The sequence below is a fragment of the Calonectris borealis genome, chromosome W (assembly GCF_964195595.1).
Source record: "Calonectris borealis chromosome W, bCalBor7.hap1.2, whole genome shotgun sequence".
NCBI classification, from domain to species: domain Eukaryota; kingdom Metazoa; phylum Chordata; class Aves; order Procellariiformes; family Procellariidae; genus Calonectris; species Calonectris borealis.
In genome coordinates this window covers 27,871,334-28,448,049 of record NC_134351.1, presented here as the reverse complement: position 1 = coordinate 28,448,049, position 576,716 = coordinate 27,871,334, and the positions used below count along the sequence as shown (strand labels likewise).

The 576,716-nt window shown below is 44.4% G+C and overlaps 1 protein-coding gene, 1 long non-coding RNA gene and 1 pseudogene across 2 annotated transcripts; 2 read left to right on the top strand and 1 right to left on the bottom strand.

The window, feature by feature from the left end:
• Window positions 1-108,701: 108,701 nt before the first annotated feature.
• Window positions 108,702-110,301, bottom strand: LOC142074747 (uncharacterized). Its single transcript, XR_012670693.1, has 2 exons — window positions 110,184-110,301; window positions 108,702-108,764 (listed from the first exon to the last, which is right to left on the bottom strand). It is a non-coding gene; the product is annotated as an uncharacterized LOC142074747 (long non-coding RNA).
• A 29,234-nt stretch (window positions 110,302-139,535) lies between these two features.
• Window positions 139,536-489,325, top strand: LOC142075028 (nuclear factor 1 B-type-like). Its single transcript, XM_075136017.1, has 12 exons — window positions 139,536-139,565; window positions 145,617-146,148; window positions 364,008-364,061; window positions 382,689-382,757; window positions 385,405-385,525; window positions 391,228-391,346; window positions 429,914-430,045; window positions 443,639-443,823; window positions 452,266-452,404; window positions 455,877-455,959; window positions 456,594-456,628; window positions 489,196-489,325. The coding sequence occupies exons 1-12, from the start codon at window positions 139,536-139,538 to the stop codon at window positions 489,323-489,325; spliced, it is 1,629 nt and encodes a 542-aa protein (XP_074992118.1).
• Window positions 489,326-545,284: 55,959 nt separating this feature from the next.
• Window positions 545,285-547,869, top strand: LOC142075027 (protein pelota homolog; annotated as a pseudogene).
• Window positions 547,870-576,716: the final 28,847 nt, after the last annotated feature.

Sequence of the window (576,716 nt, the reverse complement as noted above, 5' to 3'; positions counted from 1 at the left end):
TGATTCATTCTAAGGCTCATCAAAAAAGGGACTCAAAAGTAATACAAGGAAATTGGAAAGCAGATGAGGCTGCTAAACGTGTAACATTAAATACTATGATTTATGTTTTAATTCCATCAAAAGAAATTCAGGTGAAATCCCCAAATTATAATGAGAAAGAAAATAAATTAGCTATGCTATTACATTGTAAGAAGAATGATCAAGGATGGTGGATAACTTCACATAGACAATGTATAGTAACCCCTGAAATTATGAAGAAATTAATGGTCAAAACCCATGCTGAAACACATATAGGAGCAGATGCAATAGTGAAATCTTAGGAACAATACAAATCCGACCCCCTCCTGGAGAGGTAAAGAAAAGCATAACTTCCGGTGAATATTAGCAAATAAATTTTTCAGAGTTACCGCGATGTAACCAATACCAATATGTCGGAGTGACCAGGGGTCGGAGTGGGAGGCGATCCCGGAGTAATGATGAGTCCCAATATGGGTATGGTCATTCTCTTTTATTTCAAAATACTGCGCTACTTTTATAAGCCAGCCACACTAACACGCGCACCTACGAATCCTCTATTGGTTTACAGTCAGCAAGCACACGAATCTTAATATATACAGATTGGTCGAAAGCAGGTGTCCACGCGAACGCTTTCCCCGCCTGCATTACGTTACCTAATCTACTGATAGTTACATTCCTCAGCCTGCTTCCCTATTCTGCTATCGCTTCAGAGACTCTAAAACTACAATTGCTCTTTAGCAACCCTTTGCCTTATACTGTTGTTAACAAATCCTCAGTGCTTGGAATGTTCATAGGATGTCCGTTATTTAATAAAAATCCTTCCACAAATCCCCCTTTTAGTTTTTGAACAATCCAAGCCTGATTTATTACTTTCGATACAGCCTTTTTTATACAACTAAAAGCAATACAAAAGCATACACACAATATTAAGATGATAATCAATATACGCAAGCCTTCTTTTATCAAAGCTATCAGCCATTGCGGCAACCGTCTAAAAATATTCATGAGCCATTCATCTAAAATGCCATGATTTTGTTGTATCATGCTTGCATGGTTTTTTAACCATTGTAATTGTTTATGTATAGACTCACCATGATCGGATAGGTTCATGCAACACATAAACTTTTCTACCCGGAAACCAGGCACGCCCACCAAACAGGTTCTGAAAGGCTCTGTTGCCGAAGCAAGAGACAAACAAAACGCAGATTGACCTGTTTTGTTTGCCCAGGTAACCCACATATTTTCCCTAGGCTCTATGTGATGTATGGACATGGTCACGGGGACTACCATCACTATTACTAATGTTCCAATCACCAGGTTTCGTAGTTGTTTTGCTTTACTTTCCATGCGAACCGCTTTTGACATTTTTCTTTTGTTGCAACCCATTGGTTAAAGGGTACTTTCCAGATCTCTGGCACCAGGTTATGTCGTTTACACTCAACACCTAAAATAATAGGCAAGCAAGCTTTTTCAGCAGTTAATCTAGTCCACTGGTTACAGCTGATCTGATATGAAAGTGTGTTAGTTATCTCATGCCCAGTAATCAACAATATTTTAGTCAAATCAATTTCTTTTGATAACAGTGATCACACCATCGATTAGCGTGATTAAGCCGAACCCACCATTTTTTTTCCCACATTGATAACATTCACATAACACCCAGGGTTTACATCGGTGACAGTCTTCGCATCTGATTTTGCTTTTTTCTATTTCATAAGGAGAGTTCATAACAACGTACAGTCTCGGTCGTTACAATTCCTTTGATACGTCTTCCTCTTCTTGTGAGAGCGCAGGCTTCACTGCTCGGCTAGGCACCCATATTGGTCCCTTATCTGTGGAAACACACATGTATCCCCTCCCATTAAATATTACCGAAACTGGGCCCAGCCACATGCCAGTGATTGGGTCTCGATACATTACTTTTAGTTTTGGAAGAGTTGTATGAGAGTTAAACTTAAGGTTTTGGTGATGTATTATAATCGATGGCTCTTCTCTGTCTCCCATCAGACACAAATAATTTAGAGTAAATAGGACTTTATGCAGTCTCATTTGCGGGTCCTTTTCTTCCTCCTTTTGCTTTGTTAGATAGTCCTTCAATACCTGATGCGTGCGTTCTACAAGGCTCTGCCCCGTCGGTGAGTTTGGGATGCCAGTAATATGCTTGACCCCCCATCTCATCAAAAAGGTTCTCAACTTCTGACTGGTGTAAGCAGGGCCATTATCTGTTTTCAGTTGTTCTGGCACACCCAACACCGCAAAGCAAGCAAGGAGGTGCTTACACACATGATGAGCCTTCTCACCCGATAAAGCCATGGCCCATATTACTTTAGAGAAGGTATCTATGGTGACATGTACATATTTGAGCTGCCCAAATTCAGCGATATGAGTTACATCAGTCTGCCAGAGCTCTAAAGCCTTGAGACCTTTTGGATTAACACCCAGCCCTATTCCAGGTCCATGATTTCCACACTTGGGACAGGCCTGTATGATAGAGCGAGCTTCGTTTTCTGATAACCCATATTGTATTCTTAAACCCTTTGAGTTTTGATGAAATATTTCATGACCCTGCCTAGCTTGTAAAAATTTGTCTACAGGTGGTACATGACACGCTGGACTGACAAGATTGTCCGCTATCTGATTGCCTTGTCCTAAACCCAACTCCCATTGATGGCTACGGATATGAATGACACAACACGGAGCTGCTCGCTGGGAGATGGTCGATCTTAATTGAATAAACAGTTTCCCTAGCTGAGGATTATTTGTTTCCCTAATCAGTGCGTCTTGAATTCTTGGTATAAGCCCAGCTACATATAGAGAATCAGTCACCACATTCAAAGGATGATCATGCCAACTCCCTAACGCCCATACCACCGCCATTAATTCTAAAGTCTGTAAGGTATCTCTAGCTTGCCCTTGCAAAATCTTTTTGCACCATTGATCTGTTTCCAACCATACGCATGCAGCTTGTCTAAAGCGTTTTCCCGCATCTGTGTATACCGTCAACCCCTCGAGTATCGGGCTATCAACCACTTTAGGTTTTTCTAGCCACTGATTTCGTTTTAGAATCTGCCACAATTTCCCTTGAGGTTGCTGAGAGTGCACCTTTCTGCTAAATCCCAACAGAGATTCTTGAATGGCCAGCACGTGGCGTATCCACCATTCTAAATCTACAGCGTTAACAGGAATACTGATGTCTGCTGGTTCCTGTCCTGTCAGCTCTATAATTCACGTTCTCCCTTTTCGGATTAATTCCCCTACGGCTTCAGGACGAGTTTGTATACGGAAACGTGGTTGTACCCGTAAAAAAACCCATTCCAAAATTTGAAAAAAGGAGGAATTTGGCAAGTTATCATTATTCTTGTTGTCAATGGCAGTCACGGAGTTCATTCCCTGTTGTCCTTTCGTCTCCCCCTTCTTGTTTTGCCATTGACATATAATGGCAAAAGGTGATTCTTCGGTGTTACAGATAAGCAAAGAAAGTGGCAGTTCAAGGATTCTTCTTGTGGTCCAGGCTATAGTAAGTTTGTTTATAATGTGCTGTAAGGCTACATGATGTTTGTCCGTCATATGAATTTCAGGTGCAGGCTGAGTGCCTCGCAGTAATTCAGTTAGTGGTTTAATGTCTGCATTGGTAATGCCAGCGCAATTGCGAACCCATTGGATGTCGCCTAAGACCGTTTGCACATCAGCCAATGTTTTGAGTGGAGTTTTTAATACCATTTTTTGAGGACGAATTTTTGCCTGTTCAATAATCCACCCTAGGTATTTCCAAGGTGGAGACCTTTGGATCTTTTCTGGTGCAATTACAAGTCCCTTGTCTGCTAGCATGGTTGTTAATTGTTGTATACGATGCACTTCAAAAGGAACTTGTGGACAACACAAAATATCATCCATATAATGATAGATGATAGTTTCAGGCCATTTTTGTCTTATCGGTTGCAGTGCCCAGGCGACATATAATTGACACAATGTAGGAGAGTTTTTCATCCCTTGTGGAAGTACCACCCATTCATATCGTTCGGCTGGCGCTGCTTTATTCGTCGAGGGTATGGAGAAGGCAAATCTCTGAGTGTCCTGAGGGTGCAGTGGAATTGTGAAAAAAACAGTCCTTTAAGTCAACTATAAGTATGTGCCAATTTTCGGGTAGCATATTAGGTGATGGCATTCCAGGTTGCAAGGCTCCCATAGGCAACATTTGGTCATTTATTTTCCTCAAATCATGTAGTAAACGCCACTTCCCACTTTTCTTAGGGATGACAAAAATAGGAGTATTCCATGGACTGACAGACGGTTTGATATGTCCTGCTATAAGTTGTTCAGATACCAGTTGTTTAGTTATGTGCAATCGCTCTTCAGTCATGGGCCACTGGTCAACCCAAACAGGGTCATTGGAGATCCATGTTAACGGTGGGTTGGGCGATTGCTCCCCAGTGCCCATGACTAAAAATGCTTTGTAGTCAGCATTGCCCCGATCTGACTGAGAACATCACGTCCGATTAATGCCTCCAAATTTCCAGGGAGTGACAAAACATGGACCTTCAGTGTTGCTCTCTGGCCTTCTGGGAAACTCACTTGAACCGGTTTACTACTTATATATGGGGCCGAGTTCCCTCCCACTCCTGCAATTAATGCCTTTGGGGTTTCTATTTCCCACTGCAACGGCCAATTTGCTCGATTTATAATAGTTATGTCGGCCCCAGTGTCCAACATTGCATTGATTCTTATTGAAAGGTTCTCCTGACTCAAAGTCACAGTTTCGAGTGGGCGATGGTCTAATTTTGTAGTGAAACATACAGCAGGTCCAGTAGAACCAAATCCTTTACACTCACATTCTTCCCAATCTTGGTTTGATCGATTTAAAGGATTTTTAAAAGCTAATATCTGGGCTATCCGACTGCCTTTTGGGATGAAGAGAGGAGGACTTATTGTATAGGCCATAATATGAATTTGACCGGTATAGTCTGCATCATTGACTCCAGGAATTACAATCAATCCTTTTATTCCTGCAGAAGACCGACCTAAAAGGATTCCACCTATCCTACTACTATCAGCTACTAAAGGCCCTACCGCATTGCTAGGGATTCTGCACACTTCTGTATTGGTTAAAGTGAAATCCATTGTTGTTTCCAGGTCGACCCCCAAACTGCCTTTGGTGGCAGCTGAGTGTTTTTGTAAAAACCCTGATTGCTGCTGTCGTTTTGAGGGGGCATTTGTGTCTGCACGCGGCCTCTCCCCGCGCTCGATTTGAAGTTTCCCGAACAGGCCTTAGAAGCATGAGTACTTTTTTGACACTTATCACACCATACAGTAGCACGACAATTTCGCTTGTTATGCCCCTGTTCCCCACAACGAAAGCAGATGCCTTTAAAGGGCTGGACTATTCCTGGAGAGTGTTTTTGCCTAACAACAGCTACCAATGGTTGCACTACTTCTTTGACAGCACTTTGCACCACTGCTGCCATCGACTCATTTTGTTTTTGAACCCCTGCTCTTTCCACCCGAGAAAGCATTTCTTCCACTCCTGCCCCTTTGGGCAGACTGGCTAGAATGGCCTTGGTAGTTTTATTGGCGTTATCAAAGGCCAAAATTCTAAACATTTGTTGTTTATTATCCTCTCCCAAATCCGGGTGGTTCATTACTGCGTCCCAAAGCCTATCAATAAAGTTGCTATACTTCTCAGTTGCACCTTGCGTCACCGAGCTGAAAGAAGGGGCTGCCGATCCCGGTAAGCAAAGAAACGCATCTAAAGCAAGCTTAGAAGATAGCTGTAACATATTGACAGGAAAAGTCAGTTGGACATTTATATCCGCATAACGTCCCCCGCCAATGAGCATTTCAGCTGTGACTCCATATAATGGATCTCCTTGCTGTTGATGTTGGGCAGCAGCATTCACTGCCCTCTGAGACCATGACAATCCCCATAACAAAAACTGTGTAGGTGTCAACAGAAGCCTCATTAGACTTTGGCAATCATGGGGACACATCAAATCAGCAGAAAAAATCCAAATAACGATCTGTCGTGAGGCTTCCGATTTAACACCATACTGCGATATAGTATTTTTGGCTTGTTGTAGAATCTTCCAATCATATGGTTTCCATTTTCCTTGACCGTTTTCCTGTACCACCGGAAAAGCCATGGGGCCAATGTTGGATGCAACCCCCCACTGTCCGTCCAAAATAGCATCCCGAACAACTCCACTCCATCAGCCGGGACGGGTAGCTGCGGTAGGTCCGGAGAAACAGGGTGGCAAGTTGTCTCTCGAACCTGCGTTTGACCAAGGTTCTCCTTTTTGCTGAGTCTGTGTAGTTAATTCCTTTAGTTGTTGCACAACCTCTTTTAACAGCTGATTAATACTTTCTGTTGAATTTTTCTCTTTTCCGCTAGATGGCGGTGTGGCTGCGCCGGAGGAATCACTGTAGAGAGGAGGGGCAGTGGGAGGAGGGCGGCACCTTTCCCCGCCTTGAATTGGGGGGGTGGGTGGAGCTGGCCACTCCTCCCCCTTCATGCTCGGCGGTTGAACTTCCGCTTTTGTCCCACACTGCTGCTTTGCTTTAGCCCCAGCAACTTCCGGCTTTTCTAGCAAAGACGACATTACGACATTGGGCGTTTTAACCTCAGAGTCCTGCTCAACTTTATCACGCAATTCGGCAACAGTCTTACAGGTGGACCCCGTCATACCCTTCACAGCAGGCAGCCCAAAAAATCGCGCAAAAGGTCCCGCCTTAAGTTCCGTGCTCTTAGTCTTTTCTGATATGGGGTCCGGAGTAAGCATCTGAGCAGCCGCACACGCCACCTCCCATTCAGCCTTCATAGCTTTTAAAGTTTCTAGTACGTCTCTCCACAATTCTCTCACAGACTTAATCTCCTTCTCCAATTTTTCATCACCTTCAATAGTCTTCTGCCACATTAGTTCCCCCAGCTCCCGCCATTCAAGCACCGAAAACAATGAGTGAGTGTCTTTAAAATGTTCCAAACGTTGTCCTAACTTAATTAGCTTGATAAGCTGTTTCACCGTTGTCTCGATCCCTCTCTTAGAGAGTAAACCTGCGAGCAACGTAGCAGCTGCCTCACCCTCCATGATAGCAGCTCACCCTCTGGGAGGCAGTTGGCCACTCTGCACTGTTATCTATTCTATTTGTTTGAGCAATCGAATAGTACTTCTCCCAGTCGCTTGTTTCCCACTCCCCTTCTCTTGCTGCTCTTACCGCAGTCTCGAAGAATTGTAGCTTGTAACCATCGACCTCTGAGTTACAAGCCCAGCATGTTTCCGCATCCTCTGCTACCAGATGTCGGAGTGACCAGGGGTCGGAGTGGGAGGCGTTCCCGGAGTAATGATGAGTCCCAATATGGGTATGGTCATTCTCCTTTATTTCAAAATACTGTGCTACTTTTATAAGCCAGCCACACTAACACGCGCACCTACGAATCCTCTATTGGTTTACAGTCAGGAAGCACACGAATCTTAATATACACAGATTGGTCGAAAGCAGGTGTCCATGCGAACGCTTTCCCCGCCTGCATTCCGTTACCTAATCTACTGATAGTTACATTCCTCAGCCTGCTTCCCTATTCTGCTATCGCTTCAGAGACTCTAAAACTACAATTGCTCTTTAGCAACCCTTTGCCTTATACTGTTGTTAACAAATCCTCAGTGCTTGGAATGTTCATAGGATGTCCGTTATTTAGTAAAAATCCTTCCACACCGATATCTATTGGTATTGGTAGATACCTTCTCTGGATGGCCGAAAGCTTTCCCGTGTCGAACCAACAAGGCAAAAGAGATTGTGAAACATTTGTTGAAAGAAATAATTTCAAGGTTTGGAGTCCCTTTAGGAATGTCCTCTGATAAAGGCCCACATTTTGTAGCGGAAGTTATTAAAAATGTAAAGAACCAAATATTAAAGAAACAAATACCTAAAATATATCCAGAAGCTCAGTGGAAATAGATTGAAGCTTTACCATTTGCCTTGTTAAGAATTAGGATAACCCCGAGAGCTAAAGAAGAAGTAAGTCCATTTGAAATTTTGTATGGTAAACCTTATGATGTTAATCTAACAAGAAGATCTAAACAAATGCATGTAATAGGAGAAAAATGTTACACCAGAATAAAAAAAAATATATCCTAAACCGTGGACATCTATACCTAAGGGACCATTGAAATTAACTTTAAGGCGTACTTGATGAGTTATCAGAGATGTTGTTAAATTATTTGTGATATTTAAAATATTTATTGTTAGAAAAAAAAAACAAATTAATTAAAAAATTGTAAATTTAGGAGTAGAAAATATAAAGCCTGTTGTTATTAATTATGACGATCAGTAAAGCTGAATCCCAATTTCTATTGCCAAAAGAAGATAAAAATTTGCAATACTGATCATCATCTTAGTTATAATAATTTGATGTATGATTTAATGTGTGTCTTTTTGTAGACCAAATGCTTATAAGTAAATGATGTGAGACTCATGATGCTCAACATCATAAGTCTCAAAGGGGGGAATTGATGTAGTAGGTACAGTATCTACATTTCATACTGCTTGCTTCTGTAATTTTACTGTTCGCTTCTGTAATTCTAAACAATGAAGACTTGTTGCTTACAAGTTAGGTAACTAGCAGGTGTTGTGTTTGCAGGTGTGTAGAATTGTAACTAGTCTAAATCATGTATCCTGGAAGCATTGTTAGGCTCTGGTGAAGAATAACCTTGGAAACTATAAACAAACGTGGTCCAAGCATGGCTCAGGGACAAATTGCGACCCTATAAGGTAAAGAGGAAATAAGTTCATGAAGAGTTCACTACCCTGCCGACCACCAGAGACCACCCGAGACCCTCAAGGAGACCCTAAAGGCTTTAGTGCGCATGTGTTTAAGATGATGTAATATTATAATTAGTTCTCGGAAATGTAATGAATATGTAAAAGAGAAATTTAAAATATGTATGAGAAGCATGGATATAAACAGAAAGGTGACTAGACCAGGTGTGCTTGATTTGTGGCAAGTCCACCGAGCACCCAGGCCTGAATAAAACAATATCTCTCCTGAGCGTGTGGAATTGGTTACTTGCACGCCGGGCACGAATCCGCTTTTCGGACAACACAGGTACTCCTCACCTCCTTCACAGCAATCAAAATCAAGGAGCAGAGCGCCTGGATCCATCACACCAGGGTGAAAAAGGCACATAAATCTCCATGGAAGGTCACGCAAGCCCAACTAGGAAAATTATTTTTCTCACAGTCATAATTATAATTCGGGGATGGGAGAGCACTTCTAGCCAGAATGATATTGGGCAGCCTTGGTCTCAAGCTTATATCGGATATACTGGATCCATGGGGAACTATTCTGCTCGAAAGGATTTAAATCTATCCACTGTGGTTATGCACGGAAATCAAGTATACTTAAAAGAAGAATGGAGTAAGGGTATAAAGGGAATCCATCAACTTCAAGGAACTGTAGGAGAAGAAATCAAAGTAGGATGCCGAATGGTTAATGGGACCACCCATAAAAAGGCATCCCAAATTACTATCTCAGTTACTCCTACAAATAAGAGCACAAAGGTCTGTACTTCCAGGGAATTAGATTGTTGGCATAACTTTACATTAGTACGGACCATTGAGGTGGTTTGTCTCTGGGCCTATGATACTATCAAAAACAACGGACAGGAAACTTTGATAACGGTTACGTAGATAAAATAAAAGAAGTTCTAAAAAGAGTAGAAAAGGATGGAGAACATAAATGGTGGGATACACTTTTCGGATGGTCACCCACTGCTACAGGTATCCTTAATAACTTGTGTCACCCTATTATTGTTCTCCTAATTTTGTCCTTGATTAGTATTGTTTTATCTATAGTGCTATATGTTTTAAATTGACGAATGATAAAACAAATGAGGCATTTGATATATGCTCATCAGCTTCGACAACAAATTGAAGCAGGCAAAAATCTTATAAAGAACCTGGAGAGGAATGGAATAATATAAAAGGCATTAATATAAAGTAAATGAATTTACTAACTTTTTAGAAAAGGGGGGATTGATAGAGGGAACTAACACTTAAGGGTTAATAGCAGAGCCATTGTCTAGCCTAAGATCCTTGAATTACTAAACTAACAATTCCTGACTGAGACTTTACTGTGGCTCATCCTCCCACTTGATAAGAGAGGATGGACCTTGAGCTGGCTCGTTAGGCCTCCTATGTAACAGCTGTGATAAGTGTCCTATGTAAATCACTAACAATGAACAACTCTGAAGGGATAAGCGTTAAAGGACAAGATAACCCGATGTCCCGTTACATTCCAAGAGTCGAGGAACTGATGAGTTAATTAAGTGACCATATAAAGACAAAGGAAGCCCAGAGTTCAACTAACGGACACAGTGAAGAAGACTATGGACGATCACCGGAGAAGGAAAAGACCCTAACCCTAATTTTACTGCCTATGCTTGGACTATGTAAATGACTTCCAGGAACTCATTACCATAAGACCACCTTTTCTAAGGAATGTAATGAATATGTATATATTGATTGCATATAACCCCTGTAAGTTAAGTACCCTGGCGTGCACGATTGTGGTGGGGCGACCCCCCGTGCTGCCCAGCGCTGAATAAACATACCTACTTTATAACCTTCTAGGTTGTGGAGTCTGTTTTCCGCACGTCACTGTTGTGTGACTGAGTGTCTGCATTGTATGTGTGAGACGCAGCGCAGCTGCGAAGTGAGTGCGGAGTTCTGATCTGTGGTTCCGTGTTCTCTGCGAGGATGTCACCGAAATCGGGAAGGAACCTCGTAACACCAATGTAGTGTTAAAAGGCAGGCATTCTTTATTAGCAGCGCTGGGGACACGGGGGATCGCTCCACCACAGCGTGTCCAATTTGTTGCACCTTTTACCATAAATTTATACAACAAAATCATAAATATACATAGCATTACATCATTTACTAGTACATATGCATGACTAGTCTTCGCTTCGTATTAAAATGAGCTCTCCTCCCATTTGCGCCTGCGCACTGTTGCTTGGTGGTGGTCGTCAGGGGTCTTGGAGATGAAGGCCAGTGACTCCTCTTCGTCACCGTTGGCTGACCCTTTTACTTTGCGCAGACGCAGTGGCCTTTTGGCTTCTATCCGACCTAGGTGATTTGCTTCAACTGGTTTCTTCTAAGCATCAGTTGCTTCTTACAATAGTACATCAAACCACCTCTTAATTTTAACGATGATTTAGTATACTATTGTAGAAAGCAACCGGCAATTTCTTTGTGTCCTTAAGTTTATCTGTACATCAAGATCTGTACTATTACCATATCAGGACACTCTGAATCTATGATAATCATCTTTTCAACACCTACTCCTAACAACTAGTGATTTCTTTTGATCAGTAGTTTGATTGGATTTTAACCCAATCATGGTCTAGGGCTATACAGAGGATTTCATAGCATAACGGCACTGCTTGGCAACTGTGTGGTAACATTTCCCCCCTTTGGAAGTCTTGAAATTTTATTTAATTTCAATACTTCCACAATATTAACTATTTACAAAGGCAGGATTCGTGTTTGCTAGATTGTAATTGTCACCACTATTTCCTACTAGTGCGAGAGTGATTTTTCGATCAACGGCAGCCTTCCTTGTGAACTCTCTTTTCAAGCAATAATAGATAAGCAATATTACTAGGGAAATAATTAACAAACACAATACAGTACTAATTAAAGATTTTACCCAGGATTCAAATTTGTCGTTAAAATTCCCCATGGAATCGACTCACCTACTGCTCTCGGAATTGGGAGGCATGCCGTTATTTGGGTGACATTTTGCAATTTAGCAAACTCCTTTATCAATCCTATCATTAGATTTTCTTCCGGAGTCCTTTTGGGAATGTGTATCAATTGCTCTGATGAATCTTCAATTTCTGTTTTGTTCATTTGATTTCCTTCTTCTCCAAATAAAGTTCCCACCAATATTAATTGCCAGATTAACATACATTTTCTTACAATCAAACACATTTTAGAGTCAATTTTGCAGTTTCTGGATCCCTATTAATAATTTTCCACGACGGGGCCTTCTTTACTCGAGTGTAATGTATCCACGGCTCCACTCCTTCTACTTTGATTGCAGTGTAAGTTGTTAACAGTACCTGGAAGGGTCCCTTCCACTTCTCCTGCAGTGGTTCAGAGTTCCAGGTTCTTACATATACAAGATCACCTGGCTGATACTGATGTACAGGCGTATCCAAGGCAAGTGATCTAGTCAATACCACATATCTTCGGAGTGCTCCAAGGACTTTCCCTAAAGAAATCAAATATCTTTTCAAATCAGTTTCCCCAGTTACCTTCATATCCCCTGGGATTAAAGGAATTTGGTATGCTTTACCATACAAAATTTCATATGGACTTACACCGTTTTTTGATCTTGGTTGAATTCTAATTCTTAAAAGAGCCAACGGTAAAGCCTGTGGCCACCTCAAAGATGTTTCCTGGCAAATTTTACTTATCTGTCTTTTCAATGTTTGATTCATTCTCTCTATTTTTCCACTTGACTGTGGTCTCCAGGGGGTATGTAGGTCCCACTTGATGCCTAAAATTTTGCTAATTTGCTGGACTATTTCTGCCACGAAATGCGGTCCCCTATCAGAAGACATTCCTATCGGTACTCCAAATCTAGGTATTATTTCTCTCAATAATATTTTGACTACCTCTTTGGCTTTGTTGGTGCGGCAAGGAAAGGCCTCCGGCCATCCAGAAAATGTGTCAATCAACACTAACAAATATCTACACCCATTTTGCCTGGGTAACTCAGAAAAGTCAATTTGCCAATAATCTCCAGGAGAATTTCCTTGCTTTATTACTCCTAACGGTGGCTTCTTTTGGTTCAAAGGATTATTCTTATGACAAATTAGACACTTAGCTACTATTGATTTAACTATTCCTGTCATTCCCACGCAAACTGCAAATGTTTTCAAATTAGATATCATTGCATCTATTCCCCAATGTGTCTGCTCATGCTTTTCTCTTGCAAGTTCTATCATAACCTGCGGGGTTACTATTACTTGTTTTTCCGGTGTTACCCACCATCCTTCGGCATTTTGGGATGCCTTTAATTGCTCTGCCAATTGGTTATCCAATTTACTATATTTTGGTTTTGAATCAGGGAGTTTTATGTGTTTTACTGGTACTAGTGCAAGGATGCCTTGTTTTGCTGCCTCTTTCGCAGCTTTATCTGCCAATCGATTACCTATGTTTACTACTGTTTGACCAAATTGGTGGGCTTTGCAATGCATTACTGCTACTTCTTTCGGTTTCTGTACGTCTTCTAGAAGTTGGAGAATTTCTTCCTTGTATTTTATAGATGTTCCTTGAGCTGATAACAATCCTCTCTCTTTCCAAATAGCTCCATGAGCATGGATCACACCAAACGCATATTTAGAATCAGTCCAAATGTTTACCCTTTTTCCCTCGGCAATTTGCAGAGCTCGCCTTAATGCAACCAGTTCTGCTTTCTGTGCTGAGGTATTTGTAGGCAGCATCCTTGATTCCAGTACCTCGGTGGTGGTGACAACAGCATACCCGGCCATTCGCTTTCCTTCCTGGACAAAGCTGCTTCCATCAGTAAACAGTTCCAAGTCAGGATGTTCCAGAGGTTCATCTCTCAAATCCAATCTACTGGAATAGACTTGTTCAATGGTTAGCAAACAATCATGTTCTAAACTTCCTGCTGGATTCTCTGTTGTTAGAAATATTGCTGGATTGACAATTGGTGTGGTTTTCAATTCCACATCATCTTGTTCCAATAGGACAACCTGGTATTTTAGCATTCTGCTAGGGGACAACCAATGACCCCCCTTTTGCTCTAGAACAGTTATCACCATGTGTGGGGCATATACCACCATCTTCTGTCCCATAGTCAACTTTCGAGCCTCTTGGATCAACAACACTGTTGCTGCTACAGCGCGCAAACATCCCGGCCATCCTTTACTCACATTATCAAGTTGTTTGGAGAAATACCCAACCGGTCTTTTCCAGGATCCCAGTCTTTGTGTCAGCACTCCCAGAGCCAGATGTTGTCTCTCGTGCACAAACAGCTCGAACGGCTTAGTCACATCAGGTAGTCCTAAAGCAGGAGCCATCATCAATGCTTTCTTTAGTTCTTTAAATGACTTTCGGCATTCAGGTGTCCAGGTCAAATACCGATCTTTGGATTCTTTCAAAGCCTCGTATAGTGGCTTTACATATAGTCCATAGTCCACAATCCAAAGTCGGCACCATCCAACCATTCCCAAAAAGGCTCTCAATTCCTTTGAGCTATTGGGTTCAGGAAATGTTACCACACAGTTGCCAAGCAGTGCCGTTATGCTATGAAATCCTCTGTATAGCCCTAGACCATGATTGGGTTAAAATCCAATCAAACTACTGATCAAAAGAAATCACTAGTTGTTAGGAGTAGGTGTTGAAAAGATGATTATCATAGATTCAGAGTGTCCTGATATGGTAATAGTACAGATCTTGATGTACAGATAAACTTAAGGACACAAAGAAATTGCCGGTTGCTTTCTACAATAGTATACTAAATCATCGTTAAAATTAAGAGGTGGTTTGATGTACTATTGTAAGAAGCAACTGATGCTTAGAAGAAACCAGTTGAAGCAAATCACCTAGGTCGGATAGAAGCCAAAAGGCCACTGCGTCTGCGCAAAGTAAAAGGGTCAGCCAACGGTGACGAAGAGGAGTCACTGGCCTTCATCTCCAAGACCCCTGACGACCACCACCAAGCAACAGTGCGCAGGCGCAAATGGGAGGAGAGCTCATTTTAATACGAAGCGAAGACTAGTCATGCATATGTACTAGTAAATGATGTAATGCTATGTATATTTATGATTTTGTTGTATAAATTTATGGTAAAAGGTGCAACAAATTGGACACGCTGTGGTGGAGCGATCCCCCGTGTCCCCAGCGCTGCTAATAAAGAATGCCTGCCTTTTAACACTACATTGGTGTTACGAGGTTCCTTCCCGATTTCGGTGACAAGGAGAGCGGCCGGAGATGAACGAAGTGAATGAAGTAGCATATGTACGAGTTTTGGTTATGAGAAAGATATCTTCGACATACTGACATATTGAAAATAGTTGTACCTTTAAAATTTATATTGAAGTATATTTGTTGTAATCAGACAAGCAGGATGGGGGGGTCAACAGAGTGGAGGTATTGTGAAAAAGAACCCCTTAGGCTGTATTTTAGCACATTGGAAGGATATAGGGGGACCCACAGGTGGGAGTATGAGTAGGAAAACTTTGATAAAATATTGCAATCAGTGGTGGCCTTTATACAAATTGGAGGATGAAGAAAAATGGCCTTTTAATGGAACTCTGAATTATAATACCTTGTTGCAACTAATGTTATTTCTGAGAAGGGAAGGAAAATGGGATGGGGTGATGTACGCTGACATGTTTTTCACTTTAAGAAACCACCCAGAGTGGCAAAAAGTGTGTGGTATAAACTTGGCCCCGCAAGATCCTTTAGTAATGGCGTTAGAGAAGGAGAATAAGAGAGAAGGAAAAGGAAAGTTGAAGAGGTGTTGCTCAGCGTGCAGCATAGGGCAGAGGTGTGTGAAGTTAGGAAAAATAAAAGATCCTGGAGTGGGAGACCTACCGGAACATTATAAGCCGCCTGCAGGGATACAACAAAAGGAAAATGAGGACTCTGACTCAGAAACCCCTCCAGATAGCCCAGTATCCTCTCACACTTGAAATAAAGAGCAAGCAGTGATACAGGCACCACTAAGGGAAGCAGTGGGACCAGAAGGAGAGCCTGTTTTAATAAAGGTTCCCTTTTCCTCATTTGATCATGAAACATGGAAAAACGTAGCAAAGAACTACTGAAGTGATTCAGTGGGGGTGACCAAACATTTCCAGTTTATAATAAAACAGCACAACCCTGATTGGGGTGATATCCAATTATTATTGGACCAGATGACAGAAACTGAGAAACAGTTAATTTTAAAAACCGCCCAAGATTTGGCTAGTGATCAGCTTAAAAGTACTGGGGAAGATATAAAAGAGCACTTTCCCTTACAAGATCCGCATTGGAATCCGAATAAAGGGGCCCACTTTCAGTTGTTGAATTCTTACCGGGACTGGATTGTAAGGGGAATGGAGCGGGCCATTCCAAAAACAATCAATTGGTTGGCCTTATATGCTATCCGACAAGGTCCCAAAGAGACCCCTTCAGAATTTTTGGATAAATTACGAGATACTATGAAGCGTCATACTCCTCTAGATCCAGGATCAGAGATAGGAATCCAGCAGTTAGTATCTTTATTCATTGGGCAATCAGCAAGTGATATCCAGAGGAAATTGCAGAAATTAAGACTGGCTGAAAGTAGAAATTTGGAGACTTTATTAGATTAAGCATGGAGAGTGTTTAGTAATAGGGAAGAGGAGGACCAAAAGAAGGACAAGCAGGCGCTGGTAGCAGCACTACAAGAGGGTAAAGGATTTACAAGTATGGGGCCGAAGACACCCTTGGGAAGAGATCAATGTGCATGGTGCAAAAAGAGGGGACATTGGAAAAATGAATGTCCGGAGAGACAGAGGGGAAGAGGGAGAATTCAGGCACACGTCAAGGAGAACTGACGGAGACCTGGGGAATCTACCCTAGCGGATCCACTGGTTATATTAGAGCTAGGGAAACAGCAGCAGAGCATGGAATTTTTGGTTGATACCGGGGCTACGTTCTCGGTTTTAAATCAAGCCTTGACACCCATAGACGATGATTTTGTAACGGTAAGGGGAGCCACTGGCCAGAGTGAGAAGGCGTATTTTCTAAAACCCCTTAAGTTTAAGTTAGGGAAACAACTGGGAATGCATAAATTTTTGTATATGCCCAATTCACCAAGACCCCTATTAGGGCGAGACCTATTAGAACAATTAGAGGCAGAAATAAGATTTGAGAAAGGAAAAATAGAGTTCTGAGTAGGAAATGATCGGCTTGTTGAAATTTTGAGTCTAGCCCTCATAAGTACCCCTGTTGGTTCAGGAATACCTGAGGAAATCCAGAACCAAGTATATTCAGGAGTATGGGCTTCAGAAATACCAGGAAGGGCGAAAAATACCTCTCCAATATTAATCAAACTCAAGCAAGGGACACGGCCTGTAAGAATTAAACAATACCCCCTTAGAACAGAAGATAAGGAAGGGATTCGACCTATAATTGACCGATTTATAAAGAATGGACTATTAATAGAGTGTGAATCAGAATATAACACTCCTATCTTGCCGGTTAAGAAACCAGATGGTAGTTATAGAATAGTACAGGATCTCAGAGCTATTAATAAAATTATCGAAGATCTGCACCCTGTTGTGGCAAATCCATATACATTGTTAACCAAATTAGCACTTGAATTAGCTTGGTTTACCATATTGGACCTGAAAGACACCTTCTTTTGTTTACCCTTGAGCCCAGAAAGCCAGCTGCTGTTTGCATTTGAATGGGAGAATCCAGACTCTGGAAGAAAGGCACAGTTAACATGGACTGTGCTACCACAGGGGTTTAAAAATAGCCCCACACTTTTCGACAATAAGTTAGCCAAAGATCTAGAGCAATGGGAGCGACCGCATGGAGTTGGAACAATATTACAATATGTAGATGATCTATTGATAGCCACTCATCCTGGTTTAGGCTGGGATGGAGTTGATTTTCTTCCTATTAACTGGTATAGTGCTGTGTTTTGGATGTAGTGTGAGAATAATGTTGATGACACGCTGATGTTTTGGTTGTTGCTAGGTAATGTTTACGCTAGTCAAGGACTTTTCATCTTCCCATGCCCTGCCAGAAGTGCAGGGGGCTGGGAGGGAGCGTGGCCAGGACGGCTGGCCCAGCTGGCCAATGGGCTATTCCATACCATATGACGTCATGCTCAGCATATAAGGCTGGGCGAAGAAGAAGGAGGGGGGGCGTTCGGAGTGATGGCGTTTGTCTTCCCAAGTAACCGTTACGCGTGATGGAGCCCTGCTTTCCTGGCGATGGCTGAACACCTGCCTGCGACGGGAAGTAGTGAATGAATTCCTTGCTTTCCTTTGCTTGCGTGCGCGGCTTTTGCTTTCCCTATTAAACTGTCTTTATCTCAACCCACGAGTTTTCTCACTTTTACCCTTCTGATTCTCTCCCCCATCCCACCCGGCGGGGGGGGTGAGCGAGCGGCTGTGTGGTGCTCAGTGGCCAGCTGGGGTTAAACCACGACAGTCCTTTTTGGCACCCAACGTGGGGCTCAAAGGGTTTGAGATAACGACAGGTTTGATTGGAATGTGCTAGATCAAATTTATAGCTGTTATTGCTGTTTAGCTATTAATTGGCAGGCTCCTCTGCTTGCCATGGGGCTTGCTTGCCTTACTGTATATTAGAGTCTAGTGCTCGTTAGTGGCTGCTTTTTGCTTTCGCTGCTTGCTGTGCTGCTGTACCGCTGATTATCTTACTGTGCTGTGCCTGGGAACATTTTGATAACAGCAATGGGGATGCGCATGGGCTGGCAGATGGCCAGGGCATCGCTGCTGTTTCTGTGCTGCTGTACTGGACAGGCTGGAACTCCAGTGTGAACTCGAGTCGAAGGGACTGTGACCTGTGGATGAGTCCACGCGGGAGCAGGACACCCTGAAGTGTCTGTGGCCGTGGATAAGCCCATGCCCAAGCAGGTACATCTCGAAGCGTCTGTGGCCATCATTATGTCCATGCCGCAGCAGGTACACCTCTGAAGGGATTGTGGCCTAAGGATAAGTCCACGCTAGAGAAGGTACACCTCGAAGCATCTGTGGCTGTGGATAAGTCCATGCTGCAGCAGGTACACCTTGAAGCATCAGTGGCTGTGCATGAGGCCATGCTGGAGCACCTCAAAGTGTGTGGCCGTGGATAAGCCCATAACAGGGGATGTGGTGTATGATTGCACGGACTCTCACATAAGCATGCACAGAATCCTTTATTGTTACAATACAGGAGAATATATCCTTTACCATAACGGGGAGGTCCCACTGTCTCCCCCAATCATCACCTGATTCGTATCCCTTATTAACTAAGAAAAACAGTCTCTCTTCCTTTTGGCAATGATCCACACGACTGCTCTCAGATCTGCTTATTCTCACGGTTAACCAGTTACATAATTCTCTTGATGTTTTCAGTTTCCTTACAGAGGAGACAACTAAGCCAGGTGTTCACGTCTTATTTCAGGCGTATGTGCGCGTCTGCTAGTTCTCAGTGCACAGGCCGAATTCCTGTCTTATCTTGGCCGAAACTCCCAACTCCACAATTCTTCTCCACATCTCCCCCTTTTTTGTTTATCACCACCCCATTGGTAAGTAGCGTCACCATGACGCGAGCTTCTATTTTGCGCACGTTGCGGATCGCAGACTGAAGGACCTGCAGGAACACTAGGAACAAAATAAACATTCCTGCCCCTATACTAATAAACACCCACACGCGTAGATTGAGGCCATTAAACCAATTTTTTGGATTTATCCAAGACAAGTCTTGCTGTAACCTGTCAAACACACTTTGGCTAGTCAATTCCTGTAATCTGTGAATCTGATCCTGCAGCTGATCGTGTAAGGATTGAATATTTCGCTGCAATGACAAATCGAATGCTCCCATCAAATGTCGCTTAATAAAAGTCCAATCATGTTGTGATGAATTCCATGGTAAGGGGGTTACACATAAAGATTTGTGTACATGTTCCCAATCACACGGCAGACGAATTCTCGTTTTCAACGCTTCCTGCCGATCCCCCAACCACATCACAGTAGCCTCTAGGGCTTGTAGCCGAGAGAATACCTCCTCATCAACTTTCTCTTGAATTTGGAATTCTTTAGTAACATTGGTTAATGCCTCACTTACCTCATGTGCAGTTTTTACAGATTGTGTCAAGGAAGCGATAGCTGCAGTGGCACTTGCTAAAATAATAACAGCAGAAATAATTGCAAAAATTAACCAACCTAAGAATCGTTTTGCTCTTTTCTTAGACTTATCTATATCTTCTACTAGAATTCTAACAAATCTACCCAAACCATCCTCCCCTTCCCACTGTCTGGTTAAATTAACTGGTATCCATAGTTCTGCCCGACGTCGAAGGGGAAAAATATAAGCAGTTTCATATACAACTTCTAAAAGAAGGAGAATAAAGCTGAATACAAAAGGAGTGATTACATCGAGTAATGTTTACACGCGAAGTCATAGCAAAAAGATAAGGATGAGTAGTACATACCGTCACATTAATTTCATGTATTATACTCAGATTAGCTTGTGTTTTGTTGACAATCCATACTTGAGATAGTTGCCTCGTAAAAAAGGGCAAAGCTAAACGCCACACATTCGGTCGTGGAGGAGAAAATGAACCATTATACTCCATCTGCAGGATGGGTCCTGCGGACCCACCATTGTGCCAGACTATTGAATGATTGGCTTTCTGAAAAGGCAAAACAGATTGATTCAAAGATGGATCCCAAAATGACCCATAAGGGCCCCAATCTGTAATACGACCAACGGTTAAATTCTGTTCTCGAGGCCGTTCTCCCAAGCATGGCTTCCAGCCAAATTGTGTGATCGATGGGAGTTTGTGCAGAATGCATTGCGGAAAATCAGGAACAAAGTCACCAATTAACATATCATTATCAATAGTATTTTTCGATGCCAACCCAGGAATGGTGACCATAGTAAGGTTCGCCCGTTTTCCATGTGACACTGCTACTAAGTGTTGCTGTGTTTCAACGATCACACAATACTCTGACTTATTATCTATGGTAAGACATAATGGAGGAAAATCAGAAACAAACATTGTGTCATTAGCATAATGTGTATCATTTTTCCCATCTAGAGATGGGGGAACCCAAATGCCACCTGACCATAAAGTATCACTATTGCTAATCGGTAACGACGCGTCCCACCATGTCAAAGGTCGGAAAAAAGGAGGGTCCACCACATGTGCCCAATAAACGTGAGCTTCCGCAGGTTGAAACATCATGGTAGTGCCAATTCCCCATAGCATTATCGTGGGACAAGATTGAACAGAAAACAGCACTGTAGACCATATTACTGATGTTGACCTGATTGCATTACCGATCCGTCGTAGGAGCAGCATCCTCTCATTGTTTTTCCTTGGGTCCTTTTTCTGGGCCATCTGCCAACACTTGCGCTGGCTTGACATTCTTCGCAGGGACCCAATATGGGCCTGTAGGAAGAGAAACACAAGCGTATCCCCATCCCCAGGTAAGCAAGGGAACCGGACCTTTCCGTAGACCAGATTCTAAGTGTTTATAAAATACCTTCGGATACGCTTCAGTAACCTCTCCTGTTCGAAAATGCCGGTCAGCAGCCGAATGATATTGCTGCTTTGACCCTGACAAATTTAAAAAATTTAATACATAAGTGGCTTTATCTAACATCTCCTGAGGCGTAGTTCCCAGCGGATTCCCCCTTTTTTGTTTTTCAAGAATCAGCTTTAAGGAAGAGTGAGCACGTTCCACAATTGCTTGACCTGTGGGGGAATGCGGAATACCTGTAACATGATACACGCCCCATGCCTGTAGGAATAATAACAACCATTTAGAGACATAGGCAGGTCCATTATCTGTTTTGAGTTTACGGGGGACCCCCAATACCGCAAAGCATCGAAGAAGATGTTTGATAACATCACGAGCACGTTCACCCATATGAGCCGTTGCGACCAAAAACCCAGAAAAGGTATCAACAGACACATGAACAAAGCGCAAACGACCAAAGGAGGAAACATGAGTAACATCCATCTGCCATAGTTCACTGGAAGTCAGTCCCCTGGGATTCACAGCAGCTACTACTGTCATTGGCGTGAGCCGCTGACAATCCGGGCAAGCACGAACGATGTCCTGGGCCTGTTCAGCTGTAAGAGAAAACTGCTTCCGTAAGGAGCGAGCATTCTGATGAAAAAATTCATGGGATAATTTTGCTTGTTCCAAACGGCGAGGTAGGACTGCCATCAGAGTGAGTGCATCTGCAGCAGCATTACCGGAAACGAGCGGTCCTGGTAAATTAGTATGAGATCGGATATGCATAATAAAATATGGAAATCATCTAACACGCAGCAGCTGTGCTAACTGTATTAGTAAAGAAAATAGTTGCTTATTATCTACTTCTCGAATAAATGCAGTCTCTATGCGCTGTACTATGCCTGTGACATAAGCTGAGTCTGCCACTATATTAAGTGGTATTTGAGAGAACAATTCAAAAGCGTGAACAGCAGCTGCTAATTCAACTACCTGCATAGATCCAGGTAGAGAAGTAACATCCGAAGACCAGGAGGCCTGATCTGCTTCCTCCACTTGGTTTTCAGACGTTTTCCGTCCTCCCGGCGTCTTCCACACCACTACAGCTTTACCTGTTTTTCCAGATCCATCAATGAAAACAGTTTGCGCCTGTGGAATAGGCACAGAACTTAATAGTATGCGTGGCTGTAGTGGTAGAGACTGTAAGGAATTCAAAAGTCGATGGCGTGGTAAGTTGTGTTCTATGGAATTAACGTAATCCGCCATTGCAATCTGAAAACTCAGGCTGTTTTGTAATAATGTCCAAAATTCATCTCCTGTGAAAGGCAAATGCATAACATCTGGATCTCGACCTGTCAATTGCTGACATCGTAGTCGACCTTGTGATATCAAACGAGAGATCATTTCAATTGCAGTGGTCCATGTCTTACTAAAGGAGTGAGGTAAAAACAGCCATTCCAGAATGTGCAAGGCATCTTTTTCAGTTTGTACCCTAGCTTCCCATTGTCCCAGTAAGGCAAACGGTTGAAAAGAGTGGTAAATAAGGAACAATCGAACTGGCAACGATAGCCGGATTCGATGTGCGAAGGTATCATTAATTTTATCCATTACCTGTTGCAATGCTTCTTGGGCTGGTTCCGAAAGAGATCTGGGGGATGCCAAATCAGGATCCCCTTTCAGCAACGAGAACAGAGGTGACAGTTCATGGGTGGTAATTCCCAATAGAGGTCGCACCCAATTGATTGTGCCCAACAACTTCTGTAGATCGTTCAGAGTACTTACAGCAGTAGCAAGCCGCAAGGCTTGTGGACACACATGCGACTCGAAGAGTTTCCAGCCTAGGTATTTCCAAGGAGAAACCGACTGTACCTTCTCTGCTGCTATCTGAAATCCATATCGATGTAATTCTGTGGACAAACACTCAAAAATTTGAGAGAGATATGATTCTGTCTCAGCCGCCAACAAGATATCATCCATATAATGATACAATACAATATTTTTATACCGTTGACGAATTGACAAAAGTGCCTCTCCCACCACTATTTGACAAATGGTAGGACTATTCTTCATGCCTTGAGGTAAAACAACCCAATGGAACCGTTGCATAGGTCGATCATTGCTAACTGTAGGAACAGAAAAAGCAAACCGAATACAATCCTCTGGGTGTAAATAAATTGTAAAAAAGCAGTCTTTGAGATCAGTAACTTTTAAATGCCAATCATCAGGGATCATGGTAGGATTTGGGGTCCCGGGCTGCAAGGCCCCCATGGATACCATAACGGCATTAATAGCCCGCAAATCCTGTAACAATCTCCATTTCCCTGATTTTTTAGGTATGACAAAAATAGGCGTGTTCCAAGGACTGGTGGATGGCACTATGTGTCCTAATTGTAATTGCTCCTGTACTAATTCCCAAGCTTTTTCTAGCCGCTCACCTTTCAAAGGCCACTGATCAACCCACACTGGCTTGTCTGTAAGCCAAGTCAGCTTCAGGCGCGGCTGTACTTCAGTGGCCTTCATTAAAAATGTGTCGTAAGTGCTACATTCCATTGTTGCAACAGATCACGTCCCCATAGGGTACATGGGACATTTAAAACATAGGGTTTCAGCATGGCATGTTTATTTTCCGGACCTTCCACCAGTAAAGAATGCAAGCTCTGCCGTGGTATTTGGGTACCACCAACTCCGGTAACGGCAGCAAAAACTTGTACTAATGGCCAATCAGAGGGCCATTCAGATCTCTGAATTATCGAGACATCCGCCCCTGTATCCACCAGTCCAGTAAAAGCACGGCCATTTACTTTACACATCAACATAGGCTGACCCGTAGTTATCTTTTGAGTCCAGAATATTTGAGGCAAACCTGTGCTTCCAAATCCTGCTGACGCCCTCTGCTGGCCTAATACAGGATCTCCCTTCTCCCTTTGAACATTAGGTAACAAAATTAGCTGAGCAATGCGCTCCCCCGCGGGAACAGTACACGGAGGAGTAGGAGTCCAAGCCATAATTTTAATTTCCCCAGTATAATCAGTATCAATCACCCCAGGAAGAACAAAAAGTCCTGCCTTGGAGGTTGAGGAACGTCCTATCAATAAGGCACAAAACCCTGCTGGTAAAGGACCATACACTCCGGTGGGGAGTATGTTAACAGATTGATCTCGTATTACTGTTGATTGGCTGGTGGCCAGATCCAACCTGGCGCTTCCGAACGTAGCTGGCTTAAGGGCATGGACGGTTGGCAATTGTTCACATTTACTTCGTGCGAATTCACCGCCCAGGTTGAGGCTTGAGCCACCGGCCCTGAAATCGGGGTCCTGTTGAAGGTTCTCGGGGCGCCGGACCTCGCGCCCCTCCTCCCGTTTCCCTGCATCAGTCCCGGGAGCAGGTTACCATCCTTATCAAATTTGGATCGACATTGGTTACCCCAGTGATATCCCTTCTGACAATGAGGACACAGCTGAGCGGGACCTTTAATTTGGCCCTTTGTTCCTCGTCTTGCTCTGGGGCAATCTTTTTTAATATGACCTTCCTGGCCACATACAAAACACTTAGTCGCCGCTCGAGCCACCGTTAGTTGTTGAGCCAACGCCGCTGCTAATATCTCCGCTTTAAACTGTTCTGACCCCACATTTTGACAAGCTCTGATCAAATCAGTTAAAGTCTTTGCCCGATTCCGAACGGGGTCTATGGCTTTTCTACAATCAGAATTAGCATTCTCAATTGCAAGCTGAAAAAGCAACAACTCGGCAGCTTCAGGAGACTCTATTTGACGTTGTATAGCAGTTTGTAATCAATCTAAAGATTGCACATAGGGTTCTTGCGCCCCTTGCCAGATCGTAGCAAATGATGATTCCGGCTTGCCAGAATCCGGCACTCGCCTTAATGCTTTCATAGCCAAATCAGCCGCCTGTGTAAGCAGTTCACGGGGCAAGGCGGCTTGTGCAGCAGGTGACGCCCAATTCCCTTCACCTAACATTTCATCTCGCCCATAGGGTAGTTGCAAATTGTCCAAGTTGTCCATTACCTTTGCAATAACAAGTTCACGATACTCAAAAAACCACACAGAATACTGTACCGCTGACAAAACAAGGCGTAATATAGACTTCCAATCTAAAGGAGTCATTGTATACAATTCCCCTATTGCTTGCAATAAGTTTATAGTAAATGAAGCCTGTAACCCATACTCCTTTATCGATTTGCACACCTCCTTAATCACCTCATATGGTAAATGAGCATACTCTGGCGCTCTGCCAGGTCGATAAATTACAGGCATTGCCTGGAGAAGCGTTACATCCCCCTTTTTTAATGCCTCCGTACGACACTCATCAAAGGACAGCCTTGGCGCTACCGTACCTAAAGGCTGATATGTGGGGGGGGTGCGCGGATGCTCACAGCGGATCTCCTCGGGGCGGGGGGAAGGCGCAAATGGTGGTGGTTTCATGACGGACAACCGAGAAAGTGTCTTTTGTCTCTGTCGATGTAAAATTTCATCCGCCGTTGGCGCAGATGCAGCCATTGCTTTAACTGGCGAGAGTGGAGGGTATAAATCAGGCTCTCGGGTCTATCGAGCCCGTGTCAAAGGGATCGCCTGGCTCCGAATCATCCTTCAGAGGCGGGGGCTCCGCGTGAGGCATTACAGTTTCATCAGGAGCCAACAGTTCAAGCGAATCTTCCCCATCTTTTGATTCTCCCACCGGTATTGCTGGATCAGTCACATTTTGCAACACCTGCTCGGCAAGGTGTAATTTTTGCAGAGCCGTATACACAACTCGCCAGGTAATCAATATTCCCTTTGGAACTTCTAGTTGCAAAATCTGTTTAGTCTGTAATTCCTCACCCACTTTTTGCCATTGCTTTAAATCATAACACCCGGCCGTTCCTACAGAAGGGAACCAAGGGCAGTGATCCCGGACCCACGCAAGGAGTCTCACCAATTGTATTGGAGCGACCTTAAAACCTTGTTCCTTTAAAATACGTTGAAATATTTCAAGTTGAAGCTTCTGTGACTGAGATGTCGACTGCCCCATGACTAATGTATAAAGTTCGTATAACTTCCCCGCGGCTGCTCACCTGAATCGTCCTGCGACCAGTGATGAATCGAGCTCGATATGTTGATCCTCCGTTTATCCTCCGTCCAGCTCAACAGGGGTACACCACCGGATATTTCTATTTCCTTTCTTCAAGACCTTCTTTCTTTAGGTCGTCATCTTTTTTTTTTTTTTCAATCGTGCCCCACATTGGGCGCCATTTGTGGTGTATGATTGCACGGACTCTCACATAAGCATGCACAGAATCCTTTATTGTTACAATACAGGAGAATATATCCTTTACCATAACGGGGAGGTCCCACTGTCTCCCCCAATCATCACCCGATTCGTATCCCTTATTAACTAAGAAAAACAGTCTCTCTTCCTTTTGGCAAAGATCCACACGACTGCTCTCAGATCTGCTTATTCTCACGGTTAACCAGTTACATAATTCTCTTGATGTTTTCAATTTCCTTACAGAGGAGACAACTAAGCCAGGTGTTCACGTCTTATCTCAGGCGTATGTGCGCGTCTGCTAGTTCTCAGCGCACAGGCCGAATTCCTGTCTTATCTTGGCCGAAACTCCCAACTCCACAATTCTTCTCCACAAAGACATAGCTAGGTACTGCTGTGTCATATTCCACGGCTCCATTTCCCAATTCACTCGAGGTTCCCCTATGGTGTTGTCGTAGAGCAAAGCACAAATCCAACAATTTGTATGATTGGTTAAGGAAATTAAGGTTTGCAATGATTTGTGTCCTGGTTTCGGCTGAGATAGAGTTAAATTTCTTCCTAGTGCTGTGTTTTGGATTTAGTATGAGAAGAATGTTGATAACACACTGATGTTTTCAGTTGTTGCTAAGTACCCTGTCCTGTCAAGGACAGCTTCCATGCTACCAAGCAGAGGCTGGGAGGGAACATAGCCAGGGCAGCCAGCCCAGCTGGCCAACGGGGTATTCCATACCATGTGACGTCATGCTCAGTATATGAATGGGAGGCGTGGTCCAGGAAGTAGCGATCGCTACTTGGTTATCGGTCAGCGCGGGTGGTGAGCAATTGCATTGTGCATCACTCATTTTGTATATTCTATCATTATCATCATCATCAGCATTATTATTATTATTATCATTATTATTTTCCCTTTTCTGTTCTATTAAACTGTCTTTATCTCAAGCCATGAGTTTTTCTCACTCTTACCCTTCCTATTCTTTCCCCGTCCCACCGGGGGGGCGGGGAGTGAGCGAGCGGCTGCATGGTATTTGGCTGCCTGCCAGGTTAAACCACGACATTTGGTAAGGGGATGGGGCATTCCAGTGCCATAGCACCTCCCTCCACCAAGGAGCGTCAGCCATGTCTGCTTGGCCATGCGTCTGGAGACTCTCGAGTCCAGGTAGCTCTAGAAAGGAAACAAGAGGAACATGAATTCGGAATTCCTTTGTACTCTGGGAATTTAAATGGTTTCAGTCTCCAGAGTAGTGGTCGTGGTTGAGTTCCTCGTTGCCCGTTGTTCATCTACTGGATAGTTCTTGGGTAGCCACTTAGCATGAGAATGGTGAACCCAAGTTTCTTTCCCTGCAACTTTCACAGCAAAGAAAGAACTTATTAAGACAGTATATGGCCCCTCCCACCTGGGTTCCAGTTTAGACTTACAGGAGAAAAGCTTTATTAAGACTTTATCTCCTGGCTGTAAATTATGTACCTGTATCTCTGGAGGGCTAGGTTGACACCACTGAGCGAGATCCCTTTTAACTTTGAAATTTTCTTGTAATTTTAAAACGTACTATGTTAAGCGCTCATCTCCATTCAAGAGGCTGGTCTTGGTTGGGATATAAGTCCCCGGTATAGTTAAGTGCCTTCCGAAAAGGACCTCAGCAGGTGATAGCCCTATGGGTTGCCTTAGGGCATTCCGGATGTCCCACAAGGCTATATTTAATGCTTCTGGCCATTTTAATCCTCTGTGTGCAGATTTTAACTATTTTTCTGTGGAGAAGAATTAAGAGGTGGCCTAATGAGTACCAGCTGATTCAAGAGCAGAAACAGGTGAAGAGAATTGTGAGCAGACATGTGATCGTTGCTGGAAGGAAGATATAAGAGAGGCAATGAAGAGAGACAAGGAAGAGAGGTGCAATGGAGAGAGATACTAGTGAGGGTGAGGGTGAGGGTGAGGGTGAGGGTGAGGGTGAGGGTGAGGGTGAGGGTGAGGGTGAGGGTGAGGGTGAGGGTGAGGGTGAGGGTGAGGGTGAGGGTGAGGGTGAGGGTAGGGCAGGGCTGCCCTGTTATGATAAAGGCTGTGTATGTATGCCATAAATGGCACTCAAACAGGGACTGAAAGAAGAAAACCTGAAGAAAGAAGGTCTTGGAGAAAGGAAATAGAAATATCCGGTGGTGAGCCCCACTGAACTGCAAAAGCTGTTGAAAAGAAACAGGAAAAAAGCCGTTGAAAGGAAATGGGATAGAAGCTGTTGAAAGGAAACAGAAAAAAAGCCGTTGAAAGGAAATGGGATAAAAGAAGAAAGCCATTGAAAGGAAACGGGATAAAAGAAAAAAAGCCATTGAAAGGAAACGGGATAAAAGAAAAAAAGCCATTGAGAGGAAATGGGATAAAAGAAAAAAAGCTGTTGAAAGGAAACGGGTACAGAGGTGAGCAGCCGCGGGGAAGTTATATGAACTTTATACATTAGTCATGGGGCAGTCAGCATCTCAGTAGAAGAACTGCAGATGAGGAAAACTTTGCAATTAGAAGTTCTAGAAGGAATATTGTGTGTACGCAGCTCTGCAGAAGTTGCGTCCTGCAGAGCAAGTGTTGCAAAACGTGACTGATTCAGCAATTCTGGAGGAAAAATCAAAAGATAAGAAAGGTTCATTTGAACTTGTGCCAACGGTGGATGAAGTTTTGCAGCGATAGAGGCTAAAGCACTGTTTGTTCCTGCCCCCCCCCCCCCCCCCCCCAAGATCTGCTGCAGGGATTCGTACCCACACACACATATCAGTGATGTTCTAGAGGAAAGTGAACTGTGTGATGGAGAATAGGAAAAAGAACTAGATATGTTAAGTTTGTCTACCATATGAGGTGATTAAGGAGGTATGCAAATTAATAAAAGAATATGGGTCACAGGTTTCATTTGAATATGAACTTGTTCTAGTGAATGTAATGGACAATTTGGCAATTGAGAACAAGAAAGGGGGTGATGTGGAGAAGAACTCTGGAACTGGGAGTTTCGGCTAGGACTTTGGCAATGCTACAAAATCATAAACAAAAAAGGGGGAGATGTGGAGAAGAATTAAGAGGTGGCCTAATGAGTACCAGCTGATTCAAGAGCAGAAACAGGTGAAGGGAATTGTGAGCAGATGTGATTGTTGCTGGAAGGAAGATATAAGAGAGGCGCAATGGAGAGAGAGATGGTAGGGCTGCCCTGATATGATAAAGGCTGTGCATGTATGCCACATTTTTCCTTTAGTAGTTTGGTTCATCCTCTCTACCTGTCCAGATGCTTGAGAGTGGTAAGGGATGTGTAATCGTCCTTCTATTCCCAAGCTCCTGTAAATTTGATTGATTATGTCTGCTGTAAAATGTGATCCTCTGTCTGACTCAATAGATTAGGGTACTCCATACCTAGGGATAATTTCTTTAAGGAGAGCCATTATTACTTCTCCAGTGTCTGTCTGTCTTGTTGGGAAAGCTTCTACCAACCCTGATAACTGATCTACTATTACTAACAAGTGCTTGTATCCATTTACCGCAGGCACGTTGGCGTAGTCTATCTGTAGCCTCTGGAATAGGAAAAAGACCCATGGTCAACTTCCTAGTTCTCGTGATGGCTTTGTGTCTGAGAATTTTTTGGCATGTGGGACAGGTACTGATAATTCTTTTGGCGGCCACATAGACACCTGGTGCAGCCTATACTTGCTGTACTTGATTAACCACTGCTTCTATTCTTCCATGAGCTTTATCATGGAACCATCTAGTTATAGTCATCAGGTATCTTTTTGGTAGAATAGGTTTTTCCCCTATTGTCCATATCCCATCTTCATTTTCTACTGCTTCCCACTTTTTCCACTGTTCCTTTTCTTCACTTGTCACCTCATATCGGTATAATTTTTCAGGATGATTGACATCCGGCCATGAGCTCCTATCCATATCAACCACCATAATTTTCATCGCAGGTTGGTGGGCTGTGGCTTTTGCAGCTGCATCAGCTAAGGCATTCCCTCGGCTGATTATGGTAGTGTCACTTGTATGGACTGGACAGTGAACTACAGCGACCTCCTTGGGAAGCTGGATTGCATGTAATAGGTCCTGAATTTCTGTTCCGTTGGCCAGAGCTTTTCCTGAAGAGGTGAGAAACCCCCATTCCTTCCACAGTATGCCTATTGCATGACATATGCCAAAGGCATACCTTGAATCTGTATAGATGGTTATTCGCTTTCTACTCCCCAGGTGAGCCGCTCAGACCATTGCAATCAAATCTGCCCTTTGAGCGCTTATTGTTGCTGGAAGGGGTCTAGCGTCTATAACCTCCCATTGTTCCGTAATTGCATAACCAGTCTTTCATTGTCCTTGTAAATAGTAGGACGATCTGTCTGTAAACAAAATAAGATCTGGGGTTTGTAAGGGGAGGTCTGTAAGATCTGCTCACGGTTTACTGACAGTTTGGAGTACCACATCATGCTGATGATGCTCTTCCCCTTCTCCAGGTACTGGCAATAGTGTTGCAGGATTCAACATATTACACCTCTTTAGAATAGAATCATAGAATCATTTAGGTTGGAAAAGACCTCTAAGATCGAGTCCAACCGTTAACCTAACACTGCCAAGTCCACCACTAAACCATGTCCCTAAGCGCCTCATCTACATGTCTTTTAAATACTTCCAGGGATGGTGACTCAGCCACTTCCCTGGGCAGCCTGTTCCAAGGCTTGACCACTCTTTCAGTAAAGAAATTTCTCCTAATATCCAATCCAGACCTCCTTTGGTGCAACTTGAGGCCATTTCCTCTCGTCCTATCGCTAGTTACTTGGGAGAAGAGACCAACACCCACCTCGCTACAACCTCCTTTCAGGTAGTTGTAGAGCGTGATGAGGTCTCCCCTCAGCCTCCTCTTCTTCAGGCTAAACAGTCCCAGTTCCCTCAGCCACTCCTCATAAGACTTGTTCTCCAGGCCCTTCACCAGCTTCATTGCTCTTCTTTGGACACGTGCCAACACCTCAATGTCTTCCTTGTAGTGAGGGGCCCAAAACTGAACACAGTATTCGAGCTGTGGTCTCACCAGTGCCAAGTACAAAGGGACGATCGCTTCCCTACTCCTGCTGGCCACACTATTTCTGATACAAGCCAGGATGCCGTTGGCCTTCTTGGCCACCTGGACACATTGCTGGCTCATATTCAGCCAGCTGTTGACCAACATCCCCATGTCCTTTTCCGCTGGGCAGCTTTCCAGCCACTCTTCCCCAAGCCTGTAGCGTTGCATGGAGTTATTATGACCCAAGTCATTGGGTCTCATACAGTTGGCCTCGGCCCATCGATCCAGCCTGTCCAGGTCCCTCTGCAGAGCCTTCCTACCCTCGAGCAGATCAACACTCCTGCCCAACTTGGTGTCATCTGCAAACTTATTGAGGATGCACTCGATCCCCTCGTCCAGATCATTGATAAAGATATTAAACAGAACTGGCCCCCAATACTGAACCCTGGGGAATACCACTTGTGACCAGCCTTTCATAAACTCATGCTGGCTGGGCCTGATCACCTGGTTGTCCTGTACATGCCGTGTGATGGCACTCAAGATGATCTGCTCCATAACCTTCTCTGGCACCAGGGTCAGCCAGACCGACCTGTAGTTCCCCAGATCCTCCTTCCAGCCCTTCTTGTAGATGGGCGTCACATTTGCTAACCTCCAGCCAACTGGGACCTCCCCAGTTAGCCAGGACTGCAGAGTCACGTTATCTGCATTCGAGAGAGTTAGTTCACATTTATGCCCGTGTTGGGGAGACAAGGCTTGCGTCGCGTGTTGTTTAAGAAGCTGACCCAAACTGACCAAAGGGATATTCCATACCATATGACATCTGCTCAACAATAAAAGCTAAGAGAAAGGAGGAGGTGGGGGGGCATTCGTTATTACGATGTTTGTCTTCCGGAGCAACCGCTATGTGTACTGAAGCCCTCCTTCCCAGGAAGTGGCTGGACATTGCCTGCTGATGGGAAGCAGAGAATAAATCTTTTGTTTTCCTTTGCTTCCGCGTGCGGCCTTTGCTTTTGCTTTATTAAACTGCCTTTATCTTGACCCATGGGGTTTTTTTCCATCTTATTTTCTCCCCCCCTGTCCTGCTGAGGAAGGGAGTGATAGAGCAGCTTGGTGGGCACCTGGCATCCAGCCAAGGTCAACCCACCACAGTGATGCCCCTTGGTTGCTAACGCAGTACATAGATATGTAGTGTCTTTCAAATAGTCATCATAATTTTTACTAGCTATTAGTAAATCATCTACATATTGCACTAAAACTGATCCACCAGGTAACTCAATATCCTTTAAATCTTCTTTCAGTATCTGGGAAAATATAGCGGGAGACCCAGTAAACCCCTATGGAAGGCAAGTCCATGTTAACTGCTGTCCTTTCCAAGTGAAAGCGAATAAAGGTTGACTTGCTTCATCTATAAGAATGCTAAAGAACGCTGCGGTCAAATCAATCACAGTAAAGCACTTAGCCCAATGTGGTATTTGCAAGAGTATAATAGAGGGATCTGGCACTACTGGGTGTGGGATGATAACATACTGATTAATTGTCCTCAGATCTTGGACAAATCAAAACTTGGGGTCCCCATCCTTGTCCAATCTATTCTTTCTTACTGGTAAAATTGGGGTATTATATGGGGATTCACACACTTTCAAGATTCCCTGGACAAAGTACTGATCTGTTTCTGAATGCTTTTCTCTGCTTCCCGAGGGATAGGATACTGTTTTACAGCTGGGGGCGCTCTTCCCTTTGTTTTTTATGCTTATCGGCCGATTTTAACAACCCCATATCAGTTCTGGATTTACTCCACAATTCCCTGGGCACAGCTTCTAGGGCTTTTGGTATATCTAGATTGGTATCCTGGACTTCAGATAATATGCATACCCCCGCAATTATCAAATCAGTACCCCTTGGTGATAAATGTAATTGTACATCCAGGGTTTGGAGGAGATCTCTCCCTAACAGGCAAGCTGGGGAATCTTTTGCTATCACAAATCTTCACCATACTCATTTACCGCCCTCCAATCTCGGTCCTAAGAATTCTGAATTCAATCCCCTTTGGGGTCCTCTGGGTCGGAGAGGGCATTCTCTCTTCCAACGACCACTTTCCCCACAATAATTACATCTGTTTACCCAGTCATCTCCGAATTTACCTGCTCCTCCATATCCTTGTCCTATTCCACCTCTTTCTCTACCCCTTCCTCGGGAAGGGGAAAATCCTCTTCCCTTCCCTCTCAACTGCAAGCCTTGTGTTAACACTGCTGCCAAGAGACTTGCTTCACGTTCCTTTTCCTTTCTCCTTTCCTTTGCCAATTCCATTCTGTTTTTCTTCTCGACTGTTGTATACAAACACAGCCACACTTAAGATTGTCAACCAGGCGTATGTTCTTTGAAATACTTCTTTATATCTGGCGCAGCTTGATCCACAAACACACTTGCTTCCAATTCATTATTAAAATTCTGGAGAGTCATTCCCCCATACATCAACAAAGCCTGTCTCAATCTTCCCCAGTAGTCGCTGGGATGTTCCCCTGGCCTCTGTCTACATTCCTGTACTTCAGTTCAATTTACTCTCATCTCCCCGCAAGCTCTAATCGCATCTATCAGATTTCCAACCATTCGGCAATTATCTATTTGATTATTATAATCCCAATTATGGTCAACCTGAGGCCAGGCAGTCTGATTTCCCCCTGCCTGTAGGTTTAATTCCGCATCCTTTTCAATTATCTTCTCTCTCCCGTCTGGACAGAATAACTCTCTCAATAACAGGTTAATATCGGCCCAGGATGGATTATATCCCGAACAAATATTGGAAAATAATGATGCACATCGACCTGCATTTTCCCTTAACCTGGGCATTTGATTTCCCCACATAACCAAATCCCCGGGGTTCCAGGGGCGATGGGTGTATACATGTAACACTGGAGGTGGGGAGGAACATTTTCCCCCCTGCCACTGGCTGCATTGCAAGAGGATTAGGGATAACATTAGAAACCATAGGGTAAAGCCCAGCAGAAGCAGTGGGGACAGCAGGGGCAATTGGGGGGGGAATCAGCAAGCAATACAGAGGGAGGAATATAGGGTGGTGCAGAGACTGGCTCTGCAGGCACCTTGGTTAAATTACTCACAACTGCTGCAGCTAAAGTTCCTCCTCGAGGTTTTTATACTCCTTTTTGACCATCCTCTTTATGGCAGTCATATGCCCAATTATCCCATACATACCAATAATCCATTTGCCGAGGTTTTTTATCCTCCAAAATTTTCCAGAGCATAGCCAATTTCTTTAATTCGAAGGATCCTTTGCCAGGGCTATCCCCCCGCTCCTGTAAGTGCTGGCCAGTCTTCCTGACACAAAACGACTGCTTGTTTTTTCGATAAACCTGCAACTCCATCTATCTTTCTCCAATTCTCTAGTACTTTGGCCAAGGGTGTCCCCTTCTCTATGCTGGGTATATTCCCCATTCTAGTGCGCTTATACCTTTACCAAAATTTAGTTGCGGAATTTTAAGACTCACCAGTCAGGGCCTCCCGTTCCACAAATTTTCCAGGTGAACTCACCTAATGCCGTCAATTGGAAGTTTGGAGACGAGAGGATCCAGTGGCAGTCGCCTAGGGTCCCATCTGGGGTGCCAAAACTGTTGTAGGAATTATGCAGCCGCCACCTAGACCGTGATAGGAATTATGCAGCCGCCACCTCAACTATCAGATCAACTGATAGTATATATTTATTCATAATGCATGCGATCTACGGCTCGAGCTGGGTGCCTCTCAAGAGGGACCTCGCCTGTCAATTGTTACAGGATTTTATAGTCCCTATAGGTCACCTGATTTCCTGATGGTGCTTCTGATCATCCAATCCTGTTAGCGGAGTCTGGGATTTTCTCTTCTTCTGATTCGCTCTCGCAGCCTCCAGGCACTCTTTTTGTCTGTGTCTTGAGACATTTCCTTACCTTTTGTTACAGAACATCCTGTAGTTAAAGTTTTACTTATACTTCCTTAGCTACTGGTTACAGTTCTATAGTTACAAAAAAAAGGTTCAAGTACAATTCATGCGGCCTAAGGCTTCATTTACTTTAGTCACTAGTGCTAAGCTCTGGCACAAATTAGTCCCTCACTACAGGAATCCACAACTTCTCTGGGCAACCTGTTCCAGCATCTCACCACCCTCATCGTAAAAAATGTCTTCTTTATGTCCAATCTAAATCTGCCCTCTTTCAGTTTAAAACTGTTGCCCCATTGTCCTGTCACTACAGGCCCTGCTAAAAAATCTCACCATCTTTCTTATAAGCCTCCTTGAAGTATTGAAAGGCTGCAATAAGGTCTCCCCGAAGCCTTCTCTTCTCCAGGCTGAACAACCCCAACTCTCTCAGCCTTTCTTCATAGGAGAGGTGTTCCAGCCCTCTGATCATTTTTGTGGCACCTCCTCTGGACCTGCTCTAACAGGTCTGTATCTTTCTTGTACTGGGGACCTCAGAGCTGGATGCAGTACTCCAGGTGGGGTCTCACGAGAGCAGAGTAGTAGGGGAGAATCACCTCCCTTGACCTGCTGGCCACACTTCTTTTGATGCAGCCCAGGATACAGTTGGCCTTCTGGGCTGCGAGCGCACATTGCCGGCTCATATTGTTTTTCATCTACCAATACCCCCAAGTCCTTCTCGGCAGGGCTTCTCTCAATCCCTTCATCCCCCAGCCTGTATTGATACCAGGGGTTGCCCCGACCCAGGTGCAGGACCTTGCATTTGGCCTTGTTGAACTTCATGAGGTTTGCACAGGCCCACTTCTTGAGCTTGTCCAGGTCCCTCTGGATGGCATCCCTTCCCTCAAGCGAATCAACTGCACCACTCAGCTTGGTGTCATCTGCAAACTTGCTGATGGTGAACTCAATCCCACTGTCTATGTCATTAATAAAGATATTGAACAGTATCGGTCCCAATACGGACCCCTGAGGGACACCACTCATTACTGATCTCTGTTTGGGCACTGAGCTGTTGACTGTAACTCTTTGGATGCAGCCATCAAGCCAATTCCTTATCCATCTAACAGTCCATCCATCAAATCCATCTGTCTCCATTTTAGTGGCAAGAATGTTGTGGGGGACCATATCAAAGTCCTTACAGAAGTCCAGGTAGATGACATCTGTAGCTCTTCCCTTGTCCACCAACGCAGTCACTCCGTTGTAGAAGGCCACTAGAATCATAGAATCATAGAATCATTAAGGTTGGAAAAGACCTCTAAGATCATCGAGTACAGCTGTCAGCCCAATACCACCATGCCCACTACACCATGTCCCTAAGCGCCTCATCTACATGTCTTTTAAATACTTCCAGGGATGGTGACTCAACCACATCCCTAGGCAGCTTGTTCCAATGCTTGACCACTCTTTCAGTAAAGAAATTTTTCCTAATGTCCAATCTAAACCTCCCTTGGCACAACTTGAGGCCATTTCCTCTTGTCATTTTCCTCACTAGATAATTCAGACAAGAATTTGGTGAAGCCATGTTGTCTGTCTCTAATCACCTCCCTGTCTTCCATATGTTTCAGCATGTCTTCCAGGAGGATCTGTTCCATGATCTTACCAGGCATGGAGGTGAGGCTGACTGGTCAGTAGTTCACAGGGTCTTCCTTTTTACCCTTTTTAAAAATGGGCATGATGTTTCTCTTTTTCCAGTCCCTGGGGACTTTGCCTGACTGCCATGACTTTTCAAATATGATGGAGAGTGGCTTAGCAACTACATCTGCCAGATCCCTCAGGACCCTGGTATGCATCTCGTTGGGTCCCATGGACTTGTGTATGTTCAGGTTCCTCAGATGGTCTCGAACCTTATCTTCTCCTACAATGGGTGGGACTTCGTTCCCCCATTCCCCTTGAGATTCAAGGACTTGAGCGATGTGGGAAGAGCAATTGTCAGTGAAAACTGGCAAAAAGTTGTTGGTTCAATGCTTTGTCTCCTTAATGCTTATTTGGTCCTTCCAGAAAGCACTCAGTGTAAGTGCAATCTGATCAAATGTCTATGTAATTAATTAATGTATTGCTGAAAACTGCTGTCAAAGCATGCCTAGTCCAACAGTAGTTAAAATGTTAAATAGTTATTGGACTCAAGTTTTATTAGTTCAGTTGTCTTGCTTAGTACTATCTCCATGTAACTGGTTCCAATTATTCTTTGATGTTTACATTTCAGAGAGGTGTTTCGCACCAAGCGGGTGCTAGTTCTTTTGGGATCTCAGTAAGAAAGGCATTGACACTCAAAGCTGGTTAGCTGATTTATTGAGTAAAGGATAAAAATTATAGAAAAGGTGATAGAAATCTTACGCTCCTTCTAATGCTGGGAGCTCCAGCATCACGGCATGCTGCACAGATCCTGTCCGTGATGAGGTTTGCCAGCTCTAAGTTCTCTGGTACTCTTATAGGATCTTGCTCACAATACAGATTCATCAGTCACTGATAGCAATCAAGTCTGGAATGTGGAATTAGCTTTGAAGAGTCACTTGGACAATATGCTCCAATACCTTTATCTCAATCATTACCATTCCTGAACAGATGCATATAATATTTCAAGTGGACAAGACAATGCACTATACATATACTTATGATTCAATACACATTGAACACATGCATATTGATTAAATATGCATTGATGTCGTGGTTTAACCTGGCAGGCAGCCAAATACCACGCAGCCGCTCACTCACTCCCCCCGCCCCCCCAGTGGGACGGGGAGAGAATCGGAAGGGTAAGAGTGAGAAAAACTCGTGGGTTGAGATAAAGACAGTTTAATAGAACAGAAAAGGGAAAATAATGATAATAAATAATGATAGAATATACAAAATGAGTGATGCACAATGCAATTGCTCACCACCCGCGCTGACCGATAACCAAGTAGCGATCGGTACTTCCTGGATCACGCCTACCGTTCATATACTGAGCATGACGTCACATGGTATGGAATACCCCATTGGCCAGCTGGGCTGGCTGTCCTGATTATGTTCCCTCCCATCTTGTGTACCTAGCTCAGTCAGTAGGCATGGGAGCTGTCCTTGGACTAGGAGGGCACTTAGCAACAACTGAAAACATCAGTGTGTTATCAACATTCTCCTCATACTAAATCCAAAACACAGCACTAGGAAGAAATTTAACCCTATCCCAGCCGAAACCAGGACAGTATCCACCCCTTATTCCATACCATTTACGTTATGCTTAGGTCTCATATTTTTCGATACCTTTCAATTAATCACCACTATCTTTTTTATATATATACATATATAATACATATACATACATATATACATATAATACATATACATACATATATATACATAAATATATATAAATGTCCATTGAGTTCCTTTAGTCCACAACTTTGGGCTCCATCTGTCATAACAGTCTTTCAGGGCCAGAGAGATGGTCTGTGGTGTTGGGCTGTTGCATCCTGAAGCCAGTTCTCATTTCGGTACTGCTGCGCTCGTCCAGTTCTATCATCATTGCACTTTTCTCGGTTTCATCGGAGTTAGTTCATTCTTCATTAATCTGGGTGATTTTCACTGCTATGCCATTGATAGCAACCATAGAAATAATGATATACAATATCATATAACAATTGACATCATAAAATTCAGTTCATTGGCTATTTTCACCCAAAATCAAATCCCCTTGAGGTACACACTGGACTTGCCCATCCTTTCGCATCACCCACCAAGTGCACCCAGGTCCTTGAGCAAAAGCAATCCCACGGATGGGTTTTCCCTTGCCAGAGGCAGGAGTAACCCAGACTGTCTTCCCCAGCATATTTCTCATATGCACGACAGGGACTTTATCCCCCTCTACAGTACGTAAAAGTCTTGATTGGGCAGGGCCAGCTCGATTAACAGACCCCCTAGTGTTGACTAACCAGGTGGCTTTTGCTAAATGTGTGTCCCAATGCTTGAATGTCCCACCACCCATTGCTCTCAGTGTTGTCTTTAGCAGCCCGTTGTATCGTTCGATTTTCCCGGAGGCTGGTGCGTGGTAGGGGATGTGATAGACCCACTCAATGCCGTGCTCTTTGGCCCAGGTGTCTATGAGGGTGTTTCGGAAATGAGTCCCGTTGTCTGACTCAATTCTTTCTGGGGTGCCATGTCGCCACAGGACTTGCTTTTCAAGGCCCAGGATGGTGTTCCGGGCAGTGGCATGAGGCACAGGGTATGTTTCTAGCCAGCCGGTGGTTGCTTCCACCATGGTGAGCACATAGCGCTTGCCGTGGCGGGTTTGTGGGAGTGTGACATAATCAATCTGCCAGGCCTCCCCATATTTGTATTTCAACCATCGTCCCCCATACCAAAGAGGCTTTACTCGCTTGGCTTGCTTGGTTGCAGCGCACGTTTCACATTCATGGATAACCTGTGCAATAGCGTCCATGGTTAAGTCCACCCCTCGATCACGAGCCCATCTATATGTTGCATCTCTTCCTTGATGGCCTGAGGCATCATGGGCCCACCGAGCTATAAATAATTCACCCTTATGTTGCCAGTCCAGATCCACCTGGGCCACTTCAATCTTAGCAGCCTGGTCCACCTGCTGGTTGTTTTGGTGTTCTTCAGTGGCCCGACTCTTGGGTACGTGAGCATCTACGTGACGTACTTTTACAACCAGGTTCTCTACCTGGGCAGCAATATCTTGCCACAATGCGGCAGCCCAGATGGGTTTACCTCTGCGCTGCCAGTTGTTCTGCTTCCACTGCTGCAACCACCCCCACAGGGCATTTGCCACCATCCATGAGGCAGTATAGAGATAAAGTACTGGCCATTTTTCTCATTCAGCAATGTCCAAGGCCAGCTGGATGGCTTTCACCTCTGCAAACTGACTCGATTCACCTTCTCCTTCAGCAGTTTCTGCAACTTGGCGTATAGGACTCCATACAGCAGCTTTCCACCTCCGATGCTTTCCCACAAGGCGACAGGACCCATCAGTGAACAGGGCATATTGCTTCTCGTTTTCTGGTAGTTTATTATACAGTGGGGCTTCTTCAGCATGTGTCACCTCCTCCTCTGGGGATATGCCAAAATCTTTGCCTTCTGCCCAGTTTGTGATCACCTCCAAGATTCCTGGGCGACTGGGGTTTCCTATTTGGGCCCCTTGTGTGATCAGTGCGACCCACTTACTCCACGTAGCATCGGTTGCATGATGTGTAGAGGGGACCCTCCCTTTGAACATCCAGCCCAGCACCGGCAGTCGGGGTGCCAGGAGGAGCTGTGCTTCAGTACCAACCACTTCCGAAGAAGCTTGCACCCCTTCATATGCTGCCAATATCTCCTTCTCAGTTGGAGTGTAGCGGGCCTCAGATCCTCTGTATCCCCAACTCCAGAACCCTAAGGGTCGACCTCGAGTCTCCCCTGGTGCTTTCTGCCAGAGGCTCCAGGTAGGGCCATTCTCCCCGGCTGCGGTGTAGAGCACATTCTTCACATCTTGTCCTGCCCGGACTGGCCCAAGGGCTACTGCATGAACTATCTCCCTGATACTGCATGAACTATCTCCCCTCCCAAGGGCTACTGCATGAACTATTTAACCCTATCCCTGCCGAAACTAGGACAATTGATTATGTATACACTGATTAATTAAACTATCATATAAAGCAGTCGCACGGTATCCATGGTACAGAGGTATATACATGAGTAATCATGGATACTCTGCCATAGCTGGTTGGCAAGCAGTCACAGGCTATTCAGAGTGCACCTGTACATATGAGAAGGCAGCAAGTATGCAGATCACTAATTCCTTGCACAATAGTCTTCTGGCTGCACCACTACATGAAGTAACACAGGTGAACTGGGTATGGCTGGGATGGAGTTAATTGTTCCTTACAGGGAACAAGTGGCAGAAGCCTCCTATTGTGACCCCATGTATCCTTGGCATTAACTATCACAAAAGAGGATACTTCAAGGACCCAAAAGGGTATCGGTGGAACTTTGGTGTAGCAACCATGGATACAGAGAAGATTAAACAGCTGTCTAACTTACCCAGCCTCTCGAAGGATCCTTCCGTTGTGGGGTTGCTGTGTGTTGAAGAACAGCAAGTGCTGATTGCTACCATGATGGCGCACTGGTGGCAATGTTGCACCAACAGAGACTCCCTGGTTCCCATCCAGGAGCTGATTTGTCAACTCAAGATCCAAGGAGTGATCAGCAAGGCTCATTCACCCTGTCTTCCACGGCATTCTCCTAGAGAAGCTGGTGGCTCACGGCTTAGACAGGTACACTCTTCGCTGGGTAAAAAACTGGCTGGACGGTCGAGCCCAGAGAGTTGTGGTCAACGGAGTTAAATCCAGTTGGCAGCCGGTCACGAGCGGTGTTCCCCGAGGCTCAGTATTGGGGCCAGTCCTGTTCAATATCTTTATCAATGATCTGGACGAGGGGATTGAGTGCTCCCTCAGTAAGTTTGCAGACGACACCAAGTTGGGCGGGAGTGTTGATCTGCTGGAGGGTAGGAAGGCTCTGCAGAGGGACCTGGACAGGCTGGATCGATGGGCCGAGGCCAACTGTATGAGGTTCAACAAGGCCAAGTGCCGGGTCCTGCACTTGGGTCACAACAACCCCATGCAATGCTACAGGCTTGGGGAAGAGTGGCTGGAAAGCTGCCAGGAGGAAAAGGACCTGGGGGTGCTGGTTGACAGACGGCTGAACATGAGCCGGCAGTGTGCCCAGGTGGCCAAGAAGGCCAACAGCATCCTGGCCTGTATCAGAAATAGTGTGGCCAGCAGGAGTAGGGAGGTGATTGTGCCCCTGTACTCGGCCCTGGTGAGGCCGCACCTCGAATACTGTGTTCCGTTTTGGGCCCCTCACTACAAGAAGGACATGGAGGTGCTGGAGCGTGTCCAGAGAAGGGCAACGAAGCTGGTGAAGGGTCTGGAGCACAAGTCTTATGAGGAGCGGCTGAGGGAACTGGGGTTGTTTAGCCTGGAGAAGAGGAGGCTGAGGGGGGACCTCATCGCGCTCTACAACTACCTGAAAGGAGGTTGTAGCGAGGTGGGTGTTGGTCTCTTCTCCCAAGTAACTAGCAATAGGACGAGAGGAAATGGCCTCAAGTTGCGCCAAGGGAGGTTTAGATTGGACATTAGGAGAAATTTCTTTACTGAAAGAGTGGTCAGACCTTGGAACAGGCTGCCCAGGGAAGTGGTTGAGTCACCATCCCTGGAGGTATTTAAAAGACATGTAGATGAGGCGCTTAGGGACATGGTTTAGTGGGCATGGTGGTGTTGGGTTGATGGTTGGACTCGATGATCTTAGAGGTCTTTTCCAACCTTAATGATTCTATGATTCTATGATTCTAATAGTCCCATATGGCCAGTGTGAAAGCCTGATGGAGGGTGGAGGCTAACAGTGCACTACCGTCACCTGAGTACTTCCGTACCAGACATGCTAGAACTCCAATATGAACTAGAGTAAAAGGCAGCCAGGTGGTATGCCACAACTGATATTGCCAATGCATTTTTCTCAGTCCTTTTGGCAGCAGAGTTGGCAGCAGAGTACAGACCGCAGTTTGCTTTCATATGAGGGCGTCTCCAATAGACCTGGAATCAACTGCCATGGGGTGGAACCACAGCCCTACCATTTGCCATGGACTTATACAGACTGCACTGGAACAGGACGAAGCCCCTGAATACCTGCAATACATTGATGACATCATCGCATGGGGCAACACAGAAGGGGAAGTGTTTGAGAAAGGGAAAAGAATAATCCAGATTCTTCTGAAAGCTGGTTTTGCCATAAAACAGAGCAAGGTCAAAGGACCTTGCAAGAGATCCCGTTTTTGGGAATAAAATGGCAAGATGGATGTCATCACATCCCAACAGATGTGATCAATAAGATAACAGCTATGTCCCCACCAGCTAACAAAAAAGAAACACAAGCTTTCCTAGTTGTTTTGGGTTTCTGGAGAATGTTTATTCCATGTTACAGCAAGCTTGCGAGTTGTCCCTATTGAGGGATCTGAAGGAAGAACTAATTTGAGTGGGTCCCTGAGCAGCAGCAAGCCTTTGAAAAAATTAAACAGGAGATGGTTCATGCAGTAGCCCTTGGGCCAGTCCGGACAGGACCAGATGTGAGAAATATGCTCTACACCACAGCTGGGGAGCATGGACTCAACTAGAGCCTCTGTCAGAAAGCACCCAGAGAGACTCAAGGTCGACCTCTAGGGTTTTGGAGCCGGGGGTATAGAGGATCCAAGGCCCACTACATCCCCGACTGAAAAGGAGATACTAGCAACATATGAAGGGGTTCGAGCTGCTTCAGAAGTTGTTGGTACAGAAGCACAGCTCCTCTTGGCATCGCGATTGCCTGTGCTGTACTGGTTGTTCAAAGGAAGGATCCCCTATACACATCAAGAGACTGACACTACATAGAGTAAGTGGGTAGTGTTGATAATGCAACGGGCTTGAATAGGAACCCCAACCACCCTGGAATCCTGGAAGAGATCATTTTATGGACATTTATGGGGGTGACCCGTAGACTAAGGGAATGATACCTGTGTATATATCAAAGGATGGGAAAGAGGGTGGTACTTAATGAGGATGTACTGGATAGTGTGGGACCTGAGATTGATGCAAATGGTATGGAATAAGGGGTGAAGATTGTACTGGGTCTGGCTGGGATAGTTAATTTTCTTCATAGCAGTCCCTATGGTGCTAAGTTTTGGATTTGTGACCAAAACAGCGTTGATAACATGCCAATGTTTTAGCTATTGCTGAACAGTGTTTGCACAGCATCAAGGCCTTCTGTTTCTCACTCTGCCCTGCCAGCGAGTAGGCTTGGAGTGCACAAGAAGTTGGGAAGGGACACAGCCAGGACAACTGACCTGAAATGACCAAAGAGATATTCCAGACCATAGAACATCATCCTCAGCAATAAAAGCTCAAGGAGAGTGGGGTTTTGTGTAGATAGCCATTGCTTGGGGACTGGCTAGGTATTAGGTTACCTGTGGGAGGTGGTGAGTGATTGCCTTGGCATCACTTGTTTAGGGTTTTTTTCTTTCTTCCTCTTTCCTTTGCTTATTAAACGATCTTTATCTCGACCCATGAGTTTTCTCCCTTTAGCTCTTCCTATTGTCTCCCCCTCTCCGCTGGGGGGGGAGGGAGTGAGTTACTGTGTGGGGCTTGGTTGCTGAATGAACTAGAAAGCTGCCTGAAGCCCATCCTCCCAATCATGTGATTTTCAATAGTTTGGGTACACGAAGTAGTTTCCTAGCTTTAAATGCAATAGTACAGTTGTATTAGAGGATATTAATATCCTCTAATAATAAATATTATGAGGAATTATATATATAAATCCATCCTTCAGATATGCTTTAACTTTCAAAAATTACTAAGACCAGAATGTAAAACATGGAGTCATGACTGCATGCTCTTTGTGGTTAAGAATATGTGTTTGACTGCTACAGAATGTCCTTAGAATTTTCCAAACTATTTTTGGAGGCATAGGTAACATTAGCCTACCCCCAGGAATTGAGTCCTGCACCCTTGAGGGGGAGCTTACAGATTCAGGGATTACCTTCGGGAGGGATCAGTATTAGTTCACAGAATCACAAAATCATTGAGGTTGGAAGGGACCTCTTGAGATCATCTAGTCCAACGCCCCTGTTCGAGCAGGGCCACCTAGAGCCAGTTGTCCTGGACCACGTCCAGTCATTTTGAATATATCCACAGGTAGAGACACCACAACCTCTCTTGGCAACCTCTTCCAGTGTCCGATCACCCTCACAGTAAAATAGTTTTTACCTAGGTTTAAAAAGAATTTCCTCTATTTCAATTTTTGCCTTTGCCTCTTGTCCTTTCACTGGGCACCACTGAAAAGAGCCTGGCCCTGTCCTCTTTGCACCCTCCCTTCAGTTATTTATATACATTGATGAGATCCCCCCTGAGCCTTCTCTTCTCCAGGCTGAAGAGTCCCAGCTCTCTCAGCCTCTCCTCATATGAAACATACTCCAGTCCCTTAATCATCTTAGTGGCCCTTTGCTTGCGCTCCAGTAACTCAATATCTTTCTTGCACTGGGGAGCCCAGAACTGGACACAGTAGTCCAGATGTCATCTCATCAGTGCTGATTAGAGGGAATGATCACCCCTCCCTTGACCTGCTGACAAATTCTTTTACTAATGTAGCCAAGATACCTTTAGCCTTCTTTGCCACAAGGGCGTATTGATGGCTCATGGTCCAGCTTGTTGCCCACTAGGAGCCCCAGGTCCTCTACAGAGCTACCTTGCAGCCAGTTAGCACCCAGCATTGCAATGGTGCCATGGGGTTATTCCTTCGCAGGTACAGGACTTGGCATTTCCCTTTGTTGAACTTCATGAGGGTCCTCTCTGCCCATTTCTCCAGCCTGTCAAGGTCCCCTTCAATACCCAACTGGTGTATCAGCCACTTGTCTCCATTTCTCCTGTTGGGGAACAGGAGGAATGCTATTACAATTTTTCTGAGGCTGCTTTTTTTGTAGTCATGACAAGCACAGGTTATCAAGTTGGCAAAAATAGACAGGATTAAGTCCGGAAGCAATTTTGCAGAGATGGTGTATTGGGTTTACGTGGCAAGGTTTTGGTAGCAGAGGGGCTACAGGAGTGGCCTCTGTGAGAAGATGCCAGAAGCTTCCCCCATGTCAGACAGAGACAGTTCCAGCCGGCTCCAAGACAGACTCGCCACTGGCCAAATCTGAGCCAATCAGCGACGGTGGTAGTGCCTCTGTGATAACATATTTAAGAAAGGGTAAAAAATGCTGCGCAGCAGCTGTGAGAGAGAGGAGTGAGAAAAATGTGAGAGAAACAACCCTGCAGACACCAAGGTCACTGAAGAAGGATGCGGAGGACGTGCTCCAGGTGCCAGAGCAGAGATTCCCCTGCAGCCCATGGAGGTCCACAGTGGAACAGATATCCACCCTGCAGGAGGACTCCATGCTGGAGCAGGTGGATATGCCCTGAAGGAAGCTGCAGCCAGTGGAGAGCCTGCACTGGAGCAGGCTCCTGGCAGGAACTATGGCCTATGGGGGACCCATGCTGGAGCAGTCCATTCCTGAAGGACTGCACCCCATGGAAAGGACCCATTGTGGTGGGTTGACCTTGGCTGGATGCCAGGTGCCCACCAAGCCGCTATATCACTCCCTTCCTCAGCAGGACGGTGAGGGGGGAGAAAATAAGATGGAAAAAAAACTCGTGGGTCAAGATAAAGGCAGTTTAATAAAGCAAAAGCAAAAGGCCGCGCACGGAAGCAAAGGAAAATAAAAGATTTATTCTCTGCTTCCCATCAGCAGGCGATGTCCAGCCACTTCCTGGGAAGGAGGGCTTCAGTATACATAGCGGTTGCTCCAGAAGACAAACGTAATAACTCATGCCCCCCCTCCTCCTCCTCCTTTCTCTTAGCTTTTATTGTTGAGCAGATGTCATATGGTATGGAATATCCCTTTGGTCAGTTTGGGTCAGCTGTCCTGGCTATGTCCCCTCCCAAGATCTTGCCCACCCCCAGCCTACTGGGTGAGGCGGGGGGAATGTTGGAGAGACAGCCTTGATGCTGTGTGAGCACTGCTCAGCAGTAGCCAAAACACTGGTGTGTTATCAACACCTTTCAAGCTACCAATACAAAGCACAGCACTATGAGGGCTGCTATGGGGAAAATTAACGCCATCTCAGCCAGACCCAATACACCCATGATGGAGCAGTTCTTGAAGAAATGCAGCCTGTGGGAAGGACCCACGTTGGAGAAGTTCGTGAAGGATTCTATGCTATGGGAGGGACCCCACGCTGGAGCAGGGGAACAGCGTGAGGAGGAAGGAGCAGCAGAGACAACGTGTGATGAACTGACCGCAACCCCCATTCCCTGTCCCCCTGCACCGCTCATGGGTGAAGGAGGTAGAAGAGTTAGGAGTGAAGTTGAACCTGGGAAGAAGGGAGGAGTGGGGGGAAGGTGTTTTTAGCTTTGTTTTTGTTTCTCACTATCCTACTCTCTTATTAATTGGCAATGAATTAAATTAATTTCCCCAAGTTGAGTCTGTTTTGTCTGTGATGGTAATTGCTGAGCGCTCTCCCTGTCCTTATCTCAACCCACGAGCTTTTCATCTTATTTTCTCCCCCTGTCCTGTTGAAGAGGGGGAGTGGCTTGCAGCCAGCCAAGGTCAACCCACCACACCAGATTTACTGCAATGGAACATGGTTCAACAAAGGGCTTGTTTCAAAATACAGCTCAGGAAAGATCATTTCATTTTTCATAAGACTGCACTGGGTTAGTGGCAGAATTAAAAAGTTTATCATCCTGGGGCCTTTTCCCTAGGCATTATGTCATTGTGCAAGGGAGGAATAACCCATCACGTGGATCCGTTGATTCTTTTGTGTTGATATAATTTTGCAGGAAAAAAAAGTTCAGGCTATTGCAAATAAAAGTAGTGATACACAGGGAAAGAAAGAGGAAGTAACTTAAGGGAAAGACACACAACAAGACAATGAGATGTTAATGGAGGTACGGGCATAGTCCAAGGCACAATGCTGCTGAATCAAAGCACTGATATCTTCCACAATGCTAAAAAATTATATTGCAAACAGTCTCTTTCATGCCTTGGGGCATGGTCTGTTCTGTCACTGTGAAGGTAAGCCTGAGATGACTTGGGATGCCCAAATATCCCATGCCTTGAACAGAAAAAAGATGAACTACTATGTTTTTGGTTCATGTTTTTGTCCTGAAAGAAGAAATATTTGTCTCTGCTTTTTACATTATTCTGGCAACCCCCTCTTGACTTTGCAGTAGCCTTTCTAATGCAAGGCAACCTTGCCTCCTGTGGGCAGCTGAGCCATCTATCTCTTGTGTTTTGGACGTCCTATCCAAAGGTCGCAAGAGGGCAGCCCTGCCCTTCCATTCCCCTTTAATTCTGTAAACTGATCCATCTTTAAACCAGACATTAGACCAAGCCTCGGTATCCTTTTGTAAATCAGATAGATAGGGGTGGTGCATCTTGAACGGGTGAGGGCAGCATATCAAACGATGGTTCAGCACCCCTTTGCCATTAGGTATTATACTCTGTCAATTTTCCTGCAAGACCGGGTTTCCCCTCAATCCAATCGCGATGTGCAATGTACATTACCATCTTCTGAATTGTACTAGAGCATGCAATTCCCTGTGGAACAGGAGTAGACTCTCTGATTCTTTTAAGAATAGTGAACAGGTTTTGTATTTCTAAGGGTGCATCTAATGTGATGTGTTCTGTATCTAATACCATGATTGGGAACCTTGCCACCCCTTTAATCCAAATCGTATGGGAGTTAATTGAGCTTTATTGGGAACTCGTTGCCAAAATCCCCATTGATATCCTCTTTCTGTGAGTCCTATGTGTGCTAAAGGGGGCTCCTGGTATTATTGGGCCCATAGCCTGATATTCTAAAACATTGTGTATTAATAAACGAAATGCTTCTTCATTAATAACTGTCCATTCCTAGGCAGCACACTTCTTTAACAGATTGTATAAGGGTGGAGCAATTATACTAAACCCTGGAATATGGGCTCGCCAGAATACTAGAGTTCCCCAGGGCTTGTTGGAGCTCCTTCTTATTATCCTTCCTATTAGAGGATGAATCTAACTTGGATATTTACTGCAAGGTATCAGAGTAATCCCCTTATTTTCCAGATGCAATCACGTATTATTTGGACCTTGTCAGGTGAATTCCCTCCAATTAAAATGTCATCTATATATTGATATACTATCACCCCTGGTTCCTGTGGGACTTGTTCTAATTCTTTAGCTGAAGTCTGATGTGACAATGTAGGGCTATGTTTGAATCCTTGGGGTAATTGGGCAAAAGTGTACTGTATTCTGCCCTAGGTAAAAGCGAATGTCTCTTAATCCTCATGTTGCAATGGGACCATGAAAAACATATCTTTTATATCTGAGGCAGCCATCCAAGGATGGGCTGCTTGTTCAATAGCAAAAATAAGATTTGTAATAGAGGGGACAGCAGCATGTAAGGGTCCAGTATTTTCATTCAATTTATGATAATCTACCGTCAAATGCCAGGTGTACTGTAAATCCCCAGTGGAGAAACATGGGTTGTCATTGACAGCTATTAGAGTTGTTCTATTTATGGTCATTTCACTATATAAGGCTCTGCCTCTGAATACTCCAAAGTGAAAAAATGAAATTATCAGACCTGGAGCTCTTGCTTTTCTGTAACTGTCACTCTGACCAATATGAAAAGACCCCAAGTCAGCCAATGAACTTCTACAGCAAAGCAACACTGGGAATATTAATCTCATACAAAAATGAACTCTTGTGACACAACATGTCACGGTAGGCAACTTTTGTAAAGTAACATAAAATGATTTGCCCGGTAAGATTTTAAAATTTACAACTGTGCTCAGTAGCTGAAGCTATATATAAATGAACAGTAACTCCCTGCCACAAGGTGTGGATTCAAGCATCAGCTCTCAGCACCAAGGAGTTGCCCACTGACCAGTGCTAGTATATGATGCTCTCGTGTTTGCTGGGGTATCTGATTTGCTATAAGTTTCTTACCATTCCTCCCTTCCCCACAAAGTCAGACAACTAAATAGTTACAGTACCAGAAATGCTGAATGAGAAACACCACCTGAGGGAAAAGTAAGTGCTTGCATACCCGATTTGAATGGGTATGGAGGAAAGGTAAAATTATCTGAAAGATTCTCTCCTTAGCAGATCAAATCTCAAAAGAACTGTAGAGAGACTGTAAAAAACCAAACCAACCTTTCTCTACTGAACGCCATGGCCATGATATTGCCAACACTAATGATTTTATTTCACTCCAAGAAGCTGTATATACACTGGTCAGATCAAGGTACAGTGGTCACTTTACACTGCCTGTTGTGATCATGGCCAGATTTATGCCTTTTTGTCTGCAAAGAGGAAAAGGGGGGCAGGCAGCATGTCCATTTAATCAAACAGAATTTTTTACTCTGGGTTAATGCAGATATGGTCTTTCTTGTTAAGTGCAGAGTAAAGAGTATTTGCTAGAAACCAGTGCGAGCTAGGCTTCTGAGAAATTACATGAGTCATTTTGTTACAAACATTAACAGATGTAACTCATTACACCTTTAGAAAGCAAGAACAGGGTTATAAACATGAAGGGAAAATAAGATTACTACTATAAAAATGTGTCACTGCAAACTCTGAACACTCTTCAAAACCATGCCTAAAAGGATTGTTTGAATTTATCTTCTTTTGCTGCAGTTGAATGTCCATGCAAAACAATTTTGAGAAGAGCGGTGTTCCACTTTGGCTTGTTTTAACTAGACCCAAACCACTTCATCCCCATGCAGCTCAGTTAAGTACTTTCTCATGCATCCTTTGAGGAAAAAGGTTGTCATTTAAAATTTGGGAAGCAGGGGTTGTTAGCTGGAGAAGGCATAGTCTCAATCAGTCCATTCTGAGGTCAGAGATGGAGGAAAGAAAGTTAAGAGTACTCTACCTTTCACAAGTGACAGACAATGGGCTGCAAGAGAGGAGCAGACAAGAGAAGCAGAGATAGAATTGTTGGATAAAATCCTGCCACCAGGAAGTGTAGGAGTTTTTCAAAACAGACTTTAGCAGAGGCAGCATTTCATTCCTTGCAGATAACAAATACTAGTTCTCCTATAGAGACCCAAAGAATCACTGTTTAGACAGCAAGTATTAGATCTCCACACAGAAGATATAGTGACATGAAAATATGCATTTCACTTTCCAGTGCTGGTGATTTTTCAACAATTCCTTTGAGGGACAAAGGGGATCTGGAGAAAATTAAGTAACATTATTTTGCCTATTAAAAGAAAGAAAAATTAAACAAATCTTGCCTTCAATACTTTTTTTCTGTTGCGCACTTATAAGCCTTCTAGAGCAGATCATTAGAGGTATTTACAGCATAAAAGACTAAGGAATAGAATAAGGAACAGAATTTAAGGCTTTTTTTATTTCATCCAAAGAATGGTGCATGCTACAGACTAATCTTCATTTTTCTCACTTAGCTTTCACATCACTGCACTTTTTTTGGTTTGGTTTACATAGCAATTTGTAGCTTGTGATTTACAACGTAGTCAAGATTTTCAAGTGTTTTCTTCAATGAAGATGCCTTCTCTCGTAACTCAGGTCTGCTATCTGATGTCATCATAGTTAATGAACCAATGAGGAGCTCTCTGCTTTCCACTGTAAGGCGTTCCCATTGTTTAGTTTCTATGTAGACAGACACTGGACTGCTGTTTTCACTCAAATACTAGAATGCTATAAAAACAAAGTGAAATAAAAATCCCTACAAAGCTATCCCCATCCCTGGTTGAGCTGAAAGAGACTGCTTCACATTTCACTCTGAATCCATACTGCTCCTTGAGGAGAAAGCTACTGAAGTGGCTAATTCAGACAGACACATCAGTACATGATTCCACTGGCTGCACTGGGAGTTATCTCCAGTGAGACCAGGTTTAACTTCATTCTCCAGGCTCAGAACATGTGAAAACAAGGGACTGAAGGGACTTAAGTTTCTCACTTCACAGTTGCTCCACGTGATGTAAGAGATGCAAGGAAGAGGAATGCAAACCCCTTTGCTCAAATATAGGAAAGATACAAGGCAGTAGTAGAAATACAGGAGACATTCACTAAAGGACAGTTGCAGACATATAGGACATTAAGACCTAAAGTGATTTATTCTTTCAATTAATTTCTGCAAAGGCTGAAACCCTAAATCAACCGTGAGGAGCTCAATTTGGCACAGGAAGGGTAGAAAACATCTCTTCTGTGCAAAGGCTCTCCCTTCTATGGAGCCAGCACATAATGTGAAATCTGACCCCAGGAGTGTGAAAGTGAAAGGATTAAAACCCTGACAATCCCTGACTAAGACCTTACTGTGATACATAAAAGCTTTCTTGCCTGATAAGATTGAACAGACCTTGAGCTAACTGGTCAGGCTTCCTGTGTAAATTAGAAAAGACACCTGCAGACGGGAAAAGAATGCCTTGGGAGTAGATGGGCCAGACTTTCAGTAGATTCAAAGGCCTTGAAACTTTGTATCTTGAGTAGAATAGATAAGGAAACTAGCTTTGTATCTTATGCCAGATTAAGCTAGTTTGTACAAATGAGAATTGTGCTAATCAAGCCAAGGGTTAAACGGAGCATGCGTAAAGACTGAGTTCAACTAAAGGACACTGTGAGGAAGACTATGGACGACCACCGGAGGGTGAGAAGACCCTAACCCTAATTTTACTGCGCATGCTTGGACTATGTAAATGAATTCCGGGAACTCATTACCTTAAGACTGCCTTTTCTAAGGAATCTGATGAATATGTATAATCTTTCTGTATATGAACGAAGGTATACTGCTGACCTGACGGAGCACTTGTGGCGGAGCGATCCCCAGTGCTGCCCTACGTTGCAATAAAGGATGCCTGCTTTCTAAACTCCAAATCGAGTCTTAGAGAGTTTTACTTCAGAAATTTTTGTTTCAAAAGGGTAGAAAAAACCTGTCTGATTTAGTCCTGTGAGCTCTCCCTGAAACCCTCCTCGATGAAGGTTTCTTTCACACAGTGGGCTACTACGATTCTATGATTCTATGATTCTACGATTCTACGATTCTATGATTCTACTAGTACTTTATACCTCCATAGTTTTTCCAAGCCCTCTTCAGGTTTCCCATTCCCCTTTCCCTGTCCCCAACTGCAAAGCTCCATGTCCCAACCACCCTTCCAGAGCTACATGCACACCCCTAAACCACCCAGTGCTGCAAACAAAAGGTAACGCTGCCTCTCCATGTTTCCAGGCCATGCAGCCATGTACAGACTTTACCAAACACTAACTTCCTCTGTGAAAAGTAGACAAAAGAACCTCATCTTTCAGTTTGGTGAGCAGTAGGTCTATCAAAGAAAAAACTTCTGTTCTTATCATAGAATCATAGAAGCATTAAGGTTGGAAAAGACCTCTAAGATCATCGAGTCCAACCATCAACTCAACACCACCATGTCCCTAAGCGCCTCATCTACACATCTTTTAAATACTCCCAGGGATGGTGACTCAACCACTTCCCTGGGCAGCCTGTTCCAAGGCCTGACCACTCTTTCAGTAAAGAAATTTTTCCTAATGTCCAATCTAAACCTCCCTTGGCGCAACTTGAGGCCATTTCCTCTCATCCTATCGCTAGTTACTTGGGAGAAGAGACCAACACCCACCTCGCTACAACCTCCTTTCAGGTAGTTCTAGAGCGCGATGAGGTCTCCCCTCAGCCTCCTCTTCCCCAGGCTAAACAGTCCCAGTTCCCTCAGCTGCTCCTCATAAGACTTGTGCTCCAGACCCTTCACCAGCTTCGTTGCCCTCCTCTGGACACACTCCAGCACCTCCATGTCCTTCTTGTAGTGAGGGGCCCAAAACGGAACACAGTATTCATGGTGCGGCCTCACCAGTGCCGAGTACAGGGGCACGATCACCTCCCTACTCCTGCTGGCCACACTATTTCTGATACAGGCCAGGATGCTGTTGGCCTTCTTGGCCACCTGGGCACACTGCTGGCTCATGTTCAGCCGGCTGTCAACCAGCACCACCAGGTCCTTTTCCTCTGGGCAGCTTTCCAGCCACTCTTCCCCAAGCCTGTAGCATTGCATGGGGTTGTTGTGACCCAAGTGCAGGACCCGGCACTTGGCCTTGTTGAACCTCATACAGTTGGCCTCGGCCCATCGATCCAGCCTGTCCAGGTCCCTCTGCAGAGCCTTCCTACCCTCGAGCAGATCAACACTCCCGCCCAACTTGATGTCGTCTGCAAACTTACTGAGGGAGCACTCAATCCCCTCATCCAGATCATTGATAAAGATATTGAACAAGACCCCCCCAGTACTGTGCCCTGGGGAGCACCGCTCGTGACCGGCTGCCAACTGGATTTAACTCCATTCACCACAACTCTCTGGGCTCGGCCGTCCAGCTGGTTTTTTACCCAGCAAAGAGTGTACCTGTCTAAGCCATGAGCCACCAGCTTCTCTAGGAGAATGCTGTGGGAGACAGTGTCAAAGGCCTTACTGAAGTCCAGGTAGACCACATCCACAGCCTTTCCCTCATCCACTAGGCGGGTCACCTGGTCATAGAAGGAGATCGGGTTGGTCAAGCAGGACCTGCCTTCCATGAACCCGTGCTGGCTGGGCCTGATCCCCTGATTGTCCCAGACATGGCTTGTGAGTGCCCTCAAAACGAACCGCTCCATAATCTTCCCTGGCACCGAGGTCATGCTGACCGGCCTGTAGTTCCCCGGATCCTCCTTCCGGCCCTTCTTGTAGATGGGCGTCACATTGGCAAGCCTCCAGTCGTCCGGGACCTCCCCTGTTAACCAGGACTGCTGGTAAATGATGGAGAGTGGCTTGGCAAGCTCCTCCGCCAGCTCCCTCAGTACCCTCGGGTGGATCCCATCCAGCCCCATAGACTTGTGAGCATCCAGGTGGCCTAGCAGGTCGTTAACTGCTTCCTCTTGGATTATGGGGGGTTTATCCTGCTCGCCGTCCCTGTCTTCCAGCTCAGGGGGCTGAGTACCCTGAGGATTACTGGACTGACTATTAAAGACTGAGGCAAAGAAGGCATTAAGTACCTCAGCTTTATCCTTGTCCTCAGTGGTAATGTTCCCCCCCGCATCCAATAAAGGATGGAGATTCTCCTTGGCTCTCTTTTTGTCATTAATATACTTGTAAAAACATTTTTTGTTGTCTCTGTCGTGGTTTAACCTGGCAGGCAGCCAAATACCACGCAGCCGCTCGCACATTCCCCCCGCCCCCAGCAGGAGGGGAGAGAATCGGAAGGGTAAGAGTGAGAAAAACTCGTGGGTTGAGATAAAGACAGTTTAATAGAACAGGGAAAAAAAGGGAAAATAATAATGATAATGATAAAATATACAAAATGAGTGATGCACAATGCAATTGCTCACCACCCGCGCTGACCGATAACCAAGTAGCGATCGGTACTTCCTGGATCACGCCTACCGTTCATATACTGAGCATGACGTCACATGGTATGGAATACCCCATTGGCCAGCTGGGCTGGCTGTCCTGATTATGTTCCCTCCCATCTTGTGTACCTAGCTCAGTCAGTAGGCACGGGAGCTGTCCTTGGACTAGGAGGGCACTTAGCAACAACTGAAAACATCAGTGTGTTATCAACATTCTCCTCATACTAAATCCAAAACACAGCACTAGGAAGAAATTTAACCCTATCCCAGCCGAAACCAGGACAGTATCCACCCCTTATTCCATACCATTTACGTCGTGCTTAGGTCTCACATCTTTTTTTTTTAATACATTTCAATTAACCACCACTATCTTTCTTTATATATACACACATATATATATATGCACGCACAGATATCATTCCCTCGGTCTATGGACTATCCCTCTAAAATGTCCACTGAGTTCATTTAGTCCATGACTTTCGGCTCCATCGGTTATAACAGTCTTTCAGGGCCAAAGAGATGGTGTGCGGTGTTGGGCCGTTGCATCCTGAAGCCAGTTCTCATTTCGGTACTGCTGCGCTCGTCCAGTTCTATCATCGTTGCACTTCGCTCGGTTTCATCGAAGTTAGTTCATTCTTCAGTAATCTGGGTGATTTTCACTGCTATACCACTGCTATATCATAGAAATAATGATATACAATATCATGTAACAGTTGACATCAAAATTCAGTTCATTGGCTATTTTCACCCAAAATCAAATTCCCTTGAGGTACACACCGGACCTCCCCATCCTTTCGCATCACCCACCAAGTGTACCCAGGTCCTTGAGCAAAAGCAATCCCACGGATGGGTTTTCCCTTGCCAGAGGCAGGAGTAACCCAGACTGTCTTCCCCAGCATATTTCTTATGTGCACAACAGGGACTTTATCCCCATCTACAGTACGTAAGGGTTTTGATTGGGCAGGGCCAGCTCGATTGGCAGATCCCCTGGTATTGACTAACCAGGTGGCCTTTGCTAAATGTGTGTCCCAATGCTTGAATGTCCCACCACCCATTGCTCTCAGCGTAGTCTTTAGCAGTCCATTGTATCGTTCGATTTTCCCGGAGGCTGGTGCATGGTAGGGGATGTGATAGACCCACTCAATGCCATGCTCTTTGGCCCAGGTGTCTATGAGGGCGTTTCGGAAGTGAGTCCCGTTGTCTGACTCAATTCTTTCTGGGGTGCCATGTCGCCACAGGACTTGCTTTTCAAGGCTCAAGATGGTGTTCCGGGCAGTGGCATGGGGCACAGGGTATGTTTCCAGCCATCCGGTGGTTGCTTCCACCATGGTGAGCACATAGTGCTTGCCGTGGCGGGTTTGTGGGAGTGTGACATAATCAATCTGCCAGGCCTCCCCATATTTATATTTCAACCATCGTTCTCCATACCAAAGAGGCTTTACTCGCTTGGCTTGTTTGATTGCAGCGCACGTTTCACATTCGTGGATAACCTGTGCAATAGCGTCCATGGTTAAGTCCACCCCTCGATCACGAGCCCATCTATATGTTGCATCTCTCCCTTGATGGCCTGACGCGTCATGGGCCCACTGAGCTATAAATAATTCACCCTTATGTTGCCAGTCCAAATCCACCTGGGCCACTTCAATCTTAGCAGCCTGGTCCACCTGCTGGTTGTTTTGGTGTTCTTCAGTGGCCCGACTCTTGGGCACGTGAGCATCTACGTGACGTACTTTTACAACCAGGTTCTCTACCCGGGCAGCAAGATCTTGCCACAATGCGGCAGCCCAGATGGGTTTACCTCTGCGCTGCCAGTTCTTCTGCTTCCACTGCTGCAGCCACCCCCACAGGGCATTTGCCACCATCCATGAGTCAGTATAGAGATAAAGTACTGGCCATTTTTCTCGTTCAGCAATATCCAAGGCCAGCTGGAGGGCTTTCACCTCTGCAAACTGACTCGATTCACCTTCTCCTTCAGCAGTTTCTGCAACTTGGCGTATAGGACTCCATACAGCAGCTTTCCACCTCCGATGTTTTCCCACAAGGCGACAGGACCCATCAGTGAACAGGGCATATTGCTTCTCGTTTTCTGGTAGTTTATTATACAGTGGGGCCTCTTCAGCACGCGTCACCTCCTCCTCTGGGGATATGCCAAAATCTTTGCCTTCTGCCCAGTTTGTGATCACCTCCAAGATTCCTGGGCGACTGGGGTTTCCTATTCGGGCCCGTTGTGTGATCAGTGCGACCCACTTACTCCACGTAGCATCGGTTGCATGATGTGTAGAGGGGACCCTCCCCTTGAACATCCAGCCCAGCACCGGCAGTCGGGGTGCCAGGAGGAGCTGTGCTTCAGTACCAACCACTTCTGAAGCAGCTCGAATCCCTTCATATGCTGCCAATATCTCCTTCTCAGTTGGAGTGTAGCGGGCCTCGGATCCTCTGTATCCCCGACTCCAGAACCCTAAGGGTCGACTTCGAGTCTCCCCTGGTGCTTTCTGCCAGAGGCTCCAGGTAGGACCATTCTCCCCGGCTGCGGTGTAGAGCACATTCTTTACATCTTGTCCTGCCCGGACTGGCCCAAGGGCTACTGCATGAACTATCTCCTGTTTAATTTGTTCAAAGGCTTGTCGTTGCTCAGGGCCCCATCTGAAGTCGTTCTTCTTCCTGGTCACTTGATAGAGAGGGCTTACGATCTGACTGTAATTTGGAATATGCATTCTCCAAAAACCCACAACGCCTAAGAAAGCTTGTGTTTCCTTTTTGCTAGTTGGTGGGAACATGGCTGTTATTTTGTTGATCACATCCATTGGGATCTGACGACGTCCATCTTGCCATTTTATTCCTAAAAACTGGATCTCCTGTGCAGGTCCCTTGACCTTACTTTGTTTTATGGCAAAACCGGCCTTCAGAAGGATTTGAATTATTCTCTCCCCTTTCTCAAAAACTTCTTCTGCTGTGTTGCCCCATACGATGATGTCATCAATGTACTGCAGGTGTTCTGGAGCCTCACCCTGTTCCAGTGCGGTGTGGATCAGTCCATGGCAAATGGTAGGGCTGTGTTTCCACCCCTGGGGCAGTCGGTTCCAGGTGTACTGGACGCCCCTCCAAGTGAAAGCAAACTGTGGCCTGCACTCTGCCGCCAAAGGGATGGAGAAGAATGCATTAGCGATATCAATGGTGGCGTACCACTTGGCTGCCTTTGACTCCAGTTCGTATTGAAGTTCTAGCATGTCCGGCACGGCAGCACTCAGTGGCGGCGTGACTTCGTTCAGGCCACGGTAGTCTACTCTTAGTCTCCACTCTCCATTAGACTTTCGCACTGGCCATATGGGACTGTTGAAGGGTGAGCGAGTCTTGCTGATCACTCCTTGGCTCTCCAGTCGACGAATCAGCTCATGGATGGGGATCAGGGATTCTCGGTTGGTGCGATACTGCCGCCGGTGCACTGTTGTGGTAGCGATTGGTACCTGCTGTTCTTCAACCCTCAGCAACCCCACAACAGAAGGGTCCTCTGAGAGACCAGGCAAGGTGGACAGCTGTTTAATTTCCTCTGTCTCCAGGGCAGCTATACCAAAAGCCCACCGGTACCCTTTTGGGTCCTTGAAATACCCTCTCCTGAGGTAGTCTATGCCAAGGATGCACGGAGCCTCTGGGCCAGTCACAATGTTGTGCTTCTGCCACTCATTCCCGGTCAGGCTCACTTCGGCCTCCAATACAGTTAACTCTTGGGATCCCCCTGTCACTCCAGAAATACAAATGGGTTCTGCCCCTTTATAGCCTGATGGCATCAGGGTACACTGTGCACCGGTGTCTACGAGTCCCTTATACTCCTGTGGGTCTGATGTGCCAGGCCATCGAATCCACACAGTCCAGTAAACCCGGTTGTCCCTTTCCTCCACCTGGCTGGAGGCAGGGCCCCTCTAGTTCTGGTCATAGTATCCATCTCTCACTTCTGCAAACATGAGTCAAGAATTTCTTCATTGCAATTACAATCCAAAGTAAGATCAACCCTTCTACTCTGTCTGGGGAACTGTTCACTGGAAACTGGACCGTCGTGAGACAGGTTTTTCCTGAAAACTGGAGCAGCATTTTTCCTGGGAGAACCCCCATGTGTGATTGTTTTTCCTTGCAACTCACGTACATGTGCCTCTAGGATGAAGGTAGGTTTTCCATCCCACTGCCTCATGTCCTCTCCGTGGCCAGGTTGAGTTCTAGCTGGGCTTTTGCCTTTCTAATTTCCTCTCTGCACGACCTAACGAGATCCCTGTACTCTTCTTGAGTTGCCTGCCCCTTCTTCCACAAGTGGTAAACTCTCCTTTTTTTCCTGAGTCCCAGCCAGAGCTCCCCGTTCAGCCAGGCCAGTCGTCTTCCCCGCCCGTTCTTCTTACGACACATGGGGACAGCCTGCTCCTGCGCCTTTAAGACTTCCTTCTTGAAGAATGTCCAGCCTTCCTGGACCCCTTTGCCCTTCAGGACTGTCTCCCATGGGACCCTCTCAACCAGTGTCCTGAGCAGGCCAAAGTCTGCCCCTCTGGAAGTCCATGGTAGCGGTTTTGCTGGCCCCCCTCCTTACTTCACCGAGAATCGAGAATTCTATCATTTCATGGTCGCTAAGCCCAAGAGGGCCTCCAACCACCACATCTCCCACCAGTCCTTCTCTGTTTGTAAACAGCAGGTCAAGCGAGGCACCTCCCCTGGTAGGCTCACTTACCAGCTGTGCCAGGAAGTTATCTTCCACACACTCCAGGAACCTCCTCGACTGTTTCCTCTCTGCCGTGTGGTATTTCCAGCAGACGTCCGGGAAGTTGAAGTCCCCCACGAGAACAAGGGCTAGCGACTGTGAGACTTCTGCCAGCTGCTTGTAGAATGCTTCATCTGCCTCCTCATCCTGGTTAGGTGGTCTATAACAGACTCCCAGCAGGATATCTGCCTTGTTGGCCTTCCCCCTCATCCTTACCCACAAGCACTCGACCTCATCATCACTATCATTGAGCTCTAGACAGTCGAAGCACTCCCTAACATACAGAGCCACCCCACCGCCTCTCCTTCCTCGCCTGTCCCTTCTGAAGAGCTTATAGCCATCCATTGCAGCACTCCAATCGTGAGAGTCATCCCACCATGTTTCTGTGATGGCGACTAAGTCATAGCTATCCCTCTGCACAATGGCTTCCAGCTGCTCCTGTTTGCTGCCCATGCTGCGTGCATTGGTGTAGATGCACTTGAGCTGGGCTACCGATTTCTCCCCCAACATTGGTGTGCTGCCCCTAGGCTCATCTCTACAGAGCCTGGTTTTATCCCCTTCCCCCTTCGAACCTAGTTTAAAGCCCTCTTGATGAGCCCCGCCAACTCATACGCGAGAATCCTTTTCCCCCTATGAGACAGCTGAACTCCATCTGTCGCCAGCAGGCCCGGTGCCGTGTAAACCTCCCCATGGGAGGACATATGGACATATAACTTTTATTTTCTAAGGAGAAAAAACACATTCAGAATCAGTTGTGCACTAGCTGCACAAAGAACAGTCACCACTGTGGTTTCAAGAGTGCTTTACTTTCTGTAGCCCACAGAGCTACTTTGTGTTGCCAGTCTGGAGTGCCTCCAGTTAGCGATGTTTACAAATAGCACAAAGTAATCAAATAGAGGTTAACAGGTCCATAAAGCCTGGTGCATGGTCTTTGTTATGAAGCCCACTACCATTCCACATGTTAAAGGGGAACAAAGCTGGCACAACTGCAACAATCACAAACAGCTTCCGCACATCAAGGGCTCTTCTTTTGCTAAGTCTGGATCCAGATTTTTTAATAATCAGGATTAAGCGGTTATTAAAAACCCTTTGCTGTCAAGCACCAGCCTAAAGTCACTGAAAGTCTCTTTGTTCTGAGCCCAAATCTTGTACAAGCCCCACTTCACTTAAGTCTCAGTAGTTAAAAGGTATTCAGTCTCCTTAATCTTCCCAAGAGAAGCTTATGATGGTACCGGGAGATGTAGATAGCTATAAAGCAGGTGCACTTTAGGCATGTTAGAGACAAGAGCTGCATGCAGGTGTGTGCAGACCTTGGGCAATGCTGCAGTCATAGCATAACTGTCTTAGCGTAAAAAGTAGCCCCAAGGACTGTCAACATTACATATGGAGCCTTCCCATCCCAAAAGCACTCTCCTGGGGGAGAGCACACATGGGCTTAAAACCTTGGGAATTCTGTGCTTCAGCTGCCTAACTGAGTTTTGGGTATCTGCACTGCACATGTAATGTACCCAACAAGACTGAATTGGGAGAGTGGAAAAACTTGTGTTTCATTAAATCACTAATAGATGGGATTCATCTTCTGCAAGGAGGAAAATTACTAAGTTATAGATTTGCAGTACTGACAGGTGCCTGCACAAGAGTCTGTTCTCCCTCCCATCCTCTTTGAAGCTCTCTTGCTCTAAAGGTATTCAACATCCCTGGGAGTACTGGTTTTGGCTGGGATAGAGTTAATTTTCTTCATAGTAGCTAGTATGGGGCTATGTTTTGGATTTGTGATGAAAACAGTGGTGATAATACAGGGATGTTTTAGTTATTGCTGAACAGTGCTTACACCGTGTCAAGGCCTTTTCTGCTCCTCACGCTGCCCTGACAGTGAGTAGGCTGGGGGTGCACAATAAGTTGGGAGGGAACACAACTGACCCCAACTGACCAAAGGGATATTCCATACCATATGGCATTGTGGTCAGCAATAAAAACCTGGGGGCAGGGGGAGTTTTCCAGGCCTGCCGTTGCTCCAGGACTGGCTGGGCATCGGTAGGTTGGTGATGAGCAATTGGGGGTTTTTTAGCATCACTTATTTTTCTTGGTTTTGTTTTTCTTTGTTGTTTTTTTTCTTTTCTTCCCCCCCTACTTTTTTTTTCTTATTAAACTGTCTTTATCTCAACCCATGAGTTTTCACACTTTTATCCTTTTGATTGTCTCCCCCATCCCACTGTGGGAGGGAGGGAGGGAGGGAGCAGCTGTGTGGTGCTTAGTTGCCTACTGGGGTGTATTTGGTTTGCGTGGCAAGGTTTTGGTAGCAGGGGGGGCTACAGGGGTGGCTTCTGTGAGAAGCTGCTAGAAGTTTCCCCCATGTCCAATAGAGCCAATGCCAGCCAGCTCCAAGACGGACCCGCCGCTGGGCAAAGCTGAGTCAATCAGCGACGGTGGTAGCGCCTCTGTGATAACATATTTAAGAAGGGGGGGGGGGGAAAATGCGCAACAGCAACTGCAGCCGAAGAGAGGAGTGAGAATATGTGAGAGAAACAACCCTACAGACACCAAGGTCAGTGAAGAAGGAGGGGGAGGAGGTGCTCCATGCGCCGGAGCAGAGATTCCCCTGCAGCCCGTGGTGAAGACCATGGTGAGGCAGGCTGTCCCCCTGCAGCCCATGGAGTTCCATGGTGGAGCAGATATGCACCTGCAGCCCATGGAGGACCCCAAGCCAGAGCAGGTGGATGCGTCCGAAGGAGGCTGTGACCCCATGGGAAGCCCACACTGGAGCAGGCTCCTGGCAGGACCTGTGGACCCGTGGGGGACCAACGCTAGAGCAGTCTGTTCCTGAAGGACTGCACCCCATGGAAAGGACCCATGCTGGAGCAGTTCTTGAAGAACTGCCGCCCGTGGGAAGGACCCACGTTGGAGAAGTTTGAGAAGGACTGTCTCCCATGGGAGGGACCCCACACTGGAGCAGGGGAAGAGTGTGAGGAGTCCTCCCCCTGAGGAGGAAGGAGCGGCAGAGACAACGTGTGATGAACTGACCACAACCCCCGTTCCCCATCCCCCTGCGCTGCTCAGGGGGAGGAGGTAAAGAAATAGGGAGTAAAGTTAAGCCCGGGAAGAAGGGAGGGGTGGGGGGAAGGTGTTTTAAGATTTAGTTTTTATTTCTCATTGCCCTACTCTAATTTGATTGACAGTAAATTAAATTAATTATCCCCAAGTTGAGTCTGTTTTGCCCTTGACGGTAATTGGTGAGTAATCTCTCCCTGTCCTTATCTCGACCCATGAGCCTTTTGTTAAAAATCCATTCACCTAAAGAATGGTTGATAGATTAACAGATTTCCAACCGTATTTCTGTCAAAGCCGCAGTACCCCAAAGGACTTTCCCTTCCCTAAGGTTTGCTTGTTGTTGACTTTTGATGAGATAATCCCTCATATCATTACAAAATCCACAAGTGGTCACTAGTTGAACTGCTTGTTGTTTAGGAATTGGCCAACCTCTTCTTGCTCCATGCTGATATAGGTCATATGCACCAGTGTGTCCCAACCATTCATGCAGCCATTTGCCTAACCATTCAACACTCAAGGTGGAGGAAAATCCTGCCACATTTATACTGGCTAGGTGTTGGCCATGTTGTTCCATTTGGCCACCTGAGTAGTATTTTTCTGCTCTGCAGCTACATGCCCTATAGCAATAGCATGGGAGTTGGTGATCTGGTATATATGTTCCAAATATTTTCTTCCCCATACATATCTGTCCTGGTTTTGGCTGGAATAGAGTTAATTTTCTTCCTAGTAGCTGGTATAGTGCTATGTTTTGGATTTAGTATGAGAATAATGGTGATAACACATTGATGTTTGAGTTGTTGCTAAGTGGTGCTTACTAGTCAAGGACTTTTCAGCTTCCCACGCTCTGCCAGGTGCACAAGAAGCTGGGAGGGAGCATAGTCAGGACAGCTAACCCAACTGGCCGACAGGGTATTCCATACCATAGGACATCATGCTCAGCATATAAAGCTGGGGGAAGAAGAAGGAGGGGGATGTTCAGAGTGATGGCGTTTGTCTTCCCAAGTAACCGTTACGCGTGATGGAGCCCTGCTTTCCTGGAGGTGGCTAAACACCTGCCTGCCGATGGGAAGTAGTGAATGAATTCCTTGTTTTGCTTTGCTTGCGTGCACGGCCTTTGCTTTACCTATTAAACTGTCTTTATCTCAACCCATGAGTTTGTTTCTCACTTTTACCCTTCCGATTCTCTCCCCCATCCCACTGGGGGGGAGTGAGCGAGCAGCTGTGTGGTGCTTAGTTGGTGGCTGGGATTAAACCACGACAGTCCTTTTTGGCACCCAATGTGGGGCTCGAAGGGTTCCAGATAATGACAGGTTTGATTGGAATGTGCTAGATAGATAGATAGAATTTATAGCTGTTATTGCTGTTTAGCTATTAATCGGCAGGCTCCTGTGCTTGCCATGGGGCTTGCTTGCCTTACTGTATATTAGAGTCTAGTGCTCGTTAGTGGCTGCTTTTTGCTTTCGCTGCTTGCTGGACTGCTGGACTGCTGATCACCTTACTCTGCTGTGCCTGGGAATATTTTGATAACAGCAATGGGGATGCGCCTGGGCTGGTAGATGGCCAGGGCATCGCTGCTGTTTCTGTGCTGCTGTACTGGACAGGCTGGAACTCCAGCGTGAACTCGAGTCGAAGGGACTGTGACCTGTGGATGAGTCCACGTGGGAGCAGGACACCCTGAAGTGTCTGTGGCCGTGGATAAGCCCATGCCCAAGCAGGTACATCTCGAAGCGTCTGTGGCCGTGATTATGTCTGTGCCGCAGCAGGGATACCTCTGAAGGGATTGTGGCCCAAGGATAAGTCCACGCTAGAGAAGGTACACCTCGAAGCATCTGTGGCTGTGGATAAGTCCATGCTGCAGCAGGTACACCTTGAAGCATCAGTGGCTGTGCATGAGGCCATGCTGGAGCACCACAAAGCGTGTGGCCATGGACAAGCCCATGACAGAGCAGGTACACCCCTGGAGGGATTGCAGCCATGGGTAAGGCCATGTTGGAGCAGGTTCACTCCTGAAGGGACTGTGGCTGTGGGTAAGGCCACGCTGGAGCCGGTGCACCTCAAAGCGACTGTGGCTGTGGATAAGTCTATGCCGCAGCAGGTATACCCCTGGAGAGACCGTGGCTCATAGATAAGGCTCCACTTGGAGCAGGTACACCCCTAAGGGGCTGCAGTCTGTGGATAAGTCCAAGCCAGAGCAGGGGCAAGGGGAGGAGTTCATTGCAATGTTAAACCCTATGCTCTGGCCCAAAGGGACCAGGGGTGGAGATTGTAATGGAAAGAACTTTAAATTGTTGTAACCCGGGACTTGAGTTGCCTGTTATAGGAATTACTATAGCAGGAACCACCTGAACCAATGGAGGACAAGCCTTACAAGAAGCAGTGCAAGTGCAGCAGTGACCCGACCTGAGCTGGCTTTGGTGCCCAATAACTCCACACAACACACCACCTCTCCTGTCCCGAGTGACCACCATAACAGATGGAACCCGAAGTCATGGACTAAATGAATAATGCAGTGGACATTTTTTGGACATTTATGGACATTTTACAGACGTTTTACAGGGGTGGTCCATAGACTAAGGGAATGATATCTGTATATTATATCAAAGGATGGGAAGGGGGGTGGTGGTTAATGAGAATGTATTGGATAGTGTGAGACCTGAGCATGATGTAAATGGTATGAAATAAGGGCTGGGTACTATCCTGGTTTCGGCTGGGATAGAGTTAATTTTCTTCCTAGTCATTGGTATAGTGCTATGTTTTGGATGTAGTATGAGAAGAATGTTGATAATGCACTGATGTTTGAGTTGACATCATGCTCAGTATATACAGCTGAGGGAAGAAGAAGGCAGGGGGGACGTTCGAAGTGATGGTGTTTGTCTTCCCAAGTAACCGCTACGTGTGATGGAGCCCTGCTTTCCTGGAGGTGGCTGAACACCTGCCGGCTGATGGGAAGTAGTGAATGAATTCCTTGTTTTGCTTTGCTTGCGTGCGCGGCTTTTGCTTTACCTATTAAACTGTCTTTATCTCAACCCATGAGTTTTCTCACTTTTACCCTTCTGATTCTCTCCCCCATCCCATTGTGGGGGCAGTGAGCGAGCGGCTGTGTGGGGCTTAGTTGCTGGCTGGGGTTAAACCACAACAATATCGATTCCCTATCTTCCAGTTTTGTTTTGCCCAGTTTCCTAGCCATTGTGTAGCACTAGCCCATACAGCATAGGAATCAGTGTATATGGTTCATGCACCATTTCTAAGAGCTAGTACTATGGCAAAGATCTCTGCTAATTGAGCAGAACCTTCTACTCTTTCAGTTACTGCAAGTTCATCAGCTACAGATACAGCAGCAGCAGTTCCTTGTCATTTACCCTGTATTTTACGAGTATTCCTGTCAGTAAACGAGACACCATCTGGTGGATGGGGATTGAATTCAGGAGCATCCTGGATAGGAGAGCATGGAGGCTCCGTGTATTCAGTAGGCATTCCTATACGTTCCACTACTTCAGTAACTTTATTCTCCTTAGGCCATCTGTGGTTACACAATGGTGGATATACAGTGCCCACCTTTGTACAGTGATCTTATGTGCTACACCTAAAGCGGTATGCAGTTTACCACCAAGGTTAGGTTTAAGAATAGGTATTGGCACATGTAATTTTACGCTTCTTCCCCAAGTCAAAGGTTCAGTTGCTACTAGCCCTTCATAAGCTGCTAATAGCACCTTCTCAAAAGTCGAGTAATTGTGCTGAGCATTCTGCCATGATTTGGAGCCAAAAGTAATAGGGAGTTCCTTGGAACTGGTAGGCCCTTGTTGCCATAGTCCCCACCAATATCCCTTCTCTCCAACCTGGATATGTAGTGAGAGGGGCCACATAGGGTAGATGGGTCCCAATGATTGATACACATTTGCATTTTCCTTTAGAAGCTCCAGGGCCTCTTCATGTTGTGGAATCCATTCCCAGGCTGCATTTTTCTTTAGTAAGTTATAGAGTGGTAATGCTATTATACTAAATCCTGGAATATGTGCCCTCCAAAATCCTAAAGACCCTAGCATAGCACACATCTTTTTATTCTCAGGGATGGGTAACTGTTGGATTTCTTGTAGGACCTCAGCAGGAACTGTTTTCCTCCCACCTATCCATCTGACTCCCAAAAAGGTTACTTCCTGGCTGGGTCCTTGTTTCTTTTCTGCCAGTACCTCTACCCCAATTGACTCTAAGTGTGTTATAATAATGTCCATAGCCTGTTTCACAGGTTCTGCTGAGTGTCCACCTATTAAGACATCATCTATATACTGCACCACAGTAACCTCTTGTGGTAATTTTAATGTTTCTAGCTCTTTAGCCAGCATAGCATGAGCAATGGTAGGGCTATGTTTAAAACCCTGTGGTAAGCGAGTAAACATATATTGGAGTCTCTGCCAGGTAAAAGCAAATCTCTCCCTATTTGTCTCTGATATCGGGATCATGAAAAACATATCCTTCACATCCACTGTTGCCATCCATGGAAAGGCTTGTTTGTTAAGAAAATTGACTATATCACTTATACTGGGAACAGCTGCAGTGAGCGGTTCAGTGGCAGCGTTCAAGGCTCGGTAATCTACTGTTAGTTGCCGCTTGCCATTAGATTTCTTTACTGGCCATACAGGAGAATTCTAGGAGGAATGAGACTTGACAATGATTCCCCGCTCTTCCAGCTCCTTTATCAATTCAGTAACAGGACTAATAGCATCAGAAGGCAATTTGTATTGTGGAATATTAACTAGCTTGCTATGGGGTAAAGAAGCAGCTGTTTGCAACAGATTAACAGTCAGCGATGCATTTGTAGGAGGTAAACTGTGGGGCAAAGAGGGTGGTGTCCCTATTTCCCATTTTCCCCACAAGTCCACCCATGACTGACCCTTCAATACATCCATACCTAGGTTTAGTGCTGATAGATTTGGGTATATCCCTGAGCTCACTTCCCTTGCTTCCTCCATCTCCTGAATCAGGTCCCAGAGGGCTATCATGAGAAGTTAATGAGGGAAACCTGGCCAGTTGCCATAGAAGGGGAGTTGGCAGCCCATTTAACTGACTCGGAGAGAGCCCCTTATCTAAACACATTTTTCCATAATCTCTTATGATCAGTAGTAACTGAGGGCGTTACCCAATTTCCTCTTTTTGCATGGAGACAGACTGTATCTTTTCTATTATATTTACTTTAGCTGAGGTTCTCCCATGGTTTTTATCCTGTGGGGTGTATAGTGGTAAATCTGCTAGCATACGCTGAAGGACCTCTTGGAAAGTAATGCCGTTTAAGCCTGTCTTAATGGCCAAAGCTAAAGATTTCAACACTCCCTCAGCTCCCTTTATTATAGGTCGGAAGTGTACAGGCTCACAAATCACCTCCCAGGGATTCGGTTCTGTGGGAGGGGGTTGTCCGGCACCCAGGGCAATGGGTGCTGGTCCTTCCAATTCAGCTAAAATAGCAGTTTTCAGCAGGGCGGTTTGCAGGCTGGCTGCCGAGTTCCAGGGCCACACACTTTTCCCCCCACGGTCAGTGGGATGCATAGTACGTCCCCAGCGCAAAGCACAAGTCCATAAGGGACTGGTAGTATTTGGCCCCCCAGCTATCTAACGAAGCCACCGAGGTGAAGGGCTCCAGAGCGGAGTATCACGCCGGGGGACCCTTCCTAAAGTGGCAAAACCGCGAAGGCAAAAGCGCAGGGAGAGAGAGGGTGCCCCAGCCCCACCCCCAGAGCCGTAAGAGTGAGCTCCTGACGAGTGGCAGCTCTGACTCAGCATGGGCGGGGACAAGAGTGACGGCGGCAAAACCCCCTCACATACAAGAGCAGCCCCCAGGGAGCGCGAGCGACCAGGGCGGGCAAACAGGACGTGGCGCGGCAGAAGGGCGCGGCAGTTCGTGCGGGCAGGGCGCAGTCCCCCTCCTGGCTCTAGAGGCTAACTCAACTAGTGATCATCGCCCTCCCAGAAGAGGACCTAGCTATGGTTTCCACTTGGCCGAAAGCCATCGCCAGAAGGAATGTGGCGACCCAGACGGAGACCCCACAGAAACATACAGCTGTCCAGGTCTCTGGCTGCAGGGAGTGCCTGAGCCTGTCACTTCCACCGGAGGGCAGCAGGGACAATGCCTGTGTGCGGTGTGACCAGGTGAATGATCTGCTCAGCCTGGTGGCAGAGCTGAAAGAGGAAGTGGAGAGGTTAAGGAGTATCAGGGAGTGTGAGAGGGAGATAGATTGGTGGAGCCGCACCCTACCATCCCTGAGGCAAAGGCAGCAGATGGAGGCTCCACAAGAAGCAGAGGATCCCCTGCCCTCTTGCCACCAGGCAGAAGGAGGGGACCTAAGAGACGGGGGGGAATGGAAACAGGTCCCTGCTCAGGGCTCCAGGCGAATCCCCTCCCGGCCTCCCTCACCTTCCCAGTTGCCCTTACACAACAGATACGGGGCCCTGGAACTTGAGGGCCAGGCAAATGAGGATGTAGATGAAGGTCCATCCAGGGGGTTGCCCAGGGCGAGGCAGTCAGCCCCACGCATTACGACTGCCTCTGCTAAGAAAAAAAGGAGGGTAATTGTCATAGGCGATTCCCTTCTAAGGGGGACGGAGGGCCCAATATGCTGACCAGACCCATCCCACAGGGAAGTCTGCTGCCTCCCTGGGGCCCGGGTTAAGGACATTACTAGGAAACTCCCTGGTCTGGTGCGGCCTTCTGATTATTACCTGCTATTGTTGTCCGAAAAGCGGATTCGTGCCCGGCGTGCAAGTAACCAATTCCACACGCTCAGGAGAGATATTGTTTTATTCAGGCCTGGGTGCTCGGTGGACTTGCCACAAATCAAGCACACCTGGTCTAGTCACCTTTCTGTTTATATCCATGCTTCTCATACATATTTTAAATTTCCTTGTTACATATTCATTACATTTCCGAGAACTAATTATAATATTACATCATCTTAAACACATGCGCACTAAAGCCTTTAGGGTCTTCTTGGGGGTCTCGGGTGGTCTCTGGTGGTCGGCAGGGTAGTGAACTCTTCATGAACTTATTTCCTCTTTACCTTATAGGGTCACAATTTGTCCCTGAGCCATGCTTGGACCACGTTTGTTTATAGTTTCCATAGCTAAAATTAATTATCACTACCTCTAAAACACACAGCTTATAATTAATTACTACTCCACACAATTACAAACACACACCTGTTAGTTACCTAATTTCTAAGCAACAAATCTTCATTGTTTAAAATTACAGAAGCGAGCAATATAGAATCCACAACAAACTAAACTATCTATCACCATAGTGTTCTTAAATTAAAACATATACATCTTGATCTCCTCCAATCAAACACCCACTCACTAGCTTCATCATTCTGGTTTCTTATTAACTGGTCTTTTAACCCAGTTCTGGGTGAGGGCTATACACAGGATGATAACACTTTGAAAATTAATGTTGATTAAGATTAACATTAACAATTCCCCCCTTTGAGACTTATGATGTTAAGCATCATGAGTCTCATAATACTTATTTTCTACAAAAAGATACAAATTGAATCATACAACATGTAATCATAATTAAAATAACGATCAGTACCACAAACAAAAATAATTGTCTAAGCCAATTTAAATTTGGAAGCCACGAGAACAACCAAGAAAAATCTAATCCTTCCCGTTCTTTAAACCCATATGCCAAATCTTTTAATTGTTGGATTTTCTTCTCTACTAACTGTGAATTATCACTCAAATTAAAACAACACATTCCTTTAAATTCTTCACAACCATGATTGTGTCTTAAAAGTAAATAGTCAATTGCAGCCCTGTTTTCAAGGGTAGCTTCTCTTATTTGTGTCATTTCTGTACCAATAGCCGAAAGTGCTTGGAAGGTATAATTTATATCTTTTACTAAAGCACAAGTAATCCATTTTATGGTGTGATAATTCATAGCTACTCCAACTCCGGGTGCTAGGATAGCTGCAGCTGACATCTCACTTGAACTGTATAAAGTGACTTGCGAGTCACAATCCTCTGATATCTGATGTACACTCCTTTTAGTTCGTGCACCATGTTCTAAGTCCTTTTTGTCTATCAGCAGCGGAGCTATCCTCCCTATTGAACACGGACCTCCGGTCACATTCGCTGGAATATAGGAATATGCTATTCGTCCACACAACAAAAACCATCCAAGGGGTAATTTAGTATGAGCCCATGCATAACTCTGAAGTTGAGTGGAGTTACATCTCAAAGGAGGTTGTAAACGCGTTAAATTTTCACATTTAGAAGTGCAATTTATGAATTTAAGACAATGCCCAGCTGGAAGCATTCCTCGCACCTTGACTCTTAACATCCCTCTCTCCTTAAATCTAGTTGTTTTTCCTAAACTATAAATGCTACGATAAGTTAATTTAATGTCAAAACTTTGAAACATCATTGTATAATTCTTCATCAATTCCAATGGGGTTGGTACTCCTACCAAACAAGAACTATACATCCCTCCCACAGAATTCTCGGCTGAAATACAAAAGGAAGACATGTTGGTTACTTCTCGGGCTAAAAGTTCCCAGATATTTCGATTTCTATCCCATTTTGGTAACAAAAATTGAGAATCAATCTGACTGATCGTTATTATTAACAACAACACATTCCACATCTTCCCTCTCTCTCTAATTTAATTCTGTTCAATAATCAAATTGTTACACTAATTTAGCAGCATCTCCAGTATCTCATTGAACACGCCGCAAAGTTAACTTCAATGGTTCCTTAAATACAGATGTCCACAGTCCAGGTGGAATTTTCTTAATCCTCGTATAATGAATCCAAGAATCTATTCCTTCCAGTTTCACAGCAGTGTTTGTTGTTAACAGCACCTGGAAAGGTCCTTTCCACTTTTCTCCAAGAGGGTCGTCCTTCCACGTTCACAAATAAACTTGATCCCCTGGATTAAATGAGTGTACTGGAAATTCAAGAGGTAAAGGTGTCTTCAAAAGGACATACTTATGCAAAGAATTCAACACCTTACTCAAAGATAAAAGATATTCAGTTAATACTTTTTCTCCTATTACATGCATTTGTTCTGATCCTCCTGTCAAATTATCACTATAAGGTTTTCCATATAAAATTTCAAATGGACTCACTTTTTCTTTAGCTCTAGGGGTCACCCTAATTCTCAACAAGGCAAGTGGTAAGGCTTCGATCCACTTCAATTGAGCTTCCTGACATATTTTAGAAATTTGTCTTTTCAATGTTTGATTCATCCTTTCCACCTGCCCACTAGATTGAGGTCTCCAAGGGGTATGGAGATCCCACTTAATCCCTAATGTCTTACTCATGTTTTTAACAACCTCTGCTACAAAATGTGGACCTCTGTCTAAGGATATTCCTAAAGGGACTCCAAACCTTGGAATTATTTCTTTCAACAAATGTTTTACAACCTCTTTTGCCTTGTTGGTTCGACACGGGAAAGCTTCCGGCCATCCAGAGAAGGTATCTACCAATATCAATAGATATCGGTATTGGTTACATCGCGGTAACTCTGAAAAATCTATTTGCCAATACTCACCGGAAGTTATGCCTCTTTTTACCTCTCCAGGAGGGGGTCGGATTTGTATTTTCGGATTGTTCCTAAGACAAATCTCACATTTATTACTCACACTTTTAGCAATCAATAACATTTTGGTTCCTGTCGCATATCGTCTTACTGATTCCACCATTGCCTCTGCTCCCATATGTGTTTCAGCATGGGTTTTGACCATTAATTTCTTCATAATTTCAGGGGTTACTATACATTGTCCATGTGAAGTTATCCACCATCCTTGATCATTCTTCTTACAATGTAATAACATAGCTAATTTATTTTCTTTCTCATTATAATTTGGGGATTCCACCTGAATTTCTTTTGATGGAATTAAAACATAAATCATAGTATTTAATGTTACACGTTTAGCAGCCTCATCTGCTTTTCGATTTCCTTGTATTACTTTTGAGTCCCCTTTTTGATGAGCTTTACAATGAATCACCGCAACTTCTTTAGGTTTCTGTACTGCTTCCAACAAATTCAAAATCTCGGTTCCATATTTTATAGGGGTACCGCTAGCAGATAAAAGTCCTCGCTCCTTCCATATTGCTCCATGAGCATGCACAACTCCAAAAGCATATTTAGAATCTGTATAGATGTTAACTCTTTTACCTTTAGCCAAATTTAAGGCTTTTGTGAGGGCTATAATTTCTGCTTTCTGGGCGGATGTATTTGGAGGTAATGCTTTTACTTCTCGATCTTCAGTTAAAGTTACCACGGCATAACCAGCCCTCCTTTCTCCTTTTACAACAAAGCTGCTTCCATCAGTAAATAATTCTTCATCCGGAGTTTGGAGAGGGACATCTTTCAGATCTGGCCTGCTGGCATACACCTGTTCGATAACTTGTAAACAGTCATGGTTAAGATCACTCTCTTTTTCACTTGGCATTAAAGAGGCAGGATTTAAAATTGTACTCACTTTCAAAATGATGTTGTCTTGTTCCACTAACAAAGCCTGATATTGTAACAAACGACTAGGGGTTAGCCAATGATGTCCTTTTTGTTCCAGTACTGCAAGTACCGCATGCGGGACGTGAACCGTTATTTTCTGTCCCAATGTCAATTTTCTAGCTTCTTGAATGATGAGAACTGTTGCCGCAACTGCCCGCAAGCAGCTAGGCCATCCTGAGCTTACTTTATCTAATTGTTTGGAAAAGTAAGCCACTGGTCTTTTCCAGTCTCCCAAAAGTTGAGTTAAAACCCCCATAGCTACATGTCTCTTCTCATGAACAAATAGCTCAAAGGGTTTGGTCAGATTTGGAAGTCCTAAAGCTGGAGCTTTCATTAAAGTCTGTTTAATGTCATCAAAACTTTTTCGGCACTCTGGAGTCCATTCTAACAATTCTTCAGGGCCTTTGGTTGCCTCATACAGTGGTTTTGCCATCAAACCATAATTTGGAATCCAAAGGCGACACCATCCAGCCATTCCTAGAAATCCTCTCAACTCTCTTTTAGATTGAGGGGGTGCCATCCTGCAAATGGCTTCTTTTCTACCATTTCCCAATCTTCGCTGTCCTTGGGAAATCTCAAACCCCAAATAAATTACAGTTTGTTTTGCAATTTGTGCTTTCTTCTCTGACACCCTATACCCGGCCATTCCCAAAAAGTTTAGGAGGCTAACAGTCTTTTCTTTGCAGATTTCAATAGTATCTGCTCCCAATAGGATGTCATCAACATATTGAAGGAGGGTGATTTGATCTTCCTTACCGGACCACTGTTCCAGTTCCTTATTCAGAGCTGCTCCAAAGATGGTTGGGCTATTTTTAAACCCTTGCGGCAGCACGGTCCAGCAGAGCTGAGTCCTCCTCCCGGTCGACGGATCTTCCCATTCAAAGGCAAAAATCTTTTGGCTGTTTTCTTCCAGAGGTATACAAAAGAAAGCGTCTTTCAAATCTATAACAGAGAAATATGCATTTGATTCATTGATAGTTGTTAACAGCGCATATGGATTAGGGACTATTGGATGAATGTCCACCACTAACTGGTTTATCGCTCTTAAATCTTGAACCAGCCTATATCCTTGGTTATGTGGCTTTTTCACTGGAAGGACAGGAGTATTATAATCAGATTGACATTCTCTTAAAAGTCCATATTTAAGAAAATTATTTATTATTGGTTCCAAACCTTTTCTGGCTTCTATACTAATAGGATACTGTTTCTTTCTTACCGGTCGAGCTCCTGTTTTCAATTCAACTTTTACCGGTTCCACATTTTTCGCTCTTCCTGGTTTCTCTGTTGCCCAAACAAAAGGGTAAACTGCATCTTTAATCTCTTCTGGAATTTCTTCAGATTCATCTGTGTTTGTCTGTAATAAATAAACTTGGGCTTGCCAGGCATTAGCTTCAGGAAAATGAACTTGGATTCTTCCTTTTTTAAAGTTGATTTGTGCTCCCAATTTATTCAATAAATCTCATCCTAAGAGAGGCATGGTGCATTCCGGTATATATAAAAATTCATGCATCAGTGTTTTTCCTCCAATTTTACATTTTAAAGGTTTCAAAAAAGGCCTTATCTCCTTCTTTCCCGTGACCCCAACAATAGATACATTAAATTTACTCATTGGTCCTTTACATGTATTTATAACAGAATATTTTGCTCCAGTATCTACTAAAAAATCGACTACTTCATCTCCCAGCTTTACTGGAACCAGGGGCTCAGCTGGGAAAATATCATTTTCTACCCCCGGTCCCCATCATTCAGAATCTCCTCCCATCATAAGTAAATCAGCTTCAGGTGGTATCTGCTGTGACTGAGTCATGACTGCTCCTTTGTTCTCTGGACACTCACTCTTCCAGTGTCCCTGTTTCTTGCATACAGCACATTGATTAAATCCTAATGGGGTATATTGTTTAAACATATCTCTACCTCCTCTGCCTTTTCCTCTCAAATACCCTCTACCTCTACCTCTACCTCTCAAATATCTTCTGCCTCTTCCTCCAGCTGATCCTTGGGCATTTACAAAAGCAGCTGCTAAAATAGCAGCTTTTTGTTTCCTGTCTTTTATTTTTTCTTTTTCCTGATTTTTCTTTTCCTCCTCTTCCCTATTGTTATACACCTTATAAGCAATTTCAATTAACTGTGATATAGTCATTCCTGTAATCCCATCCACTTTCTGCAATTTCTTTCGAATATCTGGAGCAGCTTGCCCTACAAACAAAGTAGTAAATATTGCTCTATTCTCATCACTCTCAGGATCTAAGTCTGTCCATTTCCTAGCTGCCTCACATAATCGTTCATAAAAGGTGGATGGGTCCTCTGTTTTTCCCTGAATTATTTGAGTCAATTTCGCCAAATTCTTTGGGCGGGATATTCCATTCTTTACTCCATACAAAATTAATTGTTGATACTGTTTAATCATCAATTTCCCATCATTACTATTAGGATTACAATTTGGGTCTTGAGTTGGCATAAAATGAGCAGGACCTTCTCTTGCATTTATTCTTTCATTTTCCATATTTGCTTTTCTAATACTACCCTCTTTTCTTCAGGAGTAAACAAATTATTCAAAAGAATTTGAATATCTTTCCAATCTGGATTATGATTTTCAATAATTGTTCGAAAGGATCTATACACCTTTTCAGGATTCTCTCTGTATGATCCTGCTAACTCCTTCCAATTCATTAAATCAGAAGTTGTAAATGGTACTTTCACAAATACTGGCTCCCCCCTTGGGCCCACTGCCTGGCGAAGGGGTGCTAACAATACAGACCCTTGCTGGGTTCTAGTCCTGCCAGCTATCGGACTAAAACTATTGCTTCCTCTTGCTTCGGTTTCAGAAGTTTCATTTTTACTTGGTGGTACTAACATTTGTGTATCCTCCTCTTCTCCTAGTTTTAAACACCGTTTTCCTATGCTACATGCAGAACAACAATGCACTTTTGGTTCCTTATTTTCCATCATCATCATCATCACATTAGAATCTGAATCTAAAAGCTTACATTTTTTCCAAATTTCATGATCATTTCTCAAAAAAAAAACCAAATCTACATAAGGTACCTCATCCTATTTTCCTTGTCTTCTACAAAATAACATTAACTGTAAAATAGTATTATATTGCAAGGTTCCCAATTCTGGCCATTTTTCCTCATCTTCCAATTTGTACATTGGCCACCATCTAGTACAATATTCAATTAATTTATCCTTTCTCAAAGGATCACCCCCAAATTTTCCCCAATGTTTAATGATGCATCCTAAGGGGGAACAAGGTGTTACTTTTGATGGTTGAGCTCCCATATCTTTACCAAAAAAGAACGTTCTTTACCACAACTTCATATACTCCAGTCGTCACTGTCAAACGCATATGAATATACCTCTTTACCTGTGGCCACAATTCCTTACCAAATGCATGCACAGTTTTATACTCCAGAACAATATCTCATTTACCTTAGCGTTGCACCGTTGAGTCGCTCACCTGCTCTGGTTGGGGAGAATACTCACGGAGTCCCCGATCAAAAGGTCGGTGCGCGCTGGAGTCCGGAGAGCAGGGTCTCCCCACTGAGAGCCGGCAAGTCGATCCGGGCAAGGCTTCACAGCAGTCCCATCTGGGGTGCCAAAAACTGTTGTCCGAAAAGCGGATTCGTGCCCGGCGTGCAAGTAACCAATTCCACACGCTCAGGAGAGATATTGTTTTATTCAGGCCTGGGTGCTCGGTGGACTTGCCACAAATCAAGCACACCTGGTCTAGTCACCTTTCTGTTTATATCCATGCTTCTCATACATATTTTAAATTTCCTTGTTACATATTCATTACATTTCCGAGAACTAATTATAATATTACATCATCTTAAACACATGCGCACTAAAGCCTTTAGGGTCTTCTTGGGGGTCTCGGGTGGTCTCTGGTGGTCGGCAGGGTAGTGAACTCTTCATGAACTTATTTCCTCTTTACCTTATAGGGTCACAATTTGTCCCTGAGCCATGCTTGGACCACGTTTGTTTATAGTTTCCATAGCTAAAATTAATTATCACTACCTCTAAAACACACAGCTTATAATTAATTACTACTCCACACAATTACAAACACACACCTGTTAGTTACCTAATTTCTAAGCAACAAATCTTCATTGTTTAAAATTACAGAAGCGAGCAATATAGAATCCACAACAAACTAAACTATCTATCACCATAGTGTTCTTAAATTAAAACATATACATCTTGATCTCCTCCAATCAAACACCCACTCACTAGCTTCATCATTCTGGTTTCTTATTAACTGGTCTTTTAACCCAGTTCTGGGTGAGGGCTATACACAGGATGATAACACTTTGAAAATTAATGTTGATTAACATTAACACTATTGGTTATGTAGGTTGGCAGTGAGGAGGTTGCAGAGAGAAGTCCAAAAGCAATCAAAAGGGACTTCAGGGCACTGGGGCGATTGGTTAAAGGATCAGGAGCACAGGTAGTGATTTCCTCAATCCCTTCGGTGGCAGGGAAGAATACTGAAAGGAACAGGAAAACACACCTGATCAACACATGGCTCAGGGGCTGGTGCCATCGGCGGAATTTTGGCTTCTTTGATCATGGGGAGGTTTACACAGCACCGGGCCTGCTGGCGACAGATGGAGTTCAGCTGTCTCATAGGGGGAAAAGGATTCTCGCGTATGAGTTGGCGGGGCTCATCGAGAGGGCTTTAAACTAGGTTTGAAGGGGGAAGGGGATAAAACCAGGCTCACTAGAGAAGAGCCTAGGGGCGGCACACCAATGTTGGGGGAGAAATCGGTAGCCCAGCTCAAGTGCATCTACACCAATGCACGCAGCATGGGCAGCAAACAGGAGCAGCTGGAAGCCATTGTGCAGAGGGATAGCTATGACTTAGTCGCCATCACAGAAACACGGTGGGAAGACTCTCACAATTGGAGTGCTGCAATGGATGGCTATAAGCTCTTCAGAAGGGACAGGCGAGGAAGGAGAGGCGGTGGGGTAGCCCTGTATGTTAGGGAGTGCTTCGATTATCTAGAGCTCAATGATAGTGATGATGACGTTGAGTGCTTGTGGGTAAGGATGAGGGGGAAAGCCAACAAGGCAGATATCCTGCTGGGAGTCTGTTATAGACCACCTAACCAGGATGAGGAGGCAGATGAAGCATTCTACAAGCAGCTGGCAGAAGTCTCACAGTCGCTAGCCCTTGTTCTCGTGGGGGACTTCAACTTTCCGGACGTCTGCTGGAAATACCACACGGCAGAGAGGAAACAGTCGAGGAGGTTCCTGGAGTGTGTGGAAGATAACTTCCTGGCACAGCTGGTAAGTGAGCCTACCAGGGGAGGTGCCTCACTTGACCTGCTGTTCACAAACAGAGAAGGACTGGTGGGAGATGTGGTGGTCGGAGGCCCTCTTGGGCTTAGCGACCATGAAATGATAGAATTCTCGATTCTTGGTGAAGTAAGGAGGGGGGCCAGCAAAACCGCTACCATGGACTTCCAGAGGGGCAGACTTTGGCCTGCTCAGGACACTGGTTGAGAGAGTCCCTTGGGAGACAGTCCTGAAGGGCAAAGGGGTCCAGGAAGGCTGGACGTTCTTCAAGAAGGAAGTCTTAAAGGCGCAGGAGCAGGCTGTCCCCATGTGCTGTAAGAAGAACGGGAGGGGAAGACGACCTGGCTGAACGGGGAGCTCTGGCTGGGACTCAGGAAAAAAAGGAGAGTTTACCACTTGTGGAAGAAGGGGCAGGCAACTCAAGAAGAGTACAGGGATCTCGATAGGTCGTGCAGAGAGGAAATTAGAAAGGCAAAAGCCCCGCTAGAACTCAACCTGGCCACTGTCATGAGAGACAACAAAAAATGTTTTTATAAGTATATTAATGACAAAAAGAGAGCCAAGGAGAATATCCATCCTTTATTGGATGCGGGGGGGAACATTGCCACGGAGGATGAGGAAAAGGTTAAGGTACTTAATGCCTTCTTTGCCTCAGTCTTTAATAGTCAGTCCAGTAATCCTCAGGGTACTCAGCCCCCTGAGCTGGAAGACAGGGACGGCGAGCAGGATAAACCCCCCATAATCCAAGAGGAAGCAGTTAACGACCTGCTAGGCCACCTGGATGCTCACAAGTCTATGGGGCTGGATGGGATCCACCCGAGGGTACTGAGGGAGCTGGCGGAGGAGCTTGCCAAGCCACTCTCCATCATTTACCAGCAGTCCTGGTTAACAGGGGAGGTCCCGGATGACTGGAGGCTTGCCAATGTGACGCCCATCTACAAGAAGGGCCGGAAGGAGGATCCGGGGAACTACAGGCCAGTCAGCTTGACCTCGGTGACGGGGAAGATTATGGAGCAGTTCGTCTTGAGGGCGCTCACAAGCCATGTCCGGGTCAACCAGGGGATCAGGCCCAGCCAGCACGGGTTCATGGAAGGCAGGTCCTGCTTGACCAACCTGATCTCTTTCTATGACCAGGTGACCCGCCTAGTGGATGAGGGAAAGGCTGTGGATGTGGTCTATCTGGACTTCAGTAAAGCCTTTGACACTGTCTCCCACAGCATTCTCCCAGAAAAGCTGGTGGCTCACGGCTTAGACAGGTGTACTCTTCGCTGAGCCCAGAGAGTTGTGGTGAACGGAGTTAAATCCAGTTGGCGGCCGGTCACGAGCAGTGTTCCCCAGGGCTCAGTTTTGGGGCCAGTCCTGTTCAATAGCTTTATCAACGATCTGGACGAGGGGATTGAGTGCTCCCTCAGTAAGTTTGCAGATGACACCAAGTTGGGCGGGAGTGTTGATCTGCTCGAGGGTAGGAAGGCTCTGCAGAGGGACCTGGACAGGCTGGATCGATGGGCCGAGGCCAACTGTATGAGGTTCAACAAGGCCAAGCGCTGGGTCCTACACTTCGGCCACAACAACCCCAGGCAACGCTACAGGCTTGGGGAAGAGTGGCTGGAAAGCTGCCCAGAGGAAAAGGACCTGGGGGTGCTGGTTGACAGCCGGCTGAACATGAGCCAGCAGTGTGCCCAGGTGGCCAAGAAGGCCAATGGCATCCTGGCCTGTATCAGAAATAGTGCGGCCAGCAGGAGTAGGGAGGTGATCGTGCCCCTGTACTCGGCACTGGTGAGGCCGCACCTCAAATACTGTGTTCAGTTTTGGGCCCCTCACTATAAGAAGGACATGGAGGTGCTGGAGTGTGTCCAGAGAAGGGCAACGAAGCTGGTGAAGGGTCTGGAGCACAAGTCTTATGAGGAGCAGCTGAGGGAACTGGGACTGTTTAGCCTGGGGAAGAGGAGGCTGAGGGGCGACCTCATCGCGCTCTACAACTACCTGAAAGGAGGTTGTAGTGAGGTGGAGGTTGGTCTCTTCTCCCCGGTAACTAGCAATAGGATGAGAAGAAATGGCCTCAAGTTGCGCCAAGGGAGGTTTGGATTGGACATTAGGAGAAATTTCTTTACTGAAAGAGTGGTCAGGCCTTGGAACAGGCTGCCCAGGGAAGTGGTTGAGTCACCATCCCTGGAAGTATTTAAAGGACGTGTAGATGCGGCGCTTAGGGACATGGTGTGGTGGGCATGGTGGTGTTGGGTTCACGGTTGGACTCGATGATCTTAGAGGTCTTTTCCAACCTTAATGATTCTATGATTCTATAAAATTCCCGGACCTAATGCCAACGATCGACCTTCAGCTGGGGTAAGGTGGAGCTGGTTGGCTCCGGCTGTCCAGATCCATGCTAGCCAGTCCACCGACATTTTCCTTGCATTAGCTTGGTATCTCTCCTCCCGATCTGTAAACTCTGGGGCCGTAAACTCTGGGGCCATTGTTGTGGAGAGAGGCGGGTTTTGTGCCCTCAGGGGTGTGCTCTGTTGTTCAGTCTTGTTTACTGGTGCCAAGAGAGCAGGCGGCAGGGAATCATCGTCATTATCACCTGGCCCTGAGGGCAGTGGATGCAGGTCTGCTTGTTTCCAGATATCCCTGAGGGGAGGGTATGCAGGCACAACAGACTTTAACCAGGTCTACCGTAGTAGCTTCCAACAACCTCCTCCTGCGCTCTTCAGCTTCTGCAGTTATCTGAGGCTGAAGTTTTGACTCAAGCAGTCTATTTTGCATTTCTAATTGCTTACACTTTACTTCTCAAGTATTCTTTCCATTTTCCTTTTCCTCAATTTCCTTTTTCAACTGTACATTTTCCCTTTTCAACTCATCAGTCATATCCATTGCTGCTCCAAGACAACTGCCTAGTAGCCAGCACATAGCATCTTTCCCTCTTCCCTTCTTTAACTTACAAGAAGCCTGCCATCTAGCAAATTCCTGCCAAACATTATCAGCATTCATGCAGTGGCTCTCGACCCAGGACAAATCCCACTTGGGATTTTGCGATCCCTCTTTCTCAAATTTTTCTCCCCATTGTTGCCACTCAGTGTCTAGTTTTTCATTCTTTGCCATGGCACAAACACAGACAATGTCTTTATACTCACACCAAACAGATTGCCTCAACATGTTACATCTGACAGATACATGCACAGCCTTTATCATAACAGGGCAGCCCTCCCATCCCTCTCTCCATTGCACCTCATATCTTCCTTCTGGCAACGATCACATCTGCTCACAATTCCCTTCACCTGTTTCTGCTCTTGAATCAGCTGGTACTCATTAGGCCACCTCTTATTTCTTCTCCACATCAACAGGCACGGCAAAGCAGCTTGTGCTTGCCAACAGAATGTGTCCAAGAGAGATCCCACTGCTGCCACTAATAAAACATCAAGGTCCATTTGGATCTCTGAAATTTACAGGACAACATACTCTGTGATTTAAACTTTATTTCATGAGCTCATTAAGAAATATAATAAACAAACATGACAAACAGGGGGCTCAATCCCCTTTTGCCCAGACTAGTCTATCACGTGACTTTACTTATTCACCAGTCAAGTCATAAAGTTTCATAACTTATAACCCATAACTCTTAATATCGTGCACCTATGAGCAAAAGAAAAGAATTAGTTACGTAGCTGACGGTGAGAGTGCTCATCCTTCCTCCTCCGTCACGGTGCGGGCATCTGCCTGTATCACACTGAGAAGCAGGAAAGCCTCAGCAGTCCAGCTGCTGTTGGATCCGCTTCAAAAGCTTTTTGGGCAAGCTGATGTTTTATACCCTCCAGCTTGGAGGTTTGGTCTATACCATTTCCACAAGTTAGTGGATTCTGAGGAAACTGCCAGATAAAAGATAATGGCTGCAGGAGACAGCAATTTGCAGGTGATCATGGCTGCATAATGGCCTTTCCTGGCCGCCTGTCCTGCCTACCTGGTGCTCTCGCTTTGACCTAATGGCACTGCTCCCAGAATACATCAGGCCTTAGCATGAACTGGGTTAGCCAAAATCTGAGCAGGAGTTGAGTGAACAGTCACAGTGGGTCATGTAGGAAGAGAGGCTTCTTGTCTAGGTAAGGATCCTGCCTTATATAATTACCTTACTATTATATAAGCAGTATCAATGCTGCTTATATCACTATATGAATAGAAGTTAATTACCTTCCTGTGGACGAAGGTCTAGATGCTTCTCAGCAGTGCCTGATAGCCCTGAAAGCTACAAAGTAAGACCAAAAAAAAAAAAAAAATCGAGTTCCTATGAACCTTCCAGAATGCAGCTTTGCCTTTATATAAATAATTAGTGAAACATTCTTTCTGTTTATATCCAGCCTAGCTAGATAGAGCTGTTTGTGTGGGGAAGAAACTGCTATGCTTGATGCAAACCAAGCATATCCTATAAATTCTTGAGTCCAAGAAAAATTTATCTTGGCAACAGGACTGCTCAAGAAATCAGCATGTGGGACATGCAATGCCATGGTCCATGTAAAAACGTCTGGTTAGCAAGTTTTTTCTCTTCAAGCATCTATCCTTCTTACTATTCTTTCTTCTTCTCCCTCACCTCCATAGCATTTACTGTATGTAGTCACATTTTCCTAGCCATGAATGCTGTGAAAGCTATACATCCTCTTAATACATACATTATGGAATGTGTTTGTTTTCACTGTAAGAACAGATAAACCTATTATCAACGTGTAATTGTTCATGAGCTGAAAAACAAAGTCACATGGGGTGTTTTTAAGATCTTGTTGGCTTTGCTATTAAGAACATTTGGCTCCAGGCATCCTTCATTTACATACAATGCCCCACATCCTTTCTATTATTGTTAATTGAATATTCACATTTCAGTTCTCCTGATCCTGACCTCCGTTTGTTTTACACATTCAGTTGTACTCAGTGGCATTATTTTTTCTGGCATCATTATTAATATTATTGTGCAAATATTTTTTTCATTCAGGTCATACCCTTCATTGCCAGGCAAAGAGACTTAAAATGGCTTAAAATATTTTTGGACTGATAATGTGTCTGTCTCCCTCTATTCCCTACAGATAGGTAGATTAGTACAGAAAATAAACATGACCAAGGAGGTATTTTAACCTCCTACATTTAAGTATTCAAACTTTTCTGACCTTTACATTCGAACCTTTACATTTAGAGCTATGCTTTGTGGTCTTTGTCTTTGCCCCAAGATGTCTTTCTGAAGTTAAGCAAGTTTAACTATAAAGACGTACTTTTTTTAACCATAACAGTTTAATCCAAAACAACTAGCTTTAGATAGTTGAAGTATGACATGAAGTAACCTTCCAAGAAGCATTCTTTCTACTACGATAGTGAAATCTGATTCAGATTCTGCCTTAATTGAGATTTTGATGGCTGTGTTCTGAGCATTTCAAGTGCACAGCCAAGGAAGACTATGCCAGATGTGCACAGGTGACTCAGTTGCTGAATGGAAAATGTACAGAAGTGGTAAACAGGTAAGGAATCTAGTACCTGTCCTAATTACCCTCTGCAGACTTTTTATTGTTTGAAGGATCAGGAGAACTCTTTGTAAATTCAGCAAGGAGAAATCCTGCTGGGATGCCCTTCAAAATGTTCTGCAGCTACTGGTAGGTATCAAAATTACCATCCAAAGTGGGGTATTGGATATTCTCATAGTACCTGAAATAGTGTATGATTCAACTTCTGCACCTCTGTAGACAGCAATGTCACTTTTCGTGAGCAATAGAGATGCAGAAAGCATTAAATTCTGAATGAATTCATTTCGAGAACTTCCAGTCCTGCTCTAACCTGGACAACCAGTTCTAGATATGTAGCACATCAACATTCCTTTATGATCCAAGAGAGCTTTGAAGCCCCAAAGCAAAGTTCTAGGTGCTCCAGCATTTTTGCTTACACTCTGGGAAAATCTATTTAAAAACTGAAACTGTAGCTAAATGTGGATGTCATGATGATGTGCTTAAAAGTCAGTAAGCAACAAATATTACACTAGTGTTGATGCTTTAGAAAACAATCTGCAGTTACATCACTAAAGATGATCTCATATACAATATGACAGGATACTTTTATTCATGTCAAGCCCCAGTATTTCCATTTGTAACACCACGGCTGACTGCCATACCAATGTGGGAGTCCTACTGAAGGAACAGGGTTCATGCGGGTGCATTGATCTATCTGTATACCATATACTAAGAGTGAGATCTTTGAAATATTGTATCAGGTTTATGTGGCAAGGATTTAGTGAGCGGGGAGTGAGGGAGCTGCAGGGGTGGCTTCTGTGAGAAGATGCCAGAAGCTGCACCCATGTTGGACAGAGCCAGTTTCAGCTGGCTCCAAGACGGACCCACTGCTGGCCAAAGCTGAGCCAATCAGCAATGTTGGTAGTGCCTCTGTGATAACATATTTAAGAAAGAGTAAAACCCTCTGTGCAACAGCAGCTGGGAGAGAGGAGTGAGAATATGTGAGAGAAACAACCCTGCAGACACCAAGGTCAGTGAAGAAGGAGGGGGAGGAGGTGCTCCAGGTTCTGGAACAGAGATTCCCCTGCAGCATATGGAGAAGACCATGGTGAAGCATGTTATCCCCCTGCAGCCCATGGAGGACCACAGTGGAGCAGATATCCACCCTACAGCCTGTGGAGGACCCCATGCCAGAGCAGGTGGATGTGCCCTGAAAGAAGCTGCAGCCCGTGGAGAGCCCACGCTGAAGCAGGCTCCTGGCAGGAACTGCGGCTCCGTGGAGAGGAGCCCACGCTGGAGCAGGTTTGCTGGCAGGACTTGTGACCCCGTGGGGGACCCATGTTGGAGCAGTCTGTTCCTGAAGGACTGCACCCCATGGAAAGGACTCATGCTGGAGCAGTTCTTGAAGAACTGCAGCCCGTGGGAAGGACCCACATTGGAGATGTTCATGCATCCCATGGGAGGGACCCCACGCTGGAGCAGGGGAACACAGTGAGGAGGAAGGAGGGGCAGAGACGAAGCGTTATGAACTGACTGCAACCCCCATTCCCCCTGCACCGCTGGGGGGGAGGAGGTAGAGAAGTCAAGAAGAATTGGGAGTGAAGTTGAGCCTGGGAAGAAAGGAGGGGTGGGGGGAAAGCGGTTTTAGATTTGTTCTTATTTCTCATTATCCTACTCTCTTATTAATTGGCAATAAATTAAATTAATTTCCCCAAGTCAAGTCTGTTTTGCCCATGACAATAATTGGTAAGCGATCTCCCTGTCCTTATCTCGACACACAAGCTTTTTGTCATATTTTCTCCCCTTGCCCTATTGATGGAGGGGGAGTGAGAGAGCGGCTTGGTGGGCACCTGGTGACCAGCCAAGGTCAACCCACCACATATATTTTTAAAAAGAAAACATGATGAAGAGCTGCACAGAAATCAGCAAATGTGCCAGACAGAGTCCAGTAAATGTATATGGAAGTACACTATAAAGAGTACTTGTACTTCTAATCACAGGTAATATTAAAATGGACAGTAGTGAAAAGACTGGCACTTCAAAGCTCTGTAAAATTGTAGGGACCTTTGTTTCACTGTTACAGAAATTGCACTCCTGTGTAAGGATCTGTTAATCTTTTTGGGCAGCTAATATACCTGACGTACCCAAGATACCCACAAGGGAGACTGTGCCGGTGGCTGAGAAGAAAAAGCTGTAGATTTCAGGCACAACTCGGTCTGTTTTGGAAGTCAGTGGGAGACTTTCCAGTGACTTCAAATGTGTTGGCTAAGCACCTATTTTATTGTGAGAGCAGATCCCTGTGTGATACAAGAACAATCAGATCCAGCCTCTAAATACCAATATTTCCAAATCCTGATGTCTAAAGCTAGAAATCTCAGCTCCAGCACCAAAATGTGGCAGGTTTTTTGAGGTCACATCCGTCTTCATGTGAACTGAAAAGCATTCATAGATACTCATTTTTTCTGAAAAGTCACTGTCAGTTGGGTGCCTAAATCAGAATTTGGTTGATAAAACATACACAAGCATGTTTGAAAACTTCAGTGTAAGTCAACAATGACAAAGAAAACAGGCGTACAAGAATTCAAAGGAAGATTCCGATAGGGAATGGGTGTTCTAAAAGGGTCAATTTTTTTTCTGTAGATATTACCATTCTGTTGGTATTGTCCACCTCAAATATACTAAATACTGCTACTTCTTAATAGCTCTAACCTTTGCGTAAAGTTTCTCTTCTTAAGCTGTGGGAAAGCTTCAAGAATATTATACTTTATTTGTGGAGAAACACCACATATCCATGAATCCAAGAACTAATATAATCTCAGAGATGTCAGATTAAATATTGCAATGGAGCTTTGTCATGTTCTTGTTTTGGTATTTGACTTAACCATTCTGGTGGGTTGACCCGAGCCAGCAGCCAAACACCCACCCTGCCTTTTGCTCACTCCCCTCTCCCAGGGGATAGGGAGAAAAATAGAAGGAAGGTGAAAAGACTTGTGGACTGAGATAATGACAGTTTAATAAGAAAAGCAAAAGCTGCGCACACAAGCAAAGCAAAAAGAGGAAGTCATTCACTACATCCCATCGGCAGACAGATGTTTAGCCATTTCCAGGAAAGCAGGGCTTCATCACATGTAGCGGTTACTTGGGAAGACAAATGCCATAACTTCGAACATCCTCCCTTCATCCTCCTTTCCCTGAGCTTTTATTACTGAGCACGATGTCATATGGCATGGAATATCCCTTTGGTCAGTTTGGGTCAGCTGTCTTGGCTATGTCCCCTCCCAACCTCTTGCCCACCCCCACCCTACTGACTTTTGACAGGGGGGAAGAGAGAGAGAAAGCCTTGATGCTGTGCAAGCACTTTTCAGCAATAGCCAAAACATTTGAATGTTATCAACGCTGTTTTAGCCACAAATGCAAAGCACAGCACCACGCGGGCTGCTATGAAGAAAGTTAACTTCATAACTTCATCCTAGCCAGACCCAGTACAACCATTATGGCCTTGATCCATGAAATGCATTCTAGTGTCAAAAAAGAACCCCACTAACATTAGTTAAGTACGTGTCCATCTGTGCACAGATCAGATTGCAAAACTGGAGCCTTGAAGTGCTCTTAAAGTAAGGCCAGACTATGGTCTTGCATAAGACCTCTTATTCAGCCCAGTTGAAATCAATGGGGCTATTGGATAAAAATATATTTGCAAATAAGAATGAGGAATTTCCATTCGGACCTTTCATGTTCCACATGGTTTGTGTATATGCATACTGAAAATGCAATGTAATTTTATATTTATATTTTGAATCATATAGAATCAGCATAATTTATGCAGGATCCCACATGCCTGTTAAGTTGTCAAAATGCTTTTCATGAGGAGAAAGTGAATATAAAGACAGATCTCAGATGTCTATATGTGTACGCATGCAACAGACCCAGTTTACTGAGAATAACTAACTGGAAAGAAACTCTCTAGCTGCAACATTTTACACCAGTCTTCAAAATTAAGAAGCCAATTTTGATATGTATCAATAATTAAGAGGATTTTTAAAATTCATTTCATACCTTTTCCTTTTTTTTTTTTTTTTTTTTTTGCAAATATAAAATCATACAGTTTCCTAGGATGATGCCTTCATGATTAGGGGAAGCATTATTCTACAGTCCTAAAGAGCTGAGTTCAGTCATGTGAAATGACACAAGAGCATGTAGACTAGTTTTGTTTTAAAGACACATTCCTGTGTGTCAGTGTTCTGGTTTTGGCTGGGATAGAGTTAATTTTCTTCCTAGTGCTGTGTTTTGGATTTAGTATGAGAAGAATGTTGATAACACACTGATGTTTTCAGTTGTTGCTAAGTACCCTGCTAGTCAAGGACTTTTCAGCTGCTCTGCCAAGTGCACAAGAGGCTGGGAGGGACCATAGCCGGGACAGCTGGCCCAGCTTGCCAACGGGGTATTCCATACCATGTGACGTCATGCTCAGTATATGAATGGGAGGCGGGTTCCAGGAAGTAGTGATTGCTGTTTGTTTTTTTTTTTTAGTTTTTTTTTTGGGGCATTGTTCAGCAGGTGGTGAGCAATTGCATTATGCATCACTCATTTTGTATATTCTATCATCATTATTATTATTATTATTATTATTATTATTATTATTATCCTTCCTTTTCTGTTCTATTAAACTGTCTTTATCTCAACCCACGAGTTTTCTCTCTCTTACCTTTCCGATTCCCTCCCCGTCCCACTGTGTGGGGTGGGGGGGGGGAGTGAGCGAGCAGCTGTGTGGTGTTTGGCTGCCAGCCGGGTTAAACCACAACAGTCCTTTTTGGCGCCCAGTGTGGGGCTCGAAAGGTTGAGATAACGACACATCTGAACTGAGTGGATTAAAACAAAATGTTATAAGCATTTGTTATATCAGTTTAGTAGTCGCTGGTCACAATGTTGGTTTATTTGCTCTCAGAGTTGTTGGATCTGTTCTTGAAGTTTTGCTATGTAGCACCTTACTGGCTGTATATACTGCTGTTTGTCGGTATTTATGTGGGGCTTGTCATCTCTGGGAGATGGATTAAGGTTATCGTCTTGCTACACTGTGTAACACTGGCTTATGGTATGATAAAAGTCTTGGTCATGAGATTGTACTCAGCACTGCCGTCATCCCTGTGTTTCAGAAGCTATTTCTCAGAAACTATTAGTAATTACACTTTTTACCTCTTCTCTTTGGAGAGCCAATTTACAGGGGAGACAGCTTCCTTCACCTTCCCCTTCTCCTCCAGGCTGATTACAATAGCTCTTGAGGATTTTGAATATCCTTGGGATGTTCAAACCAGTGTCGGAGTGGGAGGCGATTCCGGAGTAACGATGGTTCCCAATATGGGTATGATCATTCTCCTTTATTTCAAGGTACAGCGATACTTTTATAAGCCAGCCACACTAACATGCGCGCCTACAACTTCTCTATTGGTTACAAGTAATTGTCCACGCGCACCTAAGCTAAACCTCATTGGAATACAAAGCTGTTCACGCGCCGTTCTTACACGCCTACTTCCGGATCTTGCGATGCTCACTCCTCTTCTTTGTTCTGCATTAACTGTTTACTTCACTGCTAGGCGAGACAGGAACAAAGCTCGGATTGCTCATAGGGATAAGGCCATGTCCTCGTTCCGTCAGCCATGCCTCCACAACTCCCCCTTCTTGTTTTTGAGCAATCCAAGCCTAATTTATTACTTTCAACACAGCTTTCTTTATACAACTAAAAGCAATACAAAAGCATACACACAATATTAAAATGATCATCAATATACGCAAGCTTTCTTTTATCAAAGCTGTCAGCCATTGTGGCAACCCTCCAAAAATATTCATGAGCCAGTCATCCAAAATGCCATGACTTTGCTGTATCATGCTTGCATGGTTTTTTAACCATTGTAATTGTTTATGTATAGACTCACCGTGATCGGATAGGTTCATGCAACACATTCCTTCAACGTCTTCACATCCATGGCCTTGTGCTAGCAACAAAAAATCAATAGCTGCTCTGTTCTGCAATATAGCGTGACGCAAACTATCTTGATCTTCAAGTAAGGCTTCTATAATTTCTGTTGTAACGTTGGCCTGTTTTTCGGCCCAACAAGCTAATTTCCCTAGCTCATTTAAAGCCCTCGCTGCTGCTGCCCCAGGAACAAATAGTGACAAGAACACTCGTTCTGTAGCACTAAGCAGTGTCACTTTATCGTTGCAGTCAGGAGGGAGGCCTGTGGTACTCCTCTTTTTTCGACTGTTTGTGTTAGTTGTTAAATTCTTCCACCAATTCTCGCCTGGTGCTAATAATGTCAACTTCCCTAAATAGCATGGGCCTCCAAAAATATTCGCTGGAATGCCTTGCCAGGCTCTATCACTGCATATTAAAAAGACTTCAGGAGGCAGAGCTTTTGGTGTACCGTTATTCCATATATGTAAACCCCCACGCGTTTCAGCTCCAGCGGCTCCCAAACCCTGGTCACTGGACGTGTTTGTTCCGCAGAAATCACCTTTACTTTTATAATCATAATAAGCGGCATGTGGTGTAACATTGGTCCATCCAGTCCAATTGCGTGCTTTAAAATAATTAATGCCAGTAAAGCTAGGACCTCCAAATACAACACAAGTTTGAGTCCAATTACCTGATGTATTACCAATACGCATTGAACCTAGTAAATTCAATTCTTGGGGGTCCCATGGCAGTGTATGATTTAATCCATTTATCAGTGAGGCAGTGCATTTACTCACTTCGTTAATGTTAGAACAATTATTTTTGCTGAAATTGGCAAATTTTCCTACCCGGAAACCAGGCACACCCACCAAACAGGTTCTGAAAGGCTCTGTTGCCGAAGCAAGAGACAAACAAAACGCAGATTGACCTGTTTTGTTTGCCCAGGTAACCCACATATTTTCCCTAGGCTCTATGTGATGTATGGACATGGTCACGGGGACTACCATCACTATTACTAATGTTTCAATCACCAGTTTTTGTAGTTGTTTTGCTTCACTTTCCATGCAAACCACCTTTGACATTTTTCTTTTGTTGTAACCCATTCAACAACCAATCTAATCCACTGATTACAGCTAATCTGGTATGAAAGTGTATTAATTATCTCATGCCCAGTAATCAACAATATTTTAGTCAAATCAATTTCTTTTTGATAACAGTGATCACACCATCGATTAGCGTGATTAAGCCGAACCCACCATTTTTTCCCACATTGACAACATTCGCATAACACCCAGGGTTTACATCGGTGACAGTCTCCGCATCTGATTTTGCTTTTTTCTATTTCATAAGGAGAGTTCATAACAACGTACAGTCTCGGTTGTTACAATTCCTTTGATACGTCTTCCTCTTCTTGTGAGAGCGCAGGCTTCACCGCTCGGCTAGGCACCCATATTGGTCCCTTATCAATGAGCATTTCCGCTGTGACTCCATATAATGGATCTCCTTGTTGTTGATGTTGGGCAGCAGCATTCACTGCCCTCTGAGACCATGACGATCCCCATAACAAAAACTGTGTAGGTGTCAACAGAAGCCTCATTAGACTTTGGCAATCATGGGGACACATCAAATCAGCAGAAAAAATCCAAATAACGATCTGTCGTGAAGCTTCCGATTTTATGCCATACTGCGATATAGTATTTTTGGCTTGTTGTAGAATCTTCCAATCATGTGGTTCCCATTTTCCTTGACCGTTTTCCTGTACCACCGGAAAGGCCATGGGGCCAATGTTGGAGGCAACCCCCCAGTGTCCTTCCAAAATAGCATCCCGAACAACTCCACTCCATCGGCCGGGACGGGTAGCTGCGGTAGGTCCGGAGAAACAGGGTGGCAAGTTGTCTCTCGAACCTGCGTTTGACCAAGGTTCTCCTTTTTTCTGAGTCTATATAGTTAATTCTTTTAGTTGTTGCACAACCTCTTTTAACAGCTTATTAATACTTTCTGTTGAATTTTCCTCTTTTTCTCTAGATGGCAGTGTGGCAGCACCGGAGAAAGCATTGGAGAGTAGCAAGGGCGGGTGGAGAGGAGGGGCAGTGGGAGGAGGGCGGCACCCTTCCCCGCATTGAATTGAGGGGGTGGGTGGAGCTGGCCGCTCCTCCCCCTTCATGCTCGGCAGTTGCTCTTCCGCTTTCGACCCACACTGCTGCTTTGCCTCAGCCCCGGCAACTTCCGTCTTCTTTGGCAGAGACGATATTGTCGGGGAAGATGGAGAACATAGACTATCGGGCGTTTTAACCTCAGAGTCCTGCTCAACTCTACCGCGCAATTCAGCAACAGTCTTACAGGTAGACCCCGTCATACCCTTCACAGCAGACAGCCCAAAAAATCGCGCGATAGGTCCCGCCTTAGGTTCCATGCTTTTAGACTTTTCCGGTATGGGGTCCAGAGTCAGCATCTGAGCAGCCGCACACGCCACCTCCCATTCAGCTTTCATAGCTTTTAAAGTTTCTAGTACGTCTCTCCACAATTCTCTCACAGACTTAATCTCCTTCTCCAATTTTTCATCACCTTCAATAGTCTTCTGCCACATTAGTTCCCCCAGCTCCCGCCATTCAAGCACAGAAAACAACGTGTGAGTGTCCTTAAAATGTCCCAAACATTGTCCTAACTTAATTAGCTTGATAAGCTGTTTCACTGTTGTCTCTATCCCTCTCTTAGAGAGTATACCTGCGAGCAACGTAGCAGCTGCCTCACTCTCCATGATGGCAGCTCACCCTCTGGGAGGCAGTTGGCCACTCTGCACCGTTATCTATTCTACTTAAGCAATAGAATAGTACTTCTCCCAGTCGCTTGTTTCCCACTCCCCTTCTCTTGCTGCTCTTACCGCAGTCTCGAAGAATTGTAGCTTGTAACCATCGACCTCTGGGTTATCCTCTGCTACCAGATGTCGGAGTGGGAGGCGATTCCGGAGTAACGATGGTTCCCAATATGGGTATGATCATTCTCCTTTATTTCAAGGTACAGCGATACTTTTATAAGCCAGCCACACTAACACGCGCGCCTACAACTTCTCTATTGGTTACAAGTAATTGTCCACGCGCACCTAAGCTAAACCTCATTGGAATACAAAGCTGTTCACGCGCCGTTCTTACACGCCTACTTCCGGATCTTGCGATGCTCACTCCTCTTCTTTGTTCTGCATTAACTGTTTACTTCACTGCTAGGCGAGACAGGAACAAAGCTCGGATTGCTCATAGGGATAAGGCCATGTCCTCGTTCCGTCAGCCATGCCTCCACAAACCAGAATGTTCCTATTGCTATGTCTCCTGAATGTGTTTCAGGCCTTGTTTAAGGTTAAACAACTATTTAAGAATACCACCCAGAGATCTGCCCCAAGGCTGGATAGTTATGAGTGGCAGGGTGTGTGGGATAGTATGGGCAAGTGCCTAGGACAGTGGGCACGTCCACTGTTTTGGAGCTTCACCCCTGAACAAGTGCAGAATCCTGAAAAACTAGTAGAATATTTGGAAAATGTATGCTGTCACCCTGGCAATTCCAGAGAGACCCAGATCACTGCAACGTGCTGGCGCCTGGCCCATGCCTACCGAGCCCTGTTCAACACTATTCAGAAACCTCAAGGGAAAGAGGAGGTCTCTGGGTCTGATGACAAAATGACAGGCACTGCAGCCACTCCAATTCCCGGGACAGTCACTGCAGCTACTCCAACCCCCACGACAGGTACTACAGCTGAACCAGAGGACCAACCCTTGCTGGTATCAGTCGCCCCTATACGTAAAAGGAAATATTGGAAGCGAAAGTCAGATCATTTAGAAAGGGATGATGGAAAAGCAGGGCCATCACGAGGAAGAACTCATAAACGAGACGGAAACCACCCGATCCCTATCCCTGAGTGAGTTGCGAGATACGCGAAAAGACTTCAGTCTTCATCCAGGCGAGCATATTGTTACCTGGCTGATCCGATGCTGGGATAATGGGGCCAGTAGCCTGGAATTAGAGGGGAAAAAAGCCAAACAGCTGGGATCCCTTTCTAGGGAAGGGGGTATTGACAAAGTGATTGGAAGAGGGACACAGGTCCTCAGCCTCTGGAGGCGACTCCTGTCAGGCGAGAAGGAAAGGTATCCCTTCAAGGAAGATGATATATATCGCCTAGGCAAATGGACCACTATGGAGAGAGGTATCCAGTACCTGAGAGAACTAGGCGTGCTGGAGGTATTTTATAGTGACCTGGACGATGACCAAACGCCCAAAGATCCAGATGAAGTCCAGTGCACGCGACCCATGTGGCGGAAGTTTGTACGGAGCGCACCAGCGTCGTATGCGAGTTCGTTGGCAGTACTGTGCTGGAAAGAGGAAGAAGCACCAAGGGTAGATGACGCGGTTGGCAGACTCCAGGAATACGAAGAAACTGTCTCCTCCTCCCTTGTCTCGGCTGTGGAGAAACTGTCCCGGGAGGTCCAGCAACTCAAAGAGGATAGGTCCTATTCTCCACCGGTATGGAGCAGTATCTCAGCCATTAGGAGTCAGCATTTTTCTGCTCAAGAGAGAGGATATCGAAAGTACACACCACGGGGCACCCTGTGGTTTTAGCTGCATGACCACGGAGAGGACATGAGGCAGTGGGATGGAAAACGTACCTTGACCCTAGAGGCACGTGTACGTGAGTTGCAAGGAAAAACAATCACACAAGGGGGTTCTCCCAGGAAAATTGCTGCTCCAGTTTTCAGAAAAAACCTGTCTCACGACGGTCCAATTTCCAGTGAACAGTTCCCCAGACAGAGTAGAAGGGCTGATCTTACTTTGGATTGTATTGAAGAAATTCTTGACTCGCGTTTGCAAGAAGTGAGAAACAGATATTATGACCAGGACTAGAGGGGCCCTGCCTCCGGCCAGGTGGAGGAAAGGGACAACCGGGTTTACTGGACTGTGTGGATTCGATGGCCTGGCACATCAGAGCCACAGGAGTATAAGGCTCTAGTGGACACCGGTGCACAGTGTACCCTGATGCCATCAAGCTATGAAGGGGCAGAACCCATTTGTATTTCTGGAGTGACAGGGGGATCCCAAGAGTTAACTGTATTGGAGGCCGAAGTGAGCCTAACCGGGAAGGAGTGGCAGAAGCACCCCATTGTCACTGGCCCAGAGTCTCCGTGCATCCTTGGCATAGACTACCTCAGGAGAGGGTATTTCAAGGACCCAAAAGAGTATCAGTGGGCTTTTGGTATAGCTGCCCTGGAGACGGAGGAAACTAAACAGCTGTCTACCTTGCCTGGTCTCTCAAAGGACCCTTCTGTTGTGGGGTTGCTGTGGGTTGAAGAACAGCAGGTACCAATCGCTACCACAACAGTGCACCGGCGGCAATATCGCACCAACCGAGAATCCCTGCTTCCCATCCATGAGCTGATTCATCGACTGGAGAGCCAAGGAGTGATCAGCAAGACTCGCTCACCCTTTAACAGTCCCATATGGCCAGTGCGAAAGTCTAATGGAGAGTGGAGACTAACAGTAGACTACCGTTGCCTGAACGAAGTCATGCCGCCACTGAGTGCTGCCGTGCCGGACATGCTAGAACTCCAATACGAACTGGAGTCAAAGGCAGCCAAGTGGTACGCCACCATTGATATCGCTAATGCCTTCTTCTCAATCCCTTTGGCGGCAGAGTGCAGGCCACAGGTTGCTTTCACTTGGAGGGGCATCCAGTACACCTGGAACCGACTGTCCCAGGGATGGAAACACAGCCCTACCGTTTGCCATGGACTGATCCACACTGCACTGGAACAGGGTGAGGCTCTGGAACACCTGCAATACATTGATGACATCATCATATGGGGCAGCACAGGAGAAGAAGTTTTTGAGAAAGGGAAGAGAATAGTCCAAATCCTTCTGAAGGCCGGTTTTGCAATAAAACAAAGTAAGGTCAAGGGACCCGCACAGGAGATCCAGTTTTTAGGAATAAAATGGCAAGATGGACGTCGTCAGATCCCAATGGATGTGATCAACAAAATAACAGCCATGTCCCCACCAACTAGCAAGAAGGAAACACAGGCTTTCTTAGGCGTTGTGGGTTTTTAGAGAATGCATATTCCAAATTACAGCCTGATTGTAAGCCCCCTCTATCAAGTGACCAGGAAGAAGAATGATTTCAAATGGGGCCCTGAGCAACAAGAGCCCTTTGAACAAATTAAACAGGAGATAGTTCAGGCAGTAGCCCTTGGGCCAGTCCGGGCAGGACAAGATGTAAAGAATGTGCTCTACACCGCAGCCGGGGAGAATGGTCCTACCTGGAGCCTCTGGCAGAAAGCACCATGGGAGACTCGAGGTCGACCCTTAGGGTTCTGGAGTCGGGGATACAGAGGATCCGAGGCCCGCTACACTCCAACTGAGAAGGAGATATTGGCAGCATATGAAGGGGTTCGAGCTGCTTCAGAAGTGGTTGGTACTGAAGCACAGCTCCTCCTGGCACCCCGACTGCCGGTGCTGGGCTGGATGTTCAAAGGGAGGGTCCCCTCTACACATCATGCAACCGATGCTACGTGGAGTAAGTGGGTCGCACTGATCACACAACGGGCCCGAATAGGAAATCCCAGTCACCCAGGAATCTTGGAAGTGATCACGAACTGGCGAGAAGGCAAACATTTTGGAATATCCCCAGAGGAGGAGGTGATGCGTGCTGAAGAGGCCCCACTGTATAATAAACTACCGGAAAATGAGAAGCAATATGCCCTGTTCACTGATGGGTCCTGTCGCCTTGTGGGAAAGCATCGGAGGTGGAAGGCTGCTGTATGGAGTCCTATATGCCAAGTTGCAGAAACTGCTGAAGGAGAAGGTGAATCGAGCCAGTTTGCAGAGGTGAAAGCCATCCAGCTGGCCTTGGACATTGCCGAACGAGAAAAATGGCCAGTACTTTATCTCTATACTGACTCATGGATGGTGGCAAATGCCCTGTGGGGGTGGTTGCAGCAATGGAAGCAGAAGAACTGGCAGCGCAGAGGTAAACCCATCTGGGCTGCCGCATTGTGGCACAATATTGCTGCCCGGGTAGAGAACCTGACTGTAAAAGTACGTCACGTAGATGCTCACGTACCCAAGAGTCGGGGCACTGAAGAACACCAAAACAACCAGCAGGTGGACCAGGCTGCTAAGATTGAAGTGGCTCAGGTGGATCTGGACTGGCAACATAAGGGTGAATTATTTATAGCTCAGTGGGCCCATGACACTTCAGGCCATCAAGGAAGAGATGCAACATATAGATGGGCTCGTGATCGAGGGGTGGACTTGACCATGGATGCTATTGCACAGGTTATCCATGAATGTGAAACATGCGCTGCAATCAAGCAAGCCAAGCGAATAAAGCCTCTCTGGTATGGGGGACGATGGTTGAAATATAAATATGGGGAGGCCTGGCAGATGGATTATATCACACTCCCACAAACCCGACAAGGCAAGCGCTATGTGCTCACCATGGTGGAAGCAACCACCGGGTGGCTGGAAACATATCCTGTGCCCCATGCCACCACCCAGAACACTATCCTGGGCCTTGAAAAGCAAGTCCTATGGCAACATGGCACCCCAGAAAGAATTGAGTCAGACAATGGGACTAATTTCCGAAACACCCTCATAGACACCTGGGCCAAAGAGCATGGCATTGAGTGGGTCTATCACATCCCCTATCATGCACCAGCCTCCAGGAAAATCGAACGATACAATGGGCTGCGAAAGACTACGCTGAGGGCAATGGGTGGTGGGACATTCAAGCACTGGGATACACATTTAGCAAAAGCCACCTGGTTAGTCAACACCAGGGGATCTGTCACTTGAGCTGGCCCTGCCCAATCAAAACCCTTACGTACTGTAGAGGGGGATAAAGTCCCTGTTGTGCACATAAGAAATATGCTGGGGAAGACAGTCTGGGTTACTCCTGCCTCTGGCAAGGGAAAACCCATTCGTGGGATTGCTTTTGCTCAAGGACCTGGGTGCACTTGGTGGGTAATGCGGAAGGATGGGGAAGTCCAGTGTGTACCTCAAGGGGATTTGATTTTGGGTGAAAATAGCCAATGAACTGAATTGTATGATGTTAATTGTTATATGCTATTGTATATCATTATTTCTATGGTTGCTATCAATGTTATAGCAGTAAAAATCACCCAGATTAATGAAGAATGAACTAACTCCGATGAAACCGAGCAAAGTGCAACGATGATAGAACCGGACGAGCGCAGTAATACTGAAATGAGAACTGGCTTCAGGATGCAACAGTCCAACACCATACACCATCTTTCTGGCCCTGAAAGACTGTTATGACAGATGGAGCCCAAAGTCGTGGACTAAACGAACTCAATGGACATTTTAGAGGGATGACCCATAGACTTATGGAATGATATCTCTGTGTATATATATATCAAAAGACAAGAAAAGTCGTGGTGATTAATTGGAATGTATTGGAAAATGTGAGACCTCGGCATGACGTAGATGGTATTGAATAAGGGGTGGATCTTGTCCTGGTTTCGGCTGGGATAGAGTTAAGTTTCTTCCTAGCGCTGTGTTTTGGATTTAGTATGTGAAGAATGTTGATAACGCAATGATGTTTTTTGTTATTGCTAAGTGCCCTTTCTAGTCAAGGACTTTTCAGCTTCCCATGCTCTGCCAAGTGCACAAGAGGCTGGGAGGGACCATAGCCGGGACAGCTGGCCCAGGTGGCCAACGGGGTATTCCATACAATGTGACGTCATGCTCAGTATATAAATGGGAGGCGGGTTCCAGGAAGTAGCGATCGCTGTTTTGTTTTCTTTGGGTTTTTTTTTTTGGGCATTGGTCGGCGGGTGGTGAGCAATTGCATTATGCATCACTCATTTTGTATATTCTATCATCATCATAGAATAATAGAATCATTAAGGTTGGAAAAGACCTCTAAGATCATCGTGTCCAACGTCAACCCAACACACCATGTCCACTACACCATGTCCCTAAGCGCCTCATCTACACGTCTTTTAAATACTTCCAGGGATGGTGACTCCACCATTTCCCTGGGAGCCTGTTCCAAGGCCTGACCACTCTTTCAGTAAAGAAATTTCTCCTAATGTCCAATCTAAACCTCCCTTGGCGCAACTTGAGGCCATTTCCTCTCGTCCTATCGCTAGTTACTTGGCAGAAGAGACCAACACCCACCTCGCTACAACCTCCTTTCAGGTAGTTGTAGAGCGCGATGAGGTCGCCCCTCAGCCTCCTCTTCTCCAGGCTAAACAACCCCAGTTCCCTCAGCCGCTCCTCATAAGACTTGTGCTCCAGGCCCTTCACCAGCTTCGTTGCCCTTCTCTGGACACGCTCCAGCACCTCCATGTCCTTCTTGTAGTGAGGGGCCCAAAACGGAACACAGTATTCATGGTGCGGCCTCACCAGTGCCGAGTACAGGGGCACGATCACCTCCCTACTCCTGCTGGCCACACTATTTCTGATACAGGCCAGGATGCCGTTGGCCTTCTTGGCCACCTGGGCACACTGCTGGCTCATGTTCAGCCGGCTGTCAACCAGCACCCCCAGGTCCTTTTCCTCTGGGCAGCTTTCCAGCCACTCTTCCCCAAGCCTGTAGCGTTGCCTGTGGTTGTTGTCGCCGAAGTGCAGGACCCGGCACTTGGCCTTGTTGAACCTCATACAGTTGGCCTCGGCCCATCGATCCAGCCTGTCCAGGTCCCTCTGCAGAGCCTTCCTACCCTCCAGCAGATCAACACTCCCGCCCAACTTGGTGTCGTCTGCAAACTTACTGAGGGAGCACTCGATCCCCTCATCCAGATCATTGATAAAGATATTGAACAGGACCGGCCCCAGTACTGAGCCCTGGGGAACACCACTCGTGACCGGCCGCCAACTGGATTTAACTCCATTCACCACAACTCTCTGGGCTCGGCCGTCCAGCCAGTTTTTTACCCAGCGAAGGGTACACCTGTCTAAGCCGTGAGCCACCAGCTTCTCTAGGAGAATGCTGTGGGAGACAGTGTCAAAGGCTTTACTGAAGTCCAGGTAGACCACATCCACAGCCTTTCCCTCATCCACGAGGCGGGTCACCTGGTCATAGAAGGAGATCAGGTTGGTCAAGCAGGACCTGCCTTCCATGAACCCGTGCTGGCTGGGCCTGATCCCCTGGTTGTCCCGCACATGGCTTGTGAGTGCCCTCAAAACGAACCTCTCCATGATCTTCCCCGGCACCGAGGTCAGGCTGACCGGCCTGTAGTTTCCCGGATCCTCCTTCCGGCCCTTCTTATAGATGGGCGTCACATTGGCGAGCCTCCAGTCGTCCGGGACCTCACCTGTTAACCAGGACTGCTGGTAAATGATGGAGAGTGGCTCGGCAAGCTCCTCTGCTAGCTCCCTCAGTACCCTCGGGTGGATCCCATCCGGCCCCATAGACTTGTGAATGTCCAGGGGGCGTAGCAGGTCATTAACTTCTTCCTCTTGAATTATGGGGGGTTTATCCTGCTCGTCGTCCTTGTCTTCCAGATCATCATCATCATCATCATCATTATTATTTTTTTCCCTTCCTTTTCTGTTCTGTTGGTCTGTCTTTATCTCAACCCACGAGTTTTCTCTCTCTTATCCTTCCGATTCTCTCCCCGTCCCACTGTATGGGGTGTGGGGGGAGTGAGCGAGTGGCTGTGTGGTGTTTGGCTGCCTGCCAGGTTAAACCACAACAGTGAGGAATGCTGAAACAGGAAATTACTTGGATTGCAGCTGGTATATTATGTTGTGTTTAAGTTGGTGTGTGAAAGGTGAGCCCTTACAGCCCTTTCATCACTGTGGCTGTGATTAAAACATTGCCTGCCTTGCTACACAAGTGTAAGGTGTGTGTCAGAAGCTGTCAATCTTTCAGGTACCTGATTTGCAGGTTGTGAGAGAAGACATGTTCCTGTTTTCAGCATGCAGGCAAAGATCATTCTATGGCAAATTAAATTGGAATGCAGCTGCATCTTTGCTCTGTGTTTATATTATAGCTTCCTTCTTATCTCTGCATATACTGCACAAGTGACAGCTACAAGATCTGGGATAGCCCTTGTGTTGAAATCTTCTTTCTCATTGCCACACATGCTTATATGTTTGTTTGTTTTGTTCCTGTTTCTTGGGAAAGGATCTATATATTACCTGTATATTTGAAGTGTGCATGCAAATATTCAAGATATAACAAGAGCCAATGTACATTCTTTGATGGAATATAAATACCATTTTACACAGTCTGTTGAAAGCATCTGCAGACTTCAATTAAACTCATGCATTGCAAGCAGGGCTAGAGCAAACATATTTTAAAGAGCAGTAAAAAAGAAGCAGACAGAGGTGTACAGCAGAGTTATAGTCTAAAAAATGAAAATGTCCTAAGAACCTATATACCAAGTATATGCATGAGCGATTGCATTAATACAATCCAAACTATACATGAAGAAAATGCGCAGGGTTTTTTAAGAATAGCATTTTAAATTCTTTGCCAATAGAATTATCTATATTTATTTATTTTATGTATCTGCTATTTTGCATGCGTTGACCTATACAAATTATCTTAGCAAAGAAAGATACTAAAAAGATAAAGTAAACAAGCTCAAGAAATATAGTTGATCTCCAATTAAGTTTTAAGATTTACACCAAATAAAATGGCAAAGTAAGGAAGCAGACCACTGTATTTTAGCTTCAGTGCTAGAATATAGCCACATGTTAAGTGTACATTGTTATTATAGAGATTCTTCTGATCCTTCTCTGTGTTTCTCTTTGCAACCATAACATGAAAGGTCGATCACCAGTGGGAAATAAACAGTCACTGCAGTATCAGATTGGGCTGGAATCTGTCATACTTGGAAACCAGTGTGAATAGTGTGGTCTTACGCTCAGGATAAGAAAGTTCTCATTGAGCAAAATGATCCCCAGATAAGAATAAAGCAAGATCATTTAGTGCTTGGCATATATTTAGATCCATTTTGACATTTCCCATAGCTTAAGGTTTTGCATCTTTTTAGAATTTTGCTGTTGTCTTTTCTGTTTGTTTTTTTTAAAGCTAAATTTAAAAAATAGCTAAATGTTTGTGAATTTCTCAGGACTTTTCCTAAATATTCAGTGATATGTTAGAGGTAGTTTACAGTAAACCCAATCTTACTAAGTGTGTTAGGAGCCTTGCTGAAGACATTGTGCTGCACAAATTTCTTGGCCGCAGGATTAACATAGCCAGCTCGTTGTAACAGAGGAGCCTGCAGGCAGCTCCCACTTGGTTCCAATGATTATGCCACCTGCGTGGCCTTGCCTTTATCTAAAAGTGTAGCAAGAAGTTCTCATGAGAACATCGTTTCTGTTTGACAGTAGAGAAGATGAACAGAGTTGTTTTCTTGTAAGAAAATTATACAATAGCTCAAATGACCTTGTTGTGCTTGGATAAATTGGAAGCCCAGGCACAGGGGGAGACCCTAGAAAACAAGCAAAAGAAAACAAGGGAATTGCAAGCACTACTGGAAAATTTGGAGACCCGGTTGCACTTGTATAAACTGGAAGCCCAGGTACAGGGGGATATACCAGAAACCCAAGTACGTGCAATTAGGAAGGGACAGAGTGCCCACACTGAGCAATGGGGGCATAGGGGTTGAGTAGTTAGTTACCCCAGTGATTATTAAGATGGCAACAGCTGGGATTCCTCTGCTGAGGAATGGACTGAGGACAAAAAAAGGTAGAGTAATCTCTGTGTGCCCTTTAGTTATTAACAAAGCAAAAGAACCCCCTGGGGTGCCACAGCATATGATATTAGTGCAAGATTGCACTCAGACTGAGCTGCAGAACGTGGCAGACTCGTATCAGCAGAAGTCTGGGGAGAATTTAGGACAGTAGTTACTGTGAGTGCGGGACCAAGGAAGGGAGAGTGTACAACTGAGCCCCCAAGAAGTGGCGTGTCTGGGATCAATTTCCCAAAATCCAGTGGTGATGCAATGATTAAAAGGAGCTCAGGCAAATGGAGATGAGAGTTATTCTCTTTGGGAATGGTTGCGGACGGCAGTGAAACCACAGCACCCCTCCCTATTTGGTTGGAATGACAGAACAGTGACATGGAGGTATATAGATGAGGAGGGCCAGCATTTGAGAGAATTCAATATTCAACAAGGTGTTTACAACTGTTGTGGTTTAACCCCAGCCAGCAACTAAGCACCACACAGCCGCTCACAGCCCCAGTGGGATGGGGGAGAGAATCAGAAGAGTAAAAGTGAGAAAAAAACTTGTGGGTTGAGATAAAGACAGTTTAATAGGTAAAGTAAAAGCCGCGCACGCAAGCAAAGCAAAACAAGGAATTCATTCACTACTTCCCATCGGCCGGCAGGTGTTCAGCCTCCTCCAGGAAAGCAGGGCTCCATCACACGTAGCGGTTACTTGGGAAGACAAACGCCATCACTCCGAACGCCCCCCCCTTCCTTCTTCTTCCCCCAGCTTTATATTGCTGAGCATGACATCATATGGTATGGAATCACAGGTCAGCAGGAGAGCGCCTGAAGAGCAGCACAAAGGAACTCCAGTCAGTAAGACAGCTTCATCAGGGGCCCAACTTAAATGCCTCTATGCAAACACACGTAGCATGGGGAATAAACAAGAGGAGTTAGAGACATGTGCACGCCTGCAGGGCTACGATATTACTGGCATCACGGAGACGTGGTGGGATGGCTCCTATGATTGGAGTGTTGGGATGGAGGGATACAGGCTCTTTAGGAAGGACAGGCAGGGGAGACGAGGAGGGGGTGTCGCCCTCTATGTCAATGACCATCTGGAATGCATGGAGCTCCGCCTGGGGATGGATGAGGAGACGACCCAGAGCTTATGGGTCAGGATTAAAGGGAGGGCAGGGACAGGTGACATTACGGTGGGGGTCTGCTACAGGCCACCTGACCAGGAGGACCGAGCGGATGAGGCCCTCTATAGACAGATAGGAGCAGCCTCACGTTCACAAGCCCTGGTCCTCATGGGGGACTTCAACCACCCCGATATCTGTTGGAGGGACAACACGGCAGGGCATAAGCAATCCGGGAGGTTCCTGGAATGCATCGATGATAACTTCCTTCTCCAAGTGGTAGAGGAGCCAACGAGGAGAGGTGCTATGCTGGACCTTGTTCTCACCAACAAGGAGGGGCTGGTGGGGAATGTCAAGCTCAAGGACAGCCTTGGCTGCAGTGACCATGAAATGGTGGAGTTCAAGGTCCTTAGGGCACTGAGGAGGGCCCACAGCAAGCTCACTACCCTGGACTTCAGGAGAGCAGACTTTGGCCTCTTCAGGGATCTGCTTGGTAGAGTACCATGGGATAAAGCCCTGGAGGGAAGAGGGGCCCAAGAAAGCTGGCTAATATTCAAGGATCACCTCCTCCAAGCTCAGGAGCGATGCATCCCAACAAAGAGGAAGTCAGGCAAAAATGCCAGGAGGCCTGCACGGATGAACAAGGAGCTCCTGGACACACTCAAACACAAAAAGGAAGCCTACAGAGAGTGGAAGCAAGGACAGGTAGCCTGGGAGGAATACAGAGAAATTGTCCGAGCAGCCAGGGATCAGGTTAGGAAAGCTAAAGCCCTGATAGAATTAAATCTGGCCAGGGACGTCAAGGGCAACAAGAAAAACTTCTATAGGTATGTTGGGGATAAAAGGAAGACTAGGGAAAATGTGGGCCCTCTCCGGAACAAAATGGGAGACCTGGTTACTCGGGATATGGAGAAGGCTGAGGTACTCAATGACTTTTTTGCCTCGGCCTTCACTGGCAAGTGCTCGAGCCTCACCGCCCAAGCCACAGAAGGCAAAGGCAGGGACTGGGAGAATGAAGAACCGCCCACTGTAGGAGAACACCAGGTTCGAGACCATCTAAGGAACCTGAAGGTGCACAAGTCCATGGGACCCAATGAGTTCCATCCGTGGGTCCTGCGGGAACTGGCGGATGAAGTTGCTAAGCCACTATCCATCGTATTTGAGAAGTCGTGGAAGTCCGGTGAAGTTCCCGCTGACTGGAAAAGGGGAAACATAACCCCCATTTTTAAAAAGGGAAAAAAGGAAGACCCAGGGAACTACAGGCCAGTCGGTCTCACCTCTGTGCCTGGGAAGATCATGGAACAGATCCTCCTGGAAGCTATGCTAAGGCACATGGAGGACAGGGAGGTGATTCGAGACAGCCAGCATGGCTTCACCAAGGGCAAGTCCTGCCTGACCAACCTAGTGGCCTTCTATGATGGAGTGACTACATCAGTGGACATGGGAAAAGCTATAGATGTCGTCTATCTGGACCTCTGTAAGGCCTATGACATGGTCCCCCACAACATCCTTCCCTCTAAACTGGAGAGGTATGGATTTGATGGGTGGAGTGTCCGGTGGGTGAGGAATTGGTTGGATGGTTGCATCCAGAGGGTAGTGGTCAATGGCTCAATGTCCAGATGGAGACTGGTGACGAGTGGTGTCCCGCAGGGGTCCGTATTGGGACCGGTACTGTTTAATATCTTCATCAATGACATAGACAGTGGGATCGAGTGCATCCTCAGCAAGTTTGCAGATGACACCAAGCTGAGTGGTGCAGTTGATTCGCTTGAGGGAAGGGATGCCATCCAGAGGGACCTGGACAAGCTCGAGAAGTGGGCCCATGGGAACCTCATGAGGTTCAACAAGGCCAAATGCAAGGTCCTGCACCTGGGTCGGGGCAACCCCTGGTATCAATACAGGCTGGGGGATGAAGGGATTGAGAGCAGCCCTGCTGAGAAGGACTTGGGGATACTGGTGGATGAAAAGCTGGACATGAGCCAGCAATGTGCGCTCGCAGCCCAGAAGGCCAACCGTATCCTGGGCTGCATCAAAAGAAGCGTGGCCAGCAGGTCGAGGGAGGTGATTCTGCCCCTCTGTTCTGCTCTGGTGAGACCCCACCTGGAGTACTGTGTCCAGCTCTGGAGCCCTCAGCACAAGACAGACACGGACCTGTTGGAGCAGGTCCAGAGGAGGGCCACAAAAATGATCATGGGGATGGAACGCCTCTCCTATGAGGAAAGGCTGAGAGAGTTGGGGTTATTCAGCCTGGAGAAGAGAAGACTCCGGGGAGACCTTATAGCGGCCTTTCAGTCCTTAAAGGGGGCTTCTAAGAAAGATGGCGGCAAACTTTTTAGCAGGGCTTGTTGCGACAGGACAAGGGGGAATGGTTTTAAACTAAAAGAAGGTAGATTTAGTCTAGATATAAGGAAGAAAATTTTTACGATGAGGGTGGTGGAACACTGGAACAGGTTGCCCAGAGAAGTGGTAGATGCCCCATCCCTGGAAACATTCAAGGTCAGGTTGGACGGGGCTCTGAGCAACCTGATCTAGTGTGAAACGAAGAAGTTCCTGACAAACTCTTTAAGACTCAATTTGGAGTTTTAGAAAGCAGGTATTCTTTATTGCAGCGCTGGATGCACAGGGGATCGCTCCACCTAGTGTGCGTGCCAAATCACTTAACCATAGAAGTTATATACAGTTAGAGTATACATATTCATTACATTTTCCAGAATTCATTAACATATGCAAAAGTCTCAGTCTTCACGCATGCTTAGTTTTAGCTCCTGGCTTTATTAGCTCAATTCTCACTAGTACCACCCTCTTATCTATTCTACTCAAGATACAAGGTTGGCCTCCTTATCTAGGATACTAAGTTTCAAGGCCTTTTTATCTACTATGTGTCAGGTCGGCCTATTCACAAGGTGTTCCTAACCATCTGCATCATTTCAACCAAAGAACTGTAAATCTCTTCATTGTTCCTTCGTATTTGACGTTAATCCCTATCAATCCCTCCTTTTCTTTTGAGGGTATATAGTTAAAGCTATATCCCTCAATAAATTAAGCTCCTTTGAGGCTATAGAAGGAGAACTTCACTGTAGTTCCTCTTATATTAGTCTCACCTTCTCAGAACTTTGGTTTCCAATTATAGAACAACATTTCCAAAAACACTGTATTATTACATATATGCAAACAAAGCCCAATATAGCAATCAAAATAATACCTAATAACTTTCTCACCCATTGACTAAGGTCGGGAATCCAGGAGGTTAACCTTTTGAATGTTTCCCCAAGTCCATATGAAGTGTCATCTTTCTGTATTTCATGGAGCAATTTTGTCTGTTTCCGAATTTCTTCTAAATCAGTAGAAATTCTACCACTTTGATCTACGTATACACAACAGCTTGTGTTTAGCATTGTGCATACTCCTCCTTGAGAGGTTAACATCATGTCCAAAGCCATTCTATTCTGAAGGGTTATTTCTGCCAATTCAGACACTTCTTCCTGCAAGGCCTTTATAGCATCATAGGTTTCGTTCCCAATTTTCTCAACCATAGCAGATATATTTACTATAGCTTTCTCTAATTCACCAACTCCTAACCATGGGATAAACCATCGTGGAAAAGAATGAAACCCAGTGGGTCTATCTACTAATGGGTTATTTCCAGCTCTCTTACTTCTTCGAAGATAAGTTCTTAGCCACTTTTTAGACTCTAATTTCTCAACCACAGTAATGTGTGGTACTACTGCTCCCGAAGCACATATCCCTAACCAATTTGGTGGCAAGACCTTACGGGCCTTGTTTCCACAAATCCAATACCAACCTCTTCCTTCAGGTACTGGCCATTCAAAAGATTCAAAAGGTCTTAAACCTCCAATATTTATGGTCTTATTACAATCAGAATAATTTCCAACAAAGTCAGCCTTTGTTAGGCACCTGATTTTGTCCATTCCTTTTGGGGGGTTAGACCGTTGTACACAGGTACAATATTTTTGTTCTGGAGTTGGGGTCTCAATTATCCATTCCTGTTCTTTCATTTCCCTACTTATGTTAAAAGAGGTGTTTATCCATAAAGTGTTCCAAGAGTATGCTAGCTGGTATAGGGATTCCACTTAAGGGAACTGCCTTCTTTGAATGCTCCGGAAAATGAGTACAGGCCCAACAGTCTGACTTATTAGCGATCTGGACTGTTCTTTGTAACAAGTCTATATGTAGGTTTCCTTTCCATGGATTCCCTGACCCCTCATGGAGTAATTCTATCCAAAAGCAACAAAGGAATAGCAAGTCTCTTAGTGTTTTCATTCCTTACTCAAAAGCTAATATCAGTGTATAATATGTCAAAGTCCCAAGTGCAATTTACTGCATTCGAGAGAGTTTCAACTTTAATTGTCCTGTCCTCTCAGAAGTCCATTCTCCTGGTGGAGTTTTCTTCACACGAGTATAGTGTATCCAGGGTGTCTGCTCCTTGATCTTGATTGCAGTAAAGGTCGTCAGCAACACTTGGAACGGTCCCTTCCACTTTTCTTCCAACGGTTGACCTGCAAAAACTTTGACATAAACCCAATCCCCTGGCTTAAAAGGGTGAACCGGTTGGTCTAGGCCCCTAGCTCTGGTTCCTAAGACAACCTTTTCTATTTGGCCCAATTGTTTTCCTAGAGCAATCATATACTGTTGCAAATATCCTTCTCCTAACTGATTCAAATCTTCTCCCCTATATTGCAATCGGTATGGCCTTCCAAACAGGATTTCAAAAGGACTTATGCTTTTCTTAGTTCTCGGTTTTGCTCTGATCCTAAGCAACGCAAGTGGAAGCGCTTGATACAAATATAGATTAGTTTCTTGACAAATTTTAGCTAGTTGTTGTTTTATCAAATGATTCATCTTCTCAACCTGCCCACTTGCTTGGAGTTGATGCGGCGTATGTAACTGCCACTCAATCCCTAGCATTTTTCTAAGTTGTTGAACTATTTGTGCGCAAAAGCGAGTACCTCTATCTGATGATATTACTGCTGGTATTCCAAATCGAGGTATAATTTCATTCAGCAATACTCGGATGACTTCTTGAGCTTTGTTTGTTCTGCAAGGGAAGGCTTCTGGCCAACCTGAGAATGTGTCTGTTAACACTAGCAAGTACAGCCACCCTCCTTTTCTTGGGAGTTGGGAAAAGTCTATTTGCCATTGTTGTCCTGGGATGTTACCCTTTCCAATTGTCCCTACCTGTACCCTATTGGTTGTATTAGGATTGTTTTTCAAACAAATTTCACACTGCTGCGTCACTTGTTTCACCACAGTATACAAATTGCGACCTACTATTCTTTTGTTTAGATCTTTGTACAAAGCATCTGCTCCCCAATGAGTTTTGCTGTGCTCATCTGAAATTAGTTTCCACAATATTCTGGAGGGTATTATAATACGTCCATCTGGTGTATATACCCATCCATCATCTTTTTCTTTCCCTCCTAAATCGTCAATAAAATTCTTATCTTCCTTTAAATATCTTTCAGAGCCTAAATTTAATTTTAATACTTGAAATTTACCGTCTGGAATCAAAGCCAATGCCTCAACTTCCGTCTTTTCTGTGGCTTGTCTGGCCTCATAGTCTGCCAATTTATTTCCAATTTCCTGTTCAGTGTTACCTTTTTGGTGTCCTCTGCAATGCATAATAGCCACTTTCTCTGGCAATTTTACAGCTTCTAAGAGTTGTAAAATTTCTTTTGCATGTTTTATCTGTTTTCCTTGGGCTGTGAGTAATCCTCGTTCTTTCCAAATGGCCCCGTGGGCATGCACCACACCAAAAGCATATTTAGAATCAGTCCATATATTAATTTTCTTCCCTTTTGATAATTCTAGGGCCCGAGTCAAAGCAATTATTTCGGCCTTCTGTGCAGATGTCCCAACAGGTAAAGATTTAGCTTCTATTACCTTATGGGTGGTAGTCACAGCATACCCAGCCTTACGTCCTCCTTGCTTCACAAAGCTGCTCCCGTCTGTGAACCATGAGTCCTCAGCGTCCTCCAGTGGTTCTTCTTTCAGGTCCGGTCGACTAGAATAGACAGCTTCCATTGTCTCCAAACAGTCATGCACCACAGGTTCTGAAGTATCTCCACTGAGGAAAGATGCTGGGTTTACAATATTAGTAGTCTGTATATTAACATCATCCTGTTCTGTAGTATATTAACATCATCCAAAATAGCTTGGTACTTCAAAAATCTGGAAGGAGAAAGCCAGTGACTCCCCTTTTGTTCTAACACTGCTGAAACTGTATGAGAGACCAATACCGTTATTTTCTGACCCATAGTAAACTTGCAGGCTTCCTGAATGTTGAGGACGACCACTGCCACTGCTCGCAGGCATCCAAGCCATCCTTTACTCACTTCATCTAGTTGTTTGGAGAAGTATGCAACTGCTCTCTTGTAGGGTCCTAATCGTTGAGCAAGCACTCCCAGTGCCATGCCCTGTCTCTCATGAGAAAATAACCAAAAGGGTTTTGAAATGTCCGGGAGGCCTAAAGCTGGGGCTCTCATAAGTTCCATTTTTAACTGTTGAAATGCTCTCCTTGCTTCCCCTGTCCAAACTAGTTTTAACGGATTTTCTTTCAGTAGTTCATACAGTGGTTTCACTACAAGTCCATAATTATATATCCATAATCTACACCAACCTGTCATTCCAAGAAAGGTTCTGAGTTCTTTTACCGTCCTGGGTTCTGTTGACGCGCGGAAACAAACTCTATAACTCGCAAAGAGTTATAAAGCAGGTATGTTTATTACGGTGCCGGGTGCAAGGGGGATCGCTCCTCCTAACTTGCACACCGGATCATGAAACAAGCATCCATTTATTACACAAAACATGCATATTCATTACGGTAGGTTGGGTTATTACAATTAATAGGCGTAACTATGATGTCATCCTCAGGTACTCAGTATCATAAATCTCCTCCTTCTGGCGTTTGCGCACTGCCATGGGGTGGTCGTCTGTTGGGGTCTTTTGGATGAAGGCTCACAGTCGTCTTCACCATGTATTTTCACCTTTGGCCCAGAATGCTGAGTTGGCTGAGTTCCAAATCACAAAACCCAGTCTCAGCCAGATGACTGCTTCTTGTAGACAATGAAGTTCCTGTTATCTATGCAATTCTTGCTTGCACCCAGGTTGCAGCGTCTTGCCTTACTCTTCAGTGTGTTCACAACAGCATCTATCTTATCTAAGTTGCTAAGCTACAAATAGGTCGCATTAACTTTTATCATCCTATTCTTCAATTCAAGTCCCCCCTTTTCTTTTTCCTTTTGCAAATTCTTTTGCAATATTACCTTAGTTACCTCTTTAGCTTTATTGGTTCAGCAGGGGAATGCTTCTGGCCATCCTGAAAAGGTGTCTGTCAAGACCAACAGATATCGAAACCCCCCTTTTCTTGGGAGTTCCAAGAAATCAATTTGCCACTGCTGTCCTGGATAATTTCCTCTCCCTATTTGTCCGAATTGGGCTTTAGATCTTGTTTTAGGATTATTTTGTAGACAAATCTCACATTGTAATGTTACCTGTTTAACAGCAGTGTATAGATTTCGAGCGACTATGAGTCGGCTCAAGTATTTGTGTAGGGCCTCTATTCCCTAGTGGGATTTCCTATGTTCTGCCATAACTATAGCTCATAACAAGGCCAATGGTATTATTAATTTCCCTTGTGGAGTTTTTGCCCACCCATCTTTTTCTATCTTTCCCTCTAAATCTTCAATTAGTTTTTGATCTTCTTTAGAATATTTAGGTTGGCACTCAATTTGTATTTTACCGTCTGGGACCAGAGACTGCACCTCTAAATCATCTTTCTCTGCCACCCTTTTGGCCTCACGATCTGCCATAGCATTACCTAATTCTTGAGCGGTGTTTCCTCTCTGATGAGCTTTACAATGCATAATAGCCACCTTTTTGGGCAACAATACTGCTTTCAAGAGCCTAAGAATTTCTTCAGCATGTTTTATGTTTTCCTTGAGTAGACAGGAGTCCTCTCTCTTTCCATATAGCTCCATGAGCATGGACTACTCCAAAAGCATATTTGGAGTCTGTCCAGATGTTAATTCTCTTGCCTTTGGCTAGTTCCAGTGCTCGAGTTAGAGCTATGATTTCTGCTTTTTGTGCCGAGGTGTTTGGGGCAAGAGCTTTGGACTCTATTACCTGATCCGCAGTGGTTACCGCGTATCCAGCTTTGCGGACGTCTTGTCAAACAAAGCTGCTTCCTTCGGTGTACCAGGAATCTTCAGCATCTTCCAGCGGCTCCTCTTTTAGGTCAGGTCGGCTGGAATAGACTGCTTCAATTGTTTCCAAGCAGTCATGTGATACTGGTTCCCCTGTGGTCCCTCTAAGGAAAGATGCTGGATTGACAATGTTAGAGACCACTATTTCCACATCATCCTGCTCCACCAGGATAGCTTGGTACTTGAGGAACCTCTGAGGTGAGAGCCAATGCCCTCCCTTTACCTCCAGTACCGCCAACACGGTGTGAGATACCAGTACTGTAATCTTTTGGCCCAATGTGAACTTACGTGCCTCCTGAATGTTTAACGCTACTGCAGCTACTGCCCTCAGGCAGCTGGGCCAGCCCCTACTTACTTCATCAAGCTGTTTGGAAAAGTATGCCACTGCCCTCCCATATGGTCCTATATTCTGGGCCAAAATTCCCAAGGCTATTCCCTGTTTCTCATGCAAGAATAACAAAAAAGGTTTGATGGTATTCGGTAGTCCCAAAGCTGGTGCCTTCATTAGTTCTTGTTTTAATCGATGGAATGCCTTGTCTGCTTCCCTGTTCCAACTAAGGTCTCTCGAGCTTGATTTTAAAAGCTCATAAAGCGGTTTCACCAAAAGTCCATAATTGTAAATCCATAGACGGCACCACCCTGTCATGCCTAAGAAGGTTCGGAGCTCTTTAACTGTTTGGGGCTTAGGAGTCTGACAGATGGTCTCTTTTCTTGCAGTCCCGAGTGTCCGCTGTCCGGCTGTGATTTCATACCCAAGATAGGTTACCAGCTTTTGGGCTATCTGAGCTTTCTGTGGAGAGACTCGATAACCACTTAGTCCGAGAAAGTTTAAAAAACTCACATTCCATGCTATACACAGTTCTCTTGTTTCAGTGGTGTCGTGGTTTAACCCCAGCTGGCCACTGAGTACCACACAGCCGCTCGCTCACCCCCCCCGCCGGGTGGGATGGGGGAGAGAATCAGAAGGGTAAAAGTGAGAAAACTCGTGGCTTGAGATAAAGACAGTTTAATAGGTAAAGCAAAAGCTGTGCACGCAAGCAAAGCAAAACAAGGAATTCATTCACTACTTCCCATCGGCAGGCAGGTGTTCAGCCATCGCCAGGAAAGCAGGGCTCCATCATGCGTAACGGTTACTTGGGAAGACAAACGCCATCACTCCAAACGCCCCCCCTCCTTCTTCTTCGCCCAGCCTTATATGCTGAGCATGACGTCATATGATAGGGAATAGCCCATTGGCCAGCTGGGCCAGCCGTCCTGGCCACTCTCCCTCCCAGCCCCCTGCACATCTGGCAGGGCATGGGAAGATGAAAAGTCCTTGACTAGCGTAAACAATACCTAGCAACAACCAAAACATCAGTGTGTCATCAACATTATTCTCACACTACATCCAAAACACAGCACTATACCAGTTAATAGGAAGAAAATTAACTCTATCCCAGCCGAAACGAGGACAGTATCCACCCCTTATTCCATACCATTTACATCATGCTCAGGTCCCACACTATCCAATACATTCTCATTACTCACCACCCCCCTTCCCATCCTTTGATATAATACACAGATATCATTCCCTTAGTCTATGGACCACCCCTGTAAAATGTCTGTAAAATATCCACAAATGTCCACAAAATGTCCACTGCGTTCATTTAGTCCATGACTTTGGGCTCCATCTGTTATGGTGGTCACTCAGGTCAGCAGAGGTGGTGTGTTGCGTGGAGTTACTGGGCACCAAAGCTGGCTCAGGTTGGGTCACTGCTGCACTTGCACTGCTTCTTGTAAAGCTTGTCCTCCATTGGTTCAGGTGGTTCCTGCTATAGTAATTCCTATAACAGGCAACTCAAATCATGGGTTACAACAATTTAAAGGTATATCCATTACAATCTCCACCCCTTGTCCCTTTGGGCCAGAGCATAGGGTTTAACATTGCAATGAACTCCTCCCCTTGCCCCTGCTCCAGCTTGGGCAGTCCCTTAGGGGTGTACCTGCTCCAAGTGGAGCCTTACCTATGAGCCACAGTCTCTCCAGGGGTATACCTGCTGCGGCATAGACTTATCCACAGCCACAGTTGCTTTGAGGTGCACCAGTTCCAGCGTGGCCTTACCCACAACCCACAGCCACAGTCCCTTCAGAAGTAAACCTGCTCCAACATGGCCTTACCCATGGCTGCAATCTCTCCAGGGGTGTACCTCCCCTTGTGGAGAAGAATTGTGGAGTTGGGAGTTTCGGCCAAGATAAGACAGGAATTCGGCCTGTGCGCTGAGAACTAGCAGACGCGCACATACGCCTGAGATAAGACGTGAACACCTGGCTTAGTTGTCTCCTCTGTAAGGAAATTGAAAACATCAAGAGAATTATGTAACTGGTTAACCGTGAGAATAAGCAGATCTGAGAGCAGTCATGTGGATCTTTGCCAAAAGGAAGAGAGACTGTTTTTCTTAGTTAATAAGGGATACGAATCGGGTCATGATTGGGGGAGACAGTGGGACCTCCCCGTTATGGTAAAGGATATATTCTCCTGTATTGTAACAATAAAGGATTCTGTGCATGCTTATGTGAGAGTCCGTGCAATCATACACCACAAATGGCGCCCAATGTGGGGCACGATTGAAAAAAAAAAGACGACGACCTGAAGAAAGAAGGTCTTGAAGAAAGGAAATAGAAATATCCGGTGGTGTACCCCTGTTGAGCTGGACGGAGGATAAACGGAGGATCAACATATCGAGCTCGATTCATCACTGGTCGCAGGACGATTCAGGTGAGCAGCCGCGGGGAAGTTATACGAACTTTATACATTAGTCATGGGGCAGTCGACATCTCAGTCACAGAAGCTTCAACTTGAAATATTTCAACGTATTTTAAAGGAACAAGGTTTTAAGGTCGCTCCAATACAATTGGTGAGACTCCTTGCGTGGGTCCGGGATCACTGCCCTTGGTTCCCTTCTGTAGGAACGGCCGGGTGTTATGATTTAAAGCAATGGCAAAAAGTGGGTGAGGAATTACAGACTAAACAGATTTTGCAACTAGAAGTTCCAAAGGGAATATTGATTACCTGGCGAGTTGTGTATACGGCTCTGCAAAAATTACACCTTGCCGAGCAGGTGTTGCAAAATGTGACTGATCCAGCAATACCGGTGGGAGAATCAAAAGATGGGGAAGATTCGCTTGAACTGTTGGCTCCTGATGAAACTGTAATGCCTCACGCGGAGCCCCCGCCTCTGAAGGATGATTCGGAGCCAGGCGATCCCTTTGACACGGGCTCGATAGACCCGAGAGCCTGATTTATACCCTCCACTCTCGCCAGTTAAAGCAATGGCTGCATCTGCGCCAACGGCGGATGAAATTTTACATCAACAGAGACAAAAGACACTTTCTCGGTTGTCCGTCATGAAACCACCACCATTTGCGCCTTCCCCCCGCCCCGAGGAGATCCGCTGTGAGCATCCGCGCACCCCCCCCACATATCAGCCTTTAGGTACGGTAGCGCCAAGGCTGTCCTTTGATGAGTGTCGTACGGAGGCATTAAAAAAGGGGGATGTAACGCTTCTCCAGGCAATGCCTGTAATTTATCGACCTGGCAGAGCGCCAGAGTATGCTCATTTACCATATGAGGTGATTAAGGAGGTGTGCAAATCGATAAAGGAGTATGGGTTACAGGCTTCATTTACTATAAACTTATTGCAAGCAATAGGGGAATTGTATACAATGACTCCTTTAGATTGGAAGTCTATATTACGCCTTGTTTTGTCAGCGGTACAGTATTCTGTGTGGTTTTTTGAGTATCGTGAACTTGTTATTGCAAAGGTAATGGACAACTTGGACAATTTGCAACTACCCTATGGGCGAGATGAAATGTTAGGTGAAGGGAATTGGGCGTCACCTGCTGCACAAGCCGCCTTGCCCCGTGAACTGCTTACACAGGCGGCTGATTTGGCTATGAAAGCATTAAGGCGAGTGCCGGATTCTGGCAAGCCGGAATCATCATTTGCTACGATCTGGCAAGGGGCGCAAGAACCCTATGTGCAATCTTTAGATTGATTACAAACTGCTATACAACGTCAAATAGAGTCTCCTGAAGCTGCCGAGTTGTTGCTTTTTCAGCTTGCAATTGAGAATGCTAATTCTGATTGTAGAAAAGCCATAGACCCCGTTCGGAATCGGGCAAAGACTTTAACTGATTTGATCAGAGCTTGTCAAAATGTGGGGTCAGAACAGTTTAAAGCGGAGATATTAGCAGCGGCGTTGGCTCAACAACTAACGGTGGCTCGAGCGGCGACTAAGTGTTTTGTATGTGGCCAGGAAGGTCATATTAAAAAAGATTGCCCCAGAGCAAGACGAGGAACAAAGGGCCAAATTAAAGGTCCCGCTCAGCTGTGTCCTCATTGTCAGAAGGGATATCACTGGGGTAACCAATGTCGATCCAAATTTGATAAGGATGGTAACCTGCTCCCGGGACTGATGCAGGGAAACGGGAGGAGGGGCGCGAGGTCCGGCGCCCCGAGAACCTTCAACAGGACCCCGATTTCAGGGCCGGTGGCTCAAGCCTCAACCTGGGCGGTGAATTCGCACGAAGTAAATGTGAACAATTGCCAACCGTCCATGCCCTTAAGCCAGCTACGTTCGGAAGCGCCAGGTTGGATCTGGCCACCAGCCAATCAACAGTAATACGAGATCAATCTGTTAACATACTCCCCACCGGAGTGTATGGTCCTTTACCAGCAGGGTTTTGTGCCTTATTGATAGGACGTTCCTCAACCTCCAAGGCAGGACTTTTTGTTCTTCCTGGGGTGATTGATACTGATTATACTGGGGAAATTAAAATTATGGCTTGGACTCCTACTCCTCCGTGTACTGTTCCCGCGGGGGAGCGCATTGCTCAGCTAATTTTGTTACCTAATGTTCAAAGGGAGAAGGGAGATCCTGTATTAGGCCAGCAGAGGGCGTCAGCAGGATTTGGAAGCACAGGTTTGCCTCAAATATTCTGGACTCAAAAGATAACTACGGGTCAGCCTATGTTGATGTGTAAAGTAAATGGCCGTGCTTTTACTGGACTGGTGGATACAGGGGCGGATGTCTCGATAATTCAGAGATCTGAATGGCCCTCTGATTGGCCATTAGTACAAGTTTTTGCTGCCGTTACCGGAGTTGGTGGTACCCAAATACCACGGCAGAGCTTGCATTCTTTACTGGTGGAAGGTCCGGAAAATAAACATGCCATGCTGAAACCCTATGTTTTAAATGTCCCATGTACCCTATGGGGACGTGATCTGTTGCAACAATGGAATGTAGCACTTACGACACATTTTTAATGAAGGCCACTGAAGTACAGCCGCGCCTGAAGCTGACTTGGCTTACAGACAAGCCAGTGTGGGTTGATCAGTGGCCTTTGAAAGGTGAGCGGCTAGAAAAAGCTTGGGAATTAGTACAGGAGCAATTACAATTAGGACACATAGTGCCATCCACCAGTCCTTGGAACACGCCTATTTTTGTCATACCTAAAAAATCAGGGAAATGGAGATTGTTACAGGATTTGCGGGCTATTAATGCCGTTATGGTATCCATGGGGGCCTTGCAGCCCGGGACCCCAAATCCTACCATGATCCCTGATGATTGGCATTTAAAAGTTACTGATCTCAAAGACTGCTTTTTTACAATTTATTTACACCCAGAGGATTGTATTTGGTTTGCTTTTTCTGTTCCTACAGTTAGCAATGATCGACCTATGCAACGGTTCCATTGAGTTGTTTTACCTCAAGGCATGAAGAATAGTCCTACCATTTGTCAAATAGTGGTGGGAGAGGCACTTTTGTCAATTCGTCAACGGTATAAAAATATTGTATTGTATCATTATATGGATGATATCTTGTTGGCGGCTGAGACAGAATCATATCTCTCTCAAATTTTTGAGTGTTTGTCCACAGAATTACATCGATATGGATTTCAGATAGCAGCAGAGAAGGTACAGTCGGTTTCTCCTTGGAAATACCTAGGCTGGAAACTCTTCGAGTCGCATGTGTGTCCACAAGCCTTGCGGCTTGCTACTGCTGTAAGTACTCTGAACGATCTACAGAAGTTGTTGGGCACAATCAATTGGGTGCGACCTCTATTGGGAATTACCACCCATGAACTGTCACCTCTGTTCTCGTTGCTGAAAGGGGATCCTGATTTGGCATCCCCCAGATCTCTTTCGGAACCAGCCCAAGAAGCATTGCAACAGGTAATGGATAAAATTAATGATACCTTCGCACATCGAATCCGGCTATCGTTGCCAGTTCGATTGTTCCTTATTTACCACTCTTTTCAACCGTTTGCCTTACTGGGACAATGGGATGCTAGGGTACAAACTGAAAAGGATGCCTTATGCATTCTGGAATGGCTGTTTTTACCTCACTCCTTTAGTAAGACATGGACCACTGCAATTGAAATGATCTCTCGTTTGATATCACAAGGTCGACTACGATGTCAGCAATTGACAGGTCGAGATCCAGATGTTATGCATTTGCCTTTCACAGGAGATGAATTTTGGACATTATTACAAAACAGCCTGAGTTTTCAGATTGCAATGGCGGATTACGTTAATTCCATAGAACACAACTTACCACGCCATCGACTTTTGAATTCCTTACAGTCTCTACCACTACAGCCACGCATACTATTAAGTTCTGTGCCTATTCCACAGGCGCAAACTGTTTTCATTGATGGATCTGGAAAAACAGGTAAAGCTGTAGTGGTGTGGAAGACGCCGGGAGGACGGAAAACGTCTGAAAACCAAGTGGAGGAAGCAGATCAGGCCTCCTGGTCTTCGGATGTTACTTCTCTACCTGGATCTACGCAGGTAGTTGAATTAGCAGCTGCTGTTTATGCTTTTGAATTGTTCTCTCAAATACCACTTAATATAGTGGCAGACTCAGCTTATGTCACAGGCATAGTACAGCGCATAGAGACTGCATTTATTCGAGAAGTAGATAATAAGCAACTATTTTCTTTACTAATACAGTTAGCACAGCTGCTGCGTGTTAGATGATTTCCGTATTTTATTATGCATATCCGATCTCATACTAATTTACCAGGACCGCTCATTTCCGGTAATGCTGCTGCAGATGCACTCACTCTGATGGCAGTCCTACCTCGCCGTTTGGAACAAGCAAAATTATCCCATGAATTTTTTCATCAGAATGCTCGCTCCTTACGGAAGCAGTTTTCTCTTACAGCTGAACAGGCCCAGGACATCGTTCGTGCTTGCCCGGATTGTCAGCGGCTCACGCCAATGACAGTAGTAGCTGCTGTGAATCCCAGGGGACTGACTTCCAGTGAACTATGGCAGATGGATGTTACTCATGTTTCCTCCTTTGGTCGTTTGCGCTTTGTTCATGTGTCTGTTGATACCTTTTCTGGGTTTTTGGTCGCAACGGCTCATATGGGTGAACGTGCTCGTGATGTTATCAAACATCTTCTTCGATGCTTTGCGGTATTGGGGGTCCCCCGTAAACTCAAAACAGATAATGGACCTGCCTATGTCTGTAAATGGTTGTTATTATTCCTACAGGCATGGGGCGTGTACCATGTTACAGGTATTCCGCATTCCCCCACAGGTCAAGCAATTGTGGAACGTGCTCACTCTTCCTTAAAGCCGATTCTTGAAAAACAAAAAAGGGGGAATCCGCTGGGAACTACGCCTCAGGAGATGTTAGATAAAGCCACTTATGTATTAAATTTTTTAAATTTGTCAGGGACAAAGCAGCAATATCATTCAGCTGCTGACCAGCATTTTCGAACAGGAGAGGTTACTGAAGCGTATCTGAAGGTATTTTATAAACACTTAGAATCTGGTCTACGGAAAGGTCCGGTTCCCTTGCTTACCTGGGGATGGGGATACGCTTGTGTTTCTCTTCCTACAGGCCCATATTGGGTCCCTGCGAAGAATGTCAAGCCAGCGCAAGTGTTGGCAGATGGCCCAGAAAAAGGACCCAAGGAAAAACAATGAGAGGATGCTGCTCCTACGACGGATCGGTAATGCAATCAGGTCAACATCAGTAATATGGTCTACAGTGCTGTTTTCTGTTCAATCTTGTCCCACGATAATGCTATGGGGAATTGGCACTACCATGATGTTTCAACCTGCGGAAGCTCACGTTTATTGGGCACATGTGGTGGACCCTCCTTTTTTCCGACCTTTGACATGGTGGGACGCGTCGTTACCGATTAGCAATAGTGATACTTTATGGTCAGGTGGCATTTGGGTTCCCCCATCTCTAGATGGGAAAAATGATACACATTATGCTAATGACACAATGTTTGTTTCTGATTTTCCTCCATTATGTCTTACCATAGATAATAAGTCAGAGTATTGTGTGATCGTTGAAACACAGCAACACTTAGTAGCAGTGTCACATGGAAAACGGGCGAACCTTACTATGGTCACCATTCCTGGGTTGGCATCAAAAAATACTATTGATAATGATATGTTAATTGGTGACTTTGTTCCTGATTTTCCGCAATGCATTCTGCACAAACTCCCATCGATCACACAATTTGGCTGGAAGCCATGCTTGGGAGAACGGCCTCGAGAACAGAATTTAACCGTTGGTCGTATTACAGATTGGGGCCCTTATGGGTCATTTTGGGATCCATCTTTGAATCAATCTGTTTTGCCTTTTCAGAAAGCCAATCATTCAATAGTCTGGCACAATGGTGGGTCCGCAGGACCCATCCTGCAGATGGAGTATAATGGTTCATTTTCTCCTCCACGACCGAATGTGTGGCGTTTAGCTTTGCCCTTTTTTACGAGGCAACTATCTCAAGTATGGATTGTCAACAAAACACAAGCTAATCTGAGTATAATACATGAAATTAATGTGACGGTATGTACTACTCATCCTTATCTTTTTGCTATGACTTCGCGTGTAAACATTACTCGATGTAATCACTCCTTTTGTATTCAGCTTTATTCTCCTTCTTTTAGAAGTTGTATATGAAACTGCTTATATTTTTCCCCTTCGACGTCGGGCAGAACTATGGATACCAGTTAATTTAACCAGACAGTGGGAAGGGGAGGATGGTTTGGGTAGATTTGTTAGAATTCTAGTAGAAGATATAGATAAGTCTAAGAAAAGAGCAAAACGATTCTTAGGTTGGTTAATTTTTGCAATTATTTCTGCTGTTATTATTTTAGCAAGTGCCACTGCAGCTATCGCTTCCTTGACACAATCTGTAAAAACTGCACATGAGGTAAGTGAGGCATTAACCAATGTTACTAAAGAATTCCAAATTCAAGAGAAAGTTGATGAGGAGGTATTCTCTCGGCTACAAGCCCTAGAGGCTACTGTGATGTGGTTGGGGGATCGGCAGGAAGCGTTGAAAACGAGAATTCGTCTGCCGTGTGATTGGGAACATGTACACAAATCTTGATGTGTAACCCCCTTACCATGGAATTCATCACAACATGATTGGACTTTTATTAAGCGACATTTGATGGGAGCATTCGATTTGTCATTGCAGCGAAATATTCAATCCTTACACGATCAGCTGCAGGATCAGATTCACAGATTACAGGAATTGACTAGCCAAAGTGTGTTTGACAGGTTACAGCAAGACTTGTCTTGGATAAATCCAAAAAATTGGTTTAATGGCCTCAATCTACGCGTGTGGGTGTTTATTAGTATAGGGGCAGGAATGTTTATTTTGTTCCTAGTGTTCCTGCAGGTCCTTCAGTCTGCGATCCGCAACGTGCGCAAAATAGAAGCTCGCGTCATGGTGACGCTACTTACCAATGGGGTGGTGATAAACAAAAAAGGGGGAGATGTGGAGAAGAATTGTGGAGTTGGGAGTTTCGGCCAAGATAAGACAGGAATTCGGCCTGTGCGCTGAGAACTAGCAGACGCGCACATACGCCTGAAATAAGACGTGAACACCTGGCTTAGTTGTCTCCTCTGTAAGGAAACTGAAAACATCAAGAGAATTATGTAACTGGTTAACCGTGAGAATAAGCAGATCTGAGAGCAGTCGTGTGGATCTTTGCCAAAAGGAAGAGAGACTGTTTTTCTTAGTTAATAAGGGATACGAATCGGGTGATGATTGGGGGAGACAGCGGGACCTCCCCGTTATGGTAAAGGATATATTCTCCTGTATTGTAACAATAAAGGATTCTGTGCATGCTTATGTGAGAGTCCGTGCAATCATACACCACGTGTCTTGCCATAATTGTAGTAAGTTATGGTATGGTGAGAACAATACCTATATCAAGGCGTCCCAGGGCAAATATTGGAAGCCCACCCTTTGGGCACATGCTGCTCCTTTGGGATATGGTACCCCAGCTAACAGTTACCCATTATGTATTCAGAGCAACACTGGCGAGGGAGAGATTTTGGGATGGACGGAGGGATGTAATTGCACTATATCAATACAAAATGCAACCAGTAGGTGGGAAATAGTCAATAATGCCACTTCTGCGTGTTTGCAATGTTGTAGCATGTGTTGTACTCAAATATGTATACAGATTAGAGGCTATCGATATTCGGCACCTATATAATATAAATAATGCAGGTATGCTAATAAAAACAAAGGGAGGACACTGTGGTTGAGAGACTAGGTGGCAGCTGCATAATTCCTACAACAATTCCCCATCATTGGAAGTGTTCAAGGTCAGGTTGGACAGGGCTTTGAGCAACCTGATCTAGTGAAAGATGTCCCTGCCCATGGCAGGGGGGTTGGAACTCTATGATCTTTAAAGGTCCCTTCCAACCCAAACCATTCTATGATTCTATGATTCTATGATTTTATGACTTCATTTACACTTGTTAAAGTAGAACTGAAACAGTTTGTACCCTTATGTCAGTCTGGGAGGTAATGCCATCAGGTCTTAAAATCCTGGATCTCACCCAGAAATGGCCTGAGCAGCCCATTCATCTCCATCTCTTGCTGCTCTTGACTGGACCCCCTGGATGAATCCTGGACCTGATTGATTACTTTGACTTGTCTGGCACTGTAAAAATACCCTGTTACTGGAACCCTGTTCTGCCTGCCCTGTTCATATGCTGTGGAACTGCACAAGGCCAATGAGGGCATTGTCTGTGCTTGTTTCCCAGCTGTTTTCTGAAAGGATAAGATATCCCTGAGGTAATTAATGAAATTCTGTTCTTCTGCAGTGACCATTATCTTGAATGATTTTTGCTGATGTATCATAAAACTTTTCTTCCTGTATTTCACAGTTCACTTCTAAACAGTGTCCTCAGCTTGCAGTGGATTCATTGCTGTGATATTTGTGAGTAGAGCAAAGCACTAAGAGTCCAGAATTCTGACTTCTTTTTCCATTTCCCCTGATCCTTGGCAAGATATTTGACTCTAATTCCTTATTTTCCATGTCTGTAAAATTCAGACAGCGAAGTAGAATTATGAAACTTAATTGAAAAATGCTTTGTATCTCATCAGTGAAATGCATGAGAACTACAAAAGATGAGTGAGCAATTATAACTCCAGTGAGTGTAATGGTGTCCTGAATGTGATTCCAACTAAAGTTTCTAACAGGAATCGTTAAGCATTTTATACATTTATTGTTTCTAACAACGATAATAGGTTATAATTGTTTAAAGCCTTTAGAACTGTTTTATCTTCCACTTTAGCTAAAAGTGCAATATACACAAAGCAGCATATTAACACCTCTTATCTTTCTACTGTTAACAATAGTAATATAGGTTGTTTTTATATTATTAGATGACAAATGTTTAAATTTTTACATGAAAATAATTCAAAATTATTTATCCGTTAAAAATAAATAATTTATTTCATGTAGTTTTGACTTCCTACATGCAGTTAAGCATTGCTTTTCTCCATGAATCTCAAATAATTTAACATTCAACTAAATATTTTTGCTGATTAAGATGAGCTCTTTTTGCTGGATCTACAACAGAAGAGCATGAATTAGCATAGATCCTATGTGCAAATAGTAGGTGTTAGGTTTTTGTTATTCATGATGAGTATATTTCCTATTTTGATTGTTTGTGAAAAGCAACACTTAAAGGAGAAAAAGTTTTATCTACAAGGAACACTAAAATAGTGGTGGAGATTACCGGATACTGGAAAAAGAGACTTTTTCTGAGACTAGTACTTTTAACTAGTCACTTAAAGATCTTTTTATGTGATAAGAAATTAAGATCTTGTATAGTATAGTATGCATCTGTGGTGAGTTGACCCCAGCTGGCAGCTAAATACCACACAGCCACTCACTCTCCCCCACAGCAGGGAGGGGGGCAGGGAGGGGGGTCGGGGTCGGGGAGAGAATAGGAAAAGCAAAACCGAGAAAACTCATAGGTCGAGATAAGATCATTCCTTGGTCAGGAATTGCCATTGCTGAGCAGTTACAATTTGAATTTCCCCTCCATTCCCCCCTTTTGTGAGTAGTTATCACTCACACATATTCATCATTGCAAGTCTTTCAAATTCGTCCTTATGCTTCTTATCTATTTCCATTTCCAAAAACATTTGTTTCATCTCACCTCGGATTATTTCCTTTGCTCCCTTTGATGCAGTAGGTACAGTCTGTTACAGTACCTCTTATTCCATACTGCTCGCTGCTTTAATTCTAAACAATCAAGACTTGTTGCTTAGGAGTTAGGTAACTAGCAGGTATTGTGTTTGCAGGTGTGTAACATTGTTAGACCCTAGTAATGATTAACCTTGAAATTAAGAACCATAAATGAACGTGGTCCAGACATGGCTCGGAGACAAACCTCGACCTTATAAGGGAAGAAAAGAACAGGTTCACAAAGAGTTCACTACCCTGCCGACCACCAGAGAACACTCGAGACCCTCAAGAAGACCCCAAAGACTTTAGTGCACATGTGTCTAGGATGATGTAATATTATAATTAGTTCTTGGAAATGTAATGAATATGTAAAAGAGAATCTTAAAATATGTATGAAAAGCATGGATATAAACAGAAAGGTGATTAGACCAGGTGTGCTTGATTTGTGGCAAGTCCACCGAGCACCCAGGCCTGAATAAAACAATATCTCTCCTGAGCGTGTGGAATTGGTTACTTGCACGCCGGGCACGAATCCGCTTTTCGGACAACAGTATTTGGCGACCCAGATGGGACTGCTGTGAAGCCTTGCCCGGATCGACTTGCCGGCTCTCGGTGGGGAGACCCTGCTCTCTGGACTCCAGCGCGCACCGACCTTTTGATCAGGGAATCCGTGAGTATTCTCCCCAACCAGAGCAGGTGAGCGACTCAACGGTGCAACGCTAAGGTAAATGAGATATTGTTCTGGAGTATAAAACTGTGCATGCATTTGGTAAGGAATTGTGGCCACAGGTAAAGAGGTATATTCATATGCGTTTGACAGTGACGACTGGAGTATATGAAGTTGTAGGCGCCAGGGGTAAACCGGTATATTCATATGCGTTTGACAGTGACGACTGGAGTATATGAAGTCGTGGTTAAGAACGTTCTTTTGGGGTAAAAATATGGGAACTCAACAGTCTAAAGTAACACCTTGCTCTCCCCTTGGATGCATCATAAAACATTGGGGAAAATTTGGGGGAGATCCTTTGAGAAAGGAGAAATTAATTGAGTATTGTACTAGATGGTGGCCAATGTATAAATTAGAAGATGAGGTAAAATGGCCAGAATTGGGAACTTTGCAATATAATACTATCTTGCAACTTATGTTATTTTGTTGACAACCAGGGTAAATGGGATGAGGTCCCTTATGTGGACTTGTTCTTTACCTTGAGAAATGATCATGAAATTCGGAAGAAATGTAAACTTTTAGACTCAGATTCTAATGTGATGATGATGATGATGGAGGACAAGGAACCAAAAACGCATTGTTGTTCTGCTTGTAGTATAGGAAAACAGTGTTTAAAACCAGAAGAGGAAGAAGATATACAGATGTTGGTGGCACTGAGTAGAAATGAAAGTTTTGAAACTGAAGCAAGGGGAAGTAATACATTTAGTCCAATAGCTGGCAGAACTAGGACCCAACAGGGGTCTGTCTTATTAGCACCCCTTCATCAGGCTGTGGACCTAAGGGGGGAACCAGTGTTTGTGAAAATACCTTTTACTACTTCTGATTTGATGAATTGGAAAGAATTGGCAGGATCATATAGGGAAAATCCTGCAAAGGTGTATAGATCTTTTAAGACAATTATTAAAAATCATAATCCAGATTGGCAAGATATTCTCCCAGCTGAGCCCCTGGATCCAGTAAAGCTGGGAAATAAAATAGTTGATTTTTTAGTGGACACTGGAGCAAAATATTCTGTTATAAATACATGTAAAGGACCAATGAGTAAATTTAATGTATCTATTGTTGTGGTCACAGGAAAGAAAGAGGTAAGGCCTTTTTTGAAACCTTTAAAATGTAAAATTGGAGTAAAAACATTGATGCATGAATTTTTATATATACCGGAATGCACCATGCCTCTCTTAGGATGAGATTTATTGAATAAATTGGGAGCACAAATTAACTTTAAAAAAAAAAAGGAAAAATCCAAGTTCATTTTCCTGAAGCTAATGCCTGGCAAGCCCAAGTTTATTTATTACAGACAAACACAGATGAATCCGAAGAAATACCAGAATAAATTAAAGATGCAGTTTACCCTTTTGTTTGGGTGACAGAGAAAACAGGAAGAGCAAAAAATGTGGAACTGGTAAAAGTTGAATTGAAAACAGGAGTTCGACCGGTAAGAAAGAAAAAATATCCTATTAGTATAGAAGCCAGAAAAGGTTTGGAACAATAATAAATAATTTTCTCAAATATGGACTTTTAAGAGAATGTACTCTATCCTTCCAGTAAAAAAGCCAGATAACCAAGGATATAGGTTGGTTCAAGATTTAAGAACAATAAGTCAATTAGTGGTGGACATTCATCCAGTCCATATATGCTGCTAACAACTATATCAGTGAATCAAATGCACATTTCTCAGTTTTAGATTTGAAAGATGCTTTCTTTTGTATACCTCTGGAAGAAAACAGTCAAAAGATTTTTGCCTTTGAAGGGGAAGATAGAATCATAGAATCATAGAATCATTAAGGTTGGAAAAGACCTCTAAGATCATCGAGTCCAACCATCAACCCAACACCACCATGCCCACTAAACCATGTCCCTAAGCGCCTCATCTACACATGTTTTAAATATTTCCAGGGATGGTGACTCAACCACTTCCCTGGGCAGCCTGTTCCAAGGCCTGACCACTCTTTCAGTAAAGAAATTTCTCCTAATGTCCAATCTAAACCTCCCTTGGCGCAACTTGAGGCCATTTCCTCTCGTCCTATCGCTAGTTACTTGGAAGAAGAGACCAACACCCACCTCGCTACAACCTCCTTTCAGGTAGTTGTAGAGCGTGATGAGGTCTCCCCTCAGCCTCCTCTTCTCCAGGCTAAACAGTCCCAGTTCCCTCAGCTGCTCCTCATAAGACACATTCTCGAGACCCTTCACCAGCTTCTCTGGACACACTCCAGCACCTCCATGTCTTTCTTGTAGTGAGGGGCCCAAAACGGAACACAGTATTCGAGGTGCGGCCTCACCAGTGCCGAGTACAGGGGCACGATCACCTCCCTAGTCCTGCTGGCCACACTATTTCTGATACAGGCCAGGATGCCGTTGGCCTTCTTGGCCACCTGGGCACACTGCTGGCTCATGTTCAGCCGGCTGTCAATCAGCACCCCCAGGTCCTTTTCCTCTGGGCAGCTTTCCAGCCACTCTTCCCCAAGCCTGTAGCGTTGCATGGGGTTGTTGTGACCCAAGTGCAGGACCCGGCGCTTGGCCTTGTTGAATCTCATACAGTTGGCCTCGGCCCATCGATCCAGCCTGTCCAGGTCCCTCTGCAGAGCCTTCCTACCCTCGAGCAGATCAACACTCCCGCCCAACTTGGTGTCGTCTGCAAACTTACTGAGGGAGCACTCGATCCCCTCATCCAGATCATTGATAAAGATATTGAACAGGACCGGCCCCAGTACTGAGCCCTGGGGAACACGGCTCGTGACTGGCCACCAACTGGATTTAACTCCGTTGACCACAACTCTCTGGGCTCGGCCGTCCAGCCAGTTTTTTACCCAGCGAAGGGTATACCTGTCTAAGCCGTGAGCCACCAGCTTCTCTGGGAGAATGCTGTGGGAGACAGTGTGAAAGGCTTTACTGAAGTCCAGGTAGACCACATCCACAGCCTTTCCCTCATCCACGAGGCGGGTCACCTGGTCATAGAAGGAGATCAGGTTGGTCAAGCAGGACCTGCCTTCCATGAACCCGTGCTGGCTGGGCCTGATCCCCTGGTTGTCCCGGACATGGCTTGTGAGCACCCTCAAGACGAACCGCTCCATAATCTTCCCCGGCACCGAGGTCAGGCTGACTGGCCTGTAGTTCCCCGGATACTCCTTCCGGCCCTTCTTGTAGATGGGCGTCACATTGGCGAGCCTCCAGTCGTCCGGGACCTCACCTGTTAACCAGGACTGCTGGTAAATGATGGAGAGTGGCTTGGCAAGCTCCTCCGCCAGCTCCCTCAGTACCCTCGGGTGGATCCCATCCAGCCCCATAGACTTGTGAACATCCAGGTGGCCTAGCAGGTCGTTAACTGCTTCCTCTTGGATTATGGGGGGTTTATCCTGCTCGCCGTCCCTGTCTTCCAGCTCAGGGGGCTGAGTACCCTGAGGATAACTGTAATGACTATTAAAGACTGAGGAAAAGAAGTCATTAAGTATCTCAGCCTTCTCCTCGCCCTCGGTGGCAACGTTCCCCCCCGCATCCAATAAAGGATGGAGATTCTCCTTGGCTCTCTTTTTGTCATTAATATACTTGTAAAAGCATTTTTTGTTGTCTCTCACGACAGTGGCCAGGTTGAGTTCTAGCTGGGCTTTTGCCTTTCTAATTTCTACTCTGCACGACCTAACGAGATCCCTGTACTCTTCTTGAGTTGCCTGCCCCTTCTTCCACAAGTGGTAAACTCTCCTTTTTTTCCTGAGTCCCAGCCAGAGCTCCCCGTTCAGCCAGGCCAGTCGTCTTCCCCGCCCGTTCTTCTTACGACACATGGGGACAGCCTGCTCCTGCGCCTTTAAGACTTCCTTCTTGAAGAATGTCCAGCCTTCCTGGACCCCTTTGCCCTTCAGGACTGTCTCCCAAGGGACTCTCTCAACCAGTGTCCTGAGCAGGCCAAAGTCTGCCCCTCTGGAAGTCCATGGTAGCGGTTTTGCTGGCCCCCCTCCTTACTTCACCAAGTATGGAGAATTCTATCATTTCATGGTCGCTAAGCCCAAGAGGGCCTCCGACCACCACATCTCCCACCAGTCCTTCTCTGTTTGTGAACAGCAGGTCAAGCGAGGCACCTCCCCTGGTAGCCTCGCTTACCAGCTGTGCCAGGAAGTTATCTTCCACACACTCCAGGAACCTCCTCGACTGTTTCCTCTCTGCCGTGTGGTATTTCCAGCAGACGTCCGGAAAGTTGAAGTCCCCCATGAGAACAAGGGCTAGCGACTGTGAGACTTCTGCCAGCTGCTTGTAGAATGCTTCATCTGCCTCCTCATCCTGGTTAGGTGGTCTATAACAGACTCCCAGCAGGATATCTGCCTTGTTGGCCTTCCCCCTCATCCTTACCCACAAGCACTCGACCTCATCATCACTATCATTGAGCTCTAGACAGTCGAAGCACTCCCTAACATACAGGGCTACCCCATGCCTCTCCTTCCTCGCCTGTCCCTTCTGAAGAGCTTATAGCCATCCATTGCAGCACTCCAATCGTGAGAGTTTTCCCACCATGTTTCTGTGATGGCGACTAAGTCATAGCTATCCTGCTGCACAATGGCTTCCAGCTCCTCCTGTTTGCTGCCCATGCTGCGTGCATTGGTGTAGATGCACTTGAGCTGGGCTACCGATTTCTCCCCCAACATTGGTGTGCCACCCCTAGGCTCTTCTCTAGTGAGCCTGGTTTTATCCCCTTCCCCCTTCGAACCTAGTTTAAAGCCCTCTTGATGAGCCCCGCCAACTCATACGCGAGAATCCTTTTCCCCCTATGAGACAGCTGAACTCCATCTGTCGCCAGCAGGCCCAGTGCCGTGTAAACCTCCCCATGATCAAAGAAGCCAAAATTCCGCCGATGGCACCAGCCCCTGAGCCATGTGTTGATCAGGTGTGTTTTCCCGTTCCTTTCAGTATTCTTCCCTGCCACCGAAGGGACTGAGGAAATCACTACCTGTGCTCCTGATCCTTTAACCAATCGCCCCAGTGCCCTGAAGTCCCTTTTGATCGCTTCGGGACTTCTCTCTGCAACCTCCTCACTGCCAGCCTGTATAACCAATAGCGGGTAGTAATCGGAGGGCCGTACCAGACCAGAGAGTTTCCTAGTTATGTCTCTAATCCGGGCCCCAGGGAGGCAGCAGACTTCCCTGTGGGATGGGTCTGGTCAGCATATTGGGCCCTCTGTCCCCCTTAGAAGGGAATCACCTATGACAATTACCCTCCTTTTTTTCTTAGCAGAGGCAGTCGTAATGCGTGGGGCTGACTGCCTCGCCCTGGGCAACCCCCTGGATGGACCTTCATCTACATCCTCATTTGCCTGGCCCTCAAGTTCCAGGGCCCCATATCTGTTCTGTAAGGGCAACTGGGAAGGTTGAGGTGAGGGAGGCCGGGCAGGGATTCGCCTGGCGCCCTGAGCAGGGACCTGTTTCCATTCCCCCCCATCTCTTAGGTCCCCTCCTTCTGCCTGGTGGCAAGAGGGCAGGGGATCCTCTGCTTCTTGTGGAGCCTCCATCTGCTGCCTTTGCCTCAGTCATCTCCAGAGGCTGTGGATTGTCACCCCTCTTCCAATCCCTTTGTCCATTCCCCGGTCCCTAGTTAGGGATCCCGATTGCTGGGCTTCCTTACCCTCTAATTCCTGACTGTTGGTCCCAGTATCCCAGCATTGGAGCAATCAGGTGATAGTTTGCTCACCTGGACGATGGCTGTAATCTTTCTGCATATCTTGCAGCTCACTCAGGGATAGAGACTGGGTGGTTTCTGACTCATTCATGATTTCTGTCTCTTCCCTTTCCTGTTCTTGTGGCTGCTCTGCTGCAGAACAGGCTGCCTCTTCTGATTCTTCCTCCTGCTCTCTCTTAGGAGGAGCTTCTTCCTCCCTGACTAACCGAGTTGACTTCTGCTTCCATCGTTTCTTCTTGACTATAGGAGCAACTGTTATAGTCGAGGGTTGGGTCTCTGGCTTAGCCACAGTGCCCGTTTATATGTCCTCAGATCCAGAGACCCTCTTGCCCCCTTGAGGGTGCTGAACAGAGGCTCGGTAGGTGTAGGCCAGGCCCCAGCACAATGCAAGACATTGTGTCTCTTTGGCATAGGCAAAGCATCCTTTCTTCAAGTGGTCTGCCACTTCAACGGGATTCCACGTCTGTTCGTGCGTGAAGTCCCAGACCATTGGAGGTGAAAACCACTCTAGGTACCTGCCCAAAATCTCCCACGCACCTTGCCACCCATGACTCAACTGCCACAGGGCACATCCTTGTGTGGCATTCCCAACCAGTTGGTTAACCTTAGGAAAAGCCAGAATCAGATTCGTGGCACACACCAATACGAGCATTCTGGTTGCCCAAGGATGTTTAAGAAACTGAACAGCCATTGTAACAAGGCAGAAAACATCTACCCCGCAGGAGAATGGTGAGGTGCCATTCTTTGTTTCCCCCACAAAGTGGCTCCCAGAGGAGGAGAAAGGTGTAATTGTTAATTGTCTCCATGAGATGGTTCCCAGAGTACTGAGATGGAAGCAATGCAGGACCCAAATACCAGATTAGGCTCGAGGCCAGTGCTTTTATCATAGCTCTCCCAGGCAAAGCAAAACAAAGTGACAAGCAGCACAACAAACTGCAAATGCCAAAAGCAGCCATTAAAAAGCCATGAAATTCGATGTATAGCAAGAGAGGGAGCATGCCACGGAGCAGGTAAGGAAACATAAACCAGTGTTGAGAACAAATAAATCAACATCATGACCAGCAACAGCAAGTAACAACTTGCCAAGCAACAGCTAAACAGGTATCACAACTATAAATTCCATCTAGCACACCTCGATCAAATCTGTCATTATCTTGAACCCTCCCCGGCCACGTTGAAGAAAGAAGTTATGCAAAAGCAATTATTCACCCCCAGCAGACTGATACCCAGCCAGTCTCCGAGCAATGGCTACTTTGGAAAAAATCCCCCCCAGTTTTATTGCTGAGCATGACGTTATATGGTATGGCTGTCCCAGATGTGTCCCCTCCCAACTTCTTGTGCACCCCCAGCCTACTCACTGAGGGGGCAGAGTGAGAAACAGAGAAGGCCTTGATGCTGTGTAAGCACTGTTCAGCAATAGCTAAAATATTGATGTGTTATCAACACTGCTTTGGTCACCAATCTAAAACATAGCACCATAGGGGCTGCTATGAAGAAAATTAACTCCGTCCCAGCCAAGCCCAGTACATCGGAATCTCTTCTTTTGCTGGGTGTCCCCCAGATTTGCTACCATGTACCCAGTGTAGGAGGGTTTTCCTGAGAACCTGTGCTATATAGGGCCTAAATTCTCCTGTTTTTTGGCTAAAATTCTCCAAATCCCTTTCCTACAAATCTTCTTGTGGTGGGGTAACCTTTCCTTTTCATCCCAATCTATCTGTCCTCCTGGGACTATGGACACTTATATTTGGGTTTGTTCTGAGTGACTATGACTACTTTGGGGGATCCGGGGATGGGTGTTTCCCAGAGAGTTTTTACCTTCCTTGCCGATAAATCTTCCTACTGGTTTCTGGGCAACCCAAAACAATCCCTACAATGTCATTTCACTTTCAGTAAGTACACTTTACCTGTTGATTTCACTATTTGGCTGATGCTTTCCCAAAGTGGCTTATTTTTTATAATACCCCCATTAGAATCCTGGAATTCATGTGCTTCCTATCTATCTACCTAAGAGTTTAGTGGCCCCTTTAAAAATGTAATCAGTATCTGTGGCAATCATGATTGGATTTTCTTCTGTCCCTGTCTGGTGTACATAGTGAAGCACTGCCCATAACGCTGTGAGTTCTGCTGTTTGAGCTGTGCTGGTAGGAATCATCCACCCCTTCTGAATTCCCAGTCCAACAATTCCAATTGATGCTTTATAATCTCCTTGACACTTGGAATGTGCCCCGTCTATATACCAAACCACCTGTTTTGAAGGGAGTTTTTCCAGATTGGTCGCCATAATCGGAGATCTTCATGCCCATTTTCCTGGCTGACAGTCATGCAGGGGAGGGCTTCGTGGGGCTATATACTGAATGTGAGGTTGGTCTAGGGCAGCAGTCCATTGACCAACCTGGGAGGGGATAACCCCACTTAGCAATAATTCCCCTGTCCTAAGTAATTTCTGTGGTTTGTGTTTTGTGAGTATTTGAACTGTACCACCACAAATAAGATAATGGAATTGGCATACCGCCCAATAACAGGTTAAAAGGACTTCACATTCCACATGTTTTTGCTTTACAGTAGAAAGGCAGTGACTACCATATCCCAAGGCTATTTCTTTCCCATGTTGCATTTGTGAGGCTGTAGCTGAAGTGTTCTTTAGAGGTGTCCTGGTTTCAGCTGGGACAGAGTTAACTTTCTTCCCAGTAGCTTGGGGGGAGGGGTGTGCTGTGTTTTGGGTTTGGTATGAGAGAAGCATTGATGGCCCATTGATGCTGTGGTTGTTGCTGGGTGGTGCTTGCACCAGGGACTTTTTGGCCTCCCATGCTCTGCCAAGTGCAGGGGAAGCTGGGGGGGTGGATCATAGCCGGGGGGGGTGGATCCAGCTGGCCAATGGGGTATTCTATACCATGTGACGTCATGCTCAGTATAAAAACCGGGTGTGTGGGGGGGGCTCGCCCCCCCATTCGTGACACGTGGTCAGCAGGTCAGTGAGCAGTTGCATTGTGCATCGCCTGCTTTGTATATTCTGTTATTGTTGTTGTTATCATTGTTATTATTACTGTTCTACTTTGTTTTATTTCCATTATGAAACTGTTTTTAATCTCAACTCACGAGTTTTCCTACTTGTGCCCTCCCGATTCTCTCCCCCATCCTACCGGAGGTGGGGGGTGAGCGAGCGGCTGCGTGGCGTTTAGTTGCTGGCTGGGGTTAAACCACGACAAGAGGGTTTGGGAATTATGATGGGGACTATTAATGATGGGAAATCGTGTCCAAAAATGCTGTTTTCCTTCCCAAGTGAACACAGTTTTCCTTTGTGTGTCCCCCTCCCTGAATGGGCTAGACAAGAATACATCATAAATGTCGAGTACAGAAAATCACTTATACCTGTGTTGCACCTTTGCATTAATTTCAGGGAGGCAGGCTACCAGAGGGGCTAAGGTGAGCATTGTAAGGGTATGTGGAAGGAGAGTGTCTGCTCCTTTAAGGGTATCTGGTCAAAAGAGCCATAGACAAGAACATAGAGAAACAAACCTGATGGACACATGATAAGGGAGGTCTTGATGAGAACAAACCTGGTCAGTGGCACTAATTGGTAAGGATAAGTGGAGTGTGAGAATGTTTATTTTTTCAGTTGGGATGATAAGGAAAGGGAGGGGGACAAACACACAGAGACATAAAACCTGAACAATTAGTGTTAACAAAGACAATAACCAGAAACAAACCTGGTCAGTCACACTAATTGATGGGCTCTCTGCAGGCAAACTTTGTGACTGATAGGGATGCAAACCTGAGGGTCCAGGATGTTGGAGGAGGGGTCGGTGGAACTATGCCATCTGATGAGGCAATGTGCAGGGGAAGGGGGAGCAAGGAGGAACAAAGAGGGGGTTAAACAGAACAGGGTATAAAATGGGCCAGTCCCGGGTAAAACAGGGTCAGTCAGTGCACTTGTCTGGCTGAGCCCTGTGCCTGATCACTGCAGTCTGTCCTGTCTTATTAGATCTTTTCTTAACTATCTCTTTGTGTAATCTCACTCTCTATCCCGTGTGTATGCGTGCCACAAGGACTAAGTGCCAGCTACTGGTGAGACCTGTGTAAGTGAATTTGGTGCTGGCTACAGGAATTGGACCTGAGGTGTAGGCACCACTGTCCTGTGGTGTCAGCTACTGCAGCAGGTGGGGGTCTTGGCCACCAGCCACTGGGGTGGGAAGGGTATGTGTCCCAAAAACCAGCTACTGAGGAGAACTGGAGTGAATGAGGCCAGTGAGGGGTTCAGCGTGGGTGGCTGGAGCAGGACCACAGGTCACAGCCCGTGTACCTGGTGCCAGCTGCTGGGGGGGCCCAAGTGTCTCTATCTTCCCCAAACTGGGTGTACGTGGGGGTGCGTGTGTGTCATTCACTAGCAAACTGTAAGCAGGACCAGCTGGCAAGTAGGAAGCCCTGGGTCTGGGCATGGGGATCAGGTGGGCAGAGGATCCTTGCTGGTATCTGAAGGGACTTGTGAGTGTGGAGTGCCTGTGGGACAAGTGTGTGTGTGCATGCACGTTTGCTAGCGAGCATCAAGCTGGACCAGCTGGTGAGCAGAGGACCCATGAAGCAGGTAAGAGGTCCTGGGATCCAGGCAGCGGTACCAGATGGACAGAGGGGGTTGTGCCAGTACAAATGTAATGTGCGTGTGCTTGTGAATCTAGTGTCATGTGTGTGCCTTCACTAGTGAACTTCTATCTCTACTAGCTGAAGAGGAGAAAGGGGACTTGGCTGTCTATTTTTATGTTTTATGCATGTCCTATACATTGGGGCTGTTGAAGGCAGCACCCTGTCTATGGCAGTCTGTGTAGCCAGCCATGTCAGTGTCCTGTGTGTGTCTGGGATAGGTGCTTAGCTTTGCTACTGGTTGAACCTGCAAATGGGAAAGTGGCAGCTGCATCAATCAGCCTGGGCAGAGACCTCGGGTGAAAAGGACTGGGTTCCTGCAGCTGGGCATGAAGAAGTCCAGAGCTGGAGCTGCTGGAGGCTAGCAGGTGCTCTTAACATCCCTTAACAGGCATGACCCAATTCAACAAATGATAATCAACAATAAGGCTCCAAGTCCTGTTAGGTTTTCTAAATGGCCAAACTAGTGCATTAATGCATGAAGCACCCTTTTGTATATAGCCTCAAGCATGTAATATCTAGATGACAGTTTGTATGTCTTCCTTTGCTTCCCTTGGGATTGGGTATTGCTTTTGGAGAAGGGGCCATGTGTTCTATACTGGGGAAGGAGGGTGGTGGTGGTGAGGTGAGAGAAAGAGCCAGTGCAGGGTTCTTTCTGGATCTTGATAAGAAAGGTCTGACAACAAACGGCTTAATAAGCTGTTTTAATAAGACAGAATAAGAAGAGGAATATAGATAGCAAGTAAATCTTACGTCCCTTCAGATATGGGGCACCTTGTGTTCTTGCAGCATTGGACAGAGCACAGATAGATTTTCCCACAACGTGCTGCACAAAGCAGAACCTGTCCGTGGAGAAAAGCTCTCCCTTTTGGTCATTCAAGCCAATATATAATTTCATTACACGGAAAAAAAAATATTCCTAAAGGATGTTCTCATGAGAACTTCTTGCTGCACTGTTAGATAAAGGCAAGGCCGTGCAGGTGGTGTAATCGACGCTACCAAGTGGGAGCTGCCTGCGGGCTCCTCTGTTACAATGAGCTGGCTGAGTTTATCCTGCGGCCAAGGAATTTGTGCGGCACAACACAGGCCTGCTCTACTGGCTACCTCCCTCCGTTGACTGAGTGCATCCATCAATTCCTGCCTCCCTCCATTCTCGATTCCCTCCACTGACTGACTCTCTCAATTCCTGCCTCCCTCGGTTGATCGACTGCCTCCCTCCATTCCTTCCTTCCTGGGATGACTGACTGCCTCCCTCCATTCCTGCCTGCCTTCACTGAATGACTGTCTTCCTCCATTGACTAACTCCCTGCCCTCTCACCCACTCCCTCCCTCCATTGACTTACTCCTCCATTTCATTCCTTCCCTCCATTGACTCCCCATTTGCCTCACCACCTTCCCTCCATCTATGCCTCCCTCCCACACTCTGCTGACTCCTGTCCATTCCTACCTCAGTCAGTTGACTGAGTGCCTCCCAACATTCCTGCCTCCCTCGGTTGAGTGCCTCCCTCCACTGACTGACTACCACCCTTCATTTAAGCCTATGTTAGTTGACTGCCTCAGGTTAACTGTTATGTGGATCATTACCTCCTTGATGTACAATGGTCTCCCAGTTCAGATCACCACACTCTATTGAGGGTCCGCCTCCCTCCATTGACTGACTCTCCACTCTCTCCCCCACTCCCTCCCTCCTTTTACTCCCTTCCTCCCCTCTTGCCTCAACTCCTTTCCTCCCTCCATTCCTCCTTCCAGTTTCCTCCTCCCCTCCTCCACACTCTCTCCATTGATTCCCTCCATTGACTGACTCCCTCCCTCCCCCCTCTCTTCCTCCTTTCATTCCCTCCCTCCACTCCTCCTTCCAGTTTCCTCCTCCCCTCCTCCACACTCTCTCCATTGATTCCCTCCATTGACTGACTCCCTCCCTCCCCCCTCTCTTCCTCCTTTCATTCCCTCCCTCCACTTCATTTACTGACACCCTCCCCCCTCGACTCACTACACTCACTCCCGCCCCACCTTTCCTTTTTCTCCTTTCCCCGTAACAAGACTCCTTGGGCTTCGGCTTCAGCTTCTCTAATAAAAAGCTACTCTAGGAGATTGAAACAAAATTCTTGTTCCCGCCAGTTCCCTTTCTCCAGATTTTTTGCTGCATGAAGTTCTATCGTGTTGCTGCTGCTACCTCCTCATCGGGAGGACAAAGCTGATACCTCCTCTTCTTTTCCCTCCCCCACCTCGCATTGCCGTCGCCCCCGGGACAGAGCTTGCCTCACAGGCTATCCGGGTACTTCGCGCGTGTGGTCAGGCTATAACAGGCGGGTGGAGGTAGGGATGGAGGAGGACTACCTATTAGAGGGGGTGCCCGGGGAGGGCGGCAAAAAGTATTAACTTCTTGTCCTCTTCCCTACGCCTTCCGCGCAGCTGTAGATCGGGACTGTCGCGAAGTGGAGATAGGAGCGAAAAAGACAAACTCCCCCGATAGGTCATAACTGCATAATACAAACGATGCAAAACTATTTCTCTCGCACGCAGGCAAGGAGAGAATTACAGCATTTGCTGACTAGGAAGGCAAAGAAACGACTCCTTCCTCATTGCCCCTTCGCCCCTCCTTAATCTCCGTTAATTAGTGGTGATTTGGCTAAGTTTCCTACTTTTAGCTCTTCCCCAGACAGCATACAGCGGTTCCCAGGCTGGCAAAGGCCAGAGTGGCGACACATTTATAGCAGTTGTTTCAAGGCGCCAGCTACGGCTCCCTTATAGCGCTGTAAGGGACTCTTCTACCAGGCGCTTCCCAGGAGGAGCGAGGGGAAGTAGCTTTAGGCGTGTTGCTGTTGTGTCACGTATGCGCCGCTGCCAAAATGATACCCCCAAAACATCCCAAAAGAAGAAAAAAAAAAAAAATCGTTCAGACTGCAGGACCACCTCTTCCCCCACCCCTAGCTTTCTACCTCCAGGAGAGGGGAAAGTGAAGCTTGTTTGTAAAATGTGCTAGTGCCTTCTACCGTATTAGTGATGACCAATAAAAAGAGGGAGGGCAGAGGAGGTAGATCTTGTGGAAAAGGAATGTGGTTGCAGGAGGAGGGGATCCCCGCTCCGGGATTTTCCTGCTCTGCTCCGTGCTGTAACCTTGAACTGTTTTTAGAGTGTGGTGACAGTACTATAATAACCCACTACTAACTTTTTTTTTTTTAAAAAGCAGCCAAACAAAAAAATCTCCCGCCCTCTGCCGAGCCTCCCCCCTCCTCATCTGCAGAACAACCGCCAGCAGCAGCAAAAGCAAGACTCCTGCGCCGCCGACTACAAGAAGGTTAAAAGTGTATATTGGATTTCACCCCGGGAAAACTAGTACACGGAGTGAACTTGAATTTTTGGCTATTTAAGGAGGACTGGAGTTTGTTGTGAAGTTGCGGTGATTCAGGGCAGAGCCTCGTCTTGATTGATTTAATCTTCATCGAGATGACTGTAAAATTAATAGATGAAATTATTACTTTTTGAGTCTTTTCTTAGGGTCTCCGGGCAGTGTTATCAAAGCGAAGTCATGATGTATTCTCCAATCTGTCTCACTCAGGTATAGATGCGTTTTGTTCTTATTTATTTATTTTTTTATATGAGTTGTTAATGAGTTATTGCTAGTAGTTGTAATGGGTTAAAGCACACTTCTAACTGCTTGTCAGGTCCAAACTCCTGTCGCACAAGAGAATGCGCTGTACCAGACCTTTGTTTTGGGGAGACTCATTCAAAGTGTCACACGTAGACAAATACTGTTTATTGTTAGTGCATAAAAAGTCAAAGGTTAACAACATGGAAATGAGAAAATTACGATAAAAAGCAGGTTTGATTTGATTGGAAAACACCGATCTGCTGTCTTTTCATCCTGTCGGTTTATTCACCCCAATAAAAGGGTGTTAAAGGAAAGTGTTATTTTTGGAAAAAATCAAAACAAAAATTACCCAACATTGTCTGGTGCAACATAATACTTTGTTTAATTAATAAAATATAGTCTGCCAACAGCATGAAGAGGGTTTGAGTGAGGATGACCAAGCTATAGGATATTTTCTTACTTGGTTATGTAGGGATATGGTATTTTTCTTGTCTAATTTTGGTGTTTATAAATGAGCATGTACATGGCTATTTATTAAAATTGTTTATTAAAACAATGGGGAATGTTTGAACAAACCGAGGAATACTGCTTTGAATGTGGAGAGTAGTTTAGTAACGTGTATGGGTTTCTGAAGTTCTTCAGAACCTTCTTCTGTGAGGGGGGTCGAGTGGGGATATTGTTCTTTTAAAACTATCATTTTGAGACATTAGTGGTATAGGAAGTAATCCTTCAGAAATTAAGCATAAGTGTCCGCAGAGCATGTTTGTCGTTATCGCTTTAATAAGAAATAAGCATCTTGATACTGGAGCATATTCAGAATAGTAAATTATATCTGTAAAGCTATGGGCTAGTTCTCAGAAGTTTTTGTGCTAGTCAGTCTTAGGAGGATGTGATGCAAACTGATTAAGCGATAACTGCTTGCTTCCACATTGGTGCAGCAAATAGCTTAAGAAAAAGAAAATGCGTGAAACTAAGTCTTATTGTTACATTAGTATTAAACATCTAATAATGCACTTATTTGCATAGTGAACAGATAATTGTGTTTTCAGTTATTTGATGATTAAAAAGCATTGTGATTTAAAAGGACTAAAGCATTCGTAAAATATGCATGAAGATGAAAACAATGATAAGGCTTATTTAGTGATTGGTTAGAGTCCTGTAGCTTTTTGGCTGATGCATTTTTTTATTGTTTATATTTTGTTTGGTATCTAAGTGTGATTGACTTAAATACGGGTATTTTCAGCAAGTAAATGTGAACTTGAGTGGAGCAAAACTGGAAATTGAAATAGTACTATAAAAGAAAAATAATATACTATGTATAGATTGCACTTTGTGTAACAGATATACACATGTTTACAGTTACACACTTAAGAATTACTTCTGGTGGAGTCCACGATTAGTTAAAAAAAAAATCTCCAAATGCTGTCCTTTCTATGAAATTATTGACAGCTACTGAGACCTCTACACATGAATATATATATATGAGTAATACAAAGGAAACAAAGCGGTGGTGGTTTTTTTTTTTTTTTTTTTTTACATTGAAAATAGCAAACTTTAACTTCTACCTGTAATAAAGCACATAGGACTTTTGTTATTTTCTGCTTTAATTACTTTTTTCCCCCCATATATTTGCTTTTTGGACTTTTTCTGTCAAAGATGTAATAAAGTCCGTTGTTTCTACCAAATCTATATTAAAATGCCACTACTTAAGTTTATATTAAAAATATAACTCATTGGATTTTTGCACGCATAAATGAAGCACTGTTTGTCTTCATGTGTTTAAAAACTTCTATATATTGTTTTCCAATCATGCTGTATCATTTGCCATGTGGAAGCGGCTTGTATTTAGTAATGAATATATGGAATACAATTGCAGCAATTTTGATTTCCTTTAATTTGTTAACTTTTTTTTTTTCTGCTTGGAATGATTAAAAGGTCTCTGTAGTCATCTTTTCTTTGCCTAATTTTAAAGATTAAGTTTACAGGGTAAATGAGAATTTATTTGTTTGTTTAAAGTAAAAGATTGATTACTCTTCAGTTGTAGTTGAGTTAAAACTATCAGAGTTGTATCTGTTGTATTGTCTGTAAGATGCCTCAGATACAATTCGACTGTAATAATATGTGCTCAAAAATGTTTGCTATAAATTCTTAACACAGATGAAAATAGAATACTTGATTGGACAAAGGTTCTTGCAGAAGCAGTAGTTCAGTTTGCATGGAGACAGCATTGTAGCACCTTTTAAAACCAGATCTGAAATCTAAAAGTGTGGTTTTAAGTCAGTCCTTCGCAGTATTACCCATTATCATTACAGTAATATGAATATGAGAAAACTGCAAGGAAGAATGAAGACTTACCAAATACAACTTAATGTTTTTTTTTGTGTTTTTTTTTTTTTTTTTTTCTTTTTCTTTTCTCATCCCCCATGTACCCCCTTACCCTTATTTTGGAATGAATATAAACTTCATTTACTTCTTTTGCTGAAGCATGATAGGATGCAGTTACTGCATGCCTTTAAGCGGTCAGTCTCTTGTCATATTTTTGCCATAGTTCATTTTTATTTTGCAGTTGTCCAGGAATCTTAAAATATGTTTTAATTTTCTTCCCTCCCTAGAATATGTTGTTTGTTTATTGGCAGAGAAAATCCATGCAGTGAAATTGAGAACGCAAGGTTTCCTATGTATAATTGCTAGATATCTACCTTATTTATTGTATGGTCCTTTATTCAAGCTTGGATTAATTGATACAAAGTTTGGAAAGGTAGAAGGAAGAGGAAAGTATTTCTGTTTCCCTTTTAGCTATTAGAAAAAGAAAACCTGACCTATCGTTATTATACCACAATTAGAGTATAGATAATTTTCAGTTATTTGCAAACTATGAAAATATTTCAAAATAACTTCCATTTTAATCTAAATTGTCAGTGCATGTTGATTCACCAGCATAATTTCTTAAGACATTTGAAAATTTTACCTGCATAAATCACTTCGTTGAAAGAGCAGTTATGGCACATGGGTAAGTGCCACATAAAAAACATTGTTTCAACATTAACTCTAGAAATAGTACAGGGAAAAATGAAATTTAGTAGATAGGAGATTTACTGGAGAATATGTATGATTAATAGCAAATCTCCATTTAGGATCATTTTTATGGGGCACTTCTTGTCAAATAATGCTTCATTTGAAAGGAATCCAGATGCACAATGAATCTCAAAGTTATTTAATAATATTGCTTTAGAAGAGGACATTATTTGCTGTGTTTCTTTTGTCACATTTTAACATACATCTTATAGTTTTAGGACTTTATGATATTATGAAGCAAAAGCATGACCATAGTTAAAAAAATAAAATGTTTTCACTTTTTAAAACAAAATTATTCAGTCATTATAGACTGGAATTTAAAATTTGAAATTTGACTATATAAAATTATTTATGGATTTACAATACTATCAGTTATTATTGTTAATACTATATGCAGTATCTACAGATGAAGCCAATCCAATGTTCATGATGTTCTTACTAGAAAGAAAAACTAGTTCTCTGGTATTCTAATATTGTAGAATATTTCTGCAGCAATTTTATCACCATTTTTAAAACTAGAAATGCTGCAATCTGTTTTAGACATAAGGGAAATTATTGTACCTGGGACAAAATAATCTTTTCTCCCCAAGCCCTTCAGCTCCCCTGCTTTAGCCTCCAGCTGTTAAGAGTTTTCAAAACCTGTAGTAAATCTGTTTTATTCAGTATAAAATGAACTGGAATGATTTACCGACACAGTCTTGCTGTTTCTGTTAAATTCAAAATTTATTAACATTTTATTAAAATGCTTTTATTAAGATGACTTCTGGAGAACTACTACTTTCTGTATTAGTTATAATTGAAGGAGGAAAAAGCATGGCATCAGAAAGTGTATGAAGACAGGGGAATCTTATCGTGGGCTGTGGTTAATCACAGCACTATTGCTTTTCCACACAAAGAACTGGTTTAACTATTGTGGTTTAACTAACTGTGGTTTAACTATTTCCATGGCTTTAACGTGCAAGTATAGTATCAGAGTTGTTAAAAATCTCTGCTGGAAACTCCTAATCAGTTTAATTATTGTCTTTGTGGTTCTTTGTTAAGCATCATACTGGAATGTAATCATTTATGTCCTGAATGGTCTTTTGATATTGACTCTCTTTCTTCTCTATAAAGGTAGTGATGGCTATATGTAAACTGTTTGCAATTTTTCTTTTGCTTTGTCTTTGATTTGAGGGTGATTAGGGAAGAGAAATGACTAGACATTGTAGGTTTTTAATATTCAGGAAATTTTTTAAATCTTTTGAAATGTGAACTTTTTAATACTAAATTCTCATCCCAAAGGTCAGTATGTTTTCACAGTGGTAGTCTGAACTCTTTATAATTATGAGACAATTGGTTATGCTTTCAGCATTTTTTACCTAATCAGCCTGCTGATTAAATATAATTCATTCCCTGTCTATCAGAGTAATAAAAATATTAGTTTAATTGTGTTTTGGAATATATTCACATTAAAAAGTTTCAGTTTTAGTTTGATTGCACTGTGTCATTCCATATGATGAACAGTCTCTGCACAGTATTTAAAACCAAATATGCCTACACACAGAAAAAGATACTTCTCCCTAAGGTCTGACTTCCAAACCAAAATATAGTAATGATTGATAAGCAGATTTCTCTGTTCTAAACAGCAAATTAATTATATTCATATTTGTTCACAGAAAAAGACAATACTTTTTGGAAAAGGCCTATTTAGATATTAACATGGATGCATAAGAAGATGCTTAAAGCAGATAAAATGAAATAATTTAGTTGCTGTAGAATGTACTTGTAGACAACAATTAAGCATTACCTCTTTAATGCAATAAATATTGCAACTAGGCAGAAGATGATATAAACTTGCAGGTGAAGCCATATGACAGGAAGGGATATTTTAGAACTGTAATTAAATTGCATGGATGTCACAAAAGCAGTGTTTGACCAATGGTACACTTTTAATATCACCCTGCCACAGCACGCAGAAACACAAAGAATGCAATGTTTGTACCAAGTTGCCTTTTTTTCATTGTATACCTCAGATTGATTTTTAAGGGGTTTACAATTATTGCCGTACTCAAGTGATCAGTTAAAAAACTGACTTGGTGGTGCTTCAAATGCTATAGTGGAGCTGCTGGAAAAGCATTAATGTAATTCTTGTTCTCAACTTCATAAACTTGTATTTTACAGAGTTTGAGTGGTGGGAGGGAACCATGCAGAGTTGAAAGTACAGAAGCTTTTGTTCAGGAATTTTATATGACGTATTGTGTCTTTTATCTACTTTCACTTACTGTATACTGATTTCTCTAGTTACCACCACTGGAATGGTGCTGTTTCAGTGTTGGAATGTTGAACATTTGATAAGAAAATGGATCAAGTTTAATGGCACATGCTCTTTGTGCCACCAGCAGTTTCTTGCTGAGAGCATGCTCCAAAAGTGGGAACTGTGTGGTATTACACTGAGCATGTATATGCTTTGTGTTTCTGTACCACACAGAAATTAAATTGTGGTATTTGCTTCATCATTCCAAATGTTTCTGCTCAGATTTTTTTTTTAAATCGTATAGTGTCCTCTTTGTATAATGGTACTTTGCTTGGTGTTAGCTGTTCACTTGCTATTTACATATTAGAAACAAAACATCTTGATAGCATCTCTTTTAAATGATGTAGTCTGTACAGCATTGTGGGATGAAGTGAGAGGAGGCATATCAAATAAAATATTTACATGGATCTTTCAAAGGGTGAAATGTGGAGAAAATGTGATGCTCTGAGTAATTTTGTCCATTGTCTGATAGTGATACATAAGAGAGATTATGCAGAAGTTTGTCTAAATTTTAATTATTCTTTTCATTTTGGTTTTCACTTTGATATTTTCAGAAACCTATCTTGATATTGCCTTGCTTATAAGAACAAAGTGACTTTGAGTTTTCTTCTTCTCTTCCTTCCTCCCCTCCCCTCACTTTTTTTCCACAGGATGAATTTCACCCATTCATTGAGGCACTTCTTCCACATGTCCGTGCAATTGCCTATACTTGGTTCAACCTTCAGGCTCGAAAACGCAAGTATTTTAAAAAACATGAGAAGCGAATGTCAAAGGATGAGGAAAGAGCAGTCAAGGATGAGTTACTTAGTGAGAAGCCTGAAATTAAACAGAAGTGGGCATCCAGGCTCCTTGCCAAGCTTCGCAAGGATATTCGCCAAGAGTACCGGGAGGACTTTGTGCTCACAGTTACTGGGAAGAAGCATCCATGCTGTGTATTGTCCAATCCTGACCAAAAGGGTAAGATTAGGAGAATTGACTGTCTGCGACAGGCTGACAAAGTCTGGCGTCTGGATCTAGTCATGGTGATCCTGTTCAAAGGCATTCCCTTGGAAAGTACAGATGGAGAAAGACTCATGAAATCCCCACATTGTACAAATCCAGCACTTTGCGTCCAACCACATCATATAACAGTATCGGTCAAGGAGCTTGATTTTTTTTTGGCATACTACGTGCAGGAGAAAGGTAGGAAGCAGGTTGTTGCATTTTTGTGTTAGTATGTCAAACTGATTCTAAGTAGCCCTTTTTCTCCTAAGCGATGACTTGTAATGAAATGCTCTTCTGTGGTCTATCTACACAATGTGGGTATGTATACGTATGATATATACATTTGACACAAGTGTCACGTTCTCTTTCAAGAGAGACTAGGACACACTAAGGAAGTACTTAAGTTCCTTTGCAGTTGCTATTTATGTCAGTGGTAGTATTTTCCAGTTAGTGCTTCAGAAAGCATTATTATTATAGGTCTTTTTCTCCAGTAATGTTAATAACAGATGCAAGTATGTGCAATTGCACAGACACGTAGGTAATATAAATATTTATTTTTACCTTTTTTTACTACTAATATTCAATATTTTTCCTTACACTGATGAATCTACAGTTGCTTTGAAGAACAGTTGTAAACTTTCTCATCATTATTAAACATGAAAAAACTTTAGCAAAGAAATACTGCTTAGTAACTACCATAACTATATACTCAGATTTACTGCATACAATATTTACATTTTATTCATATTTGACAATACCATCTCATATTACTTGTCTGAACTTTAAAACAACAAACCACATTGTAATATTTTCACAAAATATTCCATAAAAGTTATATTTTCATAGTCACACTGGTATGCTCAGTTTTGTTTGAAAGATATTTTAATATGGAAAATCCCAGGTACGCTATGGAAAAGCTACATAAGTTTAGTGTTATAGAATTAAAAGAAAATCAGCTGATGATAATTCTTTATTGGGGGGGAAAAACTGTTACATATTACAATATTAATTTGCAGTTCCTCTAAATCATAAATGGATGTAAGTAGATAAAGTTTTTCTCAGATACTGAGGATAATGGAAAAACATTTTCTTCCTGAAAGGTCTTTTGGGTCCTCTCTGGTGATTGTATCATCCCCTGGAAGTCTTTGCATTACTGACTGGTCCACACTAATAAAGCATTTATTTCTTAGCTGCAAATCCAAACTAGGGAAAGTTTGAACTGCCACAGATGATGGACCTGGTAGTAGGCAGAAAGGGCCTACAGGAGAGCAGGTGGCAGGCTGTTATCTGATGTTTAGTATATAACTAGAGGGATTTGACTGAATGGTTTTTATTAGTAACAAAAAAGTAAAATGGTACGTCTTTATTTGACCATTGATGGATTTTTTTCTTATTATCTATGAATATTCATTCTTTAAGAGAACACATACACAGCACAAACTTTTTAATTTTAATGAACCTCTCTTTTAGAATCCACGTTTAATTACCCAAGTGATGCATTATGATTACAGAAACATATAAATATAGTTAGTCTTTCTGAACTTTTCATGATGAAAGAATATAATTCATTGTTGTTGGTGTTTTTTTCCTGCTTGTATTTAACACTTTTTTCCACAGCAGTAGACAAAGTATACAACAGTTGTTGTGCAATGACTTTAAGCAGCTGCTTAATTGTTAAAACTGATCCTGGATAACACAGAAAGTAAGTGTGCTGTGATAGTGTCGAACAAAATATCTTAATTATATATGATTTGTCCCTTTAAACTTCTTTTATGCAGGAAAGTTAAAATGATATTTGAATACACATATTTCAAGACATAGCTTATTGATTAATTAAGTAGCTTTTAAGCCAAAGAAACCAGGGTCAGTGTACTTTTAAACATTGCCAATTTTTTCTGTTGGTGGAAGCCTGTAACTTGAAATGGGGAGTAGGGGTTGCAGGACATTCCTGATTTTATTAGTTTAAATGAATTGACAATATGAGTTTATTCAAGAGTTGTCTAAATTGTCCAAGTTGTTCTAAATAGAAATGAGTAAGATAAGCATACTCTAATGTTATGACTTCATTATTATTTCCAAAGTTACAAGGAGCTACTGAGATAATATACTGAAAGATAATGTTGGTTAATTTCTTTGTATTAAATCACACTTGGTAGACCATTTTATATTGTAAACAATGTACTTTGTATCTCTCTTGCTGCTTCATGGTAAATCTGTTCACATCTGGTGGTTCTCTTGAAAAAGTCATATTAAGTTATCCTAGTATTTTTTTCTTTTTTTTTTTAATTAATCTAATTGAAAACAGGTTATGTCACTTTGTAGTGCGCTTAAGAACACCAGGCTTTGCAAAATTCAATCAAACCGCTGCATCTTACACATGTTTTGCTTTTTATTTTTCTTTTAGAATATGAAACCATTTGATATGATGTGGGTTATCATAAAAGCTAAGCAGAGAAATAAAAATAATTTGCAAATGAAATATGAAGGAATTAGCACATAAAATGAATAAAAAAGGGCAAAGTAGTGGGTTTTTTTTTCCTTGTTGTTGTTGCTTTAAAACTGATAGGGCGGGGGGGAAGAAAGAATAGTTTGAGTGCCAAGGATAGTTGCCAGTTGCACCAGGATTGGCATCAATCTTTCTTTGTTTAGCTTAGGATGCCTGTGATTTGTTGGTTGGCATCTGCATTGCAGTGCAGAGTAACATTACAATATATTGACAATTTTTAAATTTAGAAATGTCAATAATCCTTTTGGTTATTTATAAAAAGAGATTCTACTTCCTTGTTTCTATGGGGGGGGATAAGGACCAGCCTATCAAGTTTTGTCATTGACCAACTTAATTTCTTTCTGCTTGCTCCTCTCAGAATGTAGCTTGTTTCTCCCTTTCTCTTACTATCTTCTTGTGTTTCAGGATCTTAAATAGAAGCGGCTTGACATAGGTTGCAATGCTGCTGCTTTGATTGGTTTGGAGGAAGAAACAGTGAAGTTTACATTGTGATCAGTACTTCGTCCATTAAAATATTTAGCATCACAATAATTCTTAATGGTATATTTCTATGGGGTTCTGTTCATTCTATGTTTGTTTTTTTTTCCTGAGTTTTAAAAAACCTTCAAACCTTGAAAATGTCATGATCATTGCTTCTGTTGACAAAACTTTTTTTTTTGGTCAGGCATCAGGCAGCCTCTATCATTTGATATGAAATGCATCTCAGTTCATAAAATCATTTCATGGTATTTGAGTCAATAAGTGCAGCATTTATGCTGTGTTCCGTTGTTACAAAAACCTCCATTTTGTTTGTCAAGTGCCAGGAGAGGAGGAAAATAAAGGCAGATAATGTGTTTGATGCCAATAATGGTTGCCAGTAGCACTGAGGTTGGCATCAGACCCTCTTTGTCTAGTTGCTGAATGCCTTTGATTTGCTAGTTGGCATCTGCATTGCAGTGGCATATTAGAAAGTTTTTGACAATCACTGAATGGAAGCTGCAGTAGTTGTTTGCTGCAATAGAATCCCAGATAATATAAATTCATTATCCTTATAGATGTTTTACTTAGTCTTATAACTGACTAAAAAAAATTGCATTGCTGTTTGTGTAAAAAAAAAACATCATCTGCTGCAATGTTTTTCATTTGCAGAATTATTAATCCCTGTGTTGTTTCTGCTGCTTTTTTCTTTTCCAACATAAATAAAATGCAAACCTGATGTTAGCTATTTAATCACATACTGAATGAAGCATAGTGGACCTTGAGAAATGCACTAAACATTTGCAATTGTTTTTAATGTGTGCTCCTCTCAGTAAATTTCTCTGTGCTCCTCTCAGTAAATTTCTCTGATCACTCATGTTTATCCACTGTTTACACTCTCCTTTGTCCTTGTGTAAGGCTGATATAATTGGGAGGGGAACCTGCATCCCCTGCTATTAATAAAATCTGAAGTTGAGGGGAGAATCTTTTAAACTATCCAAGAAAGAAAGCAGAAAATAGATACAGATCTGCTTAGTCTGATATTGTTCAGACAGTCCTGAATTTGTAAGTTCTTAAAAATCAAGATGCTGTAACAGTTCCAGCTCCATGATTTTTGTTACCAGGAAATCAACAAAAATGCTAAATCACTTCTGTTGAAGTTTCCTAGAGAGTTAGTATTAATATTGCTTTATGGTTAACCACCATTACCTCATTAATTAAGAAGAAGGATTAACGGTTCTATCCAAAGGGCTGCACAGAAGGAAGTCTGGCCTATGTGAGTACCTGAATTGTCAGGGTTGTCTTGTGTGTTTGGGAAAAGCAGGGGTGCAGAGAGAGAGAGAGAAAGCTGTTTTTTTCTGTAGAGTAGGTAGGGGAAAACTTTGAGTCCAAAGATTCATCTGCCGTACCACTAAGAAGTTTACAGATCCCAAGAAATAGTGACTGCTGTGTGCACTGTGTAAAAATCACATGATTTCAACAGTTTGAACTTTAAACTAACTCAGGCTTACTGATTTTTGTAATGTACTTTTAACTGTTAAGCACATTTTCAGATAATCTCAACTGAAGCTCAGAAATTTTTTTACCTCATCTGTATTGATTTTAAGCATAGTCTTGCTGTGAAAAATGTAACTTAATTTTAAAAGACATTAGAATTCTTTTTTAAAATGTGATATAAAAAGGAGCTAGTGAAATCTTAGTGGCTTATTGGTTCAATCTTTATTGAGCTGTTCTTAAGAGTTTTATGGATTTATTATCTTAAGGAGCTTCAACAGGTTTGGGTAGGCATTTTTAAATTATACTGTAGTTTACATTTAGTAAATAGGCCTCTAGAAAACTGATGTTATTAAGAATATTGAAATAGTACTTTTTATATTTTAAAGGCATATATGCGATTTCTTTGGATGGCTAGTTCACTATGAATATAAGCAAATGTGTTTAAAAATAGCATGCAAAATAATGTTCCAGAATAGTTTTTCTGTGTAGTTCATATGACTCATATGTTCAACATTCCACAATATTCTCATGGATTTAGGACAAAGGTTTCTATTCCTCTTGAACTTTGATGTTTTCATGTTTAATTACTGAAAATATTAGGTCCGGAAGGTTTAAACAGTCCATTAAGTTGCTAATTGTCTCTACTTCCAATAACTTCAGTAATTTGGCTCCTAAACACTTCATATGGGAACCTTTAGTTGAAAATTTTACCTATTTCACAGAAGGGTATATCAAGGCACAATGTGATTTGTCAGAGTTCACACAACTAATAGGTAGATGATCTGACATTGACTGGAAGTTGTGCTCATTACTTTCTGTACCTATAGATGCTTTAGAAGCTTGTCACATATACTGAAAAGACTTGCTGATCCCCTGTGTTAAAACAAATCTCAGTTTTGAATCAAAGAACCAATATAGAAGCATAATGATGACTTTAATATTTTATCAGTTCTCATTTAAGAGCTTTTTGTAATATAACTATCTAATAATGAATAATGAATTTTTTAAAACTTCACTTTGCTGTGAGCAATTCCAGTTCATTCATGTATGCAGAAAATATAACTTTTTGGTTTAACTGAAAAAGACACCATACTGACTTCTCTCCTATTTATCTACTACACAGTACAGAATTACTTTGTCAAGTAATTTATTACTTCATTGTACTTTATTACTTCAATGTGCTGAAAAGATCGGGCATGAAATGCATAATTAAAAAATGGTGATTAATTTAATTTGTACACAAGTATAGTTTTATTTTCTGATTGATTCTCACAAGAAGTCCACATCTTTTTCTTCTTCCTCTTCTTCCTCCCCACCTTTGATAGAGGAGTAGCTTCAGAAAGCTTAAGGACTGGTGGTTATTGAAACCTCTGGTTCTTAGAGCAGCATGCCAGTGCTAAACATAACAATTCAAGAGTCTTTCTAAAGATTCATATTCCATTCTCAATGGCAAGGTAGTATGTTGCTTCACTGTAGTCACTTGGGTTGGTGATCTTAAAACGAAGTTCAACTGCTAATTGAACTAAATAGGCTTGTTACACCTATTTTGGGATGGAGACAAAATCACATATCTGGAGATACTTTTCTGATGAATGTGAAAAAAGAAAAAGGCTTGTGTAATTAGCCAGACTAAGACAGTAACAAGATGTGATTCTTTATATGGTGGTTTCATGGTTTTACTCTATTTTTTTATTTTTAAATTCATAGAACTTGTAAAAACAGCTGCTAATAAACTGGTTCATAGAAGTGAGGCAATCCTAGATTTGAATTGAATTGGAAGTTTAAAAGGCTTAAAAGCTAGTAGAAGGGAAATAAATCTTATGTGTGCATTGTACTGTCTGCAATCAATGAGTTCTGTGTAAGGTTGGGATACAGTCTTATAGTACAGCTTTTCTTCTTTTTACCACATTTGTATTTATTATAAAATTAGTTTCTGCTTGAAAGTTCTTTTTTCCAAGATTGAACTCTCTTCAAAAAGAGGATTTTTTTTTTAATGTGAATATATTTATTAAGTAGATGTATTAAGTCTTAACTTTAGTAGGTTTTGGGGGTGTGTGTGTGTGACACCAACATCATTATTAAAGTGTGCGTGGCTATTGTTCTAGCTTATTTCGGACATGGTGGGAGATTGGTAGTTCTGGAACATTTCTCCTATGAAGAAAGGCTGAGAGAGTTGGGGTGGTTTGACCTGGAGAAGAGAAGGCTCCTGGGAGAGCTTATTGCAGCCTTTCAATACTTAAAGGGGGCTTATAAGAAAGATGGAGAGAGACTTTTTACCAGGGCCTGTAGTGAGAGGACAAGGGGCAATGGTTTTAAACTGAAAGAGGGCTGATTTAGGTTGGACATAAGGAAGACGTTTTTTACGATAAGGATGGTGAGACACTGGAACAGGTTGCCCAGAGAAGTTGTGGATGCCCCAACATTGGAAACATTCAAGGTCAGGTTGGATGGGGCTTTGAGCAACGTGATCAAGTGAAAGATGTCCCTGCCCATGGCAGGGGGGTTGGACTAGATGATCTTTAAAGATCCCTTCCAACCCAAACCGTTCTATGATTCATTCTATGATTCAAAACTTGATTTTGTGTTTGTGTGCACATGGACGTGTGCATGTGTGTGTGGATTCTAATTGAGGAAGGGCCAATAATTCAAAATGTGTTCATCAGTGCTAGTACTTTGGACATTTCGAATCAGTCTGAATACTAGACCTTTTGCTTGTAGCTTATGCTGTGTTCCATCACTCTGTCTCCCCAGTGCCCCAACTCTGCTAACAAATGTGACTTAAACTAATGGGTGCATACTGAATCACAGTTTAATAACACTTCAATGTTAAATTCTTCAATAATTACCCAAGGCTTTTGGGACATTTGAAACTATTTTCTGCTTTAAAAAAGAAATGGGCAATAACAATAATAATAATAAAAAAACTCCACACCACTGTAATACAGTACTAGGTAATGAATTGTGTAAAAACTTAGCTAAAGTCCATTCAACCATTAAAGGTTCTTTAAGCCTAGTGCAGCTTTACACATTTTAACTGTAATGATATAGCTCTAAAGCAGAAAGGAACCTTTTAAATTTCTCAGTGTCATTCACTGTTTTAAACATACCTTTGCTAAAGGTACCTTTACAGCTTTAAGTGGCCTTTTAATTATTTCCTCGCAGAAAAAATACTCCCCCACACTCCTCTCCCACTCAAGAACAAAATGCAGAAGTAAACTGTAAGTCAACTCTGTTCTGAGAAATTGAGTGTTTCTGTTAAGTTATCAAAGAAGATAAAGTTTCTAATACAGGTTTAACTCAAAGGTTGTGCATAAATATGTATGTTCTATATTACTTGCACCTGTTCAACCATGGAGAATTTTAAATATTTAATTCTTGAACTTCTTGGTTATATGCTTGTCTCCTCAACCTTCAAATTGTAATAACCTGAATTTTTACATGCATTTTTTTAAGCGATGAATTTAAACAAGTGAAAAATAAATATAACCTATCTAAAATCTAGCATTGTACTCTAATTTTTAGTCAGGTATCTTACCGTCTTCTTCAGAAAACATAATATATTAGAACATCTAATAAAGTATTTATACATTTTTATTTAAAATAGAAAAAATGTGTATCGTAGAATATAGTAATTACAGACTCTGTTGCTTTAAAATTACACATAATTAAAATATTTGTAGACTCCTCTTTTTTTGGTGAACTATATTGGACCACAATGCCAAAACATTTTCAGTGTAACTTTCTGATGAGACAAGTTACAAGGAAATGCTACATTTGCTTACAAGATTTTTAAAAGTGCATTGTATATAACAGATAAGCAACAATATTTACTGCAGGACCATGTTTCCGTTCTGTGATTAATGCCACTAAAAATGATAGCCATCCTTTCAATACATCTGCTATACTCCAGTGTCTCTGATTTAAAAGTGTGAAAACATGTCTTAGTCACGACAACTTATATTTTCTTATTCTGACATCTGCAGTTTCTGGATGGATTACCTTAAATTTGTTATGCCATGTTAAAAGACTTGTTTTCCAAGGCTGGCCTCAGCTCTTGGCTTTAGTGTCAAGAACCTTGCTATGTAATGCAACATGTCTTGTTATGTTTAATTGATCAAAGCTGATTTGTTAAACAATCAATTTGTGCTGGAACTTATGCCCACACTAAGTGGCTACCTGAATCTCTTGACCTTGACTTGTCTGGGCCATAAAATGTCTACAAACTGACTTTTCCATTTTTCAGAAGCGTCACTACCTCTGATTCTTTGTGGTAGTGTTGTCGATTTAAAACCCTCTGTCCTGGTTTCGTCTGGGATAGGGTTAAATTTCTTTCTAGTGCTGTGTTTTGGATTTAGTATGAGAAGGATGTTGATAACACACTGATGTTTTCAGTTGTTGCTAAGTGCCCTCCTAGTCCAAGGACAGCTCCCATGCCTACTGACTGAGCTAGGTACACAAGATGGGAGGGAACATAATAGGACAGCCAGCCCAGCTGGCTAATGGGGTATTCCATACCATGTGACGTCATGCTCAGTATATGAATGGTAGGTGTGATCCAGGAAGTACCGATCGCTACTTGGTTATCGGTCAGCGCGGGTGGTGAGCAGTTGCATTGTGCATCACTCATTTTGTATATTCTATCATTATTATTATTATTATTATTATTATTTTCCCTTTTTCTGTTCTATTAAACTGTCTTTATCTCAACCCACGAGTTTTTCTCACTCTTACCCTTCCGATTCTCTCCCCGTCCCACTGGGGGGGCAGGGGGAGTGAGCGAGAGGCTGTGTGGTATTTGGCTGCTTGCCAGATTAAACCACGACAGTCCTTTTTGGCGCCCAACGTGGGGCTCGAAGGGTTGAGATAACGATAGATCTGACCAAAGTGTGTTAAGGCAAAATTGTTATAAGCATTCATTATATTGATTGGTCACAATGTTGATGTATTGGCTGTCAAAGTTGTGGGGCTGGCTCTCAATGTTGGGTCATGTAATACCTTGCTTGCAGTATATGTTCCCATTTGTGCTGTTTATCATTATTCGGAACTGGGCCAAGATTATCATTTTGCTGCTGTTTTATGAGGTGATAAAATCATTGGTTGCAAGTCTAACCTGGTATCTGTACTCGGCACTGCCGTCATTTCTGTACCTCAGGAACCACCTCTTAGAAACTATTGGTAATTATACTTTTTTCTCCTCAGAGAATGAATTTAAGGGGGAGACAGGATGGGACACTTACCCCACGTGTTCATCTTCCCTTCCATATCTCCAGAAACTCCTTTTTCTTCTATCCTCTTCACGAAGATGTCCACAATATTCCCTGAGAATTTTGAATATCCTTGGGATGTTCAAACAAGCATGTTCATATTGCTACTATGTCTCCTGAATGTGGTTCAGGCCTTGTTTAGGGTTAAAGAATTATTCAGGAATACTGTCCAGAGATCAACCCTCAGGAACAAGAGTAAGAGGGAGGGCGAATGGCGGTGCCTCATCGGGGTGGGCGGAGCGGTGGGTCCCGGGGGCGGTAGGCAGCGGGAGATCAACCCCGGCAAAAGACACAGTGGCTGCTCAAACCCCCACGACAGGCACTGCGGCTACTTCAAACCCCACGACAACCCCTGTGGCTACTCAAATCCCGGCAACAGTCACCGTAACTTCTCCAACCCCCATGACAAGCACTGCAGCTACCCAAACCCCAGCAACAGGCACTACAGCTGAACCAGAGGACCAACCCTTGCTGGTATCTGTCGCCCCTGTACAAAAGAGGAAATCCTGGAAGCGGTGGTCAGGTCGTTTAGAAAGGGATGATGGAAGAGCAGGGCCATCATGAGGAGAGGAGGAGGAAGAGGAAGAACTCATAAACGAGATGGAAACCACCTGATCCCTATACCTGAGTCAGTTGTGAGATGTGCGGAAAGGTTTCAGCCGTCGTCCAGGCGAGCATATTGTTACCTGGCTGCTCCGATGCTGGGATAATGGGGCCAGTAGCCTGGAATTAGAGGGGAAGGAAGCCAAACAGCTGGGATCCCTTTCTAGGGAAGGGGGCATTGACAAAGGGATTGGAAAAGGGACACAGGCCCTCAGCCTCTGGAGGCGACTGCTGTCAGGTGTGAAGGAAAGGTACCCCCTAAAAGAAAGATGTTATATATCGCCCAGGCAAATGGACCACTATGGAGAGAGGTATGCAGTACCTGAGAGAATTATCCGTGCTGGAGGTGGTTTATAGTGACCTGGACAACGACCAAACGCCCAAAGATCCAGATGAAGTCCAGTGCGCGCGACCCATGTGAAAGTACACACCACGGGGCACCCTGTGGTTTTACCTGCGTGACCACGGAGAGGACATGAGGCAGTGGGATGGAAAACGTACCTTGACCCTAGAGGCACGTGTACGTGAGTTGCAAGGAAAAACCGTCACAAAAGGGGGTTCTCCCAGAAAAAAATGCTGCTCCAGTTTTCAGGAAAAACCTGTCTCGTGACGGTCCAGTTTCCAGTGAACAGTTCCCCAGACAGAATAGAAGGGCTGATCGTACTTTGGATTGTAACGAAGGAATTCTTGACTCACGTTTGCAAGAAGTGAGAAACGGATATTATGACCAGAACTAGAGGGGCCCTGCCTCCGGCCAGGTGGAGGAAAGGGACAACCGGGTTTACTGGACTGTGTGGATTCGATGGTCTGGCACATCAGACCCACAGGAGTATAAGGCTCTCATAGACACCGGTGCACAGTGTACCCTGATGCCATCAAGGTATGAAGGGGCAGAACCCATTTGTATTTCTGGAGTGACAGGGGGATCCCAAGAGTTAACTGTATTGGAGGCCGAAGTGAGCCTAACCGGGAATGAGTGGCAGAAGCACCCCATTGGGACTGGCCCAGAGGCTCCGTGCATCCTTGGTCTAGACTACCTCAGGAGAGGGTATTTCAAGGACCCAAAAGGGTACCGTTGGGCTTTTGGTATAGCTGCCCTGGAGACAGAGGAAACTAAACAGCTGTCCACCTTGCCTGGTCTCTCGGAGGACCCTTCTGTTGTGGGATTGCTGAGGGTTGAAGAACAACAGGTACCAATCGCTACCACAACAGTTCACCGGCGACAATATCGCACCAACCGAGACTCCCTGCTTCCCATCCATGAGCTGATTCATCGACTGGAGAGCCAAGGAGTGATCAGCAAGACTCACTAACCCTTTAACAGTCCCATATGGCCAGTGCGAAAGTCCAATGGAGAGTGGAGACTAACAGTAGACTACCGTTGCCTGAACGAAGTCACGCCGCCACTGAGTGCTGCCATGCCAGACATGCTAGAACTCCAATATGAACAGGAGTCAAAGGCAGCCAAATGGTACACCACAACTGACATCGCTAATGCCTTCTTCTCCATCCCTTTGGCGGCGGAGTGCAGGCCACAGTTTGCTTTCACTTGGAGGGGCGTCCAGTACACCTGGAACCAACTGCCCCAGGGGTGGAAACACAGCCCTACCATTTGCCATGGACTGATCCACACCGCACTGGAACAGGGTGAGGCTCCGGAACACCTGCAATACATTGATGACATCATCGTATGGGGCAGCACAGCAGAAGAAGTTTTTGAGAAAGGGAAGAAAATAATTCAAACCCTTCTGAAGGCTGGTTTTGCCATAAAACAAAGTAAGGTCAAGGGACCTGCACAGGAGATCCAGTTTTTAGGAATAAAATGGCAAGATGGACGTCGTCAGATCCCAATGGATGTGATCAACAAAATAACAGCCATGTCCCCACCAACTAGCAAGAAGGAAACACAGGCTTTCTTAGGCGTTGTGGGCTTTTGGAGAATGCATATTCCAAATTACAGCCTGATTGTAAGTCCCCTCTATCAAGTGACCAGGAAGAAGAACGATTTCAAGTGGGGCCCGGAGCAACGACAAGCCTTTGCACAAATTAAACGGGAGATAGTTCAGGCAGTAGCCCTTGGGCCAGTCCGGGCAGGACAAGATGTGAAGAATGTGCTCTACACCGCAGCCGGGGAGAATGGCCCTACCTGGAGCCTCTGGCAGAAAGCACCAGGGGAGACTCGAGGTCGACCCTTAGGGTTCTGGAGTTGGGGATACAGAGGATCTGAGGCCCGCTACACTCCAACTGAGAGGGAGATATTGGCAGCATATGAAGGGACTCGAGCTGCTTCGGAAGTGGTTGGTACTGAAGCACAGCTCCTCCTGTCATCCCGACTGCCGGTGCTGGGCTGGATGTTCAAAGGGAGGGTCCCCTCTACACATCATGCAACCGATGCTACGTGGAGTAAGTGGGTCGCACTGATCACACAACGGGCCTGAATAGGAAACTGCAGTCACCCAGGAATCTTGGAGGTGATCACGAACAGGCCAGAAGGCAAAGATTTTGGAATATCCCCAGAGGAGGAGGTGACACGTGCTGAAGAGGCCCCACTGTATAATAAACTACCAGAAAACGAGAAGCAATATGCCCTGTTCACTGATGGGTCCTGTTGTCTTATGGGAAAGCATCAGAGGTTGAAGGCTGCTGTATGGAGTCCTATACGCCATGTCGCAGAAACTGCTGAAGGAGAAGGTGAATCGAGCCAGTTTGCAGAGGTGAAAGCCATCCAGCTGGCCGCGGATATTGCTGAATGAGAAAAATGGCCAGTACTTTATCTCTATACTGACTCATGGATGGTGGCAAATGCCCTATGGGGGTGGTTGCAGCAGTGGAAGCAGAACAACTGGCAGCGCAGAGGTAAACCCATCTGGGCTGCCGCGTTGTGGCAAGATATTGCTGCCCGGGTAGAGAACCTGACTGTAAAAGTCTGTCATGTAGATGCTCACGTACCCAAGAGTCGGGCCACTGAAGAACACCAAAACAACCAGCAGGTGGACCAGGCTGCTAAGATTGAAGTGGCTCAGGTGGATCTGGACTGGCAACATAAGGGTGAATTATTTATAGCTCGGTGGGCCCATGATGCCTCAGGCCATCAAGGAAGAGATGCAACATATAGATGGGCTCGTGATCGAGGGGTGGACTTAACCATGGACGCTATTGCACAGGTTATCCATGAATGTGAAACATGCGCTGCAATCAAGCAAGCCAAGCGAGTAAAGCCTCTCTGCTATGGGGGACGATGGTTGAAATATAAATATGGGGAGGCCTGGTAGATGGATTATATCACACTCCCACAAACCCGCCAAGGCAAGCGCTATGTGCTCACCATGGTGGAAGCAACCACCGGATGGCTGGAAACATATCCCATGCCCCATGCCACTGCCCGGAACACCATCCTGGGCCTTGAAAAGCAAGTCCTGTGGCGACATGGCACCCCAGAAAGAATTGAGTCAGACAACGGGACTCATTTCCGAAACACCCTCATAGACACCTGGGCCAAAGAGCATGGCATTGAGTGGGTATATCACATCCCCTACCATGCACCAGCCTCCGGGAAAATTTAACGATGCAATGGACTGCTAAAGACTACGCTGAGAGCAATGGACGGTGGGACATTCAAGCATTGGGACACACATTTAGCAAAAGCTACCTGGATAGTCAACACCAGGTCATCTGTCACTCGAGCTGGCCCTGCCCAATCCAAACCCTTACGTACTGTAGATGGGGATAAAGTCCCTGTCGTGCACATAAGAAATATGCTGGGGAAGACAGTCTGGGTTACTCCTGCCTCTGGCAAGGGAAAACCCATTTGTGGGATTGCTTTTGCTCGAGGACCTGGGTGCACTTGGTGGGTAATGTGAAAGGATTGGGAAGTCTGGTGTGTACCTCAAGGGGATTTGATTTTGGGTGAAAATAGTCAATGAACTGAATTGTATGATGTCAATTGTTATATGATATTGTATATCATTATTTCTATGGTTGCTATCAATGGTATAGCAGTAAAAATCACCCAGATTAATGAAGAATGAACTAACTCCGATGAAACCAAGCAAAGTGCAACTATGATAGAACCGGACGAGCGCAGCAATACTGAAATGAGAACTGGCTTCAGGATGCAACAGTCCTACACCACACACCATCTCTCCTGCCCTGAAAGACTGTTATGACAGATGGAGCCCAAAGTCGTGGACTAAATGAACTCAGTGGACGTTTTAGAGGGATAGTCCATAGACTAAGGGAATGATATCTGTGTGTGCATATATATATGTGTGTATATATATAAAGAAAGATAGTGGTGATTAATTGAAATGTATCGAATAATGTAAGACCTAAGCATGACGTAAATTATATAGAATAAGGGGTGGATACTGTCCTAGTTTCAGCTGGGATAGGGTTAAATTTCTTCCTAGTGCTGTGTTTTGGATTTAGTATGAGGAGAATGTTGATAACACACTGATGTTTTCAGTTGTTGCTAAGTACCCTCCTAGTCCAAGGACAGCTCCCGTGCCTACTGACTGAGCTAGGTACACAAGATGGGAGGGAACATAATCAGGACAGCCAGCCCAGCTGGCCAATGGGGTATTCCATACCATGTGACGTCATGCTCAGTATATGAAGGGTAGGCGTGATCCAGGAAGTGCCGATCGCTACTTGGTTATCGGTCAGCGCGGGGGGTGAGCAATTGCATTGTGCATCACTCATTTTGTATATTCTGTCATTATCATTATTATTTTCCCTTTTCTGTTCTATTAAACTGTCTTTATCTCAACCCACGAGTTTTTCTCACTCTTACCCTTCCGATTCTCTCCTCGTCCCACTGTGGGGGGTGAGGGGAGTGAGTGAGTAGCTGCGTGGTATTTGACTGCCTGCCGGATTAAACCACGACACCCTCGAAACACACAAATGAGCATGTTTATAGAGGAGATTGCTTTATTCTGCGCAGGGTGCAAGGTGGATATTTTCCACAAATCAAGCACAGCGCCACAAACTCCAGGCTCTCCTTTATAGTACAAAATTAGATAACCCACGCCTAAAGCCATGCCTAACTAATACATATTCATGAGATTGTGTAAGTGTTACTTCTTATCTTCCTTGACATTCTTCCCAGCCCTTCTGCGCTTGAGTCGGGGTCTCTGGTGGTCGTTTGGGGAGGTGCCCCCTACTCATTTTGAAGCAAAGTTCAGTTTTAGGGCACAGGTTTGCTGCTTTATCAGGGACGACCCTGGCAACCATTCAAGCCTTATTAAAAGTCTTTGAAATACAGCCTTTTCTATATGTTCGGGTCATCTTGACACTGCGTATCTCAGGGACTAAAGATGATGTATTCCAGGAAGGTTTGGGAGGAACAGAAGAGCTACATCCTTGATAAGAGAATGACAATTCATCGCACTCCTCAGAAGTAGTGACGAAGATTAACCTAAGAGTACATATTGTTTAAGCTTATAACTGTCTTACACATTATCTCCATAATTTGCAACTGTTCAAGGCTTCAGTAGTAGTTGACAAGAAGGCCTCAACTCCACCTTTACACCCCAGTGGGTTTCAAGGCATTCCTCTGAAGTTGCTGTCTTGTGTTTTATATGGTCTGGCTATAGACTTCATTACCTTCTGTTTGCTGGCAGTGATGGGGACAAATTGACAACCCTCCTTAGTGGAAGAGGTGGAATGATTTGTAGGTGTTGGAGGGAAACTTAATTTTCTCTTGCTTTGTAATGAAATTGTTTCTTTCAGTGTGTTCAAATTCATAATATTTTTTCAAGAGAAAATGCCCATAAGTCTTCATCAATTGTATACTGTTAATTTACTTTATGTGATTGGGGCATATTGGACAGAATGAAGGAAATATATGTGACATTTTCATCCTTTCCGATATAACTGTAAAATTTTTTTCAAAGTAATTTCTTGGCATTAAATGAAAGATCAGTTCATATCAGCATCACAAATGACTTCCTGATTTCTTAAGTACTAAAACATTGCTTTCTTAAAGACCTTTGTTCTATTCAGGATTATGTGTGATAGCTAAAGAGAAGGATTTTGTTTATTGCATTTGTTTGCAGTATCTAAACTTACTAAAAGAGGAGAGTCACCTTTGTCTTTTGCCTTTATGTGTGAAACTTCTTGCTTCTAATGAATACCGCTTATACTTGTGAATTACTCTTGGTGTGAGGGACAGTCATTCTCCCAATATCCTGACAAACTGTCTACTACGAATGTCCCTGATTCTAATATCCGATTCTTCATTTATACTTTGTGCTTTGTATAATAACCTGTGGTTCAAATGTTAGAACAGTTTATTGAGATGAGTATTACATCTAATCATCTGCTGTGGATGTATTGTGCCAACAGTTTTAGGAAACAGTGCCTTTTGAAATTGGTAACTGAACTTGATTTCTCTGCTTGATTTTTTTTTTTTTTAAATGAGATTGCATACTGTCCTGGTTTCGGCTGGGATAGAGTTAATTTTCTTCCTAGTAGCTGGTATAGTGCTGTGTTTTGGATTCAGTATGAGAATAATGTTGATAACACAGTGATGTTTTAGTTATTGCTAAGTAGTGCTTACTCTAGTCAAGGACTTTCAGCTTTCCATGCTCTGCCAGGTGCACAAGAAGCTGGGAGGGAGCATAGCTAGGACCAACTGGCCAACAGGATATTCCATACCATATGATGTCATGCTCAGCATATAAAGCTGGGGGAAGAAGAAGGAAGGGGGGACGTTCGGAGTGATGGCGTTTGTCTTCCCAAGTAACCGCTACGTGTGATGGAGCCCTGCTTTCCTGGAGGTGGCTGAACACCTGCCTGCCGATGGGAAGTAGTGAATGAATTCCTTGTTTTACTTTGCTTGCGCGCGCGGCCTTTGCTTTACCTATTAAACTGTCTTTATCTCAACCCACGAGTTTTCTCACTTTTACCCTTCTGATTCTCTCCCCCATCCCACCGGGGGGAGTGAGCGAGCGGCTGTGTGGTGCTTAGTTGCCGGCTGGGGTTAAACCACGACACATGTCTACACACAGTATTCCATGTGCTTGTGTATATGATCAAACTTTTTTTTCTTCTAGAATGAAACTCTGCAATCTAGGTCTAATTTTTAATTGCTGTTCTATAGTTCCTTTGAAGGAAGAGAGTGAGAATGCTGATGCAAGAAGCTTGAATGGTATCACTGTGGTGACAGTGTAAAGTATGATATAGTGTTTAGGTGCTAGTGAGAAACTTAAAAAGCCTTGGCTTTGTCTCTCTCCCTGCTATGGATCCCTGGGTGACCTCAGGCCAAGTTACTTAGTCTTGTTATGTCTCAGGTCCCCAGCTGTACAACAAACACCACTTGCTTTAGCTCTGCCTCAGTGGGGGTTGTGAGTTACTCAGATGGCAGGGCTATATACAGACTGAAACTTTACAATCATTTGTTCATTTCGCTGCAAGCAAAATCTTTGTGCCTGTGCTCAGCCCCAAAAAGGTTTCTGTGCTGTAAAGAAATGTCTTACCCCATTTTTTTCATGCCCAGACAGATGAAACTTGCCCAAGCATGGAAGACCAGCATAACGCATTATTCCACTTTGAGCCCTGCGGTGGTACTATTCTGTGGGAGAGGGAGTAGGAAACAAATTGCTTAGTGGAGTCAGTTTGCCACGGAAGATTCTTTGTGGTGGGAACAATCATCAGTCCATAGGAGCCCTGTGTAGGGTTGACTTTTGAGGATGGGGCAATAGTATAGGGGGTTTTGTATGTTAAAAGGGGTTTGTAAATTTTGTTGTCTGTCAAAGTCTGTATATGTGGCTTTAGTTGTTCGGACATTGTGCAGGGAAAGATGCTTCAGCTAGCAAGGAAGATGAGAGAAAGTATCATCGTTTACATTCATATAGTTGGGTGAGCACAAAGATTGCATGTGTAATGCTTGTAAGGGTGGCATTTGAGTTCAGTCTGGTTTCCCTTCCCCTCCTCTCCCTCTCAGGCCCAAGTTCTTCAGTCTAGTGTGCAGGTAGCTCAAATCGGAACATACCAGCATGGAGATAGAGCAGATGGTCAGGAGTTTGCTCTACAAAGTGAGATGAAACCCAAGCTGATGTAACAGTGTGCTTGTGTCTAGAATATGCTGGTCAGCTTGTTATAAATTACTGATAACTTGGGTAGTTTTGATTTGTGAGGCAATTGAGAAACAGGCCGTTCGTCAGGTTTATTTAGATCAGGTTTTGGTATTTCTTTCAGGGTGGTGTGTTGTTGGTTTTTTTTTGTGCGTGCATGTGTGTGAGGGTCGACATTTGCTCTGAAGCTCACATTGATTATATTGAAACTATCCAGAATATTTGACTACTGATTTGTGCTGTTTTGGATTCATTGTATCTTCTACCTCTACTTTTTCTTCCTTAAATCACTGTCTTCCTTATTCCTTCTCTTATGATGATATTCCAGGCTTGTTAATGAGCCAACTGTAACATCATCACATAGAAAGTTATTGTGTCTGCTTCTAAGAGTGGGAAGTGATGTTAATTTATGAAAAAAATCCAGAGGGACCTGGACAGGCTGGAGAATTGGGCAGAGAGGAACCTCATGCAGTTCAACAAAGGGAAATGCCAAGTCCTTCCGCTGGGGATGAATAACCCCATGCACCAGCACACGCTAGGGGCCGAATGGCTGGAAAGCGGCTTTGCATAAAAGAACCTGGGGGTGGGTGCTTGTCGTGGTTTAACCCCAGCCAGCAAAAATAAACGCCACGCAGCCGCTCGATCACCCGCCCCCGGTGGGATGGGGGAGAGAATTGGGAGGGCACAAGTAGGAAAGCTCCCGGGTTGAGATAAAAACAGTTTAATAATTGAAATAAAACTAAGTAGAACAGTAATAATAACAGTGAGAACAACAACAATAACAGAATACACAAAGCAGGCAATGCACAACAGAACCGCTCACCGACCGCCGACCGCGTGTCACGAACGGGGGGCGAGCCCCCCCCACACACCTGGTTTTTATACTGAGCATGATGTCACATGGTATAGAATACCCCATTGGCCAGCTGGATCCACCACCCCGGCTGTGCTCCCCCCTCCCGGTGCAAGCAGCACCCAGCAACAGCCAAAGCATCAATGGGCCATCAACGCTCCTTTCACACCGAACCCAAAACACAGCACACCCCCCAGGCTACTGGGAAGAAAGTTAACCCTGTCCCAGCTGGAACCAGGACAATATCCACCCCTTATTCTATACCATCTACATCATGCCCAGGTCTCACATTTTCCCATAAATTCCAATTAGTCACTGCTACTTTTCCCTGCCTTTTGATATATACGCACACAGAGATATCATTCCCTTAGTCCATGGGCCATCCCTCTAAAATGTCCGTTGAGTTCATTTAGTCCATGACTTCGGGTTCCACCTGTCATAACAGTCTTGCAGGGCAGGAGAGATGGTGTGTGGTGTCGGGCTCTTGCATGCGGAGGCCAGTTCTGGGCGCTCGTCTGGTTCTATCATTGTTGCACCTTGCTCAGTTTCATCGGCGTTCATCCTAAATTAATCTGGGTGATTCTTACTGTAATACTGTTAATATGGCATATGGTAACCATAAAAGTGATGACATACAGTACTATGTAATAACTAACATCGTACAATTCAGTTCATTGGCTATTTTCACCCAAAATTAAATCCCCCTGAGGTACACACCGGACTTCCCCATCCTTTCTCATCACCCACCAAGTGCACCCAGGTCCCTGAGCAAAAGCAATCCCACGGATGGGTTTTCCCTTGCCAGAGGCAGGAGCAACCCAGACCGTCTTCCCCAGCATATTTCTCATATGCACGACAGGGACTTTATCCCCCTCTACAGCACGTAAGGGTTTGGATTGGGCAGGGCCAGCTCGAGTGACAGATCCCCTAGTGTTCACTAACCAGGTGGCCTTTGCTAAATGTGTGTCCCAATGCTTGAATGTCCCACCACCCATTGCCTTCAGTGTTGTCTTTAACAGCCCGTTGTATCGTTCAATTTTCCCGGAGGCTGGTGCATGGTAGGGGATGTGATAGACCCACTCAATGCCGTGTTCTTTGGCCCAGGTGTCTATGAGGGCGTTTCGGAAGTGAGTCCCGTTGTCTGACTCAATTCTTTCTGGGGTGCCATGTCGCCACAGGATTTGCTTTTCAAGGCCCAGGATGGTGTTCCGGGCGGTGGCATGGGGCACAGGATATGTTTCCAGCCATCCTGTGGTTACTTCCACCATGGTGAGCACATAGCGCTTGCCCTGTCGGGTTTGTGGGAGCGTGATATAATCAATCTGCCAAGCCTCCCCATATTTATACTTCAACCATTGTCCTCCATACCAAAGAGGCTTTACTCGTTTGGCTTGCTTGATTGCAGCGCATGTTTCACATTCGTGGATAACCTGTGCAATAGCGTCCATGGTTAAGTCCACCCCTCGATCACGAGCCCATCTGTATGTTGCATCTCTCCCTTGGTGGCCTGAAGTGTCATGGGCCCACCGAGCTATAAATAATTCACCTTTATGTTGCCAGTCCAGATCTACCTGAGCTACTTCGATCTTGGCAGCCTGATCCACCTGCTGGTTGTTTTGGTGCTCTTCACTGGCCCGACTCTTGGGTACGTGAGCATCTACGTGACGTACTTTTACAGTCAGGTTCTCTACCTGGGCAGCAATATCTTGCCACAATGCGGCAGCCCAGATGGGTTTACCTCTGCGCTGCCAGTTGTTCTGCTTCCACTGCTGCAACCACCCCCACAGGGCATTTGCCACCATCCATGAGTCAGTATAGAGATAGAGTACTGGCCATTTTTCTCGTTCGGCAATGTCCAAGGCCAGCTGGATGGCTTTCACCTCTGCAAACTGACTCGATTCACCTTCTCCTTCAGCAGTTTCTGCAACTTGGCGTATGGGGCTCCATACAGCAGCTTTCCACCTCTGATGTTTTCCCACAAGGCGACAGGACCCATCAGTGAACAGGGCATATTGCTTCTCGTTTTCTGGTAGTTTGTTATATGGTGGGGCCTCTTCAGCACGCATCACCTCCTCCTCTGGAGATATTCCAAAATCTTTGCCTTCTGGCCAGTTCGTGATCACCTCCAAGATTCCTGGGCGACTGGGGTTTCCTATTCGGGCCCGTTGTGTGATCAGTGTGACCCACTTACTCCACGTAGCATCGGTTGCATGATGTGTAGAGGGGACCCTCCCTTTGAACATCCAGCCCAGCACCGGCAGTCGGGGTGCCAGGAGGAGCTGTGCTTCAGTACCAACCACTTCCGAAGCAGCTTGAACCCCTTCATATGCTGTCAATATCTCTTTCTCAGTTGGAGTATAGCGGGCCTCGGATCCTCTGTATCCCCGACTCCAGAACCCCAGGGGTCGACCTCGAGTCTCCCCTGGTGCTTTCTGCCAGAGGCTCCAGGTAGGGCCATTCTCCCCGGCTGCGGTGTAGAGCACATTCTTCACATCTTGTCCTGCCCGGACTGGCCCAAGGGCTACTGCCTGAACTATCTCCTGTTTAATTTGCTCAAATGCTTGTCGTTGCTCAGGGCCCCATCTGAAGTCGTTCTTCTTCCTGGTCACGTGATAGAGAGGGCTTACGATCTGACTGTAATTTGGAATATGCATTCTCCAAAAGCCCACAACGCCTAAGAAAGCTTGCGTTTCCTTTTTGTTAGTTGGTGGAGACATGGCTGTTATTTTATTGATCACATCTGTTGGGATCTGACGACGTCCATCTTGCCATTTTATTCCTTAAAACTGGATCTCCTGTGCAGGTCCCTTGACCTTACTTCGTTTTATTGCAAAGCCGGCCTTCAGAAGGATTTGGACTATCCTCTCCCCTTTCTTGAAAACTTCCTCTGCTGTGTTGCCCCACACGATGATGTCATCAATGTATTGCAGGTGTTCTGGAGCCTCACCCTGTTCCAGTGCGGTGTGGATCAGTCCATGGCAAATGGTAGGGCTGTGTTTCCACCCCTGGGGCAGTCGGTTCCAGGTGTACTGGACACCTCTCCAAGTGAAAGCAAACTGTGGCCTGCACTCTGCCGCCAAAGGGATGGAGAAGAATGCATTAGCGATATCAATGGTGGCGTACCACTTGGCTGCCTTTGACTCCAGTTCGTATTGAAGTTCCAGCATGTCCGGCACAGCAGCACTCAGTGGTGGCGTCACTTCGTTCAGGCCACGGTAGTCTACTGTTAGCCTCCACTCTCCATTGGACTTTCGCACTGGCCATATGGGACTGTTAAAGGGTGAGCGAGTCTTACTGATCACTCCTTGGCTCTCCAGTCGACGAATCAGCTCATGGATGGGGATCAAGGAGTCTCGGTTGGTGCGGTATTGCCGCCGGTGCACTGTTGTGGTAGCGGTCGGCACCTGTTGTTCTTGGACCTTTAACAACCCCACAACAGAAGGATCCTCTGAGAGACCGGGCAAGGTGGACAGCTGTTTAATTTCCTCCGTCTCCAGGGCAGCTATACCAAAAGCCCACTGGTACCCTTTTGGGTCCTTGAAATACCCTCTCCTGAGGTAGTCTATGCCAAGGATGCACGGAGCCTCTGGGCCAGTCACAATGGGGTGCTTCTGCCACTCCTTCCCGGTTAGACTTACTTCGGCCTCCAACACAGTTAACTCTTGGGATCCCCCTGTCACTCCAGAAATACAAATGGGTTCTGCCCCTTTATAGCCTGATGGCATCAGGGTACACTGTGCACCGGTGTCTACGAGAGCCTTATACTCCTGTGGGTCTGATGTGCCAGGCCATCGAATCCACACAGTCCAGTAAACCCGGTTATCCCTTTCCTCCACCTGGCTGGAGGCAGGGCCCCTCTAGTCCTGGTCATCATATTCGCTATCTACTTCTTGTAAGTATGAGTCAGAAGTCCCTTTGTTAAGGTCAGAAGTGGAATCAGCCCTTCTACTCTGTCTGGGGAACTCACTGGAGACTGGGGCAGCAGTTTTCCTGGAAGAACCCCCTTTTGTGGTTGTTTTCCCTTGCAACTCATGTACCCGTGCCTGTAGGACTGAGGTAGGTTTTCCATCCCACTTCCTCATGTCCTCTCCGTGGTCACGCAGGTAAAACCACAGGGTGCCCCGGGGTGTGTACCCACGATGTCTCCTCTCTTGAGCAGAAGGACACTTGCTCCTAATGGCTGAGACACTGGCCCGTGCAGGTCGGGAGCAGGACATATCCTCTTTGAGTTGCTGGACCTCCTGAGACAGTTTCTCCACAGCAGAGACACAGGCTCGTAGGGAGGAAGAGAGACTTTCTTCATATTGCCGGAGTTGGCCAGCCAGTTCATCCACTGTTTGTTCCTCTCCATCTCTCCAGGTCATTACTGCCAATGAGTTTGCATGTGACGCTGGTGCGCTCCGTACAAACTTCCGCCACATGGGTCGGGTGCATTTGACCTCATCTGGGTCTTTGGATAACTGCTCGTTGTTCAGGTCATCATAAATCACTTCCAGCACGGCTAATTCTCTCAGGTACTGGATACCTCTCTCCATGGTGGTCCACTTGCCTGGGTGGCATATAACATCTTCCTTGAAGGGATACCTTTCCTTCACAGCTGACAGGAGTCGCCTCCAGAGGCTGAGGACTTGTGCCCCTTGTCCAATTGCTTTGTCAATGTCCCCTTCCCTAGAAAGGGATCCCAGCTGCTTGGCTTCCCTACCCTCTAATTCCAGGCTACTGGCCCCGTTATCCCAGCATCGGAGCAGCCAGGTGACAATGTGCTCCCCTGGACGACAGCTGAAGTCTTTTCGCATATCTCGCAGCTCACCCAGAGATAGGGATCGGGTGGTCACCATCTCATTTACGGGTTCTGCCTCCTCCTCCTCCTGTTCTCGTGATGGCCCTGGTTCATCTTCATCCCTTACTAGACGAGCTGATTTTCTTGTGCATTTTCTTTTTTGTATAGGGGCGACTGATACCGGCATGGGTTGGTTCTCTGTCGCAGGGGGCGGAGTAGCTGCCGTGCCTGCCCTGGGGGGTGAGGGAGCCGCTGTGCTTGTCCTGGGGGGTGGAGTAGCCACAGGGCCTGTTGCTTTGTCATCAGCTGCAGAGACCTTTCCTTCCCCTTGGGGGTTCTGAGTGGTGTTGAACAGGGCTCGGTAGGCGTGGGCCAGGCCCCAGCACATTGTAGTGATTTGCGTCTCCCTGGAATGGCCAGGGTGACAGCATACTTCTTCCAAATATTCTACTAATTTTTCAGGGTTCTTCACTTGTTCAGGGGTAAAGTTCCAGAACACTGGGGGTGCCCATCGCCCTAGGCATTTGCCCATGCTATCCCACTCGCCCTGCCACTCATAACTATCCAACCTTGGGGCAGATCTCTGGATGACATTCTTAAATTGCTTACTAACCTTGGATAAAACCGCAACAATATTCCCAAGGAGTACCAAGAGATGTATCTTAACTACCCAGGGATGTTCAAGGTACTGGCAAGTTATTTTAACAAAGGAGATGAAGGTAGCGAGGGTGCCATTCTCTATTTCCTCCATAAAAAATCTCTCGGAGGAAAAGGTATAATTGCTAATGGTCTCCATGAGGTGGTACCCGAAATGCAGAAACGGCTTCATTACGAATCCCAAATACCAAATAACCCCCAATGCCAGCGTTTTAGTAACAAATCTCCCAGGCAAAACATCATTAATCACGGCAGAGCACAACAGACTACAAAACCCAACTCCAATTTTTAACAGGTACAGTAAAAACAAGAGCATGGTGCAGAACAAACGAATATGTTACCAGATATAAATTCCTTAATATGTTCTAAATAATCTGTCGTTATCTCAACCCTTCGTGCCCCACGTTGGGCGCCAAAAAGGACTGTCGTGGTTTAACCCCAGCCAGCAAAAATAAACGCCACGCAGCCGCTCGATCACCCGCCCCCGGTGGGATGGGGGAGAGAATTGGGAGGGCACAAGTAGGAAAGCTCCCGGGTTGAGATAAAAACAGTTTAATAATTGAAATATAACTAAGTAGAACAGTAATAATAACAGTGAGAACAACAACAATAACAGAATACACAAAGCAGGCAATGCACAACAGAACCGCTCACCGACTGCCGACCGCGTGTCACGAACGGGGGGCGAGCCCCCCCACACACCTGGTTTTTATACTGAGCATGATGTCACATGGTATAGAATACCCCATTGGCCAGCTGGGTCCACCACCCCGGCTGTGCTCCCCCCTCCCGGTGCAAGCAGCACCCAGCAACAGCCAAAGCATCAATGGGCCATCAACGCTCCTTTCACACCGAACCCAAAACACAGCACACCCCCCAGGCTACTGGGAAGAAAGTTAACCCTGTCCCAGCTGGAACCAGGACAGTGCTGGTGGTCAACAAGCTGACCATGAGGCAGCAATGTGCCCTTGCAGCAAAGGCGGCTAAACAGCATGCTGGGCTGCATCAGGAAAAGCGTTGCCAGCAGATCCAGGGAGGTGATCCTTCCTCTCTACTGTTGTGGAATAACCAGAATGCAATTTAGATCAGGTCAGAACAGAAGCAGTTTATTACTATAGCTACAGGAGAGAACACAGAGCAGCAGAGTGACAGCCTCCGCTGAGATGAACTCTGCCCAAATGGGGCAGTTACAGTGTTTATATACCTTTAGGTTATACAACCCATTCTTCACCAAAACTGTGTCCGATAAGCATATAGGACTATAGTAAATCTTAACAAAGAGTGGTAACATGTGGATTACTTCATATAGGGAGACAGTCCAGACAGTCAGATAAGGAAGCTCTAGACAGTACCTCTTTTTTACAAATAATTCTCTCCTTTGTTAATTAAATTGGGCTAACTCCTGAGGCCGTTAGGTCATGCTGGAAATATTTCTTAACTAGGGAGGCATGCAAAGGCCTATGAAGTGTTAACTATTTTACTTCCATGCTACTTGGCACTGGTTAGGACACACCTGGAGTACCGTGTCCAGTTCTGGGCTCCTCAGTGCAAGAGAGAGATGGACATACAGGAGAGAGTCCAGCAAAGGGCCACTAAGATGATGAAGGGACTGCAGCATCTCTCCTATGAGGAAAGGCTGAGAGAGCTGGGACTATTTAGCCTGGAGAAGAGAAGGCTGAGGGGGGATCTTATCATTGTTTATAAATGCCTGTTGGGAGGGAATGAAGATGAGGGAGCCAGACTCTTCTCAGCAGTGCCTAGTGACAGGACAAGAGGCAATGGGCACAAATCATAGAATCATTTAGGTTGGAAAAGACCCTTAAGATCATCGAGTCCAACCGTTAAATTGAAACACATGAAATTCCATCTGGACACAAGAAAATACTTTTTTGCTGTGAGGGTGGTAAAACACTGGAACAGGTTGCCCAGAGAGGTTGTGGAGTCTCCATCCTTGGAGATATTCAAAACCCGACTGTACGCGGTCCTGGGCAGCCTGCTCTAGCTGACCCTGCTTGAGCAGGGGGGTTGGACTAGATGATCTCAAGAGGTCCCTTCCAACCTCAACCATTCTGTGATTCTGTGCAAAGAAACGTTTGTGTGTGCGCTTTCCCCAATTGATTCAGTGCTGTTTGAAGCTATTTGGTGGGTTTGCCCCTGTTGTGGTTTAACCTGGCAGGCAGCCAAATACCATGCAGCCGCTCGCTCACTCCCCCACCACCCCAGTGGGACGGGGAGAGAATCGGAACGGTAAGAGTGAGAAAACTTGTGGGTTGAGATAAAGACAGTTTAATAGAACAGAAAAGGGAAAAAAAACCTGACGATAGAATATACAAAATGAGTGATGCACAATGCAATTGCTCACCAACCGCGCTGACCGATAACCAAGTAGCGATCGCTACTTCCTGGATCACGCCTACCATTCATATACTGAGCATGACGTCACATGGTATGGAATACCCCGTTGGCCAGCTGGGCTAGCTGTCCTGGCTGTGTTCCCTCCTCCCAGTCTTGGGGGGGTAGTAGCTTGGTAGCTTCCTGGAGGGTAGTTGTCCTTGACAAGATACTTAGCAACAACTGAAAACATCTGTGTGTTATCAACATTCTTCTCATACTAAATCCAAAACACAGCACTAGGAAGAAATTTAACTCTATCCCAGCCGAAACCAGGACAGCCCCAACTAACAGCCACACTCCCACCCAGCCACTGGCTCACTTCCCCTCCCCGCCCCCAGTGGGATGGGGAAGAGTGTGGCGCATAAGGACACGGACTCCGTCTGAGAGGGCACAAAGACGAAGACGAAAATCCCTTTATTATACAGCACAAGCGCCTTTTTATACCTCACATTATGCCATGTATGCACTTCAAAGAATTCCCTAGTACATCCCCTAAGCAAAGGTCATCTCGACACTCTTCCGCTAATTTCCTTATCTTTGTCACGCCCTCAGAACCATTAACTGCCACCTCTTATCTCCCTTTTTCCCACAGCTTCTTTCACTTTCCATCTTCCCATGGCTTCTTGTTTACCAACGCTATGATACTGCTTGTATTCTGAGGCATTGATTCCTCCACATATCCCCCTTTTTCTTTTACAACAAACACTAAGCTAACTGACTTTTCTATTATTCATCTCACACATTGCAATAAACATAGTACACACACTAGAATACATACAAATACAATCAAACGTATAATTCCCAGTTCAATCAAACTCATTACCCATTTTGCCAAGCCCCAATAATTCTATCTCTTGTGGCTCTACACTCAGGGGCGGACGGTACACCAAACATCCGTCCCAATTGTCAGTCACATTGCGGCTGCCACTACAAAGTGTTGCATGCGGCTCCGTGAGACCTAGGGTCCAATTGTTCCATGGGAGTCCCACTAAGCAGGTGGAAAAAGGATCTCCAGGTGACGAGAGCAAAAGGCAAATGGTCTCCTGGCCTGTCTGATTCGCAAGGGCGGTCCAGATGTTCTCTTTGGGCTGCGGTGGCGCCCAAAACGCGCTTACGCCTGCGACAACGGCGAAAAAGACGGCTTGACGAACCGCGCTGGTACCCATCTTGGTCCTCGATCTGTGGAGACACAAGCATACCCTCGACCCCAGGTTATCAATGAAAACAGGCCTTCCCACTCATGAGATTCCAGGTTTCTCACCTTTACCCACGCCTCGTCCCTTATGATTGCCTCATGACCTTCAACAGAATCAAAATGTCTGCAAATCGGGGGTCCACCTTCCTCAGCCCACCGATTGAGAAAATTAAGAACATAAACGGTTTTTGCCAATCTTTCCTGTGGGGTTAAATCCCCTACTCCCCCTTTTTGTTTTGTTAACATGTCTTTGAGGGAACGGTGCGCACGCTCAACAATGGCTTGCCCTGTGGGGCTGTGTGGAATTCCCGTGATATGAGTGATTCCCCACGTTTGCAGGAACGTCCGTGTGGCTTGGGCGACGTACCCGGGGCCGTTATCTGTTTTTATTTTGCTCGGTACTCCGAGAATGGAAAAAGCAAGAAGAAAATGTTTTCGGACATCCCGGGACTTTTCCCCAGTGTGGACTGTGGCTGCAATTGCTCCCGAAAATGTATCCACTGAGACGTGGACACATTTGAGTCGACCAAAGTCGGGAAGATGTGTAACATCAGTCTGCCAAAGTTCGAGTGCCTGCAAGCCACGAGGGTTGACTCCCCCTGGCTGTGGAGGGCCCGCACACTGGCACTCAGGGCATGCAGTGACAATTTGGCGTGCTTGCATAAGTGGTAAATGAAACATTCTGGCCAAGGCCTTAGCGTTCTGATGATAAAAGTTGTGTGAACACCTCGCTTGCTCAAATTTCCCCGGGACAACAACAGCCCCTGCAAGCGAATCAGCCAACCGGTTTCCCTCAACCAGGGGCCCTGGCAATGCAGTATGAGATCTGATATGTAATATAAAAAAAGAGTGGATCCTTCGATGAATGTGTTCTCTGAGGGTTTTAAACAGAGCAAAAAGCTGGGCATTATTTACATCTTTCAAATAAGCAAACTCCATGCGGGACACTACCCCTGCAACATATGCAGAATCAGTCACGATGTTGATGGGGCATTGCCATTTTTCAAACACTCGTACCACTGCCGCCAACTCCACGATTTGTGGTGAACCGTCTTGTTTCCGGATATCAGATTGCCATTGATCGTGGTCGTCCTTCCAGACAAGGACAGACTTACCCGTACGCCCGGACCCATCCGTGAAGACCGTTAGAGCGTCCAAAGGGGTCACGCTACATTTCGGCAATTGCTGCAGTGGTAGCGGGGACTGCAGCCATTTATGACTGGGAGGGTGAATAGAAATCGCTCCTGTAAAACCTTCCATAGCCATTTGAAAAGGTACAGACATTTGCATCAACCAAGTTAACATAGGCATCACGACAGGAATGTAAATGGTATGCGGCTCTTTTCCGCACAGCACTATCAACCGTTGCCTCCCTCTCATGACCAGGGATGCAAACATTTCTGCTCTAGTGGTGATGGTTTTTCCAAATTGATGGGGAAGAAACACCCATTCTATGACCAACAACTGTTCGCCGCTGGGTGTTGGCTTCCATTGAAACAACAAACCATATGGTTGGAAGTCAGTGTTCACTATTGCTAACTGAAAAGGAAGCTCTGGATCACAGCGCTGTGCTTGCTGAGCCGATATCATTGTAGCAATCCGCTGCAACGCTTGCTGAGCCTCGGGGGTTAACGTTCGTCGAGACCCCAACGCCGGATCACCTTTTAGCAAATTAAACAGAGGTCTCAACAGCTCGTTGTTTATTCCCAACAGAGGCCTTACCCAATTGATGATGCCCAATAATTTCTGCAAATCAGTCAGGGTGTGGACCTGACTACTGATCTTGAGCCCTTGCGGTATCACAGTTTGCTCAGTAATGCGCCACCCTAGATATTTCCAGGGAGCGGTCTGCTGCACCTTTTCTGGGGCAGCTATCAAGCCGTTACGCTGGAGGCTCGTTACGACAACCTCCATGGCCCCTCGTATCATGGCCTCAGAGGGGGTTGCTACAAGGATATCATCCATATAATGATAAATTACGACTTCAGGCAATTGGGCATGGGCTGGACTAAGGGCCCGAGCCACGAATCATTGACATATGGTGGGACTATTTTTCATGCCTTGCGGGAGCACCGTCCAATGGTACCGTTGACTCGGCTGGGCTACATTGGTCGCGGGTACAGTAAAAGCAAACCGCGGCGCGTCATCTGGGTGTAGCGGAATGGTAAAAAAACAGTCCTTAAGGTCTATTATAGTGATGTGCCAGTTCGTAGGTATCATGGTTGGTGAAGGGAGGCCTGGCTGTAGAGCTCCCATGTCCTCTATAGCCTCATTTATACGTCTTAGATCGTGAAGGAGCCTCCACTTTCCTGATTTCTTCTGGATGACAAAAACTGGTGAGTTCCATGGGCTCGTGGATGGCACAATGTGCCCAGTGCGCAGCTGCTCAGCAACTAGGTCCTGCAAGTGATGCAGCTTATCCGTGGGGAGGGGCCACTGATCCACCCATATAGGCTTTTCACAGGACCATTGCAACTTCAGGGTGTGCTGCCGATCAGTAGCCCCTAGGATAAATTTGTCCCCAGCATGATTCCCCATTGTGACAAACAGTCTCGTCCCCACAGCGTGAGAGGGGCCGGAAGAATGAACGGTCGGACATTGGCCCGCCGACCCTCCGGTCCCTCGATTTGAATTAATTGAACACTCTGCAGTGGTGCTGTTTGCCCTCCGATACCTGTAAGGGCAATTGGGACCTGTTTCGTCAGCCATTGAGCTGGCCAGTGTGACTGCGCAATGACTGTCACGTCAGCTCCGGTATCAATAAGGCCGCTGATGCGCACAGACTGCTGAGGGCCACCGCCTGACAGGCAGCAAGGCAGCTGCGGTCGCCCCGCAGCGACAGGCTGCGCCCACCAGAGTTGTGGCGTGCCAGTGGAACCAAAACCTCCACTCCCCCGTTCCTGAGGCTCCGCCGCAGGAGGGACAGCTCGAAAGTAGACGAGCTGTGCTATTCGTGCTCCTGCCGGCACGTAACAGGGCGGAGTAGGCGTCCACAACATGATTTTAACTTCTCCTGTATAGTCTGCATCGATAACCCCAGGGAGAACGAACAAGCTCTGTAACGTGGCGGATGAACGTCCCAGTAAGAGTGCGCTGTAACCGCCGCCTAGCAGCCCCCACACTCCGGTGGGCACTGCTTGAACAGCCGTAGAAGTCAGGTTCACTGGGTGGGAGGGGGCCAAGTCCACGCCGGCACTTCCCCATGTTCGGGCGGATAATTCGGAGGCACGGATGCCGGCGGGGTCTGGGGGCAGTTTCCATCATCGCATTGATGGGTTGCTTGTATCATCGCGCGGCCCCTCCCCGCACTCCTGCATCCGTTTCCCTGGATAGGCTGACCGTCTTTATCATACCGCGACCGGCATTGATTCGCAACGTGCCGGCCCTTCCTACATTTTGGACACGTTCCCAGTTGTGAGTCAGCCAGTTCCCGCCTCCGCCTGCCTGCCTGCGGGCACTGTCTCTTAAAGTGACTGGGACGGCCACAGGTGAAGCACGTCTGTTGACTGAACTTAGAGTTTGCAAAAGCAGTAGCCATCGCCACAGCCTGGTGCTCCGTGGTCCCTACACGGTTGCATTCCTCTATCATTTCAACTACCGTAGGGTTTTTTAACGGACGGAGCACCTTCTGGCAATCCGCGTTAGCGTTCTCAATTGCCAATTTTTGTAATAATATTTTCCGCGCCTCCTCATTCTCTACTTGTTTGTCCAAAGCATCTTTTAATGTCTCGATAAATTTCATATACGGTTCCTGTGGTCCCTGCCTAATATTAGTAAAGGAGCGCTGGGGCTTCCCTACCTCGGGGACCTTCATAAATGCCAGGTAGGCAAGATTCTTTGAATCATTTAGGGCTTCCATTGGGAGTTGTGCCTGGACATGGGCAGTGGCATATCGACCCTCTCCTACCAATGCGTCAACTCCCAAGAATCTCACTGGATCTGCTGCGGGACGCTCCAAATATTCCAGGGCTTTTGCCTCACAGAGTCGCCGCCACTCCCCATTCCAGAGCATAAACTGAGCAGAGGTGAGCAACAATTGCGCCAGCGTTTTGCAATCGAGCGGACATAACGTATAACTCCTCATGACCGACCCTAGCATATTCGCAGAGTAAGGGGCACTGAGGCCAAATTCAATCACTCCCCTTCTCAACTCCTTCACTACTTGGAAACTCAGAGCCTCCCACCGGGGCCTGTGATGAGCTTCATAAATCACCGGGAACGCCCGGACCTCACGGAGCTTAGCCGCGAGGTCAGAGTCCCCTTCTTTCTCTGCCTCCCTTTGAATCCCCTTCCACAAATCATGCACATGCGGGGGATATAAATCCGGCTCTTTCTCTGGGTCGACCGGTCCCGGATCAAACGGATTGGGATCATCACTGCCGCTACCCTGCTCCCCGCAGGCAGCCACCGCTCCAGCCTCAGTGGCCGGGGGCGCAGAAGGCTCTTTGGCCACAGATGCACTCCCTCCTGAGTTTTCACCTCTCAGCTTGTCTTTAGCACTGAAGTGCTTTTTTAGGGTCTCATTCAGAGTCCTCCAAGGCGCTAGCAGTCCTGCAGCCACCGAGTCCGAACGAGTGGCAGCATCCCAAAGCTGGGTGCCAGCTTCATCCCAAATTTTTGGATCATAAATGTTAGTAGAATCGACTCCCTTAATGGTGGTTGTCACCCACTTCAGGAGTCGTCTCAAGTCCCCATTATCCATGGTTACTTGATATTTTTTCAGGATCAATTCCATGGTCCTGCAAACAGTTTTTTCCTCCTTTGTCATGTTTAAACCCATGACTACCGCCCCCATGACTACCGCCCCCCGCTGCTCACCTCTGTTCTGCAGAGACGATTCGACGTCACTATCCTGTTTCCTTTCAACAGCTTTTGTCCCGTTTCCTTTCAACGGCTTTTTTCCTGTTTCTTTTCAACAGCTTTTATCCCGTTTCCTTTCAACGGCTTTTATCCCGTTTCCTTTCAATGGCTTTGCAGTTCAGCGGGGGCTCGCCACCGGATCGGCAATTGCCGACTTTATGGCCCTTCAGACAGAATGTCCCTGTCCCTGTTCGGGCGCCATTTGTGGCGAATAAGGACACGGACACCGTCTGAGAGGGCACGAAGACGAAGACAAAAATCCCTTTATTATACAGCACAAGCGCCTTTTTATACCTCACATTATGCCACGTATGCACTTCAAAGAATTCCCTAGTACATCCCCTAAGCAAAGGTCATCTCGACACTCTTCCGCTAATTTCCTTATCTTTGTCACGCCCTCAGAACCGTTAACTGCCACCTCTTATCTCCCTTTTTCCCACGGCTTCTTTCACTTTCCATCTTCCCATGGCTTCTTGTTTACCAACGCTATGATACTGCTTGTACTCTCAGGCATTGATTCCTCCACAGAAGAGAATGGGAAGAATAGGAGCTAGAAAGCTCATGGGGTGAAATAAAGACAGGGAGATTGTTTACCAGTACTGTTGTGGGCAAAACAGACATCTTCTAAATACCTCCAGGGATGGTGACTCAACTACTTCCCTGGGCAGCCTGTTCCAATGCTTGAAAACCCTTTCGGTGAAGAAATTTTTCCTAATTTCAAATCTAAACCTCCCCTGGCACAACTTGAGGCCCTTTCCTCTCGTCCTATCGCTTGCTACTTGGGAAAAGAGACCGACACCCACCTCACTACAACCTCCTTTCAGGTAGTTGTAGAGAGCGATGAGGTCTCCCCTCAGCCTCCTTTTCTCCAGACTAAACAACCCCAGTTCCCTCAGACGCTCCTCATAAGACTTGTTCTCTTGACATAGATAATAACTATGGATAAATATCCATAATAGATTATGGGTAATAACTTTCTACAGTAACCTGGCATTTGTGCTATAGAGAACCAATGCAGTTTTTACCATTGGTGTAGTAAGTATGTATGCAAAATTTTAGCAAGCATGTTGAAGTTTTCAGCTGCCTGTCATAGCCACTATCATGTATTTGGTTTACTTGTGAGTATTTATTAAAGAGATTTAAATGAGGCAGCAGCCTATAGGATTGTAATGAATATAGTTGAGGCTAATATATGACAGGTTTTCTGTGGCACTTTAAGTCTTAACATTAGGCATTAAATCATAGAATAATAGAATAGTTTGGGTTGGAAGGGATCTTTGAAGATCATGTAGTCCAACCCCCCTGCCATGGTCTCGTGGTTTAACCTGGCAGGCAGCCAAATACCATGCAGCCGCTCGCTCACTCCCCACCCCGCCACAGTGGGACGGGGAGAGAATCGGAAGGGTAAGAGTGAGAAAAACTCGTGGGTTGAGATAAAGACAGTTTTATAGAACAGAAAAGGGAAAATAATAATAATAATGACAGAATATACAAAATGAGTGATGCACAATGCAATTGCTCACCAACCGCGCTGACAAATAACCAAGTAGCGATCGCTACTTCCTGGATCACGCCTACCATTCATATACTGAGCATGACGTCACATGGTATGGAATACCCCATTAGCCAGCTGGGCTGGCTGTCCTGATTATGTTCCCTCCTATCTTGTGCACCTAGCTCAGTCGGTAGGGGATGGGAGCTGTCCTTGGACTAGGAGGGCACTTAGCAACAACTGAAAACATCAGTGTGTTATCAACATTCTTCTCATACTAAATCCAAAACACAGCACTAGGAAGAAATTTAACCCTATCCCAGCCGAAACCAGGACAGTATCCACCCCTTATTCCATACCATTTACGTTATGCTTAGGTCTCACATTATTTGATACATTTCAATTAATCACCACCATCTTTCTTTTTTTATATATATATATATATGCACACACAGATATCATTCCCTTAGTCTATGGACTATCCCTTTAAAATGTCCACTGAGTTCATTTAGTCCATGACTTTGGGCTCCATCTGTCATAACAGTCCTTCAGGGCAGGAGAGATGGTCTGTCGTGTTGGACTGTTGCATCCTGAAGACAGTTCTCATTTTGGTACTGCTGCGCTCGTCCAGTTCTATCATCGTTGCACTTTGCTTGGTTTCATCGGAGTTAGTTCATTCTTCATTAATCTGGGTGATTTTTGCTGCTATACCATTGATAGCAACCATAGAAATAATGATATACAATATCATATAACATTTAACATCATACAATTCAGTTCATTGGCTATTTTCACCCAAAATCAAATCCCCTTGAGGTACACATTGGACTTCCCCATCCTTTTGCATCACCCACCAAGTGCACCCAGGTCCTTGAGCAAAAGCAATCCCACGGATGGGTTTTCCCTTGCCAGAGGCAGGAGTAACCCAGACTGTCTTCCCCAGCATATTTCTTATGTGCACGACAGGGACTTTATCCCCCTCTACAGTACGTAAGGGTTTTGATTGGGCAGGGCCAGTTCGATTGAAAGATCCCCTGGTGTTGACTAACCAGGTGGCTTTTGCTAAATGTATATCCCAATGCTTGAATGTCCCAGCACCCATTGCCCTCAGCGTAGTCTTTAGCAGTCCATTGTATCGTTCCATTTTCCCGGAGGCTGGTGCATGGTAGGGGATGTGATATACCCACTCAATGCCATGCTCTTTGGCCCAGGTGTCTACGAGGGCGTTTCGGAAATGAGTCCCGTTGTCTGACTCAATTCTTTCTGGGGTGCCATGTCGCCATAGGACTTGCTTTTCAAGGCCCAGGATGGTGTTCCGGGCGGTGGCATTGGGCACGGGATATGTTTCTAACCATCCGGTGGTTGCTTCCACCATGGTGAGTACATAGCGCTTGCTGTGGCGGGTTTGTGGGAGTGTGATATAATCAATCTGCCAGGCCTCCCCATATTTATATTTCAACCATCGTCCTCCATACCAGAGAGGCCTTACTCGCTTGGCTTGCTTGATTGCAGCGCATGTTTCACATTCGTGGATAACCTGTGCAATAGCGTACGTGGTCAAGTTCACCCCTCGATCACGAGCCCATCTATATGTTGCATCTCTTCCTTGATGGCCTGAGGAGTCATGGGCCCACCAAGCTATAAATAATTTACCCTTATGTTGCCAGTCCAGATCCACCTGAGCCACTGCAATCTTGGCAGCCTGGTCCACCTGCTGGTTGTTTTGATGTTCTTCAGTGCCCCGACTCTTGGGTACGTGAGCATCTACGTGGCGTACTTTTACAACCAGGTTCCCTACCCGGGTAGCAAGATCTTGCCACAATGCGGCAGCCCAGATGGGTTTGCCTCTGCGCTGCCAGTTGTTCTGCTTCCACTGCTGCAACCACCCCCACAGGGCATTTGCCACCATCCATGAGTCAGTATAAAGATAAAGTACTGGCCATATGCGACTGTTAAAGGGTGAGCAAGTCTTGCTGATCACTCCTTGGCTCTCCAGTCGACGAATCAGCTCATGGATGGGAATCAGGGACTCTCGGTTGGTGCGATATTGCACTGTTGTGGTAGCGATTGGTACCTGCTGTTCTTCAACCCACAGCAACCCCACAACAGAAGGGACCTCCAGGAGACCAGGCAAGGTGGACAGCTGTTTAGTTTCCTCCGTCTCCAGGGCAGCTATACCAAAAGCCCACCGGTACCCTTTTGGGTCCTTGAAATACCCTCTCCTGAGGTAGTCTATGCCAAGGATGCACGGAGCCTCTGGGCCAGTTACAATGGGGTGCTTCTGCCACTCATTCACAGTTAGGCTCACTTCGGCCTCCAATACAGTTAACTCTTGGGATCCCCCTGTCACTCCAGAAATACAAATGGGTTCTGTCCCTTTATAGCTTGATGGCATCAGGGTACACTGTGCACCGGTGTCTACGAGACCCTTATACTCCTGTGGGTCTGATGTGCCAGGCCATCGAATCCACACAGTCCAGTAAACCCGGTTGTCCCTTTCCTCCACCTGGCCGGAGGCAGGGCCCCTCTAGTTCTGGTCATAGTATCCATCTCTCACTTCTTGCAAACGTGAGTTAAGAGTTTCTTCATTACAATCCAAAGTAAGATCAGCCCTTCTACTCTGTCTGGGGAACTGTTCACTGGAAATTGGACCGTCGTGAGACAGGTTTTTCCTGAAAACTGGAGCAGCATTTTTCCTGGGAGAACCCCCTTTGTGACTCTTTTTCCTTGCAAGTCACGTACCCGTGCCTCTAGGGTCAAGGTAGGTTTTCCATCCCACTGCCTCATGTCCTCTCCGAGGTCACGCAGGCAAAACCATAGGGTGCCCTGTCGTGTGTACTTTCTATATCCTCTCTCTTGAGCAGAACAACGCTGACTCCTAATGGCTGAGATACTGGTCCATACAGGTGGAGAATAGGTCATATCCTCTTTGAATTGCTGGAACTCCTGGGACAGTTTCTCCACAGCCGAGGCAAGGGAGGAGGAGAAAATTTCTTTGAAATCCCGGTGTCTGCTAACAACGTCATCCACCGTTGGTGCTTCTTCCTCTTTCCAGCACAGTACTGCCAACAAACTGGCATACGACGCTGGTGCGCTCCGTACCAACTTCCGCCACATGGGTCGCGTGCCCTGGACTTTATCTGGATCTTTGGGCGTTTGGTCATCGTCCAGGTCACTATAAACTACCTCCAGCATGCCTAATTCTCTCAGGTACTGGATACCTCTCTCCATTTGCCTGGGTGATATATAACATCTTCCTTGAAGGGATACCTTTCCTTCACACCTGACAGCAGTCGCCTCCAGAGGCTGAGGGCCTGTGTCCCTTTTCGAATCGCTTTGTCAATGCCCCCTTCCCTAGAAAGGGATCCCAACTGTTTGGCTTCCTTCCCCTCTAATTCCAGGCTACTGGCCCCATTATCCCAGCATCGGAGCAGCCAGGTAACAATATGCTCGCCTGGATGACGGCTGAAACCTTTCCGCATATCTCACAACTGACTCAGGGATAGGGATCGGGTGGTTTCCGTCTCGTTTATGAGTTCTTCCTCTTCCTCCTCCTCTCCTCATGATGGCCCTGCTCTTCCATCATCCATTTCTAAACGACCTGACCACCGCTTCCAGGATTTCCTCTTCTGTACAGGGGCAACGGATACCAGCAAGGGTTGGTCCTCTGGTTCAGCTGTAGTGCCTGTTGCTGGGGTTTGGGTAGCTGCAGTGCTTGTCATGGGGGTTGGAGTAACTTTAGTGACTGTTGCCGGAGTTTGAGTGGCTGCAGTGTCTGTGACGGGGCTTGGAGTACCAGTGGTGTCTGTCGCTGGGGTTTGCATAGCCGCAGTGGTTGTCGTGGGGGTTGAAATAGCCGCAGTGCCTGTCATGGGGGTTTGAGCAGCCACCGTGTCTGTTGCCGGGATTGATCTCCTGCCGCCCGCCGCCCCCGGGACCCGCCGCTCTGCCCACCCCAACGAGGCACCGCCGTTCGTCCTCCCTCTTTTCTTGTTGCTGAGGGTTGATCTCTGGACAGTATTCCTGAATAATTGTTTAACCCTAAACAAGCCCTGAACCACATTCAGGAGACGTAACAATATGAACATGCTTGTTTGAACATCCCAAGGATATTCAAAATTCTCAGGGAATATTGTGGACATCTTCAAGAGAGGATAGAAGAAAAAGGAGTTTCTGATGATATGGAAGGGAAGGTGAACAAGTGGGAGAAAGTGTCCCATCCTGTCTCCCCCTTAGATTCATTCTCTGAGGAGAAAAAAGTGTAATTACTAATAGTTTCTAAGAGGTGGTTCCTGAGGTACAGATATGACGGCAGTGCCGAGTGCAGATACCAGATTAGACTTGCAACCAATGATTTTATCGCCTCATAAAATAGCAGCGATATGATAACCTTGACCCAGTTCCGAATAATGATAAACAGCACAAAAGGGAACATATACTGCAAGCAAGGTATTACATGACCCAACATTGAGAGCCAGCCCCACAACTTTGACAGCCAATACATCAACATTGTGACCAATCAATATAATGAATGCTTATAACAATTTTGCCTTAATACGCTTTGTCAGATCTATCGTTATCTCAACCCTTCAAGCCCCACATTGGGCGCCAAAAAGGACTGTCGTGGTTTAACCTGGCAGGCAGACAAATACCATGCAGCCGCTTGCCCGCTCCCCCCCCTGCCACAGTGGGACGGGGAGAGAATCGGAAGGGTGAGAGTGAGAAACACTCGTGGGTTGAGATAAAGACAGTTTAATAGAACAGAAAAGGGAAAATAATAATGATAATGATAGAATATACAAAATGAGTGATGCACAATGCAATTGCTCACCACCCGCGCTGACCGATAACCAAGTAGCAATCACTAGTTCTTGGATCATGCCTACCATTCATATACTGAGCATGACGTCACATGGTATGGAATACCCCATTGGCCAGCTGGGCTGGCTGTCCTGATTATGTTCCCTCCCATCTTGTGCACCTAGCTCAGTCGGTAGGGCATGGGAGCTGTCCTTGGACTACCAGGGTACTTAGCAACAACTGAAAACATCAGTGTGTTATCAACATTCTTCTCATACTAAATCCAAAACACAGCACTAGGAAGAAATTTAACTCTATCCCAGCTGAAACCGGGACAGTATCCACCCCTTATTCCATACCATTTACGTTATGCTTAGGTCTCACATTTTTCGATACATTTCAATTAATCACCACCATCTTCCACTAAATCAGCTTGTTCAAAGCCCCGTCCTACCTGACCTTGAACACTTTCAGAGATGGGGCACCCACAACTTTGCTGGGCAACCTGTTCTAGTGTCTCACCACCCTCATCCTAAAAAACGTCTTCCTTATGTCCAATCTAAATCTCCCCTCTTTCAGTTTAAAACTTCTGCCCCTTGTCCTCTCACTACAGGCCCTGCTAAAAAATCTCTCTGCACCTTTCTTATAAGCTCCCTTTAAGTATTGGAAGGCTGCAATATGGTCTCCCCAAAGCCTTCTCTTCTCCAGGCTGAACAACCCCAACTGTCTCAGGCTTTCTTCATAGGAGAGGTGTTCCAGCACTCTGATCATTTTTGCGGCCCTCCTCTGGACCTGCTCCAACAGGTCCATGTCTTTCCTGTACTGGTGGCCCCAGAGCTGGACACAGTACTCAAGGTGGGATCTCACGAGAGCGGAGTAGAGGGGGAGAATCACCTCCCTCGACCTGCTGGCCACGTTTCTTTTGATGCAGCCCAGGATGCGATTGGCTTTCTGGGCTGCGAGCGCACATTGCTGGCTCATGTCCAGCTTTTCATCCACCAGTATCCCCAAGTCCTTTTCGGCAGTGCTGCTCTCAATCCCTTCATCCCCCAGCCTGTATTGATATTGGGGATTGCCCCGACCCAGGTGCAGGACCTTGCATTTGGCTTTGTTGAACTTCATGAGGTTCCCATGGGCCCACTCCTCAAGCCTGTCCAGGTCCCTCTGGATGGCATCCCTTCCCTCAAGCGAATCAACTGCACCACTCAGCTTGGTGTCGTCTGCAAACTTGCTGAGGGTGCACTCGATCCCACTGTCTATGTCAGTGATGAAGATATTAAATTTTTTATTATATTATATATTTTTATTATATATTATCTTTATTATATTATATATTTATTAATTAGTAAATTCTATTTTAGAGGTGTATTTACAGGTATTATTAATTCCTGTTATTTGGCAGTTATATTTGAATGTTCTTTGAGCAGGTAGAAGAATGGTAGTTTCTTTGTTGTGGCTTATGTCTTATTCTTTGTCCTTGCAAGCATCATGGGATTATTTGAATATTATTTTCTCCCTGAGAACTCAGTATGTGAAACATTTAATTTGTAGCCCACCCAATGTGACCTAACACACCAGCATCAGGAGTGGCCCCAGTTAATCAAAATCTCTCGCCTTTGTGAGATCTGGTCCCATTTGCATGGAGTGACAGTCTCATTCTAGATTATTTTGCTCTCGCTCTCCATGTTTCTTAGTTGCAGCAGTACCTTATTCAACTTGATCAGCAGTTCCACTAATTACACTGGGATCAGTAAAAATGGAACAAGCATTAGGATAGTTCCCATTACTTTCATAGCAAAATGTTGTATGTTTTTTTCTTTTATTGAGTTATGGATGTTTTAAATTTCAAAGTTCTTGATTTCAGCTGAGAGTAACTGCAACTTTACATTTTTTTCTGAAGTCCTTAAAAACTTATATTTGGAGGTACAGTGGAGAAATTGCCATGATTTGACCTTCAGTTTCCCTCAGTCCTTTTCTCCATACTCTACAAATAGTCAATTTTCACTTGGTAGAAAACTGTGTTGAAAAATGCTTATTGTCATAGTAAAGGAAAAAACATAATCTGAAATAGCTGCATATCCCAGGAAGTAGGATTGATTTTTCTCAATTAATGTTTGTAATGGAATATAGTATGGTCATTCCTCTTTAGGGATTGAAAAGAAAGGCTCAGATTTAACATGTGTATCTTGTTAGCAATGTTATGACAAATAGCAGTAGCTGTATAATCTAAAATTTCAGTAGCTTTCACGCATGGGACAAACTAACAATGGGCCAATATAATCCTTTCTAACCTTTTTTAAAGTCTCCTGGTTGCGCTTTTCCACATGTAACTCAGCTATTATTCTTATCTATAAGGTGAAGAAACTGACAGACTGTAAATGGATTGACTTTGCATGACACTTTATAGATGATTTACAGGAAAAACATTGTACTTGTGTTTGTCTTCTTGGTAAATTCAGATTAAAATGTAATGTCCCTCATTTGCAGAATGCTGTAATAATTGCAAAAACTAGAATAAAGTTTGCTTTGAAATTCTAGAGAATTAAGAGGTAGTGCCCTGAGTATGTAATTAAAGCTCTATGTAATCCTGATTTGAAAGCCACAGAGGCAAAGAATTTGGCACAACAACAGTAACATGCCTCAGACTTACTGATTCAAAAATGCAATACTGTTTGTTTGTATGTGTGTCAGATACTTGGAGAGGTTTAGTATGAATTTGCCCAAACACTGTGCGCGTTACATTTGCATTTGGGATTTGATGGTTCTGTATCACTATCGATATAACAGGAGTTCTAGATTTATTAGGAAGCTTTCTGTTTTTTTGTGCAAGGAATGATATGGTTTCTACTAAGAGAAAATTCACAGAGAATATATACGTGAACTGGGACAGTGATGAAGAGTGCCTGTTAGAATTGTTTTCTTCAATGGCTTTGTTTTATATTATTTCTTTGCTTTCCTCATGTTGCATTTTTAAATAGTGTCACAAGAGAGCATATCAACTAGTGCTTAGAAATCTCAAAGTAGAGTACAAACATCATAAAATTAATTCCATACGCAAGAAATTAGTTCTTTTTCTCCCATAGTAACCACTGTTTCTTACATTAACCCTCTTTAGGTGAAATACTTCAAATATTCATACTGGAAGGAGGCGTTTGGTTGGCCATGGACCGAACTGAATCTGGGAATTGATCTGATTAAAATGTTTAATTTTAAAAGCATATGTAATATTCTAATAGTTTGAAATATACTTGCAATGAAACATAATACAGAAATAATCAGCCATTGCATTTTTAAAAGGAGCTTGAATTTGTCCTTTAGTTTTAAAAGGGTATTTTACTTTTTTTCATGCTTCACTACCAGTGTAGAAGTGAGTATGCAAAATCCCACTAATTTTATTTTGTAATAATTACTCCAATATAAGTTGCTATGCAGGCACACATATTTTAGAAGTAGATAAAGCTAAATGAGGGAGAGAGACTTATTTCAGAACAAGTTTCCATATGGGGATTTTTGTTAAATTCAGAATAGCTATTTTCATAAATTTCCTAGTGTGGACAAATCTTCATTTTTATGAATGCAAAATGTATTTACAGAAAAGTCAGGTAGATGCCTCTGCACTGTATTTGTATTTCATACTTATATCCATACTTCAGTAGAACAGTAATAGACATCATATAAAAACTTAGAAATCTGAGTTTTCTTAGGTTTCAAAACCTTAGCTGTGGAAATCTTGTCCCCTGAGAACCTTGACTGTATTTATTTTTGTGCGTGCAATGTTCAAAATGTGATGAAAGATGAGTGATGAAAGACAATTCATGCCATAAGCTGAGCTTTTGGCTTTTGGTCTGGACACTACTGACAGCTTAGTATAAGGAGAAAAAGTCAGAGCCTTTTTTGTCTTTTCTCAGCATAACACATGCTTTCCTGTTGGAAAAACATTTCAGTTAACTACATATGCCATGGGGCTTTAAGCCATTCCTTAACAGTTTAAGGGGGAGGGAAGAAACAGGAAGAGCCAGCAGATCAATACCTGGCTCCGAGCCTTGTGTCATCGGCAGAATTTTGGGTTTTTTGATCATGGGTCGGTCCACATGACACCAGGCCTGCTGACGACAGATGGGGTACACCTGTCTCAAAGGGGGAAAAGGATCTTTGCACAGGAGTTAGCAGGGCACATTGAAAGAGCTTTAAACTAGATTTGAAGGGGGAAAGGGATTGTCTTGGTTTCGGCTGGGATAGAGTTAAATTTCTTCCTAGTGCTGTATTTTGGATTTAGTAGGAGAATAATGTTGATAACACACTGATGTTTTCAGTTGTTGCTAAGTTCCCTTGTAGTCAAGGACTCTTCAGCTTCCCATGCTCTGCCAGGTGCACAAAAAGCTGGGAGGGAGCATAGCCAGGACAGCTAGCCCAACTGGCCAACAGGGTATTCCATACCATGTGACGTCATGCTCAGCATATAAATAGCAGTTGTGGTCCAGGAAGTAGTGATCGCTGCTTGGTTATCGGTCGGCGGGTGGTGAGCAATTGCATTGTGCATCATTCATTTTGTATATTCTACCATTATTATTATTATTATTAATATTATTATTATTATTATTATTATTTTCCCTTCCTTTCCTGTTCTATTAAACTGTCTTTATCTCAATCCACTAAATTTACTTTTTTTTTTTCCCAATACTCTCCCCCATCCCACTGTGGCGAGGGGGAGTGAGCGAGCGGCTGTGTGGTGTTTGGCTGCCTGCCGGGTTAAAACACAACAGTTCTTTTTGGTGCCCAACGTGGGACACAAAGGGTTGAGATAATGACAGATCTGACGAAAGCGTGTTAAGGCAAAATTTGTTATAAGCATTCATTATATTGGTTTAATAGTCGCTGGTCACAATGTTGATTTATTGGCTCTGAAACCAGGTTTGCTAGAGATAAGCCTGGGAGTGGCACGCCAAAGTTTGAGGGACAGTGTGCTAGCGAGGTCCTTCGGTCTGCCGTTTCAGTGGGGGTAGGGGATGGAGATTCATGCAGCAGCAAAGATGCGAGGGTTATTGATGTGTTAGAAACCATGGAAGCACCTGAGAACGGTCACGTAGGAATTAGGGCTTCTCCCCCCAAAACGGTGGTGGGATCAATAGCCCAAGAGAAGTGCATGTACACCAATGCACGCAGCATGGGCAACAAACAGGAGGAGCTGGAAGCCATTGTGCAGTGGGAAAACTATGATATAGTTGCCATCACGGAAACATGGTGGGATGACTCGCACAACTGGAGTACTGCAATCATAGAATCATAGAACAGTTTGGATTGGAAGGGACCTTTAAAGGTCATCTAGTCCAAACCCCCTGCCGTGGGCAGGGACATCTTCAACTAGATCAGGTTGCTCAGAGCCCTGTCCAACCTGACCTTGAATGTTTCCAGGGATGGGGCATCTACCACCTCTCTGGGCAACCTGTTCCAGTGTTTCACCACCCTCACTGGAAAAAATTTCTTCCTTATATCTAGTCTAAATCTACCTTCTTTTAGTTTAAAACCATTCCCCCTTGTCCTGTCGCAACAAGCCCTGCTAAAAAGTTTGCCGCCATCTTTCTTAGAAGCCCCCTTTAAGGACTGAAAGGCAGCTATAAGGTCTCCCCAAAGCCTTCTCTTCTCCAGGCTGAATAACCCCAACTCTCTCAGCCTTTCCTCATAGGAGAGGTGTTCCATCCCCCTGATCATTTTCGTGGCCCTCCTCTGGACCTGCTCCAACAGGTCCATGTCTTTCTTGTGCTGAGGGCTTCAGAGCTGGACGCAGTACTCCAGGTGGGGTCTCACCAGAGCAGAGTAGAGGGGCAGAATCACCTCCCTCGACCTGCTGGCCACGCTTCTTTTGATGCAGCCCAGGATACGGTTAGCCTTCTGGGCTGCGAGCGCACATTGCCGGCTCATGTCCAGCTTTTCGTCCACCCGTACCCCCAAGTCCTTCTCGGCAGGGCTGCTCTCAATCCCTTCATCCCCCAGCCTGTATTGATACCGGGGGTTGCCCTGACCCAGGTGCAGGACCTTGCACTTGGCCTTGTTGAACCTCATGAGGTTCACACGGGCCCACTTCTCGAGCTTGTCCAGGTCCCTCTGGATGGCATCCCGTCCCTCAGGCGTGTCGACCGCACCACTCAGCTTGGTGTCGTCTGCAAACTTGCTGAGGGTGCACTCGATCCCACTGTCTATGTCGTTGATGAAGATGTTAAACAGTACCCGTCCCAATACGGACCCCTGCGGGACACCACTCGTCACCGATCTCCATCTGGACATTGAGCTGTTGACCACTACCCTCTGGATGCATCCTTCCAACCAATTCCTCACCCACCGGACAGTCCACCCATCAAATCCATACCTCTCCAGTTTAGAGAAAGAAGGATGTTGTGGGGGACCGTGTCAAAGGCCTTACAGAGGTCCAGATAGACGACATCTATAGCTCTTCCCATGTCCACTGATGTAGTCACTCCATCATAGAAGGCCACTAGGTTGGTCAGGCAGGACTTGCCCTTGGTGAAGCCATGCTGGCTGTCTCGAATCACCTCCCTGTCCTCCATGTGCCTTAGCATAGCTTCCAGGAGGATCTGTTCCATGATCTTCCCAGGCACAGAGGTGAGACTGACTGGCCTGTAGTTCCCTGGGTCTTCCTTTTTTCCCTTTTTAAAAATGGGGGATACGTTTCCCCTTTTCCAGTCAGCGGGAACTTCACCGGACTGCCACGACTTCTCAAATATGATGGATAGTGGCTTAGCAACTTCATCTGCTAGTTCCCTCAGGACCCGCGGATGGATCTCATCAGGTCCCATGGACTTGTGCACCTTCAGGTTCCTTAGATGGTCTCGAACCTGATCTTCTCCTACAGTGGGCGGCTCTTCATTCTCCCAGTCCCTGCCTTTGCCTTCTGAGGCTTGAGCACTTGCCGGTGAAGGCCGAGGCAAAAAAGTCATTGAGTACCTCAGCCTTCTCCATATCCCGAGTAACCAGGTCTCCCATTTTGTTCCGGAGAGGGCCCACATTTTCCCTAGTCTTCCTTTTATCCCCAACATACCTATAGAAGTTTTTCTTGTTGCCCTTGACGTCCCTGGCCAGATTCAATTCTATCAGTCAGGGCTTTAGCTTTCCTAACCTGATCCCTGGCTGCTCGGACAATTTCTCTGTATTCTTCCCAGGCTACCTGTCCTTGCTTCCACTCTCTGTAGGCTTCCTTTTTGTGTTTGAGTGTGTCCAGGAGCTCCTTGTTCATCCGTGCAGGCCTCCTGGCGGTTTTGCCTGACTTCCTCTTTGTTGGGATGCATCGCTCCTGAGCTTGGAGGAGGTGATCCTTGAATATTAGCCAGCTTTCTTGGGCCCCTCTTCCCTCCAGGGCTTTATCCCATGGCACTCTACCAAGCAGATCCCTGAAGAGGCCAAAGTCTGCTCTCCTGAAGTCCAGGGTAGTGAGCTTGCTGTGCGCCCTCCTCGGTGCCCTAAGGACCTTGAACTCCACCATTTCATGGTCACTGCAGCCAAGGCTGTCCTTGAGCTTGACATTCCCCACCAGCCCCTCCTTGTTGGTGAGAACAAGGTCCAGCATAGCACCTCTCCTCGTTGGCTCCTCTACCACTTGGAGAAGGAAGTTATCATCGATGCATTCCAGGAACCTCCTGGATTGCTTATGCCCTGCCGTGTTGTCCCTCCAACAGATATCGGGGTGGTTGAAGTCCCCCATGAGGACCAGGGCTTGTGAACGTGAGGCTGCTCCTATCTGTCTATAGAGGGCCTCATCCGCTCGGTCCTCCTGGTCAGGTGGCCTGTAGCAGACCCCCACCGTAATGTCACCTGTCCCTGCCCTCCCTTTAATCCTGACCCATAAGCTCTGGGTCGGCTCCTCATCCATCCCCAGGCGGAGCTCCATGCACTCCAGATGGTCATCGACATAGAGGGCGACACCCCCTCCTCGTCTCCCCTGCCTGTCCTTCCTAAAGAGCCTGTATCCTTCCATTCCAACACTCCAATCATAGGAGCCATCCCACCACGTCTCCGTGATGCCAATAAGATCGTAGCCCTGCAGGCGTGCACATGTCTCTAACTCCTCTTGTTTATTCCCCATGCTACGTGTGTTTGCATAGAGGCATTTAAGTTGGGTCCCTGATGAAGCTGTCTTACTGGCTGGAGTTCCTTTGTGCTGCTCTTCAGGCACTCTCCTGCTGACCTGTGATCCTTCTTCAGGCTCTGGGCATCTATTGCTGGCCCTGGCATCAAACTGGTAGGAGTGGGATGGATTGAGGTTCCCCTCCCCCGGCAACTTTAGTTTAAAGCCCTGTTCACCAGCTTGTCAAGCCTATGACTGAAGACGCTCTTCCCCTTCTCTGACAGATGGACCCCTCAGCCCCCAGTAGGTCAGGTTTCTCAAAGGGAGTCCCATGGTCTAAGTAGCTGAACCCCTGGCTGTGGCACCAGTCCTGTAACCATTTGTTGATTCGCCAGATTCGACTGGCCCTTTCAAACCCCTTCCCTTTGACTGGGAGGATTGATGAAAAATCTACCTGCTCTCCAGAGTCCCTTACCATCGCTCCTGGGGCTCTATAATCCTTTTTGATTGGACATTCTTCAAGAAGGAAATCTTAAAGGCACAGGAGCAGTCTGTCCCCATGTGCCAAAAGATGAGCCAGCGGGGAAGAAGACCAGCCTGGCTGAACAGAGAGATTTGGCTGGAACTCAGGGAAAAAAAGAGAGTTTATGACCTTTGGAAGAAAGAGCAGGCAGCTCAGGAGGACTACAAGGATGTCGTGAGGTTATGCAGGGAGGAAATCAGAAGGGCCAAAGCTCAACTAGAACTTAATCTGGCTACTGCCGTAAAAGACAATAAAAAATATTTCTATATACATTAGCAACAAAAGGAGGGCTAAGGAGAATCTCCATCCTTTAATGGATGCGGGGGGAAACATAGTGACAAAAGATGAGGAAAAGACCGAGGTACTTAATGCCTTCTTTGCCTCAGTCTTTAATAGTAAGACCAATTGTTCTAGGGGTACCCAGCCCCCTGAGCTGGAAGACAGGGACGGGGAGCAGAATGAAGCCCCCATAATCCAAGGGGAAATGGTTAGCGACCTGCTACACCACTTAGACACACACAAGTCTATGGGGCTGGATGGGATCCACCCGAGGGTACTGAGGGAGCTGGCTGAAGTGCTCACCAAGCCACTTTCAATCATTTATCAGCAGTCCTGGCTAACCGGGGAGGTCCCAGTTGACTGGAAGTTAGCAAATGTGAGGCCATCTACAAGAAGGGCCGGAAGGAGGACCGGGGAACTACAGGCCTGTCATTCTGACCTTGGTGCCGGGGAAGGTTATGGAGCAGATCATCTTGAGTGCCATCGCACGGCACGTACAGGACAACCAGGCAATCGGGCCCAGTCAGCACAGCATGGGTTTATGAAACGGAGGTCCTGCTTGACTAACCTGATCTCCTTCTATGACCAGGTGACCCACTTAGTGGATGAGGGAAAGGCTGTGGATGTTGTTTACCTGGACTTTAGTAAAGCCTTTGACACCATTTCCCACAGAATTCTCCTGGAGAAACTGGCTGCTCCTGGCTTGGACGGGTGTACTCTTCACTGGGTAAAAAACTATCTGGATGGCTGGGCCGAAAGAGTTGTGGTGAATGGAGTTAAATCCAGTTGGCGGCTGGTCACAAGTGGTGTTCCCCAGGGCTGAGTATTGGGGCCAGTTCTGTTTCATATCTTTATCAATGATCTGGACGAGGGGATCGAGTGCACCCTCAGTAAGTTTGCAGATGACACCAAGTTGGGCGGAAGTGTTGATCTGCTTGAGGGTAGGAAGGATCTACAGAGGGACCTGGAAAGGCTGGATCGATGGTCCGAGGCCAACTGTATGAGGTTCAACAAGGCCAAGTGCCGGGTCCTGCACTTGGGTCACAACAACCCCAGGCAACGCTACAGGCTTGGGGAAGAGTGGCTGGAAAGCTGCCCGGCAGAAGAGGATGTGGGGGTGTTGGTCAACAGACAGCTGAACATGAGCCGGCAGTGTGCCCAGGTGGCCAAGAAGGCCAACGGCATCCTGGCCTGTATCAGAAATAGTGTGGCCAGCAGGACTAGGGAGGTGATCGTGCCCCTGTACTCGGCACTGGTGAGGCCGCACCATGAATCCTGTGTTCCGTTTTGGGCCCCTCACTACAAGAAGGACAATGAGATGCTGAAGTGCGTCCAAAGAAGAGCAATGAAGCTGGTGAAGGGTCTAGAGCACAAGTCTTATGAGGAGCGGCTGAGGGAACTGGGGTTGTTTAGCCTGGAGAAAAGGAGGCTCAGGGGAGACCTTATCACTCTCTACAACTACCTGAAAGGAGGTTGTAGCGAGGCGGGTATCGGTCTCTTCTCCCAAGTAACAAGCAATAGGACGAGAGGAAACAGCCTCAAGTTGCGTCAGGGGAGATTTCGATTGGCAGGCAGCCAAATACCACGCAGCCGCTCACTCACTCCCCCCCCGCCACAGTGGGACGGGGAGAGAATTGGAAGGGTAAGAGTGAGAAAAACTCGTGGGTTGAGATAAAGACAGTTTAATAGAACAGAAAAAGGGAAAATAATAATGATAATGATAGAATATACAAAATGAGTGATGCACAATGCAATTGCTCACCACCCGCGCTGACCGATAACCAAGTAGCGATCGCTACTTCCTGGATCACGCCGACCATTCATATACTGAGCATAACGTCACATGGTATGGAATACCCCGTTGGCCAGCTGGGCCAGCTGTCCTGGCTGTGCTCCCTCCCAACGCTTGTTTTGTTTTGTTTTGTTTTGTTTTGTTTTGATCTGAATGTCCTTGACTAACAGGGTACTTAGCAGCAACTGAAAACATCTGTGTGTTATCAACATTCTTCTCATACTAAATCCAAAACACAGCACTAGGAAGAAATTTAACTCTATCCCATCCAAAACCAGGACAGTGTCCCACGACTGGAGTGCTGGGATGGAGGGCTACAGGTTGTTGAGGAAGGATAGGCAGGGCAGGCGAGGTGGAGGTGTCACACTCGGTATGTAAGGGAGAGGTGTGACTGTACAGCCCTTACAGTTAGGGATGATGTGGTTGAGAGCGTCTGGGTAAGGATTAGCGGGATGGAAAACAAAGCAGATGTAGTGGGTGTCTACTATAGATCGCCCAGCCAGAATGTAAGCACTGATGTGTGGCGAATAAGGACACGGACTCCGTCTGAGAGGGCATGAAGATGAAGATGAAAAATCCCTCTATTATACAGCACAAGCACCTTTTTATACCTCACATTATGCCACGTATGCACTCCAAAGAATTCCCTAGTACATCCCCTAAGCAAAGGTCATCTCGACACTCTTCCTCTAATTTCCTTATCTTTGTCACGCCCTCAGAACCGTTAACTGCCACCTCTTATCTCCCTTTTTCCCACGGCTTCTTTCACTTTCCATCTTCCCATGGCTTCTTGTTTACCAACGCTATGATACTGCTTGTACTCTCAGGCATTGATTCCTCCACATCTCCTCCTTTTTCTTTTACAACAAACACTAAGCTAACTGACTTTTCTATTATTCATCTCACACATTGCAATAAACATAGTACACACACAAGATTACATACGAATACAATCAAACGTATAATTCCCAGTTCAATCAAACTCATTACCCATTTTGCCAAGCCCCAATAATTCTATCTCTTGTGGCTCTACGCTCAGGGCGGATGGTACACCAAACATCCGTCCCAATTATCAGTCACATTGCGGCCGCCACTACAAAGTGTTGCATGCGGCTCCGTGAGACCTAGGGACCAATTGTTCCATGGGAGTCCCACTAAGCAGGTGGAAAAAAGGATCTCCAGGTGACAAGAGCAAAAGGCAAATGGTCTTCTGGCCTGTCTGATTCGCAAGGGTGATCCAGATGTTCTCTTTGGGCTGTGATGGGGCCCATAACGCGCTTACGCTTGCGACAACGGCGAAAAAGATGGCTTGACGGACCGCGCTGGTACCCATCTTGGTCCTCGATCTGTGGAGACACAAGCATACCCTCGACCCCAGGTTATCAATGAAAACGGGCCTTCCCACTCATGAGATTCCAGGTTTCTCACCTTTACCCACGCCTTGTCCCTTATGATTGCCTCATGACCTTCAACAGAATCAAAATGTCTGCATATCAGGGATCCACCTTCCTCAGCCCACCGATTGAGAAAATTAAGAACATAAACGGCTTTTGCCAATCTTTCCTGTGGGGTCAAATCCCCTACTCCCCCTTTTTGTTTTGTTAACATGTCTTTGAGGGAACGGTGCGCACGCTCAACAATGGCTTGCCCTGTGGGGCTGTGTGGAATTCCCGTGATATGAGTGATTCCCCACGTTTGCAGGAACGTCCGTGTGGCTTGGGCGACGTACCCGGGGCCGTTATCTGTTTTTATTTTGCTTGGTACTCCGAGAATGGAAAAAGCAAGAAGAAAATGTTTTCGGACATCCCGGGATTTTTCCCCTGTGTGGGCTGTGGCTGCAATTGCTCCCGAAAACGTATCCACTGAGACGTGGACACATTTGAGTCGACCAAAGTCGGGAAGATGTGTAACATCAGTCTGCCAAAGTTCGAGTGCCTGCAAGCCACGAGGGTTGACTCCCCCTGGCTGTGGAGGGCCCGCACACTGGCACTCAGGGCATGCAGTGACAATTTGGCGTGCTTGCATAAGTGGTAAATGAAACATTCTAGCCAAGGCCTTAGCGTTCTGATGATAAAAGTTATGTGAACGCCTCGCTTGCTCAAATTTCCCTGGGACAACAACAGCCCCTGCAAGCGAATCAGCCAACCGGTTTCCCTCAACCAGGGGCCCCGGCAATGCAGTATGAGATCTGATATGTAATATAAAAAAAGAGTGGATCCTTCGATGAATGTGTTCTCTGAGGGTTTTAAACAGAGCAAAAAGCTGGGCATTATTTACATCTTTCAAATAAGCAAACTCTATGCGGGACACTACCCCTGCAACATATGCAGAATCAGTCACGATGTTGACGGGGCATTGCCATTTCTCAAACACTCGTACCACTGCCGCCAACTCCACGATTTGTGGTGAACCATCTTGTTTCCGGATATCAGATTGCCATTGATCGTGATCGTCCTTCCAGACAAGGACAGACTTACCCGTACGCCCGGACCCATCCGTGAAGACCGTTAGAGCGTCCAAAGGGGTCACGCTACATTTCTGCAATTGCTGCAGTGGTAGCGGGGACTGCAGCCATTTATGACTGGGAGGGTGAATAGAAATCGCTCCTGTAAAACCTTCCATAGCTATTTGAAAAGGTACAGACATTTGCATCAACCAAGTTAACATAGGCATCACGACAGGGATGTAAATGGTGTGTGGCTCTTTTCCACACAGCGCTATCAACCGTTGCCTCCCTCTCATGAGCAGGGATGCAAACATTTCTGCTCTAGTGGTGATGGTTTTTCCAAATTGATGGGGAAGAAACACCCATTCTATGACCAACAACTGTTCGCCGCTGGGTGTTGGCTTCCATTGAAACAACAAACCATATGGTTGGAAGTCAGTGTTCACTATTGCTAACTGAAAAGGAAGCTCTGGATCACAGCGCTGTGCTTGCTGAGCCGATATCATTGTAGCAATCCGCTGCAACGCTTGCTGAGCCTCGGGGGTTAACGTTCGTCGAGACCCCAACGCCGGATCACCTTTTAGCAAATTAAACAGAGGTCTCAACAGCTCGTTGTTGATTCCCAACAGAGGCCTTACCCAATTGATGATGCCCAATAATTTCTGCAAATCAGTCAGGGTGTGGACCTGACTACTGATCTTGAGCCCTTGCGGTATCACAGTTTGCTCAGTAATGCGCCACCCTAGATATTTCCAGGGAGCGGTCTGCTGCACCTTTTCTGGGGCAACTATCAAGCCGTTACGCTGGAGGCTCGTTACGACAACCTCCATGGCCCCTCGTATCATGGCCTCAGAGGGGGTTGCTACAAGGATATCATCCATATAATGATAAATTACGACTTCAGGCAATTGGGCGCGGGCTGGACTAAGGGCCCGTGCCACGAACCATTGACATATGGTGGGACTATTCTTCATGCCTTGCGGGAGCACCGTCCAATGGTACCGTTGACTCGGCTGGGCTACATTGGTCGCGGGTACAGTAAAAGCAAACCGCGGCGCGTCATCTGGGTGTAGCGGAATGGTAAAAAAACAGTCCTTAAGGTCTATTATAGTGATGTGCCAGTTCATAGGTATCATGGTTGGTGAAGGGAGGCCTGGCTGTAGAGCTCCCATGTCCTCTATAGCCTCATTTATACGTCTTAGATCGTGAAGGAGCCTCCACTTTCCTGATTTCTTCTGGATGACAAAAACTGGTGAGTTCCATGGGCTCGTGGATGGCACAATGTGCCCAGTGCGCAGCTGCTCAGCAACTAGGTCCTGCAAGTGATGCAGCTTGTCCGTGGGGAGGGGCCACTGATCCACCCATATAGGCTTTTCACAGGACCATTGCAACTTCAGGGTGTGCTGCCGATCAGTAGCCCCTAGGATAAATTTGTCCCCAGCATGATTCCCCATTGTGACAAACAGTCTCGTCCCCACAGCGTGAGAGGGGCCGGAAGAATGAACAGTCGGACATTGGCCCGCCGACCCTCCGGTCCCTCGATTTGAATTAATTGAACACTCTGCAGTGGTGCTGTTTGCCCTCCGATACCTGTAAGGGCAATTGGGACCTGTTTCGTCAGCCATTGAGCTGGCCAGTGTGACTGCGCAATGACTGTCACGTCAGCTCCGGTATCAATAAGGCCGCTGATGCGCACAGACTGCTGAGGGCCACCGCCTGACAGGCAGCAAGGCAGCTGCGGTCGCCCCGCAGCGACAGGCTGCGCCCACCAGAGTTGTGGCGTGCCAGTGGAACCAAAACCTCCACTCCCCCGTTCCTGAGGCTCCGCCGCAGGAGGGACAGCTCGAAAGTAGACGAGCTGTGCTATTCGTGCTCCTGCCGGCACGTAACAGGGCGGAGTAGGCGTCCACAACATGATTTTAACTTCTCCTGTATAGTCTGCATCGATAACCCCAGGGAGAACGAACAAGCTCTGTAACGTGGCGGATGAACGTCCCAGTAAGAGTGCGCTGTAACCGCCGCCTAGCAGCCCCCACACTCCGGTGGGCACTGCTTGAACAGCCGTAGAAGTCAGGTTCACTGGGTGGGAGGGGGCCAAGTCCACGCCGGCACTTCCCCATGTTCGGGCGGATAATTCGGAGGCACGGATGCCGGCGGGGTCTGGGGGCAGTTTCCATCATCGCATTGATGGGTTGCTTGTATCATCGCGCGGCCCCTCCCCGCACTCCTGCATCCGTTTCCCTGGATAGGCTGACCGTCTTTATCATACCGCGACCGGCATTGATTCGCAACGTGCCGGCCCTTCCTACATTTTGGACACGTTCCCAGTTGTGAGTCAGCCAGTTCCCGCCTCCGCCTGCCTGCCTGCGGGCACTGTCTCTTAAAGTGACTGGGACGGCCACAGGTGAAGCACGTCTGTTGACTGAACTTAGAGTTTGCAAAAGCAGTAGCCATCGCCACAGCCTGGTGCTCCGTGGTCCCTACACGGTTGCATTCCTCTATCATTTCAACTACCGTAGGGTTTTTTAACGGACGGAGCACCTTCTGGCAATCCGCGTTAGCGTTCTCAATTGCCAATTTTTGTAATAATATTTTCCGCGCCTCCTCATTCTCTACTTGTTTGTCCAAAGCATCTTTTAATGTCTCGATAAATTTCATATACGGTTCCTGTGGTCCCTGCCTAATATTAGTAAAGGAGCGCTGGGGCTTCCCTACCTCGGGGACCTTCATAAATGCCAGGTAGGCAAGATTCTTTGAATCATTTAGGGCTTCCATTGGGAGTTGTGCCTGGACATGGGCAGTGGCATATCGACCCTCTCCTACCAATGCGTCAACTCCCAAGAATCTCACTGGATCTGCTGCGGGACGCTCCAAATATTCCAGGGCTTTTGCCTCACAGAGTCGCCGCCACTCCCCATTCCAGAGCATAAACTGAGCAGAGGTGAGCAACAATTGCGCCAGCGTTTTGCAATCGAGCGGACATAACGTATAACTCCTCATGACCGACCCTAGCATATTCGCAGAGTAAGGGGCACTGAGGCCAAATTCAATCACTCCCCTTCTCAACTCCTTCACTACTTGGAAACTCAGAGCCTCCCACCGGGGCCTGTGATGAGCTTCATAAATCACCGGGAACGCCCGGACCTCACGGAGCTTAGCCGCGAGGTCAGAGTCCCCTTCTTTCTCTGCCTCCCTTTGAATCCCCTTCCACAAATCATGCACATGCGGGGGATATAAATCCGGCTCTTTCTCTGGGTCGACCGGTCCCGGATCAAACGGATTGGGATCATCACTGCCGCTACCCTGCTCCCCGCAGGCAGCCACCGCTCCAGCCTCAGTGGCCGGGGGCGCAGAAGGCTCTTTGGCCACAGATGCACTCCCTCCTGAGTTTTCACCTCTCAGCTTGTCTTTAGCACTGAAGTGCTTTTTTAGGGTCTCATTCAGAGTCCTCCAAGGCGCTAGCAGTCCTGCAGCCACCGAGTCCGAACGAGTGGCAGCATCCCAAAGCTGGGTGCCAGCTTCATCCCAAATTTTTGGATCATAAATGTTAGTAGAATCGACTCCCTTAACGGTGGTTGTCACCCACTTCAGGAGTCGTCTCAAGTCCCCATTATCCATGGTTACTTGATATTTTTTCAGGATCAATTCCATGGTCCTGCAAACAGTTTTTTCCTCCTTTGTCATGTTTAAACCCATGACTACCGCCCCCCGCTGCTCACCTCTGTTCTGCAGAGACGATTCGACGTCACTATCCTGTTTCCTTTCAACAGTTCTTCTTCCGTTTCCTTTCAACGGCTTTTTTTCCTGTTTCTCTTCAACAGCTTTCGTTCCTGTTTCTTTTCAACAGCTTTTCTCCTGTTTCCTTTCGACGGCTTTTTTTTTTTCTGTTTCTTTTCAACAGCTTCTATCCCGTCTTCTTCCAACGGCTCTTTTCCTGTTTCTTTTCAACAGCTTTGGCAGTTCAGCGGGGCTCGCCACCGGATCGACAATTGCCGACTTTATGGCCCTTCAGACAGAATGTCCCGGTCCCTGTTCAGGCGCCATTTGTGGCGAATAAGGACACGGACTCCGTCTGAGAGGGCATGAAGATGAAGATGAAAAATCCCTCTATTATACAGCACAAGCGCCTTTTTATACCTCACATTATGCCACGCGTGCACTTCAAAGAATTCCCTAGTACATCCCCTAAGCAAAGGTCATCTCGACACTCTTCCGCTAATTTCCTTATCTTTGTCACGCCCTCAGAACCGTTAACTGCCACCTCTTATCTCCCTTTTTCCCACGGCTTCTTTCACTTTCCATCTTCCCATGGCTTCTTGTTTACCAACGCTATGATACTGCTTGTACTCTCAGGCATTGATTCCTCCACACTGATGAGTTATTCTATAGGCAATTAGGAGAAATCTCTGGATCGGTAGCCCTTGTCCTTATGGGAGACTTCAACTTCCCAGTCATTCACTGGGAATACCATACTGCTGTGACGAGCAAGTCTGGGAAATTCCTGAAGTTTGTAGGAGATGATAACTTCTTGTCACAAGTACTCAGTGAGCCAACTAGGAAAGATGCCCTCCTAGACTTGTTTGTGAATAGAGAAGGACTTGTGGGAGGTGTGATGGTAGGTGACTGGTAGGATGGTATGATGGTAGGCTGGTAGGATGGCAGGGGTCCATGAGTGCTGGTCAGTTTGTAAGAACCACCTTTTAAAAGCACAAGAACAGGTAATCCCATGGTGTCGACAGTCAAGCAAGTGGGGCAGAAGACCAGCTTTGCTGAACAGGGAACTCCTCATGGAACTCAGGAGGAAAAAGAAATTGTATGATGTATGGAAGCAAGGTCAGACTTCACAGGAAGATTACAGAGCCGTGGTTCGCATATGCAGGGAGAAGAGACGAAAGGCTAAAGCTCAACTAGAGTTGAAACTGGCCAGTGTTGTGTCAGGCAACAAGAAAGGTTTTTTAAGTACATTAATAGCAAGAGGAGGTCCAAGGAAAACATTGGACCGATACTTGTTGAAGATGGTCACCTGACAAATAGAGATGAAGAAAAAGCAGGGGCATTCAGTGCTTTTTTTGCCTCAGTCTTTAATAATACTGATAGACCTTGGGCTGCCCGGTCCTCTGAGTCGGAGGACCATGAGTGTGGGAACAGTGACTTTGCATTTGTGGATGCTGAAATTGTAAGGGAGCAGTTTTATTAGCTGAATGTTCACAGGTCCATGGGGCCGGATGGGATTCATCCCAGAGTTCTGAAGGAGCTAGCGGATGTTACGGCAGGACCCCTCTCGATCATCTACCAAAGGTCTTGGGAGTCTGGGGAGGTCCCCGCTGACTGGAAGCTAGCCAATATTATTCCAATTTACAAGAAGGGTGTGAGGAAACTACCCAGGAAACTACAGACCTGTTAGTCTAACCTCAGTACCTGGAAAAACTATGGAGAAGATCATACTGGGTGCTATTGAAAGGCATTTAAAGGACAATGCAATCATCAGGCACAGTCAGCATGGGTTCACAAAGGGAGAGTCCTGTTTATCTAATTTGATATCCTTCTACCATAAGGTCACTCACCTAGTGGATGAAGGGAAGGTGGTGGATGTAGTTTTTCTGGATTTTAGTAAGGCTTTTGGTACTGTCCCTCACAGCATCCTTCTGGACAAGTTGTCCAACTGTGAGATGAGTGGGTTTACAGTGTGCTGGGTGAAGAACTGGCTGAAGGGCAGGGCTCAAAGGGTTGTAGTGAATGGGGCTACATCTGACTGGTGGCCAGTCACTAGCAGTATTCCTCAGGGCTTCTATTGGGTTTATGTGGCAAGGTTTTGGTAGTGGGTGGGACTGCAGGGGTCGCTTCTGTGAGAAGATGCCAGAAGCTGCCCCTATGTCGGACACAGCCCGTTCCATCCGGCTCCAAGACGGACCCGCCACTGGCCAAGGCTGAGCCAATCAGTGACAGTGGTAGCGCCTCTGTGATAACATATTTAAGAAGCAGGGGGAAAACGCCGCGCAACAGCAGTTGTGAGAGAGGAGAGAGAATATGTGAGAGAAACAAGTCTGCAGACACCAAGGTCAGTGAAGAAGGAGGGGGAGGAGGTGCTCCAAGCTCCGGAGCAGAGATTCCCCTGCAGCCCGTGGTGAAGAACATGGTGATACAGTTTGTCCCCCTGTAGCCCATGGAGGTCCATGGTGGAGCAGATATCCATCCTGCAGCCTGTGGAGGATCCCACACCAGAGCAGGTGGATGTACCCTGAAGGAAACTGTGACCCCGTGGAGAGCCCGCGCTGGAGCAGGCTCCTGGCAGGAACTGTGGTCCTGTGGAGAGGAACCCATGCAGGAGCAGGTTTTCTGGCAGGACCTGTGGCGCCGTTTGGGACGCGCGCTGGAGCAGTCCATTCCTGAAGGACTGCAACCTGTGGGAAGGACCCATGCTGGAGAAGGTCATGAAGGACTGTATCCCATGAGAGGGACCCCACACTGGAGCAGGGGAAGAGAGTGAGGAGGAAGGAGCGGCAGAGACAAAGCATTATGAACTGACCACAACACCCATTCCCCATCCCCCTGCGCCACTCGGGGGAAGGAGGTAGAGAAGTTAGGAGTGAAGTTGAGCCCGGGAAGAAGGGAGGGGTGGGGGGAAGGTGTTTTTAGATTTTGTTCTTATTTCTCATTATCCTACTCTGATTTGATCGGTAATACATTAAATTAATTTTCTCCAAGTTGAGACTGTTTTGCTTGTGATGATAATTGGTAAGTGATCTCCCTGTCCTTATCTCGACCCACAAGCCTTTTGTCATATTTTCTCCCCCCTGTCCTGTTGAGGAGGGGGAATGATAGAGCGGCTTGGTGGGCACCTGGCAGCTAGCCAAGGTCAACCCACCACAGGGCTCAATTCTAGGGCCAGTTCTGTTCAATATTTTCATCAATGATCTGGAGGCAGGAGTTGAATGTACCATTAGCAAGTTTGTTGACAATACTAAACTGGGAGGTGCGGTTGACTCTTTCGAGGGACGAGAGGCCTTGAAGATTGATCTGGATAGATTGGAATATGTGGCAGGAAATTTAACAAGAACAAATGCCGGATTCTGCTCCTGGGACGGAGTAACGTTGGGTACAGGTATAAATTGGGAGGGGAGTGGCTGGGGAGCAGCCCTGCAGAAAGGGATCTGGGGGTGCTGGTTGACAGTAGACTCAAGAGGAGTCAGCAGTGTGCCCTGGCAGCCAAGAGGGCAAACCACATCCTGGGATGCATTAAACACAGCATAACCAGAAGGTCAAAAGAGGTGATTATCCCACTGTATTCAGCATTGGTGCGGCCTCGCCTTGAGTACTGTGTGCAGTTCTGGGCCCCACAATTTAAGGATGTTCAGGTCCTTGAATGCATCCAGAGGAGGGCAACAAAGCTGGTGAAGGGGCTGGAAGGCCTATGTCCTATGAGGAGTGGCTAAGGACACTGGGTTTGTCTATTTTGGAGAAAAGGAGGCTGAGGGGCAACCTCATTGATCTCTACAGCTTCCTGAGGAGGGGAAGTGGAGAGGGAGGTGCTGATCTCTTCTCCCTGGTATCCTGTGACAGGACGCGTGGGAATGGTTCAAAGCTGCGCCAGGGGAGGTTTAGACTGGATATTAGGAAGCATTTCTTTACCGAGAGGGTGGTCAAACACTGGAACAGGCTTCCTAGAGAGGTGGTCGATGCCCCATGCCTGTCAGTGTTTAAGAGGCATTTGGACAATGCCCTTAATAATATGCTTTAACTTTTGGTCAGCCCTGAAGTGGTCAGGCAGTTGGACTGGATGATCATTGTAGGTCCCTTCAAACTGCACTATTCTATTCTATTCTATTCTCTTCTATTCTAGTCTCCTGGTTGTGGTAAGGCATAATCATGTTTGTTTGTAAGACATTTGGAAGCAACAGTTTGAAGCACTTCTATAAAAAGCATTGTAGTGGTTAGCAGCACAAAATCTGCAATTCCTCATAGTTACTGCATTGTGGAGTCTGAGAGGCTGCTGTATTGCCTTGTTTCTAGAATAGGAAAGAATTGTGCTATTTCAGATGCTACTTTTCTGTAACTGTCAGTAAATGCTGATAATGAGGTACATAAGAATCTAGAAGCTATGGAACAGATTCTCAAGTGTTCCATGCTCACACATTTTGTTTGGGAATTGTGGTGGGTTAACCTTGGCTAGCTGCCAGGTGCCCACCAAGCCGGTCAACCATTCCCCCTCCTCAACAGGACAGGGGGAGAAAATACGACAAAAAGCTCGTGGGTCGAGATAAGGACAGGGAGATCACTTACCAATTACCATCGCAGGCAAAACAGACATGACTTAGGGAAAATAATTTAATTTATTGCCAATTAATAACAGAGTAGAATAGTGAAAAATAAGGAAAAAATCTACAAACACCTTCCTGCACCCCCTTCTTTCCAGGCTCGACTTCACTCCTGACTCTTCTACCTCCTTCCCCTGAGTGGCGCAGGGGGATGGGGAATGGGTGTTGTGGTCAGTTCATAACGCTTTGTCTCTGCCGCTCCTTCCTCCTTACGCCCTTTCCTGCTCCAGCATGGGGACCCTCCCACAGGAGACAGTCTTCCACGAACATCTCCAATGTGGGTCCTTCCCACGGGCTGCAGTTCTTCACAAACTGCTCCAGCATGGGTCCTCTCCACAGGTTGCAGTCCTTCAGGGACAGACTGCTCCTGCATGGGTACCCCGCAGGGCCACAGGTCCTGCCGGAAAACCTACTCCTGCATGGGCTCCTCTCCACAGGGCCGCAGTTCCTGCCAGGAGCCTGCTCCAGCGCGGGCTCTCCATGGGTTCATAGAATCATAAAATCGTTTAGGTTGGAAAAGACCTTTAAGATCATCGAGTCCAACCGTTAACCTAACACTGCCAAGTCCACCACTAAACCATGTCCCTAAGCGCCACGTCTACACATCTTTTAAATACCTCCAGGGATGGTGACTCAACCACTTCCCTGGGCAGCCTGTTCCAATGCTTGATAACCCTTTTGGTGAAGAAATTTTTCCTAATATCCAATCGAAACCTCCCCTGGCACAACTTGAGGCCATTTCCTCTCATCCTATTGCTTGTTACTTGGGAGAAGAGACCGATACCCGCCTCGCTACAACCTCCTTTCAGGTAGTTGTAGAGAGCGATAAGGTCTCCCCTCAGCCTCCTTTTCTCCAGGCTAAACAACCCCAGTTCCCTCAGCCACTCCTCATAAGACTTGTGCTCTAGACCCTTCACCAGCTTCATTGCTCTTCTTTGGACACGCCCTTCTTGTAGATGGGCGTCACATTTGCTAGCCTCCAGTCAACTGGGACCTCCCCAGTTAGCCAGGACTGCTGATAAATAATTGAAAGTGGCTACAATGTTTTTTAAAATAAGTTTAGCATCTGGCACCAAAATCACATACCCTCATTGGTGTAATCTGTAGCTGAGGATAATTCAGAACAGGAATAGAAAGTGTAGTTCCAGACAGATCAATACATTTGGCCGTTCCTTATCTAGCAGTGAAGTAACTATTACAGTTTCTCTTAATCTTCAGTACATAAGGAAATTAAATCAAAGTGATAGAATGTATGAAAACATGAAATACGAATGCTTGAAAAAAATCTTTTTCTCCTGTAAGGGTGAGGCTTTGCTAGCCCTGCATATGCCCCCCTTTGCTCACATACAATTCAATGAAGGGCTGTTGCAAGGCTGGCATTTGAAATTTTCCAAGCACTGTTGTGTTTGGAGTACACACTAACTGGTAACACTGAACACTGCCAAGTATCGGTCCAAAATGGTGAAAACTGTACAAAACAGACTGGAAGCTACTGCTGGGATTTACCAGTTAAAATCTGGATTGCCAGCTGAAGACCATAGTGTGAAGTTAAAAAAGAAGGTTGAAGGTCTCAGCCTGGTTTCTGGTGGACTGGTGTCTATGTTACAAAAAAAACCCAAAACAAAGCACCATTGAAATGGTTGGTAATTTCAGCAGAGACCCAAAACCAAATAGGCATGGGCACTGGATGATCATTTTCCCCCTTTGATGTGCTGCTTTTAGAAAACCATTGAGAACCATTGGCAGAACAGCAAGAAGAAACTGTAGTGCTGCTGATTGTGCATGACTTGCTCTGTAAATGGAAAATTCAAGCCATTAGTAGGCATGTTTATGTGATATTCATTTGTGTTTTACACAAATGTCACAACTACCATAGGAGTTCTGAAATATTGGTACTATTAACTGTAAGTATCGCGATGCATAGCTATGGACAGGTAAATTTTTGCAGTGCACGCTCAGATTTTTTTTTCTTGCTTTTGTTGTTTTAATTATTTTGAGGATAGAGTTCTGTGATAATTTTTTGATACTGACTACAGAGAGTATGGTAGCAGTTTATGATTTGTCATTTTCAGTGGAGTGACAATGCTTTAAGTTGCTTCTGATTTAAATCCAAACAAGACATTAGTAACTCTACATGCAGCCTAGAGAGGGAAGAAAGAAAGTGCTTTGAAAAGACTTTACTTTTAACATGACTTACAGTGCAGGGAGCAACAGCTGTACAGAAAGATAAAGGAAAGAAAAGTAGCTCAGCATTGCTCATAGAAATTAATAGAAATAATTTTACTTACAACACATTGGAAAATGGTGCTTTTCTGTCTAAAGAAACATTTGGAATACCCAAACTGGCACTTTTAGAAATAATATATCCAAATAAAGCAGTAGGACAGTCTTAAGAAACTTCAGAGATATTCTGAAGAATGTTAGGGAATTGTATTTGTACACTGGGTATATCTTCTCTCAAATTTCATTAATGATTATTTAAAGAGGAAAAAGCTATCACAGGACTTTGTTTTAGAAGATTGGGGTTTTTTTGCTATATTATATACTAATATGCCTGCTAACAAAGTCTGCAGACATGATTTTTTCTTACTGATGAGAGTGTTGTCCTGATTTTTGTTTGTTTGTTTTCTGATCAGCCACACAAAATGTAACTTCCTTTCCACATCAACACATTTATGTTCAGAGACCTTTGCCTTTAGATGAGATCTGGAATTGATTGTCTTATTTGTTAAGTGTCATTGGAGGTAGAAAAAAAGGCTGTTTCCCTAAAGCTAGTTTTGGTGAACTGTCAGACTATATTGTGCTATAGTTAAGAACTTCGGGGGCGCCAAGAGCCTTTAGCTCTGCCTCTTGGGAGTGAAAATTTTCTTCTTTAGCTCAGCTCCAGGAAACCTGAACATTTGTGTCCTCAAAACCACGTATCGTTGGGAAGGAAGTAGAGGTGGAGATGTGTGCAGAGATTAAGTAGCTATGGGAAGCATTGTGCTGTGTAAATATCTAGGAACTGCAGAATTTTAAGAAACACACACTCCTTCTTTCTGGCACATACTTTGATACTTTTAAGAGTTCAGTGACAGTGGCGCTAAATCTAGTAACCTGCCAGAAAACTCCATGCAGAATTGTTTTTCATCTTTTTGTTACAGGCCACACTTTTCTGCATATCACTGTGCATGTGAATGTGTGTGTCTGTGTACAGGCGAGCAGGCATTCATATGCTTTAGCTGTGTTTCTCTGGAATACATAGCTATTATTCATCAGGATAAAGGTATTTAATAACTGTGGGAACCGGTTATTAAAAATATCTTTAAAAATATTTGAACAGTGCACCATTGGCTTTTCCCAGTTTCCTGTTGCATCCCTGTGGTAAGTTGACCTTGGCTGCCAGGTGCCCTCCCACTCCCCCTCCTCAACAGGACAGGGGGAGAAAATAAGATGAAAAAAGCTCATGGGTTGAGATAAGGACAGGGAGATCACTTACCAATTACCGTTGCAGGCAAAACAGACTTGACCTGGGGAAGATTAATTTAATTTATTGCCAATTAAAAACAGAGTAGGATGGTGAGAAACAATGACAAAACTAAAAAGACCTTCTCCCCCGCACTTGGCAGTGTTCAGTGTTACCAGTTAGTGTGTACTCCTTCTTCCCAGGCTCAGCTTCACTCCTCCATTCCCGACTCTTCTACCTCCTCCCCTGCCGAGCAGTGTAGGGAGGATGTGGGATGGGGGTTATGGTCGGTCCATAACAGTTCTTCTCTGCCGCTTCTTCTTCCTCACACTTTTCCCCTGGTCCAGCATGGAGTCCCTCCCATGGGATACAGTCCTTCACGAACTGCTCCAGCATGGGTCCCCCACAGGTCACAGTTCCTGCCACAAAACCTGCTCCTTCGTGGGCTCCTCCCCACAGGCCGCAGTTCCTGTCAGGAGCCTGCTCAGGCGTGGGGTCCTCCATAGGCTACAGTGGGGATATCTGCTCCAGCATGGTCCTTCACAGGCTGCAGGGGGACAACCTGCTTCACCATGGTCTTGTCTACAGGCTGCAGGGGAATCTCTGCTCTGGCACCTGGAGCACCTCCTCCCCCTCCTTCTTCACTGACCTTGGTGTGTGCAGGGTTGTTTCTCACATTTTTTTCCTCACTCCTTTCACAGCTGCTGTGCAGCATTTTTTACCCTTTCTTAAATATGTTATCACAGAGGCGCCACCAGCATCACTTATTGGCTCAGCTTTGGCTTGAGGTTGGTCCGTTACCAAGCTGACTGGAACTGGCTGTGTCCGGCACAGGGCAGCCCCTGGTCTCTTCTCACAAAGGCCACCCCTGCAGTCCCCCCCACTCCCCCCAAACCTTGCCATGTAAACCCAATACAATCCCCAAGTAACAGTCCATCAACTTTTACATTTGGACATAGGAATTCTGTGCCTTTGCTAACTTTAAATTCTGATGGGGTAATATTTTGGGAACAGCCAAAAGAACTAAAATTTTTCTCATGTGAAATGGAATCCAGATTTATTTGGTATTTTGCAAATTGGTGGTACCAATCAAACTTCTTTCATGCATAGTGTTGTAAATTCAAGTAAGCTACACCAGTATAACTAATAACAATTTTTTCCTGCCTATTAAAACCCCCAAAATGTGTTAACACAGGGCCAAACTCATAGCATGCTGTCGTGGTTTAACCCCAGCCGGCAACTAAGCACCACACAGCCGCTCACTCACTCCCCCTGGTGGGATGGGGGAGAGAATCGGAAGGGTAAAAGTGAGAAAAAAACAAATTCCAATCAAACCTGTCGTTATCTTGAAACCTTCGAGCCCCACGTTGGGCGCCAAAAAGGACTATCGTTGTTTAACTCCAGCCAGCAACTAAGCACCACACAGCCACTCGCTCACTCCCCCCGGTGGGATGGGGGACAGAATCGGAAGGGTAAAAGTGAGAAAACTCATGGGTTGAGATAAAGACAGTTTAATAGGTAAAGCAAAAGCTGCGCACGCAAGCAAAGCAAAGCAAGGAATTCATTCACTACTTCCCATCAGCAGGCAGGTGTTCAGCCACCTCCAGGAAAGCAGGGCTCCATCACACGTAGCGGTTACTTGGGAAGACAAACGCCATCACTCCGAACGTCCCCCCTTCCTTCTTCTTCCCCCAGCTTTATATGCTGAGCATGACGTCATATGGTATGGAATACCCTGTTGGCCAGTTGGGTTAGCTGTCCTTGCTATGCTCCCTCCCAGCTTCTTGTGTACCTGGCAGAGCATGAGAAGCTGAAAAGTCCTTGACTAGAATAAACACTACTTAGCAATAACTAAAACATCACTGTGTTATCAACATTATTCTCATACTGAATCCAAAACACAGCCCTATACCAGTTAATAGGAAGAAAATTAACTCTATCCCAGCCAAAACCAGGACACATGCTTAAATGCATTACCAGGGCATTATCTCTTACAGCAATATATACTTTGTGAGTTCCTATGGTAATTAGGAAAGGCAATAACTTCCTGCACATTGTTTAAATTAGTGATGCTTATATCAGTGAAAATATACAATATATGCATTATTTTTCATCCTGTATCAAATAGTCCATTAAACCAATATTAGTGAGAATCTTGAATGTAACATGCTCTTCCTTGCTTTGTTTCTTCAGTGTTTCCCTGATGTTTTTCTAGGATGTAGCAATACATACATGCTGATACCATAGAGCAGGAACAAGATGCAATGACTGCAGTACAAATGGTTCTGTAGTGAAAAGTATAGTAGGGAGGAACATGCTCACTTTTTTTCTGTCTATGGGCCTAATCCTACTATGGAGATTTACCATAGGCTTTAATGGCAACCAATCAAGTCGAGCAGTAAGGGCTGGCTGCTTCCTAAGAGATGATAACAAGGCCAGCACAGCAGTGGCCTTGCCAGCCAGGGCCCAGCCCCACAGTACTCGAGTGAGGCAAGCAAGGCAGATCTGGTAACAGTAACTAGGGTCAGACACAGACCACTGATTGCCAGGCAAGGTCATAGTGATGAGGCAGGTCTGAGGTCAGGCTGGGAAGTCAGTCTGTGGGTCTAGGTGTCATGGAGCAGCAAGGGCCAGCTGCTCCCTAAAGGATGGGGAGCCAAGGGGGATCACATTACCAGCAGAGCAGGGGTCTCGCCAGCCAGGGCCCAGTCCCACAGTATCTGAGCAAGGTGAGTAGGGCAGCCCAGAAATGACAGCTAGGGTCAACCAAGAGTCCAGATCATCAGGCAAGTCTATGGTGATGGGGCAGGTCCAAGGTCCAGCTAGAAGGACAGTCTGCAGGTCAGTGCCCAGATCAACAGGCTCCATGGCTAGGTACAGGCATGGCTGTGATGGAGCTGCAGACAGGTACTCCTATAACATAGCTCTGGCAGGGGCTGAAAACGCAAGCCTAAGCTGAAATGGAGCTCCTGGGCCCATGGGCAGTGGGTATGGGTGGACACCCCAGGTGAAGCTGGTCAGGGCCATTAAGGCCTACTGGTGCATGCAGGACTCTGACACGTCAGTGGTAATGCTAGGACTTCCTTTTTAATATTTATTTTAGATTTATATATCTTAACTTTGGGCTAAGCAACAACATTGAATAAATCAAACAAAAAACCTTTTCTTGAATAGAAAAAAATATGTAATTAAAGTAAAACCAAATAAAAATGGGTAAGTAAAATAAGGTTCCAATACTGGTTTCTCAATAATTAGCATACCTATTACTTAAAAAATATAGAGAGGCTAAAAGACCAATATAGTCTTGTCTGAAAGTTAACTCTACAATAGGTTTTCACCAGAAATAATGCTGGAGGTCTTTATTTGCAAAGGGTGGTGGTTGCTACTGTCACAGTGAAAAATATGTACTAACAGGTGAACTTCTGTAGGTGAAGCTGTCCTGTAACAAGCAATATTCTATCAACTTTTTGTTAGAGGAAAATATATCATGCTGGATCCCACAGCCCTAGAGAGGTGAGGTTACTGCTGCTCCATGTCCCCAGGTCCAAGCAGTAGCAAGGCTGAAGATATATTCCCAGCAGACACACACAAACAAAGTGCACAGATACACTACATGTATACATGTATACGTATATATATATGTATATACATGGCCAGCCACACAGATCGGAGACAGACACTCAGAGCACTCACACAAACAGAAACAGCAACAATGGCCTCATCCTGCTCCCCTCTCTGGCTGGATAGGATGGAAGTCCACTAGTGAGAAAATATATATATATGTACAAGGTGGATCCCTCCAGCAACTCATCTCAGGCACTCAGTCTGCCCAGTAGCTGGCCCCTTGTCCTGGTTTCAGCTGGGATAGAGTTAAATTTCTTCCTAGTGCTGTGTTTTGGATTCAGTATGAGAAGAATGTTGATAACACAGTGATGTTTTCAGTTGTTGCTAACTACCCTGCTAGTCAAGGACTTTTCAGTTTCCTGTGCACAAGGGGCTGGGAGGGAGCATAGCCGAGACAGCTGGCCCAGCTGGCCAACAGGGTATTCCATACCATGTGACGTCATGCTCAGTATATGAATGGTAGGCGTGATCCAGGAAGTAGCGATCGCTGTTTTTTTGGGCATTGCTAGGCGAGTACACTAATTTTGTATATTCTATTATTATTATTATTGTTATTGTTATTATTATTATTATCATTACTATTTTTATTACTATCATCATTATTATTATTATTATTTTCCCTTCCTTTTCTGTTCTATTAAACTGTCTTTATCTCAACCCACGAGTTTTTCTCACTCTTACCCTTCCGATTCTCTCCCCATCCCACTGGGGGGGCGGGGGGAGTGAGCAAGCGGCTGTCTGGTGTTTAGCTGCCTCCCGCGTTAAACCACGACAGTCCTTTTTGGCGCCCAACGTGTGGCACGAAGGGTTGAGATAATGACACATCTGACCCAAGCGGGTTAAAAAAAATTTGTTATAAGCATCCATTATATCACTTTAGTAGTCGCTGGTCACAATGTTGGTGACCTCATCACGCTCTACAACTACTTGAAAGGAGGTTGTAGCGAGGTGGGTGTTGGTTTCTTCTCCCAAGTAACTAGCGATAGGATGAGAAGAAATGGCCTCAAGTTGCACCAAGGGAGGTTTAGATTGAACATTAGGAGAAATTTCTTTACTGAAAGAGTGGTCAGGCCTTGGAACAGGCTGCCCAGGGAAGTGGTTGAGTCACCATCCCTGGAAGTATTTAAAAGACGTGTAGATGAGGCGATTAGGGACATGGTATAGTGGGTATGGTGGCGTTGGCTTGACAGTTGGACTCGATGATCTGAGAGGTCTTTTCCAACCTTAATGATTCTACAATTCTATGATTCTATGAAAAGCAGGGCCATCACAAGGAGGTGAGGAGGAAGAGGAAGAACTCGTAAATGAGACGGAAACCACCCGATCCCTATCCCTGAGTGAGCTGCGAGATATGCGGAAAGATTTCAGCCGTAGTCCAGGCGAGCATATTGTTACCTGGCTGCTCCGATGCTGGGATAACGGGGCCAGTAGCCTGGCATTAGAGGGGAAGGAAGCCAAGCAGCTGGGATCCCTTTCTAGGGAAGAGGGCATTTATAAAGGGATTGGAAAAGGGACACAGGCCCTCAGCCTCTGGAGGCGACTGCTGTCAGGCGTGAAGGAAAGGTATCCCTTCAAGGAAGATGTTATATATCACCTAGGCAAATGGACCACTATGGAGAGAGGTATCCAGTACCTGAGAGAATTATCCGTGCTGGAGGTGGTTTATAGTGACCTGGACAACAAGCAAGTACACAAAGATCCAGATGAAGTCCAGTGCACCCGACCCATGTGGCGGAAGTTGGTACGGAGCACACCAGCGTCAAATGCCGATTCTTCGGCAGTATTGTGCTAGAAAGAGGAAGAAGCACCAACGGTGGATGACATTGTTAGCAGACTCCAGGAATACGAAGAAACTGTCTCTTCCTCCCTTGTCTCAGCTGAGAAACTGTCCTGGGTGTTCCAACAACTCAAAGAGGATATGTCCTATTCCCCACCTGTATGGACCAGTATCTCAGCCATTAAGAGTCAGCATTTTCCTGCTTGAGAGAGGATATAGAAGGTACACACCACGGGGCACCCTGTGGTTTTACCTGCATGACCATGGAGAGGACATGAGGCAGTGGGATGGAAAACCTACCTTGACCCTAGAGGCACGTGTACGTGACTTGCAAGGAAAAAGAGTCACAAAGGGGGTTCTCCCAGGAAAAATGCTGCTCCAGTTGTCAGGAAAAACCTGTCTCACAGCGGTCCAGTTTCCAGTGAACAGTTCCCCAGACAGAGTAGAAGGACTGATCTTACTTTGTATTATAATGAAGAAATTCTGGACTCGCGTTTGCAAGAAGTGAGAGATGGATACTATGACCAGAACTAGAGGGGCCCTGCCTCCGGCCAGGTGGAGGAAAGGGACAACCGGGTTTACTGGACTGTGTGGATTCGATGGCCTGGCACATCAGACCCACAGGAGTATAAGGCTCTCATAGACACCGGTGCACAGTGTACCCTGATGCCATCAAGCTATAAAGGGACAGAACCCATTTGTATTTCTGGAGTGACAGGGGGATCCCAAGAGTTAACTGTATTGGAGGCCAAAGTGAGCATAACCAGGAATGAGTGGCAGAAGCAGCCCATTGGGACTGGCCCAGAGGCTCCGTGCATCCTTGGCATAGACTACCTCAAGAGAGGGTATTTCAAGGACCCAAAAGGGTACCGGTGGGCTTTTGGTATAGCTGCCCTGGAGACAGAGGAAATTAAACAGCTGTCCACCTTGCCCGGTCTCTCGGAGGACCCTTCTGTTGTGGGGTTGCTGAGGGTTGAAGAACAGCAAGTACCAATCGCTACCACAACAGTGCACTGGCGGCAATACTGCACCAACCGAGACTCCCTGATTCGCATCCATAAGCTGATTCGTCAACTGGAGAACCAAGGAGTGATCAGCAAGACTCGCTCACCATTTAACAGTCCCATATGGCCAGTGCGAAAGTCCAATGGAGAGTGGAGGCTAACAGTAGACTACCGTGGCCTGAACGAAGTCATGCCGCCACTGAGTGCTGCCGTGCCGGACATGCTAGAACTCCAATACGAACTGGAGTCAAAGGCAGCCAAGTGGTACGCCACAATTGACATCGCTAATGCATTCTTCTCCATCCCTTTGGCGGCAGAGTGCAGGCCACAATTTGCTTTCACTTGGAGGGGCGTCCAGTACACCTGGAACCGCCTGCCCCAGGGGTGGAAACACAGCCCTACCATTTGCCATGGACTGATCCACACCGCACTGGAACAGGGTGAGGCTCCAGAACACCTGCAATACATTGATGACATCATTGTATGGGGCAACACAGCAGAAGAAGTTTTCGAGAAAGGGGAGAGAATATTCCAAATCCTTTTGAAGGCCAGTTTTGCCATAAAACAAAGTAAGGTCAAGGGACCTGCACAGGAGATCCAGTTTTTAGGAATAAAATGGCAAGATGGACGTCGTCAGATCCCAATGGATGTGACCAACAAAGTAACAGCCATGTCCCCACCAACTAGCAAGAAGGAAACACAGGTTTCTTGGGCATTGTGGTTTTTTGGAGAATGCATATTCCAGATTACAGCCTGATTGTAAGCCCCCTCTATCAAGTGACCAGGAAGAAGAACGATTTCAAATGGGGCCCGGAGCAACGACAAGCCTTTGAACAAATTAAACGGGAGAAAGTTCAGGCAGTAGCCCTTGGGCCAGTCCTGGCAGGACAAGATGTAAGGAATGTGCTCTACACCGCAGCCAGGGAGAATGGTCCTACCTGGAGCCTCTGGCAGAAAGCACCAGGGGAGACTCGAGTTCGACCCTTAGGGTTCTGGAGTCGGGGATACAGAGGATCCGAGGCCCGATACACTCCAACTGAGAGGGAGATATTGGCAGCATATGAAGGGATTCGAGCTGCTTCGGAAGTGGTTGGTACTGAAGCACAGCTCCTCCTGGCACCCCGACTGCCGGTGCTGGGCTGGATGTTCAAAGGGAGGGTCCCCTCTACACATCATGCAACCGATGCTACGTGGAGTAAGTGGGTCGCACTGATCACACAACAGGCCCGAATAGGAAACCCCAGTCGCCCAGGAATCTTGGAGGTGATCACGAACTGGCCAGTAGGAAAAGATTTTGGAATATCCCCAGAGGAGGAGGTGACACGTGCTGAAGAGGCCCCACTGTATAACAAACTACCAGAAAATGAGAAGCAATATGCCCTGTTCACTGATGGGTCCTGTCACCTTGTGGGAAAGCATCGGACGTGGAAGGCTGCTGTATGGAGTCCTATACGCCAAGTTGCAGAAACTGCTGAAGGAGAAGGTGAATCGAGTCAGTTTGCAGAGGTGAAAGCCATCCAGCTGGCCTTGGACATTGCTGAATGAGAAAAATGGCCAGTACTTTATCTCTGTACTGACTCATGGATGGTGGCAAATGCCCTGTGGGGGTGGTTGCAGCAGTGGAAGCAGAACAACTGGCAGCGTAGAGGTAAACCCATCTGGGCTGCCGCATTGTGGCAAGATCTTGCTGCCCGGGTAGAGAACCTGGTTGTAAAAGTACGTCACGTAGATGCTCAAGTACCCAAGAGTCGGGGCACTGAAGAACACCAAAACAACCAGCACGTGGACCAGGCTGCCAAGATTGAAGTGGCTCAGGTGGATCTGGACTGGCAACATAAGGGTGAATTATTTATAGCTTGGTGGGCCCATGACGTCTCAGGCCATCAAGGGAGAGATGCAACATATAGATGGGCTCGTGATCGAGGGGTGGACTTAACCATGGACGCTATTGCACAGGTTATCCACGAATGTGAAACATGCGCTGCAATCAAGCAAGCCAAGCGAGTAAAGCCTCTCTGGTATGGAGGACAATGGTTGAAATATAAATATGGGGAGCCCTGGCAGATGGATTACATCACACTCCCACAAAGCCGCCACGGCAAGCGCCATGTGCTCACCATGGTGGAAGCAACCTCCGGGTGGCTGGAAACATATCCCGTGCCCCATGCCACCGCCCGGAACACCATCCTGGGCCTTGAAAAGCAAGTCTTATGGCGACATGGCACCCCAGAAAGAATTGAGTCAGACAATGGGACTCACTTCCGAAACACCCTCATAGACACCTGGGCCAAAGAGCATGGCATTGAGTGGGTATATCACATCCCCTACCATGCACCAGCCTCCGGGAAAATCGAACGATGCAATGGACTGCTAAAGACTACGCTGAGAGCAATGGGTGCTGGGACATTCAAGCATTGGGATACACATTTAGCAAAAGCCACCTGGTTAGTCAACACCAGGGGATCTTTCAATCGAGCTGGCCCTGCCCAATCAAAACTCTTATGTACTGTAGATGGACATAAGGTCCCTGTAGTGCGCATAAGAAATATGCTGGGGAAGACAGTCTGGGTTACTCCTGCCTCTGGCAAGGGAAAACCCATCCGTGGGATTGCTTTTGCTCGAGGACCTGGGTGCACTTGGTGGGTAATGCGAAAGTATGGGGAAGTCCAGTGTGCACCTCAAGGGGATTTGATTAGCCAGTGAACTGGGTTTTATGATGTTAATTGTTATATGATATTGTATATCATTATTTCTATGGTTGCTATCAATTGTATAGCAGTATAAATCACCCAGATTAATCAGGAAGGAACTCCGATGAAACCGAGCAAAGTGCAACGATGATAGAACCGGACGAGCGCAGCAATAATGGAATCAGAACTGGCTTCAGGATTCAACAATCCAGTACCACACACCATCTCTCCTGCCCTGAAAGACTGTTATGACAGATGGAGCCCAAAGTCATGGACTAAATGAACTCAATGGACATTTTAGTGGGATGGCCTATAGACTAAGGGAATGATACCCAGTGTGTATATATATCAAAAGACAAGAAAAGTGGTGGTGATTAATTGGAATGTATTGGGAAATGTGAGACCTGGGCCTGACGTAGATGTTATAGAATAATGGGTGGATACTGTCCTGGTTTCGGCTGGGATAGGGTTAAATTTCTTCCTAGTGCTGTGTTTTGGATTCAGTATGAGAAGAATGTTGATAACACACTGATGTTTTTAGTTGTTGCTAAGTATCCTGCTAGTCTAGGACTTTTCAGCTTCCCGTGCACAAGAGGCTGGGAGGGATCATAGCCGGGACAGCTGGCCCGACTGGCCAATGGGGTATTCCATACCATGTGACGTCATGCTCAGTATATGAATGGTAGGCGTGATCCAGGAAGTAGCGATCGCTACTTGGTTATTGGTCAGCGCGGGTGGTGAGCAATTGCATTGTGCATTGCTCATTTTGTATATTCTATTATTATTATTTTTATTATTTTTATTATTGTTGTTGTTTTTGTCATTATTATTATTATTATTATTATTATTATTTTCCCTTCCTTTTCTGTTCTATTAAACTGTCTTTATCTCAATCCATGAGTTTTCTCACTCTTACCCTTCCGATTCTCTCCCCGTCCCACTGGGGGAGCAGGGAGTGAGCGAGTGGCTGTGTGGTGTTTGGCTGCCTGCTGGGTTAAACCACGACACCCCTGGATCCCTCTCTCTCCCGTTGCTGGCACCTGGACATATGAGCTCCTGAAGCCACAGCCCCACTCCAGTTTCTGGTACAGACCGTCACCTACACAGAGCTGGCCAGGACTTTCCAGGTCCCAATAGCTGACACGCCTATGCTTTCGTCCATAGAGATACACAGGCACTCTCATACGCAGAGTTGGCCCTTAGAGACCCACTCATCCCCTTGCTCCCAGGCCACTTCACCTATTCACTGGCTAGTCTGGCTTGATCTTAGCTAGCAATCACACGCTCACTCGCGTACCTGTACTTGCTCCAGTTGCTGGCACCCTGGACACACGGGCCCTTCGACCTGTGGTCTGACCCCAGTTGCTGCACTCACACCCCCATATACACACATGCACACAGAATAGAGAGTCCTCACCCAGGACAGAGGTAGAAAGCAATTTAATAAAGTGCGGGGCATAGCCAGACAAGCATACTGATCAGCCAAATATTTACATGTGACCGGCCCTTTTTATCCCCTTACCCCTCTATTTTCCCACTTTTGTTCCTCCCCAAATCACCTAAACCCCTCCCTTGTCCCGCCTTTGGTTCCTCCCCTAAACATCTCATAATAAGTCCTGTACGATCCCAAACTGCTTTTCTCCTGCATCCCATAATGTGTCCCACAACTAGTCAGTGACTCCCCTCAGTCTGAAAGATGATCAGGAGAGCTGCTCCTGATGACTCATCATGATGGGTTTCACACCTGGACACTGGGGCTGATGGCTCTGCTGGGACAGCCCTGGGAGGGGCCCGAAGAAGGTGGTTGTTCCTCGGGAGTCCTTGATTTGGGTTCCCAGCTGTGCAGCCCTGTGCTCCTCTGGGCTTCTGCAGACAGGCTTGTGATGGGCTGATGGGTCCTGTGATGGACTTGGGAGTAGCCTGGCAGGGTATTATTTGGGCTCCCCCCTCCTGCCATTGTCTCTCTGAGCTCCTTTGTGGGTGTGCAGACAAGCTTTTATCATATAACCTATCACTTTTCAGGCTGTATTTTGTGGTTTCTGTAGAACATGTTTTCTGCCCTTCTAACTGATTAAAAAAATAATTTGTGGTTAAGACATTTCTTAACAGTAGACTCTCTTAAAGAGAGAAGTTGTTCAGCTCTTCAGTCATTGTGTGCTTTTTTGGAGTAAGTGCTGTTGAGAAACAATGAGTTGGGACTAATAGAAATGGCACATAAATACTTTCCCAGAGTTTTTCTCTTCAGTGACATTTGTAGTTCACTGAACTTAAACACAGTACATTAACATACTAATAGACTGTTTGCCTATTGTTTTATTTTTATAACAAAAATATCTGAGAATTTCTTAAAATTAATTGGACGTTATTTTATTTCATGTATAAGAACTTAACTTCTGGGAGTTCACTGCTATACTTATATAGTGGAAAATTATCTTTTCCAGAAAAGTGCTGTAAAATATAGTAAATGCATACAATGTCTACAAATAAAAGAGACCTTTGGAAGTTTAACAAGCAAATGCATGACTGTGATTGAAAGAAACTGTCATCTACTCGAACTGTGGCATAATGATCCAACAATATCAATAACTGGATTAATAGGCAATATTAAGTAAGGCAGTACTTTATTCTTCAGTGTCTGCCTCAGTGAAATCTGCCTTGCAGATATTTTGTATTTTAAAATTATTACTCCTTTTGCTGTTTTGCCAGACACCTAAAGAAAGTTTGATGTAGAGTTGAATTTGTTTCCACAGTATTTTCTGTACCTTAGACTTTAATGAATGTGCTTCAGTCTGAAAATATATATCTTGACTAAAGTTTTGGATGTTATATTTGAAGTAATTGCATTCTGGGGAAGGTAAGGTGATATGTATACCTCTTTTACCAGGCTCTTAAAGCATGTGTTTCTAAACAAGATTCCATACAAAAGAATATCATGATTTATAGTCTTATTGTAAAGATCAGTGTGTTAATCCCCTATTTTTCTGTCCCTCCTCCCCCTCACAAAGCCTATGTATGTTCTGCAAGAAAAAATCTTCCACTCCCTGGTTTTCTCTTTTAGATTTTTCCTTTGGAAAGTTAATAATGCACATTTTTAAAAACTGAAGAGAGGAGGATTAGATGTTTTTATGGACGTTTTAGCCTGTTTTCCACTCTTATGTGGAGTGCGTTTATTTCTACATGTGACAAATCTGCAGATGTCATAATTACTTTGATGAGCAGGTGGTGGTTATTAGCCTCGTGCTTCACTTGTTAATAGCCGTACAGCTTTTCTAAAGTACTCATTCAGCTAAGTAGGCATTTCTTCACATAGAATAAATAGTGCAGCACAAAAGCCTCAGTTAGATAACTATCCATGGGTTTGAAAAGCTGCCAAGCAGATGTTGTTATTGGAGTGGGCCCAGACAAGATTGTGCAAGGCAGATGCTAGATGGGGGAGGAGGTTACACACAACCAAGGCACTTTCTCTGCAGTGGCTAGAGAATGTTGTGAGGGAGGGAGGTGTCTTCCTGTTGTCCCTCAAGCGGGGTTCGTTACCCGGTGTGCAATAAGCCAATCTCACACACAGAGCCAAGATATTTATTTCATGTCTGCGCAGAGATGGGTGCTAGGTGGTAACTCCAAAAAGCTAGCACACCTCAGTTAACACACGGTAAGCATTTTATACATTCCGAGCAACAGTTATCAGTACTTTTACATCTACGCTTAGTCATCCTTGCTTCTATTGGTTCTTGTAATGCCTCATCTTCACTTAAAGTCACAGTGTCCTTTCCTTTTACTGTGCACATTCAGTGGGGAAGGGGCTTTGTTGGGTAGGGGACTTTCCTGCCCGTGGGTGGGGTTTTTACTATGCTAATTAGAATAGGTCAGAATAGGTCAGACTACTCTAGAGGAATTTGCTGGGAAACAATGGGGTTAATTGGTAGCTCTTATCTCGTTTCAAGGATGTACCTCCTCACTTATCTCACCAGAGCCCCCCTTCCCCGGGACCCACCACCCCCGGCGCCTCCAATCCCCAAGACAAACAATGCCAATGCATCCCAAAAGCCAACCCAAACATATGGATCTGATTACACTACATTCCCATAAATCAAATTCATACTTCTGCAGGCCTCATGCTCATTCCTAAAGACCCACCCTTTGAGGATTCCCCTCCCTGCTTGTCTTAATATCTATGTGGGAATGAAACTGAATGTTCATCCAGCACTCAGTGACTTCTGGTTTGTATTAAATTGGATGTGTGTGCAATTTTTGAAGGGCCTACAGAGACTTTGCTTCATACCTATCGACAGATGTAATGACTGACTGCTCTGACATTTACCAGAACTCTTAGGTTCTGCTTTATTACTGTACATTAGTTTGTGCAACTTTAAGACAATACGCTCTTTTGTTTCCTGTCACCTCCCAAATTAATTTTTCTTTTGAGATTTTTTGTTTGTTTGTTTGTTTGTTTTAGAAAATCCAGCAGATGTATATGTAGAGACAAGTTGATTGGATTGAAAACTGAGCTAACCTGTCTTCTGCCCTCTCCAAATTTGTTTTTCCTCTGTGATTCCAGGTGTCGTGGTTTAACCCCAGCCAGCAACTAAGCACCACACAGCTGCTCACTCACTCCCCCCACAATGGGATGGGGGAGAGAATCAGAAGGGTAAAAGTGAGAAAACTTGTGGGTTGAGATAAAGACAGTTTAATAGGTAAAGCAAAAGCCGCGCACGCAAGCAAAGCAAAACAAGGAATTCATTCACTACTTCCCATCAGCCGGCAGGTGTTCAGCCACCTCCAGGAAAGCAGGGCTCCATCACACGTAGCGGTTACTTGGGAAGACAAACACCATCACTCCGAACGTCCCCCCTGCCTTCTTCTTCCCTCAGCTGTATATACTGAGCATGATGTCAATTCAAACATCAGTGCATTATCAACATTCTTCTCATACTACATCCAAAACATAGCACTATACCAATGACTAGGAAGAAAATTAACTCTATCCCAGCCGAAACCAGGATAGTACCCAGCCCTTATTTCATACCATTTACATCATGCTCAGGTCTCACACTATCCAATACATTCTCATTAACCACCACCCCCCTTCCCATCCTTTGATATAATATACAGATATCATTCCCTTAGTCTATGGACCACCCCTGTAAAACGTCTGTAAAATGTCCATAAATGTCCACAAAATGTCCACTGCATTTGGGCTCCATCTGTTATGGTGGTCACTCGGGACAGGAGAGGTGGTGTGTTGTGTGGAGTTATTGGGCACCAAAGCCAGCTCAGGTCGGGTCACTGCTGCACTTGCACTGCTTCTTGTAAGGCTTGTCCTCCATTGGTTCAGGTGGTTCCTGCTATAGTAATTCCTATAACAGGCAACTCAAGTCCCGGGTTACAACAATTTAAAGTTCTTTCCATTACAATCTCCACCCCTGGTCCCTTTGGGCCAGAGCATAGGGTTTAACATTGCAATGAACTCCTCCCCTTGCCCCTGCTCTGGCTTGGACTTATCCACAGACTGCAGCCCCTTAGGGGTGTACCTGCTCCAAGTGGAGCCTTATCTATGAGCCACGGTCTCTCCAGGGGTATACCTGCTGCGGCATAGACTTATCCACAGCCACAGTCGCTTTGAGGTGCACCGGCTCCAGCGTGGCCTTACCCACAGCCACAGTCCCTTCAGGAGTGAACCTGCTCCAACATGGCCTTACCCATAGCTGCAGTCCCTCCAGGGGTGTACCTGCTCTGTTATGGGCTTGTCCATGGCCACACGCTTTGTGGTGCTCCAACATGGCCTCATGCACAGCCACTGACGCTTCAAGGTGTACCTGCTGCAGCATGGACTTATCCACAGCCACCGAGGCAAAGGGCTCCGGAGCGGAGGATTGCACCAGGGGACCCTTCCTAAAGCGGCAAAACTGCGGCAAAAACCGCAAAGGCAAAAGTGCAGGGAGCGAGAAGGTGCCCCAGCCCCACCCTCCCCCGAGCCGGAGGAGTGAGCTCCTGACAAGCGGCAGCTCTGACTCAGCGTGGGCGGGGACAGGAGGGACGACGGTCAAACCCCCTCACACAAAAGAGCAGCCCCCAGGGAGCGCGGCACGTCAGAAGGTCAGTTTGCGTGGGGAAGGCGAGTGGGGAAGGCGAGCGGGCAGGGCGCAGCCTCCCTCCAGGCTCCAGAGGCTAACTCAACTAGTGGTCATCGCCCTCCCAGAAGAGGACCTAGCCATGGTTTCCACTCCGCCGAAAGCCATTGCCAGAAGGAATGTGGCGACCGAGACGGAGCCCCCACAGAAACATACAGCTGTCCAGGTCTCCGGCTGCAGGGAGTGCCTGAGCCTGTCCCTTGTACAGGAGGGCAGCAGAGACAACACCTGTGTGCGGTGTGACCAGGTGAATGATCTGCTCAGCCTGGTGGCAGAGCTGAAAGAGGAAGTGGAGAGGTTAAGGAGTATCAGGGAGTGTGAGAGGGAGATAGATTGGTGGAGCCGCACCCTACCATCCCTGAGGCAAAGGCAGCAGATGGAGGCTCCACAAGAAGCAGAGGATCCCCTGCCCTCTTGCCACCAGGCAGAAGGAGGGGACCTAAGAGACAGGGGGGAATGGAAACAGGTCCCTGCTCGGGGTGCCAGGCAAATCCCCGCCCGGCCTCCCTCACCTCAACCTTCCCAGTTGCCCTTACAGAACAGATATGGGGCCCTGGAACTTGAGGGCCAGGCAAATGAGGATGTAGATGAAAGTCCATCCAGGGGGTTGCCCAGGGCGAGGCAGTCAGCCCCACGCATTACGACTGCCTCTGCTAAGAAAAAAAGGAGGGTAATTGTCATAGGTGATTCCCTTCTAAGGGGGACGGAGGGCCCAATATGCTGACCAGACCCATCCCACAGGGAAGTCTGCTGCCTCCCTGGGGCCCGGGTTAAGGACATTACTAGGAAACTCCCTGGTCTGGTACAGGCCTCCAATTACTACCCGCTATTGCTTATACAGGCTGGCAGTGAGGAGGTTGCAGAGAGAAGTCCAAAAGCAATCAAAAGGGACTTCAGGGCACTGGGGCGATTGGTTAAAGGATCAGGAGCACAGGTAGTGATTTCCTCAGTCCCTTCGGTGGCAGGGAAGAATACTGAAAGGAACAGGAAAACACACCTGATCAACACATGGCTCAGGGGCTGGTGCCATCGGCGGAATTTTGGCTTCTTTGATCATGGGGAGGTTTACACAGCACCGGGCCTGCTGGCGACAGATGGAGTTCAGCTGTCTCATAGGGGGAAAAGGATTCTCGCGTATGAGTTGGCGGGGCTCATCGAGAGGGCTTTAAACTAGGTTCGAAGGGGGAAGGGGATAAAACCAGGCTCACTAGAGAAGAGCCTAGGGGCGGCACACCAATGTTGGGGGAGAAATCGGTAGCCCAGCTCAAGTGCATCTACACCAATGCACGCAGCATGGGTGGCAAACAGGAGGAGCTGGAAGCTATTGTGCAGCAGGATTGCTATGACTTAGTCACCATCATGGAAACATGGTGGGATGAGTCTCACGATTGGAGTGCTGCAATGGATGGCTATAAGCTCTTCAGAAGGGACAGGCGAGGAAGGAGAGGCGGTGGGGTGGCTCTGTATGTTAGGGAGTGCTTCGACTGTCTAGAGCTCAATGATAGTGATGATGAGGTCGAGTGCTTGTGGGTAAGGATGAGGGCGAAGGCCAACAAGGCAGATATCCTGCTGGGAGTCTGTTATAGACCACCTAATCAGGATGAGGAGGCAGACGAAATATTCTACCAGAGGCTGGCAGAAGTCTCACAGTCGTTAGCCCTTGTTCTCGTGGGGGACTTCAACTTTCCGGACGTCTGCTGGAAATACCACACGGCAGAGAGGAAACGGTCGAGGAGGTTCCTGGAGTGTGTGGAAGATAACTTCCTGGCACAGCTGGTGAGTGAGCCTACCAGGGGAGGTGCCTCGCTTGACCTGCTGTTCACAAAAAGAGAAGGACTGGTGGGAGATGTGGTGGTCGGAGGCCGTCTTGGGCTTAACGACCATGAAATGATAGAATTCTCGATACTTGGTGAAGTAAGGAGGGGGGCCAGCAAAACCGCTACCATGGACTTCCAGAGGGGCAGACTTTGGCCTGCTCAGGACACTGGCTGAGAGGGTCTCTTGGGAGACAGTCCTGAAGGGCAAAGGGGTCCAGGAAGGCTGGACATTCTTCAAGAAGGAAGTCTTAAAGGCACAGGAGCAGGCTGTCTCCATGTGCTGTAAGAAGAACGGGCGGGGAAGACGACTGGCCTGGCTGAACGGGGAGCTCTGGCTGGGACTCAGGAAAAAAAGGAGAGTTTACCACTTGTGGAAGAAGGGGCAGGCAACTCAGAAAGAGTACAGGGATCTCGATAGGTCGTGCAGAGAGGAAATTAGAAAGGCAAAAGCCCAGCTAGAGCTCAACCTGGCCACTGTCGTAAGAGACAACAAAAAATGTTTTTACAAGTATATTAATGACTAAAGGAGAGCCAAGGAGAATCTCCATCCTTTATTGGTTGCGGGGGGGAACATTGCCACCAAGGATGAGGAGAAGGCTGAGGTACTTAATGCCTTCTTTGCCTCAGTCTTTAATAGTCAGAGCAGTTAGCCTCAGGGTACTCAGCCCCCTGAGCTGGAAGACAGGGACGGCGAGCAGGATAAACCCCCCATAATCCAAGAGGAAGCAGTAACGACCTGCTAGGCCACCTGGATGTTCACATGTCTATGGGGCCAGATAGGATCCACCCGAGGGTACTGAGGGAGCTGGCGGAGGAGCTTGCCAAGCCACTCTCCATCATTTACCAGCAGTCCTGGTTAACAGGGGAGGTCCCGGACGACTGGAGGCTTGCCAATGTGACGCCCATCTACAAGAAGGGCCGGAAGGAGTATCTGGGGAACTACAGGCCGGACAGCCTGACCTCGGTGCCGGGGAAGATTATGGAGCAGTTCGTCTTGAGGGTGCTCACAAGCCATGTCTGGGACAACCAGGGGATCAGGCCCAGCCAGCACGGGTTCATGGAAGGCAGGTCCTGCTTGACCAACCTGATCTCCTTCTATGACCAGGTGACCCGCCTCGTGGATGAGGGAAAGGTTATGGATGTGGTCTACCTGGACTTCAGTAAAGCCTTTCACACTGTCTCCCACAGCATTCTCCTAGAGAAGCTGGCGGCTCACGGCTTAGACAGGTACACTCTTCGCTGGGTAAAAAACTGGCTGGACGGCCGAGCCCAGAGAGTTGTGGTGAATGGAGTTAAATCCAGTTGGCGGCTGGTCACGAGTGGTGTTCCCCAGGGCTCAGTTTTGGGGCCGGTCCTGTTCAATAGCTTTATCAACGATCTGGATGAGGGGATTGAGTGCTCCCTCAGTAAGTTTGCAGATGACACCAAGTTGGGCGGGAGTGTTGATCTGCTGGAGGGTAGGAAGGCTCTGCAGAGGGACCTGGACAGGCTGGATCGATGGGCCGAGGCCAACTGTATGAGGTTCAACAAGGCCAAGTGCCAAGTCCTGCACTTGGGTCACAACAACCCCAGGCAACGCTACAGGCTTGGGGAAGAGTGGCTGGAAAGCTTCCCAGAGGAAAAGGACCTGGTGGTGCTGGTTGGCAGTCGGCTGAACATGAGCCGGCAGTGTGCCCAGGTAGCCAAGAAGGCCAACAGCATCCTGGCCTGTATCAGAAATAGTGTGGCCAGCAGGACTAGGGAGGTGATCGTGCCCCTGTACTCGGCACTGGTGAGGCCTCACCTCGAATCCTGTGTTCCGTTTTGGGCCCCTCACTACAAGAAGGACATGGAGGTGCTGGAGCGTGTCCAGAGAAGGGCAACGAAGCTGGTGAAGGGTCTGGAGAACAAGTCTTATGAGGAGCGGCTGAGGGAACTGGGACTGTTTAGCCTGGGGAAGAGGAGGCTGAGGGGAGACCTCATCATGCTCTACAACTACCTGAAAGGAGGTTGTAGCGAGGTGGGTGTTGGTTTCTTCTCCCAAGTAACTAGCGATAGGACGAGAGGAAAGGGCCTCAAGTTGTGCCAAGGGAGGTTTAGACTGGACATTAGGAGAAATTTCTTTACTGAAAGAGTGGTCAGGCCTTGGAACAGGCTGCCCAGGGAAGTGGTTGAGTCACCATCCCTGGAAGTATTTAAAAGACGTGTAGATGAGGCGCTTAGGGACATGGTTTAGTGGGCACGGTGGTGTTCGCTTGACGGTTGGACTTGTTGATCTTAGAGGTCTTTTCCAACCTTAATGATTCTATGATTCTATGAGGTGTACCTTCTCCAGTGTGGACTTATCCTTAGGCCACAATCCCTTCAGAGGTATACCTGCTGCGGCATGGACATAATGATGGCCAGAGACGCTTCGAGATGTACCTGCTTGGGCATGGGCTTATCCATGGCCACAGACACTTCAGGGTGTCCTGCTCCCGCGTGGACTCATCCACAGGTCACAGTCCCTTCGACTCGAGTTCACACTGGAGTTCCAGCCTGTCCAGTACAGCAGCACAGAAACAGCAGCGATGCCCTGGCCATCTGCCAGTCCAGGTGCATGGCCATTGCTGTTATCAAAATGTTCCCAGGTACAGCAGAGTAAGGTGATAAGCAGTCCAGCAAGCAGCAAAAGCAAAAAGCAGCCACTAATGAGCACTAGACTCTAATATACAGTAAGGCAAGCAAGCCCCATGGCAAGCATAGGAGCCTGCCAATTAATAGCTAAACAGCAATAACAGCTATAAATTCGATCTAGCACATTCCAATCAAACCTGTCGTTATCTCGAACCCTTCGAGCCAAAAAGGACTGTCGTGGTTTAACCCCAGCCAGCAACTAAGCCCCACACAGCCACACGTTCACTCCCCCCCCGGTGGGATGGGGGAGAGAATTGGAAGAGTAAAAGTGAGAAAACTCGTGGGCTGAGATAAAGACAGTTTAATAGGCAAAGCAAAAGCCGCACGTGCAAGCAGAGCAAAACAAGGAATTCGTTCACTACTTCCCATCGGCAGGCAGGTGTTCAGCCATCTCCAGGAAAGCAGGGCTCCATCACGTGTAACGGTTACTTGGGAAGACAAACGCCATCACTCCGAACGTCCCCCCTTCCTTCTTCTTCCCCCAGCTTTATATGCTGAGCATGACGTCATATGGTATGGAATACCCTGTTGGCCAGTTGGGTTAGCTGTCCTGGCTATGCTCCCTCCCAGCTTCTTGTGTACCTGGCAGAGCATGGGAAGCTGAAAAGTCCTTGACTATATAAGCACTACTTAGCAACAACTAAAACATCACTGTGTTATCAACATTCTTCTCATACTAAATCCAAAACACAGCACTATACCAGTTAATAGGAAGAAAATTAACTGTATCCCAGGTGAAACCAGGCAACCAGGCTTTTAGAACATATCTCTCTTTCTAGATTAAATTCTATAATCCTTTTTTTTTTATGTCTGGGGATATTATTGTCAAAGGATAATTTTTGATAATGGGCTTGGAACTTTTCTCCTGACTTTCAAATTTGTATATGCACAGATTGTGTGCCTTTGGAGAAACAAAAATCTCTCTGTTGGCAGAAATAATGGCTTGTATGGTATAACTGACTTGAAGAAATAGATGCTACTTAAATTAGATACAGCAGAAAAATGTCACAAGACCCAGATGACTATACTATATAAAAGATGATGTTATGAGACTTCAACCTCTGTGTTTTATTTGTTACATGAAACAGTATTTTGTTGTTTCTTTTGCAGATAGATGTGGTACACTTAGACAAAGGCTTGTCTCACAGTTTACTTAATCATGGAAATTCACTGGTACATATCATAAGAACAGGTCATGTGGCTCATTGACATTTGTAATGTAGTTATTAGGTGAAAAAAGAGTTTCTGAACAGAGAGATCTTAAAGCATCTCGATAAATAATGGATTTTTTATGAAAATATGGACACTTACTTACATATTTAGTATGATTTTGTCTTAAAATCTTCAGTAGTCTTCATTAGTAATGCAGTAGTATTGTTAAAGCTTAGAGGAAGAAATTGTTTACCAGGGTGTTCTTTTTATTAGGCTGGATTTGGTTTTTCAATCAGAACACAAAAGACTTTACATATTTCATAGAATCATAGAATCATTTAGGTTGGAAAAGACCCTTAAGATCATCGAGTCCAACCGTTAACCTAACACTACCAAGTCCACCACTAAACCATGTCCCTAAGCGCCTCATCTACACGTCTTTTAAATACTTCCAGGGATGGTGACTCAACCACTTCCCTGGGCAGCCTGTTCCAATGCTTGACAAAAGCAAATTTCCCAAGATTTCAAAGTGATAATAAGCTCCCAAATAAATAAATTTATTCTTCAATTCATGAATTTTTACATTTTTTCAACACAATTCACATTTTAGTGCTTAGAAGCCATTTATATAGAACCATTAATGTGATTTAAAATGCACTCATAGTTTAATGATTCTTTAGTTTGAATTACATTTTTTATATTTAGACACTTGATATTAATCCTCTTCACAATGTACTTGTATATAAAAAGGATAAGTGTTGACATAATAGTTGTACTTCAAATGCAGAGATACACATTTTTTTATGTACCCATTACATCTGATGAAAACATTGCTTGCTTAACCTATGGTTTTCCATTGAACTACAAAATAGTTTTGCATTATTGACTTCTTGGTTGGGGAGAATAGCTGAAAAGCTAAGCTGTCGATTCCCTCAAATATGGTTGCAGCAATGTACTGCTCTCCCAGGGCAAACTTGTATCTCTGTTGGTGACAGGCCTGAGGCTCCCATTTCTGCCCCCTTACCAGTTTTGAAGTCAATGAGAATCTTGCCTGAAAAGAACCAAATGAAAATAAAAATAAAGACATCAGGATTTGGCTCTCAGTCTATATTTAAGACTTTAGAACACACTGAATGGTTAGTTGAACATTTGTAAAATGATTCCTTGTTTTTCTGCTGTTTCAGTTTCTTAGTTATACAATATGTCATAGTCATGAGGAAAAATTAAGTAAAATAAGATTGAAATTAAAATACTTTTAACAGTCCCTAGGCGCTAGTTTGATGGCTAAACATTGTTTTATGAAGAAAAAAACCCAAGATATTAAACTGAATGTAAAGTAAAAAAGTTCCTTCACTTGAAAAATTGCAATTCCTTTTCATTATATTGCATTATGTTATGTTATATTATATTATATTTAACAAGAAGAGCGTCTACTGCTCCATCAGTAGTAAAAGTCTGAACAAGGAATATGTGGGACCATTGCTGAATGGGGCAGGTGATTTAGTGACAGAAGACACAGATAAAGCTGAGGTACTCCATGCCTTGTTTTCCTCAGCCTTCACAGACAAGGTTTCCCAGGCCTTTGCACTTAGAAACAGGTTTCAAGGCAGAGGAAAAACTACCAGAAATGGAGTCAGGGATTACTTGAGAGAATTCGACCCATACACATCCATGGGACCAGAAAGGCTGCATCCAAGAGTGCTGAGAGAGCTGGCTGATGGCCTTGCAAGGCCACTCTCTATCATCTTTGAAAGGTCACGGAGATTAGGGAAGGTCCCCAATAACTGGAGAAAGGCAACTATAGCACCCATCTTCAAAAAAGGCCAAAAGGCCAGTCTGGGGTACTACAGGCCAATCAGCCTTGCTTAGGTATCTGGGAGAATCATGGAGTGAGTCTTCTTGGAACACATTTATGGGAATATGAGGGACAAGAAGGCAATTGGGAACAGTCAGCATGGATTTACCAAGGGTGAATCATGCCTGACACTCCTGATTGCCTTCTATCATGAAATGACTGGATTTGTGGACAAGGGGAGATTAGTGGATGTCAATTACTTGGACTTCAGAAAAGCTTTGAACACTGTCTCCCACAAGATAAAAACTAGTTGGATTATTGGGCTCAGAGGGTAGTGGTTAATGGGTTCTTCTCTACCTGGATTGCACTGACAAGTGGAGTACCATGAGGGTACCTTGGGATCTGTCCTGTTTAACATCTTTATCAACGACCCAACAAATATCCGGGTAATTGAGGTCACAGCCTCACACCCATGAGGACGAGGTTGTGTTGGCCTGAGACTTCCTTGAGAAGCCAAAGTAAGGTTTCATTGGCCTTGTCATCCTGATTGGGAGGTCGGTAACAGATACTTACCATAAGATCCCCCTTGGTGACGATCCCTCTAATCTTGATCCAAAGGCATTCGATAGAACTGTTATTGTCTCCATAGCTCACCTCCATACACTCAATTTTCTCTTTTACATAAAGTACAACTCCATCTCCTCTTCTTCCCTTCCTATCTTTCCAAAAGAGTTTGTAGCCATCCATTGTGGTCTTCCAGTCATGTGAGTTTTCCCACCAAGTTTCTGTGGTTCCTATGACATCATAACTCTCGGATTGGGCACAGAGTTCCAGTTCTTCCTGTTTGTTGCCCAGAGTACGTGTGTTGGTATACATGCACTTGGGGTGGCTGGTCTTAGGGTTCTTGCCTTTGGAGAGGGTTGGGGAGCATTCCTCACTACTCTGATAGGTGCGCACATCCGCCCTGTTGCTTGTGAACATGCAGGTGTCACAGCTGTGGACCCCACCCCCCAAGTTCATTAGTTTAAAGCATGATTCACTAAGTCAGCCAATCTGCCAGCAAAGATTTTCCTGCTTCTTCTAGACAGGTGGATCCCATTTCTCCCCAATAGGCTGTATTAGTTGAAGAACATCCCGTGATCATAGAAACCAAAGCCCTGGCGATGACACCAGCCATGAAGCCAAGTATTGATCTGCATGACGCCTCAACTTCTGCCTGCACTCCTATCTCTAATTGGCAAGACAGAGGAGAAGATCGCTTGGGCACCTGTCCCTTTCACTTGCGCCCCCAGGGCTCTGAAGTCCTGCTTCATCTTGCCCAGGTTATGCTTTACCATGTCATTGGTGCCCACATGGTGTTGTGGATGGAGTAAGAAGGAGAGATGCACTTCACTCGTAAGAGAGAAGTAGCAATATGTTTATTGATGTAAGACAGCGATTTAACAAAGTTTGATAGTAAATGCGACAGTGAGTTAACAAGATTCGATGGCAAGGTACACTTGATTATTTACTGCATAGAAGACAGGGTCAGACAAAACTGTCAGGGAGACCCTCCCGTTGAGTCATGAGGTTCAGAAAGGACCCCCTTGCTTTCTAAACTCCTTCTCAGAGAGGAGTCTAGGTGCGACTGGATCCAATCCTAGTCCCAGACTTGGTCAACGGCTTATGTCTAAAGGATTATATATGTGCAATCAATCCTTTATATCACTTAGCTAAGATTTCCAAGTTTAGCATGCTGAGTCACTTACCGAGGATCTGTTGCGGCAAGGAATCTTTCAACCTCGAGGAGTAACCCTGAGAGGCATCCCTACTCAAGGGGAGATCCTGGCGTGCAGCCCGCTGCTGTGCAGGAGAGCTCAAAGGGCTCTTGGGCTGCCCACTATTTATGGGGGTAAGATGATTGACTCACAGTCATATTTACATACCAACTGTAGACGTTAGTTTCTTCCAAATTTGGCTTGAGTCGGACATTGACCAGCACTGTGGTTAGGTGGACGCATTGCCTATTGTGTTGTTATCTGTCTCCCCCGAATCCACTTTGAGCTGGATGCATCCATTACGACCAGACACATCCATCACGGTTGCCACAGGTGGTTATTGCTTGAGCAGGGTTATGGGAAAAAGTCAGGTCGGGGGCAGGGGGGGCACACTGTCACACATGGAAAAGAAGTAGGGGATAGTAGTCTGTGCTTTTAACCAGTTGTGGCAGTCTCTCTGTGACATCCTGGATCTTGGCTCCTGGCAAGCAGCAAACATCCCTTGACTGTATATCAGGCTGGCAGATGGGCGCCTCAGTGCCTCTCAGCAGAGAGTCACCCACTACTAGCACTCGCCACTTCCTTTTGCAGATTTTAGCATGTGCTGCTGGTGCAGTTTCTCCTTGTGAGTCTTGCTCATTGGTTTTGTTCCACTGCCAAGGCTTCATATATGTTGCTGGTTGGTACATACGAGGAAGGGGAGTGAAGTGATATCCTGTTCCCACGGGTCACCAGAGACTATGGTGCCTCCTTCTCCAAGGTGCTGTCTGTTTGCTTTGGAAGCTCTTTGTCTGGTAGTCCTTGGAGGTCAGTGCCACGGGGCCCTAGCATTTCTTCTTGAATAATACTCTACCTATTTCTTGATCACCCTCCCTAATACAGTGTAGCCTCCTAATTTCCTCCTGCAGCTCCTCCACCCACTGCCTGAGTGACTCCACCAGAGCACACCTTGCGCAGGTGGAGCTTCCACCCTCCTCCACCCAGGAGTATGGGGTGCAGTCTTTGCACCCCTCCACTTGGACAGCAGCTTCCCTGACAGGAAGCTCTGTCTGAGTGGCTGCCTCCACTTGTCCCAGGCTAGCCTGGCTAGGTAACTGATTCCTGGCTGCTGCAGAGTGCAGCCTTTGCCTGGTCTCTACCACCATGCTTCCAACAACCTCGAAGCACTACCTAATAAGCCCTTCTAATTCCCTGGAGACCTCAAGTTGCTGGGTAGGCTTGCTCAGCCACCAGCTAGCTGGGGTGACCATCAGGGCTGCAGCCTAAGCCTGCGGGTGAGCAGAACAGGCAGCAGCCTGATAACTGGCAGAGTGCTCAGCCCTTCCTGCGCGCCCTTCCGTGCCAACTGCCACGCAAACTGCCAACATCACTCCCAACAGACGCTGCTCCCTGTTTGCACACCCTGTTGCTCCCAACAGACCTGCTCCCTGCTTGTGTGCCCAGGTCACTGGTGCTCCCTAGGGGCCAGCGGTACAGTGGTGCACAAGTCGTTCATCAGGTTCCTGGAATGCATTGAGGACTGCTTCCTGCTACAGATGCTGGACATGACTAGGAACAGCGCATTGCTAGATGCGCTGTTTGCTGCTCAAAAACTGAGAAGACTTACTTGACAATATAACTACCAATGGTAGCCTTGGATAGAGCGATCATAACAGTGTGGAGTTTAAGATAGTCCTGGTTCCGGCTGGGATAGAGTTAACTTTCTTCCCAGTAGCTTGTGGGGTGGTGCTGTGTTTTGGGTTTGGTATGAGAGGAGCGTTGATGGCCCATTGATGCTTTGGTTGTTGCTGGGTGGTGCTTGCACCAGGGACTTTTTGGCCTCCCATGCTCTGCCAGGTGCACGGGAAGCTGGTGAGGGGAGCATAGCCAGGGCGGTTGACCCAGCTGGCCAATGGGGTATTCCATACCATGTGACGTCATGCTCAGTATAAAAACTAGGGGGGGTGTCTCCCGTAGCGCGACGGGCAGGGCGTTGGTCGGCGGGTGGTGAGCAGTTGCATTGTACATCGCCTGCTTTGTGTATTCTGTTATTGTTGTTGTTCTCATTGTTAATATTACTGTTCTACTTTGGTTTATTTCAATTATTAAACTGTTTTTATCTCAACCCATGAGTTTTCCTACTTGTGCCCTCCCAATTCTCTCCCCCATCCTACCGGAGGCTGGGGGGTGAGCAAGCGGCTGCGTGGTGTTTATTTGCTGGCTGGGGTTAAACCACGACAGTCCTTTTTGGTGCCCAACATGGGGCACGAAGGGTTGAGATAACAACAGATTAACTAGAGCGTATTAAGGAATTTATATCTGTTAACAGTTGCTGGTCACAATATTGATTCATCTGTTCTTGATATTGATTTACCTGATCTGCACCATGTTCTTGTTTTTGCTGTACCTGTTAAAGATTGGTGTTGGGTTTTGTAGTCTGCTGTGCTCTGCAGTGATTAGTGATGTTTTGCCTGGGAGATTTGTTACAAAAACACTGGCATTGGGGGTTATCTGGTATTTGGGATTTGTAATGTACTGTACTTTGGGTACCACCTCATGGAGACCATTAGCAATTATACCTCTTCCCCTGAGAGGTTTTTTATGGAGGAAATAGAGAATGGCACCCTCACTACCTTCCTCTATGATGTCGTCTCCCTCGTTAAAATAACCTGTCAGTACCTTGAACATTCCTGGGTAGTTAAGATACATCTATTGGTATTCCTTGGGAATATTGTTTTGGTTTTGTCCAAGGTTAGTAAGCAATTTAAGAATGTCATCCAGAGATCTGCCCCAAGGTTGGATGGTTATGAGTGGCAGGGCGAGTGGGATAGCATGGGCAAATGCCTAGGATGGTGGGCACGCCCAGTGTTTTGGAACTTCACCCCGAGCAAGTGCACAATCCTGAAAAATTAGTAGAATATTTGGAAAAAGTATGCTGTCACCCTGGCAATTCGAGGGAGACACAAATCACTGCAATGTGCTGGGGCCTGGCCCATGCCTACCGAGCCCTGTTTAAGACTATTCAGAACCCCCAAGGGGAAGAAAAGGTCTCTGGATCTGATGACAAAATGACAGGCCCTGCAGCTACCCCACCCCCCACAGCAGGCACGGCAGCTACCCCACCCCCCACGGCAGGCACTGCGGCTACCCCAAACCCCACGGCAGGCACAGTGTCTACCCCAACCCCCACAGCAGGCACTGTGGCTGCCACAACCCCACGGCAGGCATGGCGGCTACTCCGCCCCTGTCGCGAAATACTGATTTAGGATCCTGCCGACTACGCCGATTTGTCGCTAATGAGTGATTTTGAGGCCGCTTAAAGAATCACTGGCAAAGGTATCAGCAAAAGGTGATTTTAATAGAAATTTGTAAAAGCGCGACTTAACAGAATTCGATGGCAAGGTTCACTCTATTACTCATTACATGGACTAAGTATACACAGGGAAAATTGTATCAGAATTATGTTGGAATGATTTATAGAAAGACTAAGAACAAAAAAGGTAAGGAAGACCCTCCTGTTGAGTCACGAGGTTCAGAGTAGACCCCCTTGCTTTTTAAACTCCTTCTGAGAGAGGAGTCTAGGTGCGGCTGGATCTACCTCTAGTCTCAGACCTGGTCAATGGTTTATACCTAAGGGATTATATATGTTTAGCAGCGACCTAAAGTTCATTCACAGTTTTAAGGTAGATCATAAGATTTTGACAGCACTTAATCATTGACTAATTTAGCAGTTACAAAGCGAGTTAATCAAGTTTACTACAATTACTAAATTACAGATTATGCTTATTATTAGTTATCTAAATCAATTCACACACACACACAATATAGATCTATTCACACACAAGGGCCCATAGCTAGGTAAATTCATGAAAGACAAAGGCCTATAGCTAGATAAAGATACCGGATAAAAATTCCCCTCAAGTCTGTGAAATACTCATGTTAAATGCCTTGGCGTTTCTCAACGGGCGAAGGGTTGAGCCCCGAGGAGTGTCTCGGCCAAGGAGTGTTTCAGCCCAGGTTCCGATAGTCCTCTGAATATCACAAACTTGAGAGTTTGTGAACTCTGAAAGGCGTCCCACTCAGAGCGAGACTCTAGGTGCAGCCCACTGCGGTCCAGGAGAACTCAAAGGGTCTCACTTGGGATCACTGTATAGGTTTGCAAGATGATTGGCTTTAGTCATAAGAAAATTTCCATCTTGGCCACTATCCGAGGTGGTCCGGGGTAGTAATTATGGTATTGTTCCACGGTAACCATGGTATCATTCCACTTGAGTTATGATCCAGGTAGGGAATGCTTCAGGGCTGTCAGAGATGATGAATTATCCCCTGCTCTTGTTCCCTGCCTTGATCAGGTAGCTGGTGTTCCTGGTATGATCAGTGTCGCTCCCCACCTTAGCCATGCAAGAGTGCCTGGTACGGTCAAGGGACGCTCAACCGCCCAACTCGTTACACAATGGTTAAGGCCTAATAGGAGTTCCTGAGATCATAGAGTGGCCCAGGGGAACGGGGGAAATGCACCACCACAGTCCACTGTGACAGAGAACCAACCCGTGCCCGTATCAGTCGCCCCTATACAAAAAAGAAAATACATAAGAAAATCAGCTCGTTTAGTAAGGGATGAAAATGAACTAGGGCCATCAAGACAACAGGAGGAGGAAGAGGCAGAACCCATAAATGAGATGATAACCACCCGATCCCTATCCCTGAGTGAGCTGCGAGATATGCGAAAAGATTTCAGTTGTTGTCCAGATGAGCACATTATCACTTGGCTTCTCTGATGGTGGGATAACGGGGACAGTAGCCTGGAATTAGAGGGTAGGGAAGCCAAGCAGCTGGGCTCCCTTTCTAGGGAAGGGGGAATTGACAAGGCGATTGGACAAGGGGCACAAGTCCTCAGCCTCTGGAGGTGACTGCTGTCAGACGAGAAGGAAAGGTATCCCTTCAAGGAAGACGTTATATGTCACCCAGTGTTGTGGTTTAAACCAGCAGGCAGCCAAACACCACACAGCTGCTCGCTCACTCCCCCCAACCTCCCCCCACAGTGGGATGGGTGAGAGAATCGAGAAAAAAAAAGTAAAATTCGTAGATTGAGATAAAGACAGTTTAATAGAACAAGAAAGGAAAGGAAACTGATATTAATAATAATAATAACAATAATGATAGAATATACAAAATGAGTGATGCACAATGCAATTACTCACCACCCGCCGACCGATGCCCAAGCAGCGATCGCTACTTCCTGGACCACACCTCTTATTTATATAGTGAGCATGATGTCATCTGTTATGGAATACCCAGTTGGCCAGTTGGGCTAGCTGTCCTGGCTATGCTCCCTCCCAGCTTCTTGTGCACCTGGCAGAGCATGGGAAGCTGAAAACTCCTTGACTAAAGGGTACTTAGCAACAACTAAAAACATCAGTGTGTTATCAACATTATTCTCATCCTAAATCCAAAACACAGCACTAGGAAGAAATTTAACCCTATCCCAGCCAAAACTAGGACAGTATCCACCCCTTATTCCATACCATTTACGTTATGCTTAGATCTCACATTTTTCGATACATTTCAACTAATCACCACTATCTTTCTTTTTATATATAGATATATATATATTCATACACAGATATCATTCCCTTAGTCTATGGACTATCCCTCTAAAATGTCCATTGAGTTCATTTAGTCCATGACTTTGGGCTCCATCTGTCATAACAGTCTTTCAGGGCAGGAGAGATGGTGTGTGGTACTGGATTGTTGAATCCTGAAGCCAGTTCTGATTCCATTATTGCTGCGCTCATCCAGTTCTATCATCGTTGCACTTTGCTCGGTTTCATCGGAGTTCCTTCTTCATTAATCTGGGTGATTCTTACTGCAATACTATTGATCGCAACCATAGAAGTGATGACATACAGCATTATAGAGCAATTAACATCATGCAATTCAGTTCATTGGCTATTTTCACCCAAAATCAAATCCCCTTGAGGTACACATTGGACTTACCCATCCTTTCGCATCACCCACCAAGTGCACCCAGGTCCTTGAGCAAAAGCAATCCCACGAATGGGTTTTCCCTTGCCAGAGGCAGGAGTAACCCAGACTGTCTTCCCCAGCATATTTCTTATGTGCACAACAGGGACTTTATCCCCCTCTACAGTACGTAAGGGTTTTGATTGGGCAGGGCCAGTTCGATTGAAAGATCCCCTAGTGTTGACTAACCAGGTGGCTTTTGCTAAATGTATATCCCAATGCTTGAATGTCCCAGCACCCATTGCCCTCAGCGTAGTCTTTAGCAGTCCGTTGTATCGTTCGATTTTTCCAGAGGCTGGTGCATGATAGGGGATGTGATATACCCACTCAATGCCATGCTCTTTGGCCCAGGTGTCTATGAGGGTGTTTCGGAAGTGAGTCCCCTTGTCTGACTCAATTCTTTCTGGGGTGCCATGTTGCCATAGGACTTGCTTTTCTAGGCCCAGGATGGTGTTCCGGGCGGTGGCAAGGGGCATGGGATATGTTTCCAGCCACCCGGAGGTTGCTTCCACCATGGTGAGCACATGGCGCTTGCCGTGGTGGCTTTGTGGGAGTGTGATGTAATCCATCTGCCAGGGCTCCCCATATTTCTATTTCAGCCTTCGTCCTCCATACCAGAGAGGCTTTATTCACTTGGCTTGCTTGATTGCAGTGCATGTTTCACATTCATGGATAACCTGTGCAATAGTGTCCATGGCCAAGTCCACCCCTCGATCACGAGCCCATCTATATGTTGCATCTCTTCCTTGATGGCCTGAGGTGTCATGGGCCCACTGAGCTATAAACAGTTTACCCTTATGTTGCCAGTCCAGATCCACCTGAGCCACTTCAATCTTAGCAGCCTGGTCCACCTGCTGGTTGTTTTGGTGTTCTTCAGTGGCCTGACTCTTGGGTATGTGAGCATCTACGTGACGTACTTTTACAACCAGGTTCTCTACTCGGGCAGCAATATCTTGCCACAATGTGGCAGCCCAGATGGGTTTGCCTCTGCGCTGCCAGTTGTTCTGCTTCCATTGCTGCAACCACCCCCACAGGGCATTTGCCACCATCCATGAGTCAGTATAGAGATAAAGTACTGGCCATTTTTCTCGTTCAGCAATATCCAAAGCTAGGTGGATTGCTTCCACCTCTGCAAACTGGCTCGACTCACCTTCTCCTTCAGCAGTTTCTGCGACTTGGCATATAGGACTCCATACAGCAGCCTTCCACGTCCGATGCTTTCCCACAAGGCGACAGGACCCATCAGTGAACAGGGCATATTGCTTCTCGTTTTCTGGTAGTTTGTTATATAGTGGGGCCTCTTCAGCACGCGTCAACTCCTCCTCGGGCGATAATCCAAAATATTCCTGGCGATATGCCAGGAGGAGCTATGCTTCAGTACCAACCACTTCCGAAGCAGCTCGAACCCCTTCATATGCTGCCAATATCTCCTTCTCAGTTGGAGTATAGCAGGCCTCAGATCCTCTGTATCCCCAACTAGAGTTTCCTGTGGTGCGTTCTGCTAGAGGCTCCAGGTAGCGCCATTCCCCCCAGCTGCGGTGTAGAGCACATTCCTTGCATCTTATCCTGCCAGGACTGGCCCAAGGGCTACTGCATGAACTATCTCCCGTTTAATTTGCTCAAAGGCTTGTTGTGGCTCAGGGCCCCATTTGAAATTGTTCTTGTTCCGGGTCACTTGATAGAGAGGGCTTACGATCTGACTGTAATTGGGAACATGCATTCTCAAAAAGCCCATGACGCCTAAGGCGGCTTGTGTTTCCTTCTTGCTAGTTGGTGGGGACATGGCTGTTACTTTGTTGGTCACATCCATTGGGATCTGACGACGTCCATCTTGCCATTTTATTCCTAAAAACTGGATCTCCTGTGCAGGTCCCTTGACCTTACTTTGTTTTATGGCAAAATTGGCCTTCAGAAGGATTTGAATTATTCTCTCCCCTTTCTCAAAAAATCTTCTTCTCCTGTGCTGCCCCACATGATGATGTCATCAATGTATTGCAGGTGTTCCAGAGCCTCACCCTGTTCCAGTGCAGTGTGGATTAGTCCATGGCAAATGGTAGGGCTGTGTTTCCACCCCTGGGGCAGTCGGTTCCAGGTGTACTGGACGCCCCTCCAAGGGAAAGCAAACTGTGGCCCGCACTCTGCCGCCAAAGGGATGGAGAAGAACGCATTAGCGATATCATTTGTGGCGTACCACGTGGCTGCCTCTGACTCCAGTTCGTATTGGAGTTCTAGCATGTCCGGCACGGCAGCACTCAGTGGCGGTGTGAGTTCGTTCAAGCCACGGTAGTCTACTCTTAGTCTCCACTCTCCATTGGACTTTCGCACTGTACATATGGGACTGTTAAAGGGTGAGTGAGTTTTGCTGATCACTCCTTGGTTCTCCAGTCGACGAATCAGCTCATGGATGGGAATCGGGGAGTCTCGCTTGGTGCGATATTGCCGCCAGTGCACTGTTGTGGTAGCGATTGGTACCCGTTTTTCTTAGACGCTCAGCAACCCCACAACAGAAGGGTCCTCCAAGAGACCGGGCAAGGTAGACAACTGTTCAGTTTCCTCCATCTCCAGGGCAGCTATACCAAAAGCCCACCGGTACCCTTTTGGGTCCTTGAAATACCCTCTCCTGAGGCAGTCTAGGCCAAGGATGCATGGAGCCTCTGGGCCAGTCACAATGGGGTGCTTTTGCCACTCATTCCCGGTTAGGCTCACTTCGGCCTCCTGTGTTGGAGGGCTGTTGGGATCCCCCTGTCACTCCAGAAATACAAATGGGTTCTGCCGCTTCATAGCTTGATGGCATTAGGATACACTGTGCACCGGTTTCTACGAGAGCCTTATACTCCTGTGGATCTGATGTGCCAGGCCATCGAATCCACACAGTCCAGTAAACCCGATTGTCCCTTTCCTCCACTTGGCTGGAGGCAGGGCCCCTCTAGTCCTGGTCATAGTACTCGTTACTCACTTCTTGTAGATGCTAATCAAAAGTCCCTTTATTAAGATCGGAAGTAACGTCAGCCCTTCTACTCTGTCTGGGGAACTGCTCACTGGAGACTTGAGCAGCAGTTTTCCTGGAAAAACCCCCTTGTGTGGTTGTTTTCCCTTGCAACTCACATACCTGTGCCTCTAGGGTCAAGGAAGGTTTTCCATCCCACTTCCTCATGTCCTCTCCGAGATCACGCAGGTAAAACCACAGGGTGCCCCGGGGTGTGTACCCATGGTATCTCCTTTCTTCAGCAGAGGGACGCTTAGTGCTAATGGCTGAGATACTGGTCCGTACAGGTGGGGAGTAGGACATATCCTCTTTGAGTTGCTGGACCTCCCAAGACAGTTTCTCCACAGCAGAGACGCAGGCCCGTAGGGAGGAAGACAGACTTTCTTCATATTGCCGGAGTTGGCCAGCCAATTCATCCACCGTTTGTTCCTCTCCGTCTTTCCAGGTCATTATTGCCCATGAGTTCGCATACGACGCTGGTGCACTCCGTACAAAGTTTCACCATATGGGTCGGGTGCACTTGACTTTATCTGGGTCTTTGAATAAATACTCGTTGTCCAGGTCATCATAAATCACCTCCAGCACAGCTAATTCCCTCAGGTACTGGATACCTCTCTCCATGGTAGTCCACTTGCCTGGGTGACATATAACATCTTCCTTGAAGGGATACCTTTCCTTTTCGCCTGACAGGAGTCGCCTCCAGAGGCTGAGGACTTGTGCCCCTTGACCAATTGCTTTGTCAATGCCCCCTTCCCTAGAAAGGGATCCCAGCTGCTTGGCTTCCCTACCCTCTAATTCCAGGCTACTGGCCCCGTTATCCCAGCATCGGAGCAGCCAGGTGACAATGTGCTCGCCTGGACGATGGCTGAAATCGCATATCTCGCAGCTCACCCAGGGATAGGGATCGGGTGGTTACCATCTCATTTATGGCTTCTGCCTCTTCTTCCTCCTGTTCTCGTGATGGCCCTGGTTCATTGTCCTAGTTTCGGCTGGGATAGGGTTAAATTTCTTCCTAGTGCTGTGTTTTGGATTTAGTATGAGGAGAATGTTGATAACACACTAGGCATAGACTACCTCAAGAGAGGGTATTTTAAGGACCCAAAAGTGTACTGGTGGGCTTTTGGTATAGCTGCTCTGGAGACAGAGGAAATTAAACAGCTGTCCACCTTGCCTGGTCTCCCGGAGGTCCCTTCTGTTGTGGGGTTGCTGAAGGTTGAAGAACAGCAGGTACCAATCGCTACCACAACAGTGCACCGGCGACAATATCACACCAACCGAGATTCCTTGATCCCCATCCATGAGCTGATTCATCAAATGGAGAGCCAAGGAGTGATCAGCAGTCCCATATGGCCAGTGCGAAAGTCTAATGGAGAGTGGAGACTAACAGTAGAATATCGTGGCCTGAACAAAGTCACGCCACCACTGAGTGCTGCCGTGCCGGACATGCTGGAACTTCAATACGAACTGGAGTCAAAGGCAGCCAAGTGCCTCAGGCCACCAAGGAAGAGATGCAACATATAGATGGGCTCGTGATCGCGGGGTGGACTTAACCATGGACGCTATTGCACAGGTTATCCATGAATGTGAAACATGCACTGCAATCAAGCAAGCCAAGCGAGTAAGGACTCTTTGGTATGGAGGACAATGGTTGAAATACAAATATGGGGAGGCCTGGCAGATTGATTGTATCACACTCCCACAAACCCGCCACGGCAAGCACTATGTGCTCACCATGGTGGAAGCAACCACTGGATGGCTGGAAACATACCCTGTGCCCCATGCCACTGCCCGGAACACCATCCTGGGCCTTGAAAAGCAAGTCCTATGGCGACATGGCACCCCAGAAAGAATTGAGTCAGACAACGGGACTCATTTCCGAAACACCCTCATAGACACCTGGGCCAAAGAGCATGGCATTGAGTGGGTATATCACATCCCCTACCATGCACCAGCCTCCGGGAAAATCGAACGATACAATGGCCTGCTAAAGACTACGCTGAGAGCAATGGGTGGTGGGACATTCAAGCATTGGGATACACATTTAGCAAAAGCCACCTCGTTAGTCAACACTAGGGGATCTGTTAATCGAGCTGGCCCTACCCAATCAAGACTTTTACGTACTGTAGATGGAGATAAAGTCCCTGTTGTGCACATAAGAAATATGCTGGGGAAGACATTCTGGGTTACTCCTGCCTCTGGCAAGGGAAAACCCATCCGTGGGATTGCTTTTGCTCAAGGACCTGGGTGCACTTGGTGGGTGATGCGAAAGGATGGGGAAGTCCGGTGTGTACCTCAAGGGGATTTGATTTTGGGTGAAAATAGCCAATGAACTGAATTTTATGATGTCAATTGTTATATGATATTGTATATCATTATTTCTATGGTTGCTATCAATGGCATAGCAGTGAAAATCACCCAGATTAATGAAGAATGAACTAACTCCGATGAAACCAAGCAAAGTGCAACGATGATAGAACTGGACGAGCGCAGCAGTACCAAAATGAGAACTGGCTTCAGGATGCAACAGCCCAACACCACAGACCATCTCTCTGGCCCTGAAAGACTGTTATGACAGATGGAGCCCAAAGTTATGGACTAAATGAACTCAGTGGACATTTTAAAGGGATAGTCCATAGACTAAGGGAATGATATCTGTGTATGCATATATATATATGTATATATAAAAAGGAAGATAGTGGTGATTAGTTGAAATGTATCGAAAAATGTGAGATCTAAGCATAAAGTAAATGGTATGGAATAAGGGGTGGATACTGTCCTAGTTTTGGCTGGGATAGGGTTAAATTTCTTCCTAGTGCTGTGTTTTGGATTTAGTATGAGGAGAATGTTGATAACACACTGATGTTTTCAGTTGTTGCTAAATGCCCTCCTAGTCCAAGGACAGCTCCCATGACTTGCGGAAACCGGACTCCACAATCTATGAGACTGTAACGTAGGTATGTTTATTCAGCACTGGGCGGCACGGGGGGTAGTCCCACCAAAATCGTGCGCGCCTCAATGCGGCACTCACCATAAATATATACAGTAAAATATTACATATTCATAAAGTTTTGTAATACGCCTATACATATGCATGACCTGTCCCCGCTTTGTATTAAAATGAGTTCCAAGAAGTCATTTCCATAGACCCCTCCTATCTGCGCTTGCGCATTGCCTCCTAGTGGTGGTCGTCGGGGGTCGTGGGGATGAAGGCTGATAGTTCCTCTTTGTCACCGCTAGTAACCTTTTGTTCTTGCGCAGGCTCAGTTGTCTTCTTACTTTTGTCCATACCGCAGGGTCAGTTTTAGCTGGCTTCTTGAGACAAGTTTTTAGTCTTTATCAGGAGCTGTCCTTGTGAGGCGCCTCAGTTAATTTACACCATAGCTAAGTCGGCCTTATCAGGCTGAGCCGGCCTTGTGAGGAACAAAGTATCAAGCCCCTACGTACTGATTCAATCTTCTAACTACTATTAATCATTCAACTACTAAAATTCCTTAATCCCTTCTCTCAGTCCCCCTTTTCTAAAAAGTTAGTAAATTCTTTTACTCTATACTAAACCCCATACTAATTTTCTTTATATTATCCCATTCTTCTCCAGGTTCTTTATAAGATTTCTGCCTGTTTCAATTTGTTGTCGGTGCTGATAGTCATACCTCAAGTGCCTTATTTGTTTTATCATTCGCCAATTTAAAACATACAGTATTGCAAATAAAGCAATACTAATCAAAACTAGAATTAGGAGAACAACAATAGGGTGACATAAGGTATTAAGAATACCTGTAGCAGTGGGCGACCATCCGAAAAGTATTTCCCACCATTTGTGTTCTCCATCCTTCTTTACCCACTTTAGAACTTTTTTTTATTTTGTCTATGTCATGATGCACTGTTATCAAGGTCTCCTTTCCATTGTTTTTAACTTCTTCTAGTATCCGTGTTAAATCGTGATGTTGTAGGTATTCCTTCGTTCGAGCTAAATCCATCCCGAGGGATGTAGGTATCAATTCATGGAATAATGTATAATTAGATCTAAGAACCTGATGGGATATAACTGGAGCTATATAATTAAAGTCACATCCAATGATTTTAGTAAAATTGCAAATGCAAAAATTTGAGTGATTTTTAGTGTCTACCTTCGTGTCCTCTACAGATATAAAACTACAAGTAGTTCTCAAACATACGCAACCTTTGCCAGTGTATATTAATATGTTGATGAATTTCTGTAGTGTTACCCCATTCCCCTCTCAAGTATACCTGGCTTCCGTGTATGACCACAGTAGATAGATTTAAGCCTCTCAGATCAGACAATTTCCCCATGGATCCGGTATATTTGATATAAGCCTGAGACCAAAGCTGCTTAGTATTATCCTGGCTAGAAGTGCTTTCCCACCCCCAAATCATAATTATGACCATGAAAAAAATAATTTTCCCGGTTGGGCTTGCGTGACCTTCCATGGAGATTTGTGTGCCTTCTTCACTCTGGTATGACGGATCCAGGCATTCTGTTCTTTGATTTTGATTGCTATGAAGGAGGTGAGGAGTACTTGGAATGGTTCTTCCCACTGCGGCTCCAAAGTTTTCTCTGCAAGAGACTTTACATACACATAGTCTCCAGGTTGTATGTTATGTACAGGCCCATCCAAACCCCTGCTTCGAGTCCCAACCACATATTTCTCAACCTTCCTGAGTTGTTTCCCCAATGCAACCATGTAGGAGGTCATGATTTCATCCCCGACTTGCGTGGACATCCCTTTCTGTATTCTATAGGGTCGTCCATACAAGATTTCAAAAGGGCTCAGTCCTTCCTTTGCTCTTGGCCTAGTTCGTATGCGCAAAAGAGCTAAAGGAAGAGACTGAGGCCAGGCCAAGTTAGTTTCCTGTCCCAATTTCACAATCTGCTGTTTGATTAAGTGGTTCATTTTTTCTACTTGGCCACTCGACTGAGGGCGATATGGGGTATGAAGCTGCCAATCTATGCCCAAATGGCGGCTAATTTGTTGTACTACTTTGGAGATGAAATGTGGTCCTCTGTCAGAAGATATGGTTGCTGGAACCCCAAAACGTGGTATTATTTCTTGTATTAATATTTTAGTTACCTCCTGAGCCTTGGCTGTCCTGGTAGGGAATGCCTCTGGCCAACCTGAAAAGGTGTCAGTTAATACCAATAAATATTGATACCCCCCTTTTCTTGGGAGTTCTGAAAAATCGATCTGCCATTGTTGCCCAGGCCCGTTGCCTTTTCCAATTTGGCCCATTTCTGGTTTGGGGGTATTCTTGGGATTCGTCTGGAGACAGAGATCGCACTGCTGTGTCACTTGCCTTACAGTAGTGTATAGATTCCTAGCTACGATTTCTTTGATTAGTTGTTTATATAGGGCCTCCGCTTTCTGTGCCGAGGTATTTAGGGGCAAAGGCCTTAATTCTATTATCTCCTGACGAGTGGTAATAGCGTATCCCGCGTATCTTTTACCACTCAGGACATAGCTGCTTCCGTCTGTGAACCAGTTCTCTCTGTCTTCTACGGGGCTGTCTTTCAGATCTGGTCGGCTTGTGTATGTTGCTTCAATGGTTTCTAAGCAGTCATGATGCACTGGTTCTCCTGTGTTTCCCTCTAGGAAGGAAGCTGGGTTGGCAATGTTAGTGACTATTATCTCTACATCATCCTGTTCTACCAATATAGCCTGATATCTTAGAAATCTTTGTTGAGAAAGCCAATGTCCACCCTTCACTTCCAGTACTGCAGATACTGTATGGGACACCAGCACAGTCATTTTCTGACCCAGAGTGAATTTTCGGGCTTCTTGTATGTTTAGTATTACAGCTGCGACTGCCTGCAAGCATCCAGGCCAACCCTTCGCAGTTGTATCCAACTGTTTGGAAAAGTAGGCAACTGCTCGTCGATCGGGACCCAAATTCTGTGCTAGTATCCCCAGTGCAACCCTTTGTTTTTCGTGGGAAAAGAGGAGAAATGGCTTACTCACATCTGGGAGCCCCAAAGCTGGAGCTGACATCAAGGCTTTCTTTAGTTTCTCAAAGGCTCGTACGGCCTGGTTGTTCCATTCAAGGTGTCCCTGGTTGGTAGTTATTAGGGCATATAATGGTTTAACAAGCAGTCCATAATTATAAATCCACAGCCGACACCACCCAGTCATTCCCAAGAAAGTCCATAACTCTTTCACTGTTTGAGGTCTCTGGGTTTGGCAGATTGCCTCTTTGCGGGCTTGTCCCAAAGTTCTTTCCCCAGCACTGATTTCATAGCCTAAATAAATCACTTTGCGCTGTATTACTTGAGCTTTCTTCTTAGACACCCGGTACCCTTGGAGCCCCAAGAAATTTAATAGACTCACCGTCCAGGTGATACAATCGTTCTCTGTTTTGGTGGCAATCAGGATATCGTCCACGTATTGTAGCAGTTTTCCCTTTTCAGACAGGATTTCCCATGATTCCAAGTCCTTTGCAAGCTGATTGCCAAAAATGGTAGGGCTATTTTTGAATCCTTGTGGCAACACCGTCCAGGTGAGTTGAGTCTTGCGACCGGTTTTGGGGTTTTCCCATTCGAATGCAAACAATCTTTGGCTGGCTTCGTGGAGAGGGAGGCAAAAGAAGGCATCTTTCAAGTCTATAACAGTAAACCAGGCTAATTCAGGTGTTAGTGTAGTCAACAGAGTATATGGATTTGCCACCATGGGGTAATGATCCTCAGTTACCTTGTTTACGGCCCGTAGATCCTGGACTACACGATACGACTCGTCAGGTTTACGAACTGGTAATATGGGTGTGTTAAAATTAGACTCACATTCTTTTAATAGTCCGAATTGTAAAAATTTTTCAATTATCGGCCGAATCCCTTCTCTATCTTCTCTCTTTAGGGGATATTGCTTAATCCTTACTGGTTGTTGGTTTCCCTTTTTAAGTTTAACTTCAACAGGTTGTCCTGGTTTTGGCTGGGATGGAGTTGATTTTCTTCCTATTAACTGGTATAGTGCTGTGTTTTGGATGTAGTATGAGAATAATGTTGATGACACGCTGATGTTTTGGTTGTTGCTAGGTATTGTTTACGCTAGTCAAGGACTTTTCATCTTCCCATGCCCTGCCAGATGTGCAGGGGGCTGGGAGGGAGTGTGGCCAGGGCGGCTGGCCCAGCTGGCCAATAGGCTATTCCATACCATATGACGTCATGCTCAGCATATAAGGCTGGGTGAAGAAGAAGGAGGGGGGGCGTTCGGAGTGATGGCGTTTGTCTTCCCAAGTAACCGTTACGCGTGATGGAGCCCTGCTTTCCTGGCGATGGCTGAACACCTGCCTGCCGATGGGAAGTGGTGAATGAATTCCTTGTTTTGCTTTGCTTGCGTGCGCGGCTTTTGCTTTCCCTATTAAACTGTCTTTATCTCAACCCACGAGTTTTTTTCTCACTCTTACCCTTCCGATTCTCTCCCCGTCCCGCTGGGGGTGGGGGGAGTGCGTGAGCGGCTGCGTGGTATTTGGCTGCTGCCAGGTTAAACCACGACACAGGTAATGCATTCTTTGCTCTTCCTGGTACATCGGTAGCCCATACCCCAGGGTATACCTGATTTAAGACTTCCTCCCTAATTTCTCCTTTTATGGAAGGACTGGTTAAGAATAAACTTAGGATTTGAATGTATTCTTGATCTTTTACTTTCAGAGAAATTTCTCCTTTTTCGAATATAATTTTTGCACCTAATTGTTCTAGCAAGTCTCTTCCCCATAGGGCCTTTGGAGAGTCGGGCATATATAGAAATCTGTGAATTCCCCATTGTTTTCCCAGTTTATATTTTAAAGGTTTACAAAAATACGCCTTTTCACTATGGCCAGTTGCCCCCTTTACCATGATGTAATCATTCTCCAGGGGCATCAAGGCTTGATTCAAAACTGAGTATGTTGCCCCTGTATCAACTAAAAATTCTACCTCTTGTTGTTCCTTCCCTAGCTTTATTATAACCAGTGGATCCGCTAGGGTGGATTCCCCAGGTTCCCGTCAGTCCTTTTTCACATGAGCTACCACTTTCCTTGCCTGATAATTTCGTCCTCTTCCCCTATTCATCGGACATTCTCCTTTCCAATGACCAAACTTTTTGCATCGTGCACATTGATTTTTTTCTAAGCGAGGCGGTTCTTGCCTAGGTCTCCTTTCCTCTTTTTTCCTTACAATTGCCACTGTTCTCCTTTGTACCTGTTTGTATGCTTCTTCTCTGTTACTAAATACTCTCCATGCTTCATCTAGCAACACCTCCAAATTTCTACTTTCTGTAGTACGTAGCTTCTGGAGCTTGCGCCTAATGTCCCCTGTGGACTGACCCAAAAACAGAGAGACTAGTTGTTGTATTCCTACCTCGGATCCAGGATCCAGCGGTGTGTTACGGCGCATTGCATCCCTCAGTCGATCCAGGAATTCAGATGGGGACTCGGAAGGACCTTGCTTAATTGCATATAGAGCTGACCAGTTTATGGTTTTGGGTATAGCCTTTTCCATTCCTCTCGAAATCCACTCCTGATACCCCTGTAGTTTTACCATTTCTGCAGATCTGTTCGCATCCCATTTTGGATCTTGTAGAGGGAAATATTCCTTAACATCCCCTCCCGCAGTCCTATAGTATTCATCAGCCAAACTCCCTGCTGTTTTTAAAATCAATTGCTTTTCTGTTTCAGTCATATAGTCTAATAATAATTGTATGTCCTTCCAATCAGGGTTATGTTGTTTCACAATAAACTGAAAATGTTTAGTTACACCGATCGGATCGCTCCTATAATCCTTTGCAACCCTTTTCCATTCCCCTAAATCAGTAGTGGAAAAAGGTACCTTGATTAGCATCGTCCCGCCATCAGGCGCCACCACCTCTCGAAGAGGTGCCTGTAAGGCTACTGGGGCAGTTTTCTTTCTGGTGCGGGAAGATACAGGGCTGTCTGGGGGGGCGGAAGTTTCGTCCGAGTCCGCATCCTGTTCCTGTGGTCGAGGGGGAGGCTTAAACAGGTCAGTTAGATCTGGTTCCGGCACCTGGTGAATTTTGTTTGCTTTCAAACACCTCTGTCCAATACTGCATGCCGAGCAACACCGCTTCAGTTTACCTTTAAATTCTTTATTATTTTCTCGCTCAAGTGCAAGTACCATAGGGTCCTGTGGTGGTGCCATTCCACAGTCCCTTTGCCACTCCGGATGGTTTCGGAGGGTGAAAAACATATCTGCATATGAAACTTCATCCCACTTCCCTTCTCTCCTTAGAAATAGCATCAATTGTAGGAGAGTATTGTAATCTATTGATCCATTAAGTGGCCATTTAGCCTCACTTTCCAATTTATACAATGGCCACCATTGATTACAATATTTAATAAGAATTTTTCTATTTTCCGTCCCTCCGATCCCAACGATATCTCTCCAATGAGCAAGCACACAGCCCAAGGGGCTTTTCTTCAAGACTCCCTTTTGAGTGTTACCCATTTCGTATCTTCCCTTTATTGATCTTTTCTTTTAACCTTTAATAAGATGCCGGGACTGGTTTTCCTTCCCGCACTGTCTTAGTGACTTTATCGGAGGTTTTCTTATCATAGAACCCTCTAGATATACAATACTGCTTTCTCACAAAATTCTACAATGTTTTCGTACACAAAAGACAAAGGCTCGATCCTATCATTCACTTCGTTCGTCTCCGGCCGCTCTCCTCGCGGAGATTACGGAACCGCGGATCAGAACTCCACACTCGCTTTGCAGCTGTGCTGCGTCTCACTCATACAACACAGACACTCAGTCACACAATAAATTGTTGCAACAGATGATAATATTTATGGCCATGCCACGTACAACTCCTCAGACTAGTTGTACTCCCACCCAGCAGCTGCAACCGTAAATTGCAAGGAGGTCCGCTTACCCTTCTCCTGCTTCTTATATACCAGTCATTAGCAGGTCCGTCCTGGCTCCCAACACTGGGATACAGCAGAAACCTCGGATTCACTCGATCTACTCCCAAGATCGCTAGTGGCCGCTCTATCGGTCAGCGAATCCCCCCTATTACCGTGCAGGGTACCCTCTTACCATACAGGGACTATGCTGCACGCCAGACGTCTCTGTGCGATTTACCAGCAGCCCCAGCCATGCGTACGACTTACAGGCCCCTCTCCTAAAACATACCTTTCCTTTCTGCGGACTCAGGAGGTTCTTGTCTACTCCCACGGTGAGCAGCTGGCAGCGGAGTCCCCTCCGAGGAAATGCTCGGGGCGCGCCCAGGGGCGTCTGCTCCTCAGCCGATCCCGCGGTGAAGCAGAGAGTCTCCTGCGTGGCTCGCCAAAACTGACGTGCGGAAACCGGACTCCACAATCTATGAGACTGTAAAGTAGGTATGTTTATTCAGCACTGGGCGGCACGGGGGGTAGTCCCACCAAAATCGTGCGCGCCTCAATGCGGCACTCACCATAAATATATACAGTAAAATATTACATATTCATAAAGTTTTGTAATACGCCTATACATATGCATGACCTGTCCCCGCTTTGTATTAAAATGAGTTCCAAGAAGTCATTTCCATAGACCCCTCCCATCTGCGCTTGCGCATTGCCTCCTAGTGGTGGTCGTCGGGGGTCGTGGGGATGAAGGCTGATAGTTCCTCTTTGTCACCGCTAGTAACCTTTTGTTCTTGCGCAGGCTCAGTTGTCTTCTTACTTTTGTCCATACCGCAGGGTCAGTTTTAGCTGGCTTCTTGAGACAAGTTTTTAGTCTTTATCAGGAGCTGTCCTTGTGAGGCGCCTCAGTTAATTTACACCATAGCTAAGTCGGCCTTATCAGGCTGAGCCGGCCTTGTGAGGAACAAAGTATCAAGCCCCTACGTACTGATTCAATCTTCTAACTACTATTAATCATTCAACTACTAAAATTCCTTAATCCCTTCTCTCACCCATGCCTACTGACTGAGCTAGGTACACAAGATGGGAGGGAACATAATCAGGACAGCCAGCCCAGCTGGCTAATGGGGTATTCCATACCATGTGACGTCATGCTCAGTATATGAACGGTAGGCGTGATCCAGGAAGGGCCGATCGCTACTTGGTTATCGGTCAGCGCAGGTGGTGAGCAATTGCATTGTGCATCACTCATTTTGTATATTCTATCATTATTAATTATCATTATTTTCCCTTTTCTGTTTGTTCTATTAAACTGTCTTTATCTCAACCCACGAGTTTTTCTCACTCCTACCCTTCCGATTCTCTCCCCGTCCCACTGTGGGGGGCAGGGGGAGTGAGTGAGCGGCTGCGTGGTATTTGGCTGCCTGCCAGATTAAACCACGACAGTCCTTTTTTGGCGCCCAACGTGGGGCTCAAAGGGTTGAGATAACGATAGATCTGACCAAAGGGTGTTAAGGCAAAATTCTTATAAGCATTCGTTATATTGATTGGTCACAATGTTGATGTATTGGCTGTCAAAGTTGTGGGGCTGGCTCTCAATGTTGGGTCATGTAATATCTTGCTTGCAGTATATGTTCCCTTTTGTGCTGTTTATCATTATTCGGAACTGGGCCAAGATTATCATTTTGCTGCTGTTTTATGAGGTGATAAAATCATTGGTCACAAGTCTAATCTGGTATCTGTACTCGGCACTGCCGTCATTTCTGTACCTCGGGAACCACCTCTTAGAATCTATTAGTAATTGCACTTTTTTCTCCTCAGAGAATGAATTTAAGGGGGAGACAGGATGGGACACTTTCTCCCACTTGTTCATCTTCCCTTCCATATCATCAGAAACTCCTTTTTCTTCTATCCTCTTCACGAAGATGTCCACACTATTCCCTGAGAATTTTGAATATCCTTGGGATGTTCAAACAAGCATGTTCATATTGCTATGTCTCCTGAATGTGGTTCAGGCCTTGTTTAGGGATAAACAACTATTCAGGAATACTGTCCAGAGATCAACCCTCAGGAACAAGAAAAAAAGGAGGGCAACCGGCGGTGCCTCATCGGGGCGGGCGGAGCGGTGAGTCTCGGGGGCGGCTACAGACACGGTGGCTACTCAAAACCCCACGACAGGCACTGCGGCTACTCCAACCCCCACGACAACCCCTGTGGCTACTCAAACCCCAGCAACAGTCACCGTAGCTTCTCCAACCCCTGCGACAGGCACTGCAGCCACTCAAACTCCGGCAACAGGCACTACAGTTACTCCAACCCCCGCGACAGGAACTGCAGCTACCCAAACCCCAGCAACAGGCACTACAGCTGAACCAGAGGACCAACCCTTGCTGGTATCCGTTGCCCCTGTACAGAAGAGGAAATCTTGGAAGAGGAGGTCAGGTCGTTTAGAAAGGGATGATGAAAGAGGAGAGGAGGAGGAAGAGGAAGAACTCATAAACGAGACGGAAACCACCCGATCCCTATCCCTGAGTGAGCTGCGAGATATGCGGAAAGATTTCAGCCGTCATCCAGGCGAGCATATTGTCACCTGGCTGCTCCGATGCTGGGATAATGGGGCCAGTAGCCTGGAATTAGAGGGGAAGGAAGCCAAACAGCTGGGATCCCTTGCTAGGGAAGGGGGCATTGACAAAGCAATTGGAAGAGGGACACAGGCCCTCAGCCTCTGGAGACCACTGCTGTCAGGCGTGAAGGAAAGGTATCCCTTCAAGGAAGATGTTATATATCGCCCAGGCAAATGGACCACTATGGAGAGAGGTATCCAGTACCTGAGAGAACTAGGTGTGCTGGAGGTGGTTTATAGTGACCTGGACGATGACCAAACACCCAAAGATCCAGATGAAGTCCAGTGCACGTGACCCATGTGGCGGAAATTAGTACGGAGCGCACCAGCGTCATATGCGAGTTCGTTGGCAGTACTGTGCTGGAAAGAGGAAGAAGCACCAACGGTAGATGAGATGGTTAGCAATCTCCGGGAATATGAAGAAACTGTCTCTTCCTCCCTTGTCTCGGCTGTGGAGAAACTGTCCCGGGAGGTCCAGCAACTCAAAGACGATAGGTCCTATTCTCCACCTGTATGGACCAGTATCTCAGCCATTAGGAGTCAGCGTTCTTCTGCTCAAGAGAGAGGATATAGAAAGTACACACGACAGGGCACCCTATGGTTTTGCCTGCGTGACCTCGGAGAGGACATGAGGCAGTGGGATGGAAAACCTACCTTGACCCTAGAGGCACGGGTACGTGAGTTGCAAGGAAAAACAATCACACAAGGGGGTTTCTCCCAGGAAAAATGCTGCTCCAGTTTTCAGGAAAAACCTGTCTTGTGACAGTGCAGTTTCCAGTGAACAGTTCCCCAGACAGAGTAGAAGGGCTGTTCGTACTTTGGATTGTAAAGAAGGAATTCTTTACTCACGTTTGCAAGAAGTGAGAAACATATATTAAGACCAGGACTAGAGGGGCCCTGCCTCCAGCCAAGTGGAGGAAAGGGACAATCGGGTTTACTGGACTGTGTGGATTCGATGGCCTGGCACATCAGATCCACAGGAGTATAAGGCTCTCGTAGAAACCGGTGCACAGTGTATCCTAATGCCATCAAGCTATGAAGCGGCAGAACCCATTTGTATTTCTGGAGTGACAGGGGGATCCCAAGAGTTAACTGTATTGGAGGCCGAAGTGAGCCTGACCGGGAATGAGTGGCAGAAGCACCCCATTGTGACTGGCCCAGAGGCTCCGTGCATCCTTGGCCTAGACTACCTCAGGAGAGGGTATTTCAAGGACCCAAAAGGGTATCGGTGGGCTTTTGGTATAGCTGCCCTGGAGACGGAGGAAACTAAACAGCTGTCCACCTTGCCCGGTCTCTCAGATGACCCTTCTGTTATGTGGTTGCTGAGGGTCGAGGAGCAACAGGTGCTGATCGCTACCACAACGGTGCACCGGCGGCAATATCGCACCAACCGAGACTCCCTGAGTCCCATCCATGAGCTGATTCGTCGACTGGAGAGCCAAGGAGTGATCAGCAAGACTCACTAACCCTTTAACAGTCCCATATGGCCAGTGCGAAAGTCCAATGGAGAGTGGAGACGAACAGTAGACTACCGTGGCCTGAATGAAGTCATGCCGCCACTGAGTGCTGCCGTGCCGGACATGCTAGAACTCCAATACGAACTGGAGTCAAAGGCAGCCAAGTGGTACGCCACAAATGATATTGCTAATGCATTCTTCTCAATCCCTTTGGCGGCAGAGTGCAGGCCACAATTTGCTTTCACTTGGAGGGGCGTCCAGTACACCTGGAACCGACTGCCCCAGGGGTGGAAACACAGCCCTACCATTTGCCATGGACTGATCCACACCGCACTGGAACAGGGTGAGGCTCCGGAACACCTGCAATACATTGATGACATCATTGTGTGGGGCAACACAGCAGAGGAAGTTTTTGAGAAAGGGCAGAGAATAGTCCAAATCCTTCTGAAGGCCGGTTTTGCCATAAAACAAAGTAAGGTCAAGGGACCTGCACGGGAGATCCAGTTTTTAGGAATAAAATGGCAAGATGGACGTCGTCAGATCCCAATGGATGTGATCAACAAAATAACAGCCATGTTCCCACCAACTAGCAAAAAGGAAACACAAGCTTTCTTAGGCGTTGTGGGCTTTTGGAGAATGCATATTCCAAATTACAGTCAGAACGTAAGCCCTCTCTATCACGTGACCAGGAAGAAGAACGACTTCAAATGGGGCCCTGAGCAACAACAAGCCTTTGAACAAATTAAACAGGAGATAGTTCAGGCAGTAGCCCTTGGGCCAGTCCGGGCAGGACAAGATATAAAGAATGTGCTCTACACCGCAGCCGGGGAGAATGGCCCTACCTGGAGCCTCTGGCAGAAAGCACCAGGGGAGACTCGAGGTCGACCCTTAGGGTTCTGGAGTCAGGGATACAGACGATCCGAGGCCCACTACACTCCAACTGAGAAGGAGATATTGGCAGCATATGAAGGGATTAGAGCTGCTTCGGAAGTGGTTGGTACTGAAGCACAGCTCCTCCTGGCACCCCGACTGCCGGTGCTGGGCTGGATGTTCAAAGGGAGGGTCCCCTCTACACATCATGCAACCGATGCTATGTGGAGTAAGTGGGTCGCACTGATCACACAACGGGCCCGAATAGGAAACCCCAGTCACCCAGGAATCTTGGAGGTGATCACGAACTGGCCAGAAGGCAAAGATTTTGGCATATCCCCAGAGGAGGAGGTGACGCGTGCTGAAGAGGCCCCACTGTATAACAAACTACCAGAAAATGAGAAGCAATATGCCCTGTTCACTGATGGGTCCTGTCACCTTGTGGGAAAGCATCGGAGGTGGAAAGCTGCTGTATGGAGTCCTACACGACAAGTCGCAGAAACTGCTGAAGGAGAAGGTGAGTCGAGCCAGTTTGCAGAGGTGAAAGCCATCCAGCTGGCTTTAGATATTGCTGAAAGAGAAAAATGGCCAGTACTTTATCTCTATACTGACTCATGGATGGTGGCAAATGCCCTGTGGGGGTGGTTGCAGCAGTGGAAGCAGAACAACTGGCAGCGCAGAGGTAAACCCATCTGGGCTGCCGCACTGTGGCAAGGTATCGCTCTCCAGGTAGAGAACCTGGTTGTAAAAGTACGTCACAAAGATGCTCACGTACCCGAGAGTCGGGCCACTGAAGAACATCAAAACAACCAGCAGGTGGACCAGGCTGCTAAGATTGAAGTGGCCCAGGTGGATCTGGACTGGCAACATAAGGGTGAATTATTTATAGCTCAGTGGGCCCATGATGCCTCAGGCCATCAAGGAAGAGATGCAACATATAGATGGGCTCGTGATCGAGGGGTGGACTTGACCATGGCCGCTATTGCACAGGTTATCCATGAATGTGAAACATGCGCTGCAATCAAGCAAGCCAAGCGAATAAAGCCTCTCTGGTATGGGGGACAATGGTTGAAATATAAATATGGGGAGGCCTGGCAGATTGATTATATTACACTCCCACAAACCCGCCACGGCAAGCGCTATGTGCTCACCATGGTGGAAGCAACCACCGGATGGCTGGAAACATATCCCGTGCCCCATGTCACCGCCCGGAACACCATCCTGGGCCTTGAAAAGCAAGTCCTATGGCGACATGGCACCCCAGAAAGAATTGAGTCAGACAACGGGACTCATTTCCGAAACACCCTCATAGACACTTGGGCCAAAGAGCATGGCATTGAGTGGGTATATCACATCCCCTACCATGCACCAGCCTCCGGGAAAATTGAACGATACAGTGGACTGCTAAAGACTACGCTGAGGGCAATGGGTGGTGGGACATTCAAGCATTGGGATACACATTTAGCAAAAGCCACCTGGTTAGTCAACACCAAGGGATCTGTCACTCGAGCTGGCCCTGCCCAATCAAAACCCTTACGTACTGTAGAGGGGGATAAAGTCCCTGTTGTGCACATAAGAAATAGCTGGGGAAGACATTCTGGGCTACTCCTGCCTCTGGCAAGGGAAAACCCATTCATGGGATTGCTTTTGCTCAAGGACCTGGGTGCACTTGGTGGGTAATGCGGAAGGATGGGGAAGTCCGATGTGTACCTCAAGGGGATTTGATTTTGGGTGAAAATAGCCAATGAACTGAATTCTATGATGTTAATTGCTATGTAATACTGTATGTCATCACTACTAAGGTTACTATATGCCATATTAACAGTATTACAGTAAGAATCACCCAGGTTAATGAAGAAGGAACTCCGATGAAACCAAGCAAAGTGCAATTATGATAGAACCGGACAAGCGCATTGATAATGGAACTAGAACTGGCTTCAAGATGAAACAGTCGAACACCACACACCATCTCTCCTGCCCTGAAGGACTGTTATGACAGATGGAGCCCAAAGTCATGGCCTAAATGAACTCAATGGACATTTTAGAGGGATGGCCCATAGACTAAGGGAATGATATCTGTGTGTGTATATCAAAAGGCAGGAAAAGCATTGATAATTAATTGGAATGTATTGGAAAATGTGAGACCTGGGCATGACGTAGATGGTATAGAATAAGGGGTGGATACTGTCCTGGTTTCGGCTGGGACAGAGTTAACTTTCTTCCCAGTAGCTTGTGGGGTGGTGCTGTGTTTTGGGTTTGGTATGAGAAGAGTGTTAATGGCCCACTGATGCTTTGGTTGTTGCTGGGTGGTGCTTGCACCAGGGACTCTTTGGCCTCCCATGCTCTGCCAGGTGCATGGGAAGCTGTCGGCAGGGAAGCATAGCTGGGGCGGTTGATCCAGGTGGCCAACAGGGTATTCCATACCTTGTGACGTCATGCTCAGTATAAAAATTAGGGGGGGCTCTCCCATCGTGCTTAGTATAAAAACTAGGGGGGGGCTTTCCCGTCGCGCAACAGGCCGGACATCAGTCGGCGGGTGGTGAGCAGTTGCATTGTGCATCGCCTGCTTTGTATATTCTGTTATTGTTGTTGTTATCATTGTTATTATTCCTGTTCTACTTTGTTTTATTTCAATTATCAAACTGTTTTATCTCAGCCCATGAGTTTTCCTACTTGTGCCCTCCCGATTCTCTCCCCCATCCTACCGGAGGTGGGGGGTGAGCAAGTGGCTGCGTGGTGTTTAGTTGCTGGCTGGGGTTAAACCACAACAAAGATCCTGCTGAGCACGCTGATGACCAGTAGTAGGACTAAGGCCCTGCATTTTAGAAGAGGCAACTTCAATATGCTCAGAGCCCAGGTGCGAGAGATTCCATGGGAAGCATCCATGGAGGGCAAAGATGCTTGCAAATTCTGGGAGTTATTCAAGAACAGCCTCCTGGAAGCACAAGAACAGTCCATCCCCTACAAAGGGAAAGGAAGAAGACAGAACAAAAGACCACCCTGGCTTAACAATGAGCTTTTGGATGTGCTTAAAAGCAAAAAAGAAGCATACTGGGTATGGAAAGGCAGACAAATACCCATTAAGGACTACAAGAACCTTGCTAAGGCATGCAGAGATGCAGTTAGGAAGGCTAAGGCTCAGCTAGAACAACAAGAAAGGGTTCTTCAGATACATGAACAGTAAGCAGAAGCACAGGGAAGACATAGGCCCATTGCTAAACAGGGCAGGGAAAGTAGTCACTAATAATGCTGACAAGGCAGAGGTTCTCAATGCCTTCTTTGCCTCTGCCTCTACCTGCGTAGCTGGACCCCAGATCACAGGATAAAGTAGCTATGACAACGCATGTGTCGACCCACCAGCAGTGGAGGAAGGGCTGGTCTGCGGCCTCTTGCAAGGGCTCAACTGACATAAATCTATGGGCCCAGATGGAATCCACCCCAGGATAGTAAGAGAAGTGGCTGACATTGTTGCAAGGCCACTTTGAAAAGTCGTAGAGATCGGGGGATGTCCCTGATCACTGGAAGAGGGCAAATGTCACACCCATCTACAAGAAGGGCCCAAAAGAGGACCCAAGAAACTACAGGCTCATTAATCTTACTTCAATCCCTAGGAAAGTAATGGAATGAGTCCTCCTAGAAACTATTACAATCCAAATGAAGCAGGTGATTGGGAAAAGCCAGCATGGATTTACCAAAGGTCTGACTAACCTGATCACCAAAGTAACACTTTCTGTCGACATGGCGAGATCTGTGGATACTGTTTTCCTGGACTTCCGCAAAGCATTTGACACTGTTTCCCACAGCCTCCTGCTAGACAAACTGGCAAGATACAGAATGGATGGGTGGTCTGTGAGATGGGTAGGAAATTGGCTAACAGGCTGCACTCAGAGGGAGGTGATCAATGTTTTTTTACTCAGACTGGCAGCCTGTCACAAGTGGGGCCCTGCAGGGATTGATACTGGGCCCCACGCTGTTCAACATCTTCATAAATGATCTGGACCATGGGATTGAAAGCACCCTCACCAAGTTTGCTGATGACACCAAACTGGGTGGTGAGGTGGACACCTCAAGAAGGGAAACCCATCTTACAGAGAGACCTGGACAGGCTGGAAGAGTGGGCTAGCAAGAACTGTATGAAGTTTAACAAAGACAAGTGCAAAGTCCTGCACCTGGGACGACATAACCAAAGAGCCCAGTACAGGCTAGGATCTGTGTGGCCGGGGAGCAGCCTTGCTGAAAGGGACCTGGGGGTCCTGGTGGACAACAAGCTGAACATGAGCCAGCAGTGTGCGCCACTGCAACAACAAAGGCAAATCGGATGCTGGGCTGCATCCGCAGGGACATTACTAGCAGAGATAGAGATGTGATCATCCCACTCTACTCGGCGCTTGTCGGGCCGCACCTGGAGTACTGTGTCCAGTTCTGGTCCCCACAATTCAAGACAGACATGGACAGACTGGAGAGGGTCCAAAGGAGGACCAAGAAGATGATCAAAGGGCTGGAGAACCTGCCCTATGAGGAAAGACTGGAGGAGTTAGGTCTTTTCTCCCTGGAGAAGAGAAGGCTCAGGGGGAACCTCATCACAGTATTCCAGTACTTAAAGGGCAGCTACAAAGAGGACAGAGGCTCTCTCTTCACAAGGAGCCACATGGAGAAGACAAGGGGCAACAGGTACAAGTTGCACTGGGAGAGGTTTCATCTCGATATAAGACAGAAATTTTTTACAGTGAGAACAATCAATCACTGGAACAACCTCCGCAAGGACATGGTAGAGTCCCCATCGCCCGAGGTTTTCAAGATGCAATTGGACAGGGTGCTAGATAATCTCATCTAGGCTCCCTTTCCCACGAAAGGTTGGACCAGATGATCTTTCGAGGTGCCTCGGCTGGACGGCCGAGCCCAGAGAGTTGTGGTGAATGGAGTTAAATCCAGTTGGCGGCTGGTCACGAGCAGTGTTCCCCAGGGCTCAGTTTTGGGGCCAGTATTGTTCAATATCTTTATCAATGATCTGGACGAGGGGATTGAGTGCTCCCTCAGTAAGTTTGCAGACGACACCAAGCTGGGCGGGAGTGTTGATCTTCTCGAGGGTAGGAAGGGTCTGCAGAGGGACCTGGACAGGCTGGATTGATGGGCTGAGGCCAACTGTATGAGATTCAACAAGGCCAAGTGCCGGGTCCTGCACTTCGGCCACAACAACCCCATGCAATGCTACAGGCTTGGGGAAGAGTGGCTGGAAAGCTGCCCAGAGGAAAAGGACCTGGGGGTGCTGATTGACAGCCGGCTGAACATGAGCCGGCAGTGTGCCCAGGTGGCCAAGAAGGCCAATGGCATCCTGGCCTGTATCAGAAATAGTGTGGCCAGCAGGAGTAGGGAGGTGATTGTGCCCCTGTACTCGGCCCTGGTGAGGCCGCACCTCAAATCCTGTGTTCCGTTTTGGGCCCCTCACTACAAGAAGGACATGGAGATGTTGGAGCGTGTCCAGAGAAGGGCAATGAAGCTGGTGAAGGCTCTGGAGCACAAGTCTTATGAGGAGTGGCTGAGGGAACTGGGACTGTTTAGCCTGGGGAAGAGGAGGCTGAGGGGAGACCTCATCGTACTGTACAACTACCTGAAAGGAGGTTGTAGCGAGGTGGGTGTTGGTCTCTTCTGCCAAGTAACTAGCGATAGGACGAGAGGAAATGGCCTCAAGTTGCACCAAGGGAGGTTTAGATTGGACATTAGGAGAAATTTCTTTACTGAAAGAGTGGTCAAGCCTTGGAACAGGCTGCCCAGGGAAGTGGTTGAGTCACCATCCCTGGAAGTATTTAAAAGACGTGTAGATGAGGCGCTTAGGGACATGGTTTAGTGGGCATGGTGGTGTTGGGTTGACGGTTGGACTTGATGATCTTAGAGGTCTTTTCCAACCTTAATGATTCTATGATTCCACGATTCTATGAGAGATATGTCAAAGGTAACAAGAAAGGCTTCTATAAGTACATAAGCAGCAAAAGGAAGATGAGGAAAAATGCGGGCCCACTGCTGAATGAGGAGAGGGACCTGGTGACACAGGACATGGAAAAGGCTGAGGTACTGCATGCCGCCTTTGCCTAAGTCTTTACCAGCAAGACCAGCCTTCAGGAATCCCAGGTCCCAGAGACCGGGGGAAAGTCTGGAGCAAGGAAGATGTACCCTTGGAGAAAGAGGACCAGGTGAGGGAATACTTGAGCAAACCGGACATACATAAGTCCATGGGCACCCACAAGGGATGAGGGAGTTGGCTGATGTCATTGCAAGGCCACTTTTGGTAACCTTTGATCAATCATGGCATCTGGGAGAAGTTCCCAAGGACTGGAGGAAAGCAAATGTCGCTTCTATCTTCAAGAAGGACAAGACGGAGGACCCAGGGAACTACAGGCCGGTCAGCCTCACCTCGATCCCTGGGAAGGTGATGGAGCAGATAATCCCGCAAAACCATTTCCAGGCACATGAAGGACAAGGAAATCATCAGGAGTAGTCAGCATGGCTTCACCAAGGGGAAGTCATGCTTGACCAACTCAATAAACTTCTACAATGAAACAACTGGCCTGGTAGATGAGGGGAGAGCAGTGGATATTGTTTACCTGGACCTCAGTAAGGCCTTTGACACTGTCTTGCATAAGATCCTCATGGAGAAGCTGTTGATGTACAGGCTGGATGAGGAGACAGTAAGGTGGGTTGAGAACTGGCTGAATAGCCGGGCCCAGAGGGTGGTGATCAGTGGCACAAAGTCTAGTTGGAGGCCGGTAACTAGTGGTGTACCCCAGGGGTCAATACTGGGTCCGAACCTGTTCAACATCTTCATTAATGATCTGGATGATGGGGCAGTGTTCCCTCAGCAAGTTTGCAGATGACACAAAACTGGGAAGAGTGGCCGATACGCCAGTGTGTTGTGCTGCCATCCAGAGGGACCTTGACAGGCTGCAGAAATGGGCTGACAGGAACCCAGGGAAGTGCAAAGTCCTGCACCTGAGGAGGAACAACCCCATGCACCAATATATGCTGGGGGCCGACCAGCTGGAAAGCAGCTTGGCAGAAAAGGACCTGGGGGTCTAGGTGGACACCATGTTGAACATGAGCCAGCAATGTGCCCTTGCCGCAAAGAAGACCAATTGTATCCTGGGCTGCATGAGGAGGAGTGTTGCCAGCAGGTGGAGGGAGGTGATCCTTCCCCTCTACTCAGCACTGGTGAGGCCACACCGGGAGTCCTGTGTCCAATTCTGGGCTCCCCAGTACGAGAGAGAGAATGGACATACTGGAGAGAGTCCAGAGAAGGGCCACAAAGATGATGAAGGGACTGGAACATCTCTCCTATGAGGAAAGGCTAAGAGAGCTGGGACTGTTTAGCCTTGAGAAGGGAAGGCTCAGGGGGGAATCTTATTAATGTATATAAATACCTGAAGGGAGGGTGCATAGAGGACAGAGCCAGGCTCTTTTCAGTGGTACCCAGTGACAGGACCAGAGGCAACGGTCACAAACTGAAACACAGGAGGTTATGTCTGAACATCAGGAAAATACTTTTTTGCTGTGAGGGTAGTAAAACACTGGAACAGGCTGCCCAGCGAGGCTGTGGAGTCTCCCTCCTTGGAGATATTCAAAAGCCATGTGGACATGGTCCTGGGCAACCGGCTCTAAGTGGCCCTGCTTGAGCAGGGGGATTGGACCAGATGACCTCCAGAGGTCCCTTCCAACCTCAACCATTCTATGATTCTGTAGACAAACTTTAACAAGATGAAATAACAGAATATTAAAAAAAAAAAAAAAGGGGAGAGGGGGCTTGCAATTTAGATGCAATATGTAGCTTAACAATTACATTCTGTTCCATATACCCTGACATCTGTTTTCAGAGCATTGCAATGAAATCTTGTAACTTCATATATGTTTACTATAATACAACTGTCACTAATCAGTCTTCCAAAATATTGCCCATAACCATTATCATTCATTAGTCTCATCTGCATGATCTAATATTGTTGCTTCATAATGTTTCTTCTTAAGTGTGTCAATTGGTCCCAGAGAAAGGGTGCCCATCAGTGGCAAAGGAAGTGTCATGAGCATGTGAAAGAGACAGCGTCTCATTATAACTTTATATGGAATCTAACTAAAAGTCTATGTATAACCCCCTCTGTAGGTTAATTCAAGCCCCTAATGCTGTGTTTGTTAGTGCTAAGAAGTCATTCCAAATGTTCCAAAAAGGATTAATGCAGTATAACAAGTCTACTTAATTACTGAAAGACCAGTGATCCTCATATTACCATAAGCAGCTTTTCCTTTATTTGAAGTCTGTAAATAGAATAGAAACCATTACGTGACTAGAATTCATGCCACAGAATATTCAGGTTATAGCAGCAATATAGCAAAAAAAGAATGTGCAAGAAGCCATGGAGGACCCTGTGTGCATACCACATTTGTATTTGCCATTGCAATATTAGGCATGTTTTAAAATAGACTTTTAACCAGAACTCTTAGTTATAGTCAAGAAGGAGAAACAATACTTTTTGCCCTACATAACTATGTTCTTTAAGGTTTTCAGCACCAATTAAGCCAGTTGCTGTAATTAAATTCTTAGCCTTATCAGTCATCTGTGACTTCTACAACATAAGACTTTATAGATGACCAAACTGCGGATACTGAAATCACCTATGAAGGTATATGAGGTAAAACCAATACCTGATATAGATTACTTTAAATTATGCATCTGAATCTAGACAGCTCAATCAATTTTCCAATTCTCCTTTCTGCACAAGCTAGTTATTCTTTAGAAGGCAAATAATAGAGTAACTTTTAATGTTAACCACCTGAAAGCTTGTACTGGGTTTACACGGCAAGCTTTTGGTAGCGGGAGTGGAGGTGTGTGTGCAGGGTGGGCCTCTGTGAGAAGAGACCAGGGGCTGCTCCAAAACGGACCCACCACAGGCCAGAGCTGAGACCATCAGCGACGCTGGTGGAGCCTCTGTGATAACATATTGTCCTGGTTTCTCCCCTAAGAAAGGGGAGAAAATGCTGGATGGAGAGAGGAGGAGGGAACAAAAAGAGTGAGAAACAGGGGGAACACCAAGGCCAGAGGAGCAGGAGGTGCTCCATAGCAGAGCAGATAGTTCCTGCAGATATTCCCTGCTCCACCCATGGTGAAGCAGAGGAAAAGTGCAAGAGGGAAGGAGCGGCAGAGAAAAACTGTCATGTACTGACTGCACACACGTCCCCTCCCCTTGCCCTGCTCACTGCCTCACTGAAGGGACTGAGTGGAACCCACAGCGATAACAAGGCGGGAAGAGAGGAGTCTGGAGTGAAATTGAGCCTGGGAAAGGATGGAGGAGAAGTGTTTTTCCCTAAATGTGTAAGTGTTTGTTTCTTTTCCTGTTTTTGTTTCCCAATGCTCAAATCAGTAATTAAATATATATTTATTTGGCAATAAATTAATTTTCCCAATTCAAGTCTGTTTTGCCTACAACAGTAACTGGTAAACAATCTCCCTGTCTTTATTTCAACCCATGAGCTTTCTAGCTCCTATTCTTCCCATTCTCTTCCCCATCCCACTGGGGGCAGGGGGGGAAGTGAGCGAGCAGCTGCATGGTATTTGGCTGCCTGCCAGGTTAAACCACGACAGGGGCAAACCCACCAAATAGCTTCAAACAGCACTGAATCAATTGGGGAAAGCGCACACACAAACGTTTCTTTGCACAGAATCACAGAATGGTTGAGGTTGGAAGGGACCTCTTGAGATCATCTAGTCCAACCCCCCTGCTCAAGCAGGGTCAGCTAGAGCAGGCTGCCCAGGACCGCGTACAGTCGGGTTTTGAATATCTCCAAGGATGGAGACTCCACAACCTCTCTGGGCAACCTGTTCCAGTGTTTTACCACCCTCACAGCAAAAAAGTATTTTCTTGTGTCCAGATGGAATTTCATGTGTTTCAATTTAACGGTTGGACTCGATGATCTTAAGGGTCTTTTCCAACCTAAATGATTCTATGATTTGTGCCCATTGCCTCTTGTCCTGTCACTAGGCACTGCTGAGAAGAGTCTGGCTCCCTCATCTTCATTCCCTCCCAACAGGCATTTATAAACAATGATAAGATCCCCCCTCAGCCTTCTCTTCTCCAGGCTAAATAGTCCCAGCTCTCTCAGCCTTTCCTCATAGGAGAGATGCTGCAGTCCCTTCATCATCTTAGTGGCCCTTTGCTGGACTCTCTCCTGTATGTCCATCTCTCTCTTGCACTGAGGAGCCCAGAACTGGACATGGTACTCCAGGTGTGTCCTAACCAGTGCCAAGTAGCATGGAAGTAAAATAGTTAACACTTCATAGGCCTTTGCATGCCTCCCTAGTTAAGAAATATTTCCAGCATGACCTAACGGCCTCAGGAGTTAGCCCAATTTAATTAACAAAGGAGAGAATTATTTGTAAAAAAGAGGTACTGTCTAGAGCTTCCTTATCTGACTGTCTGGACTGTCTCCCTATATGAAGTAATCCACATGTTACCACTCTTTGTTAAGATTTACTATAGTCCTATATGCTTATCGGACACAGTTTTGGTGAAGAATGGGTTGTATAACCTAAAGGTATATAAACACTGTAACTGCCCCATTTGGGCAGAGTTCATCTCAGCGGAGGCTGTCACTCTGCTGCTCTGTGTTCTCTCCTGTAGCTATAGTAATAAACTGCTTCTGTTCTGACCTGATCTAAATTGCATTCTGGTTATTCCACAACAGTAGAGAGGAAGGATCACCTCCCTGGATCTGCTGGCAACGCTTTTCCTGATGCAGCCCAGCATGCTGTTTAGCCGCCTTTGCTGCAAGGGCACATTGCTGCCTCATGGTCAGCTTGTTGTCCACCAGCACCCACCCCCAGGTTCTTTTATGCAAAGCCGCTTTCCAGCCATTCGGCCCCTAGCGTGTGCTGGTGCATGGGGTTATTCATCCCCAGCGGAAGGACTTGGCATTTCCCTTTGTTGAACTGCATGAGGTTCCTCTCTGCCCAATTCTCCAGCCTGTCCAGGTCCCTCTGGATTTTTTTCATAAATTAACATCACTTCCCACTCTTAGAAGCAGACACAATAACTTTCTATGTGATGATGTTACAGTTGGCTCATTAACAAGCCTGGAATATCATCATAAGAGAAGGAATAAGGAAGACAGTGATTTAAGGAAGAAAAAGTAGAGGTAGAAGATACAATGAATCCAAAACAGCACAAATCAGTAGTCAAATATTCTGGATAGTTTCAATATAATCAATGTGAGCTTCAGAGCAAATGTCGACCCTCACACACATGCACGCACAAAAAAAAACCAACAACACACCACCCTGAAAGAAATACCAAAACCTGATCTAAATAAACCTGACGAACGGCCTGTTTCTCAATTGCCTCACAAATCAAAACTACCCAAGTTATCAGTAATTTATAACAAGCTGACCAGCATATTCTAGACACAAGCACACTGTTACATCAGCTTGGGTTTCATCTCACTTTGTAGAGCAAACTCCTGACCATCTGCTCTATCTCCATGCTGGTATGTTCCGATTTGAGCTACCTGCACACTAGACTGAAGAACTTGGGCCTGAGAGGGAGAGGAGGGGAAGGGAAACCAGACTGAACTCAAATGCCACCCTTACAAGCATTACACATGCAATCTTTGTGCTCACCCAACTATATGAATGTAAACGATGATACTTTCTCTCATCTTCCTTGCTAGCTGAAGCATCTTTCCCTGCACAATGTCCGAACAACTAAAGCCACATATACAGACTTTGACAGACAACAAAATTTACAAACCCCTTTTAACATACAAAACCCCCTATACTATTGCCCCATCCTCAAAAGTCAACCCTACACAGGGCTCCTATGGACTGATGATTGTTCCCACCACAAAGAATCTTCCGTGGCAAACTGACTCCACTAAGCAATTTGTTTCCTACTCCCTCTCCCACAGAATAGTACCACCGCAGGGCTCAAAGTGGAATAATGCGTTATGCTGGTCTTCCATGCTTGGGCAAGTTTCATCTGTCTGGGCATGAAAAAAATGGGGTAAGACATTTCTTTACAGCACAGAAACCTTTTTGGGGCTGAGCACAGGCACAAAGATTTTGCTTGCAGCGAAATGAACAAATGATTGTAAAGTTTCAGTCTGTATATAGCCCTGCCATCTGAGTAACTCACAACCCCCACTGAGGCAGAGCTAAAGCAAGTGGTGTTTGTTGTACAGCTGGGGACCTGAGACATAACAAGACTAAGTAACTTGGCCTGAGGTCACCCAGGGATCCATAGCAGGGAGAGAGACAAAGCCAAGGCTTTTTAAGTTTCTCACTAGCACCTAAACACTATATCATACTTTACACTGTCACCACAGTGATACCATTCAAGCTTCTTGCATCAGCATTCTCACTCTCTTCCTTCAAAGGAACTATAGAACAGCAATTAAAAATTAGACCTAGATTGCAGAGTTTCATTCTAGAAGAAAAAAAAGTTTGATCATATACACAAGCACATGGAATACTGTGTGTAGACATGTGTCGTGGTTTAACCCCAGCCGGCAACTAAGCACCACACAGCCGCTCGCTCACTCCCCCCGGTGGGATGGGGGAGAGAATCAGAAGGGTAAAAGTGAGAAAACTCGTGGTTGAGATAAAGAGAGTTTAATAGGTAAAGCAAAGGCCGCGCGCGCAAGCAAAGCAAAACAAGGAATTCATTCACTACTTCCCATCGGCAGGCAGGTGTTCAGCCACCTCCAGGAAAGCAGGGCTCCATCACGCGTAATGGTTACTTGGGAAGACAAACGCCATCACTCCGAACGTTCCCCCTTCCTTCTTCTTCCCCCAGCTTTATATGCTGAGCATGACGTCATATGGTATGGAATACCCTGTTGGCCAGTTGGGTTAGCTGTCCTGGCTATGCTCCCTCCCAGCTTCTTGTGCACCTGGCAGAGCATGGGAAGCTGAAAGTCCTTGACTAGCGTAAGTACTACTTAGCAATAACTAAAACATCAGTGTGTTATCAACATTATTCTCATACTGAATCCAAAACACAGCACTATACCAGTTAATAGGAAGAAAATTAACTCTATCCCAGCCGAAACCAGGACAACAGGTCCTGCGAAGAGCCTGCTCCAGTGTGGGCTTCCCACGGGGTCACAGCCTCCTTCGGGCGCATCCACCTGCTCCAGCGTGGGGTCCTCCAGGGGCTGCAGAGTGGATATCTGCTCCACCATTAACCTCCATGGGCTGCAGGGGGACAATCTGCATCACCATGGTCTTCACCACAGGCTGCAGGGGAATCTCTGCTCCAGCGCCTGGAGCACCTCCTTCCCCTCCTTCTTCACTGACCTTGGTGTCTGCAGAGTTGTTTCTCTCACATATTCTGTCTCCTTTCTTCCGGCTGCTGTTGCGCAGCAGTTTTTTCCCCTTCTTAAATATGTTATCACAGAGGTGCTACCACCATCGCTGATTGGCTCAGCCTTGGCCAGTGGTGGGTCCGTCTTGGAGCCGGCTGGCATTGGCTCTATTGGACATAGGGGAAGCTTCTAGCAGCTTCTCACAGAAGCCACCCCTGTAAACCCCCACTACAAAAACCTTGCCACGCAAACCCAATACAGATTGATGAAGACTTATGGGCATTTTCTCTTGAAAAAATCTTATGAATTTGAACACACTGAAAGAAACAATTTACTTTGTCTAATGCAGCCCAGAATACCATTAGTCTTCTTTGCGGCAAGGGCATGTTGGTGGCTCATGTTCAACTTGGTGGCCACCAAGACCTCCAGGTCCTTTTCTGCTAAGCTGAATTTAATTATAAAGCAAAAATGGACTAGACATTTCCAAGAATGAGGTGAGGGGATAACTTCTGTTGTTCTTATGAAAAAAAAGCCTAAACATGGCTAAATTATAAGTCTTTGCAAAAGCTCAGTTTGCACATGTTTGTTACAATCACATCAGACTTTGGCAGCTAAATTCTCTAAAGGTTCCATCTCCTTTGAGTGTGTTCCAGTCTAGCTTTGCAGGAACTGAGATGGACATTGCAATTTTTGCTACCAGCTGTTGCGGTCTTCTTTGGAACTAAGAACAGGGGTACTTTCTCTCTTGTTGTCTCAGTGCCTCCTCATCAGGAAAGTCGGGAGAGTGTCTGTTAGATTTGAATGCAATGGAGAGAAGGACTTACTTTGGAGGAGCAGAAGGTAGTAGATAGGAATAAGCTGGGACAGGAAGTATGAGTTCCCTGTTGTGGTGGGTTAACCCTGGCTAGATGCCAGGTGCCCACCAAAGCTGCTCTATCACTCCCCCTCCTCAGCTGGACAGGGGAGAGAAAGTATAACGAAAAGCTCGTGGGTCGAGATAAGGATAGGGAGAGATCATTCACCAATTACCATCACAGGCAAAACAGACTCGACTTGGGGAAATTAGTTTAATTTATTACCAATCAAAATCAGATTAGGATAATGAGAAATAAAAACAAATCTTAAAACACCTTCCCCCCACCCCTCCCTTCTTCCCGGGCTTAACTTCACTCCCGATTTCTTTACCTCCTCCCCCTGAGCAGCGCAGGGGGACGGGGAACGGGGGTTGTGGTCAGTTCATCACACGTTGTCTCTGCCGCTCCTTCCTCCTCAGGGGGAGGACTCCTCACACTCTTCCCCTGCTCCAGCGTGGGGTCCCTCCCATGGGAGACAGTTCTCCATAACTTCTCCAACGTGAGACCTTCCCATGGGCTACAGTTCTTCACGAACTGCTCCAGCGTGGGTCCTTTCCATGGGGTGCAGTCCTTCAGGAACAGACTGCTCCAGCGTGGGTCTCCCACGGGGTCACAAGTCCTGCCAGCAAACCTGCTCCAGCATGGGATCCTCTCTCTCCACAGGTCCACAGGTCCTGCCAGGAGCCTGCTCCAGCGTGGGCTCTCCACGGGGTCACAGCCTCCTTTGGGCGCATCCACCTGCTCTGGCGTGGGGTCCTCCATGGGCTTCAGGTGGATATCTGCTCCACCGTGGACCTCCATGGGCTGCAGGGGGACAGCCTGCCTCACCATGGTCTTCACCACGGGCTGCAGGGGAATCTCCTCCCTCTCCTTCTTCACTGACCTTGGTGTCTGCATGATTGTTTCTCTCACATATTCTCACTCCTCTCTTCAGCTGCAATTGCGCAGTTTTTTTCCCCCTTTCTTAAATATGTTATCACAGAGGCTCTACCACCATCGCTGATTGGCTCCATCTTGGAGCCAGCTGGCACTGGCTCTATTGGACATAGGGGAAGCTTCTAGCAGCTTCTCACAGAGGCCACCCCTGTAGCCCCCCCGCTACCAAAACCTTGCCATACTGTCCTGGTTTCGGCTGGGATAAAGTTATATTTCTTCCTAGTGCTGTGTTTTGGATTTAGTATGAGGAGAATGTTGATAACACACTGATGTTTTCAGTTGTTGCTAAGTGCCCTCCTAGTCCAAGGACAGCTCCCGTGCCTACTGACTGAGCTAGGTACACAAGATGGGAGGGAACATAATCAGAACAGCCAGCCCAGCTGGCTAATGGGGTATTCCATACCATGTGACGTCATGCTCAGTATATGAAGGGTAGGCGTGATCCAGGAAGTAGCGATCGCTACTTGGTTATCGGTCAGCGCGGGTGGTGAGCAATTGCATTGTGCATCACTCATTTTGTCTATTTTATCATTATCATTATTATTTTCCCTTTTTTTCCCTGTTCTATTAAACTGTCTTTATCTCAACCCACGAGTTTTTTTCTCACTCTTACCCTTCCGATTCTCTCCCCGTCCCGCTGGGGGTGGGGGGAGTGAGTGAGTGGCTGCATGGTATTTGGCTGCCTGCCAGGTTAAACCATGACACACGCAAACCCAATACATCTGTAAACATCATGGTGCTGAAGGACATAATATGATGGTATCGGATTTATTAACTGATATGATATATCCTTGGAAGATGAGTGTCTTTTTCAGGATCATTTGAAGTGAGAGTGCAGTAACCAAGTGTAGGTTACTGACCACTGAAATGGCAGTAGTTAACAGAGAAAACATGAAGAGATCCTTAGCTGATTTTAATTGGCATAGGTTTATTGACTGAAGTGGGCTATTCCATTTGACCTTTGATGATGATTAAGACCTCACTTAGGGATTGATTAATTCTTTCTTTTCTGAAATGATAATGATAATGAGGCTTAATCTGTGTGCAAAGTTTGGTATGATGGTGGTTGAAATGTACTTTTACTCTGAAAATTAGTCAGTTTGGGAAAGTAAGTTTCTTTGCTTGTGCCTCAGTTAAACTATGTAAAATGTTTTGTTTGGTTTCTACACTATCAATTTGCAAACTTAGCCTGAGCTCAGTGTTGAGTAGGGCTCGCTCCTTCTCACACATTGCCAGGAACAAATATTCTGCAGGCCAAACTATGCCTTCAATTGCACTTTTGTCTTGAGTCAGTTTGCAGAAGTGTGCAACTTTAATAAACATATGTAGTGGTGATGATCTGGAATTTATTTCTCATATTCTCATATCCGTGTTAGCTCTTCAAAGCAAATCTGAGTAAAAATCTCTTTTAGTTTCCAAAATTGAGTAGGTTTGGCTTTGGATATCTATATGCTGCTGGTATTTTAATAGTGAAGTTGTCATTTTTTACACAGATCAATTTTTGGATTAGTCTTTTCTTTTTAAATGTTCCTGTAATTAACTTCTGGTCTTTTCCTGTATCTGAGGTTCTCCCACCAAAGTCCATCACCCTCCATTTTATTTAATGAAGCGGTTCTTTAGAAACTGAATGAGAAAATGTGTTTGCACAAATGGTTGAATATACATATTTATATATACTTGTCTAACCATACTTTTGCAATTATCCATGTGTCCTGAGTATCTACTCAGACTTTTGTATTTGGATTACATTGAAAATTAAATATTACTTAGGTTTTCCATTCTGGTCAGCAGTACCTACAGAAGAGATTGTTTTCATGAACAGTTTGCATGAATAAGAGTGACAGATTTGGGCCTTTAACTAAATGGACAGTCTTGTCTCAGTTGATCATTATGTAACATAGGTATTTATACAGTAGTTCATTCTTCTCCTGTTCCCATAGATTTACCTTACATATTTTATCACTAAGCTCTTTGTTATTTGTTAGAACTACAATTTGGTTGACTAATCTGCCACTGTTAGTTTTAACAACTAGCAATTTTTGTTAGGAGAGCTGCAGACTATGTTGCCTTATATTTTTTCAGCACTGAATTTGAGAACTGTTCCATATTAGCATATATCTACCTAGCAACATTAAACTCCAACTTTTGCATGGAAAAAATAACATTTGTAGTTGCAGATGGTTTTCCCTTGTGTGCCTGAAAAAGCTAAAAGTTTCTGTAATCAGTGAGAATAGTTTTTTACTAGTAATGACCACTTGCTGCATTATCGTGCACAAAATGATACCTAGATCCTTCACAGAAACCAACAAGCTGAAGGAGCTGATGAAGGGTTTTTTTTCCCAGTTTTTCCTCTTTTTCTTTTCTCTGGATTTAGAACATCATGTTTCTCTACCTCATGCATTACATGGCAACAAGAGTTCATTCTATAATTCAGGTCACATAGAAATGATGCATTGCATTACAACTGCAGTTATTAAAGTGTTTATTCTAGATCTCAAAGTGTTTTTATATATATCTGCTCTGCTATGACTTGCAGGAGGAGAAAGAAAAGCAATTTTACTGTAGGCATAACAGCCACCTGTGAAAACAAATTGCGTAGATTGTGTTGGTATTTCTGGGAATGATCCATCAGGAAGAAAGTAAATAATCTTAATATGCAAGGACATCACCTGTATGCCAAAACCATCTCCTTTATCAAAATGGTGATTGAAATATCCCTTCAGATTTGTAGTGGTATGTGTTTATATGGTGGGGAGGAGGCACAGCTCCTGTAGAGGCAGATGCTTCATCCCACTAAAGCATGTAGACAAATAAAAAATGATAAACCCAAGAGGCTCTAACTACATTGTCTCATTAAAGACTGCAATTTAAATATGCTTGTATCCAGTTACTTTTGAAGAGCAGCCTGATCTCTGAAATTCTTCTTTAATTTTGTCTTTGCTTCCTTAATAAGTTACAGTTTGCAGTGTTAAGCTATGCCCCTTTCCTCACTCCTTCCCAAAATTCTGTTCTCCATCAGTTTTTAAAACATCTTGCTGTAAATTTATCAGGAAATGCAGATTAAAAAATACAGGGCTGTAAGGCAATTCAGCTGACTGCCACCTCTGGGTGTGCTGTTCATGCAGTTCTGTGAATGAATGCCACGGAATTGTGGCATTTGTATAAGGCATAGGCAGGAATAACTGCATTTATTTCTGCTGCATGCTCTATTCTTCAGTAGCTGGTGAAGATTTGCTTTTGTTCTCCCAGATGGCTGCTTCCCAGACTGTAAGGTCTTAGGGACACTTAGTGAGTTTCCATGTGTGTTCATAGGGATGATTGAGCATGGTGGTGCCTAGATCCTGTTTGGGTCCTGTAGATATTGTGCTCGGCTTACTCAAATACTAAAGGTCATGGTGTTCCATGGACAGGATTATTTCAGTCCCCTTTGTGCTGAGGTAAAGTCAGCTTCTTTGCAACAGCTGTGGTCAGTCACACCCTGCGTTATTCCCTGAGCTTCATGGGCACATCAACCTTGCCCATCTCCACTGAACCTTCTTCCATTGTAGGGTTTTATTCAGTGAGACACATTCCACCCCTAGGGGTTTAGTCAGTCACAAATGGTCAGGACAGGATAGCAAATTGGTAATGACAGGGTTTCATAACTTAAAGTAAAAATGTAAAATTATTTTAAGTCACATAAAGCTCTCAGTGAGTCTTTGGGAATGAATGAGTGAAAGAAAGAACAGGCACATAATATAGAGGTAAGATATATGTATATATGTGTTATTGTAAACTGCTTTAACATTATTCCAATCTTAATCATAGCATTGAATTTGAAGAAATGTTCAATATCTGGATAGTGTTGTAATATATATGCATAAATATTAAATAAATATTTTGAATTAGCCAGATTTTCAAAACTAGGGTTTGTTCTCTACTCTTCTCAAATAGAATGTTTCCCATGCCATATGCATTGATCTGCCTGTGGGAGGTGGTGAGCAATTTCCTTTGTTTTGCTTGTTTTTTCCCTCTTTCCTTCACCTATTAAACTGTCTTTATCTCAACGCACAAGTTTTCTCACTTTTGTTCTTCCTATTTTTTCCCCCTGTTCTGCCGGGTGGGGAGCGGGGAGCAAGCAAGCGGCTGTGTGGGTGCTTAGATGCTGGCTGGGCTCGACCCACCACAACAATACAGATCCAGTAAGTCTGTGTCTACTTCACATGGAGTAAATTCAGAGTAGCTGCAATGCGTCTTTGGAGCCATTGCCAAATGAGGTGGTGATGATGGCTAGAGAGGATTGGAGATGAGGAGTGCTTCTGGCAGGAATACAACACATTCTGTATCATGCTTTTTGACCACGGTGCTTTAGACACACTGCCGAGTGTTTGTAACAAGATAGTACCATTACTGTACTTTGCTTTTAACTTTTCCTTTCCATAGAGTACATTTCCTTTTTTGTTTTATTAACTGTGCTCTGCATAGTTTTTTGTAACTGGGTAAAAAATTTAAGGTACTGAGATTTTGGCCAAATATGAGGTAATTTCACATAGCTTTCACCTTGTTATATACTCCATATTGAATTCTATTGACGCAGTCTGTTTGACCCCTTAAAATATGAAGAACCCTTTGAAGGCAATTAACATTTTGTTGGTAAATATTAGAAAAAAAGAATATTGTGCATATCTTTTAAATGAGCAAGAGATCCATGAAAAACATAATATTCATAATATATGTAGGGGTGTACCATAGTTAAAATTAGATCAAGTTTTACAAGGAAAAGCAAGAATCAAATCTCTTTGTTTTGTATAAAGAACAACTAAGACGACTTTTTCATAAAATACAAAAACTGAGAAGTAATATTTTAAATTTTCATAAATAGTATTGAAATACAGAAAAAAGCATATTAATTTGAAAAAAAATATAACTATTATTATGTATATAGGCTGAAATGTCACACTTACAGCTGTACCATACCATTAAGAATATGCAATAAAATAATGAATCAAGTTAAAAAACTGAAAGCAATACTTTACAGTAATAGCAAAGATATCATAATACATTTTAGCTCAACTTCCTCCCCTGCTCCGTGATTTCTTTTTTTCTGTTTTTAATGCAGTTGTTTGTTCATAGAACTTTGTCGTGGTTTAACCCCAGCTGACAATTAAGCACCACACAGCTGCTCACTCACTCCCCTCACAGTGGGATGGAACGGCAGAGAATTGGAAGGGTAAATGTGAGAAAACTCATGGGTTGAGATAAAGACAGTTTAATAAGTAAAGCAAAAGCCGTGCACGCAAGCAAAGCAAAACAAAGAATTCTTTCACTACTTTCCATCGACAGGCAGGTGTTCAGCCATCTCCAGGAAAGCAGGGCTGTCGTGGTTTAACCCCAGCCAGCAAATAAATCCCACGCAGCCGCTCGCTCACCCCCCTCCTCCGGTAGGATGGGGGAGAGAATCGGGAGGGCACAAGGAGGAAAACTCCCGGGTTGAGATAAAAACAGTTTAATAATTGAAATAAAGCGAAGTAGAACAGTAATAATAACAATGAGAACAACAACAATAACAGAATATACAAAGCAGGCAATGCACAATGCAACTGCTTGCCAACTGCCGACCACGTGTCACGAACGGGGGGCGAGCCCCCCCCACACCCCTGGTTTTTATACTGAGCATGATGTCACATGGTATAGAATACCCCATTGGCCACCTGGGTCAACCACCCCGGCTATGCTCCCCACCCCAACACAGCTTCCCCTGCACGTGGCAGGGCACGGGAGGCCAAAAAGAGAAACCAAAAGTCTCCCCAGTGCAAGCATCACCCAGCAACAACCAAAGCACCAATGGGCCATCAACGGTCCTCTCATACCAAACCCAAAACACAGCACACCCCCCAAGCTACTGGGAAGAAAGTTAACTCTGTCTCAGCCGGAACCAGGACAGTATCCACCCCTTATTCTATACCATCTACATCATGCCCAGGTCTCACATTTTCCAATACATTCCAATTAGTCATCATCACCTTTCCTGTTGTCGTGGTTTAACCTGGCAGGTAGCCAAACACCACGCAGCCGCTCACTCACTCCCCCCACCCCCCCAGTGGGACGGGGAGAGAATCGGAAGGGTAAGAGTGAGAAAAACTCGTGGGTTGAGATAAAGACAGTTTAATAGAACAGAAAAAGGGAAAATAATGATAATAAATAATGATAGAATATACAAAATGAGTGATGCACAATGCAATTGCTCACCACCCGCGCTGACCGATAACCAAGTAGCGATCGGTACTTCCTGGATCACGCCTACCCTTCATATACTGAGCATGACGTCACATGGTATGGAATACCCCATTAGCCAGCTGGGCTGGCTGTCCTGATTATGTTCCCTCCCATCTTGTGTACCTAGCTCAGTCAGTAGGCATGGGAGCTGTCCTTGGACTAGGAGGGCACTTAGCAACAACTGAAAACATCAGTATGTTATCAACATTCTCCTCATACTAAATCCAAAACACAGCACTAGGAAGAAATTTAACCCTATCCCAGCCAAAACCAGGACAGTATCCACCCCTTATTCCATACCATTTACGTTATGCTTAGGTCTCACATTTTTAGATACATTTCAATTAATCACCACTATCTTTTTTATATATATACATATATAATACATATACATACATATATACATACAATACATATATACACATAAATATATACAAATGTTCATTTAGTCCACAACTTTGGGCTCCATCTGTCATAATAGTCTTTCAGGGCCAGAAAGATGGTGTGTGGTGTTGGGCTGTTGCATCCTGAAGCCAGTTCTCATTTCGGTACTGCTGCGCTCATTGAGTTCTATCATCGTTGCACTTTGTTCGGTTTCATCAGAATTAGTTCATTCTTCGTTAATCTGGGTGATTCTCACTGCTATACCATTGATAGCAACCATAGAAATAATGATATACAATATCATATAACAATTGACATCATAAAACTCAGTTCATTGGCTATTTTCACCCAAAATCAAATCCCCTTGAGGTACACACCGGACTTGCCCATCCTTTCGCATCACCCACCAAGTGCACCCAGGTCCTTGAGCAAAAGCCATCCCACGGATGGGTTTTCCCTTGCCAGAGGCAGGAGTAACCCAGACTGTCTTCCCCAGCATATTTCTTATGTGCACGACAGGGACTTCATCTACAGTACGTAAGAGTCTTGATTGGGCAGGGCCAGCTCGATTAACAGACCCCTTAGTGTTGACTAACCAGGTGGCTTTTGCTAAATGTGTATCCCAATGCTTGAATGTCCCACCACTCATTGCCTTCAGTGTTGTCTTTAGGAGCCCGTTGTATCGTTCGATTTTCCCGGAGGCTGGTGCATGGTAGGGGATGTGATATACCCACTCAATGCCATGCTCTTTGGCCCAGGTGTCTATGAGGGTGTTTCGGAAATGAGTCCCCTTGTCTGACTCAATTCTTTCTGGGTGCCGTGTCGCCACAGGACTTGCTTTTGAAGCAACCATCGTCCTCCATACCAAAGAGGCCTTACTCGCTTGGCTTGTTTGATTGCAGTGCATGTTTCACATTCGTAGATAACCTGTGCAATAGCGTCCATGGTTAAGTCCACCCCTCGATCACGAGCCCATCTATATGTTGCATCTCTTCCTTGATGGTCTGAGGCGTCATGGGCCCACCAGGCCATAATTAATTCACCCTTATGTTGCCAGTCCAGATCCACCTGAGCCACTTCAATCTTAGCAACCTGGTCCACCTGATGGTTGTTTTGATGTTCTTCAGTGGCCCGACTCTTGGGTACGTGAGCATCTACGTGACGTACTTTTACAGTCAGGTGCTCTACCCGGGCAGCAATATCTTGCCACAATGCGGCAGCCCAGATGGGTTTACCTCTGCGCTGCCAGTTGTTCTGCTTCCACTGCTGCAACCACCCCCACAGGGCATTTGCCACCATCCATGAGTCAGTACAGAGATAAAGTACTGGCCATTTTTCTCGTTCAGCAATGTCCAAGGCCAGCTGGATGGCTTTCACCTCTGCAAACTGGCTCGATTCACCTTCTCCTTCAGCAGTTTCTGCAACTTGGCGTATAGGACTCTATACAGCAGCTTTCCACCTCCGATGCTTTCCCACAAGGCGACAGGACCCATCAGTGAACAGGGCATATTGCTTCTCATTTTCTGGTAGTTTATTATACAGTGGGGCCTCTTCAGCACGCGTCACCTCCTCCTCTGGGGATATGCCAAAATCTTTGCCTTCTGGCCAGTTCGTGATCACCTCCAAGATTCCTGGGCGACTGGGGTTTCCTATTCGGGCCTGTTGTGTGATCAGTGCGACCCACTTACTCCACGTACCATCGGTTGCATGATGTGTAGAGGGGACCCTCCCTTTGAACATCCAGCCCAGCACCGGCAGTCGGGGTGCCAGGAGGAGCTGTGCTTCAGTACCAACCATTTCTGAAGCAGCTCTAATCCCTTCATATGCTGCCAATATCTCCTTCTCAGTTGGAGTGTAGCGGGCCTCGGATCCTCCGTATCCCCGACTCCAGAACCCTAAGGGTCGACCTCGAGTCTCCCCTGGTGCCTTCTGCCAGAGGCTCCAGGTAGGGCCATTCTCCCCGGCTGCGGTGTAGACCACATTCTTCACATCTTGTCCTGCCCGGACTGGCCCAAGGGCTACTGCCTGAACTATCTCCCGTTTAATTTGTTCAAAGGCTTGTTTTTTGTCAGGGCCCCATTTGAAGTCGTTCTTCTTCCGAGTCACTTGATAGAGGGGACTTACAATCAGGCTGTAATCTGGAATATGCATTCTCCAAAAGCCCACAACGCCTAAGAAAGCTTGTGTTTCCCTTTTGCTAGTTGGTGGGGACATAGCTGTTATTTTATTGATCACGTCCGTTGGGATCTGACGACGTCCATCTTGCCATTTTATTCCTAAAAACTGGATCTCCTGTGCACGTCCCTTGACCTTACTTTGTTTTATGGCAAAACCAGATTTCAGAAGGATTTGAATTATTCTCTCCCCTTTCTCAAAAACTTCTTCTGCTGTGTTGCCCCACACTATGATGTCATCAATGTACTGCAGGTGTTCTGGAGCCTCACCCTGTTCCAGTGCGGTTGTGGATCAGTCCATGGCAAATGGTAGGGCTGTGTTTCCACCCCTGGGGCAGGCGGTTCCAGGTGTACTGGACGCCCCTCCAAGTGAAAGCAAACTGTGGCCTGTACTCTGCCGCCAAAGGGATTGAGAAGAATGCATTAGCGATATCAATGGTGGCATACCACTTGGCTGCCTTTGACTCCAGTTCGTATTGAAGTTCCAGCATGTCCGGCACGGCAGCACTCAGTGGCGGCGTGACTTCGTTCAGGCCACGATAGTCTACTGTTAGTCTCCACTCCCCATTAGACTTTCGCACTGGCCATATGGGACTGTTAAATGGTGAGCGAGTCTTGCTGATCAATCCTTGGTTCTCCAGTCGACGAATCAGCTCATGGATAGGGATCAGGGAATCTCGGTTGGTGCAATATTGTCGCTGGTGCACTGTTGTGGTAGCGATTGGTACCTGTTGTTCTTCAACCCTCAACAAACCCACAACAGAAGGGTCCTCCGAGAGACCGGGCAAGGTGGACAGCTGTTTAGTTTCCTCCGTCTCCAAGGCAGCTATACCAAAAGCGCACCGGTACCCTTTTGGGTCCTTGAAATACCCTCTCCTGAGGTAGTCTATGCCAAGGATGCACGGAGCCTCTGGGCCAGTCACAATGGGGTGCTTCTGCCACTCATTCCCGGTTAGGCTCACTTCGGCCTCCAATACAGTTAACTCTTGGGATCCCCCTGTCACTCCAGAAATACAAATGGGTTCTGCCCCTTTATAGCCTGATGGCATCAGGGTACACTGTGCACCGGTGTCTACGAGACCCTTATACTCCTGTGGGTCTGATGTGCCAGGCCATCGAATCCACACAGTCCAGTAAACCCGGTTGTCCCTTTCCTCCACCTGGCTGGAGGCAGGGCCCCTCTAGTCCTGGTCTTAATATCTGTTTCTCACTTCTTGCAAACGTGAGTCAAGAATTTCTTCATTACAGTCCAAAGTAAGATCAGCCCTTCTACTCTGTCTGGGGAACTGTTCACTGGAAACTGGACCGTCGTGAGACAGGTTTTTCCTGACAACTGGAGCAGCATTTTTCCTGGGAGAACCCCCTTGTGTGATTGTTTTTCCTTGCAACTCACGTACACGTGCCTCTAGGGTCAAGGTACGTTTTCCATCCCACTGCCTCATGTCCTCTCCGTGGTCACGCAGGTAAAACCACAGGGTGCCCCGTGGGGTGTACTTTCTATATCCTCTCTCTTGAGCAGAAGAACGTTGACTCCTAATGGCTGAGATACTGGTCCATACAGGTGGGGAATAGGACCTATCGTCTTTGAGTTGCTGGACCTCCCGGGACAGTTTCTCCACAGCCGAGACAAGGGAGGAGGAGACAGTTTCTTCGAAATCCCTAAGTCTGCTACCTAAGACATCCACCGTTGGTGCTTCTTCCTCTTTCCAGCACAGTACTGCCAATGAACTGGCATACGATGCTGGTGCGCTCCATAGCAACTTCCGCCACATGGGTCGCGTGCACTGGACGTCATCTGGATCTTTGGGCGTTTGATTGTTGTCCTTGTCACTATAAACCACCTCCAGCATGCCTAGTTCTCTCAGGTACTGGATACCTCTCTCCATAGTGGTCCATTTGCCTGGGCGATATATAACATCTTCCTTGAAGGGATACCTTTCCTTCACGCCTGACAGCAGTCGCCTCCAGAGGCTGAGGACCTGTGTCCCTTTCCCAACTGCTTTGTCAATGCCCCCTTCCCTAGCAAGGTATCCCAGCTATTTGGCTTCCTTCCCCTCTAATTCCAGGCTACTGGCCCCATTATCCCAGCATCGGAGCAGCCAGGTAACAATATGCTCGCCTGGACGACGGCTGAAATCTTTCCGCATATCTCGCAGCTCACTCAGGGATAGGGATCGGGTGGTTTCCATCTTGTTTATGAGTTCTTCCTCTTCCTCCTCCTCTCCTCTTTCATCATCCCTTTCTAAACGACCTGACCTCCTCTTCCAAGATTTCCTCTTCTGTACAGGGGCAACGGATACCAGCAAGGGTTGGTCCTCTGGTTCAGCTGTAGTGCCTGTTGCTGGGGTTTGGGTAGCTGCAGTGCTTGTCATGGGGGTTGGAGTAACTGTAGTGCCTGTTGCCGGAGTTTGAGTGGCTGCAGTGCCTGTCGCAGGGGTTGGAGAAGCTACGGTGACTGTTGCCGGGGTTTGAGTAGCCACAGGGGTTGTCGTGGGGGTTGAAGTAGCCGCAGTGCCTGTCGTGGGGTTTTGAGTGGCTACCGTGTCTGTTGCCGGGGTTGATCTCCCGCTGCCCACCGCCCCTGAGACTCGCCGCTCTGCCCGCCCCGACGAGGCAACGCTGTTTGCCCTCCCTCTTTTTTTTTCCTGAGGGTTGATCTCTGGACAGTATTCCTGAATAGTTGTTTAACCCTAAACAAGGCCTGAACCACATTCAGGAGACAGCAATAGGAACATGCTTGTTTGAACATCCCAAGGATATTCCAAATTCTCAGGGAATAATGTGGACATCCTTGTGAAGAGGATAGAAGAAAAATGAGTTTCTGACAATATGGAAGGGAAGATGAACAAGTGGGAGAGAGTGTCCCATCCCGTCTCCCCCTTAAATTTATTCTCCGAGGAAAAAAAGTGCAATTACTAATAATTTCTAAGAGGTGGTTCCCGAGGTACAGAAACATCCCCCGGTGGGATGGGGGAGAGAATCGGGAGGGCACAAGTAGGAAAACTCCCAGGTTGAGATAAAAACAGTTTCATAATGGAAATAAAACGAAGTAGAACAGTAATAATAACAACAACAATAACAGAATATACAAAGCAGGCAATGCACAATGCAACTGCTCACCGACCACTGACCGCATGTCACGAACGGGGGCAATCCCCCCCACCCCCCTGGTTTTTATACTGAGCATGATGTCACGTGGTATAGAATACCCCATTGGCCAGCTGGGTCAACCACCCCGGCTGTGCTCCCCCCCCGCCCCAGCTTGCCCTGCATGTGTGTCGTGGTTTAACCTGGCAGGCAGCCAAACACCACGCAGCCGCTCACTCACTCCCCCCACCCCCAGCAGGACGGGGAGAGAATCAGAAGGGTAAGAGTGAGAAAAACTCGTGGGTTGAGATAAAGATAGTTTAATAGACCAGGAAAAGGGAAAATAATAATGATAATGATAAAATATACAAAATGAGTGATGCACAATGCAATTGCTCACCACCCGCGCTGACCGATAACCAAGTAGCGATCGGTACTTCCTGGATCACGCCTACCCTTCATATACTGAGCATGACGTCACATGGTATGGAATACCCCATTAGCCAGCTGGGCTGGCTGTCCTGATTATGTTCCCTCCCATCTTGTGTACCTAGCTCAGTCAGTAGGCATGGGAGCTGTCCTTGGACTAGGAGGGCACTTAGCAACAACTGAAAACATCAGTGTGTTATCAACATTCTCCTCATACTGAGTCCAAAACACAGCACTAGGAAGAAATTTAACCCTATCTCAGCCGAAACCAGGACAACGTGGCAGGGCATGGGAGGCCAAAAAAAGAAACCAAAAGTCTCCCCGGTGCAAGCACCACCCAGCAACAACCAAAGCATCAATGGGCCATCAACGCTCCTCTCATACGAAACCCAAAACACAACACACCCCCCCAAGCTACTGGGAAGAAAGTTAACTCTGTCCCAGCTGTAACCAGGACAGGGGCTTCATCATGCTTAACAGTTACTTGGGAAGACAAATGTCATCACTCTGAACGTCCCCCTGTTCCTTCTTCTTCCCCAGCTTTAGATGCTGAGCATGACATCATATGGTATGGAATATCCCTTTGGTCAGTTGGGGTCAGCTGTCCCAGCTGTGTCCCCTCCCAACTTCTTGCCCACCCCCAGCCTACTCGCTGGTGGGGTCATGTGAGAAGTAGAAAAGGCCTTGACTCTGTGTAAGCACTGCTCAGCAGTAACTAAAACATCCCTGTATTATCAACACTGTTTTCATCACAAATCCAAAACATAGCACTATACCAACTGCTATGAAGAAAATTAACTCTATCCCAGCCAAAACCAGCACATTCTCCACCCCTTATTCCATACCATTTACGTCATGCTCAGGTCTCACACTATCCAATACATTCTCATTACCCACCACCCCCCTTCCCATCCTTTGATATAATACACAGATATCATTCCCTTAGTCTATGGACCACTGTTGGAGAAAGTTAGCCAGACTAGGCCGCGGTGGGAAAATTCTGAGTCATGCTGACAAGGGAGAAAAGAAAGTCATGCTGACCTTGCTCTGTGCAGATAAGCAACTTTGAGAAAGTACAGTATAAGAAAAACAGGATGGAACCCGGACCACATAGCAGTAACCGAAAGTAGGAGGAATATGATAATGTAATTTTTAGAGCTAAGCCAATGATTGTGAGACAAGTATGCATAAGGTAGAACTTAGTGTATAAATATGTGTAGGGTTTTACAATAAAGTTGAAGCTGGCCTTATCACTCACATTGAGTCGACTGCCTGCCTTCCCTCGCTCGTCGCAAGTGGTGCCCGAACAGGGACCCCCCATCCCTGTTTTCCACCGGACAGCGAGATCGGAGAAGCACTGGTAGCAGCGACCAGGGAGCAGAAGATCAGTAGACGCTGTCGCGGCGTGCCTGATCCGTGCTTGAACCCAGGACGATTAAAAGGGGTTCGCCGTCCGATAGAAGGCTACCCGTGGGAAAAGGCTGCAAATGACCGGATAATTAAGAGGGTCAAGAGAAGCGCGCAATGGAAGTAGAGGTAGCCTTCGATATTTTAAAATGCTTTTTAGAAGAGCGGGGAGTAAGCCAATTAAAAGACCTGGCTGGGTTAATTGCGTTAGGGAAAGCGAAAGGGTTTTTTAAAGACCCTGAAAGTATGTTTGAAGTAGACGAGTGGCGTTCTTATGGAGATTGTTTGTGGGATCTAGTAATTGATGATGATAAATCAGCAAGAAAATTAATGAAATCTTGGAGAGATGTTATTAATTGTATAAAAAGATATAAAACTGAAAGGCGAATAGCTACAGCCGCCTCAGATCGGCTTGAGCAGTCCGATCCTGCCGCTGGACGTCTCACAGCAGGGGGTGACTACTTTTCACCTCCGCCTTCGGGAATTCCTGTTCCCGTTGTTCGCCGCCCCTCTCGTCCCCCTCCTGATCCGCCGACAGAAAGGGCTTGTCCCTCCGCACCGCCGGGGGAAAGGGAGGGGGAGGGTCCAAGTGAAAATGAGAGGGTAGACGGTAGCGGACAGGAGACTGCTCAAGCTGAAAGTCTTCTAAAGGCCCCACCCCCCACCCCTCACCCCCCCCACCCCCCCCCCCCACCCCCCCCCCACCCCCCCCCCCGTCCCAAGCTCATCAACAGCCGCGTTTAGTGCGGGTTAGTTGGGACAAAATAGCACGAGAAGCTGTTGAACAAAAAGATTTTGATTTATTAGATCAAATTAGCCCTCAAGCCTTCCCGGTAATCTACCAGGTAGATAACGCGGGGGCTATGACTGGGGTGCATCAGGCCCTAGATTGGAAAATATTAAATCAATTGCGAAACACGGTTAATGAGTCGGGAGTGCATAGTGAGCCTGCAAGGCAAATGCTAAACTATATCTGGGGTAGCGGAATGCTATGTCCAGAAGATATTAAGAACATAATGAGGCTTATTTTGAAGCAATCACAACAATTACTTTGGCAAGCTCACTGGCAAAGACTTTGTGAAATATCTGCGCACTCGCCCCGAGCCCCAAATGATCGTTTAGCTGGAGTAACTGTAGAACAACTAATGGGTATAGGTCCTTTTGCCTCTGTAGAAATGCAGATGCAAACTGGCCCAGACGTGTTGTTAGAATCTATGAAATTTGCACGAGAAGCCTTGCAGAAAGTTAAAACTACACCAGCTCCTCCCTCATATATGTCAATTAAACAAGGAAGAGAGGAGCCTTTTGCATCTTTTGTAGATAGAGTCACAGACGCTATTGACCACGCAGATATGGCAGATTTTATGAAAGGACCTTTGCTGAGACAGTGTGTATTAGAGAATTGTAATACTTATACGAAGGGCATCCTTGTCACCTTACCCTTAGACGCCACCATAGAAGTCATGTTAGAGCGAATGAGTAGAGTTCCTGTAGGAGCTCAAGCCATGTTAGTTGAAACAACCAGAGAACTAGGGGAAAAATTAGTCAAGGCGCAGGGACAGGCGTTTGCAGCTCTTGCCCCACTGAAGCCTCCGGATGCCCACCAAAGTAAGACGACTGGCCGACGAGAGTATAAGTGCTTCCGATGTGGCTACCCAGGACATCTGCGTCGACAATGTCGGGAGCTGCCAGAACTGTCAAATGAATAATCATAATACTACGGTCTGCCGGCGTTCGGGAAACGGGAAACCGAGCGCCAAGAGCCGCAGCGCGCCGACACCAATCGCGGCTCCGGTCACCTTCAGGCCAACGGCAGCCCCCAACCAAACGACAGTGCAGAGATACCAGATGCCATTGCCCAGTTTCGACCAGCAACCCAACTTCGACCAGCAACCAGGGGGAGCCTCGGACTGGATCTGGCAACAGCAGTAGATGTCACGCTAATTGACGACCGGCCGCGAAAAATTGCTACAGGAATTAAAGGGCCCATAGTTATCAATGGACAATCTCATGGAGCGTTGTTGTTGGGGCGATCATCCAGTGGTCTCCAAGGACTTTTTATATTACCAGGACTTATCGATTGTGATTCAAAAACTCAGTACCCACATCGTTGACGGAGCAGTGGATCGTATTGACCCTGACTTACCTGTGGACTTAACCGTTTTGCACGGCCCCACACATTTTATTGGTGCACTCACGCAGTGCAAAAAGAAAAAGGGGGAGACTGTGAGAGTATTAGAATGGATATTTACCGGAATGCAACCAAAGACTACAATTCAAGATAACAACACGTTTGATTGGAATGTGCTAGATTGAATTTATAGCTGTTACTGCTGTTTAGCTATTAATTCGCAGGCTCTTGTGCTTGCCATGGGGCTTGCTTGCCTTAATGTGTATGAGAGTCTTGTGCTCGTTAGTGGCTGCTTTTTTGCTCTCGCTGCTTGCTGGACTGCTGGACTGCTTATCACCTTACTGTGCTGTGCCTGGGAACATTCTGATAACAGCAATAGGGATGCGCCTGGGCCGGCAGATGGCCAGGGCATCGCTGCTGCTTCTGTGCTGCTGTGCTGGACAGGCTGGAACTGCAGCGTGAACTCGAATCAAAGGGACTGTGACCTGTGGCTGAGTCCATGCGGGACAGGACACCCCGAGGCGTCTGTGACTGTGGATAAGCCCATGCCCAAGCAGCAGGAACCACCTGAACCAACGGAGGACAAACTTTACAAGAAGCAGCGCAAGTGCAGCAGTGACCCGACCTGAGCCGGCTTTGGTGCCCAGTAACTCCACGCAACGCACCACCTCTGCTGACCTGAGTGACCACCGTAACAGATGGAGCCCAAAGTCATGGACTAAATGAACGCAGTGGACATTTTGTGTACATTTATGGATATTTTATGGACATTTTACAGGGGATTGTGCGGGCCTGTCCTACGTGTAGCCACCATGGGCCTGGTCTCGGAATCGGCGTGAATCCCAGGGGACTCGAGGCCAGAGAATTGTGGCAAGTGGATGTGACTCACGTTGCTGACTTTGGCAGACTGAGATATATACATGTTACAATTGACACCTATAGCAAATTTATATGGGCCACAGCACAAACAGGAGAACGAGCACTCCACGTAATGCGACATTTGACTAGTTGTTTTGCAGTCATGGGAGTGCCACAAACGATAAAAACTGACAATGGCCCTGCATACACAAGCGCCAAAGTGAAACGTTTTTTCCAAACATGGGGAGTGCGACATACTGCTGGTATTCCGCACTCACCCACGGGACAAGCTATCATTGAAAGGGCGCATCAAACGCTGAAACAATATTTGCAAAAATTTAGGGAAATCTCAGATGTACAAGAAAGACTTGCTAAGACTCTTTTTGTGCTAAATCTTTTATGTATTTTTGCAGATCAGAAAGAGCCACCAGCATGGGTTCATGGTTATCCTAAAGAAAATAAGGATGACAAGCCAGTTTTCGTTATGTATAGAGATCCAGCAACCGGACTGTGGAAAGGTCCAGCAGAAGTGAAGTATATGGGTAGAGGTTATATGTGTGTACTTACTCCCACAGGGCCGAAGTGGATTCCAAGCCGCTGGACCAAAGCTGCTGTTGCTGATGATGATCAATGCAGCTCTGTCTGTACTGGTCCCAGCGATGCCGTTGCCCAGCCGTGCGAACTTATGGGTGGCGTGGGTGACTAAAACTGGGACGACAGACTTTTGCCTGAGTTCAGCTACGGCAACTGAGCCCTTTAAAACATGTCTGATAGGCTTTCCTGAAATTATTGCCAGAGATTTTGATAATTGGACGTCTGTAACAGTTAATTGTATAAATGTTACTGTAGCAAATTGCTCGGTACAACTAATAAGAGCCCTAAATCACACTCTCCCTTGGGACCCCCAAGAAATTGACCTTTTGGGGTCAGAAAAAATTGGAAATGCAACTGATAATGTTACTACTCAGACATGTTTTGTGTTTGGCAGCTTTAGTCGCTTTGCCGCACAGGCCCAGACCTTTCAGTCATTGATCGGCATAAGCAGCCGCACTGATGATAACAACCCTTTTGTTAATACCACCGGTTGGACTGTTGTTTCACCTTTTACGAAAGGATTCGAAATAGGCCAATATTGTGGGAATTATAACGCTTCCAAAACACTCAGTGCCTATGGACGGAGTATGAAGGGAACCAATAACTCTTTGTGGAACAATGATACGGCCAAAGCTCTTCCCCCTGGATATTTTTTGATCTGTGGGGATCGAGCATGGCCTGGCATTCCAAAGAACGCCTTTGGAGGGCCTTGTTATGTAGGTAAATTAACTCTGCTCACAGTTAGCCAACAAAGTTGGCTCAATATAACTACAGTAGCGACAAATCGACACAAAAGGTCTATACATCAATTGCAGGCAGATTGTAACGACAATATAGAATTATGGTCAACCACAGCCAATGTATTTGCTTCCCTAGTGCCTAACATAGGCACTGCGCAAGCGCTGGCTTGGTATTTTATTAACAATTATAGTTATAGTAAAAATAGCATATCACTGTATTTTAAATAATGTTGTAAAAATGAACCACAATGTATTGGTGGTCCAAAAAGAAAAAGGGGGAATTGTTGGAGAAAGTTAGCCAGACTAGGCCGCGGTGGGAAAATTCTGAGTCATGCTGACAAGGGAGAAAAGAAAGTCATGCTGACCTTGCTCTGTGCAGATAAGCAACTTTGAGAAAGTACAGTATAAGAAAAACAGGATGGAACCCGGACCACATAGCAGTAACCGAAAGTAGGAGGAATATGATAATGTAATTTTTAGAGCTAAGCCAATGATTGTGAGACAAGTATGCATAAGGTAGAACTTAGTGTATAAATATGTGTAGGGTTTTACAATAAAGTTGAAGCTGGCCTTATCACTCACATTGAGTCGACTGCCTGCCTTCCCTCGCTCGTCGCAGACCACCCCTGTAAAATGTCTGTAAAATGTCCAGAAATGTCCACAAAATGTCCATTGAGTCCATTTAGTCCATGACTTTGGTCTCCATCTGTTATGGTGGTCACTCGGGACAGGAGAGGTGGTGTGTTGTGTGGAGTTATTGGGCACCAAAGCCAGCTCAGGTTGGGTCACTGCTGCACTTGCACTGCTTCTTGTAAAGCTTGTCCTCCATTGGTTCAGGTGGTTCCTGCTATAGTAATTCCTATAACAGGCAACTCAAATCATGGGTTACAACAATTTAAAGGTATATCCATTACAATCTCCACCCCTTGTCCCTTTGGGCCAGGTTATAGGGTTTAACATTGCAATGAACTCTTCCCCTTGCCCCTGCTCTGGCTTGAACTTATCCACAGACTGCAGTCCCTTAGGGGTGTACCTGCTCCAAGTGGAGCCTTATCTATGAGCCACAGTCTCTCCAGGGGTATACCTGCTGCGGCATAGACTTATCCACAGCCACAGTCGCTTCGAGGTGCACTGGCTCCAGCGTGGCCTTACCCACAGCCACAGTCCCTTCAGGAGTGAACCTGCTCCAACATGGCCTTACCCATGGCTGCAATCCCTCCAGGGGTGTACCTGCTCTGTCATGGGCTTGTCCATGGCCACACGCTTTGTGGTGCTCCAGCATGGCCTCATGCACAGCCACTGATGCTTCAAGGTGTACCTGCTGCAGCATGGACTTATCCACAGCCACAGATGCTTCGAGGTGTACCTTCTCTAGCGTGGACTTATCCTTGGGCCACAATCCCTTCAGAGGTATACCTGCTGCAGCACAGACATAATCACGGCCACAGACACTTCAAGATGTACCTGCTCTGGCATGGACTTATTCACGGCCACAGACACATCAGGGTGTCCTGCTCCCGCGTGGACTCATCCACAGGTCACAGTCCCTTCGACTCGAGTTCACACTGGAGTTCCAGCCTGTCCAGTACAGCAGCACAGAAACAGCAGCGATGCCCTGGCCATCTGCCATCCCAGGCGCATCCCCATTGCTGTTATCAAAATGTTCCCAGGTACAGCAGAGTAAGGTGATAAGCAGTCCAGCAGTCCAGCAAGCAGCGAAAGCAAAAAGCAGCCACTAACGAGCACTAGACTCTAATATACAGTAAGGCAAGCAAGCCCCATGGCAAGCAGAGGAGCCTGCCGATTAATAGCTAAACAGCAATAACAGCTATAAATTCGATATGGCACATTCCAATCAAACCTGTTGTTATCTCGAACCCTTCAAGCCCCACATTGGGTGCCTGTTGCGGGGGTTGGAGTAACCACAGTGCCTGTCATGAGGGTTGGAGTATAGCGGGCCTCGGATCCTCTGTATCCCTGACTCCAAAACCCTAGGGGTCAACCTCGAGTCTCCCCTGGTGCTTTCTGCCAGAGGCTCCAGGTAGGGCCATTCTCCCCGGCTGCGGTGTAGAGCACATTTTTTACATCTTGCCCTGCCTGTACTGGCCCAAGGGCTATTGCATTTGGACTAAGGTTGGCTTTGCTTGGATGAGGTAGCTTTCTTGTATCTGACAGTGGTATATTGTGATTATACAGAATATTAGATTCTTTAGGTTAAACATTGCAGTCACTAGAGATACCTCTGAGAAAGTAAAATTATGTTAATAGGAATGTTGTTAACCATACAGTTTTGTCGGATTCCAGTTTAGTTACTGTATTCTGCCTCCTTACATATTTTTTGATGTTTCAGCTGCATATTGTATTCATCACTTCTGTGTAATTTTTCTATGTAAGAATTATGAATTCTTCCATCCCAGAGGGAGCTGCATATCCATGGTGGATAATTAATTTCTAGTCATATAAAACCATAACAAACTTTTCAGTAGTTTATTTTTTTAATAAATATTTTAAACATCTTGATGTATACCCAGTAGTGTGTCTTATCAACATGCTAGAGTACAGCTCTTCTAAGTTTAATTTGGTCATCCGCATCATATACATCACTGTTGACTGTTTGAGAATGGACCAGGACATAAAGCTTATTTTGTAACAGCAATTGTTTTAAGATCTGTTTTAGATCTTATCTGAAGACGACCGCATTCAGTAGCTCATTAGCCTTGGATAGCTAGTGATTCAGAAGAAAGGTTTCCAAATTAATCATCTCCACTACTTCCTGTTTCTTTTTCCTGTTCTACTATCAGCCAGATGCAGTCCTGCTCAGTTTAGAATTTGGGTTGGAATTGCAGCCCAAAGTGAAGCTCACTGGAAAGCATATGGCTCAACATGTAGAACTTTACAGGACCCATCACAGAATTACAGAATGGTTGAGGTTGGAAGGGACCTTCTGAGGTCATCTAGTCCAACCCCCCTGCTCAAGCAGGGCCACTTAGAGCCAGATGCCCAGGACCATGTCCAGACAGCATTTGAATATTTCCAATGATGAAGACTACACATCATCTCTGGGCAACCTGTTCTAGTACTCGGTCACACTCACAGTTAAAAAAGTGTTTCCTTATGTTTAGATGGAACCTCTTGTGTTTCACTTTGTGCCCATTGCCTCTTGCCCCGTCACTGAGCACCACTGAAAAGAGCCTGGCTCCGTCCTCTTTGCACCCTCCCATCATGTATTTGTGCACATTGATGTGAACCCCCCTGAGCCTTCTCTTCTCTAGTCTAAACAGTCCCAGCTCTCTCAGCCTCATATGAGAGATGCTCGAGTCCCTTAATCATCTTCTGATGATGCTGCATGGCCTTCTTTGCGGAAAGGGCATTGCTGGATCATGTTCAACTTGGTGTCCACCAGGCCCTCCAGGTTCTTTTCTGCAAAGCTGCTTTCCACCTGGTCAGCCCCCAGCATATAGTGTTTGTTGTGGATTAACCCCTGTAGGCATCTAAGCATAGCCGCTCGTTTACTCCTCCATAGTGGAATAGGGGAAAGAATCGGAAGGGCAAAAGAGAGAAAACCCGTGAGTTGAGTTAAAGACAGTATATTAGGTGAACTAAAGCTGCATGCAAAGGAAAGCAAAATAAGGAATTTATTCACTACTTCCCATTAGCAGGCAGATGCTCAGCCACTTCCTGGAAAGCAGCACCTCAGCATGCCTAACTGTTACTTGAGAAGACAAACTACATAACACCGAACATCCCTCCACTTCCTTCTCCTTTCCCCAAGCTTTTATTGCTGAGCACGACATCATATGGCATGGAATATCCCTTTGGTCAGTTGGGGTCAGCTGTCCCAGCTGTGGCCCCTGCCAACTTCTTGTTGATAGTCTACTTGCTGTCAGGGCAGTGTTAGAAACAAAAGGCTTTGACGCTGTGCAATCACTGTTCAGCAATAGCTAAAACATTGGTGTGTGATCAACACTGCTTTGGTCAAAAACCTAAACCACAACACCGTACGGGCTGCTATGAAGAAAATTAATTCCATCCCAGCCTGACACGGTACACTGGTGTGTGGAGTTATTCCTCCCCAGGTGCAAGACTTTGCACTTCCCCTTGTTGAACTGCAGGAGGTTCCTGTCAGCCCATTTCTGCAGCCTGTCAAGGTCCCTCTGGATGGCAGCACAACACACTGGCGTATCGGCCATTCTTCCCAGTTTTGTGTCATCTGCAAACTTGCTGAGGGAACACTCTGCCTCCCTCATCCAGATCATTAATGAAGATGTTGAACAGGTTCGGACCCAGTATTGATCCCTGGGGTACACCGCTAGTTACCGGCCTCCATCTAGACTTTGTGCCACTGATCACCACCCTCTGGGCCTGGCCATTCAGCCAGTTTTCAACCCACCTTACTGTCTCCTCATCCAGCCCGTACATCAACAGCTTCTCCATGAGAATCTTATGCAAGACAGTGTCAAAGGCCTTACTGAAGTCCAGGTAGACAATGTCCACTGCTCTCCCCTCATCTACCAGGCCAGTCGTTTCATTGTAGAAGTTTATTGAGTTGGTCAAGCATGACTTCCCCTTGGTGAAGCCATGCTGACTACTCCTGATGATTTCCTTGTCCTTCATGTGCCTAGAAATGGTTTTGCGGGATTAGCTGCTCCATCACCTCCCAGGGATTGAGGTGAGGCTGACCAGCCTGCAGTTCCCTGGGTCCTCCGTCTTCCGTCCTACGAAGGGTAAGAATGAGAAAAGCTCGTAGGTTGAGATAAAGACACGTTAATAGAACAGAAAAGGGAAAATAATAATAATAATGATAGAATATACAAAATGAGCGATGCACAATGCAATTGCTCACCACCCGCGCTGACCGATAACCAAGTAGCGATTGCTACTTCCTGGATCACGCCTACCCTTCATATACTGAGCATGACGTCACATGGTATGGAATAACCCGTTGGCCAGCTGGGCTAGCTGTCCTGGCTGTGCTCCCTCCCAATGCTTGTTTTGCTTTGTTTTGTTTTGTTTTGTTTTGTTTTGTTTTGTTTTTCTTGAGCTGAATGTCCTTGACTAACAGGGTACTTAGCAAGAACTGAAAACATCAGTGTGTTATCAACATTCTCCTCATACTAAATCCAAAACATACCACTAGGAAGAAATTTAACTCTATCCCAGCCAAAACCAGGACAGTATCCACCCCTTATTCTATACCATTTACATCATGCCTAAGTCTCACATTTTTCAATACATTCCAATTAATCACCACCACCTTTCTTGTCTATATATATATATATACACAAACACAGAGATATCATTCCCTCAGTCTATGGGCCATCCCTTTAAAATGTCCATTGAGTTCATTTAGTCCATGACTTTGGGCTCCATCTGTCATAACAGTCTTTCAGGGCAGGAGAGAGAGTGTGTGGTGTTGGACTGTTGCATCCTGAAGCCAGTTCTCATTTCAGTATTGCTGCGCTCGTCAGGTTCTATCATCGTTGCACATTCCTCGATTTCATTGGAGTTAGTTCATTCTTCATTAATCTGGGTGATTTTTACTGCTATACCATTGATAGCAACCACAGGAATAATGATATACAATATCATATAACATTTAATATCATACAATTCAGTTCATTGGCTATTTTCACCCAAAATCAAATCCCCTTGAGGTACACACCGGACTTCCCCATCCTTTCGCATCACCCACCAAGTGCACCCAGGTCCTTGAGCAAAAGCAATCCCACGAATGGGTTTTCCCTTGCCAGAGGCAGGAGTAACACAGACTGTATTCCCCAGCATATTTCTTATGTGCACGACAGGGACTTTATCTCCATCTACAGTACGTAAAAGTCTTGATTGGGCAGGGCCAGCTCGATTAATAGATCCCCTGGTGTTGACTATCCAGGTGGCTTTTGCTAAATGTATATCCCAATGCTTGAATGTCCCACCACCCATTGCTCTCAGCGTAGTCTTTCGCAGTCCGTTGTATCGTTCGATTTTCCTGGAGGCTGGTGCGTGGTAGGGGATGTGATAGACCCACTCAATGCCGTGCTCTTTGGCCCAGGTGTCTATGAGGGTGTTTCGGAAATGAGTCCCCTTGTCTGACTCAATTCTTTCTGGGATGCCATGTCGCCATAGGACTTGCTTTTCAAGGCCCAGCATGGTGTTCCTGGCGGTGGCATGGGGCACGGGATATGTTTCCAGCCATCCGGTGTTTGCTTCCACCATGGTGAGCACATAGCGCTTGCCGTGGCGGGTTTGTGGGAGTGTGATATAATCCATCTGCCAGGCCTCCCCATATTTATATTTCAACCATCGTCCTCCATACCAGAGAGGCTTTACTCGCTTGGCTTGCTTGATTGCAGCGCATGTTTCACATTCATGGATAACCTGTGCAATAGTGTCCATGGTTAAGTCCACCCCTCGATCGCGAGCCCATCTATATGTTTCATCTCTTCCTTGATGGCCTGAGGTGTCATGGGCCCACCAGGCCATAATTAAATCACCCTTATGTTGCCAGTCCAGATCCACCTGAGCCACCTCAATCTTAGCAGCCTGGTCCACCTGCTGGTTGTTTTGGTGTTCTTCAGTGGCCCAGCTCTTGGGTATGTGAGCATCTACGTGACGTACTTTTACAACCAGGTTCTCTACCCAGGCAGCAATATCTTGCCACAATGCGGCAGCCCAGATGGGTTTACCTCTGCGCTGCCAGTTGTTCTGCTTCCACTGCTGCAACCACCCCCACAGGGCATTTGCCACCATCCATGAGTCAGTACAGAGATAAAGTACTGGCCATTTTCCTCGTTCAGCAATGTCCAAGGCCAGCTGGATGGCTTTCACCTCTGCGAACTGGCTCGACTCACCTTCTCCTTCTGCAGTTTCTCAGCAGGGCATATTGCTTCTCATTTTCTGGTAGTTTATTATACAGTGAGGCCTCTTCAGCACGCGTCACCTCCTCCTCTGGGGAGATGCCAAAATCTTTGCCTTTTGGTCAGTTCGTGATCACTTCCAAGATTCCTGGGTGACTGGGATTTCCTATTCGGGCCCGTTGTGTGATCAGCGCGACCCACTTACTCCACGTAGCATCGGTAGCATGATGTATAGCGAGGACCCTCCCTTTGAACATCCAGCCCAGCACCGGCAGTCGGGGTGCCAGGAGGAGCTGTGCTTCAGTACCAACCACTTCCGAAGCAGCTTGAACCCCTTCATATGCTGCCAATATCTCTTTCTCAGTTGGAGTGTAGTGTGCCTTGGATCCTCTGTATCCCCGACTCCAGAACCCTAGGGGTCGACCTGGTGCTTTCTGCCAGAGGCTCCAGGTAGGGCCATTTTCCTCGGCTGCGGTGTAGAGCACATTCTTTACATCTTGTCCTGCCCAGACTGGCCCAAGGGCTACTGCATGAACTATCTCCCGTTTAATTTGTTCAAAGGCTTCTCGTTGCTCAGGGCCCCATTTGAAGTCATTCTTCTTCCTGGTCACGTGACAGAGAGGGCTTACAATTTGACTGCAATTTGGAATATGCATTCTCCAAAAGCCCACAACGCCTAAGAAAGCTTGTGTTTCGTTTTTGCTAGTTGGTGGGGACATGGCTGTTATTTTGTTGATCACATCCATTGGGATCTGACGACGTCCATCTTGCCATTTTATTCCTAAAAACTGGATCTCCTGTGCGGGTCCCTTGACTTTACTTTGTTTTATGGCAAAACCAGCCTTCAGAAGGATTTGAATTATTTTCTTCCCTTTCTCAAAAACTTCTTCTGCTGTGCTGCCCCATACGATGATGTCATCAATGTATTGCAGGTGTTCTGGAGCCTCACCCTGTTCCAGTGCGGTGTGGATCAGTCCATGGCAAATGGTAGGGCTGTGTTTCCACCCCTGGGGCAGTCGGTTCCAGGTGTACTGGACGCCCCTCCAAGTGAAAGCAAACTGTGGCCTGCACTCTGCTGCCAAAGGGATGGAGAAGAACGCGTTAACGATGTCAGTTGTGGTGTACCATTTGGCTGCCTTTGACTCCAGTTCGTATTGGAGTTCTAGCATGTCTGGCACGGCAGCACTCAGTGGCAGCATGACTTCGTTCAGGCCACGGTAGTCTACTGTTAGTCTCCACTCTCCACTGGACTTTCGCACTGGCCATATGGGACTGTTAAAGGGTGAGCGAGTCTTGCTGATCACTCCTTGGCTCTCCAGTCAACAAATCAGCTTATGGATGGGAATCAGGCAGTCTCGGTTGGTGCGGTATTGCCGCCAGTGTACTGTTGTGGTAGCAATTGGTACCTTTTGTTCTTGGACCTTCAACAACCCACAACAGAAGGATTCTCTTAGAGACCGGACAAGGTGGACAGCTGTTTAGTTTCCTCTGTCTCCAGGGCAGCTATACCAAAAGCCCACCGATACCCTTTTGGGTCCTTGAAATACCCTCTCCTGAGGTAGTCTAGGCCAAGGATGCATGGAGCCTCTGGGCCAGTCACAATGGGGTGCTTCTGCCACTCATTCCCGGTTAGGCTCACTTCGGCCTCCAATACAGTTAACTCTTGGGATCCCCCTGTCACTCCAGAAATACAAATGGGTTCTGCCCCTTTATAGCCTGATGGCATCAGGGTACACTGTGCACCGGTGTCTACGAGACCCTTATACTCCTGTGGGTCTGATGTGCCAGGCCATCGAATCCACACAGTCCAGTAAACCCGGTTGTCCCTTTCCTCCACCTGGCCGGAGGCAGGGCCCCTCTAGTTCTGGTCATATTATCCATTTCTCACTTCTTGCAAACGCGACTCAAGAATTTCTTCATTACAATCCAAAGTACGATCAGCCCTTCTACTCTGTCTGGGGAACTGTTCACTGGAAATCGGAACGTCGTGAGACAGGTTTTTCCTGACAACTGTAGCAGCATTTTTCCTGGGGGAACCCCCTTGTGTGATTGTTTTTCCTTGCAACTCACGTACACGTGCCTCTAGGGTCAAGGTACGTTTTCCATCCCACTGCCTCATGTCCTCTCTGTGGTCACGCAGGTAAAACCACAGGGTGCCCCGTGGGGTGTACTTTCTATATCCTCTCTCTTGAGGAAGAAACGCTGACTCCTAATGGCTGAGATACTGGTCCGTACAGGTGGAGAATAGGACATATCCTCTTTGAGTTGCTGGACCTCCCGGGACAGTTTCTCCACAGCCGAGACAAGGGAGGAGGAGACAGTTTCTTCGTATTCCCGGAGTCTGCTAACCACGTCATCCACTGTTGGTGCTTCTTCCTCTGCCCAGGACAGTGCTGCCAACGAATTGGCTTATGATGCTGGTGCGCTCCGTACCAACTTCTGCCACATGGGTCGTGTGCCCTGGACTTCATCTGGATCTTTGGGCGTTTGGTCATCGTCCAGGTCACTATAAACCACCTCCAGCATGCCTAATTCTCTCAGTTACTGGATACCTCTCTCCATAGTGGTCCACTTGCCTAGGCGATATATAACATCTTCCTTGAAGGGATACCTTTTTTTCACGCCTGACAGCAGTCGCCTCCAGAGGCTGAGGGCCTGTGTCCCTTTTCCAACTGTTTTGTCAATGCCCCCTTCCCTAGCAAGGGATCCCAGCTGTCTGGCTTCCTTCCCCTCTAATTCCAGGCTACTGGCCCCATTATCCCAGCATCGGAGCAGCCAGGTAACAATATGCTCGCCTGGACGACGGCTGAAATCTTTCCGCATATCTTTCAGCTCACTCAGGGATAGGGATCTGGTCGTTTCCGTCTTGTTTATGAGTTCTTCCTCTTCCTCCTCCCCTCCTCGTGATGGCCCTGCTTTTCCATTATCCCTTTCTAAATGACCTGACCTCCGCTTCCAAGATTTCTTCTTATGTACAGGGGCGACGGATACCGGCAAGGGTTGATCCGCTGGTTCAGCTGTAGTGCCTGTCGTGGGGGTTGGAGTAGCCGCTGTGCTCATTGCAGGGGTTGGAGTAGCCACAGTGCTCATTGCGGGGGTTGGAGTAGCCACAGTGCCCGTCGCGGGTGTTGGATTAGCCGCAGTGCTCGTTGCAGGGGTTGGAGTAGCCACAGTGCTCATTGCGGGGGTTGGAGTAGCCACAGTGCCCGTCGCGGGGGTTGGAGTAGCCGCAGTGCCTGTCGCGGGGGTTGGATTAGCTGCAGGGCCCGTCGTTTTGTCATCAGATCCGTAGACCTTCTCTTCCCCTTGAGGGTTCTGAATAGTGTTGAACAGGGCTCGGTAGGCATGGGCCAGGCCCCAGCACGTTGCAGTCATCTGGGTCTCTCTGGAATTGCCAGGGTGACAGCATATGTCTTCCAAATATTTTACTAGTTTTTCAGGATTCTGCACTTGTTCAGGGGTGAAGTTCCAAAACACTGGAGGTGACCACTGTCCTAGGCACTTGCCCATACTATCCCACACACCCTGCCACTCATAACTACCCAGCCTCGGGGCAGATCTCTGGATGGTATCCTTAAATAGTTGTTTAACCTTAAAAAAGGCCTGAAACACATTCAGGAGACATAGCAATAGGAACATGCTGGTTTGAACATCCCAAGGATATTCAAAATCCTCAAGAGCTATTGTAATCAGCCTGGAGGAGAAGGGGAAGGTGAAGGAAGCTGTCCCCCCTGTAAACTGGCTCTCCGAGGAGAAGGGGTAAAAAGTGTAATTATTAATAGTTTCCAAAAGATAGCTCCCGAAGAACAGGAATGACAGCAGTGCTGAATACAGGCTCCTGATCAATAATTTTATCATAACATAAACCAGTGTCACACAGTATAGCAAAGCGATGACCTTAATCCATTTCCCAGAGAAGATCAACCCCACATAAAAACTGATAAACAGCAGCATATACAGCCAATAAGGTGCTACATACCAAACCTCCAAGAACAGAACGAACTCTGAGAGCAAATAAACCAACATTGTGAACAGCGAGTACTAAACTGATATAATGAATGCTTATAACATATTTGTTTTAACCCGTTCGGGTCAGATGTGCCGTTATCTCAACCCTTCGAGCCCCTCGTTGGGTGCCAAAAAGGACTGTCATGGTTTAACCTGGCAGGCAGCCAAATACCACACAGCCGCTTGCTCACTCCCCCCACCCCCAGTGGGACGGGGAGAGAATCGGAAGGGTAAAAGTGAGAAAAACTCATGGGTTGAGATAAAGACACTTTAATAGAACAGAAAAGGGAAAATAATAATAATAATGATAGAATATACAAAATGAGTGATGCACAATGCAATTGCTCACCACCCGCGCTGACAGATAACCAAGTAGCGATTGCTACTTCCTGGAATACGCCTCCCATTCATATACTGAGCATGACGTCACATGGTATGGAATACCCCGTTGGCCAGCTGGGCTAGCTGTCCTGACTGTGCTCCCTCCCAACGCTTGTTTTGTTTTTTTTTTTTTGTTTTGTTTTTCTTGAGCTGAATGTCCTTGACTAACAGGGTACTTAGCAAGAACTGAAAACATCAGTGTGTTATCAACATTCTCCTCATACTAAATCCAAAACACAGCACTAGGAAGAAATTTAACTCTATCCCAGCCAAAACCAGGACAAAGATAGGAGCGACATTTGCTTTCCTCCAGTCCTTGGGAACTTCTCCCAGATGCCATGATTGATCAAAGGTTACCAAGAGTGGCCTTGCAATGACATCAGCCAACTCCCTCATCCCTTGTGGGTGCCCATGGACTTATGTATGTCCGGTTTGCTCAAGTATTCCCTCACCTGGTCCTCTTTCTCCAAGGGTACATCTTCCTTGCTCCAGACTTTCCCCCGGTCTCTGGGACCTGGGATTCCTGAAGGCTGGTCTTGCTAGTAAAGACTTAGGCAAAGGCGGCATGCAGTACCTCAGCCTTTTCCATGTCCTGTGTCACCAGGTCCCTCTCCTCATTCAGCAGTGGGCCCGCATTTTTCCTCATCTTCCTTTTGCTGCTTATGTACTTATAGAAGCCTTTCTTGTTACCTTTGACATATCTCTCATAGAATCATGGAATCATAGAATCATTAAGGTTGGAAAAGACCTCTAAGATCATCAAGTCCAACCGTCAACCCAACACCACCATGCCCACTAAACCATGTCCCTAAGCGCCTCATCTACACGTCTTTTAAATACTTCCAGGGATGGTGACTCAACCACTTCCCTGGGCAGCCTGTTCCAAGGCTTGACCACTCTTTCAGTAAAGAAATTTCTCCTAATGTCCAATCTAAACCTCCCTTGGTGCAACTTGAGGCCATTTCCTCTCGTCCTATCGCTAGTTACTTGGCAGAAGAGACCAACACCCACCTCGCTACAACCTCCTTTCAGGTAGTTGTACAGTACGATGAGGTCTCCCCTCAGCCTCCTCTTCCCCAGGCTAAACAGTCCCAGTTCCCTCAGCCACTCCTCATAAGACTTGTGCTCCAGAGCCTTCACCAGCTTCATTGCCCTTCTCTGGACACGCTCCAACATCTCCATGTCCTTCTTGTAGTGAGGGGCCCAAAACGGAACACAGGATTTGAGGTGCGGCCTCACCAGGGCCGAGTACAGGGGCACAATCACCTCCCTACTCCTGCTGGCCACACTATTTCTGATACAGGCCAGGATGCCATTGGCCTTCTTGGCCACCTGGGCACACTGCCGGCTCATGTTCAACCGGCTGTCAATCAGCACCCCCAGGTCCTTTTCCTCTGGGCAGCTTTCCAGCCACTCTTCCCCAAGCCTGTAGCATTGCATGGGGTTGTTGTGGCCGAAGTGCAGGACCCGGCACTTGGCCTTGTTGAATCTCATACAGTTGGCCTCAGCCCATCAATCCAGCCTGTCCAGGTCCCTCTGCAGACCCTTCCTACCCTCGAGAAGATCAACACTCCCGCCCAGCTTGGTGTCGTCTGCAAACTTACTGAGGGAGCACTCAATCCCCTCGTCCAGATCATTGATAAAGATATTGAACAATACTGGCCCCAAAACTGAGCCCTGGGGAACACTGCTCGTGACCAGCCGCCAACTGGATTTAACTCCATTCACCACAACTCTCTGGGCTCGGCCGTCCAGCCGAGGCACCTCGAAAGATCATCTGGTCCAACCTTTCGTGGGAAAGGGAGCCTAGATGAGATTATCTAGCACCCTGTCCAATTGCATCTTGAAAACCTCGGGCGATGGGGACTCTACCATGTCCTTGCGGAGGTTGTTCCAGTGATTGATTGTTCTCACTGTAAAAAATTTCTGTCTTATATCGAGATGAAACCTCTCCCAGTGCAACTTGTACCTGTTGCCCCTTGTCTTCTCCATGTGGCTCCTTGTGAAGAGAGAGCCTCTGTCCTCTTTGTAGCTGCCCTTTAAGTACTGGAATACTGTGATGAGGTTCCCCCTGAGCCTTCTCTTCTCCAGGGAGAAAAGACCTAACTCCTCCAGTCTTTCCTCATAGGGCAGGTTCTCCAGCCCTTTGATCATCTTCTTGGTCCTCCTTTGGACCCTCTCCAGTCTGTCCATGTCTGTCTTGAATTGTGGGGACCAGAACTGGACACAGTACTCCAGGTGTGGCCCGACAAGCGCCGAGTAGAGTGGGATGATCACATCTCTATCTCTGCTAGTAATGTCCCTGCGGATGCAGCCCAGCATCCGATTTGCCTTTGTTGTTGCAGTGGCGCACACTGCTGGCTCATGTTCAGCTTGTTGTCCACCAGGACCCCCAGGTCCCTTTCAGCAAGGCTGCTCCCCGGCCACACAGATCCTAGCCTGTACTGGGCTCTTTGGTTATGTCGTCCCAGGTGCAGGACTTTGCACTTGTCTTTGTTAAACTTCATACAGTTCTTGCTAGCCCACTCTTCCAGCCTGTCCAGGTCTCTCTGTAAGATGGGTTTCCCTTCTTGAGGTGTCCACCTCACCACCCAGTTTGGTGTCATCAGCAAACTTGGTGAGGGTGCTTTCAATCCCATGGTCCAGATCATTTATGAAGATGTTGAACAGCGTGGGGCCCAGTATCGATCCCTGCAGGGCCCCACTTGTGACAGGCTGCCAGCTGTCTATTTCTCCCATGCCATTGTTCCTCCCTTCTTCCTTGAGACTCAGGCCCTAAAGGGCAGGAAAAAAAGTCTTATATTTTATCCTTGGGATCTTCTTTGATTCTCCTCAGTGACAAGTAATCCGACTTCCTCTTGATTTCAGCAGACATCTTACCTTTTTTCCATATAAGTGGGTTTTGAAAGTCTACCAATGATATAGCTCATTTGCCTACACTCATATTTTAAAGGCTTGCTGTATTAGGTGATGGGGCTGATAACTGTCAGATGATGCTTAATACCTACTACATTATCTGGATGCCACTCCAGGTTTTTTTTTTTTTAAAGTATATTGCTATATTCATGTAACAGCTGCAATTACTCTTCCAGAGAACACAGTATCATAGAACCAGTGTGGCTTGAAGGAACCTCAGAAGGTCATCTAGTCCAACCCCCTGCTCAAAGAAGGGTCAACACTGAATTCGGACCAAGTTGCTCAGGGCTTTGTGCAGTCAGGCCTTGAAAAATTCCAAGGACAGAGACTCCACAAAGTTATCTTGGCAACCTTGGCATTTCAGACAGTTTTCCACATACACCACTCTCCATTAAACCTAGTTTAAACCCCACTTCACTAAATTTGCCTATTGGCAAAGATATCTTTGCCCCTTTTTGATAAGTGGATCCCATCTCTCCCCAAAATCCCAGAGTCTTTGACGAGCGTCCTATAGTCATGGAAGCCAAAACTCTGCCAGCGACACCAGCCATGTGGCAAGGTGTTGATCAGCATGATATGCCTGCTTCTGTCTGCACCCTTCCCTTTGGCAGGACTGAGGAGAAAACAACCTGAGCACCTATCCTCATTACTGTAGCTCCCACGGCTCTTTAGTTCTGCTTAATCTTTTCCTGGTCATGCTGCCTAGTCTCACTGATGTTCATGTGGAAGAAGAGTAGAGGGTAGTAGTTCATGGGCTTGATGAGTCTTGGCAGCCTCTCCATTACATCCTAGATCTTGGCTTCGGGCAAGCAGCAAACTTCCTGAGAGTCATTCTCATTAGAAAACCACTACATATGTACTCTAGTCTGGTGTTTACATCACCTCTTTTGGGAAAAGATACCACAGCACTAAATGTTTCATCAATGGAAAGATTTTCCTGAAATGTACACTAAATATCCCTTTTCTGTATTTCATCTTGTAGTCTCATATTATTTACATTATGCTGTGTGATTTGTCTCATTTTTTATTGTTTGAGCATTTATGCAGTTCTCATGTATACACCATCATGTCTTGTCATAAGGCATATAATTACTGCACTTCACCATCAGCAATCATTCTTAAGTTAAAACCCATTATAAACCTCTCTATTAAAAATATGACAGGGAATGTAGAAAGTACACCTTCAAAAGCAGAATCAACTGTTAAGGGAGTTAATCTCACAATAGGTGAAAAATGAATCACTTATACTTTATATTTTTCATTTTTTTAGAGCTTCCCTGAGTTAGCAAATGGCAAATGATCTGAAATTTATTCATCATACTATCTTCCAGGGTGTTTCACTGAATAAAAATATGTTTATTTAAGATCCCCACTCTGCAATATCTACATTTTAAACTGAGGTTCTCTTATGGAAGGCCATTACACTGTGGTATCATTAGCATCTGTGTTTGGGCCTTAGGGGGCTGCCATATCAAGTTGATGAATTTGTAGGTTTAAAAGGAAGGGGGAGAGGGAAAAAAGGTGAAGGTGGAAGAAAAAATAAAGAAGATTCTCACTTCTTGACCTTTTGGCTAAGATTAAGTGTAGTATTTGTGAAGATTGCAAGTCCTGTACACTGAAAGAGAGGCCTGAGGACTGAGTTCTTGGCTAATACACCATTACTGATAATAAAAGCTGTGCCATCCAAATTCCACTGAGATGTATCTCTAGGAAGAATTTTATCTAGCCATTGGAATTCAGTCAAAATTTGTACTGACTGTGTTTAAATTGGAGGAAGTTCAGCTAAGTCCCTCATAGGCGTGCTATCACACTAGTGTCAGTAGGAGAAAAAACAAGTAAAAACAGGTTCAGGCGAGATTTGCAGAAGTGGTTATTGATCTCAAAAATAAAACTGATTTTCTGGAATGGGAGTGCAGTCAGATTAGCAGACAGTGCTTTTTAGTTTCCTACCCTGGTGCCGGCAAATTCAGGGAATAGGTTTGCTGAATAAGAAGATGACATTTTGCACAGTTACTTTGCAGGGTATAATCATACATTAATGGGACAACAATAGAAATCCACCAACTAAGCAACTTGTAGACCTTTCAAGTAATTTTTAGAGACTATACAATGGCAAAAACAGCTTGTCACAGTAGTTGAAATAAAAATTTGCAAATGGAGATACTGTACTGTAGAAATAAGCTACTGAAAGTTATCCACTCTGGATTTCCTTGAAAATAAAATATTAAAAAACCTATTAAACTACTTTTTCTCAGATGCTGTGTTACAAATAGGGTTATTCAGCAATAAAACTAATTTCTACAAGACCTAAAATTGTATAATATCAAATCTAATCATGATGAAAAGAAGCCATCTAGAAGTCATCCACTCAAAGTCAAAGTGAAAGCCAAACCACAGAGTCTCTTTGAGAGATCTAGATGTCAAGTTCTGGTGGATTGACCTTGGCTGGATGCCAGGTGCCCACCAAGCCGCTCTATCGCTCCCCTCCTCAGCAGGATGGGGGGGAAGATGGAAAAAAACCTCGTGGGTCAAGATAAAGGCAGTTTAATAAAGCAAAAGCAAAAGGCCATGCATGGAAGCAAAGGAAAACAAAAAGATTTATTCTCTGCTTCCCATCAGCAGGCGATGTCCAGTCACTTCCTGGGAAGGAGGGCTTCAGTACACATAGCGGTTGCTCCAGAAGACAAACATCGTAATAATGAATGCTCCCCCTCCCTTCTCTTAGCTTTTATTGCTGAGCAGATGTCATATGGTATGGAATATCCCTTTGGTCAGTTTGGGTCAGCTGTCCTGGCTATGTCCCTTCCCAAGATCTTGCCCACTCCCAGCCTACCGGCCTTTGGGGGTGAGGTGGGGAATGTTGGAGAGACAGTCTTGATGCTGTGGGAGCACTGCTCAGCAGTAGCCAAAACACTGGTGTGTTATCAACACCTTTCTACCAATACAAAGCACAGCACTATGAGGGCTGCTACGGGGAAAATTAACTCCATCTCAGCCAGACCCAATACACAAGTGGAATGCTTTTGAAAACAAGGATGCACTTGAAGGCATTGGGGGGAAGGGAAGTAATCTTGTTAACCAAAATAAATAGAAAACAAAGTTACTGTTGGACTTTTCCCTTTTCATACTGTTTAAAATCAATAGAAGGAGAAGCATGTTTAACTAAAATTCATTTTAGATAAAAGATACACTTACCATTGCAGAATCCACATCAAGTTGCAGGATGGAACCCTTCTTATCACATTTTGATCTTCTTAGGGTAGCATGGCATGCTACAAGGATTGGGGCAGAGAGAAAAGCACACATAAAGATAAGGCTCTATGTTTCTATGGTACACCAAATCAACACATGCAACATTACCACTGACTTTTCTCCAAGGCTCTTCAATCCTAATTGCTATAACAAGTACCAAATGTAACTAGCACTTTGGCATAACAGCTACCTTTGTTCTCAGGTCCAATTTAGGATAAAGCTTCTGCAAAACTGAGTAGTAAAATTCTGAGATTGCAGTTAGGTGGTTCACAGCTTTTGCATGAAGTTTGAATCTCTAACTGTTTTGTAAACCAGCATCAACGTGCTTGCTAAATGTGGGCATTTATATTTGGGACTCACACAAAACCTGGGAAGCACCTATTTTTTATACCATCTTCATGAATAATTACAAGACACTGCCAGCTGGTATGTATAAAGTCATCTAGACCAATCTAAGAGCACTATGACTGTGCATCTTTTCTTACGGCAGTTTTGAGGTCCAAGGAGGTAGACTGGATAAATGTTGTGGTTTAACCTGGCAGGCAGCTAAACACCACACAGCCGTTTGCTCACTCCCCACCACAACAGTGGCATGAGGGAGAGAATAAAAAAAAAAAGATAAAACTCGTGGGTTGAGATAGAGACAATTTAATAGGACAGAAAAGGAAGGGAAAATAATAATAATGATAAAAGAATATACAAAACCAGTGATGCACAATGCAATTGCTCACCACCCGCTGACCGATGCCCAGCCAGTTCCCGAGCAGCGGACCCCTGGCCAGCTTTTCCCCTAGTTTATATACTGAGCATGACATCATATGGTATGGAATATCCCTTTGGCCAGTTTGGGTTAGCTGTCCTGGCTATGCTCCCTCCCAGCTTCTTGTGCACTCCCAGCCTACTCGGTGGTAGGGCGGTGTGAGAAGCAGGAAAAGGCCTTGACTCTGTGTAAGCACTGCTCAGCAACAACTAAAACATCAGTGTGTTATCAACATTATTCTCATCCTAAACCCAAAACATAGCACTATACCAGCTACTAGGAAGAAAATTAACTCTATCCCAGCTGAAACCGGGACAGTATCCACCCCTTATTCTATACCATCTACGTCATGCCCAGGTCTCACATTTTCCCATACATTCCAATTAGTCACCACTACTTTTCCTGCCTTTTGATATATACAAACAGATATCATTCCCTTAGTCCATGGGCCATCCGTCTAAAATGTCCATTGAGTTCATTTAGGCCATGACTTTGGGCTCCATCTGTCATAACAGTCCTTCAGGGCAGGAGAGATGGTGTGTGGTGTTGGATTGTTGCATCCTGAAGCCAGTTCTGGTTGCATTATCGCTGCGCTCGTCCGGTTCTATCATCGTTGTGCTTTGCTTGGTTTCATCGGAGTTCCTTCTTCATTAATCTGGGTGATTCTTACTGCTATACCATTGATAGCAACCATAGAAATAATGACATACAATATTATATAGCAATTAACATAATACAATTCAGTTCATTGGCTATTTTCACCCAAAATTAAATCCCCTTGAGGTACACACCGGACCTCCCCATCCTTTCGCATTACCCACCAAGTGCACCCAGGTCCTTGAGCAAAAGCAATCCCATGAATGGGTTTTCCCTTGCCAGAGGCAGGAGTAACCCAGACTGTCTCCCCCAGCATATTTTTTATGTGCACGACAGGGACTTTATCCCCCTCTACAGTACGTAAGGGTTTCGATTGGGCAGGGCCAGCTCGAGTGACAGATCCCCTGGTGTTCACTAGCCAGGTGGCTTTTGCTAAATGTGTATCCCAGTGCTTGAATGTCCCACCACCCATTGCTCTCAGCGTAGTCTTTAGCAGTCCACTGTATCGTTCGATTTTCCCAGAGGCTGGTGCGTGGTAGGGGATGTGATATACCCACTCAATGCCATGCTCTTTGGCCCAGGTATCTATGAGGGTGTTTCGGAAATGAGTCCCATTGTCTGACTCAATTCTTTCTGGGGTGCCATGTCGCCATAGGACTTGCTTTTCAAGGCCCAGGATGGTGTTCCTGGCAGTGGCATGGGGCACAGGGTATGTTTCCAGCCACCCGGTGGTTGCTTCCACCATGGTGAGCACATAGCGCTTGCCGTGGCATGTTTGTGGGAGCGTGATATAATCAATCTGCCAAGCCTCCCCATATTTATATTTCGACCATCGTCCTCCATACAAAAGAGGCTTTACTCGCTTGGCTTGCTTGATTGCAGCGCATGTTTCACATTCATGGATAACCTGTGCAATAGCGTACGTGGTCAAGTCCACCCCTCGATCACGAGCCCATCTATATGTTGCATCTCTTCCTTGATGGTCTGAGGCATCATGGGCCCACCAGGCCATAATTAATTCACCCTTATGTTGCCAGTCCAGATCCACCTGAGCCACTTCAATCTTAGCAGCTTGGTCCACGTGCTGGTTGTTTTGATGTTCTTCAGTGGCCCAGCTCTTTGGTACGTGAGCATCTACATGACGTACTTTTACAACCAGGTTCTCTACCTGGGCAGCAATATCTTGCCACAGTGCGGCAGCCCAGATGGGTTTACCTCTGCGCTGCCAGTTCTTCTGCTTCCACTGCTGCAACCACCCCCACAGGGCATTTGCCACCATCCATGAGTCAGTATAGAGACAAAGTACTGGCCATTTTTGTCATTCAGCAATGTCTAAAGCTAGGTGGATTGCTTTCACCTCTGCAAACTGGCTCGACTCACCTTCTCCTTCAGCAGTTTCTGCAACTTGTCGTATAGGACTCCATACAGCAGCTTTCCACCTCCGATGTTTTCCCACAAGACGACAGGACCCATCAGTGAACAGGGCATATTGCTTCTCATTTTCTGGTAGTTTGTTATACAGTGGGGCCTCTTCAGCACGCGTCACCTCCTCCTCTGGGGATATTCCAAAATCTTTGCCTTCTGGCCAGTTCGTGATCACTTCCAAGATTCCTGGGCGACTGGGGTTTCCTATTCGGGCCCGTTGTATGATCATTGCAACCCACTTACTCCACGTAGCATCAGTTGCATGATGTGTAGAGGGGACCCTCCCTTTGAACATCCAGCCCAGCACCGGCACTCAGGATGCCAAGAGGAATCATAGAATATTTTGGGTTGGAAGGGACCTTTAAATGTCATCTAGTCGAACCCCCCTGCCATGGGCAGGGACATCTTCCACTAGATCAGGTTGCTCAGAGCCCCGTCCAACCTGACCTTGAATGTTTCCAGGGATGGGGCATCTACCACCTCTCTGGGCAACCTGTTCCAGTGTTTCAACACCCTCATCGTAAAAAATTTCTTCCTTATATCTAGTCTAAAACTACCCTCTTTTAGTTTAAAACCATTACCCCTTGTCCTGTCGCAACAAACCCTGCTAAAAAGTCTGTCCCCATCTTTCTTATAAGCCTCCTTGAAGTACTGAAAGGCTGCAATAAGGTCTCCCCAAAGCCTTCTCTTCTCCAGGCTGAATAACACCAACTCTCCCAGCCTTTCCTCATAGGAGAGGCATTCCATCCCCCTGATCATTTTCGTGGCCCTCCTCTGGACCCGCTCCAACAGGTCTATGTCTTTCCTGTGCTGAGGACTCCAGAGCTGGATGCAGTACTCCAGGTGGGGTCTCACCAGAGCAGAGTGGAGGGGCAGAATCCCTCGACCTGCTGGCCACGCTTCTTTTGATGCAGCCCAGGATACGGTTGGCCTTCTGGGCTGTGAGCGCACATTGGTCGACTCGTGTCCAGCTTTTCATCCACCAGTACCCCCAAGTCCTTCTCGGCAGGGCTGCTCTCAATCCCTTCATCCCCCAGCCTGTATTGATACCAGGGGTTGCTCCAACCCAGGTGCAGGACCTTGCACACAGCCCAACCATTTGCCATGGACTGATCCACACCGCACTGGAACAGGGTGAGGCTCCGGAACACCCGCAATACATTGATGACATCATCGTATGGGGCAGCACAGCAGAAGAAGTTTTTGAGAAAGGGAAGAAAATAATTCAAATCCTTCTGAAAGCCGGTTTTGCCATAAAACAAAGTAAGGTCAAGGGACCTGCACAGGAGATCCAGTTTTTAGGAATAAAATGGCAAGATGGACGTCGTCAGATCCCAACGGATGTGATCAATAAAATAACAGCCATGTCTCCACCAACTAGCAAAAAGGAAACGCAACCTTTCTTAGGCGTTGTGGGCTTTTGGAGAATGCATATTCCAAATTACAGTCAGATCGTAAGCCCTCTCTATCAAGTGACCAGGAAGAAGAACGACTTCAAACGGGGCCCTGAGCAAGAACAAGCCTTTGAACAAATTAATCAAGAGATAGTTCAGGCAGTAGCCCTCGGGCCACTCTGGGCAGGACAAGATGTAAAGAATGTGCTCTACACCACAGCCGGGAAGAATGGCCCTACCTGGAGCCTCTGGCAGAAAGCACCAGGGGAGACTCGAGGTCGACCCTTAGGGTTCTGGAGTCGGGGATACGGAGGATCCGAGGCCCACTACACTCCAACTGAGAAGGAGATATTGGCAGCATATGAAGGGGTTCGAGCTGCTTCGGAAGTGGTTGGTACTGAAGCACAGCTCCTCCTGGCACCCCGACTGCCGGTGCTGGGCTGGATGTTCAAAGGGAGGGTCCCCTCTACACATCATGCAACTGATGCTACGTGGAGTAAGTGGGTCGCACTGATCACACAAAGGGACTGAATAGGAAACCCCAGTCGCCCAGGAATCTTGGAAGTGATCACAAACTGGCCAGAAGGCAAAGATTTCGGAATATCCCCAGAGGAGGAGGTGACGCGTGCTGAAGAGGCCCCACTGTATAACAAACTACCAGAAAATGAGAAGCAATATGCCCTGTTCACTGATGGGTCCTGTCGCCTTGTGGGAAAGCATCGGAGGTGGAAAGCTGCTGTATGGAGTCCTATACGCCAAGTTGCAGAAACTGCTGAAGGAGAAGGTGAATCGAGCCAGTTTGCAGAGGTGAAAGCCATCCAGCTGGCCTTGGATATTGCTGAACGAGAAAAATGGCCAGTACTTTATCTCTATACTGACTCATGGATGGTGGCAAATGCCCTGTGGGGGTGGTTGCAGCAGTGGAAGCAGAAGAACTGGCAGCGCAGAGGTAAACCCATCTGGGCTGCCGCATTGTGGCAAGATTGTGCCGCATTGTGCCGCATTGTGCCGCATTGTTACCATGTATCGAGAATTCTATCATTTCATTGTCGCTAAGTCCAAGACGGCCTCCGACCACCACATCTCCCACCAGTCCTTCTCTGTTTGTGAACAGCAGGTCAAGCGAGGCACCTCCCCTGGTAGGCTCATTTACCAGCTGCGATGCGATGGTTGGAGGCCCTCTTGGGCACAGCGATCACGAAATGATAGAGTTTTCGATTCTCAGAGAAGTAAGGAGGGTGGTTAGCAGAACCGCCACCTTGGACTTCCGGAGGGCAGACTTTGGCCTGTTTAGGAGACTGGTTGACAGAGTCCCTTGGGAGGCAGTCCTGAAGGGCAAAGGAGTCCAGGAAGGCTGGACATTCTTCAAGAACGAAATCTTAAAGGCGCAGGAGCAGGCTGTCCCCATGTGCCAAAAGATGAGCCGGCGGGGAAGAAGACCAGCCTGGCTGAACAGGGATCTTTGGCTGGAACTCAGGGGGAAAAAAGAAAGTTTATGACCTTTGGAAGAAAGAGCAGGCAGCTCAGGAGGACTACACGGATGTTGTGAGGTTATGCAGGGAGAAAATCAGAAGGGCCAAAGCCCAACTAGAACTTAATCTGGCTACTGCTGTAAAAGACAATAAAAAATGTTTCTATAAATACATTAGCAACAAAAGGAGGGCTAAGGAGAATCTCCATCCTTTAATGGATGCGGGAGGAAACATAGTGACAAAGGATGAGGAAAAGGCTGAGGTACTTAATGCTGCCTTTGCCTCAGGCTTTAATAGTAAGACCAGTTGTTCTAGGGGTACCCAGCCCCCTGAGCTGGAAGACAGAGACGGGGAGCAGAATGAAGCCCCCATAATCCAAGGGGAAATGGTTAGCGACCTGCTACACCACTTAGACACACACAAGTCTATGGGACCGGATGGGATCCACCCGAGGGTACTGAGGGAGCTGGCTGAAGTGCTCACCAAGCCACTTTCAATCATTTATCAGCAGTCCTGGCTAACCGGGGAGGTCCCAGTTGACTGGAAGTTAGCAAATGTGACGCCCATCTACAAGAAGGGCTGGAAGGAGGATCCGGGGAACTACAGGCCTGTCATTCTGACCTTGGTGCTGGGGAAGGTTATGGAGCAGATCATCTTGAGTGCCATCACACGGCACGTACAGGATAACCAGGGGATCAGGCCCAGTCAGCATGGGTTTATGAAAGGGAGGTCCTGCTTGACTAACCTGATAGCCTTCTATGACCAGGTGACCCACTTAGTGGATGAGGGAAAGGCTGTGGATGTTGTTTACGTGGACTTTAGTAAAGCCTTTGACACTGTTTCTTCACGAACTGCTCCGGTGTGGGTCCTTTCCATGGCGTGCAGTCCCTCAGGAACAGACTGTTCCAGCGTGGGTCACAAGTCCTGCCAGCAAACCTGCTCCAGCGTGGACTCCTCTTTCCACGAGTCCACAGGTCCTGCCAGGAGCCTGCTCCAGCGCGGGCTTCCCACGGGGTCTCAGCCTCCTTTGGGCGCATCCACCTGCTCTGGCTTGGGGTCCTCCATGGGCTGCAGGTGGATATCTGCTCCACCGATAAGCTCCATGGGCTGCAGGGGGACAGCCTGCCTCACCATGGTCTTCACCACAGGCTGCAGGGGAATCTCTGCTCTGGCGCCTGGAGCACCTCCTCCCCCTCCTTCTTCACTGACCTTGGTGTCTGCAGGATTGTTTCTCTCACATATTCTCACTCCTCTCTCCGTCTGCAATTGCGCAGTTTCCCCCCCCCCTTCTTAAATATGTTATCACAGAGGCGCTACCACTGTCGCTGATTGGCTCAGCCTTGGCCAGTGGTGGGTCCGTCTTAGAGCCAGTAGCATTGGCTCTATCAGACATAGGGGAAGCTTCTAGCAGCTTCTCACAGAAGTCACCCTTGTAGCCTCCCCACTACCAAAACCTGGCCATGCAAACCCAATACAGACAGTCAACAGTAAACATTTCAAGAGGAATTATGATTAAAACTGTGAAATGCAGAGTGCTAAAGACACATAATCATTTTGGGTTTTTTGGATTTATATACACACGCATATACTTACACTGATTTTGGTCACTCATGCAATTGTACTATATTTGGGAGTTCAAGTTCCTTTAAAGTGTCGGACCACATATCTTTGGAGAATGGTGTAGCTGAATCTACATGAATATCTGTGACTTTCTTGTAACTACTAAGACGATGCAATTTACTTTAAGGGAATATTCATAACTAGGAAGTTTTCTGATGATTCCTGGTCATAACCTAAATTTCACCAATATAAATATTAGAAGCCATTGGATTGATACCTGCACTGAACAGTTCTGTACGTTTTTTTTTTCACAGACTGTCCTGTTTTCAGCTGGGATAGAGTTAACTTTCTTTCTGGTGGCTGGGGGGGTGTGTGTTTTGGGTTTGGTATGAGAGGAGCATTGATGGCCCACTGATGTTTTGGTTGTTGCTGGGTGGTGCTAGCAATGGGGACTTTTCAGCCTCCCATGCTCTGCCACGTGCAGGGGAAGCTGGGGGAGGGGAGCATAGCCGGGGCAGGTGACCCAGCTGGCCAATGGGGTATTCTATACCGTGTGACATCATGCTCAGTATAAAAACTATGGGTGGGGGCCGGGCTCGCGGTTCGTGACACATGGCCGGCCGGTGGTGAGCAGTTGCACTGTGCATTGCCTGCTTTGTATATTCTGTTATTGTTGCTGTTATCGTTGTTGTTATTACTGTTCTACTTTGTTTTATTTCCATTATTAAACTGTTTTTATCTCAACCTGCGAGTTTTCCTACTCATGCCCTCCCGATTCTCTCCCCCATCCTACCAGAGGAGGGGGGTGAGCGAGCAGCTGCGTGGTGTTTGTTTGCTGGCTGGGGTTAAACCACGACACAGACCAATTTTGTTCTCATTTTTATTCAACTTCTCTCTACTTTGTGAAGATGAAGCAAGAAAGTAATTCTACCACTTTTATTTCTATAATGTTTCAGATCATTACCATGATATTCACCTAATGCTTTTGTTTCCTGGTTTTGGAATAAATGCTAAAGCTGATAATAACAATGGCCATAAATGCAGCTTGACTGCTGGTCATGGGTTGTAAAGTCACATGACTGAACAAGGAATATTCTGTTCAGATGACTCATCAGAGCACAGCTTCATGTTTTGCTCCATCTTCAAGAGACTATTTGCTTTATTCATCACCTGCTCAGTCTCTCTCCTACCTTGCACACATTTAAACAGGTGTTTCTTTAAAGTAACAGCAACAAGCAAGAGAAAGAAGAAAAAGACTCTTTTAATAATATATTCCTTCATAATAAGCAAGATTTGATTGCCTGACTGTTATTCAGTTGCATAACCAATCTGTATATTTCTTAGTACTTCTTAGTCTGCCTACCTAGCCGTATTTTCCTGGGCATATAGGTCCTGTTGCAAGGTTGAGGAATGTTCCCAGGAGTATGGTGATAGCAAACGAGTGAAGCTTGAGTGAGGTTGCAATGAGGTGGTAGGGAAATGAATAGATCACTGATTATTAGTTTATTTGAACAGGTGGGTGTAAGTTTAGAGTACTTTTTTAACAGTTTCATATACAATGGGTAGAAACTAAATAAGATGAAGCATCACAAATCTCATGAATAGAATAGCAGTGTGCTTCCCAGAGTTGTGTTGCACATGGACAACCACCTCTTAACTCCACGCATACAAAATCACATATTCTAAATTCATTGCATACCAGGGAGTAATTTACTCACATGCATGCCCTTAATGCAACAGAAAAATCCTCTATGACTATTGATTGCATCACTCATTGTTATCCCCTGTGTATTCTGAAGGGAGATATGTATGTATTTATCCTTCAAACTTTCCTTCACTAGGCTGTGACTTACACACTGCTAACCATATTTGCCCTCTATTTGAGGTGTGCAATTGTTCAATTGTAATCCAGTTTTCTTTGTTTCTTGGTGAACATTGTGAACATTCCTCAGTGCCAGGGTAGGAACAGTTATTTTCTCATGTAGCTGAAAATAAAACACGGGAGCAGCATTACTATATTTCACAAAGAAGCCATGGTGACCTTTACACTAAACTCAGTATAAAGCTTAAGTTTTTATTTTTATTGTCATGGTAATCTGTCGTCTTGTGCTGTTTCCATCTCCTGAATGCTGACATCATGCCATTATCAATAGCAATGCATATGGAAGTGATTTGATTGTTCATTTGATGTAAAGTAGAAGAAAGGGGCAATACAGTAATGCTAGTGTTTCCTGGAGGGACACAGAATTTTTAACTCAGAGCAGACAAACCAGCTTGATATGGAGTATGTTTTAACTTTGTTATATAAACTTCATTTTGAACAATAGTGTATGTAGGAAGGTAAGTGCCAGACTTGCTTTTGAAAACTTGGCCAAAAAGTTCAAGCTGACATTTTCTTAGTTTCTTGTGCTTGCTTTACTGCTGATGGAGTTCTCTATTGCTAGTCTTGATAGTCCTTAATTCTGCTCTGAGTAGGTCATAATAACACCATAGATCTGTGCCTTTAGGGTCCCACATTCTGCTCTCACTAGTGGAAGCACATTAATGCCAGTGGAACAGCAAGGCATCATATGAAAAACATATGTTTCGATAAAGTCTGACATGCTAAGTAGCTAGTTTATTACATCCAGAGTGTCACTGTAAGCAGTAGGATTAGAGCTCTTGAGAATCGGGGGTTTTACCTGAGCCTGTAGTTCTCAGCTTTTACTACTAATGACACAGGAAATAACTACAGTTTCTATTCATGACCCCACACATATTACAACCTTTGCAGCCTTAGAGGTGGGTATGTAAGATATGTAAGAAGATAAGAAAGGGGTTGGTTGATTTGAGTCTTACTGTACTCTGCACTGGACTATGGAGCTTAGCTGTATTACAGCCTGAACTGTAGTGTTTAGGTAGAGAGAGAGTTTTAGAGAGAAAGTAAAAAAGGGATACATTGCTGTTGGACATCTTAAGGTTGGAGAAGAAAAGGAGCTGAGGAAGGCTGAGGAGCAGGCTTCTTATTTCTGCTGGATCCTGGGATTGTGATGTTTCTGTTGCTGTTGTTTCTTATGTTCTTGCTGCTACTGATAGCATACTGCTGTCCTGAAGAGACTCTATTATTGTTCCCATTTCACTTCTAAGTAGACATTAAAAGGATTCTGTTTGTTATTCAGATATAAAACATGTTCTGGAAAACTATTTGAAAACATAAAAGAATTTGGGACCTTAGCAGATTTGTTTCCTATAATTCCTATATGTATGTCATAGGAATATTATATTCTTAGAGATAATATATCTTTAACTACTGATAAAGCTAAAGATTACTGTATAATCAACTAGTGGGTTTTGTTTGTATTTCAGCTGTTAATGATAGCAATTGTATGGAAATCTGAACCACTTAAAGATAGGGTGAGCTGAGTGAAGTCTAGCCTTAAGACTTAAAACTTTTCTGGATTGACGCTGGGTTGCTCAAACAGCACAGATGATAGATTGGCTTTATACCACTCAGAATAGAATAGAACAGAACAGAACAGAACAGTTCAGTTGGAAGGGACCTACAACGATCATCTAGTCCAACTGCCTGACTACTTCAGGGCTGACCAAAAGTTAAAGCATGTTATTAAGGGCATTGTCCAAATGCCTCTTAAACACTGATAGGCTTGGGGCATTGACCACCTCTCTAGGAAGCCTGTTCCAGTGTTTGACCACCCTCTCGGTAAAGAAATGCTTCCTAACGTCAAGTCTGAACCTCCCCTGATGCAGCTTTGAGCCATTCCCACGCGTCCTGTCACAGGATACCAGGGAGAAGAGATCAGCACCTCCCTCTCCACTTCCCCTCCTCAGGAAGCTGTAGAGAGCAATGAGGTCGCCCCTCAGCCTCCTTTTCTCCAAAATCGATAAACCCAAAGTCCTTAGCCGCTCCTCATAGGACATGCCTTCCAGCCCCTTCACCAGCTTTGTTGCCCTCCTCTGGATGCATTCAAGGACCTGAACATCCTTCTTAAATTGTGGGGCCCAGAACTGCACACAGTACTCAAGGTGAGGCCACACCAATGCTGAATACAGCGGGATAATCGCCTCTTTTGACCGGCTGGTTATGTTGTGTTTGATGCACCCCAGGATGTGGTTTGCCCTCTTGGCTGCCAGGGCACACTGCTGACTCCTATTGAGCCTACTGTCAACCAGCACCCCCAGATCCCTTTCTGCAGGGCTGCTCTCCAGCCACTCCTCTTCCAATTTATACTTTTTTCTGGCGTTACTACATCCCAGGTGCAGAATCTGGCATTTGGACTTGTTAAATTTGACATAGATGGTGCTAATTCATTAAATATTAATGTGAATGATGGATATGCTGATATGTAACATATTAAAAGTTACAGAATTACAAATAGATGAGATATTAGCCACAAAGCGACAGAATTATGCTGGCAAGACACAAACATGATAGATAGAGATTACTTTTTTTTATAGCCTTAGAGCATTATGACTGTAACAGAAGTACTATTACCAGTAGGAAGATAGAGAGTCTGGGAAAAATGTTCTTAAAATTTCATCTCTGTTCAAAACTTGAAAGAGAAGGTTTCAGCCCAAATGTTTTTTTTCCCCCAAATATGCAGTTAAAAAAGATTGTTTGCCTTTTTTGAAAAAAAACCCAAAACAGTTTAATCATGTATGGTACTACATTTGTGAACTCATTCTTCTGTGGCACAGCACAGGACTTAGGTCCTCATTATTATTTACCGTAAAAGACCAAAGTAGATGGAAAATCAATCAGTTGATCAGGCGTGGTTTTGGGTTTTTTTTTTGGTCAGTGCTGTTAATTCAACTACTGCATATAGTATCTGTTCTCATTCATCACCTATATGCATATCAAATGTTGCAAAAGAAACGTGACAATTGTGAATGCACATAAAATTCTAGTCAAGTTTCTGGACTATCTTTGGGAATACGTAAGTGTCCTGGTTTTGGCTGGGATGGAGTTGATTTTCTTCCTATTAACTGGTATAGTGCTGTGTTTTGGATGTAGTGTGAGAATAATGTTGATGACACGCTGTGCGCGGCTTTTGCTTTCCCTATTAAACTGTCTTTATCTCAACCCACGAGTTTTTCTCACTTTTACCCTTCTGATTCTCTCCCCCATCCCACCCGGCAGGGGGGGTGAGCGAGCGGCTGCGTGGTATTTGGCTGCTGCCAGGTTAAACCACGACAGTCCTCATGAGTGCCCATCAAAGAACTGGCACCTTTACTCTTCTTTTCTCACAGTTACATATTCTTAATAATATGTGTGTGTATATATGTCTATACGAAAATATAGACAGGAAAAGTAATGTATAACTATTTTTTCTGTGAATTTGTAAAAAATGGGAAACGTGTCCTTTTTTTCTTGAAAATGACTGAATCAATTCAATTCATATTTTAGCAAAAAAAAATCTTGACTGGAAGGAAATGTGGAAAATTTGATCTTTCAAAGACAGAAGTAAAAAAAAAAAAATATATCCATGAAAAAGATTCAAAGAAGTGTTTGTCCAATCTTAATTTTCCATGCGGTAGGGTGTCCTGGTTTCGGCTGGGATAGGGTTAAATTTCTTCCTAGTGCTGTGTTTTGGATTTAGTATGAGGAGAATGTTGATAACACACTGATGTTTTCAGTTGTTGCTAAGTACCCTCCTAGTCCAAGGACAGCTCCCATGCCTACTGACTGAGCTAGGTACACAAGATGGGAGGGAACATAATCAGGACAGCCAGCCCAGCTGGCCAATGGGGTATTCCATACCATGTGACGTCATGCTCAGTATATGAACGGTAGGCGTGATCCAGGAAGTACCGATCGCTACTTGGTTATCGGTCAGCGCGGGTGGTGAGCAATTGCATTGTGTATCACTCATTTTGTATATTTTATCATTATCATTATTATTTTCCCTTTTTTTTTCCCTGTTCTATTAAACTGTCTTTATCTCAACCCACGAGTTTTTCTCACTCTTACCCTTCCGATTCTCTCCCCGTCCCACAGGGGGGACGGGGGGAGTGAGTGAGCGGCTGCGTGGTATTTGGCTGCCTGCCAGGTTAAACCACGACAGTCCTTTTTGGCGCCCAACGTGGGGCACGAAGGGTTGAGATAACGACACATCTGACCCGAACGGGTTAAAACAAATTTGTTATAAGCATTCATTATATCAGTTTAGTACTCGATGTTCACAATGTTGATTTATTTGCTTTCAGAGTTTTTGGATCTGTTCTTGCAGTTGTGGTATGTAGCACCTTACTGGCTGTCTATACTGCTGTTTATCAGTTTGTATGTGGGGTTGGTCATCTCTGGGAAATGGATTAAGGTCATTGCTTTGCTATACTGTGTGACCTGGCTTTATGTTATGATAAAATTATTGGTCACGAGCCTGTACTCAGCACTACCATCATTCCTGTTCTTTGGCAGCTATCTTTTGGAAACTATTAAGAATTACACATTTTACGTCTTCACCTCAGAGGATGAATTTAGGGGGGAGACAGGATGGGACACTTTCTCCCACTTGTTCCTCTTCCCCTCCATATCTTCAGAAACTCCTTTTTCTTCTATCCTCTTCATGAAGACGTCCACAATATTCCCTGAGAATTTTGAATATCCTTGGGATGTTCAAACAAGCATGTTCATATTGCTATGTCTCCTGAATGTGGTTCAGGCCTTGTTTAGAGTTAAACAACTATTCAGGAATACTGTCCAGAGATCAACCCCAGCAACAGACACGGTGACTACTCAAACCCCCACGACAGGCACTGTAGCTACTTCAACCCGCACGACAACCACCGTGGCTACTTCAACCCCCACAACAAACACTATGGCTACTCAGATCCCGGCAACAGTCACTACAGTTACTCCAACCCCCGCAACAGGCACTGCAGCTACTCAAACTCCGCCAACAGTCACTGCAGTTACTCCAACCAGTGCGACAAGCACTGCAGCCACTCAAACCCCGGCAACAGCCACTACAGTTACTCCAACCCCCGCGACAGGCACTGCAGCTACCCAAACCCTCGCGACGGGTACTACAGCTGAACCAGAGGACCAACTGTCGCTGGTATCCGTCGCCCCTGTACAGAAGAAGAAATCTTTGAAGTGGAAGTCAGGTCGTGTAGAAAAGGATGACGGAAAAGCAGGGCCATCACGAGGAGGGGAGGAGGAAGAGGAAGAACTCATAAATGAGACTGAAACCACCCGATCCTTATCCCTGAATGAGTTGCGAGATATGCGGAAAGATTTCGGCCGTCGTCCAGGCGAGCATATTGTTACCTGGCTGCTCCGATGCTGGGATAATGGGGCCAGTAGCCTGGAATTAGAGGGGAAGGAGGCCAAACAGCTGGGATCCCTTGCTAGGGAAGCGGGTATTGACAAAGCAATCGGAAAAGGGACACAGGTCCTCAGCCTCTGGAGGCGACTGCTGTCAGGCGTAAAGGAAAGGTATCCCTTCAAGGAAGATGTTATATATCGCCTAGGCAAATGGACCACTATGGAGAGAGGTATCCAGTACCTGAGAGAACTAGGCATGCTGGAGGTGGTTTATAGTAACCTGGACGATGTCCGAACACCCAAAGATCCAGATGACGTCCAGTGCACCCCACCCATGTGGCGGAAGTTGGTACGGAGCGCACCAGCATCGTATGCCAGTTCGTTGGCAGTACTGTGCTGGAAAGAGGAAGAAGCACCAACAGTGGATGACGTGGTTAGCAGACTTCGGGATTTTGAAGAAACTATCTCCTCCTCCCTTGTCTCGGCTGTGGAGAAACTGTCCCGGGAGGTCCAGCAACTCAAAGAGGATATGTCCTATTCTCCACCTGTACGGACCAGTATCTCAGCCATTAGGAGTCAGCGTTTCTTCCTCAAGAGAGAGGATATAGAAAGTACACCCCACGGGGCACCCTGTGGTTTTACCTGCGTGACCACAGAGAGGACATGAGGCAGTGGGATGGAAAACCTACCTTCATCCTAGAGGCACGGGTACGTGAGTTGCAAGGAAAAACAATCACACAAGGGGGTTCTCCCAGGAAAAATGCTGCTCCAGTTGTCAGGAAAAACCTGTCTCACGACGGTCCAGTTTCCAGTGAACAGTTCCCCAGACAGAGTAGAAGGCCTGATCTTACTTTGGATTGTAATTGCAATGAAGAAATTCTTGACTCACGTTTGCAAGAAGTGAGAGATGGATACTATGACCAGAACTAGAGGGGCCCTTCCTCCGGCCAGGTGGAGGAAAGGGACAACCGGGTTTACTGGACTGTGTGGATTCGATGGCCTGGCACATCAGACCCACAGGAGTATAAGGCTTTCGTAGACACCAGTGCACAGTGTACCCTGATGCCATCAAACTATATAGGGGCAGAACCCATCTGTATTTCTGGAGTGACAGGGGGATCCCAAGAGTTAACTGTATTGGAGGCCAAAGTGAGCCTAACCGGGAACGAGTGGCAGAAGCACCCCATTGTGACTGGCCCAGAGGCTCCGTGCATCCTTGGCATAGACTACCTCAGGAGAGGGTATTTCAAGGACCCAAAAGGGTACCGGTGGGCTTTTGGTATAGCTGCCCTGGAGACAGAGGAAACTAAACAGCTGTCCACCTTGCCTGGTCTCTCGGAGGACCCTTCTGTTGTGGGGTTGCTGAGGGTTGAAGAACAACAAGTACCAATCGCTACCACAACAGTGCACCGGCGGCAATACCGCACCAACCGAGACTCTCTGATCCCCATCCATGAGCTGATTCGTCGACTGGAGAGGCAAGGAGTGATCAGCAAGACTCGCTCACCCTTCAACAGTCCCATATGGCCAGTGTGAAAGTCCAATGGAGAGTGGAGACTAACAGTAGACTACCGTGGCCTGAACGAAGTCACGCCGCCACTGAGTGCTGCCGTGCCGGACATGCTAGAACTTCAATATGAACTGGAGTCGAAGGCAGCCAAGTGGTACGCCACAATTGACATTGCTAATGCCTTCTTCTCCATCCCTTTGGTGGCAGAGTGCAGGCCACAGTTTGCTTTCACTTGGAGGGGCGTCCAGTACACCTGGAACCGACTGCCCCAGGGGTGGAAACACAGCCCTACCATTTGCCATGGACTGATCCACACCGCACTGGAACAGGGTGAGGCTCCCGAACACCTGCAGTACATTGATGACATCATCGTATGGGGCAACACAGCAGAAGAAGTTTTTGAGAAAGGGAAGAAAATAATTCAAATCCTTCTGAAATCTGGTTTTGCATAAAACAAAGTAAGGTCAAGGGACCCGCACAGGAGATCCAGTTTTTAGGAATAAAATGGCAAGATGGACGTCGTCAGATCCCAACAGATGTGATCAATAAAATAACAGCCATGTCTCCACCAACTAGCAAAAAGGAAACACAAGCTTTCTTAGGCGTTGTGGGTTTTTGGAGAATGCATATTCCAAATTACAGTCAGATCGTAAGCCCTCTCTATCACGTGACCAGGAAGAAGAACGACTTCAAATGGGGCCCTGAGCAACGACAAGCCTTTGAACAAATTAAGGCAAAGATTTTGGCATATCCACGGAGGAGGAGGTGACACGTGCTGAAGAGGCTCCACTGTATAATAAACTACCAGAAAATGAGAAGCAATATGCCCTGTTCACTGATGGGTCCTGTCGCCTTGTGGGAAAACATCGGAGGTGGAAAGCTGCTGTATGGAGTCCTATACGCCAAGTTGCAGAAACTGCTGAAGGAGAAGGTGAATCGAGACAGTTCGCAGAGGTAAAAGCCATCCAGCTGGCCTTGGACATTGCTGAAAGACAAAAATGGCCAGTACTTTATCTCTATACTGACTCATGGATGGTGACAAATGCCCTGTGGGGATGGCTGCAGCAGTGGAAGCAGAACAACTGGCAGCGCAGAGGTAAACCCATCTGGGCTGCCGCATTGTGCAAGATATTGCTGCCCGGGTAGAGAACCTGACTGTAAAAGTACGTCACGTAGATGCTCACGTGCCCAAGAGTCGGGCCACTGAGGAACACCAAAACAACCAGCAGGTGGACCAGGCTGCTAAGATTGAAGTGGCCCAGGTGGATTTGGACTGGCAACATAAGGGTGAATTATTTATAGCTCGGTGGGCCCATGATGCCTCAGGCCATCAAGGAAGAGATGCAACATATAGATGGGCTCGTGATCGAGGGGTGGAATTAACCATGGACGCTATTGCACAGGTTATCCACGAATGTGAAACGTGCGCTGCAATCAAACAAGCCAAGCGAGTAAAGCCTCTCTGGTATGGAGGACGATGGTTGAAGTATAAATATGGGGAGGCCTGGCAGATTGATTATATCACACACCCACAAACCCGACACGGTAAGCGCTATGTGCTCACCATGGTGGAAGCAACCACCGGATGGCTGGAAACATACCCTGTGCCCCATGCCACCGCCCGGAACACCATCCTGGGCCTTGAAAAGCAAGTCCTATGGCGACATGGCACCCCAGAAAGAATTGAGTCAGACAACGGGACTCACTTCCAAAACGCCCTCATAGACACCTGGGCCAAAGACCATGGCATTGAGTGGGTATATCACATCCCCTACCATGCACCAGCCTCCGGAAAAATTGAACGATACAACGGGCTGTTAAAGACAACACGGAGGGCAATGGGCGGTGGGACATTCAAGCATTGGGACACACATTTAGCAAAGGCCACCTGGTTAGTCAACACTAGGGAATCTGTCACTCGAGCTGGCCCTGCCCAATCCAAACCCTTACGTACTGTAGAGGGGGATAAAGTCCCTGTCGTGCATATGAGAAATATGCTGGGGAAGACGGTCTGGGTTGCTCCTGCTTCTGGCAAGGGAAAACCCATCCGTGGGATTGCTTTTGCTCAGGGACCTGGGTGCACTTGGTGGGTGATGAGAAAGGATGGGGAAGTCCGGTGTGTACCTCAGGGGGATTTAATTTTGGGTGAGAATAGCCAATGAACTGAATTGTATGATGTTAGTTATTACATAGTACTGTATGTCATCACTTTTATGGTTACCATATGCCATATTAACAGTATTATAGTAAGAATCACCCAGATTAATTTAGGATGAACGCCGATGAAACTGAGCAAGGTGCAACAATGATAGAACCAGACGAGCGCCCAGAACTGGTCTCCGCATGCAAGAGCCCAACACCACACACCATCTCTCCTGCCCTGCAAGACTGTTATGACAGGTGGTACCCGAAGTCATGGACTAAATGAACTCAACGGACGTTTCAGAGGGATGGCCCATGGACTAAGGGAATGATATCTCTTTGTGCGTATATATCAAAAGGCAGGGAAAAGTAGCGGTGACTAATTGGAATGTATGGGAAAATGTGAGACCTGGGCATGATGTAGATGGTATAGAATAAGGGGTGGATATTGTCCTGGTTCCAGCTGGGACAGGGTTAACTTTCTTCCCAGTAGCTTGGGGGGTGTGCTGTGTTTTGGGTTTAGTGTGAAAGGAGCGTTGATGGCCCATTGATGCTTTGGCTGTTGCTGGGTGCTGCTTGCACCGGGAGGGGGGAGCACAGCCGGGGTGGTGGACCCAGCTGGCCAATGGGGTATTCTATACCATGTGACATCATGCTCAGTATAAAAACCAGGTGTGTGGGGGGGCTCGCGCCCCGTTCGTGACACACGGTCGGCGGTCGGTGAGCAGTTGTGTTGTGCATTGCCTGTTTTGTGTATTCTGTTATTGTTGTTGTTCTCATTGTTATTATTACTGTTCTACTTAGTTTTATTTCAATTATTAAACTGGTTTTATCTCAACCCGGGAGTTTTCCTACTTGTGCCCTCCCGATTCTCTCCCCCATCCCACCGTGGGGGGGGGTGATCGAGCGGCTGCGTGGCGTTTATTTTTGCTGGCTGGGGTTAAACCACGACAGATTCTTACTGTAATACTGTTAATATGGCATATAGTAACCATAGAAGTGATGACATACAGTAATATATAGTAATTAACATCATACAATCCAGTTCATTGGCTATTTTCACCCAAAATCAAATCCCCTTGAGGTACACACCAGACTTCCCAATCCTTTCACATTACCCACCACGTGCACCCAGGTCCTTGAGCAAAAGCAGTCCCACGAATGGGTTTTCCCTTGCCAGAGGCAGGAGTAACCCAGACTGTCTTCCCCAGCATATTTCTTATGTGCACGACAGGGACTTTATCCCCCTCTACAGTACGTAAGGGCTTTGATTGGGCAGGGCCAGCTCGAGTGACAGATCCCCTGGTGTTGACTAACCAGGTGGCTTTTGCTAACTGTGTGTCCCAATGCTTGGGTACATGACCATCTAGGTGATGTACTTTTACAACCAAGTTTTCTACCCAGGCAGCAATATCTTTCCGCAATGCGGCAGCCCAGATGGGTTTGCCTCTGCGCTGCCAGTTGTTCTGCTTCCATTGCTGCAACCACCCCCACAGGGCATTTGCCACCATCCATGAGTCAGTACAGAGATAAAGTACTGGCCATTTTTCTCGTTCAGCAATGTCCAAGGCCAGCTGGATGGCTTTCACCTCTGCAAACTGGCTCGATTCACCTTCTCCTTCAGCAGTTTCTACGTCTTGGCGTATAGGACTCCATACAGCAGCCTTCCACCTCCGATGCTTTCCCACAAGACGACAGGACCCATCAGTGAACAGGGCATATTGCTTCTCATTTTCTGGTAGTTTGTTATATGGTGGGGCCTCTTCAACACGCGTCACCTCCTCCTATGGATATATTCCAAAATCTTTGCCTTCTGGCCAGCTTGTGATCACTTCCAAGATTCCTGGGCGACTGGGGTTTCCTATTCGGGCCCGTTGTGTGATCACTGCGACCCACTTACTCCACGTAGCATCGGTTGCATGATGTGTAGAGGGGACCCTCCCCTTGAACATCCAGCCCAGCACCGGCAGTCGGGGTGCCAGGAGGAGCTGTGCTTCAGTGCCAACCACTTATGAAAAAGTTGCACCCCTTCATACGCTGCCAATATCTCTTTCTCTGTTGGAGTATAGCAGGCCTCGGATCCTCTCCAAAACCCTAAGGGTCGACCTCGAGTCTCCCCTGGTGCTTTCTGCCAGAGGCTCCAGGTAGGGCCATTCTCCCCGGCTGCAGTGTAGAGCACATTCTTCATATCTTGTCCTGCCTGGACTGGCCCAAGGGCTACTGCATGAACTATCTCCTGTTTAATTTGTTCAAAGGCTTGTTGTTGCTCAGGGCCCCATTTGTAGTCGTTCTTCTTCCTGGTCACTTGAGAAGGATTACGATCTGACTGTAATTGGGAATATGCATTCTCCAAAAGCCCACAACGCCTAAGGCGTCTTGTGTTTCCTTTTTGCTAGTTGGTGGAGACATGGCTGTTATTTTATTGATCACATCCGTTGGGATCTGACGACGTCCGTCCTGCCATTTTATTCCTAAAAACTGGATCTCCTGTGTGGGTCCCTTGACCTTACTTTGTTTTATGGCAAAACCAGCCTTCAGAAGGATTTGGACTATTCTCTCCCCTTTCTCAAAAAAACTTCTTCTGCTGTGTTGCCCCACACAATGATGTGCTGGTGCACTGTTGTGGTAGCGATTGGTACCTGCTGTTCTTCAACCCTCAACAACCCCACAACAGAAGGGTCCTCCGAGAGACCGGGCAAGGTGGACAGCTGTTTACTTTCCTCCGTCTCCAGGGCAGCTATACCAAAAGCCCACCAGTACCCTTTTGGGTCCTTGAAATACCCTCTCCTGAGGTAGTCTATGCCAAGGATGCACGGAGCCTCTGGGCCAGTCACAATGGGGTGCTTCTGCCACTCCTTCCCGGTTAGGCTCACTTTGGCCTCCAATACAGTTAACTCTTGGGATCCCCCTGTCACTCCAGAAATACAGATGGGTTCTGCCCCTTTATAGCTTGATGGCATTAGGGTGTACTGTGTGCCGGCGTCTACGAGAGTGTCGCGAATGAGTGGTTTAGAGGCTGCTTAAAGAATCACCGTCAAAGAAATTAGCAGAAAGTGATTTTAATAGAGATTTATAAAGGTGCGACCTAATAGAATTCGATGGCAAGGTTCACTCTATTACTTATTACACGGGTGAAACATATAAAGGAAAATCATCTAAGGGTTTATATTTCTGGGACAGTCTAGGTTTCATTCACAATTTAGCAACACTTAATTATCAACTTATCATTAACAAACTTTAGTAACGCCTAATCATTAACTAATTCAATATTTGCAAAGTGAGTTAGTAAGTCTACTACAATCACAACTTAATTACAGATTATGCTTACTATTAGTTCACACACACAGAGAAACATATATATATATAAAAAAATATACAGAAGGTATACCTGTTAAAAATTCCCCTCGATTTCAGTGAAGAAATATTCACGTCGAATGTCTAGGCGTTCCCTCTCAACAGGCGAAGGGTTGAGCTTCGAAAGGGACTCACCCAGGACCCAGTGGTCCTCCGAATATCGTAGGCCCGAAAGATTGCAAGCTCTGAGAGGCGTCCCACTCAGAGGGAGATGCTGGGTGCAGCCGCTGCGGTCCAGGAGAGCTCAAAGGGCCTCACTTAGGACCACCATTTATAGGTTCGCAAGATGGTTGGCTTTAGTCATCCGTAAATTTCCATCCTGGCCACAGTCCCAGGTGGTAATTACTAAAGAATTCTCAAGGTTTCGGTATTGTTCTACTGGACACCTGGGCCAGGCAGTAGGAGTATGTTCCCAGCCTCAGCTATGCAGATTTTCTGATACAGTCAAGGAGTGCTCAACTGCCAGACTTCAATACACCAAGGCCGAGGATTCATGGAAATTTCTGAGATCAACAAGCAGCCCAGATCAACAAGTGGCCCAGGGAAGAAAGCGGGGGGTATGACTGCACCACCACAATCCACCCCGTGACTAAAGTCAATCCATCTTGATCACAGAGTGGCGGTGTGGTCGCCTCTTGCCTCTGTGCCTATAAACAGATCAATGCCATATTCCAATTGTAATTTTAGGGAAATTTTTGGTTGGTATACTTAATTATCAATAGACTTAACTGTTAAGGTTTTATTAAGTACAATTAAGCAATGTTATATATGCGAGGAGGTTTTGGTATTAGTGCCATTTGTTTAGTTATTTTCCACACTTTAACATGTAGAATAATGTTCAACAATAAGCATAGCACAATAGAAATTAGTAAAATTGTCATGGGATGTAAAACCCAATTCAAAGTTCCTGTTGCTGTTGGTGACTATCTAAATAAAACATCCCACCAGTGATGTTCTCCATCCTTCTTCACCTTTTCTAGGACATGATGTATCTTCTCTGCATCATGATGAACCGTAATCAGAGTTCTTTGTCCGTTGTTTCGAATCTGGTCTAGCAATTGACTCAGGTCATCATGTTGTAACAGTTTTCATACTAATGTAAGATTCATTCCAATGGGGGTAGGTAGTAGATCTTGATAAGATGCATAGCTTGATTGTAGCAACTGATGGGTTGTAACAGGAGCTGAATAGTTGAAGTCGCATCCCGTAATCTTAGTAAAATTACAAATACAGATATTTGAGTGGTTAGATGTTTCCACAATTACGTTATCTGTAAATATAGAATCACAAAGAGTTCTCATGCAAACACATCCATTTCCAACATATATAAGTACAGTTTCAGGGGTTTCATCAGGATGTATTTCAAAATTACAAACATTTTGTTCAGCGTCAAGACAAATGTCTTGAGCTTTGATGGTATTGCTTTCACAAATAAATCCCTGTTGTTCTCGCACAACACATGCATCAACATCAATAATTTGCCATTTCTTCCCATTTTTTTGGGCCCATACTCTATGTTCTAATGGATAGAGTACCGTTCCATTGTGATTTAATCCCAACGCAATGATTGGGTATATGATATATACTGAAGCATTGCGTATTGTCAAAATAAAGGCCGTGACTTTGCTGTCAGTGGAGTCATAAGTAAAATTGACTAGACGCCACCAAGCTTGAAATTCTTTTTCAAATTTAGTTGCATTATCCCAAACTACCTTTCGGATTTCAGTGGGCAAGATGCCCTCATCACCTTCCCTTATAATAGCTGCCACGGTAGATTGTATCCATAATTGAGTCTGGATGCAGCTAAGAGCTAGAGAAATATTATTTTGAATTGTGCCAAATGCGCTTGTGATTAGTTGGTGGTCCTTTTCATTAATTCTTTCCCATGTAGGCAATATATTAGCCAAAAACCACTGGCTCGTTCCTAATGCTGTCAAAGAAGATAGTAATGGGTGTTCTAATTTATGTAAATCTCTTTTTGCCGAATTTAGTTTGTTTGCTAAAACTTCAGCATCCATGCTGTTCAATATTCATAGTCCTGTTCCCAGAATGCCAGTCACATCTCTCCTTGATCGTTTTGGAGAGGTGAGGGTTCGTCCATGCAGCCACGCTAACCATCCTGTAAAAGATGTATTCAGGAATGGTGAGCAAGCAGGTTTAATTGTAGAGATATCAAATTGCATTGATATAGCTCCACTCGTTTTAGAGACCACGATGGATTAAATAGCACTTGCTGTTGTCCTATGTTCTTGATTATATAGGGATCAATGTTATAAATGTGAGGAGACAGTTTGATAGGAGGCTGAGTTGGTGAATGTGGTTGTGCGGTATCAATCCTGAATTGAAAACCTAAGCTGGAATGAGAGTTAGGGTTTGTCCAAAGACACATTACGAGTACTGAATGGGATATAGTAAAAGTATACCAGTGTCGGAGTGGGAGGCGATCCCAGAGTAATGATGAGTCCCAATATGGGTATGGTCATTCTCGTTTATTTCAAAATACTGCGCTACTTTTATAAGCCAGCCACACTAACACACGCACCTACGAATCCTCTATTGGTTTACAGTCAGCAAGCACACGAATCTTAATATACGCAGATTGGTCAAAAGCAGGTGTCCATGCGAACGCTTTCCCCGCCTGCATTCCGTTACCTAATCTACTGATAGTTACATTCCTCAGCCTGCTTCCCTATTCTGCTATCGCTTCAGAGACTCTAAAACTACAATTGCTCTTTAGCAACCCTTTGCCTTATACTGTTGTTAACAAATCCTCAGTGCTTGGAATGTTCATAGGATGTCCGTTATTTAATAAAAATCCTTCCACAAATCCCCCTTTTAGTTTTTGAACAATCCAAGCCTGATTTATTACTTTCGATACAGCCTTTTTTTATACAACTAAAAGCAATACAAAAGCATACACACAATATTAAGATGATAATCAATATACGCAAGCCTTCTTTTATCAAAGCTATCAGCCATTGCGGCAACCGTCTAAAAATATTCATGAGCCATTCATCTAAAATGCCATGATTTTGTTGTATCATGCTTGCATGGTTTTTTAACCATTGTAATTGTTTATGTATAGACTCACCATGATTGGATAGGTTCATGCAACACATAAACTTTTCTACCCGGAAACCAGGCACGCCCACCAAACAGGTTCTGAAAGGCTCTGTTGCCGAAGCAAGAGACAAACAAAACGCAGATTGACCTGTTTTGTTTGCCCAGGTAACCCACATATTTTCCCTAGGCTCTATGTGATGTATGGACATGGTCACGGGGACTACCATCACTATTACTAATGTTCCAATCACCAGGTTTCGTAGTTGTTTTGCTTTACTTTCCATGCGAACCGCTTTTGACATTTTTCTTTTGTTGCAACCCATTGGTTAAAGGGTACTTTCCAGATCTCTGGCACCAGGTTATGTCGTTTACACTCAACACCTAAAATAATAGGCAAGCAAGCTTTTTCAGCAGTTAATCTAGTCCACTGGTTACAGCTGATCTGATATGAAAGTGTGTTAGTTATCTCATGCCCAGTAATCAACAATATTTTAGTCAAATCAATTTCTTTTGATAACAGTGATCACACCATCAATTAGCGTGATTAAGCCGAACCCACCATTTTTTCCCACATTGATAACATTCACATAACACCCAGGGTTTACATCGGTGACAGTCTTTGCATCTGATTTTGCTTTTTTCTATTTCATAAGGAGAGTTCATAACAACGTACAGTCTCGGTCGTTACAATTCCTTTGATACGTCTTCCTCTTCTTGTGAGAGCGCAGGCTTCACTGCTCGGCTAGGCACCCATATTGGTCCCTTATCTGTGGAAACACACATGTATCCCCTCCCATTAAATATTACCGAAACTGGGCCCAGCCACATGCCAGTGATTGGGTCTCGATACATTACTTTTAGTTTTGGAAGCGTTGTATGAGAGTTAAACTTAAGGTTTTGGTGATGTATTATAATCAATAGCTCTTCTCTGTCTCCCATCAGACACAAATAATTTAGAGTAAATAGGACTTTATGCAGTCTCATTTGCGGGTCCTTTTCTTCCTCCTTTTGCTTTGTTAGATAGTCCTTCAATACCTGATGCGTGCGTTCTACAAGGCTCTGCCCCGTCGGTGAGTGTGGGATGCCAGTAATATGCTTGACCCCCCATCTCATCAAAAAGGTTCTCAACTTCTGACTGGTGTAAGCAGGGCCATTATCTGTTTTCAGTTGTTCTGGCACACCCAACACCGCAAAGCAAGCAAGGAGGTGCTTACACACATGATGAGCCTTCTCACCCAATAAAGCCGTGGCCCATATTACTTTAGAGAAGGTATCTATGGTGACATGTACATATTTGAGCTGCCCAAATTCAGCGATATGAGTTACATCAGTCTGCCAGAGCTCTAAAGCCTTGAGACCTTTTGGATTAACACCCAGCCCTATTCCAGGTCCATGATTTCCACACTTGGGACAGGCCTGTATGATAAAGCGAGCTTCATTTCCTGATAACCCATATTGTATTCTTAAACACTTTGGGTTTTGATGAAATATTTCATGACCCTGCCTAGCTTGTAAAAATTTATCTACAGGTGGTACATGACACGCTGGACTGACAAGATTGTCCGCTATCTGATTGCCTTGTCCTAAACCCAACTCCCATTGATGGCTACGGATATGAATGACACAACACGGAGCCGCTCGCTGGGAGATGGTCGATCTTAATTGAATAAACAGTTTCCCTAGCTGAGGATTATTTGTTTCCCTAATCAGTGCGTCTTGAATTCTTGGTATAAGCCCAGCTACATATAGAGAATCAGTCACCACATTCAAAGGATGATCATGCCAATTCCCTAACGCCCATACCACCGCCATTAATTCTAAAGTCTGTAAGGTATCTCCAGCTTGCCCTTGCAAAATCTTTTTGCACCATTGATCTGTTTCCCACCATACGCATGCAGCTTGTCTAGAGCGTTTTCCCGCATCTGTGTATACCGTCAACCCCTCGAGTATCGGGCTATCAACCACTTTAGGTTTTTCTAGCCACTGATTTCGTTTTAGAATCTGCCACAATTTCCCTTGAGGTTGCTGAGAGTGCTCCTTTCCGCTAAATCCTAACAGAGATTATTGAATGGCCAGCACGTGGCGTATCCACCATTCTAAATCTACAGCGTTAACAGGAATACTGATGTCTGCTGGTTCCTGTCCTGTCAGCTCCATAATTCGCGTTCTCCCTTTTCGGATTAATTCCCCTACGGCTTCAGGACGAGTTTGTATACGGAAACGTGGTTGTACCCGTAAGAAAACCCATTCCAAAATTTGAAAAAAGGAGGAATTTGGCAAGTTATCATTATTCTTGTTGTCAATGGCAGTCACGGAGTTCATTCCCTGTTGTCCCTTCGTCTCCCCCTTCTTGTTTTGCCATTGACATATAATGGCAAAAGGTGATTCTTCAGTGTTACAGATAAGCAAAGAAAGTGGCAGTTCAAGGATTCTTCTTGCGGTCCAGGCTATAGTAAGTTTGTTTATAATGTGCTGTAAGGCTACGTGATGTTTGTCCGTCATATGAATTTCAGCTGCAGGCTGAGTGCCTCACAGTAATTCAGTTAGTGGTTTAATGTCTGCATTGGTAATGCCAGCGCAATTGCGAACCCATTGGATGTCGCCTAAGACCGTTTGCACATCAGCCAATGTTTTGAGTGGAAGTTTCCCAAACAGGCCTTAGTAGCATGGGTATTTTTTTTGACACTTATCACACCATACAGTAGCACGACAATTTTGCTTACTATGCCCCTGTTCCCCACAACGAAAGCAGGTGCCTTTAAAGGGCTGGACTATTCCTGGAGAGTGTTTTTGCCTAACAACAGCTGCTAATGGTTGTACTACTTCTTTGACAGCACTTTGCACCACAGCTGCCATCGACTCATTTTGTTTTTGAACCCCCACTCTTTCCACCCGAGAAAGCATTTCTTCTACTCCTGCCCCTTTGGGCAGACTGGCTAGAATGGCCTTGGTAGTTTTATTGGCGTCATCAAAGGCCAAAATTCTAAACATTTGTTGTTTATTATCCTCTCCCAAATCCAGGTGGTTCGTTACTGCGTCCCAAAGCCTATCAATAAAGTTGCTATACTTCTCAGTTGCACCTTGCGTCACCGAGCTGAAAGAAGGAGCTGACGCTCCTGGTAAGCTAAGAAATGCATCTAAAGCAAGTTTAGAAGATAGCTGTAACATATTGACAGGAAAAGTCAGTTGGACATTTATGGACTGTCGTGGTTTAACCTGGCAGGCAGCCAAATACCACGCAGCCGCTCACTCACTCCCCCCGCCCCCCCAGTGGGACGGGGAGAGAATCGGAAGGGTAGGAGTGAGAAAAACTCGTGGGTTGAGATAAAGACAGTTTAATAGAACAGAAAAGGGAGAATAATGATAATAAATAATGATAGAATATACAAAATGAGTGATACACAATGCAATTGCTCACCACCCGCGCTGACCGATAACCAAGTAGCGATCGGTACTTCCTGGATCACGCCTACCGTTCATATACTGAGCATGACGTCACATGGTATGGAATACCCCATTGGCCAGCTGGGCTGGCTGTCCTGATTATGTTCCCTCCCATCTTGTGTACCTAGCTCAGTCAGTAGGCACGGGAGCTGTCCTTGGACTAGGAGGGCACTTAGCAACAACTGAAAACATCAGTGTGTTATCAACATTCTCCTCATACTAAATCCAAAACACAGCACTAGGAAGAAATTTAACCCTATCCCAGCTGAAACTAGGACATATCCGCATAACGTCCCCCGCCAATGAGCATTTCAGCTGTGACCCCATATAATGGATCTCCTTGCTGTTGATGTTGGGCAGCAGCATTCACTGCCCTCTGAGACCATGACGATCCCCATAACAAAAACTGTGTAGGTGTCAACAGAAGCCTCATTAGACTTTGGCAATCATGGGGACACATCAAATCAGCAGAAAAAATCCAAATAACGATCTGTCGTGAGGCTTCCAATTTAACACCATACTGCGATATAGTATTTTTGGCTTGTTGTAGAATCTTCCAATCATATGGTTCCCATTTTCCTTGACCGTTTTCCTGTACCACCGGAAAAGCCATGGGGCCAATGTTGGATGCAACCCCCCACTGTCCGTCCAAAATAGCATCCCGAACAACTCCACTCCATCGGCCGGGACGGGTAGCTGCGGTAGGTCCGGAGAAACAGGGTGGCAAGTTGCCTCTCGAACCTGCGTTTGACCAAGGTTCTCCTTTTTGCTGAGTCTGTGTAGTTAATTCCTTTAGTTGTTGCACAACCTCTTTTAACAGCTGATTAGTACTTTCTGTTGAATTTTTCTCTTTTCCGCTAGATGGCGGTGTGGCAGCACCGGAGGAATCATTGGAGAGTGGCAAGGGCGGGTGGAGAGGAGGGGCAGTGGGAGGAGGGCGGCACCCTTCCCCGCATTGAATTGAGGGGGTGGGTGGAGCTGGCCGCTCCTCCCCCTTCATGCTCGGCGGTTGCTCTTCCGCTTTCGATTCACACTGCTGCTGTGCTACAGCCCCAGCAACTTCCGTCTTCATCGGCAGAGACGACATTGTCGGGGAAGATGGCGAACATAGGCTATCGGGCATTTTTAAGTCCTGCTCAACTCTACCACGCAATTCGGCAACAGTCTTACAGGTAGACCCCGTCACACCCTTCACAGCAGACAGCCCAAAAAATCGCGCGATAGGTCCCGCCTTGGATTTCATGTTCTTAGACTTTTCCGGTATGGGGTCCGGAGTCAGCATCTGAGCAGCCGCACACGCCACCTCCCGTTCAGCCTTCATAGCTTTTAAAGTTTCTAGTACGTCTCCCCACAATTCTGTCACAGACTTAATCATAGAATCATAGAATCATAGAATCATACAGGTTGGAAAAGACCTCTAAGATCATCGTGTCCAACCGTCAACCCAACACACCATGTCCACTAAACCATGTCCCTAAGTGCCTCATCTACATGCCTTTTAAATACTTCCAGGGATGGTGACTCAACCACTTCCCTGGGCAGCCTGTTCCAAGGCCTGATCACTCTTTCAGTAAAGAAATTTCTCCTAATGTCCAATCTAAACCTCCCTTGGCGCAACTTGAGGCCATTTCCTCTCGTCCTATCGCTAGTTACTTGGCAGAAGAGACCAACACCCACCTCACTACAACCTCCTTTCAGGTAGTTGTAGAGCGCAATGAGGTCGCCCCTCAGCCTCCTCTTCTCCAGGCTAAACAACCCCAGTTCCCTCAGCCGCTCCTCATAAGACTTGTGCTCCAGACCCTTCACCAGCTTCGTTGCCCTCCTCTGGACACGCTCCAGCACCTCCATGTCCTTCTTGTAGTGAGGGGCCCAAAACGGAACACAGGATTCGAGGTGCGGCCTCACCAGGGCCGAGTACAGGGGCACGATCACCTCCCTACTCCTGCTGGCCACACTATTTCTAATACAGGCCAGGATGCCGTTGGCCTTCTTGGCCACCCGAGCACACTGCCGGCTCATGTTCAGCTGGCTGTCAACCAGCACCCCCAGGTCCTTTTCCTCTGGGCAGCTTTCCAGCCACTCTTCCCCAAGCCTGTAGCATTGCATGGGGTTGTTGTGGCCGAAGTGCAGGACCCAGTACTTGGCCTTGTTGAACCTCATACAGTTGGCCTCGGCCCATCGATCCAGCCTGTCCAGGTCCCTCTGCAGAGCCTTCCTACCCTCCAGCAGATCAACACTCCCGCCCAACTTGGTGTCGTCTGCAAACTTACTGAGGGAGCACTCGATCCCCTCGTCCAGATCGTTGATAAAGATATTGAACAGGACCAGCCCCAGTACTGAGCCCTGGGGAACACCGCTCGTGACCAGCCGCCAACTGGATTTAACTCCGTTCACCACAACTCTCTGGGCTCGGCCGTCCAGCCAGTTTTTTACCCAGCAAAGAGTACATCTGTCTAAGCCGTGAGCCGCCAACTTCTCTAGGAGAATGCTGTGGGAGACAGTGTCAAAGGCTTTACTGAAGTCCAGGTAGACCACATCCACTGCCTTTCCCTCATCCACTAGGTGGGTCACTTGGTCATAGAAGGAGATCAGGTTGGTCAAGCAGGACCTGCCTTCTATGAACCCGTGCTGGCTGGGCCTGATCCCCTGGTTGTCCCGGACATGGCTCGTGAGCACCCTCAAAACCAACCGCTCCATGATCTTCCCTGGCACCGAGGTCAGGCTGACTGGCCTGTAGTTCCCCGGATCCTCCTCCCGGCCCTTCTTATAGATCGGCGTCACGTTGGTGAGCCTCCAGTCGTCCGGGACCTCCCCTGTTAACCAGGACTGCTGGTAAATGATGGAGAGCGGCTCGGCAAGCTCCTCCGCCAGCTCCCTCAGTACCCTCGGGTGGATCCCATCAGGCCCAATAGACTTGTGAGCATCCAGGTGGCGTAGCAGGTCATTAACTTCTTCCTCATGAATTATGGGGGGTTTATCCTGCTTGCCGTCCCTGTCTTGCAGCTCAGGGGGCTGAGTACCCTGAGGATAACCACTCTGACTACTAAAGACTGAGGCAAAGAAGGCGTTGAGTACCTCAGCCTTTTCCTCATCCTTGGTGGCAACGTACCCCCCCGCATCCAATAGAGGATGGAGATTCTCCTTGGCTCTCCTTTTGTCATTAACATACTTATAAAAGCATTTTTTGTTGTCTCTCACGACAGTGGCCAGGTTGAGTTCTAGCTGGGCTTTTGCTTTTCTAATTTCCTCTCTGCACGACCTAACGAGATCCCTGTACTCTTCTTGAGTTGCCTGCCCCTTCTTCCACAAGTGATAAACTCTCCTTTTTTCCTTGAGTCCCAGCCAGAGCTCCCCGTTCAGCCAGGCCGGTCGCCTTCCCCGCCCGTTCTTCTTGCGGCACATGGGGACAGCCCGCTCCTGCGCCTTTAAGACTTCCTTCTTGAAGAACGTCCAGCCTTCCTGGACCCCTTTGCCCTTCAGGACTGTCTCCCAAGGGACCCTCTCAACCAGTGTCCTGAGCAGGCCAAAGTCTGCCCTCCGGAAGTCCATGGTAGCGGTTTTGCTGGCCCCCCTCCTTACTTCACCAAGTATCGAGAATTCTATCATTTCATGGTCTCTAAGCCCAAGAGGGCCTCCGACCACCACATCTCCCACCAGTCCTTCTCTGTTCGTGAACAGCAGGTCAAGCGAGGCACCTCCCCTAGTGGGCTCGCTTACCAGCTGCGTCAGGAAGTTATCCTCCACACACTCCAGGAACCTCCTCGACTGTTTCCTCTCTGCCGTGTGGTATTTCCAGCAGACGTCCGGAAAGTTGAAGTCCCCCACGAGAACAAGGGCTAACGACTGGGAGACTTCTGCCAGCCTCTGGTAGAATATTTCGTCTGCCTCCTCATCCTGGCTAGGTGGTCTATAACAGACTCCCAGCAGGATATCTGCCTTGTTGGCCTTCCCCCTCATCCTTACCCACAAGCACTCGACCTCGTCATCACTACCATTGAGCTCTAGACAGTCGAAGCACTCCCTAACATACAGGGCTACCCCACCGCCTCTCCTTCCTCGCCTGTCCCTTCTGAAGAGCTTATAGCCATCCATTGCAGCACTCCAATCGTGAGACTCATCCCACCATGTTTCCGTGATGGCGACTAAGTCATAGCTACCCCGCTGCACAATGGCTTCCAGCTCCTCCTGTTTGCCGCCCATGCTGTGTGCATTGGTATAGAGGCACTTGAGCTGGGCTGCTGATTTCTCCCCCGACATTGGCGTGCCGCCCCTAGGCTCTTCTCTAGTGAGCCTGGTTTTATCCCCTTCCCCCTTCGAACCTAGTTTAAAGCCCTCTCGATGAGCCCCGCCAAATCATATGCGAGAATCCTTTTCCCCCTGTGAGACAGCTGAACTCTGTCCATCACCAGCAGGCCCGGTGCCGTGTAAACCTCCCCGTGGTCAAAGAAGCCAAAATTCTGCCGATGGCACCAGCCCCTGAGCCACGTGTTGATCCGATGAGTTTTCCTGTTCCTTTCGGTGTTCCGCCCTGCCACTAAAGGGATCGAGGAAAACACTACCTGTGCTCCCGATCCTTCCACCAGTCGCCCCAGTGCCCTGAAGTCCCTTTTGATCCCTTCGGGACTTCTCTCTGCAACCTCCTCACTGCCAGCCTGTATAACCAGTAGCGGGTAGTAATCGGAGGCCTGCACGAGACTAGGGAGCTTCCTAGTAATGTCCTTCACCCGGGCCCCAGGGAGGCAGCAGACTTCCCTGTGGGATGGGTCTGGCCGACAAATTGGGCCCTCCGTCCCCCTCACAAGGGAATCACCTATGACAATTACCCTCCTTTTTTTCTTAGCGGAGGCAGTCGTAATTTGTGGGGCTGGCTGCCTCGCCTTGGGCAACCCCCTGGATGGGCCTTCATCTGCATCCTTGTTCGTCTGGCCCTCAAGTTCCAGAGCCCCATATCTGTTCTGTAAGGGCAACTGGGAAGGTTGAGGTGAGGGAGGCTGGGCGGGGGTTCGCCTGGCACCCTGAGCAGGGACCTGTGTCCATTCCCCTCCATCGCCTGGGTCTCCTCCTTCTGCCTGGTGGCAAGAGGGCAGGGGTCCTTCTCCAATTTGTCATCACCTTCAATAATCTTCTGCTACATTAGTTTCCCCAGCTCCCGCCATTCAGGCACAGAAAACAATGTGTGAGTGTCTTTAAAATGTCCCAAACATTGTCCTAACTTAATTAGCTTAATAAGCTGTTTCACCGTTGTCTCGATCCCTCTCTTAGAGAGTATGCCTGCGAGCAACGTAGCAGCTGCCTCACTCTCCATGATGGCAGCTCACCCTCTGGGAGGCAGTTGGCCACTCTGCACCGTTATCTATTCTATTTGTTTGAGCAATAGAATAGTACTTCTCCCAGTCGCTTGTTTCCCACTCCCCTTCTCTTGCTGCTCTTACCGCAGTCTCGAAGAATTGTAGCTTGAAACCATCGACCTCTGGGTTACGAGCCCAGCACGTTTCCGCATCCTCTGCTACCAGATGTCGGAGTGGGAGGCGATCCCGGAGTAACGATGATTCCCAATATAGGTATGATCATTCTCGTTTATTTCAAAATACTGCGCTACTTTTATAAGCCAGCCACACTAACACACGCACCTACGAATCCTCTATTGGTTTACAGTCAGCAAGCACACGAATCTTAATATACGCAGATTGGTCAAAAGCAGGTGTCCATGCGAACGCTTTCCCCGCCTGCATTCCGTTACCTAATCTACTGATAGTTACATTCCTCAGCCTGCTTCCCTATTCTGCTATCGCTTCAGAGACTCTAAAACTACAATTGCTCTTTAGCAACCCTTTGCCTTATACTGTTGTTAACAAATCCTCAGTGCTTGGAATGTTCATAGGATGTCCGTTATTTAATAAAAATCCTTCCACATACCAGCATTCGTGTTTAAAAGGACAGGTATATATGTTGTCTTTTCCTTCAATGTTGTTTACAACAATGTGTAAGGTTGCTGTCATACATTTAGTATGATTTTCAGTTCGGCATCCTATCAAAATGGAGTCTCCTTTGGTTCCCTTTAAGGATGGAATTTGTTGATTTTCATTTTCGTCTTTAATAATCCATTCCTGCCTATGAAAGGTGATGTTATTGTGTAGTTCTATTGCAGATAAATTTAGATTAGATGTAGGTATGTTAAAAAGTATGTATGCATCAACCCACGGCCACCCCGTCGTACACAAATTCCAAATTTTTCATTCACTAATCATAAAATCAAACAACAGTTCTACACCACGATTACCCCAAAAGCAAAATGCGAGTACAGGTTGTGTAAAAGTGAAATTGTACCAACAATCTGGTTCTGGTGTCTTACAGCAAGACTTCTCATTGTTTTTAGGTTTAGAGAAATTGGTGTAGTATATTTTAATTTTAGTGGATTTTCTGTGGGTACATCCATTGATTGCATGGCATCCTATTTTTATTTCTTCCTCTGGTGTGGCTCGTAGTGATAAAATTTGATGAATGTTATTGTTATTGTGAGATATCTTAATTTCTTTCTGGTGTAGTGTCTCCCATCTCCATTCATCTTTTGAATATGCCTCGTTCCCATGTATAACTAAAACAGCAAGGTTCAGGTTTGTCTTGTCTGTTGGTGGGGTTCCCAGACTTCCAGTATAATTTAGTAGTGCATGGTCCCAGGGATCTTGTGTCTGAACTAAAAGGATTATACTTATCTCGACTAAAAGGAAAAATAAAATTGGGTTGGGGAGATGCTGCTGCTGTTGTTGCCATTGGTATAGGTTCATCTTCTCCTGTTAAAAAAAAAAAGAAAGACGACGTTTAGGTGGGGAAGGCTGAACAGGTTACCCCTTTTAGAAAGAAGGAAAAATCCATCTAGTACTGATTCTATGTTTTGCACCACTGCTATCAGTAGCTTCCCAAGCAAGTGGGCCACGGGGTTTAGTTAGAGTCATAGGCACAGTTCCAATTTGTGGTAAATTTACCATAACAGGTTGTCCTGGCTGTAATGTTAGCGGACATTTTCTTTCATCAGTAGGGGGAGTATTAGATTTAGCTTTTACAAAGAATGCTCAGCTCACAGGGCTTCCAGTGGGTCCGTATCGATTGTTTAATTGATGGAGTACTTCGGAAAGTCGTGTATCCCACCGGACTTTGTGTGGCTTAAGGCTCTTTTTTAATAAGCCATGAGCTCGTTCTATCATCCCATTTGATTGGGGGTAGTAAGGGGTGCGGAATACTCATTGAATTTCTTTCTGTTTTGTCCATTCTTGCACTTCCCTATTTGTGAAATGTGTGCCATTATCACTTTGGATAGCATCAGGAGTAGGTAGGCTAGAGAACCAAGAAGATAGTCCTCGTACTGTGTTTCTTCCATCAGCTTTTCGGCATTTAGTTGCCATAAGCAAGCCGGAGACTACTTCTACCCCTGTGAGGATATATCGATATCCTGCAGAAGATTTTAGTGGCCCAATGTAATCAATTTGCCATGTAGACCACAGAGTCTTTCCCTGACTGATATGTAAGGGGGGTGCTTTAGCAGGGTGATTCGTTTGTAATTTTAATCTACATTGAGGACATTCTGTAAGAATAATTTCACAGGTTTTCCTGTCTAGGGGCCAACCCCTACTTTGTGCAGCAAAATAAAGTGCTGCTTTACCTGTATGACCTAATCTTTGATGTAGCCATTCTCCCAATTGATACCACTCAGAATTTAAGGAATTTCCTACTTTTATTTTTCTAATTTTTGCCAATTCATCTACCTTTTGATTCCAATTTGTGGCTGGTTCATTATTTTTGGCATGAGCTTTCACCCATCCCATCTTGAATGGAATGTCTCTGGCTATTTTAAGGAATAGTTGCCAATCTTGAGATCTCCAAACTGGAGATCTATTTACTTCCCAGTTCAGGACTTCCCACTGACAAAGCCACTGCATGGCACCTGCCCACACGGCATAGGAGTCGACATAGATCACTTTTGCTCCGTTTTGTGCTGCTAGAACAACTGCCCTTAATTCTCCTACTTGTGCACTACCTTCACCTTCTTCTATGATTTGTTTGCCAGTGTTGATGTTTAATGCAGCAGCCTTGTATTGCCATTTGCCATCTATTCTTTTTGCTGAGGCATCAGTAAGCCAAATATCTTCTGATGGTGTTTCCTTGGTGAGGGGAGGTGCATTTAAAATAGGTGAGGGTTTAAAAGGTTGTTGTAATGCTAATGGGTCTGCATTTATAGGCATCTGTAATTTAGAGAGTTTAGTGTGTCCTTCAGTTAATCTCATTTCTTCTGCAATTCCTGTCAAATAAGCATACCATTTTCTAATTATAGGCTTTTGTGCAATTCCTTCTGGGGGGGCAGTCCCCTTCAGAACTGCTTCTAGTAAATTAAATGGACCTCTGGTTTGTACAGGTTGTTCCTGGTGTATTTTCTCAGCTTGTTTCACTGCTCGGACTAAAGACAATAGTCCCTTTTCCCACTCGGAATATCTCTGTTCTGTCTCTTTAAATGCAGTCGAACTGAACATCAAAGGTCTTTTTGGTCCATCAGGGCCAGCTTGGAATAAATTACAATAAGTACTGTGTTCAGCAAAACCCCATTCTGCTATAATAGGGTCGTGGGGGTGTACTGGTCCCAATGATTGATATGCTTTTAATTCCTGAATTAGAGTTTTGACTGCCTCTTCGTGTTCTGAATTCCATTCCCATGATTTTCCTTTTCGTAAAAGTGAGTATAGTGGGCGAGCAATGATAGAAAATCCAGGTACGTGTTTTCTCCAATATCCTAAAGTACCCATGAGCTGTTGTAATTCTTTTCTAGATTGGGGCATCTGCAATTGTTCTATTTTACTTAGGGTGTCCAGTGGAATTGTTGCGCTACCTGCAATCCACCAAGTACCTAAAAATTTTACCTCTTTACTTGGTCCCTGACATTTCTCAAAGGGGATTTCAATTTCTGCTTTATGTAACACTTGCCACGCTGCTGTTGCTGCTTCCCCCACCTCTTCAGAGGAATCTCCTCTGATTAGAATATCATCTATATATTGGTACAGTTTCACATTCTGGGGAAGTGAGACTGTTTGTAAAAGCTCAGCAAGCGCAGCACGAGCAATTGTGGGTGAATGTTTATACCCCTGTGGGAGTCTGTTAAAGGTGTATTGTATACCTTCCCAAGTAAAAGCAAATTTCTCTTTATCTTTTTCCTGTAAAGGGACCATAAAGAACATATCCTTTACATCTAATGCTGCCATCCATGGGTGTGCGGCTGATTGTAATGTGGCTGTTAAAGTTGCAATATTAGGTACGGCAGCCATTAGTGGGGCTGTATTGGCATTTAAGCGCCGATAATCAATTGTTAATCGCCACCTCCCGTCTGGTTTTCGCACTGGCCAAACCGGTGAATTATATGGGGAGTGGCTTCTGGAAATAATGTGCCATTTTTCCAAATCTGCTATTACTTCAGAGATTCCAGCTCATGCCACAGCAGAAATCGGATACTGCGGGACGTTAGTGATTTTTGAATCAGGGAGTGCAGGAGCTGCACGGAGTACGCACACTATCATTTCCCGATTTTTATCAGGGTTAGGGTCGACATTTGAACCGAAGGACCACACGCTGCCGTCCGGCAGATGCCAGGTTCGACCTTTCAAAACATCGAAACCTAAAATATTTTCATTGTGATCTTTAACTGCAAAGCGAGTGGATGATATACGCTTCTCACCTGGGAGCCATAAATTAACTTTTGCAGTTTGGCACATAACACTTGCTCCGTTCACCCCAGTGATTTTAACTCTTTGCCGTCCAGGTCATATACCCAGCTTCTCGGCATCTTCCTGTGTTAATATTGAAATTTGTGCTCCTGTATCTATTAAAAAGTTTACTAATTGTTGCCGAGGACCAACTGGAATTAAAATATATTTTTCTTTAATGATGAGTCTAGCCTCATATTCAGAGGAATCTGAGGGGAACAAGGGGTCATCATTTCCCTCATCATACTGTCCCGGTTTCAGCTGGGATAGGGTTAAATTTCTTCCTAGTGTTGTGTTTTGGATTTAGTATGAGGAGAATGTTGATAACACACTGATGTTTTCAGTTGTTGCTAAGTACCCTCCTAGTCCAAGGACAGCTCCCGTGCCTACTGACTGAGCTAGGTACACAAGATGGGAGGGAACATAATCAGGACAGCCAGCCCAGCTGGCTAATGGGGTATTCCATACCATGTGACGTCATGCTCAGTATATGAACGGTAGGCGTGATCCAGGAAGTGCCGATCGCTACTTGGTTATCGGTCAGCGCGGGTGGTGAGCAATTGCATTGTGCATCACTCATTTTGTATATTCTATCATTATTTATTATTATTTTCCCTTTTCTGTTCTATTAAACTGTCTTTATCTCAACCCACGAGTTTTTCTCACTCTTACCCTTCCGATTCTATCCCCGTCCCACAGGGGGGACGGGGGGAGTGAGGGAGCGGCTGCGTGGTATTTGGCTGCCTGCCAGGTTAAACCACGACAGTCCTTTTTTGGCGCCCAACGTGGGGCTCGAAGGGTTGAGATAACGATAGATCTGACCAAAGTGTGTTAAGGCAAAATTGTTATAAGCATTCGTTATATTGATTGGTCACAATGTTGATGTATTGGCTGTCAAAGTTAAGGGGCTGGCTCTCAATGTTCGGTCATGTAATACCTTGCTTGCAGTCTGTGTTCCCTTTTGTGCTGTTTATCATCAGTCGGAACTGGGCCAAGATTATAATTTTGCTGCTGTTTTATGAGGTGATAAAATCATTGGTCATAAGTCTAATCTGGTATCTGTACTCGGCACTGCCGTCATATCTGTACCTCGGGAACCACCTCTTAGAAACTATTAGTAATTGCCCTTTTTTCTCCTCGGAGAATGAATTTAAGGGGGAGGCAGGATGGGACACTTTCTCCCCCATGTTCATCTTCCCTTCCATATTGTCAGAAACTCCTTTTTCTTCTATCCTCTTCATGAAGATGTCCACACTATTCCCTGAGAATTTTGAATATCCTTGGGATGTTCAAACAAGCATGTTCATATTGCTATGTCTCCTGAATGTGGTTCAGGCCTTGTTTAGGGTTAAACAATTATTCAGGAATACTGTCCAGAGATCAACCCTCAGGAACAAGAAAAGAGGGAGGGCAAGCAGCGGTGCCTCATCGGGGCGGGCGGAGCGGCGAGTCTCAGGGGCGGTGGGCAGCGGGAGATCAACCCCGGCAACAGACACGGTAGCTACTCAAAACCCCACGACAGGTACTGCGGCTAATTCAACCACCACTACAACCCCTGTGGCTACTCAAACCCCAGCAACAGTCACCGTAGCTTCTCCAACCCCTGCGACAAGCACTGCAGCCACTCAAGCTCCGGCAACAGGCACTACAGTTACTCCAACCCCCGCGACAGGCACTGCAGCTACCCAAACCCCAGCAACAGGCACTACAGCTGAACCAGAGGACCAACCCTTGCTGGTATCCGTTGCCCCTGTACAGAAGAGGAAATCTTGGAAGCGGAGATCAGGTCGTTTAGAAAGGGATGATGAAAGAGCAGGGCCATCACGAGGAGGGGAGGAGGAAGAGGAAGAACTCATAAACAATATGGAAACCACCCGATCCCTATCCCTGAGTGAGCTGCGAGATATGCGGAAAGATTTCAGCCGTCGTCCAGGCGAGCATATTGTTACCTGGCTGCTCCGATGCTGGGATAATGGGGCCAGTAGCCTGGAATTAGAGGGGAAAGAAGCCAAACAGCTGGGATCCCTTGCTAGGGAAGCGGGTATTGACAAAGCAATTGGAAAAGGGACACAGGCCCTCAGCCTCTGGAGGCGACTGCTGTCAGGCGTGAAGGAAAGGTATCCCTTCAAGGAAGATGTTATATATCGCCTAGGCAAGTGGACCACTATGGAGAGAGGTATCCAGTACCTGAGAGAACTAGGAGTGCTGGAGGTAGTTTATAGTGACCTGGACGATGTCCGAACGCCCAAAGATCCAGATGAAGTCCAGTGCACGTGACCCATGTGGCGGAAATTAGTACGGAGCGCACCAGCATCGTATGCCAGTTCGTTGGCAGTACTGTGCTGGAAAGAGGAAGAAGCACCAACGGTTGATGTTGTGGTTAGCAATCTCCGGGAATACGAAGAAACTGTTTCCTCCTCCCTTGTCTCGGCTGTGGAGAAACTGTCCTGGAAGGTCCAGCAACTCAAAGACGATAGGTCCTATTCTCCACCTGTATGGACCAGTATCTCAGCCATTAGGAGTCCGCGTTCTTCTGCTCAAGAGAGAGGATATAGAAAGTACACACGACGGGGCACCCTGTGGTTTTACCTGCGTGACCACGGAGAGGACATGAGGCAGTGGAATGGAAAACCTACCTTGACCCTAGAGGCACGTGTACGTGAGTTGCAAGGAAAAACAATCACACAAGGGGGTTCCCCCAGGAAAAATGCTGCTCCAGTTGTCAGGAAAAATCTGTCTCACAACAGTCCAGTTTCCAGTGAACAGTTCCCCAGACAGAGTAGAAGGGCTGATCTTACTTTGGATTGTAATGAAGGAATTATTGACTCACGTTTGCAGGAAATGAGAAGCAATATGCCCTGTTCACTGATGGGTCCTGTTGTCTTGTGGGAAAGCATCGGAGGTGGAAGGCTGCTGTATGGAGTCCTATACGCCAAGTTGCAGAAACTGCTGAAGGAGAAGGTGAATCGAGCCAGTATGCAGAGGTGAAAGCCATCCAGATGGCCTTGGACATTGCTGAACGAGAAAAATGGCCAGTACTTTATCTCTATACTGACTCATGGATGGTGGCAAATGCCCTGTGGGGGTGGTTGCAGCAGTGGAAGCAGAACAACTGGCAGCGCAGAGGTAAACCCATCTGGGCCGCCGCATTGTGGCAAGATATTGCTGCCCGAGTAGAGAACCTGGTTGTAAAATTACGTCACGTACCCAAGAGTCGGGCCACTGAAGAACTTCAAAACAACTAGCAGGTGGACCAGACTGCTAAGATTGAAGTGGCTCAGGTGGATCTGGACTGGCAGCATAAGGGTGAATTATTTATAGCCTGGTGGGCCCATGATGCCTCAGGCCATCAAGGAAGAGATGCAACATATAGATGGGCTCGTGATCGAGGGGTGGACTTGACCATGGACGCTATTGCACAGGTTATCCATGAATGTGAAACATGCGCTGCAATCAAACAAGTCAAGCGAGTAAAGCCTCTTTGGTATGGAGGACGATGGTTGAAATATAAATATGGGGAGGCCTGGCAGATTGATTATATCACACTCCCACAAACCTGCCACGGCAAGCGCTATGTGCTCACCATGGTGGAAGCAACCACTGGATGGCTGGAAACATACCCTGTGCCCCATGCCGCTGCCTGGAACACCATCCTGGGCCTTGAAAAGCAAGTCCTGTGGCGACATGGCACCCCAGAAAGAATTGAGTCAGACAACGGGACTCATTTCCGAAACACCCTCATAGACACCTGGGCCAAAGAGCATGGCATTGAGTGGGTATATCACATCCCCTACCACGCACCAGCCTCTGGGAAAATCGAATGATACGACGGACTGCTAAAGACAACACTTAGGGCAATGGGTGGTGGGACATTCAAGCATTGGGACACACATTTAGCAAAGGCCACCTGGTTAGTCAACACCAGGGGATCTGTCACTCGAGCTGGCCCTGCCCAATCCAAACCCTTACATACTGTAGATGGGGATAAAGTCCCTGTCGTGCATATGAGAAATATGCTGGGGAAGACAGTCCGGGTTACTCCTGCCTCTGGCAAGGGAAAACCCATCCATGGGATTGCTTTTGCTCATGGACCTGGGTGCACTTGGTGGGTAATGCGAAAGGATGGGGAAGTCCGGTGTGTACCTCAAGGGGATTTGATTTTGGGTGAAAATAGCCAATGAACTGAATTTTATGACGTCAATTGTTATATGATATTGTATATCATTATTTCTATGGTTGCTATCAATGGTATAGCAGTGAAAATCACCCAGATTAATGAAGAATGAACTAACTCCGATGAAACCGAGGAAAGTGCAACGATGATAGAACTGGACGAGTGCAGCAATACTGAAATGAGAACTGGCTTCAGGATGCAACAGCCCAACACCACACACCATCTCTCTGGCCCTGAAAGACTGTTATGACAGATGGAGCCCAAAGTCATGGACTAAATGAACTCAGTGGACGTTTTAGAGGGATAGTCCATAGACTAAGGGAATGATATCTGTGTGTGCATATATATATATGTATATATAAAAAAAGATAGTGGTGATTAATTGAAATATATCAAAAAATGTGAGATCTAAGCATAACGTAAATGGTATGGAATAAGGGGTGGATACTGTCCTGGTTTCGGCTGGGATAGGGTTAAATTTCTTCCTAGTGATGTGTTTTGGATTTAGTATGAGGAGAATGTTGATAACACACTGATGTTTTCAGTTGTTGCTAAGTACCCTCCTAGTCCAAGGACAGCTCCCATGCCTACTGACTGAGCTAGGTACACGAGATGGGAGGGAACATAATCAGGACAGCCAGCCCAGCTGGCTAATGGGGTATTCCATACCATGTGACGTCATGCTCAGTATATGAACTGTGAGTGACCGGCTGCGTGGTATTTGGCTGCCTGCCACCACCAGAAATATCACCATCCAGTTCCTCAGGGGATACAATTAATTTCCTAATCTGTACAATGTCAGGGGGATTGGGAGCCCGCATAAGCATAATCTCTATCTTTTCTTCCAACTTTTGTGATTTCTCCTTTTCTTCCCTTAACTGTTTTTGCAGTTGCTCGATTTTCAAGGACAGTATTAATTCAGCTTCCTTTCTGCCTTCTATTTCTTCTTTCAGGTCCTGCTCCCTTCTATTGTTATTCTTTCTGTAGTCATAAGCAGCTTCCAAACAGGTGCCTAACATTTTGCAAATAATTCCTTTTCCATTTTTTATATAGCCCCTAGCTACTTTTAGTTGTTTTTCCACAGCTTCCCAATCATGCCAATTATTACAAGCCCATTCTTCTGAGAATTTAAGACTTGGATTTATTCCATGTTTTTGTAAGTAATCAGTGATACTACTTGCCATCCTGCCGACTACGCCAATTTGTCGTGAATGAGTGGTTTAGAGGCCGCTTAAAGAATCACCGTCAAAGAAATTAGCAGAAGGTGATTTTAATAGAGATTTATAAAGGTGCGACCTAACAGAATTCGATGGCAAGGTTCACTCTATTACTTATTACATGGGTGAAACATATAAAGGAAAGTCATCTAAGGGTTTATATTTCAGGGACAGTCTAGGTTTCATTCACAATTTAGCAACACTTAATTATCAACTTATCATTAACAAACTTTAGTAACGCCTAATCATTAACTAATTCAATATTTGCAAAGTGGGTTAGTAAGTCTACTACAATCACAACTTAATTACAGATTATGCTTACTATTAGTTCACGCACACAGAGAAACATATATATATGTAAAAACATATACAGAAGGTATACCTGTTAAAAATTCCCCTCGATTTCAGTGAAGAAATATTCACGTCGAATGTCTAGGCATTCCCTCTCAACAGGCGAAGGGTTGAGCTTCGAAAGGGACTCACCCAGGACCCAGTGGTCCTCCGAATATCGTAGGCCCGAAAGATTGCAAGCTCTGAGAGGCGTCCCACTCAGAGGGAGATGCTGGGTGCAGCCGCTGCGGTCCAGGAGAGCTCAAAGGGCCTCACTTAGGACCACCGTTTATAGGTTCGCAAGATGGTTGGCTTTAGTCATCCGTAAATTTCCATCCTGGCCACAGTCCCAGGTGGTAATTACTAAAGAATTCTCAAGGTTTCGGTGTTGTTCTACTGGACACCTGGGCCAGAGAGTAGGAGTATGTTCCCAGCCTCAGCTATGCAGTTTTTCTGATACAGTCAAGGAGTGCTCAACTGCCATACTCAATACACCAAGGCCAAGGATTCATGGAAATTTCTGAGATCAACAGGCGGCCCAGATCAACAAGTGGCCCAGGGAAGAAAGGAGGGGGTATGAATGCACCACCACAGAGAGCCTTATACTCCTGTGGGTCTGATGTGCCAGGCCATTGAATGCACACTGTCCAGTAAACCCGGTTGTCCTTTTCCTCCACCTGGCTGGAGGCAGGGCCCCTCTAGTCCCGGTCATCATATTCGCTACCCACTTCTTGTAAGTATGAATCAGAAGTCCCTTTATTAAGGTCGGAAGTGGAATCAGCCCTTCTACTCTGTCTGGGGAACTGCTCACTGGAGACTGGAGCAGCTGTTTTTCCTTGCAACTCATGTACCCGTGCCTGTAGGACTGAGGTAGGTTTTCCATGCCACTTCCTCATGTCCTCTCTGTGGTCATGCAGGTAAAACCACAGGGTGCCCCGGGGTGTGTACCCACGATGTCTCCTCTCTTGACCAGAGGGACGCTGACTCCTAATGGCTGAGACACTGGCCCGTGCAGATGGGGAGCAGGACATATCCTCTTTGAGTTGCTGGACCTCCCGAGACAGTTTCTCCACAGCAGAGACGCAGGCCCGTAGGGAGGAAGAGAGACTTTCTTTGTATTGCCGGAGTTGGCCAGCCAATTCATCCACCGTTTGTTCCTCTCCATCTTTCCAGGTCATTATTGCCAATGAGTTTGCATGTGACGCTGGTGCGCTCCGTACAAACTTCCGCCACATGGGTCGGGTGCATTTGACTTCATCTGGGTCTTTGGATAACTGCTCGTTGTTCAGGTCATCAATCACTTCCAGCACGGCCAATTCCCTCAGGTACTGGATACCTCTCTCCATGGTGGTCCACTTGCCTGGGTGACATATAACATCCTCCTCGAAGGGGTACCTTTCCGTCACACCTGACAGCAGTCGCCTCCAGAGGCTGAGGACTTGTGCCCCTTGTCCAATCGCCTTGTCAATGCCCCCTTCCCTAGAAAGGGATCCCAGCTGCTTGGCTTCCCTACCCTCTAATTCCAGGCTACTGGCCCCGTTATCCCAGCATCGGAGCAGCCAGGTGACAATGTGCTCGCCTGGACGACGGCTGAAGTCTTTTCGTATATCTCGCAGCTCACCCAGGGATAGGGATCGGGTGGTCACCATCTCATTTACGGGTTCTGCCTCCTCCTCCTCCTGTTCTCCTGATGGCCCTGGTTCATCTTCATCCCTTACTAGACGAGCTGATTTTCTTGTGCATTTTCTTTTTTGTATAGGGGTGACTGGTACCGGCATGGGTTGGTTCTGTGTCACAGACGGCGGAGTAGCTGCCATGCCTGTCATGGGGGGTGGGGTAGCCACAGGGCCTGTTGCTTTGTCATCAGATGCAGAGACCTTTTCTTCCCCTTGGGGGTTCTGAGTGGTGTTAAACAGGGCTCGGTAGGCACGGACCAGGCCCCAGCACATTGTAGTGATTTGCGTCTCCCTAGAATGGCCAGGGTGACAGCATACTTTTTCCAAATATTCTACTAATTGTTCAGGATTCTGCACTTGCTCAGGGGTGAAGTTCCAAAACACTGGGCGTGCCCACCATCCTAGGCATGCTATCCCACTCACCCTGCCACTCATAACTCTCCAGCCTTGGGGCAGATCTCTGGATGACATTCTTAAATTGCTTACTAAGCTTGGACAAAACCAAAACAATATTCCCAAGGAATACTTATAGATGTATCTTAACTACCCAGGGATGTTCAAGGTACTGACAAGTTATTTTAACAAAGGAGACGACATCATAGAGGAAGGTAGTGAGGGTGCCATTCTCTATTTCCTCCATAAAAAACCTCTCAGAGGAAGAGGTATAATTGCTAATGGTCTCCATGAGGTGGTACCCGAAATACAGTAACGGCTTCATTACAAATCCCAAATACGAAATAACCCCCAATGCCAGCGTTTTAATAACAAATCTCCCAGGCAAAACATCATTAATCACGGCAGAGCAGAGCAGACCGCAAAACACAACTCCAATCTTTAACAGGTGCAGGAAAAACAAGAGCATGGTGCTGATCAGATAAATTAATATGTTAGCAGATATAAATTCCTTAATATGCTCTAGTTAATCTGTTGTTATCTTAACCCTTCGCTGCCCCACATTGGGCGCCAAAAAGGACTGTCGTGGTTTAACCCCAGCCAGCAAATAAACCCCACGCAGCCGCTTGCTCACCGCCAGCCTCCAGTGGGATGGGGGAGAGAATCGGGAGGGCACAAGTAGGAAAACTCCCGGGTTGAGATAAAAACAGTTTAATAAGTGAAATAAAACAAAGTAGAACAGTAATAATAACAAAGAGAACAACAACAAGAACAGAATACACAAAGCAGGCAATGCACAATGCAACTGCTCACCGACCCGTCGGCCGCGTGTCACGAACGGGGGCGAGCCCCCCCACATCCCTGGTTTTTATACTGAGCATGATGTCACATGGTATAGAATACCCCATTGGCCAGCTGGGTCAACCACCCCGGCTGTGCTCCCCCCCGCCCCAGCTTGCCCTGCACTTGGCAGGGCATGGGAGGCCGAAAGGAGAAACCAAAAGTCTCCCCGGTGCAAGCACCACCCAGCAACAACCAAAGCATCAATGGGCCATCAACGCTCCTTTCACACCAAACCCAAAACACAGCACACCCCCCAAGCTACTGGGAAGAAAGTTAACTCTGTCCCAGCTGGAACCAGGACATAATGTACGGACAGCGTGATGTTTAAAAAGCACACAGATGCCATCTTCTGTTATGCTAAATATTGTTTTTTAATCATCAGTTATAACAATAAAATAAAAAGGAAATTAAAATCTATCATATAGTTGCTATAGCACTGTACATTGCAAATCCTAATTAGAAGACGCTTTGATAAATCTTACAGTATCTAGACGCATTACAATGGTATTGAAGTGGTTAAACATTATTAATTTTTTTTTCTTAAGAAAATATTAATTTTGTTTTCAGCTCCTAAGCACACTTATACTTACTGGCAGAGCCAATATTACCTGATATTGGCTTAACGAAACACTAAACAGTGAAATGTTCAAGGAAAGTCTGTTCCAGTCTCATCTTAAAGTTCCTATGGTACTTAAAACACAACATTCTAGTGTAATTGCTGTTTATTTCTCCTAATTAATGTGTTGTGCCATGACATACTTACTGGTTTAAGAGATTGCTTTCTATAGAATATTTATCTCATTGTGGAGGGTTGACTTTGGCCAACTGCCAGATGCCCATCCAGCCGCTCTCTCACTCCTCCTTCTCAACAGGACAGGGGAGAAAATAGGATGAGAAAGCTTGTAGGTCAAGATAAAGACAGGGAGATCCCTTACCAATTACTGTCACAGGCAAAACAGACTCGACTTGGGGAAAATTAATTTAATTTATTGCAAATTAAAATAGGTAGAAACAAAGACAACACCTTCCACTGCACCCCCCCCCCCCCCCCCTTTTTTTTTCCCCAGGCTCAGCTTCATTCCTTCATTCCCAACTCCTCTACATCCTCCCCCCTTCCTGAGTGGCGCAGAGGGGGTGAGGAATGGGGGGTTGTGGTCAGTCCATAACAGTTCTTCTCTGCCAGTCCTTCCTCCTCACACTTTTCCCCTGCTCCAGCATGGGTCGTCTCCATAGGATACAGTCCTTCAGGAAAAACTGCTCCAGTGTGTCCACTGCATGGGCTGCAGTCCTGCAAGAAATGTCCAACTGCTCCAGTGTAGTCTCTTCCATGGGCTGCAGGGGAATCTGCTCCGGAGCCTGGAGTATGTCCTCCCCCTCCTTATACACTGACCTTGGTGTTCACAGGATTGTTTCTTTTTTTTTCCCCCTCCTTCTTCACACTGCCGTGCAGCATTTTGCCCTTTCTTAAACATGTTTTCACAGAGGCACCACCAGCTTTGCTGATGGACTCAGCTTTGGAACCAGCTGTGTCCAGCACAGGGCAGCCCCTGCTCCCTTCTCACAGAGGCCACCCCTGCAGTGCCCCCTCCCAACCTTGCCATGTAGACCCAATACACTCATCACAGAGGCTTCATAAACCTCCCCATTAATTAGTATTTATAAACTACTTTGTGGGCCTTGGTTAGATGATGTTATAGACTTGCAAATTAGTGTTATGACTGTAACGTTTTGAAAGGTTGAGAAATCTAGCTTTTATTACTGTATGTTTTATTGGAAGATACAATGTAGTTCTTCCTATTAAAAAGAAAAATGCATTTTTACCCTACAGTATCTGTTAAATAGCGCTTTATTTTGTGCTTTTCAGCTACAGCCTTATCCAAAGCCCACTGGAGCACCTAAGAGTCTTTGCACTGATTTCAACAGCCTTTGGTTCAGACCCCTGTCACAGTCTAAAGGTTTACCCAGCCTGCGGGTGTGTAGAGATTGCGATTGTGGGTTCGTAGGATTCCATAATACACAAGGACACAGAGGCTTTTATTCTCTAATTTTTTCTACTTTATTACAGATTACCACAAATACCACATAAATCACCACTAGCAAATATATTACCACAAAAAAATCACCACTAACAAGTATACCTATGATTAATAAAGCAAATATATATATATCAAGCTATTACAAATTATTATCAGCAATCAGTAATACAGTATCAATCAATAGTATGGCAGCAATCAATAATAGCAACAATCAATCATATAGCAACAATCAATATTATACCAACAATCAATAGAATCATAGAATCATAGAATGGTTTGTGTTGGAAGGGACCTTTAAAGATAATCTAGTCCACCCCCCTGCCATGGGCAGGGACATCTTTCACTAGATCAGGTTCCTCAAAGCCCCGTCCAACCTGACCTTGAACACTTCCAATGATGGGGCATCCACAACTTCTCTGGGCAACCTGTTCCAGTGTCCTACCACCCTCATTGTAAAAAAACATCTTCCTTATGTCCGATCTAAATCTGCCCTCTTTCAGTTTAAAACTGTTGCCCCTTGTCCTCTCACTATAGGCCCTGGTAAAAACTCTCACCGTCTGTCTTATAAGCCCCCTTTAAGTATTGAAAGGCCACAATAAGGTTTCCCCAGAGCCTTCTCTTCCCCAGGCTGAACCACCCCAACTCTCTCAGCCTTTCTTCATAGGAGAGGTGTTCCAGCCCTCTGATCATTTCTGTGGCATGGATCCCAGAGGGGGACTCAACCATCCCAAAGTTGGGAGGACAAACTGAACCGACCCCAGAAGTGGTCCCAGAGGGGGACCAACAGAATAACAGACTATCTTTAAAGATGATCCACGTCACAGAGTTTGGAGTCAGCCAGGTATCCCTGGTGAGAGGCCAAGATTTCATAGAAAGTTCTTGTGGAGAATTCAACCTGTTTAGGAAAGGAAAAGTACGTGCAGCACGGGACGTTCTCAGAGAGAGAAGCCCCATTTTGGATAATATATAAGTCCTTTTTATATCCTGGAGACATAAGAGGGCATAGGACATCATGACTTCGAGCAGCCAATAGATGCTGTTAATTTTGATTTTTCACCTGTAACAACCAATAGATGTTGATTTCTGTTCTCTTAAACCAATTTTTATTTTTCCAGACTGTTTTCCTGTTCTTGCAGTTAGAACAGCCAATGGCAGTTACCGCTTCTTACTTTCTCAGGATGTTTTCCTCTTTTTTCCAGACTAATTTTCACCTTTTCAGATGATAAGTTGCCGTTACAGTTCCTTGGTTTTGTGCTTATTGATGGTATCTCAGGATGTGTCCTGTTTCTAGATACCCAGCTTCACTTCAAAGATGCCAGCTGCACTTTTTAAGGATGCTTCTGGTTCCCAGGCCTAGTTCCCAGGCTCACAGTTCCTAGGCTGGCAGATATTTTCTTTTGTTCAGTAATTTTCCCCTTCTAACCAGGCTGCCTTTTGAGCTGCTCACATCAACCCATAGTGAACAAAAGTGATTTTTTCAGTCATCATTATTCTCCCATGTTTAGAAATAGTCTTATGTAGTGGAAAGCATTTTCTCTCCCTGAACTCTTGTTGCATTACTGACCTCAACTACTAAGAGAAAATGAAATCCTGGCTGTATGGGAGTCAATGGCAAAATTCCTGTTGCCTTCCATAAGGCCAAGATCCCCCCCACCCCCATTATTATTTAGATACAGTACATGAAAATGAGGGTCATGCTTTGTGTCTTTTACAAAGGAATGGAATGTCCTGTGAAACCAGTTTATTAATTGGTCAAAGATACATGCAAGTAATTTTCTTTTCCTTACCTGAGAATATGAACATTTTCATTCACACAGTACATAGTATATGGTTTTCTTTTCTAAACCCCAAAATAAGTCTTTCACTGTGATCTGTCTTCTGCCTTTTTTTTCTGAAGAATCTATAATGAACGCCCTTTATGGCACATACCTAAACATAAAAGATTTCTTGGTTTCTAAGAGCAACTCAGTGTTAAAGAGTATAACTAGCATTCACAGTATCTTCCAGGTGGATAAAATTAAGCATTCACATCTTATCTTTTCCTACTGAATCCAGCAAGTTTGGGAAGGAAACTTCATTTTTTGACATTCATCCACATGTGGCAAGATACCTATGTAAATTGCCTCTTAAAAGTACATGACAAAAAAGATGTTAGCTAATGTTATGAAATACAGTAAGCATCTGTTTCAGGGCATGAAAAAAATATAAATAAATATGAATCCCATGCACAATGTATCTTACAACATAGATGGGGAAAGTTTTTCACTTTCCAAAAAGAGCTACATATGGTCTTTATAAATTGAATAAGAAATATTTTGAATGTGTCGTGATTTATTTTACATAAATGTGGGAATTAAAAAAAATAAATCTGTACATGGGCCACAAAGCTGAAAAGATAAGTATGCTTATTGCTATTTTGGTTCTAAAAAGTGTTTCTAGGCCCTTGGATTTGTTTTATTTGTACAAAAACTGGATTTACTCCCAGAATTCCACTTTTTAACTAAGGCAGCTTAAAAACTAAACAAAGGCTGAGTCAATTAATTTAAATTGGATTATAAATCAGAAAGACATTACAAAATGTTGATTTAATTACCACTTTTTATTTACCAAATTAACACACTTCAAAAAAAAATTAACAGTCTGGACAATGGCCAGTTTGGTGACTTGGCAGCAGCAGGTCTAAAATAGGAGACGAACCTGGAAGTCAGTCATGACTTTTGCTGTTCTAAATCCCCTATGCATCGCATGTTATGTCTTCACTGCTAACAGCAATCAAGTCTGATAAAGTGGATTAGCCAGACTGACATTTAGGCATTTCAGCAGCAAAGCCCCAGGTCACAGTGTCCTCACAGTTTCTGCACTTACATGTGTGTGCCTGGAAGCAAATTCCATGATCCTTTGAGTTTAAATATCTGTGATCCTTTTTTTATACGGCCAAAATATTTTTTTACTGAGGTGTCGTGGTTTAACCTGGCAGGCAGCCAAACACCACACAGCCACTCGCTCACTACCCCCTCCCCACACAGTGGGACGGGGAGAGAATCGGAAGGGTAAGAGTGAGAAAACTCGTGAATTGAGATAAAGACAGTTTAATAGAACATAAAAGGAAGGGAAAATAATAATAATAATTATGATGATAATGATGATGATGATGATAGAATATACAAAATGAGTGATGCACAATGCAATTGCTCACCACCTACCGAGCAATGCCCAAAAAACAGCGATCGCTACTTCCTGGACCACGCCTCCCATTCATATACTGAGCATGACGTCACATGGTATGGAATACCCCGTTGGCCAGCTGGGCCAGCTGTCCTGGCTATGCTCCCTCCCAGCTTCTTGTGCACCTGGCAGAGCATGGGAAGCTGAAAAGTCCTTGACTACAAGGGTACTTAGCAACAACTAATAACATCAGTGTGTTATCAACATTCTTCTCATACTAAATCCAAAACACAGCACTAGGAAGGAATTTAACTCTATCCCAGCCGAAACCAGGACATGAGGTAAGAAGGCTTCCTTGAGATTTGAATACTCTCCACATCAGTAGTAACCAGGGGCATTATTTTTGTGTCAGTTTAAGAGTTTTTGCCCACAAATAACTTTGGTACATATTTAACTTTGTAGAAACCAGGTATATAAGCTGACCAAAGCTAACACCAATGAGAATCTTTCTTCATAAAATTGGAGGGTATGATGGAGTCTTTGCAGTCTAGCAATGAATGTTCCTTCCACAACATGGCTGATGGAGTTTGGAAGATCAGTGTCATGTAGAGAGTCGTAAGCTGTTGCTCCAAGTCTTGTAGATAAATGTCTGACTTCAGTTTTCCAAACTTCCCATTTAGCATCATTTGTATGAATATAAGTACATTAAAAAAAATGTAGAGCTAGAGCCTGGTATACTTACCAAGTGAAATAATAGTATTCTATTCTATAGCAATCCTGGTGAACACAGAAGGATGACTTGTAGAGTAAGGATAATAATGAAATTATTTTTTAAAAAAGTCTTTACATCTGTAGTGTGCATAGCTTCAATCTATGTGTAATGAAAGGGAACATATATTGCAAATGAAATCTGTACTGTTAGGAAACAGATGTGAAACCATCGTGCAGACATGTCTTTCTCACAGGGAAGGCCTCTTTGCTTTTGTGAAGTGCTGCTTTCCTCTCTGTGTGAACTGTGGTTCATATAGAAAATCTTTGGGTTTATACATTAAAGAAAATGGTTGCAGTCAACATTTTCTAACAGATATCCTGTTAACCAAACTCAGTGAAAGTCATTCTGGTAAATACAGTAGCCTTTAAAAATGGGGGGGTGGGAAGTCCCCTCAATTTAACATACTTCTAGAAGGCAAATTCCAGTGTCGTGTTTATAGTGTTGTTTTAGTAGATATTAAATACAATAAAACATTGCTAATATATATAAAATAAGCAATGTCAGGGCCTCAAGTGCGCTAATAGTTGTAATGGCCCTGACTAGCCTCATCTGCAGTCTCCACCCACACCCTCTACCCATGGGCCTAGGAGCCCTATTTTAGCTCAGACCTTGGCCTTCATTTTCTGTTTTCAGCTGAACTACAGCCATGCATGTGTCTAACCATAGACATTGTTAATCTGGACCCTAACCCACAAACTGGCTTCCTGGTTTGACCTCAGACCTACCTGGTGATCAATGGACTGTGTCTGACCCTGGCTACCCTCACCAGACCTGTCCCTGACCTGCAGATTAACTTCCTGGCTTGACCTTGGACCTGCCTCAATGCCATGAGCTCACCTAAGGATCTGGACTCTTGATTGAACCTGGCTGCTATATCTGAGTCTGTCCTGCTTGCCTCACTTGGGATTGGGCCCTGACTAGTTAAAGTTGCTTTTGAAAATTTAATTTGCTACAAGTCACTAGGAAACTTATCAATCTAATTGGTTGTTTTTTCAGATTAAAATGCCATAGGTGCTAGAATGTAGGTGCATAGTAAAACAAGGAAAATAATTAACGGTCATCTTTACAAATATACAGATGGAAGACTGTATTTATTTGGTTTTTTTGTATTTTTGCAAATTTTTTTATTTTTTAAGTGGAGGAAGTGTTTTACTTCTTTGTTGCTATATAGTCTTTACTACCATGACAGTGTTCTGAGCTGACAAGCTTTGAAAGGTAAAAAGTTGCAGTTAGTATGGTCTTTACACCGGTACAAAACTAGGCTCAAATTTGCCATGATGTACCCACTTAAGGATGACAGTTTGGGAGGTAGTCATAATGCTTTTTTTTCCACAGTAGTGACTGAAGTCAACCCCCAACAGATATGTGGAGACTTTAACATCATCAGAGTGATGCTTGTATGGTGTCAGGTCTTCCTGTTCACTCACAGATTCACATGGAACAGTAGGGGGTAATAGTCAGACAAGTTTCGGCAGCCTATGCACAATATCCTGCATCTGGGCCCACAGAAAGCAGCAAGCCTCTCTAGATGATAGGTCAGGTGGGCATCTCTGTCCCCTACATCAGGGAGTCACCCATTACCATCACTTGCTGCTTCTTCCTGGTGGTCTTGCATAGTTTAGAGTCAGGTGGCCCAGATGCTTTGCTTGCAGGCACATTTGTCTTCTCTTCAATTTAGAGGACAGTGCACTTACAGCCTACTGACTTCCTCCTGTAATTCCTTCACAGCTCTTCAAAGACAATGTTGACTGTACTCTAGAAACTGCACTGCAGACCTAGCTCTTATATAGGCCTGTCCCTAGCACCAGCTAAAAGGGTACTTGACCCTCCCTAATCAGGGCATAGCTGCAGTAAAGGCTCTAAGTACCCTGGGTCAAGGGCAGCCGATTATGCTTGTTAGAAGCTGCTAACAGTAAAATTTACTGTGTTAACATCAAATCGTATTATTCTCTTGATTCATTAGGTACACCTATCAGGAGGAGAATGTATTCTTTGAAGTCCAGGGGGTTTGGGTTTTGTCAGTTCTTACGTTACATCAACTTCATTTCATAGTGAAATGAACTATATCAAATTGGTCATCAGTGCAGCCTCTGTGTCTGCAGTCAACCAATGCCTTCATGTTTTAAAGGAAGGGTAAAACCCCAGGATTCACTGTAATAGATTCTGTTAGTTGTCTTGTCTAGTATGTTTTTCAGGTCATTTTATCAGAAGAAGATAGTCTTACTTTGATGGTTATGCAATATAATATTTGGGGGATGGAGGGGAAGGGAATGAAAAGGTACCTTTGTCTACATCCTGAATATTTACCTGAATGACTTTCTTGTCCTAATTCAGTGATCTTTGAGTTCCTTCTGTCAGAATCATTACATCTTTCACAGTATTTTTAGTTTTGTATAAAATGAGTTACATATAATGTGTTCGTACAGTAATGCCTTCATGTAGAAAGGCAGGGAAATGACTTTTAAAGAACAAAGTTAAGTACTAGTTTAATACTGAAGGAGGGTATTAAAGGGTTGTGAGATAATTTCAAAACAAGTTACTCTGTGGTTTGGGTTTTTTTGGGGGGGATTTATTTGTTTGTTTGGTTTTTAATTTACTATTATTATTTTATTTGTTTTCTTTGATTTCTTTACAGATTCTGGACAATCAGGAAGTCCAAGCCACAGTGATCCTGCCAGGAATCCACCAGGTAAATATGATGATGTGGTTTAAGCCGGCAGGCAGCCAAACACCACACAGCCGCTCGCTCACTCCCCCCGGTGGGATGGGGGAGAGAATCAGAAGGGTAAAAGTGAGAAAACTCGTGGGTTGAGATAAAGACAGTTTAATAGGGAAAGCAAAAGCTGCGCGCGCAAGCAAAGCAAAACAAGGAATTCATTCACTACTTCCCATCGGCAGGCAGGTGTTAAGCCTGTTTTCATCACAAATCTAAAAAATAGCCCCATACAAGCTGCTATGAAGAAAACTTACTCTATCCCAGCCAAATCCAGTACAATCTCAAACCTCCAAATGCTACAATTATTCTTTCACCATGGGTGACATAAAATTGCCCTTCCTTTAAAGTTTGTGACTTGAACTACAAGCTGCATCTTTCCTGTAATATTTTTTTTAATGCATGCCTCGTGAAATGTAAATATGTTCATTTTCTCTAAAAGCTTATCAACTCATAGCTCTGGGGTTTTTGTTTGCTTTCACATGCTGTTAGTAGGGCATATTAATGGTCTTTTTGGGGCAAGGTGATTGAAGTGATTGTTTCCATGAAATCACTGACCTCTCTCAAAAAAAGTAAAAGAGAAAATCAAAACCAGATTTTGCCATTCCACATACTGTGCAAAAACTCTTCTTATTTTTATGGAGTTATTCCTGTAATCAAATGGGCTATGCCAGTAAATCCCATAAAACTTTATGAGTTTTATCAGGATTAGACAAACAAGTGTGTCAGAGGCTTCCTCATACTAGCAGGTTTCTTAATGGGCAAGGAATCTTCTCATTTCAGCTCTCAAAGTGTCTATCTGAAAGAAGTTGGGGCTAACTCAGTTTGCTAAGTGAATCACACTAAGTCTAGCAAAGTAATAATTGTGTAATGCTGGGCTGTTACGTGTAAATAAGTATTTTCTGGATCTATGCAAACATTAGGGAAAACAATCTACATTGTGACTATATAGTGTTTTATTACAGATATGATCAAAAGTATTCTGTAGGTAGGTTGGAATATGCCACACATGTTGGATGGGAATGGCCAAAGGTGGTAAAACAATCAGAGCTGGTTATATAATGTTAAAAAAACAATTTCCATTGCTTCTATAATATAAACAACTTCAATCTTCCTGTATGTATTTTGGATATGTTTTAGACAGATAAAGGCAGAAAAACTCATGATATACAGTGATTTTTTTAAAGTGTTTTCTTTATCATGTAGGCTTATATTGAAGTTTAAAATCACTCTTGAATGCAGACTTTGATACTGTTTCCCTCCAAACTGTGTGGGTTATATGGTAAGGCTTTTAATTCTCTGTTAAATATATGACACAAACAATGTATCGTACCGATTTAAAAAAAACAAACAAACAAAAAAACCCACTGCAAAATCCGCCCCACCTAAGAAGTCACAACAGCAAACTTAAACATACAATAAGCCCACAAAATTTCCTTCAGGATAATTAGGGTTTTGTAAGACTTGGAACCATTCAGCTTTAGAACATTTATTTTTATTTTAAAATATCTGTGTTTGCAAGTGTAAGGAAAAAAGCCAAATGTATCACCTCATTTTGGAGGATCAAATCTGTAGCCTACGGGTTTGAGGAGCTGACTGCAGGGTCTGGACCCTCATTTCATTTCGTGTTTTCTTTCTTTTTCAAGGGCCATTTAACATTTGGGTTAGGGAAGTACAGGTATGTATCTCACTGGTGAGGATAAAATCCTCTGGTTAATCTATTCCCACCAATCCACATTGTCAACTCCATCTGTACTTTCCTTTGGCAATCACCAGAGGAGTAACATTACTGCCAAAGCTAGAACTACAGGGCTGGGAGAAGACAAGCCCTATGGGCTTCCTTTTGGCTCGCCTGCTGGGTTGAGATCAAATACCCCTTTGACATCTTTTCCAAGAATTCCAGCTTCCCAGGAGGTAGAGTGACATAAAGCAGAGAGATTAATGTTTAGTTTCATTATGAAACTACTTGCTTTTAAATTTGATCTCAACATTTTATCTGTCTTTGAAGACATTGTTGCTGATATTATTCCTTTCATCTGTTGCTAAGTGGGAAGAGAAGATTGAAGCTATACTTGCTTCCCTTGAAACCCCTTGTTTGAAAAGGGATGAGAGCTGGACAGATGCATAACTGGATATCATCTGCCTATTTGAGGATGCATGAACTTACAGCCTCTCTGTTTCCTTAAGTGATACTTTGTTCGGATTAAACAGGAAAGAAGCACTGAGGTTAGTGGGACTTGATAAGATAGAGATTTGGGACTGTTCAAGGGAACAAGAGGGAGGTTGCATACCTTAAAGTCTGAGAAGAATGAACGATGTCCTGCTCTTACTTAATAAACTTACTTGGGAAGACAAACGCCATAACTCCGAAAGTCCCCCCTTCCTTCTTCTTCCCTGTCATGGTTTAATCTGGCAGGCAGCCAAATACCACGCAGCCGCTCACTCACTCCCCCCGTCCCCCCAGTGGGACAGGGAGAGAATCGAAAGGGTAGGAGTGAGAAAAACTCGTGGGTTGAGATAAAGACAGTTTAATAGAACAGAAAAGGGAAAATAATAATAATAATAATAATGATAGAATATACAAAATGAGTGATGCACAATGCAATTGCTCACCACCTGCGCTGACCGATAACCAAGTAGCAATCGGTACTTCCTGGACCACGCCTACCATTCATATACTGAGCATGACGTCACATGGTATGGAATACCCCATTAGCCAGCTGGGCTGGCTGTCCTGATTATGTTCCCTCCCATCTTGTGTACCTAGCTCAGTCAGTAGGCATGGGAGCTGTCTTTGGACTAGGAGGGCACTTAGCAACAACTAAAAACATCAGTGTGTTATCAACATTCTCCTCACACTAAATCCAAAACACAGCACTAGGAAGAAATTTAACCCTATCCCAGCCGAAACCAGGACATTCCCCCAGCTTTTTTTGCTGAGCATGATGTCATATGGTATGGAATATGCCTTTGGTCAGTTGGGGTCAGCTGTCCCATCTCTGTCCCCTCCCAACTTCTTGTGCACCCCCAGCCTACTTGCTGGTGGGGTGGGGTGCGAAGCAGAAAAGGCCTTGACTCTGTAAGCACTGCTCAGCAATAATGAAAACATCCCTGTGTTATCAACACTGTTTCCAGCACAAATCCAAAACATAGCCCCATACTAGCTACTATGAAGAAAATTAACTCTATCCCTGCCAAAACCAGCACACCTATCTTGATGATCAGAAACTTACAAATTCCACAGCCCCCCCTCCTTTTTTCTCCAATGATGGCTATGCATCCTGTTTGAATATTGGTTTGGGTGACTTCTGCAGTCTGTTTTTTTAAAACTGTCTTTGCATTTTCATTTGGATGGGCTAGTTGTCTTTTAATAAGCTAGTTTGTAATGGTGTGCTTTCTAAATTGGTGCTGTTTTTTTCACTTCGGATGCACTCATGCTCAATGGTGCGCACAATGATTTCTAGTCAGAAGCATATGCAACCGTGAATTTACTAAATACTGGTTGTGTTCGAAGTTAGAATTCCAAAGTCTTGTGTTGGGTACTAGATAATTGCTGAAATGTTAGAAAACAGTTTCCCTGATATCTTTTAAAAATTTTGACTGTAGCTTGTAAAGCATTTCATGTCCTGTTGGGTGGAAAGTACTGTGTACTCATATTGGTTCCCCTTTTTTGTGTGGTGTTTTTTATTTTCTTCTTTTTTCTTTTTGCTAGGCTGCATGGCAACACATTTGATGGATTACAGTGCTCTGCATTCAATTAAATTGAGCTTTACCATCCTGGAATTGCTACAGCATTCTAGAGGATTGTTTTAGTTAAGATTTATAATATTATTCATATTATCTAGTTAATTTTAAATTTTGACAGGCACCTTCTTAGGTCCTTTCTATGCTAAAATTCAATTTAGTCAAGGGACTTACAACTTGTAACTGGGACAGGGAACACACGTCACTGCAATTTGTAGGAAAAAAATGAACTGTAGCCATACAATAAGGCCAGAGACAATCACATGGTAACAAAAAATCACCTCTATCTATGATGTTTGTAAGTTGGCAAGGGCCTTAATTCAGCTGTTACAACTGACATCGCTATTGAAATCTGCATTGCTTCTTGACTCATGTTGTCTGCTCTTAGTTTCCTTTGGAGAAATTTTGGTTCCATGGTAATATGTTTTTGTTACTCTTTTCAAGATATTGGCTTCCAAAATGCATCCAATAAGAAAGAGTCAGACATTTGCTAGACTTCATAGTGGACATATATATAGGATTGTGAGACTAATTTTGCATCAGAGTAGCCATTGTAATTGAATCTATCTCACTGCTGGGAAATCTATCTACTCATTTAGAATTCCACTTTCAAAAAAATAAAAAAATAAAAAAATAAAAATACAGTGAAGCTAAATATTTCCTACATTGATTAGATCCTTACTCCTACTTTATAAGATAAGATGTTCAAAATCAAGACCATATCCGGGAGGGGGGGGATATTTAATGGTAGCAGGAAGCAATTTCATGTTTTGACACTAGACAGTATACCGCAGAACATAAATGGGCATTCATAAAAGTGCAATTAAATCAGAACACACTAAAAAGGCTGGTTAAAGATTTGTAAAGCCAGATGTAACTGGTAAGCTTTTAAGTAACTTGAGAACAAGGCCCGTAGAGTACATGTTAGTGCAAGTTGAAAATATTTTTCAATAGTTTCAGACTTTTTTCATTTTTAAATCTCAAAATGCTTAAAACAGATAATCATAACTCAGATCTTGGGTGCATAGCCCAGGGATAGGGTGGAAGAAGTATAAGAACTGGAATTTATCTCAGGTTCCTCTTGTTTACAGGCTATTTTAGAATGGCTTGTTCAGAACTGCTGCTCAACTCTTAACCTTTTTGCCTATTATCATTAACATCACAAGTCTGGTCTTTGTAATATTGTTAGGAAAATGTATTTCATAAGAATGACTTTTATGCTAAAAAAACTAAAATGAAAAGGGGCAGGGGGGATATCTAGTGTCAGTTTACACGTTTGGGAAGTGACCAATTCATTATATGAAATTCCACTATGCAGCTTTTGGCGAAGTCTTTCTTTTTATAGGATTCAGATAAAAAAAAAAAAAGATAAAGAAATGCATTTTAGAGAGTGTCATCTCTCAGACAAGATAAGTTTATTAAATGGCAATGCTTTGTGCTTATATTAGATTTAGCAAGGACAGCAATGTGTCATCATGACTATCAAAAGATAAAGTACATTCTTTAAGAACAATGAAGCAGCGTTACAATAAAGTGTTATCAAATGCTTTAGTTTCTATACTGAACAGTTCGGAAACACACAGTTAAGAATGTCAATTTAAATTATCTTGAACATGTTAATGGGGGCAGTATCTTAGGGAATACTTGGAAAAAAAAAAAACAAACAACCCAAACCAACACCCCCCCCCCCACTATACAGAGTATTGCTTTCTTGCATGCAGTATAATGCTGTGAATATGAATGTTAAGTCTTGTTCAGTAACGAGGTCAGCTTCCCAAGGTGAAGGGCTCTGTCTCAAATCTTTAAAATCATAATGTTCTGCAGTGCTCAATTTCGAAGTACAGAATTTTACTATTTATATCTTACCATAATTACAGTGCCTCTTTCTGCAACAAATTACAGTAGTTTAATAACACAGAACACTTTTTCTATTGCACAGCAAGAAGACAACAATAATGTATCTACCACAAATTGACTTCTTAACCAGTTAAAACTGCTGAACTCTACTGGTGCTAAAACTGCATCATAGAATGGTTGGGTTGGAAGGGACCTTTTAAAGACCATCTAGTCCAACCGCCCTGCCATGGGCAGGGACATCTTTCACTAGATCAGGTTCCTCAAAGCCCCGTCCAACCTGACCTTGAACACTTCCAATGATGGGGCATCCACAACTTCTCTGGGCAACCTGTTCCAGTGTCCTACCACCCTCATTGTAAAAAAACATCTTCCTTATGTCCGATCTAAATCTGCCCTCTTTCAGTTTAAAACTGTTGCCCCTTGTCCTCTCACTATAGGCCCTGGTAAAAACTCTCACCGTCTGTCTTAAAAGCATCCTTTAAGTATTGAAAGGCCACAATAAGGTCTCCCCGGAGCCTTCTCTTCCCCAGGCTGAACCACCCCAACTCTCTCAGCCTTTCTTCATAGGAGAGGTGTTCCAGCCCTCTGATCATTTTTTGTGGCACCTCCTCTGGACCTGCTCCAACAGGTCCATGTCTTTCTTGTACTGGGGACCCCAGAGCTGGACGCAGTACTCAGGGTGGGGGTCTAACAAGAGCAGAGTAGTAGGGGAGAATCACCTCCCTTGACCTGCTGGCCATGCTTCTTTTGATGCAGCCCAGGATACGATTGGCTTTCTGGGCTGCGAGCGCACATTGACAGCTCATGTCCAATTTTTCATCCACCAGTATCCCAAGTCCTTCTCCTCAGGGCTGCTATCAGTCCATTCATCCCCCAGTCTGTATTGATATTGGGGATTGCCCCGATGCAGGTGCAGGACCTTGCATGTGGTGTATGATTGCACGGACTCTCACATAAGCATGCGCAGAATCCTTTATTGTTACAATACAGGAGAATATATCCTCTACCATAACAGGGAGGTCCCACTGTCTCCCCCAATCATCACCCGATTCGTATCCCTTATTAACTAAGAAAACCAGTCTCTCTTCCTTTTGGCAAAGATCCACACGACTGCTCTCAGATCCGCTTATTCTCACGGTTAACCAGTTACATAATTCTCTTGATGTTTTCAGTTTCCTTACAGAGGAGACAACTAAGCCAGGTGTTCAGGTCTTATCTCAGGCGTATGTGCGCGTCTGCTAGTTCTCAGCGCACAGGCCGAATTCCTGTCTTATCTTGGCCGAAACTCCCAACTCCACAATTCTTCTCCACATCTCCCCTTTTTTTGTTTATCATCACCCCATTGGTAAGTAGCGTCACCATGACGCGAGCTTCTATTTTGCGCACGTTGCGGATCGCAGACCGAAGGACCTGCAGGAACACTAGGAACAAAATAAACATTCCTGCCCCTATACTAATAAACACCCACACGCGTAGATTGAGGCCATTAAACCAAATTTTTGGATTTATCCAAGACAAGTCTTGCTGTAACCTGTCAAACACACTTTGGCTAGTCAATTCCTGTAATCTGTGAATCTGATCCTGCAGCTGATCATGTAAAGATTGAATATTTCGCTGCAATGACAAATCGAACGCTCCCATCAAATGTCGCTTAATAAAAGTCCAATCATGTTGTGATGAATTCCATGGTAAGGGGGTTACACATAAAGATTTGTGTACATGTTCCCAATCACACGGCAGACTAATTCTCGTTTTTAACGCTTCCTGCCGATCCCCCAACCACATCACAGTAGCCTCTAGGGCTTGTAGCCGAGAGAATACCTCCTCATCAACTTTCTCTTGAATTTGGAATTCTTTAGTAACATTGGTTAATGCCTCACTTACCTCATGTGCAGTTTTTACAGATTGTGTCAAGGAAGCGATAGCTGCAGTGGCACTTGCTAAAATAATAACAGCAGAAATAATTGCAAAAATTAACCAACCTAAGAATCGTTTTGCTCTTTTCTTAGACTTATCTATATCTTCTACTAGAATTCTAACAAATCTACCCAAACCATCCTCCCCTTCCCACTGTCTGGTTAAATTAACTGGTATCCATAGTTCTGTCCAACGTCGAAGGGGAAAAATATAAGCAGTTTCATATACAACTTCTAAAAGAAGGAGAATAAAGCTGAATACAAAAGGAGTGATTACATCGAGTAATGTTTACACGCGAAGTCATAGCAAAAAGATAAGGATGAGTAGTACATACCGTCACATTAATTTCATGTATTATACTCAGATTAGCTTGTGTTTTGTTGACAATCCATACTTGAGATAGTTGCCTCGTAAAAAAGGGCAAAGCTAAACACCACACATTCGGTCGTGGAGGAGAAAATGAACCATTATACTCCATCTGCAGGATGGGTCCTGCGGACCCATCATTGTGCCAGACTATTGAATGATTGGCTTTCTGAAAAGGCAAAACAGATTGATTCAAAGATGGATCCCAAAATGACCCATAAGGGCCCCAATCTGTAATACGACCAACGGTTAAATTTTGTTCTCGAGGCCGTTCTCCCAAGCATGGCTTCCAACCAAATTGTGTGATCGATGGGAGTTTGCGCAGAATGCATTGCGGAAAATCAGGAACAAAGTCACCAATTAACATATCATTATCAATAGTATTTTTTGATGCCAACCCAGGAATGGTGACCATAGTAAGGTTCGCCCGTTTTCCATGTGACACTGCTACTAAGTGTTGCTGTGTTTCAACGATCACACAATACTCTGACTTATTATCTACGGTAAGACATAATGGAGGAAAATCAGAAACAAACATTGTGTCATTAGCATAATATGTATCTGTTGTGGTTTAATCTGGCAGGCAGCCAAACACCATGCAGCCGCTCGCTCACTCCCCCCGTCCCCCCAGTGGGACGGGGAGAGAATCGGAAGGGTAAGAGTGAGAAAAACTCGTGGGTTGAGATAAAGACAGTTTAATAGAACAGAAAAGGGAAAATAATAATAATACTAATGATAGAATATACAAAATGAGTGATGCACAATGCAATTGCTCACCACCTGCGCTGACCGATAACCAAGTAGCGATCGGTACTTCCTGGATCACGCCTACCCTTCATATACTGAGCATGACATCACATGGTATGGGATACCCCATTGGCCAGCTGGGCTGGCTGTCCTGATTATGTTCCCTCCCATCTTGTGTACCTAGCTCAGTCAGTAGGCATGGGAGCTGTCCTTGGACTAGGAGGGCACTTAGCAACAACTGAAAACATCAGTGTGTTATCAACATTCTCCTCATACTAAATCCAAAACACATCACTAGGAAGAAATTTAACCCTATCCCAGCCGAAACCAGGACAGTATCATTTTTCCCATCTAGAGATGGGGGAACCCAAATGTCATCTGACCATAAAGTATCACTATTGCTAATCGGTAACGACATGTCCCACCATGTCAAAGGTCGGAAGAAAGGAGGGTCTACCACATGTGCCCAATAAACGTGAGCTTCCACAGGCTGAAACATCATGGTAGTGCCAATTCCCCATAGCATTATCGTGGGACAAGATTGAACAGAAAACAGCACTGTAGACCATATTACTGATGTTGACCTGATTGCATTACCGATCCGTCGTAGGAGCAGCATCCTCTCGTTGTTTTTCCTTGGGTCCTTTTTCTGGGCCATCTGCCAACACTTGCGCTGGCTTGACATTCTTCGCAGGGACCCAATATGGGCCTGTAGGAAGAGAAACACAAGCGTATCCCCGTCCCCAGGTAAGCAAGGGAACCGGACCTTTCCATAGACCAGATTCTAAGTGTTTATAAAATACCTTCGGATATGCTTCAGTAACCTCTCCTGTTCGAAAATGCCAGTCAGCAGCCGAATGACATTGCTGCTTTGACCCTGACAAATTTAAAAAATTTAATACATAAGTGGCTTTATCTAACATCTCCTGAGGCGTAGTTCCCAGCGGATTCCCCCTTTTTTGTTTTTCAAGAATCAGCTTTAAGGAAGAGTGAGCACGTTCCACAATTGCTTGACCTGTGGGGAAATACGGAATACCTGTAACATGGTACACGCCCCATGCCTGTAGGAATAATAACAACCGTTTAGAGACATAGGCAGGTCCATTATCTGTTTTGAGTTTACGGGGGACCCCCAATACTGCAAAGCATCGAAGAAGATGTTTGATAACATCACGAGCACGTTCACCCATATGAGTCGTTGCGACCAAAAACCCAGAAAAGGTATCAACAGACACATGAACAAAGCGCAAACGACCAAAGGAGGAAACATGAGTGACATCCATCTGCCATAGTTCATTGGAAGTCAGTCCCCTGGGATTCACAGCAGCTACTACTGGCATTGGCGTGAGCCGCTGACAATCCAGGCAAGCACGAACGATGTCCTGGGCCTGTTCAGCTGTAAGAGAGAACTGCTTCCGTAAGGAGCGAGCATTCTGATGAAAAAATTCATGGGATAATTTTGCTTGTTCCAAACAGCGAGGTAGGACTGCCATCAGAGTGAGTGCATCTGCAGCAGCATTACCGGAAATGAGCGGTCCTGGTAAATTAGTATGAGATTGGATATGCATAACAAAATATGGAAATCGTCTAACACGCAGCAGCTGTGCTAACTGTATTAGCAAAGAAAATAGTTGCTTATTATTTACTTCTCAAATAAATGCAGTCTCTATGCGCTGTACTATGCCTGTGACATAAGCTGAGTCTGCCACTATATTAAGTGGTATTTGAGAGAACAATTCAAAAGCGCGAACAGCAGCTGCTAATTCAACTACCTGCGTAGATCCAGGTAGAGAAGTAACATCCGAAGACCAGGAGGCCTGATCTGCTTCCTCCACTTGGTTTTCAGATGTTTTCCGTCCTCCCGGCATCTTCCACACCACTACAGCTTTACCTGTTTTTCCAGATCCATCAATGAAAACAGTTTGCGCCTGTGGAATAGGCACAGAACTTAATAGTATGCGTGGCTGTAGTGGTAGAGACTGTAAGGAATTCAAAAGTCGATGGCGTGGTAAGTTGTGTTCTATGGAATTAACGTAATCCGCCATTGCAATCTGAAAACTCAGGCTGTTTTGTAATAATGTCCAAAATTCATCTCCTGTGAAAGGCAAATGCATAACATCTGGATCTCAACCTGTCAATTGCTGACATCGTAGTCGACCTTGTGATATCAAACGAGAGATCATTTCAATTGCAGTGGTCAATGTCTTACTAAAGGAGTGAGGTAAAAACAGCCATTCCAGAATGCGTAAGGCATCTTTTTCAGTTTGTACCCTAGCATCCCATTGTCCCAGTAAGGCAAACGGTTGAAAAGAGTGGTAAATAAGGAACAATCGAACTGGCAACGATAGCCGGATTCGATGTGCGAAGGTATCATTAATTTTATCCATTACCTGTTGCAATGCTTCTTGGGCTGGTTCCGAAAGAGATCTGGGGGATGCCAAATCAGGATCCCCTTTCAGCAACGAGAACAGAGGTGACAGTTCATGGGTGGTAATTCCCAATAGAGGTCGCACCCAATTGATTGTGCCCAACAACTTCTGTAGATCGTTCAGAGTACTTACAGCAGTAGCAAGCCGCAAGGCTTGTGGACACACATGCGACTCGAAGAGTTTCCAGCCTAGGTATTTCCAAGGAGAAACCGACTGTACCTTCTCTGCTGCTATCTGAAATCCATATCGATGTAATTCTGTGGACAAACACTCAAAAATTTGAGAGAGATATGATTCTGTCTCAGCCGCCAACAAGATATCATCCATATAATGATACAATACAATATTTTTATACCGTTGACGAATTGACAAAAGTGCCTCTCCCACCACTATTTGACAAATGGTAGGACTATTCTTCATGCCTTGAGGTAAAACAACCCAATGGAACCGTTGCATAGGTCGATCATTGCTAACTGTAGGAACAGAAAAAGCAAACCGAATACAATCCTCTGGGTGTAAATAAATTGTAAAAAAGCAGTCTTTGAGATCAATAACTTTTAAATGCCAATCATCAGGGATCATGGTAGGATTTGGGGTCCCGGGCTGCAAGGCCCCCATGGATACCATAACGGCATTAATAGCTCGCAAATCCTGTAACAATCTCCATTTCCCTGATTTTTTAGGTATGACAAAAATAGGCGTGTTCCAAGGACTGGTGGATGGCACTGTGTGTCCTAATTGTAATTGCTCCTGTACTAATTCCCAAGCTTTTTCTAGCCGCTCACCTTTCAAAGGCCACTGATCAACCCACACTGGCTTGTCTGTAAGCCAAGTCAGCTTCAGGCGCGGCTGTACTTCAGTGGCCTTCATTAAAAATGTGTCGTAAGTGCTACATTCCATTGTTGCAACAGATCACGTCCCCATAGGGTACATGGGACATTTAAAACATAGGGTTTCAGCATGGCATGTTTATTTTCCGGACCTTCCACCAGTAAAGAATGCAAGCTCTGCCGTGGTATTTGGGTACCACCAACTCCGGTAACGGCAGCAAAAACTTGTACTAATGGCCAATCAGAGGGCCATTCAGATCTCTGAATTATCGAGACATCCGCCCCTGTATCCACCAGTCCAGTAAAAGCACGGCCATTTACTTTACACATCAACATAGGCTGACCCGTAGTTATCTTTTGAGTCCAGAATATTTGAGGCAAACCTGTGCTTCCAAATCCTGCTGACACCCTCTGCTGGCCTAATACAGGATCTCCCTTCTCCCTTTGAACATTAGGTAACAAAATTAGCTGAGCAATGCGCTCCCCCGCGGGAACAGTACACGGAGGAGTAGGAGTCCAAGCCATAATTTTAATTTCCCCAGTATAATCAGTATCAATCACCCCAGGAAGAACAAAAAGTCCTGCCTTGGAGGTTGAGGAACGTCCTATCAATAAGGCACAAAACCCTGCTGGTAAAGGACCATACACTCCGGTGGGGAGTATGTTAACAGATTGATCTCGTATTACTGTTGATTGGCTGGTGGCCAGATCCAACCTGGCGCTTCCGAACGTAGCTGGCTTAAGGGCATGGACGGTTGGCAATTGTTCACATTTACTTCGTGCGAATTCACCGCCCAGGTTGAGGCTTGAGCCACCGGCCCTGAAATCGGGGTCCTGTTGAAGGTTCTCGGGGCGCCGGACCTCGCGCCCCTCCTCCCGTTTCCCTGCATCAGTCCCGGGAGCAGGTTACCATCCTTATCAAATTTGGATCGACATTGGTTACCCCAGTGATATCCCTTCTGACAATGAGGACACAGCTGAGCGGGACCTTTAATTTGGCCCTTTGTTCCTCGTCTTGCTCTGGGGCAATCTTTTTTAATATGACCTTCCTGGCCACATACAAAACACTTAGTCGCCGCTCGAGCCACCGTTAGTTGTTGAGCCAATGCCGCTGCTAATATCTCCGCTTTAAACTGTTCTGACCCCACATTTTGACAAGCTCTGATCAAATCAGTTAAAGTCTTTGCCCGATTCCGAACGGGGTCTATGGCTTTTCTAGAATCAGAATTAGCATTCTCAATTGCAAGCTGAAAAAGCAACAACTCGGCAGCTTCAGGAGACTCTATCTGATGTTGTATAGCAGTTTGTAATCAATCTAAAGATTGCACATAGGGTTCTTGCGCCCCTTGCCGGATCGTAGCAAATGATGATTCCGGCTTGCCAGAATCCGGCACTCGCCTTAATGCTTTCATAGCCAAATCAGCCGCCTGTGTAAGCAGTTCACGGGGCAAGGCGGCTTGTGCAGCAGGTGATGCCCAATTCCCTTCACCTAACATTTCATCTCGCCCATAGGGTAGTTGCAAATTGTCCAAGTTGTCCATTACCTTTGCAATAACAAGTTCACGATACTCAAAAAACCACACAGAATACTGCACCGCTGACAAAACAAGGCATAGTATTGATTTCCAATCTAAAGGAGTCATCGTATACGATTCCCCTATTGCTTGCAATAAGTTTATAGTAAATGAAGCCTGTAACCCGTACTCCTTTATCGATTTGCGTACCTCCTTAATCACCTCATATGGTAAATGAGCATACTCTGGCGCTCTGCCAGGTCGATAAATTACAGGCATTGCCTGGAGAAGCGTTATATCCCCCTTTTTTAATGCCTCCGTATGACACTCATCAAAGGACAGCCTTGGCGCTACCGTACCTAAAGGCTGATATGTGGTGGGGGGGTGCGGATCCCTGCAGTGGATCTCCTCGGGGGGGGAAGGCGCAAATGGTGGTGGTTTCACGACGGACAACCGAGAAAGTGTCTTTTGTCTCTGTCGCTGTAAAATTTCATCCGCCGTTGGCGCAGATGCAGCCATTGCTTTAACTGGCGAGAGTGGAGGGTATAAATCAGGCTCTCGGGTCTATTGAGCCCATGTCAAAGGGATCGTCTGGCTCCGAATCATCCTTCAGAGGCGGGGGCTCCGCGTGAGGCATTACAGTTTCATCAGGAGCCAACAGTTCCAACGAATCTTCCGCATCTTTTGATTCACCCCCCGGTATTGCTGGATCAGTCACATTTTGCAACACCTGCTCGGCAAGGTGTAACTTTTGCAGAGCCGTATACACAACTCGCCAGGTAATCAATATTCCCTCTGGAACTTCTAGTTGCAAAATCTGTTTAGTCTGTAATTCCTCACCCACTTTTTGCCATTGCTTTAAATCATAACACCCGGCCGTTCCTACAGAAGGGAACCAAGGGCAGTGATCCCGGACCCACGCAAGGAGTCTCACCAATTGTATTGGAGCGACCTTAAAACCTTGTTCCTTTAAAATACGTTGAAATATTTCAAGTTGAAGCTTCTGTGACTGAGATGCCGACTGCCCTATGACTAATGTATAAAGTTCGTATAACTTCCCCGCGGCTGCTCACCTGAATCGTCCTGCGACCGGTGATGAATCGAGCTCGATATGTTGATCCTCTGTTTATCCTCCGTCCAGCTCAACAGGGGTACACCACTGGATATTTCTATTTCCTTTCTTCAAGACCTTCTTTCTTCAGGTCATCGTCTTTTTTTTTTTTTTTTCAATCGTGCCCCACGTTGGGCGCCATTTGTGGTGTATGATTGCACGGACTCTCACATAAGCATGCGCAGAATCCTTTATTGTTACAATACAGGAGAATATATCCTCTACCATAACGGGGAGGTCCCACTGTCTCCCCCAATCATCACCCGATTCGTATCCCTTATTAACTAAGAAAACCAGTCTCTCTTCCTTTTGGCAAAGATCCACACGACTGCTCTCAGATCCGCTTATTCTCACGGTTAACCAGTTACATAATTCTCTTGATGTTTTCAGTTTCCTTACAGAGGAGACAACTAAGCCAGGTGTTCAGGTCTTATCTCAGGCGTATGTGCGCGTCTGCTAGTTCTCAGCGCACAGGCCGAATTCCTGTCTTATCTTGGCCGAAACTCCCAACTCCACAATTCTTTTCCACACTTGCACTTGGCCTTGTTGAACTTCAGGAGGTTCCCATGGGCCCGCTCCTCAAGCCTGTCAAGGTCCCTCTGGATGGCATCCCTTCCCTCAAGCGAATCAACTGCACCACTCAGCTTGGTGTCATCCGCAAACTTGCTGAGGGTGCACTCAATCCCACAGTCTATGTTGTTGATGAAGATATTAAATAGTATTGGTCCCAGTACGGACCCTTGAGGGACACCACTCCTTACTGGTTTCCACTTGGACATTGAGCCATTGACTGTAACTCTTTGGACGCAGTCATCCAGCCAATTCCTTATCCATCTAATGATCCATCCATCAAACTCATATGTCTCCAGTTTAGCGGCAAAACATACTGTGCGTGTTTTTCTGTACTCAAAGACATCATTGGAATCCACCTTCCCTATTAGAACATAAGGCTCAGAATGCAATAGCTCAATAACTGTAAAATATAGTGTTTATGGTTGCTGTGTTTTAACTTCAAAATTTTCATAATGTTTTGTTATATTAGATAAAGATGAAATCGGGTGTCGTCGTCATTAACATCTGCATGTCTTCTTGCTCTTTCCTAATGCCGGGCAAAGTATTTGTATATATCTATGGTTATGATTATTTGTAGCTCATCCACAGCAGGGGTGAAATTTGCAGGGTGATAGATAGAGACCATCGCTCTGCAGCATATGGCCAGTTTTATCTTGTCCGTGTGTGTGTGTGTGTGTGTGTGTGTGTGATGATAAATAGTGATGCCATGCAGTCACAAAACTCTTTCTCTGCTGCTGCTTTACTATCACAAGGAGAAAACCTTCCTATTGCCCTTTACATTATGTGGGTACCCTTAGCATTGCCAACATGGAAAACTAAATTTATGAGAAGGCCTGAAATAATACATATAGAAAACTCCTATAGGATTTTTTTTCTCTAAATAAAATGAGCCTTGGGGATTGTTCTCACTGCAGTGATAGTTTGAGTAATTTCAAACTATGTCATCTTGGAGATGAAGAAAATTGCAGAGATGCCTGCAACTTCTAGGAGAATGAGAATAGAGAGAAAAAAGTGGAAAAACTTGAGAGAAGCTGTTAAAAATAAGAGCAGGGAGGGAACATGAAAAGAAGTATGTGAAAGGGGAAGATTTACAAAACTACTAATGAAAATAGATACAGTGATATCATATGGCATCAACTTGAAGATGGAGACATCATGACTCTGTCAGAGCATCATTCGAAATAATTCAGTAGACTCAATAGTTTTATGGTACTCTATATGTCTACTGCAGCTCCACTTATTAGTGGCTTTTCAGCTCTGGAAGGTTGACTTGGAATTGCTCCTGTGGCCTTTTACAATATGAAATTGTTTCCATTTTTATGTGTGTCTTCTGTTCTTTTCACACTGGCTTATAGTTGTAACAGATGTAGCATAATAGATGTTAGAGAAGGCTGCCAAGTTTGCACTCAATTGGATGCGTTCACATTTTTCAGCTTGCATTGTCAGATGCACCATTTATACATATGCTAGTAAATAATGTTAGGGATTCTGGCTGACTCAGCTCTGCAGGACTAGTAAGACTGAAAATCAGCAGAAACTCCTCTCTCTCTCCCCTCCTTGCTTGCTCCAGAAAAGTAAGCATAGACTTCTCCAAGTATACCGAAGGACAGATCTCTTAAGTGTACTACTCTTAAAGTCATGTCTCTGATTATAGTGGTGCTATTATGCTAAATTATTTGATGATAAAGCAGTAGTTGCTAAAAGATACTTTAAGAGAAAAGGGATGTCATATTTTCTATACTGATAAATATTCCACTAGGTGCATCTATATTTTTTGTGTGTATTTATGATGCTAGTATTACACATTCAAACACTTGGAACATAAGTTTGGTAATTTCCAAACCAAAAATGCACTTTTAAATGAGCAAGGAGACTATATTTTACTTTATACAAACCACAGTAAGCAATGCTTAGTGTGCTGTCCCACATGAATACCATACACGCATATCCTCTTTGTAAAAGCAAATTCTCAGTAATGTAATAGTAGTGGAGTAGTGATGCATACAGCATATAAATCCCAATAATTCTAAAGATAAATGGACTGTATTCATACTTATAAAGGTCATCATGTCATGTAATCTCAAGTTCAGACATATCAGCTTATGTAGCCATATCAGTTTATTTAATAATTACAGATAAGAGACATCCATGGAAGGCTTGGTTTCTCAATTGTCTATATAAAAGGTATGTAGCTACATTACTGGGATAGCTGATAATGAAATCGATCAATATATGTTGTTACTTCATTGCACTACTCCAAAATGTGTCTGAATTTCTGCGTCAGGGAAAATAAATGACAACGGCCTATCTTGGAATAAGTAAACAAATGCCAAAATGGTAACACTATTAACTAGTAAAACCTGGTTGCCTAAATGTAAAATGCTAAATCTATATTTCAGCATGTAAGTAAAAAGACCACTGTTTGAATAGGGAACAGCTTTATTGCTCAGTTCTTGCTTTCATTGACATCAACAGTAAAACACTCTTCAGTCTCAAGTGAAGATTCAGTATCTAAGGTGATAATATGAAGTCACTAGCAACAGGACAAGATTTAAGCAAAAAAGCTGTTCAACAGAAATGGATTACTGACTATCCTTGTCCTGGTTTCGGCTGGGATAGAGTTAATTTTCTTCCTAGTAGCTGGTATAGTGCTGTGTTTTGGATTTAGTATGAGAAGAATGTTGATAACACACTGATGTTTTCATTGTTGCTAAGTAGTGTTTACCCTAGTCAAGGATTTTTCAGCTTCCCATGCTCTGCCAGGTGCACAAGAAGCTGGGAGGGAGCATAGCCGGGACAGCTGGCCCAACTGGCCAACAGGGTATTCCATACCATATGATGTCATGCTCTATATAAGCTAGGGGGAGTTGGTTGGGGAGCAGCGATTGCTGCTCGGGGACTGGCTGGGCATCGGTCGGCAGGTGGTGAGCAATTGCATTGTGCTTCACTTATTTTGTATATTCTTTTATTATTATTATTATTATTATTATTATTATCCCTTCCTTTTCTGTTCTATTAAACTGTCTTTATCTCAATCCATGAATTTTACTTTTTTTTTCGATTCTCTCCCCCATCCCACTGGAGGTGGGGGGAGTGAGCGAGCGGCTGTGTGGTGTTTGGCTGCCTGCCGGGTTAAACCACAACAATCCTATAATGAAACTGCCTTGTCCTGTCAATAATGATCTTAGTTTGATACTGACATAAAAATTAAAAACGAAAATAAAGAAACTGATTTTTATATAGGTTTTTTTCAGATGACTAACTAGGAACTCATCATACTGCTTGCTAATTTTCATAAACATATTAAGGAATCTCTTTTCCTACAGACTAGACTCAAATTTTTTTACACCTCTATTTGCATTTCAGCTCTTATTTCATCCTGTGTTCTCCTTTCAGTGTATTTTGGTGTAACTTTTGAACTTTCTATGTTTATACTGTTGTTATATACTGTGTGTATTTCTGTATATTTATTTTTCTTCTAATTATACTGATTATGGTATTGTGATCTCTTTCAGTGTACCTTGAAGATAGTTTTATAAAATCTGGAGTGTTCAATGTGTCAGAACTTGTGAGGGTATCTAAAAGTAAGTTAAGCATTACATTTAATGATTTAACACATGCTAAGAACTGTATCAAAAGCCTACTGAAATAAAGTGAAGGTTTTCTATTGATTAGAATGGAGTTTGTTTTGGGACCAAAGATGGGTAGAAAATGCTTATTGTTGTGCAGAATTTTATAACTTTGAGCACAATTTTATGGTTCCTTGCATGCATTTATAAAAACATGGGTAGAAGGCTTTCTTTGTCTCTTCAAATATGGTTTGAAATCTCTTATTTAAAAACTGAATGAATTTGTTGCGTGTTCTCGTGCACAACTTCATGGACTGATATGTTAACAAAATTACCATAGGTAATGAAACTTATTTGTTGGAATTTCAACTTTTTCAGGTTATTCTGCACATCTTTGAATTCTGTGAACCATCTGATCATTCTTTTCTCTTAGTTTGTTTTCTAATTCATACCTCTTAAAGGAAAATTACATCATAGCAAGGATAGGGAGGATGACTAATGTATTATAGGCTTGTCTATTTCTCTTATTTATAGCACTTCCTGTACTAATTGAGTTTTTAATTGCAATAGTTTATTTTGGGGTTGGAAAGAATATGAACACCAGCACACACAAAACCACACAAAGACACAAAAGAGAGATAGCATCACATACAAATATCAAAGGGCAGAAAAAGCTTTTGTTGTAGATGAAAAGGAAAAAATTTTATATATAATGAATGTAGATTGAAGACCTGTTTTATTTACATCTAAAAACTTACTGTAATGCTGTGGCATAAAAACAATGCATGTTTTCAATTTTCACTGCTTTTTCAGCACCACCCCCCATTAGTATAAATGCTATTTAATGTATTTCAAGATTTCATTAAAAAACAAAAACAAATTTGAAAGTGATGTGTAGAAGTGTTTGCAGTGATGACATAATATATTGCCAAGATGATGACAATGGAATGGTCCAGGAAAATTTTTCATGATTAGATGACAGCAAGAACAAAAATGAGACAGAACTATCCAAAACTATCTGTCCTAGATCTTACATGGGAACTAATTTATATGAGGACAGGATGCTTAAGAATTTAATTAACTTAGCAAGGCTTAAGGTGTCATTTTACCTTCCTTCACTATGGTCAAGAATTAACTTCTAGCAATTATAATGGTTTTTTTTGTTGCATCAGCAAAATACTGAACAGTGTGATCCTGCAGTGTTAAGACACAATGTTGGGGGGGGGTGTGGGGTGTGTTTGCTCAAGACATAGTCATGTCATTTTGAGGAAGTTGAGGATTTGAATATATGAAATTCAGATTTACTTGTAATTGACAGGTGTTTAAATTCTTTAAGTGGGCAAATACTTTAAAATGTATCAGTATTGTAGTTACCTTATGAAATCATACCTTCTGCTGCTGACTGTTGCACATAATATACTTCTGCTCTACTCCGCTCTCGTGAGATCCCACCTGGAGTACTGCATCCAGCTCTGGGGTCCTCAGTACAAGACAGACATGGACCTGTTAGAGCGGGCCCAGAGGATGGTCACAAAAATGATCAGGGGGATGGAACACCTCTCCTATGAAGAAAGGCTGAGAGAGTTGGGGTTGTTCAGCCTGGGGAAGAGAAGGCTCCGGGGAGACCTTATTGTGGCCTTTCAATACTTAAAGGATGCTTATAAGAAAGATGGAGAGAGACTTTTTACCAGAGCCTGTAGTGAGAGGACAAGGGGCAACGGTTTTAAACTGAAAGAGGGCTGATTTAGGTTGGACATAAGGAAATGTTTTACGATGAGGGTGGTGAGACACTGGAGCAGGTTGCCCAGAGAAGTTGTGGATGCCCCATCTCTGGAAGTGTTCAAGGTCAGGTTGGATGGGGCTTTGAGGAACCTGATCTAGTGAAAGATGTCCCTGCCCATGGCAGGGCGGTTGGACTAGATGGTCTTTAAAAGATCCCTTCCAACCCAAACCATTCTATGACTCTAATATTGTGACTTTTGTGGGATTTCTTAACCATGGGGGGGTGGGTGTGCATGGTTGTGTAGGGGGGGGTTGTTGTTATTGTTGTTGTTTTAAGTTTGGGTCACAAAAGAATTGTGTTTTTTAACTGTCAGGAAAAATACAAACTTTCAGATCTTACACAACATGCAATTATTCTTTTAAGTGTCAAAGGTAGTTAACATGAACAATGTACAGAGTGAACAAAGGTAAATATACCACAACATAGAATTTATTCTTGAAATGCTAAAATACTCAGTGCCTCTGTAAGGAGGTGAAGGTAACACTGAGTGTATGTGTGTTTGCATGTAGGTATACATAAGCAAAGCACCATCTCTGTCATTGAGCAAAAGAAAAGGGAAGCACTACCATATGGTCTCAATGCAGAAGATCACTTTTTGTACAAATAATAATACCTTCATGTCATGTTTTTTTTTCACTCCTTCACATTGAAACAATTATTTACATAAATATGTTAAGTCTGCATAACCATCAAGGGATTTCTAGGGGTTTGGGAGGAGATTAATTTTTAAGATATATAAACATTGATAGAACTTGATTTATGTGGGAGAGAGAAAACATGTAATAACATCATGGTTTTTTCCCCAGTGTTAAGAAATGAAAAGATGGTAAAAAACATTAGAGATTAGCTTTCACTCTTCTCAGTGATGTATTTTTCCAGCACCTATAACCCAGGGAACTGGTGTGAACTTCCCATTTGGAGAGCTTCCGAGCCATCTATATTACCATGACATGAACTTGGGTGTAAATCTAGAGACGTCACTGTCCTCTCCACCAAGCAGGTAAAACCATTAAATAAATATTGATGTGAAGCCAACATTAACAGTGTGGGAAAAGTAATTCCCAAATGCTATCAACAGCATAATGTTTTCTGAATTTTCAATGATTTTTGTCAAGTAGGATGCTTATAGTCTATCATATATAGATAAGTAACTTAGGAAAAAAAAATCTCCTATAATTTGAAATGGTGACATAACTGTGTGTCATCTGTATTATCACAGATAATGACCTTTCTGTCAGGTTTTGAAACAATTACTAATGATCTATTAAGAAATCAGTGTTAGCTGCCCTGAAACTGATGCTCAATAACAAAAAGATCTTATGGCTTGGAGAATACTTAGTGTATAATATTAGTAGCTAATTTTATGCATAAAACCTGTCTTTGAGGGCTCCTTCTTGGCTTTCCTTCTTGATTGTTATGTTAGGAAAGATTTTGTTTTGTTTGGAATAGGTTTTAGGATACTTTAAGCAACCAGGGTTAATCACAAGTGGTCTATATTCATAGCATTACCACTGCTATATGAAAGTGTGTTTCTTCACCCTTTAAATAAGGGTTGGCAAAATACTTGCCAACCATCATCATCATATTTTTATTATCACAACTGATCATTTTTTGAGGTTCTCCATGCATCTAATACAGTGAGATTTGGCCTCAAGAGGCCACTTCTTCCTTGCTTTGGCACACTTGGGTGTGGTTGCTGTCCCCTGTGCCCCTCCCCCCCAACTCTGAGAAACACTCCTTTCATACTTTCAGAGACGCAAGTAATACCACAGAGCTGAAGAATCTGCTCTACTCTCATTACAATTGTAGAATAATGTGGTGGTGTTACTCCCTGGAATACCTTTGTTTTCTGAAGCTATCCTATTATACCATAATATCACAAATACTATGGAATCTCTCATACTGCAGGATTCTGCACCTTCAGTGAACCAGGAAGTATCCGAGTAGTGAGACAGGATCCCCATCCTTCCTTATTACCCACCAAGTGGGTAAAAATCCAGATGGGTTCTTCCCTCTTTTACCCTGATGGCATTAGGGTACACTGTGCACCCATGTCCGCCAGAGCCTTGTACTCCCCTTGGTTTGATGTGCCAGGCCATCAAATCCACACAGTCTAGTAAAACTGTTTGTCCCTTTCCTCTGCCTGGCCGGAGGCAGGGCCCCTCTATTCCTGGTCAGAGCATTCATTACGTGACTCCTGTAATTGCAAACCAGAAGTCCCTTCATTAGGATTAGAAGGAGGATCAGCCCTTCTTCTACCGTGTCTGCAGAATTGCTCAACAGCAACAGGAGCAGTAATCTTCCAGGATGGACCCTTTTTGGCTGCTGTTTTTCCTTGCAGTTCACGTACCTGAGCTGCTACATTTGAGGTAGGTACACCATCCTGCTTCCTCATGTCCTCCCTGTGTCGCATGGATAGAACCATAGTGTGGCATGCTCACTACCCTGGACTTCAGGAGAGCAGACTTTGGCCTCTTCAGGGATCTGCTTGGCAGAGTGCCATGGGACAAAGCCCTAGAGGGAAGAGGGGCCCGAGAAAGCTGGTTAATATTCAAGGATCACCTCCTCCAAGCTCAGGAGCGATGCATCCCAACAAAGAGGAAGTCAGGCAAAAACGCCAGGAGGCCTGCACGGATGAACAAGGAGCTCCTGGACACACTCAAACACAAAAAGGAAGCCTACAGAGGGTGGAAGCAAGGACAGGTAGCCTGGGAGGAATACAGAGAAATTGTCTGAGCAGCCAGGGATCAGGTTAGGAAAGCTAAAGCCCTGATAGAATTAAATCTGGCCAGGGATGTCAAGGGCAACAAGAAAAGCTTCTATAGGTACGTTGGGGATAAAGGAAGACTAGGGAAAATGTGGGCCCTTCCAATCCAAACTATTCTATGATTCTATGATTCTATGCGGTGTCACCCTTGAGCAGACAAATGCTGACTCCATATGGCAGTCTTGATAGCTGAGACGCCGGCCTGTAGGGGCGAGGAGGAATAGATATTCTCTTTAAATTGCTGGACCTGTTGGCACAGTTTCTCCACAGTCAAGACACAGGCTTATAGGGTTGGGGAGGAAGAGAGATTCTCTTTGAATCACCAGAGCTGGCAGGCCGGTCTATCCACAGTTGGTGCCTCAATGTCTGTCCAATCCATTATCTGCGGGGAGCTGGTGTACGATGTTGGTGTGCTCTGTACAAACTTCTGCCATATGGACCATGTGCACTGGACTTCATCCGGGTCTATGGAGGCTCGGTTATTGTCCAGGTTGCTGTAGACCACCTCCACCACTGCTGATTCCCTCAGATACTGGATAACTTCCTCAGTGGTGGTCCACCTGACTCAGTAGTTTACAAGATCTTCCGGAGGGGATACCTTCGAATCATAGAATCATTTAGGTTGGAAAAGACCTTAAAGATCATCGAGTCCAACCGTTAACCTAACACTTCCAAGTCCACCACTAAACCATGTCCCTAAGCGCCACGTCTATACGTCTTTTAAATACCTCCAGGGATGGTGACTCAACCACTTCCCTGGGCAGCCTGTTCCAAGGCCTGACCACTCTTTCAGTAAAGAAATTTTTCCTAATGTCCAATCTAAACCTCCCCTGGTGCAACTTGAGGCCGTTTCCTCTTGTCCTATCACTTGCTACCTGGAAAAAGAGACCGACACCCACCTCGCTACAACCTCCTTTCAGGTAGTTGTAGAGAGCGATGAGGTCTCCCCTCAGCCTTTTCTCCAGGCTAAACAGTCCCAGTTCCCTCAGCCACTCCTCATAAGACTTGTTCTCCAGACCCTTCACCAGCTTCGTTGCTCTTCTTTGGACACGCGCCAGCACCTCAATGTCTTTCTTGTAGTGAGGAGCCCAAAACTGAACACAGTATTCGAGGTGCGGCCTCACCACTGCCGAGTACAGGGGCACAATCACCTCCCTACTCCTGCTGGCCACACTATTTCTGATACAGGCCAGGATGCCATTGGTCTTCTTGGCCACCTGGGCACACTGCTGGCTCATGTTCAGCCGGCTGTCAACCAGCACCCCCAGGCTTTCCAGCCACTCTTCCCCAAGCCTGTAGCGTTGCATGGGGTTATTGTGGCCGAAGTGCAGGACCCGGCACTTGGCCTTGTTGAATCTCATACAGTTGGCCTCGGCCCATCGATCCAGCCTGTTCAGATCCCTCTGTAGACCCTTCCTACCCTCAAGCAGATCGACACTCCTGCCCAATTTGGTGTCATCTGCAAACTTGCTGCACATGCACTCAATCCCACTGTCTATGTCATTGATGAAGATATTAAACAGTACCCGTCCCAATACGGACCCCTGCGGGACACCACTCATCACCGATCTCCATCTGGACATTGAGCTGTTGACCACTACCCTCTGGATGCAACCATCCAACCAATTCCTCACCCACCGGACAGTCCACCTATCAAATCCATACCTCTCCAGTTTAGAGGGAAGGATTTTGTGGGGGACCGTGTCAAAGGCCTTACAGAGGTCCAGATAGACGACATCCATAGCCCTTCCCATGTCCACTGCTGTAGTCACTCCATCATAGAAGGCCACTAGGTTGGTCAGGCAGGACTTGCCCTTGGTGAAGCCATGCTGGCTGTCTCGAATCACCTCCCTGTCCTCCATGTGTCTTAGCATAGCTTCCAGGAGGATCTGTTCCATGATCTTCCCAGGCACAGAGGTGAGACCGACTGGCCTGTAGTTCCCCAGGTCTTCCTTTTTTCCCTTTTTAAAAATGGGGATTATGTTTCCCCTTTTCCAGTCAGCAGGAACTTCACTGGACTGCTACGACTTCTCAAATACGATGGATAGTGGCTTAGCAACTTCATCCGCCAGTTCCTTCAGGACCCACGGATGGATCTCATTGGGTCCCATGGACTTGTGCACCTACTGCTTCCATTGTTTCTTCTTGACTGTTATAGTCGAGGGTTGGGTCTCTGGCTTAGCCACAGTGCCCGTTTATATGTCCTCAGATCCAGAGACCCTCTTGCCCCCTTGAGGGTGCTGAACAGAGGCTCGGTAGGTGTAGGCCAGGCCCCAGCACAATGCAAGACATTGTGTCTCTTTGGCATAGGCAAAGCATCCTTTCTTCAAGTGGTCTGCCACTTCAACGGGATTCCACGTCTGTTCGTGCGTGAAGTCCCAGACCATTGGAGGTGAAAACCACTCTAGGTACCTGCCCAAAATCTCCCACGCACCTTGCCACCCATGACTCAACTGCCACAGGGCACATCCTTGTGTGGCATTCCCAACCAGTTGGTTAACCTTAGGAAAAGCCAGAATCAGATTCGTGGCACACACCAATACGAGCATTCTGGTTGCCCAAGGATGTTTAAGAAACTGAACAGCCATTGTAACAAGGCAGAAAACATCTACCCCGCAGGAGAATGGTGAGGTGCCATTCTTTGTTTCCCCCACAAAGTGGCTCCCAGAGGAGGAGAGGAGAAAGGTGCAATTGTTAATTGTCTCCACGAGATGGTTCCTGGAGATGGAAGCAATGCAGGACCCAAATACCAGATTAGGCTCGAGGCCAGTGCTTTTATCATAGCTCTCCCAGGCAAAGCAAAACAAAGTGACAAGCAGCACAACAAACTGCAAAAGCTGAAAGCAGCCATTAACAAGCCATGAAATCTGATGTACAGCAAGAGAGGGAGCATGCCACAGAGCAGGTAAGGAAACATAAACCAGTGTTGAGAACAAATAAGTCAACATCATGACCAGCAACAGCAAGTAACAACTTGCCAAGCAACAGCTAAACAGGTATCACAACTATAAATTCTGTCTAGCACACCCCGATCAAATCTATTGTTATCTCAAAACCCTTTGGCCACACGTTGGGCACCGAAAAGGACTGTGGTGAGTTGACCCTGACTGGCAGGTAAGCCTCCACCCTGTCACTCACTCACTCCCCCCGACAGCGGGATGCGGGAGAGAATTGGAAGGGCAAGAGCGAGGACAAAAAAATTGTGGTTTGAGATGAAGACAGTTTAATAAGTGAAGGAAAAAAAAGAAAAGAAATAAGTCATGCAAAAAAATTTACTCACCACCAGCATATCAATGCCCAGCCAGTCTCCGAGCAATGACTGCTTTGGAAAAACTCCCCCCTAGCTGACGTTACATGGTATGGAATAGCTCTTTGGCCAGTTGGGGTCAGCTGTCCTGGCTGTGTCCCCTCCCAACCTCTTGCCCACCCCCCAGCCTACTCATTGTGGGGGCAGAGAGAGAACCAGAGAAGGCCTTGGCGCTGTGCAAGCACTGTTCAGCAATAGCTAAAACATTGGTGTGTTATCAGCACTGTTTAGGTCACAAATCCAAAACACAGCACTATGTGGGCTGCTGTGAAGAAAATTAACTCCATTCCAGCCAGACCCAGTACAAACCATTTTATAGCATGTCACAGGAACTGGATCCTTGGCTGTGTAACTGAATGCTGGTAGACTTAGAACCTATAGGGGTTTTGCATATCATCCATTCATGCCATATCCAAAATGTAAAGACATGATAAATGTAAGCGCATACCTGCATTAGTCACGATTACATATGTAATATTAAAATGTGTCAGATTTAAAATTTGCAACTTTTGCTTTTTATGCCTGGGTTACAGTTGTTGAAATCCAAAGACCACAACTGTTGAAATGAAAATGTACCACTATTAACTGCATATAATATTTACTGCCAAATCTTTCATTATATCAACAGCAAGCGGTCCAAAACTATTTCCATAGATGAAAATATGGAACCGAGTCCAACAGGAGACTTTTATCCTTCTCCAAATTCACCAGCTGCTGGGAGTCAGACGTGGCATGAGAGAGATCCAGGTGAGTATTATGGGACCATTTTGCCTCAAAGTTTTGAAACATTTAATAAATCTCCACATCTATCTCTCAGTTATTGCAATAAAATGCTCTTTTTAAATGATACTTTCTAAGAGAATCTTGTTTTTTCTGTGTAGTATATTTGTTGAGGTTTTTTTAATGTAATTAAAGAAACAGCAATCAAAGGTGCATAGTATGAAAAGTCACATAACTTTTTCCACCTGGTTGACTGTAATACTGTTATCAAAATATTGCAAATGAGTCACAGAATGATTGAGATTGTCAGGGACCTCCGGAGGTCATCTGGTCCAATCCCCCTGCTCAAGCAGGGCCACCTACAGCCAGTTCCACAGGACTGTGTCTAGATTTTTTTTTTTAATATCTCCAAGGATGGAGACTCCACAACCTCTCTGGGCAACCTGTTCCAGTGCTCAGTCACCCTCACAGTAAAAAAGTGTTTCCTGATGTTCAGACAGAACCTCCTGTGTTTCAGTCTGTGCCCATTGCCTCTGGTCACTGGGTACCACTGAAAAGAGCCTGGCTCCATCTTCTTTGCACCCTCCCTTCAGGTATTGCTATACATTAATAAGGTCCCCCCCCGAGCCTTCTCTTCTCCAGGCTAAACAGTCCCAGCTCCGTCAGCCTTTCCTCATAGGAGAGATGCTCCAGTCCCTTCAATCATCTTTGTGGCCCTTCGTTGGACTCTCTCCAGTATGTCCATTATCTCTCTTGTACTGGGAAGCCTAGAACTGGACACAGGACTCCCGGTGTGGCCTCACCAGTGCTGAGTAGAGGGGAAGGATCACCTCCCTCGACCTGCTGGCAACACTCCTCATGCAGCCCAGGATACAATTGGTCGTCTTTGTGGCAAGGGCACATTGCTGGCTTATGTTCAACTTGGTGTCCACCTAGACCCCCAGGTCCTTTTCTGCCAAGCTGCTTTCCAGCTGGTTGGCCCCCAGCATATATTGGTGCATGGGGTTGTTCCTCCTCAGGTGCAGGACTTTGCACTTCCTCTTACTGAACTGTATGAGGTTCCTGTCAGCCCATTTCTGCAGTCTGTCGAGGTCCCTCTGGATGGCAGCACAACCCTCTGGGGTATCCACCACTCCTCCCGGTTTTGTGTCATCAGCAAACTTGCTGAGGGTACACTCTGCCCCCCTCATCCAGATCAATAATGAAGATGTTGAACAGGATCGGACCCAGTATTGACCCCTGGGTTCCACTGCTATTTACTGGCCTCCAACTAGACTTTGTGCCACTGATCACCACCCTCTGGACCTGGCTATTCAGTCAGTTTTTCAACCAGCCTCACTGTCCAAGCCTGTACATCAACAGCTTCTCTATGAGAATCTTATGGGAGACAGTGTCAAAGGCCCTACTGAAGTCCAGGTAGACAATATCCAATGAAGTAATCTATATTGTGCATATTGTATAAAAGATCATTACAGTGGCATTATGAATAAAATAACTTGAGTAAAAAACCCAAGGTGTCTCCATACTTTACTAAGAAAGCAATAATTTACTCAGCTGTTGGAATTTTACACTGATATAGCCTCTTGTATGTGGATTTAGTCCATACTGTATACCTATAATGTGTCTGAGAATAGGCCTAAGGCTTTCTCTTAGGAACCCTCATGTAGCTCTGGGGGACTACATCTGTATGTTCAAGTGTGCTGATATGTTTCTGTACTTTGGATAATCGGAAACAAAGAACATGTTTGGAGAAGAAAATCGACTGCCAAAAGAGTAAATTTAATTGTCATAACTTTCTATGTTTCATAAACCTTACTGTCAGTGCAGACTTTTCCCTCCTTCTTGTGATGCGAAAGAATATTTGGACATATAGGCATTTGTGCACTGGTTAGTTTAACGGGTCCTATGTTTGAGGTTCTGTAGGGTGCGGTTTGGGTTTTTTGGTTTTGTTTTTTTTTTTTAGAATCTGAAATATGTAGCTCAGTGTGTAAAAGTGAAAAAGATATGCAGTTCCTTGCTTTTTGCTCTTCCTGATGTTTGCCACCTTCTCGACACACTGCTCACCATTCCTCTCACCTCTTTGGTTTTGGTTGACTCTTTGAGGCGCTCTTGGTTTTTATCTTGTCTTAGGAGTTTTTTGCTTATGTCTTTTCTGCCTTCAGGCTTTCTTTGATCTTTGTGTACATGATAACGTGTTCAACAATTTAATTCAGCTGCATTTTTTTTTTCACAATACTTGGTCTGTTGATACCCTTTTTAATCTTTTTCTCCCGACTTTCATATTTTAACTCTGTATTTCATTACTTGAATATGGGAGGAGTCCATTTATGTTCTCATCGTTAGGCTGTCTTTTTGTTAGCTTCCTTTCTCACCAAGTTGTTTCAAGAGACTAGGTTTGTTTGTTTTTCTTCATTTTTCTGTACTTTCCTTCTCATGGGTCTATTGTATTTTTTTAATGTGTTTTCAGCATTAAACACCGAATTTAAAAAATGTAGCCTGTGGCTTTATGTAACCAGACATAAAAACAGCAAGGCAACAGAATTGTTCTTCAGTCCCCAGAAGGTGTCCTAGTCAAAACATTCTTCTTTGTGATTGTGGTCTCTTTTGCCTTCACACTTTTATTGCCATTTTTAATGAGACAGTATTGTACTTCTGCTTTTGTTGGGGGGGAGGATGTTAAATAAATCTTTGTGGTTGTGGGAAAAATAGTCCTAGTGTTCTTCTCAGAAGCGGCCTCTACATATCCCCATTTGTGAAACACAGTTCTCTTGTGCTGCTGAGTGAGCTATAAGGGCTTCCTAGAAATGCAGTGCCTCTTGGACTGCCTGTGCCCCAGTTCAGCTGATGCAGATCTTAACAGTTGATCTCTGCAGTCTCCAGCTATCTCAGTTCCTTCTTATCCACTGGTCATTTTTGCTGCAAAGAACTATGCTCTATGAATAGACTCTTGGCTTGTTTGCTTTTTACTGGGCTTCTTTATTTTAATAGTAGCAAACAATTTTATTGTTCAGATTGATTAAGTAGTTTTACAAAGAAACCTTTGCCATTAGGTAGGTAGATTTTTGGATTGAAAGTACCTTTGGCCCTCTTTATGTTTCACACACCAGAGAACTCTGAAAAATGAGAAAGAGAGAATGAATGAAAGAGAGGCTTGAATTAATGTATTTCAACATATTTCTGCTTGTAGGAGATAAGTCAACATTCTTCCATGTATATCGTATTCTACGGCATTGCTAGGTGTCGTGGGCGTTTATAACTCAGACCCTTAAACACTTGGCAGTGAGGTTATCTTTGAGTGAGACTTTGAGGCATTTTATTTTGTCTGTCCTTTAAGATGTTTGACCCTTCCTGTGAAGGAACAGGAATACCACTGTCTGCTTTGGAGACCATTATAGTTGGGAAGAATAAACCTTTTGTACTTGTCGTGGTTTAACCCCAGCCAGCAAATAAACCCCACGCAGCCGCTCGAACACCCCCCCACTCTGGTAGGATGGGGGAGAGAATCGGGAGGGCACAAGTAGGAAAGCTCCCGGGTTGAGATAAAAACAGTTTAATAATTGAAATAAAACGAAGTAGAACAGTAATAATAACAATGAGAACAACAACAATAACAGAATACACAAAGCAGGGATGCACAATGCAACTGCTCACCGACCGACAACCACGTGTCACGAACGGGGGCGAGCCCCCCCACACCCCTGGTTTTTATACTGAGCATGATGTCACATGGTATAGAACACCCCATTGGCCAGCTGGGTCCACCACCCCAGCTGTGCTCCCCCCCAGTGCAAGCACCACCCAGCAACCGCCAAAGCATCAATGGGCCATCAACACTCCTCTCATACCAAACACAAAACACAGCACACCCCCCAAGCTACTGGGAAGAAAGTTAACTCTGTCCCATCCGGAACCAGGACAGTATCCACCCCTTATTCTATACCATCTACATCATGCCTAGGTCTCACATTTTCCAATACATTCCAATTAGTCATCACCACTTTTTCCCTGCCTTTTGATATATACACACACAGAGATATCATTCCCTTAGTCCATGGGCCATCCCTCTAAAATGTCCGTTGAGTTCATTTAGTCCATGACATTGGGCTCCATCTGTCATAACAGTCTTTCACGGCAGGAGAGATGGTGTGTGGTGTTGGATTGTTGCATGCTGTGGCCGATTCTGGGTGCTCGTCTGGTTCTATCATCGTTGCACTTTGCTCAGTTTCATTGGAGTTCATTCTACATTAATCTGGGTGATTCTTACTGTAATACTGTTAATATGGCATATAGTAACCATAGAAGTGATGACATACAGTACTATATAGTAATTACATAATACAATTCAGTTCATACGCGATTTTCACCTAAAATTAAATCCCCTTGAGGTACACACCGGACTTCCCCATCCTTTCGCATTACCCACCACGTGCACCCAGGTCCTTGAGCAAAAGAAATCCCATGGATGGGTTTTCCCTTGCCAGAGGCAGGAGCAACCCAGACTGTCTTCCCCAGCATATTTCTTATGTGCACGACAGGGACTTTATCCCCCTCTACAGTACGTAAGGGTTTCGATTGGGCAGGGTCAGCTCGAGTGACAGATCCCCTGGTGTTGACTAACCAGGTGGCTTTTGCTAAATGTGTGTCCCAATGCTTGAATGTCCCACCACCCATTGCTCTCAGCGTAGTCTTTAGCAGCCCGTTGTATCCTTCAATTTTTCCGGAGGCTGGTGCATGGTAGGGGATGTGATATACCCACTCAATGCCATGCTCTTTGGCCCAGGTGTCTATGAGGGTGTTTCGGAAATGACTCGATTCTTTCTGGGGTGCCATGTCACCATAGGACTTGCTTTTCAAGGCCCAGGATGGTGTTCCGGGCAGTGGCATGGGGCACAGTATATGTTTCCAGCCATCCTGTGGTTACTTCCACCATGGTGAGCACATAGCGCTTGCCGTGGCAGGTTTGTGGGAGCGTGATATAATCAATCTGCCAGGCCTCCCCATATTTATATTTCAACCATCGTCCTCCATACCAAAGAGGCTTTACTCGCTTGGCTTGCTTGATTGCAGCGCACGTTTCACATTAATGGATAACCTGTGCAATAGCGTCCATGGTCAAGTCCACCCCTCGATCACGAGCCCATCTATATGTTGCGTCTCTTCCTCGATGGCCTGAGGCATCATGGGCCCACTGAGCTATAAATAATTCACCTTTATATTGCCAGTCCAAATCCACCTGAGCCACCTCAATCTTAGCAGCCTGGTCCACCTGCTGGTTGTTTTGATGTTCCTCAGTGGCCCGACTCTTGGGTACGTGAGCATCTACATGACGTACTTTTACAACCAGGTTCTCTACCCGGGCAGCAATATCTTGCCACAATGCGGCAGCCCAGATGGGTTTACCTCTGCGCTGCCAGTTGTTCTGCTTCCACTGCTGCAACCACCCCCACAGGGCATTTGCCACCATCCATGAGTCAGTATAGAGATAAAGTACTGGCCATTTTTCTCGTTCAGCAATGTCCAAGGCCAGCTGGATGGCTTTCACCTCTGCAAACTGGCTCGATTCACCTTCTCCTTCAGCAGTTTCTGCGACTTGGCGTATAGGACTCCATACAGCAGCCTTCCACGTCCGATGCTTTCCCACAAGGCGACAGGACCCATCAGTGAACAGGGCATATTGCTTCTCATTTTCTGGTAGTTTGTTATACAGTGGGGCCTCTTCGGCACACGTCACCTCCTCCTCTGGGGATATTCCAAAATCTTTGCCTTCTGGCCAGTTTGTGACCACTTCCAAGATTCCTGGGCGACTGGGGTTTCCTATTCAGGCCCGTTGTGTGATCAGTGCGACCCACTTACTCCACGTAGCATCGGTTGCATGATGTGTAGAGGGGACCCTCCTTTTGAACATCCAGCCCAGCACCGGCAGTCGGGGTGCCAGGAGGAGCTGTGCTTCAGTACCAACCACTTCCGAAGCAGCTTGAACCTTTTCATATGCTGCCAATATCTCTTTCTCTGTTGGAGCATAGTGGGCCTCGGATCCTCTGTATCCCTGACTCCAGAACCCCAGGGGTCAACCTTGAGTCTCCCCTGGTGCTTTCTGCCAGAGGCTCCAGGTAGGGCCATTCTCCCCGGCTGCGGTGTAGAGCACATTCTTTACATCTTGTCCTGCCTGGACTGGCCCAAGGGCTACTGCATGAACTATCTCCTGATTAATTTGTTCAAAGGCTTGTCGTTGCTCAGGGCCCCATTTGAAGCCGATCTTTTTCCTGGTCAATTGATAGAGAGGGCTTACGATCTGACTGTAATTTGGAATATGCATTCTCCAAAAGCCCACAACGCCTAAGAAAGCTTGTGTTTCCTTTTTGCTAGTTGGTGGGGACATGGCTGTTATTTTGTTGATCACATCCATTGGGATCTGACGACGTCCATCTTGCCATTTTATTCCTAAAAACTGGATCTCCCGTGCAGGTCCCTTGACCTTACTTTGTTTTATGCCAAAACCAGCCTTCAGAAGGAGTTGAATTATTTTCTTCCCTTTCTCAAAAACTTCTTCTGCTGTGTTGCCCCATATGATGATGTCATCAATTTATTGCAGGTGTTTGGGAGCCTCACCCTGTTCCAGTGCAGTGTGGATCAGTCCATGGCAAATGGTAGGGCTGTGTTTCCACCCCTGGGGCAGTCGGTTCCAGGTGTACTAGATGCCCCTCCAAGTGAAAGCAAACTGTGGCCTGCACTCTGCCGCCAAAGGGATTGAGAAGAATGCATTAGCGATATCAGTGGTGGCGTACCACTTGGCTGCCTTTGATTCCAGTTCGTATTGAAGTTCTAGCATGTCCGGCACGGCAGCACTCAGTGGCGGCATGACTTCGTTCAGGCCACGGTAGTCTACTGTTAGCCTCCACTCTCCATTGGACTTTCGCACTGGCCATATGGGACTGTTAAAGGGTGAGCGAGTCTTGCTGATCACTCCTTGGCTCTCCAGTCGATGAATCAGCTTAGGATGGACATCAGGGAGTCTCGGTTGGTGCGGTATTGCCGCCGGTGCACTGTTGTGGTAGCGATTGGTACCTGTTGTTCTTTGACCTTCAACAACCCCTCAACAAAAGGATACTCTGAGAGATCAGGCAAGGTGGACAGCTGTTTAATTTCCTCCGTCTCCAAGACAGCTATACCAAAAGCCCACCGGTACGCTTTTGGGTCCTTGAAATACCCTCTCCTGAGGTAGTCTAGGCCAAGGATGCAGGGAGCCTCTGGGCCAGTCAAAATGGGGTGCTTCTGCCACTCATTCCCAGTCAGGCTCAATTCGGCCTCCAATACAGTTAACTCTTGGGATCCCCCTGTCACTCCAGAAATACAAATGGGTTCTGCCCCTTTATAGTCTGATGGCATCAGGGTACACTGTGCACCGGTGTCTACGAGAGTTTTTTACTCCTGTGGGTCTGATGTGCCAGGCCATCGAATCCACACAGTCCAGTAAACCCGGTTGTCCCTTTCCTCCACCTGGCCGGAGGCAGGGCCCCTCTAGTCCCGGTCATCATATTCGCTACCCACTTCTTGTAAGTATGAATCAGAAGTCCCTTTATTAAGTTCGGAAGTGGAATCAGCCCTTCTACTCTGTCTGGGGAACTGCTCACTGGAGACTGGAGCAGCAGTTTTCCTGGAAGAACCCCCTTTTGTGGTTGTTTTTCCTTTCAACTCATGTACCCGTGCCTGTAGGGCTGAGGTAGGTTTTCCATGCCACTTCCTCATGTCCTCTCCGTGGTCACGCAGGTAAAACCACAGGGTGCCCCGGGGTGTGTACCCACGATGTCTCCTCTCTTGACCAGAGGAACGCTGACTCCTAATGGCTGAGACACTGGCCCGTGCAGGTGGGGAGCAGGACATATCCTCTTTGAGTTGCTGGACCTCCCGAGACAGTTTCTCCACAGCAGAGACGCAGGCCCGTAGGGAGGAAGAGAGACTTTCTTCATATTGCCGGAGTTGGCCAGCCAGTTCATCCACCGTTTGTTCCTCTCCATCTTTCCAGGTCATTACTGCCCATGATTTGGCATATGACGCTGGTGCGCTCCGTACAAACTTCCGCCACATGGGTCAGGTGCATTTGACTTCATCTGGGTCTTTGGATAACTGCTCGTTGTTCAGGTCATCATAAATCACTTCCAGCACGGCTAATTCCCTCAGGTACTGGATACCTCTCTCCATGGTGGTCCACTTGCCTGGGTGACATATAACATCTTCCTTGAAGGGATACCTTTCCTTCACACCTGACAGCAGTCGCCTCCAGAGACTGAGGACTTGTGCCCCTTGTCCAATCGCCTTGTCAATGCCCCCTTCCCTAGAAAGGGATCCCAGCTGCTTGGCTTCCCTACCCTCTAATTCCAGGCTACTGGCCCCGTTATCCCAGCATCGGAGCAGCCAGGTGACAATGTGCTCGCCTGGAGGACAGCTGAAGTCTTTTCGCATATCTTGCAGCTCACCCAGGGATAGGGATCGGGTGGTTACCATCTCATTTACGGGTTCTGCCTCTTCCTCCTCCTGTTCTCGTGATGGCCCTGGTTCATTTTCATCCCTTACTAGACGAGCTGATTTTCTTGTGCATTTTCTTTTTTGTATAGGGGTGACTGGTACCGGCATGGGTTGGTTCTGTGTCACAGACGGCGGAGTAGCTGCCATGCCTGTCATGGGGGGGTGGGGAGCTGCAGGGCCTGTTGCTTTGTCATCAGATCCAGAGACCTTTTCTTCCCCTTGGGGGTTCTGAGTGGTGTTAAACAGGGCTCGGTAGGCACGGACCAGGCCCCAGCACATTGTAGTGATTTGCGTCTCCCTAGAATGGCCAGGGTGACAGCATACTTTTTCCAAATATTCTACTAATTGTTCAGGATTCTGCACTTGCTCAGGGGTGAAGTTCCAAAACACTGGGCGTGCCCACCATCCTAGGCATTTGCCCATGCTATCCCACTCACCCTGCCACTCATAACTCTCCAGCCTTGGGGCAGATCTCTGGATGACATTCTTAAATTGCTTACTAAGCTTGGACAAAACCAAAACAATATTCCCAAGGAATACTTATAGATGTATCTTAACTACCCAGGGATGTTCAAGGTACTGACAAGTTATTTTAACAAAGGAGACGACATCATAGAGGAAGGTAGTGAGGGTGCCATTCTCTATTTCCTCCATAAAAAACCTCTCAGAGGAAGAGGTATAATTTCTAATGGTCTCCATGAGGTGGTACCTGAAATACAGTAACGGCTTCATTACAAATCCCAAATACCAAATAACCCCCAATGCCAGCGATTTAGTAACAAATCTCCCAGGCAAAACATCATTAATCACTGCAGAGCAGAGCAGACTGCAAAACCCAACACCAATCTTTAACAGGTACAGTAAAAACAAGAGCATGGTGCCGATCAGATAAATTAATATGTTAACAGATATAAATTCCTTAATATGCTCTAGTTAATCTGTTGTTATCTTAACCCTTCACTGCCCCACATTGGGCGCCAAAAAGGACTGTCGTGGTTTAACCCCAGCCAGCAAATAAACCCCATGCAGCCGCTTGCTCACCCCCAGCCTCCAGTGGGATGGGGGAGAGAATCGGGAGGGCACAAGTAGGAAAACTCCAGGGTTGAGATAAAAACAGTTTAATAATTGAAATAAAACGAAGTAGAACAGTAATAACAACGAGAACAACGACAAGAACAGAATACACAAAGCAGGGATGCACAATGCAACTGCTCACCGACTGACAACCACGTGTCACGAACGGGGGCAAGCCCCCCCACACCCCTGGTTTTTATACTGAGCATGATGTCACATGGTATAGAATACCCCATTGTCCAGCTGGGTCCACCACCCCAGCTGTGCTCCCCCCAGTGCAAGCACCACCCAGGAACAGCCAAAGCATCAATAGGCCATCAACGCTCCTCTCATACCAAACCCAAAACACAGCACACCCCCCAAGCTACTGGGAAGAAAGTTAACTCTGTCCCATCCGGAAACAGGACAGTATTTAAGCATCTATGTTTGGCTCCAGTCTGGCTCTGAGGCTATCATACCACAGAGGAAACATGGTAAGGTAGTGATTACCAAGATCTCTTGAGACCTGCACTCACTAGGAAGTGGCATGTGTCACTTCCTGGCATGTTGTCATGTCAGTTTTAGATGCCTGACATCATCTTTAAATTTGAGAGCGCTTTAAACTAGGTTCGAAGGGGGCTGAAAGGATAAAATCAGGCTTATTAGTGATAAGCTATGGGATGGCATAACAATATTTGAGGGACAGTGTGCCAGTGAGGGCTTTCACTCTGCTCCATGATGTACTGAGTACACTGGAGCGCATTTGAAATGTTTGTACACTAATGCACGCAGTACGAGGAATACACAAGAGGAACTAGAAGCTTTGGCTCAGTCCCAGAGCTATGACATCATTGGCATAATTGAGAATTAGTGGGAAAAGACCTGTGACTGGAGTGCTGTGATGGATGGTTATAGGCTCTTCAGGAGAGATAGGCAGGGCAGGTGAGGCGGACGGGGAGCGCTGTATGTAAAGGAGGGGTTGGACTGCACAGTGCTTGCAGTTGGGGATGACATGGTTAAGAGTCTCTGGGTAAGGATTGGGGGAAAAGCTAATAATGCGGATGTTGTTGTGGGAGTCTACTATAGATCACCCAGCCAGGATGATGGCATCTTTCACTAGATCAGGTTCCTCAAAGCCCAGTCCAACCTGACCTTGAACACTTCCAGAGATGGGGCATCCACAACTTCTCTGGGCAACCTGTTCCAGTGTCTCACCACCCTCATCATAAAACATTTCCTTATGTCCAACCTAAATCAGCCCTCTTTCAATTTAAAACTGTTGCCCGTTGTCCTCTCACTACAGGCCCTGGTAAAAAGTCTCTCTTCATCTTTCTTATAAGTATTAAAAGGCTGCAATAAGGTGTCCCTGGAGCCTTCTCTTCCCCAGGCTGAACAACCCCAACTCTCTCAGCCTTTCTTCATAGGAGAGGCGTTCCAGCCCTCTGATCATTTTTTGAGGGTACACTCAATCCCACTATGTCATTGATGAAGATATTAAATAGTATTGGTCCCAGTACGGACCCTTGAGGGACACCACTCCTTACTGGTTTCCACATTGAGCCACCCAATTGAAAAAGCACAAAAAACTCTCCACCCTGCCTGCAAACCTAGTTCAACATTTACACACATTTACCTGAGTTTACAAGCAAATGTACAGCTAAAATAATGCAGAGGCTGCAATGGAGACATAAAAGGAATTTAAAGCTAGTTCTCTGATAAAAAAATGAAGAAAAATGATATTAGATGCAGGGCAAGAGGCCACATACAATCCCATAGCTGAATATTCCTGAAGGGAAAGGGGGAAAGGAAAGCAGGCCCACATGAAGAGGTGCCCTGAAATTAGTCTTCAAGCAAAAATCTGTGGTGACCACTGATCTGAGATTGTTTATTCCCCATCTCTAGCTGTTAAGTTTACAGATCTCAGCTGGGCCCATTTGGTATTTATCCTTTCTCTAGGGAGAGAAGGGGGAAAACAGTGTACAGACTTCCCAGCCTTTGAAAGTCCAAAATAATAGCTGTTATACTTCACATTGGCTGATCTCTGCAAGTGAGGACATGCCTCCAACTGGCTCAGCTATTTTCTCAGTGGAGATGTCACTGTTGCACATGTTCCACATTACTGAAGGACATTTTGGCACATCTTAATAATCAGGACTCCAGTGAAAGCAACTTTTGTTTTCATGAGAAGATTCAGTCCAAACTGCATCTGGCAAATTGAGATTTGTTGTGAGTTCACTGTGTTTAGATTGTGTGACACTGCTAAACCTAACAAATGGTATTACTTCATAAACTAAACATACATTTTATTGTAGTAATGCATCAAAAGATGATGCCCTAAGACAGTTCTTCAGATAACTCTGCAGGCACTATAAAATGATCACTTCAAAACATGAAAGCACAAGAAAGACTGTTCTTCATAGCCGGTGTTATAGACTTTATGACCAAGATTTTAATTGCATGTGGTTTAGCCATTTTCTTTGAACTTCAGAACTGTGACAATGAATGTGGCTTAAAAACTAAGATCGATGTTTGTCATGATAGTATGGCTGCCTAAGAACTCCTATCTCCTTGATAGCGCATCAGCCACTATAGTAAGGGCTGGGATCAAGTTTAATAAGACTATGTCATTAAAAAAGAGGGAAAAAAAGCATGATAAAAATGAAATCAGCTTCAAAAGAAAAGTACTTCTTACTCCAAAATGCTCCACTGCCTGGTCCATAAAAAGATCTCAAGGGAAAAAGAGGGCAAATAAAAGAAATATAAGGCTTGTTCTTCTGTGCATGATGCCAAAGATCTTACTATTTAGGTTAGCAACTTCACAAGAAAACAAAGCTCTGAGACCATGTGGAGCACCTAAATTTGTGGATGGATTTCAAAGTGAGGCTGGTGGTGGAAAAGACGTACCCAGTATTGGCTTAGTGGTAGGCTATATTTTTGGTCCCAATCCACAGGAATTTAAGAGAGGCTTGGAAACTCCATTTACATTTGCGTATGGTATGGCTGGACTCTAGATAAAAGTGCTGGGATCAGAATGAATGAAGTGGAGCCTCTTGAACTTGGGGGTGTGGGGTGTCAGTCTTCTACAGTTACTGGTCAGAAGACTAAGTCTAGTTTGCAGCTGCCATATGGCCACCTCATATACATTGCCAAGTCCTGACAGCAGCTGGTGTGAGGTTCAAAATTATTTTTGTTCAAGACTCTCTGTATTGCCATTGAGATTTTAGAGGCCAGAATTAGAGGGTGCTGAATTCTTTCAGCTCCAACCAAACACAGCAGAAGTCGAAAGCATGCAGATTGGACCTTTTGAAGATACCAGTTGAACATCTTGTGGGAAAACTGTTTGTTCTTACATGATCATGCTGCTCCATGTATTATGCATCTTGGAAACATAAGATTAATGTTGTGCAGGAAATACTGTAACAGGCCAGAAAACAAAACAAAGTCATTCCCCACTCTCAGCCATTTCATCAACTTTCTGCTATTGTTAAAGATGGTTTGACTAAAAGCAGAGAGAAGGGAGTCTGAGCACCCCTCCTACAGGAAAACCTGTAGTGCAGCATAATGGGGAAGGAAATCTCTGCAAACTCTATTAGAGGGTTCTTCTCAGTCATTCCAAATGGGGAGGAGGCAAGGTTTGCCTTCCTGTAAAGGGACACAGCAAATCCCTGTGGATATCAGCTACAGACTGACATCAGAGTGATTCCAGGCAATCAACTGCAGAGCAAACCGTTCAGCCATGGAGGTATCTAACAAACTTGCACAAAAGATAATCCCCAGGGAGAAGCCTCATAAATAATCATATACATAATCCCATTATGAAAGAAATCCCTTGTAATCTTTAAAGGTTAAATGACATCAAGGCCCTCCCAAAATAAAAACAAAACAGATCATCAGGGAAATTGTTTGTGATTGTTAGAATATCAGAACAGTGTTGCCAGTTCAAACACTCTAAAGGACATTTGTCTGAAAAACCATATGATACAATTCATTGGACAATGACCTGCACAGACAGCAAGCTGCTGTCTAGCTGCTAATACTGGGGGCATGAAGAGGGGAAGAAAAAAAATTGCTATGAAAAGAACAGCCATAGGATTGCAGGCAGAAAATTCAACAAATGAGCTAAACTCTTGTGGATCTGTGATTCACAAAAAGAAAATTTATTTTCTGGATTACAGACCAGGAGAGGTGTATGGATTCCTAAGACCTGTTAGAGTTTCAGGTACATATGAAGCCTCTTCACTGAGAATACTTCACAGTTTACTGAGCATGAAGAGTACTCGTGGTATTCCTAACCAGTCATGGTTTGGTGTGTCTCAAGCAGGGTGAAATTGGATGTTGTTGTTTAGAATGATATAAAAAATGCTGCAGTGTGACAGGCAGTTCAAAAGGAAAGAGGAAACATAAAAATGCTTATTTGAAAAGGGTGGACATGAGAAACACACGAACACTGTGTGAAACAAGTGAAAGGGAATGTATTCTGAAAGAAAAGGCTGGCTGCAACGTGAAGACTTGTCCTTTTGTAACATGCAGCACTGGGCTGTGATAAACCCAGTGTTATTTGCCAGTGTTGTTTCTGCCTTTCTGATGTATACATTAAATTTATATACAAGTGAGTTCTTCAAGTTGTGGCATAAGCCTTGAGACTGTTAATTTTGAACGTGTGGATTTGGAACATGTGAACTGTCAATAGCATATCTAATTATTACCTTGCTTATTTAACTAGCACTTACATCCTCTGGAAGAAAAACAGAACGATATAAGTTGGTCATCAGGCATTTGAGTTTCTGCTGTTGGCAAACTGATCCACCTGCAACACCTTATAGCAGTTTATCTGTTATTTTATCTGTTTTTCAGTTGGGGTGCTTCTACTTATCTTTGATTACCCCAGATTTCAGCTGCCATTATCCCATTGTTGACTTTTCAAACAAGCACCGTTAGATCTTTTCCAATCCTGTCATTTGTGTTTGGAAGGAGATTGCCAAGTTAAGAATGCCTTTATCTCCAGTCAAATCCATCTTAATTTTTTTTTCCTGTGATGCCTACAAAAGCTTCTGCAATTGTTATGTTACTGACGTGCAGACCATTGCTTAGGATAGTAAGACAGTATCTTTGTTGCCTTTACTGCTTCATCTGGCTCTTTCCATCTGTTGATTCCTGTAGACTGCAAGGCATTTTCAGCCAAGATCATAATTTTCTTCTGTGTTTGTAAACAATATAGAGCTGAAGGATTCTGGGACTCCAGCAGGGCTCTTAAGAGCCCTGGTAAACAGCAACAGCACCAAGCAACAACAAAATACTGCATGTGGTAGAAATACTCTTGTTGGATGACTATATGTTTAATGGAGAAGACAGTAAATATTTTTTTAACATTTTTGCATGTTTTTTTGTGAAGTGAATGGCATTACCAACATGAGTAAATTAAAAGAGCTGCACTGAAAGGATTTATGGCCAACTTGACATCATAGACATGAAGTTTAGGAGTTGCTTGAATTATTTTGAGGGAAATCACTAAATGGAAATGGTGGTTTTTGTAATGAATGAAATGATAGCTGGAATCAGTGCAGGTAGTCTTTAATGAATGGGAAAGGAAGTGATGACACAAGGGGGTAATATATACAAAGAGTGAACACAGGAAGGAAGAATTGTCTAAAGTAAGCAAATGGTTGACAGAAAGGAAATTATATTAAGTAGTGAAACAGACAGATCTAGGAAGAAAGAAAAAAAGAAAGAGGAGTTTTGAGGGAGGAACAATCAGAAAGTAGAGACAGGTATTGGGCAGTTAAGAGCATCAGTCTGAAAATGTTTAAGATGTCTGTCTTTCAAAAGAAAACACTGAAATTGTGGGAAATGAAATTAAATAAATTGAACATGGAGTACTTTGGCAATCAATTAAAAAAACAGCATAACTAAAGTAATAATAATAGAGATTTTTTTAAAACAAAACAGTCAAAGGAGTTTGCAAAGAAAGAAGTGGAAAAAACAAAGATTAAAACCATTATTTCTGTAGCTTGGTATTAAAAAGAAAAGAAGCAAACTGATCATGTTTTACAGCATTGTAATCTGGAGAACCATGTTCAGCAGCTACATTTAAAAGATGTAAAGGTGATAGCTGAAGCACACTAAACAAATATGAACTGTGTTGCACAGAGGACTATTTTTCAAGTTACAAAACCGTATCTGATTTGGTGGCACACATATGTTAAGATTCAGTTATTCAAACACCCTCCTTTGAAAACATGTATTCAAGATTTGAATAATAGGAATGCCTATTATTTCTCCCAGTAGCTTTTTGAATATTCTCGTAGACTATTCCTAGCTGGTTTTTTTAGGGAAACCTTGTGAAAAGTGAGTTTGTGACAAAGGCTGCCAAAAAGTGGGAATTAATCCAGCCAGCCTTATTGCATGGAAGATGCACTGTATGTGGCACATGCTGACAGCATGAGAAGAAGTATATAGAGTTTGTGAAGTGTCCCTGCAGTCTACCATGTAGTGCCTATTCTTACTTTCTTGATGAAACAGATGGGGAGGACATGTTTCAAAGATTTTTTTGCTCCCTGAATTTTGAATTTTGCAGCTGAAAAGGTCAACTGAACCTTTAGAACAGGCGATCATAGACACAAAAATGTGTTTACAAATACAAAGAAAATAGGGATCTAAAACCAGAGTGATTTGTACATTTGTACAGGGACAAATTCTGCTCTCAGTTATAGCTGAGACACAACCTTGTTGACCCAATTAACATTACCAAAGGGCCAAATTGGCCTGAGGCTGAGTTGGCCCCTTGTTTTTTGAATAACATGATTATTTGGAGAGGCAGCTGTAGGACGGTCTTAAAGCAGAAGTTAATAATCTAATTGTGTTACATTTAGGGCTAATAAAACTGTAGCATTTGAGTGTGATGAATTATGGAAGAAGACAGAAGATCCCGGGCGAAGTAATAAAGGAGAGATGATAAAGACAAGCTTATTACAATTAGTAAGTATCACTGAGGTGACACATGGTAGCTTATGATTAGATTACTGCAAGGGGAAATTGGAACAGCTACAGTCAGTAAAAAAGAAAAGTAATAAAGTAAGAAAGAAGCATGCTGGATATAAATATGAAGCAAAAAATACAGAAGATTATAAGATTGAGCATAAGCAATTATAATGCAATCAGAAATGAAAGACATTTAAGAAATAAGTGCCCAACTAAAACAAAACTCTCCTCATTACATAAGGAATAAAGATAAGTTAAAAGAGATAGCAGAGCCTTGGATGTGATTTACTGACAGAAAGAAGTATACATAGCTAGACTTATAAAAAGACTTATTTAACTGAGGACTCCCAAAAGAATATAGGGACAGACAGTAAAAACACTCATTTCCCAAGGGAAGAAGAAGAAGAAATACTGAAGAAAAATAAGAACTTGCCAACAGAGGTGATCAGGAAATTAGAATGTCTGAAGACTGTGAAAATATCAGGACAGACAGATCCATTCCAGATCTCCCAAGGAAGAGGCAGGAGAGATAAGGAAGTTTTTAGCAGATATATAATAGGTAAAGCCATTCTGAAGGAGACAGGGAATGAAGCATTGGCTTTACTTGATATTTTAGAAGATATACAGGGAAGATTAAGATGACAATTGACCTCTGAAATTAAATCAGCAGACCATACATCTGGAAGGCAGCACTGACCAAGATAAATAGCACAGTGGGTGTTCATGAGTCTCATGGTTATAACAGCAAGTTGTGGTTGGATATTGGCAAATCCTCAATTTATGCCTCAGTTTCTCCATCTGGAAAGTTGAGAGATTGATATTTATTACAAAGAATTCTAATTGCAGCTAATAAATTATTTACAACTTTTTTTTTTACTTAGAAAGAGAGGAAATCTCCCATTAATGAGAACTGTTTTGTCATAATTTCACAGAGTTTGGAGAATCCCAGCCTAACTTTCTATAGTTTCCACAGGGCTTTGTGGTCCTCTTATAGGATTTTTGACAGAACTTCACTAGCTACAATTGACATCTTTTTCATATGAAGTTAGGAAAGTTCAAATACTCTTGTGCTATAGCATTCAGCCAAACAGGATATACAAAACACTGACTTCTCTTTCTAAAATTCATTCTATTTTTTGGAGTCAGACAGTGAAGCTGTAATAGATTTCATTTTCTCTGTCTTGATTTCTATTCTTAAGATCACAGAAGATTATAATAAGGTGATTTATTGAAAATTGCTTTGGTTATTTTAAGGATCAGTGGGATCACAGAGAACACTTAGAATTCATATTGGAGTTGAGGGTTTCTGGAGAGACATTATAATTTCTGCTAACAAATTGAGGGTTTACTTCCATTTATAAAAGCAATAGGTGCATTGTGAAAATGTGTATCACTATTGCAGTGGCTTCACATTATATGTTTTCACAGGAAGAGGTTTCAAAATACACAGCAATAAAGGAATGTAGTAAATAATAAACTTAAATGCTTCCACAAGACAACAGACAGTACTGTATATAAGCCTGAATAATTCAGAATACAGTAATATTTTGTAATGCAAAAGATACTAAAATGTGAAATGGGAATTTTGGGTAGAATGCAGGTGTTTGTTTCATTAACTTTAGTGGGTTTGAGATAGGCCAACACAAAAAATCTCATTGTGAAAGTAGCTACATGCTAATGAAAAAATAGCAGAAGCAATTAATAGAAATACAAAAGATTTTGAATGACAGTAATTCTGTCTCAGAAATGAGGTCTTTTACAGACTGTTGAGAATTGTCTGCTTCTATCTGTGGGGAGAATTTGGTCAGATTTCAGCTTCAGAGACATTCTTCCCATCATGAAGTCCATATTTCGGTACAGATTCCCAAGCTGATGATTTGCTTGAGAGAAAAATTTATCTATCTCCAGCTGAAGTGATTTGAAAGGTTCCCATTGGCTCCAAACGGGAGTTGGAGGAGGCTGTGTGTAAGAAGGTAGCCCCTAATCTCTCTAGCAGACTAACTCATCTTTGCTGCTTTTTAAATTGTTTCCTAGCACTGCCAGATCAACCAGTTTCCACGACCAAAGCTCAATTGGAGTTGAAGCTGGCCAGTATTGTGGTGGATAACAAAAAAGGCTTTTTTACATATGTTAACAGCAAAAGGAGGACTGAAGAAAACATTGGTCCATTACTTGATGAAGTTGGTCACCTCACAAATAGGGATGAAGATAAAGCAGAGACATTTAATGCCTTCTTCGCCTCTGTCTTTAACACCAATGATGGGCCCTGGGACTCCTGGAGCCCTGGGTTGGAGGACCGCAACTGAGGGAGTGATAAGCTCCCAGTTGACTTTGAACTTGTATGGGATTTGCTGCTGCAACTGACTGCACATAAGTCTACTGGGCCCAATGGGATTCATACCAGGGTACAGAAAGAGTTGGCCGATGTTATTGCGAGACCTCTCAGTTAGTTATGAACAGTCTTGGGAATCTGAAGAAGTCCCAGTCAACTGGAAGCTAGGAAATGTTATTCCCATTTTCAAGAAGGGCAAGAAAGAAGACCCTGGTAATTATAGGCCTGTCAGTCTCACTTCGGTGCCTGGTAAAATTATGGAGAAGATTAATCTGGGAGTTACTGAAAAACACTTGAAAGACAATGCAGTTGTTGGTCAAAGCTAACATGGGTTCATGAAGGGGAAAGTCATGCCTTACTAACTTAATATCCTTTTATGACAAGGTTACCCGCTTACTGGACAAAGGAAAGGCAGTGGATGCGGTGGTGTTTTTTTTTTTATTTTGGTAAAGCTTTTGATACTGTCTCACACAGTAGCCTTCTGGACAAAAAGTCCAGCATACGGCTAGACATGTACACAATATGATGGGTGAACAATTGGCTGAAGGGTCAGGCTCAAAGACTTGTAGTAAATGGGGTAGCATCTGGCTGGCGGCCAGTCACTAGTGGTATTCCCCAGGGCTCAATTTTAGGGCTAGTTCTCTTCAATATTTTTATCAATGACCTGTACGCAGGAGTTGAATGCACACTAAGTAAGTTTGCCGACAATACTAAATTAGGAGGATAGAGAGACCTTACAGAGAGATCTTGATAGATTAGAGTGCTGGGCAATCACCAACCATATGAAATTTAACAAGGACAAATGCCGTATTCTGCACCTGGGATGGTGTAATCCTGGATCTACATATAGATTGGGAGACAAGAGGCTGGAGTGCATCCCTGCAGAAAGGGATCTGGGGGTTTTGGTTGATGATAAGCTCAATATGAGTCAACAATGTGCCCTGGTGGCCAAAAGGGCCAACCGTATCCTGGGGTGCATTAAGCACAGTATAGCTAACTGGTTGAAAGAAGTGATTGTCCCACTATGCTCAGCATTGGTGCGGCCTCACCTCGAGTACTGTGTGCAGTTTTGGGCTCCACAATATGAGAAGGATACAAAAATATTAGAATGTGACCAAAGGAGGGCACCAAAGATGGTGAAAGGCCTAGAGGGTATGACTTATGAAGAGCGGCTGAGGATATTAGGTTTGTTCAGTTTAGAGAAGAGGAGACTGAGAGGTGACCTCATTGCTGTCTACAACTTCCTCATGAGGAGGAGCGGAGAGGGAGGTGCTGATCTCTTCTCTCTGGTGCCTGGTGATAGGACGCGAGGGAATTGCTTAAAGCTGCATCAGGGGAAGTTCAGATTGCATATTAGGAAAAAGTTCTTCACTGAGAGGGTGGTCAAGCACTGGAACAAGCTCCCTAGGGAAGTGGTCACGGCCCCAAGCCTGTCGGTGTTCAAGAAGTGTTTGGACAACGCTCTTAGATATATGGTTTAACTTTTAGGTTGCCCTGTGTGGAGTCAGGAATTGAACTCGATGATCCTCGTGGTTGCCTTCCAACTCAGGGTCTTCTATGATATGATAGCATCCTTCTACCTTCACAGTGGCCCTAAACATCCTTTAACTAAAATCAATGATAAAATTTCCATGTCCTGTATATGAAATTGGAATCAAGATTTGATTTGGTAGTTATTATATGTACTTAGTCTATTCAGATGTTACTGAGCAGAAGTATAATTAGTATACTTTTCACTGGTCAGATTTTTAGGATATCAGAACATACAGGCTATTATTTTCTATGTGTGCCTGACCTGTGAGATGCAGAATATTTTGAGTTACCAGAAGGACTGGTATTCAATACCTCATTATTTATAGGCAACAATGTTGTTATTTTTCTAACTGTCATGCATCCGTGCTACTGTGGGAGAAGGAACAAAATTAGCCCAAACACTGTCACTTTTTCAAGGTATGTCTATTTTTTCATCTTTACTCATAGATTATCTGTTTCTATGGTATATACACTGATACATCTGAAGTGGTTCTTAATTTTGCTTTTTTTTCTACTATTGTCATGCAAACAGCATGAAATTATAGTTGTTCAAAGTAGTATGTTTTAGTGTCAGTTAATGATTTTATTTAAGTTGAATTCCAAACCATTCCTCAGGCAGATCTCTAAGTAAATTAATGTATCGCCAATGTCGGGGGAGAAATCGGCAGCCCAGCTCAAGTGCATCTACACCAATGCACGCAGCATGGGCGGCAAACAGGAGGAGCTGGAAGCCATTGTGCAGCGGGGTAGCTATGACTTAGTCGCCATCACGGAAACGTGGTGGGATGAGTCTCACGATTGGAGTGCTGCAATGGATGGCTATAAGCTCTTCAGAAGGGACAGGCAAGGAAGGAGAGGCGGTGGGGTAGCCCTGTATGTTAGGGAGTGCTTCGACTGTCTAGAGCTCAATGGTAGTGATGACGAGGTCGAGTGCTTGTGGGTAAGGATGAGGGCGAAGGCCAACAAGGCAGATATCCTGCTGGGAGTCTGTTATAGACCACCTAGCCAGGACGAGGAGGCAGATGAAGCATTCTACCAGAGGCTGGCAGAAGTCTCCCAGTCGCTAGCCCTTGTTCTCGTGGGGGACTTCAACTTACCGGACGTCTGCTGGAAATACCACACGGCAGAGAGGGAACAGTCGAGGAGGTTCCTGGAGAGTGTGGAAGATAACTTCCTGGCACAGCTGGTAAGTGAGCCTACCAGGGGAGGTGCCTCGCTTGACCTGCTGTTTACAAACAGAGAAGGACTGGTGGGAGATGTGGTGGTCGGAGGCCGTCTTGGGCTTAACGACCATGAAATGACAGAATTCTCGATTCTTGGTGAAGTAAGGAGGGGGGCCAGCAAAACCGCTACCATGGACTTCCAGAGGGTGGACTTTGGCCTGCTCAGGACACTGGTTGAGAGGGTCCCTTGGGAGACAGTCCTGAAGGGCAAAGGGGTCCAGGAAGGCTGGACGTTCTTCAAGAAGGAAGTCTTAAAGGCGCAGGAGCGGGCTGTCCCCATGTGCCATAAGAAGAACGGGCGGGGAAGACGACTGGCCTGGCTGAACGGGGAGCTCTGGCTGGGACTCAGGAAAAAAAGGAGAGTTTACCACTTGTGGAAGAAGGGGCAGGCAACTCAAGAAGAGTACAGGGATCTCATTAGGTCGTGTAGAGTAGAAATTAGAAAGGCAAAAGCCCAGCTAGAACTCAACCTGGCCACTGTCGTGAGAGACAACAAAAAATGCTTTTACAAGTATATTAATGACAAAACGAGAGCCAAGGAGAATCTCCATCCTCTATTGGATGCGGGGGGGAACGTTGCCACCAAGGATGAGGATAAGGCTGAGGTACTTAATGCCTTCTTTGCCTCAGTCTTTAATAGTCAGAGCAGTTACCCTCAGGGTACTCAGCCCCCTGAGCTGGAAGACAGGGACGGCGAGCAGGATAAACCCCCCATAATCCAAGAGGAAGAAGTTAACGACCTGCTAGGCCACCTGGACGTTCACAAGTCTATGGGGCCAGATGGGATCCACCCGAGGGTACTGAGGGAGCTGGCGGAGGAGCTTGCCAAGCCACTCTCCATCATTTACCAGCAGTCCTGGTTAACAGGGGAGGTCCCGGACGACTGGAGGCTTGCCAATGTGACGCCCATCTACAAGAAGGGCCGGAAGGAGGATCCGGGGAACTACAGGCCAGTCAGCCTGACCTCGGTGCCGGGGAAGATTATGGAGCGGTTCGTCTTGAGGGCGCTCACAAGGCATGTGCAGGACAACCAGGGGATCAGGCCCAGCCAGCACGGGTTCATGAAAGGCAGGTCCTGCTTGACCAACCTGATCTCCTTCTATGACCAGGTGACCCGCCTCGTGGATGAGGGAAAGGCTGTGGATGTGGTCTACCTGGACTTCAGTAAAGCCTTTGACACTGTCTCCCACAGCATTCTCCTAGAGAAGTTGGCAGCTCACGGCTTAGACAGGTGTACTCTTCGCTGGGTAAAAAACTGGCTGGACAGCCGAGCCCAGAGAGTTGTGGTGAATGGAGTTAAATCCAGTTGGCGGCCGGTCACGAGCGGTGTTCCCCAGGGCTCAGTACTGGGGCCGGTCCTGTTCAATATCTTTATCAATGATCTGGACGAGGGGATCGAGTGCTCCCTCACTAAGTTTGCAGACGACACCAAGTTGGGCGGGAGTGTTGATCTGCTGGAGGGTAGGAAGGCTCTGCAGAGGGACCTGGACAGGCTGGATCAATGGGCTGAGGCCAACTGTATGAGGTTCAACAAGGCCAAGTGCCGGGTCCTGCACTTGGGTCACAACAACCCCATGCAACGCTACAGGCTTGGGGAAAAGTGGCTGGAAAGCTGCCCGGAGGAAAAGGACCTGGGGGTGCTGGTTGACAGCCAGCTGAACATGAGCCGGCAGTGTGCTCGGGTGGCCAAGAAGGCCAATGGCATCCTGGCCTGTATTAGAAATAGTGTGGCCAGCAGGACTAGGGAGGTGATCGTGCCCCTGTACTTAGAATCATAGAATCATAGAATCATTAAGGTTGGAAAAGACCTCTAAGATCATTGAGTCCAACCGTCAACCCAACACCACCATACCCACTACACCATGTCCCTAAGCGCCTCATCTACACATCTTTTAAATACTTCCAGGGATGGTGACTCAACCACTTACCTGGGCAGCCTGTTCCAAGGCCTGACCACTCTTTCAGTAAAGAAATTTCTCCTAATGTCCAATCTAAACCTCCCTTGGTGCAACTTGAGGCCATTTCCTCTCGTCCTATCGCTAGTTACTTGGCAGAAGAGACCAACACCTACCTCGCTACAACCTCCTTTCAGGCAGTTGTAGAGCGTGATTAAGGTCTCCCCTCAGCTTCCTCTTCTCCAGACTAAACAGTCCCAGTTCCCTCAGCCGCTCCTCATAAGACTTGTGCTCCAGACCCTTCACCAGCTTCGTTGCCCTTCTCTGGACACACTCCAGCACCTCGATGTCTTCCCTGTAGTGAGGAGCCCAAAACTGAACACAGTATTCGAGGTGCGGCCTCACCAGGGCCGAGTACAGGGGCACGATCACCTCCCTACTCCTGCTGGCCGCACTGTTTCTGATACAGGCCAGGATGCCATTGGCCTTCTTGGCCACCTGGGCACACTGCCGGCTCATGTTCAGCGGGCTGTCAACCAGCACCCCCAGGTCCTTTTCCTCTGGGCAGCTTTCCAGCCACTCTTCCCCAAGCCTGTAGCATTGCATGGGGTTGTTGTGACCCAACTGCAGGACCCGGCACTTGGCCTCGGCGCATCGATCCAGCCTGTCCAGGTCCCTCTGCAGAGCCTTCCTACCCTCCAGCAGATCAACACTCCCGCCCAACTTGGTGTCGTCTGCAAACTTAGTGAGGGAGCACTCGATCCCCTCGTCCAGATCATTGATAAAGATATTGAACAGGACCGGCCCCAGTACTGAGCCCTGGGGAACACCGCTCGTGACCGGCCGCCAACTGGATTTAACTCCGTTCACCACAACTCTCTGGGCTCGGCTGTCCAGCCAGTTTTTTACCCAGCGAAGAGTACACCTGTCTAAGCCGTGAGCCGCCAGCTTCTCTAGGAGAATGCCGTGGGAGACAGTGTCAAAGGCTTTACTGAAGTCCAGGTAGACCACATCCACAGCCTTTCCCTCATCCACTAGGCGGGTCACCTGGTCATAGAAGGAGATCAGGTTGGTCAAGCAGGACCTGCCTTCCATGAACCCGTGCTGGCTGGGCCTAATCCCCTGGTTGTCCCGGTCATGGCTCGTGAGTGCCCTCAAAACGAACCGCTCCATAATCTTCCCCGGCACCGAGGTCAGGCTGACTGGCCTGTAGTTCCCCGGATCCTCCTTCCGGCCCTTCTTGTAGATGGGCGTCACATTGGCAAGCCTCCAGTCGTCCGGGACCTCCCCTGTTAACCAGGACTGCTGGTAAATGATGGAGAGTGGCTTGGCAAGCTCCTCCGCCAGCTCCCTCAGTACCCTCGGGTGGATCCCATCCGGCCCCATAGACTTGTGAACGTCCAGGTGGCATAGCAGGTCATTAACTTCTTCCTCTTGGATTATGGGGGGTTTATCCTGCTCGCCGTCCCTGTCTTCCAGCTCAGGGGGCTGAGTACCCTGAGGGTAACTGCTCTGACTATTAAAGACTGAGGCAAAGAAGGCGTTAAGTACCTCAGCCTTATCCTTGTCTGTCGGAGTGACCCGGGGTCGGAATAGGAGCGCGTTCCCGGAGTAATGATGAGTCCCAATGTGTGTATGGTCATTCTCATTTATTTCAAGTTATTGTGCTACTTTTATAAGCTAGCCGCACTAACACGCGCAGCTACGAATCCTCTATTGGTTTACAGTCAGCAAGCACACGAATCTTAACATACACAGATTGGTCAAAAGCAGGTGTCAACGCGAACGCTTCCTGCGCCTGCATTCCGTTACATAATCTATTGATAGTTACATTCCTCAGCCTGTTTTTCCCTATTCTACTATCACTTCAGAGACTCTAAAACTACAATTGCTCTTTAGCAGCCTTATACTATTGATAACAAATCCTCAGTGCTTGGAATGTTCACAGGATGACCGTTATTTAATAAAAATCCCTCCACACTCGTCCTTGTTGGCAACGTTCCCCCCCGCATCCAATAGAGGATGGAGATTCTCCTTGGCTCTCCTTTAGTCATTAATATACTTGTAAAAACATTTTTTGTTGTCTCTCACGACAGTGGCCAGGTTGAGTTCTAGCTGGGCTTTTGCCTTTCTAATTTCTACTCTGCACGACCTAACGAGATCCCTGTACTCTTCTTGAGTTGCCTGCCCCTTCTTCCAAAGGTGATAAACTCTCCTTTTTTTCCTGAGTCCCAGCCAGAGCTCCCCGTTCAGCCAGGCCGGTCGTCTTCCTTGCCCGTTCTTCTTACAGCACATGGGGACAGCCCGCTCCTGCGCCTTTAAGACTTCCTTCTTGAAGAACGTCCAGCCTTCCTGGACCCCTTTGCCCTTCAGGACTGTCTCCCAAGGGACCCTCTCAACCAGTGTCCTAAGCAGGTCAAAGTCTGCCCCTCTGGAAGTCCATGGTAGCGGTTTTGCTGGCCCCCCTCCTTACTTCACCAAGAATCGAGAATTCTGTCATTTCATGGTCGTTAAGCCCAAGACGGCCTCTGGTCACCACATCTCCCACCAGTCCTTCTCTGTTTGTAAACAGCAGGTCAAGTGAGGCACCTCCCCTGGTAGGCTTGCTTATCAGCTGTGCCAGGAAGTTATCTTCCACACACTCCAGGAACCTCCTCGACTGTTTCCTCTCTGCCGTGTGGTATTTCCAGCAGACGTCCGGAAAGTTGAAGTCCCCCACGAGAACAAGGGCTAGCGACTGGGAGACTTCTGCCAGCCTCTGGTAGAATATTTCGTCTGCCTCCTCGTCCTGGCTAGGTGGTCTATAACAGACTCCCAGCAGGATATCTGCCTTGTTGGCCTTCCCCCTCATCCTTACCCACAAGCACTCGACCTCGTCATCACTATCATTGAGCTCTAGACAGTCGAAGCACTCCCTAACATACAGGGCTACCCCACCGCCTCTCCTTCCTTGCCTGTCCCTTCTGAAGAGCTTATAGCCATCCATTGCAGCACTCCAATCGTGAGACTCATCCCACCACGTTTCCGTGATGGCGACTAAGTCATAGCTACCCCGCTGCACAATGGCTTCCAGCTCCTCCTGTTTGCCGCCCATGCTGTGTGCATTGGTATAGAGGCACTTGAGCTGGGCTGCTGATTTCTCCCCCGACATTGGCGTGCCGCCCCTAGGCTCTTCTCTAGTGAGCCTGGTTTTATCCCCTTCCCCCTTCGAACCTAGTTTAAAGCCCTCTCGATGAGCCCCGCCAACTCATACGCAAGAATCCTTTTCCCCCTGTGAGACAGCTGAACTCCATCTGTCCCCAGCAGGCTCGGTGCCGTGTAAACCTCCCTGTGGTCAAAGAAGCCAAAATTCTGCCGATGGCACCAGCCCCTGAGCCACGTGTTGATCCGATGAGTTTTCCTGTTCCCTTCAGTATTCCTCCCCGCCACTAAAGGGATCGAGGAAAACACTACCTGTGCTCCCGATCCTTCCACCAGTCGCCCCAGTGCCCTGAAGTCCCTTTTGATCCCTTCGGGACTTCTCTCTGCAACCTCCTCGCTGCCAGCCTGTATAACCAGTAGCGGGTAGTAATCGGAGGCCTGTATGAGACTAGGGAGCTTCCTAGTAATGTCCTTAACCCGGGCCCCAGGGAGGCAGCAGACTTCCCTGTGGGATGGGTCTGGCCGACAAATTGGGCCCTCCGTCCCCCTCACAAGGGAATCACCTATGACAATTACCCTCCTTTTTTTCTTAGCAGAGGCAGTCGTAATTTGTGGGGCTGGCTGCCTCGCCTCGGGCAACCCCCTGGATGGGCCTTCATCTGCGTCCTCATTTGTCTGGCCCTCAAGATCCAGAGCCCTGTATCTGTTCTGTAAGGGCAACTGGGAAGGTTGAGGTGAGGGAGGCCAGGCGGGGGTTCGCCTAGCACCCTGAGCAGGGACCTGTGTCCATTCCCCTCCATCGCCTGGGTCCCCTCCTTCTGCCTGGTGGCAAGAGGGCAGGGGATCCTCTGCTTCTTGCGGAGTCTCCATGTGCTGTCCTTGCCTCAGGGATGGTAGGGTGCAGCTCCACCAATCTATCTCCCTCTCACACTCCCTGATACTCCTTAACCTCTCCACTTCCTCTTTCAGCTCTGCCACCAGGCTGAGCAGATCATCCACCTGGTCACAGCGCACACAGGCATTGTCTCTGCTGCCCTCCTGTACAAGGGACAGGCTCAGGCACTCCCTGCAGCCGGAGACCTGGACAGATGTATGTTTGCGTGGGGGCTCAGTCTGGGTCGCCACATTTCTTCTGGCGATGTCTTTCGGCTGAGTGGATACCATGGCTAGGTCCTCTTCTGGGAGGGCGATGACCACGAGTTGAGCTAGCCTCTAGAGCCACTTGGCACTGGTGCGGCCGCACCTCGAATACTGTGTTCAGTTTTGGGCCCCTCACTACAAGAAGGACATGGAGGTGCTGGAGCGTGTCCAGAGAAGGGCAACGAAGCTGGTGAAGGGTCTGGAGCACAAGTCTTATGAGGAGCGGCTGAGGGAACTGGGACTGTTTAGCCTGGAGAAGAGGAGGCTGAGGGGAGACCTCATCGCTGTCTACAACTACCTGGAAGGAGGTTGTAGTGAGGTGGGTGTTGGTCTCTTCTGCCAAGTAACTAGCGATAGGACGAGAGGAAATGGCCTCAAGTTGCACCAAGGGAGGTTTAGATTGGACATTAGGAAAAATTTCTTTACTGAAAGAGTGGTCAAGCCTTGGAACAGGCTGCCCAGGGAAGTGGTTGAGTCACCATCCCTGGAAGTATTTAAAAGACGTGTAGATGAGGCGCTTAGGGACATGGTTTAGTGGGCATGGTGGTGTTGGGTTGACAGTTCAACTTGATGATCTTAGAGGTCTTTTCTAACCTTAATGATTCTATGATTCTATCACACCTATTACAGACTATCACAAACTATTACAAATATTTGCTATAATATCACTGAAGTAAGATGCTTTAACATAAATTTTTCTAAAACAGCTTCTTCTAAATGATTTTATCTCAAATGCATCTTTAATTTTCTTATATTAGAAATCCTGACTCTTTCTGACTCTTGTAGTTAAGGTCACAGTATTGATTTTGTTTGCTAGGCCAAGTTCCTTGTACTTTTCAGCACTAATAAGATGATGTAGCCATGCATATTTCCTTGGAGTTTGGATGACTCTCTGTGATTTACCTATACCAATTTAATAAATTACTAAAATACACTCTAAAGCTTCCATAATGTTTTTGGCTTTTTTAAATTAGATTTTCCCACAGTCTCCCATGATGCTCTTTTTATCATAGCCTATCTACTGGAATTAAATTTGTTAACAAGGATTGGTAGATAATGAAATGCACAAGTGTTTCTGAAGTATTAAAAAAATAGTGAAGTAGTTAGAGTGTACTTTAGATACTTGATGAGGGTTATTTACATTTCTGTATGGTAATGCCTAGTATGTTGAACTTCCTTGTGGTTTGGACATGCCAGTATATCTTTATTATAGTATGTTTTATGTAGAGACAACTTTGTAAATATTTTCAGGCTGACACTTCGCTATTTTTTTAAAGTCATCAGCATTAAATGTATCCTTTTATCCATCCTTTGGATTATACATAGGTGGCCAACCTGCTAAGCCATGAGTAATTCTTAAGTAGTTCATGTGTGGCTTGAGGATACTGGGCTGTACTGGTACAGAGGCTGTTGAGTAAATGGAATCTGAAGTTTTGGGAAGAAGTGAGCCAGCAGGGAGCCATGAAGGCAAGTTTGGAACTCAGCTAAATGGTCAGCCCTGGCTTACAGTGGAGCACTAGATCCCCTGCAGACATTGTCACTGCCTGCCTGTGAACCTCTTCCAAAGCCTATTACTGCCTTCAGGTCTCCAAGGCATGGGATGCGTCTTGTGGGCTCACAGAAGTATGAAACTTTTGGTATGGTTGGCTATAATTATGCCAATAGAATAAAATATGGAGAAAAAATATTTTATTTTTTTACTCACAAGAAATGGTTCAATTAACGTGAAGTAATGATTCCCTGGAAAGGTGATGGAGCAAATAATCCTGGAAACCCTTTCCAAACATATGAAGGACAAGAAGGTGACTGGGAATAGTAAGCATGGATTTTGTGGTGGGTTAGCCTGGCTAACAGCCAAATGCCTGCCCAGCCGCTCTCTCACTCCCCTTCCTCAGCAGGACAGAGGGAGAAAATAGGATGAGAAAGCTTGTGAGTCAAGATAAAGATTGCTTACCAATTACTGTCACAGGTGAAACAGACTCAACTTGGGGAAAATTAATTTAATTTAGTGCCCATTAAAATAGATTTGGGTAGTGAGAAACAAGAAGACAAACATTAAAACAACATGTTTCCTCCCCTACTTTCCCAGGCTAGGTTTCACTCTTTCCCTTCTGTCCTGGTTTTGGCTGGGATGGAGTTGATTTTCTTCCTATTAACTGGTATAGTGCTGTGTTTTGGATGTAGTGTGAGAATAATGTTGATGACACGCTGATGTTTTGGTTGTTGCTAGGTATTATTTACGCTAGTCAAGGACTTTTCATCTTCCCATGCCCTGCCAGATGTGCAGGGGGCTGGGAGGGAGTGTGGCCAGGGCAGCTGGCCCAGCTGGCCAATAGGCTATTCCATACCATATGACGTCATGCTCAGCATATAAGGCTGGGTGAAGAAGAAGGAGGGGGGGCGTTCGGAGTGATGGCGTGTGTCTTCCCAAGTAACCGTTACGCGTGATGGAGCCCTGCTTTCCTGGCGATGGCTGAACACCTGCCTGCCGATGGGAAGTGGTGAATGAATTCCTTGTTTTGCTTTGCTTGCGTGCGCGGCTTTTGCTTTACCTGTTAAACTGTCTTTATCTCAACCCACGAGTTTTTCTCACTTTTACCCTTCTGATTCTCTCCCCCATCCCACCCGGCGGGGGGGGTGAGCGAGCGGCTGCGTGGTATTTGGCTGCTGCCAGGTTAAACCACGACACCTTCAAACTCCTCTCTTCTTCCTTCTCCCTAGTGGTGCAGGGGGGATGGGTGTGTGTGTGTTTACAGTCTGTACATAAAAGTGTCTTTCTGCCACTCCTTTCCTCTCACACTTTTACTCTACTCCAGCATGGGTCCTCCACAGGCTGCAGGGAACATCTGCTCTGCCATGGAGCACCTCCTCCTCCTCTTTCTCTGACCTTGGTGTTCCCTCTGTTGTTTCTCAATCTTTTTTCCCCTCCTCCTCTGCATGTCCAGTGTTTACTGCCCTTTCTTAAATATGTTTTCACAGAGCCGCCACAAACTTCTCTGATTGACTCAGCTTTGTCCTGCGGTGGGTCTGATACCGAGCTGGCTGGAACCAGCTGTGTCTGGCACAGGGCAGCCCCATACCTCTTTTACCTCTTCCCATAGAGGCCACCACTGCAGCCCCCGGCTACCAAAACCTTGCCACATATGCCCAATACAGATTTACAAAGGGGAAATCATGCCTGACCAACCTCATAGTGTTGAAATTACAAGCTTGATGGATGAGGGGAGAGTAGTGCATGTTGCTTATCTCCCAACTTTAGTTAGGCTTTTTGACATCCTCATAGAAAAACTAATGAAGTATGGACTAGATAAATAGACTGAAGTAGATTGAAAACTGACTGAACTGCCAGGCTCGGAGGGTTGTGATCAGTGACACCATGTCCAGCTGGAGGCCAGTCACTAGTGGTGTACTCCAGGGGTCGATACTGGGGACAATACTGTTTAACCTCTCTGTTAATGACCTGGATGAAGGGGCAGAGTAAACCCTCAGCAAGTTTGCTGATGACCCCAAATTGGAAGGAGTGTTTGATACAGTTTGCTGCTGAATAAAAAGAATAGAAAAGAAACCTCAACAGGGTGGACAAATGGGCTGACAGAAACCTCATGCAGTTCAACAAAGGGAAATGGCAAGTCCAGCACCTGGGGAAGAATAACCTCATGCACCAGTATATGCTGGGGGCCATCCAGCTGCAAAGCAGCTTTGTAATAAAAGACCTGGGGGTCCTGGTGGACAACAATCTGAACACGAGTAAGCAATGTGCCCTTGCCACAAAGGCCGCCAACAGCATCCTGGGCTGCATTACAAAGAGCGTTGTCAGCAGGTCGACGGAGGTTATACTTCCCCTCTACTCAGCACTGGTGAGGCTGTATCTGGAGTACTGTGTCTAATTCTTGGCTCCCTCATACAGGAGAGACATGGAAATACTGGAATGACTCCAGTGCAGGGACACAGAGATGATTAAGGGACTGTAGCATCTGTCATACAAGGAGAGGTTGAGAGCTGGAACTGTTTAGCCTAGAGAAGAGAAAGCTCAGGGGGAATCTTATCATTGTGTATAAATCCTGATGGGAGGGGGCAAAGAGGATGGAGCCAGACTCTCCTCAGTGGTGTCCAGTGACAGGACCAGAGGCAATGGGCACAAATTGAAATACAGGCAATTCCACTTAAACATAAGAAAAAAACATTTTACTGTGAGGGTGACCAAGCACTGGAATAGGTTGCCCAGAGAGGTTGTAGAGTCTCCATCCTTGGCAATATTCCTTGGCATTTCCTTGATTGGACACAGTCCTGGGCAACCTGCTCTAGTTGACCCTGCTTTGAACAGGGGTTTGGATTAAATGATATCCAGAGGTCCCTTCATATCTCAACCATTCGGTGATTATGAATAACACATTAGATTACAGTGTGGCAATCAGTAACTTCATTGCAAAGTTTGCTATTACATTCAGATGAAGAAGAAAGTTGCCACTCTTCAGGATGGGAGGTTTGTAGGAAATGGATGCAGAATTATCACCTGCTGTTCTTGCAAGTTAGCTTGCCATAGTTTCAGAGCCATTTTAGTGGAGTATAAATGTAAATTTAAACAGAAAGAAACTCTTTGTCGTTGCAGTTAATTATTTACATGTCATGTGATACCATCAAATAACTGTTGAGCATTAAGTCCGTATGTCCTGTCATACTGTTACACATTTTTTGAAACTACTCTGGGATATGGCTTTTATGTGTATATGTTCAACTTTAAACCTGTAATCTGACCCCCACATCCTCCATTTTGCCCTGTTTTATGATACATTTGTTTTACGATACATTTGTTTTACTCAACTGATTAAAAAATTAGAAAATATTAATTTTAAGAAATGCGTATGCAAATTTCAAAATATCCTAATTTAAATAAGAATGCAGTGGAATTATACTTTTTAAATGCTAGTGTATATATTTTTAACATTTGAAGAACTGTATTGAACTGTTTTACTTTTTATCAGTAAAAATGAGGATACTTTAATATAATCAAGATATTTAGTTTTCCATGTCTTCAGAATATTGGAATATTGGTAGATGAAAAATTAGATATGAGCTGTCAATGTGCACTTGCAGCCCAGAAAGCCAATCGTATCCTGGGCTGCATCAAAAGAGGCGTGGCCAGCAGGTCAAGGGAGGTGATTCTGCCCCTCTACTCTGCTCTGGTGAGACCCCACCTGGAGTACTGCATCCAGCTCTGGAACCCTCAGTACAAGAAAGACATGGACCTGTTGGAGCGGGTCCAGAGGAGGGCCACGAAAATGATCAGGGGGATGGAACACCTCTCCTATGAAGAAAGGCTGAGAGAGTTGGGGTTGTTCAGCCTGGGAGACCTTATTGCAGCCTTTCAATACTTAAAGGGGACTTATAAGAAAGATGAAGAGAGACTTTTTAGCAGGGCCTGTAGTGAGAGGACAAGGGGCAACGGTTTTAAACTGAAAGAGGACTGATTTAGGTTGGACATAAGGAAGAAATGTTTTATGATGAGGGTGGTGAGACACTGGAGCAGGTTGCCCAGAGAAGTTGTGGATGCCCCATCTCTGGAAGTGTTCAAGGTCAGGTTGGACGAGGCTTTGAGGAACCTGATCTAGTTGAAGATGTCCCTGCCCATGGCAGAGGGGTTGGAACTATATGATCTTTAAAGGTCCCTTCCAACCCAAACCATTCTATGATTCTATGATTCTATGATCTTTATGCAGTTGATCATCCACAGCAATAAAAAGCACCCTACAACTTGTCTGTATGGAGGAATGTTTTTGTTATTTGATATTCTGGGACATATAAGGACATATAGATAGAACCCTTCTATGTTTATGAAAGGAAATGCTGTTGAGGTTAATAAATCTGTTAAAATTTGAGGACTCTAAAGAGCAACAGACTGGCAATAGAATTCAGTACTCTGTAAAGTTTGCTTGTAGGTGAGGATTAGAAGGTTGATCTGCTTGCCCAGTCTAAAGGATTTCTGGCTCTCATGATCTTACAGTCAACTGAAAGTTCTTGCATCACTTTCCTCTCTTAGGTATCACAATACATTTTGAACACCGGAAATAAAATAATGAAATTGAATGGAAAGGATTAATAGAGAATGACAAATAAAGTAATTCAGTTGATGCTTTAAGAAATTGATTCCCATTTTGCCATAACTTTCCTAAAGTGCAATATTGTCTAAGTGTTTTCTCTCCAGCTGTAGTACTGAAAATAGCACTGCAGGAAACTTCAGTTTTCTTTTCTTATCTCTTTCACCACTCATCACCAAACATAATGCGATAAAATGGTTTGCCTGCTGGAAATGGCAAAAAAGCATAGCGTGCTTTTTGATTGTCTTTGGGCATGGGTGCTGGAAGGGAAACCAGTGTCAATTTGATAGACTGGATTACCCAGTATCAGAGGTGTGCCTGTGAAAATATTCTTGGAGCTGAAAAGGTTGATTCGAAGATAGGAGATTACTGAATGTTTATATGTTGAAATATTTTGCTCAGAAAGGTACCAAGTAAACTGATCAGGAGTGTTTTGATGATTTTCAGCCCTAGAAAACATTGATTTTTCATCAGCAAAAAAATATTAGGCGGGCTTTTCTTTGGTCTTAGATTAAATTTATGGTGAGGAAGAAAGAGACTCTAGCTAATAAACCAGTGTTCAGCACGTTGACATGAAATATGGAATATCTAGACTCAAAGCCTGATCTCTGCCTGATGTTGAACAGGAATACAAGTGTGGGCTTCACTATCCCAGGCATTAAGCATTTTAGACATCAAGTTGTTCAGACATGTCCACCTTTCAAAAAAATAAGATGTCATAATGTCAAAAGGTCCTTTTGTGAAGGATATTAATTAACATTTTTTGGTTTCTAGAATTCTTGGTTCTCAGCCAACCTCAGTGCCAAGCCGTCTTCTCATGCGTGAGACTAATTCTGCTGAGCACAGTGGACATGATTCATCATCATCTTACACCTATCTGACATGAAGTAAAAATCTTAGTAAGCTACCCCACAAGGTGTGAGGCAGTGGAGAGTCAGGCTCAGCTGAATGTAATGTTTGTAGATAGAATATACTCTGGCATCAGAAATTAACTCAGGTATTGCCTCCTAGAAATGACCAGTTTGTTTGAAACTGTAGTATGAAGGGATGTCTCTGATGCCTTGTTAGTAATGTTATGGACTTTGTAACTTCCACACTTTCACTAGAATTGTATGAACAGCATGTTGAAAATGGTTTTATCTAGGTTTTTTTTCTGTGACTAGAACATGAATGTGCCATTATGATGCAAAGTACATTGTTTTAACAAAGAAGCTGCTACACGTATTTCAGCCTTTCATTCTTTACAGTTGTGTATTCTATATATGACATCTTTCTGAAGGTACTTCACTGTGCTGTGCAGGATATATTAAAGTTTGTTTTGGTAGGTAATGGGTATTTTCTGGCAGTGCAGAATTTTGTATTACTATCATCAGTAGCATTCACCTTGGTGAAGAGAGTCTTCTGTGGTAGAACAGTTTGATGTATTTGCTTTGTAATTTATGCTGTCCTGTATATACTGACTAGAATTCTCATTGCTCTAAAGTGAAAGCAGGAAAAATGCCATAGCTTTAAAGCAAAATACTAGGGTTATAATAGCCACAAATCTCCTTTTCAGTAAATTATTTTCAAATTTAATAGGTATCCTCATTACATTGCAGTTCATATAGCATTCTTCTTTAAAGCAGCTAAAATAATTTTGTTTAAAAAAAATCCAACAACTTTTGCATTTTTTAATGAAGTAACAGTCAGCAAATAAATTAAATCTCTGTTTCATTTCAGAAATCAGAGCTGCAGACATATGCAAAACTTCTAAGCAGGAGCTAGGCAATTCATTCTTTCAAGAGTTCTTTTGCTGAATGTGGTTTTTCATAAGTGAAAGAGTTTTTACCTCCAATCTGTAGTTTATTTTTTCCTTAGGGAAATTTACTTGCAGTACTTTTAATTAGTAATAAAATTTAACTCTTTTTATATTCTCTCTCTTGCAATAACCTACATGTGGTATAATGAAATTGTGTCCCAGAAATAATTTTATCAGGGTGTTTGATTACTGGTAAGGTATGTGACAAATATTGCTGAACACAGTATACTAGTGAAAGGCTGTAACTACAAGTTATTCAGGCACACTTGTCTTGTCCTTTTTTTTCCCCCAGAAAATAACATTGGAATGTTTTTTCAGTGATAGCGTATGCGCACACATTAGAACCACAGTACAAAGGTGATAATTGATGAGTTTTGTTCTATGTTTTATAAAAACATACCTCTGTTGTGAAATAGTGAAAAGATCCTTGTTCTGAGATGAAACTAGGGTCTTACACGAAGAAGCTGGGGCTGTCATTTGAGCAGAAAATGGAAGGGATGAAGGGGAATTGTTACCATTATTCTAGAGCATCCAGGTGCCAGTGCCTTCACAGGCCTCAACTGTGGAAGAGTGGCAGAGACAAAGCAGTCTCTCAGGTAGAGAGGTCCTGAGTTAGGTAAGGTGTTCTAGGTCAATATTAACACTTAAACTCCAGTCAGTTCAGAAAGCACTGGCTGAATTTACTATCATTAGGGCACTCGCATTTTACAGGGCAAACCCATCTTCAACTTCTAAGATTTAATGTCTCCAAGAATAGTACAATGTAGTGTGCTAATATTAAAAGTGACAATATCACACTAAGGATAAGAGTAGCATAATCCATGTAGGAAAGTCAGATACAACATAGCCACAATTCAGTAAAATATGTATGAATATGTTAGTCTCATTGATTTGAAATTGAACTCTCATATGATGCTGATGTGTGCCCTATAAATAAATGTTATAATTAACTCAGAAACCGAATAACTTAATTTGGTTCAAAGTACAAATACATTTTAATTAATTAAAATTTCAGACAGAATACAGTGTTTACTTTATGTAGTACCAACAATTTTATATAGTAGAAATTTTTCATTTGTCAAAGCTATTGTGTTATCTTCACACAGTGAGCCCAAAAGAGATGTTTATTGTTGATATGGAAATTGGAAGAGGTGGGAAGACCTTACTTGATGTCAGAGTCCAATACTCTCTGACCAGCTTCTTTTAGGTATTCCACATAAGGAGGGTTTAATGTTTTAATGCAAAATTTACTTATTTGAATATATTTGATGTTACGTGGGATTTTGATTTATCAGTGTGATACAGAAATATACTGAAATCACAACACAATTATAGCAATTGCAATATACAGTTGGATCACAATACAAATGTGATTCCCATTACTGGTCTCTGTATGCTCACCGTGATGACGCTGGGCATCCCCAGTCATCGGGAAGGAATACATGGGTTGAAGCCAGCTCGAGCTCATTGCTCTCTTCAAAGTTCATTTTATTGGTTGCTCAGTTTTTATACTCTTTGTTGGGCTGAGACTCCTATACACTTCCTCCATGCTGGTCTGGCTAGCTCAGGAAGACATTCACACCTTTTTGATTAACTCAGGGAAGGCCATTTACACAACCAGTTGATCCACTCAACTGATACAGCCATTTATCTAAAACAAAGGCCACCTTCAGGTCCCCTTTGTGTTGAGAGAAGTTCAGCTTTCTTTACAACAGCTGTGGTCACTGCCTGCATTCTTCCCTGAGCTTCATGAGCATATGGCCTGTGTCCATCTCCTCTGAGCCTTCTTCCATTGTAGGGGTTTGTTGATCAGTCACACCTGAGTGTCGTGGTTTAACCTGGCAGGCAGCCAAACACCACGCAGCCGCTTGCTCACTCCCCTCTGTCACAGTGGGACGGGGAGAGAATCGGAAGGGTAAGAGTGAGGAAAAACTCCTGGGTTGAGATAAAGACAGTTTAATAAAACAGAAAAGGAAGGGAAAATAATAATAATAATGATAATGATAGAATATACAAAATGACAGATGCACAATGCAATTGCTCACCACCCGTGCTGACCGATAACCAAGTAGTGATTGCTATTTCCTGGAATGCCTACCATTCATATACTGAGCATGACGTCACATGGTATGGAATACCCCGTTGGCCAGCTGGGCCAGCTGTCCTGGCTATGCTCCCTCCCAACCTCTTGTGAACTTGGCAGAGCATGGGAAGCTGAATGTCCTTGACGTTGCTAAGTAGGGTACTTAGCAACAACTAAAAACATCAGTGTGTTATCAACATTCTTCTCATACTAAATCCAAAACACAGCACTAGGAGGAAATTTAACTCCATCCCAGCCGAAATCAGGACACTGAGACATGGAAAATATTAACTAGTGAGACTTATGTATCTTTTATTTTTAGCAAAGTTACATTGTTTAATTGTGCTTTTGGGAAGGGCATGGGATGGGTTTTGAAATAATAGAATAATAAATACTATAAAATGGAATGTGTATGGCAATTACCCTACACACCTGAGTGTAGGAGTTCCATTAAAAAGTGCAATAAAGAATATGTGGCTGTTGAAGGAACAGATAGTATTGTGATGTTCTGTAAGACTGCGTCTAGGGAGTTTCTGAAGGCATAGGTATCTTCACTGTTTGGCTTGTCTGGTATAAAAGGTATGTAGAGTTTTTTGCAGGACAAAGAGCAGTGGAATAATATTCATTAACATGTTGGAAATTTTAAAATTAGTTTATTGGTCACAGGGAAGTTGGGTTACAAAGTGATTTATATAAAGAGTTGTAAACATAAATATTTTCAGTTTACAAAATGATGCGTACTGAAGTGTAACACTGGGCTTCTAGGCTAATGTGAATGTTGTGTTGTATTTCCATTGCAGATATGTCTTCTCCTACAATCAAGAAACCTGAAAAGACTTTGTTTAGTCCTACAACTTCCCAGGATTCTTCACCAAGACTGAGCACTTTTCCCCAGCATCCCCATTCAGGAATCCCAGGAGTTGCACACAGTGGTGAGGGCTATGAAGGAGGAAGAAATACTTCCCTATTTATTTGGTCTTCTGATATGCTTTTTGAAGCTTTTCTTAGAGCAGAAAGGGAATGAAGTGTGTTGGAGATTGTGTAGTTTCCTTGCAGGAATCCTCATTAAACATAGCTTGACTGTTTCAAGTCACTGGAAAGGACTAAAATAAGCCAGTAAATAAAATAAGCCAACCGCATGAAGAAGTTGACATAGAAAATAATCCTCCCAAATCTCCATTTGTATTCTTTTTTAAAATTGTTGGTACTATGAGCGCATTCTATTATGTACATTAATGGGTAAGATTTCACTCAGTTTCATACCCAATAGAAGTCATAACCAGGCTGAATATATGAAACAGTGAAATAGATACCAAGGCTTCTTTTGCACAATCTGTCTAGTGATACGGCATTCTGATATTTTTCATCAACTACTTCCTGACATCTATAGTAAAACTTTCATTGATTTTGTATGGGATTTGCATGCAGAGATTAAAGGCTGAAGAAGGCACTTGAATTGTGATGGCTTGTCAAGTGTGGTGGGTTGACCTTGGCTGGACGCCAAGTGCCCACCAAGCTGCTCTGTCACTCCCCCTCCTCAGCTGGACAGGGGAGAGACAAATATGACGAAAGGCTCATGGGTCAAGATAAGGACAGGGAGATCACTCACCAATTACCATCACGGGCAAAACAGACTCGACTTGGGGAAATTTAATTTAGTTTATTACCAATCAAAATCAGAGTAGGGTAATGAGAAATAAAAACAAAACTTCAAACACCTTCCCCCCACCCCTCCCTTCTTCCCGGGCTCAACTTCACTCCCAATTTCTCTACCTCCTCCCCCCGAGCGGCACAGGGGGACAGGGGAATGGGGGTTGTGGTCAGTTCATCACACATTGTCTCTGCCACTCCTTCCTCCTCACACTCTTCCCCTGCTCCAGCGTGGGGTCCCTCCCACAGGAGACAGTCCTCCATGAACTTCTCCCACATGAGTCCTTCCCATGGGCTGCAGTTCTTCAAGAACTGCTCCAGCATGTGTCCCTTCCATGGGGTGCAGTCCTTCAGGAACAGACTGCTCCAGCATGGGTCCCCCACAGGGTCACAAGTCCTGCCAGCAGACCTGCTCCAGCGTGGGCTCCTCTCTCCACAGGTTCACAGGTCCTGCCAGGAGCCTGCTCCAGCGCGGGCTCTCCACGGGGTCACAGCCTCCTTTGGGCGCATCCACCTGCTCCAGTGTGGAGTCCTCCATGGGCTGCAGGTGGATATCTGCTCCACCGTGGAACTCCATGGGCTGCAGGGGGACAACCTGCTTAACCGTGGTCTTCACCACGGGCTGCAGGGGAATCTCTGCTCTGGCGCCTGGAGCACCTCCTCCCCCTCCTTCTTCACTGACCTTGGTGTCTGCAGAGTTGTTTTTCTCACATATTCTCGCTCCTGTCTCCCAGCTGCTGTTGTGCAGCAGTTTTTTCCCCCCTTGTTAAATATATTATCACAGAGGCTCTACCACCATTGCTGATTGGCTCAGCCTTGGCCAGTGGTGGGTCCGTCTTGGAGCCGGATGGCACTGGCTCTATCTGACATAGGGGAAGCTTCTGGCATCTTCTCACAGAAGCCACCCCTGTAGCCCCCGCTGCTACCAAAACCTTGCCATGCAAACCAAATACAGTCCATTAGTGTTCCTATATCTGTATCAGTCCCACAGTAAGCCAACTGAATTTAAGATCTTATCTCCCAGACATGCCAATGTTTGAGGGACGGTGTGCTAGCGAGGTTCTTCAGTCTGCTCCACGATGTGCCGAGTGCACTGGAGCACATTTGAAATGTCTCTGTACTAATGCGCGCAGCACCTTAGCCATCTCAGTGGGGGTAGGGGGTGGAGATCCACGCAGCAGCAAAGACATAAGGGTTGTTGATGTGTTAGAAAACACGGAAGCGCCTGAGAATGGTCACATAGGAATTAGGGCTTCTCTCCCAAAAAAGGTGGCAGGATCAATAGCCCAACTGAAGTGCATCTACACCAATGCACGCGGCATGGGCAACACACAGGAGGAGCTGGAAGCCATTGTGCAGCTGGAAGACTATGCTATAGTTGCAGTCACGGAAACATGGTGGGATGACTCACACAACTGGAGTGCTGCAATGGATGGCTATAAACTCTTCAGAAGGGATAGGCTAGGAAGGAGAGGCGGTAGGGTAGCCCTGTATGTTAGGGAGTGTTTTGACTGTCTAGAGCTTGATGATGGTGATGAAAGGGTGGAGTGTTTATCGGTAAGAATCAGGGGAAAGGCCAACAAGGCAGATATCATGGTGGGAGTCTGTTATAGACCACCCAACGAGGATGAAGAGGCAGATGAAATATTCTATAAGCAGCTGGGAGAAGTCTCACAACCGCTAGCCCTTGTTCTCATGGGGGACTTCAACTTACTAGATGTCGGCTGGAAATACAATACAGCAGAGAGGAAAAGGTCTAGGAGGTTCCTGGAATGTGTGGAAGATAACTTCCTGACACAGTTGGTGAGTGAGCCAACTAGGGAAGGCGCCTTGCTGGACCTGTTGTTTGCGAACAGAGAAGGACTTGTGGGTGATCATAGAATCATTAAGGTTGGAAAAGACCTCTAAGATCATCGAGTCCAACCGTCAACCCAACACCACCATGCCCACTACACCATGTCCCTAAGGGCCTCATCTACACGTCTTTTAAATACTCCCAGGGATGGTGACTCAACCAATTCCCTGGGCAGCCTGTTCCAAGGCCTGACCACTCTTTCAGTAAAGAAATTTCTCCTAATGTCCAATCTAAACCTCCCTTGGCGCAACTTGAGGCCATTTCCTCTCGTCCTATCGCTAGTTACTTGGCAGAAGAGACCTCAGCCGCTCCTCATAAGACCTCAAGGTCATAACAACCCCATGCAATGCTACAGGCTTGGGGAAGAGTGGCTGGAAAGCTGCCCAGAGGAAAAGGACCTGGGGGTGCTGGTTGACAGCCAGCTGAACATGAGCCGGCAGTGTGCCCAGGTGGCCAAGAAGGCCAACGGCATCCTGGCCTGTATCAGAAATAGTGCGGCCAGCAGGAGTAGGGAGATGATCGTGCCCCTGTACTTGGCCCTGGTGAGGCCGCACCTCGAATCCTGTGTTCCGTTTTGGGCCCCTCACTACAAGAAAGACATTGAGGTGCTGGAGTGTGTCCAGAGGAGGGCAATGAAGCTGGTGAAGGGTCTAGGGAACAAGTCTTATGAGGAGCGGCTGAGGGAACTGGGACTGTTTAGCCTGGAGAAGAGGAGGCTGAGGGGAGACCTCATCGCTGTCTACAACTACCTGGAAGGAGGTTGTAGTGAGGTGGGTGTTGGTCTCTTCTGCCAAGTAACTAGCGATAGGACGAGAGGAAATGGCCTCAAGTTGCGCCAAGGGAGGTTTAGACTGGACATCAGGAAAAATTTCTTTACTGAAAGAGTGGTCAAGCCTTGGAACAGGCTGCCCAGGGAAGTGGTTGAGTCACCATCCCTGGGAGTATTTAAAAGACATGTAGATGAGGCGCTTAGGGACATGGTGTAGTGGGCATGGTGGTGTTGGGTTGATGGTTGGACTCGATGATCTTAGAAGTCTTTTCCAACCTTAATGATTCTACGATTCTATGATTCTATGACCTAACGAGATCCCTGTACTCTTCTTGAGTTCCCTGCCCCTTTTTCCACAAGTGGTAAACTCTCCTTTTTTTCCTGAGTCCCAGCAAAAGCTCCCTGTTCAGCCAGGACGGTCGTCTTCCCCGCTCGTTCTTCTTACGGCACATGGGGACAGCCTGCTCCTGCGCCTTTAAGACCTCCTTCTTGAAGAATGTCCGGCCTCCTGGACCCCTTTGCCCTTCAGGACTGTCTCCCAAGGGACTCTCTCAACCAGTGTCCTGAACAGGCCAAAGTCTGCCCCTCTGGAAGTCCATGGTAGCGGTTTTGCTGACCCCCCTCCTTACTTCACCAAGTATTGAGTATTCTATCATTTCATGGTCTCTAAGCCCAAGACGGCCTCCGACCACCACATCTCCCACCAGTCCTTCTCTTTTTGTAAACAGCAGGTCAGGCGAGGCACCTCCCCTGGTAGGCTCACTCACCAGCTGTGCCAGGAAGTTATCTTCCACACACTCCAGGAACCTCCTCGACTGTTTCCTCTCTGCTGTATTGTATTTCCAGCAGATATCTAGCAAGTTGAAGTCCACCACGAGAACAAGGGCTAGCGATTGTGAGACTTCTGCCAGCCGTTGTAGAATGCTTCATCTTCCTTTTCATCCTGGTTGAGTGTTCTATAACAGACTCCCAGCAGGATATCTGCCTTGTTAGCCTTCGCCCTCACCCTTACCCACGAGCACTCGACCTTATCATTGCAATCATTGAGCTGTAGACAGTCGAAGCACTCCCTAACATACAGGGCTACCCCACCGCCTCTCCTTCCTCGCCTGTCCCTTCTGAAGAGCTTATACCCATCCATTGCAGCACTCCAGTCATGAGAGTCATCCCACCATGTTTCTGTGATGGCAACTAAGTCCTAGCTATCTGTCGTGGTTTAACCCAGCAGGTAGCCAAACACCACGCAGCTGCTCACTCACTCCCCCCCGCCACAGTGGGACGGGGAGAGAATCAGAAGGGTAAGAGTGAGAAAAACTTGTGGGTTGAGATAAAGACAGTTTAACAAAACAGAAAAGGGAAAATAATAATGATAACGATAGAATATACAAAATGAGTGATGCACAAAGCAATTGCTCACCACCCACCGAGCAATGCCCAAAAACCATTCATATACTGAGCATGATGTCCCATGGTATGGAATACCCCGTTGGCCAGCTGGGCCAGCTTTCCTGGCTATGCTCCCTCCCAGTTCTGCTTGGTAGAGCATGGAAACTGAATGTCCATGACTAGCAGGGTACTTAGCAACAACTGAAAACATCAGTGTGTTATCAACATTCTTCTCATACTAAATCCAAAACACAGCACTATACCAGCTACTGGGAAAAAATTTAACTCAATCCCAGCTGAAACCAGGACACTGAGACATGGAAAATATGAAATAGTGAGACTTATGTATCTTTTATTTTTAGCAAAGATACATTTTTTAATTGTTCTTTTGGGAAGGGCATGGGATGGGTTTTGAAATAATAGAATAATAAATACTATAAAATGGATGTGAATGGCAATTACCCTACACACTGAGTATCATTCCCTTAGTCTATGGGCCATCACTCTAAAATGTCCATTGAATTCACTTAGTCCAAGACTTTGGGCTCCATCTGTCATAATAGTCTTTCAGGGCAGGAGAGATGGTGTGTGGTGTTGGACTGTTGCATGCTGAGGCTAGTTCTGGTTCCATTATCACTGCGCTCGTCCGGTTCTATCATCGTTTTACTTTGCTCAGTTTCATCAGAGTTAGTTCCTTCTTCATTAATCTGGGTGATTTTTACTGCTATACCATTGATAGCAACTATAGAAATAATGATATACAATATCATATAATAATTGACATCATACAATTCAGTTCATTGGCTATTTTCACCCAAAATCAAATCCCCTTGAGGTACACACCGGACCTCTCCATCCTTTCGCATCACCCACCAAGTGCACCCAGGTCCTTGAGCAAAAGCAATCCCATGGATGTGTTTTCCCTTGCCAGAGGCAGGAGTAACCCAGATTGTCTTCCCCAGCATATTTCTTAAGTACACAACAGGGACTTTATCCCACTCTACAGTACGTAAGGATTAGGATTGGGCAGGGCCAGCTCGATTAACAGATCCCCTGGTGTTGACTAACCAGGTGGCTTTTGCTAAATGTGTATCCCAATGCTTGAATGTCCAACCACCCATTGCCCTCAGCATAGTCTTTAGCAGTCCATTGTATTGTTCGATTTTCCCAGAGGCTGGTGCATGGTAGGGGATGTGATAGACCCACTCAATGCCATGCTCTTTGGCCCAGGTGTCTATGAGGGTGTTTCGGAAATGAGTCCCGTTGTCTGACTCAATTCTTTCTGGGGTGCCATGTCGCCATAGGACTTGCTTTTCAAGGCCCAGGATGGTGTTCCGGGCAGTGGCATGGGGCACAGGGTGTGTTTCCAGCCAACCGGTGGTTGCTTCCACCATGGTGAGCACATAGCGCTTGCCGTGGCAGGTTTGTGGGAGTGTGATATAATCAATCTGCCAGGCCTCCCCATATTTATATTTCAACCATTGTCCTCCATACCAGAGAGGCTTTACTCGCTTGGCTTGCTTGATGGCAGCGCATGTTTCACATTCATGGATAACCTGTGCAATAGCGTCCATGGTCAAGTCCACCCCTCGATCACGAGCCCATCTGTATGTTGCATCTCTTCCTTGATGGCCTGAGGTGTCATGGGCCCACTGAGCTATAAACAGTTCACCCTTACGTTGCCAGTCCAGATCCACCTGAGCCACTTCAATCTTAGCAGCCTGGTCCACCTGCTGGTTGTTTTGATGTTCTTCAGTGGCCCGACTCTTGGGTACGTGAGCATCTACATGACGTACTTTTACAACCAGGTTCTCTACTCGGGCAGCAATATCTTGCCACAATGCGGCAGCCCAGATGGGTTTACCTCTGCGCTGCCAGTTGTTCTGCTTCCACTGCTGCAACCACCCCCACAGGGCATTTGCCACCATCCATGAGTCAGTATAGAGATAAAGTACTGGCCATTTTTCTCGTTCGGCAATGTCCAAGGCCAGCTGGATGGCTTTCACCTCTGCAAACTGGCTCGATTCACCTTCTCCTTCAGCAATTTCTGCGACTTGGCGTATAGGACTCCATACAGCAGCCTTCCACGTCCGATGCTTTCCCACAAGACGACAGGACCCATCAGTGAACAGGGCATATTGCTTCTCATTTTCTGGTAGTTTGTTATACAGTGGGGCCTCTTCAGCACGCGTCACCTCCTCCTCTGGGGATATTCTGAAATCTTTGCCTTCTGGCCAGTTCGTGATCACTTCCAAGATTCCTGGGCGACTGGGGTTTCCTATTCGGGCCCGTTGTGTGATCAGTGCGACCCACTTACTCCACATAGCATCGGTTGCATGATGTGTAGAGGGGACCCTCCCTTTGAACATCCAGCCCAGCACCGGCAGTCGGGGTGCCAGGAGGAGCTGTGCTTCAGTACCAACCACTTCCGAAGCACCTCGAACCCCTTCATATGCTGCCAATATCTCCTTCTCAGTTGGAGTGTAGCGGGCCTCGGATCCTCTGTATCCCCGACTCCAGAACCCTAAGGGTCGACCTCGAGTCTCCCCTGGTGCTTTCTGCCAGAGGCTCCAGGTAGGGCCATTCTCCCCGGCTGCGGTGTAGAGCACATTCTTCACATCTTGTCCTGCCCGGACTGGCCCAAGGGCTACTGCATGAACTATCTCTTGTTTAATTTGTTCAAAGGCTTGTTGTTGCTCAGGGCCCCATTTGAAGTTGTTCTTCTTCTGGGTCACTTGATATAGAGGGTTTACGATCAGGCTGTAATCTGGAATATGCATTCTCAAAAGGCCCACAACGCCTAAGAAACCTTGTGTTTCCTTTTTGCTAGTTGGAGGGGACATGGCTGGTAATTTGTTCATCATGTCTGTTGGGATCTGATGACGTCCATCTTGCCATTTTATTCCTAAAAACTGGATCTCCTGTGCAGGTCCCTTGACCTTACTTTGTTTTATGGCAAAACCAGCCTTCAGAAGGATTTGAATTACTTTCTTCCCTTTCTCAAAATCTTCTTCTGCTGTGTTGCCCCATATGATGATGTCATCAATGTATTGCAGGTGTTTGGGAGCCTCACCCTGTTGCAGTGCGGTGTGGATCAGTCCATGGCAAATAGTAGGGCTGTGTTTCCACCCCTGGGGCAGTCAGTTCCAGGTGTACTGGACGCCCCTCCAAGTGAAAGCAAACTGTGGCCTGCACTATGCTGCCGAAGGGATTGAGAAGAAAGCATTAGCGATATCAGTTGTGGCGTACCACTTGGCTGCCTTTGATTCCAGTTCATATTGGAGTTCTAGCATGTCCGGCACGGCAGCACTCAGTGGCAGCGTGACTTCGTTCAGGCCACGATAGTCTACTGTTAGTCTCCACTCTCCATTAGACTTTCGCACTGGCCATATGGGACTGTTAAAGGGTGAGCGAGTCTTGCTGATCACTCCTTGCCTCTCCAGTTGACGAATCAGCTCATGGATGGGGATCAGGGAGTCTCGGTTGGTGTGATATTGCCGCCGGTGCACTGTTGTGGTAGCGATTGGTACCTGCTGTTCTTCAACCCTCAGCAACCCCACAACAGAAGGGTCCTCCGAGAGACCGGGCAAGGTGGACAGCTGTTTAATTTCCTCCGTCTCCAGGGCAGCTATACCAGAAGCCCACCGGTACCCTTTTGGGTCCTTGAAATACCCTCTCCTGAGGTAGTCTAGACCAAGGATGCACGGAGCCTCTGGGCCAGTCACAATGGGGTGCTTCTGCCACTCATTCCCGGTCAGGCTCACTTCGGCCTCCAATACAGTTAACTCTTGGGATCCCCCTGTCACTCCAGAAATACAAATGGGTTCTGCCCCTTTATAGCTTGATGGCTTTAGGGTACACTGTGCATCGGTGTCTACTAGAGCCTTATACTGCTGTGGATCTGATTGAGTTGCTGGAACTCCCGGGACAGTTTCTCTACAGCCGAGACAAGGGAGGAGGAGACAGTTTCTTTGAAATCCTGGAGTCTGGCAACCACGTCATCCACCGTTGGTGGTTCTTCCTCCTTCCAGGACAGTACTGCCAACAAACTGGCATATGACGCTGGTGCGCTCCATACAAACTTCCGCCACGTGGGTCGCGTGCACTGGCCTTCATCTGGAGCTTTGGATATGTGCTCGTTGTTCAGGTCATCATAAACCACCTCCAGCACGGCTAATTCTCTCAGCTACTGGATACCTCTCTCCATAGTGGTCCATTCGCTTGGGCGATATATAACATCTTCCTTGAAGGGATACCTTTCCTTCACGCCTGACAGCAGTCACCTCCAGAGGCTGAGGGTTGTGTCCCTTGTCCAATCCCTTTGTCAATGCCCCCTTTCCTAGAAAGGGATCCCAGCTGTTTGGCTTCCTTCCCCTCTGATTCCAGGCTACTGGCCCCATTATCCCAGCATTGTAGCAGCCAGATGATAATGTGCTCGCCTGGACGACGGCTGAAATCTTTCCGCATATCTTGCGGCTCACCCAGGGTGGTTTCCGTCTCGTTTATGAGTTTTTCCTCTTCCTCGTCCCCTCCTCATGATGGCCCTGCTCTTCCATCATCCCTTTCTAAACGACCTGCCTTCCGCTTCCAAGATTTCTTTTTACGTATAGGGGCAACTGATACCAGCAAGGGTTGGTCCTCTGGTTCAGCTGTAGTACCTGTTGCTGGGGTTTGGGTAGCTGCAGTGCCTGTTGTGGGGGTTGCAGTAGCCACAGTGCCTGTCGCGAGGGTTGATCTCTGGACAGTATTCCTGAATAGTTGTTTAACTCTAAACAAGGCCTGAACCACATTCAGGAGACATAGCAATATGAACATGCTTGTTTGAACATCCCAAGGATATTCCAAATTCTCAGGGAATATTGCGGATGTCTTCATGAAGAGGATAGAAGAAAAAGGAGTTTCTGAAGATATGGAAGGGAAGATGAACAAGTGGGAGAAAGTGTCCCATCCTGTCTCCCCCTTAAATTCATTCTCTGAGGAGAAAAAAGTGTAATTACTAATAGTTTCTAAGAGGTGGTTCCCGAGGTACAGAGATGACGGCAATGCTGAGTATAGATACCCGATTAGACTTACAACCAATGATTTTATCATATCATAAAACAGCAACAAAATGATAACCTTGACCCTGTTCCGAATAGTGATAAACAGCACAAAAGGGAACATATACTGCAAGCAAGGTATTACATAACCCAACACTGAGAGCCAGCCCCACAACTTTTAGAGCCAATAAATCAACATTGTGACCAATCAGTATAATGAATGCTTATAACCAATTTTGCCTTAACACACTTTGGTCAGATCTATCGTTATCTCAACCCTTCAAGCCCCACGTTGGGCACCAAAAAGGACTGTCATGGTTTAACCCGGCAGGCAGCCAAACACCACGCAGCCACTCACTCACTCCTCCCCCCCACCCCCAGCAGGACGGGGAGAGAATCGGAAGGGTAAGAGTGAGAAAAACTCGTGGGTTGAGATAAAGACAGTTTTATAGAACAGAAAAGGGAAAATAATAATGATAATAGTGATAATGATAGAATATACAAAATGAGTGATGCACATTGCAATTGCTCACCACCCGCGCTGACCGATAACCAAGTAGCGATCGGTACTTCCTGGATCACGCCTACCCTTCATATACTGAGCATGATGTCACATGGTATGGAATGCCCCGTTGGCCAGCTGGGCCAGCTGTCCTGGTGTCCTGGTTTCGGCTGGGATAGGGTTAAATTTCTTCCTAGTGCTGTGTTTTGTATTTAGTTTGAGAAGAATGTTGATAACACACTGATGTTTTCAGTTGTTGCTAAGTACCCTGCTAGTCAAGGACATTCAGTTTAAACAGGAAAAAAATCCAAAAAGCAAAAAAACAACACAGAAAAAACCAACCAAACCAAAACCAAACAAGCATTGGGAGGGAGCATAGCCAGGACAGCTGGCCCAGCTGGCCAACGGGGTATTTCATACCATGTGACATCATGCTCAGTATATGAATGGTAGGCGTGTTCCAGGAACTAGCAATCGCTTCTTGGTTATCAGTCAGCACGGGTGGTGAGCAATTGCATTGTGCATCACTCATTTTGTATATTCTATTATTGTTATTATTTTCCCTTTTCTGTTCTATTAAACTGTCTTTATCTCAACCCATGAGTTTTTTCTTCACTCTTACCCTTCCAATTTCTCCCCATGCCACTGGGGTGGCGGGGAGTGAGCAAGCAGCTGTGTGGTATTTGGCTGTCTGCCAGGTTAAACCACGACACCTGGCTATGCTCCCTCCCAGCCTCTTCCAGAGCATGGAAGCTGAGTGTCCTTGACTAGCAGGGTACTTAGCAACAACTGAAAACATCAGTGTGTTATCAACATTCTTCTCATACTAAATCCAAAACACAGCACTAGGAAGAAATTTAACTCTATCCCATCAAAACCAGGACACTATCTCGCTCCACAATGGCTTCCAGCTCCTCCTGTTTGCCGCCCATGCTGCATGCATTGGTGTAGATGCACTTGAGCTGGGCTACCGATTTCTCCCCCAACATTGGCATGCCACCCCTAGGCTCTTCTCTAATGAGCCTGGTTTTATTCCCATCCCCCTTCGAACCTAGTTTAAAGCCCTCTCGATGAGCCCCGCCAACTCATTAGCAAGAATCCTTTTCCCCCTGTGAGACAGCTGAACTCCATCTGTCTCCAGCAGGCCCGGTGCTGTGTAAACCTCCCCATGATCAAAAAAGCCAAAATTCCGCCGATGGCACCAGCCCCTGAGCCACGTGTTGATCGGGTGTGTTTTCCTGTTCCTTTCAGTATTCTTCCCTGTCACCAAAGGGATTGAGGAAAACACTACCTGTGCTCCTGATCCTTCAACCGATTGCCCCAGTGCCCTGAAGTCCCTTTTGATCCCTTCGGGACTTCTCTCTGCAACCTCCTCACTGCCAACCTGCATAACCAATAGCAGGTAATAATCAGAAGGCCATACCAGACCAGGGAGTTTCCTAGTTATGTCTCTAACCCGGGCCTCAGGGAGGCAGCAGAATTCCCTGTGGGATGGGTCTGGTCGGCATATTGGGCCCTCTGTTCCTCTCAGAATGGAATTGCCTGCGACAATTACCCTCCTTTTTTTCTTAGCAGAGGCAGTCATAATGCGTGGGACATAGGGGAAGCTTCTAGCAGCTTCTCACAGAAGCCACCCCTATAGCCCCCCACTACCAAAACCTTGCCACGCAAACCCAAGACATCACATTAAAGAATAATAGGGAATTTCCAGCACATGGCTTGTTTATCTTACAGGTGCAAGGGGATGGGGAATGGGGGTTACGGTCAGTTCAGAACACTTTGCCTCTGCTGCTCCTTCCTCTTCACACTCTTCCCCTGCTCCAGCATGGGGTCCCTCCCACAGGAGACAGTCCTTCACGACCTTCTCCAATGTAGATCCTTCCCACAGGCTGCAATTCTTCAAGAACTGCTCCAACATGGGTCCATTCCCCAGCATACAGTCCTTCAGGAACAGACTGCTCCAGCATGGGTCACAGGTCCTGCCAGAAAACCTGCTCCTGCATGGAGTCTACTCCATGGGGCCACAGTTCCTGACAGGAGCCTGCTCCTGCATGGACTCTCCACAGGCTGCAGCTTCTTTCAGGGCACATCCACCTGCTCTGGCATGGGGTCCTCCACGGGCTGCAGAGTGGATATCTGCTCCACCATGGTCCTCCATGGGCTGCAGGGGGACAACCTGTGTCACCACAGTCTTCACCATAGGCTGCAGGGGAATCTCTGCTCCGGTTCCTGGAGCACCTCCTCCCCCTCCTTCTTCACTGACCTTGGTGTCTGCAGAGTTGTTTCTCTCACATATTCTCACTCCTCTCTCCCAGCTGCTGTTGCGCAGCTTTTTTTACCCTTTCTTAATTATTTTATCACAGAGAAGCTACCAACATCGCTGATTGGCTCAGCCTTGGCCAGCAATGGGTCCATTTTGGAGTTGGCTGGAACTGGCTCTGTCTGACATGAGGTCAGCTTTTGGTATCTCCTCACAGAAGCCACCCCTGCAGCCTCCCTGCTACCAAAACCTTGCCATATAAACCCAATACATTAGGCCTCATTTTGTACCTTCCCACTAATGAAACAAAAATTATTTTTTTTTTCCCCCTCTCTCTCCACTTTCATTGTACTGTCTCTCCCTTTTAATAAGGTACAAAATAAGTGCCCTCTTGCTCAAGCAAGGAGTGAATGCCCAGGGCTGAGCTTAAATGTAGCTCCTGGGCCCATGGGCAGAGGGTGTGGGTGGTGGTCCCAGATGAGGCTGGTCAGGGCCATTAAGCCCTATTAGTGCACTCAGGGTCCTGACAATTTTCATAATGGTCAGCTAATTATTCATGGTATTATTGCTTAATAACTATTGCCTGGTCCCTGCATGAGGTAGGTAGAGTACAGTACAGTGAGGAATCACTGTTTCCTAGGATTCAGTGACTGGTGTCTGTTGGATTACTGTAGTCAAAAATATAGGTTTTATATATTAAGCAGCATATTTATTTTATTAATTTGGGCTCCAGAGAGGAAAACTTTATAACTGGAATATGTTTTCTGCTGAAGTATCACTATTACATTTAAATAAAAATAAAATCAAATGATAGCATAATCCATAAGAACAAGAAATCTAGTTTATAAATAATATTTATGAATAAAATAACATTTATGAAATTGGAATAATAGCCCTTTCCATTCCCTGAGGAGAGAAGGACACAAATGTTTGTGTAAAGATATCATGAAGCAAAAGTACATTGTGCTGGTTTATAAGTGACTTTTTGTCTTGCTGTAATATAGAGATGAAGAATTGTACAAGGTACAAAATAATTTTAATTTTTTAATTTTATTTTCCTCTAGTTATCTCAACTAGAACTCCACCTCCACCTTCAACATTGCCATTTCCAGCACAAGCTATTCTCCCTCCTGCCCCATCTAGCTACTTCTCTCATCCAACGATCAGATATCCTCCCCACCTGAATCCTCAGGATACTCTGAAGAATTATGTACCTTCTTATGATCCGTCCAGCCCTCAGACTAGCCAGGTACTGTAAAAAAAAAAGTGAACACTCCAAAAGAAATCTTCTGAGGAATGTTTATCTTCTACGGTGTTTAGACCTGATATTTCACTAGTTCTGGTATCTGAGCAACCTGGAAGTTGGAATAGAAGTGATTCAGCAAGTTTTACAATTAGATATGGATAAATAAATTGGGTTGTTTGCTGGAGCAGATTAATAATATTCTCTCACCATTTTTCTGTCAATCATAATAAAAAAACTTGTATTGAATCTAGCAGCAATAACAAAACAGATTCTAATCCCACACTCCTCTTGCAACACACAAATCTTCAGTGGCAGTTCTATATGCAAAAGGACTACAGGACTGATAGGAAACTTCAGTAAGCCTAATGCTAAAAGTCACTGTAATTCTCACCTTTGGTTTACATGCTAGAACACAGATGAAGTTCCTGCTGCAGGGAGGAGCAAGAAATGTTCTAAAATAAGTACTCATACAAACACACTAAAGGACATGCAGGTATATTTATAGACCAGCAATTAAGATAAAATCTGGCAAGATAATATCTGTGATGTTTCACATATACTTGACAATTCTTTGCACAGATACAAAAACATTTCAGTAATGAATATGACACAAGCCTGCAGATTTGATTCTTTCTTTATTTTGTAAAGAAAATGCAATAACAGTTGTGTTCCTGGCTGCTATACTGCATCAAACTTGTTTCTGATGTGGGAAATCATTGTGGTTTTCATTAGAAAAGTAATCTGTAAAGGACTATGTGCAAGACTGCTTTTAGAATCAGCACATAGCAGTAACATGATCTGCGTTATAAGACAAACTGAAGTTGAGCCTTGGTCTTGTCAATACTTGAAATATTTCCAGGATCAGTGTAATGTAATCTCTGCTGCTCGGTCTCTTTTCCAGGTTTGCTGCCTTGTTTGAAACGCAGTCCTGTAACTTGTACTGTAGTATGTTTTAGGGGGATATTTGGGAATATGCACTGAAATGACAGTGTAACTTTCTCAGGTTTCCCTGCTCCCAAGAATTAGTCTTTTTTGAAAAGATCATATTATCAGCTTTGATAAACATAAAGATATTTTCATAATAAACATATTTAGCACAACTGACAGGCCCTTCAGTGAGCATTTCAGGCATTACAACAATAGAACTTCAGACTGAATCAATGTTTCAATGCTGAATAACAGATAAGGCCCTTCTGGGCTGTTCAAAAAGTCATTGTGTTTATTGGCCCGCACTGGCTAACATTCTGATCCAGCTGCATAACTGCACATATTTTAAAAATGTGTTGGTCTGTAAAGTCTCAGCTTACTTCGGAGCGAGAAGTACTAGTAATGTGATTTTTATAGGTTTACAATATTGATGCAAATTAAACCAACCAGTGAAATTGGAGTATCTCAGCTTTAGACTACAAATTACTGTCTGTCCATGGATTAAAAGCCTTTCAGTCTCTTATAGCTTTTTTGCTAAGTCTCAACTGGGCACACTGCATGCAGGAACTGATTTTAATTTGTGCAAAATTTCACAAATAACAAAGTCTAATTAAGCTATCCATTAAAACGCCTTAATGTTAATCCAGTGTGGAAAATCTTAGAGTTGTGCTGGAACTTTATTTTAAACTGATGCCTTAATTAGACACTATTAAGGGAAAAATATGCAAATTAAAATCAGGCCCTTAGTATTATGCATTTCTTTAATTTTTCAGTGCTTATTTCTTGCCTTTTGATTTCTTATATGTTAAAAGGGCAGATTTAGGAGGTAAACTCTCTAGATTCTTCAGTATTTTGCTTTGGATCACCAATGTAAAAACACAACATCTAAATGAAGTATCTGAGTTTCTGCCAGTTGACAAATGTGCTGTTGTCATTTTAATATTGTGAAGTCCATTTACTGAGCAAGATAAGCTTTTTCAACTCTTTCCCAAGAGCCAAGTCCATTATCTGCAAATAAAAGATTAATCTGTTAACTTTAAAAAGCTAATGATTTCAGAGTAGCAGCAAACTAAAAACATTTCCTATTCTTGTGTTGTAGCACCCTAGAGAATAAGAGGCCAAATTGGCTTTGATTTACTACTTTTGTCACCTTTCATAACTTTTAGATCAGGGTAATATTTTTCATTTCACTTGATGTTTGATTTAATTTCCGAGAAAAGGAAATGGGGTTATACAACACCAAGTGTGGGATTTCAGGCTTATGTACCAGAAATTCTCTGCAATTTATTATCATTAATCACTATTATTAATGGTATCACTTTTAAATTTAATTCTTTAAAATTCTGCTCTATGTGCTACATTAGAGAACCTACATGCCTAGTCAAAATCTCTCCAAACAGAACAATTACAGAATGTCAATACAAAACTGTAAAATAGCAAAAATTTTTTTTCTGTGAAGTTTCAGTGAAAGAAGGAAATTGTTGTGATAAACTGGATTGGCTCAAAGCATGCCATTGTTTCTTTTCTAAATAAAACATGAATTTTTATTCAAACAAAATTAATTATTATAAAATGCAGAACTGCGTCTGTAGGAATACCACATCAAATTTGATTATATTTTCCCACCTCAAAACATATTCATTTGGATTGCAAAAGGGGAACTATGACAATAGTTTTAATTTCAGCTTTAGAAATAGAAAGAAAGGATACCCTGACAGCATTTACCTAAAATGAACTGTTTCCCCCCAACATCTTTCAGTAATACACTAATTTAGATTGTTATGACAAGCAACTGAGATGCCTCGTACTCTTCACAACAATTCTGAGCATAATAATAATTACATTATTGCTGCACTAATTATAGTGAGTCATGCTAGTCAATAGAATGGTTTAACTACAATTAAAGACACAGAGCTTCCATAGGTTTCCCCAGGGGAAATAGTGGGCACTCTGTCCTGTCATCCAGGTCATTGATGAAGACATTACATAGTATTGGCCCCAGTACTGATCCCTGACAGATGCCATTAGTTACTGGCCAACAGCTGGACTTTGCAGCACTGATCACAACTCTTTGAGCCTGTCACTCCAGCCAATTCTCCATCCACCTTATCATCCAGTTATCCAGCCCATATCTTACCAATTTTGTGATAAGGAGACTATGGGAGACTGTGTCAAAAGCCTTACTAAAGTCAAGGTGTACAACATCCACTGCCCTCCCCTTGTCCACAGTGCCAGTCACCTCATCATAGAAAGCAAAGAGGTTGGTCAAGCATGATTTGCCCTTAGTAAACCCATGCTGGCTGCTCCCAATCACCTCTCATCTTTCATGTGTTTAGAGATGGCTTCTAAGAGGATTTGCTTCATCACCTTCCCAGGGATCGAGGTGAGGCTGATCAGCATGTAGTTCCCTGGGTCCTCCGCCTTGCCCTTCTTTAAGATGGGTGTGATGTTTGTCTTTTTCCAGTCCTCAGGAACCTCTCCCGGTTGCCATGATGGTTCTAAGATGATAGAGATTGGCCATCGAAATGACATCAGCCAGCTCCCTCAGCAACCTCAGATGCATCCCATCTGGTCACTTGGACTTGTGTATCCAAGTGGGTTAAGTGCTCCCCAACTCTTTCTTCCTTCACTGTGGGTACTGCTTCACTCCCACAGATGCTGCTAGGAGGCTCAAGGACCTGGAAGGCCTCAGGACAAGCCTTACCAGTGAAAACTGAGGCAAAAAAGGCAGTGAGTACCTCAGCCTTTTCTCTATTACTTGTCACTAGGTCCCCTGGCCCACTGAATAATGGGCCCAAACTCTCCTTACCCTTCCTTTTGTCATGGTTTAACCCCAGCCGGCAACTAAGCACCACACAGCCGCTCACTCACTGCCCCCACAGTGGGATGGGGGAGAGAATCAGAAGGGTAAGAGTGAGAAAACTCGTGGGTTGAGATAAAGACAGTTTAACAGGGAAAGCAAAAGCCGCGCGTGCAAGCAAAGCAAAACAAGGAATTCATTCACTACTTCCCATTGGCAGGCAGGTGTTCAGCCATCTCCAGGAAAGCAGGGCTCCATCACACGTAATGGTTACTTGGGAAGACAAATGCCATCACTCCGAACGTCCCCCCTGCCTTCTTCTTCCCCCAGCCTTATATGCTGAGCATGACGTCATATGGTATGGAATATCCCTTTGGTCAGTTGGGGTCAGCTGTCCCAGCTGTGTTGCCTCCCCAACTTCTTGTGTACCCCCAGCCTACTCGCTGGTGGGATGGTGTAAGAAGCAGAAAAGGCCTTGACTCTGTGTAAGCACTGCTCAGCAGTAACTAAAACATCTCTGTATTATCAACATTGTTTTCAGCACAAATCCAAAACATAGCCCCATACTAGCTACTGTGAAGAAAATTAACTCTACCCCAGCCAAAACCAGCACACCTTTTCCTACTGATGTACTTAGAGAAACCTTTCTTGTTGCCTGTCACCTCCCTCGCTAGTTAAAACTCCTGCTGAGCTTTGGCTTTCCTAAGTCCATTTCTACATGCATGGGCTCACGTGACCATTGAATGGGAACAGGTGGCATAACATTAGGGTGTCCTACATGAAAAAACATGAGTGTTGTACAAAGCTGGGGTTATATTGTATTACAAAAAAGGGGAGGTAGAAAAATGTTGGGGGATACTTCTCCCACCTGTTTGCTTTACCTGTAGATTTTACTAGACCAATCATCACCTACTGTACTTTGCATATTACAAACCGGAATAGCATGGACTCAGTGACAGAATTTATGAATTGTGAACTCTGGGATAGATGTGGCCAGTACACAACTTTTTTTTAAAAAATGGATTTTTTTGTACAGTGAACAGGGGAGAAAAATATTATGCAAAACTGGAACTTCTACAATTTTATCAATAAATGGAATTCAAGCAAAGGTCTTGAAAACTGTGCTATCATAGAGTTTTGCAATGGTGCCCATCACTATAGTATCTGAACTTGACCATTACAATGGATTATAACTATAGAAAAAGAATAGATGATGCTCCGAAGTAGTTCTGAATACAGTGAATTCAGTGTGGCAAGATGACATGCATTGGTTGATTGCCTGGTTGTAGTAGGGCAATGTTCTTGGAAGCATGGAAACCACTGAAATGTTTTTTTGGGGATGCAGATACATTGTTCTGCAATTGCATGATTTATATGAAAGTCCAAAAACATCTTTCAGAAATACCTGATGCAGTGTCCTAAGTAGCTATACCTAGGAAATACACAAAATTATGGTACTGTCTGGTGTTGGCTGATTATTTTTTTTTTCCTCAAAGTTTCTTCTAAGATCCTTTTCACTTAAAATTCCAAGAATACAGTAATTTTTTAAAGAAAAGATATTGTATGAATGTTGTGGTGGGTTGACCTTGGTTGGACGCCATGTGCCCACCAAGCCACTCTATCACTCCCCTCCTCAGCAGGACAGGGGGGGAGAAAATAAGATGGAAAAAAACTCGTGGGTCAAGATAAAGGCAGTTTAATAAAGCAAAAGCAGTAGCCAAAACACTGGTGTGTTATCAACACCTTTCTAGCTACCAATACAAAGCACAGCACTATGAGGGCTGCTATGGGGAAAATTAACTCCATCTCAGCCAGACTCAATACAAATGTTAACTGAAAAATGCATTGCATTTAGTAGTATACGTGAATTGTTATATGTCCATCTCATATTAAAGTTCTGTTAGGTTTTTATGTTTCATCTGTAGATAGTAGTGTTTTAATATGGCATCAGACAGATGATAGTAATTTTTGCTTCCAGTGATATACCTCACGGAGAAACACCTGTGTTTAAATGGAAGTGGAGGCTTTAGGTGTTGATATGCTGGTATTGGGGAAATTCTGTGAACTCCTGTCTGAGAGGAGATTGATTCATTACAGATTGTATATCTCTTGGTGAAGTCCCTGCACTGAAAAAAATTACAGTAAATCTTGATTTTAAGAAATTCCATATATAATTATATATTCCATATATATTTATAAATATATATAAATAGAATAGAATAGAATGGAATGGAATGGAATGGAATAGAATAGTTCAGTTGGAAGGGACCTACAATGATCATTCCCACCAGCCCTGCCGTTCAGCCAGTTCTTCACCCAGTGCACCGTAAACCCACTCATCTCACAGTTGGACAACTTGTCCAGAAGGATGCTGTGAGGGACAGTATCAAAAGCCTTACTAAAATCCAGAAAAACAACATCCACCACCTTCCTTTCATCCACTAGGTGGGTGACCTTATTGTAGAAGGATATCAAAGTAGTTAGGCAGGACTTTCCCTTTGTGAACCCATGTTGACTGTGCCTGATGATTGCATTCTCCTTTAAATACCTTTCGATAGCACTGATTAATGTACTTTTTTACTGTTATAGGACTTAAGAGATTAAATTAATGCTAATTGCTTAACTTTCCTGTAAATGCAGGATTGGTCTCTATTTGCAAAAAATGTCCACGACATATTTTCTAGGGATTTTTCCTATTTTAGTTTTAAATGTCCTAAAGAACAAGGCTCCCACTCTCTCCCTTCGGGCATTTCCAAAGTCTAATAGATTACACTGACAGGAAATTTTTCCTGATATTCCTTTTAAATTTCCTCTTTCTATATTTCATTCAATTACCCCTCATTTATACTTCCTGTACTTTCCAAATAATTTCTTCCTCTCTTCTGTGTTTATACCATGCACATACTTGTAGTAATAATCTCAGTCCACAATTATTATTTTGTTATCCTAGAGCCATGCTTACCTCTCTTAACCTTTCCTTATAAATCAGTTGAATCAGGTCCTCATCAATCTGTTTGTCTTCTGTGAATACTCTCTAGTTTGATAGTATCCATCTGATAATGTTTCCCAGTAGTCTTTGCATTGTATAGGTGTGGAGAAATGGGCAGGCAGGAACCTCATGAAGTTCAGTAAGGGGAAGTGCAAAGTCCTGCACCTGGGGAGGAACAACCCCATGCACCAATATATGCTGGGGGCCAACCAGCTGGAAAGCAGCTTTGTAGTAAAAGACCTGGGGGTCCTGGTGGACAACAATCTGAACATGAACCAGCAATGTGCCCTTGCAGCAGAGAAGGCTCACGGTATCCTGTGCTGCCTTAGGAGGAGTGTTGCCAGCAGGTCGAGGGAGGTGATCCTTCCCCTCTACTCAGCACTGGTGAGGCCACACCGGGAGTCCTGTGTCCAGTTCTGGGCTCCCCAGTACAGGAGAGACATGGACATACTGGAGAGAGTTCAATGAAGGGCTACTAAGATGATGAAGGGACAGGAGCATCCCTCCTATGAGGAAAGGCTAAGAGAGCTGGGACTGTTTAGCCTAGAGAAGAGAAGGCTCAGGGGGGATCTTATCAATGTATAGCAATACCTGAAGGGAGGGTGCAAAGAAGACAGAGACAGGCTCCTTTCAGTGGTGCCCAGTGACCAGAGGCAATGGGCACAAACTGAAACACAGGAGGTTCTGTCTGAACATCAGGAAACACTTTTTTACTGTGAGGGTGACTGAGCACTGGAACAGGTTGCCCAGGGAGGCTGTGGAGTCTCCCTCCTTGGAGATATTCAAAAGCAACCAGCTGTAGGTGGCCCTGCTTGAGCAGGGGGGTAGGTAGGACAAGATGACCTCCGGAGGTCCCTTCCAACCTCAACCATTCTGTGATTCTGTCATTCTGTGTATTTTAAAATAGTTCTGATTCACAGAAAACATAATCAGCTTCAAAATTTTTATCAGCCACTTTTGAAATAAGTCTTTATTTACTAGATGTTAATATTTACTGCAAGTTATGTACTGTTGATGTAAGGCTGAAGTCACGTTTAAACACTGGATAAATATATACATTTATCTGTGAACATTGCCAAGTTCAATTATGTATATCTGCAGAAGATAGAATATGCAGGCTGCCTCTTGTACACCCTGGGCATCTATCCATGAAAAGAAATTATTAGGCTCATTATATTATTGACAGGGACAGAGTTCCCATTATTAAAGTCCTCCGTGAAAGAGGCATTCTGGTGGGTGGCCTTTAGTTAGATGTTCTGATATATGCCTTATAGTGTATCCTATGCTGATCCCCCAACCCCTCCTCCTGCCCCCATACATGTGAATTATAAGTTAGCTTTCCAGATCATGTAATCTCTTTAAAGAGATGTGCCCAGATCTTGCTTATGCTCCCAGCCAGAACAGTATGTGAACATACAGGTTTTGCAGTGTTCCCTTGTGCTTGGTCAGCTGAATCCCACTGGGTGAACAGCAACTTTATTATGAAACGATTTGATGGATGCTGCATTCAGAAAGGGATAAAACTTACTAAAACATACTGTGAATTGAACATGTAGTGCCTATCTGGTAATGAAAGGATCTGATGCCTGCTGAAAATATCGTGTATAGTTTCATATATTTTTCTAGAATTACATATTCCAGCATTCTGGAAAACCCTAAGATAGGTGGGTAGGATCCTTAAACACAAAATGTATATTTCACAAAGCATTTTTTTGGTTTTGTTTTGTAGCCTAACAGCAGTGGTCAAGTAGTAGGGAAAGTGCCTGGCCATTTTACTCCAGTTTTGGCACCCTCTTCCCATCATAGTGCTGTGCGACCGGTGACCCTGACCATGACAGATGCTAAACCCATCACTACATCCACTGAAGGTGAGGCATCTTCACCTGCAGCAAGCAGTGAGTATTTCCCTAGGAAACAAAAAATGTCCATGAAATATTTAATATGATTTTAAAATGAGACCAGAGAAAGGTTCCTTTTCCTACTATTTGACCAAGTAGATGCTCATCATCTTACATGGAGAGCAAATGTGATCTGACTGCAAAGCTTTTCCTCCTCAAATTTCAGCCAATGTATCATGTTACATGAATTGATGTTTGCAACACGACAGCCAAAATGAAAGGGAAAAGCCTGTCACTTGACTACTACACAAGAAAAAAGAAAACATGATTGTTCATCTAAGGTGGACATTGTTATGATGCTGAGAAGCACACTCAGCCAGCAAGGTTTTATACAGTGACCAGCACTGGGATTTCCAAAAAGAGATTGCATAATTTGTCCCTCAATGAGCTTTTCTACAAAAATCAAGGCTTTTTACAATGCATACTGAATCCAAGTTATGACAATTGTATGATGATATAGGTTGTGTTATTTTAAGCAAAAATAAATGATGTGGCAAAATAAAATTTTAATTCCTTATCATTGATACAACAAGGAGTAGCAGATGAACTGCCTTTTTTTTATTTCTTAAGCCCCTTTAAAATTTCAAGCTCTTTGTTACTCTGTGCTCAGGACCATGTTATTATTGTATTATCTTCAATGGAATTGCAACTTGGAAAGAAGAACATTGGTGTTACTATGCACGGTGTAGATTTTTCTTTTCTGATTAATCATTTCATGCCCAGTGATGCAGAAAATTGTATTTTATCACTTTTTGCATTTCTGTTGCCATTAATTTTTTGGACTGGAGAAGTCCAATATCACTATAGTGTTTATTTGAATGGCAAAGACTTTTAGGAGATACTTCTGATCATAGAATTTGGAAGAAAATCTATAGCAAAGTATTCATTTTTTTTTTCCTAAGGGGATTTAGAGCTCAAACTATATTTAAGTCAAATTGAATAACAACAACAAAAATCTTACCATGCATCAAAAATATTAATTTCTTTAGGGTCAGTTACATTAAAATGGCTGGCTTTAGTCACATTCAGTGTTTGAACTGTGGGTCCAGTCCCTAACCTTTGGACTTTCATTAATCAAGACCATAATCTGTATGCTGCTTAGGTATTTACACGATCTCAAATCTTTGCTTTAGAACATGAAGCAGACATTCAAATACATTTGAGCAGGTAGCATAAAAGATGAAAACTGTACAAGTATTTATTATAAATAAATAATAGCAACTTTTGGAATTCAGTTTAAGCAAACACCATTGTTTACTTGTAAATTAACAAGTAATTATATTGATAGGTTTATGGAAATATTTTAGCCGTTCTTTTAGAATAGCAGATCTGCTAAAGAGATTAAGTGCTACAGTGGATCTGTATCCTCTGTGCTGGTTTACACTGCAATTCTTGCACCTTTCAAGTAGAGGTATTTTTAGCAACAAACTAGAAGTTATTGCTCTAATCTTTTTACCTAGAATAGGCTGTGTTGGGATGCTTTCAGGTTACCTGCCTACAGTATGGCCTGTTATAAGAAAACAGACCTTATTTGTTCATTAATCGTCCTACTACTTAAAGGAAAAATTTGGACTAAGTTTTCAAAACCACTTAATGATGTTTGGTGCCCGGTTTCTATTGAATTTCATTGGAACTTGGGCACCTAATTGCTGTATGATTCTTTGAAAATCTCAGTGTAGCTATTTGAAATAAGACCTCTTCATGCATATAAAACAGTGTGTAAGCAACCTCTCCCTTTCATGCATATAAAACAGTGCGTAAGCAACCTCTCCCTTAAAGATTTGCTGTCTGTCACTATAGCGCATAAATTAAAAAATCTACATGCAAAACTTATTTGAACATGCCTATTGTGTAAGTGCAATAGGATACAAATGCTATATGTTCTAGAGACTTGTGCTTTTCAAAGTTGTGCAGTTGTGCACCTACATGATAGAGGCTTTTGAAAATGGATTGGTAACTGGAAAAAGAAAATAATAAAAAATAAAGGAATATATCCCTTTGATGAAGAAAATAACAAAAAATCAGGGACCATATCCTGTTGATATATAATATTATATATAAATATATGTACATATGAAAAGCTCTGACCCTACGTGCCTCATAGACTGCTCATATGTGAATCTAATGGGAGAATTAGGCTTGAATAGCTTTTTAAGGCATAATTTTAAATTTATTTCTAATAACTGATTATGTTTGGCCAACAAGTTGTGACAACTATTCAGTCTAATGAGAATACAGTGGCAAATTATTAATACTGCTTTCCATTCTGAAGTACAAAGTCAGAATTGTTTTGAATGAGAAAGAACAGCAGGCTTTGATAATATTTGGCAATCCTAAAGCATGATTTCCTTCTAATATCTGATCCATTTTATGGCAGTTTTTCAGTAAAACCCAATTACCGTGAAAAGTCAGATTTAAAAGACCTCAAAATGTGAATAATTTCATATACTTACATTTGCTATATGCTTTTAATACTGATGAGCCAATTTTGTACATACTCCCATCTAGTTTCTCATTGGCTTCTGTGTTTATATTCATTCAGTTTTAGTAGTTCTGCTTTGTCTGCCAACAAAGGTGCCAGGCTGTGATGATGCCTTTTACAGTGTGGACATCTCCACACTTGGAAGTGGACTAAGACCACCTACCTAATTTCATAAATACCACCAAAAGCTATGAGAAGGTAATGACTTTCAGTGATTACTGATCTAGGTCAGAAATGAATGGTGAAAGGTGAAAGGTTCCATATCCTGAGCTTCTGTACCAGAGAAGGGAGTGATTTTATTACATTGCTCCTAAGCGAATTTTATTTCCTGATATATAAAGCAACTGAATATATAATGTTATGTTTCACAAAAAAAATAACTCCCTTCTCATGTAAATAGTAATCAAATTGCACCCTTCTAAAGAACTGTAAAGATTAATTTCATGCCACATTAGTAAGCTGAGCTTTTGATTCCGATTTTCATTTTTCCCTAATGATTTTGTCATGGCCATTCACAACAGTGTGAATTAGTGTACATAGGTCATTCTTCTTCTCTCACATCAGCATAATATCACTGATTTCATTGGATACGAGACTTATACTGCTGTAATGGAAATGAGAATCAGGCCCACAATGCTTTCAAAGACAGTTCTTAATCTAATTACTTTTAGAAAAAGTAAAATTTAGTAATCAGAGGAACGATTATTTAACAGAAGTCATCATTCTAATTTTTGATTTATACATGCAGCTTCCACTTAGGTTTATAGGAACTGCACGTGCTCTCCTAATGGCTGAATCTGCTCCAGATTTACTTTTGCATTATATAAAAGAAAAACACAGGTATATCCTATATATTATAAATCATAATTCTGGATCTCTCATAATTGTACTGTACCTGCACAGGGTAATAGTTATGATAAGTCATTTTTTTATCAGTTTGTTTTGTTCTTCCTTAATCAGCCTACACAGCTTCAGGCACATGCCAAGCCAGTCGATATGTGGGACTGAGCCTGAGAGACCCATCGTTTCTACACCAGCAACAGGTGGGCAAGTTTCACATAGCTGTAATGATACAGACAAGCTTTTGCATTATTACCTTTCTATATGCTGCCACTGTTATCTTGGATTAGAATGGGATCCTAAGGATTTCAGTATTTGTCATCTGAAGACTAAATTTAATAAAAGCATTGCCAAACCCTTTAAAAAACATCAACATAACAAAAAAAAGCAAAATTAAGCTGTCCAAATTATTATTCTCAAGCTATTTTTCAGATGTTTAAGCCTACATTCTGCATTTTAGTTCCAGAAGATGAATTATAAAACCAAATTCTCAGTGGAATACATCATTATTCCTGGTTTAATAGGTTTAAATTAGTTTGCTGATTTCAGACGTGATAAGGACACTTCTTTTTTTCTAGTTTCTTACATCATTTATGTTTCATGGAGCATTTTAGATGTCACATCTCATTAATGCTGTAAATTTAATGCAAATGTTTACCCAAACAATGAAAATATATAGATGAGATTAATGGTGGTTTATTGACAAATCAGACACAGTCAATAGCAAAGGCATGCAAATATGGAAATCCTACATTGTTAGTAACAATGTAATAGAAATAATTTCAGGCCCTTTAAAATCTAAACATATTTTATGATGTGTGTGTATGTTGCTCCTAGATCTTAACAGCAGAGGATTTTGAAATCAACAGCATGTAAAATATTTCAAGGAAAAAAAAAGTGAATATGGCAGGAAGAAAAAGGCTGTTGTTATATTTATTGTACTGGTTTTTTCCTTGGGCTTGGGTTCCTCTCAAGAGTTGGTATACATGCCTGTTTTATTCTTAGTAAAACCTATCTGTTCTGTGTTCGTTGTGATATAGCTAAACTATCCCTACCCACTACAAAGGCAAGGTAGCAGCAGTATGTCTGTATTAAAGGTCACCACATGCAAAGTTCAGACAAAATCATAAAGATGATAGTTTATTCAACATAGTTGTCATTTTGCCTTTTTTTTAAACCAGTGAAACCTAACTGGAAAAATCTGTACACAGTTATGAAAATACCAAATAACAATTAGTGGGTTTGCCAACCATTGCTTTTTTTTTCAGTAAATTTTCTGGTAAAGTTGCTTTTTCACCTAAGATTGTTATAATATGAAATGTGTTATAATTACTATAATATGGTTCTTTTTGACAGATGTACAGTATGAGTTCATTGTATTTTAAAATGTACACAGGATTTATAGACTTTTTAAAAAAACCCAATGCAGTTAGTTATTTTCTGGAAAAATGACAACCTTCTAACATCCTGTTAGTTTGGGGATTCACAGGAAAAATATATAAATATAAAATTTTGTACTATCACTACATGTGAAGAGACATTTTTCTATAAATTTGTTATAGTTTAACTCCCTTCCCCTTCTTCCAAGTTCATTCAAAGAGTTACAGACACCATCTTACATTCCTAGAAGTTACTGGCAGCACACTTAATTTTCCTCTTAGCTGAGTTTACCATATAAGTCATAAAAAGTACATACTTGCCATCACAAAATCACTGCTTATTTAATGCATCTTCTACATATTTTTGTTTTTATATAGTCTGAAATAAATTTGGAGAATTTCAGCAATGTCATAGGACCATGAGTGGGAGGGATCTCAAGGGTCATCAAGTCCAGTCCCTTGGTATTCCAAGTATCATGTCATATACTCCCATGATAAAACATGTGGCCAGATGGTTCAGAGGAAAACAAAATAGATCTTACACAGACTTCACAATTGGAAAATATCTTCCTATTCAGTGCCACTATGGGAATCAAATGTTCTCCCTTTTATAGTAAATTGTTCATTTGGAGACCAGTAGGAGCCATATAGTAAAAAGGAAAAATATGTCATAGTTCCATCTTTGCTGTGAATTATGTATTCTGTTCTAAATTATGTAAGAGGTATGTTTGTATGCTTGCATATGTGTGTTTGATGTGCGCATGTGAATGCTTGCACACACACACACACACATATATATATAAAATTAGGGAATAGGTTGTTCTGTTGAAGACATTGAAGGAACAGAATACTTTAACAACAAAGCTTTCTCAGAATGGATAGATACGAACGTATAAGTGCCGTGTATATAAAATGAGTTGATAATAAATTAATTTTCCCCTTCATCCTCTTAATTCCTAAAAGGATCTCAGAGATGACAGTGCCATATATACTTGCTATCCAGAAAGGGGGAGAAAAACAGAAATTGCCTAAATGATTTCAATAGATGAAAGGTTATCCTTTGTTATGGCAGAAAAGACTGAGTTACTATGTCCTTTCATTACGTTACAACACTTTGAGAGACCACTTTTATTTTAGCAAGTTCTAAATGCATTTCATTTAAAGCAGCTCATGATGAATGAAAAGGAAACTCAAGGGTTACATGAAATAAGGGCAATCAATCATGTTATATTAGGTGAGAGAAATTCTGAATTAGAAAGCCAATGATTTGGTTCCATAGAAGTCTTTTAAATATTCACCATACCCTGTAATATACATTGACCCCTTAAGAATAAATATTGTCACAGGTACACTTTTCCTTCCCTCTTACCCTTTCTTTCACTCATTCACTCACTGCTTATATGTGCAGGCACTGAAGATTCATGGTTTCTAAATGTGGCTTAAAAGAAAAAGCAACAATCAGTATCTCGGTCAAATTCAATCTTCTACAAGTGAACTCAGTCTCTGTGCCAGATTTTCATTTGTGTATCCATTTTTGTGGCTGTAAAATTTTACTGGAGAAATAATTTTTAAAATAATTAAGTTACAAATAACATATCAATGGTCAATAGACGAGAGTTCTCATAGTTGTTTGATGACATTTCCTTAGCCTGTATTTATATTCTCTATTTTGTGAACTCATTATACCCTTGAAATCACAGGCATATTTAGAGATTGATTGACATAATTTCTGAGTCTAAAGTTAGAATATTGCCAGAAATACAAGCACTGAACTTTATCAGTTTGAAGTAAAGAAAATAATTTTTATATATATATTTGTATTTATTGTAAGTAAAGATTAGTCTTTTCACAATTAAGATTCTTATTGAAGTGAACTAAATATATAACTAGCATACTCATTCTTGGCCATGATGCGATTTTATATGCACCTTTTAGCTAGGACTAGGTGGTTTTATTTTTGGTTAGGAAAACATAAGTAAATGGGATACATGTTTAGAAGCTTGTGAAGCCAATGACCATTAAAATTTTCTGTCATAGTAAAATGTGCTAACTAATGCTGGCCCAGGTACTGAGGAACTGGTGAACTCTTCCAGTCCTTGCATTGCTTAAGACAATTGCATGGATTTCAGTATGGCAATGTGAAGAATAGGGGACTATGGGGATGTCACATGGATTTCACATTGGGGATGTGAAGGTCAAAGGCAGACTTGGCTGCAGTGACCATGAGATAGTGGATCACTACCCTGGACTTCATCAGAGCAGACTTTGGCCTCTTCAAGGATCTGCTTGGAAGAGTCCCATGTGATAAGGCCCTAGAGGGAAGAGGGCCAAGAAAGCTGGTTGATATTCAAGGACCACCTTGTCTATCCCAATGAATAGGAAGTCAGGCAAAAATGCCAGGAGGCCTGCGTGGATGAACAAGGCGCTCCTGGCCAAACTCAAACACAAAAAGGAAGTATACAGAAGGTAGAAGCAGGGAGAAGAGAAATACAAAAACACTGTCCAAGCATGCAGAGACACAGTTAGGAAAGCCAAAGCCTAACTGGAATTGAATCTGGCAAGGGCTGTCAAAGGCAACAAGAAGGGCTTCTCTAAGTGCATAGGTGACAAAAGGAAGACTAGGGAAAATGTGGGTCCACTGATGAATGGGGCAGGGGCCCTGGTGATACAGGACACGGAAAAGGCTGAGGTACTGAATGCCGCCTTCGTCTCAGTCTTTACTAGCAAGACCAGCCTTCAGGAATCCCAAGCTCCAGAGATCTGGGGGAAAATCTGGAGCAAAGAAGATGTACCCTTGTTGGAAGAGGATCAGGTCAGGGAATACTTAAGCAACTTGGACATACATAAGTCCATGGGTCCTGATGGGATGCACCCAAGAGTGCTGGCTGATGTCATTATGAGGCCACTCTTGATAATCTTTGAACCATCGTGGTGATTTTAGAGAGGTGCCTGAACACTGGAGGAAAGCAAATGTCACTCCTATCTTCAGGAAGGGCAAGAAGGAGGACCCAGGGAACTACATGCTGGTCAGCGTTATCTCAATCCCTGGGAAGGTGATGGAAAAACGAATCCTGGAAACATTTTCCAGGCACATGAAGGACAAGAAAATCATCAGGAGTAGTCAGCGTGGATTCATCAAGGGGAAGTCATGCTTGACCAACTTGATAAACTTCTACAATGAAACGACTTGGCTTGGTAGATAAGCGGAGAGCAGTGGATATTGTCTACCTGGACTTCAGTAAGGCCTTTGACACTGTCTTCCATAAGATCGTCATAGAGAAGCTGTTGATGTACGGGCTGGATGAGCAGACAGCGAGGTGGATTGAAAACTGGCTGAACGGCCTGGCCCAGAGGGTGGTGATCAGTGGCACAAAGTCTAGATGGAAGCCAGTAACACGTGGTGTACCCCAGGGGTCAATACTGGGTCCGAGCCTATTCAACATCATCATTAATGATCTGGATGATGGGGCAGTGTTCCCTCAGCAAGTTTGCAGATGACACAAAACTGGGGGGACGTGCTGCCATCCAGAGGGACCTTGACAGGCTGCAGAAATGGGCTGACAGGAACCTCATGAAGTTCAGTAAGGGGAAGTGCAAAGTCCTGCACCTGGGGAGGAACAACCCCATGCACCAATATATGCTGGGGGCCAACCAGCTGGAAAGCAGCTTTGTAGTAAAAGACCTGGGGGTCCTGGTGGACAACAATCTGAACATGAACCAGCAATGTGCCCTTGCAGCAGAGAAGGCTCACGGTATCCTGTGCTGCCTTAGGAGGAGTGTTGCCAGCAGGTCGAGGGAGGTGATCCTTCCCCTCTACTCAGCACTGGTGAGGCCACACCGGGAGTCCTGTGTCCAGTTCTGGGCTCCCCAGTACAGGAGAGACATGGACATACTGGAGAGAGTTCAATGAAGGGCTACTAAGATGATGAAGGGACAGGAGCATCCCTCCTATGAGGAAAGGCTAAGAGAGCTGGGACTGTTTAGCCTAGAGAAGAGAAGGCTCAGGGGGGATCTTATCAATGTATAGCAATACCTGAAGGGAGGGTGCAAAGAAGACAGAGCCAGGCTCTTTTCAGTGGTTCCTAGTGACAGGACAAGAGGCAATGGGCACAAACTGAAACACGGGAGGTTCTGTCTGAACATCAGGAAACACTTTTTTACTGTGAGGGTGACTGAGCACTGGAACAGGTTGCCCAGGGAGGCTGTGGAGTCTCCCTTCTTGGAGATATTAAAAAGGTATCTGGACATGGTCCTTGGCAACAGGCTCTAGGTGACCCTGCTTGAACAGGGTAGTTGGACCAGATGACTTCCAGAGGTTCCTTCCAACCTCAGCCGTTCTGTGATTCTTTGATTCTGTGATTCTGTGATCTGTTCATAGTATTCTCTCCCTGCATGAGCATGTACATTGATGGGTAATGCCAGCAGGAGTTAGAAGTTTTTATTAAGAGGGAAAAATGGTCCTTTTATCTATTTAACTAATAATTACATTTTACTTTGACAGATTTATGTGATCCTTTCAGTTGCCACTGTGTGAATGCAGAGGCGAGGAATCAAATTATTTTGTAAAATGCAGTGCATATGTTCCTCAGGTGATACATCCTATGATTGTTAAGAAATAACTTTTGTCATTTACTCATGTGCAATATTCTTCATCTCTAAACCCTTTAATTTACCAAATGTGAAAACACTGGCAACCGTGCCTGACTTCATCATGCTCAAACTCTGAAGGGAGCAGAACTCACTTTTTTCACAAGGAATTGTAAGAAGGTTGGATGCCCTAAGATGTCTTTAAAATGTCAATATTATTCAACAGCTTTTCTTTTTAACTGGACACATTCTTCAATGCTACCTGAAAACATACTTTTTTTTAACCCCATAGTAATAAAGCATTTACTATATTTCCAATTTATAAGAGCAGCTAATCTTTTCTTGTTGAAAGACTGGCTTTCAACCTTTTTTTTAAAAAATAGTCTTATTGACTTTTCCCAATGCAATGTTTTTTACTGTTGTCTAAATTCAAAAACCATAGTCAAACAACAAATCTTAAAATATTCACAAATAGTTAAAACCATTTATACATGTAAGATTTATCCAATATGATCTGATGAAAAGATTATGGTACTAATAAAATATTCATCACCAGAACCTCATTTAGAAGACTGATGCCTGGATGAGGAAAAAGGGAATTTTACTTTTACAATATTATTTCTTGCCCCATAGACCCCTTTTTGGGATAGAGTAACAAAGAGGTAAAAAGGGTCAGGGATAGGAAATACAGCCCTTTTCTACCAAAGAAAATCCACTGTGAAGCTAGGGCTTGGAGATATGGTGCATATCCATTATGTGCTTTGGACCACTTGGGCATGCTTGTTGTGGGGAGAGGACTTAAAGGAGGAAGGCTTGCAAGCACACACATGCACACAAAGGGCTGTAACCAACTGGAGAGCCAACTGCTATAGAGTCAAACCATGAAGAATGAGGGCTTGGGTTACCAGGGACAGTTCTGTCACATAAGAAAAACAGATTCTACACTTTCAGGTAAACTCATTAAACCAAATAAAGAAATAACAAGCTATCAAGTAGGAGTATTGTGGTAGACCAACAAGAAAATAACTGTAGGAATATGCAAAGGAAAGGTTTAGGAAAAAATAGTTTCAGTTTCCAGACTAGCTATTCTTGTTCTCTAAATCTGTTCTGATTCACTCTTCCACAAATGTCAGTGGACATATTTGTAAACTTAATCATGGCAGTATTTATACTTCTTTTTCCAAATTTTACAGTTTTTAAATGTAATTTGTTAAATTTTATATATTAGCACTTTTGTAAATACAATCAAAAGTTTGTTTATTGCACTATAACAAGACTGAATGCAGATAAACCTAATTACAGCCAAAAAAAACCCCAAACAAACAAAAAAAAACCCCAAAAATGTAGTTTTATTGTTTCAGAAGAATTAATTGGAGTTAAGATGATCAAGAAATAGAATTTCAGAGTAACCAAGGGGTTAAAGGTGTGGCTTACACTTGGGAATTTCCTGGAACTTGTTCCTCCTTCCCTAACAGTGCTGCCAAAAATCATCTGACAGGAAACATAAGATTAAGTTTGTTCAACCTAAGTGAACAAAGCTGCTCAGAACAGGCAACCAGTTTACTGCAGAGCAGGAACTTTTCTAACCCTGCTGGCATCTGCAGTGCTGCTCAGACAATATCACTAAAGAAGTTTTTTTCTCTACATTAACATCTCTGGATCATCTAATTTTGGTTGCACTGCAGTTCTTGCTGCTTCTCCCATAAAAGTTAACTTAAAGCTTCAAACAAAATAATGTGGAAAATGGACATTATAAATTCCTATGGTCCATTGTTCCCCTGTTCTAAATCCCTGAAATTCAAGTTCAATCTGGAATTACATCATGTCTGGTTTCTCCTGGTTACCAGACAGCTATCACGAATGAGTGATTTAGAGGCTGCTTAAAGAATCACCGTCAAAGGTATCAGCAGAAAGTTATTTTAATAGACATTTATAAAAGCGCGACTTAACAGAATTCGATGGCAAGGTTCACTCTATCACTTACTACATGGATGAAGTATACAAAGGAAAATCGAGTTAGAATTGAGTTGGAATGATTTATACAGAGACCGAGGATGGAAAAGGGTAGGAGAGACTCTCCTGTTGAGTCACGAGGTTCAGAGAAGACCCCCTTGCTTTCTAAACTTCTGGAGAAGTTTAGGTGCGGCTGGATCTAATCTTAGTCTCAGACTTGGACGACGGTTTATGTCTAATACAAAAAGGGTAAGGAGACCCTCCTGTTGAGTCACGAGGTTCAGAGTAGACCCCCTTGCTTTCTAAACTCCTTCTCAGAGAGGAGTCTAGGTGCAGCTGGATCTACCCCTAGTCTCAGACTTGGTCAACGGTTTATGTCTAAGGGATTAGATGTGTCTAGCAGCAATCTAAAATACATTCATAGTTTTAAGCTGGGTTGTGGAGAAGAATTAAGAGGTGGCCTAGTGAGTACCAGCTGATTCAAGAGCAGAAACAGGTGAAGGGAATTGTGAGCAGACATGTGATCGTTGCCGGAAGGAAGATATAAGAGAGGCAACGGAGAGAGACAGAGGAGAGAGGTGCAATGAATGGAGAGAGATGGTAGGGCTGCCCTGTTATGATAAAGGCTGTAGCATGTATGCTACAACAATTGGTGCCCGAACAGGGACTGAAAGAAGATAAACCTGAAGAAAGAAGGTCTTGGAGAAAGGAAATAGAAATATCCGGTGGCAAGCCCCGCTGAACTGCAAAAGCTGTTGAAAAGAAACAGGAAAAAAAGCCGTTGAAAGGAAATGGGATAGAAGCTGTTGAAAGGAAACAGAAAAAAAGCCATTGAAAGGAAATGGGATAAAAGAAAAAAAGCCGTTGAAAGGAAACGGGATAAAAGAAAAAAAAGCTGTTGAAAGGAAATGGGATAAAAGAAAAAAAGCCGTTGAAAGGAAACGGGATAAAAGAAAAAAGCCGTTGAAAGGAAATGGATACAGAGGTGAGCAGCTGCGGGGAAGTTATATGAACTTTATGCATTGGTCATGGGGCAGTCAGCATCTCAGTAGAAGAACTGGTGTGTATGCAGCTCTGCAGAAGTTGTGTCCTGCAGAGCAGGTGTTGCAAAACGTGACTGATTCAGCAATTCTGGAGGGAAAATCAAAAGATAAGAAAGATTCATTTGAACTTGCGCCAACGGCGGATGAAGCTTTACAGAGACAGAGGCTAAAGATGAACTTGTTCTAGTGAATGTAATGGCAGCAATTCTGGAGGGAAAATAGAAAGATAAGAAAGATTCATTTGAACTTGCGCCAACGGCGGATGAAGTTTTGCAGCGATAGAGGCTAAAGCACCATTTGTTCCTGCCCTCCCCCCCCAAGAAGATCTGCTGCGGGGATTCGTACCCACACACACATATATCAGTGATATTCTAGAGGAAAGTGAACTGTGTGATGGAGAATAGGAAAAAGAATTAGAAATGTTAATAGGAAAAAGAATTAGAAATGTTAAGTTTGTCTACCATATGAGGTGATTAAGGAGGTACGCAAATCAATAAAAGAATATGGGTCACAGATTTCATTTGAATATGAACTTGTTCTAGTGAATGTAATGGACAATTTGGCAATTGAGAACAAAAAAGGGGGTGATGTGGAGAAGAATTCTGGAATCGGGAGTTTCGGCTAGGACTTTGGCAATGCTACAAAATCATAAACAAAAAAGGGGGAGATGTGGAGAAGAATTAAGAGGTGGCCTAGTGAGTACCAGCTGATTCAAGAGCAGAAACAGGTGAAGGGAATTGTGAGCAGACATGTGATCGTTGCCAGAAGGAAGATATAAGAGAGGCAACGGAGAGAGACAGAGGAGAGAGGTGCAATGAATGGAGAGAGATGGTAGGGCTGCCCTGTTATGATAAAGGCTGTAGCATGTATGCTACAACACTAGGTCACAAGATTTTAGCAGTACTTAATCATTGACTAATTTAACATTTACAAAGTGAGTCTACTACAATCACTACAGTGGTTATCTAAATCAATTCACATGCACACAAGGACCCAAAGCTAGATAAAGGTACCTGTTAAAAATTCCCCTCGAGTCTCGTGAAATACTCACGTTAAATGTCTTGGCATTTCTCAACGGGTGAAGGGTTGAGTCTCGAGGAGTGTTTCGGCCAAGGAGTGTTTAAGCCCAGGTCCCAACGGTCCTCCGAATATCACAAACTCAAGAGCTTGCAAACTCTGAGAGGCGTCCCACTCAGAGGGAGATTCTGGGCACAGCCTGCTGCAGTCTAGGAGAGCTCAAAGGGTCTCACTTGGGACTGTTGTTTATAGGTTCACAAGATGATTGACTTTAGTCATGGGGTGGATTGTGGTGGTGCATTTCCCCCCCCCCTCTCCTGGGCCACTCTATGATCTCAGGAACTCCTGTTAAGCCTTAGCCTTTGTGTAATGAGTTGGGTGGTGAAGCGTCCCTTGACCGTACCAAGAACTCTTGCATGGCTGAGGTTGGGGAACGGCACTGACTGTACCAGGAACTCCTGTTGCCTGGCCAAGGTGGGGAATGAGAGCGGGGATAATTTGTCATCCCCTGACATCCTTATCTGGATTGTAGCTCAAGTGGAACGGTACCATTGTTACTGGAATCTTGCGAATTCTAGTAACTACCAACTCAGACTGTGGCCAAGATGGAAATTTACGGATGACTAAAGCCAATCATCTTGCAACCCTACAAACAGCGGACCACAGCGGGCTGCGACCAGCATCTCCCTCTGAGTGGGACACCACTCAGAGCTCGCGAACTCTCGAGTTTGCAATATTTGGAGGACTGTTGCCGAAAGCTGACGACGGGACCTGGGCTGAAACCTTTCACTCAATCCCTCGCCCATTGAGAAATGCCGAGACATTTGAAGTGAATATTTCATGGAACTCGAGGGTAATTTTTAACAGGTATACCTTTATATATGTGTCTATCTTTGTGTCTGTGTGCGTGTCGTGGTTTAACCTGGCAGGCAGCCAAATACCACGCAGCCGCTCGCTCACTCCCCCCCCTCCAGTGGGACAGGGAGAGAATCGGAAGGGTGAGAGTGAGAAAAACTCCTGGGTTGAGATAAAGACAGTTTAATAGAACAGAAAAGGGAAAATAATAATAATAATGATCGAATATACAAAATGAGTGATGCACAATGCAATTGCTCACCACCCGCGCTGACCGATAACCAAGTAGCGATCGGTACTTCCTGGATCACGCCTCCCATTCATATACGGAGCATGACGTCACATGGTATGGAATACCCCATTGGCCAGCTGGGCTGGCTGTCCTGATTATGTTCCCTCCCATCTTGTGTACCTAGCTCAGTCAGTAGGGTATGGGAGCTGTCCTTGGACTAGGAGGGCACTTAGCAACAACTGAAAACATCAGTGTGTTATCAACATTCTCCTCATACTAAATCCAAAACACAGCACTAGGAAGAAATTTAACCCTATCCCAGCTGAAACCAGGACAGTGCGTGTGTGTGTGTGTGAATTGATGGAGGTACCCGATAGCAAGTATAGTATAAATATTACCATCTCAAATCTGTAATTAAGTCACTGTTGTGATTGTAGTAGACTCTATTAACTTACTTTGCAAATGTTAAATTACTCAATGATTAAGTGCTGCTAAAATCTTGTGACCCAGCTGAAAACTATGAATGAATCTTAGACTGCTGCTAGACACATCTAATCCCTTAGACATAAACCGTTGACCAAGTCTGGGACTAGGAGTGGATCCAGCTGCACCTAAGCTCCTCCAGAAGTTTAGAAAGCAAGGGGGTCTTCTCTGAACCTCGTGACTCAATGGGAGGGTCTCCCTTACCCTTTTCGTCCTCGGTCTCTGTATAAATCATTCTAGCTCAATTCTGACTCGATTTTCCTTTGTATGCTTCATCCATGTAGTAAGTGATAGAGTGAACCTTGCCATCGAACTTTGTTAAGTTGCGCTTTTATAAATGTCTATTAAAATAACCTTTTGCTGATACCTTTGACCGTGATTCTTTAAGCGGCCTCTAAACCACTCATTCGCGACAACAGCTTGAAACATGACCACAGCTACAGAAAAAACAGCCTCCTTCACACTTTGGCTCCCCAATCCACTCAAACATAAACTTTTCTTTCTCTCAAGTATATTTCAAATATGGAGCATGGTTAATTTAGAGATTAAGTTCCAAATTAGATTATCTAATGGCATTTTAATGGATTGCTGACCCATTTCCTGTGGGATGGCAGCATGCAAGTCTGGCTTGAATATAATTAATATCTTAGGAAGTGTTCTAAAGATGTTTGCCTAGATGGAAAGGAAACAACATTCTGCAAAGCTTTATTACAGAGTTGGGTGCAGCTATCAGAAATAGCAATTTAAATTGATAAAGACCAGAAATCGTTAGTTTTTTTCTGCTATGAATAGAGTTACCAATAGGATACTTTGGCCTTTTTGTTCTTAATTTGAAATGCTTGAACTGATACTTTTTTCCCCAAAATATTACAGAATTTGGGGGGGAGGAAACCATTGCTCTAACAGGTGTGTCTGTTGCCCAAATGTGTAACATTTTAAAAAGCAATGCTGGTGAAAGTATTACTTTAACAGTGTGTTTGCTAGATTCTAAACAAAAAGTAAACAAAAGTAATTCTTAGCAATTTTCAGTTCCCCTCCTACTGCTTTCACAAACTGTAGATTGTCCCATTTGACTTCCTTATCAGAGCGATTATCATAACCCCAGAGTGGTGCTGGGGGAAAAAAGTGCTGCTTGAAAAGTTGAACACTTGAGCACTGCTACAGCTACAGCTGAGAAAGAAATTCAGCACTCTGAGAAGAAAGGTCCCCTCAGGAGCTCCAGGAACAAGCCAGCTGTTGTACTGTACTTATTTGTCAAGATAACAGCCTGAAAACAGGAAATATTATCCTAGCGCATTTGCCCAGGTAGTGCAAATGTAATGTTACAGTAATAGTTAACCCTTAAATCAATGTGTTAAGATTGTTTTAAAAAACAATATAAATAACAATAGCTTAGAATAAAAAGATACTTAATAGTTGTGTTAAAATTTACATTTCAGTACTGAGTATTTGTTTACAATTTGTGAAAGTCTCGCAAATACTCAAGGTATAAGAGTCTAATCCTACAGCCCCTTATCAGTTGTCATATTGGAATTAATATCCATGGAGTAATGAATGGCTTCAGAATCAGACCTCAAGCTCCTGTGTATCAAAATCTCTCCCCACCCTTTTCTTGCTCTCACTCATGACTCAAGTTTACTTGTTGCATATGATCTTACTTTCTATGCAGTGTCTGAGACTGTATTTTCCTATTTGAGCCTAAATAATTTGCACAGCTTTTTTTTTTTCTTTCTGTCTCTAGGAAAACAAAGTTATTCTCACAGAATTGCAGATATGAAAGAAGGGTTTTTTTTTCATAGCATTATCTTCTTAATCTGCACAGAAAAAAAATTGACCAATATAGTCTTAAAGCACTTTGCATGGGAGTTTACTTTTAGAGATGTATTTAACTATTGTTTAAATCTTAACAGATTGATAGTAAACATGGTAAATGGACAACTACAAATTTAGCTCTAGACAGTCATGGTACAAAATAATTTTAATTCCAAATATCTTACCAAAAGCCTGTTTTTTCTCATTCTTTGGGATGCTTAGAGGTTGTTTTATAAAAATATCTCCTTTAAAGACATCGGTATGTTTACTTCAATCACATAAAATATTCATCTAAATTTGCATCATAATTACCCATTACAACTGTTCTACTTTTGAAGAAAAAGATATACCAATGATTTAAGATTTTTATTTTGCATTATTCAACACAGTCTCTTTGCAAATGTCAATTCTTTTGCATATAAATATCATCGTTCTCTTGTATCTGGGTTCATAAATGACAACAGACAAATAGTTTTACTTGGAAAAAAAACCCAACAGATGTATTTTAAAATTCATATATCATTTCCCATTAGGCATGACAGGCAGCTACTAATAAGACAAAGAACACAAAAATAACAAGTATAGGGATTTTATCATCTCTCACCTTCACAAAATCCCCAAGGTGTAGGTCACTGACAATGCACCATGAGGAAGCTTTCAGTTTGGTGCCCTGTATAGACAGGACAGCTCATATTCAGGCATTGCCAATTCTTTAAACTTCCTGAGTTCAACAAAATTTCTGAAAAATCAATGCACCACTTAAAATAATCACAAAACCCTATTGTAAAAGGTCAGTCTGGTTACTGTCAAATTTAGTACTATGGATTTGAGGGAACAGGCCTATCAAACAATTTTGTAGGAAAAAAACTTAATTTAACCTTTTGAACTAGGATATATTATTTTGCCAATGAACAATAATTCCTTTTTGGAATCCATTCTTCTTTTTAGTTTTATAAAGACAGCTCATCAGTTTGAATACACATAATTTCTGTTTTTATGTCCTCACCTTCCCAGATGTTTGAAGAATGATGTATTCTAAAGTCTCCATTAAGAAAAAAACAAACAAACTTCTACTTAGGGAGAACTACAGGTATGTCTCTCTGTCCTTCAAGGCTGTGCCCAACTTGCTCCATAAAGACCATGCATATGCAAGCATGGCCAAGGCATGGTCAAAGGATGCCCATGGGAGCACATGTGCAGCTTAGCTTTTTGGTAGGTGGCACAGTTTACCAGCTGGCACACCTGACCAACACCCTGGGGGCTACCTGCAAAGCAATTTTCCATACAAAAGGTGAGAAGATCACAGAACATGTTTGTATTCACCATCGAAGGTTTTTTTCTTCCTTTCTTTTTGTAATTGACACTCAAGGATCATGTATGAGAGGTACTGAAAAACAGAATTCACTAAACACTGTTCCAATGCTTCAACTGGTATAAACTGGCCTTGCTTTAAAAAGGTCAAGAGTGGTAAGACTGATTTACACCATCCAAGGATTTTTCTAGATAGGTAGTTGTGAGGTATTTTACTAACACCTGTCAACACGTTGAGAAAACAACACCCTCTGTAGGGGGAGAATAAATAATTATCTCAGTTTGGATTCATTTTTGATGGTACACAAGTAGTAATTGAACACTGTGCCAATTACTGCATGATGAGGATTTATAATGTGAATCACAGCCCTTGAGGAGTTGAGGTGACTCCATTAGCTAATTCTCCATTGTATCAATTTATCTATGATGGGGGAAACAACTATACCTTGCTCTTCCACCAGGATATCAAAATTCTTCCAGATTTCCAATATTATTATTAGAGAAAAAGTACAGAAAATATTTGCAATTGAATAAGGAAGTCACTACAAATAGGTTTGTAAAACATTAATATTTATGATATTTAAACTTTGGTTTTGTACACAGCACTCATTTTCCATTTTTATAATTACCATTCCAAGTTGATACTCAAACCCCCAAACATTTTTAGCTATCAGTAGTACAATACAGTGTGTCGTATGGCATTTTGTATAGCGAGATTTTCTGTATACAGTCACATACACATACATATATAAAATATTTTAAAAGTGACTACACTGTTGTACGTTGTCGTGGTTTAACCTGGCAGGCAGCCAAATACCACGCAGCCGCTCACTCACTCCCCCCCGCCCCCCCAGTGGGACGGGGAGAGAATCGGAAGGGTAAGAGTGAGAAAAACTCGTGGGTTGAGATAAAGACAGTTTAATAGAACAGAAAAGGGAGAATAATGATAATAAATAATGATAGAATATACAAAATGAGTGATGCACAATGCAATTGCTCACCACCCGCGCTGACCGATAACCAAGTAGCGATCGGCACTTCCTGGATCACGCCTACCGTTCATATACTGAGCATGATGTCACATGGTATGGAATACCCCATTGGCCAGCTGGGCTGGCTGTCCTGATTATGTTTCCTCCCACCTTGTGTACCTAGCTCAGTCAGCAGGCATGGGAGCTGTCCTTGGACTAGGAGGGCACTTAGCAACAACTGAAAACATCAGTGTGTTATCAACATTCTCCTCATACTAAATCCAAAACACAGCACTAGGAAGAAATTTAACCCTATCCCTGCCGAAACTAGGACAGTATCCACCCCTCATTCCATACCATTTACGTTATGCTTAGGTCTCACATTTTTCGATACCTTTCAATTAATCACCACTATCTTTTTATATATATACATATATAATACATATACATACATATATACATATAATACATATACATACATATATATACATAAATATATATAAATGTCCATTGAGTTCCTTTAGTCCACAACTTTGGGCTCCATCTGTCATAACAGTCTTTCAGGGCCAGAAAAATGGTGTGTGGTGTTGGGCTGTTGCATCCTGAAGCCAGTTCTCATTTCGGTACTGCTGCACTCGTTCAGTTCTATCATCGTTGCACTTTGCTCGGTTTCATCGGAGTTAGTTCATTCTTCATTAATCTGGGTGATTTTCACTGCTATACCATTGATAGCAACCATAGAAATAATGATATACAATATCATATAACAATTGACATCATAAAATTCAGTTCATTGGCTATTTTCACCCAAAATCAAATCCCCTTGAGGTACACACCGGACTTGCCCATCCTTTCGCATCACCCACCAAGTGCACCCAGGTCCTTGAGCAAAAGCAATCCCATGGATGGGTTTTCCCTTGCCAGAGGCAGGAGTAACCCAGACTGTCTTCCCCAGCATATTTCTTATGTGCACGACAGGGACTTTATCTCCATCTACAGTACGTAAAAGTCTTGATTGTGCAGGGCCAGCTCGATTAACAGACCCCCTAGTGTTGACTAACCAGGTGGCTTTTGCTAAATGTGTATCCCAATGCTTGAATGTCCCACCACCCATTGCCCTCAGTGTTGTCTTTAGCAGCCCGTTGTATCGTTCGATTTTCCCGGAGGCTGGTGCGTGGTAGGGGATGTGATAGACCCACTCAATGCCATGGTCTTTGGCCCAGGTGTCTATGAGGGTGTTTCGGAAATGAGTCCCGTTGTCTGACTCAATTCTTTCTGGGGTGCCATGTCGCCATAGGACTTGCTTTTCAAGGCCCAGGATGGTGTTCCGGGCAGTGGCATGGGGCACGGGATATGTTTCTAGCCATCCGGTGCTTGCTTCCACCATAGTGAGCACATAGCGCTTACCGTGTCGGGTTTGTGGGAGCATGATATAATCCATCTGCCAGGCCTCCCCATATTTATATTTCAACCATCGTCCTCCATACCAAAGAGGCCTTACTCGCTTGGCTTGTTTGATTGCAGCGCATGTTTCACATTCATGGACAACCTGTGCAATAGCGTCCATGGTTAAGTCCACCCCTCGATCACGAGCCCATCTATATGTTGCATCTCTTCCTTGATGGCCTGAGGCATCATGGGCCCACCGAGCTATAAATAATTCACCCTTATGTTGCCAGTCCAGATCCACCTGAGCCACTTCAATCTTAGCAGCCTGGTCCACCTGCTGGTTGTTTTGATGTTCTTCAGTGGCCCGACTCTTGGGTACATGAGCATCTACATGACGTACTTTTACAAGCAGGTTCTCTACTCGGGCAGCAATATCTTGCCACAATGCGGCAGCCCAGATGGGTTTACCTCTGCGCTGCCAGTTGTTCTGCTTCCACTGCTGCAACCACCCCCACAGGGCATTTGCCACCATCCATGAGTCAGTATAGAGACAAAGTACTGGCCATTTTTCTCGTTCAGCAATGTCCAAGGCCAGCTGGATGGCTTTCACCTCTGCAAACTGGCTCGACTCACCTTCTCCTTCAGCAGTTTCTGCGACTTGGCGTATAGGACTCCATACAGCAGCTTTCCACCTCCGATGCTTTCCCACAAGGCGACAGGACCCATCAGTGAACAGGGCATATTGCTTCTTGTTTTCTGGTAGTTTATTATACAGTGGGGCCTGTTCAGCATGCGTCACCTCCTCCTCTGGGGATATTCCAAAATCTTTGCCTTCTGGCCAGTTCGTGATCACCTCCAAGATTCCTGGGCGACTGGGGTTTCCTATTCGGGCCCGTTGTGTGATCAGTGCGACCCACTTACTCCACGTAGCATCGGTTGCATGATGTGTAGAGGGGACCCTCCCTTTGAACATCCAGCCCAGCACCGGCAGTCGGGGTGCCAGGAGGAGCTGTGCTTCAGTACCAACCACTTCCGAAGCACCTCGAACCCCTTCATATGCTGCCAATATCTCTTTCTCAGTTGGAGTGTAGCGGGCCTCGGATCCTCTGTATCCCCGACTCCAGAACCCTAAGGGTCGACCTCGAGTCTCCCCTGGTGCTTTCTGCCAGAGGCTCCAGGTAGGGCCATTCTCCCCGGCTGCGGTGTAGAGCACATTCTTCACATCTTGTCCTGCCCGGACTGGCCCAAGGGCTACTGCATGAACTATCTCTTGTTTAATTTGTTCAAAGGCTTGTTGTTGCTCAGGGCCCCATCTGAAGTCGTTCTTCTTCCTGGTCACGTGATAGAGAGGGCTTATAATCAGGCTGTAATCTGGAATATGCATTCTCCAAAAGCCCACAACGCCTAAGAAAGCTTGTGTTTCCCTTTTGCTAGTTGGTGGGGACATGGCTGTTATTTTGTTGATCACATCCATTGGGATCTGACGACATCCGTCTTGCCATTTTATTCCTAAAAACTGGATCTCCTGTGCAGGTCCCTTGACCTTACTTTGTTTTATGTCAAAACCGGCTTTCAGAAGGATTTGAATTATTCTCTCCCCTTTCTCAAAAACTTCTTCTGCTGTGTTGCCCCACACGATGATGTCATCAATGTATTGCAGGTGTTCTGGAGCCTCACCCTGTTCCAGTGCAGTGTGAATTAGTCCATGGCAAATGGTAGGGCTGTGTTTCCACCCCTGGGGCAGTCGGTTCCAGGTGTACTGGACGCCCCTCCAAGTGAAAGCAAACTGTGGCCTGCACTCTGCTGCTAAAGGGATGGAGAAGAACGCATTAGCAATGTCAATTGTGGCGTACCGCTTGGCTGCCTTTGACTCCAGTTCGTATTGAAGTTCTAGCATGTCCGGCACAGCAGCACTCAGTGGCAGCGTGACTTCGTTCAGGCCACGGTAGTCTACTGTTAGTCTCCACTCTCCATTAGACTTTCGCACTGGCCATATGGGACTGTTGAAGGGTGAGCGAGTCTTGCTGATCACTCCTTGGCACTCCAATCGACGAATCAGCTCATGGATAGGGATCAGGGAATCTCGGTTGGTGCGGTATTGTCGCTGATGCACTGCTGTGGTAGCGATTGGTACTTGTTGTTCTTCAACCCTCAACAACCCCACAACAGAAGGGTCCTCTGAGAGACCGGGCAAGGTGGACAGCTGTTTAATTTCCGCCATCTCCAGGGCAGCTATACCAAAAGCCCACCGATACCCTTTTGGGTCCTTAAAATACCCTCTCCTGAGGTAGTCTATGCCAAGGATGCATGGAGCCTCTGGGCCAGTCACAATGGGGTGCTTCTGCCACTCATTCCCGGTCAGGCTCACTTCGGCCTCCAATACAGTTAACTCTTGGGATCCCCCTGTCACTCCAGAAATACAAATGGGTTCTGCCCCTTTATAGCTTGATGGCATCAGGGTACACTGTGCACTGGTGTCTACGAGAGCCTTATACTCCTGTGGCTCTGATGTGCCAGGCCATCGAATCCACACAGTCCAGTAAACCCGGTTGTCCCTTTCCTCCACCTGGCCGGAGGCAGGGCCCCTCTAGTTCTGGTCATAGTATCCGCTTCTCACTTCTTGCAAACGTGAGTCAAGAATTCCTTCATTACAGTCCAAAGTAAGATCAGCCCTTCTACTCTGTCTGGGGAACTGTTCACTGGAAACTGGACCGTCGTGAGACAGGTTTTTCCTGAAAACTGGAGCAGCATTTTTCCTGAGAGAACCCCCTTGTGTGATTGTTTTTCCTTGCAACTCACGTACACGTGCCTCTAGGGTCAAGGTAGGTTTTCCATCCCACTGCCTCATGTCCTCTCCGTGGTCACGCAGGTGAAACCACAGGGTGCCCCGTGGTGTGTGCTTTCGATATCCTCTCTCTTGAGGAGAAAAACACTGACTCGTAATGGCTGAGATACTGGTCCGTACAGGTGGAGAATAGGACATATCGTCTTTGAGTTGCTGGACCTCTCGGGATAGTTTCTCTACAGCCGAGACAAGGGAGGAGGAGAAAATCCCGAAGTCTGTTAACCACCTCATCCACCGTTGGTGCTTCTTCCTCTTTCCAGCACAGTACTGCCAACGAACTGGCATATGATGCTGGTGCGCTCCGTACCAACTTCCGCCACATGGGTCGGGTGCACTGGACGTCATCTGGATCTTTGGGTGTTCGGGCGTCATCCAGGTCACTATAAACCACCTCCAGCACGCCTAGTTCTCTCAGGTACTGGATACCTCTCTCCATAGTGGTCCATTTGCTTGGGCGATATATAACATCTTCCTTGAAGGGATACCTTTCCTTTACGCCTGACAGCAGTCGCCTCCAGAGGCTGAGGACCTGTGTCCCTTTTCCGATTGCTTTGTCAATACCTGCTTCCCTAGCAAGGGATCCCAGCTGTTTGGCCTCCTTCCCCTCTAATTCCAGGCTACTGGCCCCATTATCCCAGCATCGGAGCAGCCAGGTAACAATGTGCTCGCCTGGACGACGACTGAAATCTTTCCGCATATCTCGCAGCTCACTCAGGGATAGGGATCGGGTGGTTTCCGTCTCGTTTATGAGTTCTTCCTCTTCCTCCTCCTCTCCTCGTGATGTCCCTGCTCTTCCATCATCCCTTTCTAAACGACCTGACCTCCTCTTCCAAGATTTCCTCTTCTGTACAGGGGCAACGGATACCAGCAAGGGTTGGTCCTCTGGTTCAGCTGTAGTGCCTGTTGCTGGGGTTTGGGTAGCTGCAGTGCTTGTCATGGGGGTTGGAGTAATTGTAGTGCCTGTTGCCGGAGCTTGAGTGGCTGCAGTGCTTGTCGCAGGGGTTGGAGAATACGGTGACTGTTGCCGGGGTTTGAGTAGCCACAGGGGTTGTCATGGGGGTTGGAGTAGCCGCAGTGCCTGTCGTGGGGTTTTGAATAGCCACCGTGTCTGTAGCCGCCCCCGAGACTCGCCGCTCCGCCCGCCCCGATGAGGCACCACTGCTTGCCCTCCCTCTTTTCTTGTTCCTGAGGGTTGATCTCTGGACAGTATTCCTGAATAGTTGTTTAACCCTAAACAAGGCCTGAACCACATTCAGGAGACATAGCAATATGAACATGCTTGTTTGAACATCCCAAGGATATTCAAAATTCTCAGGGAATATTGTGGACATCTTTGTGAAGAGGATAGAAGAAAAAGGAGTTTCTGACGATATGGAAGGGAAGATGAACAAGTGGGAGAGAGTGTCCCATCCCGTCTCCCCCTTAAATTCATTCTCCGAGGAGAAGCAAGTGCAATTACCAATAATTTCTAAGAGGTGGTTCCCGAGGTACAGAAATGACGGCAGTGCCGAATACAGATACCAGATTAGACTTACGACCAACGATTTTATCACCTCATAAAACAGCAACAAAATTATAATCTTGGCCCAGTTCCGACTGATGATAAACAGCACAAAAGGGAACATATACTGCAAGCAAGGTATTACATGACCCAACATTGAGAGCCAGCCCCACAACTTTGACAGCCAATACATCAACATTGTGACCAATCAATATAATGGATGCTTATAACAATTTTGCCTTAACACACTTTGGTCAGATCTATCGTTATCTCAACCCTTCGAGCCCCACGTTGGGCGCCAAAAAGGACTGTCGTGGTTTAACCTGACAGGCAGCCAAATACCACGCAGCCGCTCACTCACTCCCCCCCGCCCCCCCAGTGGGACGGGGAGAGAATCGGAAGGGTAAGAGTGAGAAAAACTCGTGGGTTGAGATAAAGACAGTTTAATAGAACAGAAAAGGGAGAATAATGATAATAAATAATGATAGAATATACAAAATGAGTGATGCACAATGCAATTGCTCACCACCCGCGCTGACTGATAACCAAGTAGCAATCGGTACTTCCTGGATCACGCCTACCCTTCATATACTGAGCATGATGTCACATGGTATGGAATACCCCATTGGCCAGCTGGGCTGGCTGTCCTGATTATGTTCCCTCCCATCTTGTGTACCTAGCTCAGTCAGTAGGCACGGGAGCTGTCCTTGGACTAGGAGGGCACTTAGCAACAACTGAAAACATCAGTGTGTTATCAACATTCTCCTCATACTGAATCCAAAACACAGCACTAGGAAGAAATTTAACCCTATCCCTGCCGAAACTAGGACATACGTGTACCTGAAGTATTTAAAATTATTTTGAGGGAGCAAAAAGCTACTGCTTCATTTGACAGGGCTCCAACCTGCAGGCTTTATATCACATGTATAAACCCCCCAAACTCCTATGTTAAGGAGAATCCTGCACTTGAAAGAGCTGAAAGATTGATATATCTCATAATAATGCTTATTTATTTATATACCTACTTTCTTTATATACCTAATTATATACACACACCCCTACTGCTACCGTAACCAATTATACATTAGCAGAGGTAATAATGTGTAATTGATGATTACTGTACCACTAGTTAAGGTTTTTCTTGTACACTAAAAGAAATTCTTCTGTGGATATCAAACCTAACTATTTTGTAATTTTGTTTAGAAAGGAGTTAGTTTATCTTACCTTCATGTACATGTTAGTGACCTAAATCTATACCAGTAAATGTCAGAAATGTTTCTATGGATAGTACGATTATTCATTGCCCAAAACAGCACCACATCAGAAGTCTATTATTTTACTTTTCTATATCTTTAATGACACATTCTTTTTTTATATTAACCACTAGACCCCAAAGTATATGACCTTTAATTCTGCAAATCACATTTCTCTTTTTTAAAGCCTAAAATCTGCATTCCTTTAAAATTACAAACCCTTTGCATTTGAAAGCAAACAATGGCATTCCAGATGCTTAACTAAGGTATTTTCTAAACTTTAATTTACATTAAATATTATCTAAATGTGTATTCAAGAAATGTTACATGGATATGTTTTGTTCAAATGTTGACACATATTCTCCTGGAGGCCTGCTAAAACAGATACTGTAGCTCAATGTAACTTTTTTAGATGTGGTGTAGGGGTGGAAATAATTAAAATGTTACCTTTGCCAAGTAATTCCCAATGTATCCTCACTGGCACTGGGGTATAAATGCCTGCCGTTTTGATTCATGGTCCAGTCACAAATCCTCAGCTGTCAATTGAAACCTAGCAGTCAGATATGGATCAAGCAGTACTACAGTTTTTAGTATTTAAATGAATACATGCAAACTAGTACTGTACATGGCAAAAGCCTTACTTTCCCAAAAAGTAACTTTTTTAAAAAAGAAAACAAAACAAACAAAAAAGCCTATTCTGAAAAAATTAACTTATAGATTTAAGATAATGCTACTTTAATATGTTCCTCTATTAATAAAGCATAAAAGAGTAACTAATGTTTAGCACATCATAACAATTAGCCATTATTAGATTACAAACTGAGCTGGAATAAAAGAAAATGTTAATATGCAATAGTGAAATATTTTAAGAAAGAAAATCAAAATGATATTTGGTCTATGTAATCTTCTAAATAATGTGTATTAAGTAAAGGTCAAATATAATCAATATCTTGAAGCATGCATTTGATGAAACACAGAAGACATGCAACTTAGAAAAACTGCCCAAATTACCCAAACTGTACGCCTTCATCTTGCTATTTAAGGATAAAGGTATTTTTCATTGATGTTTATTAATTTAGTGTTACTGAAAGTGGTATTACTTAGCGAAAGGTGATAAAATAATCTTATCTTGTTCTAGACTCAGAATAACAGCATTTAAAATACTTTATTAAATTTAAATATAATGAGGAATGCACTAAATGTAAGCTAAAACAAATTCTTCCCAGATACTCAAATCATCAGTTCTGCCTTCACGGATTGTTGATGTAACCCTATATAGCTGTTTTTAACAGCTGTTCCACAGTGTTAGCAGATTTATTGAAAATATATACTGCTTATTTTTAAGTTTAAGAAATTAAACTTTTTTCTTGTGAATAAAACATACAAAAATCATACATTTTTAACCTTTGTCATGCTATATATAAATTACTGTATACCGTGCATGACACAGCACTCTGAATTGAAGATAACTTTGTTGCTGAGTTCAATTGCTTTAAATGTATTCTGCTTTTCTCTATGCATATTCACAGTCTTTAGAGAGTGCAGGTTACAGCAACCGGAATGGAAAAAATTATTTTCACAAAAGCAGAATTAATTATAGTCTTTTCCTGACAAATACATATGCTAAGGACAAGACAATATCGCAAACTTGACCCTGTCTGGCTGTTACACTCATTAAGCTTCCTGCTGTTAAGATCTAAGAAACAGAAATGTTAGTCTCTGGTGTTTTCATAGGGTTTGTTTCTTGTTCTATAAAGAATTCAAGAGACTGTCTAAAGCCACTAAAAGCATAATTAAACTACATTAAATTAACCAGAAAAGGAACCATTTCATCAAAAAGTTTGCTAGAGGTAACTATGAAAAGTACATTAAATATGCTAAAACGAAGGGGTACATATATGCATTTTGGTGTAGTCATTATATAAAACTGTATCATAAGTAAGTTTTTAATTTTGCTGACACAATAAAATGTATCTGCTCAGTTACTCAAATAGTGTAACTAGCTGCATGTCAGCTATAATCCTTAAGAATGTATCATCAGTTACAGTACAGAAGCATATTTTAAGGGCTTAAAACTTAGTTATAAAAATTCACTTTCAGCCTGAAACATAAGGCCTAAAGATTAAAATACATATAAACAATACTTTTTTTCTTTTACAAAATTTTAAGCCTATGTATAAAAATTCTTTGACCAATTAAAAGCATGAGATGCAAAAATCCCAAACTTACTGTTAATGAATGATTTCTTGCTTGTCTAACTCAAAAATCTGGCAAGTACTTCCTTTGTAACAGAATCTGATTGCATTTGGTATTTGAGTAAAACAATAAATGGCTAATATGTTACATTTTAATATATCAGCTATTGTACAAAATACTTATTTTCCTCCCACAGTATTTATGAAGATTTTCTGTATGTACAATTAATATTCTAAATGTATAATTTAAAAAATCCCAAAAGAGCTTTTCCATTGTTTCATAAATGTTAATAATGGCATACTTCATATTATATATACTCATGCACACCCAAACACATATATATCTATATACTATAACTGTAATTATAGCACATATACATTTTATATATGCTGTACACACATACACTCACATGTATATGAAAATTCATACTAGACCAAATCTATAGTTAGTGTAAATTGTAGTGCTATTCATTGCACCAGTTGTGTCATATTTGTGATAGCAATAGGTGCATGAAAAACTGGTGATCTGCATGATAAAGGGTGCTATAACAAGCTTGGGATTGCATTGGCTATATCTAAAACCACCTTCCTAACATTAAAATCTAATGTTCCACATTCTCTGACAGCTTCAAATAGCTGCCATTTTGGTTTTAAAAGTAAACCTGCCAGGAAAATGTTTTCTCTTCCTCATGTAAAATTTCCTCCTACAAATCACTATTGCTTAGAGATCAGAATGTCTAAGACAGAAGGCCAAGATATTAAAATACTTAGAAATATCACTTTCAAAATCTGCATCCCTAAAATTTATTTAGCATTTTCTGCTGGGTAAAAAGTCTGGAACAGTTTAAAAGATCTTTGAAAGCCCTAATTTCATTTAATGGAAGATTCCCCTAATGTCATTTTGAGACCAACAGCAGGAATATTGCCCTTGGGGGACCTTTACACTCCAGTAGGGCAAGGCTGAGATTAGCCTAACACTAATTTCTGGCTAACACTAACATTTATTTCTAGCTTTAAAATTACATGGGGCACTAGAATGAAATATTTGAGTTCTATATATTATTTGGGGGAATTTTGAGGGCTTTCTGGACAGTTACAGCCCTCAGGGTAACTTATAGAACCTATAAAATCTTTCCTAGAAGTCTGTTAGGATGACTAGCATTTCAGTCATCTAGCTTTGCCATTTTGAGCAAGGCACGCTATATAGACTCCCCTTCAGTAACATCTTCAATCCATAAAAATTATTGAATATTTTATATTTCTCACATAACTACACATAAAAAGAACATGAAGATTTATCCTGAGGAGAAAAAGAAATCCTCTCAATAGGCCAAGTTCTGCAGTTGATCAAATCAGGGTAGTGAAACCTCACATGCAGCCCAACCATGTTTTCAGGCTTGCACCTGCAACTCTCTTACCTCTTACCACAACAATCAGAAAGCAGGAAAGAACACAAAGCCTGTAGTAAAGACTACCCACTCTGAAAATACTCCTCTAGTGAGCCAATGCAACCACTCATCCAACACAGCAGAGTAATGCAAAGGGGATATAGACCAACTAAGTAACAGAGCAGCAGACTGGGTGTTGTTCCTAACTCTCCCAATGGTCTACAAGTCATTCACCTCCCTGTACCTGTTTTGCCAATGGTAAAATGGCAATAATAATGATCTCTCTTTGCAAAATGATTTGAGGCTTACCAATGTGAAGTTCCACAGAAGAGCTAGATATCAATATAGCTATCTTCTCAGTTTAAATTGGACACCTTCCAGACAGAACTGTTCTGCAGAGTTTTAACTATACAGATCTCATGTACATTAGAATCCCATAGGCACCAGCTCATCCTCTAATCATATTCTGAAAAATTTTAGGGGTTATTATTTAAGCAGATTCTGTATTTTCATATTTTAAGAGTGGCAAATTAAGATTAAGCTTCATTTCAAGGCTCTCTGATCATTAAAAAAGGTAAATAAATATTTTGAAAAGTGTGTGAGAAAAAGACAACCATTGAGAAAAGCCCATAAAACTAAACATTTGCATACTGTCATTGTTTTGACTGAAATGTCCTTTAAATGTGTTTCCTTTACAACAAGCATATAAGAAAGGTGACCTCTTATTAATTTACATACCTCTCTGGTAGTCATGTGACCAAGTTTTACATCAAACTCTCTATTATGATAAGAGACACGATAAGAACAGTCTGCGTGTTGATAACTTGTTTCCTGCCTTTACTGAGAAGTTCTTTTAAAAAGTCTTCCTGTGTTCTTTAATCTTTTTGCTGAAAGTAAAAGCAATGTACACCCAAAACAATTTAAAAGCAGAAATTGCTTTCAGCGGACATTTAAGTTTATAGTTTCAATGTTGAATAGTATGAAGAGAATTCCATTTTGAATTGCAAGATTCAGTAACTAAACGATGCATCTAGAAAAAACAATTTCCTACTGAAGTGTCAGGACAGTCCTGTATGTAAGAAATAATTAAATAAAAAGCTGTTTACCATTTTCTCATTTTAAAATTACATTTTACAGACAAGAAGTGTTTCTCATTACTTCATATATGGTAAAATAGCTCATTAATAAACAACAAAGCAGTGTGAACATCATGCATGCTGTACATAGTACACAGAAAGTCCAGGCTCTAGTGAATCACAGAACCACAGAATGGCTGAGGTTGGAAGGAACCTCCGGAGGTCTTGTCCTACCCCCTGGCTCAAGCAGGGTCACCTAGAGCCTGTTGCCAAGGACCATGTCCAGATACCTTTTTAATATCTCCAAGAAGGGAGACTCCACAGCCTCCCTGGGCAACCTGTTCCAGTGCTCAGTCACCCTCACAGTAAAAAAGTGTTTCCTGATGTTCAGACAGAACCTCCCGTGTTTCAGTTTGTGCCCATTGCCTCTTGTCCTGTCACTAGGAACCACTGAAAAGAGCCTGGCTCTGTCTTCTTTGCACCCTCCCTTCAGGTATTGCTATACATTGATAAGATCCCCCCTGAGCCTTCTCTTCTCTAGGCTAAACAGTCCCAGCTCTCTTAGCCTTTCCTCATAGGAGGGATGCTCCTGTCCCTTCATCATCTTAGTAGCCCTTCATTGAACTCTCTCCAGTATGTCCATGTCTCTCCTGTACTGGGGAGCCCAGAACTGGACACAGGACTCCCGGTGTGGCCTCACCAGTGCTGAGTAGAGGGGAAGGATCACCTCCCTCGACCTGCTGGCAACACTCCTCCTAAGGCAGCACAGGATACCGTGAGCCTTCTCTGCTGCAAGGGCACATTGCTGGTTCATGTTCAGATTGTTGTCCACCAGGACCCCCAGGTCTTTTACTACAAAGCTGCTTTCCAGCTGGTTGGCCCCCAGCATATATTGGTGCATGGGGTTGTTCCTCCCCAGGTGCAGGACTTTGCACTTCCCCTTACTGAACTTCATGAGGTTCCTGTCAGCCCATTTCTGCAGCCTGTCAAGGTCCCTCTGGATGGCAGCACGTCCCCCCAGTTTTGTGTCATCTGCAAACTTGCTGAGGGAACACTGCCCCATCATCCAGATCATTAATGATGATGTTGAATAGGCTCGGACCCAGTATTGACCCCTGGGGTACACCACGTGTTACTGGCTTCCATCTAGACTTTGTGCCACTGATCACCACCCTCTGGGCCAGGCCGTTCAGCCAGTTTTCAATCCACCTCGCTGTCTGCTCATCCAGCCCGTACATCAACAGCTTCTCTATGACGATCTTATGGAAGACAGTGTCAAAGGCCTTACTGAAGTCCAGGTAGACAATATCCACTGCTCTCCGCTTATCTACCAAGCCAAGTCGTTTCATTGTAGAAGTTTATCAAGTTGGTCAAGCATGACTTCCCCTTGATGAATCCACGCTGACTACTCCTGATGATTTTCTTGTCCTTCATGTGCCTGGAAAATGTTTCCAGGATTCGTTTTTCCATCACCTTCCCAGGGATTGAGATAACGCTGACCAGCATGTAGTTCCCTGGGTCCTCCTTCTTGCCCTTCCTGAAGATAGGAGTGACATTTGCTTTCCTCCAGTGTTCAGGCACCTCTCTAAAATCACCACGATGGTTCAAAGATTATCAAGAGTGGCCTCATAATGACATCAGCCAGCACTCTTGGGTGCATCCCATCAGGACCCATGGACTTATGTATGTCCAAGTTGCTTAAGTATTCCCTGACCTGATCCTCTTCCAACAAGGGTACATCTTCTTTGCTCCAGATTTTCCCCCAGATCTCTGGAGCTTGGGATTCCTGAAGGCTGGTCTTGCTAGTAAAGACTGAGACGAAGGCGGCATTCAGTACCTCAGCCTTTTCCGTGTCCTGTATCACCAGGGCCCCTGCCCCATTCATCAGTGGACCCACATTTTCCCTAGTCTTCCTTTTGTCACCTATGCACTTAGAGAAGCCCTTCTTGTTGCCTTTGACAGCCCTTGCCAGATTCAATTCCAGTTAGGCTTTGGCTTTCCTAACTGTGTCTCTGCATGCTTGGACAGTGTTTTTGTATTTCTCTTCTCCCTGCTTCTACCTTCTGTATACTTCCTTTTTGTGTTTGAGTTTGGCCAGGAGCGCCTTGTTCATCCACGCAGGCCTCCTGGCATTTTTGCCTGACTTCCTATTCATTGGGATAGACAAGGTGGTCCTTGAATATCAACCAGCTTTCTTGGCCCTCTTCCCTCTAGGGCCTTATCACATGGGACTCTTCCAAGCAGATCCTTGAAGAGGCCAAAGTCTGCTCTGATGAAGTCCAGGGTAGTGATCCACTATCTCATGGTCACTGCAGCCAAGTCTGCCTTTGACCTTCACATCCCCAATGTGAAATCCATGTGACATCCCCATAGTCCCCTATTCTTCACATTGCCATACTGAAATCCATGCAATTGTCTTAAGCAATGCAAGGACTGGAAGAGTTCACCAGTTCCTCAGTACCTGGGCCAGCATTAGTTAGCACATTTTACTATGACAGAAAATTTTAATGGTCATTGGCTTCACAAGCTTCTAAACATGTATCCCATTTACTTATGTTTTCCTAACCAAAAATAAAACCACCTAGTCCTAGCTAAAAGGTGCATATAAAATCGCATCATGGCCAAGAATGAGTATGCTAGTTATATATTTAGTTCACTTCAATAAGAATCTTAATTGTGAAAAGACTAATCTTTACTTACAATAAATACAAATATATATATAAAAATTATTTTCTTTACTTCAAACTGATAAAGTTCAGTGCTTGTATTTCTGGCAATATTCTAACTTTAGACTCAGAAATTATGTCAATCAATCTCTAAATATGCCTGTGATTTCAAGGGTATAATGAGTTCACAAAATAGAGAATATAAATACAGGCTAAGGAAATGTCATCAAACAACTATGAGAACTCTCGTCTATTGACCATTGATATGTTATTTGTAACTTAATTATTTTAAAAATTATTTCTCCAGTAAAATTTTACAGCCACAAAAATGGATACACAAATGAAAATCTGGCACAGAGACTGAGTTCACTTGTAGAAGATTGAATTTGACCGAGATACTGATTGTTGCTTTTTCTTTTAAGCCACATTTAGAAACCATGAATCTTCAGTGCCTGCACATATAAGCAGTGAGTGAATGAGTGAAAGAAAGGGTAAGAGGGAAGGAAAAGTGTACCTGTGACAATATTTATTCTTAAGGGGTCAATGTATATTACAGGGTATGGTGAATATTTAAAAGACTTCTATGGAACCAAATCATTGGCTTTCTAATTCAGAATTTCTCTCACCTAATATAACATGATTGATTGCCCTTATTTCATGTAACCCTTGAGTTTCCTTTTCATTCATCATGAGCTGCTTTAAATGAAATGCATTTAGAACTTGCTAAAATAAAAGTGGTCTCTCAAAGTGTTGTAACGTAATGAAAGGACATAGTAACTCAGTCTTTTCTGCCATAACAAAGGATAACCTTTCATCTATTGAAATCATTTAGGCAATTTCTGTTTTTCTCCCCCTTTCTGGATAGCAAGTATATATGGCACTGTCATCTCTGAGATCCTTTTAGGAATTAAGAGGATGAAGGGGAAAATTAATTTATTATCAACTCATTTTATATACACGGCACTTATACGTTCGTATCTATCCATTCTGAGAAAGCTTTGTTGTTAAAGTATTCTGTTCCTTCAATGTCTTCAACAGAACAACCTATTCCCTAATTTTATATATATATGTGTGTGTGTGTGTGTGCAAGCATTCACATGCGCACATCAAACACACATATGCAAGCATACAAACATACCTCTTACATAATTTAGAACAGAATACATAATTCACAGCAAAGATGGAACTATGACATATTTTTCCTTTTTACTATATGGCTCCTACTGGTCTCCAAATGAACAATTTACTATAAAAGGGAGAACATTTGATTCCCATAGTGGCACTGAATAGGAAGATATTTTCCAATTGTGAAGTCTGTGTAAGATCTATTTTGTTTTCCTCTGAACCATCTGGCCACATGTTTTATCATGGGAGTATATGACATGATACTTGGAATACCAAGGGACTGGACTTGATGACCCTTGAGATCCCTCCCACTCATGGTCCTATGACATTGCTGAAATTCTCCAAATTTATTTCAGACTATATAAAAACAAAAATATGTAGAAGATGCATTAAATAAGCAGTGATTTTGTGATGGCAAGTATGTACTTTTTATGACTTATATGGTAAACTCAGCTAAGAGGAAAATTAAGTGTGCTGCCAGTAACTTCTAGGAATGTAAGATGGTGTCTGTAACTCTTTGAATGAACTTGGAAGAAGGGGAAGGGAGTTAAACTATAACAAATTTATAGAAAAATGTCTCTTCACATGTAGTGATAGTACAAAATTTTATATTTATATATTTTTCCTGTGAATCCCCAAACTAACAGGATGTTAGAAGGTTGTCATTTTTCCAGAAAATAACTAACTGCATTGGGTTTTTTTAAAAAGTCTATAAATCCTGTGTACATTTTAAAATACAATGAACTCATACTGTACATCTGTCAAAAAGAACCATATTATAGTAATTATAACACATTTCATATTATAACAATCTTAGGTGAAAAAGCAACTTTACCAGAAAATTTACTGAAAAAAAAAGCAATGGTTGGCAAACCCACTAATTGTTATTTGGTATTTTCATAACTGTGTACAGATTTTTCCAGTTAGGTTTCACTGGTTTAAAAAAAAGGCAAAATGACAACTATGTTGAATAAACATAGCCGTTCAGCCAGTTTTCAATCCACCTCGCTGTCTGCTCATCCAGCCCATACATCAACAGCTTCTCTATGACGATCTTATGGAAGACAGTGTCAAAGGCCTTACTGAAGTCCAGGTAGACAATATCCACTGCTCTCCCCTCATCTACCAGTTTGGATGCCCAAAGAAATGGAAGAAAAGAAAACTTGCAGCTTCCAGCCCTCACAAAAATATATCAGAGGTTTCAGATTTCATATGTGATGTTATGAACTATATCAATCTAATGTCCAATGTGTATTCACAAGTAAGGAGGTGTGTTTGTGCAAATATCTAGTGCGGAGAAACATTTGATAGAATAAAATGTGCAGGAAGCATGTGTTTGCACACTGTATGTCCAGATTTGATTTTACTTGTTTGGTAATGATTGCTGATATAACAATGCCCTTTTCCTTAATTAATATGACCAGTTTTTTTCAAAAGCCCATTATTTCTGAGTTTTTACAAGCACATCTAAATAAAAGGCTGTTTATGTCTGCTCTGACTTCTAAGTAGAAGCATCTCAATGCTTCTTTGAAATATGACATAAGTCCATCTTGTAAATACTTACTAGTAGGTACAGTACTTATTACTAGTTAGTATTTGGTAAAGACATGAATGTTAATGGGACTTAGACTCCTTAGTGACATAGGTGCTTCTGAAATAGTGGTTTAAGTTTCAAAGTCACTGAATTGGCTTTGAAAATATTTCCCTTCTCTGACTTTGGTTAAACAATTTCATGGTACTCATTGCTACCCCTGACAGTAAATGTGGAAAAAAATAATAGCTTTTTCAAACATTCTTTCAAAATTCTGTGTTCTATTGGGGACTCATGCACCTAAGAGGCATATCTTGCAAATTGAAAGAGGGTAAACTTGTGTAACAGAAGGGAGTACAAAATTGCACAGGAGATTTTGTGCTTTTGAAATGAACAGTCTAACTTGTATGCTCTAATGAACTTATTAGTTTTTAAATTATGTCTGTGGTTCCATATGGTGTCGCACGTACAGTTTAGTTATATCTGCTCCATATACTTGACTCTGGAACTTTTGGGGACTTTCATAAGTAAGCAGACTGGTGTAATACAACAATAACACTGCCTGTGGTTCATATCAACAAATTTACTTTTGTCTTTTGAATGAGTTATGCAATTGCACAGGAAACTACATAGTGCAAATTCAAGTGATGTTCACGAATTTGATATCTTACGTTATCTTAAATAGTGTTATTTATAATGAATATTGATTTAATCCTTAGAAAAAGTCATTGTTTTCTTATTTTTGCAACATACTTAATTTGTGTTTCATTTTCTTTCCCTCTGTTTTCCTTTCTCTCATTACCTCTCTCCACCCCCTCTCCCAAAAGTCCTGGTACCTGGGCTAGCTTGGTTCCTTTTCAAGTATCAAATAGGACACCAATTCTGCCAACAAATGTCCCAAAACATGATTTGAACATAATTGGAGAGCCTTTCCTTCAAGCAGAAACAAGCAACTGAGAGGAAAATGAAATTTAAAAAATTTAAGAAAAGAAGGAACAAAGGATGAAAAACAAAACTGAAGAAAGAAGAAAAATAGACCAGCAACTGCAGCACTTAAAATCACTAATACCCTTACGGTTGAAACTGTAATGACATACAAAGAGTCGATGATATTTCACTAATGGGTAGAAAGCAGCCCCTGCGAAGTAGCCTTTTGTTATATGAAGTCCACTGGGAAATACATGTTCTGTCTCTGACAATATATTTTAACTGACTTACTAGATGCCTTAATATTTGCATGATATCTAGTTTTATTAATTTAGTATTCTTGTTGTTTACAGATGGGATCATTATTCCCCGTTATCTTACAAAACAAATGCTAGGTGGCAGCAACAGATCTGCAGGAGAGCAAGGGCCATTTTCTCAACACTGATTTCTAAAAGTTTAAGAAATAAAAACTGTAGCCTTTAGTTATAAGTATGAATTTATTAAACATTGGCCCTTAATCCAGCCTTTTTTAGTGTGTTACTGAGTTCGAAATTTTCAAAGTCAGCAGAAACACACAGGCTTTATGGAAGAAATGCCTCTATAAAGGTAAAAGTTTATCTCCTCATACAACAGTAAAAATAAATTTAAAAAAAGAGGTTTTTTTTCCCCACTAAAGAAACACTCACAGAGGCAAGTGCAATTTAAAAATCATATATAAAGGGGGTCATCATTATAAGTCCTTCAGCCCTTGGACTCTAAATTGAGGGGATTAAAAGAAAGGAATTAAAAATTACTTTGAACAGTTTTATTTTTTCCCCTCAGTTTCTGAGGGCATTAAAAGGCAGATCATGTCCTTGAGAAGAAAGTAATGGAAACGCAGCACTTACATTGATTTAGCTGCTGCTTCATTGGAAGAGTAGGATCTATTTATTTAGTTACTGGTTGTATGAAGAACCCATAGGGTGTACATACTGTTCTGTAAAATATGCAGCATAGAGGTAGGCAATCTATATCATGAGGGCAAAGCATATCAGGTGAGGGATAAGATATATTTAAAACAATGTATTTGCAAAGTAAGTCTAATCACAGGGTGCTCAAAACTCTCATGGTGCTTTCAGAAATTAGCTTTTTTCAACAAATTTCTCTTATTGACAGAGCTGTAATGTGCATGGCCAGACAATTTTTGCCTCTATGTCACTTTAAAAAAAATTAATTAGAATACTTTTCCAGTAATCTAATTTGCACAAAGATATAATGTCCACGTTAACGTGCCTTGCCTTGAAATATACAAAAATGGAAAAAAATGACATTCACTACATGTGTTTTGCTGCATTTATTGTTATTTTAAATCTTTATCATTTTTATGACAAAATATTTTGTACTCCAAATGAGAAAAAGTATGACATCATGGATGTTTTTAGACAGTTCTACCTTTATCTCACATTTAAAAAGCATATCATGGCTTTGTATAGTTGCTGCTTAAAAATTGTGATCAACCAGCAATATTTTCAGTATTTCAGTGTTTTTTTCTATTAATCTTTTGTGCTTTCATCTTCCAATTAATATATGGGGGGAGGGGGGAGTGGGTTCAATTTATATTAATTATACAATACCAGGTTTTGCCTATGTAGGTAGTGCTTTTAGCTGTCTTGGTTATTATAGGTAAGTACTTGGATTTAAAAGAAAAGAAAGAGTAATGTATGCATTTTTGTTTTTTTTTAATTGACCAAAGTGGGTACTGCTATTTTTGCAATGTGATGACGCCCTTTTGTGTACTGAGTGATGGACAGGGGATTTTTTTTTTATACATACATACATACATACATATATATATATATATTCTGGGGTGGGTGGGGAGGATTTTTAACGCTTTACAGTGTAGCTGTGCACCCTTAGCCAGGCAAGGGCTGCAAAGCGACTGTTCTGCCTAATGTGACAAACTTTCAAATTGGTTCCCTCTTTTTAGCTTCCCACCTGGGGTGCAAGCTGAAATAATTTCCGGATTAAAATAATAATAAAAATGTATTCTGTTGGAGGCAGACATGACTTGAGAAAATTGTTTTACTTTAAATTTCTTTTTTCTTTTTTTTTTTCTTGAAAGAGAAAGAGAGGTGAAGACCCACAGTGGGATGGAACCTTTTCTATTTTGGCAAAGATACCACATCCTAAAGTGTCCCTTTTAGAAGGTGTTTTTAGCTCAGAATAACATAGAAACATGTTTCGTCTAGAAAATTATTTGGCATAAATCCAAAGGAGTTTTATTTGCAGGTAATTTGGCTTCCTAAATCTAAATGACTGGTGAATATTCTTTTTTTTTCCCCCCTCTATGTCAAAGAATTATTTTTTTAATTTGTTAACACACAGCATCTGTTTTATAGTCATCTACATTCACAAACTATGTCAGTGATTTAAAATGTCTTCACATACAACAGGTCAGATGGAAAGTTGCATTTCTGGACTGTAATGTGAATGGAGTTTTGAATGCATGGAATTAGTGTGATGTAAATAAAAGTTTATTTTCAGTACAAGCAAATCTTACAGATTAGGAGTAGACCTGTTGCTGGAGACATTTTTACAAATAAAGGTGCCATGTTATGTATGACTCAACACAGGGTGTATTTTCCCTTCAAAGCACATCCTTTTATCATGGTGCAAGTAAAGGGGGGAATAGACTTGTGAAAATAGGGCACCCCTGTGGGATAACTCAGCCCATTATAGCTGTCTCTTCACTTCAGAGATTTTCTTAAAATATGATTGTCACCAGTGAGCTGTAAAGATGTGCCATCTTAGGAGAAAGGTCCATAGGCAGGGTCTGAAAGGCTACAGAGAGAGAAGCTGTAGAAAAACAAATCTTTAAGATTTATATTTAGCTAAATTAAAAAAAAAAACAAACCAACTTTATGTTGGTCTTTTTTTTCTGAGCCTCATAGTAAGTGAAGTCATTCACTAAGTAAATGGTTGTTAAGAATAACTTAAAGTGAACCTACCTGTGGATCCCTGGTAAAATAAACCATGCCTTATCCTTTCAGCATATCCCTGATAATGAACAGTTATGGAACATAGGTATGTGCTGGAGGACTATCCTTGATTAGTTATGTTAGCAAGGTGTCCCCTTAAGCTTTTAATAGCACAGCAGAATGAAACTGAAACAAATTCAGACTTCAAAGTGCAATAATCAAAATGTTGCCTAACTTTGTAGGAAAGTGGATGGTCTTAGCTGAACTTTCCCATTATCTCTGACCTCTTTTATGACCAAACTGAGCTAAAAGGTACAATATTTTTAAAAACAAATTCCTTCCATGTGAATGAGTTGGTTTGTTAAGCAACTGTGGGTTTTCCTTCCTGCCTTTAATAGAAAGGCTTGATTTGAATAAAGCAAACTTTTAATTTGCTATCTTTTTTTTAAGCTTAAAAGTCAAAAGATTACAATAATACTGAGAACTCAAATCTAGTCTCTGTCCTCCTTCACCAGGAAGTGAATTCTAATTAAATCAAGCCACCCTGTTCTATGTGCACTATTCTGCCTTTATTAAGTTGCTTTGCAGTCCTGGCCTCATGGCTGTGCCGCTGCAGTGTGTTTCCCCCCGAGTGACATGAACATTTGAGGCTTCATGGGGGGTGGGGGGGAGCAGTGAAGGAGACTGTACGTAAAGACATGGCAAAAATATTAATTATAGCAATATAGTTGTTGGGTGATGTTCAGGTGGGCAGCCCCATTGAAAATATATGAATGAATTTGTGAAGCTGCAAGTAGCAAGAAGAATGGAGGAGCTTCTGAATGAACGGCCTACCTTGTAGACAGGAATTTGTACACTGTATAGTTTTGTTAAGATTTTTTTTTAAAGTACCCTTGTTTGTAAATCTAACTTTTTAACAATTATAATGGAAATATATGTCATTTCAATTTTTAAAATAAACAAGAATATTCCTCGTTTGGAAACTGGACTTGAGTTAAAACTCTCCAGGTTTTTAATTTATATATTAAAAAAATCATCTGTCCATGTCAGGAGTTATTTCGCAGATTCCTATGCTTGAAAAGCATAGGTTACTAATCCTCTGAAACATTTAAAAAAGATAGTCAGAGAACTAAACCAGGACTTATATCTCATATAGGTGTATCCTCAGGGAGCAGAATTTTGGATTTGCAACTTGTAGCTTCATAAGGATTTAATGAAAGAGATTGCACAGGGACACACTCAACTGTGATACCCAAGTGTGTTACATACCTAAACTCTAAATTATATCTACTGTGTAAGATTATGAAAGCTGCAGAAAGTTAACCTATATTTAGTGCACAATATTTGCTTTTAATGAAAAATCTCTATAATGTTGCTGGCAGTAAGACCCCAAACATGACATCCAATATAGTTTACATGACCTTGTCAAGGTCTTTTGCTAACATTAACCAGGTGCACTTTTTTTAATTGAGTTTCTATAAAAAAATTAAGAAATATGGTAATATGCAGGCTAATCAAGATAAATAGAAAAAGCTCAAAAATGAACGTTCTACTCCATGCTAAAGGAGCTGAAAACTATCGCCGCCTTATTTGCACTTTTTGCTAGTTCCCCTATTTTTCTAATCCCTCAAAATTATGTGGGTGTGGTGGAGCACAACAGTTGGAAGATAACATAGACCACTGATTTTGACCTTTAAACCTGCACAATGACCTTTGCATCAGCCAAACTTATTGCCATGATAACTCTTTGTACTGTTTCCATGCTACAGCTCTATTGGTCACACTGTTAGTAGTAAAGGGGACAAGATGGAAACAGTCAATTTTTAAATTTTTTGTTGCAATTTTTTCTTCAGTAGTTCTAAGTAGTTTTTTAATAATAAAAGGGTTCACTAGTTATTACTCTTTAGAAATATGTGTTGAAATTCAAATGTATGTTGTATTTTTGAAAAGGGCTTCGGTGCCATTAGCATTGTAATACACTAGAATAAGCCTTTGACACATTTATTGCATGATAGAGTACTGGTATAAGAAAAGGTGGCCTAAATACATGGAAAGCAGTTTGAGCTAGTGACACTAAAGCCAGTCTTTGTATTACTGTATTTTTGACAGAATGGTTTTGAAAACTGTGCTACAGGGACTGATATAGCAAATGTACGTCTATATGCAGAAGGAAATTTTCTAGGAAGTATGGCTTATTATGCATTCTTCATTGGGGGCATTGAATTTGCATGGACTGATAAAAGTTGATGCAAAATGAGAAAGAAACAAAAAACAGCAAAATGTTTACCAAAAATCTCAAACAAATGACCAGTGCCTGTTCAATTTCACAATCTCCGTTGAGTCCAGTTGTAAATGTTTCAGATAACATTTTCTTCTTCAAAAAAAATCTCTACAACATTGTAGAATGTGAGTGGTACCTCAGTCGCAGGCATAGGCTCCTCAAGAGCTGTGTTAGATTCTCTTCATCAAGCTCTTAATTTCTGCTAATATCATAGAGAGCCTTTAGTAAACTGCGAAGGGACACCCCATCTCAATGATATTTCTCTGAGAACAACTTTTGTAGAGCTGTGTATTTCTTTAGATACATTTAGTACAACTGTAGGTGACAAGTAGTCAGTTATTGCTTACCAGCTACACACTGGGGTTGATCCATTTTAAAGCTTCTGACATTTTCTCCCTATGATGTAGGCCATAAAAATTGAAAGTTACATTTTAATTAAAAAGGAGATACGTGCACATTCTTGGTGTAACAAACCTTATCTAGTAGAATGCATTACACTATACTTAATTTATTTTTGGAACTAGGGCCTCATGGCATCAGACCCATTTTGAGAAAGAATGTTAAACAAGGGTTTATATTGTGCCTTGTTGGAGGATAAAAAAGTTCTTTTTGGTACTTTTTTGAAGTTTACAAATGAAATCAAATGCCACAAGTTTTAAACTGGTGTAAATAAAGCTTGACTTCATGTGATTGTTACTGTTATATCCAGCCTAAACTGCTAGCAGCTGCTCATACTGCAGTCAGTTACTGGAAGCAAATACAATTCCTATGCAAAAAACATTTAAACAATAAAATGAGCTATGCTACAGACCCTGATCTCATGTTTTCTTTTCCATCTGTAAGAGTAATAATAAGTTGGTAATATTTTAGAAATTATCTTACATCCTTGTATCCCAACAGCACTGCACACTTAGGAGAGGTCTCTCTATACTTCCTAAATTAGATTTAACATATCTGTTTGTATAGATGTTGATTTAATGCCTACTCTGAAAAAAAAAAAACCAAAGAGGTGAAATGTTATAAAATCAGTAAATAAAAGAAGTACTTTATCAGCTCGCAGTATGAGAAACAAACAGGATGAACTGGAAGCGTTGGTCAGTTCCCAGAGCTATAATATCATTGGTATTAGTGAGACTTGGTGGAATGAGTCCCACGACTGGAGTGCTGGGACAGAGGGCTACAGGCTGTTCAGGAGGGATAGGCAGGGCAGGCGAGGTGGAGGTGTCACACTCGGTGTGTAAGGGAGAGGTTTGACTGTACAGCCCTTACAGTTAGGGATTGAGACAGCTTCCGGTTGAGGATTAGGGGGATGGAAAACAAAGGAGATGTTGTAGTGGGTGTCTACTACCGATCGCCCAGCCAGGATGTAAGCACTGATGAGTTATTCTATAGGCAATTAGGAGAAATCGGTAGCCCTTGTCCTTATGGGAGACTTCAACTTCCCAGTCATCCACTGGGAATACCGTACTGCCGTGACGAGCAAGTCTGGGAAATTCCTGAAGTTTGTAGGAGATGATAACTTCTTGTCACAAGTACTCAGTGAGCCAACTAGGAAAGATGCCCTCCTAGACTTGTTTGTGAATAGAGAAGGACTTGTGGGAGATGTGATGGTAGGTGGCTGCCTTGGCCACAGTGATCACGAAATGGTTGAGTTTAAAATTTTCGGGGTAATGAGAAAAAAGGTCATCAGAGTTGCTACCGTGGATTTCAGGAGAGCAAACTTCAAGATATTCAGGGAGCTAGTCAGCAGTGTCCCCTGGGAATCTGCTTTTGAGGGCTTAGGAGTCCACGAGTGCTGGTCAGTTTTTAAGAATCACCTTTTAAAAGCACATGAGCAGGCCATCCCATTGTGTCGAAAGTCAAGCAAGTGAGGCAGAAGACCAGCTTGGCTGAACAGGTGTCCTGTTTTCAGCTGGGATAGAGTTAAATTTCTTCCTAGTGCTGTGTTTTGGATTTAGTATGAGAAGAATGTTGATAACACACTGATGTTATTAGTTGTTGCTAAGTACCCTTGTAGTCAAGGACTTTTCAGCTTCCCATGCTCTGCCAGGTGCACAAGAAGCTGGGAGGGAGCATAGCCGGGACAGCTGGCCCAGCTGGCCAATGGGGTATTCATAGAATCATAGAATCATAGAATCATACAGGTTGGAAAAGACCTCTAAGATCATTGTGTCCAACCGTCAACCCAACACACCATGTCCACTAAACCATGTCCCTAAGGGCCTCATCTACACGTCTTTTAAATACTTCCAGGGACGGTGACTCAACCACTTCCCTGGGCAGCCTGTTCCAAGGCCTGATCACTCTTTCAGTAAAAAAATTTCTCCTAATGTCCAATCTAAACCTCCCTTGGCGCAACTTGAGGCCATTTCCTCTTGTCCTATCGCTAGTTACTTGGGAGAAGAGACCAACACCCACCTCACTACAACCTCCTTTCAGGTAGTTGTAGAGCACGATGAGGTCTCCCCTCAGCCTCCTCTTCTCCAGGCTAATACCATGTGACGTCATGCTCAGTATATGAATGGGAGGCGTGTCCAGGAAGTAGCGATCGCTGTTTTTTTGGGCATTGCTCAGCGAGTACACTCATTTTGTATATTCTATCACTATTATTAGTAGTAGTATTATAATTATTATTTTTTTCCCTTCCTTTTCTGTTCTGTTAAACCATCTTTATCTCAGTCCACGTGTTTTCTCACTCTTACCCTACCAATTCTCTCCCCGTCCCACTGGTGGAGGGGGGAGTGAGCGAGCAGCTGTGTGGTGTTTTGCTGCCTGCCGGGTTAAACCACGACAACAGAGAAAGCCTTGTGGAGCTCAAGAGGAAAAAGAATTGTATGATCTCTGGAAGCAAGGTCAGGCTTCGCAGGAAGATTACAGAGCCGTGGTTCGCATATGCAGGGAGAAGAGACGAAAGGCTAAAGCTCAACTAGAGTTGAAACTGGCCAGTGTTGTGTCAGGCAACAAGAAAGGCTTTTTTAAGTACATTAATAGCAAGAGGAGGTCCAAGGAAAACATTGGATTGATACTTGTTGAAGATGGTCACCTGACAAATATGGATGAAGAAAAAGTGGAGGCATTCAATGCTTTTTTTTGCCTCAGTCTTTAATAATACTGATAGACCCTGGGCTGCCCGGTCCTCTGAGTCGGAGGACCACGAGTGTGGGAACAGTGACTTTCCATTTGTGGACGCTGAAATTGTAAGGGACCAGCTGTATCAGCTGAATGTTCACAGGTCCATGGGGCCGGATGGGATTCATCCCAGAGTTCTGAAGGAGCTAGCGGATGTTACGGCAGGACCCCTCTCGATCATCTACCAAAGGTCTTGGGAGTCTGGGGAGGTCCCTGCTGACTGGAAGCTAGCCAATGTTATTCCAATTTACAAGAAGGGTGTGAGGAAACTACCCAGGAAACTACAGACCTGTTAGTCTAACCTCAGTACCTGGAAAAACTATGGAGAAGATCATACTGGGTGCTATTGAAAGGCATTTAAAGGACAATGCAATCATCAGGCACAGTCAGCATGGGTTCACAAAGGGAAAGTCCTGTCTAACTACTTTGATATCCTTCTACAATAAGGTCACCCGCCTAGTGGGTGAAGGGAAGGTGGTGGATGTAGTTTTTCTGGATTTTAGTAAGGCTTTTGATACTGTCCCTCAGCATCCTTCTGGACAAGTTGTCCAACTGTGAGATGAGTGGGTTTACGGTGCACTGGGTGAAGAACTGGCTGAACAGCAGGGCTCAAAGGGTTGTAGTGAATGGGGCTACATCTGGCTGGCGACCAGTCACCAGCGGTGTTCCTCAGGGCTCAATTCTAGGGCCAGTTCTGTTCAATATATTTATCAATGATCTGGAGGCAGGAGTTGAATGCACCATTAGCAAGTTTGCTGATGATACCAAACTGGGAGGTGCTGTTGACTTTCTTGAGGGACAAGAGGCCTTGCAGAGGGATCTGGATAGATTGGAGCATTGGGCAATCATTAATGGCGTGAAATTTAACAAGGACAAATGCTGGATTCTGCACCTGGGACGGAGTAATGCCAGGCACAAGTATAAATTGGGAGAGGAGTGGCTGGAGAGCAGCCCTGCAGAAAGGGATCTGGGGGTGCTGGTTGACAGCAGGCTCAAGAGGAGTCAGCAGCGTGTCCTGGCAGCCAAGAGGGCAAACCGCATCCTGGGGTGCATTATACACAGCATAACCAGCCGGTCAAGAGAGGTGATTATCCCACTGTATTCAGCATTGGTGCAGCCTCACCTTGAGTACTGTGCGCAGTTCTGGGCCCCACAATTTAAGAAGGATGTTAAGGTCCTTGAATGCGTCCAGAGGAGGGCAACAAAGCCGGTGAAAGGGCTGGAAGGCATGTCCTATGAGGAGCGGCTAAGGACTCTGGGTTTGTCTATTTTGGAGAAAAGGAGGCTGAGGGGCGACCTCATTGCTCTCTACAGCTTCCTGAGGAGGGGAATTGGAGAGGGAGGTGCTGATCTCTTCTCCCTGGTATCCTGTGACAGGATGTGTGGGAATGGCTCAAAGCTGTGTCAGGGGAGGTTCAGACTGGACATTGGGAAGCATTTCTTTACCGAGAGGGTGGTCAAACACTAGAACAGGCCTCCTAGAGAGGTGGTCGATGCCCCATGCCTGTCAGTGTTTAAGAGGCATTTGGACAATGCCCTTAACAACATGCTTTAACTTTTGGTCAGCCCTGAAGTGGTCAGGCAGTTGGACTGGATGATCATTGTAGGTCCCTTCCAACTGAAATATTCTGTTCTGTTCTGTTCTGTTCTGTTCTGTTCTATTCTATTCTATTAAAAGCTCCATCTATAAGTTTATATTTAGTTCTTATCACCATGTTTTATCAGCTCTAATAATTACAGAAGCAACCTTAACTACTTCATTTATGATTCAAGATGGAAGGCAGATTTTTGTTTTATTTCAAGCTCTCACTGACTTGTGACACTAAATAAATCTTCTGGTTTTAAGAGCTTCTGTTATCATTTTTATTAAATAGAAAAAGTAAAGTTTTTTCTTTGTGAAGTTCTTTGCACCAAAACTCACTGGAATCATACTGACTTCAGAAGGCTTTGTTTTGGGCCCTTTGAGATATATAAATGGAAAATACTGTTTCATAAGCATGAATGAGCATGGGATTTTCCATTCAGGTCATTTTACTAGAAATACATGGTTTTCTTCTTCCAGCACTGGGAATGAATAAACCAGTAGTAATAGTCAATAAGTGGCATGAATATGTTCAAATCTTGATAACTGGGTGGAATGCAATGTGAATGCTTAAACTAAATTATACACATCCTCAAACTTTGTCTCACAGTGAAGCCAAAGAAGTTACCATCTATTTTGATAAGAATATACTCCAGGCTCTATAATGTAAACTTCATCTAATTTTAAACACCAATATGAAAAAGGAAAAATGGTCTGTTATTTTTCCTCGTTTGGCTGTTTACACAGAGACCATTTGTTTGTTAAAAGGACTATTTTTTTTCTACGAAAGATTCTTTGCTCTATGCACAGCTCCCCATAAAAAAGGAAGTTCTACTACTTTGTCTCACTAGAGTATATGTTAATATTGTCATTAGGAAATGATTTCAAAAACATACATAAAAGGCTTTGGGTGCCATGTCTAAAATTCCAGCCCAGAAAACCTTTGCTGCATAATCCCAGAGCTGTTTACATTTAATCCTGCCTCCCCTTTTTGATCAAAAGGTTTGTCTACACCATATAAGCAGAAACATAGGTACAAATACCCAGGTTTATCTGTGGCCAGTGTCATACTGACTGAGCATATGACATATAGTCTGTTATCAAGCCTTCGCTGTACCACAGAACTGTGTAACACACTACCTAATTGTGAACTTACTGGGTGCATATTGAGAGAAAATGGCATTATTTGGATTAAACGGAATTTAGTATTATTGCAACCATAGAATCAGAGAATACCCTGAGTTGGAAGGGAACCACGAGGATCATCGAGTTCAATTCCTGACTCCACACAGGGCAACCTAAAAGTTAAACCATATATCTAAGAGCGTTGTCCAAACACTTCTTGAACACCGACAGGCTTGGGGCCGTGACCACTTCCCTAGGGAGCTTGTTCCAGTGCTTGACCACCCTCTCAGTGAAGAACTTTTTCCTAATATGCAATCTGAACTTCCCCTGATGCAGCTTTAAGCAATTCCCTCGCGTCCTATCACCAGGCACCAGAGAGAAGAGATCAGCACCTCCCTCTCCGCTCCTCCTCATGAGGAAGTTGTAGACAGCAATGAGGTCACCTCTCAGTCTCCTCTTCTCTAAACTGAACAAACCTAATATCCTCAGCCGCTCTTCATAAGTCATACCCTCTAGGCCTTTCACCATCTTTGGTGCCCTCCTTTGGTCACATTCTAATATTTTTGTATCCTTCTCATATTGTGGAGCCCAAAACTGCACACAGTACTCGAGGTGAGGCCGCACCAATGCTGAGCATAGTGGGACAATCACTTCTTTCAACCAGTTAGCTATACTGTGCTTAATGCACCCCAGGATACAGTTGGCCCTTTTGGCCACCAGGGCACATTGTTGACTCATATTGAGCTTATCATCAACCAAAACCCCCAGATCCCTTTCTGCAGGGATGCACTCCAGCCTCTTGTCTCCCAATCTATATGTAGATCCAGGATTACACCATCCCAGGTGCAGAATACGGCATTTGTCCTTGTTAAATTTCATATGGTTGGTGATTGCCCAGCACTCTAATCTATCAAGATCTCTCTGTAAGGTCTCTCTATCCTCCTAATTTAGTATTGTCGGCAAACTTACTTAGTGTGCATTCAACTCCTGCGTACAGGTCATTGATAAAAATATTGAAGAGAACTAGCCCTAAAATTGAGCCCTGGGGAATACCACTAGTGACTGGCCGCCAGCCAGATGCTACCCCATTTACTACAAGTCTTTGAGCCTGACCCTTCAGCCAATTGTTCACCCATCATATTGTGTACATGTCTAGCCGTATGCTGGACTTTTTGTCCAGAAGGCTACTGTGTGAGACAGTATCAAAAGCTTTACCAAAATAAAAAAAAAAACACCACCGCATCCACTGCCTTTCCTTTGTCCAGTAAGCGGGTAACCTTGTCATAAAAGGATATTAAGTTAGTAAGGCATGACTTTCCCCTTCATGAACCCATGTTAGCTTTGACCAACAACTGCATTGTCTTTCAAGTGTTTTTCAGTAACTCCCAGATTAATCTTCTCCATAATTTTACCAGGCACCGAAGTGAGACTGACAGGCCTATAATTACCAGGGTCTTCTTTCTTGCCCTTCTTGAAAATGGGAATAACATTTCCTAGCTTCCAGTTGACTGGGACTTCTTCAGATTCCCAAGACTGTTCATAACTAACTGAGAGGTCTCGCAATAACATCGGCCAACTCTTTCTGTACCCTGGTATGAATCCCATTGGGCCCAGTAGACTTATGTGCAGTCAGTTGCAGCAGCAAATCCCATACAAGTTCAAAGTCAACTGGGAGCTTATCACTCCCTCAGTTGCGGTCCTCCAACCCAGGGCTCCAGGAGTCCCAGGGCCCATCATTGGTGTTAAAGACAGAGGCGAAGAAGGCATTAAATGTCTCTGCTTTATCTTCATCCCTATTTGTGAGGTGACCAACTTCATCAAGTAATGGACCAATGTTTTCTTCAGTCCTCCTTTTGCTGTTAACATATGTAAAAAAGCCTTTTTTGTTATCCACCACAATACTGGCCAGCTTCAACTCCAATTGAGCTTTGGTCGTGGAAACTGGTTGATCTGGCAGTGCTAGGAAACAATTTAAAAAGCAGCAAAGATGAGTTAGTCTGCTAGAGAGATTAGGGGCTACCTTCTTACACACAGCCTCCTCCAACTCCCGTTTGGAGCCAATGGGAACCTTTCAAATCACTTCAGCTGGAGATAGATAAATTTTTCTCTCAAGCAAATCATCAGCTTGGGAATCTGTACCGAAATATGGACTTCATGATGGGAAGAATGTCTCTGAAGCTGAAATCTGACCAAATTCTCCCCACAGATAGAAGCAGACAATTCTCAACAGTCTGTAAAAGACCTCATTTCTGAGACAGAATTACTGTCATTCAAAATCTTTTGTATTTCTATTAATTGCTTCTGCTATTTTTTCATTAGCATGTAGCTACTTTCACAATGAGATTTTTTGTGTTGGCCTATCTCAAACCCACTAAAGTTAATGAAACAAACACCTGCATTCTACCCAAAATTCCCATTTCACATTTTAGTATCTTTTGCATTACAAAATATTACTGTATTCTGAATTATTCAGGCTTATATACAGTACTGTCTGTTGTCTTGTGGAAGCATTTAAGTTTATTATTTACTACATTCCTTTATTGCTGTGTATTTTGAAACCTCTTCCTGTGAAAACATATAATGTGAAGCCACTGCAATAGTGATACACATTTTCACAATGCACCTATTGCTTTTATAAATGGAAGTAAACCCTCAATTTGTTAGCAGAAATTATAATGTCTCTCCAGAAACCCTCAACTCCAATATGAATTCTAAGTGTTCTCTGTGATCCCACTGATCCTTAAAATAACCAAAGCAATTTTCAATAAATCACCTTATTATAATCTTCTGTGATCTTAAGAATAGAAATCAAGACAGAGAAAATGAAATCTATTACAGCTTCACTGTCTGACTCCAAAAAATAGAATGAATTTTAGAAAGAGAAGTCAGTGTTTTGTATATCCTGTTTGGCTGAATGCTATAGCACAAGAGTATTTGAACTTTCCTAACTTCATATGAAAAAGATGTCAATTGTAGCTAGTGAAGTTCTGTCAAAAATCCTATAAGAGGACCACAAAGCCCTGTGGAAACTATAGAAAGTTAGGCTGGGATTCTCCAAACTCTGTGAAATTATGACAAAACAGTTCTCATTAATGGGAGATTTCCTCTCTTTCTAAGTAAAAAAAAAAGTTGTAAATAATTTATTAGCTGCAATTAGAATTCTTTGTAATAAATATCAATCTCTCAACTTTCCAGATGGAGAAACTGAGGCATAAATTGAGGATTTGCCAATATCCAACCACAACTTGCTGTTATAACCATGAGACTCATGAACACCCACTGTGCTATTTATCTTGGTCAGTGCTGCCTTCCAGATGTATGGTCTGCTGATTTAATTTCAGAGGTCAATTGTCATCTTAATCTTCCCCGTATATCTTCTAAAATATCAAGTAAAGCCAATGCTTCATTCCCTGTCTCCTTCAGAATGGCTTTACCTATTATATATCTGCTAAAAACTTCCTTATCTCTCCTGCCTCTTCCTTGGGAGATCTGGAATGGATCTGTCTGTCCTGATATTTTCACAGTCTTCAGACATTCTAATTTCCTGATCACCTCTGTTGGCAAGTTCTTATTTTTCTTCAGTATTTCTTCTTCTTCTTCCCTTGGGAAATGAGTGTTTTTACTGTCTGTCCCTATATTCTTTTGGGAGTCCTCAGTTAAATAAGTCTTTTTATAAGTCTAGCTATGTATACTTCTTTCTGTCAGTAAATCACATCCAAGGCTCTGCTATCTCTTTTAACTTATCTTTATTCCTTATGTAATGAGGAGAGTTTTGTTTTAGTTGGGCACTTATTTCTTAAATGTCTTTCATTTCTGATTGCATTATAATTGCTTATGCTCAATCTTATAATCTTCTGTATTTTTTGCTTCATATTTATATCCAGCATGCTTCTTTCTTACTTTATTACTTTTCTTTTTTACTGACTGTAGCTGTTCCAATTTCCCCTTGCAGTAATCTAATCATAAGCTACCATGTGTCACCTCAGTGATACTTACTAATTGTAATAAGCTTGTCTTTATCATCTCTCCTTTATTACTTCGCCCGGGATCTTCTGTCTTCTTCCATAATTCATCACACTCAAATGCTACAGTTTTATTAGCCCTAAATGTAACACAATTAGATTATTAACTTCTGCTTTAAGACCGTCCTACAGCTGCCTCTCCAAATAATCATGTTATTCAAAAAACAAGGGGCCAACTCAGCCTCAGGCCAATTTGGCCCTTTGGTAATGTTAATTGGGTCAACAAGGTTGTGTCTCAGCTATAACTGAGAGCAGAATTTGTCCCTGTACAAATGTACAAATCACTCTGGTTTTAGATCCCTATTTTCTTTGTATTTGTAAACACATTTTTGTGTCTATGATCGCCTGTTCTAAAGGTTCAGTTGACCTTTTCAGCTGCAAAATTCAAAATTCAGGGAGCAAAAAAATCTTTGAAACATGTCCTCCCCATCTGTTTCATCAAGAAAGTAAGAATAGGCACTACATGGTAGACTGCAGGGACACTTCACAAACTCTATATACTTCTTCTCATGCTGTCAGCATGTGCCACATACAGTGCATCTTCCATGCAATAAGGCTGGCTGGATTAATTCCCACTTTTTGGCAGCCTTTGTCACAAACTCACTTTTCACAAGGTTTCCCTAAAAAAACCAGCTAGGAATAGTCTACGAGAATATTCAAAAAGCTACTGGGAGAAATAATAGGCATTCCTATTATTCAAATCTTGAATACATGTTTTCAAAGGAGGGTGTTTGAATAACTGAATCTTAACATATGTGTGCCACCAAATCAGATACGGTTTTGTAACTTGAAAAATAGTCCTCTGTGCAACACAGTTCATATTTGTTTAGTGTGCTTCAGCTATCACCTTTACATCTTTTAAATGTAGCTGCTGAACATGGTTCTCCAGATTACAATGCTGTAAAACATGATCAGTTTGCTTCTTTTCTTTTTAATACCAAGCTACAGAAATAATGGTTTTAATCTTTGTTTTTTCCACTTCTTTCTTTGCAAACTCCTTTGACTGTTTTGTTTTAAAAAAATCTCTATTATTATTACTTTAGTTATGCTGTTTTTTTAATTGATTGCCAAAGTACTCCATGTTCAATTTATTTAATTTCATTTCCCACAATTTCAGTGTTTTCTTTTGAAAGACAGACATCTTAAACATTTTCAGACTGATGCTCTTAACTGCCCAATACCTGTCTCTACTTTCTGATTGTTCCTCCCTCAAAACTCCTCTTTCTTTTTTTCTTTCTTCCTAGATCTGTCTGTTTCACTACTTAATATAATTTCCTTTCTGTCAACCATTTGCTTACTTTAGACAATTCTTCCTTCCTGTGTTCACTCTTTGTATATATTACCCCCTTGTGTCATCACTTCCTTTCCCATTCATTAAAGACTACCTGCACTGATTCCAGCTATCATTTCATTCATTACAAAAACCACCATTTCCATTTAGTGATTTCCCTCAAAATAATTCAAGCAACTCCTAAACTTCATGTCTATGATGTCAAGTTGGCCATAAATCCTTTCAGTGCAGCTCTTTTAATTTACTCATGTTGGTAATGCCATTCACTTCACAAAAAAACATGCAAAAATGTTAAAAAAATATTTACTGTCTTCTCCATTAAACATATAGTCATCCAACAAGAGTATTTCTACCACATGCAGTATTTTGTTGTTGCTTGGTGCTGTTGCTGTTTACCAGGGCTCTTAAGAGCCCTGCTGGAGTCCCAGAATCCTTCAGCTCTATATTGTTTACAAACACAGAAGAAAATTATGATCTTGGCTGAAAATGCCTTGCAGTCTACAGGAATCAACAGATGGAAAGAGCCAGATGAAGCAGTAAAGGCAACAAAGATACTGTCTTACTATCCTAAGCAATGGTCTGCACGTCAGTAACATAACAATTGCAGAAGCTTTTGTAGGCATCACAGGAAAAAAAAATTAAGATGGATTTGACTGGAGATAAAGGCATTCTTAACTTGGCAATCTCCTTCCAAACACAAATGACAGGATTGGAAAAGATCTAACGGTGCTTGTTTGAAAAGTCAACAATGGGATAATGGCAGCTGAAATCTGGGGTAATCAAAGATAAGTAGAAGCACCCCAACTGAAAAACAGATAAAATAACAGATAAACTGCTATAAGGTGTTGCAGGTGGATCAGTTTGCCAACAGCAGAAACTCAAATGCCTGATGACCAACTTATATCGTTCTGTTTTTCTTCCAGAGGATGTAAGTGCTAGTTAAATAAGCAAGGTAATAATTAGATATGCTATTGACAGTTCACATGTTCCAAATCCACACGTTCAAAATTAACAGTCTCAAGGCTTATGCCACAACTTGAAGAACTCACTTGTATATAAATTTAATGTATACATCAGAAAGGCAGAAACAACACTGGCAAATAACACTGGGTTTATCACAGCCCAGTGCTGCATGTTACAAAAGGACAAGTCTTCACGTTGCAGCCAGCCTTTTCTTTCAGAATACATTCCCTTTCACTTGTTTCACACAGTGTTCGTGTGTTTCTCATGTCCACCCTTTTCAAATAAGCATTTTTATGTTTCCTCTTTCCTTTTGAACTGCCTGTCACACTGCAGCATTTTTTATATCATTCTAAACAACAACATCCAATTTCACCCTGCTTGAGACACACCAAACCATGACTGGTTAGGAATACCACGAGTACTCTTCATGCTCAGTAAACTGTGAAGTATTCTCAGTGAAGAGGTTTCATATGTACCTGAAACTCTAACAGGTCTTAGGAATCCATACACCTCTCCTGGTCTGTAATCCAGAAAATAAATTTTCTTTTTGTGAATCACAGATCCACAAGAGTTTAGCTCATTTGTTGAATTTTCTGCCTGCAATCCTATGGCTGTTCTTTTCATAGCAATTTTTTTTCTTCCCCTCTTCATGCCCCCAGTATTAGCAGCTAGACAGCAGCTTGCTGTCTGTGCAGGTCATTGTCCAATGAATTGTATCATATGGTTTTTCAGACAAATGTCCTTTAGAGTGTTTGAACTGGCAACACTGTTCTGATATTCTAACAATCACAAACAATTTCCCTGATGATCTGTTTTGTTTTTATTTTGGGAGGGCCTTGATGTCATTTAACCTTTAAAGATTACAAGGGATTTCTTTCATAATGGGATTATGTATATGATTATTTATGAGGCTTCTCCCTGGGGATTATCTTTTGTGCAAGTTTGTTAGATACCTCCATGGCTGAACGGTTTGCTCTGCAGTTGATTGCCTGGAATCACTCTGATGTCAGTCTGTAGCTGATATCCACAGGGATTTGCTGTGTCCCTTTACAGGAAGGCAAACCTTGCCTCCTCCCCATTTGGAATGACTGAGAAGAACCCTCTAATAGAGTTTGCAGAGATTTCCTTCCCCATTATGCTGCACTACAGGTTTTCCTGTAGGAGGGGTGCTCAGACTCCCTTCTCTCTGCTTTTAGTCAAACCATCTTTAACAATAGCAGAAAGTTGATGAAATGGCTGAGAGTGGGGAATGACTTTGTTTTGTTTTCTGGCCTGTTACAGTATTTCCTGCACAACATTAATCTTATGTTTCCAAGATGCATAATACATGGAGCAGCATGATCATGTAAGAACAAACAGTTTTCCCACAAGATGTTCAACTGGTATCTTCAAAAGGTCCAATCTGCATGCTTTCGACTTCTGCTGTGTTTGGTTGGAGCTGAAAGAATTCAGCACCCTCTAATTCTGGCCTCTAAAATCTCAATGGCAATACAGAGAGTCTTGAACAAAAATAATTTTGAACCTCACACCAGCTGCTGTCAGGACTTGGCAATGTATATGAGGTGGCCATATGGCAGCTGCAAACTAGACTTAGTCTTCTGACCAGTAACTGTAGAAGACTGACACCCCACACCCCCAAGTTCAAGAGGCTCCACTTCATTCATTCTGATCCCAGCACTTTTATCTAGAGTCCAGCCATACCATACGCAAATGTAAATGGAGTTTCCAAGCCTCTCTTAAATTCCTGTGGATTGGGACCAAAAATATAGCCTACCACTAAGCCAATACTGGGTACGTCTTTTCCACCACCAGCCTCACTTTGAAATCCATCCACAAATTTAGGTGCTCCACATGGTCTCAGAGCTTTGTTTTCTTGTGAAGTTGCTAACCTAAATAGTAAGATCTTTGGCATCATGCACAGAAGAACAAGCCTTATATTTCTTTTATTTGCCCTCTTTTTCCCTTGAGATCTTTTTATGGACCAGGCAGTGGAGCATTTTGGAGTAAGAAGTACTTTTCTTTTGAAGCTGATTTCATTTTTATCATGCTTTTTTTCCCTCTTTTTTAATGACATAGTCTTATTAAACTTGATCCCAGCCCTTACTATAGTGGCTGATGCGCTATCAAGGAGATAGGAGTTCTTAGGCAGCCATACTATCATGACAAACATCGATCTTAGTTTTTAAGCCACATTCATTGTCACAGTTCTGAAGTTCAAAGAAAATGGCTAAACCACATGCAATTAAAATCTTGGTCATAAAGTCTATAACACCGGCTATGAAGAACAGTCTTTCTTGTGCTTTCATGTTTTGAAGTGATCATTTTATAGTGCCTGCAGAGTTATCTGAAGAACTGTCTTAGGGCATCATCTTTTGATGCATTACTACAATAAAATGTATGTTTAGTTTATGAAGTAATACCATTTGTTAGGTTTAGCAGTGTCACACAATCTAAACACAGTGAACTCACAACAAATCTCAATTTGCCAGATGCAGTTTGGACTGAATCTTCTCATGAAAACAAAAGTTGCTTTCACTGGAGTCCTGATTATTAAGATGTGCCAAAATGTCCTTCAGTAATGTGGAACATGTGCAACAGTGACATCTCCACTGAGAAAATAGCTGAGCCAGTTGGAGGCATGTCCTCACTTGCAGAGATCAGCCAATGTGAAGTATAACAGCTATTATTTTGGACTTTCAAAGGCTGGGAAGTCTGTACACTGTTTTCCCCCTTCTCTCCCTAGAGAAAGGATAAATACCAAATGGGCCCAGCTGAGATCTGTAAACTTAACAGCTAGAGATGGGGAATAAACAATCTCAGATCAGTGGTCACCACAGATTTTTGCTTGAAGACTAATTTCAGGGCACCTCTTCATGTGGGCCTGCTTTCCTTTCCCCCTTTCCCTTCAGGAATATTCAGCTATGGGATTGTATGTGGCCTCTTGCCCTGCATCTAATATCATTTTTCTTCATTTTTTTATCAGAGAACTAGCTTTAAATTCCTTTTATGTCTCCATTGCAGCCTCTGCATTATTTTAGCTGTACATTTGCTTGTAAACTCAGGTAAATGTGTGTAAATGTTGAACTAGGTTTGCAGGCAGGGTGGAGAGTTTTTTGTGCTTTTTCAATTGGGTGAACAATCCAGATGCAGAAGGTTCGTTTTTGTGTCATTATTTAGACACAACTTCCAACAAAATTTATAAGGAATTAAGATTTTGCTGTGTGAACTACATCTCCAAGATCCAACAAAAGTGCCATGCAGAAATAATCAAGCTATTATATCCAGGAAAGCAAGGGATATTCAGTCTGAGACAATGAATACATTAATGAGTTTAGGATGCTTCCAATAATCCTGTTTAGCTGTGTCCACAATGCTCCAAATTGGAGACTGACTTGCAGCACAGCTTTGTTTTGTTCAATATCTTTGTAGGTATTGAAATAAAAGACCTTCTTAAGGTCTGACCTTCAAACTTGTCCCTTTGCCACTACTGAGATGGAGCTGAAGAAAATATGTTTCAAGGAAGGTATTTCCACAAGAGAAAGAAAATTCATGTTTCAGCCTACAGTGGAAAGGTTGTTCCTGATTTAGTGGCTTAAAACTATGTTTTTCATTCAGTTCTTCAACATTCTGCCTGTATAGCACTGCCTACTTGAGACCTTTAATGGAAAGTTCTTGTATGACATGAAGACTATTGTTGACTCAGTAGAATTACCAATATAGAATCATAGAATCATAGAATCATTAAGGTTGGAAAAGACCTCTAAGATCATCGAGTCCAACCGTCAACCCAACACCACCATGCCCACTAAACCATGTCCCTAAGCGCCTCATCTACACGTCTTTTAAATACTTCCAGGGATGGTGACTCAACCACTTCCCTGGGCAGCCTGTTCCAAGGCCTGACCACTCTTTCAGTAAAGAAATTTCTCCTAATGTCCAGTCTAAACCTCCCTTGGTGCAACTTGAGGCCATTTCCTCTTGTCCTATCGCTAGTTACTTGGGAGAAGAGACCAACACCCACCTCACTACAACCTCCTTTCAGGTAGTTGTAGAGCGTGATGAGGTCTCCCCTCAGCCTCCTCTTCTCCAGACTAAACAGTCCCAGTTCCCTCAGCCGCTCCTCATAAGACTTGTGCTCCAGACCCTTCACCAGCTTCGTTGCCCTTCTCTGGACATGCTCCAACACCTCCATGTCCTTCTTGTAGTGAGGGGCCCAAAACTGAACACAGTATTCGAGGTGCAGCCTCACCAGGGCCGAGTACAGGGGCACGATCACCTCCCTACTCCTGCTGGCCACACTATTTCTGATACAGGCCAGGATGCCATTGGCCTTCTTGGCCACCCGAGCACACTGCCGGCTCATGTTCAGCCGGCTGTCAACCAGCACCCCCAGGTCCTTTTACTCTGAGCAGCTTTCCAGCCACTCTTCCCCAAGCCTGTAGCGTTGCATGGGGTTGTTGTGACCCAAGTGCAGGACCCGGCACTTGGCCTTGTTGAACCTCATACAGTTGGCCTCAGCCCATTGATCCAGCCTGTCCAGGTCCCTCTGCAGAGCCTTCCTACCCTCCAGCAGATCAACACTCCCGCCCAGCTTGGTGTCGTCTGCAAACTTACTGAGGGAGCACTCGATCCCCTCATCCAGATCATTGATAAAGATAATGAACAGGACCGGCCCCAGTACTGAGCCCTGGGGAACACCGCTCGTGACCGGCCGCCAACTGGATTTAACTCCATTCACCACAACTCTCTGGGCTCGGCTGTCCAGCCAGTTTTTTACCCAGTGAAGAGTACACCTGTCTAAGCCGTGAGCCGCCAGCTTCTCTAGGAGAATGCCGTGGGAGACAGTGTCAAAGGCTTTACTGAAGTCCAGGTAGACCACATCCACAGCCTTTCCCTCATCCACTAGGCGGGTCACCTGGTCATAGAAGGAGATCAGGTTGGTCAAGCAGGACCTGCCTTCCATGAACCCGTGCTGGCTGGGCCTAATCCCCTGGTTGTCCCGGTCATGGCTCGTGAGTGCCCTCAAAACGAACCGCTCCATAATCTTCCCCGGCACCGAGGTCAGGCTGACTGGCCTGTAGTTCCCCGGATCCTCCTTCCGGCCCTTCTTGTAGATGGGCGTCACATTGGCAAGCCTCCAGTCGTCCGGGACCTCCCCTGTTAACCAGGACTGCTGGTAAATGATGGAGAGTGGCTTGGCAAGCTCCTCCGCCAGCTCCCTCAGTACCCTCGGGTGGGTCCCATCTGGCCCCATAGACTTGTGAACGTCCAGGTGGCATAGCAGGTCATTAACTTCTTCCTCTTGGATTATGGGGGGTTTATCCTGCTCGCCGTCCCTGTCTTCCAGCTCAGGGGGCTGAGTACCCTGAGGGTAACTGCTCTGACTATTAAAGACTGAGGCAAAGAAGGCATTAAGTACCTCAGCCTTATCCTCATCCTTGGTGGCAACGTTCCCCCCCGCATCCAATAGAGGATGGAGATTCTCCTTGGCTCTCGTTTTGTCATTAATATACTTGTAAAAGCATTTTTTGTTGTCTCTCACGACAGTGGCCAGGTTGAGTTCTAGCTGGGCTTTTGCCTTTCTAATTTCTACTCTGCATGACCTATCGAGATCCCTGTACTCTTTCTGAGTTGCCTGCCCCTTCTTCCACAAGTGGTAAACTCTCCTTTTTTTCCTGAGTCCCAGCCAGAGCTCCCCGTTCAGCCAGGCCGGTCATCTTCCCCGCCCGTTCTTCTTACGGCACATGGGGACAGCCTGCTCCTGTGCCTTTAAGACTTCCTTCTTGAAGAACGTCCAGCCTTCCTGGACCCCTTTGCCCTTCAGGACTGTCTCCCAAGGGATCCTCTCGACCAGTGTCCTGAGCAGGCCAAAGTCCGCCCTCCAGAATCCATGGTAGCGGTTTTGCTGGCCCCCCTCCTTATTTCACTAAGTATTGAGTATTCTATCATTTCATGGTCGCTAAGCCCAAGACGGCCTCCGACCACCACATCTCCCACCAGTCCTTCTCTGTTTGTGAACAGCAGGTCAAGCGAGGCACCTCCCCTAGTGAGCTCGCTTACCAGCTGCGTCAGGAAATTATCTTCCACACACTCCAGGAACCTCCTCGACTGTTTCCTCTCTGCCGTGTTGTATTTCCAGCAGACGTCCGGAAAGTTGAAGTCCCCCACGAGAACAAGGGCTAGCTACTGTGAGACTTCTGCCAGCCTCTGGTAGAATATTTCGTCTGTCTCCTCGTCCTGGTTAGGTTTACTTAACGTTAAGCCTATGTATCAACGCTGTGTTGGACAGGGACCTTAATCTCTTGAAGATTAGCTTTCAACCAAAAGCCCACAATGATGGAGGTAAGCAAGGGCTTAACCGCTACTTGCCTATGATATGAGGTTTCTACCCTATGTTACCACCAAACTGGTATTCCATTCCATTTCTTTAGGTTTTGCCACATAGGCCACTCAGTGACTTTTATTTTCTATGACCTGGAAGCCATTGCATAAAATACATTTCTTCTGGGAATGTCATCACATGAAGGGAGCAGAGGTTATTGCTCTTAGCACAGATAGCTTTCAAAGGAGCAGGAAAAAGAGACAGCTGTGGTTTCCAAATCCCTCACAACTGTCCCTAAAACTGTTTGACATGTTGAGGGAAATGGCATGCACGTTTCAAAGGCACAGAGACTCTTGTACTGCAGCAGTGGAAAATTTCTCTCTGCCTAGTGCACAGGCAGTCATTATGAAAATACTCATAATAGCTTCATAAAACAATTATATTGTGTTATTGTTACCAAGTGACTTCAAGGATTGCAAAGATGATTGAAAAAACCTTGCTCAAATGCAAGCTCAATCATTTTTTATACAAAAAGCACCCTCAGGAAGAACGCAATTTATATTCATATGTATTTTTTAACTGCCATTCCTTCAGCTTGATGGATGTCAGAATACTACATTTTTAGTAGACTTGCAATTGCTGGAGAACTTAAATACACCCTGTGATTATATGCTGCAGGGCTGACAGCTGAAATGCCAAATGGCCATTGCAATGCTCCTGGCAACACTATTCTCCCTTCGTGGCAGAAATTCGGGTGCTTGTCTTCAGCTGCAATTAGCATTTTATGTTCGGAATTTTTTGGTTTCTCTTTCCATCCCTCTCCCCTTCTTTCTCTCTCTTTTTAGGCTTATTGATACAGTCAGAACACTGCATAATTTATCATTTCAGCCAGGTTGGAAAGCAGGGTTCCTACTACATTATTTGATGTTATGGAATTGCTGATTCCTTTTCTGTTAAGAAAGGGCATGGCAAACATCCCAAGCTCATAACCTTTTAAAGATATCTAGGAAGTACTGGCAATGTATACATAAGAAAGAGTGAAATTAATATTTAATTGACTAGCAGGGCACCGTTATAATTACCAATAATGGAGTGACTAAAAATAAAATGTTGCAGAATCTTATAGCCCCAATTAAATATAGATTATAGATATAGATTATAGATATAGTAATAGTGGCAACTGTTTTCTACTTACAATTTCTGAAAATTATTACATAAAAAATAACAAATTTTTTTATTGTTCATAAGTAAAAAGAGAACCAGTAGATGGCAAAATAAGCATCTGTATTATCTGTATCTTTGTCTTTGGAGATATTACACGGACCCTTGTATCTGAAAAAATAAACTATCTTCATTTGATTTTCAACTTAATTCCTTGGAGATATATGAATTACCTTCTGAGCTAGCACGAGCTGACATACCAGTTCAGGGTGACCAGAAATGTCAACTGCAGTTCTGCTGGACAAGCTATTTTGTACTGCAGTGATATATATAACAAGGCATACCATGTACACGGATGTTAGGGTTGTTCAAACAGTTAACATTTGGATAGGCACTAACTAACTCTAGAAGTTCCACTCAAAATCTTGTGCACGTTCTTGGAAGTTTTGTATCCCATATCAACTTACTAAAACCTTAACAAAACCAATTACATATCTAATTCTGTATGAGTCACCTAAAGTACTTTAGCTAGATGGCACTTAACCATAATCAGGGAAAAACATGTCTAATCAGAAACTTAGCACAGCATTTTACTGTTTGCTGGTCTGACAGCATAGTCTAGAATATTTTACTGCTCCTGACAGCACCTGTACTTGGTAACTAATGATTTCCTAAGTCTAGGCAAAACACAATAAACTGAATACCATCTTGATTTCCTCACCACTTCAATTCTAATTTTATTTTTAATGGCTACCATTTTGGAAAAGTTGAAGTAAGAAGCCAGTGCTTTATAGAGTGAGTGTTTGAAATACAGCTGTATTTAAGGTGTGATCAGACCTTAATAGTCAAGAAGATCTGGACAGACTTAATCACCAATCTTCTCTATGTTTTACGTATCCTACTCTGAACCAGTTGGTTCCGGTTACAGATAGGACAGTGACATGGTTTCAGTGGGTCTGATTTAGCATGATGGTTTCCACATCCATTTTCCTGCCTTATAGAAAGACTGAGAATAAAAATTGTAATAGTTTCTGGGGATCTGTATAAAAGCAAACACAATGTATGACATGAAAAATCAGGGCCCCTTCTAACATTTAAAAAATAATTGCATTAGTGTCATTTTTTTCTTGCAGAATAGGATTCCTGTATAGAATACAAGAGATCAGCCAGAAATTAAAAAATACTTGAAAAAAGAAACCATACAGTAATAGCAATGGTCTATCATTGGCATTGGATCAGCAAGAGACATTTTTTGTTAGATTCTAAAAACCTTCATCCAAACAAATCCCTGTTGAAACTGATGTCAGTATGAATAAGGACTACTTCAGGGTCCTTAGCAATAGTTCCACTATATTAAGTCTTTTAGATATACACTGTGCATCAATATGAAGCCTAGATATATTCAATAGTTGCCCAGAGTACTTCTATAGTCAGGAAGTTCTTTATTCTACTCCCTGTTCAAAGTTGTAAGTAACTAGACAACCATGTAAAGTTGAAAGACCAATAAGTAATTGTGTCATATCTGTCATCTCCTGGGTTGACATTTTCAAGATGGAATGATGAGCATGATTCCTGTATATATTATTTCTGTGAACAAAATACAAATGAAAAGCAAATAAAATCATACCAACCGTTACACAACAGTACCTGAAAATCCTATACCAAGTTGGTTCCTGCACTTTCCCATCTGAAAAGCCTGCTGCTGCCCATGGCTTGCATCAGCATCTCAGTGTATAACAATAGGTATGGGAGGCAGGAGAGGAAAATATCTAGGTCATATTTTGTACAAAAAAACCAGGACTGTCCCCTCACAGCCACTGAGGTTCCCCTCATACTATTCTTCTAGGTAGTTTTGTATCTGTATTTTCTTTCCATTCGCAGGAAATTAAACTTGAATTCATATCTAAGTACTTTCCTGCATACAAGGCACATGATGTGGTTGCAAGTGGAGCACTGAGGTTGTTTAAAAACAAGGGCAGAATACTGAGTTAGCAAAGCTGACATACACACATGCTAATATACACACAACTGAGGTTTTAGGGTAGGCCCCAGTTCCCTCACCACCATTCCAGGATAATGCAATGCCATTGAAGTGCCATTCTGCTGTTTGGTTTGGTTTGGTTTGGTTTGGTTTGGTTTGGTTTGGTTTGGTTTTTAAATCTACAACTAGGAAAGTCTCCTGCAATAGGTAAAGAAGAAAAAGCACAAACTATTGTAACTGCAGTCAGTTTCCCTGATATAAAGTGTGGAAGAAAACCAGCTAACAATGAGCATACTTCTGAAAACTCTTTTCTGCTATAGATTGTAGAGGAACTGACATGAAAAGAACTAACTGGGCCTGGCTATTTACAATATAGCTCTCCACCTTTTTATTACACTTGAACTCAGTTCTCAAGGAGACATATTTTGACGTGGCTGCAGTGAAGAAAATGTCAAAAAAATGTCATGAATTTCCGGTTATTTTAATAAGATTTAGAACAGGTACCAAGGACATGGGAGTGAGGACAGGCCATTGCCTAAAACAAATGCACATCATCCCAGACAAACTCTAGACATGTTGCCTTGACTTAGCATTGTGATTCCTGTTAGCACAGTGCAATTGATTGACCTTTTCACATGCAGAAAAATTTGGTATTTAGATTGTGTACTATTTGCTGCCAACACAGACTTCTGAGAATCTCACTGTTACCGCAATATCAGTCAAGCTTCTAGGAAATAGTGTTATTCAATAATATTAAAGACAGACAAAATGACTCAGTTTCTCTGGATTAGGATCATGGCTGAGTCTGTCTCTGAAGCAGGACAAATTTACATGGACTAAGAACATAAACCCAATATATTTTCATGAATTATAGGCAAAACATTAATTCAAGTAATTTGAACAGTCTGTTGATTCTTTTCCTCCTCCCTGAATGGAAATGCCCAATAGGATGGTGTTCATTTGTTAGCTCACACTTCTCTTCCATTCCTCTTCATGCTGAACTTCACTCACAATTCATTACAAGTGACTAGCATAATCCTAAACTTCCATAGTATACATTGCCTTTCTTATAGCATTACTTCTCTCTGTCCTTCCTTTCCTTGCCATTTTTAAAATGTAATCACATAGTCTTTGGATCCATCATAGTGAAAAATTCAGCCTTTGCATTCATCTGTTGATCTCTTCAGAGCCCAGATAATACTTAGCAACTGTGTCCATATACACTTGAATAATGTTATATATAATGCATTTCAAAAGGTGATGGAGGACACTAAATATCTTTGCTTGCTTATTCTGGCTGGTGTGCAAAGCTGATCATGTGTGGCAAAGCTGATCATATTTATTTTGGAGTGGTTCATTGTCTCAAACAGCAGATCATGAATAAATGTTAGCAGAAAGTCTAACCTTTCCATGTTAAAATAAAAAATCTCAATAAATTATTTAAAATTTATTAAAGATTATTTAAAATCTCAGACATGAGATTTTGCATTTTGAAGTTCATGTCAAAGTACTTTTGATGTGTGCATCACTATTGTAGGTTTATCATAGTTGAAAATGACAATGTAGGAATAGCATGATATGAAGATTGGGAACTTATGTAGGCTAGGATTTGATGTGAGTGTTATCTTAACAGTATTCTTGCTTCTAAGCATTTTGTTATTGAGGAAATACATTTGATCGGCTTCATCTCTTGGCATCTGGACATGCGATCTAAATTTTTTGGTTTAATGTTATAAGAGATGCACCACTTGACAATGTAAATGATCATAAACGAGGCAAATGGGAAGTCAAATGGATAGCCTTAAGCCTCAATGACACAAAGTATATTTTCAAGCTGTGGTAACATGATTTTGCCTTACCCCTCAATTAGCAAAGTATTATGGGTAGAGGAATATATGAAGGACTAATTTCACTCATCACTGAAATGCAGCAAACTCTCTGCTTTTAGCAGCTTTTTAACAACAGAGGGACACTGTACTATATTGTCTTTTTCATTTTTTTTCATCCATTCATCTTGTATAAATAGAAAGGTTTGCTTTATCCACTGTCAGTATATAATCTCATATATGGTTAATATCCAAGTAAGATCTACTTTTTCTGTAGTTCATTTGCTCTACTTTTTAGGTTAGGGAGACATTTAGCAGGAATAAGGAGATGCTGCTGGAGTTTTTTCATATATCTTAAAACATTTTACTCAATATTCTCATGGCAGTCTGTGGAACTGGATACTCAATGTTTGAGTATCCAGTTCCACAGACTGCCATGAGAATTCTAGATCTGTTTAATTTTTACAATGTTTCATATAGCTTTGTAGTTTTAAAACACCTATTCTGCCTGTGCTTCATTATCTCGCTTTCTATTCTTTTATCCTGTTCCCATGCTAGTTTAAATTAAGCCTTTACTATTCCTCTCCTTATCTATCAATGTTTTAATAGTTTAATATTTGAATGACTTTATCCACTATAAATCAAAAATGGCTGATTTTATTACTGGTATATTTCTTGAAGACAGATTTTTTATCTCCAAAAAAGATTTCTGTATTAAGAACAATATTTAGTGGCCAGCTGCTTAAAAGGCTTTACTGTCCAGCTGATTAATAGCTTCTGATCAACCTTATATTTCTTCTTCTATTTTTATTCTCTCCAGGATGCAAATGGTTGTCGTCTTTGGAAAGTCCGTGTGGTGGGTTGACCTTGGCTGGATGCCAAGTGCCCACCAAGCCATTCTATCACTCCCCCTCCTCAGCTGGACAGGGGGAGAAAAGTATGATGAAAGGCTTGTGGGTCGAGATAAGGACAGGGAGATCACTCACCAATTACCATCATGGGCAAAACAGACTTGACTCGGGGAAATTAATTTAATTTATTGCCAATCAAATCAGAATAGGGTAACGAGAAATAAAACCAAATCTCAAAAACACCTTCCCCCCACCCCTCCCTTCTTCCCGGGCTCAACTTCACTCCTGATTTCTCTACCACCTCCCCCCCGAGCAGCACAGGGGGATGGGGAATGGGGGTTGCGCTCAGTTCATCACACGTTGTCTCTGCCACTCCTTCCTCCTCACACTCTTCCCCTGCTCCAGCGTGGGGTCCCTCCCACGGGAGACAGTCCTCCACGAACTTCTCCAACGTGGGTCCTTCCCATGGGCTGCAGTTCTTCAAGAACTGCTCCAGCATGTGTCCCTTCCATGGGGTGCAGTCCTTCAGGAACAGACTGCTCCAGCATGGGACCCCCACGGGGTCACAAGTCCTGCCAGCAAACCTGCTCCAGCGTGGGGTCCTCTCTCCACAGGTTCACAGGTCCTGCCAGGAGCCTGCTCCAGCGCGGGCTCTCCATGGGGTCACAGCCTCCTTTGGGCGCATCCACCTGCTCCAGCGTGGGGTCCTCCAGGGGCTGCAGGTGGATATCTGCTCCACCGTGGAACTCCATGGGCTGCAGGGGGACAGCCTGCTTCACCGTGGTCTTCACCACGGGCTGCAGGGGAATCTCTGCTCCGGCGCCTGGAGCACCTCCTCCCCCTCCTTCTTCACTGACCTTGGTGTCTGCAGAGTTGTTTCTCTCACATATTCTCACTCCTCTCTCCCAGCTGCTGTTGTGCAGCAGTTTTTTTCCCCCTTCTTAAATATGTTATCACAGAGGCGCTACCACCGTTGCTGATTGGCTCGGCCTTGGCCAGCAGTGGGTCCGTCTTGGAGCCGGCTGGCATTGGCTCTATCTGACATAGGGGAAGCTTCTGGCATCTTCTCACAGAAGCCACCCCTGTAGCCCCCCCACTACCAAAACCTTGCCATGCAAACCCAATACAGTCCATTAGTGTTCCTAGATCTGTATCAGTCCCACAGTAAGCCAAATGAATTTAAGATCTTATCTCCCAGTCCGATAACCAGTATTCTTCCACATCAGGAAAACTTCTCAACTTCTACATTAAAGAAGCTCTGCAGTTGCTTTATGCAGTCACGTCAGGGATTTGAGATCTGACCCAAAAGGGACTGCTTCTTAAGCAAGGTATTTTGAAGAATAGCTGGGTATTGACTTTCATTCCTTAGAGTGATTCTGGCTATGAACCTTTAAGTAAGGAGTCTTTACTGATCCAGAGAAATATATATGTTCCATTGAACATTAAAACAAATTCTATTTTTTAGATTTGAGGTATGGCAATAGCGGTTGTAACTCCTGACAGAATTCCCTTGTCTTATGCTTTCCAGTTAATTGAAGCCAGGAAGCATTTGTAAAAAATGTAGCATTTCCTGCAGTCTGTGAACTGTTATTGAATCCAAGCTTTACATTCCAGTATATTGCTGTTTAAACCTTGGTAATGGTCTACCTGAACAGAGCCAGTCTCATGCTCAGCAGTGTAGTATTTTTGTATAAGTAGCTGGGAGGAGTCCAGGAAGTTCTGGAGGTGGGAGAGAGCCTGGGAAAAAGTGAGAGTTTTAGCAGGTTGGAATAGTTCAGTGGAGGTCAGGGTAAAGAAAAGGGCTGGGAAAGCTTGGGGGAGCCTCTGGATGCTCAAGATATTGATAAGGGACAGTAGGATTTCAGAATGTCTCCCTACAAGGATGGGGAAGACTGGAAATGAGTGAATGGGAGTTTCAGAGAAAAAAGAGGGCTTTGTTAGGGGTTTCAGAGAATACTGCAGGCATCATTCAGTGTTCAGCATCATTTACCTGTGCCTCAGTCTGTCCCTCAGAGGGAAAAAAGTTGTGAATTAGGTAATACATTACTATGAGCAATAATGCACTAAAATGATTGTTGGCGTTTAAGAATTTTCCTGACTGTTTTCCTAACAAATTTGTTGTTCATACTGGAAATGAACATATCTAGCAAGTGAGCATAGCAACTCCTAGATTTTAAAACCTAGGCTAAAGGAAAAAGAAGCTGTATGTGAAAATGAAGACAACAAAGTAATGAAAAATATCTTTGTTTATAAAAGCCAAATCTCCTGCTAGCAACAGAAACAAGAGTTAGAACAACTCAGCAGATACTCACAGTTACATTATATTCCTCTCCTAAGTTACAGGTTTGATCCAAAAGCCAAGTTGGCGGGGGAGGGGGAAGGGACAGATTCCCTAGATGTCAGCAATCTTGGTATCAGGCCCACAGTATTGTTTTGTTTTTCTGGGAATCCTACTGACAACAGAGTGTGAAGAAAAAATATAGAAACAAAAAGAAGTTTGGCTACTGTGTTGGTTTACCTGGAGACATACTCAGATTTTTCATAGCAAAACTGGAGAGGGACAAACGTTCAGAAGCCATCAATCAATATAGCCCCCATTAATGTCACTATGATTAAAGTTGTCTGAGATTCTGGCCTGAGACCACCTAGAAGTGTCAAAAATATTTGACATGCTATAGACACTATTGTTATTCTAACAGTAATGATAATAGCATCATTTTCCTCAATTTATTTAATGGATTTTTGTCCCTTAACTCTCTGGTTCTTTGGCATCAACATTTTAAATGACATTATGTTTCATTATACTCAAGTAGCATATATATGTTTTAAAACAGTTAAAAATAGATAGATACTTCTATTTTTTAAAAAAGCCCAGCATTCAATACTAAATCTTGCCATTCCAGCTTACCTGAGCTGTCATTACTCTTATTAGCAGCAATGGTCCTGCTTGGGTTAAAAGGTCTTGTCCTTCTGATAGATTACAGCACTTGCTATATTTTTCCTGCTGCACAATCCACATACTGGGTTTGGATTTTTTCTGGTTTACAGGGCCTCTGGGCTCTGAAGCTTCCTTGGGCCCAGAGAGGAAGCAGTACTGTTTCTCCTAGCAGCCTGGCACAGAACAGGGACTCCACAGCCTTCAGTCAGTGCTTGCCTCCCAAACCCTACTCAACTGAAACATGCCCTTCCTCATACTGCCAACCATGCCAGCACTTTGTATTTACAATGTAATAAGCAGGGGCATATGGTAAGTATAGAACAAACTGTGTTTAGGATTCTAAAACAAAAGTATATTCATACATAATTTACATTTAATTTATAATTAAAAAAACCTCACCTTAACCCATTTACCTGCCTTCTTTCCACATGTCCTGGTTTCAGCTGGGATAGAGTTAAATTTCTTCCTAGTGCTGTGTTTTGGATTTAGTATGAGGAGAATGTTGATAACACACTGATGTTTTTAGTTGTTGCTAAGTACCCTGCTAGTCAAGGACTTTTCAGCTTCCCATGCTCTGCCAAGTGCACAAGAGGCTGGGAGGGAACATAAACAGGACAGTCAGCCCAGCTGGCCAACGGGGTATTCCATACCATGTGACGTCATGCTCAGTATATGAATGGGAGGCATGGTCCAGGAAGTAGCGATCGCTGTTTTTGGGGCATTGCTCGGCAGGTGGTGAGCAATTGCATTGTGCATCACTTACCTTGTATATTCTATCATAATCATCATCATCATCATCATCATCATCATCATCATCATCATCATTATCAGTATTATTATTATTATTATTATCCCTTGCTTTTCTGTTCCATTAAACTGTCTTTATCTCAACCCACGAGTTTTCTCACTCTTACCCTTCCGATTCTCTCCCCGTCCCACTGGGGGGGCGGGGGGAGTGAGCGAGTGGCTGTGTGGTGTTTGGCTGCCTGCCGGGTTAAACCACAACAGGCCTTTATAGTGCCCAACGAGGGGCACAAAGGGTTGAGATAACGACACATCTGACTCAAACAGGTTAAAACAAATTGTTATAAGCATTCATTATGAGAGTTTAATAGTTGCTGGTCACAATGTTGGTTTATTTGCTCTCAGAGTTGTCGGATCTGTACTTGAAGTTTTGGTATGTAGCACCTTACTGGGCTGTATATACTGCTGTTTGTTGGTATTTATGTGGGGCTTGTCATCTCTGGGAGATGGATTAAGGTTATCGTCTTGCTACACTGTGTAACACTGGCTTATGGTATGATAAAAGTCTTGGTCATAGGATTGTACTCAGCACTGCCGTCATCCCTGTGCTTCCGGAGCTATTTCTCAGAAACTATTAGTAATTACACTTTTTACCTCTTCTCCTTGGAGAGCCAATTTACAGGGGAGACAGCTTCCTTCACCTTCCCCTTCTCCAGGCTGATTACAATAGCTCTTGAGGATTTTGAATATCCTTGGGATGTTCAAACCAGCATGTTCCTATTGCTATGTCTCCTGAATGTGTTTCAGGCCTTGTTTAAGGTTAGACAACTATTTAAGGATACCACCCAGAGATCTGCCCCAAGGCTGGGTAGTTATGAGTGGCAGGGTGTGTGGGATAGTATGGGCAAGTGCCTAGGACAGTGGTCACCTCCAGTGTTTTGGAACTTCACCCCTGAACAAGTGCAGAATCCTGAAAAACTAGTAAAATATTTGGAAAACGTATGCTGTCACCCTGGCAATTTCAGAGAGACCCAGATTACTGCAATCTGCTGGGGCCTGGCCCATGCCTACCGAGCCCTGTTCAACACTATTCAGAACCCTCAAGGGGGAGAGAAGGTCTCCGGATCTGATGACAAAATGACAGACACTGCGGCTACTCCAACCCCCGCAACGGGCACTGCAGCTACTCCAACCCCCGCGACGGGCACTGCGGCTACTCCAACCCCCGCGATGGGCAATGCGGCTACTCCAACCCCTGCGACAGGTACTACAGATGAACCAGAGGACCAACCCTTGCTGGTATCAGTCGCCCCTATACATAAAAGGAAATCTTGGAAGCAGAAGTCAGGTCGTTTAGAAAGGGATGATGGAAAAGCAGGGCCATCACGAGGAGGGGAGGAGGAAGAGGAAGAACTCATAAACGAGACGGAAACCACCCGACCGCTATCCCTGAGTGTGTTGCAAGATATGTGGAAAGATTTCAGCCGTCGTCCAGGCGAGCATATTGTTACCTGGCTGCTCCGATGCTGGGATAATGGGGCCAGTAGCCTGGAATTAGAGGGGAAAGAAGCCAAACAGCTGGGATCCCTTTCTAGGGAAGGGGGCATTGACAAGGCGATTGGAAAAAGGACACAGGCCCTCAGCCTCGGGAGGCAACTCCTGTCAGGCGTTGTCCTAGTTTCGGCAGGGATAGGGTTAAATTTCTTCCTAGTGCTGTGTTTTGGATTTAGTATGAGGAGAATGTTGATAACACACTGATGTTTTCAGTTGTTGCTAAGTGCCCTCCTAGTCCAAGGACAGCTCCCGTGCCTACTGACTGAGCTAGGTACACAAGGTGGGAGGGAACATAATCAGGACAGCCAGCCCAGCTGGCCAATGGGGTATTCCATACCATGTGACGTCATGCTCAGTATATGAACGGTAGGCGTGATCCAGGAAGTGCCGATCGCTACTTGGTTATCGGTCAGCGCGGGTGGTGAGCAATTGCATTGTGCATCACTCATTTTGTATATTCTATCATTATTTATTATCATTATTCTCCCTTTTCTGTTCTATTAAACTGTCTTTATCTCAACCCACGAGTTTTTCTCACTCTTACCCTTCCGATTCTCTCCCCGTCCCACTGGGGGGGCGGGGGGAGTGAGTGAGCGGCTGCGTGGTATTTGGCTGCCTGCCAGGTTAAACCACGACAGGCGTGAAGGAAAGGAAGATGTTATATATCGCCTAGGCAAATGGACCACCATGGAGAGAAGAATCCAGTACCTGAGAGAATTAGTCGAGCTAGAGGTGGTTTACAGTGACCTGGACAATGACCAAATGCCCAAAGATCCAGACGAAGTCCAGTGCACACGACCTATGTGGCGGAAATTGGTAAAGACCGCACCAGCGTCATATGCCAATTCGTTGGCAGTACTGTGTTGGAAAGAGGAAGAAGCACCAACGGTGGATGAGGTGGTTAGCAGACGTCGGGATTTCAAAGAAACTGTCTCCTCCTCCCTTGTCTCGGCTGTGGAGAAACTGTCCCGGGGGGTCCAGTAAATCAAAGAGGATATGTCCTACTCCCCACCTGTATGCATCAGTATCTCAGTCATTAGGAGTCAGCGTTCTTCTGCTCAAGAGAGAGGATATAGAAGGTACACACCATGGGGCACCCTGTGGTTTTACCTGCGTGACCACGGAGAGGACATGAGGCAGTGGGATTGAAAACCTACCTTGACCCTAGAGGCACATGTACGTGAGTTGCAAGGAAAAACAATCACACAACGGGGTTCTCTCAGGAAAAATTGCTGCTCCAGTTTCCAGAAAAAACCCGTCTCACGATGGTCCAATTTCCAGTGAACAGTTCCCCAGACAGAGTAGAAGGGCTGATATTACTTTGGATTTTAATGAAGAAATTCTTGACTCGCGTTTGCAAGAAGTGAGAAACGGATACTATGACCGGGACTAGAGGGGCCCTGCCTCCGGCCAGGTGGAGGAAAGGGACAACCGGGTTTACTGGACTCCGTGGATTCGATGGCCTGGCACAGTGCACCCTGATGCAATCAAGCTATGAAGGGGCAGAACCCATCTGTATTTCTGGAGTGACAGAGGGATACCAAGAGCTAACTGTATTGGAGGCCGAAGTGAGCCTAACCGGGAATGAGTGGCAGAAGCACCCCACTGTGACTGGCCCAGAGGCTCCCTGCATCCTTGGCCTAGACTACCTCAGGAGAGGGTATTTCAAGGACCCAAAAGGGTACCGGTGGGCTTTTGGTATAGCTGCCCTGGAGACGGACGAAATTAAACAGCTGTCCACCTTGCCCGGTCTCTCGGAGGACCCTTCTGTTGTGGGGTTGCTGAAGGTCGAAGAACAACAGGTGCCGATAACCACCACAACAGTGCACCGGCGGCAATATCGCACCAACCGAGATTCCCTGATTCCCATCCATAAGCTGATTCATCGACTGGAGAGCCAAGGAGTGATCAGCAAGACTCGCTCACCCTTCAACAGTCCCATATGGCCAGTGCGAAAGTCTAATGGAGAGTGGAGACAAACAGTAGACTAACGTGGCCTGAACGAAGTCACGAAAAGAAGTCACGAAAAGAAAGAGAATAGTCCAAATCCTTCTGAAGGCTGGTTTTGCCATAAAACAAAGTAAGGTCAAGGGACCTGCACAGGAGATCCAGTTTTTAGGAATAAAATGGCAAGATGGACGTCATCAGGTCCCAATGGATGTGATCAACAAAATAACAGCCATGTCCCCACCAACGAGCAAAAGGGAAACACAGGTTTTCTTAGGCGTTGTGGGCTTTTGGAGAATGCATTTTCCAAATTACAGTCAGATCGTAAGCCCTCTCTATCACGTGACCAGGAAGAAGAAGGACTTCAAATGGGGCCCTGAGCAACGACAAGCCTTTGAACAAATTAAACAGGAGATAGTTCATGCAGTAGCCCTTGGGCCAGTCCGGGCAGGACAAGATGTGAAGAATGTTCTTTACATCGTAACCGGGGAGAATGGCCCTACCTGGAGCCTTTGGCAGAAAGCACCAGGGGAGACTCAAGGTTGACCCCTGGGGTTCTGGAGTCGGGGATACAGAGGATCTCAGGTCTGCTATACTCCAACTGAGAAAGAGATAGTGGCAGCATATGAAGGGACTCGAGCTGCTTCGGAAGTGGTTGGTACTGAAGCACAGCTCCTCCTGGCACCCCGACTGCCGGTGCTGGGCTGGATGTTCAAAGGGAGGGTCCCCTCTACACATCATGCAACCGATGCTACGTGGAGTAAGTGGGTCGCACTGATCACACAGCAGGCCCAAATAGGAAACCCCAGTCACCCAGGAATCTTGGAAGTGATCACAAACTGGCCAGAAGGCAAAGATTTCGGAATATCCCCAGAGGAGGAGGTGACGCATGCTGAAGAGGCCCCACTGTATAATAAAGTACCGGAAAATGAGAAGCAATATGCCCTGTTCACTGATGGGTCCTGTCGTCTTGTGGGAAAACATCGGAGGTGGAATGCTGCTGTATGGAGACCTATACGACAAGTTGCAGAAGCTGCTGAAGGAGAAGGTGAATCGAGTCAGTTTGCAGAGGTGAAAGCCATCCAGCTGGCCTTGGACATTGCGGAACAAGAAAAATGGCCAGTACTTTATCTCTATACTGACTCATGGATGGTGGCAAATGCCCTGTGGGGGTGGTTGCAGCAGTGGAAGCAGAACAACTGGCAGTGCAGAGGCAAACCCATCTGGGCTGCCGCATTGTGGCAAGATATTGCTGCCCAGGTAGAGAACCTGGTTGTAAAAGTACGTCACGTAGATGCTCACGTACCCAAGAGTCGTGCCACTGAAGAACACCAAAACAACCAGCAGGTGGACCAGGCTGCTAAGATTGAAGTGACTCAGCTGGATCTGGACTGGCAACATAAGGGTGAATTATTTATAGCCTGGTGGACCCATGACGCCTCAGGCCACCAAGGGAGAGATGCAACATATAGATGGGCTCGTGATCGAGGGGTGGACTTAACCATGGACGCTATTGCACAGGTTGTCCATGAATGTGAAACATGCGCTGCAATCAAACAAGCCAAGCGAGTAAGGCCTCTTTGGTATGGAGGACGATGGTTGAAATATAAATATGGGGAGGCCTGGCAGATGGATTATATCATGCTCCCACAAACCCGACAGGGCAAGCGCTATGTGCTCACCATGGTGGAAGCAACCACCGGGTGGCTGGAAACATATCCCGTGCCCCATGTCACCGCCCGGAACACCATCCTGGGCCTTGAAAAGCAAGTCCTATGGCGACATGGCACCCCAGAAAGAATTGAGTCAGACAACGGGACTCATTTCCAAAACACCCACATAGACACCTGGGCCAAAGGGCATGGCATTGAGTGGGTATATCACATCCCCTATCATGCACCAGCCTCTGGGAAAATCGAACGATACAATGGACTACTAAAGACTATGCTGAGAGCAATGGGTGTTGGGACATTCAAGCATTGGGATACACATTTAGCAAAAGCCTCCTGGTTAGTCAACACCAGGGGATCTTTCAATCGACCGGGCCCTGCCCGATATTGTATATCATCATTTCTATAGTTGCTATCAATGGTATTGCAGTAAAAATCACCCAGATTAATGAAGAATGAACTCCGATAAAACCGAGCAAAGTGCAACAATGATAGAACCGGACGAGCGCAGCGATAATGCAACCAGAACTGGCTTCGGCATGCAACAATCCAACACCACACACCATCTCTCCTGCCCTGAAGGACTGTTATGACAGATGGAGCCCAAAGTCATGGACTAAATGAACTCAATGGATATTTTAGAGGGATGGCCCATAGACTAAGGGAATGATATCTGTGTGTGTATATATGCAAAGGCAGGAAAAGTGGTGGTGATTAATTGGAATGTATTGGAAAATGTGAGACCTAGGCATGACGTAGATGGTATAGAATAAGGGGTGGATACTGTCCTGGTTTCGGCTGGGATAGAGTTAAATTTCTTCCTAGTGCTGTATTTTGGATTTAGTAAGAGAAGAATGTTGATAACAAACTGATGTTTTTAGTTGTTGCTAAGTATCCTGCTAGTCAAGGACTTTTCAGCTTCCCATGCTCTGCCAGGTGCACAAGAAGCTGAGTGGGATCATAGCCGGGACAGCTGGCCCAGCTGGCCAACAGGGTATTCCATACCATGTGACGTCATGCTCATTATATGAATGGGAGGCGTGGTCCAGGAAGTAGCGATCGCTGTTTTTTGGGCATTGCTCGGCGGGTGGTGAGCAATTGCATTGTGCATCACTCATTTTGTATATTCTATCATCATCATCATCATCATCATCATCATCATCATCATCATTATTATTATTATTTTCCCTTCCTATCTGTTTTATTAAACTGTCTTTATCTCAACCCATGATTTTTCTCACTCTTACCCTTCCAATTCTCTGCCTGTCCCACTGTGTGGGGAGGGGAGTGAGCGAGCGGCTGTGTGGTGTTTGGCTGCCTGCCGGGTTAAACCACGACACCACATCATGCTAAATAGCAATTGGGGAAAAAAAGAAACAAAACAAAACAGTCGAGTGATATGAGGTGGGTAGGATGTCACCGTGCACATGGCATCTCCCCAGAATTCTGGGTCTTCCTACTCAGAAGTACGGCCAAAAATCTGCAACACAGACTCCACCCAAAGGAACGGAACTGGGCTTCCACCACTATTGGCACAATGGCTGTCCTCAGGCTTGGTACCTGCACAGTTCCTCATAGGAGACAAAACACTCCCTCCTCTATTCAGAGTGGTATTTTCTTGACAGATTCTTGGTCACATTTGGCAAAAGACAGAGGTAGAATAGCTTTACATTTTTATTTTCTGTTAGAGCTAGCTAAACTAGAATCAGCCTGGCTGTCCTTTAGCTCCTGATCTGTTTCCTTGGGAGCTAAATCCTAGATTTATGATTTCTTCTCATTAAAATGGCCCTCTGTTTTTTATCAGCATTATCTAGAGCTGTGTATCCAGGTCTGAAAAGTTTTACAATGCTATGAGAAGGGGGTTGGGAAGACAGGGATTACTACTTTGTTTCAAGTTACTGCACAGCCTTTGGAAGCAAATATAAATGGTACATTACACATTTCTTGATTTAATATACGTATTCTTCACTAAGATGATGCTGCCTGCCCTTGCAGTTAATTTCAGAAACACTTTTAATTACAGCTTCCACCATTCCAGCTGCTGCTGTGTTATTTCTGCCAGTGTCCTGCAAAAAATAAAATTTAGTGTTAAAGCAGCAAATAGCTTAACCAATGAAGCAAACCACTCACAGAAAAAACTAGCAAGTATATTACTTTCAGAATAAACAAAGAGGAACAAGCATCCTGCATTACAAGCTTGTCACATACAGAGAACTCCAGCAAGCTTACTTTCTCTGTTCTTCTTCCAGCAACCATTTTTTAAATACAGATGAGAGTTTCACGCAGTTTTGTGGTACATATCCCTCAGTTAGCTTGTGGTGAAGTTGGCTCAGGCAACACTCAGATAATTGTTTTATCATTTCTGTCCATTACTAGATCACTTGTCAATACAAATTTGACCAGGATTGCAGAGCTAGCAAAATCAACCAGTTCTGTCTCTTGGAGGAGTCACCATCTCTCCTGGTACCCAGATTCCTCCTTGTTGACAGTGCCTACAGCAAGCAATAGGGCTGGAGGTTCAGAATTGAACACATCCCAAAGGAAATATCCACTTCCATTATCTCATCCCTCACTCTCTAGTATCTCAGTATATCTGCATCAGGAGTAGTATACCTTTGCCTAGTTCTTGTACCTTCAGAAGGCATGGTCTTGGTGGAATCGGAACAGTCTTTCATAGCGGAAGGCCTACTCTTACTCCATGTCCACAAGCTACTCCTGGTCTGTCTGTGTCTGACATAGGATTCTCCACGAGATGCACTCTGGTATTCCTTGGCTCCTTCAGGTTCCATTCAGGTTCACGTTCTGGAAGTGGCTGTATGCAAGTGTCGTGGTTTAACACCAGCCAGCAAATAAACCCCACGCAGCCGCTCGCTCACCCCCCTCCTCCGGTAGGATGGGGGAGAGAATCGGGAGGGCACAAGTAGGAAAACTCCCGGGTTGAGATAAAAACAGTTTAATAATTGAAATAAAACTAAGTAGAACAGTAATAATAACAATGAGAACAACAACAATAACAGAATATACAAAGCAGGCAATGCACAATGCAACTGCTCACCAACCACGTGTCACGAACGGGGGGCGAGCCCCCCCCCCACACCTGGTTTTTATACTGAGCATGATGTCACATGGTATAGAATACCCCATTGGCCAGCTGGGTCCACCACCCCGGCTGTGCTCCCCTCCCCCACCCCAGTGCAAGCACCACCCAGCAACAACCAAAGCATCAATGGGCCATCAACCCTCCTCTCATACCAAACCCAAAACACAGCACACCCCCCAAGCTACTGGGAAGAAAGTTAACCCTGTCCCAGCCGGAACCAGGACAATATCCACCCCTTATTCTATACCATCTACATCATGCCCACGTCTCACATTTTCCCATACCTTCCAATTAATCATCACCACTTTTTCCTGCCTTTTGATATATACACACACAGAGATATCATTCCCTTAGTCCATGGGGCATCCCTCTAAAACGTCCGTTGAGTTCATTTAGTCCATGACATCGGGTTCCATCTGTCATAAGAGTCTTTCAGGGCAGGAGAGATGGTGTGTGGTGTTGGACTGTTGCATCCTGAAGCCAGTTCTGGGCGCTCGTCCGGTTCTATCATCATTGCACTCTGCTCGGTTTCATCGGAGTTCATTCTACATTAATCTGGGTGATTCTTACTGTAATACTGTTAATATGGCATATGGTAACCATAGAAGTGATGACATACAGTACTATGTAATAACTAACATCGTACAATTCAGTTCATTGGCTATTCTCACCCACAATCAAATCCCCTTGAGGTACACACCGGACTTGCCCATCCTTTCGCATTACCCACCAAGTGCACCCAGGTCCTTGAGCCAAAGCAATCCCACAAATGGGTTTTCCCTTGCCAGAGGCAGGAGTAACCCAGATTGTCTTCCCCAGCATATTTCTTATGTGCACGACAGGGACTTTATCTCCATCTACAGTACGTAAGGGTTTTGATTGGGCAGGGCCAGCTCGAGTGACAGATCCCGTGTTGACTAACCAGGTGGCTTTTGCTAAATGTGTGTCCCAATGCTTGAATGTCCCACCGCCCATTGCCCTCAGTGTTGTCTTTAACAGCCTGTTGTATCGTTCAATTTTCCTGGAGGCTGGTGCATGATAGGGGATGTGTTATACCCACTCAATGCCATGCTCTTTGGCCCAGGTGTCTATGAGGGTGTTTCAGAAATGAGTCCCGTTGTCTGACTCAATTCTTTCTGGGGTGCCATGTCGCCATAGGACTTGCTTTTCAAGGTCCAGGATGGTGTTCTGGGCGGTGGCATGGGGCACGGGATATGTTTCCAGCCATCCTGTGGTTAGTTTCACTATGGTGAGCACATAGCGCTTGCCTTGTCGAGTTTGTGGGAGTGTGATATAATCAATCTGCCAGGCCTCCCAATATTTGTATTTCAACCATCATCCTGGCCATTTTTCTTGTTGTCCTCGTTTTGGCCGGGATGGAGTTGATTTTCTTCCTATTAACTAGTATAGTGCTGTGTTTTGGATGTAGTGTGAGAATAATGTTGATGACACACTGATGTTTTGGTTGTTGCTAGGTAATGTTTACCCTAGTCAAGGACTTTTCATCTTCCCATGCCCTGCCAGATGTGCAGGGGGCTGGGAGGGAGAGTGGCCAGGACGGCTGGCCCAGCTGGCCAATGGGCTATTCCATACCATATGACGTCATGCTCAGCATATAAGGCTGGGTGAAGAAGAAGGAAGGGGGGCATTCGGAGTGATGGCGTTTGTCTTCCCAAGTAACCATTACGCGTGATGGAGCCCTGCTTTCCTGGCGAGGGCTGAACACCTGCCTGCCGATGGGAAGTAGTGAATGAATTCCTTGTTTTGCTTTGCTTGCGTGCGCGGCTTTTGCTTTCCCTATTAAACTGTCTTTATCTCAGCCCATGAGTATTCTCACTTTTACCTTTCTGATTCTCTCCCACATCCCACCCGGGGGGGTGAGCGAGCGGCTGTGTGGTGCTCAGTGGCAGGCTAGGGTTAAACCACAACACCTGTTCCGCAATGTCCAAGGCCAGCTGGATGGCTTTCACCTCTGCAAACTGACTCGATTCACCTTCTCCTTCAGCAGTTTCTGCAACTTGGCATATAGGACTCCATACAGCAGCTTTCCACCTCTGATGCTTTCCCACAAGGCGACAGGACCCATCAGTGAACAGGGCATATTGCTTCTCATTTTCTGGTAGTTTGTTATACAGTGGGGCCTCTTCAGCACGCGTCACCTCCTCCTCTGGGGATATGCCAAAATCTTTGCCATCTGGCCAGTCTGTGATCACTTCCAAGATTCCTGGGCGACTGGGGTTTCCTATTTGGGCCCGTTGTGTGATCAGCGCGACCCACTTACTCCACGTAGCATCGGTTGCATGATGCGTAGAGGGGACGCTCCCTTTGAACATCCAGCCCAGCACCGGCAGTCGGGGTGCCAGGAGGAGCTGTGCTTCAGTACCAACCACTTCCGAAGCAGCTCGAACCCCTTCATATGCTGCCAATATCTCCTTCTCAGTTGGAGTGTAGCGGGCCTCGGATCCTCTGTATCCCCGACTCCAGAACGCCAGGGGTCGACCTTGAGTCTCCCCTGGTGCTTTCTGCCAGAGGCTCCAGGTAGGGCCATTCTCCCCGGCTGTGGTGTAGAGCACATTCTTTACATCTTGTCCTGCCCGGACTGGCCCAAGGGCTACTGCATGAACTATCTCCTGTTTAATTTGTGCAAAGGCTTGTTGTTGCTCAGGGCCTCTTTTGAAATCATTCTTCTTCCTGGTCACGTGATAGAGAGGGCTTACGATCTGACTGTAATTTGGAAAATGCATTCTCCAAAAGCCCACAACGCCTAAGAAAACCTGTGTTTCCCTTTTGCTAGTTGGTGGGGACATGGCTGTTATTTTGTTGATCACATCCATTGGGATCTGACGACGTCCATCTTGCCATTTTATTCCTAAAAACTGGATCTCCTGTGCAGGTCCCTTGACCTTACTTTGTTTTATGGCAAAAACAGCCTTCAGAAGGATTTGGACTATTCTCTTTCTTTTCTCAAAAACTTCCTCTGCTGTGCTGCCCCACACAATGATGTCATCAATGTATTGCAGGTGTTCTGGAGCCTCACCCTGTTCCAGTGCGGTGTGGATCAGTCCATGGCAAATGGCAAGGCTGTGTTTCCACCCCTGGGGCAGTCGGTTCCAGGTGTACTGGACGCCCCTCCAAGTGAAAGGAAACTGTAGCCTGCACTCTGCCGCCAAAGGGATGGAGAAGAACGCATTAGCGATATCATTTGAGGCATACCGCTTAGCTGCCTTTGACTCCAGTTCGTATTGGAGTTCTAGCATGTCCGGCACGGCAGCACTCAGTGGCGACGTGACTTCGTTCAGGCCACGGTAGTCTACTGTTAGTCTCCACTCTCCATTGGACTTTTGCACTGGCCATATGGGACTGTTAAATGGTGAGCGAGTCTTGCTGATCACTCCTTGGATCTCCAGTCAACGAATCAGCTTATGGATGGGAATGAGGGAGTCTCGGTTGGTGCGGTATTGCCGCCGATGCACTGTTGTGGTAGGTGTTGGTACCTGTTGTTCTTGGACCTTCAACAACCCCACAACAGAAGGATCCTCTGAGAGACCGGGCAAGGTGGACAGCTGTTTAATTTCCTCTGTCTCCAGGGCAGCTATACCAAAAGCCCACCGGTACCCTTTTGGGTCCTTGAAATACCCTCTCCTGAGGTAGTCTATGCCAAGGATGCACGGAGCCTCTGGGCCAGTCACAATGGGGTGCTTCTGCCACTCATTCCCGGTTAGGCTCACTTTCGCCTCCAATACAGTTAACTCTTGGTATCCCTCTGTCACTCCAGAAATACAAATGGGTTCTGTCCCTTTATAGCCTGATGGCATCAGGGTACACTGTGCACCGGTGTCTACGAGAGCCTTATACTCCTGTGGCTCTGATGTGCCAGGCCATCGAATCCACACAGTCCAGTAAACCCGGTTGTCCCTTTCCTCCACCTGGCCGGAGGCAGGGCCCCTCTACTCCTGGTCATCATATTCGCTATCCACTTCTTGTAAGTACAAATCAAAAGTCCCTTTGTTAAGGTCGGAAGTGGAATCAGCCCTTCTACTCTGCCTGGGGAACTGCTCACTGGAGACTGGAGCATCAGTTTTCCTGGAAGAACCCCCTTTTGTGGTTGTTTTTCCTTGCAACTCACGTACCCGTGCCTCTAGGGCTGAGGTACGTTTTCCATCCCACTGCCTCATGTCCTCTCCGTGGTCGCGCAGGTAAAACCACAGGGTGCTCCAAGGCGTGTACCCACGATATCTCCTCTCTTCAGCAGAGGGACGGTTGCTCCTAACGGCTGAGACACTGGCCCATGCAGGTGGGGAGCAGGACATATCTTCTTTGAGTTGCTGGACCTCCCGAGACAGTTTCTCCACAGCAGAGACACAGGCCCGTAGGGAGGAAGAGAGACTTCCTTATATTGCCGGAGTTGGCCAGCCAGTTCATCCACTGTTTGTTCCTCTCCATCTCTCCAGGTCATTATTGCCAATGAGTTTGCATGTGACGCTGGTGCGCTCCGTACAAACTTCCGCCACATGGGTCGGGTGCATTTGACTTCATCTGGGTCTTTGGATAACTGCTCGTTGTTCAGGTCATCATAAATCACTTCCAGCACAGCTAATTCCCTCAGGTACTGGATACCTCTCTCCATGGTGGTCCACTTGCCTGGGTGGCATATAACATCTTCCTTGAAGGGATACCTTTCCTTCACACCTGACAGGAGTCGCCTCCAGAGGCTGAGGACTTGTGCCCCTTGTCCAATCCCTTTGTCAATGCCCCCTTCCCTAGAAAGGGATCCCAGCTGCTTGGCTTCCCTCCCCTCTAATTCCAGGCTACTGGCCCCGTTATCCCAGCATCGGAGCAGCCAGGTGACAATGTGGTCTCCTGGACGATGTCTGAAGTCTTTTCGCATATCTTGCAGCTCACCCAGGGATAGGGATCGGGTGGTTACCGTCTCATTTACGGGTTCTGCCTCTTCCTCCTCCTGTTCTCGTGATGGCCCTGGTTCATTTTCATCCCTTACTAAACGAGCTGATTTTCTTGTGCATTTTCTTTTTTGTATAGGGGCGACTGATACCGGCATGGGTTGGTTCCCTGTTGCAGGGGGCAGAGTAGCTGCCATGCCTGCCGTGGGGGGTGGGGTAGCTGCTGTGCTTGCCGTGGGGGGTGGGGTAGCCGCAGGGCCTGTTGCTTTGTCATCAGATGCAGAGATGTTTTCTTCCCCTTGGGGGTTCTGAGTGGTGTTAAACAGGGCTCGGTAGGCATGGGCCAGGCCCCAGCAGGCATGGGCCAGGCCCCAGCACATTGCAGTGATTTGTGTCTCCCTAGAATGGCCAGGGTGACAGCATACTTTTTCCAAATATTCTACTAATTTTTCAGGATTCTGCACTTGCCCAGGGGTGAAGTTCCAGAACACTGGTGGTGCCCACCGTCCTAGGCATTTGCCCATGCTATCCCGCTCGCCCTGCCACTCATAACTATCCAGCCTTGGGGCGGATCTCTGGATGACATTCTTAAATTGCTTACTAACCTTGGATAAAACCACAACAATATTCCCAAGGAGTACCAACAGATGTATCTAACTACCCAGGGATGTTCAAGGTACTGACAAGTTATTTTAACAAAGGAGACGACATCATCGAGGAAGGTAGTGAGGGTGCCATTCTCTATTTCCTCCATAAAAAATCGCTCAGAGGAAAAGGTATAATTGCTAATGGTCTCCATGAGGTGGTACCCGAAATACAGTAACGGCTTCATTACAAATCCCAAATACCAAATAACCCCCAATGCCAGCGTTTTAGTAACAAACCTCCCAGGCAAAACATCATTAATCACTGCAGAGCACAGCAGACTACAAAACCCAACACCAATCTTTAACAGGTACAGTAAAAACAAGAGCATGGTACAGAACAAATTAATATGTTACTAGATATAAATTCCTTAATATGCTCTAATTAATCTGTTGTTATCTCAACCCTTTGCTGTCCCATGTTTGGCGCCAAAAAAGACTGTTGTGGTTTAACCCCAGCCAGCAAATAAACCCCACGCAGCCGCTCGCTCACCCCCCACCTCCGGTAGGATGGGGCAGAGAATCGGGAGGGCACAAGTAGGAAAACTCCCAGGTTGAGATAAAAACAGTTTAATAAGTGAAATAAAACAAAGTAGAACTGTAATAACAATGAGAACAACAACAACAATAACAGAATATACAAAGCAGGGATGCACAATGCTCACCGACCGCCGACTGCGTGTCACGAATTGGGGGGCGAGTCCCCCCCACATCCCTGGTTTTTATACTGAGCATGATGTCACATGGTATAGAATACCCCATTGGCCAGCTGGATCCACCACCCCGGCTGTGCTCCCCCCTCCCGGTGCAAGCACCACCCAGCAACAACCAAAGCATCAATGGGCCATCAAAGCTCCTTTCACACCAAACCCAAAACACAGCACACCCCCCCAAGCTACTGGGAAGACAGTTAACTCTGTCCCAGCCGGAACCAGGACAATATTGTAGAGAATAAATTTAACACAGAACACAATGGGCATTTTCCATAACGTTTCCTACCAACATTACTTAAACTAACATAAGCTGCAAAACAAAATTTTTCTGAAGATCCCTTTGTACAGTAAAAAGGTTTTTTTGCACATTTGTACCACTGGTTAATACAGATGGAGCAGAAACATGGGCATTCTCCAAGAATATCAAGTATCAGCTAAAAGTTGAGCTGTAAAACATGAAAAGATTTATGCATAGAGTATTGCTGGAACCATACCAAATCCGGCAAGGTCTTAGTTCAGGTACTTAAAGAAGGAGCCCTGGAGTATCTCAGACATAATAAAGATAAAACTACAGTCCCACAAGTTCTGCCAAGTGAATTCTAACATGGTCCTAGAATCAGATAGGAAAAAAATGAGTCTATGAAAATGAACAACAGAGTAATCAAGGTGAAAGACATCTTGGAGACTGTGAATAAGCAAGTGTAAGGAAAAAATGTAAATGTAAATTATCACTAATCTACAGTACAACGTAAACCATCAAAGATGATAATAACAGTTTTCAATGATAAATCTTCACTTAGAAGCTATATGAACAAGCTCTGTAATATTTTCCAAGCAGTGCATAATCCAGCGTAATAACAACAGTGTACATTGCAGAAACATGTTACGTCTCTCTTACAATTATTGATGTTGTCATACTATTCCTTTAATGGAAGTAAGTTAAGCATACTTCTGGCTATTTGAAGTCAAAGTCTTGCATTATTCATTGCTCTCTTATGCTACAGGTTAGAGATCCTTTTAAACTAACAATCAAAATAAATGAAAATTGCTCATCTCCTCTATAAGAATGGAAGAACAGTTTCCATGGAAATGAGTTCTATGTACACTATAGTCACACTATTTAGAAGACCGCCTGCCTTTGAAACTATTTGAAAAGCTTTGGTTCCTGTTCCTTCACCCCTCACCTTTGGGACAGAATGCATTTCCACTGTTTTTTGTAGGAATAACACCCACTTAAAGGGAGAAGAACTGGGTCTTCCTGATATTTTTATTTTTTGTTGTCTTTTCAGAATCCAATCATTCAAAGTCTTTAAATTAATCTTTAATCACAAATACTTCTATCAGATTCCATGGAACTACTAGTGTACTTATTCTATAATGCATATTCTAAAATACTTTGCTGAAACTGGATTGGGAGGCAGAGTTCAAAATGACAAATGTTTAATTTATAGCACTAGAAAAAAAATCCTTCCTCAGCATTCTGTGATACTTTAGAAAGGCATAAAGGAATATGCAAACCAATTATATTCTTTAAATTAATTTGACCTTTTTATTTTATCCATCATTATAGGCAATGATTTTCTATACTATTATGATCTGCTGAAACTAATAATATTTGTTATGCAGATATTGAAATTACCCAATATCTTAACTACTTCTGAGCCTGAGCGCACCTCATCTGGGCATTCCTGCTTAATATACATGTATTCATTACTACTAATGTATAAAACTTTAAACTCCAAGAAGAGTATTTAGTGATATATTCTGAACAGTTGCCTGAATGAATGCACGCAAAGCAACAAAGACTGTGAAAGGATGCAGAAGTTATTTTACAAGCAATAGGAGTTTGTTTTTTTCTGAATTAGTTTGGCATTCCAAAATAAATAATGGTCTGTAATGGATCTTACTTTTTTGAATGAGTAAAAGTTAATAAGAAATGCTAGCTCAGTCCAGCAGTTCATCTTTTCTAGTGTCTTCCTTTTGACATTGCCTGATGCAAGATGCGTAGGACACTACCACAAAAATAAATGAATAAATAATAATACCAAGAATAATTTTGAAGAAATTAGGAATAACTCTACATCAGGAATGTTTCTTTTTATTCTCAAGAAGTCTTATTCTCCACCATGATGTACATTTCCCACATATGTACCAAATATCACGTCTCCCTGTTTCTTCCTCTGGAGTAGTTAATTGTATCACAGAAAGAAATCCTTCACTGTGATGTGAAAGCACGCTCAACTGTTCCATGTGCATTTAGTTGACGTATAGTGATAGAAAGGGAATATAAGGATTTGTTTTAAAAAAAAATACAGGAAGTTATTGCTGCCTTTGAAACTGGGGTAAAACTAGCAGTAGTAAAACAAATCACTTCCAAAAAATGAAATTACAGCTTTTTCCAAAATCTCAGTCTTCTTTTTGTTTGAATGCCACTTTGGTTTCCTTTAATTTTATGCATAAAACCTTTAACTGGAAAAATGTGTCTAGTCTCTTAAATTGGTACCAACGGAGCTTAGATCCTCATTCAGCAAAAGTTATACATGTGCTTAATTTCATCAACTTTGAGTAGCACCACTGTGGTAATTAAATATATTTTATAACCTGTAAAGGCAAGCAGATGCATAAATTATTGCTGAATGAGGACCTTTGCTCTTAAATCCAGCTTTGAAATTGTGCACTATTTTCTAAAATCTGCATTTCCTCAGACCTACAAGTAAAGGTACACCCAATGTGTTCTCATAAAATGTAAGACAGAAGTTGGAAGATGCATTTAACTATTGTAGTGATGATTAACAGCTGTAATTTATTAGCCTCAGAGGAACTTACAAAAATTCCACTGACTTCCACTTATTCACCAAATTCTTTGCTCCAATTCAAAGAAAAAATAGAGGATTTTTCTAGTAGCACCAAGGTCTCCAAATCCTTACAGAGTATTTTGACTTCTCTTTTTCTTGCTTGAGGGACCTTGGGTTCTCTTGTTTTACTAACAACAAAATGATTTTTCAGCAGGTCCAGTGTGAAAACTCATAAATTGCTGAAGGGATGTCACTCCACCTGAGCATCACCCTGGTAAATACAAAAATAAGAAGTCCTGCAAGCTTCTCTTTTACTGAGCATTTAATGAACCCTGAAAATCACTACTCACAGGCCTGAATCTGGCTGATTATTACCTTTGTGATTTATTCAGTGATTTATTAGTTAAGTCATTCAGGGGGGCAGGGAAAGGATGCCATGCAAATGTTTGGTAGATGAGGGCAAATACAGTTATCTGGTATTTCCTCTACGCAGCAAAGCACTGGGAGACGCAAAGACTTGCGAAAATCATCCTCTGTCAGAAGAGTTACTGCATCCCCAGAGCCGCTGAGAATGGGGAAGGGGGGGGGGGGGGCTGGCTTCCTCCTGTAGGCAAATGACCGACCATAGAGTGCGTTTTTAAGGGGTGATGTAAGAGAAATTAAACTTGACTAGCCAAACGCACACACCCCCGTACCTCAACGATGTGTTTCTGCTGAGAAGGGCGAGAGAGGTGGCTGTAGAACATGCCTAGCTTTCTCCTGCCTTACTGGCAAGGGGGTAGCCGGCGGGATACACTTATTAATTAATTAATTATGAGCGGGCAGATGCCCCTTTAAGGTCTGCTCAGCTCTCCGGAGGTTGCAGCTGGGGGAGGAGAGATTTGGCTTTATTTGTATATCTTAGTGCTGGGCTAGCTTTGTGGGGGGGTGTCTTTAAAGCTTAGAGGTCTTTGGGGCTTGAGGGGGAAGAAGCTAAGTTATTCTTGATGCAAAGAACCAACGTAAAGACTGAATAACAAACAGGAAATGTTTAACTCGGCTGTAAGAGGTATAGAGCGCTGAACTCCACTCGCAGTACAGCACCACCGGGCGCGCCGGTGGCAGGACCACTCCTGCTATCCCTGCTCCTGGGCTTGCAGGAGCCCAGGTATGGCTGCCTCCTACTGGATGCTGACAGGTGAGGAAACCCTCCTTTCTCTCTTGCTTTGAAGACCTAGGTCCCGAAAGCAGTTCTTCCTGTGGGAGGGGAGTGAGGTTGTTGGGGGCTGGCATCCGAGGGATCGCGTCCCCACTCCCCGATCCTTCCATCTGCCCTGGGAATGCTCTGTCTGGAGCTGCCCTCCAGCAGGAGCTCTTGAGAGACTTTGGTTTGCTTCTCTCTGGGAACTTTAATTCCTAAACCAGTCTTAGAATTGGGGGGGAGGGCTGCTAGATGAGAATGAATGGGTGAGAAGAAATACTGTAATTGAAGCTGACTTGGGAAAAGATGTGCACCTGGCAACTTTTTTTTAATTAGGGTAGCTTTTCTATTTTCCTCCCTTTGGCTTTCAGATGTTCTGGGTGGTAAAAGGGGAAGCAAGGAAGTGGTTAACTGCACCCAACTAACTTCAGAAAGATGAGTTCATCTGGAGATGGAATATGTAATATTTCCTCTTACGGTTTCATTTATTGTTAGGGACTTACTTGGGTTTTTCTTTTGGGGGGAGGGTTTGTTTTTTGGGTTTGTTTTTTTTTTGGGGGGGGGGGGGTAGCAAAACAAATACAGCAAGTAACATTCCTCCTAGCTAGTCTATCTGTAGTAACGTTTTGGATCTGAATTCGGGGGAATCCAACAAGCGTCAAAGAGGCTAAGGCAATGCTGAGATTCATGTGCTTGCAAACTTTGCCACTGAGCTCCCCAGCACTAGCACACAGTGAACCTGTGGCAGTACAGAGGAGGAAATAAATTTCATAAGAATTGTCAAAATGCAGGTGGCAGCAAGTGGGGAAAAGGCAAGACTAGGGTTTTTCCCTCTTCATTCTGTGCTTATTGTGCAAGAAAGAACAGATACAGGCAAACATGAAAATCTGAATGTAGTACTTTTGGTGTGCCACACTTAGCCCTTTTCCATAGATGTCTTTACTTTTATTACATGATGATATTCTCCAAAATATGCTTTTGTTTGTGTTCCTTTACAGAAGGAGGCTCTGTAAAGTGGTAAAAACTTAGTGTACCACAAATTCCCTTCAGAGTTGCAAAGTTGCCACTGGTACTACTGACAGATAATTCACCAGTAATGACAAAAAAGGTTTATTGTCAGATAGGAAGACATCTCAAGGGTGGGTCCCATCCAAATCTGTCAGGGGCTTACTAGGTTTTGTTGGTTGTGGTTTTTTTTTTTCTTTTTAAAAAAAGTTGGTGTGAAATAGAATACACTTAGAAATAAGAGGAGGCACTACAGATACCAGGAATGGGATTCAAATTGTCTTGGGTAAATAAGAGAAATAGTCCTACATAAACAAGTCAAAATGTAATAAAAATAAGGACAAGGAGTTCTAGAATTACAGCACAATAAAAAATAAAATACAAATTTATTATGTGCTCCTCTTTCTTAAAAAGAAAAAAAAAAAGCAAATAATCTGGCATGCACTAGCAGTCAAAACCAATGTAGAATAAAGGAGGTGCATAGAGGTGTATGTTTGTCTGTCTATACTGATTTTTATTTTATCTTATTTTAAATTCAACTTGGTATTGATGAGGCCTCTGAGAATCCTGAGTACAGGAAGTCTGAGAGATGCAGACAAACAGGCAGGAGTACACAGAGAGGTGACAAGCCTGGTGAGAGTTGAGGAAATATGATCTATGAAGGAAGACTGAATGAATTAGACTTGTTTCTCTAGAAGAGAGAAAACTAAGGGCAAAGTGTCAAGCATTTCAAATATATATTTTTACCAAAGTATTATTACCTGAGAATATTCTTCCAAATCTCAATGTTTTCTTTGTTTTGAGAGAGCATTCACTCATGGCTTTCTGTATTGCATATGTTGGTTTATAAAGAGACTGATGAATAGTTGGTTCTCCATGTCCAACAAAGGACATGAGAAAATCAATGTAACTCGCTGTGCAAAAAACTTAGGGAATATTCACAAGAACTTTCTTACTCTTCAAGTAATGAATTGCTAGAACAGGCTACAAAAAAAAAAAAAAAATCCACCCCTGCATAATCTCCTTCACTGAAAGTTTTGATGAAGTTGGATAAATGCCTGTCAGGGATGGTTGAGGTTTACCTCACCTGGCCTCAGTGTAAGTGGTTTGACTAGGGATCTGCTGAAGTTTCCTCAAGCCCTACACATCAACAAAAGAGGAAGAAAGAGATCAATCCAAAGGGTTCCATTACTTTTTAACATTTCTTCACTTAGTTTTATGCTTAGCCTGCTCCCTCCTGGAATTCTTTCTCTCCTCATCGGTGATGATCATGTTGTTGATGCTAATTAAGAGTACTCATCTTTATAAAAGAAAAGACCAGTAATCATAAAGACAGAACTGTACGCATAAAAGGAAGTGGTCTCTGTCCAGAGCCTGCAAAGACAGGACAGACACAGGATAAGGGGAAAGTGTGAAAAAACACATTTCCCAGTTTCTCTCTCCATCTTTATCTTTTATCTTCCTTTGCTCTTGCAACAATAACATCCAATACTTCTCAGCAGATTTCCCCCTTTATTTGAGATTCTTTCCCACTAGTTTTTCTTATCCAGGACTTTAGTGTGTTTGCATGAGTTCTAGCTACAATGGCTATAATATGGGGGAGAGGGGGTTTCCTATGAACATCACCTGTCCTTGTCTAAAATCTGTACACAACCCATCTTCATAAAACAGCTGATCAAGACTTGAAGATGTAGGGCAGTGTCTCAAATGTTTTTAAAATAATAGTCTTTCAAAAACAGCATGGCTCCAAAAACCCTGTGAATATATGCTATCACCATTTTTATTTTATCTTGTACTGTGCTCAGGAAGGTCTGTGAATGCCAAATTGCTGCAATTATTAGTATCCTAAAAATTTTTTTATAAAAAAGTGATAAATGGCAAGAACTCTTGGGTTATAGTCTTAATCTTTTACCAAGACTGGAACAGACCATGTAATTTTTTGAACTTTTTTATCTTAAAACTGTAGTAGAGTTATAAGTATCCATTTGTTTTGGCTCTACTGAGGTCAAATTCATCTCTCTCCTTGACACTAGCAAAATTAGTATGAACTTACAAACTTACAGTTATATGGTTCTTAAATTTCTGGAGATGTCATTTTTCTTCTACTGTGGTCATTCTTTGACATATTCAAACAAATAACAATACCCAGTACTTTTTACCAGAGTAGGCAAAGAATCATCATCTAGTAAATGTTTTCCTTCATAAGTTGACAATGGTTTTGCTAATTGTGAATAACATCATTGAAGTTTACAGTTGCCACTAAATATTTGTGGATCATTGTTCATAACTGTATAAAACTTCATGATTATTTGTTTGAGAAAGGACTTCAGCGCATCTCAAAATGTCCCTTTCTGCAACAACAGGGTTGTGGTTTAACCCGGCAGGCAGCTAAACACCACACAGCCGCTCGCTCACTCCCCCCGCCACAGTGGGATGGGAGAGAGAATCGGAAGAGTGAAAATGAGAACACTTATGGGTTGAGATAAGAACAGTTTAATAATTGAAATAAAATATAATAATAAGTAATGAAAAGGAAGATAAAAAGAGAGAGAAATAAAACCCAAGAAAGACAAGTGATGCAAATGAAGAAGAAAAAAAAAAAGGAAAAAAAAAAAAACCAAACCAACAAAAAACCAACCAAACAAAAACAGTTGCTCACCGCCCACAGACTGATGCCCAGCCAGTCCCTGAGCAGCAGCCCCCCAGCTAGCTTTCCCCTAGTTTGTATACTGAGCATGATGTCATATGGTATGGAATATCCTGTTGGCCAGTTTGGGTCAGCTGTCCTGGCTGGGCCCCCTCCCAGCCTCTTGTGTCTCTCCAGCCTTCTCAGTTGGTAGAGCATGAGAAGCTGAGAAGGCCTTGACTCTGTGTAAGCACTTCTCAGCCATAACGAAAACATCCCTGTGTTATCAACACTGTTTCCAGCACAAATCCAAAACATAGCCCCATACTAGCTACTACGAACAAAATTAACTCTATCCCAGCCAAAACCAGCACAAACAGTCAATTTAATATGTTGAGTGGCAACTTTTTTTCAGGGTTGTTGTTGTTCTTTGATTTTTTTTTTTTTTTTTTGGGGGGGGGTGGTTCTTTGATTTGTGTTTGTGGTTTTGGGTTTGTTTTTTTTTTTTTTTTAATGCAGCAAGTCACCTGCTTGTATGAACTGAATGTTTATTTTCTACTGGGTGGTACTGGATGCCAACTTGCAACATTTATTTGAAATATATAGCATCTCTAGGGGTGTGAGGCTGCTCATAAAAATTAGACTGGAACCAACAAGCAGAGAAAAAGAATAAAAAATAAAATGGATATTAATGTGGAAGGTAAATATGCACTACAGCTAATTTTTCTTGAAAGAATAGCATGAGGTCTATCCTTGCAATTTTATAATCAAAAAGAATGTAAAGAAGAAAATTCACCATAAATTCCCCATGCAGCATTTACATAGATAAATGAAAGGAACTCCTAAAGAAAAGCTGAATGCACACTCTCTGCCTAAGCCACAAAACATTAATACAAAATTATGAGTATGTACAAGCCCAAATTAAACAAAGCTATGCATGTACTTATGTTATATTCCCTTGGGTGGTCCAGCTTCCTTCTGTGAAATTATTCATGCTAACAGTTAAGCATGTGTACTCACAGGAAGAGAGTCTGAGGTCTCATAAATAAATCCTGATATCTGATAAAGTTGTTTTTACATCAGTATCAAGCTTAGAAACGCTGAACACGTGTTACTGGGCCAAATCTGAGTTCAGTGTCCTGTCCCAACAACTAATTAGTGATAGATACTTGAGAGAAATTTGTATGTACACCATAATGGGAGATAGGGGATGATTTTTGCTCACAGTAGTCTTGTATATCATTAAATCCTTGACTCCAAAGCCTTTCCAAGTCAGCAAATTCCACAATCCACGCTGTTTTGGTTCTGGGTGTGCCTGATCACTCCCAGCGTGACCCTCACCCATGCCAAGGTGGAGGTGAACATCCCCCACAAGCGGAAAGGGAGCTGCACTCAGCACGGCCTGGCCCTGGAGAGGTTTTATGAGCAGGTGGTGCAAGCCATCCAGTGGTATATCAACTTTGAGGTGGTGAAGTATGTACTGGTGGCTAGCCCAGGCTTTGTGCGGGAGCAGTTTTGTGACTACATGTTCCAGTAGGCGGCCAAGACTGACAACAAGCTTCTGCTGGAGAACAGGTTCAAGTTCCTACAGGTAAGGAGTTAAACTGTCCCCAGAGTGGGTAAAAAGATGCTTAAGAGCTGTCTGTGGTAATAGAAAATAATTATAAGGGTGATGGGAAATAATTCACTTTTTAGAAAAAATAAATTTCTCATGCCTCTCAAATTATAAGGTAGTTACGCAAGATACAGGGATGGTTCTTTCCTAGGATGCCTTAATGTGGAGTAGAGAAAGTATTAAATATTTTAAACTCCCTATAAGTACATATTTAATCTTCAATTAAGAGTGAAGTACAAGTTGGAAATTAGTTTAACTGTAGTGTTAATCTGCCATACTGTATAGCATGCATGTTTAATAACAGCTTTCTAAAGCTTTTTAAAGAAGAAAAAAAAGTACCTGGATATGATATAGGTTAGTTAATGTTGCTGTTAATCTTTAACTATTTAGTACAAAATTAGGCAGACCATAACACTTTTTCCTGTTCCTTAGTCATAGAATCGTTTAGGTTGGAAAAGACCTTTAGGATCATCAAGTCCTGAGTGGGGTTTTTTTTTGCCTTTCACTGAAATAGGCAAACTCAAAGCCTAAAATAGTTTTCTTCTCATAAGGATGCTTGTATCACTTTTGCATTGGAGCAGGCCTGTAATCTATGCTTGCAAAAGTGTGTGTGTGGGAGGTGTGTCCCAGTACTTAAATGGTGTTGTGGTTTAACCCAGCAACTTCTGACAAATGGTCACAAAGTTTAAGAGTCAAATTTGACCAAGAAGCTGTCCTTTGCATTTATAGCAAAGTGACAATAGTAAGTGTGAAAGGTACTTCACGGCTTTGTGAGCATAGTAGCCACGCAGTTGTGCAAGGCTTGATGCTCTTGCAGTCTTAAGAGGTCGTGTCTTCTTGAATGCTTTAAAAGGAAGAGGCTTAAGTGTTAATTTCTTAGTAGTTTCAGATGGCCCTACCTTGGGGACTGTCTACAACAGCTTGCATATTTAACGCAGTCATTGAATAAGAGAAACATCTTTCCTGAGCTTCTTAAAATACAGTTTAAGGGATTTGGGCTAGGCTTTGGGTTGCAGGAGAGATCTTCTAAGAAAAGAATCATGTAGGTTTCAAGGAAGAGATAACTTTCTTGAATAATTATCAAGATAAATATTATGTATAGTGGAAGCTGTTTGTGACTGGCTAATCAAGGAAATGGTCCTTTTTATTAAAAAAAACCAAACAAACAAACAAAAAAACCCAAAACAACCAAACAAAACTTTGACTTTTTTTACTCTAGGTCCACTCTTCCTCAGGACATAAATACGCATTAAAGGAAGCACTTTGTGACCCAGCTGTAACTAGCTGTCTCTCTGACACTAAGGCAGCTGGTGAGGTCAAAGCCTTAGATGACTTCTATAAAATGCTGCAGCATGAGCCTGACCGGGCTTTTCATGGTCTAAAACATGTGGAGAAGGCCAATAAAGCCACGGCCTTCAATACCTTGCTAATCAGTGATGAGCTTTTCTGGCACCAGTATGTGGCTGCATGTGCCTGATATGTTAAATTGGTAGATAGCATACAGGAGAATGCGGGCACAGTGCATACTTTCTCCAGCCTTCCTGTGTCTGGAGAGCAGCTTGGCCAGCTGACAGGGGTGGCAGCCATCCTGCACTTTCCTGTTGCTGAGCTCTCTGACCAGGAAGATGAATCTAGCCCTGAAGAGGATTGAGAATGGTGACTTCGTTCCACAGTTTCTTTTCCAAGTCGTGTTGAAATGACATTAAAGGCCTTCCCTTCCTAAATACTGTGTGCAGATGTGCCATGACATGTAATTTAAGTTTTTGATAATATTTCTTACAGTATATAGCTCTGCTCAGCACACTAATGGATATCTGTTCTATGGTAATGATTATTGGTATACTGTGAATTGGAGCTGACTGTTTTTGCAAGTTACACCCTGGACTTCCAGCAGTACAAGAAACTGATTTGACTCCCCAAAGCTGCTCATTCTGCATGTTAAGGCAGACTGCCAGCTTAGTGTTTTGGAATGTGTATGAAAAGATAATAAACTAAGAGGGAGAAAATTGTCAGACTATCTATTTCTGTTTAAATGCTTGAAAACAGTATTACAAAACAAATGTAAACTTCTTCATGCAAGACCTATCAAAACTATGCTTGATCTTTTTAGGAACTCGCCCTTCTTCCTGAGATGTGGCAAAGGAGTGGGATCAACATAATGTTAGGGGTTTTTTGGTGTTATGACTCTAACCACTTAAATATTTCTGTGAAACATTTGAAGCAGTCTTTCAGAAACCAGACCCTTTAAATTAACCATTTCCTCCCTAATATGATAGTAGATGCAAGACAAATTGTGAAGCTCAGTGCATCCATTTCAGTTATCTTTTTGATAATGCTGTTATCTTGGGAGATTGTCCTGAAGGCTAACAAGGTGTGATGTATGTTGTCATTGACTGTGTTCTGATGAATTGGCATTGGAATTATTTAGCACCCAGTTCTGAGAAGATATATGACTATAAGTAAGGCTTACACAATCGGGACCCTAGTTTCCATGAGGAATCTTATGACAGCGAATAGTTTAAATAAGTTCATAATCTGGTATTTGACTACCTGTGTACCTCTTTAAAAATATACTTAAGCTGTGATATAGAAGTAAAGATTACAAATTTATAAATAGAACTTCAGCTTAAGATAATGGCAACTGTAAAAATCAAAATTACTTTTCCAATTATTTGATCTGTTCAAAGTATTGAGAGCCACTATGAGTTTTGTTTCTTCACTGGACAATAAATGTTAGGCTGAGGAAACAGAAACTGCTTTCAGATTCTGACATCTGCAAGGGGATTTGTTCAATTTAAACCAATGTTTGATGGTGTAGGTTGTGTGTGTAAATAAGCATTCCTTTTTAAAATGTGGTGGTGGGGAACTGGAGAGACTTGCCAAAAATAAATTTCATTTAATAAAACCATGGAAAACTTCTGAAATATGGAAAGGGACATAACAATGGAAGATTAAAAATAAAAACACCAAAACTTTTAGTCTGGGTAGAATAATTCTAGAAAAAGCATTTTTAATGGTACTCCCAAAATGTTGACGTGTGCCAGCTCTGTGAATTTGATATGATCTATTGCTAACTGAAACATCAGCCTAAACTCCTTGATAGAGAAGTCATTTTGAGTTAACAGCTGTCTCCCCTTTTCCCATCATCCACACAGTCTAAGGAATGCATGAACAGAACTTACGTTAGAGCTGTACTTTATTAACACTTTTATTCTTGTCTCACTGAAGACAAGCAAGCCCGTTAAGACAGTTGTTTAGAGTCAGTTTGTACAGATAAACTATGTTATTTGAGCTGTATGTTTTTGTCTTGAATGGTGTTGAGTGCCACAAGTCATAGAATGCTCAGGTAGGATTCTTTCAGCAGTTAGGACTGGTTAAATTAAAAATATATTTTTTTTTTCTTTAAAAAAATCTCCCTAAGCTGATTATTCACTTTGCCAGCTAGAAAGCACCCCGATTCCTGCTATACACGGAGTTAAATGTAAAGAGCATATGAAACAGGTAGAAAAATCTGACCTTCAATAAATATTATTTATATTTAGCAAATTATTGCTTTAAACAGACTCATTATGTCTAAACAAAGTCATTAATTTCGTTAAGATAAGCTGGTATATTAGTATTTCCCTTCTTATAAGTAATGCCTATTTGTTGCAATTGTACACTAATGAGACTTGTATTCAAAATTGTAGTACACCAGGAAATTCTTATTTTAATTCTCAGCAAACTAAGAGACAAATCAAACTGTTCCTAGGCTGTAGAAGGGTTTGCTATTTTATTAGACCAAATTGATTCCAGTTATTCCATTTTAAAAAAGAAATTTTGAAGAGTTTTTGCTGTGTACTATAAGAAGATTACAATGACAATTCTGCAAGTCTATATTTTGTGCTTGTGGTAGTGTATCACCAAGGAAAAGAAGCGGCTGTTTTGCTGCTTGTGTGTGTGTGTGTTTGGTGGTTTTGCTTTTTAAGATATAACAGCAAAGATCTGGTAAGAAAATATGTTCATAGTGATTATTTGAATTATTTACACTTAGAATTAAAATTCTGCACTGACTTTACAATTTATGAATATTTTTCATTTTTCTTAGCTATTGCTATCATAGCATTAAGTCTCTGAAAGAAATATACATCTAGTTCCCCAAAGTATGGAACGGTGGGAATTTTTTTTTTTTTTTGTAAGCATTTTTGTAGTAAGATAAATATGCAATCACTATGTAGGCAAATTCATCCTGTTTCAGGAAACAGCTTAAGGGCTTGGTATTGAAAGTAGGCTATGTTCAGTAGTTGCAGATGCTCGGCCTGGCAAATTTCCAGGGATTGTAGTATCTTACATTTAAAGGAATTTGAATAGTTGAAAAGTCCATATTGACAAAGATACTTGCTTAACACAGACCTTAATGTCTGTGCATAGATAACACAGAGAATATGCATGTTATCTGCAGATGAAATGAGTAAGTGCTAGAGCCATGGGAAAATATTTTTTGTGTCTTTTCTTTGGAACTAAACATACATGAACTAAAACCTGTCCACAATATGAAAATTGTTCTCTTGCACTATAAAGCATTTAGTAATTTCAAACAGTATCTCAGTTTAGTTTCTGATTACGTTCTGACATAATTTTCTGAATTATTAGCATGGTTTCTCTTCCAATTTTTCAATTTTCAAAATAAATGAGTATACATTGTAGGACTTCTACCAAACATAATAAATATTAAGGAAGAAAGCTTTAAAAAGTATCATGAAATTGGCTTGATCCTGAACCCTGCTGTGCTGTTAGCTTCAAAGATTCAAATAAATTCATTGATTTAGGTCATAGAGCCTCTCTTGCAACCTTAGCGTAATAAGCTAAGGAAAAATTTCTAGTCAGACATTTAAAAAAAAAAACAAAAAAAAAACAAAAAAAAAAAACACCAAAAAAAATCAACAGAAGCTGATTGAAACAAACCTTCCAGAATTTTTGAAGGGGAGCTTAGTAAGAAGAAACAGTAAGAGAAAGCCAGGAAAAAAAAACATGTTAAAAGGTTTGTTGTCTCTTTTAACAGTGTTTCAGGTTATGTTTCAACTAATGCATTGTTTTTTAAGATAACCAGACTAGTAAGTCAAGTCAGTCAAATGGCATGTTTTTAGACTTTTTCTCTTGAAAACCTCAGAAATCAGTTATTAAAAATCTATTAATAGACATTCAAGCATTGTGATCTTGGTAAACAACAGATTTATGATTGTTTAAGCAGTTGCAAACCATCTGCATTTATTTTATCCAAGTCTACTTGCATGGTCGTGCTATTTCTGTTATGAGATAAAAGTCTTATTAAGTGTTCAGAAAGAACGAAATTAATGTTGACAATTAATGCTGACAACTGTAAGTCTAACCTAAATAGGTTATAAAGATTTATAATAGTCTTGGGGGGGGAAGGGAGGGAGAGAGTATTGAAACTGTCACTGAAAAATGTTTAGGGCTTTAGACAGTAGTATTTTGAAATTGAATGTTTTCACTTTTACTTCTAGAACACTTTTAAAACTACTTTGTTCTCTAGCTTAAACGCTTTTATTTTGACATAAGAACTGGCAAGAAATAAATGTATGTTTGAAAGCAGAAAGTTCATGCTACTGGAAAAATGAGAAGCTGGAACAGCCTTCCAGTCAGAAAAATCAGAGCAAAAGGTCGCTTTAATATGGAACTTGTTTACCCTGAAAAATATGATGTAGTTGCCAGCAATGGATAGGAATCAATTCAGCAATCCTGTACCCTATGCTCTGAAGAGAAGCAGAGCACTTGCTGTTGTTATTTTAGTGGAGTATTGTGTTGCCCCGGTTATATTGGTCCAATTCTTAGTGCATATGACTGTGCCACATCTCAACAGATACACCAGATAGCACTGCAATACTGACCTCATGTCAGGATGGAGTGAGCAGGCAGGGATTAGCTGTCTGATCTGACAATGCAAAGATGCTTAGATTAGGTACCTGATATGGTTTTAGTGAGTACTTTCCTCTCAATCTCTGTCAGTTTGATGTCCTCCAGGAGCTCTAAAGATTTATTAAAAAACAATTTTTGAGCATTTTATTTGTAAACAGGCATCAGACTCAAGTCATTGATCGTTAAACGTGTTTCCTTTAGAAAGCATGCTTCCTCCAACGATTCTGAAGTGAGCTGCTGTGAGTTGGTCCTCTGTTTATCTCAGCACAGCTTAGAAAAGTCTGTCTCGGACAAAGGCAACTGTGGTATCCAAAGAGCTATAGACCAAAGAAGAATGGGGGTGGGGGGGGAAGTGCAGCATCAGCACTGTTGTGCTGCCTCATAGCTGGGCTGGAAGGAAAAGCTGAAAGTGATCCATTGCCACTCTCTGCTGCTGAAACTGTAGTTAAGGTGCTACTTGTGTAAAGCTGATGATAAATTTATGATAAGGTAACATGTATTTACAAAAGTTCTAGGAGTATTGTGGGACATAAGTTGGTGGCATGAGGTTCTTTTGTGCCTTTTTAGGAGGTCCTTTTTTAACACTTGAAGCTCTCGTTGACTTCAGAGGACCAAGTTACTCTTAAATATCACCAAAACTGACCTTAGCTTTGCAAACTTCCATTTACCCTGGACAAGTGGCGTCCACACAAGAAAATAAAATTTCCTCACTGTTAAGCTTCCATGGTACTTTTGTGAAGTTGATGCAGATGTTTGAAATGCAGGTTCTTTATGGAACTCCTGGTAATGCCAGAATACTTTATGAACAGGACTGGGCCAGACAGATATCTTAAAATCACAAGTGTACTTCATGTGCTGTGGGTGGGAAACGTAAGTTATTAGTGCCAGTAATTCATGTAGAAAGCTTTATCTTAAACTGCATCTAAAAACAGGATGTTTTTCTACCTCTAGAGTCCAGCTTTAATTTTGAGGAGGAAACAAAACTTCCTCTTATCTCTTCATGGCTATTTCCAAATTTCCCTGAATTGTTTATTGACCAGTAATAAAGAATATTTGCAGTAAAAAGATCTGGGATTAATTCTGTAGTGCTTTCAACTGGTTTACCAGTAAAATCCCTACACCAACAGTACAGCAAAAGAGGTGCTCATGCACCTCTTTTGGTACCAGTAAGAACTGGTACTTGAGTGTCTTAATCTTTAAAAATTAGTAGATATGTTTGATGCATATTATTATGCTTAAGTTTTCAATATGTTGCTATTCAATATTGGAAATTCATGGTGATATACTGGCTTTTGGAGAATTTATTAACTTTTTAATTGAAAAACAAAGTATCTTGACTATAAAAAATATAACACAAAATAATAATATTAAATCCCCATAAAGTAATTTTAAAAATTGCAGTAACAGTTTATTTCCCAAATGTCCTGGTTTCGGCTGGGATAGGGTTAAATTTCTTCCTAGTGCTGTGTTTTGGATTTAGTATGAGGAGAATGTTGATAACACACTGATGTTTTCAGTTGTTGCTAAGTGCCCTCCTAGTCCAAGGACAGCTCCCGTGCCTACTGACTGAGCTAGGTACACAAGATGGGAGGGAACATAATCAGGACAGCCAGCCCAGCTAGCTAATGGGGTATTCCATACCATGTGACGTTATGCTCAGTATATAAATGGTAGGCGTGATCCAGGAAGTACTGATCGCTACTTGGTTATCGGTCAGCGCGGGTGGTGAGCAATTGCATTGTGCATCACTCATTTTGTATATTCTATCATTATTTATTATCATTATTCTCCCTTTTCTGTTCTATTAAACTGTCTTTATCTCAACCCACGAGTTTTTCTCACTCTTACCCTTCCGATTCTCTCCCCGTCCCGCTGGGGGGGCGGGGGGAGTGAGCGAGCGGCTGCGTGGTATTTGGCTGCCTGCCAGGTTAAACCACGACAGTCATGGGGCTCGAAGGGTTGAGATAACGATAGATCTGATCAAAGTGTGTTAAGGCAAAATTGTTATAAGCATCCATTATATTGATTGGTCACAATGTTGATGTATTGGCTGTCAAAGTTGTGGGGCTGACTCTCAATGTTGGGTCATGTAATACCTTGCTTGCAGTATGTGTTCCCTTTTGTGCTGTTTATCATCAGTCGGAACTGGGCCAAGATTATCATTTTGTTGCTGTTTTATGAGGTGATAAAATCATTGGTTGTAAGTCTAATCTGGTATCTGTAATCGGCACTGCCGTCATTTCTGTACCTCGGGAACCACCTCTTAGAAATTATTGGTAATTGCACTTGTTCCTCCTCGGAGAATGAATTTAAGGGGGAGACGGGATGGGACACTCTCTCCCACTTGTTCATCTTCCCTTCCATATCGTCAGAAACTCCTTTTTCTTCTATCCTCTTCACAAAGATGTCCACAATATTCCCTGAGAATTTTGAATATCCTTGGGATGCTCAAACAAGCATGTTCATATTGCTATGTCTCCTGAATGTGGTTCAGGCCTTGTTTAGGGTTAAACAACTATTCAGGAATACTGTCCAGAGATCAACCCTCAGGAACAAGAAAAGAGGGAGGGCAAGCAGTGGTGCCTCATCGGGGCAGGCGGAGCGGCGAGTCTCGGGGGCGGCTACAGACACAGTTGTTACTCAAAGCCCCACGTTGGGCGCCAAAAATGACTGTCGTGGTTTAACCTGGCAGGCAGCCAAATACCACGCAGCCGCTCGCTCACTCCCCCCGCCCCCCCAGCGGGACGGGGAGAGAATCGGAAGGGTAAGAGTGAGAAAAACTCGTGGGTTGAGATAAAGACAGTTTAATAGAACAGAAAAGGGAAAATAATGATAATAAATAATGATAGAATATACAAAATGAGTGATGCACAATGCAATTGCTCACCACCCGCGCTGACCGATAACCAAGTAGCGATCGGTACTTCCTGGATCACGCCTACCATTTATATACTGAGCATAACGTCACATGGTATGGAATACCCCATTAGCCAGCTGGGCTGGCTGTCCTGATTATGTTCCCTCCCATCTTGTGTACCTAGCTCAGTCAGTAGGCACGGGAGCTGTCCTTGGACTAGGAGGGCACTTAGCAACAACTGAAAACATCAGTGTGTTATCAACATTCTTCTCGTACTAAATCCAAAACACAGCACTAGGAAGAAATTTAACCCTATCCCAGCCGAAACCAGGACACCAAACTGAACTGTGAAATGACAATGGTAGAGGCACAGATCTTGAGTATATTCCACTTCAAAGATGTCACACTTGAATATTTCAGGGAATAAGTTTCTAACGTAATCTAGAGGGGTATCTTTTGTTCTTGTTTCAGCTGAAAGATACAGGTGTGAAGTTGGCATTTTGGCATCGTCAGGTTTTCTGATTATCTCAGGTGAACACTGTATGCCACTTCATGAATTACTGGTACATGAATCCATTTACAGAAAGCTAGGTTTTATCTACTGCCTGTAAATTATGTTCATGTCACAGGTAGACTGGCGATTAACTACTAATATATAAAACGACGAGCCTGTGAAAGTCCTTGTGATTGTCTTAGACCATAAGAAGAGTAAAGCTGCTTAAGTAAATATGCATAGCAACAGTTTATGAATTGCCTAGTGCAATACCAGTTGTTCTTGTGGTGTGTTTTGTCCAAATGAACAAACCTTTGTATTGCTGATCTTAATTTTTTTCTTAGGGTGCAGTGTCTTTTGTGATGTGTATGTGATGGTGTTTTATGTGGACTTTTCTAGATTAGGCAGCTGTTTTATGGTTGTTTATGTTCATGGAAGATTGGATTTAATGACTACTGTGGTCATTTGCAGTCCCACATTCTTGTCTGCTTGGATTTCTCAGTTAAAAATATAAATGTATGTTATCACTGAGCCATATTCTTTAAACTGTCCAGTGCAAGAAAAGATTTCTTATCACAGGTAACAACTCGTAGGTAGAGATGAGTAAGGAAACAGACTGGCTGAGGATTATCTTCTCTTTCACCAGTGAGCGATAATCAGTTTCAAACCAGAAAAGCTCTGTATGTCTTGGTAGAGAGCTGATACTGTGATTATCCATGCCGGTGCGTGCTTGAGACGGGCTCAAGATTTTGCTAGTAAGCAGGTTAGAGCTGATCTGTGTAAACAGGCAGTGCCTGCTACACTGTGCTGGCGTTCCCTGCAGGCATTCGCTGCTGTACAGTTGGGGATGAAGAGGCACTTCCATCTGACCTCGTGGTGTGAGAGCACTAGCAGCTGGGGACCATTCATGGTGAAATTCCAGCATTTCAACAAATATGTGATTTATTTTCCATTACTGCCTGTAACAATCTCTTCTCAACTATATTCCCACTGTAGTCATGTTTTCTGGTGTCGTGGTTTAACCCAGCAGGCAGCCAAACACCACACAGCCGCTCACTCGCTCCCCCCTCCCCACACAGTGGGACGGGGAGAGAATTGGAAGGGTAAGAGTGAGAAAACTCATGGGTTGAGATAAAGACAGTTTAATAGAACAGAAAAGGAAGGGAAAATAATAATCACAATAATAACAACGATAGAATATACAAAATTAGTGATGCACAATGCAATTGCTCACCACCTGCCGAGCAATGCCCCAAAAACAGCGATCGCTACTTCCTGGACATGCCTCCCATTCATATACTGAGCATGACGTCACATGGTATGGAATACCCCGTTGGCCAGCTGGGCCAGCTGTCCTGGCTATGCTCCCACCCAGCCTCTTGTGCACTTGGCAGAGCATGGGAAACTAAAAAGTCCTTGACTACAGGGTACTTAGCAACAACTGAAAACATCAGTGTGTTATCAACATTCTTCTCATACTGAATCCAAAACACAGCACTATGAAGAAATTTAACTCTATCCCAGCTGAAACCAGGATATATGGTTACTGATAGGAAAAGTTTAAAACAACCTCTTGAACAATATTATTGACAATACAGTTGATTCATTGCAAAGAATTAACATAAGCAATAGAAAAGAGGAATTATTTGAATGATGGTTTATTTTTTTCAGTTTAAGCTCAATGTCAAGCATTTTTAAACCTTTCAAAATTCACTTTTAGCAACAGTAGGTTTCATCCCTTACTCTACAGTTATGTTCTCAGAAAACTGCAAGTATGATTATTTAAGTTAAAAAAATGGTTTAAACTTTACTAGGATATTTACATTTGTAAAAGTGTTTTCTATCTTAGGCTATTGTAGCGTTTCCCTATTCCGTTTAAATGGAGTTCAGTTTTGTAAAAATCCTTTTGATTTACATTTTGCTGAAACCTGTTAGCAGCAGTTTATATAATGAGTTTGTCTGAAAAATAATGTAAAAGTCTTCATGCTAAAAAACAGTTTAAAGTTTAAGAGTTTTCAAGTCCCTGTTGAAGTAAGGCAGTAAGTATTGTGAACAGGGAAACATGGAATTCTTTTTTTTTTATGTAGCCATGACATAAGAAGCTGGAGCAACATAGCAGTTCCCTCTTACTCTACTAGAAGATGACTCAGATAAAGAAAATGAATGTTCTGTTGTGTTTCAATGAAAATTATCATAGATGCTGTATTATCAGAAATATTAGGAAAGGTGTTCTCTATACAACTTGACTATAGTTTGCAAGTTGATTTCCCCCCCCTTTTAATATGCACATCTGAGACTTGCTTCTGAAGTGTGTACATCCCCGCTTGGCTCTGGAATATTTCCTTGGTCAAGCTCTCTGCTTGCTTTTGGGTTTGTTTTTTTTTCCCCAAAATCACTGCATAGCAGAGCTGTATTGGACCAAAGGAAAAGAGATATTTGTAAGCTTCCATCTTTTCCATTCCACTGCACTTATTACAGTTTTTTGGATCACAGCTGAATTGATATTGATGTGTTTTATAAGACATCAAATATGAGCTATTGGCTTTTAGCATGCATGTTGACTGCATATGTTTTTGCTGTACTATATAAAAACTGGCTTGGATTTAAGTTCTGTAGTGCTTTGGCTAGCTGGGTGTGAGAGGGTTATATCAGGATATTTGCACTTCCTTTTGGAGGATTTCTTCTCTTCCTGAAGCCTTGAGTGATTCAGTTGAGAGTGAGCCAATTATTATGCTCAGCCTAAGGTGATGAAAGACAGGAGTTTGTAGCCATTGTGAAGTAAAGAAATGGAAAAAGTTGATGCTTTTCAGAAAGCCTTTATTGCTAACAAAGCATTTCCACTCTGATATTAGCCTTAAGACTGCTAACCTTTGAGAAAATTTACCCAACAATCCTTGAAAACAATTGGAGAAAAATTAATGAATAATGATACCAGGTCAGGAAGGCAAAAAGAAAAAATAATTGTCCTTCATCCTGGTGGGGAGATAATAATGAGTTTTCAGCTAAGCATAGTTTTTTGCATCAATTCTGTGATTATCACATTTCCCAGAATGTTCAAAAGGAATTGTGATCATTTCTGTCCTTCTGGGGAGTTTTATAGATTGGTCATTTTAAATTCAATGGGTAGACTGACTAAGTCTAGACTGATCAGATGATAGACTGTTGTGGGTTTTTTTGTGTGTGTGTGCACTCTATGGTTTACATTCTCTAAAAAGAGAATAATATTTTTTATGTGTAAATAACAGCATAGTGACAAAATACCCACCCTCACAAGTACATTAATTTGGCTGCAGTGTTTGGCTATTTTCTCTGATAATTTTTTTTTTTTTTTGACAGAGCATTTTTATTTCATTTTTCAAAGATAGTTTGCTAGCTGGCAAGGGAAAGCACAAGTACAAAGCATGGATTCAAAAGAAACTTAAGAATATGTAGACAATGGCATTTGCAATTCACGTTTGAACACTGACAGGTAGTAATTTACTCCAACTCACAGGATTGACCACTGTGATGAGTATTCAGTGCTTTCTCTTTCCTTGATCCTATACTAGTATATTGAGATTACGAAAGGTGTAGAGCATATTGCATAATGATAAAAGTAACCAGTCTCCATCATCTCAAAATAAACATCCTTTTGGTGGAGAATAGGCATGACATGTCCTGTTGAACACATATCACATTAACATCTCTGCCTCAAAATTTCTGATGTATTTCTATAAGGTTTCATATGCTTTTAATATGAGCTTCAACTCTGATATTGTAAAATATTTCTCTGATTCAAAGATGCATTTAAGCTAACTGATTATTAACCATAATGGAGTGGTGCTATGTAAGGATGGTCAAACTTTTTTTTTTTTTTTAAAAAAAAAAAAGGTAGTGATGGGTTGACCTCCTTAACTATTTGTGCTACCTGTTGCACAATCCAGGTACATCTTTGGATTGAATCATAGCCATAATGTTGAAGAAACTATTGCTTGAGATGAAGTGATTTATGTGATTACATAAGCTAGAAAATGTATGGGAGCTACTTGTTTAAGAGTGGGGAAAAAAATTGGGTTTGCTTCTTCCTGTTAAGCAAGTGTTACAGAACAGAATTTCTTAGGAAATCTGAAAAGAATACTTAGAAATAGCTAGGAATTATTTAGCATGATAAGAACAATAAGGCTTTGGATACTCAGTTAGCATCATACTTGTTTAAAAGAATATATAAGATTCTTATTGAATCTACTTGGCCTTTTCATTTAGTGTAACAGCAAAAAAATTAATTGCAAATACGTAAAGTATGCCTTTCAGTGTAGGAAAAGCAGTCCAGTTAGCAATGTGAAATCAAATGAAAACATCACTGTGGAAGAAGTGACTTCTGGGGCTTGCTAAGGATTTCAACGTGTTTCCCACAGCAATAGCTATACCTGGCTTACCATGCTGGTTTCGACAAGGCTATGCAGTGGAAAGCTAACAGCAGCAGTACATCAGCCTGCAAAACTGGGATTCAGCATAATTTAGTGTTGTGGTTTAACCCAGCAGGAAGCCAAACACCAGACAGCTGCTCGCTCACTCCCCCACTGCCACAGTGGGATGGGGGAGAGAGCCAAAAAAGAAAACAAAATTCATGGATTGAGATAAAGACAGTTTAATAGAACAGAAAACATAGGGAAAATAATAATAATAATAATGGTAGAATATACAAAATAAGTGATGCACAATGCAATTGCTCACCACCTGCTGACCAATGCCCAGCCAGACCCCGAGCAGCGATCGCTCCTCCCTGGCCAACCCCCACCTCATAAATTGAGCATGATGTCCTGTGGTATGGAATACCCTGTTGGCCAGCTGGGTTAGTGTCCTGGTTTCAGCTGGGGTAGAGTTAAATTTCTTCCTAGTGCTCTTCTTTGGATTTAGTATGAGAAGAATGTTGATAACGCACTGATGTTTTCAGTTGCTGCTAAGAATCCTTTAGTCAAGGACTTTACAGCTTCCCATGCTCTGCCAGGTGCACAAGAGGCTGGGAGGGAGCATAGCCGGCCCAGCTGGCCAACGGGGTATTCCATACCATGTGATGTCATGCTCAGTATATGAATGGGAGGCGTGGTCCAGGAAGTAGCGATTGCTACTTGGTTATCAGCCAGCGTGGGTGGTGAGCAATTGCATTGTGCATCACTCATTTTGTATATTCTATCATCATCATCATCATCATTATTATCATTATTATTTTCCCTTCCTTTTCTGTTCTATGAAACTGTCTTTATCTCAACCCACGAGTTTTCTCACTCGGGGAGGGAGCGAGTGGCTGTGTGGTGTTTGGCTGCCTGCCGGGTTAAACCACGACAGTTAGCTGTCGTGGCTATGCTCCCTCCCAGCTTCTCGTGCACCTTGCAGAGCATTGGGAAGCCGAAAAATCCTTGACCAGGGTAAGCACTACTTAGCAACAACTAAAGCAGCAATGTGCCATCAACATTATTCTCATACCAAACCCAAAAGACAGCACCACACCAGCTATGAGAAAGAAAATTAACTCTATCCCAGCTGAAACCAGGACAGTATCCACCCCTTATTCTATGCCATTTACATCATGCCCAGGTCCTACACTTTCCAATACATAGCAATTAATCACCACCACTTTTCCTGCCTTTTGATATATACACACAGAGATATCATTCCCTTAGTCTATGGGCCATCCCTCTAAAATGTCCATTGAGTTCATTTAGTCCATGACTTTGGGCTCCATCTGTCATAACAGTCTTTCAGGGCAGGAGAGATGGTGTGTGGTGTTGGACTCTTGCATGCGGAGGCCAGTTCTGGTACCATTATTGCTGCGCTCGTCCGGTTCTATCATTGTTGCACTTCGCTCGGTTTTATCAGAGTTCATTCTTCATTAATCTGGGTGATTTTTACTGCTAAACCATTGATAGCAACCATAGAAATAATGATATACAATATCATATAACAATTAACATCATAAAATTCAGTTCATTGGCTATTTTCACCCAAAATCAAATCCCCTTGAGGTACACACCGGACTTGCCCATCCTTTCGCATTACCCACCAAGTGCACCCAGGTCCATGAGCAAAAGCAATCCCACGAATCTGTTTTCCCTTGCCAGAGGCAGGAGTAACCCAGACTGTCTTCCCCAGCATATTTTTTATGTGCACTACAGGGACTATATCTCCAACTACAGTAAGTAAGGGTTTTGATTGTGCAGGGCCAGCTCGATTAACAGATCCCCTAGTGTTGACTAACCAGGTGGCTTTTGCTAAATGTGTATCCCAATGCTTGAATGTCCCAACACCCATTGCTCTCAGCGCAGTCTTTCGCAGTCCATTGTATCGTTCGATTTTCCCAGAGGCTGGTGCATGGTAGGGGATGTGATAGACCCACTCAATGCCATGCTCTTTGGCCCAGATGTCTATGAGGGTGTTTTGGAAATGAGTCCCGTTGTCTGACTCAATTCTTTCTGGGGTGCCATGTCGCCATAGGACTTGCTTTTCAAGGCCCAGGATGGTGTTCCTGGCGGTGGCATGGGGCACAGGTTATGTTTCCAGCCATCCTGTGGTTACTTCCACCATGGTGAGCACATAGTGCTTGCCATGGCGGGTTTGTGGGAGCGTGATATAATCCACCTGCCAGGCCTCCCCATATTTATATTTCGACCATCGTCCCCCATACCAGAGAGGCTTTACTTGCTTGGCTTGCTTGATTGCAGCACATGTTTCACATTAATGGATAACCTGTGCAATAGCGTCCATGGTCTAGTCCACCCCTCGATCACGAGCCCATCTATATGTTGCATCTCTTCCTTGATGGCCTGAGGTGTCATGGGCCCACTAGGCTATAAATAATTCACCCTTATGTTGCCAGTCCAGATCCACCTGAGCCACTTCAATCTTCAGTATAGAGATAAAGTACTGGCCATTTTCCGTGTTCAGCAATATCCAAAGCCAGCTGGATGGCTTTCACCTCTGCAAACTGGCTCGATTCACCTTCTCCTTCAGCAGTTTCTGCAACTTGGCGTATAGGACTCCATACAGCAGCCTTCCATCTCCGATGCTTTCCCACAAGGCGACAGGACCCATCAGTGAACAGGGCATATTGCTTCTCATTTTCTGGTAGTTTATTATACAGTGGGGCCTCTTCAGCACGTGTCACCTCCTCCTCTGTGGATATGCCAAAATCTTTGCCTTCTGGCCAGTTCGTGATCACCTCCAAGATTCCTGGGTGACTGGGGTTTCCTATTCGGGCCCGTTGTGTGATCAGCGCGACCCACTTACTCCACGTAGCATCGGTTGCATGATGTGTAGAGGGGACCCTCCCTTTGAACATCCACCCCAGCACCGGCAGTCGGGGTGCCAGGAGGAGCTGTGCTTCAGTACCAACCACTTCCGAAGCAGCTCGAATACCTTCATATGCTGCCAATATCTCCTTCTCAGTTGGAGTCTAGTGGGCCTCGGATCCTCTGTATCCCCGACTCCAGAACCCTAAGGGTCGACCTCGAGTCTCCCCTGGTGCTTTCTGCCAGAGGCTCCAGGTAGGGCCATTCTCCCCGGCTGTGGTGTAGAGCACATTCTTTACATCTTGTCCTGCCCGGACTGGCCCAAGGGCTACTGCCTGAACTATCTCCTGTTTAATTTGTTCAAAGGCTTGTTGTTGCTCAGGGCCCCATTTGAAGTCGTTCTTCTTCCTGGTCACGTGATAGAGAGGGCTTACGATCTGACTGTAATTTGGAATATGCATTCTCCAAAAGCCCACAACGCTTAAGAAAGCTTGTGTTTCCTTTTTGCTAGTTGGTGGGGACATGGCTGTTATTTTATTGATCACATCCATTGGGATCTGACGACGTCCATCTTGCCATTTTACTCCTAAAAACTGGATCTCCTGTGCAGGTCCCTTGACCTTATTTTGTTTTATTGCAAAGCTGGCCTTTAGAAGGATTCGAACTATTCTCTACCCTTTCTCAAAAACTTCCTCTGCTGTGTTGCCCCACACAATGATGTCATCAATGTATTGCAGGTGTTCTGGAGCCTCACCCTGTTCCAGTGCGGTGTGGATCAGTCCATGGCAAATGGTAGGGCTGTGTTTCCACCCCTGGGGCAGTCGGTTCCAGGTGTACTGGACGCCCCTCCAAGTGAAAGCAAACTGTGGCCTGCACTCTGCTGCCAAAGGGATGGAGAAGAAGGCATTAGCGATATCATTTGTGGCATACCACTTGGCTGCCTTTGACTCCAGTTCGTATTGGAGTTCTAGCATGTCCGGCACGGCAGCCCTCAGTGGCGACGTGACTTCGTTCAGGCCACTGTAGTCTACTGTTAGTCTCCACTCTCCATTAGACTTTCGCACTGGCCATATGGGACTGTTGAAGGGTGAGCGAGTCTTGCTGATCACTCCTTGGCTCTCCAGTCGACGAATCAGCTCATGGATGGGGATCAGAGAGTCTCGGTTGGTGCGATATTGCCGCCGGTGCACTGTTGTGGTAGCGATTGGTACTTGTTGTTCTTCTACCCTCAGCAACCCCACAACAGAAGGGTCCTCCGAGAGACCAGGCAAGGTGGACAGGTGTTTAATTTTCTCTGTCTCCAGGGCAGCTGTACCAAAAGCCCACCGCTACCCTTTTGGGTCCTTGAAATACCCTCTCCTGAGATAGTCTATGCCAAGGATGCACGGAGCCTCTGGGCCAGTCACAATGGGGTGCTTCTGCCACTCATTCCCGGTCAGGCTCACTTCGGCCTCCAATACAGTTAACTCTTGGGATCCCCCTGTCACTCCAGAAATACAAATGGGTTCTGCTCCTTTATAGTTTGGTGGCATCAGGGTACACTGTGCACCGGTGTCTACGAGACCCTTATACTCCTGTGGCTCTGATGTGCCAGGCCATCGAATCCACACAGTCCAGTAAACCCGTTTGTCCCTTTCCTCCACCTGGCCGGAGGAAGGGCCCCTCTAGTTCTGGTCATAGTATCCATCTCTCACTTCTTGCAAACGTTAGTCAAGAATTTCTTCATTGCAATTACAATCCAAAGTAAGATCAGCCCTTCTACTCTGTCTGGGGAACTGTTCACTGGAAACTGGACCGTCGTGAGACAGGTTTTTCCTGACAACTGGAGCAGCATTTTTCCTGGGAGAACCCCCTTGTGTGATTGTTTTTCCTTGCAACTCACGTACACGTGCCTCTAGGGTCAAGGTAGGTTTTCCATCCCACTGCCTCATGTCCTCCCCGTGGTCACGCAGGTAAAACCACAGGGTGCCCCGTGGTGTGTAGTTTCGATATCCTCTCTCTTGAGGAGAAAAACGCTGACTCCTAATGGCTGAGATACTGGTCCATACAGGTGGAGAATAGGACATATCCTCTTTGAATTGCTGGACCCCCCGGGACAGTTTCTCCACAGCCGAGACAAGGGAGGAGGAGACAGTTTCTTCAAAATCCTGAAGTCTGTTAACCACCTCATCCACCGTTGGTGCTTCTTCCTCTTTCCAGCACAGTACTGCCAACGAACTGGCATACGATGCTGGTGCGCTCCGTACCAACTTCCGCCACATGGGTCGCGTGCACTGGATGTCATCTGGATCTTTGGGTGTTCGGACGTCGTCCAGGTCACTATAAACCACCTCCAGCACGCCTAGTTCTCTCAGGTACTGGATACCTCTCTCCATAGTGGTCCATTTGCCTAGGCGATATATAACATCTTCCTTGAAGGGATACCTTTCCTTTACGCCTGACAGCAGTCACCTCCAGAGGCTGAGGACCTGTGTCCCTTTTCCGATTGCTTTGTCAATACCCGCTTCCCTAGCAAGGGATCCCAGCTGTTTGGCCTCCTTCCCCTCTAATTCCAGGCTACTGGCCCCATTATCCCAGCATCGGAGCAGCCGGGTAACAATATGCTCGCCTGGACGACGGCCGAAATCTTTCCGCATATCTCGCAACTCATTCAGGGATAAGGATCGGGTGGTTTCCGTCTTGTTTATGAGTTCTTCCTCTTCTTCCTCCCCTCCTCGTGATGGCCCTGCTTTTCCATCATCCTTTTCTACACGACCTGACTTCCGCTTCAAAGATTTCTTCTTCTGTACAGGGGCGACGGATACCAGCGACGGTTGGTCCTCTGGTTCAGCTGTAGTACCCGTCGCGAGGGTTTGGGTAGCTGCAGTGCCTGTCGCGGGGGTTGGAGTACTTGTAGTGACTGTTGCCGGGGTTTGAGTGGCTGCAGTGCTTGTCGCACTGGTTGGAGTAACTGCAGTGACTGTTGGCGGAGTTTGAGTAGCTGCAGTGCCTGTTGCGGGGGCTGGAGTAACTGTAGTGACTGTTGCCGGGGTCTGAGTAGCCATAGTGGTTGTTGTGGGGGTTGAAGTAGCCACGGTGCCTGTCGTGGGGGTTTGAGTAGTCACCGTGTCTGTTGCCAGGGTTGATCTCTGGACAGTATTCCTGAATAGTTGTTTAACTCTAAACAAGGCCTGAACCACATTCCGGAGACATAGCAATATGAACATGCTCGTTTGAACATCCCAAGGATATTCAAAATTCTCAGGGAATATTGTGGACGTCTTCATGAAGAGGATAGAAGAAAAAGGAGTTTCCGAAGATATGGAAGGGAAGGTGAAAAAGTGGGAGAAAGTGTCCCATCCTGTCTCCCCACTAAATTCATCCTCTGAGGTGAAGAGGTAAAAAGTGTAATTATTAATAGTTTCCAAAAGATAGCTCCCGAAGAACAGGAATGATGGCAGTGCTGAGTACAGGCTCGTGACCAATAATTTTATCATAACATAAAGCCAGGTCACACAGTATAGCAAAGCAATGACCTTAATCTATTTCCCAGAGATGACCAACCCCACATACAAACTGATAATCAGCAGTATAGACAGCCAGTAAGGTGCTATATACCACAACTCCAAAAACAGATCCAAAAACTCTGAGAGCAAATAAATCAACATTGTGAACATCGAGTACTAAACTGATATAATGAATGCTTATAACAAATTTGTTTTAACCCGTTCGGGTCGGATGTGTCGTTATCTCAACCCTTCGAGCCCCACGTTGGGCGCACCTCTGTCTCCAGGGCAGCTATACCAAAAGCCCACCGGTACCCTTTTGGGTCCTTGAAATACCCTCTCCTGAGGTAGTCTATGCCAAGGATGCACGGAGCCTCTGGGCCAGTCACAATGGGGTGCTTCTGCCACTCATTCCCAGTTAGGCTCACTTTGGCCTCCAATACAGTTAACTCTTGGGATCCCCCTGTCACTCCAGAAATACAGATGGGTTCTGCCCCTTTATAGCTTGATGGCATCAGGGTACACTGTGCACCGGTGTCTACGAGAGCCTTATACTCCTGTGGGTCTGATGTGCCAGGCCATCGAATCCACACAGTCCAGTAAACCCGGTTGTCCGAATCCACACAGTCCAGTAAACCCGGTTGTCCCTTTCCTCCACCTGGCCGGAGGCAGGGCCCCTCTAGTCCTGGTCATAGTATTCGTTACTCATTTGTTGTAAATGCGGATCAAGAATTCCTTCATTACAATCCAAAGTAATATCAGCCCTTCTACTCTGTCTGGGGAACTGTTCACTGGAAACTGGACAATCATGAGACAGGTTTTTCCTGACAACTGGAGCAGCAATTTTTCTGGGAGAACCCCCTTTTGTGGTTGTTTTTCCTTGCAACTCATGTACCCGTGCCTCTAGGGTCAAGGTAGTTTTTCCATTCCACTGCCTCATGTCCTCTCTGTGGTCACGCAGGTAAAACCACAGGGTGCCCCGTGGTGTGTACCTTCTATATCCTCTCTCTTGGGCAGAAAAATGCTGACTCCTAATGGCTGAGATACTGGTCCGTACAGGTGGGGAGTAGGACCTATCGTCTTCGAGTTGCTGGACCCCCCGGGACAGTTTCTCCACAGCCGAGAAAAGGGAGGAGGAGACAGTTTCTTTGAAATCCCGGAGTCTGCCAACCACATCATCCACCGTTGGTGCTTCTTCCTCTTTCCAGGATAGTATTGTGTGGTGTATGATTGCACGGACTCTCACATAAGCATGCACAGAATCCTTTATTTTTACAATACAGGAGAATATATCCTTTACCATAACGGGGAGGTCCCACTGTCTCCCCCAATCGTCACCCAATTTGTATCCCTTATTAACTAAGAAAAAGAGTCTCTCTTCCTTTTGGCAAAGATCCACACGACTGCTCTCAGATCCGCTTATTCTCACAGTTAACCAGTTACATAATTCTCTTGATGTTTTCAGTTTCCTTACAGAGGAGACAACTAAGCCAGGTGTTCACGTCTTATCTCAGGCGTATGTGCGCGTCTGCTAGTTCTCAGCGCACAGGCCGAATTCCTGTCTTATCTTGGCTGAAACTCCAAACTCCACAATTCTTCTCCACAGTACTGCCAACGAACTGGCATACGACACTGGTGTGCTCTGTACCAACTTCCACCACATGGGTCGCGTGCACTGGACTTCATCTGCATCTTTGGGCGTTTGATCGTTGTCCAGGTCACTATAAACCACCTCCAGCATGGCTAATTCTCTCAGGTACTGGATACCTCTCTCCACGGTGGTCCATTTGCCTGGGCATTATATAACATCTTCCTTGAAGGGATACCTTCATGCCTGACAGGAGTCGCCTCCAGAGGCTGAGGGCTTGTGCCCCTTTTCCAATCGCTTTTATCAATGCCCCCTTCCCTAGAAAGGGATCCCAGCTGCTTGGCTTCCTTCCCCTCTAATTCCAGGCTACTGGCCCCATTATCCCAGCATCGGAGCAGCCAGGTAACAATATGCTCGCCTGGACGACGGCTGAAATCTTTCCACATATCTCGCAACTCATTCCGGGATAAGGATCGGGTGGCTTCCGTCTCGTTTATGAGTTCTTCCTCTTCCTCCTCCCCTCCTCGTGATGGCCCTGCTTTTCCATCATCCCTTTCTAAACGACCTGACTTCTGCTTCCAAGATTTCCTTTTATGTATAGGGGCGACTGATACCAGCAAGGGTTGGTCCTCTGGTTCATCTGTAGTACCTGTCGCAGGGGTTGGAGTAGCCGCAGTGCCCATCGCGGGGGTTGGAGTAGCCGCAGTGCCCGTCGCAGGGGTTGGAGTAGCCGCAGTGCCCGTCGCGGGGGTTGGAGTAGCTGCAGTACCCGTTGCGGGGGTTGGAGTAGCCACAGTGTCTGTCATTTTGTCATCAGATCCGGAGACCTTCTCTCCCCCTTGAGGGTTCTGAATAGTGTTGAACAGGGCTCGGTAGGCATGGGCCAGGCCTCAGCAGATTGCAGTAATCTGGGTCTCTCTGAAATTGCCAGGGTGACAGCATACGTTTTCCAAATATTTTACTAGTTTTTCAGGATTCTGCACTTGTTCAGGGGTGAAGTTCCAAAACACTGGAGGTGACCACTGTCCTAGGCACTTGCCCATACTATCCCACACACCCTGCCACTCATAACTACCCAGCCTTGGGGCAGATCTCTGGGTGGTATCCTTAAATAGTTGTCTAACCTTAAACAAGGCCTGAAACACATTCAGGAGACATAGCAATAGGAACATGCTGGTTTGAACATCCCAAGGATATTCAAAATCCTCAAGAGCTATTGTAATCAGCCTGGAGAAGGGGAAGGTGAAGGAAGCTGTCTCCCCTGTAAATTGGCTCTCCAAGGAGAAGAGGTAAAAAGTGTAATTACTAATAGTTTCTGAGAAATAGCTCCGGAAGCACAGGGATGACGGCAGTGCTGAGTACAATCCCATGACCAAGACTTTTATCATACCATAAGCCAGTGTTACACAGTGTAGCAAGACGATAACCTTAATCCATCTCCCAGAGATGACAAGCCCCACATAAATACCAACAAACAGCAGTATATACAGCCCAGTAAGGTGCTACATACCAAAACTTCAAGTACAGATCCGACAACTCTGAGAGCAAATAAACCAACATTGTGACCAGCGACTACTAAACTGATATAAGGAATGCTTATAACAATTTGTTTTAACCTGTTTGAGTCAGATGTGTCGTTATCTCAACCCTTTGTGCCCCTCGTTGGGCACTATAAAGGCCTGTTGTGGTTTAACCCGGCAGGCAGCCAAACACCACGCAGCCGCTCGCTCACTCCCCACCACCACAGTGGGATGGGGGAGAGAACCGGAAAAAAGTAAAATTCGTGGATTGAGTTAAAGACAGTTTAATAGAACAGAAAAGGAAGGGAAAATAATAATAATGATGATGATAGAATATACAAGGTAAGTGATGCACAATGCAATTGCTCACCACCTGCCGACCAATGCCCAGCCAGTCCCCGAGCAGCAATTGCTCCTCCCCGGCCAACCCCCAGCATATATACTGAGCATGATGTTATATGGTATGGAATATCCCATTGCCCAGTTCCATCAGCTGTCCTGACTATGCTCCCTCCCAGCTTCTTGTGCACCTGGCAGAGCATGGGAAGCTGAAAAGTCCTTGACTTGCATAAGCACCACTTAGCAACAACTAAAACATCAGTGTGTTTTCAACATTCTTCTCGTACCAAACCCAAAAGACAGCCCTATACCAGCTACTAGGAAGAAAATTGACTCTATCCCAGCCGAAACCCGGACACTGAGCAAGTAGAAATTTTGTAGAAAACTAACCTGAACATCGTACTTGACTCTTCCTATCAACCTAGAGTATTTTTGAGTGGTGGAAATCCTACAGGTCCATGAGCACTTTTGGAGAGTATTGTGAAGAACGCATTTTTCTTTAGGTTAGATACTCCTTGTTTATTCATTTAACTTTTTGCATGAAATGAATCTCTTGCTCTTTTTTTAGCTTCTGGTTTTTATTTCAGAAAATAACATATGTGATAATTTTAATCATGTTTTTGGTGTGAAATTCTGAAATTTGAGTTAAATACAGATGACTATAAATACCTTCCATGTTCAAAAAAAAAAAAAGTCAAGAGATAATGGGTTCTGGGGTCTTATAGATAAAGCTAGATGGTGGGAAAAAAAAGTTATAGTGGGATGTTCAGGAGGAAATGGTCTGTCTTTGATAGCAAAGGAGGATGGGCCTAGAGGGGAACACCAAGGTTGTAGGGACTTGAATGGAGTTAAGTATTGATGGAAGTACTACATCCAAAAGATGGACTGGAGATCACTGGAGACAAGTTGAAACATTTTCTATTCTATAAGTTATTTCATTTCCATCAAGCTGCTAGATTTTCTAAGCCTCTGTACAAGTCTAGTAGCTGACCTCACAAAGTTTTCTGTATGTGACTGCATATTTCTAAGGCTTTCTTCTGTGAGAAACTGCCAAGTGCTAAGAATTGTGCCGATGAGAGGATTACTTTCCAAACTTTGTACAAAATGACTTTATTCTGATGACTGTCAACCGAGTGAGGTGCATGTTCTTGGTCTATGCTATTGTATTATCAAAAGTTTTTCTTATTGCATTGTGTTACTCATTTGGGACCACGTTACAAAGCTTGGATTCAGTATATTTTCAGGCTTGACACTGCATTATAAAGCTATTTTCCAGTACAAATTATTCAGCAGAAAACCAGCAAAGGAAGCTTTATTTAATGGGTTGTACAAAGCATTTAATTCGTTTTGAAAAGCATGTGTCTACTGAATCTGGAACCACTTTCAAATATATATTTCTTTGTCTTTTTTGGGATATTTATCTACTTTTAATAAGAAGTCTTTTTTTTATTATTTGGGCTCATTCCAGAAAGTCAGTCTTTTGCTCTTCAAAGGTTAAAGATTAAAGAAAAAATGCTGGAGGCAAAATTATACAAAGGTTCTTTTGTAGCCCTGAAAAATAAAAGGCTTGATTTAAGCAGTACTGAAAAAAAAGTTTCAAAAGTTGAAACTTTTTTTTCTAATATACAGCTTTATTTGAAATACACTGATATTTAGCCAGCCAGAACTGAATACAGCAGGAACTCCTACTACAGTCTCCTTGGCCTTCTATTATTAGGCCAAAGCACTGTGGCCTCCGAGCTCACAGACGGCAATTGTACCACACCATCGTATTTTCTTCCACTTGGGATGCCTGTCACTAAATCTCTTTTTCATAAGACAAGACTGTATAATCCTGCAGTGACATTATCACAAATGAAGCAAAAAATAAAATGTGAAGATTCTCCCATTTACTGGTCCAGCAAAGAATCCACTTTTACTTGTTTGAGCCATGATTTCACAAATAGCATTTTTATAGGTATGTCTTTGTAAGCAGATGCATTTTAATCTTCCCTTGCTGCCAGCCAGATGCAGTCTAGCCCTGAACCTAAATCCAAAGTGTTGTGTTGATGCAGCTAAAAGATCCAGCTTTCAGGAGGTTTTATTTGCTCAGGCTCAGTGCTGCACTTAGTGAAGGAAACAGCTTGTTTTCTTTTAATGGCTTGATTCCAGCTAGCTGAGAGCAGCAGCACAAGCTTGCACATGCCAACACTCAGTGATATCAATTTCCTCAAGTGAAAGTTTTCTAATTGCAGAGGATGATACTATTTGCCACTGTTTTGACATTAAGCTTTTGTGGGAGGCCAAGCCACTATTCCCAGTCCTGCTCCCCTCACTGAGTAACTGTCGCCAACATCCCAGATACTTCCTTTTATGCTGTTTGCTTCATATGTTTTCGAAGATCACAACAGAAGCAGGTAGTCTTTTGCAATATCAGCATAAAATACTTTTAAAGGCAGTTATTGCCTTATAAACTAGGACATCCTTCCTAATATCACATAGCTTTCAGTACATCTTGATCAGATGCACTGTTCTGTATTGGTGTACTGCACTCCTGTGTCATTTGCAGGTCTTTAAAATACCCTTACAGCATCACTTGTTGTAATATATTGTTGTAATATTTGTTGTGCTGTACAAGACATTAAAGCAGTTTGGTGGGTTTTTTTTATTTTGTTGGGCTTTTGGTTTTGTTTTTTTTTTTTCAAGAGGTCCAGTTATATGAGAACTCCATAAAATGTTAATCTTATTTTAATCTTCATCTTAAATTTCTCTGTCCTCTTTTATTGTCCAGGATGGAAGCATTCTGATTTTTTTTCTGCTAATAACTTTTTTGGAGTTTCCCAATATTTTCCAGTTGTGCATACTTTTGCAAGACATTTCTACTTGGTTTGTTCTCCTTGATTGCACTGAGACCTGCTTTGTTTCAGTCTCTTCTTGCAAAATGCAGAGGAATTAATAAGGGCACCTGAAATGCTATAGCAGTAAGTGTGAAATGGAACAAACTTTGTACTTTGATCTGAATTTTTAGTCATTCTGTTAACACAACATGAAATAATTCAAAATCTTATTTTGGAACACTTTGACCACATGCTGGTGGAGAGAAGTAGTGTATGGCCAACATGTAAGCCCTGTTCAATGTAAAGTGCAAATTTGTCCTTTCCTATTTTTGCAAAACACACTTGTATTTCTCAGAATAACCACTGTTTATAGAGGATGCAATTGTTATTTGCTATAGACCACACACAGGTAAAATATCCGAACTAAATTTACTCTCTTCTCTTGGTTAAGTCAGTCTTCATGATATAATTTATTGTGGGTGATTTTTTAGTGATCTTTTTTTCATCAGTAAAAAGCCAGGTGTTAGACTTTGTTCTACAGTTCAGGTTATGTTTATATCCATCTGTTCTAGAAAAATATGGGTGCCTATTCTGCAGTTCTCTGTTTGCAAAGGCCAGGCAATATGCACGTGGACAAGTGCCAGGGAAATCTAGTTTTGCACGGTTTAGAGGCAGAATGACCAGGCAGACAGCATGAAAGTTTGGTTAAAAGATCTCATTAAATAAAACAGAAAAAAAATTATTAGTGGCTACTGGACAAGTATGAGCTACTACTCTAGGTTTGTAATAGAAATAATATTTGGGTTGTCTTCGTGACTGAGTGCTAACCTTTCACTTATAGATACAAACTGTGCTCAGCAAAGAATGCCGCATGCACCAGCTAGTTTTCTTCTTCGGTTTAAATCAGTAGTGAGAGGGACATATTGTCCCAAGTTTTCTACAGTGCCTTGTTTCTTCTATAACAAGAAGTTAAAAGCTGGAATTTCAGTTTTATCCATTGATAAACATTTATATTCGGCATTTCTGATCAGTACTTTGATCTGAATTTTTAGTCATTCTGTTAACGCAACATGAAATAATTCAAAATCTTAATTTAATTTACCTACAATAATTGTGATTAAATATATAGTCAAATACTACATGCCCCCCCAAAAATATTTTTTTCTCCTTAATCCCTATAACTCTCAAAAGAATTCTCTCCAACTTCTCTGTAGTTCTTCTTTTTCCACTGCTTCTGCCAATAGTCTTTTTACTTCTTCTACACAAGTTTGCTAGAAAGAGATGAGAATGTGAACACCTTAGAAGCTGGAAGCTTGGAGGAGAACAAGCTAGATACTGTTATTAATATAAAGTATCATTTTCATAGTCACGATCAGCAATATTTTTAAATGTTCTGAATTGTCAGCTCATGTACAATGTTCTTTGTACTGAAAAATGAAACAAAATGTGAAAGTCAGGTTGCCATAAGTGAAGTAATTATTGTTAGTTGACAGTGTAATGTGGGTCACCATAAACTCCACTTTTTCATTTACCATCTGCAGATTCGAACATATCTTTGACTAGTAAGATTTCCTTTTACAGAATCTGTGGAAAATGTAATGATACACCTTTAAATCTATTAATTATTTATAAGTTAATCTTACACTGCTTATCATGACCCTTACTTTTATTCAAAAGCATTATGCTCAGGATGTTTCATAGCACATGGAAGCCACAGAAGGTCATATAATACATTTGCATATTAAAATATGCCACAGTTTGTGTACAAAATCAAACTTCAAAGCATCTGATTTCTGGCTAAGATAGAATGGAAAGTTGAGAGAGCAAAAGGATAGACATATTGGATCAAATCAAGACTGTGTTTAGTTACCCGTTGAACACACAACGTTTAGCATCCGAAACATCCTTTGCCGACAAGGTCTACGGGTCTATTCCCTGCTGTGTGGAGTCACCTCCTTTTTATTTCTGACTAGTCTGGCCCATCCTAGCTTCTTTTGATTCATGTAGCTTTATTTTTAAGAATAATATTTATTATTATTGCTGGTTCTAATTTGACCTCACTCAGAAGCACGAGGAGTTGGAGGGTTAGTAGCAAATAGTTGGAATTTTTTATTTGTCTTCTAGTTTGATTGTTTTAGCATTTCACATTTTCAAACATTCTGTTATAGCTATAAGGATTAGAAGTGTATTCTTTAAAATTGAGATTTGAGTATATCACTTAACAAATTCAGGAAACTTCAAGACCATTTAATATAGTGAATACACAGTAAAAATCACAGTAGTTTTTATTACTGCATCATTGTGAAGAAATTCCTTGTTTGTCAGCAGATGATGGAATGATGTTGGAGGGTATCATGATGGAGTGTATAGAGCACAGAGTGCACATGTAACCTTTAGGAGAAGTTAAACTTGAAGAGATGAGCTGGAATCTGTGGCCTTTAATAGTTCATCTCAAAATATGTTTTAAATATAATCATAAGGTGAGCAAGGGGAAAAAGACATGCCTCTGAAGACCTCTAGAAGGATGTTCTGTCCATCTTATTCAGCGGTTAAAGTGAACAGACTTCTGGAGATCTTTGAGGCAAGTTGACATGGTTGGATTTTGCATCTACCTTGCTGCTTTGACTAAATAAGGAACTTAGACACTTTAGTAGGTGATCTCATTAGAACTGTTTTATTGTCTAGGAGGTAGATTGGGAGTCCAAATGATGTGGCCTGAATCCCACACGTAGTGTCAAAAATAATAATAGCAATTATTTTTACTCTGAAATTTAACAAAAAAAGATTTGAACCAATGATAATTTTACTGAAGTTTTAAAAGGGAGACTTCGTTGATTTTTAATTATGCTTTGATAACTGAGAGTAGGGGAAGAAAAACACCTATTGCACATGAACAGGCATAGCAGAATTTCTTTAAATATAAACGTTTATGGAAGACAAAAGATGCATGGATTACTTTTCCAGGAAATTATTTCCCGTCAGACTGTCAGCCATGAAGTTTTTCTTATCACTTGCAATAAATCTTTTCTGAAGAATAAAAGTAAACTCTGTTTTAATTTGTTCACTTCTTTGTATTTCCTGACTCTGACTGGAGAAAGAAAAACTAAAATAGCACAAATGAAACTTTTCCTTTTTTTCTGTCCAGTGAAACTGGAAATACCTACTAAGTGATAAATAGTCTTTTGTGATAATTTTATTGCATTAAGCAGGATATAAGATGCTGAGAGAGATTAGCATTGACAACTTGGGTGCTTAATTATAGTAACAAGCTTTATATGAGAATATCATCATCTCAATGGTGAATAACATGTATTTTAGTAACTGGACATTATTTAGATGCTTTGACATGCAGCAATATTATGGATTTGGGTATTTTTATGTAGCTGTTAAATGTCAGCAAATGATCATGAAATGCTTCTTTGAAATGGAAGTTGTGTATAATTGTGTTTTTAACTAGTCTTGATGTTCTACAAATTCAACTAATTTTTGGCTCTTGTGTATTAAATACACAGCTCTGCAGCAGGGGAGTCAGTGGTTGCTTTTGAAATTGACTTCAACAGGACAAGGATGGAAGAGATCACTGCAAGAAATAAAAAAATAAAGAAAAGATAAATAGCCTTATTTGTATGTATAAATAGTAATTTTGGCTTCTTAATGAGCCTCACAGTGGGATACGATTATCGCTTCAAGCTGGAATTTTCACCCTATATACCTCATGTTTCTGAAATTTGCTACACAATCACATTTTTACAGTATTTTCCCTGATGATGATCACTAAGTATTTGTGTACGGGAAATCAGTCTGAAGAAGCATCTGCTCTCATGATTGATCTCATCATAGTCCAACACCACTGTTGTAGAGCAACTTTTCCTAAATGGGTAAATGTTGGATTTCTGCAAATAGTCTCATACAGGTACTTTTGATATAACATCTGGTTGTATTAAAAATTTATTCTGTTCTTTTCCAAATAGGAAAGTTTTACAGGCACTCTAGAACAGAATTAAGAGAAAACTATTTGTTTTGGGTTTTTTTCTCTAATGTAGATTAAATGCATCTGAAAGCTTTTCCTCATTTTCTTCTTTCTTTTCCTTCTGCAACTAGTTGAAAATCAGTTAATTCTCAAATTTATGAAAACTTGAGAACTACTACCCTGAATGAGGGAAGGAATATTTTGTGTAAATTTCTTACATTAGAAATGCATGGAGCTAAAGGGAGTAAA

Coding starts and splice junctions, on each gene's coding strand:
- LOC142075028 (XM_075136017.1), top strand. CDS start 139,536: ATGATGTATTCTCCAATCTGTCTCACTCAG. Junction 443,824..452,265: donor CCAGCCCTCAGACTAGCCAG/GTACTGTAAAAA, acceptor TTTGTTTTGTAG/CCTAACAGCAGTGGTCAAGT. Junction 455,960..456,593: donor CGTTTCTACACCAGCAACAG/GTGGGCAAGTTT, acceptor TGTTGCTCCTAG/ATCTTAACAGCAGAGGATTT.